The sequence below is a fragment of the Pongo pygmaeus genome, chromosome 19 (assembly GCF_028885625.2).
Source record: "Pongo pygmaeus isolate AG05252 chromosome 19, NHGRI_mPonPyg2-v2.0_pri, whole genome shotgun sequence".
NCBI classification, from domain to species: domain Eukaryota; kingdom Metazoa; phylum Chordata; class Mammalia; order Primates; family Hominidae; genus Pongo; species Pongo pygmaeus.
Window position 1 is genome coordinate 11,045,227 of NC_072392.2, and position 498,100 is coordinate 11,543,326.

The 498,100-nt window shown below is 43.2% G+C and overlaps 1 protein-coding gene across 2 annotated transcripts; it reads left to right on the top strand.

Moving 5' to 3' along the window:
• The first annotated feature begins 166,892 nt into the window (after positions 1 to 166,892).
• Positions 166,893 to 487,382, top strand: SHISA6 (shisa family member 6). 2 transcript variants are annotated; one of them, XM_054456244.2, is made up of 7 exons: positions 166,893 to 167,018; positions 167,373 to 168,393; positions 189,000 to 189,160; positions 304,907 to 305,002; positions 475,237 to 475,293; positions 479,093 to 479,245; positions 481,098 to 487,382. In XM_054456244.2, exons 2-7 carry the CDS (start codon positions 167,744 to 167,746, stop codon positions 481,646 to 481,648), a joined length of 1,668 nt encoding a protein of 555 aa, XP_054312219.2. In that variant the 5' UTR covers positions 166,893 to 167,018; positions 167,373 to 167,743; the 3' UTR covers positions 481,649 to 487,382. The 2 variants fall into 2 exon arrangements, with proteins under 2 accessions (XP_054312219.2, XP_054312220.2); XM_054456245.2 differs by lacking the exon at positions 475,237 to 475,293.
• The last annotated feature ends 10,718 nt before the right edge of the window (positions 487,383 to 498,100 follow it).

The window sequence follows — 498,100 nt, forward strand, 5'->3', positions numbered from 1 at the left end:
CCATTACTTTCCCCTCCTCCAGGAAGCCTTCCTCAGTGCCCTCCTCTTCTGGGCTTTCAGGATCCCCTGAGCATACCTGTATGAGTGGATTCATCAAATTGTATTATAAGTATTTATGAAGTTTTCTGTCCTTACTAAGTTTTCAATTTTTTTGAGAATAGAAGCTTTCCTATAAGAATACTTTATAGGCTTGGGGCCTAGAATTTGCCTGCATAGATAAATGGATGTGATGAATGAATGGATGGATAGAGTAGGAATTTTGCAGAGAAATGAGAAGCCTCAGTGTCCTGTGAGTACTTCCACCTGCCCATGTCCACTGACTATCTCAGATGTGGAGCTAAGCCAGGGAAATACACATGTCATCATATTTTTCAACATCTTTATCACGTATATATTGCTTCGTAATTCCAAATGGTACAAAGGTTGTACAATGAATAGTTTGCCTCTCTTCCATCCCTGTCTCCAAATTCCCTAATTTCCCTCCTGAGGTGGAACCAAGTTCCCTAATTTCCCTCCTGAGGTGGAACCACCATTAACTCCTTCTATAGATCATCTCTGAGCTGATCTATGCATGTAGCTGCATGTGTTAATTCCATAAGCCTCTGCCCCTCTGCAGGATCCTGCCTCAGATCCCTGTGATTCTTAGCATGGCCTTTGGCTAACTGAATTGTCCTGAGAGTGAGGAGGAATGAGGCAGTGCATGTGAGGAAACTGAGGGTCTGGAACAGCACTGTGTCAGAAAATAGAAGGCAAAATCACCTGCATCCTAGATCAGGCAAAAACAAGGTCTGCACAAACTGCTCTGTAACATGGAGCTTGATACGGACATTCTAAACTTCCTACCTCCACTCCACCTGCAGTATTCACTCCTTTTACGTTACCAACCTTTGCTTTTCCTAGTGGTGACTCTAATTACATAGATCCAGCTTTGAGGTGAACCAGTCAGACTCTGTGGCTCCTCCCTTTACAACAGAAGCCCTGTGCTCACCCCAACACCTCCCCTGGACAGTCCCAAGGAGACCCTCACCCACACCAATGTCCTCCACCAATTCTGTCACCAGACAGACGCCTTGATTTGTCTGAGCTCCAGTACGATTTGCAAAAAGCTGTGATTTTGTTGGAGTTGAGGCTGTGCAGCAGCCATTGCTTACTGGATTAGAGCCTTGGCAATTCCTAGTCACACCCAGCCCTGGGCTTCAGGAGCATGAAGAAACCCTATTTACTAGCATTCAGTGGGCCTCTGGGTGTTATTTCAGATGCAGAATAATTAGCAATATGCCCAAGAAGCAACAAAGCCTTGAATGGTATTTAGTGACAATTATTCAGCCAAACCATTGCTTACTATTATAGGGGCTTATTAGCACCAAATTGTTTCGATAGGAAGTGGCATCAGCAATAAAAATAATGGCTGCAGCTTGCTGTGCAATCCCAGAGTCAGCAGAAAGGGGCTGGAATGTGTGCATGTCTCTTTTACATCCCTCAGGAATTCGGGGGACCCACTGAGATGTGTTGGCAGTGACAGGAACTGACTCAGGTGGCTCAGGGTAGAGAGCAGGCAGGCTGCTTAGTGCCAAATCACTTGCTCCTTCCTCTTAGGGTTTATTTATGCGTGGAGTAGAGGATGTGGGGAGCAGGCTTCTCTGTGTACCTTTGCTCAGCTCCCCTCTTGGGCCAGCTGTAGGACACCAAGGGACATACTGGTATCCTCTGCTCTGTCTTTATATCTATACCCCTGAAAACTAGAACTGAAGAGCTGGAAGGGGCTTTTAGAGCAGAAGGCTGTATTTTACAGACCAAAATAATCAGTGCTCAGAGATATTATTTAATTTATACAAGGTCTCACATGAGGGCTGAGACAAGTATCCGGATGGACTAGGTATACCCTTTTTCTATACCTTTCACATATCCTGGATTGCATTTTATAATCTCTTTTACTAAGATAGACAATGCATAGTCAAGTCCACAAGTCAGCACTCCAGGCTGAAAATGACAAATGATTTGAATGCTTGTGATGGAATTTCAGTGAACACAGAACAAGTAACTTGTAGTTTACACATTACTCAATGAACTTGGCTCAGATCCAATTATTTCCATCTTCTCCAATCTGCATTTAATCTTCCATGTTTGAGCTGTTAGGTGAATTTTAATGTTCATGCCTAATCCAAGATTTGTGCTTCTTTCAGGGAATGGGAATTACTGGGGAAACCAGGCCCCTCTCTTACCTTTGTAACTTACAAGACTCATCTTGGGAGTAATGAAAAAGTACTACAGTTTACAGTAAAAGATTTGAGATTACATAAATAAAAACATTTAATAAGCAGATCAAGTGTAATAGGTATAGGTGTAAATCTTAATATTTTTGTTCAAAAGAATCAATGCAAACATAAAAAGGGAAGTCATGAGACTGAATATTTAGATATTTTGGTAATAAGTGCTATGTGAGCCAATGTTTTAGTCTGCTTGGGTTGCTATAACCAAGTACCACACACTGTGTGGCTTAAACAACAGAAGTTTACTTCTCACAGTTCTGGAAGCTGAATGTTCGACATCAGAGTGGCAGCATGGTTGGGGTTCTGGTGAGGGCTGTCCTTCAGGTTTACAGACGGCCACCTTCTTTTTTTTTTTGGAGTCTTGCACTGTTGCCAGGCTGGAGTGCAGTGGCGCGATCTCGGCTCAGCTCACTGCAACCTCCGCCTCCCAGGTTCAAGCGATTCTCCCGCCTCAGCCTCCCGAGTAGCTGGGACTATGGGCACGTGCCGCCATACCCAGCTAATTTTTGTATTTTTAGTAGAGACAGGGTTTCACCATGTTGGCCAGGATGGTCTCGATCTATTGACCTCGTGATCTACCCTCCTCGGCCTCCCAAAGTGTTGGGATTACAGGCGTGAGCCACCATGCCTGGCCGATGGCCACCTTCTTGCTGTGTCCTCACATGGTCTTTCCTTGGCTCGTGCATGTAGCCATATCTTTTCTTCTTATAAGGGCAGTAATCTATCATAAGATCAGGAGGGACTCCTACCCTTATGGCCTCATCTCCAAATACCATCACATTGGTGGTTAGGGCTTCAACATATGAATGTTGGAGAGATACAACATTCAGTCCGTAGCAGTCAGCATTGCCAGATAAAATAACACTTCAAAAGGCCAAATGTAAACTTTTGTTAAATTTTTAAAAATATGGTATAAGAAATGATAGGCCTCTTCAACCTTTCTGAGTCAGTTTATATCTGGAGCAAATAGCTCCCTCTCTTCATGGGGCCTTTGCTGGAATCATATTTTGTGGGGAAGATCAGGCCCCCAAAAGTTAGTTACCCAGTGTTAATTGAAGAGTGATGGGGTTCATAAATTTGGAAAGAAGAGCTTTATTTCTCATAAAAGGTTGCAGCCTGCAGGATGGCCAGGTGTGGTGGCTCACACCTGTAATTCCAGCACTTTGGGAGGCCAAGGCTGGCAGATCACTTGAGGTCAGAAGTTTGAGACCAGCCTGGCCAACATGGTGAAACCCCGTCTCTACTAAAAGTACAAAAATTAGCTGAGTATGGTGGTGTATGCCTGTAGTCCCAGCCACTAAAATACAAAAAATTAGCTGGGCGTGGTGGTGGGTGCCTGTAATCACAGCCGCTCAGGAGGCTGAGGCAGGAGAATCGCTTGAACCCGAGAGGTGGAAGTTGCTGTGAGCCTAGATCACGCCACTGCACTCCAACCTGGGCAACAGAGTGAGACAGCGTCTCAAAAAAAAAAAAAATTGTATTTCAAAATCTAATAAAAATAACACAAGGAAAGACCAAGCTTACTTATGATGATCAATGGAGAAAATCTTCACCAAAATATTATAAAAAATAAATTAGTAAAATATCGAATGAATGGCGTACCATTACCAAGTGACTTTCAAATGACTTTTAGCATCTATTAGGTTCAAACAGTGTTTCTAACCAAGTAGGTTTTTTTCCCCCAGTGAGTGTAAAGATGTTGTTATGGGCTGAATTTTGTCTCCAAGAAGGTGTTCTAGTACCTATAGAGTCTATGGAAATAGAGTCTATGCGATATTAAGTTAAGATGAGGTCATTAGAGTGGACCCTGATCTAATATGACTGATGTCCTTATGAAAAGGGAAATTTGGACACAGATATAGACATGCACACAGGGAGAACATCACATGATGATAAAGATAGAGATCAGGGTGATGCATCAACAAGCCAAGAAATGCCAAAGACTGTCAGCAAACCACCAGAAGTTAGGCTGCAGGCATGGAACAGATTCTCCGTCACTGCCCTCAGAACAGTGCTAGCATCTTGGTCTTAGATTTTTAGGCTTTAGAACTGTGAGACAGCAAATTTTTGTTGTGTAAGGCATTCAGTTTATAGGACTTTGTTATGATAGTCCCAGGAAACTAATACAGGTGGTTAAGAGAGAAGCACTACATGATCCTAATAGTTGCTAAAAGTCATCTGAAAACACTAGATCTTACTTCTTAATAAGACAAGAAAAACAAACCCTTATGAAAATTGCATAATAAATTACACAGCACAAATTAAAAGTTAGCACTTTTCCTGCTGGGGAATTTAGGAATGAAAGACAAAACTCCTAGTGCAAATACTATTTAGTACTCTTCTGCACTTCTTTTAGTACTAACCAATGCAATTAGATAAGAGAATTAAATCAGAGGAAGCAAAATTTTCCTATTTTCAGTTATAATAGTATACTATGTAAAAGCAAAACAGCCAGCTGACAAAATGTAATTATATAAAATTGGAAAAGTTCGGTATGCTAGCTGGTTAATTTATAAGAAATAGAGGACTCTTCTCTAAAGAACTAGAATATGATGCCTGAGAGTAGTGAGGGCAGGTAGAGCAGATGGCAGTGTATGGAGGGAGTGGATGGGGTTGAGTCATCCCAAATTTTGGCAATTGGGTTCACACCAAGATGCTCCCACCGCCAGCCTCTACCGTTATATAATCCTAGTCAGCCTTCCCATCCGCGGCACAGACCCAGTAGAAAATTAACCAAGACAAACAACAGCATTAGATAAGTTCAAAAAATCAACTCGATCCCTCATCTAGCAAACATATGATAGAAAATTGACATTAAAGAGAAAACCTAAGATGAACAAATAGAACAATTGGCACCAGAAACTACAGGACTTAAAAACAAAAACAACAACAACAAAAAAAAAAAAAAAAAAAAAAGAAGAAGAAGAAGAAACTCTAATTAGTAACTGCATAGTAGTTTGGGAAGATATTGTAACCATAAAACAGCAAGAAGATGTTATATATTAAACGGTGCAAATAAAAAAATAAGAAAGTGCTTTGAAAGTAAGCATGTGATGGCTAAAATTAAAAATTCTATAAAGAGATGGAAGAAATTATTAAGGATATCTCACAGATCACAGAACAAGAAACCAAAGATTTAGAAATGCAAGTAAAAGGATAAGCAGCATGGGAAATCAACTTAAAAGTCACAACTCCGAAGTAGAATCCTAGAAAGAGACTATAAAGAAAATGAAAGGGAGCAAAAAAAACAGTAACAAAGAGGAAAAAAACTTCCATGGCTGAAAAGAGATGTGCTTGAAGATTCTAAAGGGCCTTCCCAATGCAGACTGGGATTTAAGAAAAAAAAAGTTCCATACTGAGACAACTCATGTAAAGTTCCAGAAATATCCACACCAACGCACATCATATGAAATTCCAGAAAAACAAGGGGAAAGAGCTAATCCTCAAAGACTTAAAAAAAAAAAAAAAAAAGGAATCATACACAAAGAGGCTAAAATTAGCTAGGCAAAAAACTTCTCATAGCAACACTAAATGCTGGAAGGCAAAGTTTTGGGAAAAATGATTTTGAACCTAAATTCTATGATCAATTATATTATCAGACAAACCGAGATGGAGAGGGAAAAGACTGTAAAATTTGCAAGAACTTAAAATTTGCCTCCCATGATCCCTTTCTAGGAAGGCTGAGTATAGTTGGCCTTCAAGATTCATGGGGCATTGGTTTTGGGGTCCCCCTCCAATGCCAAAATTTGAGGATGCACAAGTCCCTGATATAAAATGTCCCAGCATTTGCATATAATTTCTGCACATCCTCCCATAAACTTTAAATCATCTCTAGATTACTTATAATACCTAATACAATCCAATGCTAGGTAAATAATTGTTGTACTATATTATTTAGGGAATAATGACAAGAAAAAGTCTGTACATGTTCAGTACAGATGCAATGTCTTTTTCCATATATTTTGGATCCAATGTTGGTTGCATCTTCAGATGTAGAACACTTGGATATGGAGAGTCAACTATTTACTCCAGGAAAACATGAGTGGATGTCAAGAAAGAGGGTCTTTAAACTGATTGATTCAGGCCCACTCAGATCATCTAAGACAATCTCTGTTACATAAAGTCAACTGTCTAGGGGCTTTAATCACATCTACAAAATACTTTCATAGCAACACCTAGATTGGTGTTTGACTGAATAGCTGGGAATTCTAGGTTAGCCAAGGTGATACATAAAACTGACCATTACAGTTTGTAAATAGGGAATTATAATCCTAGACCATTTTTTTGCTGTACAATGTAAATGACTTGCACAATCATAATATTATACACATGTTTGGTTGTTTCTTCAGCTTTCAAAATCAGCTTTCACACAAAAGACTGTTCATATATTTTTCATGGTATAATGTAAATGTCATCTTTCTTAAGAATTTATATACATACACACATGTGTATTTATATATATATACACATATACACATGGTTTTTTGTCCTTGCAAGTTTGCTGAGAATGATGGTTTCCAGTTTCATCCATGTAGAAAGCTGAAACTGGATCCCTTCCTTACACCTTATACAAAAATTAATTCAAGATGGATTAAAGACTCAAATGTTAGACCTAAAACCATGAAAACCCTAGAAGAAAACCTAGGCAATACCATTCAGGACATAGGCATGGGGAAGCATTCTTGCCATGGGTGGTTGGATGAGAGGTAGGAGCGTGTGGTCTGGAGAGGGAGGGGTCGAGTCAGGTGACTGGACTCTGAACTTTGCTTTCTCATTTATAAAAAAAGTGACTAAACACGTATCTCATGGGTTGCATACAGATTAAATAAAATGTCTATAAAAAGCCTGGCACATAGTGGCATTCAAATTTGGGTGCTTTTTCCCTTCCTCTGACTCAAACCAGAAGCCTGGAAATTGTGCCAGGTAGATGTTTCCTTTTCTTAAGGTTAAGAACAACAAGATACCCCAGAGATGAGATAAATGACTTGCCCAACATGACTGGCTAATTAGAGGTAGAGCTGACACAAAAGCATGGATGACCTGACACCTCAATTGCTTTTCGTTGCATGGTACCTATAAGGATAGTGACATTTAATCATGGTCCATTTTCTATTTCTTGTGACAAGGGGCAATAAGAGGTAGTATGAAAGGTAGATGGGTCACAAAACCCCAAAGCACTGGCTACATTATGCTTCTTGATGAAATGCCAGGCTCCGGGTCTGCAAGGAACAGTCCACCACCAGGGACCAAGAATCCTAGGGATTTATCCGCCTCTTCTTCCCCACCACCCTCCTCCTCATCAACCAGTCAATGATGAGCAGAGGCTTCTATTCTATTCTGAAGGAGCTATTTATTAATGTGTGTTATTAATATAACAACATGTTCATAACACTAAGTATGTTCCAGTTGTGTGTGTTCTAAGGAGTTAAAAGTTTATGAAGGAAGAGGGATGCATTTGAGAAATAAGGAGGAAGTCTTCAGATGTTCAGTTTGTAAGAGATGAAGGTGAAAAGTCCACTTCTCCATTCTTTATTTTTAAAATTTTTACTTTTTAGTGATAGAGTTTCACTCTGTCACCCAAACTGGAGTGCAGTGGCAAGATCAGAGCTCATTGCAGCCTCAGACTCCTGGGCTCAAGGGGTCCTCCTGCCTCGGCCTCCTGAATAGCTGAAACTACAAGCACGCATTACCATGCCCAGCTAATTAATTAATTAATTAATTAATATCTTTTTTCCATCTCTCCATTCTGTAGTACTTGTCCACATCAAGTAGGAGAGGTAAAAGTTTCAACAGTGAAAGATATCTTAATAGCTCTTAAATTCTCAAGGAATTCTAAGGGCAGGAGCTAATAAAATAATTAACACTGCACTTCTGAAGGGCAGCCACAGATAAACTGCACCTTGGAGTCAGCTGGGTATCTGCACAAGCTAAGTTGACAAAAGGAGCTCTTCAAACACTTCTTGCTAATCAGCTCAATTACAGATTATCCTGCAGAGAGGAGTTCCAAATGAATGCTAGTTAAATGTTGTGCTTTGCTATTGCTCTGTGTAAAAAGCTAGGGTTAAATTTTTGCTGTGCCCATTATTAAACAAAGAGACTGTCCTTTTCATTAAAAAGGAAGTGAAGAACCGTGGGCTATTTCTGCTCTCTACAATTCTTTCAGCCTGAAGAACACTTAGCACCTGGACTGGGCTGCCCCAGACCTTCATCTGCTTGGGGATTAATACACAGAGCTTTGATTTAAAGAACTATAGACAGCAGAAATACCCCTACAGTCTCCACTCATTTAGGACAGTCTTTGTCTTTAATAATGGGCACAACTAAAATTTAACTCTAGCTTTTTATAGAAAGCAATAAACAGGGTATCAATTATACAGGTACATTAACAAGTCAAAGAAGAGTTGAGCATTTTGCCTCTTAAATTACTTCTTCTCAGAGTTCCTTGGTCCAGGAGGTCTCTGATCCTTAGGATCCAGATTATTACTGAATCAGGCAGTGTCATGTCCTTTGTGATTCATGTTCCTTCTATTATAGAAATAATTTGATACAAACAGAAGGTTGGCTTCTTAAAGTACTTCAGGAGAATAGTGTTATATGCCCAATAGGATAAAAATATTTATTATCAATAACAGTATTACTATATACTGAGCATTTACTGTGCAAGAAAATTTCATAATTGCTATGCATATATTAACTCTGTGCATCCTCTTAACAACACTTTGAAGTAAGTGCCATTAATTATTCTCATCTTGCATATAAGGAAATTAAGGCTTATAAGCAGCTCCCCCATACTATCAACATAGTATATTAGCTACCTATTTTTCATAACAAATTACTCCACAACTTAGAGGCTTAAGATAGTAATAGACATTTATCATCTCATAAAATGTCTAGGTCTGAAATTCAGGGATTGTTTCATTGGGTTTTTTGGGGTGAGGATCCCTCCTGAGATTACAGCCAAGATGTCAGCTGGGGCTGCAACATCTGAAGGCTTGACTGGGGCCGGAGGACCCATTGTCAAGATAATTCACTCATATGACTGGCAAGCAGGTGCTGGCTTTTGTAAGGAAGCCTCAGTTTCTCCTGGGTCCACATGGATATCTCCAGAGGATGCTGTAATGTTTTTGCAACATTTCAGCTGGCTTTGTCCAGAGTGAGCAATTCGAGAGAGAGGGCAAGATGGAAGTGACAGTGTCTTCATAACCTAGCCCCAGAAATTGCACACTGGCACTTCTACCATGTTCTTCTGGGTACACAGGACTGCCATGATCCAGTGGGGGAAGCTCCAACACAAGAGTGTAACTATGAGGAGGTAAGAATCATTGGAAGACTTCTTGGGGGCTGGCAGAATTTGGGTTTGAGCTTCGGTCTACTCTCTGTAAGCTGTACTCTTGACTACTGTATGATATTGCCTCCCTCATAAAAGTAATCCCTTAAGTATTCAAGATATTTAGACAGTCATGGAAGAGTAAACAATGATGACATAAGAAAAACGACAGTGTACTGAGTGCTCACTATGTTCCAGGCATTATACTAAATTATCAGTAGCATCCTCTCATCATACCTGATGATGAGGTTCAGAGAAGTTCAATGATTTTCTCAGAGTCTCAGAAGTGAAATCCAAATGGTCTTTCTGAATGTGAAGCCTTTGTGAGATGAATGAACAAGTATGGATGGGGGATACTTACATGAAGGGGAAAATAAAGCCTAGGGAGCATGGATCTGTGATTGAGAACGGACAGGCAGGAGAAAGCAGAGTTGGAGGTGAAAATCAGGCTGATGCAGTCAAAAGAACATCACCACTCAAATGAGCTGAAATTGGGGGTAAAACCTAAGAAATAGATAAAGTGAAAGAAGTGTCAGGGCATGAATTACACTCTGCAGTTTGTCAAATATCACATTGCCCTTATCATCTAGTACTGTTCTGCTAAATGGATTTATCTTATTCAGAGAAATCATTTTGTTTTCTTAAAGACAAGGAGATAAAAGAGAGAGAGAGGGAGAACTTGGCTTCTGAACTTCTCTGTAGACTAGATATATCCACGTGAGTAAGTAGAATATTCTTTAAAATCAAATGCATTTTTCACTTCAAATGAAACCCATTTCTATATTTAAAAATTATTAACCATGGTCTAACTGATACACAACGTTGCAAATCCAAGCCATGAACTAATCATAGAGTGTCAGTGGGCATTCTAGTCAGCACTGTGCTAAGTGGTAGAAGATATTTAGAGGTATAATATAAGGCATCATTCGTGTCCCAGAGAGACTTAGATTTATTTGGAGAGAAAAGACATACATAAGGATCCCTCTGCAAAATCTCTACCCAGTGATTATTTGAGAATGAGACAGGGAAGGAGGAGCTAATAAAGGATTCATTACTACAACTCCTACAGGAGAGTTCGGCTCCTAGGGAATCTTGGAGAAACATACAGAATGAGATACGGTTTGGACTTGTGTCCCTGCCCAAATCTCATGTCGAATTGTAGGAGGGGCCTGGTGGGAGGTGATTGGATCATGGGGTTGGATTTCCCCCTTGCTATTCTCGTGACAGCGAGTGCGTTCTCACAAAATCTGGTGATTTAAAAGTGTGTGGCATCTCCCTCACTGTGCTCTCTCTCTCTCTTTTTCCTGCCGCCATGTAAAGAGGGGTACTTGCTTCCCCTTCGCCTTCTGCCATGATTATAAATTTCCTGAGGCCTCCCAGTCATGCTTCCTGTTAAGCTTGTGGAACTGTGAGTCAACTAAACCTCTTTTCTTCATAAATTACCCAGTCTCAGGTAGCAGTGTAAGAATAGACTAATACAGAATGCTTCCTAGAATTTTTTTTTTTCTGGAGAACAGGAAGCTGGGGGCAGTAAGGCACTGGCTGCCATACTCCACTGGTTGAGGGTTAACCCCCAGGGTAATATCCCTGCCCCTTCTGACTACGCCAGGCTGTGAGTTGAGTAGACTACTGTGACTTTGAAGAAAGCCCTAAGGCAGAAAAATAAAGCCATGCCATAGCGTGCCCTTGAAATGGCGACACTGACAGTGGGCCTGGAGTTGTCTACCACAGCTGTGGTGAAATCAGAGGTAGGTAAATAAGATGTGGTAGAAGGCAAAGAAGTCATTTGCTACAATCAGGAAGGTGAAAACTACCTCCTCCTCTACCCTCAAATCAATTATCATTGGCCAGAAATGGGTCCTATGGCCACACCTAGCTGAAAAGGAATCTAGGGAATGGAGCAGTTTTAGGGGGACAGCTTGTAAGAGACAGTTTGTAAGAGCCATGCTGAACAAAATCAGAATTTTACATTCTGTAAGGAAGAATAAGAATGGGTATCGGGCAGGCAACTAACAGGTTCTGTTCAACATCATGTCTAAGAGTAGCCACTCTCTCCTTCCTAGGTAGAGCTGTTCCTCCTGTCCCCCAAATATCTATAAAACATGCAGTATGGGGACAAAGTTATATTAGGAGCCACCAGCCAGTCTTCCTACCATGAACTCGTCAACAGCATACTTTGGCCCTTGTGGCTCATGGGGTGTGCAGAAGATGTGGCAGCTACATAATACACCATTTAAGCAGCTGCCATCAACGCTCTTCCACAAATTTAGCTTTCCATGGCAGTTCTTGAGAAGAGCAGAGAGTAAAGTTTTGGCTGATCACCATGTTGGCAAACCATGGAGAGAGGACTGGGCAACAGAAGGCTCTTTTTGTTCACATCTGTAGCTCAACTGCTTAACATGTAGTAGTATTCCTGGCTGCCCCTGGAAGGTAAGAGTCTCTCAGAGTTGTCTTGAAAGAAGTGAAAACCAGAGGGCAGACAGCCTCTCTCCTTTTTTTTCCCACTCTCTGGCTGTTTTTCAAAGAGGACTCTACATGACTCTTGCAACTTGATTTACTCCTTTCCAAAGCCTCCAACACAGGAAAAGGGCATAAAATGGGAAATTCATTCCTATTTCATATCCCTGTCCTCCTGTTCAGCTTCTGTGGGAAGCAATCGTATGGAGGCTGTTACCACTGGTGGCCATGGTAACAAAATAATTGACATACAGCCTGAAAGTCATAAACGTAATGAAACTATAGTTTTTATTGCACTTCACCCTCATCACTGATTAAATCAGATCTGCATAATGCAAAGATATTAAATTTCCATGTTTCTCATTTTCTCTCCCCTGCCAATAGGAAGGCTTTGTTGTGAGGCAACCCTGACAGTGGGCCGGGAACATCATTGCTCTAGATTTTGCTGAAAAATGTTTTTTAATAATTGGTGCTGTCTGGCCCACAACGCAAAGCAAACTTCTGAGAAACGGTTGGATTCTGGCTCCGTGGATATACAGCTGCTTGTTTCTGGCAGGTGGAGGTTTTATGGAGCTCTAAGGGAGTAATGAAGAAGAAAAGGGATGTCAAAGGGGCTAGCACACCAGAGGGACACATTAATTCCAAAAATAATTGTGGAGGAATTTTACTCCTTAGCCCGCACCCCTGACCTACTGAACTGAAATGGAAGGAAGACAGATGAAACACATCTGGCCAGGCCTGTGTGAGATCTGGGAATAAGAGACATGAATGGAACAGAGCACCTGAGTGCAAGGTACTCACAGTCTAAATGAGATGCTCACCTGGGTCACTTGTCCCCAGTAGCCTGTTTCCAACAAGAACCAACAGGAATGGGGATTGGGGATGGAATCTGTGCTGGCCAAACAGTACACCACTGTGTGACCGTGTTTCAGGCCTAGTTCTAGGTTCTCCAGGGACTTAAAGATTGATGATATTGATGCTTATAAGATAGGAATTTTCATTACAACAGAAAGGTAATGTGATGAGAGGTACAAAGTGCTGTAAAAATTTTCAGGAAGGAGCACTTACCTCTAGCGGGGGTCTCCAAGAAGGTACTAAGAAGACATTTCCCTTAGCTCATGCTTACATATCTCAGAGACCTTGCGAAATGATTTTACTGGAAGGAGACTTCATCTCTTGTTGTATTAGGCTGTTCTCACTTTACTACAGAGAAATACTGGAGACTGGGTAATTTATAAAGAAAAGAGGTTTAATTGGTTCACAGTTCTGCAGGCTGTACAAGGAAGCATCATGATGCTGGCATCTGCTTGGCTTCTGGGGAGGCCTCAGGAAACTTACAGTCATGGCAGAAGGTGAAGTGGGAGTAGCACCTCACATGGCCATAGCGGGATCAAGGGAGAGAGAAAGGAGGTGCCACACACTATTAAATGACCAGATTTCATAAGAACTCACTCACTATTATGAAGACAGTACCAAGGGGATGGTACTAAATCATTCATGAAAAATTCGTCCCCATGATCCAATCACTTACCACCAGGCCCCACCTCCAACATTGGAGATTTGGGCGGAGACACACATCCAAACCATGTCATTTGTATTTTAGTTTAATTTCATCCTAGAAGAAAATGGTCAGAAAAAAAAAGGTAGAAGGAGGCAGTGGTTCTCAACCGGGGACAATTTGTGTCCCCTCCTTACCACCCAGAGGATGTTTGATAATGTCTGGAGAAATTTTGATTGTCACAACTAGGGGCTGATGCTACTGGCATTTAGTGAGTAGGGGCCAGGGATGCTGCTAAACGTCCTACAATGCACAACATAGTCCCCCATAACAGAGAATTATCTGGCAACAGTGATGAGGTTGAGAAAATCCTGGCACAAGGAGAAATACAGTTTCACTAACATGCTACTGATACCCCCAGAGACCAGGAGAGAGGCAGATCATAGCAGGTTCTGAAGCTAAGTTCTGCCCCTGCAGGGCAGGTAACGGATGGTCAAGGCTGTGTCAGGTGAAGGGGACCGACACTCTGGGGCCAAGGCATGTCATCCATGAGGCTGGAGCAGGAGGGAGCCTGAACACTTCAGGCTGAGATGGAGGGCTAGAAAGGAGACACACCCTGGTGTTACTTTTGGTATGTTAATTTTACTTCCTTGCCTATGTCTACGTACCAGGAGCCTCCCCCGCCGTCCCCCGCCCCCCTGCCCCACAATCGTCTCGTATTCACCGCTTTCCTCTCATCCTCCTCTTTCTTTCTTGGATTATTCTTTTCTATCCTCTACTTTCCTACACTTCAAGCATCAGGTGGGTAGGGATGTCGTATTCAAGGTCAGGGTTAAGGAGGTGAGAGGGAGGAAGGCATTCAATTTCGGGGCCTATTCTTCCCATTTTAAGACATTCCAGGAAAGGAATAGCTACCATTTCACTTTCTCAAGTTGAAATAAAGTGGCCAAAATCAAAACAGAACCAAGCCGAAAAGTGCTTGAAATCCTTGGGCTTGGATCTTTGATTTTAAGTCTCAACAAATTTGCAAAGTAGTTACTGCCATTTAATGGATGGAAAAGCCGTGGCTCAAAGACAGTCAAGAAATCTTCCAAGGCAACACAGCCAGGGACTCCGTTATAGAAATTATCCGCCGGGCACGGTTTCTCACGCCTGTAATCCCAGCACTTTGGGAGGCCGAGGCGGGCGGATCACGAGGTCAGGAGATTGAGACCATCCTGGCTAACACGGTGAAACCCTGTCTCTACTAAAAATACAAAAAATTAGCCAGGCGTGGTGGCGGGTGGCCGAGTAGTCCCAGCTACTCGGGAGGCTGAGACAGGAGAATGGCGTGAACCCGGGAGGCAGAGCTTGCAGTGAGCCGAGATCGCACCACTGCATTCCAGCCTGGGCGACAGAGCAAGACTCCGTCTCAAAAAAATAAAAACAAATAAATAAATAAATAAATAAATAAATAATCCAAAGGCGGTGTCTGTATATTAGCCTCTTGGTTGCTTATTTCAAAAGCTGGGGCTAAACTCAAACTTTCATGCACCCAGTTGTTTTAAAAACAGCCCAAACAAGCAGATTTGTAGCCATTTCAAGTCTGCCTCCTTTGCATATTCCAGGAAACCTCAGGCCACATATGTTGGCCATAAAGCCTCCAAGCTGCTACGACCCTGGCCTTAGGACCTCTCTGACCCAGATCTTCCTACTTTGCTGCTGAGCAATGTCACCTAAACTAAGCCCCCTTTCTAATTCCTCCAGCCCCAGTAGTTCCCTTGCCTGCCTCACCTTCTGGATGGTGGCCTCTGCCTCCATCCATGAACTTGCAGACAGTCTCATGCCATAAGGGATGTCCCAGCCCTGTCCATGCACTGTCCAATACAGCTTATTATGTTACTGCCTTTCATGATCACCCCTGTCTCCTTGCTCTGCCTCCAAATCCCTCAAACCCCCTACATATTCCAAGTCAGATTTTCAGCCCAGTGACTTTTTTCCCACTACCCCATTGCTTCCACCTTAGTTTCAAACTTTTTCAACAAGTAGGCTTATACAAAGAATGTAGTATCTAAGTAATGTTTCTAGAGAAGGGCCAGGAATCGATCCGAAACTTAATACATTTAGCTCGGTTCCTCAAACCTGGTAAAAGCTTGCATCAGCTAGAGACAGCAGAAAGTTCTTATAGATACTTTATTATTATTATTATTATTTTATTTATTTATTTATTTATTTTGAGATGGAGTCTCGCTCTGTCGCCCAGGCTGGAGTGCAGTGGTGCAATCTCTGCTCACTGCAAGCTCCGCCTCCCGGGTTCACACCATTCTCCTGCCTCAGCCTCCCGAGTAGCTGGGACTACAGGCACCCGCCACCACGCCTGGCTAATTTTTTGTATTTTTAGTAGAGACGGGGTTTCACCGTGTTAGCCAGGATGGTCTCGATCTCCTGACCTCGTGATCCACCCGCCTCAGCCTCCCAAAGTGCTGGGATTAGAGGCGTGAGCCACTGCACCCGGCCATAGATATTTTATTATTATTATTAATTATTGCTACAATTTCCACATGTCCTCTGAAAAGGATCGGACCAGGAATAGCGCCCTAGAGACTTGGTAGTGCTCATCACGTTATTAAAAACTTGTGTTCACTGAGCATTCACTCCATGCCAGGCTCTTACCAAGATCTTGAACAGAATCACTCAGTGGTAAAGGCACATCTTCTAGTCCTTAGGCCATGGTGTTATTCATGTAGCAGACAGGGATTCCCTCTCTTCCACGGTTTCCGCATGCATCCTGTCAGTTTACCATCTTGCTTAAATTTCCTGAGAAACATAATGCAAGGGACTTGCCACCTAAAAACATAATGCCACTCCTCACTTGAGTTTCTATCCTGGTTCACGAGTTGTTCCTGTCTTTTATGGGACCAACCCGGCAGCCAGCTCTGGCTTAAAGGAATCACTGTGAGGGGAAGGAAATAATACCTTTTAGCAGGCAGAAACACAGGCAATAAAATCATCCCCCAGATCCTGAAGATCCTGGGCATCTGGAGGAAAGGGCATGAGAGCTGTTATTTAGCAGCTTTCAGTTCTGTTACATCTGTTAGGTCTTCCTAACAAATTGCTGGCTTCAGCAACTCCACACCAAAAGCTGTGGTTATAAATATTACAGGTTTCATGGTCCCCTGAGGGCCACAATTTGTGGGGTGACAAAATCCCACCTCCCAAGGCAGAGATCCATTGGAAGGAACTGAAATGAAATGTCCTTCTTTCTGATCATGGATGAGCCATATTGAAGCTAATTTCAGGCAGGGATAGGGAGGTGGTGCTGGGGGCTGAGGAGGGACAGAAGTATAGGGTGTGCCTGAGGGTTGGTGGAATAATCACCATTATTCGGCCCAGCAAATTGGAAGCTAATGAAACTTAGTGACTATGTCCTATATGAAATTTCTAGAGAAATGCTAGAAAAATGATTGAATCCTGTAATGGTCATTTGGCACTTTGTTGGCTTGGAGTCTACAAGATCAGCCCTTCAGAGTTGTGTTCTTGTCTTCTGCTATGGTACCATGAGCATAGTATCTACCAAAAGATGAATAGTGGAAATGATAATAATTGTAGCTAGGTGCTTACTAAATGCCAGACCCTTTTGTAAGTGTCTTACGCATATTACTATTAACTTTTTAAATCCTCACAACAATCCTAGGAAGTAAGGCTTGTTATTGTTCCCATTTTATATTTTAGATATAAGTAAATTGAAGAACAGAGATTAAGCAATCTGCCTACAGATCTTGAAGCAGGTGGAAGGAAATCAGGCCATTGGCTTTAGAGTTCGTGCTTTTTCTCATGCAACCTCAAGTTATGAACTCATGGGATATTGCTCTGGCCTTTCATGGGCAAGAATGACTAATAAAAATGAATATATGTCTATAGAATGGGATCTCAACTATTGCCTATTTTTCTCAAAACAAAAATCTCTGATGTAATAAAAATAATATGCAAAGTGTTAACCAACCATAACTTTAAAAAATATTAAGAAAAAATGAACTTAGGAAAATATTTAATTTAAAAAAATTTAAGAGAAGAGGTCTCAAATGTTGCCCAGGCTGGCCTGGGACTCCTGGCCTCAAGTGATCCCCCTACCTCTGCCTCCCAAGTAGCTGGAACTACAGGCACATGCCACCATACCCAGATTCAGGAAAAGATTTAAACACAAAAATGAAGGTATTGATTTAAGACCTTTCTGACTAATTTTTTTTTTTTTTTTTTTTTTTGGTTTTTTTTTTTTTGAGACAGAGTCTCCCTCTGTTGCCTAGGCTGGAGTTCAGTAGCGCAATCTCGGCTCACCACAACCTCCACCATCCGGGTTCAGGCAATTCTCCTGCCTCAGCCTCTGACTAATTTTTAAGTGTAATGTTTCTTTGCTAATCAAATCTTGGTTTTCCCTACCATGGTTTGCAGCTAATTGGTTTGAGCCCTGTCTAGAAGACAGGACGCTTGGGAGCATTTGCAGCTGTCTTGTTTTGTGCTGGCATTTCATGGGTTACAAGAAGCTTTGGGATCAGTCCCCACAGCTTATCAGTTAAAATCATTTTGGGCGCTAGTTAAAAATACTGACCCAGGCTGGGCACAGTGACTCACGCCTGTAATCCCAGCAGTTTGTGAGGCCAAGGCGGGCGGATCACGAGGTCAGGAGATCAAGACCACCCTGGCTAACACGGTAAAATCCTGTCTCACTAAAAATACAAAAAATTAGCTGGGTGTGGTGGCATGTTCCTGTAGTCCCAGCTACTTGGGAGGCCGAGGCAGGAGAATCGCTTGAACCCGGGAGGCGGATGTTGCAGTGAGCCAAGATTGCACCACTGCACTCCAGCCTGGGCAACAGAGCAAGACTCCATCTCAAATAATAATAATAATAATAACTCCAGGTCTTACTCTAGGTCTAATGAATCAGAACCCTTAAGAAAGGGGAAGCCTAACTCATTAGCCATAGCTATATGACAAGGTGCTGGAATTGTATCTCAATTGCCCTGGAATGGGACCAAAGCACGAGTATTGTTTAAAGCCTTTGGGTGAGAACAGTGAGAAGCCAAGGTTGATAATAATGAGCTTGACCTTTCTGTACCATTAATGGCTGTACTTTCGGCAGTGGCCTTGCTTCTAGCATATGCTGGACACACTTTTTCCATCATCAGAAAGGACTTATACGATCCAGGTACAAATTAACTAGCTGCCTGCATCCCTTGGATCAATAATCAGAAATCTATTGAATTCGTATTGAAAGTGGGACCTCCCTGGGAAGGCAGGAGATGGTTTAGTGATAGAATATACAAAAGGCCGGGTGCGGCGGCTCCCACCTGTAATCCCAGCACTTTGGGAGGCCGAAGTAGGCGCATCACCTGAGGTCAGGAGTTCAAGACCAGCCTGCTCAACATGGCGAAACCTAGTCTCTACTAAAAATACAAAAAATTAGCCGGATGTGGTGGCGGGCGCCTGTAATCCCAGCTACTTGGGAGGCTGAGGGAGGACAATTGCTTGAACTCAGGAGGCAGAGGTTGCAGTGAGCCGAGATCGTGCCACTGCACTCCAGCCTGGGCAACAAAAAGAGACTCCATTTCAAAAAAAAAATGTAGATGAGATTCAAAGAAATAAAGTGTTGATCAAGGAATTCCTCAATTTCCCATTTTTAGGGACAAGGCTGACTCAAGAATGGATGGAGTAGAAGAAAGGAGTTTCACAACAGGTCACCGGATAGAGATTTGAAAGTTTAGAGATCCCAAAAGACGCATGCTAAACAGGATATTTCATTCTCTTGTTGGTTAATCTTAAGATGCCATCCCCAGCTTTCCTGCCAATGGAGGTTCGCTGACTTTTCCTTCCTGTTTAACTTTGGGGTGCTGCTCATGGAAAGGGTCTTCCAGCTTCACACACCTATGTGTGTTCATCCACGTGTACGCGTGCCAAGGAGCCCTACACCTTCCATTATCTGGTCTCCTGCACCCCATCTGGCCTCGGTCATAGCCTCAGTTCTAGCTTGATTCCAGGTCCAGCTCACTCAGGTCCATTTGACAGGTCCCTATGTACCAGCACCATGAAGACAACACTCTAAATGCCAATGTCGTTATTTCTCCAACCCCCTTCAAGTGGTTCTGTTTCCTAATGGGAGCTTCCAGCATCAGGGAATTTACACCCTGAGTGGAAGACACCGCACAGCCTGTGGTTTTTACTTATCAAGATGACATAAGGAGGCACTTTTCTCACGCAATACGGCAAAGCCACTTGGGGAGAAACGATCTTCCTGAAGCATATTCAAGAGAGCCAACAAGACAGACATTGCAATTCCCTGAACTCCCAGACACATCCACTTTCTGCCTCTTTCCATTTGCTTCGGGTTTGTTCCATGCGATACATCTCACCAAGCATCTTCTGGCCTCCTCCATGTGCCAAAAGGGCCCCTCCGAGGATGGCACACACACACTCTCAGAGTCACATGAGGATTCCAGCGAGCGTTCAGGCACTAATGAATTCTCCTTGTGCAGAACTGAGCACATGTACAGATTGCATGTGGGAGGAGATGTTCTCTCAGTGTCTGCTCTAAATGTTGTTTCTGAGTTAATCGTTCCAAGAGAGGGAAATGAATGGGGATTGCCTGAGCCACCCTTGAGCTGAGATAAATCAGCCAGGAGCATCGGACTGTGCAGGAGGAATTTTTCTTCTGCTCTTTTTATCCCTAAGATCCATGGGTTAGTTATTGGACCACTCAGCTATTGTTTGCTGACAGGCCCCTGTCCCACTCCTCCCCTGCTCTGCTCCCACTGGGCAGTTCCCAGTGTGGCCTCAGCATCTGTGGTCTGGACTTAGGGGCAGGGACTACAGGAGGAGAGGACTACCCTCTCCTCCTGTAGTCCCTGTCCCTAAGGTGGCAGTGATTTTCCATTGTGGCTAATCACGGCTTCTCAGTTCTTCCATCCCTTGTGAAACCGATTCCCTGTATAAAATTCCCTCTGTTTTAAAACTCCTGTTTCTTCTAGTTCTTCCTTTTTCTATGCTGATCAAGTTTTAAAATAATAGATAATAGGGCTGGGCGTTGTGTCTCAAGCCTGTAGTCCCAGAACTTTGGGAGGCTGAGGCCAGCGGATCCCCTGAGGTCAGGAGTCTGAGACCAGCCTGGCCAACATGGTGAAACCCCATCTCTACCAAAAATACAAAAGTTAGCTGGGTGTGGTGGCACATGCCTGTAATCTCAGCTACTTGGGAGGCTGAGGCAGGAGAATCATTTGAACCCAGGAGGTGGAGGTTGCAGTGAGCTGAGATCATGCCACTGCACTCCAGCCTGGGTGACAAGAGGGAGACTCCATCTCAAAAAATAATAATAATGATAGATAACACTTTTTACAGCATTAGGAAATGCTTTACATTATTAACTCATTGAATCCTCATGACTTTCCCATGAGGCAGGGATTAGTATTGTGCCCATTTTACAGCTGTGGAGACTGAGCAATAGAGTGGGTCACACAGTCCATTCATGGTGGAGCTGGGATTCCAGCTGGGCCCCAAGTGCCATGCTTTGAACACCACCACCAACAAAAAACAAAGAAAACATACAAACAAACATATCTCAATTCACAGAATTTTTGAAGCAAGAGCATTTAGGGTGCTGGTTCTCAGAGTGTAGCTCCTGAACCAGCAGCATTAGCATCTCCTGGGAACTTCGAAATGCAAATCTTAGCCTATACTCCTCACATACTGAAGCCAAATGGGCAAGGGAGAGGAGGAAATCTGTTTTTACACACCCTCCTGGCGATTCAGATACTTAGTAAAGTTTGGGAAACACTGTCATAGAACAGGGTTCCATCCTTGCATGTTGAGGTCCTGGAATAGTTTTGGCGCCACTGTGGATCTATCCCTGGAAAGGAATCAGTAGCTGATTCGCGATTCCCTTCAGCTCCCCTGGCCCATCACCTCCTGTTCTACCTGGCACGGCTCCTGTAGGTGGCTATGCACACCCTTTCATCTCAAGCAGGACACTCTGTGGTAGGCACAATAATGCCCTCCCCCTCTACCCAAAGATGTCCCCATCCTAATTCTCAGGACCTGTGAATATTTTGTTGTTGTTGTTGTTGAGACAGAGTCTCACTCTATCACTCAGACTGGAGTGCAGTGGCACTATCTCAGCTCACTGCAACCTCTGCCTCCTGGGTTCAAGCAATTCTCCTGTCTCACCCTCCTGAGTAGCTGGGATTACAGGCGCACGTGCCACAGTGCCAGGCTAATTTTGTATTTTTAGTAGAGATGGGGTTTCACCATGTTGGTCAGGCTGGTCTCGAACTCCTGACCTCGTGATCTGCCCGCCTAGGCCTCCCAAAGTGCTGGGATTACAGGTGTGAGTCACCATGCCCGGCCAGACCTGTGAATATTTTATGTTACATGGTAAGGAGGAATGAAGGTTGCCAATCAGCTGACCTTAAAATAAAGAGATTCTCCTGGATTTTCCAGGTAGATCTAACATAACTGTAAGAGTCTTAAAATGAGGACGAGGGAGGGAGAAGAATCAGAACTAGAGAGATGGCGAGTTTTGAAGACAGAAGAAAGAGACACAAGCAGAGGAATGCAGGCAGCCTCTAGAAGTTTGAAAAAACAAGGGAACAGGTTTTCCCCTAGAGCCTCCAGAATAAACACACTCTGCTGACCCCTTTATTTTAGTTCATAGAGAACCATTTTTGACCTAATGACCTCCAGAACTGTTAAGATAATAACTTTGTTTTGAGTCATTGAGTTTCCAGTAACTTGTTACAGCAGTGATAGGAAACTAATACCCCATAAAAGACACTCAAGGGCATAGCTGACACTCACAGCTGTGGTCGTAACCACAACTTTCAACAAATTTCCCATATCCCTTCCTCTCCCAATCTTATCCTACCTTTTTCACACTTCCAAATCTGAGTTGGTTTTGCACATCTGTTTGCCTAAACCCTGTTACTGTGTTCCCTGGAACTCCAGCTCTATGATCACTTCCTCCTCCTCTAACTTCAGTCTTTCCTTGGAACATTGCTTATCTGATGCTGGACACCCCTTGAAGGCCCTAGTGTCTCTGAAAGCCACTCAAGCTGAGGCTGAGTTTTCTCTCGCAGCCCAAGACCTCAGGGTCACTTTCCATATCTTCCTAATTCACCACCCCCACCTGTCTCCTGCAAACCCTTTCTTATTTCAACTCATGCTACTTAGCTCTGTCAGTCTCTCTCCCATCTCCTTGCTGCCATCTGTTATCCTGCCAGTCACTCCACATCACTCACTGAAGGTGTTAGCTGTTCACTTATCCTGTCTATGCTATCCCTGTGCTGATGAACCATAAAGCATCCTCTAGCCTCTGAGTCCCTTGATTCACCCCCTCCAAAGATATTTTTCAACTCTACATCCTCTATCCTCTTCCGTGGTCACACCTGTTCCTTGTCATCTCCGGTAACCAGATCTCCCTCAACTCAAAACCCCAACTTTAAAGGTTCGAGCTTATATACGCCACTTCTAGGTCCTTAACTCCAGCATTCCCAATGCTACAATCCTTTGATTTTGTTGAGACTTCCAAACTTCATCCCCACTTCTCTACTTGCCCAGCTACAAATTCATGGCTCAGTTTAATCACCTCTTTATAAATATTACCTTCAGTCCCCTGGCAACCTGTCCCCTTTTCCCCAACCCCACTGCCTTGCTCACTTGGTAAATCCCTGCCCTGGCTCAATCCATATAGCAGCCTTCTAAATTGCCTGCACCTGAGCAGCTGAGTTTTGGGTAAATACAATCACAGATCCAGGTTAACTGCTTTGCTTTAGACATCACAGCCATTATCCTCACATAAGCACTCTACACCACCTGATGCATCGGTCCTCCTTAATTGCCAAATCCCCTTCTCCACACCCTAACATGACTATTTTACAGCATTTCCTTTGTGCTCCTTCCTCCTCACTGTCTCCTCTCCCACACTCTCAGTTGGTGATCTCTCCTCATACTTGCAGAGAACATGCAAACCATGAGATGGGAATGTACTCAACTTCCCATCAGCAAATGTGTTATTTTATTTTATTTTATTTTTTTTGAGACGAGGTCTTGCTCTGTCACCCAGGCTGGAGTGCAATAGTGTGATCTCCGCTCACTGCAAGCTGTGCCTCCCGGGTTCACGCCATTCTCCTGCCTCAGCCTCCCGAGCAGCTGGGACCACAGGCGCCTGCCACCACACCCAGCTAATTTTTTGTATTTTTAGTAGAGACGGGGTTTCACTGTGTTAGCCAGGATGGTCTCGATCGCCTGACCTCGTGATCCGCCCGCCTCGGCCCCCCAAAGTGCTGGGATTACAGGCGTGAGCCACCGCACCCGGCCAGGTGTTATTCATTTTTATCCATCCTCTCCTTTTTCCAGCCTTTTGTAAAGAAGAGAGCATTTCACCACTAACCCAAACTTAATCTTTCCACTGCTGTCCTGAGTGTCCTTCCCTTTTGTTTGCCCAAGGACTTTGGTGCTTTGTTTTTTCTTTTTTTCTTCTCATCGTAGGTCTTTCTGAAGAGAAACCTATAGCTTCAAATGCTTACATGTATTAGAAAATGAAGACAGTTCTAAAATTAATTATCTAACTGTCCACTTTCCGAATTTAGATAAAGACTAGGAGAAAGTAAGTATAAACAAAAAATTAGGAGAAGAGCAGAAGTTAATGTAATAAAAAATCAATGAAGTCAAAAGTGAGCTATCTGAAAAGATCAACAAAACAGATAAACCTCAGGCAAGCATGACTAAGAAAAAAAGGGAGAGAAATTATCAACACTGGAAATGAAAGAGGGATTATCATTACAGATTATGTAATTTTCAAAATAATTAAAAGAAGAATACTAGGTTAACTTTATGACAATAAATATAACAAAGTAGATGAAATGGAAAAATTCATTATAAAACTCAAATTACCAAAACTGACATAGGAATAGTCTTACCCCTACCAAAGAATTAAATTTATTATCAAAAACCTCACCACAAAGAACTCTTCAAGCCCAAGTGGTCTCATTAGTGAATTTCATTAAATATTCAAGGAAGAAAAAAAATACCAAATTAACACAACATATTTCAGAAATTAGAAGAACAAGCTCCTGATAGAGGCAACAGCCTGGGTGAATCCCACAGATTTTATGCTGAGCAAAAGAAGTTAGACACAAAGGAGTGTGGATTTTGTGATTCTATTCAAATGACATTCTAAATTAGCAAAGCTAATTTATTTTGGAAAACTTCAACAGTGGTTGCCTCTGTTGAAGGCAACAGAGTAAGGGATAAGGACTGGAAAGGGATCCTAGGGAACTTTCTAGAATAAGAGGAGTTGGTTCCATGGATGTCAAAATTGTACATTTAAGATTTTTGAATTTCAATCTATGTAAATTAAACAGATAAACAATCCAGAAGGTGGAGAGTAGGTGTAGCAATGGAACAAGAATGACAAAATGTGTACGGTTGTTGAAGTTGAGTGATGCGTGTGTGGGAGTTTATTGCCATGTACTGTTTGTGTTGTATGCGCTTTCAATTCTCCGCAGTGAAGAGTTAAACATTGAAATGTTGATGGAGTTTGATTTATAAAATGAGATATTGCATTTGTATATCACATTCTTTCCAATTTGCATAGTTCCAATTTATACAAAACTGAGTATATTTGTATTTCCTTCCAGTCTTATTTTTTAAGTTGTTCTAAGCAGTACTGAATATGCAATTTTACACTCAGCTTTCCTACTCACATTACACTGTAAGCATCTTTGCAGTTTTACATTCTCTGTGATCATCAATTTTAATGGCTATCCCTCTGGTTTCTTAATGCTGAAACTCAAATTTTATCTCATTATTTTACCTCCATTGATTGCTAGTGCTACTCAGAATAATACCTGCTACTCAGGTAGTCTCATTTAATTATTTATGCTCACCTTATACTAAGGGGGATTTAGGTGGCCTGAAAAGACACATAAAGTGCAACAAAATAGAAGAAAGTGAAAACACAATATACAAAAGAAAAAGAAACAAGGTTAAAGACAGAGTTTAATCAAGGATCTTTAAGGCAGGAAAAATCCGACACCCTTCTTTGCCAAGGTAAAGCTTAACAAAACACACACACATCTAACTTTGAGTGATGATTTTCAGCATGTGTATTGGTTGCAGTGGGAGTCGGGTAAACTCAAAGATTAACCGGAGGGTTTATAACAGGGTGACCACACAAAGTAGTCTTTTATGAGAAATAGCTATTTTTCTTTTTTTTTTTTTTTTAAGATGGAGTCTCCTTCTGTTGCCCAGGCTGGAGTGCAGTGGTGCTATCTCGGCTCACTGCAAGCTCTGCCTCCCGGGTTCATGCCATTCTCCTGCCTCAGCCTCCTGAGTAGCTGGGACTACAGGTGCCCGTCACCAAGCCTGGCTAATTTTTTGTATTTTTCAGTAAAGACTGGGTTTCATCGTGTTAGCCAGGATGGTCTCGATCTCCTGACCTCGTGATCCGCCCGCCTTGGCCTCCCAAAGTGCTGGGATTACAGGCGTAAGCCACCGCGCCTAAGTTAGGGAATAGCTACAATATTGATAACTTTAGTTTTGGAATAGTTGCATAACTTGAGATATAGCTTAGAATTGCTTTTTATCTTAAGTAGCTGAGAGGCAGGACAGAGAAATGGGTTCACCTCCCAGCTCTGCTGCTCCCCAGCCAGTTATTTTGAGAAGTTGACCTCATCTTTCTGATTCTTTGTTTCTTCCTTTGTAAAATTGGAGGGTGATAAATGTCCACTTTCTAGTACTGTTGTGAAGACTTATCACAGATTCATTCATTCGACAAATATTTGTTGAGACACACTACATGGCAGGCCCTGTTCCAGTCACACAGCAAAGGGTGACTATCATCTCTAACATTTTGACGCTCACATTTTAGTGGGGGTGGAGACATAAGACAAGAAAATAAGCAAGATCATTTCAGATGCTGACGCTTTCTATCAAGAAAATAATCCATGCTATACGGGTCAAGTAAATGATGGGTATGTATATGTGTATGTGTGTGTGTGTGTGTGCATACACTTTTAAAGATAGACTGATCAGAGAATTCCTCTCTGAAAAAGTACTATTTTTACAGGGATCTGAAAGACGAGAAGAAAGACACTAGGGAGAGCCTTTTAAGCAAAGGGAACATCAACAATGAGCCTCACATTTTAAGAAGCAGCCAGAAGGCTAGTGTGGCTGGAGCACAGGGTGTGAGGATGATGATGGAGAGAGACCAGAGAAGTGGACAGGAACCAGAGCTCATGGAGCCAGTAGGGACCTGGATTTTATTCTGTGCATAAAGTGAGGCCATTGGAGGATGTAAGCAGTGGAGGTGCATGATCTAATGGGTGTTTTAGGCCATGGTGTGGACGATGGATTGTAGAGAGGCAAGAGTGGAGGCAGGGAGGCCACCTAGGAAGTTAATGCATATGCACCTAGGAGGTGCTCAGTATGATGCCTGGGACCTAATAAGCACTCACTAAATATTAGTTATTTTGAACTGGTGATCTGTAGCCCTACTTTTTAGAAAAAGCAAATATAGCTATCAGGACAACAATTCATTCAAATCATCTTTTATTTGAGAAAATTAAGTCTTTGTGTTCTCTGTAACAGAGACACATTCTTCTAGCTCACTAAGTATGGAGGCTTTGTGAAGTGTCAGCTTGCCCAGGTTGACCTATGTTTTCCAGAATTCTTTTTTCTGGGTGTGTTCTATTAGAGTGGGTTACAGACAGCTTCCCATGGGAGATGTGGGAGCAGAAGGGAGGCAGTGGCCGTTTTGCAGCCCACACTCCTTGTTGCTGCTCTGCAGTGACTGGGCCTGTACTCAGCTGGGCCAGGCTCCCCTGGAGCTTCCTTCAGCCCCTGGACAGGCGTGAGTGTTCAGCAACGGGATGCAGTGTCCTGGCTTCTGAAGGTCACTCCCACCAGGAAGAACTGACGTGGGTTTCAGCCCATCCTCAAGGGCCCAGCTCATATTTGTGGGTTACCATGCATTCCTACTTTCCTCCACTTTACATCCATCTGTTCTTCTCAACTGTCTGCCCTTTGCACTTCAAGCTCCAGCATTAAATGTGAAGATAACAGCCTCGTAGAGGCTGCATAAGCAGCTTCCACAATTGGGTAAGGCCAAATCCCTTATCTATCTCTCTCAGTGGTTCTGTTTCTCCAATTACTCCTTTATAGATACAAGAATGGTAGCTGATTAAAAGAAATACATTCAAAAGAAATAGGACTGGCTGAGAGCGGTGGCTCACTCCTGTAATCCTAGCACTTTGGGAGGCCGAGGCAGGCAGATAACGAGGTCAGGAGTTCGAGACCAGCCTGACCAACATGGTGAAGCCCCATCTCTATTAAAAATACAAAAATTAGCCTGGCATGGTGGTGCCTGCCTATAATCCCAGCTACTCAGGAGGCTGAGGCCGGAGAATTGCTTGAACCTGGGAGGCGGAGGTTGCAGTGAGCCGAGATTGTACCACTGCACTCCAGCCTGGGTGACAGAGTGAGACTCCATCTCAAAAAAAAAAAAAAAAAAGAAATAGGACCAAATACATCCCCAATTTACACCTGGAAATCTCTAAGTGCCCTTCAGTAGACAGTTCACAATCATCACAGTTCCGGGCATGTAACAGGCATTCAATAAGTATTCTTTAAAGAATGTATGATCCAGTTCTGGATTTTAAACATGTGGTATATATGCATAATGGAATACTATTCAACCTTTAAAAAAGGAAATTATCTTATTTTTGGCAACACAATGAATCTGAAGGACATTATGCTAAGTGAAATAAGCCAGACACAGAAAGACAAATACCACACATTCTCACTTATACATGGAATCTAAAAAAGTTAAATGTATAAAAGCAGAGAGTAAAATAGTGGTTATCAGGGGCTGGGGGAAATTTTGGGGAAAGGGGAGATATTGGTCAAATGGTACAAGTTTTCAGCTGGAAAGAAGGAGTAAATTCCAGAAATCTATTGTAAAACATGGTAATTATAGTTAATAATAAATGTATACTTGAAAATTGCTAAGAGAGTAGATTTTAAATGTTCTTATCACAAAAAATGATAAGTGTGACAGGTGATGGCTATGTTAACTAGCTTAATTATTCCACAATGCATGCTATATCAAAACATCACATTGTATACCATAAATATATATAATGTTTCATTTGTCAATTAAACAAACAGAAAAAGAATGCATGATTCAGTTCCAATTCCCTTGGCAGGTTACAATTGAGGTTTGCCGTCAACTTTCCCAGGGCTCCGTACAGGACTCCTCCTGTCGCCTGTCTTAACCAGAAACATGCAGGAAAAGGAGTGCTAGGAAACGTGGTTCAGCCTAGTCAAGAAGACACAACTGGTTCCAGTCTATACGATCTGAGGTTAAGAAAGATCAATCAAAGCTATTAATCGCTCACTAGTTTCCTGGTTTCTCATTCTTGGAGGTGGTCGATAATAACAATTGTCCATGAGAGACCAGCCGTGTCTTAAGCCTATCTGTAGCTCTTGCAAAACTTTGACCTGAGAAACCCATACTTTCCATTTGTTAGGCAAATTATAAGAACACAATATTGATGGATTGAACAACAAACTAATAGGTTTACAATTCAAGGAGCGTGGAGTTTTGCTTATTTTGCAAATAGAGTAAATAATACTCTGGCTCCAGTCAGATGGGGCCATCTTTGAAAAATCAATAAAGGTTAACAAGTCTGCAAACTGAAAATCGTTGTTTTGTGAGGTTTCTAAATAGCTCTGTTAGCAAAAGTATCATTTTGTTTCACTCACCTTAGGTTTCAAAATCAAAACGTCTGTGCTCTGTGATGTTTAAGGCTGTATATTTAGTTTATAGTTCCAAAAATGAGGATCCTAGGTGTCCCTATGAAAGACTCTTTATTGCCAATTTAATAGCTCTTCTTCCACACGTATTTTTTGCTAAAAGAGACCAAATGTTCCTGCGGCTGTAATATATCAAGCCTAGGGAATGGATCTTGAATCAAATCTGATTGGAAAATCCTGAAAGAAAACCTATTTCTTTGTTGTTGAAAGAAGAGAGCCATTAGAGAAAAGGGTCTTTTTTTTTTTTTTCTGTAGCCCCACCTCTTTCAATCTTTCCCAGCTCCTGCCTCCTGCCTTTGAAAGCAGCCATGATGCTCATAGCTGCATCAATCATTTTACAACATGACAAGCCACCATATCGGGGTTGGCAGAGCAGAAGAATGGAAAGAATCTGGGCCTTGTTGAGACTCTTGAACAGCTGAACCAGTCCCAGGCTGCCCACCTACAGACTCTGTGCTCTGTGAGATAACTAAATGTCATTATGTTTAAGCCTCTCCAAACCATACATTCTGTTATTTGCAACCAAAGCCACTCCTAACTGATAGAGGCCCTTTTATGCTACTTTCCAGATTCATGCTCTGGGCAACCGTGTTGTAGAACTTGATACCAGGTCTAAAAGCTGGACTTGGCTCTTTCTAGATACTGTTATGTTTTTTTAAATAATAAGGTTATGTCTATATTTGCTATGCAAAACGTGTTATATTGGGAATCATATTTGTCATGGAGGGAAGCAATCACTCCATTATTTAGTAATGCCAAGAAAGGTATCATTAGACTTGCTTCTTAACCTAACAATCACTCTCCAACAAATAATTTCTTCCAAGGAATAACTAGGACACATGAAGTTTAAATGGTCATGAGACAAGACCATATACCCAGTCATGTCAAATTTGCATTGGCAAGGGAATGTACATGAAAAGATAAGCTCCATCAAGCTTTTCAGGAATTAAATCAAAACCAACAAAACAAGAAAAAATATCATTTGAACCAGGCAAACCCCCAAGGTTGACAAAGATAAGACTTGCAAATTTATCCTAATTTTTGAAAGAGTTCCACAGTTCATTTTCTGACAGCTGGCACAATAAAGATTTAAAATTCTGAATAGGAAGGAGGAGGTGGTTGCCATCTGTGGCCATTACCTGATCTCTCTGATTTCAACTGCCAGGGATAACACCATGGGACACGTAGTTTTTGTCTTTAATTTTAAAAAAATATTTCATCATAGGCTGTTTCAAACACACAAAAGATTGCAGAAAATAATATATATCCATGTACTCATTGCTGATATTTGACAAATGTTGACATTTTGCTATTGGCTTTGTATGTTTTAAAAATAAAATTTTATAGATACTCTAAAGCCCTACACAATCCTGTCTCCTTATTGTTTTAATTTGCATTTTGTGGGGTGTGTCTCTACAAAATTAGGCCACCTGTGCCTCTAAAACTTTATTGATATTTAGGAAGCTGCCATGTAGAAGTCTGTCTTCAAAACATACTTTGGTTACTACAGCTAAAGCAATGATGCTGCTTGGCCTGTACAATCCTCTTGGTTCCCTTCTAATGCTTGATAATCCACATTCTGCATGACCACCCCAACTATTAAGGTCATACCTTTCTCCCTGGGTCCCAGCCACCTTCTGACGTGGATCTTTCAAGTCTCAGGTGATATATCGGATGCCTGAAAACAGTGTGCAGCCAACCTTCATGGGTAGCCCTTTGGGAAGGACATGGTTTGAAATAACAATGTGGAAGCCTGCTTCCCAGCTTCAGGTTGCTGCTCAGCATGTTCTGGCCTTCCACCCAGCCCTCCTCATCCTGTTTCACTCAAGAAAGGGAACCTGGTGGGTGACAATGTCAGGACCAGGTCATGACCGCAAAGGTTGCCCTGTTCACAGTCCACATGCCTACCTTCCAGGAGCTCCTTCCACATCCTGCCCGCTTCCTGAGTACACCTGGCTGGTGTCTCCAGGGCTAACCTCTGCCTCCTTCCTGGCTTGTGACTACAGTGGACTCACACTTCACTATACTTCTTTGATTCTTAACTTGAGGTTTACCTTCTAGTTCTCTCTTCTTCTCCCAACCTCTACTCTCAAAACTCCTGTCCTGGCCATGGTCATAATATAAAGCTTTCCCATACCTGTAATCCCTGCACTTTGTGGGGCTGAGGCAGGAAGACTGCTGGAGGCCAGGAGTTCAAGACCAGCCTGGGAAACATAGTGAGATCCTGTCTCTACAAAAATACAAAAATTAGCCAGGCATGGTGGTGCACAGCTGTTACTCTAGAGCCTGAGGTGGGAGGTTTGCTTGAGCCCAGGAGTGTCAGGTGGCAGTGAGTCATGGTCATGCCACTGCACTCCAGCCTGGGCAACAGAGCGAGACTGAATAAAAAACAAAAACACAAACACAAAACTTTCCCAGAGGAGAACTTGAACTTTACAAGCTTATCAGAGGATAGGGACTTTAGCTTTCCCATCATATAAGCAGCCAATGAGGAGTGTTCTTCCATTGCTTTTATGAGATACTATTCTAGTGAGTCCTGATTTGAGAGAAATGAGTTCTTAGAAACTTGAAATCGATGCTTTCCACTTTCTGAATCTACTAATCCAAGTGAAAGTCTTTAAATTAGCATTCTGTTGGACCAGCATGACAAAAAGAGCAAGATCTACCCTGGCTCTCACACCCACACTTTTTTGTATCATTTACAGTTGTCTTTCACGATAACTCAACTCAATGGCACATACTTAACAAAAGAAGGGATGGCTTGTTTCAGGACACCTCCCACTTGAGGCAAATACATCCTCCAGCCCATAATATCTCAAAAGGTGGACCCTGCTGACAAGTGGAGTTTCTCCCATCTAGGTTTCTTGGTACTTGAGCTTGCTCAATCAAAAGAGGAAGGAGAGAAGCAAAGCTTTGGGGGAAGTGAGTAAGGAGGCAAGAATTTTTCATATTAGGGTAACAAATGTGTCTCCATTCACTCAAGACTTACCTGGTTTTAGCACTGAACATTCATCTGTCATCCTGGGAAACCCTCTAGTCCTGAGCAAATCAGAGCAGTTGATCATCCTACCTCACATAAAAGAGGGATTTTTAAGGTCTAATTGAAAGTATTTGATAAAGAAAAGAAATCTTCAGTATTGGAAAACTTTTGCAAAGCCCAGGTGGGGCCAAAGCAATCATGGGGAGGGGCATAGTCAGAGAAGGAATATTTAGGTTGGGGACTAAAGGATGACTCAAAGTTATAAGGGCAAAGGCTAGGACGAGAGTGGGCGGCCACTCAAATTCATGGGAAGCAGCTAAAAAACAGCCTTGTCCACTGTTTCTATTCTGACATTGTTCCATTAACTTGCAGTGCATTTGGTTAAGTCTATCCCATCAAAATAACATAAAATCTATGCTACATCTTTTCTTGGGATAATAAACATTTGATACCTTACTTCCTTGATTTTCTAGATCCACATTCTCTATAGCCTAAACCAAATCATATCTTCTTTCAAGAATACTTCTTAAATGCCTGCTGTGTGCACAGAACTGTGAGAATTGTGAAGAGTCTTCTGAAGTGCACTTAGAGATTTTCAGGCGTAAATCAGGGATACATTTGGTCTTATTCCTTCTGAATTTATTACAAATAATTTCAATGTAATGGATAAATTACTTTTAACTAACCCATTCCGGAATTTTGTCAGGGTGAGCTAGTCTCTATTTTCAAGAATCCACATTTCCCCCATTTGGGAAATCAGGACAGTGTTTCCCCATTCTGAGATGTCAATCATGCTTCTCATCCTTCATAACTTTTCAGAGAAGGCATCGAGTCTTCAGTCACATCTGCACATACCTTTCATTTTACAGGCTGCAGTTTATAAGGCCCAAGTGCCTTAAATTCATTAAGACTGGCAAGGAGCTCTCTTACTAGATTTCTTCCCATCTGAGGCATTACATGTTTCATGTTCATGGTTAGCCTAGCCTTCCTTCTTTGGATATAATATTCCTAATGGAGAAGAAATGAATACAAAGAGGTTGAATAGCATTTTCCTGTCATCTGTTAATATAATACCATTTCTCCCCAAGTAGTCTGATTAAGTGTAATTAAAACAAACTTGAAATTCATTTGAATGACTTTTATATTTTTGGCTCTCTGTTTTCGTTTTCCAGCTCTTTTTAAATATAAGCTTAGATATGCCTTAGAAATTGGACAAAGAAAAATGAAAATGTGTTATTAAGGGAATGGAAGAAATTACTTATAAATGTTAAGGAAATTAATTCTTAGTGGGCTCGTATTTATTGTGTATATATGTCAAGCCAAAGGAAATGTTTGAAACAAGATGAAAAAGTTATCAACAAGACGCTTTTTTCTCCTATGTTCTGAATCTCGAACAGTTTTGCTTGGTACATAGGTCAAACTGTCTGAACTGACTTTCCTGATTACTGCTCAGAGACTCCAGAGGCAATGACAGATCAATCTGCTGAAAAAGGTGCTATTTGAGATGGCATTTGCAAGTTCTCTCTGCTTCCGTATAATTCTCTAGCCAATAACTATGCATTTACTTCTCAATTAACTTAATTCAACTTAATTTAATTGAGCAATGAATGCAACTAAGGTTGTGACTTCAGTATTACAAGTAAATGGTGTTGACTAGAAAGAAAATACTTGTTTCCTATAAGGGAACCACACATGTACACAGAATTGATAGCGTGGTAGAACGTGGGTAGCTCCATGTGGCAAAGTTCATTAGCCCAGGGTACAGGGGAGGGCTTCTGGGGCGAGTATGATTTGAATAGAACTTGCCTTAGGTTGTTCAGTAGAATGGTGACAGTGGAGGTTGTTGGAGGGGATTTACTGATAGGAGAGCCTATGTGGCTAAAGGCAAGGAGGTAGAAAGCTGTAGAGTGTGTTCCAGCTCACTGAGAAGTCTAGTGTTTTGGAAGCATCTATGAACAGGGTTTGAAGAACTTAAGACTGTGTGGGTCCACTGCTGTCATCAAGTTCTTCTACAAGTGTGGCTGCTGGCCAGCAGCAGCAGCATAACTTGGGAGCTCCTTAGAAATGCAGTGTCAGGTCCCCCCCCCACACCAAGTGAATCCAAATGTTCATTTTAACAAGATCCCAGGCGATTTGCATGCACGTTATAGCTTGAAAAGCACTTCCTTAGATATCATCTGTGTTGTCTCTCATTTATTATCCCTCTGTTCATGTGACAAGCACACTTTATCTATAGTAAATTCTACCAGTAGTCACTTCCAAATAATTAAATAATGCACTTAAGGCCGGGCACAGTGGTTCATGCCTGTAATCCCAGCACTTTGGGAGGCCAAGGCGGGCGGATCACAAGGTCAGGAGATCGAGACCATCCTGGCCAACACAGTGAAACCCCGTCTCTACTAAAAATACAAAAAATTAGCCAGGCGTGGTGGTGGATGCCTGTAGTCCCAGCTACTAGGGAGGCTGAGGCAGGAGAATGGAATGATTCCCAGGAGGCGGAGCTTGCAGTGAGCCGAGATTGCACCGCTGCACTCCAGCCTGGGTGACAGAGCGAGACTCCGTCTCAAAAAAAAAAAAAAAAAGCACTTAAAATCTGGATTTCCTGAAGTTTCAACTTTAATAATGTGACAGTCATTATTGACTCCTCCCGGTGCAAAGAGGAAGTGAGCACTTTTCCTTTCTTTCAGCCTCCCTTGGCCTACTTACTCTGTCTTATCTTTCAGAGTTTTGGGACTTTCTGTTTTGTTCTATTACTATTATTGTTGCTGCTGTTATTTTTTAAGATGGAGTCTTGCTCTGTCACCCAGACTGGAGTGCAGTGGCACGATCTTGGCTCACTGCAACCTCTGCCTGCCAGGTTCAAGCGATTCTCCTGCCTCAGCCTCCCGAGTAGCTGGGATTACAGGCACCCACCACCATGTCCAGCTAATTTTCGTAATTTTTTTTTTTTTTTTTTTTAGTAGAGACGGGTTTTCATCATGTTCTCTAGGCTGGTCTCAAACTCTGACCTCAGGTGATCCACCCACCCTGGCCTCCCAAAGTGCTGGGATTACAGGCGTGAGCTGCCGCACCCAGCCTAGTTCTAGTATCATCATTACTTTCAAGTTCTCTATTTTTTCTTTCAATAATTGTATTATTTTCATTGTTTTTATGACCACATTTGCTACAATCATTTAGACATGGTTCTATATGCATATGAATTTAGTCCTGCTGTGGTCTAAATGGTTGTTTCCCCCCACAATTCATATATTTAAGCCCTGACCCCCAATCTGATGGTTTTAGGAGGTGGGGTCTTTGGAAGGTGGTTAGGGATTGGTGCCCTTTTCAGGGACTGAAGAGACCAGAGTTCTCACCTTCCACCACGGGAGGACACAGTTAGAAGGTGCCATCTGTGAACCAGGCAGTGAATCCTCACCAGACACTGAATCTGCTGTCACTCTGATCTTGAACTTCCCAACTTTCCAGAACAATGAGAAGTAACTCTGTGCTGCGTATAAGTCATCCAGTTGATAAAGAAAATGTGGCACATAAACACCATGGAATACTATGCAGCCATAAAAAAGAATGAGTTCATGTCCTTTGCAGGGACATGGATGAAGCTGGAAACCATTCTCAGCAAACTAACACAGGAATAGAAAACCAAACACCACATGTTCTCACTCGTAAGTGGGAGCTGAACAATGAGAACACATGGACACAGGGAGGGGAACATCACACACTGGGACTTGTTGAGGGGTGGGGGACAAGGGGAGGGAGAGCATTAGGACAAATACCTAATGGATGCGCGGCTTAAAACCTAGATGAAGGGTTGATGGGTGCAGCAAACCACCATGGCACATATATACCTATGTAACAAACCTGCACGTTCTGCACATGTATCCCCAGAACTTAAAGTAAACTAAATTAATTAATTAATTAATTAAAAAAATAAAAAGAAGGCCAGGCACGGTGGCTCACGCCTGTAATCCCAGCACTTTGGGAGATCGAAGCAGGTGGATCACGAGGTCAGGAGTTGGAGACCAGCCTGGCCAATATGGGGAAACCCCGTCTCTACTAAAAATACAAAAATTAGCTAGGCACAGTGGCGCATGCCTGTAGTCCCAGCTATTTGGGAGGCTGAGGTAGGAGAAATCTTGAACCCGGGAGGTGGAAGTTGCAGTGAGCCGAGATTGTGCTACTGCACTCCAGCCTGCGCAACAGAGCAAGACTCCACTTTAAAAAAGAAACACAAAAAAGGAAAACATAAAATAAAAAATAAAAATAAGTCATCCAGTCTAGGGTACCTTGTTATAGCAGCCTGAATAGACTAAGACGAGCACCTGTTGGCAAGTTTTTTATACTATCACTACTCTATTTATCAGCTTTGCCTACTTATTCCTCTCTCACTGGCTTATTACCTTCCTGAGCAGATTTTTATGGATGAGTATGTTGGTCATATGCTCCCTCGGTTGGTGTGTATCATCTCCTTTCACCCGGAAATAGTTTCACAAGGAAGGACATTTTCATGTCTCAAGCTTTGACTCTCAAAATTTTCTAAACATTTCTTATTATTTTCTGGCACTTAACATTGAAGAAAAATCTGAAGTTGGCTCAATTTCTTTTTCTTTGCAGGTAACTCATTCATTCTATATAGATGATGGTAGGCTTTCTTGTTGTTGAAATAACATTGTCACCAGAATATGACTAGTATATGAATATGCTAGCATATGAATACAGTATATGACTACACTATAACTAGTTTGCTTCTTTTTGTTAATTTTGGGTAAGAATTGGTGAATTCTTTTTATACATAAGTTCAGATTTTCCCTGAATTCTAGAGATTTTTCTTTTCATATGTCTTTGAAAATATATATATATATATTTTGAGATGGAGTCTCGCTCTGTCGCCCAGGTTGGAGTGCAGTGGCACGATCTCGGCTCACTGCAAGCTCCGCCTTCCGGGTTCACGCCGTTCTGCTGCCCCAGCCTCCCGAGTAGCTGGGACTACAGGCGCCCGCCACCATGCCCGGCTAATTTTTTGTATTTTTAGTAGAGACAGGGTTTTACCATGTTAGCCAGGAGGGTCTCAATCTCCTGACCTCGTGATCTGCCTGCCTCAGCCTCCCAAAGTGCTGAGATTACAGGCGTGAGCCACTGCGCCCAGCCGAAAATATTTTTGCTTCTTTTATTTTGTCCTCTTCTTCAGGAATGCTGATTGTCTATACTATTGAATTGCCACTGTCTACCCTTTATCTGTCATATAATTTCTGATTACATCTACCTCTGTTCTCTTGCTCTGAATTATGGGTGATTTTTTTCAAGACTATTCACATCATATAATTCAATTTTTGCAGCTTTGTTATTTTCATTCTTGCTTCTAATTCCTACTATTGACTCTAAAGTGTATCTTATATATTCTAAAGGTTTTTTTTGTTTGTTTGTTTGTTTTGTCTTGTTTTGTTTTTAGACAAGTTCTCCCTCTGTCACCCAGGCTGGAGTGCAGTGGCACAATCTTGGCTCACTACAGCCTCAACCTCCTGGGCTTAAGTGATCCTCCCATCTCAGTCTCCCAAGTAGCCGGGTCCACACCACAGGTGTGCACCACCATGCCTGGCTAATTTTTTTTTTTTTTTTTTTTTTTTGTAGAGACAGAGTTTCTCCATGATGCCCAGGCTGGTGTCAAACTCCTGCACTTCAGCCATCCGCCCGCCTCAGCCTCCCAATGTGCTGGGATTACAGGCATGTGCTATCTTTTTCTTTAAATCTCCTGTAACAGTTTTTTTCTTAACCTAATCATCTTGCCATATTATTTTCAGAATCCACTTGAAAAAAACCCTGGGTAGCTGTAGTTTAACCTTTTTTCGATTCCTTAGGGTAAATGTTGCCATGATTTCTAATTTATAACTTGCATGGCTTGTGTTTGTTCTGCTGTTTACTGTTCATTTAATGTATTCAGATCAATGCAGGTAAATCATTTCCGCTGAACTGAATGGCGGATGCTCTTGGAGACCACTCACTATTTACCTGGGTCCTGTCCTTAGAGAGGTAGAGATGGGAGCTGAGTTCATGACATTTCCAGAAGGACTGACTTGCATACTTTATTTTCTTTGTGTTCATTGGATCAGCAGCACTAGGAACAAGCTTTCTCTGCAAGCTTTCCTATTTGGATGAACTTCATTATGTAAACACCAAGTGGGTTTGTCTCCTTTCTCCTCCTTGGGAGCTGGTTATTGTCCCCCAATTCTGAAAACACGATCTCAGTTCGAAGTGATCCAGTTACTTGTTAGCTAAAGGCTCTGCTTTCTAGAGTTGTTCTCGCTAGTTCGAGGTGAAGAAACAGTTCTCAGTAGAGTAATCGCCAAACGTCTCCTGGTTTGCCCTCTCTTCAGACCTCACCCAACACGGTAGAGGACGTTCTCTAAGGTCCTCCTCTCTCACTCACCATCTGTGCACTCCAGAGAAAGCCTAAACTGTGTCGGAGAAAAGTCATACCACGAGCTTCCTTTCTAACCATGAGCATGGTCTGGGGATGCTGTTAACACAGCACACAGTTCTCTCACAGCTTATCCACGACCTTATTTAAGGGATATCAGCTGGATTTGTCAGAATTTTCTATTTCTCAGAAAGTTGCACAGCCTTCTCAGGCAGGGGAGTTATCCACTGATTCCTTTTGTCTTTCTTGAGTTTGGCAGAGCCTGCTCTTTACCCAGAAGTAAGCATGCACAGTGGTTGGCTGGTACCAAGCGTGGTTAGTACCATTCCTTTGTTTCTGCCCTTTATTGAGACTTTTTGGAGTTTTTCCTTTATTGATACTTCTCTCTAATCATTTTGGTCAGTTTCTGGGGACAGAGGTTTAAATGCCCATTTTCTTTTCTTTTCTTTTCTTTTTTTTTTTTTTTTTTTGAGATGGAATCTCACTCTGTCGCCCAGGCTGGAGTGCGGTGGTGTGATCTTGGCTCACTGCAACCTCCGCCTCCCAGGTTCAAGCGATTCTCCTGCCTCGGCCTCCTGAGTAGCTGGGATTACAGGCGTGTGCCACCACACCTAGCTACTTTTTGTGTTTTTAACAGAGACAGGGTTTCACCATGTTGGTGAGGCTGGTCTCAAACTCCTGACCTCTTGATCTGCCTGCCTTGGCCTCCCACAGTGCTGGGATTACAGGCGTGAGCCACCACCCCTGGCCTAAATGCCCATTTTCAATTCACTCACCTATTTCATAAGTATTTAGAGTGCTTAATAGGTCCCAATCACTGTGAACGGGTCTCTACTATCTTAAGCTATTAGCTGTCAGATACAAACCCACTCTTTGTGACCTGGGTGTACAGTCCTGACAGTGGGCTCCCACTAGGCTCTGCCAACAGGGAGGACTAGGGGGAGCTTGGAAGAAGAAGTGGAAGCCCATGTCTTCCTGTTTGCTGCTGCTTTTCTTTTTTTTTTTTTTTTTTGAGACGGAGTCTCGCTCTCTCGTCAGGCTGGAGTGCAGTGGTGCAATCTTGGCTCACTGCAAGCTCCACCTCCCAGGTTCATGCCATTCTCCTGCCTCAGTCTCCCAAGTAGCTAGGACTACAGGCGCCCACCACCACGCCTGGCTAATTTAATTTTTTTGTGTGTTTAGTAGAGACGGGGTTTCACCATGTTAGCCAGGATGGTCTCGATCTCCTGACCTCATGATCCTCCCGTCTCGGCCTCTCAAAGTTGCTGCTGTTTTTGTTAGCATCACCAAACAATGGTTTTTACCCTACAGTTAGTACCAACTTTGCCCACACACTCCCCAAACCAGCCTCATCTTGCTCTCCACTCCTGTCCTCCCTCCCTTCCTCCTACTAGGAGATAACAGCTCCAGCCAGCTAGCATGGCCATGGCTCTAGGTCCCTCCTCCAAGCTGAATGGGCCCCTCTTGGAGGCTGCTGAGGCACCAGCACCAGTCAGAAAATATCCTCTGCCTGGAGATCTGGTCCCAGCTCTGCAGGGCGCCTCCCACAGACTACGAGTTTCCAGTGCCCCCAACTTCTTTTCTTCTTTCTAGCCTTAGGGTGGTAGCTGCTTCCCACGGTTACTCTACCTGTGCCATCTCAGTGTTGCCATCTTGGTCTTTTCAGTCCTCTAATGCCTACTTACCCAATTCCTTGTATTAAATTCCTTCTGTTAAAATTACTGGTGTTGGTTGTTTTTCCTACTACACCGTGACTGATGCAAAGATAGAGCAAGCCCTTACAGAGTGTGTCTGTATCAGTCTAGTAAAGGATACAGGCAATAAACCAACAAATGCAATATGACATGACAGGTGCTTTGGAAGCAACGAAGGCACAGAAGAGGGAAACCTACACTTCAGGGGAGCCAAGAATTACTTCAGGGGTGACATAGCATCTAGCTGATACCTGCAAGTAGGTAGGAGTTTCTTATGGAATGGAGAGAGTAGGAAAGGGTGCTTTGGTAAAGTCCCAAGCAAGAGAGAACATGACATGTTTGAGTCCCATGGGTAAGAAAATCAGGAAGTAGTTGAGACCCAAAGGTAAAAGAGCATGTGGGGTGATTGAATTTATTTTACTGTATTGCAGGAGCACACTGTGTGAACATGAGGTTGAGACTGGCAGATGGTAAATCTGGAAAGTTAAAATAAATGATGCCAAATCAGAAGTAATCTCCCTGTAAGTCATTTTAATAAGATTGAGGAGCTGGCTGCGGTGCTCACGCCTGTAATCCCAGCACTTTGGGAGGCCAAAGCGGGCAGATCACGAGGTCAAGAGATCGAGACCATCCTGGTCAACATGGTGAAACCCCATCTCTACTAAAAATCCAAAAATTAGCTGGGCGTGTGGCATGCACCTGTAGTCCCAGCTACTCAGGAGGCTGAGGCAGGAGAATCACTTGAACCTGGGAGGTGGAGGTTGCAGTGCGCTGAGATGGCATCACTGCACTCCAGCCTGGCGAGACAGTGAGACTCCGTCTCAAAAAAAAAAAGAAGAAGAAGAAGATTGAGGGCAATTGGGAGCCACTGAAGAGTTTCGAGCAAGGAAGTGACTTGATTGGATTTGCATGTTAGGAAGACTGATTTGATGGATTGGAAGAAGGGATGACTGGAGCCAGGGAGACTGAACAGGGAATTCCTCCATTTCTCTCTTCAGCATGGATAAGGTAGGGATAGAGAAAATAGGTTTGAGGGACACAAAGAAGTTAAAAACAACAGGGTTTAGGTATCGTTTAGATGAAGCAGGTAAGGCAAAGAGAGGAAACAGTGATTCATTCATTTGATAAATATTTCTTTTTTGAGAGCGAGAGAGAGAGACAAGGCTTTACTCTGTCAGCCAGGCTGAAGTGCAGTGGCATGAACATAGCTCACGACAGCCTCAACTTCTTGGGCTCGAGTGACCCTCCCACCTCAGCCTGCTGGGTAGCTGGGACCACAGGTGTGCGCCACTATGCCTGGATAATTTTCTTGATTTTTTGTAGAGACCAGCTTTCACTATGTTGCTCAGGCTGGTCTTGAACTCCTGAGCTTAAGGAATCCCCCCACCTTGACCTTTCAAAGTGCTGAGATTACAGGAGTGAGCCACTGCGCCTGGCCAATATTTCTTTATAGATAGATTGATAGCAGGGTGCAGTGGCTCACGCCTGTATACCCAGCACTTTGGAATGCAGAGGCAGACAGATTCCTTGAGTCCAGGAGTTCAAGACCAGCTTGGGCAACATAGTGAGACCCCGTTTCTACAAAAACTTTAAAAATACTAGTCAGGCATGGTGGCATGCACCTGTAGTCCCAGCTCCTTGGGAGGTTTGGGCACAAAAATTGCTTGAGCTCAGGAGGTGGATGTTGTAGTGAGCTATGATCCTGCCACTGCACTCAAGCCTGGACAACAGAGTGAGACCCAGTTGGAACTGTTATGTATACATCAATAAACAGATGACACTAAGAATTTTAGCTTGGAGAACATTATGGATGATGTGGTGCTGTTCACCTGTCTGATGTCTGAGATGCTCTTAACTCATGCTCTTAATTTTATCATTTATTCCTATCTCTAGCAATTCTATAGCCTATGGAACTCTGGAGTGCTTCCTACAAATTACACTGATTCTTAGGGACACTCTTCACTATTCTCAAGTTGTTTTTTTTTTTAAACTTGAATGTTGTCTTTGCTCTTCACCATGTTGAACAAGATGAGAACTAGAACATTCTTTTCAATACTTATAAAATAATGTATGTTCACAAAGACTTTCCTGAGCAAGGAAAATATTGAATATCATACAGATGAGGGATTTATATCATTCATGCCACAATAAGCAACTTTAAAACCTCTGTTAGATATCTCAGTTCTATCAAATCTCAGTTAGGTAATACTAACAGTAAAGGAGTCTTTATGTCTAGGATTTTTTTTTTTTTTTTTTTTGACAGAGTTTCGCTCTTGTCACCCAGGCTGGAGTACAGTGGCATAATCTCGGCTCACTGCAACCTCCACCTCCTGGGTTCAAGCGATTCTCCTGCCTCAGCCTCTTAAGAAGCTGGGATCACAAGTGTGCACCACCATGCCCGGCTAATTTTTGTATTTTTAGTTGGAGATGGGGTTTCACCACGTTGGCAGGCTGGTCTCGAACTCTTGACCTCAAGTAATCCACCCGCTTCGGCCTCCCAAAGTGCTGGGATTACAGGCATGAGCCACCGTGCCTGGCCCGCCAATGGTGTTTGAGCTGAAGTGATGAGCAACACTTCCAAGCCTGGTCTCTAAAAATCTCTTACGCATGAATCTCAATGTTTTTTGCTCTTCCATTGGCTTGAGGCAGACAAGCAAGTAACCTCGGAAGTCACATGTTGAAAAAAGGTGAGTCACAACATGGAACAAACCTGGGTGTCATTACATCAAGAAGAGTCACCTGCCAGTTAGAATCACCCATATCGGATTTCATGTGAGTATAGAGTAAAATTATTTTGTGTTAAGCCATAGAGCTTCAATGGTTGATCTAATACGGGACCTAACATTACCTTCACTTATTGACCATACAAGCTGGTGTGCATTTGTCATCACAGCTAACTGTTTCTAGAACCATGAGAACAAGACCTAGTTCAGATACATTTCCATGGCTGTATGTTTTGAGATTCCATGGCTAAATTGGGGTTCTAGTACAAGAGTGGCTAGCAAACCTGCCCTATGAGGAAATGAAGGGGAGCTGGATGTGGGTGTCTACAGTGTGCCTTTCACAGATACTTCTTTCAACTGGCAGGCAGCCTAATGCCTAATTGTCCAACCTACCATCAGGAGACTCCAAACCTAGGAAACTTGTTTATACTGGTGGGCACCCTTGCAGCTCTTCTCTGACCTGTGTCCAGTTTACGTCCGCCTGACCATTGTCCTGTGATGGGAGCTCGACCTCATGTTCTCTCCAGTGTCTTGGGGACAACTTGGCCTGGGCCAGCCTCTAGTTCTTGAGTTGGAAGGCACAAATTCAATACACCACCACAATAGGAAACAAATGCAAATATTTCTACCTACAGATTCTGGGCAGGGAGAGCATAATCAATCAGGAGGGCAGTCCTGTGTCCCCAGCTTACAGGGAGCAGGAATGAAGAGTTAGGCAGAGAAGGAGAGAGGAAAAACGTGGCAACTGGCAGTATAGATAAGGGGATAGGATGTGGGTCACTTTAAGTTCATGGGCAAATGCCTGAATAGTCCCTTTAAAGGAAGTGAAGCAGCAGAAAAGTAGGGAGCCCAGTGTGCTAGGAAGCAGAGATCCCTCTAAGTTCTTGCGGCTGGCCTCCAGCTCAAGCCATTTAGGTGTGGCGTAGAACTGGAAAATGTCCAGGGTGACTGAGCCTGCTTCTGGTATGAGAAAGCTAAACTTGTATTCAAAAAGTGGACGCCAAGGCAACATAAAATTATAAGAATTCACTATAGGGCCAGGCGCGGTGGCTCACACCTGTAATCCCAGCACTTTGGGAGGCCAAGGCGGGTGGGTCACGAGGTCAGGAGATCTAGATCATCCTGTCTAACACGGTGAAACCCCGTCTTTACTAAAAATACAAAAAAATTAGCCGGGCGCGGTGGCAGGCGCCTGTAGTCCCAGCTACTCAGGAGGCTGAGGCAGGAGAATGGCCTGAACCCGGAGGCGGAGCTTGCAGTGAACCGAGAAAGTGCCACTGCAGTCTGGCCTGGGCGAAAGAGGGAGACTATCTCAAAAAAAAAAAAAAGAAAAAAGGAAAAAGAATTCACTATAGTATGAGGGACGGTGGATGAAAGGAGAAAAAAAATACTACATTAATAAAACTTGGTAAGAGAATAGCAGGGACATGGCAGGACATTGGCTCTCAAAAATGTGTATTTGTTATTCACTTAACAGGTTTCGTATCTATTATGTGCAAAGCATTATGCTAGATTCTGTGATAACTACAAAAACTTAGACATTAAATTAAATCACAGACTAAATTAAAACCCAGTAGAGAAGACATAAATCTCAACATAAATTTTTAATATAAAAAATTTATGTCATTGCATGCCTTTATCAAAGTATTATTTTAAAGTGATGGTCAACTAATTCCTAAATGTTAAATGCAACTTTATCATTTGAGCCAATATTATTTCAGATAATGGAAAGCATTTATATTTTATTTTTCTAAGAATTTATTTTACTCACCAGACTATCTATTAATAATAAGTCAGGCTGGGTGCAGTGGCTCACGCCTGTAATCCCAGCACTTTGGGAGGCCGAGGCAGGTGGATCACATGAGGCCAGGAGTTCGAGACCAGCCTAGCCAACATGGTGAAACCTTGTCTCTACTAAAAATACAAACATTAGGCCGGACACAGTGGCTCATGCCTGTAATCCTAGCACTTTGGGAGGCCGAGGCAGCCGGATCACATGAGGCCAGGAGTTCGAGACCAGCCTGGTCAACGTGGTGAAACCCCGTCTCTACTAAAAATACAAAAATCAGCTGGGCATGGTGGCGTGTGCCTGTAATCCCAGCTACTCGGGGGGCTGAGGCAGGAGAATCTCTTGAACCCAGGAGGCGGAGGTTGCAGTGAGCCGAAACCGTGCCACTGTACTCCAGCCTGGGCGATGAGTGAGATTCCGCCTCAAAGAAAAAAAAATACAAACATTAGCCGGGCATAGTGGCAAGTGCCTATAATCCTAGCTACTCAGGAGGCTGAGGCAGGAGAATTGCTTGAACCTGAGAGACAGAGGTTGCAGTGAGCCAAAATCACGCCACTGCACTCCAGCCTGGGCAACAGAGCAAGACTCCATCTCAAAAATAATAATAATAATAACAAATCAAATAGATAATTTAAAAAATATATACATATAACATATACGTGTGTATATATACATAAGTGCATATATATATATATACACATATACACATCTTTTGGGATATAGGCATTATCACATCACTGCACAGATCCATAATTTATACCATACCTATTTTGTGACTAGGAACAAAAGTGGGCAAAAAGAAAAAGAAAATACATTGATGCTGAGGAGCTCAATTCAGTCTGTGGATAAAGAGACAGAGGCACAAGGTTTAAGTGTGATTATGGCATTATAGAATGCTTAGGGGTTCAAAATGAAGGCAATATCACTGTGAAGTAGAACCAGCTAGTAGACACTCCTTGTGTAAACTAAGCATTGAACAAGCTTTTTGAACAGTTTTAGGAAAGGTCTTCCAGATGGGGAAACTGGACACTCCCTGAAGAAAGAACTATGAGGAAAGTGTGTTTGTTATCGATCTAATCTGGAGCTTACAAGATACGGACATTCTCTACCTGGGAGAACAACAGCTCCTGTTTTTATTCCAAGCACCATAATGCATGTCTAGGGGCATCCCAGGCAAGATGTTACTGGCTTCCACCCAAGAGTTTAGCCTCCTGGAAAGAGTGGTTTGTGGAGAGGAGGAGATCTGTGTTCCAGTTGTGTATTTACAGCTTCTCTTTCATGTGACTAGGGATATATGGTGTGAGGACTCAGATGGTGAATATGTAAAGTGTGTTTGCTTATTTTAAATAAGTAGGAGGCTGCACCTGATTGGATGTTATCCCTGGTAAAAGAAAAACTTCAGCTGAATTAGATTTAAAAGAGTTTAATTGAGCAAAGAATGATTTGTGAATTGGGCAGCCTCCCGAGCCAGAATAGGCTCAGAGACTCCCACACTGCCACGTGGTGGAAGAAGATTTATGGACAGAAAAAGGACAGTGATACACAGAAAATGGAAGTAAGGCACAAAAACAGCAGGATTGGTTATAACTTGGCGTTTGCCTTATTTGAACACGGTTTGAGCAGTTGGCCACATTTGATTGGCCAAAACTTGGTGACTGGCACAAGTGTAGGCTACGGTCTGTTTACACCTTCACTTGTTATAGTTCACGGTGTACAGAAAAACCTTTAGGCAGAACTTAAAATATGTAAGGAGACAGCTTGAGGCTACACTTGATTTAACACTCCTTTAGCTAAGTCTATAGAGCTCGTGAATGTTAGGGCTGATTAGATTTTACGTGAAAACTGGCCAAGTGTCTGTTTTGTATCCTGTTGGCCCAGGAGTCAAACAGACAGCTTGCTCATTTGCTCAGGCGGTGGGGATCCCCAGTTGGGATTTGAGTTACGTTTACAGGAAGTATTCTGAAGAGTTCAGATTAAAGTGCAGCCTCCATGTCATTCATCTCAAATTAAATCCCCACCCTAGAATAGACCAGAACTGCAGCCTGACCACGGTTGTTAAACTTGAGATATGATATTGAGGTCTGTATCTCAGATTCAAAAGGGAAGTTATGACAGCTACTCTGAGGCCAGCTCTTTTTGCTTTGGAAAAGGTGAAAAATTGCCATGGAATCTCAAAGCATGCATATGAGTATTCTTAAGAGATTAGAACAAATCATTGTAAAGGTGACTGTATACGAGAAAACATGTAAGTCCTAATATGAGTTAGCATCCTATCCTATAATTTTCATGTCACCGATGTTCAACATGATGCAAAGCACCACAAACTATGCAGATGACACACTAGATTTATGGAATTGTATTTCCACCCGTCAGAGTCCCAGCAGGAAACAGAATTCACTGCAGATGGTTTAAATGAAAATAAATGCATAAGAAGACCACTTCCAGAGGGGTAGGCTGGGTATAGGGGACAAATAAGGGATAAGGAGGTGTCCAGAGACCAGCAACAGTGGGAAGCTGTCACTTCCCCTAGGGCTGGAGCAACATAGGGAGAAAAGGGTGTTCATGGACTCTCAGGACTTGGACCCATGTTGGAGGAGGAACCACTCTGTGAGAGCAACAGTCATGGAGAAAGGCCAAAGATAAAGTACCAAAGCTGGGAAGCAGAGAGGGAGATGAGCCTGGTCTCTCTCCTTCCCTTTCCGATCTCCTGCCAATAGTCCCATTGGCTGAACCCAACCAGAAGCCATCTGGAAAGAGAGCCTGGAGTGATAGAGGACACAGGGCAGAGTGCAGAAGGATAGAAAATGGATCCATTGGAGGTTTGGAGGAGGAATTGGCAGATGAAAAATCACAACACAGAGCTGCTATCTGATATGAAGTTCTGTTTTAAAAAGAAAAACTCAGTCATCTCTAACGTGTGGGTTTGGGACAAATTATTCCAGCAGGAATACGCTAGGAAAGATCAGTCGGTAGGAAATCACAGCTCAGAAGGAGGTCCATGTGAGGCTCCTAGTCTGACCCTGCAGAAGCATGGGCTGGCACGGTGCTTGTGGAGGAGGTGCTACAAAGGGTTCGTGGCCAGGCTTCTGACATCACATGTGACCTATCTACTACAGCTAACATGTCGTTATTTCCACGTTGGTCCACTGCCCTGCTTGGCAGAGTCAGAAAGGATTCTCCTGGCATGCATCTATGCCTGGCTCACTGCCCTTGGTACTAGGGTTGAGGAAAGCTACTGAGAGTAGAGGTTAATTTCAGTAGGTTGGTAACACTTGACTTTCCTTCTCATGCTGGAAAGCTCTTTAAATAGGTCACGTCCCTCATGGGGTCACACCAGTTTGTCCATTTTGTCAGAACCTAAAGAGAAGGCAAAGCTCATTTTACTTGCACAGAGAGGACCTTAGTCTTCCTGGGAAAGTTCTTAGCATTTATAGAGGCCACTAAGGGTGTAATTCTCCATCCTTCATTTGTCTCCCCAAAACAGAGCAATGTGCTACTCTTGGGAGGTTAGAATCCTTTAAAGGTATTTTTCTCTGCCTCCAAATTCGTGGATATAAAGCCATTTCTACCACTTTAATATCTCTCTTTCTGTCCACGTTTCCACTGTCATGTCTACCCTGAATTGTTACAGTAGCCTCGTCACTGGTCTTGGCATCTCTGGTGTGCCCTCCACCTCTTTTTCCATGCTGCAACTTGAGAGATCATTCCAAAATGGCAAGTCCCATTGAGTCAAGGCTTTGCTTAAAACTCAATCGTTCTTCATTGCCCTCAGGAAATGTACAAAATTCTTATAAATGTTTTACCGTCTGGCTACTACCTACCCTTACTCTCATCATTCTCCAGCATCAGCTCTCCACCCAACAAACACACACACACACACCCCACACACACTCAACCACTACACCCAATCCCATTGATCTCCAGGTTTAGGTTCTACTGATCATCCCCCACTCTTCTTTAAGATATGTGCCCTCTTGTATTTTCTGATTTGGGGATACCATTGTGGAGAGACCCATTTCATACCTCTGGGTTTTCTTTAAAAGATCTTGGAAGGAAACTGCCTGAAATGTTTGCTACAAATGAAGTGTGTGATCTTCTCATTAGTTTCTTTCTTTCTTTTAATCATCCTAAAAGGAGTCTCATAAGTCATGCTTAGGATTCGCTTAGAGATGCATAATAATGAAGCCAGTCTCCCAATTTAGCAATGCTCCTGGGATTTCTCCATCTCTTACTGCAGGGTACAGATGCTACGCCTGAGATCAGATACCCAAGTAGAGGCCTGAAAACTAGGGCTGTCTTGATGATTACTTCAAAGTGGGATGGGGAAAGCCAGGGCAAAGTGATGTGTTCATGGAGACTTAAGTACTACCAGAAAAAGGAAGTCAGAATGTTGAGACACTGGGTTTACACTGACATTTTATTTTACTATGATTGAATATGTAATCAGAAAGTAAAAGTTCTCCATTAAATGAAGCCAGTCATGGGCTTAAAGGAAAAATTATTTGGGAGCCTCAACAAATTTGTAATTATTAGTGTTACTATTATTTTTCAGACGGGGTCTCACTCCATCATCCAGGCAGGAGTGCAGTGGTGAAAGCTCAGCTCACTGTAACCTCAGCCTCCCAGGTTCAAGTGATTCTCATGCCTCAGCCTCCCCAGTATCTGGGATTACAAGCACATGCCACCATGCCTGGCTAATTTTTGTATTTTTAGCAAAGATAGGGTTTCACCATGTTGGTCAGGCTGGTCTCAAACCCCTGACCTCAAATGATCTGCCCTCCTCACCTCCCAAAGTGCTGTTATTATAGGTGTGAGCCACCGTGCCTGGCCGAATTTGTACTTCTTTTTAAAAAGACAAATACAAAATCGTTTGGGGGAAAATTCTGCTCTAGGTGCTGGGAATAGAGAAGTAAACAGAAGGAGACAGTTTCTGTGTTATGAGACAGGACTGGGAGAAAATAAATATATGAACAAAAATTATACAATGTTCAATCTGTTCATGGTAAGAGCCTGGAGGGAAAATAAAGCAGAAGAAAAAAGGCATTGTGTGAGGGGGCAGGGTGCCTGTTTAAAAGAGATGATCAAGAAAAGCCTCTTTGCAAAAATGAAGCTTGTGCAGAGGCCTGAAGTGCCGAAGGAAGCCACGAAATATTTAGTAAAAGAGCACACTAGGAAAAGAAAGAGCAAGTGCCAAGATCCTGAAATGTTCAAGGAACATCGAGGAGGTCAGGGTGGCCGCAGTGCCATGAGCAGAAATGTAGAACACAAGATTAGAGAAGAAGCCAGAGTGGAGATCCCACAGGCCTTAGGGACCCTGGTAAGGGCTTTGAATGCTACTGGGTCAAGGAACACCATTGGAGGACAGAGAGCAGGGAGAATGATGTTTTCAAAGGACTGCTCTGGCTACTGTGTGTGGAAAATTGACTGTCCGTCGGGAGAAGAAAGGAGAGTACCAGCAAGGACATCAGTAGGGAAGATATTGCAATTGTCCTGCAAGATATTTAATTTAGGTTGGACCAGGATGCCAATGACATAGAATATGAGGAATCGTTCGATTCAGAATGTATTTTGAAGGTAGGTTGCTGGTAGGATGTTCTGTTGAATTGCATGAGGGCATGAGAAAAAGAAACGAGTGAAAAATAATCCAAGATATGGAACACAACAGGATTCACAGAATTGGAGTGAGAATTGAGAATAGACTTTGGATCTTTTAAGTCTCAGAAGGCTGTTAGATATAAGTATAGAAATGTTGACTGGGCAGTTGTATATTCAAATCTGGAGTTTGAGGAAGAGACTAGGACTAGAGATTTTAATTCAAGTGAATTTAGGCTATGTATAAAATGAAAATCGGCTGGGTGTGGTGGCTCACGCCTGTAATCCCAGCACTTTGGGAGGCCGAGGTGGGCGGATCACGAGGTCAGGGGATCGAGACCATCCTGGTTAACACGGTGAAACCCTGTCTCCACTAAAAATACAAAAAATTAGCCAGGTGTGGTGGCAGGCACCTGTAGTCCCAACTACTCGGGAGGCTGAGACAGGAGAATGGCGTGAACCCAGGAGGCGGAGCTTGCATTGAGCTGCGGAGCTTGCATTGAGCTGCGGAACTTGCACTGAGCTGAGATCTGGCCACTGCACTCCAGCCTGGGTGACAGGTGAGACTCCGTCTTGAAAAAAAAAAAAAGTGAAAATCATGGGTTTTAATTTCTAAAATATTTAGGGTATTTTCTTTAAGAGAATAGAGGAGGTCCAAAGTGTTAGACTGAGAAGAGGATAATACAGCAGAAGAGACTGAGAATGAGTGGCAAGCATGGGAGGAGGAAATATATGGCCATGGGGAACTCTGGAAGCCATGTGGGGAGAAAAAAGGTTTCATGGAGGAGAGAGTCAAGAAGGATGGCTTGAGCTGGCCGTGGTGGCTCATGCTTGTAATCTCAGCACTTTGGGAAGCCAAAGTGGGAGGATCACTTGAGCCCAGGAGTTTGAGACCTGCCTGGGCAGCATAGGGAGACCCTGTCTCTATAAAAAGTAAAAATAAATGAACCAGGCATGGTGGCATGCACCTGTGGTCTCAGCTACTTGGGAGGCTGAGCTGGGAGAATCTCTTGAGCCTGGGAGGTTAAGGCTGCAGTAAGCATGATCACGCCACTGCATTCCAGCCTGGGCAACAGAGCAAGATCCTGACTCAAAAAAAAAAAAAAAGAAAGAAAGGGAAGGGAAGGGAAGGGAGAAACAGAGAAAGAGAGAAGGAAAGAAAGAAAGAAAGAAAGAAAGAAGAAAAAAAGAAAGAAAGAGAAAGGAAGAAGGAAGGAAGGAGAAAGAAAGAGAGAGAGAGAGAGAGAAAGGAAGAAGGAAGGAAGGAAGGAAGAAAGAAAGAAAGAAAGAAGGAAGGAAGGAAGGAAGGAAGGAAAGAAGGAAGGAAAATGGTTTTATCATCATCTCCATGAGGATGGCTATTATTTTAAAAATAACAAGTGTTGGCAAAGATGTGAAGAAATTGGGATCTTTGTGCACTGCTGGTGGGAATGTAAAATGGTGCAGCCAGTATAGAAAACAGCAAAAAGCTTCCTCAGAAAATTAAAAATAGAATTACCATATGATCCAGAAATTAAACTTTTGAGTATATTCCCCCAAAAAATTGAAAGCAGGGACTTGAACAGATATTTGTCCATCCATCTTCATATCAGCATTGTTCATAATAGCCCAAAGTTGGAAGAAACCCAAGGGTCCATCAAGAGATGAATGGCTAAACAAAATGGGATGTATGCATATCTTATGAGATAGAAAAAACCCAAGTGCTCTTCCTAATCTCTTACACAGTCTCTTAACACAACACTCTGACATTGGATGTGTGGGGGTTTGTTTCCAACACACCAAGCAATTCTCCAGTGGATACCAGTTGAGTGTCCTCTAATTCAATTCAATTCTGACACTATCTACCTGGTGATAGTGTTAGGTTTCAGGGGTTGATGGCCCATTTCCACAAGACTTCCCACCATTGCAGGTGCCAGTCTGAAGTAGTACGTTGTCACTTCTTGTACGTTGATGCTTCTGATCTGTATATCAGGGGTTCCCACAACCCCCTCCTCTGATTTGTTTAATGTGCTACAGCGGCTCACAGAACTCAGGGAAACACTTCACTTATGTTTACCCATTTATTAAGAAGGATACTGCAAAGGACACAGATGAACGGCCAGATGGAAGACATGTGGAGGGCAAGGGATATGGGAAGGGGTGCAGAGTTTTAATGCCCTCTCTGGGCACCACCCCCAGGAACCTCCATATGTTCAGCTATCTGGAAGCTCTCTAAACCCTGTCCCTTTGGGGTTTTATGGAAGTTTCATTATATAGGCAGGATTGATTACATCATGGGCCATTGATGTTTAATTTAATCTTCATCCTCTCTCCCTTTCCTGTATGTATGTGTGTGTGTGTGTGTGCGTGTGTGGTGGTTGGGGGAGGTGAGACACTAAAAGTTCTAACCTTGTAATCATACCTTGGTCTTTCAAGTGAGCAGCCCGAAGCCATATAGGGGCCCCCAGCCACCAGTTACCTCTTGAACACACTAAAGACACTCTTATCACACACTCCAGAGATTACCAGGGCTTTAGGAGCTGTATGCCAGGAAACAGAGAAGAAAATCAAATATACATTTCCCAATATCAAAAACTAAACGGAATATTATTTAATTTTAAAAATAAAGGAAATTCTGACACATTCCACAATATGCATGAACCTTGAAGACATTATGCTAAATGAAATGAGCCAGTCACAAAAGGACAGATACTGTAAGATTCCACTTATAGGAGGTACCTAGAGTAGTCAAATTCATAGAGACTGTACTAATTTGTTAGGGCTGCCATAACAAAATAGCACAAAGTGGGTGGCTTAAACAACAAAAAGTTATTTTCTCACCTGCTAGAGGCTGGAAGTCCAAGATCAAGGCGTTGGCAGGTTTGGTTTCTTCTGAGGCCTGTCTCCTTGGCTTGCAGATGGGCAAGCCCTTTCCTGTTGTGTCCTCATTGGTCTTTTCTTCTGTGCATGAGCATCCTTGGTGTCCCTTCTCCTTCTTATAAGGACACCAGTACTACTGGATCAGGATCCCACCCTAAAAGCCTCATTTTAACTTAATCACCTCCTCTAAAGGCTTTTTATTTCAAAATACAGTTATAGTCTGAAATGCTGGGAGTTGAGACTTCAAGGTAAGCACTTGAGAGAGTAGACAATTCAGCCCACAACAGAAACAGAAAGCTGAATGCTGGTATCCAGGTCCTGGGAGAAGGGAGAATGGGGAGTTATTATTTAATGGCTAAAGTGTTTTAGTTTGAGAAGATGAAAAAATTTCTAGAGATAGATGGTACTTATAGTTGCACCACAATGCGAATGCCCTTAAGTGTACACTGAACTGTACACTTAAAATGGCTAAAAGTGTAATTTTCATGTTACGTATATTTTTATCACATTTTCAATTAAAACAGCATGGTTCTTTCAAAAAATGTGCTGGCACAATTGGATATCAATAATAAAAATCAACTTGGATTCTTATCTCATACCATACACAAAAATAAACTCAAATGGATTATAGTCCTAACTGTAAGAGCTAAAACCCTAGAAATAAAACATAGGAGGAAATCTAATGACTTTGAGTGAAGCAAAGTTTTCTTAAATACAACATCAAAAGAACAATCCATGAGAGAAAAATTTAGTACATTTAACATCAAAATTAGAAACTTCTGTTCTTGAAAAGACACTGTTAAGAATTTTTTAAATCACAGAATGAAAAAATATTTGCAAATAACATATCTGAAAAAGATTTGTATCCAGAATGTAAAGAACTCCTATAACTCAATAATAAGAAGGCAAACAACCCAATTAAAAATGGGCAAGATAATTAAATATACATTTCATCAAAGAAGATAAATGAATAATAAACACATAAAAAAGACGCTTGATACAAGTAGTTCTTAGGGTAATGCAGTTAAGAGTACAATGGAGATGCAATTATTATACACCTCCTAGAATAGCTAAAGTCGAAAGGATTGATCATATCAGGTGTCACAAATGCTGTGAAGAAACTGAAATCCTAATTCAGTGCTGGTGGGAATGTATAGTGGAAGAATCACTTGGAAAACAGTTTGTTAGTTTCTTCAAAGTTAAATATAAATTTACCAATAGACCCATCAATTCCACTCCTAACTATTCACCCAAAAGAAATGAAAAGTTATGTCCACACAAAAACTTGTAGGAGTATGTTCATAGCAGCATTATTTATAAGAGCTGTGGAAGCAATACAAATGTTCATCAACTGGAGAAAAGAGAAACAAAACGTGACATACATACTGAAATACTATTTGATAATAAAAAGGAACAAACTACTGATACAGGTTACAACACGGTTGAACCTCAAAAGATGATGGTGAGTGAAAAAAGTCAGATACAAAAAGCCACCTATTGAATGACTCCATTTATATGAAATATCCAGAAAAAGAACATCAATATAGACTGAAAATCAGTGGTTTCCTGGGCCAAGATAGGAGTAGGGATTAGCTACAGATGGCCACGGAGAAATTTTTTAGGGGATAAAAATGTTCTACATTTGAGTTATGGTGATGGTTACACACTATAAATTAACTAAAAATCATTAACTTGTACTTTTACAACAGGTATTTTTATGGTAGGTAAATTATACCTCAATAAAGCTGTTAAAATTTATTTTTGAAGGACAAAATACTGTGTATTAAATGCTACTGTGAGACAAAATAGGAAGGGGGCTGAGAAGAGGATGGGAAGGTCATTAGTGTTTCTTTTAATATTAATAAATGAACTTTCTTTCTTGATAAACACATGTTCACTGTATTAGTCTGTTGTTGCATCGCTAAAAAGAACTACCTGAGCCTGGGTAATTTATAAAGAAAAGAGGTGTAATTGGCTCATGGTTCCGCAGGCTGGACATGAAGCATGGTTGGGGAAGCCTCAGAAAACTTACAATCATGGCAGAAGGTGAAGGGGAAGCAGGCACGTCTTACTTGGCTGAAACAGGAGAAAGAGGGTGAAGGGGGAGGCGCTACACACTTTTAACCAGATCACGTGACAACTCACTATCATGAGAACAGCAAGGGAGAATTCCACCCCTGCGGTTCGATCACCTCCCACGAGGCCCTTTCTCCAACACTGGGGATTACAATTTGACATGCAATTTGGGCAGAGACACAAATCCAAACCATATCCTTCACATCTGACCACTTAGAAAGTACAGCTCATTCAAAAATGAAGAAATTACAATAAAAGCCCCCATAATGCAAAGACAAACCCTGCTAACATTTTGGCCAATGCACCTTCAAACTTTTGTAACATTTTGGCTGATACATTTTCAACTTTTTTAAATTGGAAATTTATTTTGTTGATTCATAATAAATGTACATATTTTCAGGGGCATATGTGATATTTAATACATTCATATAATTTGTAAAGATCAAGTCAGTGTATTTGGAATATCTACCACCTTAAATATTTGTCTTTTCTTTATGCTATTAGGTTGGTGCAAAAGTAATTGCTATTTTTGCCACCGTTAAACTAATGGAAAAAACAGCAATTACTTTTGCACCAACCTAATAGAAACTTTCTAATTATTCATTTCTAACCATGTTTAAATATACAATAGATTATTGTAAACTATAGTCATCCTATTGATCTAACATTCGGTCTTATTTCTTCTATCAAACTGTATATTTGCACATTTGCACCCATATAATCAATCTCTCTTCATCCCCTCTTCCCTCAACCTTTCCCAGCCTCTGGTAACCACCAATCTACTCTCTGTTTTCTCTGCCACTTTTTTAGCTTCCACATATGAGTAAGAATGTGCAATATTTGTCTTTCTGTGCCTGGCTTATTTCATGTAACATAATGATCTCCAGTTCCATCGATGTTGCTGCAAATGACAGTTTCCTTCTTCTCCTTCTCCTTCTTTTCCTCCTCCTCCTTCTCCTTTTCTTTTCTTTTCTTTTCTTTTTTTTTCTTTTTTTTTTTTTTTTTTTTTGAGATGGAGCCTTCCTCTGTCGCCCAGTCTGGAGTGCAGTGGCGTGATCTCTGCTCACTGCAACCTCCGCCTCCCGAGTTCAAGCAATTCTCCTACCTCAGCCTCCTGAGTAGCTGGGACTATAGGCGCGTGTCACCACACCCGGCTAATTTTTTGTATTTTTAGTAGAGACGGGGTTTCACCATGTTAGCCAGGATGGTCTCCTTCTTCTTTATGGCAAAAAAGTTCCATCATGTATATATACATTTTCCTTTTCCATTCAACCATTCATGAGCACTTAAATTGAGTCCGTGTTTTGGCTATTGCGAATAATGCTACAATAAACTTAAGAGTGCAGGTATCTTCTTGATATACTGATTTACTTTCTTTTGGATATATATCTAGTAGGGTAATCGCTGGATCATACGGTAGTTCTAGTTTTAGTTTTTTGAGGACCCTCCATATTGTTTTCCATAGTGGCTGTACTAATTTACATCCCCACCAACAGTATACAAGGGTTCTCCTTTCTCCACATCCTCGCCAGCATCTGTTCTTGCCTGTATTTTTTATAAAAGCCATTTTAACTGGGGTGAGAGGATATCTCATTGTGGTCTTAATTTTCATTTCCTGATGATTAGTGATGTTGAGCATTTTTTCAAATATCTGTTGGACATTTGTATGTCTCTTTTGAGAAATGACTATTTAGATCTTTCGCCCATAAAAAAAAGATTATTTTTGTTTGTTTGCTTACTGAGTTTGAGCTCCTTATATATTCTGGTTATTAATTATATTGTCAAGCTTTTATATAAAAGGAGAATAGAGGCTAACTATATATATATATTTATATGTATATTTGTTGTGTATGTTTATCATATATGCTATAAAGGATATATATGTTTATTATATATACTATATATGCTTCTATAAAAGGAGAATAGAGGCTATATATATACATATATGTATATTTGTTACATATGTTTATTATATATGCTATAAAGTGCCTTTGCTAGTATGTAAAAGGCCTGGGAACAGGAACTCTTTGGGAAAAGCCCCGGTTGTAAAACTGTCTGCCAAGAATTAGCAACAGTAAGTAAACGATGGAAATTATTAGTTTCTTTCTCTTTATTTCCAAATCATTTGTTAGTTTTCCCAACACCATTTGTTAAATAACCTACCCTTTACCTACTAATCTGAAATGCCAGCTTCATCATGAAACACATTCTCATATGCTCTGGATCTGTTACTGGGCTTTGTACTTTGTAGCCTTCCTTGATTTTTATTCACATATTGTAAACATTACTCATTATCAACAAATGTATATTTCTTTTTTTCTTTTTCTTTCTTTTTTTTTTTTTTTTTTTGAGACAGAGTCTTTCTCTGTCGCCCAGGCTGGAGTGCAGTATGGTGCCATCTCGGCTCACTGCAACCTCCACCTCCTGGTTTCAAGCAATTCTCCTGCCTCAGCCTCCTGAGTAGCTGGGACTACAGGAGCGTGCCACCATGCCTGGCTAATCTTTGTATTTTTAGTCCAGACGGGGTTTCACCACATTGGCCCGTCTGGTCTCGAACTCCTGACCTCGTGATCCACCCACCTCGGCCTCCCAAAGTGCTGGGATTACAGGTGTGTCACCATGCCTGGTCAACAAATGTATATTTCTATAACATTGTTTTTAATAGTTCACTGTCAGCAATTGCATGTATAATTAACATATCATTGAGGTGTACTTTTTGTGGCAATTTACTTTAAAATTCTTCAATACAACCTGTGTGATATGTGTGAGAACAAACCAATATGCACCCGCATCTTCGGCTTGGCCAATTATCATAAGAGATGTCCTGATATGAAACAACATCTTCAGGTTGGCTTAACTGGGTGAGGAACGTCAGAATAAGTTTTGATTGGGCTGGGCGCAGTGGCTCACGCCTGTAATCCCAGCACTTCGGGAGGCCGAGGCGGGCAGATCACGAGGTCAGATCAAGACCATCCTGGCTAATGCGGTGAAACCCCGACTCGACTAAAAATACAAAAAATTAGCCGGGCGTGGTGGCGGGCAACTGTAGTCCCAGCTACTCGAGAAGCTGAGGCAGGAGAATGGCGTGAACCCGGAAGGTGGAGCTTGCAGTCAGCCGAGATCGTGTCACTGCACTCCAGCGTGGGCGACAGAGTGAGACTCCATCTAAAACAAAACAAAACAAAACAAAAACAAAAAGAAGAATGTTTTGATTTAAGTAGACTTGATCAGTAGTATTGAAGGTTTGACTGGGTAGGAATGGTTAACAGGACCCATTGCCCTCTGTGAATATAATATAAAACAGTTAGTTTCAACAGTTTATGCTTCCACTATGGAAGATCCTACTCCCTTGAGTTCTACTCCAAGGACATCCTTAAGAACATAATTGCATTGTCAGCCTTTCAGACAAAGTGCTGGTAGGGGTAGTTAAGGGTGTGAAAAAAGCAAACAACCAAAGAAATGTTGTGACTGTGCATCTTCTTACAATCTCTGTACATTAGTTGGAATTTGATCTAAGACTTGGTTTTATTACTATGTCACCACTTAGGGAGGCTATAAGGACTGGATCTCCGCTCCCTGCTTTCACTACTAGAGGCTACCCAATTCACACACACCCACCCACCCAAACACACACCCCACAGGATCATCAACCAACCAAATTGATCTTGAGTTGGTTTACCACGGTCTACGCAGTTATAGAGTTGGGCAACTCTATAGCCCTGAGCTAAGTGCCAATTGATGAAAGCCAGGGTGCTGCTGGTGCCTCCAATGCCAGAGCTGTGTGTCAGTACAAGAGCCTGGCACCACTCCCTCCTAAAACTGCAGAGCAAGTCTGTCTCCGTCTCTCTCACACACACCAGAGTTGTCTTCAAGATTGCTGCTCCCCATTCCTCTCTAGCTAAGCTAGATCCAGCATTTCTATCCACTGGCCTTTAAAGCCTAAAGGGATGGACAGGGGCAGAGCCTCCGTAACTACCACTCATGCTGAAGCTACTGTGTCCCCAGATGTTGTGAAGTGTTCTAAAAGAAGGTGGTCATGCACAAACATTGAGTTATTCTAGGTAGCTCTTCGTGGCCTCCAATAGTTTCAGGTGGGTGGCAAGTAGCTAATCTCACACAATCTTGCCCACCAGGGTCTAATGAAAGAGAATCTCCAACCAAAATCTCATACGAGGTGTTTATTAGACAAAAATAATTATTAACAGGAGGGCACACAGGCAATTCTTATAACCTGCTGGGTCAGCTCAGTGAAGTCCTGCTCTCTGGTGACCTTGCACAAAAGGCTCACTTGAGGCAGACCCAACAATCCGGACACAGAATTCAGTTAACTTTATAGCTGGCATCAGGGAACCAGACTCCTCCAAAATTATGGCTGTTCATGGAACTTTTCAGATGCACGCATTAAAAAGGTACACACTAAAATTCTTGCTAGATATTATACACTATTTATGAAAATCTGGGCAGGCTTTCTAAAATATTTTAGCCAATTCATATTTTTGGAACACCATGATTTCACTAATGAAGATCCATTTCTAGCACTTGTGATGCTAACTAGTATTGATCAAAGATATTGATCAGAAACAAAGACAACTGAAGCCTTCTGATAGCCCTCTCTGGTGGGTGGGCTTTCCAATTACAATGCTAGCTTACCGCTCCCATGGTGTGCATTCTTGAGTTAAGCAACTAAGCACAACTATGGTAACATCAATCACACACATAACTAACATTCCTTATGCTGAAGTACTCTTATTTTACGAATCTAAGATTCAAAGATTTTAAGGCTCACCTTTTTTTTTCATCTCTGGAGGGAAAACATTGTCAAATATAACTTTACTGCACCATTGACTGTAAGATATACCCAGGTAACAGAAATGTTAAAATGTGAAACAAAATCGTGTGTCTTAGAATTGAGGATATACCTGAAATGAAATTATAAACATTATAACAGTGAGCCTGTGTTAGTCTGTACCAAGGCATGTTTATATGTTCTTTTCCTTAAGGATATAAGTTTTTTCCACGTTAGGCTTCTAGCCTTCAAGTAAAATCCAGCTTCCTGTTCCCACTTTTCTTACCCTTAAAAAAATTTCTCTCTGTAGGGCTCAATGTCATCTGGCCTATTTTAATGACTATGAAAGTAAGATGCAGTGTTTCTGAAAGTATGAGCTCCAAAACGCCCTGCATCAGAATCAGTTTGGTTGCTTGTTAAAAACGTGGATATCCTGACTCCACTTGGAGCAAGTGAATTAGTATTCCTAGAGGTGGTACCAGAAATTTGCATTTTACCAGCCCCTCCAGGTGATCCCAATGCATACCAAGGTTTAAGAACAACTGTCCTAAGAGAAAAACACAGCAATAAAATGCCCTTTTACATAAAAAGAGAGAAGAAATATTACATATTGGTCACTAATTTAGAGCATGTAATACACCTTGCAGGACAGGGATGATAAAGTGAGGCAGAGACCGGTTATATGTTCACCAAACCCATTTCGTTCTTCTGGCAACAAGCCAAATTCCATTCCCAGCCTTCCTGGCAGTGGTAGGAGGATATGCTATTGAGTACTAGCCGCTGAAATGTGGGTAGAAAGGATATTGGCCACTTCCAGTGTTGGATTCTCAGTCTTCTTCGGTATCCTGCAGACATCTATCCTCTTTGTTCTTCAGCCCTCAGAAAACAGAAGGTGTGGCAGCTTCTTAGTTTATAGTATAAATGAAGATGAAATGGAGTAGCCGAGAAGAGAAAAAGTCCTATTTGCCAAGAGCTTCACCAAATGAAAAGCAAAAAGAAGATACTTTCAAAGGGGGTACACCATTTGGGCATGCTTAGGGTCTTAGTCCATTCAGGTTTCTATAACAAAATGCCTTAGATGGGATAATTTGTAAACAACAAAAATGTATTACTCACAGTTCTGGAGGCTGAGAAGTCCAAGATCAAAGTGCCAGCAGATTCAATGTCAGTAAGTGCCTGTTCCTCTTAGATGGTGCCTTCTATGTGTCCTCACATGGCAGGAGGGATAAATGAACTCCCTCAGGCCTCTTTTGTAAGGGAACTACTCCCATTCATGAAGTCTCTACCCTTGACCTAGTCACCTCTTGAAGTTCCACCTCTTAATACCAACACACTAGAGATGATATTTCAACTTATAAATTTTGAAGGATGCAAACATTCAGACCATGGGCACTTAATCATATCATTCTCTAGTCTGCCAATGGATGCATCTGTCCCCACTTATGCTCCACTCAGGAAATGTACTTGCTCAAGAGACTTTCACGATAAATCAAACCAGGAAAATTATTTATCAGGCAGACAGCGTGCCAGAGAAAGGAAGTCTTTGTGCTGCAGAAAAACTGACAGTGACCTTTGAAATCCTTTGGCAGTTTGTCCAAAAAACTCCAGAGTGTCCTAAAGAATGGAGTAAGTTAAGAGAGATAAGATAAAAATTCAGAAGGAATATAATACCTCAAGAAAAACGAAATTTTGGGGAAAGATTCTGAAGAGAATTGTAGGGGCACTCTCTTTAGTAGAGGGAGGGCTGTTGTTCACCTGCTAGACACAGGTGTGTGCTGGTTAATTACACTTAGTTCCTTGATGGACCGATACTGCATTGGTTGCAATATCTGACTGGTAGGTGCCAATGACACAAGGAAACAACAGTTGTTAAGTATTTTGAGTATCCTTCCTGGATGTGGGGAGAGGGTGTGCAGAGGCAATGGAAATGCTGAAAGGAGCACCATGAGAATGCTCAGGTAGTGTTAAAGACCTTTATGAAAGCATGATTCTAGAAAGTCATCTTGTTTAGTGATGGTGCTATTCCTGACCTTGTCAACCTATATACTCACCCTCTTTCAACTCCCGTGCTGGGGGAATCCAATATCTAGTTTCATGCTATCAAATGCATGCAGGGCAGTGAACTAAGAGGGTTACAGTATAAAGACTTCTTGGTTTTTGAAATATGCAGCCATTTAAATCATCTAGTGAAGCCAGATAGCTTAATGGTGATTATTCTTTGCAATTCCTAGAAAGTAGCCTCTGGTAGTATGTAAAAGGCCTGGGAACAGGTACTTTTTGAGAAAAGCCCCAGTTGTCAAACTCTTTGCCAAGAATTAGCAGCAATAAGCAAAAGATGGAAATTATTATTTTTTCTCTTTATTTCTAAATCATTTGTCAGTGTTCCCAACACCATTTGTTAAATAATCTACCATGTACCTACTAATCTGAAATGCCACCTTCATCATGAAACACATTCTCATATGTTCTTGTGTCTATTACTGGGCTTAGTTTATTCCTCCTTATTTTCTGTGAAGTACAAAGTTTGAAATATATCTTTTAAATCAAACTAATTAATTACACATTTTAGCTTTTTAACCTTTTATATTTTGCCTATTGATCTGTCAAAGACTTAAAGAGGTATAATATGTTTCCTGCCGTGATTCTAATTCTGTCAATTTCTCCATGAATATAAACTATTTTGCTATTATATATTTTGGTGCAAAATTATTCTCCAGATAAAAGTTTGTGTCAGTTATATATTAGCTGCAAATTATAACTTTTATCAAAACAAAATGAGACTTCCAGTTTAAAAAATCATAGAGAAAATGTGTTTTGGTTTCTGCCTCTTCTCGAAATCGTTCCAAAGCGAAAAAGAGAAACTGAAACCTAAATTCCGTCTTTGGTGAAACCAGTAGACATCTCCAGCCCACATTATAGTAAGTGGAGAAGGAAAGTCAATGGATGAATATTAAATGACTCAGCAATAGGAGAAAGGCCAAACTTACTTATAGTGGAGGGGGAAACTGATAAGAAACAAATCATTATGCTTGGCCAAGTCCTGGAAAGCTTTAGGAATTGGATGCTCCAAATACCAAAGTCAGAGGTATGGTAGAGCTGATAACCGGGGGGTTATTTGAAAGTCTGTACAAAAAGCAGTCATGTCCAATATTCTCTGCTCTACCTACCACTATCCTGCATAGTCAGGCAGTTACTGCCAATACAAGGCAAGAGACAAATATTTTAAAACATGGAACCAGAGAGCCTGTAAACTAAGCCACATCAAACATCGAGAGGCACCAGGGTGAGACGTAGAATTGAAAATAGAAGAGTTAAGTAAAAGTCTGCATACTGAATGAAACGAACATCTACCAGATTCAGAATTCTGCATGGTGGGGTAGAGGAACTAAACCTTCTACACACACCCAAAGAAAAGACCTAACTACTCTGATATTTGGATTCCCAAAGGAAAAACCAGCTGGTTTTTTATTTGCCATATAATGAAGTCAACCACTTCCATCTATGTAACTTTCCATTCTTATTGCCTTACTCTTAAATATGAGTGGAATCATATAAGCTGAGAATCACCATATCTCTAAAGAAAGCTTCTGGTATTAAAAAAAAAATCAAAGCAAAAAAAAAAAAAAAGAGGGAGGAAAGAAAATCAGCAGTAGTAGAAACAATGCAGGAAACAAGATAAACTTTAAAGAAATTGTAATTAATATTCTCAGAGATAATAAAACAATGCATCTGTATAATAAGTATAGGATGCTCTTTACAAAATGGGGGAGAAATTAGAGATCAAAAACAACTTCTGGAAATTAAAAACATGATAACTATAATTTAAAGCTCAATAGAGTTTGGAAAACAAAGTTTAAGGATCTGTAAGAAATTAGAACAAATGATAAAGAAATAGAGAAGAGGGAGGAATCCTAGCTTTAGAAAGCAAAAAATTAAGGAAATGTCGGAGAAGATATATCAGGGGACTAATGAAAATTAACCTTCTTATAACTAAAAGATAAGAGATTCTAGTTCAAAGTATTTCCCAGGTACCTCGCATAATGCATGATAAAATGCTCACATCAGTTCACACAATAGCAAAATTTCAGAACCATAAGATAAAGAGAGGATTCTGCAATTGTTAGTTTTATGTGTCAAATTAACTGGGCTAAGGGCTGCCCAGACAGCTGGTAAAACAATATTTCTTGGTATGCCTGTAAGGGTGTTTCTGGAGAAGATTAACATTTCAATCAGTAGACTGAGTAAAAAAGACCCACTCTCAACAGTGTAGGTAGGCACTATTCAGTATGTCGAGGGTCTGATGGAACAAAAAGTTGGAGGAAAGGCAAACTCTCTCTCTCTCTTCTTGATCTGGGACATCCATCTTCTCTTGCCATAGGACACTGAAGTTCCTGGTATTCGGTTCTGTCCAAATTATATAACTGGCTTTCTTGGCTCTCCAGCTTGCATATGGCATACTGTGGGACTTCTTGGCCCTTATAATCGAGTGAGTCAATTCCCATAATAAACCTCCTTTTATTCATATCTATCTAGATATCCTATGGTTCTGTTTCCCTGAAGAGCCCTGACTAATATAAACCCAAAAACATAGAAGGTGGATTGAGAAATGGGTCACAAACAAAGGATTAGGAGTCAGAATAGCACCAGACTTCAGAAGAGAGGAACTAGAAAGAAATGGGGCAAAGACTTCAAAAATCTGAGAGAAGTATTTTCTAAACTAGAATACCAGACTGGCAAAGTTTTCAATTAAGTGTTGGGTAGAAATGCAAAAGCCTAAAGAAAGCAATAACTACCGCACATCTTTTTCTTTTTCTTTTTTTTCCTTCCAGAAGGCAACTGAAGGATGTGCTTGGACCTAATTTTGGTAGTAATCCAAGAAGAAGAGAGGACTCGGAAAATTGGAGGGGGGAATAAAGGGATGTGACAAAGCTAAGTCCCAGGCTGACAGTCTGGCAGTAAGCCTAGAAAGCAGTTCGTTTACATGGGAGCAGAAGGGTAGAGACTCTAGTGGTGATGTCTCCTGAAAAAGGCTTGAAATAATAGAATATATGCCAGATTTAAACACATGGAACTTATATTAAGAAATATCTTACAGAGCTTTTGGTATTTATGGAAAAACTTAGCCACAAGTTCAAGAAAGGAAAAGAAACTAAGCAAATACAAATAATGAAGCAAGCATTGATTCCGGGCAAATATGTACCAGAACATAAATATTCGTAATATATAACTGGTTAAGTAGTTAGCACTATTCACATAGTAATGGTAATAAAAACATTGGTGACTGATTCTGTTGGTTACTTTGCCAATTCCTACACCCCTTTCTTCCTATCAAAATTTCAATTTGTTCAGGCAGCAATGTGTCTATCTGAAAATCTGGGCAATGCTAGATTATCTTGCAGTTTGAGATAGCCATGTGACTCAGTGCCTGCTGAGACATGTGCTAAGAGGTCCTGGGAAAGTTTTCATTTTCCTTTCTCCTTCTTGTACCTCTTCTTTTATCCTTCCTGCAACATGGATATAATGCTAGAGGTGCAGCAGCTATCTTATGATCATAAGAAAACACACACATGTATACACACACACATACACACACGGCAAAAATGGAAAATAGAAAAACAAAAAGATCTTGTGTCTCTGATTACAACAAAAAAGCAACCACATCAGCCCTTGACTGCCTGAAAGCTACTATTCAGAGTGTTTTCTGTTATTTGCAACCAAGCTCATTCCTAATACAATACTGGATGTGGACATCCAAATTGTGATATAACTACATCAGAAGAATGACAGCAGTATAAAGTGGATATAAAATAAAAACATAAACAAAAACCCAATTATTTGCTGGCATTGTAAGAAGCCAGAGCTATTGATCAAGAGATATCAGCTTATGTTCATCAATTTTAACATGGAGCTACATATAAGAAATAGCTAAAAGATTTGAACAAAGTTGCTTCTAGGGTATTAAAGAGGGTGAGGTGCAGGGAACTGATATATTTGTTGTGTCTTTGTCTCAGTCTTCTCAGGCTACTATAACAAAATATCATACACTGAGTGGCTAAAACAACAGGCATTAATTTTTTCACAGTTCTGGAGGCTGTGAAGTCCAAGACCATGGTGCCAATGGATTCAATGTCTTGTGGGGGTGCTCTTTCTGGTTTGCAGGTGGCTGCCTTCTTGCTGTAGCCTCACATGACAGAGAGAGGATGCTGATCTCTTGCTCTTCTTATAAGGGTATTAATACCATCATAGGGGTATACCCATGACTTCATCTAAACCTAATTACCTCCTAAAGGCCCCACCTCCACATACGATCACACTGGGAAGTTAGAGCTTCAACATATGAGTTTGGGGGACAAAAACTGCTATGCACTGAACAAACATTCAGTGCACAGTTGCAGTTCTACTGCTTTTATCTGTAAGTTTTTTTTTTTTTTTTTTTTTTTTTTAAGACAGAGTCTCACTCTGTTGCCCAGGCTGGAGTGTAGTGGTGTGATCTCTGCTCACTGCAACCTCTGCCTCCCAAGTTCAAGTGATTCCCCTGCCTCAGCCTCCTGAGTAGCTGGGATTACAGACACCTGCCACCACACCTGGCTAATTTTTATATTTTTAGTAGAGATGGGGTTTCACCATGTTGGCCAGGCTGGTCTCAAACTCCTGACCTCAGGTGATCCACCTGCTTCAGCCTCCCAAAGTGCTGAGATTACAGGTGTGAGCCACCACACCCAGCCAGATTTAGTATTTTGAAAGACATATTCTGTTGCCATTCTACTGCTTTTATCTGTAAGTTTTCTTTAAAAATTCATTTTGAAAAGGATTTCTTAAGCTGCATTTCCTTAATTGTCAGAATCAGGACTGGAACGTTAATCCAGTTTTTACATGTAAAACAGCACATAGAATTTTCTTGTCTTTTTTATTTCCTGCTTTTTTTCTTCTATCTTTGGTTTTCTTCTGTTTCATGACCCACATTTATTTTTTTCACAATTTATATTTTACTTTGTCAACTCGTTTATTCTTTGATTCATATGACACCTTGTTCCACGTACTGTACTCGAAAATAGGTTTAGAGAAAGGTGCATAATCCTTGCCCTCCAGGCATTTGAGCTACCAGGAAGTCCTTATAGTCTAGGGCAAGTGATATAGCAAAGGTATACCCATATGAAGGAGGAAGTCCTAAGAAAGTTATGGTTTTTCAAACACCTGGACTGGCTTTTCAGGGAAGACTTCCTGGTGGAGGTGACTGTTGAGCTGAATCTTAAAACATAATATTGATTACTTAGTCCAAAAAATGGAGAGAGATCTTCTCTAGGCATAGGGAACAGAATGTATAAAGACAAGAAAGCAAGAGAATGTCTTGGGTTTTAGGTAATTACAAATAGCTTAGTGTTGCAGAAACTTGGCAGGTGGTATTAGGTTGGTGGAAACGTAATTGCGATTTTTGCATAAAAGTAATGGTAGCAGATCATTCCAGCAGGTCACAGAGGGCTTTGAAAGTCACTTTGAAGAGGGATGCTACTGAAGAACCTTAAGCAGGGTGCAAATGGAACGGTGAGGAGGGTAGGAATGAGAATGCAATGCAGCAGGCCTTTTCATGATATTTAGGACATCTACAATAAAGGTGATTCCAATGAAGAGAAAGGTTTAGAATGGAAGAAATGAGTACAGTCAGGAGACCTCAAGTCTGTTTTCTTAGAGGGACAGAAGGAGGCTATCTCTCCATGTGTTGCTCCAAACTGGCCCAATCTCTCCGTAGCTCAATACAAAAAAAAAAAAAGCTCCATTAAAAATGGAATAAGACATTCCAGTTAATATGATGAAGAAACATCATCTCTAAGAACTCCTTGTCACAGCCCAGTGGTTTGAGCGAGTTGTCTTTTGAGGAGTACGGGATTCAGGCAGAAACCCTGAGAAGGTAGAAGTGGCTTCAGACACAATTTAATGAAGACTATGAGATTGCAAAGAGATTGGATAAACCCTCTTTCCCCTTCTGCAAATTCTCTTTGGTCCCTTGTGGAGTCTTTCATTTTTAATACATAGATTGCAAAAGATTTGGCAATGTTAGGAATTATGATTTCTTAGTTTACCCCAGGTCTTTGACCCTATCAAGAGTGGTGTGGCTAATGTGGGTGATGGCGACTGAATAGCACATGAGTAGATGAAGGTGGAAGTCCTTAATTTGATATTTCCATTCCATATATGTTACACATTTTATAATTGTCTTGCAGTCCTTGGATTTTCTGTTCTTTTTCATTCTTTTTTCTCTTTGCATTTCAGTTTTGAAATTTCAGTTGATAGTTCTTCAGGCTAACTGATTCTTTCCTCAGTTGAATTCATCAAAAGAATTCTTCATTTCTATTATGGTATTTTTGATTTCTAGTATTTCTTTTTGGATCTTTGTTAGAATGTCCATCTCTCTGCCTATATTACCCATCTGTTCTTGCAGGTTGTTCACGCTCCCATTAGAGCCCTTAGCATATCAACCATAGTTGTTTTAAATTCCCAGTCTAATTCCAAGATCTCCGCCACGTTTGAGTCTGCTTCTGAGATCTGCTCTCTCTCTTCAAACTGGCAGTGGGGGGTTGTCTTTTATGTCTTGTCATGTTTTGTTGCAAGCTAAACATGATGTACTGGGTAAAAGGGATCCGGTACTGGTTCCCACAGAGTTTTCTGCTCCTGGGCTTTGCTCCACTAATTGATTCTCTGTATCTGACTGTTCATCCTTCCATTTGGGGGGCAGCTGCTTGCCCTATGCTGGGTTTTCTGATTGCTTTAAGAAGAGCTGTTCACTTTAAGTTTATTCAGCTTTTTCTCTTGTTGTGTGGATGGAAGAGACAACTTCCAAGCTCCTTACCTGCTGGACTGGAAACCCAAAGAAGTCTTTAATTGGGAGTTGTATTCACCAGTTTATGAACAACACTGAAGAATTTGCTTTTAGAATTTTAAAATGAAAGTTTTTAACCACTCACTTGTATTGCTTACTTAGTGAATGACAGGGAAGAACTAGGCTTTTGCCTTCATATGACAATGTTTAGTGAGATTCAGTTCTCTTCTTATCAACACAGAACTTTAGAGGACTCTGCATCCTGTTTTGCAGGTGAGCACAGCTAGGTTCAGACACATAAAGTGATTTTCTAACTTTGCATAGCCGAAGAAAGGTCTGGGGCCCGAATCCAGGTCTCCTGAGTGAGTTCAGCATTCATTCCACGTCTTATATGTCACCCTGGTCCACCATCCCAAAGACAATGAGAGTCCTTTAACCTTCGTTCACAGAGATGATAGTCACATCGGCAAAGAATCTGGAGGACAGGTGTGGGTGGCCTTATTAGAGAGTGAGAAGTAGGGAGGTGATACTAGGAAGACTCAGAGCCGGGAATAAGCATCCTGATTAGAGAAAGATGTGTTTTGAAAAGGAAAAGGGACTTGGAGGCTATAGGAATGTGAGTCACCTTCCTTGTTACTCCCTGGAGTTCAGCACCCTGCCCAAATCCGGCAATTGTCTGCACACTAATGCCCTCTAGTGGTTTGAAGAAAGAGATCCTTTTCCCAAAACTTGGCTATAGTAGAAACTTCAAACTTGAGTCTCTGGGAGGGAAAGAAGCTGTCCTTCCTCCATGCTTCTCTTTGGTTCAGAGATTTGTCTAAACAGCGTTTTTCTCAAAATATACTTTCTAATGTATTTTTATTCAACAATCTGAAGACATTTAGAAACGTGAGTGATGGAAAGCATTAACCAATATGGAGAACCATATGTACCTAAGCTTGAGGATGGGAGAGTGGAAGCCATAGAAACACACACACACACACTGAAGACATCCTGGGATGTGCACACATAACTACAAATACTTGTGGTGGTTAAAGGTTTTATGAGCCTTAAAGGTTATGAAATTTGGGAAGCTCCCTTTGATAAAAGAAATATAAAAATACAAATGCAAAATTAGATACAGAGCCATGAAAGGGTCCCCTTCATCAGTTTCATAGTGAAAAAACTTCACATGTACCCATATGTTTGTGCACACACAAAGAGGAAATTAGAGTGTAAAGTAGAGTTACTTTTATTTTTTATGCTCTTCCTGAAGTCCCATAGCTAGTGAGAATAAAATCACTTTGGAAAGCTGCACTTATTTCTATGATGTTACCATTGTTTAGAATTTATCTGGAATTACTTACAGGAATTGCCTTCAGATCCTGTGACATATTCCTCAAAATACCATTAATCATGGTAACTTTTATCATTTGACTGCAGATTCATTTTTATTTGAAATAACCAAGGCCACACAGAGCCTATTCTGGTAAGTACTGAGATAGGTAGTTAGGCCGGATATGCTGTTTTTGGTCAAGAGTAAAAAGTCATTTAAATGCACCATCAAACTATTTTTCCCATTTATTGCTTCTGTACTATTCTGTGAACAAGTTTCTCTGAAATGGAACTCCAGCATATTTTTATCAATTAAAAAAATCATTTGGATTCGGAATGTCGATGGTATCCACGAGAACGTGCTCACGGTCTTACAACTATATGAAGATAATTGACCAGGGGCCCAGCCACTGAGCTGTGAAATGCATTTACCTGTTCACACAGAGGCCAGGCCTCCCCGGGCTGCTCCCAGCTCAGAAATGAGCATAGCAGGGACTGAAGGAAGACCCATCCCTAGCAGGGACACCTCTTAATAACTAGCTTTGGCTCAAAGACATCCCAAGACTTTGCTGAACCATTTGTAGACTACACAGAAGTCTAGGATGTTTCCATCAAACCTTCTCTTTCTCCATCCTTCACTCAAGGTCAAACTTGCCTCATGGTCTGACGTTTCTCCCAGCTTGCCTCCCTCTGATCCTACCCCACAGGTATTTCCTTCCTGCAGGCATTTTTCTTAAAAGACGTTGCACATTTGATCTTGTTTTGGTTTTGCTTCTTGCAAGACTTCCAGCTTTCCACAGTAATCACTTTGAAGAATGGCGTCATCTTTGTTCTCTCTGATATCTACGTAATTGTAACAAAGAATCTGGATCCATTTTCTTATGTTTAATTGTTGACAGCTTTTATATCTCATTCCTTCCTCTACTCCTTGTGCCCCACATCTGGAAAGAGAGATAAGAAAGCCTGGGTCCTTCCTCCTTAACTCTAGCAGGAAATTCAAATCTAATAACCTCCTGCCCCAGCACAGGAACTTTCACCTTGGCTCTACTCCCCAACCACCATTAAAACTCAGATCAATCTCCTTTCTTCAATCTCTCAGGTTAGTTTGGACCTGGTTGGGAGGCCTGCCCTGATCACCCAGAGAACTCAATTATATAAGTAATGAAAGTTTTCACAGTCTCTTGATGAACCCGTGGCATCATCAGTTGCAACGTCTAAACCAGTTTGGGAGGGAGGTCTATCCCTCTTGGAAGGTGGCCACAATAGTAACAATGTTGCTAGTTACCAAATATTGGAAGTGGTTAATGTCTTAGTCAGCTCAGGCTACTATAACAAAATGCCACAGACTGGGTGGCTTAAACACCAGAGATTTAGATCTCGCAGTTCTGGAGGCTGGGAAGTCCAAGATCAACGTGTTGGTGGCAGATGTGGTTCCTGACAAAAGCCCATTTCCTGGCTTGCAGGTAGCCTTCATCTCTTTGTGTGCTCACTAGACCTTTTCTTTGGGCATGGGCATGGACATGGAGACAGTGAGGTCTTTCTTCCCCTCCTTATAAGGACACTGTAGGAGTGTCCTATTTATAATCCCACTATGGGAGCTCCATCTTCATGACCTCCTCTAAACCTAATTACCTCCCAAAGGCTCCACCTCCTCACACCACAACATTGGGGGTTAAGTCTTCAACAGATGAACTTGGGAGGATGCAAACATTCAGTCCATAACAGTTACTCCGGTCCACTACGAAAAAGAAAATTTGCAACGTACCCTACATTTTCAGTTGAGGGGGTCACTAGCTATGCAGTCAGTCCTCTTCCTTCAGGGTGTGTAAAATGATGCCATTCAGAAAATCTAGCACTGCCCACCTACTCCCCACGCACCACTCTAATATAAAAGGATGGCTGAGAGAGAGAGGAGGTGGCATTTTGAAGAAATGTCATGTTTACAAAAAGTAGCTATCTCTTCTCTCCAAGGCTGAGGGAGGGAGCCACCAAGACAATCCACCACACAGTGGGAAATGCCTAAACCTTTTCTCCCTCCACTAATTCTGGGATAAGATCATCATCTTGTCAGAAAGGTGACAAACGAATGGACTGGCAAACCTAATTACCAGTAAGTCATGTCAAAGGTAGAAGAGAGAAGATACGGCTGCAATGGGGAGAGACTTCAGTGGGGGAGCCAGAACTCCTCACATTTTCATGTGGCAAAGATGTGTAAGTTTCCTAAGACATAAAGGTAGATAGCTCCACATATCTTGAAGCTATTTCAGCCTATAAGGCTGTAGGCATGGTATGGGGGACAAAGAAGCAAGATGGGATGGGCAAGCAAGATGGGATAGGCCTGTAGTGAGTTTTGGGAGGAGTGGGATATATTGAAATTGAGAAACAAATCCAAAGGATTGTGTAGGCAGTGGGTCCCCCAGGGGTCTCAGAAACACCAGCCAACACCCTCTCTGAAATAACCAGTATTCTTGGAATCTGACAGCTATGTGTCTTGGAGACTTCATACACAGTTAGAATCGATGGCTACTGGCTACTGTCAGAAAACAGACAAAAGCCAACAGAAAGAAGTGGTGACTTTGCTACGGGTCAGCCAGTAAGGGCCCCGTGGCACTCCTCTCCTTCGTTTGGGCTATGACATCGATGTGGTATGTGCCACCTCCATATTCAAGCCACAAGCCACAAGCGTAACCCCTATAGGCAGGGATTGGTGAGGAGGACCTTAAAATGATTATAAAATTAACCATCAAAATAAACAACACTGAATCTAAGAGAAAGGATGTAAGACGGATCTAATAACTAAAAGTGATCAAAGAACAATGGAATTCAACTGTGCTATCGCGAGGGGAATCCACTATCACGTGGGGGAAACGTTGAATAAAACACAACTTGTAGCAGAAATTGAAAAAAAAATGATTTCGTGTTTTCGTTTTAGTGAGCTGACAGTTTTTTAAATTAATTTTTTAAACTACAGGCCAGGCATGGTGGCTCACACCTGTAATCCCAGCACTTTGGGAGGCCGAGGCGGGCGGATCACCTGAGGTCAGGAGTTCGAGACCAGCCTGGCCAACATGGGGAAACCCCGTCTTTACTAAAATACAAAAAATTAGCTGGACGTGGTGGCAGGCGCCTGTAATCCCAGCTACTCGGGAGGCCCAGGCAGGAGAATGGCGTGAACCCGGAAGGCAGAGCTTGCAGTGAGCCGAGATCGTGCCACTGCACTCCTGCCTGGGGGACAAGAGTGAAACTCCATCTCAAAAATAAGTAAATAAATAGAACTACGAAAACATTTTCAAAGAAATGAGAAAACATTACCTTTAATTTGATGCCCCCTATAGATATATGCAATTAATTGCTTTCCCAGTTTCAGACAACTTAAACTAGGTTATGTCCATTACGTCCAGCCGCTGGGCTTGTACTCACATGTTCTCTCCACTTTGACTATCTGTCCTCCCATTTCAATTTGTATCTCACAATTTAAAATTTTATATTGCTAGAGAAACAAAACCATCTTTTTTTCTCTTCCTTCAGGGACTCTGGGGAAGAGAATGTCCCTTGGCTAAGAATTTAATCTAGCTCTTTCCAGAAGTAATTACAAAACCTCTGTGAGGCGTTTGGGTAGTTATGAGAGCAGTTCTTAAGCGGCATAAAGCTGGAAAATGGGCCCATTTCTTATTTTCAACAGGCCCTAGAGGTCACAGTTTGAAAACGTGGGAGTACTTACATTGTTCAAAGGTAAATTACATAAGGTGTTAACTACATGGAGAGAAGAGGCTTTGATATTTAAAAAGTAATTCTCTTCCACTTTATGGGCTTAGACTAATAGATCTGACAGTTAATATTTATCTTTGAGAGCTGTGTGTACGTGCAGTGGAGAAAAGTGTGGTTGATGAGTGCAAGGTTGCAGGGAGGGCCCACAGCTTCCAATGAGCAATCAATAGGATATGAAGATTGTCTGCAACTCACTGTGGCATGGAGACCCCAAGGGGACTGGATGAGGAGTGTCCAGGCCAGCTCGGGATGGTTCTGTGGGATTGAGGATGCAAAGTCCACCATCAACTCTCTCTGGGATACTGTCTTAAATGGACTAACTGAGATCTAGATAAAAGTTCTGCTAGTGGGGAAGGAGGCAGCTACTGGGTTGAGATCAGTCTCTGCAGGAAGAAACATTTTGCTGAAATGAATAATGAGTCACAGCAAAGAGAATAGAGAGAGATGCTTCTCAATAACGAGCAGACCCCAAAATAAGGGTGTACGGCTAACAATTAGCAGATCCCTTAAGAACATCTCTATATGGATTTCATATTGTGTTTTTCCTTTGTATTATGGCAACGGAAATTTTAGATATTTGTGCTCTTGTATTATGATTTCCTTTTGTTATTACAATCCTGTGGAACAGCTGACATGCATACAGACACATACATACATATCAAAGGAGATCAGAAGCGTTCTGCATGTTACGGCAGTAGTCAAAGGAGATCAGAGGCATTCTGCATGTTACGGCAGTAGACACATAGACACATGCACATATGTCTATCAGCAGTGTTGTGAAGAACAGCATAATGAAGGAAGTAGGGCCTGGCCAATTTGCCCTTCTGTGGGTGCCACGCAGAGGAAGAGACATCCTAGAGAGAAACTCCTTCCCAAATAAATGGTCACAGGCCCAAGATAGAGCTGGGAGCCGTGGGAAGTAAAGCAGAATGGTAAGTCTTGGAAGGCTTGTAAATGAAGCCCTTTCTCCTTCCCCGTATACATGAAAAGAAGCTGACCTTTCAAAACGAGAAGAGGCTGACGTGTAGGTTACTCTACTCACTCCTCGCGACCATCTTCTCAAATGCCACATCCTTTACTAAGCTTTCCCTGAGCTCATCCAAGCTGGAACGAATTCTTCACACCTCTGAAAGCTGAAAGCCCTTGATTTGGGCCTCCCTTATGGCACTGAACAATTTCTGCTTTAAAAGAGAGTTACTTTTTGGAAAGTAACTTCTTTGTTCAGATACCTCTGGTTTGCCCCCCAATCCCCCAAGCCCCACTCCACTTTTTATTCTCTCCATCCCTTTTTCAGCAGTGGGATACTCAGCTGCTGCAAAACACCAATAGACCCACATACACTCCAGCGTCTGTGGGAATGGGCCTGGGAGGAGCTGTTACAGTGGGAAGAAGAGAAGGTGGGATATGTAATACCTCAGTGCTTTCCCTGAGAGGTCACCTCAAGGTTTACATACGTCTTTCAGCTGAATGTCACCTTTTTCAAGGTGTGTGAAACGATAAGACTCTCTATCCCTTTGTGTTTGGAATTGATTCCTTCCCGAGGGTTCTTGGTCCTGCTGACTTCAAGAATGAAGCCACGGACGCTCCAGGTGAGCGTTAAAGTTCTTAAAGATTGCATGTCCGGAGTTTGTTCCTTCAGAGGTTCAGATGTGTCGAGTTTCTTCCTTCTGGTGGGTGTGTGGTCTCGCTGACTTCTGGGGTAAAGCCACGCACCTTTGCAGTAAGTGTTAAAGCTCTTAAAGGAAACGTGTCTGGAGTTGTTCGTTTCTCCCAGTGGGTTTGTAGTCTCACTCGCTTCTAAAGTGAAGGTGCAGACCTTCGCAGTGAGTGTTGTGACAGCTCATAAAGATGGCATGTCCGGAGTTGTTCATTCCTGCCAGTGGGTTTGTGGTCTTGCTGGCTTTCGCAGTAAAGCTGCAGACCTTGGCCGTGACTGTTACAGCTCACAAAAGCAGTGTGTCCAAATTAATTCATTCTTCCCAGTGGGTTTGTGGTCTTACTAACCTCAAGAGTGCAGCAGCAGACTTTCCAGGTGAGGATTACAACTCATAAACGTAGCATGCATCCAAACACTTAGCACCAAGATTTATCGGGAAGAATGAAACAACAAAGCTTCCACAGTCGGCAATGGAGTATCTTGCCGCTGCTGTCTCAGGTGGCCTGCTTTTATTCCCTTATTTGGCCCCACCCACTTCCTGCTGATTGGTCCATTTTACAGAGTACTGATTGGTCCGTTTTACAGAGTGCTGATTGGTCCGTTTTACACAGTGCTGATTGGTCTGTTTTTACAGAGTGCTGATTGGTGCATTTACAAACCTTTAGCTAGACACAGAGCGCTGATTGGTGCATTTACAATCCTTTAGCCAGACAGAAAAGTTCTCCAAGTCCCCACCCGACCCAGAAGCCCAGCTGACTTCACCTCTCACCTTTCCAAATTACAGCGTCTACCTCCCACCTTACTTCTGAAGGGGCTAGGGGTGGTATTACCTCAGTACTACTCACCCAGGTAACCACAATGCTCCTTAAGTCTCACCTATATTCATTCCTCTGCAAGTAGATCTTCAGCTTAACTTACTCTGTGTATACTAAATGTTTACTATTGGTATCTTACCTTGCACAACTTCTTCCTATACCATAAATAAATTGAGAGCACATTAATAAATGCTTGCATTATGCCTATATCTGACCACGGCTAAAAGAGAGTCTTGCATATTATAGATGCTGGATAACCATTTATTTAATGATATGCCTACTGGTCTATTTCTGACACAGAGTTTATCAAACTTGGGGCTACTGAAACCTTGGGCTGGGTGAGACTCTTTGCTGTAGTGGGCTGTCTGGTGCGTTTGGCAGCATCCCTAGTTTCTGTTTACTGCATACCAGTAACACTCCAATCCCAGTTGTGACAACCAAATATGTCTGCAGACATCGTGAAATGTCCCCTGAGGAGCTGTATCACACCCAGTTGAGATTCGCTGCCCTAGATGTTTGCTACTTATGCCGTTTTAGCATTCGTGTTACCAAAAACAATACCTTTACTTTGTAATAGCAGTTCATAATCTACATATATGTGTATATACAAGCACATCATGGCTGAATGCACATATTGAATTCCATAAACATGAATCATTCAAAGTTGCAGAGTCTGACATATACAAATATATGTGCACATGTGAAAAATGTATTTGAAAGGGGCTTTCAAAGTTAGGAAATCAAAGACAGTTTTTCTTATTTTTTCTTCATTATCCAATGGAAAAAAAATCACCTACAAATTGGAGATAATATTAAATGAGATCTCTTTGACCTTTACAGAGTTGCACTTAGATCTTCAAAAGATCACAGGCATAAGTGGAAATGTAAAAGTGCTAAACATAGCGCATGAAATAAGAAATAATCAAAAGAAGGTGCTTCAAAGTACAACAGTTAAGAACACAAGTGTCTGCCAATCCCTTCCCCCACATCCAGATATTCATTGAGATGACCCATGGCTTGCAGGCCAGGGAAACATATCACAATGCCCTTTAATTTGCTGCTTGCAAGAAAAGTCTGTTAGGGGCCTCGGATGTCTAAAAGCCACTATGTTGGTCTTTGTATATTATCTCAGGTTTCATTCTTCCCCTTTGCTCTTTGTATCCATTTGCTTCCTCTTCAGCTCTGGTTTTCTCTCACCAGTGGATACTGTGTGAGTACCACCATGTTGCAGAAATCTAGGGGAAGCCAGTCACTTAATTTGGGAGCATTCTTTTGTCAGAGGGCTCTCTTTTATTACAATGTCAGTACAGTTCCTCCCCCTCCCTCAAAGGGCTAAAGATATTGTGGGACTGTTTTGAGGAGTATTTCAAAGTCCTGTGTGGGTCATACGTGATGGAAGGAAATTTTCCCAGGGCTTTGGTGCATGGAACTTAGGCAAAATCACTGGAAACTGTCTGAAGACCCAAAGAGGCAGTTTTAAATGAGGTCGTCAATTCAAACAGAGTTGGACATAACAGGAAGAGACAGTGTAAGATATCAATAATATCGGCAATGCTGGGAGCCAACAAAGAAAAGTATGAGATCAATAAGAAGCCTAGGGTAATTCAGAAGCCCGAGTTAATTCTAAGGCCAAGTACAGGAATCTGCGGTGGCGTTTTAAATTGCTCCCAAAGCAGCTGACAAAAACGTGTTGAATTTAAAGGGTCAGTAGTATAAAATCAACCACAATAATAGCAGGCACCTTAAATTGAACTTTCACCAATCGAAGTGAGACTTTGACTTGATACTGAGTTAAGAGGTGGGTGTGGCTCATCCATTTAATGGAGAAAGGTAACAGCAACAGCCTTCAAAACACACTAGAGGTAGCTTAGTTCTGCTTCTTCGCTGTCACTCATAATTATTCCTGCAAACTTAACCTAAAGTCTGTTCATCAGCCTTTCCAAAGATTTTCTAAGTTACTAAATATATTTTAATAAATTCCTTTCTGCTTAAAGTAGCTAAAGATTGTATTCTCATGATTACAAATTCAATAATCCTTAGATTTTAATTCAAGACACACACACACACACACACACACTGAAATAATGCATTCTACACTTATATGCATCTGTAAGAAACTATTGATGTTTAGGCTGCCATCCTCTGGTCAGCCTTCGTTTGGAAACAGGGATAGATTAAGTTATTATCAATTAATGGAGAAGGGACACAGTAAGAGATGAAAGTCTTGTCAACATTTGAGACTCTCATTTTGGTGCACAATCAGTACTGCACAGTATACAACACTACAGTATTGTAACAATGTAGATTGATTTTCAAATATCATCCTCCATTAACCTACGTTGTATGCAATTGAATTTTTGTTTCCCACTTAAAGCTTTATAATAAGAAGTTATATATGCATATATATAATATACACATAAAATGTATACACGTATACACATATTATAGTCTAATTGTGTTCTTATGACATCTCAAGACAACAAAAATTACATTACAAAGTTTCCATCTCAAAAGTCAATCTCCCAAGAAACTAATTTGCAAAGGAAGTCCACCAAGGAAGTAGAAAGTTTCTGGCCATGATTCGGGTAAGGAAAGATCCCAGGAAGTCGAGCCTAGAATTTGTGGTCATTTACTACTTGTGGGTAATTTTTGATTCCTTAGGGGATGGCTGGAAGAGGTTAGAGTGGCAAAAAATTGGAGTTCAGGGTCCACTAAGCTGTGCTTTTTTTTTTTAGACAGAGCCTCACTCTTGTCGCCCAGGCTGGAGTGCAATGGCACAATCTTGGCTCACTGCAACCTCTGCCTTCTGGTTTCAAGCAATTCTCCTGACTCAGCCTCCCAAGTAGTTGGGATTATAGGCGTCTGCCACCACGCCTGGCTAATTTTTGTATTTTTAGTAGAGACAGGGTTTCACCATGTTGGCCAGGCTGGTCTCAAACTCCTGACCTGGTGATCTGCCCCCCTCCGCCTCCCAAAGTGCTGAGATTACAACAGGTGTGAGCCACTGCGCCCGGCCGGTTTTTTTGATTTCTCTCACCTTAAGCTGCAATGTCAAGGGACAGAATCCTAGAAATCAGAGTGAACTATAAGTAGACAAGTCCTTACAGGGAATAAAGTGTATCTTTGAGTCATCTATATATCTGTTGATCCCATACTATATATCTGGGCCACCAGATATATAGATGACTCAAAGGTACAATTTATTCCCTGTAAGGATGCAAATGTAAATTATTTTTACAAAGAATTTTTGAAATACAAATATGACACACAATAAAACAGCACAAGAGAAAAAAACATGAAAAAAATAGCAAAAGTTATTAGGCAGAGACCTTAAAATGTACATGATTATTATGTTTATAACAAAAGACAAGATTGAGACTTTTGGCAGAGAATTAACTATGAAATAAAGATACAAGTAAAAATTCTAGAATGAAATAAGAAGTGGCATTAAGGATTCAATGGCAAGATTTAACAGTAGATTAGGCACAGCTAAAGAGAATGAGTGAGTTGAAATATAGTCAGAAGACAATATATGGAATAAACCTTGGAGAACAAAAGGATAGAAAATACAAAATAGAGGATAAGATATATACAAATATAACTGATTAGGTGAGGCACCCGAGGAGAGAAAGGGGTGCATGAGGAAGCAATGCTTAATGAGAGAAAGTGGCAAAGATTCAGACAGCACTGTGAAGTCCGTGAAAGAAAAACAAGAAGTTCAGATCTAAGTACATAATAATGAAAACTGTAAGAAACCAAAGACAGAACTTTTAAAGAAGTTAGAGAGAGAAAAATAGTACTTATAAAGCAAAATAAGATCGATAAACAACTCAAAGTTACGGTAACTTTAAGAAAGGCGGCCGAGTACAGTGGCTCACGCCAGTAATCGCAGCACTTTGAGAGGCTGAGGCAGGCCAATCACTTGATGTCAGGAGTTCAAGATCAGCCTGGCCAATGTGGTGAAACACCGTCTTTACTAAAAATAGAAAAATTAGCTGGGCATGGTGACGAGCGCCTGTAATCCCAGCTACTCAGGAGGCTGAGGCCAGGAGAATTGCTTGAACCCGGGAGGCAAAGGTTGCAGTGAGCTGAGATCGTGCCATTGCACTCCAGCCTGGGTGACTAGAGCAAAACACCATCTCCAAAAAAAATAATAATAATAAAATAAAATAAAAGTAAGTTTCTTGCTCACATTACACAGCCATTGCATATCTTTAGGAATACAAAGATACACTGCTCATCATAAATCACTCAAATATCCAGGCTGATGTGTGTGGCAGCAGTAAAAGTACACCACTTGGATTTCTCTTCAAGGGGGAACTTGCCATTCAGCTGCAAGGAGTCATCTAACTGAGCCTCTAGCTGCAACACCTTCAAGATTTACAGCAGCTGAGGCTACACGCCTCCCAAGCATCTTTCAGCTAATGACTGAGCAAAGTGGGGGTAAAAGGCATGACCACTTCCGCTCAACATGATAGTCTTTTTTTTTTTTTCTGATGGAGTCTTGCTCTGTCACCAGGCTGGAGTGCAGTGGCACGATCTCGGCTCACTGCAACCTCTGCCTCCCAGGTTCAAGCAATTCTCCTGCCTCAGCCTCCAGAGTGCTGGGACTACAGGCACATGCCGCCACACACGGCTAACTTTTTTTGTATTTTTAGTAGAGATGGGGTTTCACTATATTGGCCAGGACGGTCTCGATCTCTTGACCTTGTGATCTGCCCCCCTCTTAGCCTCCCAAAGTGCTAAGATTACAGGCATGAGCCACCATGCCCCAGCCAATACTCTTCTAAAGAACAGTTTTGTCCTAGAGGTCCTCATTGGGTTTGCCAAGCCTTTGTCTCGTTCGCATGATATCTGAGACTGCCTCATCTGATTCTGCTTTTCTCCTCTTTACCCAGTTCTGTTTCTTCCTCTTTTATCTTGCACAGTTGTTACACACCCATACATACAACTCTTGCACATCTCTGTCAAATCCTCTACTTCCTGGAGGACCAGAACTGACATAACGGGGGCAGCCATCAGCTATAACATTGCTGGTCCCCATGCCAGAAGCACAGGAGAGTTTTGGAGGATCCTTGCATCAGCAATTCAATGCTTCAGCTTGAAAGTGACACACCTCACTCCTATCCACAACTCGCAGGCCAGAATTAATCACATGTCCACATCCAACTTCAGGTATGTAAAAAGTGTGACTAAACCATGGAACTAGAAATAATTGGTGAACAGCATTAAGATATTCCACAACGACATCTAATGGAGCACTAATTTGCTGACAGCTGACTTCTCAAGAGGAATAATAGAAAATAGAAAATAATAGATGATAAGTTCAAGATGAAAGAAAACAAATGATAGCCAACCTAGAATTCTGTACAGAAAAATAGCTTTCCAGAATAAAGAATTCAAAATATTTTCAGACAATGGTAAATAATTTTATTAACAGAGGAATTACACTAAAGGAAATACAAAATGATGTTCTTTAGGAGAATGAATACAAATAAAAGTTCAGAAATGCATCAAGAACTCAAGAATATAAAAAACAAAATCTATGGGCAAATGAATATTGGATGTACTGTTGACTCTTGAACACTGCAGGGGTTAGGGACTCCAACCCTCCACACAATGGAAAATGTATGTATAACATTTGACTCCCTCCAAACTTAACTACTAACAGCCCTCTTTTGGCTAGAAGCCTTACCAATAACACAAATAGTTGATTAACACATATTTGGAGGTTATATGTATGGTATACTGCCTTCCTATAATAAGGTAAGCTAGAGAAAAGAAAACGTTATTAAGAAAATCATGAGGAAGCCAGGTATGGTGGCATGTGCCAGTAGTCCCAGCTAATTGGGAATCTGAGGTAGAAGAATCACTGGAGCCCAGGCATTCTGGTCTGGTGTGCACTTTGCCAACTGGGTGTCCACACTAAGTTTGGCATTAATATGGTGACCTCCTGGGAGAAAAGGACCACTAGGTTGTCTAAGGAGGGGTAAGCTGGCCCAAGTTGGAAACAGAGCAGGTTAAAACCCCCATGCTGATTAGAGTGGGATCATGCCTGTGAGTAGTCATAAAGAGACCTCACCTCTTAAAAAAATAATACCATGGTTGTATGTGGTGGCTCACGCCTGTAATCCCAGCACTGTGGGAGGCCGAGGCAGGAGGATCATGAGGTCAGGAGATTGAGACCATCCTGGCTAACGCAGTGAAACCCTGTCTCTGCTAAAAACACAAAAAATTAGCCGGGCGTGTGGCATGCGCCTGTAATCCCAGCTACTCAGGAGGCTGAGGCAGGAGAACGGCGTGAACCCCAGAGGCAGAGCTTGCTGTGAGCCGAGATCGCACCACTGCACTCCAGCCTGGGTGACAGACCAAGACTCCATCTCAAAAAAGAAAAACAAACAAATAAAAATCATAAGGCAAAATATCATAGCCATAATGAGACCTCATCTCTTAAAAAAATACCAGATAAAAATCATAAGGAAGACAAAATATATTTACTGTTTATTAAGAGGAAGTGGATCATCATAAAGGTCTTCATCCTCAACATTTTCATGTTGAGTAGGCGGAAGAGGAAGAGGAAAGAGGAGAGTTGACCTTGCTGTCTCAGGAGTGGCAGAGGTGGGAAAAAAAATCCATGTATAGGTGGACCCTTGCGGTTCAAACCCATATTATTCAAGAGTCAACTGTATAACAGCAGGATAATAATAATCTAAATTATATATATATGTATAAAATCGATAAAATTTAAATATACAAAAATTGTTTATAAGATGAAAAGAGTGAAATTGAGTTACAGAGTTCAAGTTGCTGATACTTTCTTGGAACAGATATAAAGAACTAATCAATATTAGGCTTTAAAAATTCAAAAGTGAAAGTTAGGTAAACGCTAAAACAATAATAAAACTTGCATATGTAAAAACACAGTAATAAGATGCAAAAGCAGCAAGCAAAGAAAATAAATGCAATAAAAATGGGAAAAATTGAAAACAAATAGAAACATGGTATAAATATTTAAACAAAAAATGTATTAGTAGTTATAATAAAAAACAATAGGCTAATTACACCAGTGAAAATACAGTAGTTGTCAGACTGGGTTAAAATAGTCAAACGATATTCTTCATATAAGAGATGTATTTTAAATACAAGGATGCAAAAAGGATTAATATAAAAGGATGGAAAAAAATGTTATGCAAAATCCAATATTTGAAAAAGGTAGTAGATATAGTTTGGATATTTGTCCCCTCCAAACCTCCAAACCTCATGTTGAAATTTGGTCCCCAGTGTTGGGAGTGGAGCGTAAAGGGATGTTTGTGTCATCAGGTCAAATCCTTCATGAATGGTTTGGTGCTCTTCTTACACTAATGAGTGAGCTCTGTCTCTATTAGTTCCCATGGGAACTGTTTTTTTGTTTGTTTGTTTGTTTTTTGTTTTTTGAGACAGAGTCTCGCTCTATCAGCCAGGCTGGAGTGCAGGGGTGCGATCTCGGCTCACTGCAACATCCACCTCCCAGGTTCAAGTGATCCTCCTGCCTCAGTCTCCTCAGTAGCTGGGATTACAGGTGCCCGCCACCACGCCTGGCTAATTTTTGTATTTTTAGTAGAGACGGGGTTTCACCATGTTGGTCAGGCTGGTCTCAAACTCCTGACCTCGTGATCCGCCTGTCTCGGTCTCCCAAAGTGCTGGGACTACAGGTATAAGCCACTGCACTGGGCCAGGAACTGATTTTTTTAACCTGCCTGGTACCTCCCCGCTCTCTTGCCATGTGACTTCCGCATGCTGGTTCCCTTTCCCCTTCCACCATGAGTGGAAGGAGCCGGAGTCCCTCACCAGAAGCAGGTGCTGGTGCCATGCTCTTTGTACAGCCTGTAGAACTGTGAGCCAAATAAACCTCTGTTCTTTATAAATTGCCAGCATCAGATATTCCTTTACAGCAATATACATAGACTAAGACAGTATTGTAACTATATTAATAAGAGAAAAAAAATAGGCTTTAAGGCAAAGATAAAGAGGAATACTTTACAATGACCAAAACGTTCAATTCACCAGTAAATATAACAATTGTAAGTTTGTATGCACTTAACTATATTGTCTCAAAATATATACAGATAAATTAGCAGAACCAAAGGATAAATAGACAAAAATCCATGATCATGGTGGAAGATTTTAACATACCTCTCAATAACTTTTTTTTTTATTTTTTATTTTTTATTATGGAGTTTTGCTGTAGTCACCCAGGCTGAAGTGTAGTGGCACAGTCTCAGCTCACTGCAACCTCTGCCTCCTAGGCTCAAGTGATCGTCCTCCCACCCTCCCAAGTAGCTGGGACTACAGGTGCATGCCATCTTGCCCAGCTAATTTTTCTGTTTCTTTTTGTGGAGAAGGGGTTCTGCCATGTTGACCAGTCTGGTCTTGAACACCTGGGCTCAAGTGGTCAGCTTGTCTAGGCCTCCCAAAGTGTTGGAATTACAGGGATAAGCCACCACTCTCAGTTGACTTTTAAACCTCTCTCTCTCTTTCTTTCTCTCTTTCACACACACCCACACAGACACACATGCATACAAATGCTAAGTGTAAAGGAAAATGTTAACTCCATATTCGAAAATTAAAAACTTCTGCTCATCGAAAAGTACCATTAAGAACATGAAAAGGCAACTCAAAGACTAGACGAACATACTTGCTACATATAAAGCCATTGAAAGACTTGTGTCTAGAATATGAAGAACTTGTATAAGTCAATTAGAAAATGCAGGCGGTCTAAAGAACAATGGGCAAGAGGCTTGAAGAGGAACTTAAATAGATACAAAAGAAGATATCCTAATGGCCAATAAACATGAAAAAGTGTTCAGCCTCATTAGAAATCATAGAAATCTGAATTAAAAACAGAATGTAAAGTCACTGCATATGCATAAGAACTATGGCTAAAATGTAAAAGGCTGATTTTACCACATAGGTAAGGATATGCAGCCACCAAAAGTTTCATACATTTCATATATTTTCATATGAAAATATATGGAAATAAATTCATATATTTTCATATGAAAATATATGAAAATAAATTCATATATTTCATATATTCCTAGTGAGAATATAAATTAATGTGACCACTTTGGAAAACTGACATTGCCTACTAAAATTGAAGATCTGCATTCCCTATAATGCAGTAATTTCATTTCTAATTATACACCTATCAAAAGTGCATGCACCTGTGCATCAGGAATCATGTTCAAGAATGTTTATGGCAATACTGTTTGTAAAGCCCCAAACTGGAAACAACCCAAACATGCATCAACAGTACAAACGGATAAATAAATTGTGGTATATTCATATATTGATATATTATATAGCAATGAAAATAAAGCTTATCAACATGAATATCACAGTGAAAACACATATAAAGCTATGTGAAAACACATCATTGAAAGAAGTCAGAAACAATAAAACACATATGGTATAATTCATTACATAAAGTTTAAGAAATGGCTAAAACTGAAATACGGCACGTAGGTATACATGTTTTAATACTGTGTGTTTGTGTGTGTTATATACATACATACTTCCTGCTTTTATGTATATAACACACACACACACATAACCACATGTACACACACAGAGAGATTGTTTATTGTCCCCGTCCAAATCTCATGTTGAATTGTAATCTCCAGTGCTGGAGGCGGGCCTGGTGTGGATCATGTGGTTGGATGCCTCATAATGTTATAGGAGTTATTAAGAAATTATTTTAGGCAGAGAGAGAGGGAAAGAGGTCCCTGGGAAGTTTTTGTTTCTTTTAAAGCAGCTCCAGAAATGTTTCTTGTCTAGCAAGAAAGCCCTGGCTCTTAGAGCCAGGCCAGCAAACTTTGATATGCAAATGCCAAACATTAGAAACTGGGTCCACCCAAACATGGCAATTCTCTCCACCTTCTTCTTGCTCTTGCCCCACATGTTCCTGGCAACATGGCCATCCCCACATATTCCCACATGTGTAGAACATCATGGTGCCCTGCATTTGCATGTTAAAGGGCTAGGGTGGGAGGGCGTGTATAGAACATCATGGTGCCCTGTATTTGCATATTAAAAAGCTAAGGTGGGAGGGCCAGTTTTTTCAGGGGCTACGTGAATGACATGCCTGGTCAAAACAATCCCCTGAGCTCTATGCAAATCAGACACTGCCTCCTCCAGCCTCCTCATATAAGCAGCAATGTTTCCTTAGCACTCAGGGTTTCCTCCCTGGGCTTTGGATCCCCCCTCCCTTTGTCTCTGTATGGGGGAGCTGTTTTCTTCTTCCTTCCTTCTCTTTTGCCTATTAAACTTTTCACTCCTTAAAACTACTCCACATGTGTCTGTGTCGTATTATACAAACTGGCGCAAAGACCAAGAACCCTGGTGTTCCTCCACTCATTGGAGCCATATCGATAGCTTGGTGCTGCCTTTATGGTAGTGAGTTCTTGCAAGAGCCAGTCATTTAAAAGTGTGTGTCAACTCCCCCTCCAACTCTCACTTGCTCCTGCTTTTGCCACATGACATGTCAGCTCCCCCTTTGTTTTCTACCATGATTGTAAGCTTCCTGAAGCCTCCCTAGAAGGTCAGCAGCTGCCAGCATCATGCTTTCTGTAAAGCCTGCAGAACTGTGAGCCAATTAAACCTCTTTTCTTATAGATTATCTAGTATCAGGTATTTCTTTATAGCAATGCAAGAATGGCCTAATATAGAAAATTGGTACTGAGAGTGAGGCATTGATATAAAGATACCTGAAAACATGGAAGTGACTTTGGAACTGGCTAACAACAGAGGTTTTGAAGAGTTTGGAGGTCTCAGAAGAAGATAAGAAGATGAAGGAAAGCTTCATCATTCCAGAACACAGCCACAGTAGGCAGCAGGCAGCAAATGCATTTGAAACACAGGTTGAGGAAACCAAAGGAGAGTTGAAGATTGCCCAAGTTTGCACAGCCAGTTACTGGCAGTGCCAGGGTCTGATTCCTAGTCCAAGCTCTCTCTGTCTGATAGTGTGCTCTATCAAAACCCAACAATCCACTGATGTTTATGGTGGCATTATTCTTAATCGCTGAAACCTGGAACCAACCAAGATGTCCTTCAGTAGGTGACTGGATAAATAAACTGTGGCAAATCCTGACAATGAAATATTATTCAGTGCTAAAAACAAATGATCTATCAAGCCATGAAAAGACATGGATATCATTGAGTGAAATTCATATTACCAACATGCATATTAATTAGTGAAAGAAACCAATCTGAAAATGTTACATACTGCGTGATTCCAATGATATGACATTCTGGAAAAGGCAAAACTATGGAGAGGGTAAAAAGTTCACCAGTTACCAGAGGTTAAAAGGGAGGGAGAGATGAATAGGAGGAACACAGAGAACTTTTAGGGAAGTGAAACTATTTTGTATGATACTGTAATGGTGGGTACATGCTATTATACATTTATCAAAACTCATAGACTGTATAAAACCAATGGTAAACCCTAATGTAAACTCTGGACTTTGGAAGATAGTGATGTATTAGTGTAGGTTCATTGATTGTAACAAATGAACCGCTGTGATAATAAAGGAGACTGTCAGGGTGGTGGGGGACAAGGGTATAGTAGAACTCTCTATATGTTCTTTCCAATTTTGCTTTAACCTAAACTGCTTTAAAAATGAAGTTTATTTCAACAACAACAATAGAAATAGAAAATATTTTTCATGGTTCTGGAAAAGAGCTTCAAAAAAATTCAAGCGAAGATGGCCAAATAGAAACAGCTCCAGTCTGCAGCTCCCAGTGAGACCAATGCAGAAGGCAGGTGATTTCTGCAATTCCAGCGGAGCCTAGCAAGCTAAGAACCACTGGCTTGAAATTCTTGCTGCCAGCAAAGCAGTCTAAAGTCATCCTGGGACTATCGAGCTTGGTGAGGGAAGGGGCATTTGCCATTACTGAGGTTTTAGTAGGCGGTTTTCCCCTGACAGTGCTAAGGAGGCTGGGAGGTGTGGACTGGGCAAATTCACCACAGCACGGCAAAGTGGCTATGGCCAGACTTCTTCTCTAGATTCCTCCTTACTGGGCAGGGCATCTCTGAAGAAAAGGTAACAGCCCCAGTCAGGGCCTTACAGACAAAATGCCCATCTCCCTGGGACAGAGCAAGTGGGAGAAGGGGAGGCTGTGGGTGCAGCTTCAGTGGATTTAATTGTTCCTGCCTGCTGGCTCTGAAGAGAGCAGCTGATCCTGACAAGAGGGATTCTCCCATCACAGCGCACCAGCTCTGCTAAGGGACAGACTGCCTTCTCAAGTGAGTCCCTGATCCCCATGCCTCCTGACTGGGAGAGACCTCCCAACAGGGGTCAACAGGCACCTCATACAGGAGAGCTCTGGCTGGCATCAGGCTGGTGCCCCTCTGGGATGATGCTTCCAGAGGAAGGAGCAGGCAGCTATCTTTGCTGTTCTATAGCTTCCCCTGGTGATACCCAGGTGAATAGGGTCTGGAGTGGACCTCCAGCAAACTGCAGCAGACTTGCAGAAAGGGGGCCAGACAGTTAGAAGAAAAACTAACAAAGAGAAAGCAACAACATCAATATCAACATAAAGGAACCCCCAAAAAAACCCCATCCAAAGATCATCAGCCTCAAAGATCAAAGGTAGATAAATCCACGAAGATGAGGAAAAACCAGCACAAAAATGCTGAAAATTCCAAAAACCAAAATACCTCTTCTCCGAATGACTGCAACTCATCTCCAGCAAGGGCACAAAACTGGACAGCGATTGAGATTGAATTGACGGAAGTAGGCTTCAGAAGGTGAGTAATAACAAACTTCCCTGAGCTAAAAGAGCATGTTCTAACCCGAAGCAAGGAAGCTAAGAACCTTGATAAAAGGTTACAGAAACTACTAACTAGAATAATCAGTGTAGAGAGGAACATAAATGACCTGATGAAGCTTAAAAAACACAGCATGAGAACTTCATGAAGCATACACTAGTATCAATAGCCAGATCGATCGAGCAGAAGAAAGGATATCAGAGGTTAAACATCAACTTACTGAAATAAGGCATGAAGACAAGATTAGAGAAAAAAGAATTAGAAGGAATAAACAAAGCCTCCAAGAACTATGGGACTATGTGAAAAGACCAAACCTATGATTGATTGGTGTACATGAAAGTGACGGGGAGAATGGAACCAAGTTGAAAAACATACTTCAGGGTATTATCCTGGAGAACTTTCCCAACCTAGCAAGAAAGGCCAACATTCAAATTCAAGAAATACGGCGAACACCACAAAGATACTCCTTGAGAAGAGCAACCCAAAGACACATAATCATCAGGTTCTCCAAGGTTGAAATGAAGGAAAAAATGTTAAGGGCAGCCAGAGAGAAAGGTCAGGTTACCTACAAAGGGAAGCCCATCAGACTAATAGTGGATGTCTGGGAAACCCTACAAGCCATAAGAGAGTGAGGGTCAATATTCAACATTCTTAAAGAAAAAAATTTTCAACTCTGAATTTCATATCCAGCCAAACTTCATAAGTTTCACAAGCAAAGGAGAAATAAAATCCTTTCCAGACAAGCAAATACTGAGGGATTTTGTCACCACGAGGCCTGCCTTACAAGAGGTCCTGAAGGAAGCACTAAATATGGAAAGGTAAAACCAGTACCAGCCACTGCAAAAACACACCAAAATATAAAGACCGATGACACTATGAAGAAATTGCATCAACTAATGTGCAAAATAAGTACCTAGCATCATGATGACAGGATCATATTCACACATGATAATATTAACCTTAAATGTAAATGGGCTAAATGCCCCAATTCAAAGACACAGATTGGCAAATTGGATAAAGAGTCAAGACCCATTGGTGTGCTGTATTCAGGAGACCCATCTCATGTGCAAAGACACACGTAGGCTCAAAATAATGGGATAAGGAATATTTACCAAGCAAATGGAAAGCAAAAAAAGCAGGGGCTGCAATCCTAGTCTCTAATAACACAGATTTTAAACCAACAGAGATCAAAAAAGAAAAAGAAGAGCACTACATAATGGTAAAGGGATCAATGCAACAAGAAGAGCTAACTATCCTAAATATATATGCACCCAGATTCATAAAACAAGATCTTAGAGACCTATGAAGAGACTTAGACTCCCACACATTAGTAGTGGGAGACTTTAACACCCTACTGTCAATATTAGTTAGATCAACAAGACAGAAAAGTAACAAGGATATTCCGGACTTCAATTCAGCTCTGGACCAAGTGGACCTAATGGCCATCTACAGAACTGTCCACCCCAAATCAACAAAATATACATTCTTCTCAGCACCACATAGCACTTATTCTAAAATCAACCACATAATTGGGAGTAAAACACTCCTCAGCAAATGCAAAAGATCAGAAATCATAACAGTCTCTCAGACAACAGTGCAATCAAATTAGAACTCAGGATTAAGAACTCACTTAAAACCACACAACTACATGGAAAATTTCCAACGTGCTCCTGAATGACTACTGGGTAAATGATGACATTAAGGCAGAAATACAGAAGTTCTTTGAAACCAATGAGAGCAAAGAGACAATATACCAGAATCTCTCAGACACAGCTAAAGCAGTGTTAAAAAGGAAATTTATAGCACTAAATGTCCACATCAGAAAGCTGGAAAGATCTAAAATCAACATCCTAACATCACAATTAAAAGAACTAGAGAAGCAAGTGCAATCAAATTCAAAAGCTAGCAGAAGACAAGAAATAACTAAGATCAGAACAGAACTGAAGGAGCTAGAGACATGAAAACCCCTTAAAACAATCAATGAATCCAGGAGCTGGTTTTTTGAAAAGATTAACAAAATAGATAGATGGCTAGCTAGACTAATAAAGAAGAAATGAGAGAAGAATCAAATAGACACAATAAAAATTGATGAAGGGAATATTGCCACTGATCTCACAGAAATACAAACCACCATCAGAGAATACTATAAACACCTCTACACAAATAAACTAGAAAACCTAGAAGAAATGGGTAAATTCCTGGACATATACACCCTCCCAAGACTAAACCAGGAAGAAGTCAAATCCCTGAATAGACCAATAATAAGTTCTGAAATTGAGGGAGTAATTAATAGCTTACCAACCAAAGAAAGCACAGGACCAGATGGATTCACAGCTGAATTCTACCAGAGGTACAAACAGGAGCTGGTACCATTCCTTCTGAAACTATTCCAAACAATAGAAAAAGAGGGACTCCTCCCTAAGTCATTTTATGAGGCCAACATCATCCTGATGCCAAAACCCGGCAGAGACACAACTAAAAAAAAAAAAAAAATCAGGCCAATATCCCTGATTAATAGTGACACAAAAATCCTCAACAAAATACTGGCAAACTGAATTCAGCAGCACATCAAAAAGTTTATCCACCACGATCAAGTTGGCTTCATCCCTGGGATGCAAGGCTGGTTCAACATATGCAAATCAATAAACATAATCCATCACATAAGCAGAATCAATGACAAAAACCACGTGATTATCTCAATAGATGCAGAAAAGGCCTTTGATAAAATTCACTATCCCTTCATGCTAAAAACTCTCAATAAACTAGGTATTGATGGAACATATCTCAAAATAATAAGAGCTATTTATGACAAACCAACAAGCCAATATCATATTGCATGGGCAAAAGCTGGAAGCATTCCCTTTGAAAACCAGCACAAGACAATGATGCCCTCTCTCACCACTCCTATTCAACTAGTATTGGAAGTTCTGGCCAGGACAATAAGGCAACAAAAGAAATAAAGTGTATTCAGATAGGAAGAGAGGAAGTCAAATTGTCTCTGTTTGCAGATGACATGATTGTATATTTAGAAAACACCATCATCTCAGCCCAAAAACACCTTAAGCTGATAAGCAACTTCAGCAAAGTCTCAGGATACAAAATCAATGTGCAAAAATCACAAGCATTCCTATGCACCAACAACAGCCAAGCAGAGAACCAAATCGTGAGTGAACCTCCATTCACAATTGCTACAAAGAGAATAAAATACCTAGGAATAAAACTTACAAGAGACATGAAGGACCTCTTCAAGGAGAAGTACAAACCACTGCTCAAGGAAATAAGAGAGGACACAAACAAATGGAAATAATTGCATGCTTATGGATAGGAAGAATGAATATTGTGAAAATGGCCATACTGCCCAAAGTAATATATAGATTTGATGCTGTTCCCATTAAGTTACCATTGACTTTCTTCTCAGAATTGGGAAAAACTACTTTAAATTTCGTATGGAACCTGTATAAAAAGAACCCATATAGCCAAGACAATCCTAAGCAAAAAGAACAAAGGTGGCGGCATCAAGCTACCTGACTTCAAACTATACTACAAGGCTACAGTAACCAAAACAGCATGGTACTGGTACCAAAACAGATATATAGACCAATGGAACAGAAAGGAGACCTCGGAAATAATGCCACACATCTACAACCATCTGATCTTCGACAAACCTGACAAAAATCATCAATGGGGAAAGGATCCCCTATTTAATAAATGGTGCTGGGACAACTGGCTAGCCATATGCAGAAAACAGAAATTTGATCCCTTCCTTACACCTTATACAAAAATTAACTTAAGATGGACTAAAGACGTACACGTAAAACCCAAAACCATGAAAACCCTAGAAGAAAACCTAGGCAATACCATTCAGGACATAGGCATGGGCGAAGACTTCATGACTAAAACACCAAAAGTAACTGCAACAAAAGTCAAGATTGACAAATGGGATCTAATTAAACTAAAGAGCTTCTGCACAGCAAAAGAGGCTATCATCAAAGTGAACAGGCAACCTACAGAATAGGAGAAAAATTTTTCAATCTACCTGTCAGACAAAGGTCTAATATCCAGAATCTACAAGGAACTTAAACAAATTTATAAGAAAAAAACAAACAACCCCATCAAAAAGTGGGTGAACGATATGAACAGACGCTTTTCAAAAGAAGACATTTATGTGGCCAACAAACATATGAAAAAAAGCTCATCATCACTGGTCATTAGAGAAATGCAAATCAAAACCACAGTGAGATACCATCTCATACCAGTTAGAGAATGGCAATTATTAAAAAGTCAGGAAACAACAGATGCTGGCAAGGCTGTGGGGAAATAAGAATGCTTTTACACTGTTGATGGAAGTGTAAATTAGTTCAACCATTGTGGAAGACAGTGTGGCAATTCCTCAAGGATCTAGAACCAGAAATACCGTTTGACCCAGCAATCCCATTACTGGGTATGTACCCAGAGGATTATAAATCATTCTACTATAAAGACACATGCACAGTTTTTTGAACTATGCACTATGTTTATTGAAGCACTATTTACAATAGCAAAGACTTGGAACCAACCCAAATGCCCATCAATGATAGACTGGACAAAGAAAATGTGGCACATATACACCATGGAATACTATGCAGCCATGGAAAAGAATGAGTTCATGTCTTTGTCAGAGATATAAATGAAGCTGGAAACCATCATTCTCAGCAAATTAATACAGGAACAGAAAACCGAACACTGCATGTTCTCACTCATAAGTGGGAGTTGAACAATGAGAACACATGGACACAGGGAGGGGAACATCACACATTGGGACCCGTCAGGGGGTGAGGGCAAGGGTAGGGAGAGCATTAAGAAAAATACCTAATGCATGTGGGGCTTAAAACCTAGATGATAGTTTGATAGGTGCAGCAAACCACCATGGCACGTGTATACCTATGTAACAAACCTGCATGTTCTGCACATGTATCCCAGAACTTAAAGTAAAATCAAAAAAAATTAAAGCTTCTTTGATTTCTTTCCCATTGGCGTTTTTCTGTAGCTAAGGAGCAGAATCCTTCCCCAGGCAAGGAAAAGATGGGCAAGTGCCAGTCTCTTCTCCACTTAGTGTCCAGGGTATGTGGCAGTTTTCAAAAGGCTCCCTCAGTAGACTTGAAGCACCAACAAATACCTTTAATTTCTATGTCCAAGTCATTGTGAGTCTCATCATGGGAGCCTCAGAGGATAAAATGATTTCATAAAGTGTTTCCTGCAATTCTTGATTCTGGTCTAAAAGTTGTGGTGGCTTCAAGGACCATAAGTCTTGTAAAAAAAAACAAAAACAAAAGCAAAACACACACACACAAACCCACACTCTGCTTTCTGCAGTGTGATACTTTGGAGGAAAAGGGCCACCTTAGAGATGCTCTCAGTAATATCCACCTAGGAGAAAGAAACTAACCTTGTTGAGCCCCTACCTGTGTCAGGCTCTGTGCCGGGCACTTGACATGCTTCATCATATTGATTTCTCATTACAACCCTGCAAAAGTGATATAATTATTCCCATTTTACAGCTTAAGAGACACAGGTACAGAGAGGTTATTAAACACCAAAGACATTCAGGAGGTGAGTTGTAAAGCCAGAAGGCAATCCAAGCTTATTTTGCTCAATAACATTATATCAAGGAATCCTTGTCTTGGAGTAATTAACTCTGACAGCAAATGATGCTGGGTCCAGTGATTCAGGGAAAAGTGTGGCGGGGCCTGAGTGAGCATCCTTTGAAGGGTTGCTTACTCACTCTTGTTGGTGATTCAGCAGCTCAGGCAATGGGGAAAAGGCTGCTGTTTCACAGACCTTTAGTCCGTACTCTGCAACCAGTATTGCCGGCCTTCCCCTCTCTCCACACACTGACCAGGCTGCCCTTCCATGGCCAATTCACCCTTTCAGGTTGCCCCTGATGTTCTATGATGGCTTGAGACTGGCTTTACTCTTTGGATCACTGCCTTCTTGTTTGTTTTGATCCCCTTTGGAAACTGAATTGTAAGCTGCAGAAGTAGACTGTAAGATAGCTCAACACTGAATAAATAAAACCATGTCTGATAGCCTGCAGTAAGCATGTCTTTTTTTTTTTTTTTTTTTTTTTTTTTGAGACAGAGTCTAGCTCTGTCACCCAGGCTGGTGTGCAGTGGTGCGACCTCGGCTTACTGCAAGTTCTGCCTCCCGGGTTCACACCATTCTCCTGCCTCAGACTCCCGAGTAGCTGGGACTACAGGCACCGGCCACCATGCCCGGCTAATTTTTTGTATTTTTAGTAGAGATGGGGTTTCCCCGTGTTAGCCAGGATGGTCTCGATCTCCTGACCTCATGATCCGCCCGCCTCGGCCTCCCAAAGTGCTGGGATTACAGGCGTGAGCCACTGCGCCCAGCAAGCGTGTCTTTTTATTCTGCTGCTTTGACATCTAGGGCCTTGTTGACCCAGGAGGGACTGCACTCCCAGGGCTAGCCAATCCCTGGAGTAATAAACAACTCACCTGCAAGTGTGACTGTCATAATCAAACTAACCAATCCAGAGTCCCTACCCATTAAGGACATCCCTTATCAAGTTCTTACACTCCAGGCCACCATCCACCTCCCTTAACCACCGCATTGAGGGATGGACTACCGGCCAAGAAACAGTTCCCCTGCCCCAGAGTCTGCCAAAATTATTCAAGCTACCTGATCCTATGCCTGTTTACCCTGCCTTACCATTCTTCCTCATGGAAACCACCATGAAGGCCTTTGCCCACATTTTCCCACTCCTCTCTCTGCCTCCTGACCTACCTTGGTGCCTCCTCATGTGACCCTCATATTTCATATTTCTTGGGATCAGTAAGCATGAAACTTCCTCCTTCATAGCAGTCATTTCAGTGTCTGCATGTCTTCCCATACTTTATTAAAACAAACGCTGGGTACATTTTTCAACACATCTGCACAGAGATACTGTCTAAGATAAACTGAGTTCATTCATACTCCACTAGGGGCTCAGGCAGAAACTCAGAGTGATAGACAAATAGGAGCTGGTGTTAGACAAATAGGAGCTGGGAGTTGATGCTAAGTGAGGCCAGAGCACACGTCAAGGATGCCGTGCTCTGTGGTACCCAGTGAAGCACCAAGAAGAGAAGAGAGTTAACTGATGGATTTGATGGTGAGTATGATATAGTATCTCACATCTTCTTGTTCAGCACCTACATCTGGGGAAGGTCTCCAGAAAACTTGAGGGCATATCGAAGGGAATTATGCTGAGCCTTGCATAGAGTCAAATATATGGAAAGGGTCTAGGAGGCAGAAGAACCTTCCTGGAAGGAAGGATGCGACAGAAGGCATGCCACGGACCAGTCCAGGTGTCTGTTCCCTAGCCCTGCCTGAAAAGAGAAAGGCTGGATGTAAAAAACAAAGTAACCATTTTTCTGTCATTGGGGGCATAGACAAGGCTACTTTGAGGCTCCAATGACAAAAAGGAAAGCTGAGAGTTGCTGGTGGGAGGCATGCTCCTCATTGCTGGGCAAAAATCAAAGGAGACAGCCCAGCTCACATGCTGAGATGGATGCCATGGGGATCAGTGACACAACCTGGCTGTATTGTCTTGAGGGCGCTGCAGTCCTGGCTGAACTGGGAGACAGCCTGCTGGGAGCGGCAGCAGCATTCTGTGTGGAAATCCACGGCAGCCTCAGCAGTAGTGCGGTAGTGCTTCATTCAAGCTGCCACATTGCCACAGACATCGACAAGAAACTCAGGGAAGAAGGACTTAGGAGGGCTCTCTGTGAACACTCTGGGGACCTGAGCACTAACAGTGGGGCTTTGGGAAGGTTACAAGGAGCAGGTAGAGAGACCAGGAGTCAGCAGCATTGAGTATCCAATTCACACTGACGCAACCTCGTTTTAAACCACAGGTTGAGAGGCCTGGAGACAGAAGCAAAGAATCGAGAAAGCCCCTGATAACTATTCCAAGGCTTGATCAGATATGTGAGCCAGGAAAACTAAATGCAGCTCAAGTGCTTGAGATCTCTTGAATTTCCTTAGCCTCCTACCCCTCGAGAGACCTTTCCAAGGTTGTTCTCTGTAAGAAAAATGAGAGCGCCTCCCAACCTGCTCTAGCCAATAATTCATTCGGAAACAAGTTGCTTATCTCTTTTATCTCGGCTATGGAGTGTGCCCCTGTCTGATTTGCTTGCATGCTGGGTACTCTCGCTAAGCCTCATTGACTGCACCGAGGGATGCTAGGGGAGGGACCATTTCCATATCTGCATTAGCCAGCTTTGGGTCAATTAAAGTGAAACTGAAAACAACTTGGTAGGCTGCTGGATAGGCAATGTTGGGGCCCAGAAATGGATACCCCAAAATATGGTGCTGTAAACATGCAGAACTGAAGCAGCCTCTAATTCTCTCTGACATCTCCTCCTCCCCTCCCATCTCTGTCTCTCTCCAAGCATAGGATGAAGTTGTTCTCTGAAGTTCCTTTATCCGCCTGAAGTCCAAACCTGCCAAAAAAGAAAACAATGACCTCTGGTTCTTTCCCTGAGTTTCATTCACTGAACTCATATCGCAGGAAAAAAGATTGAAATCTGTCAACATACCTGGACAGACTTTTGTTACAAACTATTGTCTGGTCTGCGGACTGTACAGACTTTGTCCTAGGCCCTTTGTATGTTCTTCAAGGCCATTGAATTCCCCCAAAAATCATTACTACCCCCCAAAATTGTTTATACTTCCCCACCTCCCTATCGCCTAAGAAGAAGGGTATCTTAGCATCCATACTCTACTGTGTGGTGGGAAAATCACTCTGATATCCTCCCATGCATATTAATAAATATGTATGCCTTTTCTCCTATCAATTTGCCTTTTTCATTTGATTTTCAGCAAATATTTGGAAGGCAAAGGGAGATGTTTCCTTTGATCTGTACAGCAACTTTCCATATCTCAGTGTTTCTGGAAAAAGTGGTACTGGGTAGGTGTTGATGGGCAAAAGGTGTGACTGTAGCTACTAAAACCAGCAGAGCGAGTGTTGTCGCCCCTGGTTGCTTTTCCTTAAGCCCTAAATACCCTCTCATCAAGCCCTCTTCCACCTACCAAACACCTCCCACCCCTGAGTCCAAAGGTCTCTCTCCTCTTCCTGCGTCCCTCAGGTCTAAAGAACATGGTAAGCCGCTAGGATTTCTTCCTCTAAGTTAACTGGTGGGCTGCTTGCCTATGTTACGCCTGTGTTGCGTCAAAGCGGTCCTGGCTTCTGGTTTAGTAGTACTATCTGAGCACAGCTGTTCAACAGACTTCGGTGTAGAAATTCCAGCACACAGGCCGGGCACGGTGGCTCACGCCTGTAATCCCAGCACTTTGGGAGGTCGAGGCGGGCGGATCACGATGTCAGGAGATCGAGACCATCCTGGCTAACATGGCGAAACCCCGTCTCTACCAAAAATACAAAAAAATTAGCCGGGCGTGGTGGCGGGCGCCTGTAGTCCCAGCTACTCCGGAGGCTGAGGCAGGAGAATGGCGTGAACCCCGGAGGCGGAGCTTGCAGTGAGCGGAGATCACGCCACTGCACTCCAGCCTGGGTGGCAGAGCAAGACTCTGTCTCAGAAAAAAAAAAAAGAAAAAAGAAATCCCAGCACACAAACAAACGACTTTCACATTCTTAAGTCTGTGACAAGGTTGTTTTTCTGGCCAGGAATACTCATCTCCTTCCCAAGTCTTATCGCTTTAAAAATGTTGGCCAGGCATGGTGGCTCATGCCTGTAATCCCAGCACTTTGGGAGGCTGAGGCCGACAGATCACTGAGGTCAAGAGATGGAGACCATCCTGGCTAACACAGTGAAACCCCGTCTCTACTAAATACAAAAAAATTAGCCGAGCGTGGAGGCGGGCCCCTGTAATCCCAGCTACTAGAGAGGCTGAGGCAGGAGAATAGCTTGAACCCTGGAGGTGGAGGTTGCAGTGAGCCAATATCGCGCCACCTCATTCCAGCTTAGGGGTCAGAGGGAGACTCTGTCTCAAAAAAAAAAAAAAAAAAGTTATTGTTCCAAAAAAAAAACCTCAAACAAAATTAAAAATTAAAACAAAACTTCACCCAGAATTGCACCACGAAAAGACATCATTTGTTTTCATTTTCCAGCTTTCTTTCCTTCCCACATTCATAAGCATCATTTACATAGTCATAACCATAACGGAGATAGGTTCATTCTGTCATTTTCACTTAATAGTCTACCATTATTTTTTCCAAGTTATTATACAGTTTTTCTAATTATAATTTTAATGAACGTGTATTCCATGGAGTTGATGTTCAATAATCCACTTAACATCCACTTAATAAAAATTCTCCAAGTCATTCTTGAAGCTGCGTCTCCAGCCCCAGGTCTTTGGCAAGCCTTACACAGATGCACCAGGTCTCAGAGAATGCGCCCTCCTCTGACATTCAGATCATCCTGTCTCCATTTGCCAGACTCCCAGCAAATATCCCTTTGTATTTCCTAACATGTCTACATGCAGATGTGTTGTCTCTCTTTCTAGATACTGATAGCCTCACAGACAAAACCAAGTCCCTTTCACCTCTGAATCCCCTACACTTAGCAGAATACCTGACATTTTGTGGTGCTCGGTAAAAGTGGATAATTAACAACAATAACAGCAATGCTTGTAGAATGAGAGCTCTTCATTACAAGCCACAGAAATACTACTACTCTGCATAAATTTAGCAGAAAAGGAGCTTATTAAAATTAAACATACATCGAACTGATGACCCAGCAATTTCACTCCCAGTTATGTGCTCATGAGAAATAAGGCAGGGCGCAGTGGCCCACGCCTGTAACCCCAGCACTTTGGGAGGCCAAGTTGGGCTGATCATGAGGTCAAGAGATTGAGACCATCCTGTTCAACATGGTGAAACCCCATCTCTACTAAAAATACAAAAATTAGCTGGGCGTGGTGGCGGGTGCCTGTAATCCCAGCTACTCAGGAGGCTGAGGCAGGAGAATTGCTTGAACCCGGGAGGCAGAGGTTGCAGTGAGCTATTGTGCCACTGCACTCCAGCCTGGCAACAGAGTGGGACTCCGTCTCAAAAAGAAAAAAAAGAGAGAGAGAGAGAGGAATAAAAGCATATGTCCATAAAAGCACTTACACTAGAATGCTCACCTCAGTCTTATTCAGAATTACCCCAAACTGGAAAACAAACCATCCATCCATTAATGGGAGAACAGATTAATGATTTGCAGTGTGTTCATACAATGGAGTACTACTCAGCAAGAAAAAGAGGCATGCTGCTGATACAGAAACCAACTTGGATGAATCTTGAAAACATGATGCTGAGCAAAGCCAGATACAGAAGAATCCAACAGGCAAAACTAACCTCGGGTGATGGAAATGTGGCCTCCAGGGCACTGATAAGCCAGGAAACACCCAGGCATTACTCAGCTTGTCAGGCACTGAGGCACAAACAGCTGCAAGTGGATGTGGCTGTTGTTCCTTTGATCCTAGGGAAATGTCTTAACATATCAATTGGACAACTCCTGGTGACTTCACAGGGACTTCGAATGAGAAGATTCTACTGAAAGAATAACCACCATTCCAGGCTTCCCTGTTCTGGCAAAGCTCCTAGGCACTCAGGAGGCTGGAGTGAGGGGTACAAATAACACAAACCAGAGCTTGAGATGGCATGGATTCTGCCTTTTCGTACCTTTGTTGGAACATGGTAGAGAATGGAGTGTGGGCCAAGGGGCTAAGGTCCCCATTAGGGATCCCTGGGTTTTGAGGGTAGAGAAAGGAGGGCAAATGGCTCCCCTCTTGGCTGGTTTAATCCTTATCTTCCATCTGCCCTTCATAGGTGAATGCCTCTGCTTGTCCAGGTTGAGCTCGGCAGCTGGAAGCATGTAGACAACAGGCTTTACCTGAGTCAGGGCTGTCCATGAGCTGGAAATGAATGGTTCTCACCACTTAAAGTGAAATCACCTGAATGAACGAGAATTGGATTAGAGATTTTGCCTAAGGCTGGATATAAATTTGTTTTAGTACCAGGAAGTGCATAGAAGTGGAGATTGAATGATCCTTTCTTTCTTCATGTTCTATATATAGACCCATGATTTCCTTACTAGAAAGACTTGTGTCTGATGAGCCCGCAGACTATGGAGAGGCAAGCAGGATTACCTAAAGAAGAACACATGATGTAATCCCAGCACTTTGGGAGACTGAGGCAGGCGGATCATGAGGTCAGGAGATAGAGACCATCCTGGCTAACACGGTGAAACTCCATCTCTACCACAAATACAAAAAATTAGCCAGGCGTGGTGGCAGGCACCTGTAGTCCCAGCTACTCGGGAGGCTGAGGCAGGAGAATGGCGTGAACCTGGAAGGTGGAGCTTGCAGTGAGCCGAGATTGCACCACTGCTCTCCAGCCTGGGCAACAGAGCGAGACTCCATCTCAAAAAAAAAAAAAAAAAAGAAGAAGAACACATGAAAGTCAGGTAGTCTTGCAATAAGCTAGCTGAGACGGGAGGCTACCTTCTCCTTATGGATAGAATTTGCATATGATTTCAACTTCCAAAGTCTCCAGATGCTAGCCAGTTGGCATTTTCCAGCACAATTGGCCCAGCCAAGGTTAGATTTGGTTCCCAAGTCCGTAATGTTTATTTGCTGCCTGCAAAATCACTCTCATACTTGCTCTGTAAAACGAGACAGTGAAAGAGAGGCGAGGTCTCTTTCCTGGTGCACAACCTCATGGTGCGTCCAGGGGGTCCTGTACAGATCTCAATACTGTTCTGTAACATGACAGGAGAGAAAGGGCAACCTGTGATGCCGCCGACCCTTTTGCCCTTGAACATCAGCATGCACCAAGTACTGTGTGCTGGTGTTCACCTAAACACTGCAAATAGTTCTTCCACTAAAACCCCAAAGTGGGAAACATCTTAAATACAGAAAGAAATGCAGTTGATGAACAGCCAAAGTAACTGGCAACATTCATTATATTTCTAACATTTAAAAGGATTTGGGGAAAGGTCCATCAGACAATTCTGGCCAGTGTCCATGTTATTCAATGCAGTATAACTGGGTCATTTTAAATAGCAGATTTAGTCAGAAAGACTTGAGCTTAAATTTCACATTTGTCACCCACTAGATGTATAATAAAAAAAAATTTTACTTAACCTCTATGATCCTCAGTTTATTATTTATAAACTTGAGATGATTACATCAGCTTCAACCAAGTGTCATGCAGCTTAAGTAAAATCACCCATGTGTCGCACTTTGTGCAATGACTGGAAATATAATAAATTCCCAATAAATAATTGTAACTATTATGAGTAATGCTGTTAACATGAACAAAGGTGGTAATAAAGGGAAAAATAACAAATGTACAACTCTGGCTCCTGGAGGACAGCCTCGAATCTGCCAGATCACTTCAACCAGCTTTTCTCCTGAATGAGGATGGTCGTAGCATCCCAGAGCTGTGATCTATAAACCCATACAGCCTAGCAAAATGTGGCTGCTTTCAGCAATGGCATCAAGGCAGGAATAAATATTGTAGTAAAAAAAAATGAGAGAAAGACAAAACTTTATCTTTGAAATGACTTGGCTTAGGTCTGAAAACTCCATTCCCACGGATGACCGAAAATGTAATCTTACTAATTCAAAACAATTTGTTCACTGCTGTTTAAAACTTAATCTCATTTAGATAAATCCTTTGCCTGGAATGAGCAGAGCACATCTTAGAGGTGGCTGAGGCTGAAATGTTGCTGGGATTCCCGTGCCTTCGACACCTACCCCTGACCTTCTAGGCCCCATGCTATAGCCACTGGATTGTCATCCCTCCAGCCCAATGTTACTGGAATCAAAAGAACCCAAGGGAGGGTTCTTGGATCTCATTCAAGAAAGAAATCAGGGCGAGTCCATCAAGTAAAGTGAAAGGCAAGTTTATTAAGAAAGTAAAGGAATAAAAGAATAGTTACTCCATAGACAGAACAGCCCTGTGGGTTGCTAGTTGCCCATTTTTATGGTTATTTCTTGATGATATGCTAAACAAGGGTGGATTATTCATGCCTCCCCTTTTTAGACCATATAGGGTAACTTTCTGATGCTGCCATGGCATTTGTAAACCGTCATGGCACTCGTGGGAGTGTATCAGTGAGGATGGCCAGACGTCACTCTTGTCGCCATTCTTGGTTTTGGTGGGGTTTAGCTGGCTTCTTTACTGCAAACTGTTTTATCAGCAAGGTCTTTATGACCTGTATCTTGTGGCAACCTCCTATCTCACCCTGAGACTTAGAATGCGTTAACAGTCTGGGAATACAGCCCAGCAGGTCTCAGCCTCATTTTACCCAGATCCTATTCAAGATGGAGTTACTCTGGTTCAAACGCCTCTGACACCACGGCTGCTTCTGGTAAGCAGACCTCTCTGCAACTTGGATGTTTCTGCCCTCTCTACTAAAATTCAGTTGCTCTCACTCCCTTTGAGGCAGGATTTTGTTCTTCTTCAAATTCCTCTTTGTAATCAATGTTTGCCCTCTTTCTTCAGGATTTTCCTCTTGATCTTCTAGCCAAGCTTTTGGGAATTCAAATATTTACTTTTTTTCTTTACAAGCACCTGATTCTTGGAAGAAAGCTCTATGACATTCATGACTGCAGAATCTGCTATAGATTTACCAGAACAACAAATGACTAATTAAAAGTTCAAATGCTGGAACTTGACTCTTTGTTCACTTTGTACCATCTATAGTCTAAGGGCGGTCTACATGAAAAGCCTTTTCTTCAATGATAAAGGGAAAGGTGTACGGAAAAAGAGATCAAAGTAATCACACACGTAATATCAAAATACTTTTCACTGCAAATACAATTATTTCTGCGAATATTTTCTGCCTGTAGCCCCAGGCTAGCTCAGGGTATGGCCCAGAAAGTATCCCCTTGGCGTTCCCACATTCTTTGTGGATGCCCCAACTTCAGCAAGACAGACACCAAGTGAGAGTTTCAGAGCTTCTCAAGTGGAATCTGGAAAGCACACCAGTGGAAATGTTGCAAAGAGTGTCTGCCGTGTTTGTTTCTAAGTTAGGAGGGTGAGCTGGGAATACTGATGGGATCGCAAAACCCATCACCACCTAGGAAAGGCAGAAAGATATAATAAAGAATTAGGAAATCTCTTCCACAATTTAGAGGCCACTCTGCTGTGCTTGGCTAATAGTTGACTTGCTCTTTGGTGTGTGGCAAAAGGTCGGAAGATTCAAAACAGATTATCAAGCAAGGAGTTGACTTGGACTCTGCCTGTGTTATTTGTACTTCACCCAACCTCCCTTGTTTGAATGCAAGAGGCTGCTGCAGACATAGGACATTTACTCCCCAACTGTATTGTCCCAACATTGGGACCCTCCTGTAGTTCTAAGTGCCTCCTAATGTTTAGGCTGATACTCTTCTCCAAATCAGGAAAATGGCTCTAAGTAGAGTCCTTGTACCATATTGTGCTTCCATCTGTCAACTTTGCCTTCCCTAGAGCCACACAGAACCCTGCTGTCCACAGCCCAATCTCCTGTCCATCCCTCTTCTGTCACAAAACTGCCAAGTCCAAACGGGAAAGCCCTTGGGAAGGAGAATCTCTGAGGATCTGCAGTAGAGCCAAGATTTGAAGACAGTGGTCCTAGTTCCAGGTTCAGTGTCCTCTCTGCTGTGTCAATCTATAGCTCCCAAGATTTAAATCTAGCTCAGTGCCCCAGCCCCAGCAGCAACAAAGACAAAAGCCATCTGCTAGACCCTCTGCTGCAGGCCCCTGCAGCAATTGCACTTTACTGCCTTGTAACAAGGAAGTGGCGGTTATGCTGGGAGCAATTACCCGAGCTTAAAAACATCAGCTCAGATAAAATTAGATTTGACCTGAGAGATTGTTCCAAACACCAACTCAACTGCCTTTGATGTTCTGAATCCCATCAAATTGCACATAGTTCTCTCTTCCTGGCTTTAAAGTCAATCTCTTCATCAGAGAAGTGAGAAAGACCTGTTTTTCCTGAACATCTTTAAAGCCCTTTCCCTGCAGGTGTTGTAACAGGCTGGCAGATGTGGTGTCTGCTAGTTGTATCAAATACCACAGCACTTGAGCCAGGGATATTACCTGAGTTATCACTCTGAAAGTTTGCGCCCAGAGTCATAGACTGATGAAACGGACAATCCCTGTCCCTTACGGGTGGAGAGTCCAAGGGCCAGAGAAGTCCTGTGACCTGCTCAAGGCAGATGGGTCCAAATGCCAGAAGCAAGACTTCATTCCATGACTCCAGTCTTCCTATGCCATCCTCTTCCAAGCTTTCATGATGACTTCTTACATCTAGGCCAGATTTTGACTTAGGGCTTTCACAATTTGAGGAAGAGAGAAGTAACCAATTGGGAGAGCCAATATTTGAATACTGAAATTTTGATTTCAGAATGTATTGACTTTTTATACTACAATAAGGAAGGATGATAGATTAGGATGGCAGGAGCAAAGGAGTAAGTAAGTTCCTTGATAAATGGGACATGCCCATCCTCTTTCCTGCTTTATGCCCAGCATTAACTCTATGTTCAACACATAGTAGGTGCTCAGTAAATAATTGGGAGAGAAGGACAAGAAGGGAAGGAAGGAAGAACAGGAAATAAATGGGCGATTATATGAAGGCACTCTTGCTCTGAGGTCTATGGGTTTTATAGTCACTTCTTTAGGCTAAGATTTTTCTCTAATGTCTGGCTTTTGATTTTGGGATTTTTTTTAGTTTATTTTAGTTTTCATGTTTGTTTGTTTCTTGTTTTGCCTAAGTTAAAGAGATTTTGAAGTTCTCAGAAGTCTAACTTCTGGATAAGTGGAAAGTTGTGAATTTTATTGAGTAATTCTTTTTGATTAATTTTCCCAACCTTGCATAATAATAGCTAGGGTTAGGAGTAAAGGGAAAAAAAGTGTGGCTTCCACCCAAGTACATGGAGTTCCATTCCAATCCTCTTCCCTTTTATGTCCTCCCATTTTCCCTGGTACTTTTGGTCTCTTTGTGCTCCACGTGAAATCTACTTGGGCTATATGTGATTCCTTTTGGGTCTAGATTTTCAATAAGCAAATCTGACTAAAGGACCCAAATTGAGATCCTCTGTTCACTCAGGCATTCATACATCAATCATTCAAAGAATATTTGTTGTGCTCTTGTGCCATACACTTTGCTAGGTGATTCTAAAATGAATGGGGACTGGGTGCAGTGGCCCATGCCTGTAATCCCAGCACTGTGGGAGGCCAAGGCAGGCAGATCACCTAAAGTCAGGAGTTCGAGACAGGCCTGGCCAACATAGTGAAACCTCATCTCTACTAAAAATAAAAAAATTAGCTGGGTGTGGTGGCATGCACCTGTAGTCCCAGCTACTAGGGAGGTTGAGGCAGGAGAATTGCTTGAACCTGGGAGGCAGAGGTTGCAGTGAGCCGAGATCATGCCACTGCACTCCAGCCTGGGCAACAGAGCAAGACTCTGTCTCAAAAAAAAAAAAAACACATAACAATAAAATAAATAAAATGAATGGGGTTTAATCCCTGACCTCACACTCACAATGAATAAAGTAAACAAGCAATTATGCAACGAATATGATCATTGGAGCATCAAGAAGAAACTAATTTTTCTGATGGGTAGAAAAATTAAGACTTTATAGAGAAAATGATATTAAAACTGAGTTTGAAATATGACTAGGATTTTAGAAGGTAAAAGGTGAGAGGCCAAGTTAGAAGAAATCACTGCAGGCAGAGGTTAAATCGAATCAATAAGAATAAAGTCCAAAGACCTCAGTGTGGCTTATAGTTATCTGCCTACTCATCCAATCCCATCCCTTATCACTTTTGTGCCTTTTCGGTGTATGCAGACACAAAGGCCTTCTTTTAGTAACTAGAATCCTTGAAGCCTGTTTCCCTCATAGGACATTTGTACTTGCTGTTCCATGTGATTAAAGCATTCTTCTTCAAGTTATTCATATGGCTGCTTTAATACCAGCATTTAAGTTGCAGCTCAAACGCTTTGTATGAGAGAGGCGCTATTATAAATCAGAGGCGCTGTACAAATCAGGAACTATTCTGTAATGGCTAAGTAACTTATCCAAGGCCATACAACTTGCAAATGAAGTTGCCAAGAATTGAACCCAGGTAGTTTTGGCGTGTAGACCCAGTGTCTCACACTGCCTCTTTCACTCTATGAACTGATCTTATTTATACATTTACATGCCTCCGTCTTTTTGTACTAGAATATACTCTCTGTGAATGCAGAGCCCTTGTCTGTCTTGTTTACAACTGTATCCTCAGCACCTAACACAAAGCCTAGCATATAGGCACTGCCTTAGTCTATTTTCTGTTGCTATAATAGAATACCTGTGACTAGGTATTTTTTTTTTTTTTTTGAGACAGAGTCCCGCTGTGTCACCCAGGCTGGAGTGCAGTGGTGTGATCTCTGCTCACTGCAAGCTCCACCTCCCAGGTTCACACCATTCTCCTGCCTCAGCCTCCTGAGTAGCTGGGACTACAGGCGCCTGCCACCATGCCCGGCTAATTTTTTTGTATTTTTAGTAGAGATGGGATTTCACCGTGTTAGCCAGGATGGTCTCCATCTGCTGACCTCGTGATCCACCCGTCTCAGCCTCCCAAAGTGCTGGGATTACAGGCGTGAGCCACCATGCCCAGCCGGGTAATTTCTTTTTTAAAACAAAATTTATTCCTCAGTTCTGGAGGCTGGGAAGTCCAAAGCCAAGGGACTTCATCTGCTTGGCTTCCAATTAGTGCTGTCTTGCTAAGAGAAGGCATCACCCTTCTCTTAGGCATCACAGGGTGAGAGAGGCACACTGAGAGCCCAAATGATTTTTAAAACAGACCTATTTTCATGAAAACTGACCCACTCTATGATACCACATTCTTCCACTAAACCATTAATGATTTCATTCATTTATTCATGCAGAGGCCTCATGATCCAATCACCTCTTAAAGCCCCTCTGAATACTGTTACATTGGGGCTTAAGTTTTAAGATGAGTTTCAGAGGGGACAAACATTGAAACCATAGCAGGCACCTAGGCAACATTTTTTTCTGATTGAATAAATGAAAAAAATCTGGGGAGAGAGAACGTGTGCACAAAGAAGATAAGAGGTATACTACTTTTAGGCAAGGAAATAGCATGGAGGTTTATTTAACTGTGACCTCTGAGAACTATGCCCCTATTTTTATCCCTTCCCTCAAAGTAGTGATAGAATTGTTGGAAATATAGGTCAGATAGGAGCAGATATGTTGGCTGGATAGTAAGAAATGGGGGAAAATTGAGGATTTTGCAGGGGGCGGGGGTTAGGAATCCTTGTGATATGGCCCAAATTATCAGATATAAATGACTGCACACTCCTAACCAAGGAAGATAATGGGTATCACTTCATGGAGGTCCTTTCCACAGAGCAGTGATCACTGAACAGCAGGAAAATAACTTCCTGAAAGGTCCCCATGGTGTCAATAACCTAGGAGTCCTCTCCAGCTGATCAAGCCTAGATGGCCACAGCAGATGGTGTTAATGAGCCTGAAATGACTCAAGCTATTCCTGCAGTCTGCTGTCTGCCAGCAGCTCCCTCTTGGCCACAGGTCACTGATCTCTTCCCAGTCAAGTGCCAGGGTGTTCAGTGGACTATGTCACCTCGCCTGGTAGGTTTTCCAAGATGGCAGTGGTTCTAAGTCAATGATTGCTGCTCCTGGCCGGAGCTTCTCAGGCATGTCCCAGACTGGCTGTGCTCCTCAAGGGAGGAGTCTGGATTTGCACTTTGAGTTTCTGATTCATAGGGCAGTCTCCAGCTGCTCATCACACCCTGTTTTTTTTCTTAGCCTTTGAAAAGAAGCCACATGATTCAATTGTTGACAGTTCTCCTCGCTTTCTAGCAAATAAACCCTCACAGCTTCAATGGAATCAGTGATGATGGTTTGGGCTTAGAAAGTTATAATGTGGCTTACTCATCCCAAATAGTAACTAACATATATTGATTACTTTTTCTGTGCCAGAGACTTTTCTAAGCCTTTAATAAACATTATCTCATTGAATTTCAGAATAACTCTAGGTTATAGGAACTTTATTATCCCCATTGCACAAATGAAGAACTGAGGGGTAGAGAAGTTAATATCTTATTCAAAGTCTTATAGGCAGCAAATGGCATAGCTTATGTCTGTCAAATTTCAAAGTTGGAGTTTTTAGTAGCTTACCTATTGGGCTATGTTGACATGTTCATGACTTTCTTTTTTTTATTATTTTTTATTTATTTATTTATTTTTGAGACAGAGTCTCGCCCTGTCGCCCAGGCTGGAGTGCAGTGGCGCGATCTCAGCTCAATGCAAGCTCTGCCTCCCCAGTTCAGGCCATTCTCCTGTCTCAGCCTCCCGAGTAGCTGGGACTAGAGGCACCCGCCACCACTCCCGGGTGATTTTTTGTATTTTTAGTAGAGACGGGGTTTCCCCGTGTTAGCCAGGATGGTCTCGATCTCCTGACCTCGTGATCCACCTGCCTCGGCCTCCCAAAGTGCTGGGATTACAGGCATGAGCCACCACACCTGTCCCAACATGTTCATGACTTTTGACCTCTCCAAATATTCCCTACTGTGAGAGTTGAAAGTACACACCACTACCTGTCAATACATCTGCTGTGTTACAGGATGATTTCCTAAAGTATGGTTTCTTTAAAAAAAAATAGTTACATTTCTGTCCTTGCAATAGTTTGCTCAGAATGATGGTTTCCAGCTTCATCCATGTCCCTACAAAGGACATGAACTCATCCTTTTTTATGGCCACATAGTATTCCATAGTGTATATGTGCCACATTTTCTTAATCCAGCCTATCATTGATGGGCATTTGAGTAGGGGTGGGAGGAGTGGGGAGGGATAGCATTAGGAGACATACCTAATGTAAATGATGAGTTAATGGGTGCAGCACACCAACATGGCACATGTATACATCTGTAACAAACCTGCGCCTTGTGCCCATGTACCCTAGAACTTTAAGTATAATAATAATACAAAAAATAGTTACATTTTCTAATATGGAAACCTCACCACCTGAAACCAAAGATACAGAGACATCTGTTGCTTCTAGCCTTGGTCAGAATTGACTTAGAAACTAAGTGTCAGAAACGATCAGTTCTGAGGCATAGCCCATTGACCAGATAGGCAGAGAGGATAAATTTTAAATAAACTCTGTTAAGTCCAACAAAGATATATTTTAACAATGACTTTCTAAATGCACGATTATATTAGCTGATGCCAGAAGTGCAAAGGAATATAACAAGGTGTGCTGGATGCTTTATTCCTAGGATAAGTAGAGATGAATCTTAAGTTAGTCCAATTCAGCCCCACTTCAACTATGAATACAGCGTTTTTCTTCTAAACCATCACGATCATTTTATTTATCTAAACCACCATCATCTCTCTCTCAAAGAGCTTCTAAGAGTTCTGGGTCATTCTAGGAGGATTCTCCACATGGCAAGGTGGAGGAGGGCTGCACGGAGTGTCAAAGTGCAGGTTCACATCACTCCTAATCAATAATGTCCTGGCAGCTATCAGTGAAATTTACTCACTGGAGAGTGAAGAGATGAACATTCTTTCAGTTTCTTGGCATACAGAATGTTCAGTTTTCACTTGCATGGGAATGGAATACCTTCAGATAATGCAACTTTCATATGCCACTCTGGTACTGGGGACAGATGCAGCTCACATTGGCATAGGGTGGACAGTCTTTTATTAGCAGCTCAGCTGTCATCTCTTTCGCTCCACATCTAGCCCATGGTATCTTTATCTAGTCTGAGAGTCTGAAAACTGTTTTGCATCTTCTTCCAACTATATTGGTCTTATATCCTGGATGCTAGCTTTAAAAATCCGAAAGTCAAACATTTAGCTCTGTTGCTCTGTTTCTGCTTTGAAAACTCTCCTTAAAGTTTAGTTGCCTAAGCTCGAGGGAGATGCTTCTATGTGTGTTTGCAATGATCTCTGTAATATTTCCCTTTTCTAATTAGACACAAGAATTTCCAGTCACAGCCACAGATTGTCAACCAGAGGTCTCCCCCATGGGGGACTGTCATAAGCTTAAGGCAGGAAGGGGCAGAGAATGTGTGCTTCTGGCAGGCAAACAGGCTCTTAATGGAAAATAAGGAAGGCGCTGAGCTAAGCATGCTCACTTTTCTTCTAAACACATCAATCAGTCATTCCTCCCTCTCTGTGATGAAGACTGGGAGCATGGAGAAAACCTATACAAGTTCCTTCTATGACTTTTGCCACTGTGTAACAAAGTGAGCATTTCCTCTTCTATGGAAACTTGAACAGTGCGAAAAAGGTGCCAACTTTCCTTCATACTCAGCAACAGAGTGAGGATCACTAGAAGAGAAGTGCAATGGCAGGCTATAACTCCATATAGAAGAGGAACTTCTATATGGAGTTCAAGTGGGAAGTATGAAAAGGGCAGAATAAAGTAGACCAGAAGTAGACCAGACCTCTTATTTTCATCCTATAGAATTAAGTTTCAACACCACCTCAAAACCCCTCTGTTGCAAGTAAAGAAGAAGGATGGTGAGCCGAGATCATGCCATTGCAGTCCAGCCTAGGCAACAAGAGCAAAAAACTCTGTCTCAAAAAAAAGAAAAAGAAGAAGGAAAAAAAAAATGAAACAAAACAAAACTCTAGCTAGACAGAGTTTCATGCTGGGTTTCTCTTTCTACAACTTTAAATACTTTTCTGGAATAAATAAACATGTGCTAAGTGCTTCCACTGGAAATTTCAACCACAGCTCTACATCTCTTGGTCAATTAATCAACTAATCAATGAAAATGCACTGACTTTGTAATCCCAAATACTCAGGAGGCTAAGGCTAAGGCAGGAGAATTGCTTGAGCCCAGGTGTTTGAGGCTGCAGTGAGCTGCAATTGTGCCACTGCGCTGACAGAGCTGCTACCTAATAGTAGTGTACTCCAAATCAACTGAGTGTTGTGTTTACTTGCCCTTTGCTGTGCTAGAACCCAAAGATGTTTGGTTACTGAGATTAGATTGGTAACTTTGGATACTGAGATTAGATTTTGAAGAATAGGAAACCATAGGCAGGAAAGATAGTCACCCATATGGTATGAAATTATAATGAAATGACTGCATTTATTGAATAGTTCTGTGAGTCAGACATTCAATTACATGCTTTACATGTGTTACCTAATTTAATGAGAGAGGAGAAATTATCCCCAATTGACAGATAATAAAGTAGAAGTTGAAGAGGTTAATAATTTGTTCAGGATTAAATAGCAAACAAGTGGAGGACAACTCGAAACCAAGTCTATTTAATTGAATAGACTTGATATGTAAGAACCAAGTTCTTATATATCCTAAGGGATAGAACTTCTTCTGCAGGGGAAGAGATTCTCCAAAGATTGGTCGTGGAGAACTGATGTGTTGCCGCTAAAGACACATTTCTTCCAGTTAAAGCAATGTTTTCACACCCACATAATTTTTGGTCATATTGTAATATGTTTAGTAGTTTCACTTAAATCAGCTCACAAATTTGGCTTAAACAAAGGAATGAATGTTTTACTACTTTAAGTGAAAACCAGTGTTACATATACAAAGAAGATAATTACACATATACAAGACAATGTTTTTAGATATCAACGTTATTAGATATCATGTCATTAAATATTTGCTTCCTGGTGCAGACTTTGAGGTTAGACCTGCTGTGTTTTTGTTAAAAAAAAAATGGAATTAGTAAATGTTAGAGATGCATTAAGACAGGCTAACACTACTTCGAGATGTTTTCTTTGGTATCCTCGGGAGATTTGGAGTAGAAATAAAAAGGTTATAAGGTTTTCACAAAGTGATTTAATATTGCAACGTATTGTCCATTTACCACTTTAAGTCATCTCCATGAAGCCAATGGTAATATAGGCTTTGGAAAAGCTAAGATAAAGTATCACATCCCCAGGAATGTCTCATTAAAATGTGCTACCCTCTGGTTTATAAGGGGATGAAGGGCAAAATTAAAAGTTGCCCTGAAGAGAAGAGACGTAGAAGTGGTGGAAAGAAGTAATGAAAAGTAGAGGGCATTTCCAAAATTTGGCTCTGCAGAGCTTCCTCCAAGAAATTACATTCATTCTTGGAAATATAGTTTTCCAAAAAATATGTTTTCTTATGCCATACTGTCCACTTCACAACTCTTGCCAAGTTTATTTATCATTTAAAATGTTATATGGTATTGTTTTGTTATGCCATTTGTTAGCAACCATTATATTATTTACACACTTGGCACACTGCACCAGGAAAACTACTAAATCCAAAATATCTATTTTTTGCTGCCAGAAAAAAAAAATGCTTCCTAAAGCATTTGGGAAGAAGTAATAAAAAGAAGAGGATAAGTAGCTAGAAAAAATATTAATGAGTGATCCAGATAGTCAAATTTTCATCCCAGAACCATATGGTCAGTCACTCGGCTGGTACAGCCCAGTCACAATAATAAAATTTTTATAGTTAGTATTTATTGACATATATACCATAGAGTGCTTACCATATGTCAGAGACTCTATTAAGCATTTTCATGTATTAATTCATTGAATCATTCTGACATCCATAAATTAAAAACTATAATTATTCTCATTTTACAAAAAAGAAAATGAAAGCACAGAAGGGTCAGGCTACTAGCCCAAGTCACATGCTATTTTGTGATGCAGCTGAAATTTGAATACAAACAGCAGGGCCAGAGATGACACAGCCCCAATATATTGGTGTTAAGCCATCTCCTAATTTTTTTGAGATGGCTCTCTCTAGGTATGACAAATTAATACATGAGATATTGTGTCCAGTTTATCACATGCTATAATCATGAATTTAGTTAATGCATACTAATAGTAATCATTTGCAAAGTTGCCTTGAAGAGGCACAATCTTGTTTACAATTAAATCCCCTGGATCCAACACAGACCCTGGCAATTATAGTTGGTGTCCCATAATAATATTAGTGACCATGACTAGCAATATGGTAGAATGAAAGAGTCAACTGAATGAAGGCCACAAAACCCGGGTTCACTCAGCAGATATAAAGGCCCAGAAAACTCATCCACATTTGCTGCTCTTTACTTTCCTTGTCTGTAAAATGGGTATCTTAACCTCCTTCCATATGGCTTGATTATTGTGAGGTTGGTTTAAGGAACCAACGTAAACTCTGTAAAGGACCAAGAACTAGGTAGAAAAACTTTGGCCTCAAATATGGCTTCTAGGGCAAAATATTTGAACCAATAGTTCATAAAAAGGGTATCCAATGGCCAATTTTTTTAAGTTTCTCAATTTTATTAATTATGATGGAAATGCAAATCGAAGTCACATTGAGATACTACCCCACACCCACCAGAATTGCTAACATAGAAAAAGGCAAAGTACACAGAATGTGGAGCAACTGGAACTCTCATATACTGCTGGTGAGAATGTAAAATGATACAATCACTTTGGAAAATTCCTTGGCTATACCTACTAAATGTAAGTATGTGCATATCCTATGACCTAGTAATTCCAGTGCTAGCTGTACATTTGCTCATCAAAAGACACGTAGTGGAATGTTCACGGCAGCACTATTCATAGTAGTCCACAACTGGAAAAAACAAATGACTGACAATAGTATAATGGATAAGTAAATTGTGGTACATTCACACAATGGAATACCACACAGCAGTAAGAATGAACAAACTGGCCGGGCGCAGTGGCTCACGCCTGTAATCCCAGCACTTTGGGAGGCCGAGGCGGGCGGATCACGAGGTCAGGAGATAAGACCATCCTAGCTAACACGGTGAAACCCCATCTCTACTAAAAATACAAAAAATTAGCCGGGCGTGGTGGCGGTGCTTGTAGTCCCAGCTACTCGGGAGGCTGAGGCAGGAGAATGGCGTGAATCCGGGAGGCGGAGCTTGCAGTGAGCAGAGATTGCGCCACTGCACTCCAGCCTGGGCGACAGAGTGAGACTCCGTCTCAAAAACAACAACAACAACAAACGACAACTTCATAAATAATATAGGTGAAGCTCACAAACTTAACATTGAATTAAAGAAGTCGGACCATAAAAAAAGAATATATAATATATAATCTTACATAAAGATCAAAAACAGGCAAAAGAAATCTATGGTATGAGAAGCCAGGAGAGTGGGGTACAAGGTAGACTTCGGTGTGCAGATAATGGTTTCTTGAGCTGAGTGCCGGTTACATGCTTATGAAGTTTGTGAAAGTTAATTGGTTTACTTGTGTACTTTGCTGAATATGTATTATATCGTAATTAAAAGTCAACGCACAGATACATATGCAAACTTCATTCTCTCTGTATTTTTAAATGGCTTCTGTATAGCAGCCACTTATAAATTTCTCTAACTTCCTGATTAACATGCCTATTAAGATAGCAAAGTGAAAGATAAAAAAAAACTTGCAGTGCTCGAAGTCTGGCAGGCAAACCTATTGGGAGCACTGGAGGGAATTTTTGTTTGCCTCCAGGCTGCTGATGTAAGGTTTAAAACAATCTTTTTTTTTTTTTTTTTTTGAGACAGAGTCTTGCTCTGTGGCCCAAGCAGCAGTGCAGTGGCGCAATCTCGACTCACTGCAAGCTCCGCCTCCCGGGTTCACGCCATTCTTCTGCCTCAGCCTCCCAAGTAGCTGGGACCACAGGCGCCTGCCACCATGCCCGGCTAATTTTTTTGTATTTTTAGTAGAGACGGGGTTTCCCCGTGTTAGCCAGGATGGTCTCGATCTCCTGACCTCGTGATCCGCCCGCGTCGGCCTCCCAAAGTGCTGGGATTACAGGCTTAAGCCACAACGCCCAGCCGAAAACAATCTAAACAGAGTACCCTGTGATGCCATGGGTGAGTCTGTCTTTTTGAAAATAGGTAGAAATACGTTTCTTCCTTTTCCAATATCTTTAGAAACTTGAAGTCTGCACCTAATGGAAAATTGAGCTCACATCCTTGCTTTAACACTGAGGGCAAGGCAGGGTGGGGTCTCTCCCTCCTCTTGCCATTGCTAGCCTCGTTATCATATAAAAGAAGCTTGAAATGGCCAGTCCTGTTATCCCAGGACTTTGGGAGGCTGAGGTGGGCGAATCACCTGAGGTTAGGAGTTCGAGACCAGACTGGCCAACATGGTGAAACCCTGTCTCTACCAAAAATACAAAAATTAGCCGGGTGTGGTGGTGGGCACCTGTAATCCTGGCTACTCGGGAGGCTGAGGTGGCAGAATCGCTTGAACCTGGGAGGTGAAGGTTGCAGTGAGCTGAGATCATGTCACTGCAATCCAGCCTGGGCAACGGAGTGAGACTCTGTCTCAAAAAAAAAAAAAAAAAAAAGAAAGAAAGAAAGAAAATATCTCTTTTACTTGATATGTCTCCTAAATTAGGAATTCAGTTTTTTAACTATGTTCAGGTGGATCCTATAGTGATGGGGAAAATATGGCTTGGCAGAACTTCCTCCAAGAAAGTATGTTAATTCTTGGGAAATGTATTTTTCCAGAAAATATGTTTTCTTGTGCCGTATTGTCCAGCTCACAATATTTGTGGTTTGTTTATCAATTAAAATGGTATCTGGTATTGTTTTGTTATGCCATTTGTTAGCAACAGTTATGTTATTTACACATTTGGCACACTGCACCAAGAGAACTATGAAATCAAAAGTATCTATTTTTTGCTGTCAGAAAAAAAAATTCTTCCTAAAGCAATATGTTGATATTTTCATTGTCAAAAAACTTAAGTGGACATTTTGTTTATTTAAAACTTATATCGAAGTTGATATCTATGATGTGTAAAGTGTTCCTACAAGTAACAAACAATCCAAAAGAAAATGGGAGAAGGGTATCAACAGCAATTTACAGAATTTACAGTGAAAATGGCAATAAACATAAAAATATACATAGCCTTATTGGTCATGAAATAAATGCAAATTAAATAATAATGAGATGCTACAGTTTTCAGATTTTTAATCCAGCAATCCTACTTCTGGATTTTTATTTTATTTTGTTTTTTGAGATGGAGTTTCGTTCTTGTGCCGAGGCTGGAGTTCAATGGCGCCATCTCAGCTCACTGCAACCTCTGCCTCACAGGTTCAAGTCATTCTCCTGCCTCAGCCTCTCAAGTAGCTGGGATTACAGTCTCCCACCACCACAGCTGGCTAATTTTTTTGTATTTTTAGTAGAGATGGGGTTTCACCATGTTGGACAGGCTGGTCTTGAACTCCTGACCTCAAATGGTCCACCTGCCTCAGCCTCCCAAAGTGCTGGGATTACAGGTGCGAGCCACCACGCCTTGCCTCTCGGTATTTATTTTAAAAATTGAAATAAGGATCTGGAAGAGCTGTCTGCACCCCCATGGTCACTGCAGCATTATTCACAACAGAGATGGAAACAACCCAGATTTTCATTGACAGATGAATGGATAAAGACAGCATGGTAAAAACATTCAATGGAATATGATTCCACTTCAAAAAACTGGAAATTCTTGCTGGGTGCAGTGGCTCACGCCCGTAATTCCAGCACTTTGGGAGACCGAGGCGGGCAGATCACGAGGTCAAGAGATTGAGACCATCCTGGTCCACATGGTGAAACCCCATCTCTACTAAAAATACAACAATTAGCTGGGCATGGTGGTGCATGCCTGTAGTCCCAGCTACTTGGGAGGTTGAGGCAGGAGAATCACTTGAACCCGGGAGGCAGAGGTTGCAGTGAGCCGAGATCGCACCACTACACTCCAGCCTGGCAACAGAGCGAGACTCCATCTCAAAAAAAAAAGGAAATCCTGTCGTATGTGACAACCTGGATAAAACTGGAGGAAGTTATGCTAAGTGAAATAAGCCAGGCACAAAAGGACAAATACTACATGTTACCACTTACGTGCAGAATCTAAATCAGTCAAATACATAGAAGCAGAGAGTAGAATGGTGGCTGCCAAGAGCTAGAGACGGGGAAATGGAGAGTTGCTATTCAACGGGTATAAAGTTTCAGTGATACAAGATGAATAAGCTCTACAGCTCTGCTGTACAACATCATGCCTACAGTTACTAATACAGTATAGTGTACTTAAAAATTTGTTAAGAGGGCCGGGCGCGGTGGCTCACACCTGTAATCCCAGCACTTTGGGAGGCCGAGGTAGGAGGATCACGAGGTCAGGAGATTGAGACCATCCTGGCCAACATGGTGAAACCCCGTCTCTACTAAAAATACAAAAAAAAAATTAGCCGGGCGCGGTGGCAGGTGCCTGTAGTCCCAGCTAGTCGGGAGGCTGAGGCAGGAGAATGGCGTGAACCCGGGAGGCGGAGCTTGCAGTGAGCCGAGATCGCGCCACTGCACTCCAGCCTGGGCGACAGAGCGAGACTCCGCCTCAAAAAAAAAAAAAAAAAAAATTGTTAAGAGGGTAGATCTCATGTTGTAGTCTTACCACACACCCACACACACATACAGAAACAAAGAGGCACAAGGAAACTTAGAGGTGAGGAATATGTTTATTACCTCAATTGTGGTGACAGTATCATGTATGTATACGTTTCTAAACTGAGTGCATTTTACACTACATTGAATATATGTGGTTATTTGTTTATCGGTTGTACCTATAAAGGTGTAAAAACAAGCAAAAATGTAATAAGTGATCCAAAATAGAAGAGAAAATCAGGAGAGAATTATATCACAAAAGTCAAGAAAGAAGGGTTTCATGAATAATAGAGTGATCAATAATAATGAATGTGGCAGTGAGTTCAAATGGAGATTTTTAAACTTAAAAAAAAAAGAAAATCTCCAATATTGTCTTAATAGGGAATTTCATACATTGTTGGTGAGAGTAGGACCAGAATATCCCCTTTAAAAGACAATAAATTTTAAGATTTAAAATGTACATCAACATTTGAAAATTGTAAGCCTTGGCAGGGCACAGCAATTCTACTATATGCCTGGGAGGCAGAGATATTTGGTGAGCAGTGCTAATAACTATAAAATTGAGGCCGGGTACAGTGGTTCAAGCCTGTAATCCCAGCACTTTTGGAGGCCAAGGCTGGTGGATCACGAGGTCAAGAGTTCGAGACCAGCCTGGCCAAGATGGTGAAACCCTGTCTCTACTAAAAAAATACAAAAATTAGCCAGACACGGTGGTGGGCACCTATAATTCCAGCTATTTGGGGGGCTGAGGCAGGAGAATCGCTTGAAGCCAGGAGGTGGAGATTGCAGTGAGCTGAAATCGCGCCACTGCACTCTAGCCTGGGAGACAGAGCAAGACTCCATCTCAAAAAAGAAAAAAAAAAAAAGAAAGAAAAAAAGGAAAATTGTAGGCCTTTTGACCTGTGGTTCTTCCGGAGATGCTTATGCAAGTGTGGAAAGACACAATTAGATGATATTCTCTGCACATGTGTTTGTAATAGAAAAAATTGCAAGAAATCTAAAAATGAATTAAAGGGAAAGTTTAAAATTAATACTACTACCATATCAAGTTGTTCAATGCAAAAAGAAGATGGGAGAAGAGACTATTGTGTATTTAAAACCGTATATAATCCATTTTTTAAAAAATACACACTCATGCATATGTCTATGCTTAAGAAAAATTCTGGATGAATACGAAAATTCTTATCAGTGGTCATTTTGGGGAGGGTGTGATAGCAAGTGGTTTCACTTTCTGCTTTTTATATTTCTGTATTGTTTGAATTCTTACAATATGTTTCTAAAACTGCTACAATCAGGAAAGACAATAAAGATATTTAATACTACAAGATGTACTCCAAATGCTAGGAATGTTATATCTAAGTGATGGAAATTTGGATGGTTTTAAAATTATTTTTCAAAATTGTCTACAGTGAATATCTATTCCTTTTCAAATAAAAAAAATAGTGGAATTTAAAATAATAAGTCTACAACTTAAACTCTAGCATATGATCAAATTTGTGTATAAAGCATGCACAGCATAAAGCCTCAAAAGACATACACCTAAGAGTTAATGGTAATTAAATGGGTGGTGGGATTATAGGAGATTTTTCCTTCCTTCTGCTCACTTGGAATCAACAGCTGAGTGATGTGAAGATCAATGGTTGGAATGACAGCAAATTTATCATTATTGTAATTGATGTGCTCATTAGTACCTTAGTTCTCTCCCCTGGTTTCCTACAGGCTCATTATTTCCACACAGCAATGTTAATTATGGTGATAAAACCCTGGAATGAATGGCTAGAAGTGGATCCAATGGCACCATGCAGGTAAGCCAACAGAATAGAAAGGAGTCTTGCTTTACTTTGTCCTGCCTCCTACCTTAAGACAAGTCGATTTCTGAATCACTTTACACATACAGTTGTCAGTAATTTTCCTGAAGACAACCAAAGAAACACAATCTGGATACTGGCATTCCAGTGCTGCCTACAAATAATTCAATCTCACAACTGGGCAAGTAACGACCTTGTGCTTTTGTTTTATTTTATAAACAAAGTTCAGCAATGGATGTGGGTCAGGACTTTGTAAAAACAGAACCCCAAACTTTCAAGGTTTACCCTTGGAAAGAAATATCTAAAATGAGGAAGAAGAGTTGCCCAACGTCTCCAGCCCTGAGGCCCCTGTGTCTTTCAACAGTCTTCCACCCTAATGCCCACTGCCACCATCACTACCATGTAATGAAAACATGTTTATAAAAGAAAACAAAAATATAAGGTAGTGACTTGCCCAGTTGTGGGACTGAATCATTTCTAGGCAGCAATGAAATGTCCGTCTCCAGATTGTGTTTCTTTGTCTATGTTTCCTAAGAAAACACCAATTCTTTTTTAATGGCTCAAGCATAAAGTCCTTTATTTTATCTCTTTTTACATAATAGAATTTTCAAAAGTTCTTTCTAAATAATAGCATAGCTGTACAAAATATGAAAAGAGCAAAGGCTTTTATAAATGATACACCAAAACATTAACAGTGGTTTTATTGAGGAAGTACACCTATATGTTATTTTTACTAATTATTTTTTCTAGGCTCTTAAAAATAAGGCATATACATTTTTACTGTGCAGTGAATCTTTCGCTACATAGACAGAAGTCTCTTCATCTCAGGAAGCTCTTCTTTTAATACATCATTGATTATTTCTGTAGTTAAATAGTTCTGTTTCCTACTTTTAGAACAATAATTGGTCACTAATTTTACATTCTCTGTTTTCATTATCTATCATTTCTCTAATTGGAATTTTCCCCATTTCCTGTATATTCTTGGAGAGCTTTTCCAATTTGTTATCATCTCTGTCACTCATATGATATTGTCTGCAGGATCAGTTCTATTTTTCTCTACAATTGCTGTTAAAATATCAGCTTCATTACCATATTCTTCCATCTCTTTTTTCATCTTATCTGGTTGTCTTTTCATTTAGCCTACTCTTGCCTTAAAGATTTTTTATTATATGTCAGGGAAATAATGATTTCTACTCTATTGATGATGCTAAATCATGTCCTAATGATTCATTCTTGATTCTGAAATATGTCCTTTTCAGATATAAGTTCTTATTTGTCTCTGGATTGATATTACCTTTCTATTCTTCAGCAGTATTTTTCACAAATTGGTACTGAAATTCCCCTTGAGACAGCATCTGTTCACTCAGGTGATGAAAAATCCCCTGCTTGGATCTATGTTGTTCACTTATCAGTGTTAGGTTAACTGATCAGCATTATGTTAATGTATGTAAATGTATCAGCATAAATTAACATGTATAGCTCTTAATCCAACTTTCATTCCGATGAAATGAATCAGTGTGGAGCAGAATCCAACGGTTTGATGCTGAAAGAAAGCAATAAGGAGGAGGGCTCTGGACTCTAAAAGATGTGAAGAGCACCAAAAGTGACATGGGAGGCATTTTAAGCACATTTTATTTTCTTTGCACATTTGCCCTGGGCTAGCATTGGCCCCTGCATTGTACAGTACAGCATCTCTGTGCTTGCCATGAATATGTAACAAGGAAGAATTTTGTGGGCTATGAATAACGGTGATGAGGAAAAATAGGCTGTTGTGGTCAAATATACTTAGGAAACAGGATGAAATAGAGTTGAAGAGGTTTGTTTATTGTGTCAATATTCAGACACTCAAATATGTTGAGTGGATTGTGTATGTCTAGGAAGTGGCTGGCTTGATTAGGGAGCATTTCTCAGACTTCATTGACAGTGATAAACAGTTGATGGAGCATCGTATTGATCAGACATTTCCTGGAAGACACTTTGAGGAACATTGTTCTACTTTTGTGCAATTCCCATTCTCTCTCACTCGGGCCTTTCTCTGCCCATACACATAAGGCATGGGGGTCACAGGGCAGCTAGTTACAACATGCCAGCTTCACGGGGCTCCCTAGAAAAACCTGGAGTCTCTCATGGAGGGGTAAGGAGAAGCAGCTGTACATGGCAAATATGATTTATTTGTGGCATGAGTGTTTCCTGCCACCCATGGCAAAGAATGAGGATTAAAGAAGGAACACATTCAATCACAAGTCAATTTCAAGAGGTTCAGACATAAGTGAGGCCCTGAGTCCTTCTTCATTTCTATATGCACCTAGCAGTACAACCAGGAAACAAAAGTGTATTGTTCATGAAAATTTGTATCATACAGATATTCTCTCGATCTGATGTGGCTCATAGTTTCCCATAACATCCAGTTAACATGAGACTAAAGGGAATAAAGAGCTCATTGACTCCAACACCCTTAATTTACAATTGGGGAAACTGAGGACCCCAGATGCAAAGCAGCTTGTTATAGGGGACCTGGAATAGCAGTGCTGAGTCTAGAACCGAGCGCTACCCCCACTAAACTGAGATGCCCAGGATAGAACTTTTAAAAATATGAGTGTGGTGTTAAAGACCAAATAAGAGCAAAGCTAAATGAGAGTAAAACCATCTTTGCAAAAATTATGACAGTGAGATAAATCTGATGTAGAAAAATTCTGACAGTGAAAGAAATCTGATGTAACCAACTCCATCTTGCTTCTAACCAGAAGCTACCCCCTCCTTCATTCCCAGGTGCAGGCTAAGCTAACTATGGTAGGAATTTAGTTTATAGTTTAACTTTGAAACAAAGATGATAGTAGCCCCTTCCCAAAACAAACCCCCTACTTGCTTGGGGATCAGACCATTTTTATAAAACTAACACATTAGCCACAAGATTAAAAATTATGCCTCAAGAGTCATGCATCCAGAGGTCACAAGATTCCTAATCTCCCCGATTTCTCCTATAGCTAGCATCACTATTGTAAAACCTAAGATTGGTGTTCAAAGTAGTTTTCAGACTCTGCATTCTGATGGACTAGCTGGCACCATCCAGACTGGTAAACTGGCTTATCTTTCTTGTGACCCCACCCAGGACTGACTCAGTGCAAGAGGACATGTTTTGACACCCTATGGTTTTGCATCCCTGACCCAACCAATCAGCATTCCCCATTCCCTAGCTCCCTGCCTGCTAAGCTATCCTTTAAAAACCCTAGCTTCTGAAGTTGCTGCGAGGCCGATTTAAGTAATAATTAACTCCTGTCCTTTCACTTAGCTGGCTCTGCATTTATTAAGCTCTTTCTCTGTTGCAAAAATCTGCTTTTCTCGGTGCATCAGCTTTTCTGAGCAGCAGGCAAGATGAGCCCATCAGGTGATTACAAGAGTGCTTTATTCTAAACATTTTATTCATCATTCTTGAACAATCGCAAAATTTAAAATTTCTTAGTCTTTCCATTTTGGCAGATTTTTAAAAAGGATTGTTATTTCTTTCATTTATTCATTCATTCATTCATTTGTTCATTCATTCATTCATTCATTCATTCATTCATTCATTTTTACTGAGCATCTGCCATATACCAGGCACTGTATTAGAGGCTTGGAGTATCATGGTGAAAACCTTTGGCATCAATTTTGCTTATATTTTGATGGGGGAAGACAGATGTTATCAAAATAATGTTTATAAACATTACTGGGTTGATTCTAACAAATTGTACAAGTACTAGACACATGCAGACACATAGAAAGCTGAAGAGTAATACCAACTAGAATAAACAAAATCAATACTGAACCATGAATACAAAGAGTCAAGGAGCCTAAAAAATGAGATTGTTTTTATGACCTTGGAATCCCATTTGCCAGAGAAGTGGAAGCAGAAATGAAAATACCACTATTGCAATCCTCATGTGTTTGGAAAGGGCTCTGGGGTGTGACCCAGCCCACGAAGATGGTTCTAGACTGATTTCCTATTTGGTAAACCCAAGTGAATTTCCCACCTCCTTTAGCAACACAGCTCTCTAGTGAAGAAACAAAAATAGGCATGTATATGCTAAACCTGAGTTGAATCACACTGCTGAGATCATGGGCCCAGCTGCTAGGGATCTCAAGGAGCCTTGTCCCACATTCTAAATGATCCTTGCAGGCAACATGCCTTAGTAGGTTGCACGGGACAATTCAGAGCAAGAGAACAGAAGCAGTTGCTGGGCAACGTGCGAGGGTGCAGGCCATGTCACTGAGGGAAGACCTTACTTTCTCTTCCATTTCTGAGTGCTTCCAGAGCAAATAGAGTCCACTTTCAAGATTTCACCAGGCTGTGGAATAAAGAACAAACTGGGGCTTCAGAGGGAGGCCACACAGCCTCCTCCCTACTGGCTCCTCCACTTGGCACTTTGTGACATTGGCCAAGTCCTTCAACCATGTGGAGTCTCACTGTCAGAGCTGTGTGAACCACAGCAACCCCATCTTGAATAGGAGTTGGGTAAAATGAGGCTGAGACCTACTGGGCTGCATTCCCAGAGGGTTAAGGCATTCTAAGTCACAGGATGAGATAGGAGGTCGGCACCAAATACAGGTCATAAAGACCTTGCTGATAAAACAGGTTGCAGTAAAGAAGCCGTCTAAAACCCATCAAAACCAAGATGGCCATGAGAGTGACCTCTGGCCATCCTCACTGCCACACTCCCCCCAGCACCATGACAGTTTACAAACGCCATGGCAATGTCAGGAAGTTCCCCTATATGGTCTAAAAAGGGGAGGCATGAATTGTCCACCTCTTGTTTAGCATACCATCCAAAAAAAAAAAACATAAAAATGAGCAACCAGCATCCCTTGGGGCTGATCTGTCTATGGAGTAGCCCCATTCTTTTATTTTTTCACTTTCCTAATAAACTTGCTCTTACTTTACTCTATGGACTCATCCTGAATTCTTTCTTGTGTGAGATCTAAGAACCCTCTCTTGATGTCTGGATCGGGACCCCTTTCCAGTAACATCACTGCCTTTGCTTTGAAAAGCCCTCACTTGAAAATTAAATGGGATTGCAAGTTTTAAGCCTGGCACACAGTAGGAGTTCAAAAAATACCACCTCCTCCTTCCCACCTTCTGCCTGCATTCTAAGCTAGGTTGCTTCGTAATTTTGTCACCAACTTTTGCTGGACTCTAATTTATCTGGGCGCCAGTTTCATCATCTATAACATGAAGAAATAGGGCGAGTGGTGATCCCCGGGGTTCCTTTCAGTTCAAGCATTTTAGGTTTCTATCATCATAATAGATGCCCCACACAGGGAAGAAACAGCAGAAGCTGAGATTTCTGTGACTTTGGTCTGTAGGGGTGAGTTCCAGGAGGCTCCCAGGCATCCACCATGACCTATGCAAAGACAAGAAAAACAAATGATTAGGAAAGGGCCAACATTGCAGTGTGCATGCCTGCAAACAATTCACACACAGTTGGAGGCGCCCAGCTGGAAACCAGCGTTTCATTTGCAGCTTCATTTGCAGCAGAAAAGTTGATATTTGCAATAATGTCAGTAACTTACCTTTGGGATTCAGTGGCTCCTGGGGTGAGCCAACACCAAACAACCAATTTTCACTTTGCAAGTCAGAATGACCCCTCTGCTTCTCCATGCTAGAGGGAAAGGGAGGTGTGGGTCTCTGTTGGGACAAGTTTGGGCACGGAGTCCACAAGGGCTTCAGATGGCAGTTTCTGGACGGCAGTTCTTGCCACTTGCAAGCTCTTCACACCACAAACACTTAGCTTTTCTCGTTTGGGGAGCTCTAGTGAGCCTATTCATCTTTCTTGGAGTCAGAAAGAGGATGGAGAAATCCAGGCAATGAAAAAAAAAATGTCGAAGATGCAGCTGTTGGAAGCAACAAATAGAATATCAGATGGCCCCAGGAGTCCTGGGTATTTGTCTTAGATCTGTCACAAGCCGACTGTGTGACTATAACTTGTCACTTCCTCTTTCCAGATGCAGTTTATGCAGGTGTAAAAGGGAGAGGTCGGATGAGGTGGTCTTGAGTTGGCTTCCAACTCTTTCTATGACTCAAGTATTCTAAATGAGAAAGGGTGAAGAAAAGGAGGAAATGGAAGAAGAGAAGGTGGATAGCAGGTGGGTGAGACTTTGTTAGAAAAGGAGGAGGAGGAAAGATGAGAAAGGCTGCAACAATAAAAAAGGAAAACAACACAGATTTGCAGAAAGTATTCCTTGCAGAGCTATAAGTAATCTCGAAAGTAGTCATGATTACAATCATTATCATAAACAACTGAAGTCCTAATTAACTTCATAAAGGGCAGCATCCTGCGATGATTCAGGAACGCTGTCTCTTGATGCTCCAATCTCTGGAACCCAGGGGGATCCCTCCCTTGTGAGCTCATACCTCCTTTCTTTTGCTATGACCTTTACTTTGGGGAGCCCACGGAAAGAAAGAGGAAGCACCTGCCCTGTGAGTCTGGCCAGCTGGTGTCCAGGAGCCCAGGGCAGCTCGATTGAGCACCAGGTCGCGGTTGCCCTCCAGAGACAGGGTCCCCAGCATCATCACCCACACAACTCTGAGCATCACTGGCTGTGGGCACCACTAGCATCAGCATGCTTGTCACTCTGTATCATCCAAGGAGATTCCCAGTTACTTCCTTAAGAATGGCGAGGCCTTGGGCTTAAAAATCTTCTGATTCATGGAAGAGCCACCTGTGATGTGCCTGGCTACCTCGTTTTACTATCATTCTCCTAACAGCTATTAGCTCAGCTTCTGCCTTGCCTGACCCCTATGGGGTGTACTGATCTCTGGTCTTATCTTTTTTTTTTTTTTCTTTTGAGACGGAGTCTTGCTCTGTCCCCCATGCTGGAGTGCAATGGCCTTGGCTCACTGCAACCTCCGCCTTCAGGTTCAAGCAATTCTCCTGCATCAGCCTCACGAATAGCTGAGATTATAGGTGCGTGCCACAACACTCGACTAATTTTTTTGGATTTTTAGTAGAAATGGGGTTTCACTGTGTTTGCCAGGCTGGTCTCGAACTCCTGACCTCAAATGACCCACCTGCTTTGGCCTCCCAAAATGAACAAGCAATTTCTTTAGTTGCTTGTGCACAGCCCAGAATGCTCTGCCCCTAGCAAACTGCAAGAAAACCCCTCTAAGCCTTCACTTAAGGACTTCTTTGCTATATTTAGGTTATGTTTACAGGATTGAGAATGAGAGGTAGAAGGAATAAGTTCAAGGACAATTTCTGGAAATAAATTAGGTTCAAATCTTTTCAGGGAAGTGAAAGGCTTTAATTTTTGTGTAAGTGATGAAAGCTGTTGTAATTTCTTACAAAGACCTGCAAGTGATTTGAGATTGGTTTGTAAAAGTGTTGAAAGAAAACCCAAATTCAGAATAAGATAATCCTAGGAACTGTAATGATAAGATCATATCAGTTTGTGGTGTCTTGACATTATCTGAAAGGAAGAGGGTGAATACGGATCAAAGAACAATGAGCAAGAAAAACCAATGTTACCCAAAAGCTAAGGGGAGAAGGCGGGATGGCTATCTCTTAAAAATGCCAATTGAAGGCATTTTTTTTTTTTTTTTTTGAGACAGAGTCTTGCTCTGTCGCCCAGGCTGGAGTGCAGGGGTGCGATCTCGGCTCACTGCAAGCTCTACCTCCCGGGTTCATGCCATTCTCCTGCCTCAGCCTCCCGAGTAGCTGGGACTACAGGCACCCACCACCACACCCGGCTAATTTTTTGTATTTTTAGTAGAGACGGGGTTTCACCGTGTTAGCCAGGATGGTCTCGATCTCCTGTCCTCGTGATCCACCCGCCTCGGCCTCCCAAAGTGCTGGGATTACAGGCGTGAGCCACCGTGCCCGGCCAACTGGAGGCATTTTTAAAGCATACCTAGTGATTACGGATAGCACAAGTATAGCCGGAGAAAGTCTGACTTTGGGAAAGTAGTTACAGTAAATTCATAATTTAGGACTAGGTGAATACTAGCAGTGTCATTAGGCAGAAATGGAGAACTATTGCATTCATAGGAGCATAAAATTGGGCTAGGATTTTTTATTTTGTAATATTTCTCCAATACTATTTAAAAATTTTATATGTAAATATAGTTATTTTATCTCTATATATTGTTATATTAATAGCTTGTTTTTATAGATTTAGGAGCCCTATCATTTTGGCTTATTATATCTCAGTGTTTTCTCATCATGGGGAGAGTGCAATAGAAAACTGGCTTGTGCACTTAAATTGCAGAATGGCAGCTGCCTGGAGACATTAAACTGGCCTCAGAGCGGAGTTCTCAGACAATGGGGTTGTGCATCTCAGCATCAGAAATGCCTGAAGTGCTTGTTATAAAGATTGTATTCTCAGGACCCCCAAAAGGTCTTCTAAGCTTGAACTGAGACCCAGGAATCAGAATCTTTTGAAGAGAGACCCAAAACTCAGGTTTTGAATAAGAATCCATGGCAACTCTATTTTCTAAAGATAGCTGCAACAAAATATCTCTCATCCCAGATCCTCCCTGCAGTACGATCTTGCCACTATACCATCAAGAAGTAGGTCTGTGTCTGTCACTCCTTGAATGCCGATGGGGTTATGGCTGCTTCGATCAACAGAGTATGGTAGAAATAACATATGACTTCCAAAGCTGGGTCATGAAAAGTAATGTTACTTCCACCTTGTTCTCTGGAGCCCATCTACTTGGAGTCCCAAACCAGCACCTGAGTCCAACTAAGCAGAGGTTGCTCTGCAGTGTGGAAGCTGGGCCACATGGAGAGACTCATCCAGGTATTCTGGTGGACACGCATTACTCTTCAAGTCATCCCAGCCCAGACATTGAGGGAAGGAGCCTTCAGGTGATTCCACACTGGAGGATAAGCCTCTCAAACTCAACCCTAGCCAATGAGGACAAACAATAACACTTTAGTTGGAATTCATGCTAGAGTTCGTCCTAGTGTCAAGAATGATAATCACTTATGTTTTCATTCATTCAATAAAATATGTACTGATTGCCCACTATTGCCAGGCTGTTCTAAAATCTGTGACTATAGCAAAACTCATGGAAAATTCCTGAGAGTCCTGGAGCACACATTCTAAGTGTAGCATGACAGTGTGTGGCTGGGTAGGAGACACAGAAGGGCAGACAAAACAACTAAATAAACACATTAATGTGATAAGGTAAGGTTAACGATTATGAGACAATAAAACAAGGTGATGTGGTGGGGAGGCACTACTTTAGATTGTGTGGTCACAAAAGTTGTCTGAGCTGAGACCTGTATTACTTTAGTAGGGCTGTAGAAACAAAGTGCCACCCACAGGCCTGCTTAAACAACACAAATGTGTCATCTCCCAGTTCTGCAGGCCAGAAATCCAAGATCAAGGCTGGGCATGGTGGCTTATGCCTATAATCCCAGCACTTTGGGAGGCCAAGGCGGGTGGATCACCTGAGGTAAGGAGTTCCAGACAAGCCTTGCTAAACCATGTTTTCCTTGCTAAACCATGAAATCTTGGAGGTCAGCAACACTGTCTAGCATAGTGTGTGTTCAATAAATAGTCACCAGACTGAATTTAGTGGAATACTAGTAAAAGCTTCAGTGTTGGACTTCAGATTGTTACTGGCAGTGCATCTGGTTGGGGTGCTTGGTCCTTGGTCTTTGTCTTCTTGGAAGAAATAATTTGGCCAAGAGACAAAAGTAGATTTAAGGCAGAAATGAGAGCTTATTAAGCCTGGCCAGCATGGTGAAACCCCGTCTATACTAAAAATACAAAAATTAGCCAGGTGTGGTGGCTCGCACCTGTAATCCCAGCTACTTGGGAGGCTGAGGCAGGAGAATCACTTGAACCTAGAAGGCGGAGGTTGCAGTGATCCGAGACTGCACCACTGCACTCTAGCCTGGGGGACAAGAGGGAGACTCCATTTCAAAAAAAGAAAAAAAAAAAAATCCAAGTTCACAATGTTGGCAGGGTTGATTTCTTCTGAGACCATGAGGGAGAATATGTCCCATGCCTCTTACTCAGCTTCTGTGGTTTCTAGCAAGCTCTGGCATTCTTTGGCTTGAAGAGGCATCATGCTGACCCCTGCCTTCATTTTCACATGAGTTTTTTCCTGTATAGGTTCTATTTCCCAATTTCTCCTTTTTATATAGGATTAGGGTCCACTCTAATGATCTCATTTTAGCTCAGCTATCTCTGTAAAGGCTATATTTTTCAAATAAAATAACATTCTGGGGTACTGGGGATTAGGCTTCAACCTATGAATTTTGGTGAGGACCCAGTTCAACCTTTAACAAGACCTGAAGAATGAGGATCCAGGATACAATAGTCCAGGGCCTATAGGAAAGCAGAAGCAGAAATGAGTTATGCTCTCAAGAACCAGCCTAACAATCAAAGACTGGAATGTTGAGAGGAATGAGGAGCTTCAGCCTAGCTCCATCATCACTGTGGATAGCCAGCAGCAATGCTCTGGCCAAAAGTACAAGCTGCTCAGCTCTCACATGCAATCAGCACAAATACCTGTCAGTTCTACCCATGACATCTCACTCATAACCTGGCTCTCCCGTCTGTCCCCGCCAGCCTGGCTTTGGTCAGGCATTTGTGTCTCTCTCCTATTATTTTGTTGTTATATTTGTTTCTTTCTCCTATTGCTGTTTAGTCGATCTTTCTGCCTTCAGGCTCACTATCCTTCCATCTGCTTTCTGAAATACCAACAGCATCATTTTATAAAATAGAAATTGTATTCAATGTCACCCATTCTAAAAATCCTCTATTCCCTCCATCAGTTCAGGAGGAAGAACAAAATCTTTCTCCTGGCACAGAAGGTTATATAAACCCAGCTAAGCTCCAGATGATGTTTCCAGCCTCTCTGTAACTCACGTGCACCCACCATTCCCCAGACTCGCTGTGCACTTTCAGGACCCTAGTTTTTTTCATGCTTCCCTACTCTTCTCATACTTTTTTCTTTGAAGAGCTAGTTCAAATTGGCACTCATCTCTAAAAAAAAAAAAAAGCCCAGCCACTTTTCTCTACTCTTTCCTGAATGCTTCCCCCACCTCCTATGCCTAAGCTAGGCTTAATTCCTCCTTCATCTCTGTTCCCATAACACTTTATTCAGTGTTTGTCACATTGGCTTATATTTATTTGTTTGCATATTGGTCATTTGTTTTCCTTGCTCAACCATGAATTCTTGGAGGTCAGAAACAGCGTCTAGCATAGCAGGTGTTCAATAAATATTTACCAGACTGAATTTAGTGGAATACTAGTAAAGGCTTCAGTGTTGGACTTCAGATTGTTACTTGCAGTGCATCTGGTTGGGGTCCTTGGTCCTTTGTCCTTGTCTTGTTGGAAGAAATAATTTGACCAAGAGACAAAAGTAGATTTAAGGCAGAAACGAGAGCTTATTGAAGCTCAGAAAAGTACACTTGAAGGGACCAAGCAGGCTACTCAAAAGACTGAGTGAACCCCCTAATCTTTGGTTCAGAGCTCTTACAGATTTACTATTTCCTGTTTTCTTTCCCAGTCTCTTTCCCTCATCCTTCGAATTGGGCAGGCTATTGGCTAATCACCACATGCACAGTGACTTGTCAGTATCTGGGAGGAGCTGCACGTGCCCTTTGGCAGTTGAAGCTATGTGCATGCTCTCTTATGTCAATTTTCCCTTACCAGTCTAGCGCCCCCAGAGGAAGATCATATGCTGCCCAGACTCTGCCGTTTTGCCCCTTACCAGCATGCCTAGACACCTCTACTCAATTTTTATGTTCTTATAGCGACATTGTTCCCCACAAACTCAAGATGTTTCCTGGTTGTTAGGAAATTTTCACCTCTCTGTTTCCAGCAGCCCGACAATCACCTAACATTCTTTGGGGTCCTACCCTGCCCTGCTCATATCTGCCTATCTACCTACTCTAATATGAACAGCCTTAACATATTCACGACCCTCTTGGTCATTAACATCGCTGGACCCAGAATCAGTGTTAACATGAACATGCTTGGCAACGTGTGTGTCACCATTAATATGGCTTAGTAGATTTGGCGTCTAGACATGCATTCGAGCCCCAACGTTGTAAAAAACCTTAGGAATTGTCTTGGCTCCATCTTTGTTGCTCTGTGCCTCGGTTCATTTATCTGCAGAATGAGACTTTTGCTTGCTAAAGACCTACAATTAGGACCATCTTTCATGCTGAAGTCAGAGTGTATATAATAATTGGCTCATCGTCAGCATCAATATCACTCTTACTGTTGCTCAGTCTTGGGGGCTCAAGTGTGGGGGCACTTCAATGTTGCTCTTTTTTGTTGATTTGTTTTGTTTTGGCTTCTGGGTTTGTTTGTTTGTTTTCTGGCAATAGCTTCTTTGACATTGATGTTACCTTTAGCATTTTTAGACCTGTGTTAGAAGAATGAAATGGTTAAGGGTGTAGATTTGCATATTTTTTGTTTTTTCTTTTTTCTTTCTTTCTTTCTTTTTTTTTTTTTTTTTAACTTATAAGCTCTTCGATCATGGTAAATTAAAGCAGGTTTTCTGAAAATTTACCATACAGGAAGCTGTGCTGAACTTCTCTCCTGGCCTCCTAGACCCTCTTCTCATTAATTTCCTCTAATTCTCATTAGCATGTTTCTACTGCAGACTCGGAAGCGGACAGAAATTCTTGTGCAGCTAATTTAACACCTGCAGGTTTTGAGAGTTGGTAGAGAAATCATATCGATAAAATAATCACTGGCTTTCTCAGAGATTTTAAATTTGAATCCTTTAAAGGTTAGACTTTTGTTATGATTTCTATTTATGTTTTTACATCAAGTTATATGTTAATTAATACTCTTGTCTTTTCAAATGTAAAGAGAGGCAGAAAACTGGAATAACCATTTTTGATGTATGAATGGCCATAGTTGAGAAAGTATTCTGACATTTTGGATGCGGATATGGCTTTTCTCGTTGACAGCACCACAGCCTGCCTTAGAAAAGCCCCCACAAAGTCAGCAGGGGGCTGTGAGGTGGGAGTAGGAAGTGAGGCACAGCCTGGGAGCTGAGTTAGGGCCTTTGGTTTGGAGAGCTGTCAGGCAAAGATGGAAGCTGGAAAGCTCCCTTCTCTACTGAAGTCCCTGAGCATGCAGTGTAGCAAAGAAGTGATGGGTGGGAAAATCCCCAAAGTTCTTTTTTTTTTTTTTCTTTTTTTTTTTTTTGGAGATGGAGTCTCACTTTGTTGCCCAGGCTGGAGTTCAGTGGCGCAATCTCAGCTCACTGCAAGCTCCGCCTCCTGGGTTCACGCCATTCTCCTGCCTCAGCTTCCCGAGTAGCTGGGACTACAGGTGCCCGCTACCACACCCCACTAATTTTTTGTATTTTTAGTAGAGACAGAGTTTCACCGTGTTAACCAAGATGGTCTCAATTTCCTGACCTCGTGATCTACCTGCTTTGCCTCCCAAAGTGCTGGGATTACAGGCGCGGTGACCCACTGTGCCTGGCCCAGAGTTTTGAAGTATAGTGTTTGTGGGGAGTTTTACTCCTCTTTCTCATAGAGACAGAGACCTTATTTCCCCACCCTTCAAACAAACAAACAAACAAACAAAACAAGTGAGAGGCTGAGAAGGGGATTCCAAGAGTATCACTAGGAGAGAGTTCCTCCCTACTAGGAGAGACTAGCGTGGGACTGGATGCTCAGGTGCCTGCAGGCCACCCCGAACTGCCTTCAGAGCAAGGCACCAAGTGATGCTTCTTGGGAGGATCTGACCATGTCCTTGGGAATGATGAGAGCACGGTGACAGATAGCTTTTCCTTTGGTGAGGTCTGAAGGGGGGAAACTTGCAGGAGAAGCCCTCATCAGGTTGGGAGAGAGTGCCCAACAGAAGATGAAATGCTTGTATTCCAGGTCTCCAAGGCTTTCTGAGAGTTCGAGGAGGAGCCTAGTCATCCTCAGTCATTCCTGTATTCGTCTGTTCTCATGCTGCTAATAAAGACGTACCTGAGACTGGGTAATTTATAAAGGAAATAGGTTTAGTTGACTCACAGTTCCACATGGCTGGGGAGGCCTCACAATCATGGTGGAAGGTGAATGAGGAGTAAAGTCACATCTTACATGGCAGCAGGCAAGAGAGTGTGTGCAGGGGAACTCTCATTTATAAAACCAGCAGATCTTGTGAGACTTATCCACTATCATGAGAACAGCATGGGAAAGACCTGCCCCCATGATTCAATTACCTCCCACCAGATCCCTCCCATGACAGGTGGGAATTATGGAAGCTACAACTCAAGATAAGATTTGGGTGGGGACACAGCCAAACCATATCAATCCTGTAGAGGATCATCTAAGTTAGAAGAGTACACAGATGCGAAGGATATGCCCGGGACTGAGCCAGGCATGCACAGAAATACCCTTCAGGAGCAGGGTTGAGGGCATGGACCTCTGACAGGTCCAAAGGGAAAGAAATAGGATGTTAGTGATAAAAGAGGCTGTAGGGAAATTGCACATTATCCCAGGAAGGCCTTGCTCACATCTCCACAGGGGCCACCACATTTCTGGAGACCAAATAGAAACAGATAAAATTGTGTCTGGAGTTGGTTCCTTCTGGTGGGTTCATGGTCTCACTGACTTCAAGAATGGGGCTGCAGACCTTTGGGGTGAGTGTTACAGCTCTTAAAGGTGGCACGGACTCAAAGAGTGTGTGGCAGCAAGATTTATTGTGAAGAGCAAAAGAACAAAGCTTCCACAGCGTGGAAGGGGACCCAAGCATGCTACTGCTGCTGGCTGGGGTGGCCAGCTTTTATTCTCTTATTTGTCCCTGCCCATGTCCTGCTGATTGGTCCATTTTACAGTATGCTGATTGGTCCATTTTACAAACCTCTAGCTAGCTACGGAGTGCTGATTGGTGCGTTTTTACAGAGCACTGATTGGTGCATTTTATAAACCTCTAGCTAGCTACAGAGTGCTGATTGGTGCGTTTTTACAGAGCACTGATTGGTGCATTTTACAAACCTCTAGCTAGCTACAGAAAAGCTCTCCAAGTCCCCACTCGACCCAGGAAGTCCAGCTGGCTTCACCTCTCAGAATGAGATGGACCCCACGAGACTAGGATGCTACAGAAATCTGATGATTAGGTAAGGACATCTCCTAGGACCCTCTCCCTCCTCTCTGCCCTCATAGAGGAACAAGACTTGGAAACATGGTGAGGAGGAGAATCCGGAATGAGACTATGGTCCCATCCCACACTGCAGGGAAGGAGTGAAAGAAAGCACAGGTCTCCTTCCCACTAGACAGTTACAGGGCCCCAAAGCTGATGATGGTGGAGACAAAGAATTTAAAATAGGATGTTTGATTAAAGCCTTACACCAGATTGGACTCTTCATAACCAAAAGCAACCAGAAATTTGTGCAATTCGCTCAAGTTGTGGTCAAGGGAATGGGAAAAAGATTCAACAGAATGTGCTTAAAAACACTTATAAGAAAAACAAAGCTGATGGATGTTGAGAACCCACCAAGCTCTGATTGCCAAGCTAACTGAATTCCAGGAGGTCATGATAATAATGTCACTGGAAGGTAAGGAATAAATGTGACAATTATTAAACACACCACACACACTTAAGCAGAATCAAACTTCCTAAAAATTCTCCCAAATTGCCTTTGGGAAGCTTTCTCTTTCCGAGTTTCACACATGTGGCAGCTGTTGAAAAATGTCCTCTCTCCCTACATATTGTCCCTCCATTGCCCCTCTGCCTCCGTTGCAAAGCCAGGGCAGTATGGCTGATCCATACACCCACATGAGCCCTGGGAGGTTGAACCCTTCTGCCCAGGCTGAATTTATAGGGAGGACCAGCCTATGGGAAGTGTAGGGGAATGTCACCGTTCATCTGCATTAATTTCTTCCTTGCCTTTGTGACTTGCCCATTCAGGATATTTGCCCATTTTTCTATTTCTGTTTTTCAAATTGTCTTATCAAAACATTTTATATGAGAAGAATATTAGTTCTTTGTTGTACATGATACAAATATGTTTTTTCTTTTTTGCTACTTATATTTCAATCTTCTTTTTGTTGTTGTAAACTTTTACAAATTTAAGTAATCACGTGTATGATTTTTTTTTTTAATTTTCAAGAACTCCAGTCCAAGATTTTCTCTTTTGATGTTTTGCTTGCTTCCTGTACTTCTGAATTACATTCAATGCCTCACCTCCATGTGTTTCATGCCAGCCTTCCTCCTGCAGTTGTTCTTCATTCTGTGGGAGGAGTTTGGTAAGCGCTTCCTTCAATATATAGGAAATACAGGTGATATACTTGCTACATCTTTGCTTGCCTTTTCTTTCTCTCTCTTTTCTTTCTTTCTTTTTCTTTCTTTCTTTCCTTCTTTCCTTTTCTTTCTCTCTTTCTTTCATTTATTTTTGGCCCATGTATTTTATTGATAGCTTGGCTAGGTATAGACTTCTATATTCAAAATAGTTTTCCTTGGAAGTTTGAATATATTGTTCCTCTGCCTAAAACCCAGTATTGCTGACCAGAAGTGGATGTCAGTATTCTTATCTTCCCTGTGAGTGACCTCTCCTTTTTCTCTCCAGAAGCTTTAAGAATATTCACTTTATCCCTTAAGTTAGGAAACTTCAGCAGGATGGGTCTATACACGGACAATTTTCCCATTCATCATTCTCCATACTCTCTAGACATTCAATTTTAAATTTGTCTATTATCCACTTGGGGAATTTTATTTTTATCTTCAATTTCTACATTTCTATATTTTTTTTACCCTTTTATGCCTCTTTTCTCTCCTAGAAAATCTATTAGTTGCTGTTAGGCCTCCTAGATTTGCCACTTTTAACTTTTCTCTATTACATTTCACTTATCTTTTTGCCCCAAGTTCTGAGAGATTTCCCTGACCTTATCTTCCAGATCATCAACTTGATCTTCATCTGTGCCCATATTATTATTTAATCTATAAAGTGAAATCTTTATTATTGCAGGAAAAGCTTAAATTCAATGATTTTTAAAAATCTGATTGATATATTTTCAAAAGAGACTGCTCTTAATTTGTGGTAGCAGTATCTTCTGAAGCCTATAGGCAGAAATCAGAATAATTTTAAACAGTTCTCATCTTCTCCCCAAAGATTCTTTTATTCCCCTCCTTCATGCTGCTATTGGTTTCTTTTTTGTTTTTAATGAAGAGTTACTTCGATATGTGCAGATTACAGATGTGCATTTCCTCAGCAGTTGTGTGTCTCTTTTACAACAGGCTTTTTACTTAAATAGAAGGTCTAAATATGAGCTCTCAGTCATCAAACAGGGTGACAGGCAGGCTCCCTTCTAATGCTTGGAGACCAGAAACAAGGAAACAGGCTAGGGAGCCCCATAATTGCCAATGCAAAGCCCCCTGGGAGTGGAGCACCTGGTGCTTTGGTTCTCTCTGTTTCTCTTGCATTCCCCAAAACCATCACCAAGAGCTCACATAGAGTAGATTAAAGACTATGTACATCATTCGTTTACTTCTCTCATTTGAAGGTGGAGTCTGATCCCCCTTTCTTTGAGTCTGTGAGGGCTGCATGACTGGTTTGACCTAGAGAGTACAGCTGAAGTGACACTATCAGTTCTGATCCTGGGCCAGCTCTCACTTCCTGTCTCTTGGAACACTTGCTCTGGGAAAAGTCAGTCATCATGCAAAAAGTCCAACTACCCTGCGAGCACCATACTGCAAGGAAGCCCAAGCAGCCACATGGAAAGGTTGTATGAAGAGATGGACACCTGAGTAGACTTTGGATATCCTAGCCACTTGGATGGCTTGCACCATAGGCACCAGAGGTGTGAATAAGGAGAGATTCAGATGGCTCCACCAGCCCCAGCCCCATGTGCCTGAACCTACGTGAGAGAGAGAACAATAAGGCTGAACCAGTCAAGCCATGGAAAGGTCAGAGATAGGAAATCATTTTCAACTGTTTCACCTTAGAGTGGTTTGCTACAAAACAGTAATAATAGATCACCTGTTTTTTTTTTTGTTTGGTTGTTTGTTTTTGTTTTTTATTTTTTGTAGCAACAGATCAATCACTCTCTCTATAAAGTAGTTCTAAAGCTACAGCCCAAGGAGAAAAGTTGTAGCTCTCAGAAACTCTGTTTAAGGGACAAGGGCCCACTGATACGGCCTTTTAAATGCAATTCCTCAATAAATATCTCGAAGATGATCTCTCGGTCCATTCTTGCATTTGGGGACTCTAGCTTGGATAGTCTCTTGTCTCCTTGGACAGGACGGATGCTTAACTCTAGTACCTTGAACTGTGATTCTTCTACTTTTTCTCTGGCAATCAAATAAAGTCTACGCTGTGTCCTTCATGCAGTCCTCCAAATTCAGTAGTTAGTAATAGTATCTATTTTTTTCCTTTGCTCTGTTACAGGGTGTGTGTGTGTAATTTTAGTATAAACTTGGGAGAAAATGGAAGTCAAATTCTGTGCTCAGGCTGCCATCTTGAACCAGAAACCTATTAAATTCCTAAATAGAACACTGTGTTAGGAGGGCTATTCCTGTATTTTAGACAGTTTAGGAGGATTGGGCAAGTGAAGAGTATGCCACATGCTAATATCCCATGAAAATAATTACCTCGTGCAAAAAGGCACTTAAATGAATATTTCCGAGGGAGAGTGTTAAATTCTCCCGATGTTGCCCAATGCTGGCCTTGAGCAGCATAAAGAGCAGCATCAGAGAGGGAGAAAATGACACAGGATTTTATGCCCAGTATGAAAGTTTTACAGGCAAGCCCCCAATCTTTCTGCAAATGTGAAGAGTTTGTATTTTATAATTCAGGTCCTCCTGTTGAGGGGAGGGGAGCACCAAACTATTAACCGATCTTTTGCCTGAATAGGAAGAGGAGATGAAATACATCTTTAGAAAGAGAGAGATCGGGCAAGTGCCCACTTTGGGTTGTATGCCCAGGTTCAAAGGCCCTGGGCAGGAGAGAGACAAAGTACCAAGGAATAGCCTGAGATGACTTTCTGTGTGAAACAAGAATTACATTAGCTGTCATCGCTTGTCATGCTTGTCAGAAGTTTCTTCAGAGATGCAAATAACCCTTATTTAACATATTAGAGGTTTAATTGGCTTTTGTTTCTATTTTTAATGCATGAATCCTGTGGTCTCTAAGGTCTATGGGGCTGAGTTTGGGAAGAAGGGGTGAGGTCCCAGTAGAAAAATTTCCGAGAATGAAAATATAAAATGAAGGAAGTGGGCAATTCTGACAGGTCAGATTGAAGTAGCCAGGTTTCCTGGGAAGGTTAAAAACTTGGTGCCTCCTAAAACTGTGACATAATTGGAGTATTTGCTGATCCATTTGTTCATAAGCACAGCTCATTGTACAGTTGATACAGCATGAGGGAAGGCCACAGGCATGGGCCTAGCCTGTTTTCTCATCCAGAACATTCAGCTCCGAATCTGAGCCTTGAGCATTCCATGCAGCAAAACCAAAGCCTTACCATTTACCAGATCCAGTCTCTTCAGAAGGCCATAGATTGATACTATTATTGTTATTGTGGGACTCAGAAAGCAATTCCCCAAAATGAAGGCCTCAAAAGTAAAAGTTTTTCTCTGACCTTCTCCTGTTCTCCTGTCTCAGTCCCATTCTCTCCCTATTCTAAGGCTAGTAATAGAAACTAGAATCCCTCTTCCCCAAAGCCAGCCATAAAACCTAAAATATTACTTTAGCTTTCCCTCTGCCTTTCCGTGTAAAACATGGCCATAAAAAAATAACCCGGCCTATTTTGTTTGACTGTAGGTCACAAGACCCTATTCCAAAGAGGGTCCTGCCCCACACCCAGAAGGAAGAATGCCAAGTAGAATCTAGACAGACAGGCCCTGCTGGGTTTCTCCACTCAGTCTATCAGAGTTAGATCTTATTCATTTTGTCCAGTCATATTTCTACATGGCTGTCCCTACAAGTTGAACCTAAGCATAACCACTGACAATTTCCCCTGTATGTTTGGGTCTTCATTCTGAAGTGTCTCATGTACACTTTAATACATTTTGTATGCCTTTTCTCCTATTAATCTGCCTTTTGTGAGTTGACTTTTCAGTGAATCTTCAGAGGGCAAAGGGGGAATTTTCTCTTGGCCCTTACAGTATCATCAGAATGACTGACATTGTTGTTATTATTATGTGGACAAGTTTTGTGGATGTTTGCCCCCCAAGCAACCCATCAGACTACTCCCTCCAACTCACATACATGTCTCTTCTTAAGAACATTCTGGTAAATACAATAGTCTCTACCTTGTTTTATTTTCAGTGATATTTTAGTGCCCTTATTGGTCTGGTGCCCCTACACACATTCCATTGGCCTGCCTCTTAATCTGGGTGTGTTCTGGTCTGACTTTCAGAAGAGAATGATCACAAAATATGAGTCAGTGATGGCTTAAGAAGGATCAGACATTGCTCCACCTAAAAATCAATACAGCTCAGGAGATACCATTATTGAAGACATTTAAGACTCCTTCTGTCTGGGTAGGCTCACCATGATTTTCCCCCAATCCTCTGTCTGTTTCCTGTAGCAGTTATTTTCAAACTTTAAGGGGTTTATGAATTACCTTGGGTATCAGCTAAAAATCAGATTAGAAATTCTGATTTATTGGCTTCAGACTGAGGCCCCCAAATAGCATTTTAAGTAAGAATTCCACCCTAGTAAATTTTGATGCAGGTGGGGAACATTGACTTTATTCTAAGAAATAATGCTAAGCTGTAATGGGCACACATTAAACAAAGTAAATCTTACATAATCTGGAAAGCTGGGTGTACTTATTTAAGAAGTAGAGGGGCTGAAAAAAAGAAATATTGTGTATCTGTAGCCTGGTTCATAATAGAGAGCAGAGACAAGAACTCTGAAGACAGGAATGAATGGTGGATACCAAAAAGGAGGTTACATTAACCAACCACTGGCAATCACAGTTAACACAATAATCTTGGGAGAAAATGATCCCATAGGAGGCACCCTGAGAGCCACGAGGAGACAGGGTTACTTCAGGAAGAAGAGAATTCATAGAAAAGTCTTAGTACAGCCTGGAGAATGAATGAGCCACCAAATGTACTGTGTCCTTAGGAGAAACATCACAGGAAAGGAAAGTGGGAAAGCCTAAAATGTGTTCTGTCCCAGAAAGTTTTATCTCTGTTTTCAAGTCTCATCAATTGGTAGTGGCTCCCTGGAGCATTTTATCAAGACAGATTGTGGAGTCATTTCTAGGTTTAGCAGAAAGGGATTGATTGATTAGTTATGATTGATTAGTTATGTCTGCCACAGGATAGGATAGGGAGAAGCAAATGCATCCTTGCAATTTCTGCTTAGGCAGTAATTGTAAAGTTATCCAAATTCCACTGTAGCAGGAAGACTCAGTCATGCCTGATAAGTGCCATCTCTTTCTTGCTATTTCCGGTCAGAGAAATCTTCGCCATGTGAACAATATAAATGCATCCTGAGATTATGTTTCCTCTGCTAAAGATGGAGCCATGTGAAGAAAATCTCAGATACTTACCTGGTGGAAATCCAGACCTATTGTACTTGCCCATTCTCCATTACAGACTCTTTTAGCCAGGACTTCTGTGCTCCCTGCGCCACTCAATTTTCCCAAGAAGAAGGAAGGGCTGTAGCAGTGCATCTCTTTCCTGCCCCATTTCCTGCTCAATTCAAGGCTTTCATTGCCATTCATTCCCCATTTCTACCCCAGTGATTTCAAGATTTCAAACACATAAACATGAACTGCACTTTACAAAATGTGCTTTACGATACACTTGCCTTCAAAGAGCAAACTCTTTTAAAGTACCTACTTAAAAAAATAGATCAGTGTGTGTACATATAATTGAGAGGCTAATTGCCAATCAATCAAATCTTTTCATTCAAGGGAGCACCTGTCAGCACTTCACTGGCCTAATGTGAATTACTGCAAGTATGTGAAAAAAGAATCTGCAGTATAGGATATTTTAAAAGAAGTGTAGGTTGAAAGTCTTCTATAATTCAGATTTTTCTCCAGTTCACCTTCCTCAACTGTAGTCAATATTTTTGGTAGCTTTCTTGTCCATCCTCCCATTTCTCAGATAGTTCTCTCTTCCTGAGAGCTCCCAATCGTGGTTAGGGATGCATGTTCCTCTAGGAAAGCTGATTCCATCTTAGTCCTAGAGATAGAGCATATGACAAATCAGTGCAATCTGCCTGGCCACGGTGATTGACCCGATGTTGGGCATGTGACAGCCTATCCAATTAAAGTAACACTTCGGACATTTGCTGATGACAAAGATGGTGTCTCTTTCTTGCTGGAACTGTGAGTTGTATAATTATTGTCAAAGCTTCTGGAAGCCATCTTAGAATAAAGAGGACAGCCAACCATAGCGGAAGACAACACTGAAAAAAGCATGCTTGGGAGACAAACAAACAAACCCCTTAGTATTTGATGACATTATTGAATTGCTTGATAAAATAAACAAAACTAAAGCCAAGACTACCTATGGATCTTTCAGGCAAATGAGTCAGTATATTTTTTTTTCTTGTTAAGCCCGGTTTTAATTATTTTCTTTCTTCTCTGTTTTTTGCAGCACTAGCTGATACGTTTAGTTAATCTGAATTAGGAGAATCCATTTCATCAGCATTGTACTTGTTTCCTATGACTCAACTTTTCTTTTTCTAATTTTCTTTTATGAATGAGGTTTTTGGAAGCTGGGTAATAAACAGCTGATAATGATTGGGATGAAAATCTCAGTCGTGTTCCAGGAGATACTTTGGAAAAGAATATGCATCTTCCGAATCGATACCATTTACATGCTGCTAACAGGAAGGGAATGAGAGATAGAGTGGTTTTGTTGTAGATGAAAATGCTTGCGTACTACGGGGAGGAATTAATTATGCAAAATAGCGAAATATGTGCAGACAAATGCTAATTTGTCAACCTGAAAACTGAGCTTCGTAAATCTTAGTTTGCAATAAATTGAGTGATTTTCAAATATATTAGGCAAATGAGCTGAAACTCTAATATGATATGTGTATTTAATCCTGTCACCCATGTGCATATTATTTTCCATGGGATATGAAACCCCTGACCTCCGGGGCCAGATGTTATTGCATCTTTTGTGAATACATCTGTGAATATTGCAGCTTCCTGTTTTTGCCACAGTGACTGCATAGCTGCTGAAAGAATAAAACAGGCTAATGAAACAGAATCACAGATTTATACATATGAGGGGGATTCAGGGAGGAGTCTACCCAGCTAGTGTTTTCAGGAACACTGGAAGTGGGTGCAACCCTCAGGAATTTCATTTGCACTTCAGAGCAGAAAACATAGCAGGCTCTATGAAGACAGTTCAGGAAGGAGTTACTAGAGACATACTTCTCCTGCACAAGTAGCTTCAGAGTCTTGCATAAAAGGAAGACACCCAAGAGAGAAAATGGAGAGCGTATGCAACAGTAAACTGTTGGCCTGGAATTGCTCTTGCTAACCTTAGGCATATAGCTACCATATCTGGATATCATGGTAAGGACCTAAATGTTGGGGAGGGGGTTTGTCTCTGGGCTTGCAGCACCTCCTGCATCCAGCCAGAGAGAAGCTACAGAGTTAATGCTGGAGCTGGGCTAGGATTGCAGGAAAGACAAAGCATTCCTGTAAGTTTAGAAGTGCTCCTCTTGGATTCCTCCTGGTTAGACACTCCATTGGTAAAGGAGAAAGGAACAGGAGGTGTCTCATGAATGTACTCAATGAGATCAAGTCAAGTAGGAGCCATTTCAGCATTCAAGATGAAACAGGAGGGAAAAACAAGGCAGGGACACTTAAACATCTCTGTTTTATGTCCTTGCCAACATGATTTTGGGGACAGGACTGGTGAGCAAAGCCAGTGTCACTGGACACCAGGTGTCCTGATTGTATCACTTTAGGTGAAAATAATTTTTCACTCTGGCCAATGCATCTTTCTCTGATGCCGCCTTCACCAGCTGGTCTTCATACCCTGCTGCTCACCATGCTCAAACTCCTCTTATTCCCGTAGAGACAGTGTGGCTGCAGTGCCAGTCACTCAGAAAGCCTTGCCAAGAAAGCGAAGAGCAAGAGGCCTCGGAAAACCCTGGTGGTGATTCCTGTTCAGGAAACGGTATTTTTTTAGTGCCTCTTTTCTTTAAATATATTTGAAGTAATTTATTTTTGAATATAAATTAGTGTGTGTGGCTTAACACCCATAAGTCATGACATATTATACATAGAAAGAAACAAAAACCTTTCTACCACCTTGTCCATAAGGAAAAGAAAATTCCCCTTTCAGAGGCAAACCAATGTCATTCATCTTTTCTATATTCTTACTGTGATATTTTAAGCATTTACGGGCTTAAAGTGATGAGGATACACATGTTCCCACTGCTATGTAAATGACAGCATATCACCTAGACTGGGAGTCCCCAATCCTAGGGTCGTGGACCAGTACTGGTCAGAGGCCTGTTAGGAAATGGGCCGCACAGCAGGAGATGAGCGGCAGGCGAGTGAGTGAAGCTTCATCTGTATTTACAGCTGCTCCGCATCACTCACATTAGCGCCTGAGCTCCACCTCCTGTCAGATCAGGTTTTTTAATTTAGGGAAGAAAAGCAAGAAATGTGACATATGTACTACTCAAGTGTGGCAGTTGAAATGTATGCCTTTACCATATCCTGTTGCAACAGTGTCAACAGGAACAGAGAATGCCAGGTCTACAATTTTCTACCCATTTTACAGACAAAGGAACTGGAAACGTGCACCAGGAAAGTTAAGTGATTGATAAGGTGAAGGATCCAGAGGAAAACCCCTTGATTTAGTTCAAGGACACTCCTACTCTCCTGGAGTGAATGAATTCCTCTTTGTGCATTTAGGCAGCATGATGTAAGCTGGTACAACATAACTTTTCTAGTCATTTTGCCACTTAGAAGACATTCCCCAAGCCAATGACATCCTTCCTTCCTTTGAATTCATATGTCGCTTCCAACCTCCTTTTCTATGGCACTCAAAATTTTCCATTAAAGTTATTTATGTATGATATGATGTGGCAAGTATGGACTTTGGAGACACCCAGGTGACCTATCCAGCTTCAGCAGCTAGGGATACTGAAAGGGACCACATTTTGAGATCCACAAATCAAACACAAAGTATTTTTAATTGATATGAAAGGCCTTACAGAGACATGAACATTAAATGGCATTTGATTACACACAGAAAGAAGGGTCTTGATTGAAGATAGAATATTATATGGAATCATCAAGGTCTTGGACCATTCATGCTCTCTACAGCCCCCAGCCTGAGGTCTGCCTGAGCTTACCTGCTGTTCTCCAGAACTGAGAGCTGTAGTCCAAGCCCAGGAGTGTCCATTTTGCTTCTAGACTGGTCTGAGATGGCTTTTGCCTTGGGAAGAAGCTGCACCTTCAATGTCCCTTCTTCTCCGTGCCAGGGATCTGGGAAGGCTCTCAAGGGGGCTGTTTCTCAGAGTGGAGTTCTCTGCATCATCGTGCCCTGTGATTATCAAGTTAGCTCAGGCAGAAGCATCCTGCCTACTTGGCAAATCCTGAGAAGAAGGCTGGGAGAGTAGCAGCTTCCCCTGGTGAGCCATCTCAGGCTTGTTTCCTCTCCATTATCAGGAGCATCTCCGCGGGAGCCTTGTTAAGAGGTGGGACATGCCGTCTCTTTCCTGCTCCTACGATACCAAGGGAAGACTTAGAGGGCCCTGCTGCTGGCAGAGCTGCCCTGCAGAGCTAGGCTGCAAAGACCACAGGGCCTTGGTATGGCAAGGGTCTGTGAAGCTGAGCTGCTCAAAATGTCTGTCCTGGGGAAGGCACAAGGAGAAGGGCACTCAGAGCCAGGGATATCAGCAGCTTCCTGTTCCAAAAAGAGGACGGTTGAAGGGAGAAGTGAATGACGCCCAGTGTATCCCACAAGGCTGCAGTAATAGGTGGCTGAAAACACAAAAAAGGCCATTGGTCACCGTTTCCCTTTTTGTAATAAAGAGAAGGGTCCGAGCACCTGAAGGCACTCCTGTTTGGCCCCAGAAGCCCATAGCTGTTCCCTGGCCCTGGGTACTGGGACGCCCTGCAGTTTCTACCTCTGCACTGACAGGGAAGGAGGCTTGCTCCTGCACTCACTTGCTGTGAGTCTGACTTCCCTGGGCCTGACATCTCACCTGCAGAACGTGAGGACAGGGCCACCACAAATTAAGGTGGAATACATCACAGACTCCTGCAAATACTGCACTCTATAGATGACCCTGGGAGGTCAAATTAGACAGCAACTCCTGGGGTTTGGGCATCTGTTCCCCTCTCACTTCAGACCAGAGCTCCCTCCTTCCTGCCCTGCTCTCTCTACCATTCCTTCCTTCCCTTCCTTCCCTTCTCCCTCTTTTCCTCTCCCTCTTATTCTCTTTCTCTTACGTTCATTTCAAGGAAAAAAGACACTCTCCCATGGCAGGCTCAGAGTATTCTTAAGCTACATAAGACAATCTCGGTGCCAGTGTGGTGAGATCACAAATCTCTTTATACTACATCTCAGGCTTTGCCAAGCAAATGTATTGTCTTTGCTGTCTAGAATGACTCTGTCCGCCCTCCTGAGCTACCTTAAGGGTTGCTGAGGAAGAGTCAGAATTATATCTTCATCCAAGAAAATTTAAAATGTAGTCCACCCCATTCATGGTTTCTTTAGATTTTGAGCAGACTCTTAGAGATCACTGCTTGGTCTTTTAAATGCTCCCCTTGTTCCCTTGTCCCTTGTCCCTCTCCAAAGATGTCCTGGAAAATGGAGGCTTACGAGACCTTCTAGGGTGAGGATGTGGGGCTTCAATCTCAAGCTACCTCTCCAGTGTGCGTGAGGGACACTGCAGCTTAGTAGGGATGGTCCTGTCACTGGTTGGTTGATGCTGATGCCTGTGGCTGAAACTCTGTGGTCTCTGCTTTCGTGGCTGGGCAAGGGTCTATCACTGCTTGGCCTCCTCTTCCCTCTTGCTGGTGCCATGCTTCCCACTGTGTCTTGTCTACATCCTCCATCTGCCCCCTGGCCCAGGCTGTTCACCTCTCAACCTCTACTATGTGTTCAACTCATCCTCCTCTCAGTGGGTCTTGAGGCACTTGCATGGTGTCCATGCAAAGCAGGATGCAAAGGCCGCTCAGGGGGGTGAGCTGCACACTGCCCAACCAAAGACCTCTCCCTCCTAACTCTGCAGGGATGCCTCATGTTGCATGTTGGTATGTTATAATTACACACATACATATTATATGTGTGCAGATGGACAGATAGATATTAACATTTTAGAAAGGGAAATAGGGCTGCAGGTCTAATAGTCTCTAGTCTCTCTCCCCATCTTCTGTTTCCACTTTCTTCTCTGCCATCAACCACACCACAATAACTGAGGTCAGAAAGACCTCCTAACGTCGTTCCTGTCTACTCAGACCTTCTTTATAAAGCTCCTTGAGCTTGCTGGCTGGCCTTACCTTGGCTGTGTTAAGCGGGAGCCAGACAACATAAAACATCACTCCTTTTCGGACAAGGCCTGGCTCTCCACCCTGTTGTTTACACCGCACATGATTTTGAAGGTCAGAAGCATTCTCTTTGCTCCCCTTCCAAACAGTCCTTATGCATTCCCGCCTTATCAAACCAGTCCCCTCTGTTCCCCGGGTAGATTAATGCCTTGAGTCTATTGGGGAGAAGGTCATGTACATAGAAGGACAAAAGAAAAAAGCACATCAATGTTTTTTAAAATCTCATCCCTATTCCCTGGAAAAGCAGAGCTTCCTCCTGCCAACACACATATAAACACACCCCTTCTCCATCCTGCTGAGCCCTTTGGGGCTCTTCCAGACCAGGAAAGAAAGCCTTGAGGAGAACCACATTGCCAAGGAGAACTACACGTGTTTTAGGGACACAAGGAGGGGGTTTGTGTTCTGCTGGCAATGTGCATTTTTGACCTGGGTACTGTTAATAAAAAGTGCAACCCGGTGCAGTGGCTTGTGTCTGTAATCCCAGCACTTTGGGAGGCTGAGGCTAGAGGATTGCTGGAGGCCAGTCTGGGAAACATAGCAAGACCCCATCTGTACAAAAAATAAAAAAATAGCTGGGCATGGTGGCACGCCACTGCAGTCCCGCTACTCGGGAGTCTGAGACGGGAGGATCAAGGTCTTAAGCCCAAGAGGTCAAGGCTGCAGTGAGCTATGACTGTACCACTGCATTCCAGCCTGAGCGACAGAGCAAGAACTAGTCTCAAAGAAAGAAAGAAGAAAAGTGCAAAAGCACATCCAAGGCAAGAAGACCTGGTCAAAGCACACGACCCCTTTGGGCGAAATGCCATTTTTGCCCATGACCATGGTCTGCTCCATTCTGGGTTTCCGTATTTGGCCCTGCTTTTCTGGTCTCATGTGGGCCTGAGAACCACGATCCTCCTTGTCCACGTCTCCACCCCAGCTTGGATTCCTTTCTTCAATTCTGCATTCTTCTCCCCTATGGCTTTGCCTGGTACTTTTTTCTTCCTTGCTCATTTTCCTGGGCAGGCCCCCTTGACCTGGTCTAGCCTGGTTTAATTAAAGAGGGCATCTGCATGCCTCCCCCAGTCCAAGCCTCTCTCCCCAGCTCTGATTATTCAGTTTTGACAAGAGCCCTGTTGGCTCATCCAGATTCCAAGCATTGCATGGAATTTTATCACCAACAAGGGCTAAGTGACAGGGGAAAGAGAGTGGAAGGAGAGGGAAAAGACAAGGCAGTGATTGTTAGCCGTATTATTTTGCATTAGACGGTCCTGAATTTGTGCATCTATTTTTTTTGAGATGGAGTTTAGCTCTTGTTGCCCAGGCTGGAGTGCAATGGCGCGATCTCTGCTCACTGCAAACTCCACCTCCCGAGTTCAAGTGATGATTCTCCTGCTTCAGCCTCCCGAGTAGCTGGGATTACAGGCGCCGCCACCATGCCTGGCTAATTTTTGTATTTTTAGTAGAGACGGGGTTTCATCATGTTGGCCAGGCCGGTCTCGAACTCCTGACCTCAGGTGATCTGCCCACATTGGCCTCCCAAAGTGCTGAGATTAGCCCAGCCCTGCATATCTGTTTTTTAATTTTTTTTTTTTTTAATCTGGGAAGAAAGACAAAAAGCTCAAAACAGTGCTTGCCTTAGTATTTGGGAAGGAGGAGGTATAGATGAGTTTGGGGTGGGTGGGGGAAGCATGTGAGCATTAAAGAGACCTTTGGCTTTATACCTAGTGTCTCAATTTTTTAAAAAGAATGCCTTGAATTATTATCTGTAAGATCAAAAGAAAAAAAAAGTATACTTGCCTAGAAACAAAAGATAAATTTTTGCAAAATAAAAATGAATAAAAGCCAGAGTCTACATACATAAGATATCAACATTGTTCTGTATACTCCAATAATGCCTAGCCTGATGTTGTCTCTGCACTGGACCCTGAGCCATATCCTGTCCCTCTTTGTATCTCTAGTGTCAACCGTGGACACTGGCAGGGATTTGGCTCTCTAGGACTGTTGTAAAGGAAACCATTTGACTGTTTTAAGGGGTAGCAGAGAAAGTAACAATAATTTAAGAAGTGGGCGGTGAGGAAGGAACAAGTGAGCCGAAGTAAAAACAAAGGGAGTGGGCTGGGCGCGGTGCCTCACGCCTGTAATCCAGCACTTTGGGAGGCCGAGGCGGGCGGATCACGAGGTCAGGAGACCGAGACCATCCTGGCTAACACGGTGAAACCCCGTCTCTACTAAAAATACAAAAAATTAGTCGGGTGTGCTGGCGGGTGCCTGTAGTCCCAGCTACTCGGGACGCTGAGGCAGGAGAAAGGCGTGAAGCCGGCAGGCGGAGCTTGCAGTGAGCAGAGATCCAGCCGCTGCACTCCAGCCTGGGCGACAGAGCAGCGAGACTCTATCTCGAAAACAAACAAACAAACAACAAAAAAACAGAACGGAGTGGACTCTGCCCCTCGGCCAGGATGCCTGTTCTTTCTGGAAATGAACAGCAAAATATTGGGATTGGGGACTCTGCTCTGGAAATGAACAGCAAAATATTGGGATTGTGCGCTCCTGCACACAGGAGCAGCTTCCCTTAAGCTTCCCTTAAGCTTCCCTTAAGCTGCTCCTGTGTGCAACTGCAGGGAACTCATCAAGAAGAATCTTCTTCGATGGCTCTGAGCGTGGCGGAAAGTAGGAATCTCTGCCAGCCATGGAGGAAAAATGTTCCTGTGGCAATCAGGTTCCAACTCATAGACTTGCCACACTCTGACGATCCGCATGTGAATTGTGAATTGCTCCAAAGTGCACCCAGATTGGGAGTGGGGAGCAGTCACCCCCTCCCTTTAAACTACCTTTTCTCTCTATTTGCTGCTGCAGATGACAACACAATTCTTGTTGCATTGATTCGGCTGGGAAGGTGAGAAAATGGCAGCAACATTAATTAAAAATAATACGCCACACAAGAGATAGCTTGAACTCACTTCTCTTAGTATCCTCTGTGTTCCCTTCTTTTCAACTTACTGTGGACACTATAGGAACAATGTGTTTTTCAGTAGACATGTGAAAGAAAAGCGAGAGATATTAAAGAAAGGGCTCTAAATGTGATGAAGAGCTTCAATCTTAGCGGCAGATTTTTAAGACACTAACTAAAAGGAATACTAGAGAATCAGAGTGAAATAATTGGGTTCCTAAGGTTAGGGTGGCAATAGAGAGATTGGAGGGAAGTGGTATAAATGGACAATTAAAAAAAAAAAGGGAAGTAATACTATTCTCCAATAAAAAGACCGTGGGGTCCTTGGAGAAATGGCTGAGTCCAGGGCTGAGGCAGGAAACATACAAGAAGAATCTAGAAGGTCTTATAGCTCTGCAAAGTAAGGAAGTGCTCAAAAATAAATCAAAACAACAAAAATTCCCAACTGGGAAATCAAATGGACACAAGGGACAACTAACAGAGCTGCCGATGGGCAAAGAGGGAACGATTTGAGCAAGACAATGAATAATGTGGCATTATTTAGTTTTAGTTTTAGAGACAGAGTCTCACTCTGTTGCCCAGGCTGGAGTGCAGTGTCACGATCATAGCTGACTGTAATCTCATCTCCCGGTCTCAGGCAATCCTCCTGCCTCAGCCTCCTGAGTAGCTGGGACTACAGGTGCACACCACCACACCGGGCTAGTTTTTAATTTTTATGTAGAGATGGGGTCTCACTATGTTGTCTAGGCTGATCTTGAACACCTGGGCTCAAGCAATCTTCCTGTCTCAGCCTCCTGAAGTGCTGGGATTACAGATGTGAGCCACCATGCTTAGCCAATGTAGTATTGAATTACACCTGAAGTATAAATATCCATAAATCTATGCTGGTATAAATAAATGATTGAAGGTATAAATTAATAAGGAAGAAGAAACAAATATCCTATACAGAATTCTAAATACTTGATGTAGCTATACCCCCTTAAGGTGACTCCCTACAAAGAGGATGGCATGAGGACAGGGAGCAAAAGGAAACTTTGCAGTGGAGAAATCTGACAAACACGACCTCCCCGGGGTGATCCAGGCTAACAGTATTATGCATAAATCATGTTAATAGCATCCATCCTTGATACGAATAGCATTTCACCTCGGTGGTGGTTCCGCCCCCAACCCATAACTCCTGCCTAACCGTGAGAAAAAGAATCAGACAAACGCAAATGGAAGGGCATTCTAAGAAATATCTGACCAGCACCCTTCAACAACGTCAAGGTCGTCAAAAACGAGATAAGTCTGAAACTGTCACAGTCTGGAGATGCCTCAGGGGGGAAATGATGATGAAATGTAACGTGGGATCCTGGAGGGGGTCCTGGAACAGAAAAAGGACACTAGGCAAAACTAAGGACATCGGGCTGAAGTGCGGACTCTGGTTAATAACCATGTATTGGCCGGGCGCGGTGGCTCACGCCTGTAATCCCAGCACTTTGGGAGGCCGAGGCGGGCAGATCACAAGGTCAGGAGATGGAGACCATCCTGGCTAACACGGTGAAACCCTGTCTCTAGGAAAAATACAAAAAAAAAGAAAATTAGCCAGGCGTGGTGGCGGGCGCCTGTAGTCCCAGCTACTGGGGAGGCTGAGGCAGAAGAATGGCTTGAACCCAGGAGGCGGAGCTTGCAGTGAGACGAGATCGTGTCACTGCACTCCATCCTGGGTGACAGAGAGAGACTCCGTCTCAAGAAGAAAAAAAAAAAAAAAAACACAAAACAAAACGGTGTATCAGTAGCATTGCTTGCCACCATAAATGTGAACTACTACATGAAACTGGGTCCAGACAGAAAAGGAAACCCTTACAGTTGCCCTCACAGAGCCAAGAAACCACCTCGATTGCCATGCTGACATTGTAAAAATGTATAACGATCACATCTGCACTTTTAAAATTTGATGCTGTTCTAAATGCCTATAATGCCAGGTAGTCTCCTTTAGAAGTGAAAGCAATAGTTTTGGCTATCCAATTTATTTGTTCCAGCCTTGTTGACAGAGTAGGATGACTGAGCCGAAGAAGGAAAAAATCCACTATGGGGAAGGATCCGTGAAGTTCAGGGGCATAGTATTTGAAATTAAATGGTCCTCTGAAATCCACACCCCTCCATGTGCATGCTACACAATGTGGCTTTTCTTTTCTTGACCTCCCATAAGATTGAAGTTTTCCTCTTAATGTTGAATTCATAAAGTTATTTTCACTTAATTATATCTGCTTTTAAGGGGATTTTCTAAAACATTCAGTTCTGACCACTTATAAGTTCCCTTCTGTTTCCCGTTTTGTTTCTGACTTTTTCCTGTGTGTCCCTTTGTTTCCTAGTTAAAATCACAGCTTCTAAAGTAAGCAAGGAAAGGATTTTGTTTTCTTAAGCCCATTTAATGTGGGAGCAAATCAGAAGCCAGCTAGAAAGGCCGTCACCTCTTTATTTGTGGTGTTAACCAATTAAAAGGTGTTACTCTCTTGGTAATAAAGTGTAACCTTGCTCTTCTGGATTCTTTACTCCAGCCTCTTTCGATTTGTCTTGTTGTTTAATTTGCTAGCTTGAATCACACTGGACTTAGTTGCCAAAATCATCCGGAGCTCCACTTAAGTCGAAGCCCTTCTCTGTTGGAGGAAAAATATTGAACCATTCCTTCCTTTACTTGGAGCTGGCTGTCGCTGGAGCTAGTAACAAAGTCAATGCCACAGAGAGCTAATTGCTGAAACCTCCTAGAACAGTTGTTCTCCACCAGACAGCTGTTCATACGAGAGCTGTACCTTCCTTAACTTTTATGCACCAAAAGGGAGAGTAATATCCAGACGGAAATGATAAAGCAGGAATTTATAACTGCATTTATCCAAATATCTAGATAATTGAGTTAATAAATTGCGTAACTGCCACCATGCCCTTTATGCCCCTGTTCCCTTTGCATTTGCACGCAACGCTAATGAGATATTTGGTCAGATTTTAATATTATAGAGGACATGTACTGTGCTCCTATAACAGCACGTCCCTTGCTGCCAGAACGGGTTTGGTTTGACTTTTGATCCAGCCCCTCTGTTTTTATGTAAATGAGAGATTTGGCAAAATAAGAATGACTAACACCTTTTATTAAACTTGTGGGTTTCCAAAATGCTTTCACATTCATGATGTCATCAGATCTTCACAACCTAGTGTCGTATGAAAGGCTAGTGTTCATTCTCTATTTTAAAAGAAAGGAAACTGCAGTACAGAATATCATGGACTAATCCCTGAGCTGGTAAAAAAAAAAAAAAAAAAAAAAAAAAAAAAGTGCCTTAAGACTGAAATTCAGGTCTTCCAGATTTAATTCTTAAGGTTTTTGTCTGATATGAATGTTTACATATTTTCTTTTGGGATCTGAATTCACTTGATTGTCTGATGAAATGTCTCCTGAAAATGGCAGGTACACCCGGAGAGACACACAATTTTGCTCATAATTTCAAGAGGTTTACCATCAGCCCCAGGCTAAGAACCACTGTTCTATGCTATTCAATCTCTATAACGGCAATAGGGCAAGAAATAAAGAAATTCTGAAATGGGCAGGGTGCGGTGGCTCACCCCTGTAATCCCAGCACTTTGCCAGGCCAAGGTGGGTGGCTCACTTGAGCCCACGAGTTCAAGACCAGCCTGGGCAACATGGTGAAAGCCCATCTCTACAAAAAATACAAAAAAATTAGCTGGGCAGGGTGACGCATGCCTGTAGTCCTAGCTACTCAGGAGGCTGAGTTGGGAGGATTACTTACAGTGAACTAGGCTTGTGTCACTGCACTCAAGCGGGAGTAACAGAGTGAGACCCTGTCTCAAAAAAAAAAAAAAATTCTGAGATGGGATATTAAGCACTGAGAAGATGAGAATTAAAACCAAGTTCCAATGAGAACGCATGGACACAGGAAGGGGAACATCACACTCCAGGGACTGTTTTGGGGTGGGGGGAGGGGGGAGGGATAGCATTAGGAGATACACCTAATGTTAAATGACGAGTTAATGGGTGCAGCACACCAACATGGCACATGTATACATATGTAACAAACCTGCACATTGTGCACATGTACCCTAGAACTTAAAGTGTAATAATAATAAAAAATACAAAACAAAACAAGTTCCTTTGGTTCTTTTCCAAATTTTCTTTCTTCTCCTAAAATATATGGTCTCTCAGAAGGGATGGCATATCCTGAAATTAAATGTGCTAAAACATGTCCTGGGGGGAAATATGAAAAAAAATGGGAGCATATAGATGAAAAAAAAACAACAATCTAAGAAGATACCAAACCAAAGTGATGGGAGGAAGTGTGTAATGAAGGGAATATAAATAATGGTCAATGAGCCATCTGAATCATGACACCCGTGCAGCCAACACGCTGTGCTGATTTAAGAAATCTGTTCAGGGGTGGGTGGGTGGCCTAACGAGGGGCTTGGGATAGAAGCAGAGGTGGAGGAATAGAGCGTGGCCTACCAAACAGGCTAACAGATGCCAAGTGGGCACAGACTCTTCTCACACTTGGCCTGGTGGGATGTGTCCCACACATCAGTGGCATCTGTAGCTATTTTTATCTGCAAGCCCTGGAGAACCCATGCTTTACAACAAAGACCAGCTCATGCTGAGAGCTTGTGAGCCATTTCTTGGCCAGGGTTCCTGTCACTGTGACTGGACCCAGGGACAATGCCTTGCCCTGCCTGTCAGTTCTCATGAGCATCCTTATTCCCAACTGCTGGATGGACATTGAGGCATCACCTTTCCTGCCCTGAGGACTTCCAGTCTGCTGGGTTTAATTCGATGCCCTGTCTTGACCTCCTTCTCCTGTGTAACCTGTCTGGGCTGACTGCCTGGCTCCAAATGAGTTCTCTGCTTCATTCTCCACGTGTGAGCTTCACTGAGTTTGCGTCCTTTCTAAATGGCCTGAGTACAACTCTAATGTAAGCTCAGGATTATCCAGTCCCAGTTTCTGTCTTTGACCTGTGACTGTCCACAACCCCATAGCTGCCTCCGCCACACCGATGCTACCATGACCTTGCCCTTTGGCCCCTGGTGTGCACTTGCCAGTAGGGGATTCCTCCTGAATAGAGGGTTTGCAGGGAGTTCCTTTTCTGTCCTCAAGACTGAACTTCTAGGAGGTGGGCTTGGGTCAGGGGGCTGGGGTGTAATGGACAGCAGTGTGAAATGAGCAGGCACCATCAGATGCTGAGGCAGGATTTGCAAAATAAATTGGAAAACTAGGCCTTCAAGCAAAGGTAAAAAAAAAAAAAAGGTTCTCTAGAAATTCCATTTTCAAGCATCTTTGGGCCAATACTCCCTCCTTTAACTGGTACCTGTCTCTCACACGCCTCACCTTGGTACTGGCTGTGTCTGCCCATGTGGTTATGTAATGTCTTGATCGGGGTACAGGATATCAGGTTGGATGTCTGTCCACTGCAGTAATGCCAAGATCAAATTAGTAATTTTGAAATTTGATGGTGCTTAACAATAAGAAAATTGGCCTTTTTCAGCAGCGTTACCTTGGCTATTTTAATGATGACATTTTTCTGTTGCAGTGGTTGGCACTTAGCTTGGCACTCAACCAACAGATGGTCCATCTAGATCGTGTCTACCTGACACAGAATCAAGAATTTCTGTTCATGCATTTGACTGTATTAATGAGTAATTTGTGCCCAGTCAATTGGATTAGATAAGTGGGATAGATCTAATTAGTCAACTCATTTTCTTTTTCCTTTAAAGGACAAAAAAAAAAAAATTAAAAAATCATATGCAACCTATTCTCCCAAAGATACTACTGTCTATGGTGGGCTGAACTTCGTAAAGTCAGAAAGAGAATTCAAGGTGATTTAAATGATAATAGACACAAGAGCCATTATCGAAAGCTAGGAAACAGAGGTATGAAAAGCAGTTTATATTAACATAGAACACTAGTTGATATAAACTATAAGCCAAGAAAATGTCACATCTATGTGTAATGCACTCACAACAGGCCTCCTATTTTAATAGGGAAATGTATTTTTATAGGTTAATTCATGGTGGTTTTGAATAAAATTTCAATAAATTCCAACCAAAGAGAAAATGTATTAGTGATGCATATAATCTGCACGTGAATATCTGGGAGTGGCTGCATGATTATCTTTGGCATACATCTGGCACGCTCTTCATTAGTACCTTTCTCAGGAAGAGCTAACCCCAGTGTGCATTTATTCTAGCTGTAAAGAAGTGATGTCTTTCAGTAAAAAGCATGTAATAACCGGTAATATTCATGCCCCTTGTAGTCTCACCTTCATTTCACAAATGTTTCCGTTTGGGGCAATAAACCTGCATAATTGGAACAGAATTCTAAAACCATGTCTACGTAAAGTGATAGAACTATGCTTGAACTGTTCTGACTGTCACCTCTCACAGGGCTGTTAGGCAAATAGGATTTATTCCTTATGCTAATTTCAACCATAGTTAAGGCCTGCTGGTTATTTGGAGCTTTGGGTGTTGAGGAGCTTTCTGGGGCTCTGACTGGTCTCAGCAGGAAAGGGTTCCACAATTGATTAGTGATGTCTGGCATGGGCACAGGAGGGGAGAGCTGTAGTATTTAACATTGTTCTAGTCACAAGGAATGACTGCAATATTATGCAGAGAAATCACATTCTGTAGACCCAGCTAAATGTGTCAGTTGAAAGTGATTCAGTCCAAGCTTGTCCAGGAAACACACAACTAAAATTAGTTGTTTGTGACTCAACACATGTTTGGGGATGCAGAACTGCTTTATATATGTCAGGAAGGGAAAAGAAAACCCCACAAAACTTTTAATCATTTGATGATGTAATACAGTCTTACTCTTAGGATAGTCAGTTGATAACCAGATCAGTTCCAAGCAGTAGGATTATAAATTCTGAAGTTAAAAGTATAAAAGTGCACACATACTCAACAATCATTGCTGTTAATGCTGCTGCATCAGATGTGAAGAAAACCACATTTGATAGTCCTATGTGATCGCAATAGGAAAACAGCCCCTTAAGGAGTGATATTTTTCAACAAGTTGCTAAGACATTGAGTTAACATGTGGCCCACATACTAGAACCTTCAACTGAGTTTCCAAAATGTCTCCTGAAGTGGATTGAATCTGCAAAGCTGTCCTCCTGGTTGTGTAGTTCATGACTTAATGGAAAGAATCCATATCCCAGGGAGCAGCTGGACATTCAGCAAGGAGGGAAAAAACATTTCTCTCTGAAGAGAGACGCTTTTTACTCCCAATCTCTGGGGTGTGGTAGAGGGAGACAGTTCCATGAGGCCCTAAATAGTATTCCATATTGCAAATCAGAAAGCATAATTTGTTTATGTTTGCATTTTAGCATCTACATAATGACTAGCACATAGTGGGGGCTTGAATAACTGATTGACAAAATAAATAAAAAGGAATGAATACATTGATGAAGAGATGAGTTAATTCTAGGCCAGGCTAGTTCTAGAGATAATTTGAGGTCATCCTTGCCTTCACGCGTATGGCTGACTAGTTACAGAAAAAGAGTCCAGAGGATGTGAATTTTTCTGCACCCATCCAATTCTGAAATGCCACAATTCCAGAGTTCTAATTATGCATGATGCAAACTTCCTGTAACTCCATCACTAGGTAGAGAATGCCAGGGAAAGACATTCCCTTTCCTAGGCTTCCTATTTGGAATCTCTCTCAGCTCACAAGAGCAAAGTGTGTTGAGGTTTGAAAAGGGCATGGAATAGAATGATCATTTCCGGGATAACCTAAGTTGGAATTCTCTAACTTCTCCTCAGTGAGAGACAGTGACAAATGTGACCCCTCCTCCTTTCTTCTTGATTGGCATGTAAGTTTGCATAATATTGTATACAGATCACACAACCACTCCACTTAGCAGGCATTATGGGTGGAATTGTGTCCCTCTACAAAAAAGTAATATGTTGAAGTCCTAACCCCTAGCACCCCAGAATGTGATTTTATTTAAAGATAGGGTACTCATCGAGGTAATCAAGGTAAAATGAAGCCATTAGGGTGGCCCTAATCCAATAAGACTATGTTCTTATAAAAAGAAGGGAATTTGGAGACAGAGACACAGGGAGAATGCCATTTGGACATGAAGCCAGCCATCTAGAAGCCAAGAAGAGATGCCTGGAACAGATTCTCCCTCACAGCCTTCAGAAGGAACCAACTGTGCCAGCACCCTAATTTTGGACTACCAGTATACAGAGCTGTAAGACAATAAGTTCGGTTGTTTAAGGCTTTCAGTTTGTGGTACTTTGGGTAATGCTAGGAAGCTAATATAGTTAACCAAAACTATATTATAGTTCTTGGTTAATATAGTTAACCAAAAATAGCCTCAGACATCTTTGTGGTCAAAAGTTGCTATCAATACAATATGGTACATTTCTGTCTAGAGTCTATGCTATAATATGTGGTTTGTTTCAGCTACCTATTGTATTGTAACAAATCATTATAAGACATTGATGGCTTAAAACATCTAAAATGACAAGGATCTATTACTTCTCACAATTCTGTGATTTGGCTGGGGCTTAGCTGAATGGTTCTTCTGCTCACACTGGCCTAAATCTCATGCTGCTTTTACTCAGGAGTTTGGTTGGGAACAAGATGCTCAAGATGATGTCTCCTGTTCCAAGATCTCTTTTCATGAGGCCTGCCAACTTTCATCATTCTAGATAACCCAAGCTCCTTACAGGGTAGCTAGAACCCAGGAATGCAAAAGCAGAAGTCACCAGGCCTCTAGGGGCAGAGGCCCAACCCTAGAAGGGGTAGACCTGGATCTGGCACAGCATCACTTCTGCTATATTCTATTAGTCAAGCACGTTACAAGGCCCAGCCTAGACTCAAAGAGAAGACAAACAGCCTTCACCTCTTGTTGGAAGAGACCATGATTAATCCACTACAAGGATGTTGTTTGTTCCCCTGACCTCACTTGTGCTCCTACCCTTCCTAAAGCTGTTTTCCCCATGCCATACAACTGAATACATCTACAGGATCTGTCTGAGATAGAAAGTCTGGCAGTGGCTTGAGGTGTCCTGCTCTCAATCTTTGGTATATAATTGACTATGGCTTCTGGCCCCATGTTACTCTTCAAGTCTCCTTTGCTGTCAATCACACAAGGGAACCAATGTCCAGGTTGAAGCTCTGCACTCCCTTCCACAACACTGACTTAATCTTTTGGACAAGGCTTCTGTTCAGGTCCCAGATCTCAGCTCCCTGTCATCACACTGCCAACACTCCATGTCTCCACCACAACTGGGGGCTTTCTCTGACCATGCTTGGTGGCAGAGTACAACTGCCCAGAGTACAACCATCCCTAACCCATGCACTGTGCTGGTTCTATTGATAATTTCCTAGATTTCCAAATCTTTTCTGTCTATAGTAGTCTTCCCATTGGAAAGGATACTATGTTTCTGATAATTTTCAAAACTATGGTTAAGACTGATGTGCTCTTTGGACCCTGTGTCTGGTATGCTTGATTGTACCTTTGGAATAATCTTAACAGCTGGTCATTTCTCCTCTGACCTTGTCACATCCTGATGTGGGTTTTCATGCCAAGAATGGACTCACCTATATCTGCATCTTCTCCCAACTGCTTTTGGAGAACTAGAGGTGCTTGGCCTAAATCCTATGTTTAGAGGCACCTTGATGACATCAGCTAGGAATGGCCACTTGTCATATCTCTCACGTGTTGACCTGTGCTGCTCCTTCCATCCTCAGCTCCCAGCTCTCACCTGCTATGAACAGGAGCAAGGGACATGTGGGGTCATGAAAAGGAGGGTGAAACTACTTCTTCTAGCTTAAACACTTGTCACTTCATTAACTGTGAGGTTGATTGTTTCAGTTAGGACACTTTTGGCTACAGATGGAAACTCTGGTGAATAGGAGCTTAATTAAAGTATGGATGTATTGGCTCACATCATAAAGAAGTAGAGATATAGGCAGACTTCAGATGAAGCTAGATTCAAGGTTCCCCTGATGCTAACAGGACTGGGTTTCTCTCCTCTTGCCTTAGCCTAGTGTCATCCTGGCTCCTTTCTTGGGCTTCTTGTGGGGTTCCCAATAACACTGGGCCCACCCTTCATAGGGTAAGACAGCTGGCACAGTGCCATTCTTGCCTCTTCCCGGGAGAGAGAGTTACCATCTTTCCCAGTCCTGTCCACACAAGTCCTGCGGCTCATCTGATTGGATGGGTTTCTGCCACTGGTTTGCTCTGAATGTCCAGGCTAAACAATTAAGACGGTTGTTTGGCTCACATCTGGGTCATATGAAACCCCATGAAGACCCCATGGAATGAGAACGGATGGTAAATCTCTGACCAACGATCAGGGACCACGGCTGGAAGAAAGAGGAAAGACTGTTGGGAAGCAGGGTAGAATACACGTCTACCATATTGATAGAAAGAGCATCTTGGATGACACATTCCCAAAGTGCTTAAAAGGCTGGACTAATGGGCTCGAATTTGTAAAATAAACTAAAATATGGATGAAGTGTTTCACATGAATGCAAAAAGTCATCCTAATATGAAAAATACTCTAGTCAACTATAAGCTCAGTATGAGCCACTAAATTGATTTGCCTATCAGCAACATTAACAAAAGCTAATGTACTCTAATTTGCTATCTATTAGAATTATTTAATATTGGATTCAGTGGCCTTAGGAGATAGTTTCTAACTGTGACTAGATATGATAAACCAAAAGCCATATAATCAAGTATAGGGATGCCATGGCGGGAACCTGGGGCTCATGGACTCATTCATTCATTCACTTATTCATTCAACACATATATACTGAATGCCTATGGTGCAGGCTGAGATCTCTCCCAGCAGGTACTGAGACAAAATGTAGCATGCAAACTATTCTTTAAGGGTCATCACCAATGGAAATGGGGAAGGAAGCAAGATTGGACAGATGCAATACAGGTCCAGCAAAGCCTTGACCCTAAGGTGCTCTAGAACTTCAGAGGAAATAGTGCCCATCTTATTATTGTATTAGGCTGAAATGGCTGGGCCTTGATACCTTGAATTTGATTAGTCATTGGATGTGGGCCCCCTGGGGAAGGAAGACTATGGTTCCAGGGGAGGCAACTTTCTGCAGCTGAGACAGACCCTAGAGGACCTGACAGTTGGAGATGAGTCCTTCCAGGTCCACCAAAGCACTGTTCCAGGCATTCAGAATACAGCAATCAACACAACAAACAACAAAATTCAAGCAATACCGAGCATTCTAGTAGAAGAACAGAATAGAATTTTTAAATGCCTGAATGAATGTGTATGAGTTAGTGATAAATGCCATGCTGGAAAATTCATCATGATAAGGTGAAGGTAGAACACGATGGAAGAGGAAATGGTGGGTAGTGGTATGATGGTTGTGCTATTTTCATCAGTGATTCTTAAGCAGAAATCTACAGAAGTGAGAGAAATAACTCTACATACATTTGGGGATAAGATCTCCAGACAGAGAGCACAGCAAATACCAAGGCCTTGAGGAACACAAGGACACCAGCATAGCTGAGGGGAGGGAGTATGGGGAGAGTGGCAGGAGATGAGCTTAGAAGGACAGCAGGCGAGCAGGTCATGCCAGGCCATGGCCCAAGTTCATACTTGAGGTTCATGGTAAAGACACACAGTGAAGTGGCAACAGAGGTAGCTTCTTAGAGGCACTCCCTTCGCTTAGCTGCTCATTTATAGAGGAGTAAACTGAACCCCATGGAAGTTATACGATTAGTACAAAATTGCATAGCTAGGTAGAAGCCCTAGAGAAATTCAGAACTGAGACAGACAATGCATGATGTATTCATTAGGATGCCATTGGCTACATGTAAGAGAAACTTTGGATTCAGACAGGCTTCAATAAAAGAAAACTTAATTATCTCATGTTACTGGAAGACCAGAGATGGGAAGGCCCTGAGCATAGCTCTTTGAGTGGCCCAATGATGTTCTGTCCATCTTTTCAGCTGGCACCCTCAGTGTATCAGTCAGGGTGGGCTAGGATACTCTGCAATAATAGGCCTCAATTCCAGTGGCTTTAAAAAGCAGATACATAGAGAGATAGATAGATATTAATAGATAGTGATATAGACAGATATTTATAGATAGAAATACTTATATATTTTTTATATCTCTATGTACTATCTATCTATCTATCTATCTATCTATCTATCTATCTATCTATCATGGATCTATATTTACTCATGCTACATGCCCATCGTGGGACACTATTTTTATTAGCTATCAGGCACTCTTCACTATAGTCACCTAAGTACTCACACTGACAAAACCACTCCCATATAGAACATCGCTGATCACCATGCCAGAAGAAAATGAAAATTCTAGAGTGTCTTGCAGCAGCAATTAGATGCTCTGTTTCAAAAATAACACACATCATTTCTGCTCACAACTCATTGACTGATACTAGTCACTTTCCCCTCCTACTCACAAGTGGGCTAGGAATTGCAATTCTACTACATGTCTGGGGGAGGCAGAGATATTTGGTAAGCAGTGCTAACAACTATAAAATTGAGGCCGGATGCGGTGGCTCAAGTCTGTAATCCCAGCACTTTGGGAGGCCAAGGCGGGTGGATCACCTGAGATCAGGAGTTCAAGACCAGCCTAGCCAATACGGTGAAACCCTGTCTCTACTAAAAATGCTAAACTTAGCCAGGCGCGGTGGCTGATGTCTGTAATCCCAGCTACTAGGGAGGCTGAGGCAAGAGAATCGCTTGAACCTGGGAGGCGGAGGTTGCAGTGAGCTGAGATCACGCCACTACATTCCAGCCTGAGCAACAGAGTAAGACCTTGTCTCAAGAAAAATAAAAAAAGAAGATCAACTTCAACTCTTAGCTGGTGCCCCAACCCCAAGGTAATAACATCCAGAGAAACAACACCAAAAAAAAAAAAAAAAAAGAAGAAGAAGAGGAGGAATTATCAGTTTTTAAGAGCAAGGAAATTTCCCCAGAAATCCCCTGCAAACTTCTCTCACTTAGTATTGGCTAGAATTGGATCACATGTCCCTTCTTAATCCCTGTCAAGGGGAAAGAGATTTATTATGTCTAGCTCAACCCAATCAGGATTTGCCTTCTAGAACCAGGGACTGGGTCACTCTCCCCTGAACCTCAGGACTGTCTGAAGTTGGTGGAGGTGTTGGAAGAGATGATTCTTCTCTGGTACTTTTTATTGAGTCAAATCCACAAAGAAAGAGCACTTCAATACTGTCAACAATTCAGGCGCTCAAACTAGAAGGAGAAAAGAGAAATGTATGGTGGTAACCAAGCAACCTTTTCTACTACAAAGGGCAAACCAGGAGGGCTGGAAATGTCAATAAGAAATATAGTGTACTGCAGCAAGAGTTGAGATATATAACCCCTAAGATCTTACACAACCCTGAGATGCTATTATTTCCAGGAGTGTTGATGCCACCACTTATGAGCACAGGGGTTCAGGATACATTTACAGGTGGTGGTGGTCTGAGAAACCAAATCAGTTTCCCCTACTCAATGCCGCTGATCAAATCATTAGAGTCTGATGTGAGGAGGACACATTTCTCCTATCCATCATTAAGGGGCTCTCAGACATGGAAAAGCAAATTCTGGAATAATGAAGGGATGGTGAAGGCTCATGGAAGAGACAAAGAAGGGAATAGCTTAGAAATTGCACAGAGTGTAAAGGTAAATATATAAGGCTGTTGTCTTCAAATATGTTCTTATGATTCCCAAATGTATATGCCTGTCTTACCTTCTCTTCTGAGCTTGCAATTCTTGTGCTGGAGAGCTCCACTTAGTTCTCTCAAAGGAACCACAACAGGACTACTGCTAACTCTATCCTGAACCTGCTTTTTCAGCCATGCTTATTTCCACAGTGGGCATCAACTCCCAGTAATCTACTGCATCCCTTCATCATTTTTTACCTGTGTTATCAGGACAGCTTCCAAATTGCTTTTCCTGCGTCCAGTCCAGTGTTCCCTACTCCATTTGACTCAGAGATCCAGCAAACATGTAAAACTGACAGTGTCTTCTCCTGATTAAAACCCACCAACAGTTCCCCAGCAACTGTAGAATAAATTCAAGTTCTTTGCAAGGGAGGATTCAATGCCCTCCTGCTAGCCTTATTTGGAAGACTCCCTCAGGGTTCACGCTAAACTGCTTGCATCCCTGCTCACACACCCTTACCACTTCCTGTCTTTCTGGTTCGGCTAAGGATGTTCCCTCTGCTGGGAGCCTCCTTCCCCTCTTGCTTGCTGTATTAACTCGTAATCCATTCTTCAAGATTCTACTGCACCTCATTGAGAAAGCTACATTTGACCCCCATCTGTCCCCTTGCAGGGCTAGGCTGGGTGCCTGTCTTCTGCTCTCAGAGTACTCTGCCTGCCTTTATCATGAGACGTAACCTTGCCATGTGGAAATCATTTGTTTATCTGTCTCCCTAATGGTCTACAAGGTCCCCCTCCTTAAGGAAAGGGACTCTCTTATTCATTCTGCTGGCAGGGAGTAGGCACTAAACAAATGTTTGTTGGACAGAATCTTTAAGAAGAAGGTGGCAACTGAGAAGTTAAGGGAACGGGAGGAAGTGCAGAGGAAGAGAGAGGGAATGGAGACAGTACCAAGTGGGGAGCTGCGGGGATAGTCTGTGCATCGCCCCCCACTCCCCCAGCCCTTAGTCAATATCAGGATCTCCCTCTTGTGTCTTGGAGTCTGAGTTTGAGCTCCAATATATCCATTCCACGGTTCCCAAAAGAGGAACTCTTCTGTTCCTGGATAGGGATCCCTTGTTTGGGTCACACATGAGTGGGACTGAACAGAAAGTCTCAGGGAAAATTCTCTACCGCCCTCGCTCTGACAGCCTGTTCCCTGCCTTCAGTTCCCTGCCTTCAACCAAAGCACGCTGGTCACGCAGGCAGAATCTTGGCCTTGGCCATCGCTTTTTGTTCTCAGTTCCCCCTACCTCCTCCAAGGACACATGCCAAGGATGGTACTATGATTCTCTTTCGGGATGGCCTCATAGCTGTGAAAGTTAGACTCAGGCCTCCTTTCCACAGACCCAGACACGCAACTACCCCAGAAAGCACCCCCGCCCTGCACCCCCATCCTCCTCACCTCCCATAGGAGCTGCAGCACAGAGATTTCAACACAGGGGTTACAAAGCTGAGTCTCAGAGGTTCAGACAGCTTTCTAATGGCCTCGAGGCTCCGCGGGGAAAAAAAAAAAGTATAGCAAAGAGTTGCCATCCAGTCCTGGGGCTGTCTAGCGCCTTTGTGCATAGTGGGTACGGGGTTGGGGAAAGAGTGACCAAGGGGAAGAGAGTGTAGGCTCAGCTCACGGGTCGCCCAACAGCCTCAGACAAGCCACTTGACCCCTGGACTCAGTTTGGGAACCTGTAGCAATGGGTTTGACCTCTTCTCCTGGCTGCTAGTATCACCACTAGGGAGAGGCAAAGGCTTGCAGAAACCCCAACTCCCGCTCTGGCAGCGCGCTGCCCTGGGCTCCGGTAGGGTGGGGACTGGTCGCGAAGGCTAGAGAGGGCAATGGCAGGGGAGGTCTGTCCCTGCCACGGGCAGGCTGCAGAGCGGACGTTCCGCCCTGCTCCCGGCCCCCTCTTCGCCCGCCCGGTTCGCCGTGTTGATTAACTGCTGTCTGGAGCTTTCGTGACGCGGAGTTTCAACTGCTGCGATCCGGCAGAAGCAAAAAGGAGTCCCCCCCCCCCCCCGCACCCTGAGCGCCCGGGCGTGCAAACGTGGGTGGCGGAGAGCGGCTGCCCTCCCCTCCCCTATCCCCCCTCCCCTCGCGGCGCTCCCGTGTGTGCGGGTGTGAGTGCGTGTGTCTCCCTCGCTCCCTCTCGCACACGTTCCGGCACTAGTGCAGGCGGCGAGCCGGCGGCTCTCCGCTCGCTCGCTCCGGCAGCTGCGTTCCCGCCTCGCCCCGGCGCCGCCGGCGCCGCCGCCGCCGCCGCTGCCGCCGCCTCTGCAGTCGCAGCCGGGCATGGTGAGTGAGTGAGGTCCAGCCGCCGCGCGCTCTCCCGGCTCGCCGCCGGACCCCAGCCTCAGCCGGCTCCGTCCCAGGGAGCCAGCCTGCGGCGGGAGCGCGCCGCGGGGCCGGGCGGCTGGGGGACCCGGGCGGCAGAGCTGCGCCTGGAGGGGCGGCCCGTGCGCTCTGGGTTCCAGGCGCGCAGGGCCGCGGGACCCCGTCTTGGGAGCGGGCTCTACGCCCCTCCCGGCCCCGAGTCTCTCTCCTCGAGGGCTGCGCGCACCCTCCCCGACCGCCTGCCCGCGGTTCCCCTCCTGCTCCCGGAGCGCCAGTCGCCCCACCCCGTGACCGGCTCCCCGTCTTGTCCCGCAGGACCCGCCCGGACGGGACCACGCCGCCGCCGCCCGGAGCCGCGCTTCAGGTCCTGCCTGAGCCGAGCCGCGCGCGGGGCCGCCGTCACCGCCAGCGGGGGATGGGGCTGCCCGGGAGGCGCGCCGAGCCCACAGGGGGAGCGCGGAGCCGGCGCGCAGCCTGAGAGCCGGAGCAGCCCGCGCCGGGCCGGTCCGTGCGCACCGCGCGCCGCCGCCGCCACTGCCGCCCGCGCCTCGATGGCGCCATCGCCCCGGAGCCGCTGACCGCTCAGCGCCTCCAGCCCGGCCCGCGCGGCGGGTCCTCCGAGCCCGGCCCGCCGGGGGAGCGGCCTGCCGTGGAAGCCTCCCCGCGCCCTCCCGCCCGGCCCCGCCATGGCGCTGCGGCGCCTCCTGCTGCTGCTGCTGCTCTCGCTGGAGTCCCTGGACCTGCTGCCCAGCGCCCACGGAGCCCGCGGCCGCGCCGCCAACCGGACCCTGAGTGCAGGCGGCGCTGCCGTCGGGGGCCGGAGGGCCGGGGGCGCCCTGGCACGGGGCGGCCGCGAGCTGAACGGCACCGCCCGGGCGCCCGGAATCCCGGAGGCGGGAAGCCGGCGGGGGCAGCCCGCGGCGGCTGTGGCGGCGGCGGCGGCGGCGGCGGCCAGCGCGGCCGTCACCTACGAGACGTGCTGGGGCTACTACGACGTGAGCGGCCAGTACGACAAGGAGTTCGAGTGTAACAACAGCGAGAGCGGCTACCTGTACTGCTGCGGCACCTGCTACTACCGCTTCTGCTGCAAGAAGCGCCACGAGAAGCTGGACCAGCGCCAGTGCACCAACTACCAGAGCCCGGTGTGGGTACAGACGCCCAGCACCAAGGTGGTGTCGCCGGGGCCCGAGAACAAGTACGACCCGGAGAAGGACAAGACCAACTTCACCGTCTACATCACCTGCGGGGTGATCGCCTTCGTCATCGTGGCCGGCGTCTTCGCCAAGGTCTCCTACGACAAGGCCCACCGCCCTCCACGGGAGATGAACATCCACAGGTGAGAGCGCCGCGTGCCGCGCGCCCCGGTCTCCCCGCGGCCTCACCCTCTCAGCTTGCTTCCCCTGTCCTCTTCACTCTCGGCATCATCACACCTCCCCTGGCCCTCTAGTCACTTCCACCATCGCTCCTTTTGCATGCAATAAATCAGGGTCTTCTTGTGCTCCCTCCTCCATTTCTTCAGAACCGGGAATGCATGCTTTGGTGGTAGGGGGATTTACAAGGCAGAGTAAGAATTGGTTGAGTGCGTGAAGTTCCAAGTGTAAGAATGTTACAAATTCTGTAATCGTGGATGAGGATCCAGGGTTCTGCTTTCCTGACATGTGGGCACTTTGGTGTAGGTTCTTAATGGCATTTAGTTTTTTGAGTTAAATCAGAGTGTCATCTTCAATATAGGAAACTGACCAATGTTGGAACCTTACTGAAAGCGGCACCAAGTGGCTTAGTGTCAACTGAGATGTTCTCGTACATTAGGAATTGGGGTTTTATAGAAAGGATGCCTCCTGCCGGAAGTAGGGATAAAGATTTCTCCATTCCATGTTGACCAAGCACAGATGGTGTCTCCTCATTGCATCCTGCGGAGTGGGATGTTTATCTTTCCTGCTGAGACTAGAGGACTTGTTCTTTGAAACCCTGTAGGCAGAACTCTGAGTTAACAGTACTTGCCTGTGTTAAACCTGGTGGGCATCTTTCACTGCTTACGTTCGAGAGACAGTGGGGGCTGCCTCCTACCAAAACTTACGCCAAGAGCTCAAACTGTGGCAGTCCCTGGTTGCACGCTGAATGCTGCCCCGACGCACCATCTTGCCCCCCAGTGAGCCCTTGGGGAAGTCAAAACCAAGGGAATGACAGAAACCCAGCCTCCCCTTAGAACTCTAGGAATGACACACCCAGAGGATGTAGAGTTAGCTCGGCTTCCTGTCCCCTCATGTTGATGGATGGCTGGACATGGTGCAAGAGTCCTCTCAGGGAACAAATCCTGCCCCAGGAGATGCCTCCATTTCTGGTGCATGTTGTGGGCACTGCCCTAGTCACCATGACCACTCCCCAGACCACTGCTTGTCAGTCAGCCCTGCAGGCCCCCACACTGACCCATTCACCTTGAGCTCTTCTCTGCGTCCTGCTTGTTATCCTTACCACCTGAAAACCTCCTTCCTCGCTGCTGTGCACATTAATCACCCCTGCCTTGCTGAAGAGAGAGAAAGGCAGATAGAAATTTCTAGGCATGTTAAAAGAGCTGATTTTTTTTTCTGCTTGATACTGTGGGTGTTGAGAGAAATGATACTCCCTGGAGGGTTTTATTGAGTCAAATCCACGAAGGGTGGGTACCTCAAACTCGGGTGCTGGAATTGGAGTGATTCCAAAAGGAGACCCATTTATAAGGCTCTGTCTCCCTGAGGTGACTCCACCCTGTCTTCCACCCGCACTTCATGTCTCAGATAGTGCAGTAAGTATCCTCTTGTGTGAGAAACAGCCTGTGGTCAGTCTTGGCTCTCAGATGCAGAAGACAAGTGGGACGGTGAGCAAAATAAAGGCCAGACACAGTTTCATTTGCATCTTGTCCGGCAAAGAATTTTCTGTCTCGGCTCAGTGTGGAAAGAAAAGAAGGAATTGCCCGTGGGCAGGTGCTGTCCTGAAGCAGATGTTCTGGTCCTTATCATCCTTACATCTTTGCCTCAAGATTTGGAGGCTTGTCTCCTTTTCCCCTTTCCCTGTAGCCTTGGCCTCTCATTAAACCTTCTGCTCTGACCACGGCAGCTTGCTGGTTGATTCCTACACATCTTTCTTTAAGTTACTTTCTTTCTGAGCCATTGTTCTCTGTACTCAGGGAAAACTGCCTGCTGCCCTGACCCTTCCACCTCACACAGAGTTTATTCGTCATCGCCTGGGATGATACAGAGGGCGGTGTCCTCAAATGCTGGCAGCAGGCATCTTTGGATGCTGGCATTGGCACATGACCCTGGAGAGGTCACTGTCCCTCTTGGTGTTTTCTCCCCTCCCCACTGCCCTGACGCCCCCTTACACCAAACTAGGGTGAAGGTGATTACAGCATTGGGGCAGCTTCTCTCTGGGGTTGGGGAAGCAGAGTAACCAAGGGAAGGGAGATGAATTTCAGGCCTCAGAACATTATGCAAATATGGGATGTTTCCCCCTCAAGTTCACCTCCTGATTTTATTCAGTTCACAGCCTCTCTTCCAGCAGCTGCAGTCTTGCCTGATCAGTGCTTTGGAAACCATCATATCCGCGCCTGTTGGTTAGGGGACAATGCCTGTCTGTGTGTGGTGGGGCGGCAGGGAGACAGAGCATGGGCGATCCATCTACAACACTCCATTAATGACCTTGGGCAGGTCAGGGAAACTTATTTTTCAGTTCTGGGTAACTGAAGCACAACAATGTCCCAACTCAACCTCTTGCTTCCGGGGCATGTCAGGGTGAGTGTGCAAGTTGATCTCAGACTCCTGGGGGTGAGTGTGACTACACCACTCCTCTCACTTTGCTCACACCTCAGAGACCACCGTTTGCCATTCCGGGGAGTATTTTTGTGCAGACTGTCTTGTTGGGCAATCAGCCTAGGGAAAAGGAGGGAGTGATAGAGAAAGAAATATTCACACCATTATGAGTTTTCCTTAGGGAAAGTGGGGAGGAGAAAGAATGTACACTCTTGAGAGGTCAAGAGAGGAAGCGGATGTGCATGCGGTTACATATTCCTTGAAATAGTTCAGCAAAGATGTTTCCTTTCTGAACAGGAAAGACAAGCTGGTTGCAGTGTGTGCTTCCCCCTGAAGATGATAGGTGGGTAGGCAGGGACTGAGTCTGAGGGAGTTTCAGTGAGAACAGCCTCATTGGAGAGGGACATTTATGGGAGTGTGAGCAGGGGTGAAGGGAAAGGATGGGCCATCTGCATCTGCCTTAGTGCTCCCAGGCTGGACAGCCCTCTGCCTGCCCATGCACACACATTCCTTAGGGTAGGACTTCCTTTCATCTCTCTACTCCTTCAGGGAGGAACAGATTTCATCATTTCCAGAAGTGATTAGACCTTGCTATCGTGTTTCTGAGTGAGAAATCAGTGTCTGTGGGGTAAACTGTCAGCTCTCTTGTGATTCTAATAGACGAGTACCAAGTCCGACTCAGCTAGCTGGATTCCGTGGAGGAGGAAGAGATGGGTACAGGATTGAAAGGCAGAGCTGGGTGCTGGATGTGGCCAGAGAGCCCCAGGGCAGCCATGCCTGCCTTTCCCAACCGGAAGCCCAGTTCCCACCAGGATCTCCACTTCCCTTTTCCCTTCTTCCAAACTGCCCGGGCAAAGGCGCAAGCTGCAGCCATCCACAGATTTTCCTACTTCCTGACTGACTTCCGCACAGCTCCCCGAGGGGCTCTTTGTTCCGGGAGGGCCGCCAAGGGCATGGGCTGCGCCCAGGAAACCGCCTGGGAGCCTGGGTCCTTTTTGACATTCATTTTTGTGCTAGCTGTCTCACATCCAAACCTGTTCCTTCCTCCTCACCCTGAGTTGATTCATTAGTGTCTTGGAGATGAGAATCATTCTGAGGGAGGAACTGTGTGGCTTTTTTTAATGGCTAATTAACAGATGGGTCAGGAAGCTATTAGGATGCTGGAGACGCAGTTGGTGAAATCAGAGCTGCCCTGGGTCCTCCCACTGCCTGCACAGGAGCAGAGGGGATCAAAGAATGTGGGCGGGGTGGGGGGGGATATCAAGGGGGGTGGGAAGAAAAATCCAGGCGGATATCAACAGGAAAAAGTATTAGGAGGTGACCCCTTCATCTTGGGTTGGCTCTCTTGCTTATTTCTAGAGGAAGTCAAGGGAATACTTTGTTCTACTCTTTCTCCCTCCAGAAATTAATTAGAAACTCAAAGAGCTCTGTTATTTCCTCACAGGCCACATAACTGCAGTGGCAGGGCCCCTTCGCTGGCTGATTTAGTGAGTTCTCTTCCTAGGCTCCTGGGCAACAAATTGTCAAGTCACTGCGTTTTTTGAAGCACTGTGAGCTCACTATAATGAATTGATCTAAATAGAGAGTCGACTTATTTTTCTACTTCAAATATAGAAGGAAAGAAACAAAAAAGCATCTTGCCTTGGACTGAAAGTTTTAGCCTTGCCTTTATTTCTTTTTTCTTTGAGTTAAAAAAACAAAACAAAACAAAACAAAAAAAAATGCTTCGCCGGGTGCGGTGGCTCACGCCTGTAATCCCAGCACTTTGGGAGGCCAAAGTGGGTGGATCATGAGGTCAGGAGATTGAGACCATCCTGGCTAACACAGTGAAATCCCGTCTCTACTGAAAATACAAAGTTAGCTGGGTGTGGTGGCATGTGCCTGTAGTCCCAGCTACTCCGGAGGCTGAGGCAGGAGAATCACTTGAACCAGGGAGGCGGAGGTTGTAGTGAGCCAAGATCGCACCACTGCACTCCAACCTGGGGGACAGAGTGAGACTCGGTCTCAAAAAATAAAAAAATAAAATAAATGCTTGTAGGGAAAGAGGAAAATTGTGGAAGAATTGGAGAAGTCTTATGGAGGAAGGGCTAGGGGAAGGATGCTGGGAGGGCAGAAAGAAGCAAAAATAGCAAAAGGAGGAAAGCATTCCGGTGAGAGGTTGATTATTCCCACTGAAGGGACAAAGTGACGTTGCCCGGCCTTCGTGTGCCGCAGGCTTGGTTTGTCCTGACTCTTGCAGACACATGCAGGCATTCACTTAACAAATGAGCCCTGCTCACCTTCCCTGGGCAAGATGTGTTTCATACTACACCATATAAACTTATAAGACACATGTTGCCTTTGATATATGAGGTTAGCAGTTTCCTTCTTGCTTTAGCAGGGCAACCATGCAACAAATTCCCTACACTGTGCAATTCTCCTTGGTCACACTGCTCACTGTCTTCATGTCCCTTCCTACCCCTCCCCAAGCTCAGAAGGCCTTCAAGCCCATCCCTTTCTCCCCTCTTACCCTACCCAAGGTGGGGAGCACATTCATTTCTGGGAATCGACTGCTAAGCTACCAAGTTTACCCACTAGTTCTAGGCTGCCAAGACACAGCTAGAGAAAAAAGCCTAATTCATTGTTTTCAACTGGTTTTAATGAGAGATTGGATTGACCGTGCAGTGGATTCAAATCAATTGTGCAGGAAACAGTGGTTAAGACAGCTGAGAAAGTGATCTGATTGAAAGAGGTTAATTCACTAGCTCCAGACGGACAGTCCTACGGATCCGGAATAAAAGGGACCCACAACAAAAGACGCTTCATGCTTCCAGTTCCATCGCCTGATTTTCCAGGGGCTGGCAGATTGTATTTAGGTCTTCCCTTTCTAGTTCAATTTCTATAGTCTGTGAGAATTCCTACCACATGCTGGAACTGCCACCCTGCTCCTAGCTATGGGAGGTCACCACCCTCCTTCTCTGCTGCCCTCTCCCCATTCAAATTCCTGTGCCATCCATTTTTGAAATTATGGTGAATTTTGTCTTACAATTTTGCTCATAGCCCTTGATGATATATCACCTGTGGAACCACAAAATGATGGTTTCAATTTACAGGTGTGTAAGATGTCTCAGATTGGTTGGTGGTGGTGGGAGGGGTTGTGCTTCGGTGGAATATATGAGGATCTAGACTTAAGTTCATTTTTTAGTTTCTGTTGTGATTTTGCCCCCCTTTTCTTTACCTTGGGAAACTCCACCTCATTATTTCTTCCTGAGTTACGTTTATGACCTCACCTCTCTGGTGTCTTTCTTTTTTTCTTTTTTTTTTTTTTTGAGATGGAGTCTTGCTTGGTGGCCCAAGCTAGAGTGCAGTGGCGCGATCTCTGCTCACTGCAACTTCCGCCTCCCTGGTTCAAGCTATTCTCCTGCCTCAGCCTCCCAAGTAGCTGGGACTACAGGTGCCTGCCACCACACCTGGCTAATTTTTTGTATTTTTAGTAGAGAAAGTGTTTCACCATGTTAGCCAGAATGGTCTCGATCTCCTGACCTCATGATCTGCCCACCTGTGCCTCCCAAAGTGCTGGGATTACAGGTGTAAGCCACCACGCCTGGCCTCTAGTGTCTTTCTTTGCAGATATTGTAGAGAGATAAGAGGCCTGGGTGCAAGGGTTACCAGTGAATCCTCAGAGGGTCTCAGTCCCTTGAACTCAACCCTTGAGCAAGCTTAATTTTGAAACAATTCAGGATACATTGCTAATTCTATTTTTTTTTTTTTAATCTCTCGAAGTAAAACCAGAATCTTCTGAAAAAGCAGGGGGGTATGTTCTATTCTTTTGTCATCTATTACAGAATTATAACATTTTCATGGCAGGCAATTCATTTAATCTAGTTGCCTAATTTTACAAGGGAGGCAGCTGAAATTCAGAGAGGCTAGATCACAGTGCCAAGGAGCCCAGCTAGTGGGTGGGTGAGCTTGGAGTTTAAGCCAGGGCGCCTGTGTTCTAGTGCTCAGACTCATCTCATTCAATGAAAATATATTCTGCTTCTTTACTCTTTGCACGTTCCTTAGTTAGTCATCACCAAATAACTTTAGGATCCTTAGAGATGTGAGTTACAGCCTTCTCCTTTCTCTTTCTTTCTTACGTTTCTGTACCCCTCCTGGTTCACTGTTTCCACTGAATGTCTCCACTAAAATGATTTCCGTCGATCTTCCCTGGTCCTTTTGCAGTTTTTTCACGTTCCTTTCTAAAGGGCAATAACCTAATCTAAGCATAATCCTTTTATAAGGTCTGAGTAATGTGGACCATTGAAGAAGGAAAATAACAGCACAAGCCAAAGAGTTGTGGACTGGGGCAAAAAGTCACCAAATGAAACTGTGGGCAGAAATCTGTCATTAAAAATTCAGGGCCAAGCACAGTGGCTCACGCCTGTAATCCCAGCACTTTGGGAGGCCGAGGCGGGCAGATCATGAGGTCAGGAGATCAAGACCATCCTGGCTAACACGGTGAAACCCTGTCTCTACTAAAAATACACAAAATTAGCCGGGCATGGTGGACGGCGCCTGTAGTCCCATGAACCCGGGAGGCGGAGCTGGCAGTGAGCTGAGATCGTGCCACTGCACTCCAGCCTGGGGGACAGAGAGAGACTCCGTCTCAAAAATTCAGGCTGTGAATGCTTTCTCTCTCTCTCCCAGAGATGAGTGGAAATGCTGAGACCTACCGGATCAATGCAGTTCAGCTCTGTGAGAGGCCAGAGACCTCCCGCCATCCAGTGGCCGTGTGTGTGTGTGCGCACACGTGTGTGTGTACGTGTGTGTGCATATGTATGTGTGTGTGTGATTTCAGGGTTATCTTCTGGGTTGGCCCCCTGCATAGAATATAGCTCTGCAAGCCACGGAAGCTCATTCATAGGCGCCAGTTTTGCCCTTTCTCAGCTCTGGGCCCAGATACTGCAGGCTAATGAAGCTGGAAATCTGGGCTTAATCATTATGTGAAAATAACCTGTGTGGCATGAAGTTTGGGGGCTTTCCCTGTAATATGCTTGATACTTCCTTTGGAAGAACCTGGGTGTACATACCCTAATGTGTCACCCTTCCAAGCAGTCACCTTGGGAGGCCGCGTGCTGATTTTTCTGCAGAAAATGTTTCCACAGTCCCTCTCTTGAAAGTACATTGAGAGCCCATGGCATGTCATTTTGACTTTATATAAGGGTAACATATTTTAATTTTCCTAGGGTTGATTTGATTCTTGTAAGCAATGGTAAGTCATGGGGCTGAGTCTGATGAATGAAATAGGTGATCAGAAATCAAGAGTGCCTCCAGTAATGAGACTTGCTCTCCTAGGAGCCGTGTCAGCTGTCTCTCAAGGCAGGAGCCCAGAAGAGGCATTTCAGAGAGGAGTGAATGGCAGCTCTGCACAGGAGTGCCTGGCAATCCACGATGATCGTTTTGAAGAGGCCACTCCTCATGAGGAACGATAATTATTGGCCTTAAGAAAATCAGTTTTATGCTTTATCCGTGTGTCAGGCAGGTGATTGGGGTCTTAAGAGAGAGGGAGAAAAAGGAGTTGAATCTGCAGCAAGCATTTCACATAAAACGCTCAGAAAGGGTGAAAAAGTGCATGTCCCACATTTCTGCATGAGATAGTAGACAGTTAGCTTAATTTAGCTTCCTAGTTTGATACTGAGGGTAAAAGGACCCAGTTTTACGGGATGTATGCAGTGAGGCTTGGGGTCAGAGCCAGAGTGTTCACTGTGCCTGCTTTTCTTTCTATCCCAGGGCTATCGCCTCTATACTTCTGCATTCAGACGGGGTCACCAGCTGGGCCAGACTGCCTTAGATGACGTAGAAATATTTGCAAGCCCAGGAAGATAAGGCTGCCAGTGAGCACTGCTGATCAATTCCTAATGTGCATTTATCACCACTCACTCTACCCCCAGATATCCATTCAGTGGATCAATTGATCACCGAAATGGAGCGAGGGTGGGGCAGGCTGAGTGTAAAGGCAGGTGACAAGGGTTACCAGACTCAGCGTTTGCAGGCAGGGAAGCCGTGGCTGTGCTACCTGAGTAGAATGGCATTCCTTCATCTCAGTCAGGATTTAGGGGTTGGTAAAGGGCTGGGCATTTGTACTGCCCCTATGCATAGGCCGGGGCAGAGCCTCTGGTCCTGATGACCCTCTAAAGGACATTCTTGGGCATTCTGGAGGAGCCAGTCTTGCTGTGAGCCTGGGGAGTCCCTCTTAACTCTGCTCACATGTCAGGATAGTGGGAGCTCTGTGTCCCAGGAGCTTACACAACCCCATCACTCATGCAAGCCCACAAGCCAGAGTTGGAGAGAACTGGAGGTCTTGGTGAGATGAGGACTCAAAGAAGTGGAGAGGATGGTAGAGAGATACTCATAAGAGTGCCGGGTCTCGAGGGCTCACTTAGTATCAGCATCCAGCTTGCACCTAACCTGCATTATCTCACTGCATCCTCCCATCACCCCGTCTGAGTGTAGGGTCCCATGTTGTAGATGAGGAAACCGACTCAGAGAGGCTTAGTAACTTGCCCAAGCTCACACAGCTAGTACATTGCTGGTGCCCTTCTCTCTCTGAAGTCAGTAGAACAGTTGGGTCTCACCTTCCTGAATGTAATGGAGTCAGTGATACTCAGTTTACTGAAGAAAGCAAAGACCTACCTTCCCATTCCCTGGGACTGGTTATCATAGTGAAAGACTGGGAAGATAAATGACCTACCTATGAGGGCTCTGTGGAACCAGAACGGCGGCCCCCACTTAGATTGCATGCAGGCAGCAAGATCCTCAGGGCAGTGAAAGACCTCTCTTTCAGAAATATATGATATTGGCTGAGGATAGCAAAGGCAATGCAAAGAAAATATAAAACAAAACAAAACACCCTGATTTTAATTGAGAAAAAAAAAACTTGACAATATTGAAAGAACCCCTGGGCAATTCTGCACGAATCAGTGGAGAGCAGTGACGGGAGCTTGGGTAAGGGGCACTGGAGAAGAGAGGCAATTTGGGAGGCAGTGTGGACCTAGGGATATTTCTAGTTTTAATTACTGAGATGTAGAGCTCACAAACAGCTCCATTTATCACAACTCTCCCACACTGCCTCATTTCTAACATCTAGCATTGTGCATACAAGACACAGCACTTTAGCCAACTTGCTTCTGCTGTTCCCTGTTCTAGTTTTATTCCTTCCCTATTTCCATCTTTGTGGCTGTGCTTCCTAATGACTCAGGCTTTCCCTGTGATTCACTGTTTCTGGTTCTCTCAAGTCCCCTGTCCTGAAGGGCACGTGGAAAGGAAGGAATCCTGGGACACTCTAATAGCCTGTGTTTTACTCTCCAGCTCCCAACCTGCCACACGCCTCAAGGTCCGGTTGTCACAGGGCGGCGAGCAGCAGCTGGACTCACATTCCCTGGTGTGCAGCTCTTGCCAGGGGCACCTGAGCAGGAAACTCACCTCTGCTTGAGGGTGTGTGAAAATGTATCTCACTAGTCTTCCGCAGGAACCCAGCGTTCTCGCTCTGTTTTCATCCTTCTTGTCCCTGCTTGTCTCATGCCTACTCCTTGTTAGAAGAGCAGGAGAACACTTGGATCCTCCTTGCCTAAAGCCCCTGTCCCTCTCTCCAGATCTATGGACGCAGGAGCCCCAGTGAGACTCTGGGTGGCTAGAACCTTGGCCCCATTCCCCAGTGTTTGGGAGAAGAGTCGCTGCTTTCTGCAGTCTTCGCAAACACTCTCATTATTCCTTGCTTTTTTGGCATTTGGTCTCGTGTACTGTTCCCATTAGCTTCGGCATTAAAGTCTCATTACTCAGGACATCTGTCCTCTGGACATATTCGTTGTTCCCTTAGCCAAATGTCCTCTTCTGGGAAGCGTGTTTTCCACCCAAACAGCCACTTCTGTCTTCCTTCTCCCTTGCTGTTTTAGTGGGAGGAATTTGAATTCTGAAAGGCTTGGCGGAGGGAGGGGGTGGCTGTCAATTTGAAGTGGCATCTGAGAGTCCCTTCCAGAGCCCATCCATCCCCTCCTTTCTGAGGTCCTGAGAATATGGATCTTTGCTAGGAGTCAGGCAGGTTGGTGGCCAAACACCATAGTAGCAAAGAAGGGAGTCGCCAGGGTAGTTTTTCTCCCTCAGTCCTAGATCAGGCTCAGATACAATCACTAGAGAATTCTGACCTCAGTCACTGCTGTTGGACGGCTTTGACTGAAGGTGAGACTCCTCTTAACCCATCTCCCTGCAGCCACAGGGCATGTGGCCGGCTCAAAAGCTGAGGCTGCTCCAGAACTTGGGGAAGAATCTGGATTCCAACTTCCCTGTTGGACTCATAGTTAGCTGTTTCTGACTTTTTGCTGCATCTTGAGAAATTTGCCTGAAGTTTCCCAGGAATGGTGTCCCATAGTCTTGGGAGACTGTTTATGCAATGGGAAATATCAGTGCGTTTCAATGCTCAGATAATCAACAGCCAGCTTCTTACCCACCCTCAAGCATTCGCAAAGAAGAATATCGGGCTTTTGAGCCGAGGATCTCTTACATCTCTCCCTTGCTTTTAAGTCACATCATTAAAATGTTTCTTCGTGTTACTTTCGGTGTTCTGTCCACTGCTGCATGTTCTCCATCTGTCCTTGTTTTGATTCCTGTTCACTTCTGTCGAGCTGTGTTCCTTCTCCCCCTCCCTCCGACTTGCCTTCTTGAACTTGTCCTGCCATAACTTCATTAAGCCGCATTGATTTAGATGCCACTAATTCAAAATTTATCCAAATTGGACCTGGGCAAGGTTTTTTTTTTTCTTCTCTGTCTGATAAAAATCTGTGATGAACAGATTAATAGCTCAAACAAGACTGCAGAGATTTCGCAGGGGACATATACCATGGAGAAGATTAGATTGTTTACAGGCAGACCCTTAGTAGACAATTGGCATGTTAATTACAAATCATTCTTATCTATTCAGTGAAGTAGCTCTTCGAAGATCAATTTTATTTTATTTTTTAGTTGAGTTTGAAATCCTGCATTGGTCCGGGAAGCAGTAAAAATGCATTCCCTTTAAAGTGTTTTGGAATTTTCATGTCTGTTTCATTGATAGGGATTAGCCTGCCCTTATTTCTACTGAATTGGTGATGCTTGACTGAAAGCTGCTTCAAATCTCCTTTTCAGTTCCCTCTGGGGTTTCCTGCTAATTTTCCCTCTCCTTGTTTCTTTTCTTTTTCTATTTCCCTGAGTTTTTAGAGTCCAAATCTCTGTCTTTCGGCTTTGAGAATTTATGTTATAGACTTTGCCACATCCTTGTGCTCGCTTTTCTGCTTCTTGCTACAGTCATGACCAGCTGGGCCTGAGAGGTTATGGATCTGGAGGCAGACTTTGGAAAACTTGTCTGGACTTCGAGCCCTGCCTTGGCTCTCTCTATGGTTCTCTCTCAGTGGCCTAAGGACTCTTGCTCATGAATCACCGTTCCCAACACCACTGTTTGGATTGAGGAGACAGCGTCACACCTACTGCAGGAAGTGGTAGGAGGCCCTTAGCCAGCAGCCCTGCTCCTTATAGAAAAGAACTTTGACTTCCTTCTCTTAGTCTGCCTATGTGGCTCTCAAGGGACATCTAGCAAAGCCTTCTTTCACCTTTGGAGGTTGTCATCCATCTTTCCCTGCCTTAGAGCATTTCCTGGGAGCTGAGCTACGAGACAGAATAATCCCAACTCTGTCACTTTCTGTCTTGATGACCTTGGGTGAGTCCCTTGGCCCCTCTGCTGTGGGATGTGAGCTATAATGTTGTGGAGGTGTGTTCTTCTTTGGCCCATTCTGCCCTCAGCACACCTGAAAGATACATGCTGACACAGTCCACATCTGTTCTTACAGGTTCAACAGCTCTGGGATGTGGGAGGAGATGTATTTTCCTTGCATACGCCACTCAGATAAGAATGTTGTCTGCAAGTGGCCTCATGAGGATGCTGCTTTTAGCATCTTCAACTCATAGGATCTCTTGGTGGCAGAGGACTTATGAGGCATTTTAGTGACTCTCCCTTTTGGCACCACCTTCCCTTCCTCTCATGCACAGCAAGTGGCCACCCATGCATCTAGGGCTGGGCTGCCCCTACCTGTGGAGGCAGCTGGTCTATTATTAGGATGCAATTCTAGTTGATTCTCATGGGGAGCCAAAATTACTTCTTTGGCCTGAGATCCACTTCCTGGAGCAACTCAGAAGGAGTGTATCCTTTCTTTTGCAGGATGGCAAAACATCTTTTTGAAGATGGCATTCAAGGCCCACATTCAGTCTTCCCTTCTCCCGAATAAATAAGCACTCCTAGTTAAGAGTCTGTCCTCATGGGACGTGGGTTCAACTTCACACTAGGGCAGAGGCTGTCCACCCAGAAATGGGATTATAATTCTATGGTAAAACCCCAAAGGAGATTTCCAAGAGCAACATGTGGATCTCAGTAATTCAGATGTGACTTAAAGATCTGGTTTCTTCTGGGAAGTTCCTTGGTCTGCAGCCCTACACAGCAGCTTTGCTTTGTGGCAGGGATCCATCTCCCACACCACTATGTCAACAGGACAGGAGTGTTTGCCTGTTTTGTTTACACCTGTATTCTAGTGCCTAGAGTAGTGCCTGGCACAGAGTAGGTGCTTAAGAAATATAACTGAATGACTGGCTGAATACATGAGTTAAAGTCAGTAGGAATTAAAGTGGTCTTTTTTGTGTACCCTGCCCTTCTGATATTTGCATTAGTGTGAAGATCCTTGAGTAGGGAAATGACAATAATGTTTCTAATTATTTTAAAGAAGGAAGAGAAAAATGGGGAAAGGGAGGGAGGAGGGAGGAAAGAAGGAAAGAAAAGGAAGAAAGAAAAAGAGAGAAAGGGAGAAAGAATAAATAACTGAATCTTTTACAGAAAGGGTTGCCCTGGCCAGTTTGATCTGTTTGCCCTTCTGTGCCCCATTTGACTTCTGATTTCTTTTGCTCACACTGTGAATACCTTCGTTTGCGGTGGGGCTTCATCTGGATACTTCTTTGCAGGCTAGTGGAAGCAAATCCATGGTGACCTGGTGGGAAGGAACAGACTCTCTTTGCATTTGGCTGTCAAAGTCCAAGTTCAGAGTTCAGCAGAAACGGGTGTGTGGTCATATGGATTTCCATCCTTAGGCCTGAGTGGGAAATATGGGGCATGGGTGGTCCCTTCCAGGATGACCCACAGTCACAGCTGTGCCGTGTGGCTCCCCCACCACACCAAGAGTGTTGCCAGTTTGGCATAACTGCACCGGTCCTCTAAGACTCCCCTCTTCTGCCTATGCTTTTGTTGCGGTCCTATAGGCTGAGCTGATGTAGATATTAGGAGGTCGTAGACATACGGATTTATCTATTACTCAAATATTTATGTAGTGCTTAATAGGTGCCAGGCTCCTTGTAAGCCTTGTAAGCACTTTACAACTATTACATCATTTAATCTTTATGATAACCCTAAGAGGCAGACATTATTTTTTGCCTCATTATTTTGGCCTTATTTTTTCAACAAGGTCACAGAGCTACAGGACACTTAAGTAGCTTGCTAACAACCACCAAGTGGCCAGCATTCCAACTTGGGCTTTCTGGCTTGGGAATCTCAGCTGTGCTGCGTACATGTTGCCTCACCTCCAGGTTTAGGTCTGAGCCCATTGCAAATAAAGAAAACAAGACCAGCCGGGCACGGTGGCTCACGCCTGTAGTCTCAGCACTGTGGGAGGCCGAGGTGGGCGGATCACCTGAGGTCAGGAGTTCGAGACCAGCCTGGCCAACATAGTAAAACCCCATCTCTACTAAACATACAAAAAGTAGCTGGGCGTGGTGACAGGGGCCTTTAATCCCAGCTACTCGGGAAGCTGAGGCAGGAGAATCACTTGAACCAAGGAGGCGGAGGTTGCAGTGAACTGAGATCACACCGCTGCACTCCAGTCTGGGTAACAGAGCGAGACTCTATCTCAAAAAACAAAACAAAACAACAACGCCAACAATCACAAGAATCGTAATGGCAGCAGCAGCAGCCCATTTGCACCTTGTACACAGGTATAGTTATGAACTCATCTGTCCCCTGGTTGACCATGTGGCCCTGCTACCAAATCTTGGTAGCATTTTTTGGTTTCCCAGCTTCCAATAATAATAGGTGCACCTGACACATCCACGTTTTTAACGAATTCTCAAACAATCCAAGTATTTCTGAAAAGTCTGGGTTTGATATTGACGCCACCACATTTCTCAGGCCTGGGGGAATTTTCATATGATTAATGTAAGGAATGGAGTGTGTGAAGATGATGCTGTTAGGATTGAATTGGGCCCCCAGGGGATGCACATCTACTCTCTACCTGGCTCCCGGCTGGCCTAGCGACAGCGCCAGGACAGGCACCCACTGGGATGGAGAAACTCGCTTGGCTTGCCTGAAAAACAAAACAGGCAGGCCGTGCCTTCCCTCACTGAGTCCTGCGACGTTTATTGGCCATGATGAATTTCAATTGTGCTGGGGACAACTCAGACCTGCAGAACAGCTCAATGCAGATGCACAGACATTGTTAACACAACAAATGAGATCTCCACAGCCATTCTGAGCCTCTCTGTATGAGGAGAGCAGTCTTGTGCACACACAAAGCCAGCAGCTGTGTTTTTCAAGTGGACTCTGAGAGAACCGGTAATAGGGAAAACTAAATTAAGCCGTTCTCCTTGGTCCATGTTTATTAAAAATACATTCACTTCAATTGTCCTGGCTACGTGTTTTTATATGAACAGTTCCATTTCCTAGACTGTCTACATGTTACTTAGGTTTTCATCTGTGAAGAGAACTAAAGATTACACTGATGGACCTCTCGTGAAGAGCCTTGAATTCTATAAAAAAATTAATTATATTCAGTATACTTTACTTAATTAGGCAGGAATGCTTTTAGAAAGTTCTTCAAAAACAAGAGTGTTCTCATTAGTCCTTAGGAATACGAACATTAACCAGAATAGCTTATTCACGGAATAGTTCATCTATTTGGCCTTTTATCATACTTATCCAACAGCACCAATTTCTTCCTACCATCCCGAAAAGAGAAAGGGCATGATTAGGGCTCTAAACTATCCAGTTTGCCTTGCATTTGGCACAGAATAACTTACTGAATAATAGCTGAGTTTGTTTTCTCCTTTCCACAGCATTTAGACAGCTCAGAAAACCAGAGACGTGGCAGAGGCTGAAGGTTTGTTTCCATTGCACCACTTCAGTGAGCAGCAGTATTCATGGGGTCCTCATGGAGGGCATGTTGATTGAGATTTAAAAGAATTACCAGGTGAACTAAGGGGCTCTAGGTTCTCCCACTTAATTTGGGGGAACCTAAGTTTGACCATCTGTTCAGTGAATGAAGATTGGAACAAAAAAAAATCCAAGTTTTCATTTTGATGCTCTTTCATCATATTTGTTTTAAAATTTGAAAACTTCATGAAGTCCAGGGACAACTGGGTAGTTCCTACCAGACTACTGGGAAGAGCTTGGAGGAACAGGGCCCTCACTTCCCACTGGCCTTATGCAAAGGAGGGGTCTGGTGAAGTATATTGGTGTTCTAGTCAGGATTTCATTTGGCAAAAAAGATGGCTGCTAAAATAGTGTAAAAGGTTGTAGAGCTGTTGATGTGAATGACACACTAAGGTGAAGAGCACTGAGCAGTTCAGCCACAGCTGAGTTCTTAGGTCTGGGTAGATCTGATGCCCCAACGATTAAACACTCTGTAACATCTTGTGTTCAGGGACCATTACAGGGACATAGTAGGTGAAGAAGACAAATGTGACTAAGTGAATGGATGGATGGATGGAGTGTTGGATGGAGGGATGAAGTCTTCAATGATGGATGGAGTGTTTTATGGATTGATGGATAGAGTGTTGGATGGATGGATGAGGGGATGAATTGGGGGGGATGGGTATAATTTTGGATAGATAGGAGGTGGCTGGATGGATGGGATATGGGATGGAAAGAGGGAGGGAAGGATGAATGGCGGGAGGGAGAGATGGGTGGCTAGATGGATGGATAATCCAGTGGTATACAGTCAGCCCCTGTAGTTTAACCTACCTATGTTTGGAATATGAATTCAGCACTTACTAACTGTGTGACCTTGGGTAACATACATAACCTCTAAAAGTTTTAATTTTCTTAACAACGAAATAGGGCTACCCATGGCACATCCCTTGTAAGAGCATTCTGAGAAATATGAGATCCAATGCATGTAAGAGCCAGTGTCTGGGACATAGTAATCACTCAATAAATGATAGTCTTTAATATCTCAAGCAGACAAGACTGAGGCAAAGTTATGAACAAGGTTTTGTTTATTTTTCTGTTGTCAAGGGAAATCACCTGCCATTTTAAGAACTAGTTCATATCCTGAATGTAGGTGGCGACACGTTAACATGTTGACTGGGCTTGGTCCCTGCAGGTGTTGAGATAACTAAGCACTTAGGGAAATTCAGATACACTTTCATTTCCTCGGGACCACTGACAACAATAACCAAAGTTTTAAGCAAATACATAATTGGTATCAAACTGAATCACTCATTTACTACTTGTTTCTCCATGCCCAAATATTAACTGGCATTTGCTGAATTAGCCGACTCAGCTGGAGGAACCAGGAGGACTCATTAAAGCTGATGATTTGTAGGAAGTGAAACGTATGTAAGAGGCAGTCCCAGTGAACAGAAGGATGCCCGGGCTCAAGTCAGAAGCCTTGGAGTTAAATCCCTGTTCCAATATGTTTTAGTACTGGAATTAGCCTGAACCTCAGTTCCTTGTTAAAAATTGTGGTGATAATAGCTGCAAACATCACAGGGATAAGATGGAAATCACATGAGACAAGGCAGGTGAATGCATCGAGAAATTATTAAGTGCTATCCAAATGTAAGATGATACTTTTGCTATTCAGGTGATTAATACACAATACCAGGTACTGAAGAAAGCTTAAGTTTCCTGGCCTGATCACAATGACTGTTTTCCCTGATCAGATTTGCTGCCTGATTAATTTACTCTCCCCTGCTCGCCACACACCCGAGAAAGCCAAGAAATACACAGACAGAAGGGAGCATCAAACCTAGGCAATAATCCAGATAATTCAGGCAAAAGAATTCTTTTGTTTGATATATCGGATATTGCAGCAAAAGGGGCTCGCTGTGGGTGGGGGAGGGTTGGAAGGAGCATACTACTAAGGTGACTCTTCAGATTCCTAAATCAGACACATCTGTTGTCCACATGGGGGGTGACAGGGCCCTGCTGACAGCCTGTCCTGTCCCGAGTCCCTCACTTGGCTGTCTCTGTGTCTCTCTCTGTCTGACTCTTTCCCTCTGAGTGTCTGTCTCTGACCCCCTTTCCCTGTCTCTTCTGAATCGCATTTTATCTCTGGATTTCCCTTTGGTTCTCTGTGGCTTACTCTCCCTCTTGCTCTTCCTACCTGCTTGCCTGTCCCTCGGACTCTGCCTCCTCTCCTCTTTCTGTCTGCTGGTGCCTGTCACTTTTGCTAACTCTCTTCTCTGAACCTTCCCTGCTCTCTCTTGCTTGGGGTTTCAGACCCCCTTTCACTCTCCGTCTGTCTCTTTGGCTCCATCTCCCATTTCTCTCCTCTCTCCACCTGTTTTCTCTCCTCTCTTTCTCTCTGGACCTCTGCCCCCTGCCCTCCCTTTCTCTCCCTCTCTGTTTGCCACTGTCTCCCTCTCCCTGTTCTCTCAGATGCTGGAAGCTGCTGCCCACTCTTTTGCAAAATCTGCTGTGCTGTTCCTCAGTGACCAATTTTCTTTCCTACGGTTAGAAAGTAGCTCAGGCCTTAACCCATTTCCTCCGGCGTATTCAAATTAATTAGGTGAGACCAGAATCTCACATTTCAGAACTAGAATAATATTTATTGAGCACCCTGGAGAGAAGGGGATGGAAGATGGAGAGGAACCAGAGCAAGGAGGGGGGTCACCAATGGAGGGAGGGGGAGGGGGAGTAGGCAGAGGGACTCACTCTTAAGGCCATGTGGTCTGGGAATGAGGGCTGCCTTCCTAGTTGCCAGAGGGTACTGGGAAAAGAAGGATCCTGGAGAATGGTCACACCTGGGTGTGGGACCAGGAGCATTTCCTTAGCTGCCATGCACTTTACAACATGTGGCAGGGTTCCCATCCTTAGGTAGCCTGTCAGGCAGCCCTTGTTTGAGAAACACCTTTTGCTGCACACCCCTCTCTCTTGACTGTGCTGACCAGCTCAGTGCAGCCCACTGGGCATCAGGAGCCCTCTCCCAGAAGAAGATACATCGCATAGCACAAGCTGCTTTCTTCTTTTCTCGCATGACCTGGAGATAGCCCCTGGTAACCACAGTTCTGCTTTCTGTCTTTACGGATTTACCTAACTGGGTATGTTATAGAAGCATGGTCTTTTATGGTGTGCTTCTTTCACTTAGCATGATGTTTTCAAGGTCCATCCACGTGATAGCAGGTATCAGTATGCCTTTTTTAAATGACTGAATAATATTCCATTGTGTGAATAGACCACATTTTGTTTTTCCTTTCAGCAGTTGATGGACTTTTGGGTTGTATCTACCCTTTGGCTGTTATTAATACTGCTGCTATGAACCTTTGTACACAAGTTTAATGCAACATATATTTTTCATTGTTCTTGGGAATACCTAGGAGTAGATTTGCTGGGCCATATGTTAATTCTGCGTTTAAGGAACATTGCAGTTTTGAGGAGCTGCTAAACTGTTTACCAAAGGGATTGCAGGGTTTTCCATTTCCACCAGTAGTGTATGAAGGCTCCAATTTCTCTGCCTCCTTGCCAACATTTGGCATTATGTGGCTTTTTGGTTATAGCTATCCTAGTGTGTATGAAAGGGTATCTCAGTGTGATTTACAGTTTTGGGACTAATATCTAGGTATATAATCCATTTTGAGTTAGTTTTTTATACGGTGTGAGGTGAGGCTCCAACTTCCTTCCTTTTCATGTGGCGATCCAGTTGTCTCAGGACCATTTTGTGAAGAAACTATTCTTTCCCCCACGATTTACTCAGATGCATTTTTAAACTGCTGCAGTTGTCACTTTTCATGGGGGCAGAGTGTTGGAGCTGGACTCCTGGTAAGAGGGAAGCCTTGGGGTGGGCAGGGCCCCACCCCTCAGAGATACCCCTCGAGAAGATGGAAGAGTCTTTGCCTGGTATGTGCAAAATGGGAGTGCATTGAGGACTGGGGACCTGGCTCTGGAGTGACAGTATCCAGGTGTAGTCTCTTGTGGCTGTCCACACTCATCTGTTTCCCATTGCCAGTGGGTATCTCACATGTCACACCCACAGAGGGCATCCTGTTTGAAAGCAAATAGGAAAGCGATTCCCCCTAAATTATGAGCCCCTAGATGGCAGGAATTGGGTCCCATTGATCTGTGTCTCTTCAATGACTGATGCATGTTGAGTCGTCAGTCAGTGCATATTTAGTTGTGGAAGCCAGGCGCTGAGTTAACAAAAGTTGCTTTCTCTGAGTAACTGGACCCCTTGAGGGGGGCGGGTCCCTCCTGCTATGGCAGAGTCTCTGCCCGTCTCTCTTTCTTCCTGTGTATTTTTCCCCTGTGTTTGTGATTGCTCCCTCCTCTAAACTCCAGTTGTCTTCACTGTCTGCACCATCCACGTGTTTTGATTTTTATCTTTTCATCTCTATGTCCTGTCTTTGCAGCTCAATCACACCCTTCCTTGATAGCAGGAGCTGTGTGTTGTACTTATTTGGGTCTCCAGTATGTAGTACATGATACTCAGTGTGTGGTTTTGGATGATGAAGTGGTCCCCTGATATTAGTGACCTGCTGCTGAATTTGAGGCCGATGGTTTCAGCCCTTCACCATAGTGGCATTCCACTGGCCAGCTGCTATAGATACCTGCCTGGCATAGGTGGATATTTGGGGAGCCAGTATTTTGAAAGGGCTCAGAGTTTACTGATATGAAACGAATTAAAGAAAGAAACCATAGTCCCAGCCTTTTAGTCTGTACCTCCAGGCATGGTAACCTTTACCCTGTGTCCCCCCCTGAGACCAACACCAGATGTAGCTGACTATTGAGAGCTGAATGCTGTCTGTCTCTCTCCCTGCATCTCTGTAAATCAAAGGGCATATGAAAGTAAGCCAACTCCCCTCATGGTTGTGCACACCTGCTCAGTGAATCTCATTATGTGATCTCCTCCTTGTTTAGGGCTCTGGCTGACATCTTAAGACAACAGGGACCAATCCCCATAGCACACTGTGAAAGAGAAACTATCTCGGCTATCGATACCTCTCCCAAAGAGAACACGCCGGTCAGATCGTCCTCCAAAAACCACTACACTCCTGTGCGTACGGCCAAGCAGACTCCAGGTAAGTAACAGCTGGGCACCTGGATTCTTTGCTGAGGCTGGTGAGAGGTTTCAGGATGTTTCTGCTCTGGTGGGGCAGGTTGTGGACCATGATGGTGTGATGAGGGACTCTCTCATGGACAGGCAGGCTTGCAAAAGATTTTTGGGACTCTCTCCCTGGGGTGAGTTTGGAATGGGCAAGACTGCTGCCGGTCAGTGTCTGGGCTGGTTGAGGACTGACAATTTCAGGCACTTGTGACCTAGTGAGTGGCTGGTATAATTCTCTTACCGGAAAAGGAGCTTGCATCATCCATAGCAGGGTATGGCCATCCATTCACCCACGTGGTGGGAAATTTTAGGCTGAGTAGGATGCTAGATATGTGACAAGAAATTACTGTACCCCATTGTAGAGCCTGCTCAACTACTGGGATCTCAAAGAGCTCCTTCCTGAGGGTGAGAATTAACATCTATATTTTTGAGTGACCTTTTCCTGTGCTCTGTAGATTCCCTGGATGTATGATGAGTTGCCATAAAATAACAATATGCCTTTTACTTTTTGTACTTATCATAGCTATAACTGTGAAGAAAATGGCAGGGCTTATTTTCCTTGTCTTACGGGTCAATATATGAAGCTCAAGGAAATTTAGTAACTTGAAAAAGGTCACTGAGATGTTAATAATAATTAAAAAATCAGTAATAACAGTAATATAACCTAAATATTTATTAGAATCTTGTTCTGTGCCAAGAGTCATGCTGAGCCTTTTACATATATTTTCTTATTTATTCTCCACAGCAGTCTTAGAAGTACTTATATTATCCCCATTTTGTGTGAGGAATGGAAAGGTTAAGTAACTTTCCCAAGGTCACATGATTAGTAAGAGAGAAAAACAAGGTTCAAGCCAAGGCAAATACTTAACAACAGTAAGAACTAGGAAACCGTGATATCCTTACCCAGTTAAGGGTATGAATCCAAAATATCTGAGTGGACAGTCTCCTTACAAGTACAGCTTGGGAAGTCATCTCTTGTGGTGAGTGTTTCCAGATAGCCTCTTACTGGTACTAATCCTAGTCCCAGAGAAAGCTTTTACTTTGATGCTTGGATCTGAAATCTGCACATCTATTACTCTACAGTTTTCAGAGAATGGGCAATGTGATCTGAACTAAACCTGCAATAAGGACATATAACCACTAGGTGGCAGTGGGTGTGATCAAATCCAAACTATAGCAAAGGTGCTGATGAGATCAAATTTATTTTCCATTCATTCTTTAATTTTCTTAAATTTATTACGTCAGAAACCTAATATTTGCTTTTAAAATAGCATTCTTAAATCTTTTGAGAACCTAATAAAAGAGGATGACACTCCCTCCTGAAAAATACAAATACATATACATATTCATATTCAGTCAACAGTTTGTGTATGATTTAGGGGAATTAATAGATTCATCCAAAGTTAAAAACCTCTGCTGTAAAGGTAAAGATGAGGGCTCCACCTTTGCAAAATGTCTAAGATGCATTTTCAGCTTTAATACCATAGATCCTTAAAACATAAGCAATAGAAGGAATCTTGGCAAAAACTTCTGGACCAGTGGTCATCTACATGGCAGCATTTTAGAATCACCTGAGGAGGTCTTAAAATTGCTGATGCCTGGGCTCCACAGAATCACTAGAATTTCTAGGGATGGTGTTGGCATCACATTAGTGTTTTAAACAATCTCCCCAAGGTGATTCTAACATGCGTGTAGTGGTGAGAATCACTGGTTCTGAAGGATTCCTTCATTTTTTGAGTGAAGACACTGAAAACCTAAGCCAGTGGTTCTCAAACTTGGCTGCACATTGGAACCAACTGGGAATCTTTAAAAATTAAGGATGCCTGGGCCCCACCCCCAGAGACTGACTGAATTGATGTGGAAGTGTGGCCTGAGAATGGAGGTGGGTGGGGGCTGGTGGCTAACACTTCCCAGGTGATTCTAATGTGGAGCTAAGTTTGAGAGTCACTGGGCTGTGGGAGTTGCATAGAGGCACCATTGTAACTAATCCTTTTTGTCATTGATCACTGTTGAACCCAACACTGGTATTATCACCACCTTTGAGTAGTGTATTTTGATTTTTCCAAGGATTCATCCTTTGAAGTCAGTCTCCACCAGAACCTTGTTGTGACTCTGAAACTTCAGGTCACTCTGGCATCAAAAGCACCCCTGGTTGTTTATCTTCCCCTCTCTCTGTTCGGGTTTTCTTTGTCTCATTCTCAGGCGAGCTAGTTCCCCACTGCTGAATACAGACTGATTAGGTGGACAGTCTGGATTTGCCCTTAAATACCCTTCACAGGGCAGGAAGATTTGTCATTTCTTCTGGTTTCTATATACCTCGTCTCTTCTAGTGAGCTGAGAAGGAAAGCTTCCAGTTACATGATTCACTTCTATGTTTCAAGAAATTCTCAAATTTCTCAAATTGGAACTCTTCACTTTGCGCTTAGAGATGGGAATAGTATCCTGGCCCAGAAAGCATTCTCAGTTGTGGTGCTTAAATTTAAAAGCAATTTCATCACAAGCCGCAGCTTCTACAGATTATAATGGACACAATGCTTTTCCAAGCAGTTGATATCCTTTGCCACAAAATATTGCAGTTTGAGCAGAAGTTGAACAGAACTTTGCGTAAGTGTTCAAAGTGGAAATTTACTGTAATTTTGCCACTCATCAAATCAACAAACCATCAATTGTAGGAGTATGGTAGTAAGTTTTTAGGGGGCTGTTAAGGGAGATATCCAGCAACACCAACAGGCATCAGAGCATATGAGTAGCTTTGCTACTCAAGATGATGTTGGTGGGTCAGCCACATCAGCATCACCTGAGAGCTTGTGGGAAATGCAGAATCCCAGACTCTACCTCTCCTCCTGAGTTAGAACGTGTAATTTGGTGAAATCGCTTAGCAATTAGAGTTTGAGAAGCACCGGGAAAGCTTGAGCATTGAAGTATGTTCCTGAGTTTGCTTTTTGGCCCTGTCTCTTACTATGTATGTGATCTTGGGCAAGATTCTTTGTCTTTCCAAGTTTCTTTGTCTGCTGTTGAAGCCAATTGTACCTGTAGGTCAGAGTTGTTTTAATGGTATAATCAGTTGAACCAAGTAAAGCACTTAAGACAGGTCCCCATACATAGCAAACGCTGACTGTTAGCCATGACCAGGCTATGGAGGCACATCCACAGCTCATGGAAAATGAATCAAATGAATGAAAGAACCAAAGGTAATGCATTGGTGTCCTTAGACCAGGCAGGGCCCATGGGGTTGTGTCTGGGATGAAGGTCCCTGGACTCAAGCCTTCCTGTGGTTGGCTCCTGTCTGAGGCACATCCTCTGGGGATGAAAGTAATTTGTGGGGCTTGGTCAGGGTTTTGGACACTGAAAGCACAAGCTTGGTTGGTTTGGGATGTGGGTTGAGAGTCCTGCAGTAATAATGAAAACAATAATAACACAAGTACCATAGATTGAGAACTTACTATGTATTGGGTACTCTGCCAGGCACTTTATGCATAATAGTGAATGGATCCTGTGATATTTCTTAAATGTGAAAGTTTCTAATCCCACATTAGCAGGAAAATCCTGTCCCCTTCTATAAGAGCCTTTTACCCCAACTCTTCCAGGAAGCACCTTTCCAACTTTAAAGATTGCCCCATAAGGAACGCTTGGTTTGAATGTAAAAAACCAGTAATCCCTGCTTTAATCCCTTACCCGTCAAATCTGGCTGCCTGCAGACCCTTGCTACTCAAAGTGTGGTTCATGGACCAGCAGCAACTGCATTCCATTGGAACTTGTTAGAAATGCAGAATCTTGGGCTCTTCCTCAAACCTACTGAATCTGAAGCTGCATTTTAACAAGATCCTCAGAGGATTTGTACACATGATAAAGTTGAAGAAGACCTCTTTTAGCTCAGTGATTATCAGCCCTTGTCACACATTGGAGTTGCGTGGGGAATTCTGAAAATACCAATGCCTGCCCCCATCCCAAAGATTCTACTTTACTTGGTCTATAGTAGGACCTGGCATTGATATTAAAAAAGAAACAAACAAAAACAAACTTCCACATGGTTCTCCTGTCCAGAAAACTTTGAGAACTGAGCTCTTAAAGTTTTGAGGGAACTGGAGGAAAGCTGTCAAATAAGGAAAAGATTCTTTGAAGATTATTGAATGTAGGTTCACATCAAGATCTGCAAGATGGAGACTGGCTAGGCAGAGTGAGTGTGGCTGTTGTAACCAGTCCTCTCCTTAATGGGTGGGGCCAAAGGGAGTGGAAGATTCAGACTTATCTGAGAGAGGGAGGGGGTCAGTATGGAGCTTTGAATGGAGACCCCTGGGCAAAAGCAGGCACAAGTAGAAATAAAAAGATTGTTTAGGGGACCAAGTGAAGTCATGAAGAGATGCACTATCCCTAGCATTGCAGTTCTGAGTCCAGCACCTTAGAGGCTTGCCGTGGGCTTGCTTTTCATAGATGGGGAGCAGGAGAGACCTAGCATGTTTGCCTGACCTCACCCCCTCCTAAAGAGCCTGTCCTGGGACCTCTGGGGAGAGTGGGGTGCCCATTCCTGGCAGTAGCAATGAAATCATGTGCTGAGGTTACAGAATGTTGATGTCCAACTTCACTTTATCAAGAGTGACATCATCTGGAGACAATAAAAAAATTCATGCCCATCTACGTACCACTGTGAGTTGTATGAAAGAACAGCCAGTCATCCTGCCTGTTGTCAAAGCCATATCCATTAATGGCAGACAAAGGGAGCCAAGGGTCATGACTCTCTAAGCTTCATGGAGACCCAGAATGGAGGCTGCACAGGTGGCAGAGGAGCACTCTGCCACAGTCCTGCATGCCCTGGTTCCCATCCCCTCACGCCTCTCTGACCTCAACCCCTACTACCTTCTGCTTCCCTCCCAGGCTGCAGACACACTAGTCTTCTTCAGACACACTGCTTCTTCTCATGCTGTTTGTATTCTTGCATTGAGATATTCCCCCCTTTCTGTTTCTGTAGCCCCAAATTTTCTAGCACTAGGTATTTGTTTTGTGGAATCTGTTACTCAAGCAGCACTGTTTTGGAGAGGCCTTTCCTAACCTTCTCTGTTACCATCTCCGGCTTTACTTTTCTCAGAGCACTTACATCATCTAACATCATACATTTGTCGGTTCATGTGTTTATTATCTGTCACCATCAGAATTTAAGCCCCAGGTACACAAGGGTTTATCTTCCTATCATCATGGTATCCTAGGACCAAGAACATCACTTGGAAAATCCTAGTTGCTCAAGAGCTGTTTGTTCAGGGAATGATGAAAGATGACATAGTCCTTTACTTGGATGGGCGTAGGATCCAAGCACAGATACTGGTTATGCAGCCGCTGCATGCTGAAGAACTCCCTTCAAGACTGCATGCCGTGTAGTAGCCCTCTCTGTAAAGTAAGTATGGTGTCCATCACTTGCATAACCCATAGGCTGGTCACCAGCCAGCTGGTTGAGCCAGAAGGTCCTGGTATCCAGTGCCTAGTTTTTTTTTTGTTTTTTTTTTTTAATGGAGTCTTGTTCTGTTGCCCAGGCTGGAGTGCACTCGTGCGATCTCAGCCTGCTGCAACCTCCACCTCCAGGATTCAAGTGCTTCTCCTGCCTCAGCCTCCCAAGTAGCTGGGACTACAGGAGCCCACCACCACACCCAGCTAATCTTTGCATTTTTAGTAGACCAGGTTTCACCATGTTGGCCAGGGTGATCTCAATCTGTTGACCTCATGATCCACCTGCCTCGGCCTCCCAAAGTGCTGGGATTACAGGCATGAACCACCATGCCTGGCCTGCCCAGGCTTCTTACCAAGCCCTGCGGCCCCTCTCCTCCTATCTGGGGCTGACCCAGAACTCCATGGGTCAGCGCAGCCAGGGACTGGGAGCTTCGCTTCCATGGCTGGGCTCAGAGGGACTATCACCCAGGGTGCCCTTCCAGTTCTTTCCACCCTGCTAAGAAAGTGTGGGTGCCTTGGAAGCCCAGGCAGCCTAGAGAGTCCCTGTTCCCAGAAAACCTGGGCCATGCAGCTGAACTGGGAAACTTCTTGTCAGTCTCAGCTTCTCATAGGAAGTAGGGCTTTTCTTTTCTCAGTCATCCCCAAAGAAACAGAACTGTTGTTCTAGAGGAGTCTGAGATGATAGCCTCATAAAGTTTCAGAGCTCTATGGAGATGGTGAGATTACCTGCCAGAATTATGCTTGGCCTGTGAGGAAACTGAGGCACACAGGGGTCACTTAAGTGGGAGGTGACATAAATATAGATATAAAGCAATTGAAGCACATCTGACACAAGAGCAAGACAATTTTAAGTCTTCACTCTCCAATATATTGGTTCCTAGCCACATGTGGCTGTTGAGCACTAATTGTTAAAATTAATTTTACCTATTTATTTTTATTTGGTAAGTTTTTATGTTTTTAGAGACAGAGTCTTGCTCTGTCATCCAGGCTGGAGTGCAGTGGTGCAATCTCAGCTCACTGCAACCTCCACCTCCTGGGTTCAAGAGATTCTCCTGCCTCAGTCTCCTGAGTAGCTGGGATTACAGGTGCACATCACCACGCCCAGCTAATTTTTGTATTTTTAATAGAGACGGGGTTTCACCATGTTGGTCAGGCTAGTCTCGAACTCCTGAGCTCGTGAGCTGCCCGCCTTCGCTTCCCAAAGTGCTGGGATTACAGGCGTGAACCGCTGTGCTCGGTGAGGAGTGTATTTAAGTGTGATGATCTGATTTGTATTTTCTGATTGCCAAGTAGTGGACAGCACAGGTTAATGAGAGAACTTTCTATGACTTTCTCTGACTTCTCTTTCCACAGGAAGACACCCTCCTATAGAGGGGGCGAGGTGATGCAGAAAGAGCTTGTAGGTTTCACAGTAAGACAAACCAAAGACCAAATTGCCCCTTGGTTTGTACAGCCTGGACCTTAGTCCAGGGCTCTTAAATAGGAGTTGGCAAACGTTTTCCAGAAAGGGACGGATCGTCAATATTTTAGGCTCTGCAGGCCGTAAGATCTCTGTGGCAACTACCCAGTTCTGCCCTTGAAGCACAAGAGCAGCCATAGATGATAAGTAAATGAATGGATGTGTGTTTTCATAAAATTTGGACGTATGTTTCCATAAAATGTCATTTACAGTAGCAGGTAACGGGCAGGGTTTGGCCTGTGGGCTCTAGTTTGTCAGCCCGTCTCTGAAAGTCCCAGCCATCTTCCATGCGGTGTTTCCTTCCACGTGGAATGTGACTAGAGACATGTCCTTCTCTGGGATCCCGTAGGGGAATAGATGGCAAACACAGAGCTGTGAGCCCAGGAGGTGTCCTGACAATGTCAGGTCCCATTCCCCTCTTTCCCTCCCTGAGGCTCTAGCCAAGGTATTGCTTGATTCTGATTTAATAGCTGGTTGAACCAGGGCTCATGAGACCTGATGAATGAATCATGTTGCAGTGGGGCCCAGGGTCTCCAGGGTGCAAATGGAGAGGCAGCAGGTGTAGACGACTGTTTTGCAAAGCTCGGCTGTCAGGGAGAGAAGAGGCGGGAAGGGTGTGAAACAGGGTGTGCTCATCCTATGTGAGGGGTGAAGGGTGGGGGGAAACATGAAAACACGCCCATGCTGGAGGAAGAGAGCTGGTAGAGAAGGGTATGGAGGGGAGGGGTGCAGGAAGGGAGAGACCCGGGCAGGCCTTGGTTCTCCTCAGCCCTGACCTTCTCAGTGGCTTTTTTCTATCACTTAGGTGATGAGGTTGAAAGCATGGTTATTAAATGTATAAGTGACACATCACTGGGAGGGATGGTCAGCACCCCTCAGATGATGACAAACTCGGGATTCAACATGTCTTGCATGGCGCAGATACCCCAAGTTCCATTTTATTTATTTATTTTTTATTTTGAGATGGAGTTTCACTCTCGTCACTCAGGCTGGAGTGCAGTGGCGTGATCTCAGCTAACTGCAATCTCTGCCTCCCAGGTTTAAGCGGTTCTCCTGCCTCAGCCTCCCGAGTAGCTGGAATTACAGATGCCCGCCACCACGCCTGGCTATCTTTTTTTTTTTTTTTTTTTTTTTTTGGATTTTTAGCAGAGATGGGGTTTCACCATGTTGGCCAGACTGGTCTCAAACTCCTGACCTCAGGTGATCTGCCTGCTTCAGCCTCCCAAAGTGCTGGGATTATAGGCGTGAGCCACCATGCCCGGCCCCATTTTCCATTTAACAAGACCCCCTCTGCTGGGCAAAGCTCACTTTTCCTTCTGTGCCTGGGACCCCATCTGTTCCTGGTCTACAGAATCTTGCTCCCTGGACTTCTACCCTTCCCCTCCTGCGCCCTTCTCTAGCAGCTCTGCTCCTCCAGCCTGGGGATGTGTTCAGCCTCTTTATGCTCACGTAGGATGAGCCCACCCTCCGTTTCACACTCTTCCTGTCTCTTCTCTCCCTGACAGCCGAACTTTGCAAAACACTTATCTACACCTGCTGTCTCTCCGTCAGCTCCGCTTACCTCCTCCTCAGCCCATCTCCTCTGCTCCACTACCAGGCAACCTCCTTCCCAGTTTTGGAGGGTTCTGGGAACAGCTTCTTTTTTGGCTCTGCCATCAGAAACCCTGCTGCTCCTTCCATGGACACCAAAGCTCTGCCCACTCAAACACATTTGGGTCCTTATGGGGACGCACTCTCTGTCTTCTACAGCTCCCCAGCAATGCTCTGCTCTTTGCTCGGTCTGGAATGTTCTCTTTTCATTCACTTTCCCTCAGCCTAGGCTGCTCTTCCTTATCTCCCAGGCCGCCGCGTGGCTCTCACTTCCCTGGCTCCCTGCCTGGGGGCGTTTCTCCACTGGTCCTTGGTGGCACCCTGGGGTCCTCTGTCCTTGCAGAGAGGCAGTGGAGCGGGCTGACTAGGACTGTTGGCCCCAGTTTGGAACCCCGCTCTGCCTTCACTAGCTGGAAGTAGGGCTTGATCACTTTACTTAACCTTCTTTGCCTCAGTTTCCTGATCTGTAAACTGGGTATAAACTCTCCTACTTGTGTTGTTGTGAAGATTGACTTAACCACCTCTGGGCTATCTGGTTTCTCTAAGGTGTGTCTGGTATCAGCATAGCTCACCTGACAATCTCCAATCCCTGGCTCAGAGCCTGGCATACTCAAGCTGTCCAGTAAATACTCACAAAGTGACTAGCATGATGCAAACCCCGTATTTGGGTCAGAAGTCCCAGTAAGTCCCATGAGGAACAGTAGGTCATATGAGAGAGTCACGAGGGTTTAGGATGAAAGAACAGAGCAAGTTGAGAGCTCTGGAAACAGCTCTGTCTTTAGACTGCTTGAAACAACCTGGAATCCAGATCCAAGGTGGTAGCATGCCAGCTGTTTTCATGGCTGGAGTGTGATGCCTGAGTTCCTGTGTCCTGTTGTAGACACTCGTGCCCCTGGCCTGCCAGAGAGGGTGAAAGGGCGATACGGCTCCCGGGAAAGCTGGAGAACCCTGTTCCTCAAATCATATTAGCAACTAACGGTACTTTTAAAATGCTTTCCATGGACTGACCTAATTCTTGTAACAAGCCCATGAGGCAGGCACCATTATAATGCCCACTGCATAGATGAGGAAACAGGTTCAATGGGCATTAGAAGCTTATCCACAGCCAGGAGGGGGTGCTGACTGGTCTGGGCTCTAAACACAGACCCTAGAGCTCAAGCCCTGAGGTCAAACTGACCAGAGGTGCAGACAGGGCCCCGGGAGCCCCCTCCAGCTACGTGAATCCTGTTCTGAAGCCGTGTGTCTACACTTCTCATTTGTCCCAGTGCATGGATCTAGGGCCGTGGGGAGGACACCAGAGGAGGCCACTGCTTGCTCAGCACAAGGGCAGGCGTTCTCCTGATGTGAGCCCCTCTGCTTCAGGTCGGACCACCTTGCCATGCAACGAGCTGCTCACTCCGTGATGATTTTAAGCAAAGGAGAGGAGCAACTTGGGCATTTCCAGCTTGAGAGGAAGGCTGGCCTAGCAACTTCCAAGGTCCTACTTTTCGTGTGTCATAATAGAAACAGTAGCTGGGATTTGTTGAGGGCTGACTGTCCAGGCCCTGGGCTAGGAGCCTTCGTTGTCATAATCCTCATGTAGGCACTGTCCCCCTCCCAGTAGATAGGAGGCTACAGTGACATGGAGTGATGGGCAGCCTGCCCGCAGGCGCACGGCTTGTCGATGTCAGGGTGTGGGTCTGACCTAGGCAGCCCAGTATCCAGGACTCACTGTCTCACTGGCTGCACTTCTCTTGGGATTCTATGACCCAGGGTCAGAGCTCAGGCGAAACTTATGGCCAAATCACCATTCTATTCTCAGTGCCAGGCTTGTCCTGCGAGGAAGCGTTAATTCATCATTTTATGCCGTTCAGAAAGGGAGTGCTAAGCACCTGTGTTCTCATCCTGGAAGATAAGTGGCCTTTCTCAGCATAGGATTGCCTTAAGGACAGGTGTGCCCAGAAGCAAAGCTTTCCAGAAGCCAGAGGAGCTGCCCTCGTGATGATGGGACCAGCTGTGCCCAACTTGTCCCACCCTTAGGGCTTCGTCCTGCCTGGTTGCTGCACAGGCTTGGCCAGAAAGGACCCATCCCCTGCTCCTCCCATCAAGGAGGCAGCCCGAGTTGGGGACAGAGAGAGCCTGCTTTCCCCACGTGGCTGGGGGAGAAAGGAGAACCACTGAGCTGGCTCACTAATCACTCACCACTATGCCCAGGGAGCCAGAGGATTTAGAATATGGCCGGGCTGTTCCCAAAATGAGGTGCCGGTGAGAGGGAAAGCCAAAGCACAGAGGACAAGGTTAGAATTCGCAGTTACCTCCATGAGTTGGCAAAACGAAGGAAGCAACAGAGCGCGGTGCAGTGACAGGAGCTAGAGGGTGCTGGACAAGGGCGGCCCTGGGCAGCAGGAAGTGAGGGAGAGCAGCCATATGCTCCTGGCCCCCAGGGATGTGGAGCATGGGAGGTCTCACCAGGAGGGAGAGCCCAGCCTCCATCTAAGTGGCCTTTAGTGGTCTTTTCCTCATGGGCTTAATGTCCGTTGCCTACAGAGTAAAGGCTATTTGGGAAACCAAAGATGGAGGAGGAGACAGCATCCATAGCTAGATGTGACACACCAACTGTGTGCTGAACACTTCGTTAGGGCCTACAGGAGCTGAAAGGTGGATTAGAGACAGTCCTGGCCTCAGGGGCTTAACTCCAGGAGCAGAAAGACCAGACAATACAAGAAGATAATTGACTCTACAGGTGCCCCTCCAGAATTACAGGCCACATGCTCAGAACGCTCAGAGGGAGGATGTGTGGTCAGGGCGATCGTCACCGAGTGCTTGAAGGGCAGGTAAGATTGAATGGGCGAGGAGGAGGGTGGAGAGTACTCCTGGAGGATGGAAAACTGGGGTCCACAAGAGCGTGGAGAACAGCGATGCGTAAGGGGCTAAAGGTTTGCAGAAGGGCACGGTGATCAATTCCTTTGGAAAGATTGGTTGTAGCTTTTCTGTAAACAGACAGGAGTGATTAAAGATTTGGGACAACAGCCAGGAAGGAACTGGAACTCTGTGTTCTAGTGGGGAAGGCTGCTCTGAGCAGGAGGAATTTTTTTTTTTTTCATTAAACATATGGACTGTGTCCCTGGCGGGGTGGAAGATGTGTGGGAGCGAGTAGGGGTCCCTGCTGTGGAGGTGGCAAATGGCTCAGTTGTTCTAATGGCATGGGAATGGGGCAAGGTTGGACCCTCCAAAGGGGCTTGGAGAGGAGGCTTTTGGGGGCCTACAGTGAGAAACCCACAGAGGAGGAGATGTGACGAGCACAGTTCATTAGCAGCACCTTGAGAGCCAGAGGAGGAGGATGGCAAGATGGGACTCCAGATTCATTGATTCCTTCGTTCATTCAAAAGTGATTTTGGTCCTTTATTGGATGTCAAGCATCAGCAATACAGTGAACAAAACAAAGTCCCTAGTCTCGTGGTGTTTACATTCAGCTAGAGGAGGCAGAAAATAAACCCACAGACATATACTTGAAATCAGGCAATACGGCTTTGAAGAGAAAGAGAGCAGGAAAAGAAAGTAGGAAGTGATGAGAAGTGAGAGGAAGGAACCTGATTTGAGGAAGGACCACTGAAGCCGAGACCCAAATGACTGAGCCATGTGTGACCATCTGGAGAAAGGGTGTTTAGGGCAGAAGTGAAATTCTGCTTGGTATGAAGAAGAGACCAGAGTGATTGGAGTAGAGAGAGTCAGGATAGAGACATGTTAAGGGCTAGAAGTCAGAGATGAGGGGCCTTGTGGGTCACACTACATCTTGAGTTTCATTCTGGATGTCATGGGAGTTCTTGTAGGGCTTATAGCAGAGTAGAGATATGATCTGATATGTGGTTTTCATAGTCACTCTGGCCACCATCTTGGGACTAGATTCTGTTTCTTTTTTTTTTTTTTTTTTGAGATGCAGTCTTGCTCTGTCGCCCAAATTGGAGTGTGCAGTGGAGCAATCTCTGTTCACTGCAACCTCTGCTTCCAGGGTTCAAGCAATTCTCCTGCCTAAGCCTCTCAAGTAGCTGGAATTACAGGCTCGTGCCACCATGCCTGGCTAATTTTTGTATTTTTAGTAGAGACAGGATTTCACCATGTCGACCAGGCTGGTCTTAAACTCCTGACCTCAAGTGATCCGCCCATCTCAGCCTCCTAAAATGCTGGGATTACAGGTGTGAGCCGCTGCACCTGGCTGAGACTAGATTCTGGAGGGGCAAAGGTGGCGGAGAGGAGGTGGCCTAGGAAGTGGAAACTATTGCATCACCTGGGTGATGGGAGGGAGATGGGACTTGGACTGGAATGTCAGTGTTGGAAGATGTGAGAAAGACTTTCTTCAGGGTTTATTTTTCTTAACTTGTTATTTTGAACAATTTCAAACCAATGGAATATTTGCAAGAATGATACAATAAACACTCATACGCCCTTACTAGTTGTTAACATTGTAACATATTTGCTTCTCTTTATCTGTCTTCCTCCCTCTCCTTTTCCTTATCATCATCATCGTTGTCATCACCACCACCACCACCATCATCATCGTCACCATCACCAATACCATCATCATCATCACCATGACCATCACCACTGCCATTGACATCACCACCACCATCATCACCATCACCCCCCATTATCATCATCACCACTGCTGTCAACACCATCGTCACCACAACCATCATCACCATCATCATCATCATCATCATCATCATCATCATCATCATTTTTGAGCCATGTGAGCACAGGTTGCCAATATTATGACTCTTCATTCAGGATGACTTCAATATGTATCTTCTCAGTTCAAGGATGTTCACTTACATAACTATGATACAATTACCAGATTTATGAAATTTGTCATTGTTTTAATACTAGTATCTAAAGGAGAGTTCAGGATTTATTTGTAGGTATTTGCTGATGGATTGTATGGAGGGTATGAGGGGAAGACAGGAGTCACAGATGATTCCAAGGATTTTTGGCCAGACCAAACAGTTGATGAGCATGGCCAGGTCAATCCAAGGACTTGGAATGAATAGCTGAGAGGTCTTACCCAAAGGAAAATTGGAAATGTTTGAGTTTTGGCAGATGAGCTGAGCTGGGGTGTTCAGTTCTCCAGTGGACGTTGCCAGAGTAATTACAAGGGAAGTCAAAGAATCTGGTCTCTCCCTCCACACCCCCGGTTTCTCTTTCTTTCTCTCTCTGTCTCTGTCTCTCTGTCTCTCTCTCTCTCTCTCTCACACACACACACACACACACACACACACCCCCGCATGTACATATACAGACTTTCTTCTCCCAGAGATCTAGACTTGAATGTAGCCATGGACATATCTCATCAGAATGATAAGCAAATCGATAATGATGCATTGAACTGTAAGTGCCTTGAGTACAGGGATATGTCAGCTTTGCTCACTCTATTCACAGTGCCAGTGCATTTTGCACAGATCTTGGCACTTAGTAGGCATTCAATAACTATTTCTTGAATAAACAAGTGACAGAATGAACACCCTTATTTAATACATTATACAGAGTGCAATGAGTATAATTATGTATGCTCACAAATAACTGAATTATCTAAAGTAAAAGTTACTGATACAGAAGAGAAGTTTCTCTCTTCTGTGAAGTCAGTTCAGGGAGAATATGGGCTCTGCAGTGTCCAGGCAACCAGATTCCTTCTATCTGGTTGCTCTGGCTTCCTAAGCGTGTGCCTTCCATGTCACAGCCCAAGATGGCTGCCTGAGCTCATGCCATCATGTCTGCGTTCCAGACATCAGGAGGGAGAAAGGACCAAGAAGATCATACCTCGTTTCTTTAAGAACACTTGTTTGAAGTTGTCATACCACTCCTACTTACATCACATAAACTAATGTGGTTTTTCTTTTCAGTGGCCATGTGATCTAGAGAAGAATGGCTATTGGGGGGCTATTAATGATTTGTGTCACAGTGTGGCCCACAAGGGGACTGTGTAATGCTTCTACCACAAACCGTTGGTATTAAAAAATATCAGGTGAAGTGAGCTGCTGTGGCTACCCTCTGTGCTTTCCACTGTAAATATGAGCAGTTATGTTGCTAGATGGACTATGAGTGCTTAGAATGGGGAGGGTCACTGGGAGACTCCTGGAGAGATTAGTGAAAGCTCTAAGGATGCTGTTTTTCCCTACTTTTGGTTCTGATATGGAGGCTGCAGAATGTTACCCCACAGCAAAGCCAAGGCACTGGGGAAATCCCTGCAGAGAGTCCCTAAGTCTGTGTCCCGACTGAGCCTCCTGAAATCAGAGGCTGCATCCTATTCATCTTTGGGTCCCTGCACCTGCACTCTCAGGAGCTCTGGACTCTCCTGTCCTGTGTCTCCTCGCTCATATGTGCTGAGTGAAGATAAGGCAATCAATTTAGATTATTCAGAAGTTTTACAAGATGCAACAAAGCCAGTTTTTCCTAACTAGAACATTTGTGAAAGTTTAGCCAGAGCTATCTAGAAAGTATGGACGTTGCCTCAGCTCCATCCGCCTACCCCTGCGAGGAGGCAGGAGCAGCCTCTCCCAGATCAAGACCCCGCTGTGGGTGGGCCGCCAGCTAGCAGCTGGGCGAAGGCCACATTTATCCCTTCCCTGCTTCTTTATTCTGCTCTGTATGCAAGCTTCGTATTTCCCTTTGTGTGTGTTTAGCTTAGGGATTTATCACCGTGGCTTAGATCTGTGATGAAATAGATAAGCCTGCACTTTAATAAATGTGGCGTTTCTTTCCCCATAAGAATTAGATTAAAGGAAATGGGGCCTCTGAGGAGGCTGGGCAGGGCAGGAAGGTGGAGCTGGGTGGCCGAGGCAGACAGACACTGCCAGCCAAGCCTTGGAGAGGCTGGGGTGCACTTTGGGGCCGCAGAGAAGCAGCCTCATGTTTTCCACAGAAAGAAGCTAAAACAGCAAAGTCTTGTAAGTGCTATGGAGCCCTCCTGAGTGGCCAGTTTGGGGTTACTGGCTTGACTCCTTGTGGTGCAGCTACAAGCATACTTCCTGCAATTATTTGCAAAAGTCCTGGGTGAGAGTTCAGGGGTTGCAGGTCTTCCTGGGGCCACAACTTCAGCTCCAGGGCAACCAGAGAAGCACTGCCATCGTAGAAAGAGAGGGTGAGGCATGCAACCTTGAGCAAAGACACTGCTTAACCTTGCTGGGCCTCTGCTTGCTTTTCTCTACTTAAGAATACTCATATCAACTTGTTAGACCCTCGTAGAGGTACTAGACAATAAACATAAAGCAACAAAGACAGTCCTGGAACATGTTTGATGTGCACAGAATGGTAGCCCTTAGTATTATTACTATTAGGGAGCTAGGATCAGTGTCACACAATAATCCGAGTGATCTCAGGCCATTTCCTCCATAGTTTTCAGAACTGGAACCTCTGCAATGCCCTGTGGTCCATGTGAGCCCTCTTCCTAAGAGGCTGTTAGATGGGAATCCTATAAGGTCAGTAATATTATTATTTCTATTAACACCTTGATAATAGAGGCTTAGGAAGGCTGACTGACTTGTTCAAGGTCAAAGTTTCTTGTGGTGGTACCTGCAGTGGTTACAAGAGCTTATAAGACAGGTTCTCCCAACTCCCCTGGTTGGGCATTGCCTCCCACCCTTCTATTATTTTTTATTCACAGCCATAAGGTCACTGTGACCAAGAAGAGCAAAGAGCAAAAAGAGAGAGAGAAAAAGGGAGAGAGAGAGAGGAGGCTAAGGAAATGACCTGCATTTTCAGTTTTCATTAGCAGGTTCATGCTCTCAGGGCTGCTCTGGGCAAACACCTGGTTCCTTAGATTTTCCTGTAAAAGAAGCTTGTGGTGACTTTGAGGGTAATAAAGGTTTAGCTGAGGCTGGCCAGCACCCTCAGGTCTGTGGGCTCGAGTGAGTCAGAAGGGCTACTTGGGCATTCTGAGCCTTGTCTTTTTCTAAGAAGGAGCAAAATGTTTTCCTATATAAACATTCTTTAATAAGAGCCACTGAATCAACAAGTCTTGGTGGCGTTTCTGTTTATGTTGTTGCTGCATAAAGGTTTGCTAAAGCACCTTGCAGGTCCTGTTTTGAAACTACCTTTGGGATATACAATGGCTGTGATTGAAATTTACTCCAGATAGATTGAGAGTCATTAATCTGTGCAAACAAATGCAACAAATGATGGGATTCTCTGCCCACTGAAAGCTTACCATCTGAGTAAACAAGATGTATATACATAAAGAGTTAAATATAATAGCTGTGTAAGGATTTAAAATATGTACAAGACTGATTATGGAAATGTTCACTTATTATCCTTAAGAATAAGGTGCTGCATGTAGGTGTCTGGTGAGAGAGGTTGCAATACAACACATAATCTAGCATGAATTCAGGAGTACAGATGAGAATTGTCTATGGACATTCACATAAATAGGAGCATGCTGAAAGTTCATTCACTCTCTTCAGCTTTGTTGAGTGCCTGCTGCATACCAGGCCTAGTGCCAGAGGTTCAAATGTCCAAGAAGGTAGCCTGAGAGCTGTTGGATATTGACTATGACCTTTAAGGGTAAATAAAACTTGAACGGTCAGAAAGTTGTGGAGGAATTGACCAAGATAGGAATGGGTTGATTTAAGGAAAACTATCGGGGTAGAAACATCAGGCCTCATAGGAGAGGGAATAGATCTGCCCTTTTGAAGCAGCATACTTAATGGGGTGAATGGCATGAGAGCAAGTTAGAGAAGAGGGCTGGAAATAGAATTGGAGGCCTTGAATGGCAGGATTTGTTCAAAGGGAATTCCTGAGACAACATCATGATAGTGGTGTTTACATTCACATTCATAATCACCTTCTTAAAGAATTGACCATTGCAATTTCTGATTGTTTATTGGTGGTATATAAAAATACAATTGCTTTTTATATAAACACCTTGTATCCTACAAATTTGCATAGTCCTATCAGTTTTATTAGCTTTTTCATAGATTTTTAGAATTTTTACAAACAATTATACCATCTGCAAGTAAAGTTAGTTTTACTTCTTCCCTTATTATTTAGATGCCTTTTATTTCTTTTTCTTGCCTTATTGCACCAGCAAGGATGTATATAATATATAATATATCATGTATAACATGGAGTCAAAGTGGTGACAACTTATTTTCTAATCTTAGGAGGAAAGCAGTCTTTTGTGTTGTGGTGTTAGCGCTATGTATTTTGGAGATGCCCTTTATCAAACAGGAAGAGTTTTCATTAATTGCTAGTTTGTAGAGAGTTTTTATGAGAAATAGATATTGGATTGGGTCAAGTGCATCTTTTATATCTGTTGAGATGATGATATAGTTTTCCTTTTAGCCTGTTAACATGGAAAATTACATTGATTGGTTTTCAAATGTTAAACTAACCTTGCATTCCAAGGATAAATCCTACTTGGTCATAATGTCTTACCATTTTTATATATTATTATATTTTATTTGCTAAAATTTTGTTAAGAACTTTTTGTGTCTATGTTCATAAAGCATATTGGTCCATAGTTCTGTTTTCTTTTCATTTTGGTTTGGTATCAGAGTAATGCTGACCTCATAAAATATGCCAAAAAATGTTTTTTTCTCTTCAATTTTGTGGAAGAATTTTTATAGAACTTTACCAGTGAAGGCATCAATGCCTAGAATTTTTGTTTATTTTTTGTAGAAAGATTTTAAACTACAAGTTCAATTTTTAAAATAAGTATAAAGTTATTCAGGTTATCTGTTTCTTTTAGGAACAACCAAGCACGACTAAAAAGTTCTTGAAAACATCGCCGATCCTAGAATATTCTCAAAATATAACTCACACAAAGCAAAAGTGACTTCAGCTGGCTGTCTTGCATTGATGTGACATTTAAATAAGCAATGGTCAAATGCATAAAAGTTTTTTTTTTTCTTTGAAGAGCAATTTCAATCTTTGCTTGGTCTCTTGGAAGAAAACCCAAAGGGATCTATGATACATTTGTGGTACAGGCCAAATTATCTTTACAAAACCTTTCCTCATCTTCCTCACTCTCAATGCCTTTCATACCCACAGAAGCTGCTTCCCCAAACACTCCTTTTTCAAAAGAGGTCCCCAAATTTAACCTAAGTGTGTCTACAGGTGTTACCACCTCTCTTTACTATGTAAATCAGCAGACACTCTTGCTCTGCGTAATTCTCTTATTCACTTGTTGCCCAGATTTTTAACGTCAGAGTAGAGTTCTAGAGCTGATACAAAAGCGAAAGTTCTTTCTCCATAGAAGGTAGGGAAGGGGCAAGAGAGTAAAGGATTTGGACTAGATACGTGGTATTTCTTTTTTTTTTTTTTAATACTTTAAGTTCTAGGGTACATGTGCACAACATGCGGGTTTGATACATAGGTATCCATGTGCCATGTTGGTTTGCTGCACCCATCAACTCATCATTTACATTAGGTATTTCTCCTAATGCTATCCCTCCCCCAGCCCCCCACCTGCCGACGGGCCCCAGTCTGTGGTGTTCCCAGCCCTGTGTCCAAGTGATCTCATTGTTCAATTCCCACCTATGAGTGAGAACATGAGGTGTTTCTGTCCTTGTGATAGTTTGCTGAGAATGATGGTTTCCAGCTTCATCCAGATACATGGCATTCCATCTGCTATCACACTGCATATTCACCATTGTAACCCAGAGAGACAAATGAATAAGCATCTGTCCAGCCCCAACCCAGAGGGGCAGCTGCCAAGCAGCAAGTGGGAGGAGGAGCCCTCACTTAGACTTGAGCCTGCAAACTGGGATTTAGATGGAATCATTCACTCCAATTTTCCCGAAAACCACATTCCACATTCAGGTTTATAGAGTGGAGAGCTCAAAATAGGTTTACATTAAAAAACAGTCCTGCTGTTTGTATATGATTTGCTCCAGGATAGTTTCATTGATCTAGTGAAGTGTAAAGATCATTGAATTTGGAGCACCAGACCTAGATATTGTCCCAACCCCATCTTCAAGTTTTTCATGTGATAAGTGAAGTCAAAATCTCTTAACTTCTCAGGATTGAACTCTATTAAGTGTGCCCACATGAATATTAACTGTTACTTACTACTCTTTTAGACAAAATATGCAATCAATTGCATTTATATAGCACTCTTTGAAAGCAACTGTGTATGTACATAGTTTGTAAATGTATATATGTATGTATCAGTTAATCATCATATGAATCTATTGAAGAAGAAGTAATTGTTTCCATTTAGTAGGTGATTCTGTAAGGAGATTCAGGAGGTTTAAGCAATTTGTCTACCATTGCACACCAGTAGATATGAAAACCAAAACTTCAACTCAAGTTTTCTGATTCAAGGTCTCATTTTGTTTCTATTTCTCCATCCTGCCTCTATTAAAGCACAGCCACTTGTCTGCTACAGAATTAAAATCAAGTGGGTCTAAAGCCTCATGTTGAATAAATGCGTGCACATGCTAATTTTTCTGTTCTTTTGAATCTGAATTAAGGAAAATAAGCCAATTACATTAAAGTGGTGTCAGCAGATACTGCACAAAGCTTATATATAACCCTAGCACCATGCCATGTGAACTCAGTAAATATTTTCTAATGCATAGATGCCATGTAACGTTGCAGATGCCAGCCACCTTTATTGTTGGAACAGGGAAGAAGCATATAATGAAAGTAAGGTGCAGTTTTGGATTTCAAGAACACGAAACTCTAGTGACTAACAGGAAAATTCCTGTTCTGTTTTGTGCTGTGGAGAAACTTATCTCTTATATTGCTTCTATTGCTATTAAGGAGACGTATTGGAAAATAATCTATAGAATTGTTTAGCTGAAGCTTTTTGTGTGCTTTGTGCTTCAGACTTGATAGTTTTTTTGGTAGGTTGTTGTTCCCCAGTTCCTTTTTAGTTCTCCTAAGTTTTCCTTGTTTGGAAATTCTTACACTTCACAGGAAAGCCTCCATTAGAAAACTGACTCTAATACTACTACCTCAAAACCACACACACGGACATACACACCTTTACATGCGCTTGTACAAACACGTAGGCATGAACAATCCTCCCCCTACCTTATCTAGTAAGAAGTAAGGAAATGATTTGTATCATTTGGGATTACGTTCAACTTCAAGTAACAGAAAACTGAAGACTTTATTTGGCTTCACCAAATAAAGGTTGATTTTCTTACCTAGTCAAAAGTCCAAAAGTAGGCCATTTCTGGAGTTGGTTTAGTTGCTCAGCAATGCCTTCAGAGAACCAGACGTTTTCCATCTTCTCTTCCACCATCCTTACAGGGTTGGCTTCCATCTTTATGCTTGTTACCTCATGATTGCAATATGGCTGCCTGAGCTCCAGGCTTTTTATCTACATTCCAGGCAACAGGAATGGAGAAGGGCAGTGTCAGTGACCCTCATTTAGCTGCACATATTGCTGCCCCAAATAATGTGGGATTTATTAGCAGGGAAGGAGGGAGACAAATTGACTACTAGGTAGGTGATTCACAGTGTCTGCCCCATGTTTTTAGTGCATTTTCTTCTCTCTCTGTATGGGTTCAAATAGGACTTCCCTGGTTATGTGCTCATTTGAACAAAGTTCTCTATAATAAAATAATTTGGATGTCCCTTGGAATTCATCCTGTTTTTTAATGATTCTATTGATGCTGTATTAGACTTCTGTAGCACTTTACATTTTCACTGGCATGAATCCTACTTAAACTTTGCAGCAGTCATTGAGATATAGTTCTTATGGCTGGGACCAAAGCAATTTAGTGATATGTTCAACCCAGATCCTCCTTGTCCAGGGCTCCATTCCTCTGTCCACCTCTACTTCTAACCACAGTTGATGTGCTTCCCCAGGATGACTCAATTCTTTGGTTTCTTAACTGAGCCCTCTCCAGCTGGCCCTGTGGCCTGCTACTCAGCTCAGGATGCTAAACACGGGCCATCTTGCTAACATATGTATCTTTTGGCTGATATGAAACCATCAAAGGCAAAACCCTGGAAAATATTCACTGACTCCAAGGTTTAATTGATATATGTGCTCTTATACACACATGCACCCCAGAAGTAAGTCTTCCTGGATGAGGCTCTGCAGTTAGGGTGTCTGCTTATTCCAGTTTGATCTGAGGAACTTCAAATGAGTTGTTAGAAGTCTGAGTTGGGATTAGGTTTGCACATCCCATTTGGTGTGTCAGACAGACGGGGATGGATTCCTCATCCTGAGACTTGGAGGTGTTGCATGATTTTTGCAGGAGTTGCTGCCGTTTGCTTCCTTCCCTTCAGCTTGTTGCAAATGACACATCTGGGGGACATATCCCACCACCCCTCAATCCTTGAGAGGAGCAAATCTTGTCTTGCACTTGGGAAAAGTTTTGTCTTAAAAAGGGGAGAAGGGGAGTCATTTTATTGTTTGAAATAATGATGGTGACACCTTTTAAAAAATGAATCCTACTGATAGCTTGGAGGCCTTTGTGGAATTAATCAAGTTTGATCCAATATGCATTTAATGAGAGCTTACTTTGAGCGAGGGACTGATGGGACAGGAATCAATTTCCCTTTTTGCCCCTGGGCTTGTACAGCCTATGCGCCCATGCTGCAGAGGTCTGTGTTTACTATGAAAACCTGTGGTCAAGACACAGATTAGCGTAGCTGGAAAAGGGCTCTTGTGCACTTTGTAGAAGCTTGTGGCTGCAGTGACAGTGGTTGGAATGAGAGGCAGGGTGGTGCTGGTGGTGCGGCTCTGTGTGTCTCTCTTTTTTTTTTTTTTGAGATGGAGTCTCACTCTGTAGCCCAGGCAGGAGTGCAATGGCGCGATCTTGGCTCACTGCAACCTCAGCCTCGTGGGTTCAAGCGATTCTCCTGCCTCAGCCTCCCGAGTAGCTGGGATTACAGGCACGTGCCACCACATCTGGCTAATATTTTGTATTTTTAGTAGAGACAAGGTTTTACTGTGTGAGCCAGGATGGTCTCGAACTCCTGACCTCGTAGGTGAGACCCCGTGTAGGAAATGCATCCACGACCATGAACTGTACCACTGGCCACCTCAGCAGGAATGAGTGTGCCTGCAACAAGGGGGGCCTTGTTTTTCAGAGCGGCCGCACCCCCTGCCTATCTAACACCTACCCCACAGACCAGACCGTATAAAGGACTAGGACATATCTGTGCATCCTTCCCTACTGAAGATTCAGGAACAGATTCAAAGGGCACACATCCACGCATCGTGAGCTTACACGATTCTGTGCCTTTGTTTTTGCTATTCTCTGCCCCAGGAATTCCCATACCTCTTTGACCACCTACGGAAGCCTTATCCCCTAAGACTTATTGAAATGCCACTTCCTCTGGGAAGCCCTCTGTGATACATCTACCGCCTTCATTCTGCTCCCTCCCTTTCTCCTATAGTTCTTGGCTTGTACCTCTAGGTTGCACTCCCACTCATTCTGCCCTTGACCAAAGTTATGCATTTGAATGATGCTGGCATGTATGTAAGGAAAATCGTAGCTGTTACTAGGAAAGAAATGCTGCTGGGGAATCAGAGAAAGATATTCTCACATGGGTATCAGGACTAACTTCAGTTTCTCTCCAAAGGAACCAGATCCCAGTTCAGAGGAAGGTTCTTTCATTGTGTGAAATGTCTGTTCAGACCTTATAGGACCCCAGGATATTTTGTGCAGAATCTCAAAATGTGTTCACTTATTTAAATGACAAGAATTGGGAACCTTTTAGAGGCATAACACTGCGTCCAGCCTTGGAAGGAGGATTCAGGAGAAATAATTCCAACGCTTATCAGAATGATAGAAAAGAAAAGTTGATGTGCTGAATGCCTGGGAATATGAATATTTTGGTTTAAGTTTATTGATGTGAGAAAGGAAGCAGCTTGACCAGCAGACATGACTATTCTGTTTTCTTGTTGAATATGGTTCCTATTCAATTTTTTCCCATGTTTTTTACATTAATAATTTTTAATTACTCAATTAAAATATTTTCATTTTAGAAACATGTAAAAATGCAGTGGGTAAAAGAAAAAATAGCCAGGCATGGTGGCATAAGCTTGTAGACTCAGCTACTTGGGAGGCTGAGGTGGGAGGATCACTGGAGACCAGGAATTGGAGGCTGTAGTGTGTAATGAAAAGAAACAAAGAAGGAAAGGAGGGAAGGAAGGAAGGAAGGAAGGAAGGAAGGGGAAACTACTCATAATTTTACTCAAAATCTCAAATATCTAAATTTTTAGAAAGAGATTGTACTTTATACAATATTTCAAAATTTGCTCTTCCCTGGCCAGACACAGTGGCTCATGCCTGTAACCTCAGCACTTTGGGAGTGCGAGGCAGGAGGATCACTTGAGCCCAGGAGTTGGAGACCATCTTAGGCAAAATGGTGAGACTCCATGTCTATAAATTAGCAGAGCAGTGGTATGCACCTGAGGTCCCAGCTGTTGGGAGGCTGAGGTAGGAGGATCACTTGAGTCCATAAGGTCAAGGCTGCAGTGAGCTATTGATTGCACCACTGCATTCTAGCCTAGGTGACAGAGAGAGACCTTGTCAGAAAGAAAGAAAGAGAGAGAGAAGGGAAGGAAGGAAGGAAAGAAGGAAGGAAGGGAGGAAGGGAGGGAGGGAGGGAGGGAGGGAGAAGGGGCTGGGAAGGGAAGGGAAGGGAAGGGAAGGGAAGGGGGGAGGGAAGGAAAGAAGGAAGGCCCTTGACATTCTCACTTAATAATATATCACAAATATGTTTACATATTAACAAACATAAAAGAACATAAAAAACAAACTATGCATGTAGATCATTATTAGTAACAGCTTTTTCTTTGCTATGGAAAATTTCAAACGTATATAAAAGTAGAAAGAATGGTATGTATAATGAATCTCCATGCCCCATCACCCAACTTCAAAAATTGTCCACTCAGCTAATCCTACTCATCTATAGCCCCACCATAACTCCCCAATCATACACACATCACTAGCACCCTGATTATTTTGAAGTAAATTCCAGATATCACTTCATTTCATCTGTGACATCTTAAGGATGAATCTCAAAAGAAAAGGACGCTTTAAAAACTACATCCACAATGCCATTGTCTCACTTAAATAAATGATCAATACCTCCTTGATCTCACTAAATACCCAGCTAGTTGCAAAACCTTCTTTTATTGCTGCATAGGACCTTTTCATGTGGCTAAAGCATAATTTATTCAGTGAGTACCCTGCTGTTGGCCATGGAAGATAGCAGTCTTTTTTTCACTATTGCAAACAATGCTTCAATAAATAACTTTAACAAAAATTTTTTCACACCTAAAACAGCAGGTATTTTATATAGCATTTATAATTGTAAATAAGATCACGATTTTCTTCTCTCTTTCTCTCTTTTTCCTCCTTCTCTAACTAATTATTGCTGATATTAAAAGATTAATTCTTGTAGTCTGCCTGTGAATAGCCACTGCACTCCAGCCTGGGCAACATAGCAAGCTATGTCTCTGCTTAAAAACAAAACTAAAAACTACTCATAATCTTACTCAAAATGACTAGTTTACATTTTGGTCTTTATTTGCATATATACCTACATTTTTAGAATAAGATTCTACTTTACACAATATTCCTGTTGTGAATTCTGTCATTGCCAACCTTCTTGAAGATTCTTACTAGTTTGCATTTTCTTCCACTGATTTTCTTGGGTTTTCTAGATCTATATTCTTATCATCTGATAACAAGGATGATCTTGCCTCTTTCTTTTAAGTATTCTTACCTTTTATTTCTTTTTCTTGTTTAATTGCACTGGCTGACCCGAAATGAGGCTAAATGATACTGAGGACAGTTGGTATCAGTGTCTCACTTCTCTCTAGAGTGGAAATGGTTCTTTGTGTGGTTTATTTTTGCCTGATGGTGACTGTTGGTTTGTGATTGATCTTAACTAAGGATTAACAAACATGGTAAAACATTTAACACAGAATCTTTCAAATAATAAATACACAACAAATGTTTTTGTTATTATTATATTTTTGTCACGGTAAAGAGGTATACTTTAATTTCCTGTCATTAAGATTTATTTTTAAATTGAGAATGGATGTTGAATTTTGACTCCTGCCTTTCTTAAGGGGATATCTATTTAAATAATTACTTATATTTTTCTTTAAACTGTTAATATACTGGTATATTAGGATTGATACAGCTGTCTTTCTTGGACTGCAAAACCAATTTTGTCAAAAGTTTGTCACCCTTTTGAAATAACGCTAGGTTTTATTTTCTAGTATTTTATTAGAGTATGTGCATCTATTTAAACTGTCGTCTATCATGATTTTTCAGAGATAGCTTTGTTAAGATTTGAAATCAAGGTTATGCTAGCTTTGCAAAATGAATTGGAAGTTTTCTTTTTCCATCCTCTGTCTCCCTTACCACCCCTTCCCCAGTATGTTCTGTTCCAAGAAATTTTGAAGGAGCTTACATGTGAAATTGCCCTGGAAAAGAATCTTTTAAAATATAAATATACATACAAATATATATACATATATGTATATGTATATATATACACACACACAATATTTTCCATTTATTCTATAATTAGTACAACTTTTAGACTTTCTTCTCAGTTTGAATTAATTTTGGCAATTGTACTTTCAAAGAAAATCATTCTGATTCCATTGAGTTTATTGGCATAGAGCTGCAAACAGCCTCTGATTCTGAAATAGCTCTTCTGGATCAGTGATTATATACCTTTTTTGTTTTGTATCACTGAGTGCTTGTGCTCTCTCTCTTATTTCTGAGTGAAGTTGCTAAAAATTTAATTAGTTGATAGAACCAGTTAATGTACAAATTAGTGTTGGATTACTAATTATTTTAATTTATTATTTCCTTTTAAATATAAAAGAACTTGCACCTGTAAGTTCTTTTCTAATGGTAGATATAACTGAATCCTAGATGTGTTCATATGTAATATTTTTGTTACTGGTGTGTTCTAAATATCTGTGGTGGTTGTTTTGAATTATACTTTTGCCCAAAGGTTACCCGGTAAAGACTTTGTTTCTTAAATTTCAATTGGATTGGCTCTTTGTTTGTTCATATTTTGTTATTAATGTCTAATTTTATTGCATTTTAGGTAGATTTTGTGACCTAAATTATACCCAATTTTGGAAATTTTTAGCTTTTGTGTGTGTATGCATGGTGTATGATACAACTAATTTTGTAACTATTATATGGGCACTTAAGAGTATCTTTACAATGTATAATTAATATATCATAATTAGTAGAAAGTGTGTTTATCATGTTATTCAAATATTTTCTTTCTTTTTTTTTTTTTTGAGATGGAGTCTCACTCTGTTGCCCAGGCTGGAGTGCAGTGGCGCAATCTTGGCTCACTGCAACCTCTGCCTCCCGGGTTCATGCCATTCTCGTGCCTCAGCCTCCCAAGTAGCTGGGACTACAGGCGCCCACCACCACGCCTGGCTAAGTTTTTGTATTTTTAGTAGAGACAGGGTTTCACTGTGTTAGCCAGGATGGTCTGGATCTCCTGACCTCGTGATATGCCTGCCTCGGCCTCCTAAAGTGCTGGGATTACAGGCGTGAACCACCATGCCGGGCCTCAAATATTTTCTCTCTATATATATTTATTTTTGTTCTCTTGATTAAAGTTGATAGGAATGTGTTAATTTCTTCCACTGTGATTGTGTTTTGTATTTTCTTGCATTATGCCATGGAAATTGCTGGCTTCCTAGGTCAAAACAATTAAATATTGTCAGTTGCATCCAGGCTAACCTATGTTTATGATATTGATACGTGAGGGTTTATGGGACTTTCGCGTCTGCTGCGGGGGATGCATTCCCATCCCCCATGCTCTTTGCCTTGAATGTGTCATGCTGTAGTGCTGGTGATGCCAGCCCTGACTTTCTGCTAGTTTCCATTATTAATTTAATAATAAATTTATTAATAATTTAATTCCATCAATGTATTAATAATAAATTATTTATTCTAAATAATCCAGTAGCTATGTATTCAGGAACTTCCAGGTGACATGCACAGTAGTGGGCGATTCGAGGGGTAGTGAGCAGATATCTGCCCTTAGGGAGTGAGAGTTCGGGATGGGGAGAGAGAATAAACACACAGGGCAAGGACTAGAGTGGTACCTCCCATGCATATAATTAAAATAGAGGATGCGATCGTAAGTTACTGGTGGCTTCTTGAGACTGGATGGGCAGAGACGGCCTCTGCATTAGTTTGGTAGGGCTGCTATAACAAATTGCCAGAGACTGGGTGACTTAAACAACACGGATTTTGGTGGCTTACACCTGTAATGTCAGCACTTTGGGAGGCTGAGGCGGGCGGATCACGAGATCATGAGATTAAGACCATCCTGGCCATCACGGTGAAACCCCGTCTCTACTAAAAATACAAAAATTAGCTGGGTGTGGTGGCGGGCGCCTGTAGTCCCAGCTACTTGGGAGGCTGAGGCAGGAGAATTACTTTAACCTGGGAGGCGGAGATTGCAGTGAGCCAAGATTGTGCCACTGCACTCCAGCCTGGGCGACAGAGCGAGACTCTGTCTCAAAACAACAACAACAACAACAACAACAAAACACCATGGATTTATTTCCTTACCGTTCTGGAGGTTGAAATCCAAGATCAAGATGTGGGCAGGGTGGGTTTCTTCTGAGGCCTCTCTCCCCCCCGTCTTATAGGTGGCCACCTTCTCCCTGTGTCCTCATGTGGCTGCTCCTCTGTGTGTGCACGTCTGTATCCTAACCTCCTCTTTTAGGGAGACATCAGTTCAACTAGATTAGGGCCCATCCAAGGTCCTCATTTTAAAACTATTTATTTATTTATTGTAACTGATAAAAATTTTCTATATTTATGGTACTGTTCTGAAATATGCGTGCGTTGTGGAATGGCTAACCCAAGCCAATTGGCATGTGCGTTACCTCACATACCCATCATTCTTTTGTTGTGAGAACACTGAAAATCTACTGTCTTAGCAGCGTTCGAGAACAGAACCACAATGCAATAGATCTCTTGCACTTATTCTTCCTATCTAACTGAAATTGTGTATAATTTGACCATCTCCCCACTCCCCCACCTCCACCCACAAAGATCTCATTATAACTTAATTACCTCTTTGATAACCCTTTCTCCAAATATAGTCACATTCTTAGGTCCTGGGGGTTAGGGCATTAACATATGAATTTTGTCATAATGCCCTCCCTCCCCTTTCCCCCTGCTCCGTGACAGGCCCTGGTGTGTGATGTTCTGCTCCCTATGTCCATGTGTTCTCATTGTTCAAACTACGGCTTGATAGGTGCAGGAAGACACCATGGCGCATGTATACCCATGTAACAAATCTGCACCTTCTGCACATGTATCCCAGAATATAAAGTAAAATAATAATAATTAATTTTAAAAATATATGAATTTTGGGGAGCACACAATTCAGCTCACAGCAGCCTCTGTCAGGAGGTAACATTTACATTGAGATCTCAGTAACCTAGCAACACAGGGAATGACATGCAAAGATCCTGGGGAAGAAAATTTCAGTTGGAGGATTATATTGAGCATCGGTCCTGAAATGGGAGTGAACAGAGTGAGTTTGAGGAACCAGAGACCAGTGGTGGCGGGAAGGTGGTGCAGAAAGCAAGGAGACGAGATGAACTTGTGTCCTTCCGGTGAGATACATAAACTTGACTGTGATTGAATTCCCCAAGCAGTGAGAAGTCACTGGAGGGTTTCAGGCAGGAGCCACAATCAGATTGATTTTTTTTTTTTTTTTTTTTTTGAGATGGAGTTTCGCGCTTATTGCCCAGGCTGGAGTGCAATGACATGATCTCGGCTCAATGCGACCTCCGCCTCCTGGGTTCAAGCGATTCTCCTGCCTCAGCCCCCAGAGTAGCAGGGATTATAGGCGCCCACCACCACGCCTGGCTAATTTTTGTATTTTTAGTAGAGACGGGGTTTCTCCATATTCGTCAGGCTGGTCTTGAACTCCCGACCTCAGGTGATCCAGCTGCCTTGGCCTCCCAAAGTGCTAGGATTACAGGCGTGAGCCACTGCGCCCGGCCTCCAGATTGATATTTTTGAAAGGTTTTTCCAGTCGCTCTGTGGATGGATATTTTTATAAGTTTTTTCCAGTTGCATTCTGAAGATGGCCGATATGGAATCGAGGAGCCTTTTTTCGCAAGTCAGTTGAAAGTGATAGTGGCTTAGACAGGGTGAAGTCGGTGGATCGGGGATACATTTTAGCAAAAGGTTACAGGGGCTATAGGACCTGTTGATTTGTCGTATGCAAGGGAAATGGGTTTTCAAGGACCACTACTACATGTTAAAATCAAGTTAGGATAATTTCCAGAGATTCGGTGGTGCCCTTTACTAAGATAGGAAAGAATGGGAGAACAGGCTTTGGGAGAACATTAAAGTAACCTAGTATTTCCCTGAGAGCATGGATCAGGAAACTTGGTGGAGCCTGGGCATCCTCAGAAGTACCGACACAGTCCTCCTGCTGGGTCATTTAGCACTGACACCCAGACCCAGAGCACAGAAATTCCCAAATGGGAGGAGGCATGATGCCGTAGGAATGCAAGCGTGGTGATAAGGTTGGTGGGGCTTTGCAGCACACCAGCTGTATGATCTTGATGGATATCTGCTGCATCTGGCCTCGGCGAAGTCAGTCTCTGGTGCTGTAGGGATAAGCACACCCACCTCATAGATCTGTCTTGAGGATTCAACGGGGTCACACTTGTGAAATGAATCCACGTCCTGGCACACGCTGCGAAGTTGGAATAAATTATTATTGGTACTATTATTAATATCCTTGGTGTTATTTTTGTTTTGTTTTTGTTTTTTGAGATGGAGTCTCACTCTCTCATCGGGCTGGAATGCAGTGGCACAATCTCGGCTCAATGCAACCTCCGCCTCCTAGGTTCAAGCGATTCTCCTGCCTCAGCCTCCCGAGTAGCTGGGACTACAGGCGCACACCACCATGGCCAGCTAATTTTTGTATTTTTAGTACAGACAGAGTTTCACCATGTTGACCAGGATGGTCTTGATCTCTTGACCTCGTGATCCACCCGTCTTGGCCTCCCAGAGTGCTGGGATTACAGGCATGAGCCACCACGCCCGGCTGGTGTTATTGTTAATATCCTCAATACTGAGGGGACATCAGCTCAACTGACTCCAACAAAACCTTCAGAGATACCCAAAGGCTCCCATACAGTCTTCACTCTTCCATACATTTCTCCAGCCTAGTAACCAAGTGGCTCTCACTTCAGCCTTGTTTTTGTTTTTAAGTTAAACCAGTGGCTCTAGGCATGTCCCTAAGGCTCTGAGCAGTGTGAGGGTTGGGTCCTGTCCACCCCAGGCCTTTGGCAGGATAAGGGGCAGGGAGAAGGTAGCACCTGTGGACCCAAGAAGACAGTGGCACGAGCAGGTTGGTCCCCGCGTGCGAGGCTGCTCCTTTTTGCTGATTTAACAGACAGAATCCCACTCCCAGTCTTGCAAAGTTTGTTCCCAAATGAGACAATATATATTTTTTCATAGCTTTATTTTTCTACTATTGATAACAGATGAAACTAAGAAAGTCGAATACAGTATTCTCTCCTATCTGAGGGGCTACGTATGTTTCAAGACTCCCAAGACTGAATGCCTGAAACTAAGGATGGTACCAAACCTTATATATACCCTGCACAAATTTCTCTTTGCTTCTTCACAATTTCACCGCTAGAAGATTGGTTCTTACAATAGACATTAGCAACCTTAACCTGTAAGTCTTTTTTCTTTGTGTATTAAGTTGAGAACTTTTGTGTTTTCACTTTAAGGAAGCACTTTACAGCTTCTCTTTGGCATATCTGAATTGCCAGTATCGCTACTCTGTGCTTTGGAACCATTAAGAAGCAAAATAAAGGTTTTTTGAGCCCGCACACTAGGATAGCGCGGCAGTCGATCTGATAACCAAGACAGCTACTAAAGTGACTAATAGGCAGGTATCCGGTACAGTGTGAAAATACTGGACAAAGAGATGATTCACGTCCCGGGTGGGTGGGAGATTTCATCAAGCTACTCAGAATAGGCGAGCAATTTAAAACTTATGAGTTGTTTACTTCTGGAAATTTCTATTTAATATTTTCAGACTGCAAGTAACTGAAACCGCAGAAAGCAAAACGGCAGATAATAGGGGACTACCATATCAGTCTTCTCTTGGAGTACCATAGTCACAATTGTACCATCCAAACTAGTGAGCATTCATTCATTCTACTAATGTTTATTGAGCACCTACTAAGTCTCAGGCCCATGATGGATTCTGAGGATACAGCTGTGAATAAGACTCTGAATTCCCTGCTCTTGGCAACTTACAGTCAGCGGGGGAGACAGGCAGTAAATAACAAACATGCTCACATTCCAGTATTTAATCCAAATTAATACAAATTATTGTAAGCTCTATAAAGGAAATAAAGGTGACACAATAAATGATGGGAAGGTGATGTTGGAAGTAAAGAAGTGGATGCAATAAATGAGTCATAAAGGATTTTGTAAATGATAAAGGATGACAGGGACAGTCCTAGCAAGCCACTTTGAGGAGGTGACGTTTGAGCTGAGACCTAAAAGATTAAAAGGAAGTCATGGGGCTGGGTGCGGTGGCTCATGCCTGTAATCCCAGCACTTTGGGAGGCTGAGGCGGGCAGGTCACGAGGTCAGGAGATTAAGACCATCCTGGCTAACACAGTGAAACCCCGTCTCTACTAAAAATACAAAAAATTAGCTGGGCTTGGTGGTGGGGCGCCTGTGGTCCCAGCTACTCAGGAGGCTGAGGCAGGAGAATCGCTTGAACCCGGGAGGTAGAGGTTGCAAGTGAGCTGAGATCATGCCACTGCACTCCAGCCTAGGCGACGGAGCGAGACTCCATCTCAAAAAAAAAGGAAGTCAGGGGAGAACATTCCAGGCAATGGGAATAGCAAGTGCAAGGGCGCTGATAAGCCAGAGAGTTTGGTTTGCTCTAGGAGCTGTCAGAAGACCAGTGTGACTCCTGCGTAGTGGAAGAAGGGGGTGTGAGAGAAGGTTCTAGATAGGAGGCCAGGGCGTGCAGAATTATACATGCTGCAGGAAGGGACAATAGGAAGCCCTGATGGAGTGGACACTTGGGAATGACATGGTCATCTTTACATGTTTGAAAGATCTTTCTGGCTGCTGTTTGGAGAATGGGTTGAGAGGGCACAGGAGTGACTTAAGGGAGACTAGTTAAGATTATAAGAGTAGTCCAAGGAAGAAAGAGGATAGGGGCTTAGAGTAGGTGGTGGAAAGGAGCGTGCAGAGAATGGCAAGGCTACCAAATAGATTTCAAGGCAAAACCAGGGGGGCTTGATTTGTGTATGGATTGGGTGTGGGGATTGTATGGATTAGAAAGGGAGTAACTGAGATGGATCCCAGGTGTTTGACTGCAGTGGTGCCATTTAATGGAATAGAAAAAAGTCCTCAGTAGCCAGTGCTGGATGCTGGAAATGAAGACTTGTGTTTTGGACATGTTACATAGGAGACATTGCTTACCTATAGAGCCCAGGAGCAGCCTGGGCTGAAATATAAATGTGAGTATCTTCCTCTAGGGAGTATTGGAAGTGATGGGGGGATGTCTCCTAGAAACAGAATATTGAGCTAGGGGAGAAGGGGCCCTAGGACTAAGTACTGAGGGACTCGAAAAATTGAGGTCATTCGCATAGCAGGAGCATGGGAAGAGCCCCAGGAAGGAGCTGATCAGAAAGGAAGTAGAAGGAAATCCAGGAGGTTGTGGTGTCCCAGAAGCTAGAGAAGAGAGTGCATCAAGAAAGGGGAAATAACTTACCCTGTGTAAAGCCGTGGAGGGGCTAAATTATTAGAGAACAGAGGATACCACTGGGCTTGTAACATGGAAGTCAACGGCAACCTCAGAAAGAGCAATCCCACTGGGGCTTCAGGGACTCAAGAGGCCAATTTGGATGAAGCAAAGAGGTGGATGAGAAGTAGAACTGTGCTGATGACATTTTGGGAAGTTTTTCTTGGAAAAGGAGTGAAGAAAGGGTGCTGGGGGCATATGAAATCAAGAACATACCTCTTATAGATGGAAGACACTAGATCATGTGTGTTTGCCATAGAGCTCTATCTAGTAGAGAGTAAGAGTTTGGAGATGGAGAGAGGGCATGCAGAGGAGTGAAATCCAAGAGAAGATGAGTGTATTAATTAGTATATAGGTTTGGCTGTATGTAAGGGAGACCTTGAGTAGCAGTGGTTAAATAAGAAAGAAGGTTATTTCCTCTGCAATTAATAGCCCAAGATAATTGTTCTAGAGCTGGAATGATCGTTCTACTACACAAGGTTGTTCACGAAATTGGCCCCTTCATACAGCTTGTTTCTCCATCTCTAGGGTCCTTGTCTAGGGGGTGCAGGACAATATAACTCTGCATCCACACTCCAAGCATCAGGATGGAAGCAAGGGCAATAAAGGAGCAAGCTGTCCTTCTAAGGCTGTGCCCCAGAGGTTACTCACATCCCTTTCTTTCAAGTCGTGTTAACCAGAACCTGGCCACATGGTCATGCTGAGCTACAAAGGAGACTGGGCAATACAGCCTTTGTTCTTAATATCTATGTGCTTAGCTGGAAATCAGTTTTTCTTACCATAGAAGAAGGGAGGGGCAGCTGTTAGGACCCTGTCCCATCCAAGTGTAGCAGTATCTTGTGGTTTCTGTCATGGTCAAATAGGAATGGAATCCCTAAATGAAGTGGGGAGATATTGCCCTTCAGCGAAAGAAGGAGCAATTAATTCCTTGGTGTTAGCAGGAGGAAAGAGACAATGGATGGTGGAGCTGGAGGGTTTGTTTATCTGGTGGTTGGAGGACAAGAAAGTTCCCATCTGATGCCTTCTGTTTTCTGAATGATATTTGAGGTGAGGTTATTAGAGGTTGAGGATAGAAAGCCAAAGAGTTGAAAAGATCATAATTGTTTCTAGTTATGGTGTGCTTATGTTTTGCCAATCTCTGCTCTAAAACCTTTATGTCTATGAATTAATTTATGTAATATTTTGAAGAACAGATGAGGAAGCTGAAGCCAAGAAAGTTAGTTCCTTGTTAAAGATCCCACAGCTAGTAAGTGGTAGAGCTTGGAATTGAACCTGAGCATCTTGATTCCAGCATCTATGTGCTTTACTTCTGTGCCTACTGCCTCTAGCCTGGAACCAGAAATATGAGATCAGCCACTTCAAGAGTGGGACACACAATAAGAGAGGCTGCCTGGCCAGACTGAGTGCCCAGTGGAGATTTGTGCTTGTGAATTTAATGTGAAACCAATAAGCTCAATCATACAGTTCTGGGAAGGTTCAGCTGCTGAGTGCAAGTGAGGAGAAGATGGTAGTTTAGGGTGTTCCAGGTGAGTATACCAAAGAGAAACACAGCTAGAGCCTGGAGCCTGTCGGACATGCAGATATTATCATGATAGACTACTGAACTTAGGCGGGGCCAGCAGGCAACAGGTGATGACAAGGAGGGTGTGATGGCCAGTGAGAAAGCAGTGGGGTCAGTCCCATGGCAGCTGGGGAATGTGCTAGGTGGTGTTGCAGTGGGGTGTTTGCCATGATGATTCTGAAAGCAGTACAGATTCTGGTAACGTAAGACCCAACATAGGAGTCTGGAGTGGATGGCTGAGGGAAGGCACAGTGAGAACCAAGAACACTAACAAATGACTCCCAGTGGCCAAACCATGTTCCAAGTTCACTGTCAGCAGCTAGCTCAAGGAGGCAGACCCCATCGCTGGGTTAAAGGGAGAGTGAGGAGCCTAGCTTTTGCAGCTACTCAAGGTGGCTCTCTGAGGGTGGACCGATGTTAGAGGTAGATTTGTTCAGGGACGGTAGAAAATCAGAGTCAGCTGCTGAATGTGCTTTGGGCCTAGACTATTAGGTTGATACAAAAGTAACTGCAGTTTTTGCCACCAAAAGTCATGGCAAAAATACATCCCCTTTCCTTCCATGACCTAGAACAGTTGAATCTTCTGTAGCTCCCATGTCCCTTTCATAAATAACAGAGCTACTCTTCAGTAATAAAGCATTAGGATGGACCACATTTCTTCATTGTGTCGTTGTGACCTCTAGTACATTCTATTCTCTGTCTGGATTTTAATGTTCTCCCCCATAAAATAAAGCAGTTGGATCGGAATAATCATAGCTAATATTTATTGAGAATCACTGGGTGCCAGATGCTATTCTAAGTGATTTACATACATTATATTACATTTAATTGTCCTGAAAGCTCCATCGGAGGTAGATATTACTATTTCTGGTGTTTTTTTTTTTTTCAATGCAGGAACTGAGATGCAGAGAATAAGTAACATGCTGTATTCATTTCCTATTAACTGCTAAAACAAATTACCACAGATTTAAACAACACAAATTTATTCCCTGTGATTAAAATAACACACATTTATTCTTTTACATTTCTGGAGGCCAGAAGTCCAAAATAGCTTTCACTGGGCTGAAGTCAAGATATGTTAGGGCTGGTTCCTTCTGGAGGCTCTAGGGGAGAATCGATTCCCTTGCCTGTTCCAGCTTCTAGAGGCCATATGCTTTCATTGGCTTATGGTCCTTTCCTGCATCTTCAAAGTGCATCACTCCAATCTCTGTTTTCCCCATCCCATCACCTTCTCTCTCTGACACTGACCAACCTGTGTCCACTTATAAGGATCCCGTGTGGGCCCACCCACACAATCCAGGGTGGTCTCCTCATCTCAAGAACCTTAACTTGATCCCACTTTCAAGATTCCTTTTGCCATGAAAGGCAACACCTTCAGGTCGGGTGAGGTGGCTCACGTCTGTAATCTCAGCACTTTGGGAGGCTGAGGCGGGCAGATCACGAGGTCAGGAGATCGAGACCATCCTGGCTAACACAGTGAAACACTGTCTCTACTAAAAATACAGAATATTAGCTGGGGGTAGTGGCATGTGCCTGGAGTCCCAGCTACTCGGGAGGCTGAGGCAGGAGAATCGCTTGAACCTGGGAGGTGGAGGTTGCAGTGAGCTGAGATCACGCCACTGCAGTCCAGCTTGTGCGACAGAGCAAGACTTCATCTTAAAAAAAAAAAAAAGGAAAAAAAAAAACAAGAAAAAAGAAAAAAAGAAAGGCAACACCTTCACAGGTTTAAGGACTGGGATGTGGATATCTTTGGGAGGCATTTTTCTGTTTACCACAACACCCGAAGCATGAGTTCCCAACCAGTGTAGACCTGGGCCCTGGGCACCACTGTGCCGTACTGACTTAGGATGGGCAAACATGTGGCATGCAAGCCACTGCCCTTCTCTTCGTGTCCATGGAGCATTGACAATTGACTGCAGCCCTCTTTCCTTCAGAATCCGAGTGCATCTTAGAATCCTTCTCAACACTGTTTTCCAGGCAGCCCTGTCAGTCGACCCGAACCGTCAGGCACGATGAAGCCTGTGGGCCATTTTCAGTTTTGATCTCTAAGTTTTCATCTGGGTGTCACATCCAAGACAGCCATGGCACCAGTGAGCTTTTAGAGAGTGAGTTGTGGCAAGCCTGTGTGCCCTTCTTGGGAGAGAATTCCCTTTTTTGCCAGTTGAGGACTTTTTTTTTCTTTCTTTCTTTCTTTCTTTTTTTGTAATTCAGTGACTGTGGTTTGAATATTACCCCTTCATAAGAGATGGTTCTAGGAAAAGCAGGCTTCTTATTTCAATTCCCCGGCATACTGGCCAGGAACCTGGCTCTTTGTGAAATGCTAGTTGATAATTTCAGTTTGGGTGGTGGGGAAGGGAGATGGAGCACATGGGGGAACACAGCCCCACCCTCCCACCCCATCTGCCTGTGCTTCAAGAACATACTGTAATTGTTCAGCCCTGTATGGGGTGGGGGGAGAGAAAATCACAACATGTTCATACAGAAGAGAAAACAAACAGCCTTTAATACCAGTCGAGGGAAACACGTTTAAAGGGTTTTTTTTGCAAGGCCTGAAGCAAAAGAACTTCTCCATTACAGCTGCGTGGAGTCCCATGCTCAGCTTCACTGTGGGCCTTCCACGTCTAGCTGTCAGAGCCTCTCTGAGTGTGCTGAGCCCAGTATCAGACCCCTCTGATGCAGCTGGAACCCTCACTAGTTTTCTTCCTCCCTAACAGCCTGTGATGTAGTGGTGGGTACTGGGGTGGGGAGCATTAGACTCTCAAGTTGAAGCCGCAATGTTTATCTCCTGGGTGCGTTGCAGCCCCCAGGACCATTAATTACACATTCTCCAGGCATCAAATTCCCCAGGTGGGTAAATAATTCCATTGCAATAAGGGGATGGTACATTGACCTTTATTTGTCTTTCTAATTTTCCACTTCTTTGGGGGCTCCGGGCTTTGCTAGGGCCTAATGAGCTCTACTCCAAATGATTGCAGCACTTTGGGTCAATATCTTCCTAAATTCACTCCTTTGCAAAGGTGCTGACCAGAGAACTATGATAAAGGCTTTCCCCACTCTGGTCACACCGTGCATGAATGAGTCTTTCTCCTCTTCCAGGCGTCCTTCAGTTGACCTCCTTGCTGTTCCCCTCCTTCCTGCCTCCTCCAGCCAGAGGCAGCTTCCAGAAAACTTCCCACTCTTACTGCATTTCCTATGAACGTTCCTGCAATCTAGATGTGTCCTTGTGGATCCCCAAGTCAATGTCATGCCGCTAGAAAGGAGGGGAATGCAGGTGTGACTCCTTCAAGGAGAGATTTCTCATAAGGGGAAACTGCCAGCTGTAGGGGTCCTCTCCCTTTGCATGGTTTTGGCTTTAGGAGCCTTGTATTCGTCCGTTTTCACACTGCTGATAAAGACATACCAGAGACTGGGAAGAAAAAGAGGTTCAATTGGACTTACAGTTCCACATGGCTGGGGAGGCCTCAGAATCATGGTGGGAGGCAAAAGGCACTTCTTACATGGCAGCGGCAAGAGAAAATGAGGAAAAAGCAAAAACGGAAACCCTTGATAAACCCACCAGATCTTTTGAGACTTATTCACTATTATGAGAATAGCACAGGAAAGACCAGCCCCCATGATTCACTTACCTCCCCTCCGGGCCCCTCCCACAACACATGGGAATTCTTGGAGACACAATTCAAATTGAGAGTTGGGTGGGGGCACAACCAAACCATATCAGGCCTAGAGCTTAACTTCAGGCCTGTGTTGGAGTTTTCTGAAAGAATTCAAATTTTGTCAGGCTCAGTTTCCTGACAGCAAAATTTGAGGAGTTGTAGAGAGTGAAAAAGACCAGAAAACGTTATGCTGGAAGGAACCTCATAAGTTTGTCCAGTATGAGGAATTTGCTCTTAGGTCCAGCAGCCAGAAAGTGGCAGACCTGTGTCCAGAATCCAGGTCCCAGGACATCCAGATCTTTTCTCAGCTCAGTTTTTACGTGGTCACCTATGCATCTGCCTGTATTTTATTGCAATAAGGGGATGGTACATCTGGTACGTGAAAGTGCCAGAAACAAGCAAGCATTTCCTTTCCAGGCCTAAGCTTTTGAAAAGCAAGAGAGAGAGGGAGAGAAGCAGATGTTGAGGAAATAGCCTGAGTGCATTGGTGGCCTCTGGAACATCTGGACCAGTCCAAGCCGTCTTTTGCTTCCAACATTGGAAGTCCTGCTTAGGTCCTAGCAGGAAGATGATTTGTGATCCAGCCATTTCACATATAGGGCCAAGAGGGCAGACCCAAAGGGTTGCAGCTCTCAGCAACAGCCCTACCCAGGGACCGAGGTTGCTATAGAAACAATATGGGGGTGGGGGAAAAAGCAGAGAGTCATCCAGGTGAAGAGGAGGGGGACGTTTGAAATGAGAGGTTTCTAGATGAAACGGACTTCCTGCAGGTTCTGCTGGAGTTTCATTGAAGGCTGATGGCTTTGTCATTTCTCATCAAGCTGGTCTGTAGCATGGGGTGTGGCGGCCTCCTGGGAAAGAAAGACGTGTGACTGAGTAGTGTGATGACACCCCCAACCCAGTGCAGTGCAGTGATCAGCCTATATGCTTGTGTGATTGTGTGATACATACACAATTGTGATTGCCTATGTGTGTGTACGTATCAGGGTGTGATTTTGTGTGTGATTACCAGTGTAGTTGTGTTTGAGTGTGTGTGTGCTTGTGTGGTTTTCTGTGTGTGTGTGTAAGATTCAGTGTGATTGTGAGTGTGGTTGTGTGATTGTGGTTGTGAGTATGTGTGTGGTTTTATGTGCAGTTGTATGGTTGTGTGTATAGCTGTGAATGTATGCGATTGGTTATGTGTGGTTGTGAGTATGGTTGTGTGTGGTTGTGTTTTGTGCATGATTCTGAGTGTGGTTGTGTGTGTGATTGTGTCTGGTTGTGAGTGTGTGTGTGTGTGGTTTTGTGTGCAGTTGTATGGCTGTATGTGTGGTTGTGTGTGAATATATGTGATCGCTTGTGTATGACTGTGAGCGTGGTTGAGTGTGTGATTGTGTGGTTGTGTGTGAGAGTGTGAGCTTCTCTGATGCTGCCATGAGGTGAGGGGATTTTTCACCTGTAGGAGAGCCACACAGAAAAAGGCAGAAGGCTGAGCCTGGGGAGCCATCTCCAGCATACAGAGGACAAGGGGGCCATCAGGCCTGGTGCTCTCAAGCCCCCAGTCCCAGTTGGCCATGCGTGTCCCTCAAAGACCCTTCTCTGCCCTCAATACCTGCAGCACAAAAGGTCATAACAAAAGCTCGTTGTGAGGATGACTCCTCAGAGGATTGTGCTGAGTTGGGGGTAAAGGTGGGGATGGGGACATGCCATCCCTGCTTCTGTGTTTCCTCCAGTTGTGTTTCTAGGGTGGGCCTGAGGTGGGTACAGCAGTGGAAGGGCAGGTGCCCGAGAAGAGGCCATGTTTCCAGCGTGCCAAAAGCTGCAGGGCCTGACCGGCTCCATATCCAGGAGCAGATGTGAGGATTCCTCAGGCCTCACTGTTTCTGCACAGACGAATGGAGCAGAAGGCCATATCAGGAAGCCCTTCTAGGATAGAAGCCCTTTCCTAGGAAGCTTTGGGTAGTTTGCACCTTTCCTGGTGAGCGATAGGGTCCCCAGTGGGTAACGAGGGCCTGACTGGCCAAGAGGCCCCTTTGCTCTATGGGAGCTGCCCTGCTCCAGTGAGAGGGGCCCTGGAGGGGTCAGTGCCTGGAGTTGGACGAAGGCACTGGGGAGGTGGCCGGGCGGCAGCGTGAAGTGGTGCGAACAGGAAGATGTGAGCTTCACGAGCAGAGGGAGGATGATCACACAGCATCTCATGTCCTAGGCTCAAAATCTACCTTTTCCTCCTACAGCTTTGATCTCAACACCTACAGTCAAAAGATGGCAGCCCCTGCTTGAGCCTTCCCCTGTGAGGTGGGGAGGAATGATGCCTGGGAAGCCTGGTACTGGGATGCAATGGGGAGAAGCCAGCAGAGAGAAGCAAAGGGCGGGTGGGTGCTGGGAGGTAGGAGAAAGGGTATTTTTCCAGCAGCGTTTTGAGCTGATTGGAGAGGAAGTGAGGAGGGGGCACAGGTTGGGGAGGCATCAGAAGACGAGATGAGTGGGGACCACAGCACCCTTTAGGGCTGTGCTTCAGTGATGTTGCCAAGGAAGGAGTGCCAGTGAGGTGTGGAGGAGAGGAGAGAAGATCCCAAAATAACTCTGGGAACTTTCCAGGGACACTTCAAGCTGGAGTATAGGGAAACTCAGCCCTGAGACTTGCCAGAACTGTTCCCGGTAGAAGCTGGGGATGAAGGCTCGGTGCCAAGCAGGTCTCACTGCACTTGGCCACTCTTAAGAGACCTCTTCCTGCTGGGCTTCTGGGTGGCTGGTTGGTCAAAGAGGACCAAAGGGAAGCAGAAGCAGTGCTGTGATAGTTCCTCAGACCGTATGTTTCGATGGACAGCTTTGTTGTTCCGATTTTATGTGGTTCAAAGAGTCCTTCCACAGTTACAAGACTAGATGTCACATTGACCTGTGGTGTTGGGGCTTTTGAGGCACTTCTTCATGCGTCACATCTCATCCCTGGTGAAGCATAGCACCTGCTTGTGGTGTACCCTTGGGCAAGTTCTGGAACACCTTTTGTGCCTCCGTTTCCTCTTACAAAAAGCAGGGCTCCTAAGATCAACTCATTAGGGGTATACTGATTGCACTGAATAAGCAAGCATTCATGAAGCACTTAGGACATTGTCAGCATGCCATAAAACTAGCTACTTCGTGGATCTTTGTACAACCCTTTTAACCATGAAGTCGTCTTTATAGTCAACAAGTAAAACCAAGATTCAATGAATTTAAATAAATTTCTGAGATCAATAAGCAATGCACAGGAAGAGGGGAGGCAAAGCTAATGGAAACAAATTGCAGCGTGTTCTGGAGAGCCCCTGAAATGGGGGGAGAAGGGCCCGAGTTCAGGTTGCGATGTCTGGGTCGCCTCACAGACTGCTGCACAGCAGGCTGGATTGACTGATAAAGCCCGCTTGGGATGACACACTCAACTGTTCTGACAGAGATTCAAACATGCATCAAGAAATCAGAAGTTTCTCTCTTTTGTAACAGTCTTTGAGTTTGGTGTTGCGGGTGGCTCTGCCATTCCCTAGGCCCAGAACCTGGAACATTTTCTTTGTGGTCCAAGCTGGACCACAACAGTCTGTGCTCAGCCCTCAGGGCATGACCGAGAGTGGAGGAGGCAGGCCCACCCTGCCCCGAGCCTCCACCTGCGTGTAGCACCATCACGTCTGCTTATGTCTCGGAGCGGAGGCCAACTGCTGGGGAGGCTGGGAGATGGGATGACTGTCCAGCTGTGGGCCAGGCTCTGATCTTATTACCACAGAGAAAGGGAGAAGGCATTATTGGTGGGCAGTTAGTAGTCTTCACTGTCATAGTCAGCACCTCTGAACACCAGATGCCTGTGCGTACCTTTCTTCTTACAAACAGGACACCTGCCACCCTGCCCCAAAGCAAACAACCCCACCAAACCTCATCAGCTATGAAGACCTGAAAAAACAGCTCATTTTACTGAATGCTGACAGTGTACTAAGTGCTTTATAAATTGTTGCTTATTCAATGCAAACCATATACCACTAATGATGTTGATCTTACCTAGGTCTGAGTTCAGGATCCCTGGATCTTAAGCAATTCTCCTCTCATGAGGTCTGGATTCCCGATCCCGAGGTTGAAAAGGAAAGTAAGTGATCTCAGCCTTCCCCCACCACAAGCCTTTATCCATCCCCTCAAGACCTCCCCACACAGTATGCAATGTTGGAGCAGAGCCGAACAATTCACAAGAACAGTTTCCATTGAGAAAAGAGAAGGAGGGCCACAGAGCTGGGCCACAGCAATGATGGGCTTCTGCTGGGTAGAAATTGCCTCGAGAGTGGAGGGGGTTTCTGATTGAGACCCTGGTTGCGCTCTCTGGGAAGCACGCCCTTGTTTATGGCCATGATATACTGTGTCCACTATATTCATCCTTGGGGTCTTCCTTTGTGTCCTCTGTGACTGCACCTGAGTGGGCATTGGTGAGCCCGCCCTTTGGAGTCTAAGAACTTCGTTACTTGCTTATTTTTTGGGTGTGATAAGGGCTGTGGTGGCTTTAGGCACAGAACAGTCACAGATTTTTTCAGGACCAGTCCAGTCTTTCTTTGGCAATAAATTCCCACAGATAATAGGCTTCTGGTCTACTTGCTTCCTGTCAGTTCCATGTTCCAGCAACTGCACTTACTATTCTTTCCTAGACATCTCTCTTAAATCTGCTTTATCCTTTGCTTCTTTGACCTATCCCCATCTCCTTTATTTCCATGGTGACTTGTCTGAAGGCCGTCCAAAACCAGCCATAGGAGTTGGTGGAAAGGGAAGGCAACATCCTTAGGTTGATCTTTGCCTAAAAGATGCCTCTGAAAGAAGGCTTTGAAGAAAGCAGTGTATCTCCTGATGTTCAGAATATGGAAGCAGATGGCATTTCAAGCCCTGTTTCCCCCAACCCCCCAGTGGAAAAATTTTATCTCTTCTATATCTCTTTGCAAAATAACCTTTAAGACAGTGCCATATATTTAGTACTCTGTTGTCTGTACCAGTTAGAGTCTAAGTTGCTCTACTCAAGAGATCTCCAAATGCAGTGGCTCTGTTGAGATAACTGTTGTTTACACAACTATCTGAGTTTCAGGTTGACAATGAGCTCTGCTCCATGCATTAGTTTGGGGAGCTAGGTTTCTTCCATATTGTTCCCCTGCCTTCATTAAGTCATTGTCCATGTCTGCATAGCCAAAGCTGGGTTCCAGTGTCAATTCTCCAGCTTATCGGAAGAAGAAAGTAAGAGGAAGGAAGCAGGTCCATCATCTTTCAGGTTTCAGCCCAGACATGGCTCACAGTACTCTTATTCATCTTTCTTAGTTGAGCTCATACGCACATAGCCACACCTAACAGCAAGGGAGGCTGGGGAATGGAGTGTGTGTCTGGCCACCTGTGTGTCAGGTTGTCGTTCTCCTACCGTGGAAGATGAGGAGAATGGATTGGGATGGACGTTGAGCAGTCTGCATCATTCATGCTGTTTGCATAAAGTCTATGCTGTCATGAAGTTTACCTTGACTTGAGGTAAACAAATATTCCAATTCATATTATAACTTCACATAATGGTACATGCTATGGAGAAAAATAACGTGAGTAAAGGGATATTGAATAACGAACATTGTTACGTAGATAGGATTGGAGGACTCTTAGAAATGCCAGCCCAGCCTTTCATTTTACAGATGAGAATGTTTAAGGTAGAATAACTAAGAAGTGTTTAGTATCAACAAGCAAATGAAAGGAGTGTACTAGAAAAAAGGCAGTTTCTTCCGGTGCCTCCAAATAATACAGTGGAGTTTGGTGTCTGAGCTGTTGTCCTGATAGTCTGACTTTGGTGGGGTAAGGAAGTGGGCACTAGGGAGGTTGATGCCCAGGTCACTGATATCTATCATGGAAGGGCAGGGTTAGGGGGCCTTTAGAAGTCCTGGCCCAATCTCTGATTTTATAGATGAGAAACCTGCAGTCCAGAGGGACGAACCATCTGCCCTGAATTTCCTCAGTGTTTTGGCTTTTTCACAATTTCTGTTCAGGAAGATGGCCATGTAACAGGCAGAAATGCCAGGGTGGAGAAGGCACAGCTAAAGAAGCGAACTGCCAGAATTCCATCAGGGTGATCCCAGCTCCCTAAACACACAAACATCGGCCTCTGCCCAGCCCTTCCTCCTAACCTCATATGTGCGCAGGAATGCAGCAAATTAACTTCTCCTGGAAATGGCAGGAGCATGGTTTTCTCCCTTCTGCATCCAAGGATACCAAGGGAGCTTTCTCTTTTCCCCTCTACCGAAGGCCACAATATCTCAGACTTCCCAGTACAATTTCCAGAGTGCTTTATTAAATAACTCACTAAACACCCCAGATACTGTGATCGGCTACGTTCGCTAAGCCCCCCTCATTTCACAAGCTGATCCAAAAAGCAATCAAGTTTGTCCAGCATGATTTGCTCTTTAATAAAGAAACTCTGCGATCTCACAGCTGATCTTTGCCCAGGGCTCAGGCTGCAGCCAATATTTGAGTTCTGTTGGGTAAGTATCCACAGGGGAATCTCTTCATGCTCAGTGGCTGCGATGCAGGCAACAGCTGTAAAGAAAATGCTTTGTTATGTAAAGGGAAGAACTGGCAGCCTTTCAGAGTCAGACTGGAAGGCACAGTGACAAATTAGTTCAGTAAACCTGTAGGCTCTCAGTTTCATACTTTCACCAGATACTAAACTTCCAAAGATTGGGCACTGCCAGTGGAGCACGAATCATCCACGTGGCTTTTTAAATTTTTTTTGAGACAGGGTCTTGCTCTGTCACCCAGGGTGGAATGCAGTGGCACTATTATAGCTCACTGCAGCCCCAAACTCCTAGGCTCAAGCAATCCTCCTCCCTCAGCCTCCCGAGTAGCTGGGACTACAGGTGCAGGCCACCATGCTTAGCCAATTTTAAAAATGATGTTAGAGATGGGGTCTTGCTATGCTGCCCAGGCTGGTCTTGAACTCCTAGACTCCAAGGATCCTTCTGCCTCAGCCTCCCAAGTAGCTGGAATTACAGGCTCAAGCCAATACGCCCCATTCCACATGAAGCAAGTGTTTGCTGGCAGAGGTTGTACAGAACTGGCCTTCATCCTTTAGGGAGAATAAGTTACTAGCTGGGTCTAATTGCAACTTGTTTTCTGTAATAACTTCAGTCAATGAATTTGATTGTTTCTTATGTGGAACCTGTGTCTATTCTGCGGGAGATCCATCTTATCAGTGGTCAGTCTGTTGTGTTTCTTCTTTTGGAGGCAGGAAGATAACCTGAGAACCTGGATTGGGCCATTACCTGCTTTTCCTTTTTTGTTCTCTTACTTTCTGAGGCTTTGATGTTTTAACTTCTGATGTTAGATTTTTACCCTCTTGTGGGTGATAACTGAATTCTGTTCAGTGGCCATACTCTAAGGCATCATCAATAATTTACGGAGTGGTTTGTCAGTAACTTTAGCTCTTTATTAAATCAAGTGAATAGATGTTCCCTATGCAAGCATCTGCTTTGCCCCGGCTTTGTGTGATAACTTTGACAGCTCATTTTAGAAAAAGTGCTTGTTTCTCTTTTAAGGTTCTTCCTGTACAGAGAGATTTCTGTGCTTAATCTTGATTTTGGATTTCCTTTCCCCATTTTCAGATCTGGAATAGAAGTGTCAAGAAAAGGGATTTAGTCATTCATTCACTCACATATTGAGGCATTGTCCTTAGCTGCATGGCCAGAGCTGAACTGCAGCATGAGGACATCCAGCACCTTTCAATCTTCAGCCCAGAAGTGGCTCATGGTACTTAATCACCTTTCTTAGGTGAGATCCTAGGTTCATGGCCACATCTGACAGCAAGGGAGGCTGGGGAATGGAGTGTGTCTGGCTAGCCATGTGTGTCAGGGTGCAGTTATACCGTGGAAGATGGGGAGAGTGGATTGGGATGGACAGTCTCCATTATACATGCTATTTTCATACTGTCTTGACTTGAAGAGGTAAACAAATATTCAAATTCGTAATGATTCTGTGAGCCAGGCACTGTTTTAGGGTTGAGACTACCAAAATGAGCAAAATCTGTTTACATATGTGTCATAATACTGCTATCAACCCAAGGCTGTAGACAATCAGTATATAACTAAGTGCATTGTGTAACTTCACATAATGGCAAACTGTATGAAGGGAAATAATGCAGGTTACGGGATATAAGATGATCAAAATTGCTGCTCAGGGTGGTCGAGAACAACAAAGTCAGAGAATGCAATGCCCTGAGACTGGCCTGCGGTTGAGTTGTTTGAGGAACATCAAGGAGTCCTGAATGGCTGGAACAGAAGGAACATGAGGAGACAGAAGAAATGAGGTCACTAGAGCCCATCATGAAAGACCTCGTGGGCCAGAGGAAAGCTCTGGACTTTATTCTAAATGAGATGGGAAGCTCTTAGAGGGTTGGGGCAAGGAACAGACATGATTGTATTTATGCTTTAAAAAGATCACCTCTGGGCTGGGCGTGGTGGCTCATGCCTGTAATCCCAGCACTTTGGGAGGCCAAGGTGGGCGGATCACAAGGTCAGGAGTTCGAGACCAACCTGACCAACATGGTGAAACCCGGTCTCTACTAAAAATACAAAAATTAGGCTGGGCACTGTGGCTCACGCCTGTAATCCCAGCACTTTGAGGGGCCTAGGTGGACGCATCACAAGGTCAGGAGATCAAGACCATCCTGGCTAATGTGGTGAAACCCCGTCTGTACTAAAAATAGAAAAAATTAGCCGGTGTGGTGGCAGGTGTCTGTAGTCCCAGCTACTCAGGAGGCTAAGGCAGGAGAATGGCATGAACCCAAGAGGCGGAGCTTGCAGTGAGCCGATTGCGCCACTGTACTCCAGCCTGGGTGACAGAGCAAGACTCCGTCTCAAAAAAAAAAAAAAAAAAAAAAAAAAAAATTAGCCGGGCGTGGTGGCAGGCGCCTGTAATTCCAGCTACTCAGGAGGCTGAGGCAGGAGAATCGCCTGAACCTGGAAGGCGGAGGTTGCAGCGAGCCAAGATCGCACCACTGCACTCTAGCCTGGGAGGCAGAGCAAGACTTCGTCAAAAAAAAACAACAACCAACAAACAAAAAAAATCACCTCTGGCTGCTGTGTGGACAGGAAACTAAGTATTTTCTTTGGAATCTTTGCATTTATGCAGGTGAGGTTTTCTTGTTTGTTACTATATGATGTGGCAGGTCTTGGAGTCATGGCTATACTAGTAAAATGCATTGGAAAATGTATTACAAATCTGTTGTAACACAATACTAGTCCAATGAATTGGAATGCTTACCTCGTTTTTCCTAAACAGCATAAGTGTAAGGCATTCCTTGAAGCTTCAAAACCTCTTTTGTGGGGGAACAAATTTGGAAAATTCTTTCATAATCAACAGTGTTTTATGTTTTTTAAATTATACTTTAAAAAATAGCACACCCATTTTACTGGCATTTTCATATAACTACTCTGATGAGTTTTAATCTCTCCATTGTTAATTATATTTTCTTTCTTATTGATAGAGATAGCCAGCTAGATATTTAGATTTTTTTTCTTTTCTTTTCTTTTTTTTTGAGACAGAGTCTCACTCTGTTGCCCAGGCTGGAGTGCAGTGGGGCGATCTTGGCTCACTGCAAACTCCATCTGCCGGGTTCAAGCAATTCTTCTGCCTCAGTCTTCCGAGTATCTGGGATTACAGGTATGTGCCACCACGCCTGGCTAATTTTTGTATTTTTAGTAGGAATGGGGTTTTGCCATGTTGTCCAGGTTAGTCTCGAACTCCTGACCTCATGATTCACCTGCCTCGGCCTCCCAAAATGCTGAGATTTACATGTGTGAGCCACCACACCCAGCTGATATTTTTTCTTTTGTTGATAGAATATGTCAGAAATTATAACGCTTTACTTATTTTTTTTTTCACTGAACTAAGTTTAGGACTTATTTATTACTTACATGTTTTCTAAATGTATTAATTGCCACTTTTATCCATTAATCCTTTTCTCTTCATTTCCCTGAGTTTTATTATCTCATATACTGTGTTGAGGGCTTAATTAATTTATTATCATGTTTTTGTTTAATTATTAAATTATAAAAACTATGAATTCCTTCTTATTACAACCCTTTTCACATTTTGTAATTTTTGCTATGTATTATTCTCACTGTTTGTTATGGTTTTTAATTAGTCAATTTGATCACCTCTTTAATACAAAAGTTACTTAAGATTGTATTTTTCTGAAAATAATATCTGTTACTTTGAAAACGCACTTCATCTATAAATGAATAGGCTAAAAAGCAAAATATACCACTCACCTCCTTTTTCACTCCTAGATCAATGATTCCTTAGTTGTCCAAAGGGATCACTACCTTTAAGAGGAAGCACCCAAATAGACCTTGTCCAAACACATATAAAACAATATAAGCATATATGGTTTTATCAAAATGAAGTAATATCATAGATGTCCTCCCAATTTCTTCATTTATTCAGCAATAAGCTATGGCAGTATCCATAGTGCTATTTCATTCTTTTTAAATGGTCATTTTATAATATGGAATAAATGTATCAAATCATTCTCCTACCAGTGAGCATATAGGCATCTAGGTTGTCATTTTTTAAAAACAATATATATTCTCCTTGTGCACTTGTGCAAAATTTGTATAGAATGCTAGATCAAAATTATTCCTATTTTTTCTTTTTATAGGTAAAGGCATTGATGTGCTTATAAACTCTGTCGAACAAACAAACAAAAACAACCATTTGATTTGTACCATTTGCCAGTTTCCCTGGTGTAAAGATTCCCACCATGGGCAATTTCAAGCTACCAACTCCTCTAAAAAATATTCTTGAATATTTAACTACAGACTCGTGTAAGCCAGTTCAAATCAATTCCATCTGATCCTAGCACACCACTTCAAAAAGCTGAATTGCCTCTAAAATTATTGGGTTAGTATATACTCGTGCAGTATCTGATAGTGCACCTCTCTCTATAACTTCAATAACCCTGAATATTAAGAATTTTTCTATTTTTTCCAATCTGAGAGAGTTTTAAAAATTGTATTTCACTGTTATTTAGTTTGCTTTTCTTTTCATGTGTTTAAATACCACTTATATGTCTTCTGTGAATAGCTTATTCATATTATTTTCCTCCCCCCTTTTTTTAATTCAACAACATTTTGAGTCCCTTCTACATATTGTGAATTCCTCTAGCTGCTAGGGATAGAAAAGTGAACAAGATGGATTCTTTTCTCTGTTCTAGTAAAGGTATTCTAGGGACATGATATCCAGAAATGAGTAATCAGGCAGACAAAATTATTGCAAGTTGGAAACAAACTATGAAGGTGGGAGCTATACGTGGAAGCTAAACTAGAAATTAAAAGGGGCATCTCTTTTTAACTGTTACCTTTTGGGAAGCCCTCTCTGGGGAGGCAGCATTTAAGCAGGGATTTGAAGGGTATGGAGGAGTCAGCCAGGTCAACAGGGTGAGCTGACAACTGGGAAATTGAGGTCGTGTTGCTAAGCCTTCCAAACAGCAGCAACAATCTCTGCAATCTTTCTGAGAACTCAGGGAGATTAGGGAAGACCAGCAAGTCAGGAGTCTGGTGATGCTGGAGGAGAGATGAGTCAGATGAAGACGGAGAGAGAGAGAGAAGGACCAGGGTTGGATGGCCGGCCATTGAAGGTTTTTAGGTAGAGAATGATATAATGCTATTGAAAATAAAGGTATACTAATATCTTTTACAACTGTGCATAGAATATAGAGAGGCAAAAGAGGTATCTGGGAGTCAGTGAAAAGAGAGTGTGCTGTGATCATCTCAGTGAACAGCTCAGAGAGTCCCATTCAAACTGAACTCTGTGCTCTGCTATAACTGACAGCCCTGTGGACCAGACTGACAGACTGTTCCCTTGTTTCTTTATTGGTTTTTAGGGGTATTTTAGAAAATAGATACATTTTGATTACTATATAAGTTGCAAATATTTTTCCATAGTTGGTTATAACCTATTTCATGATTCAAAGTAATAACATTTTAAATTTTCATGAAGTTGGGTTTGTTCATTTTTTCCTTTATTGGTGCTGAGTATTTTTTTGTCATATTAGGAAGAGCTTCCCCTCTGCAAATTTATAAAATATGCTTGCATGTTTTTTTTTCTTTCGATGTCTATATTCGGGGAAAAAACTTTAGATTTTAAAATGAATCTGTAAATTACTTTGGTCTATAAATAAGGTAGGAAGCTAAGGTATATATTTTATATATATATATATATGTGAATATATATATGTTCACTGTGTACCTTTACATCATTCCATACTGTTTTTTTGTTTTTTGTTTTTTGTTTTTTTTTTTTTGAGATGGAGTCTCGCTCTTGTTGCCCAGGCTCGAGTGCAATGGCGCAGTCTCGGCTCACTGCAACCTCCGTCTCCCAGATTCAAGCAATTCTCCTGCCTCAGCCTCCCAAGTAGCTAGGATTACAGCTGACCACCTCCACGCCTGGCTAATTTTTTTTTGTATTGTTAATAGAGACGGGGTTTCACCATATTGGCCAGGCTGGTCTCGAACTCCTGACCTCAGGTGACCCACCCGCCTCAGCCTCCCAAAGTGCTGAGACTACAGGGGTGAGCCACTGCACGTGACCCACCCGCCTCAGCCTCCCAAAGTGCTGAGACTACAGGGGTGAGCCACTGCACCTGGCCCGTGCTCATTTTTTTAATTGGAGCTCTATAATCCATTTTGATGTCTGGAAGTGTAAATCACCCCTCATCAGATTCTTTTACAAAATATTACTGGTTGTTCCTGTGCATCCACTTTTCTTTATGACTTCTAGAATCAGTTTGTTCAAGTTTTATTTTTAAATAAATCAATGAGATTTTAGAAGGGGACATGAATGGAATTCATAGCTTAATGTGGGGCAGATTGACATTTTCAACATCTTGAGTTTTCATATCCAGAAATATGTCTTTTCAGTTATTCAGACTTTCCTTCTTGTCCCTTTGGCAAAATTTTCAGTTTTTAATCCTCGTGTTCTGATACTTCTCTTGTGTTTATTACAAGGCATTTTATCATTTTTCTCATTAAATAAATGGAATTATTTTTCACTGGATTTTGCCAGTATGTGGGGAAAGTTATTGATTTTTGTGTGTTTTTCTGTAACTTTATTGAATTTTCTTCCTAGTTTTAATAGTGGTTCAGTTGACTGCCTTGGATTTTATAAGTAAACTATCATATCACCTACAAATAATGACAGCTATGCCTCTTCTATTTCAATATTTATTTCTCTTACTTCTTTTTTTTCTTATTACATTGATTCCGACCTCTTTAAAAAAAGAGAAATATAGTGGTAATAGGCATCCCTTATAGAAATATCTTCTGGGTCACATCACTTAGTTAATCTTTACAGGTTACAAAAAAATGGCTTTTTACTAAAAAGTGACTTTTCAGATTACAATACTGACATTTTAAAAAAGATTTTTTAAAAAAATAACTTTTTCTGCACTTTGAATGATCATACGATATTTCTTTTTTAGTCATGAATTATATAACATATTTTGATTTTCCATTCTTGAACTTTCCCTGCATTCCTAGAATTAATTCACCTTGGCTTTGATGCTTTATTGTGTTACTACACTGATAATTTGTTTGCCAACATTTTATTCAGATATTTTTCCATGAAAATTTGGCTTGGTTTAGGTATGAGAGCCAAACATAGAGTTCTGAGATTTCCCTTATATTTATTACAAGACATCTTATCTTATCATCTAGACTTAAAAAACACTGAATTTTTTTGTTAATCATTTTTTATGCTCTGAAGGGGTTTAAATAACAAAAGTGATATATATTATTTAAAAGTTGTATCAAACTCCATCATCAAATGATCTGGTGCATTTTGAGGAAAGTCGCTCTTTGCCTATCTGCTCATTATCTTCATTGCTACTGACACACTAATTTTCATTATATCCTGAGCTAATTTTGTCTAGTTTATCTAATGCTTGGAATTTATTGATATAAAGTTGAACATAGTGTTTTTTTTTAAAAAAAAAATAGTTGTAAAGTTTTCACAGTAACTCTTGTTACTTTTGCTTTGCCATTTCTGATGTTGTGTGGGCTCATGTGAGTTTACTTTCTTTAGCTAAGACCAGTTTTTCTGTTTTATTTACTGGGCTTTTCAGTAAACAAGGTTCGGGTTTGATTTTCAGGTCTTTTTGTGTGTGTGTGTGTGTGTGTGTTCAATGGGAATCTTGCATTTCCATTAGTTCCATCCTTCTCTCTGTCTCTCTCTCTCTTTTTTTTTTTTTTTTTTTAAGACGGAGTCTTGCTCTGTCGCCCAGGCTGGAATGCAGTGGCATGATCTTGGCTCACTGCAACCTCTACCTCCTGGGTTCAAGCGATTCTCCTGCCTCAGCCTCCCAAGTAATGGGGATTACAGGTGCGTGCCACCACGCCCGGCTAATTTTTTGTATTTTTAGTAGAGACGGGGTTTCACCGTCTTAGCCAGGATGGTCTTGATCTCCTAACCTAGTGATGCGCCCACCTCAGCCTCCCAAAGTATTGGGATTATAGGCGTGAGCTACCACGCCTGGCCCATCCTTCTTTTTTATGTAGGCTTACTTTGTTTCGTTCATTCTTATTTTCTTACAAATGCATTTAAGTTGATAACTTTTCCTCTGAGTTAGACTTTGGCCACGTCTCCTAGACTTTGAAATATAGCAGGATTTTGTTTTATTATTTTTTAAATGATGTGTAATTTTAGCTTAATGTCCTATTTTACATAAAAATTACTTGGAAGAGTTTTTATGTTTACATTAGAAAATATTCCAGACAGTTATGATTTTGGCTGTTACTCACTAACATGTAATTTAATTTGAGAATGAGCTCCTGTTACCATTTCTACATTGAGAGGCTTATTGATATTTTTTTCTGGCTTAATGACTGATTTTTCTAAATGTTTTATAGATGTTTGGAAAATACATATTTTATGTTTATATGGCTACCTGTTTTGTGTATAATTTATATATCTTATTTATTATTTGGCTCTATATTTTAAAAACCTTAGTGAATTAGTTATGTCTTTTGTCATAATTGTAGTTTTGTCAGACTCTCTTTTATTTCTTTGAATTTTGCTTTAAATGTTTCTCTATTGTATTTTATTTTTGTTCAAAAAAATTTATGATTGCTATTACTTTGGTTTATAGTTTTTACCAAAATGCAGTATTTGTTTTTAACTGTTTTGATGCTTTTTTTTGCCTTGTATTGTCTGTTACCTAATATTTCTAGTCCTGATTTCTTACTGATCATAAACATATAGTTTATCTTTGTTCAGCACTTTTTCTGCTTTTCTGTATCATTTTGTTAATAGAATATATATACATAAATACACATATGTATATTTGGTGGTGGTTGGTTTTTACTTCTTAGGAATCCTTGAAAAATAATTGAATTGCATTTCACAACCGCAGTTTAAATAATTATTTCGATTTTGTTTTTTTAAACTTTGTTTTTGTTTTGCTTGCTTACTTGGGTGCCTGTCTGCCTGTTTTTCTTCCTTTCTTCCCTCCCTCTGTTCTTTCCTTCTTTTGCTTTTATTTTTGTTTCTATTTTGGTAGAGTCTTCTTTCCATTTTAAAAACAGATTGAATATTTGGTTGGCAAATTCTATGAGTGTTTATATTTCTGAAAAAAATTCTTTATTTTATTGTTCTAGATATAATTATTTTAATTCTTTTTGTTAACTTTTTTATTATAGCAAAATTTTAGACAAATACAAATATATGGGGGTGGTAAGGTAAACCCTTTGTACTTATCCCTCAGCCATTCTTGGCTTATCTAACCTGTCCCTGCCACTTATTCCACCTGGATTATTACACTTCTGTGTTGGATTATTTTGCAGTAAATCACAGACATCATATAATTTAATCCATAAATAGTAAATTTTTTAATGTATTTCTGAAAGACAAAAAGACAAAGGCACTTTTTGAAAATATAATCACAGTGCCATTATCACAAGAAAAAAATAGAGCATTACTTCCTTAGCACACTGAAATTAGATTCAAATTATCTGAACTTCAACACTTTGAAATCATCGTTCCATTGTTTTATGACACCTAGTTTTGCAGCTGAGAAGTATAATACTAATCTGTCTTTGTAACTGCCTTTAGTCTTGCTTTTTGGAAACTGGCAATATTTGCTTTTTTTACTTGGGATTTACATATTTCATGTATTTCCTTATCTTGTGAGCTCCGACCACACTAGGCCTCTTTTGGCTTCGTCGTGTGCCAAGCCACAGGGCCTTTGCACAAGCTGTTCCCTCTTCTTAGGATGCTGTCTTCACATGTACCATCTGCCACCCCCTAGGAGGTCCTTTCGATGTGAGCCTGACGACTGCTTCCCTGACTTGCTACCTGGGCACCCTCCTGGCTTGCACTGCTATTAACACCATTTACCTGTTCCTGGTTGCTCTTATCAGAACTGCAAATGTGCATTTTATGTATGTACATATGTGTTGAGGTATAATATCTATTTTTCCTACTACCATAAGCTCCATGAGAGCAGGGACTGTGTCTGTTTTTACTCTTCGTTGCCTATGCAGTATCTACCATCGTTCTTCATATTTGATAAATGTTTATTAAATGCTTGAATTTTTGGAGGAATAAATGACGAATATCCTCATAAGGTATTCAGTGTCTTTATTATGTAAATGACTTTGGATTTTTTTTCATTCCATCCTTTTCTTTCTCTGCTCCTAGAATTCTCATTAGAAGGATATTCGATTTTGCTCAAACTATCTGCAGTGGCTTTTAACTTTTCTCTCATAATTTGGATCTGTTATCCTTTTGGCTAGAGTCTACTAATTTGTACTTCAACCTGGTCTATTCTAGTATCCAGCTCTTCATTGGTTTTTGTTTTTATTATATTTTATTTTCTAAGACCTGTATTTCTTCTTCTTCTTTTTTTTTTTTTCTTGAGATGGAGTCTCGCTCTGTCACCCAGGCTGGAGTGTAATGGCATGATCTTGGCTCACTGCAACCTCCGCCTCCCGGGTTCAATTGATTCTCCTGCCTCAGCCTCCCAAGTAGTTGGGATTACAGGCGTGTGCCACCACGCCTGGCTAATTTTTGTATTTTTAGTGGAGACGGGGTTTCACCATGTTGGCCAGGCTAGTCTCGAACTCCTGACCTCAGGTGATCCACCTGCCTCGCCCTCCCAAAGTGCTGGGATTATGGGTGTGAGCCCCACAGCCGGACTGTATTTCTTATTAATAAGAGTGTATGGTTGTGTGTGGTATAATAGTCTCTCAAAGGTCTCTGAGAAAACTAATTTTACTTGTTTTAAACTTGTTTTCTGTTTCTTGAGTTCACTCTATCTTCAGGGATTCTTTAGTTGGTTTGCTCTGATATATCTTTTTCATGCTGCTGTTCTCCTTGAAGAGTTGCAAATGTGGATTGCCTTCTTACTTTTAAAATTAATACTCTAACCATCTAAATAAGTCATGTTTGACTAGCCTTCTTTTACAAATTGAAAGAAAATGATAACATAGTAGCTTTATGATTATTCAAATTCTTCTATTTCTCCGTTTTTGAGGATATAAACACTATTCAAAATGTATTCAGTTCCTTAAAGTGTTTAGCTAACATGAAGCACGAACTACATTGCTAGTTATTGGAGACAGACATGAATAGGTTTCTGTTCTTTTCCTTATCAGTTCGGTTAAGTAAGGCGGAAAGTACATGTAAACAGGTCACAATACTGCAGTGTTAAAACAATTATGACAGCGGATTGCCTAAAAAGAAAACTAGAAGACAAGAATTTGGAAAAGTTCTAAAACATTGGAGAGGGAAAATCAGTGGCTATTTCCTTTTTGTGTCCCTAGGGTTCTGAAAGATAGCAAATACTTCATGTTTAATAGATGAACTGGCATTCAGGGAATGAGGAAATTAATGTAGGCTGTTGGAGCAGAAGTCTTCTATTTCTTAAGTAAATATTTTCAATGATTTATGTGGACATAGTGAAGAAAACTATTCTGAACCTTAGTTGTATCTCGACTCTTTTGGGTACATTGTAGATAGCTTTGATGCTTAACAATTAAGTGACAAATAAGCTGTTTCAGAGAAATTGGGAAGCAATAGGTCTTAATTCCCCAGTCTGTAATTCCCTGGTGTTTGTGCGTGGGGGGTGGGGCTGGTATAAGAGAGCGAGAGAAGAGGCTGGGCGCTGTGGCTCATGCCTGTGATCCCACTTTAGGAGCCTGAGGCGGGTGGATCATGAGGTCAGGAGTTCAAGACCAGCCTGGCTAACATGGTGAAATCCCATCTCTACTAAAAATACAAAAATTAGCTGGGTGTGGTGGTGGGCACCTGTAATCCCAGCTACTTAGGAGGCTGAGGCAGGAGAATCGTTTGAACTCTGGAGGTGGGGGTTGCAGTGAGCCGAAATTGTGCCATTGTACTCCAGCCTGGGCAACAAGAGCGTAACTCCATCACCAAAAAAAAAAAAAAAAGAGAGAGAGAAGAAAGCAAGGAGGAGGAGGAGGAGCAGCAGCAGCCGGAGCAAAACACAGGCAACTAAAGGGACATCTGTGAGAAGCACTCATTTTTAGAGCCCACATCCTTTTCTTTTGCATGATATAATAATGTCTTCAGGAGGCAGAGAACTCATGTATGGGTGTGACATACCTTGTTCTCCAGAGAATCATCATTTTGTGAAAATGTATCATCTGAGTGTAATGCGGGGTAGGAAATGTGATACCAGACAGATCATATATAGATGTAGATTCCAGAAAATGCTCTTTCATGTCTGTATTAAACTTAGAAATTTGGATTGCTTTTTTAAAACACTAAATACCTACTTAATATCACATAAACAAAGTGACGTATATTTTTCTTACCAAATAAGAGGAATGAAGTATTTATGAAGCAGCTCAGTGATATACTAGCCAGCATCTTTGTCATTGTATTGGCCTTGATCCTCAAGTCACAAGATATCTACTGTAGTGCCATGTATCACTTTTATAGTTGAGGTAGGGTTAATGGAGATATAGGATTTTAGCTATATGTATCATATGTATCAGGAAAGCTAATGCAGTGTTGGGAAGTTTCTGTTCACACCTCTACCTCAGAACTAGATTATATGGCCACTCTTAGCTGCAAGAGAGGCTAGTAATGTGAATGGTTAACATTTCCAGCTTCTTTAGGAAAGGTAGGCAGACAAGAAAAGGAATGAGAATGAATTCTGGATTGGCAACCAACAATATTAGTCAGGGATTTGAGATTTTGCATGGTAGATTATTTGCATCTTTCTACTTGTAGCTTGTCTATGACTTTATTTTTAAAGAGCATCAATTACAAAAGCATATAAGTAGGTCTTGTTTTTGTAGCTAGTCTCACAATCCTTGCCTTTTAATTGCACTGTTTTACTCAACTTGTATCTAATGTAATTATTTATATAGTTGAGTTTCAATCTACTATCTTGTTATTTGTTTTCTAGCTGGTCACTCAGTTTTTTGTTTCTTTGTTGATCCTTTTCAGGCTAATCAAGTTTTTGCTGCTATTGTTGTTTTGTTCTTCGCTTGGATTCCATTTCTTCTATAGCAAGCTTGTCCAACCTGTGGCCCACAGGCTGCATGAAGCCCAGGATGGCTTGGAACGTGGCCCAACACAAATTCCTAAACTCTCTTAAAACATTGAGAGTTTTTTATAATTTTTTTTTTCAGCTCATCAGCTATTGTTAATGTTAGTGTATTTTATGTGTGGCTCAAGACAATTCTTCTTCCATTGTGGCCCAGGAAAGCCAAAAGATTGGACACCCCTCTTCTATAGGCTTTTAAAGTAATTTAAAACTTAAGTTGTTTAAGTTTAAACAACTCTTTTTGTGGTTGCTCTAGGGATTATGTCTCTTTAATTTATCAGTATCTACCATTACTATGAGTTAACATTATTTTCATGTACAATGTAAGGTTTTTTCGGCAGTATTATCCTACTTATATCCCTTCCATCCTTTGTCTATTGGTGACATAAGTTTTACTCTTACATATGTTCTAAGCCCCATCCACATTGTTTCACCTTTTTTTCAGTCAATTAAAGAACGTAAAAAAGAAGAAAATAGTTTTTTGTATTTATCTATATATTTACCATTTCCAGGACTTGTTTTCCTCACCTAGATATTCAGGTTTCCCCTTGGCTCTATTTCCATTTAGTAGAAAGAAATTTCTTTACAATTTCTTATAGAGTGAATCTGCTGGTGATAAATTCTCTTAACTTGTATTTATCTGAAAACATCTCTTTTGCCTTGCCCTTAATTTTTAAATTTTATCTATATCTTTGAGTTTCCGTGATTTTTCTCTTAAAATAATCTTAACTTAGAACAGTATGAGATTTACAGAAAAGTTGCGAAGGACATGCTGAGGACTTGAGATACTGGCATACAATTCCTATTTAGTTATACTAGAATCAAAAACCTAACTTGTATTAATTAATTTGCAAAAAATCATTCTCCTCTTAGGGGTACTAATTCAGTATATTTGATCCCTGTTGGAGAATTTCTTGTGTGCGTACATGGGTTGATCCGAATGTGAAATGCTGAATTTCTATTTGAGTGCATTTATCAAGTATCTAACCTAAAGATTTTCAGGCTCCTACAAAAGAAATATGGAACTACATCCATTCTTTAAAGGCTAAATTGGGTGGAGGATGGAAGAGTGGGTATATCAGTAGGGTGCTTAGTTGAGAAGAAAATTTTGAGATTTTTCTTTAGAAGTTAAGGGTTCCCAAAGGTTTGAAGTTTGAGAGAAAGAGGCAGAAAGAGTTAAACTAGGGGAAGAAAGGAGTGATTCACTCTGACATTAGTGTTCTTGAAAAATTCTTTTCGGGTCAGGTTAACCAGTCTTCCCATCCTATGCCCACAGGACGAAATGTTTCACAAGTCCTTCAGCAAGCAAGTTCACAAAAGAACTTGGAATTCCATTCTATTCCTTAATCTATCACTGAGAACAGGGTGAGTTCTTTAAATCTCACATCGTTCTAATTTTATCTAAACTTCATTAGCTTGTCTTAAAATAATTCTCAAACCAAAGAATAATAGAAAGCTGGCTCTCATCTCATCCAACTTCCTTTATGATACAAATAAGGAACCTGAGACAGAGAGAAAGGATTGTTCAAGGTCATAGTCCTCATAACAATCAAATACATATAATAATAATACATGGGCCAGGCGCAGTGGCTCACACCTGTAATCCCAGTACTTTGGGAGGCAGAGGCAGGTGGATCACCTGAGGTCGGGAGTTCGAGACCAGCCTGACCAACATGGAGAAACCCTGTCTCTACTAAAAATACAAAATTAACCAGACGTGGTGGCACATGCCTGTAATCCCAGCTACTCGGGAGGCTGAGGCAGGAGAATCGCTTGAACCCGGGAGGCAGAGGTTGCAGTGAGCCGAGATCGTGCCATTGCACTCCATCCTGGGCAACAGAGTGAGACTGTGTCTCAAAAATAAATAAATAAAATAATAATAATAATAATAATACATGATACTTTGTGGTCGAGCTGGGACTTCAACCTGTAGGCTTTGCTCTCCCGATCCAGGTTGCAGCACGCCAATGACCCGTTTCCTTCCCTTAACACTCCAGGGGTCTCAGCATGGGTGTAGTCCCCTCATCCACAGTCTCAGTTCTACCTGAGCTTCCTTTGCTTTTGTAAACAGCTTTATTGAGATATAATTTACATATGATCCAAAGCACTTATTTTTCATTTACTTTTTGCTGCAGCTTGAAATCTGGATCCCAGATCTCAAAATGTCAAATACAGAGGAGGGCTATAACAAATAAAATGATTGAGGGAGCCCTTGACATCTCAGCGTGTACACCCAGCAGTATATGCACCCCTATTTCACGGAAGTGACAACCCACGAAGGCCCACATTTCTAAGTTTCTGGCCCCACATCTCTTGGGAATATTTCCCGTCCATCTGCAGCTCTTCTCAGCTTTGGTGCCGCGTTTTCATCTTATCAAAGATTCATGCAAGTGTGTCAGACTGGCACACGTAGGCTGTCGAGTCTGATGCCCATACACAAGGGAAGACTTTCCAATCCTTTTCCTGTCGATGACACTCTTCCTTTCCCCCGTAACACAGCATTTAGAAGGAAAATTATCTGTGAGCTGTCTTTGGCATGAACAGAAGAAGAAGGAACTCGTATTTATTTGTTCATCCAGTAACTCTTGAGCACTGCCTGAGTGCTGTGGCCTGTGCTGGGCACAGGGGATACTTGTTAAGTCAAAACAGACAGGGCCCCTGACCTCGTGGAACTCATGGGAAATGAACCAATAGCTTCCTGCATAGTAGAAGCTCTTTCCCTTCATGGAAATCTGTAAATGGACCTTGGGTGGTAGGCGGGGTATTGGGGCTGGAGAACACAGCTGTGCTCCAGATTGGGGGGTGGAGAGAAGAGGCCACGCCAGCCATAATCCTCCTGTTCGTCCCCAACTCCTCAAGACCCTTCTGCGATTTTTCTTCAAGCCTCTAAGTTCAAGCTGGAGAATCTGGAACTATATGTTGGAGATCTGTGAGGTATGGCTTCTAGATTTACTTTAAAATCTCAAACTACTATGCCATATCATCCGACCTGTTATGCTTTGGTCTTAGTGCACAATTAGGAAGCTGAAACTCACAGAGCGGTGATCAAAGATACTCAAAGTGACCTGACTAAGTAGTAGCACAGCGAGGGCCGGGTCTCCAGTCACCTGCCTATCTGGTCCCTGGTGCCCTCCCCACCTCATTGGTTCTGCCCCAGATCTTCCTTTTGCCAATTTTGCTCCTCACAACCAAGCAAACCCTGACATCCTAGCTTCTGGCTCCAATTTCTTACCCGGTAAGGGTCAAATATCCGTGAAAATCATTCTGAGAATTGTGCCATCATTCTCAGATGGCAGCCTTGACATGTCAGGACAGCCTGGATCCAGGTGAGGATCACCCCAAATGGAAACGATAAACTTGGGGGCACATCCAGGCGGGCCCAAAAGTGGAGCAGGAGCAGGGATGCTGGCCTCTGTGTTTCAGTTCATCAGGCTGAAGGGGCAGCAGGGCTTTGGCAGGTTGAACGGCACGAGCTCTAGAAACAGGACAGTGCCAATACTTTTCTAGGACTGCATCGGATAAACTGGGACATCTGCAGTATTTCCTAAGCAAACTAGGTTACCCTCCCCGCTGCTGCGGCTACCCGAGGGTATTGGGCAGCTGGGTGACCCAGAAATGGCCATCTCCTTGTCCAGCTCCATCTGGAATTCCAGCCCCTAATTCCGGGGCACTGACAACCTTTAGGTGAAAGCGAGCTTTACAACACCAAATGGAATCAAGCCCATTTTTGGTGCAGGATGCCTATCCCAAAACAACAGGGGGAAAGAAACATTTCTCATTTAAAAAAAAGACAGCATCAGGAAGTGAAATGGCAATAAATCTTCCCCATCTACTTTTACGTTTTATAGTCTAGAGAAGCAAAATAATTGCAGGAAAGTGTGCCATGTTAAAAAAGAGAAAAAGGCTTGATGTCAAGAGACATTGATTTGGGTAGCTAAACTGGGAAAAATTACTTCCTCCCTGGGCTTAACTTTCTCAGTGGTACAATGAAGAGGTTGGCTTAGTTGATCTCTAAGTCTTTGCTGCTTTGAAAGCCTATGATTATATGCAATCTCTAGTTAACAATGCCAAAAAACAATAACAGGGACAGCCAATGTCTAATATGCTCCTCCTTGACCCCAAAAGACTTGTTGATTCAGTGACTGGGTGACCCTGCAATGCAGTATTAAAGGCCCTAAAGGCCGGGCACAGTGGCTCACGCTTGTAATCCCAGCACTTTGGGAGGCCAAGGCAGGTGGATCACGAGGTCAGATCATTAGCCATCCTGGCTAACATGGTGAAACCCCGTCTCTACTAAAAATACAAAAAATTAGCCAGGCGTGGTGGCATGCGCCTGTAGTCCCAGCTACTCGAGAGGCTGAGGCAGGAGAATTGCTTGAACCTGGGAGGTGGAGCTTGCAGTGAGCTGAGATCGTACCACTGCACTCCAGCTTGGGCGACAGAGCGAGACTCCGTCAAAAAAAAAAAAAAAAAAAGCCCTAAATAGGGGGATGCAGGGCAAGGACAAGGAAGGTAGTGGAGGTCAGCTGCTTTCTCTACTCCCCTCTAAAGACATGCACTCTTTGTTCACTCCTTCTTCCAGGGCACTCAGAACCCTGTGTGCATTCATTTGTGTGTGTTGTAGTATTGCGGGTTCTAAACTCTCAATGATGTAAATGAGAAGAGGGAACCAATAGGCAGTGAATTCTACGGTCTATCAGAAACAGAGCAGTCTTGGGGTTGGGGCCAAGCTCATTTACTCAACCATTCATAATGACATGGCACCATATTTGGCCAGTGCCTCAACCTTCTGAATCCTAGACCATCTGTCTAACACCGTTAATTGGCTCCAGAGGGAGATGTGCTCAGAGGACATTTCAGCACATGCACATTGAGGATGATGCAAAGTTTTTGTATCCAGACCTCTGTGTGAAATCCTCTGTCCTTAGAGGCATAGATTGAACCACTAGTCAGTCCACTGATCCACTTAGGCTGAGGATATAGGCAGGCCTCTTACCCTGGGTCACACTTTCCTTTCCCAGTGTCCCAGAGTAGGGAGTGCCCTTTCGAGGAGAAATCAGCCTGCATTATCTTACCACATCCGCAGCAACGTAGGACTTCAGGGAAGCTTCTAAGACAATGAGTTTCTGAAATAACAAATGAAGTAGTACAAAGGACATCTTCAATGTCCATTACATCCTTGCTCTTGAACTCTGTGGACATGTTAACGCTCTGGGTGGAGTGGGAGGAGCCGTAGGGTTGGAATACTCCTATAAAGTTTAAGGGAACCATCTGATAGAGACTGATGTCCAAATAAATGCTGTTGAGGATAGATGAGTCTAAAAACCTAGTGTTTGACATTTATGGTGCAGAGTCAGAGACCACAGTAACTATTTCCTCATTTCCAAATTCATCCAGGATAAAAGGATTCTTCCTAGGACGCATACCATGAATACACATTAATCTGGAAAAACCTGACTTCTGAGTTGGTGTGATTTCAAGAAATCACCATGATGGGGTTTCTGCTGCTCACTAACCAAATGACCTTGGGCAAGTCATTTCCCTTCCGCAAGGATTAGTTTTATCATCAGAGAGATGAGAGGGTGGAACCAAAATATTCTCTTGTGATTAGCTTAGAGAGGCCTTAGGACTCTTCTAAGAAAAGGAGAGAAAAGCAGCTCTATCTACTTTATTGGTAAAATCTTTTCTAGTAGTGGCAGTGATAAAGCCAGTACAAATCCAGTAATACTGAAGGACCCAGCACTTTGGGAGGCCAAGGCAGGTGGATCACTTGAGGCCAGGAGTTTGATTCCAGACTGGTCAACATGGCAAAACCCCGTCTCTACTAAAAATACAAAAATTAGGCGGGTGTGGTGGTGGGCGCCTGTAATCCCAGCTACTTGGGAGGCTGAGGCAGGAGAATCGCTTGAACCCGGGAGGCAGAGGTTGCAGTGAGCCAAGACCGTGCCGTTGCACTCCAGCCTTGGCAGAAGAGTGAGACTCCATCTCAAAAAGAAAAAAAAAACACACACGCTGAAGGAAAGAGGTTTAAACTGCTGACAAAAGACCATTTAAGTTAAAGCTTCCCCATTCAGAAGCATTCTCTCTTTCTCTCTCTCTCTGTCTCTCTCTCTCTCGTAGATACACACAAGCAATTTTATTAAATTAAAAAATGTATATATTTTTTAATAAATACAAATTCATTCACTTTTTTTGTGACACTTACAGTTCATTCCTTCGGCAATTACTAGTTGTGGAACCCAGCATGGTCTTTTAACCCTCAATTTCTTCATTTGTCTAATGGAGATATAAAAACTATGTCAAGGCAACAAATGAACTAGAAATGAGTACAGCATATTGGGTAGGAAATTGGGTCCTGGACTCCGGCCACACACATGACTGCAGGTTCTCAGCTTTGTGACCTTAGTGCAATTCCCTCCCACCTCTGTGGGCTTTGATCCCACCACCAGTAAACAGGGGCGATAAGAGAACTTTTCCCTAACGGTTGCTTTGTTTGTGGTGGGGTGATTTGGAGCCACAGCTCTGGGGCTAGCCTTGGAAGCATTCCAAGCCTTGTTCTGACATTTACTGGTTGCAGAACCCCAGGCAGCTTAATTAACCTTCTTGTGCCTTGGTTTCTCCATCCAAAAATGGGAGTGGGAATGGTGCTTATCTTCCAGGGTTTTCTTGAGAATTAACTGAGTTAATACATCTAAAGTACTTGGAACAGTGCCTGGTATGTGGGAGACACTCAATAAATAAATTGCGTGTGTGTGTTGTTAAGTCTAATACAGTCACCAAGAGTCTTTTAACAAACATCCCAACGAAAACTACAAGTAACAAAACAGCGTTTCTCTTGTGGATCTTACATTCTGAGGAGACAGACAATACACAAATGAAAAAAATAAATATGAAGTAGGTCAGGTAGAGGAAAGTATGATGGAGAAGAAACAGAGAAAACCAGGGAAGGGGAAAATGGAGAGGGAGGAAAGGGTGCCCCTTAGATGGAGTCATCTCTAAGGAGATGAGGTTTTCAATAAGGGGCTGAATAAAGGGAGGGAGTGTGCTGTGGGCGCATCTGCTGTGAGGCAGAGGGTGCATTGATGTAAAGGCTGCATGCTTGAATGTGCTTCTGCTGCTAAGAACGATGGCGATAATGATGATAACAATAAATAAAAACAATGCTTTAATAAATAGTACTCAGTGGATGTTCAGGACATCCATGCAGGCACATTGACTCATCTTAGCCTGTAAGTTATTACAGTCAGCAGGTGTTAAGATTGCAATTGCCTGTATTCAAAGACGGAATAAAGAAAAGATGGCAGGGCTTCCTGCTTTAAATGCTGTCTGCCTAGCTAGTAGCCCTGGTGTAGCCTCTTCCAGTTTCATGTCAAGTGACCTGTGAAGACAGAAAGAAGAACAGCTGCTCATGGACTGCTGAACACGGACACCATGGGTTAAGCTGCTATCAGAGTCTTGGAGAAATTTTTACTAATTCCTACGTTGTTACATCTCTATCTTAAAAATGTAAATCAGCATCAAATCTGTGGAATTAATGTGCATAGGGGTAGGGTTACCATTTACTGTTATCTCGGTGACAGTCCATGGATAAGCATAGTTTCCAGATAACTGGGCATTCATCTTCTCTCCAACTGACACAGTTTTGGCCCTTCCCTTCCCAACTCTTCCCTGCAAACTCCAGAAAATAGGAAGGGGATGGGGTGAATAGGTGGGTGGCAGCACAATGCATCTTGGCAGGCAGAGTCTCCACGTCAGTAAAACATTTTAGGTAAGGGTAGAGTTTGGAAGAGCCTTTGGAACAAATATGCTGGGCATTACAGCTTTCCTTATGTGGTTTTTTTTAAGAAGATCTGCAAGAACCAGTTGGAGGGGACAGGAGAAGATCCCAGCAAGGTCCAGCAGAACCAGCCGTCCTGGTCTGAATTTTTAGCCATTGTAGGGTAAAGAAAATCGACTTAATGTAGGTTACATGAAAGAGGGAAGCATTGACTCATTGTGTGTAATGTGTTCAAGCGCACCTGGATCAAGGTGCTCCAGCGATGCTTTTCTCTCCCTCCCTCCCTCCCTCTCCCTCCTGTCTGTCTATTGGCCTTAATTTCATTCTTGGGAAGGCTTTTCATATGAGTAGAATACGGCTTTGAGTAGATACAGCTTTGAGTAGAATACGGCCACATGAATAGAATATGGCTTTCCATATGAGTAGAAGAAGGCTTTCCATATGAGTAGAATACGGCCCCCAGCAAGTCCCAACTTGCATCATCCTTACAGCTTAGTATCCCAGAGGGAAGCAAAGCCTTTCCTTGTATTTCTAGCAAATGTTCCCGGGTTCTGGTTGACCTTTCTTGGATTGGCTCATATCTGAACCGGTTTCAGTGGGATGGAGTACTCTGATTAACCAGACCCTGGTTATATGGTTGCCACCAGGGGCCTGGAGGAGGGGGAGACAACCCATCTGAACCACCTGGACTGAACAGCATTGCTATGGAAAGAGGCTGATGTGGTTTACCAACGTTAAGACTTCCAGGCAGACGAAAACTCACATCTGTTCCATCTGTGCTAGGTGATGGCAGGGTAAGGAAAGGGTAGAACTGACATCAAGCAAAGGCTAGTCAATAATAAGGATGGCAAATTGAGAATGTTTTCTAAAATTCTGAGAGTAATGCGAGAGAGAGAGAGACAAAGAAAGAGAGAGAGATTATAGATAGGAAAGACAGGGAAAAGACTAAAATTAAATCTGTTCCTAAAGAAAATCTACAACAATTTTTGAGGTGTCCTAATCAAAGATGCAGACAAATCACCTTCCCTGAGCTTCCCCGGGGTCCAAGTTAAAAGGATGCTGTTCATTACAGGCAAAAATGTAAGTAAAAAGATCCACGCGTGAAGCACCTTGTCAAATGACCAGCATACACGAGCAAAGAAAAAAATGTAGTAAGTATCTACATGTTTAAGATAATTTAAAAATTATTGTATAGTCAGATGAATAAAATTTAGGTTGACCTTCGTCTTTGGTCTGGTATCAAGGACCAGAGACAGTAGGGAAGCGCCTGACTTTTCTGAGTGCTCGTGAGCCAGGAACCTCGTGCCAAGACAAAGTATCTCACGTATAGTGACAACATGAAGTCATTCTTGGATATGTACAGTCTTGGAAACTAGCAGATTTGAAGTTCTAGCCAGCCAAAGATAACTGAAGTTAGAAATGCGAGTGGATGTTTTGCTTATGAGAACTGGCTGCATTCCTTGAGGTGAGAGTCAGATTCCCCCATCTGGGAGCCTGCAGGAGAAACATCTGCGCAGTAACTCTCCCAGGGTGATCGGCCTCTCCATGGGATGTGGAGGTGTGGCTTTCCTGTCCCAGTGGCATCCAGAAGAAGCTTAAAAGGGAGGGATTTCAAGATGCATTACCCTTCTTTATTGGTTTGACTCTGTAACTGAACATAAGACATTCCTTTGGAAAAGCTTCTTCTTCAGAGAAGTACAGGCCAAAAGAGACAACAAACAGCATTTCTCACCTGCTTCCTCTCAGTGGGAACCTTTGCTAAATGCTTAATGTAAGTTCTCACAGGTAAATTTCACCACTGAATTCTGAAGTCCAGTTAAATAGGATTTACAGCAACCTCTAGAGAAAAAATTGCAAAGCCTGCTTTGTTTTTGAGAGGTATGTCTGTGGGTGATTTCTCCCTCCCTTCAGTTTTCTATTCTTATTTTTAATGACTTTTTGAATGAAAAAATAAAAACAATACACAGTTAAAATAGACGAGATGGCGTGCATTAAACCAAATGCACGGTTTGGAGCACTCCATGTATGCACTCACATCGAAACTCCACACTCCCTTTGCTCTCTCTCTCACATACGAGCTTTCCCTATTTCTTCTCTTCTTGCCTCTCTTTTTCTCTGATCCACAGCTCACTTGGACAGGCTCTCTCAAACACACACACACACAGTCCCCTTGGTCACTTCCTCCTTTGCATCTCCCTCTCTTTCCAGCTGCTTCTCTCATACACAAACCTCTAGTCTTGCTGTCACCTCTGGGTCTCCTCCCTCTGACCCTCCCAGCTCTGCACACAAACAGGAGCCTTCAGCAGCTGCTGCCCTCGCTCTGTGGCTCTGTGTCCCTTCCATTCACAGACGCGCACACTGCTGGTGGAGCGCAAGCACTTCCTCTCTTCTCTGTATCCTTCAGTTCTCATCCATCTTACTCTGTCTCCCTCCCTCCCCCGCCCCCCCCCCCGGCCTCCCCCTCTCTCTCTAAAGCACAGACACTCTCCTTGATTAGTTGTGCACACTTATAACCACAGGAGTTATGGATTCAATTATCCAAACACCACCATCCTCCCCCACCTCTCTTGAAAAGTGAAGACAAGTGAGCGTCCTAATTAAAATGTTACCCGTCTCATTGGCGCAAAGAGACAGAAGCACCAGCGTTGGAAAAAAAAAAAAAAATGGAAAGACAATAATGTGTTTACCTTCCTCAGCTGGGTGAGTCATCCGTGGGCTTTTTCTGGTTTTATAGCAGCTCTCTGCTACCCTGCGTACCATAGACTGGGGACAACTTGCTTTTTGTCCGTCCTTATGGGTAAAATTATGAATTCTTTATCTGGACACTTAAGAATAAACACACACTGTAATCAGAGCTTGGCCTGAATCCATGGGCTCCCAAAACTTTTGAAAAGGCTCCTTTGTTCTTTGTCAGTCGTAAAATAAACACACCGCTGACGTGTCCCACATCCCATGATACGGGAAGGACGTGGGCCATATTTGATGAAAGTGAGAGAACCGCGATCCTATCTCCCTTTCGCAGGCTCAGGTTTGCTTTCTGTCTCCTTTTGTGCAGACTAGGCTCCATGGAAATTCAGCTGGGAGCCACCTCCTGCAGGTTTCCAGGCCTTTAAATTCAAGTGGATAGATTATGCCCATGCCGGTGTTGGGGAGCATTTAGATTATCAGATCTGTTGTTAACCCACTCTCATTGCTTTAGAAAACAATTCCAATGAATTAGTGGGGGGTTTTGACAGAGCAACCCATCACGTGATATTCCACTGGAAGCCTGCCCAACCCCTGGCTCCAAAGCTTGCAGGGATGTTTGGTGTCATTGTCTCTCGGGTGGTCGTAGAAGTCAAATTGTCAGTGCGGCGTCTAGAGAAGTCTGTGTCCAGATGAGATGGTGATCCAGGAGCCTGCAGAGCAGCGGGGGCTTCCCTGTGCGGCGGCTGCCAGGGGGTGATCTGCCTTTTGGTGTGCGTGCCACGTCTTCATCATTGTGACAAGAACACAGCAGCAATAACTTCCTCATGGTGTGGCTTGAGGAGCTCAGACTGATCGTGCATTATAAGGATTATTTAGGCCTCACTCTGATGTTCAGAGTGGCACAGAGGTGGGTTTCTCTGGTCCATGTGGAGAGGGAACCTGTCAGAGCCAGTGGGTTGAGAGTGTGGGACTATCAGAAATAGATTTTTGGTCTTTGTCCCTGGTTCCTGACACAGAACTCCTAAATCCTTGGAGTTTTCTGGGTGATAGGAGCCCTTAGATAGCTCCAGAATGGGGCAGTTGCCAGAAAGGCGAAGCCTTGATGACAGGCATGGAACTTTTACCACCCCCTGCAGCCTCCAGGGACAGGACAGGAGCTGGAGCTTGAGTTAATAATCCATCAGGCTGATACGATGAAAACTGTGTGTTCTTCTTCTTCTTCTTCTTTTTTATTTATTTTTATTTTTATTTTTATTTTAAGATGGAGTCTCACTCCATCGCCCAGGCTGGAGTGCAGTGGTGTGATTTTGGCTCACTGCAATCTCCGCCTCCTGGGGTCAAGTGATTCTCATGCCTCAGCCTCCCAAGTAGCTGGGATTACAGATGCATGCCACCATTCCTGGCTAATTTTTGTATTTTTAGTAGAGATGGGGTTTCACCATGTTGGCCAGGCTGGTCTCAAACTCCTGACCTCAGGTGACTGGGCATGGTGGCTCACACCTGTAGTCCCAGCACTTTGGGAGGCCAAGGAGGGCGGATCACCTGAGGTCATGAAAACTCTACAAAAACCCCTAAACAATGGGGGTGGTATTCAGAGAGCTTGTGGTCTGGAGAGCATGTGGAGGCGCTGTGAGGATGGTGCATTCGCAATTAAGTTTCTACCACCATCCAGAGAGGGCACGGAAGCTCCATGCTCCCCACTCTCAATACATTGCCCTGTGCATCTATTCCATCTGGCTGTTTCTGGGTTTTCTCCTTTATGATAAACTGGCAACAGTCAGTAAAGTGTGTTTCTGAGTTCTGTGAGCCATTCCAGAAATTACTGAGCATGAAGATGGGAGTCATGGAAATCCCGTTTATAGCCAGTTCGTTCAAAGTACAGGAGGCCTGACAACTGCAACCAGAGTCCCAAGAAGGGAGCAGTCTCGTGGGACTGAGCCTGTAAGTGCTGAGATTTGTCCTAACTCTAGGTAGTAAGTATCAGAATTGAACTGAATTCTTGAACACCCAGCTGGTGTTTGCAAGGTTGGAGAACTGGTTGATGTAAGGAAAAAAAAAAATTCATCCAGTTGGTGTCAGAAGTGTTGTGAGTAAATACAGCTTTTTGAGAGTACTTGAGAAACAAGCCCCTGGACCTGAAAATCACTGTCTGCATTCGACTCACAGGTGGCCATCTCTCCTGAACTTGTGCATGCGGGGAGCAGGGCTCCTAACAGGATACTGGTGGCTGCAACACAACTTATCCGGCTCTGCCCTCCAGGAGAGCTCTAGACATGCACGTCCAGGTTTTAGGTTTGATGCCAAAGCCAGGCTGGAGTCCTGGCCACAATGACCTCTTCCAGAAGATCTGGGATGCCTATCTGGGGGAGGGAGACTGCCACACAATGCCACCATCACCTGTGACAGAAACACTAGCATGCTCTCCTGGAAGTCCCGCCTTCAGATCAGAAAGCATCATTTCAGCCCCTGGTGCTCTGAGAAGGTGTGGATGGAATACTGGCCTTGACACAGCTGCCTGTAGGATCTTTAAACTGTGGGTACCTGGAATTCAGCCCCACGGAAGACCCTCTGCAGTACTATGTAGCTTGTCCCACTGGAGGGTGTGTTATAGGGCCACCCATTCCCATCCCCCTGGTGCATGACTTGCCAGGCACTTCTGGCTTGCACCTGCATGAGGCTGGGCAAAACCCAGAGACACTGAGGCAGAGATACCTGAGACACTTGATGTGGGAGGCTGGCAACTTATTCAGTGGGTATTGACAGGTGGCACTTCAACACCTTTTCATAGGACACATGGAAGAATGTGCCCTTTGCTTCTTAGAAACAATGACAGTTTTATAACTCAGAGATACAGATGTGAATACAGAGCTCTCTCCTGTCACAAAGATACTCACAACCCATAGCCTTGGTGGTTGCACAGATCTGCCCAGCTCTCTGCTGGAAGACCTATCCCATATCGCAGGCCTCTATTTAGATGCTCGCTGCTTCCTTTGGGTTCTATTCCAGAGCCTTGCAAGTGCCAGCCATATTGGGTCACTGACAAATGAATACGGGTGAATGAGCGGAGGAGTTTGAGTCAATGCGTGAACATGCTCCTTCTCCAGGCTTACACATGAGGACATGACCCTGAGCAGGGAAGCTGTGCTACTATAGGTGATCTCAAGGCCCAAGGCCTCCAAAGGCAGGAAGAGAGGAACGAATTTCTGATTGGACAGAAACTGAGCCACCAGCACAGCCTTTCCTTGGCCACCTCTGAGAAACATTGTTCAATTAAAGTTCCTCTTGAGTAGTGCAGAATTCATGGATCGCTTTTTCCTTGGCTCCTCAAGCCCCATGAAAAGGGCTCTTGTGGCAAAAACCTAGTGTTTCAATGACCTTTCCTCCCAAGGAAACTGGAATCTTTTCCCACAAATTATCAGGAGCCCGAGGTTCCAGCAAACATAGAGGACAGAAAGGCAGACTTGAGTTCCTTCTCTGGTGCCACTACTCATTGGCCGGGTGACCTTGGGCATACCATGGAACCTGTCTGAGCCTCATTTTCCTCATTTGTAGAATGGTGGTTGTAATAAAGTTTATTTCATAGCATGCTTGGTGGTTCAAATGACATATGCGAGTTATGCCTTATAAAACCACAAAGTGGGCCAGGTGTGGTGGCTCACACCTGTAGTCCCAGCACTTTGGGAGGCCAAGGCAGGTGGATTGTTTGAGGTCAGGAGTTTGAGACCAGCCTCGCTAAAACATGGTGAAACCCCGTCTCTACTTAAAACAAAAAAAAATCCAAAAATTAGCCGGGCGTGGTGGTGCATGCCTGTAGTCCCAGCTATTTGGGAGGCTGAGGCAGGAGAATTGCTTCAACCTGGGAGGTGGAGGTTGCAGTGAGCTGAGATCGTGCCACTGCCTGTGTGACAGAGCAAGACTCTCTCTCAAAAAAAAAAAATAGTAATAATAATAATAATCTCAAAGTGCTATGAAATGTTAGCTAAGTCCATAAGTTTGTTTATTTTATGGCTCTGATCTTTATAGACACACTTTTGTCAGAATAGTCTTAATGTGGGTATGGGGTAAAGGAGGGGTGCTGGGAGCTTAAAGGGGAACGTGGGAAGCTATTATGGGGGCAGAGAGAGAAGAGAGGGTGGGCATTACAGAGGTTTAGACGTTTATGGAATCAACATGGCCCATGATGGACCCTTCCCCAGAGACCCCAATATTGGGCTCACGGGGCACCTCCTGCTGCAGCTCCTCACCTGCCACCCCTGGCTGTCCACACTCACTCTGACCCTGTGACAAAGCTTCTCAACATCACATGCCTGGGGCTTGCGAAGGCAGATGAGGAGGGGGCAGGGAAGAAGTCACAGTGCTCCCTTCTCTCTTCCACTCTAACAGTGATTGGACAGAAACTGAGCCACCAGCATAGCCTTTCCCTGGCCACTTCTGAGAAACATCGTGCAATTAAAGGCCTGACAGTTGCCATCTGTCCTGTCCTTCTCCAGTCGCCCAGGGCACAGGGATTCAGAGCCGGCACATTGTGATACTCTACAGTGCTCTGTCACCTCTGATTTCTTCCAGAAAGTCATTAAGCAGACCTGTGTGGGAGCTGCCCCAGCGTCCAAAACTCTCTCCAGGGCAGGCAGCACAGAGGTGGTGAGAACACACTAGGATTCCTCAAGTTCAAGGAAGTTGGAGTCTGTGTGAGATGAGATGAGGAGAGTGCAAAGTCAGACAAGGAGGAGCGGGACATAGACCCAAATGGACTCATTTCTTCTTTCTTCTTTGGCCCCTTTGATCTAAGATGGAGCCCTACATCTTCCTTAGGACCCCAGGACCACAGGAAGTGTAGAATGTGCCTTACTTTAGGTTTTCCCAACAGCAGAGTCTGAGACAAGAACTTGGCTGCAGGTAGTTTATATGGGAGAGGATCCAGGGGGCAGAAGTGAGAGAGTGGGCAAAACACAACTGGATGGGAGGAAAAGCCAGTCGTGCGATGCATGAATGAGCTGATTATCGCTGTGGGTACCTGGAATTCAGCCCCACGGAAGACCCTCTGCAGTACCATGTAGCATGTCCCACTGGAGGCTGGGTTATAGGGCCACCCATTCCCATCCACCCGTTGCATGATTTGCCATGCACTTCTGGCTTGCACCTGCACGAGGCTGGGCAAAACTCAGAGACACTGAGGCAGAGATACCTGAGACACTTGATGTGGGAGGCTGGCAACTTACACAGATAGCGGTGCAGGGGATGTGACGTGGTGGATGATTTGGATTAGCTACAAAGAGGCAGAGTTCTTGGAAAGTGGGACCTCTTCATGTAGGCACAAAAAGGCAGGACTCCTTTTTCCTGTCTGACAGACTTGTCTTTTTCTTTGAGAGTCAGCTCAAAGGTTACCTGCTCCAAGATGGCTTTGCTTGGCCAGGTGCACTAAGATCCTTCTCATGACCTGGCTCTAGGAGAGTCCATGTCACAGTCCCCTCTCACTGCTTGTTTGCCTGTCTTCACCATCAGCCCTGAGTCCCTGGAGGACAAGGAGCCATAGCTGTTTCCTTTTTGTTTCCTGAGCACCTAGAAAACTACCTGATGTGTAATAATTATTAGTCAAATGATTATTTTTTCATTCCTGCATTTGGCAATGCTACTACAGAAGATGTGTTACTTGTTACCACTGTGGCTGATTGAGCAGGGGCTAGCAAACTCTGACCTTTAGGAAGTCTTGGAAGAAGAGTGGTAGAGGGCATGGGTATCAATCAGGGACCACTGCAGTAGCCCAAGAAGTGATTGAGGCCTGGAACCAGGGTGTAGGAGGAACAATGTAGAAAAACACATCGTCAAGGGAGAATCAGCTGGACTCAGCATCTGATTTGGATGAGGTCTTTAGCAGTTGATAAAGCACACAGCAACCTCATGTTCAGCAGCTGCACACAGACTAGATAGGAGTTTGGCATGCATCTGCTTTGAGGATGTTGGGACCACTCTCCTCTCTCCCCTCCACCCGCTTACATAACAATTTGGGCCTCTAGCCCCAAAGTGATAGTCCAAGGAACGACTACTAGTGGAAAAGCCACCTAGAATCTGTATCCTAGAGCCACATCCTGTTAAGCAAGTCCTCTTCCTACAAGAAGGCTTTTTGTTTGTTTGTTTTTTGAGATGGAATCTCGCTCTGTCACCCACGCTGGAGTGCAGTGGCGTGATCTCGGCTCACTGCAACCTCTGCCTCCAGGGTTCAAGCAGTTCTCCTGCCTCAGCCTCCTGAGTAGCTGGGACTACAGGCATGCGCCACCACACCCAGCTAATTTTTGTATTTTTTTTTTTTTTTTAGTAGAGGTGGGGTTTCACCATGTTGGCCAGGATGGTCTCAACCTCTTGACCTCATGATCTGCCCGCCTTGGTCCTCAGACTCCCAAAGTGCTGGCATTACAGGCGTGAGCCACCACACCCGGCCACCAGAAGACTTTTAACAAAAGATTTATCAGTCTTTTCATTGGCCACCCTGTGATTCATGGCTCAAGGTGACTTTGAATTTTGCTGTTAATCTTGCTTCCTCACAGATTACTACTGAAACTGCAAAGACACATGAAAAAGATGTTGCTCTGCTTACATTGTTGAAAAGCTGGGAAAAACCTAAATGTACAACAGTGGGGGATTACTGAATTAATTAAATGACGTGCATAAGATTGCAAACATTCTTATATAGTTACTGTATATATAATGTTTAAAATATGGAAAAACAAGGAGTGATCTGTGTGCCCAGCAACAGAGAGTTCATTGAAAAAAAAAAAATCCAAAATGTGTGTAGTACATTCATATAATGCAGCACACCAACACGGCACATGTATACATATGTAACAAACCTGCACGTTGTGCACATGTACCCTAGAACTTAAAATACGATTAAAAAAAAAAAAAAAAAGAAAACCGCCAGGCCACTAAATTGCCCCTGACCTGTTATATATGATGTTGTCAACTTGTCTTTGTTGATATGAAGCTCTGTTCGTAATATACTAAATGAAATTAACAAATTAAAAATTAGTATGCACACCCTGGTCAAATTGCTTTCATTATAATTATTTAAACATGAGTGAAAGATCTGAAATAGTAATCTCCAGCCTTTACTGTGGTTATTTCAAAGCAGTAGAATTATGAGGGATTCACTACACCCCCTGCCCCTTTTGGTCTGTTATTTTTAAATTTTTCTACAAGAAACGTGTTTCATTTGTATATAGAATAACAAGACATAGTTTTTTGAGGGATACCTGTGGAAATTAGCAGCACTCTAGATGTTTAAACAGTATGATTTAGGAATGTTCTGCTCACCTGAAGTAAGACATAAAAGCATAAAAACTGCCTCGACATGCCACATTTAGAAAGACTGGCAGCAACAGCTCTATTGCTTCCTTCTTCTATCTTGCAGCAGAAGTGTGACTACAGGAATTAAGGGTTCATGTGTAAATGAGGTGAAGCCAGAAAATTTCAGCCTGTGGGAGTCCAGGAGAGGATTCCCTTTTGATATTTGGTAGCCGTGAAGAAAGAGCAGCTCTGATCTGGTAGTGTGGACCTGCAACCCAGACTCCAAGGCTTCTGAGGGTGAAGGAAGTAGAGAAAGGCTCTCGAATAGAAGCTCAGCTAGAAGGAAGACCAAGACTTGCTAGAAAAGAACCAGGTGTTCAAGAATTGGTACTAAAGGAGGACCCTAGATGACCCAGCAGAGAAGCAAAGGAACCACTTGTTAAAAGCTAAGTACCATTGTGATTTTGCCAAGCTGCTTAAGCAATGAAACTGGCTACCTGTTTTTTGCCTTCCTGTATGTTGTTCCCCCTACCATTTCAAAAGTTGAGAGCACATGAATTCTCAGTGATCCTATAAATATAACAATGTAAGCTTGAGCACCAATGAACTGAATATGGGTGCTCTGGGGAATTTGAGAAATGTATTAGTTGTCTGTCACTACGTAACAGACTATCCCCCAAATTAGTGAATTAAGACAACCACACTTTATTATTTCTTGCAATTCTGAGGGTGGCCTAGATGATTCTTCTGCGGGTCTTGCCTGAGCTCATGTCTGTGGTTGCATTTAGCTGCAGGGACAGCTGGGGCTGGGCTCATCTGGACCCTGGAAGCCTGGCCCTTTCTCTCCCATGGTCCTCATCATGCGGCAGGCTAGGCTAAGCTTCCTAAGTGTTCCAAGAGGTTTAAAGCAGAAGCTTCCAGGCCCAGGAATGCCTGGTCCCCGACTTGCCACAGCATTGCTTCTGCTCCATTCTGTTGGTCCAAGCAAGTCACAAGACTACCCTGAATTTAATGGGAGAGAAACCAGACTTCACCTCTTGATGGAGTGGCCATGTGCTTGTACGGAGGGATGGGAGGGATTACTGGCAATCATCTTTGCAGATAGTCTGGCCCAGGAAGGATCCAGCTATATTCACAGCTCAGAGTCTGCAGCATCACCTCCACTCCAAAGAGATGACTCCCCAATTACAGGAAGGCTACCTAACAAGGCTGGGATCACAGACAGTTTCTTGAAGCACTGAACTAGAATAGTGGACACTGCAGTGACCCATGGAAGGAGAAACCTAGTGACCGTATGTTCCAAGCAGTTCCCAGAGGTACAAGAAAGGAAGACAAGAAGGGATACAGATTGGATCTGGGAGGGAGAAAGCTACAAAGGCTGGGGCCTGTGGAGCCCTGCTGGTCAGCTGCAGGTCTGGAGGTAGCCCTCAGCCAAGCAGGAAGCAGCCCCAAGACTCCTTTCCTGTTTCTCATGTGGATAATAATTGACGAATGTTGGCACCAATCCTGCCCCACCTTCTGAAGAAAAGTTCTGTTGGTCAATCTCTGGCTGAGATGCACCCACTCTCATATTGGTTACAGGGATGGAGGCATCTTCTGAGGGACCCAGGATTGAGTTTGTCTCACAACCCACAGTTCCACCATTCTACAGTGTTAATGCAACAGCAACAACAAAAATGACAAGGATCATGGCAGCAAACAGTTATGGGCCTTGTAGTTACTGATTATCCTCTAAACAACCTTGTAAAATAGAAATCCCATTATCCCATTCTTTCTCTCTCTCTCTCTCTCTTTTTTTTTTTTTTTTTTTTTTTTTTTTTTGAGACAGAATCCTGCTCTGTTGTCCAGGATGGAGTGCAGTGGCATGGCATGATACTGGCTCACTGCAACCTCTGCCTCCCAGATTCAAGTGATTCTCTTGCCTCAGCCTCCTGAGTTGGTGGGATTACTGGTGTGCGCTACCATGCCTGGCTAATTTTTGTATTTTTATTAGACACGGGGTTTTGCCGTGTTGGCCAGGCTGATCTTGAACTCCTGGCCTCAAGTGATCTCCTGCCTCAGCCTCCCAAAGTGCCAGGATTACAGGTGTAAGCCACCGCGCCTGGCCAGGAATCCCATTCTCTAAGTGAGAGAAGAGAGGCACAGAGGAACTCATTGACCTGCCCAAGGTGGAGCTGGAGCTGCAATGTTAATGCCAACAGCCTGGCTCCAGGGTTGTGCTCTTGTCCACCACCCTGCCAACACCAAGCTCATTTTTCTCCTTGATGTTATGATCTCAGTGTTGTTGCCCATAGACTGCACTTTGATGTCATTTATAACAGATTATCAGGAGGAAGACTGTATATTTAGCTACTGATTAATTTTACACAGTTTCCTTCCAACATGGAGTTTTCCTCTGAACAGTGGGAGAAGAAGTGTCTGGGGCCAGCCCAGAGATGACAGCCCTCTGCAGCCCACCCTCTCTACACCTCCCCATCCTCCCAGAGGCCAATGTGCATGGCCAGTCTATCTTGTCTCGCTGGCAAACTTTCATCTGGCCTCTTGAATGACTTCCCTGCCGGTATCTCTGCTGAAATGGAGCAGGGTGATGGGGGAGAAGCCTCCACCCACTTTGCTCTTTCCTTGCAGATCCCAGATCCCCCAGAGGACCCAGAGAGGTGAAGGTGTAACATAAAAGTGAGATCCATGGAGCTGCAGCCTAAAACTACATAAATATTAAATCACCCAAGAGCCAAAGCCCTCTGGGAGGGGCAGTCTGTGAGCAGGGAGAAGGAAGAAACATCCATTACCTAGCAGCAGACAACCTGAGGGGAGGTGGCAGGCAGAGGGAGGCAGGAGAGAGGGCGTGTTGGAGGCTGGGGCTGCAGCTAGACCAGGCCCAAGCTGGGACGGTGGAGATATGGAGAGAAGGCACAGGGACTCTTCCAGTCAGTCTAGCGGAGCCAGACCCTGCAAAGGGTCTTCGTGAGCTCCCAAAGGGGTGAAAAAACACATCTTATGATAAAAGGATAATGAGAGGATAAAGATGTTCCCAAATGCACTGATAATGTTTTTAAACCTCATTTCCCATTAGAGCAGTAACAACCTTCTAGTAGTTGGTACAGTTGTAGGATTGTCCCAAAATAAACAACCCACCCCTCCTTTTGCATAGCAAGAGATATATTCACTGCACAAATATTTCTAGAAGGATGATTCTGTGCAGAAGTGGGTGTTTCTGTTCATGAACACCGCAGGCAAGGTCCTCATACTAGGAAGTTCAACTTGTCAGAAGTAGGGGCAGAGACAGTCCTGTTCTGATGTTGGTTCTGAGATATCCTTACCCACTTCCTGTGGATTTTTCAAGCTGTGTGAATTGCATATTTCTCCAGATACAGAATCAGGGACAGTTTGGACTGGGAGGGGACCTTGGGACTTCTTGTTCAAGCCTCTCATTTCACAGATGAGGAGGTTAACATACCCACACCCACCAGTGCGTGCAGCAGAAAGTGGAAACACAGGGACTGACTTGGGGTGGTGGCTTGTGAAAGAGCCTGAAGAGACACACAGCTGGAACTCCTAATTCTCATTCCAGTTCCTTCTTTCCCCCTATAAGTTATATGTGATTTTAGCTCTGAGACAAATTAATAATTTATTTAGGATAGTAACTGAAAATTGTGCATCATTTCAGTGTTAGCCTCTAGAGGAAGGAGAGAGGAGCTGCCAGCTTAACCCAGGGTAAGCTTCTCAGTTAACTTCCTTGGTCCTCTTTTAGAGGAGAGAAACTGATGTCATTGGTTTAATTCCAGGGCACTTTATTCACCCATGTTCACAAGGATCAGTGGCTTATCTTGAGTGCTTTCAGGAAGCAGAACCTGAAACAAAGGCTTGTGTAGGGTAGTTTATTTGGGGATGTGATCCCAGTGAGTGGAGAACTGAGAAAGTGTACCAGGAAAGAGAGGAAGCCAGTCCAAAGGCTATTGAGCTGGTTACAGTCATGGAACACAGGAACTCAATCCTGCTGGGAACATGTGAAGGTACCCTGACATTGTCTACCTGGGATGCTGAACTGGGGAGCATTGATCCCCTGAGTCCCCTACCCCTTGGATGGGAGGTGGTTAAATCCCTCACTCCAGATTAGCCTATGTGATGGAATGGCGGAGCAGGCTCCACAGCAGAGCAAAAAGCTGCAGGGCAGAAAGCACCAGGTGCAGCTGAGAGATGAGTTGCTCTCCAGATACACCTATATGGAGCCATCCAGCTGCTATAGTCATGTCCAAAGCAAAAATGAAGGACAAGAGGATGTGAGACGGAGCGTAAAAAGTGATCAGTACCCTCATGCATTAGAAGAGTATTGCTTCCATTTTGCAGACAGGGTTTCACCATGTTGGCTAGGCTGGCCTCGAACTCCTGACTTCAAGTGATCCACCCATCTCAGCCTCTCAAAGTGCTGAGGTTACAAGCATGAGCCACTGCACCTGGCCTATTATCTGTCTTTTTTTATTATAGTCATCCTAGTGGGCATAAAGTGGTGTCTTATAGTGGTTTTGGTTTGCATTTTCCTGATGGCTAATGACATTAGGCATCTCTTCACGTGCTTATTTGTCCATTTGTGCATCTTATTTGGAGAAACGTCTATTTAAATCTTTCGTCTATTTTTTAATTGGGCTGTCATTTGATTTTTGAGTTGAAAGAGATTTTATGTAATCTGGATACAAGTCCTTTATCACATATAGAATTTGTAAGTATTTTCCTTCATTCTGTAAATTGTCTTTTAACTTTTCTGATGGTGTCCTTTGAAACAAAAATGTTTAAAGATATGATGAAATACATTTTATGTATTTTTTCTTTTGTTACTTGTGCTTTTGGTGTTGTATCTAAGAAGTCTTTGCCTACTACTCCAAGCTCACTAAGATTTACTCTTATATTCTTATTCAAAGAGTTTATATTTTTAGCTTTTATATTTTGATTTATGAGTCAGCTTCATTATTTTGCATGTGGATATCCAGTTGTACCACCACCGTTTGTGAAAAAGAGTATTTTGTCTCTTATTGTCAAAAATCAATGGCCATAAATGTAAGAGTTTATTTCTGGGCTCTCTTGCCTATTTCACTAATCTATAGGTTTATCTTTTCAAAATGTTTTAATTAACATGTAATAATTGTACATATTTGTGGGGTACAGAGTGATATTTCAATACCTGTATAGAACGTGTCTAATGATCAAATCAGGGTAATTAGCATATCTGTCCACTCAAACATTTAATATTTCTTTGCATTGGGAACCGTTAAAATCTCTTCTAGTCATTTGAAAATATATAATAAATTATTGTTAATTATAGTCACCCTGTAGTTCTATAGAATGCTGGAACTTATTCCTCCTATCTAGCTGTAATTTCATGTCCATTAACAAGCCTCTCCTTATTCCTCCTCTTTCCTACCTTTCCGACCCTGTAATAACCACAGTTCTCTATGTCTATGAGCTCAACTATTTAGCTCCCACATATGAGTGAGAATATGCAGTATTTAGTTTTCTGACCTGCCTTATTTCACTTAACATAATATCCTCCATTCTCATCCATGTTGCCTTCAGTAACAGGAATTCATTCTTTCTTTATGGCTAAATAGTATTTCATTTGAATGAATGAATGTTGTGTATATCACATTTTATTTATCCATTCATCTGCTGATGGACATCTAGTTTGATTCTGTATCTCGGCTATTGTGAGTAGTGCTGCAGTAAACATGAGGGTGCAGATATCTCCTCAACATAACAATTTCCTTTCCATTGGATAAATACCCAGTAGTGGGATTGCTGAGTCATACGATAATTCTACTTTTAGATCTGTCTTTGCTACACTATCTTATTTAATTTAGCTCATAATAGCTTTTGAAATTGGAAAGTATTAGTCTTGTAACTTTATTCTTTTATTTGAAATTGTGTTGACTATTTTGTATTTTTTGCCTTATCACATGCATTTCATATGCAATTTCTTAAGAAAAAACAACTGACATTTTGACAGGGATTGTGTAGTAGCTGTAAATCAATTTGGGGAATTTTGCTATCTTAACAATATTGTCTTCCAATCCATGAACATGGGATGTCTTTCCATTTATTTAGATCTTCTTTAATTTCTTTCTGCAATGTTTATAGTTTTCAGGTTACAGATCTTACACCTCTTTAAATTTATTACTAGGTATTTTATTTCTGATGCTATTATAGACTTATTAATTTCATTTTCAGTTTGTTCATTGCTATTAAATAGAAATAGAACTGATTTTTGTGTCTTGATCTTGTATCCTGAAACTTGCTAAAATCACTAGTTCTAGTAGGTTCTTTTAGTAGATTCCTTAGGATTTTCTATATACAAGATTATGTCATCTGTGAATACAGATAGTTTCTTTCTTTCCAATTTGCTTATCTTTTACTTCTTTTACTTGTCTGAGTGTCATAGCTAGCACCTCCAGTACAATAAAAGTTGTGAGCGAACATAGTTGTCTTGTTTCTCATCCTGGGAGAAAGCATTCAGTTTTTTACCATTAAATATAATGTTAGGTATGGATTTTTCATAGATGCTCTTTGCAAGATGAGGATGTTCCCATCTGTCTCTAGTTTGTGGAGTGTTTTCATCATGAAAGGGTGTTGGATTTTGTCAGGAGCTTTTTCTGCATCTTTTGAGATAATCATATGGGTTTTTTGTTGTTCAAGAAAAGACAAAACTTAAAAAAGGAAAAATTTATTAATATGGTACATTACATTATTTTCAGATGTTAAACCAACCTTGAATTTTGGGGTAAATTCTACTTGGTTATGGTGTATATGTTGCAGGATTTGGTTTTGCTAGTACTTTGCTAAGATTATCTGCATCTGTAGTTATAAGTATCTAAGAACTTTTGCCTCTCTGAAATTGTTTCTAGATCTAAAGAACCATTTTAAGTGAACTCTCAGATTTCAGAGGTAGGTGATTTCCTGAAGAATTAGTTTTACTTTGAAAATTTGAATCTGTTTGAGAAAGTTATAAATTCTAAGTAATAAAGCAAATCTATCAGTCTTTCCTGAGACAGAATCATCTGGGATCAACCAATAAATGAGTATTTCTGGAGATAATTAAAGGAAATTGAAAATAATTTATCCCAATAATATATCATTCTATGTTTATCTTTTGTTGTCTTGAATAATATTATTTTGTTATGTTGAAATAATTGTCACTTATGCTCACTTGAGTTGCATTTGATATCTTGAATAGAAATGTTTATCTCAGACTCAACGATATACTAAACAAACTGATGACATAGTCATGAATTACCCACATGATATGTGTCCTATGATATTCAATAATATACTCATCATATAGTCAGTCTACTGATGATATTCTCATGAATACTTACTTGATATGTATCATTTGATGTAATGAATTGTTCTTTGAAGGACAATGGCCTCTTTCCATTGCATGACTTTTATAGGCACAGTATCACGTTTGTGGAGTTGAGTCTATAGCTTAAGTCATGCTATGTAGCTGCAAAGTTCCTGTTTATGAACATGCAGAGTTTGGTTGGTGATGATTCATCTTCCATGCACAAGTGTTCACAGGAAAGGTAGGAAGATGGAAACTTAACTGAAGGTAAGAGGTTGGGGTTGGAACTAGATTTGGGCATCATTTTTTGAGGGGAAAAAAAAAGGATATCCACAAAGAAGGCCGAGCCTTGAAGGATATCTACATTGGATATCTACAAGAGGAAAAGAAACAACAACAACAACAGCAGCACAAGTGATTAAACGGGAGCAGTCAGAAGTAAGAGAAGAACCAGGGGAGTAGAAAAGACCTGGGTGGTCAACAGAGAGAAACAATGGAAAAGGCTAAATATCTGAGAATCATTCTTTAGATTACAGGATAGTAAGTCACCTGGTAACTTTAGAGAGAACCTTTTCAATTATGCCTTTGATAGAGAACTTAATATATATCAGAACCTATAATATGTATTTCACATGTATTATCTTATTAATACTTAACATTATGAGCTAGATATTATTTGCATCTCACAGATGAGGAAACGGTGGCTTAGAAGTGTTAAGTAACTTGCCTAAGGTCAAATAGAAAGTCAATTGCAAGCTGGATTTCAAATGCAATCTCAATATAAAGGAGAAAGGAGGAGAGAGCAGGTGACAAAGAAAACAAAAGCAGTGCGGGTAGGCACATGAGAGATCCAGAACCTACCTACGAACAAGGAAGTGGGTGTCAGAGAAGGAAGCTTGGAAGCTGTATCTAGGGGTGAGAGTGGTGCCCTTTTCTCTGGGAGCCCTGCTGAGGTGACAGCTGAGGACACTCAGAGCTGCATCTGGCCTGATGCTTATGTGTTGTCCCACGTAACCCACTCTGCTCCTCTTTCATGAACTGACTTTCTGTACAAAGAAAGATCCTTGGGGATGTATAAAACTGAAACAGAGAGTTATATTCTGAGAGTAAACAGGATTGTTTTTGGACTGCCAGAGTTAATTGGTCATCCATAAGAAGATGCAAAATTCTGTTTTGTTTACAGAATATAGTGGCTTGGCAAAGCATAATGGCATCAACAGAAATGCGTCCTAGCTGAATCAACCAGCCTTGTGTCCTCCATATGTTGAGAGTACATATGGTGAAACTGCATTTAATTGGGCCCCATTGCTTTGAAATTTGTGAAGGTCTGGTCAGGAGCTCGGCTGAAGCTTAGCTTTGCTCTATTTATGGGACCAAAAAGAGTTGGTAAGTTATTTGTTTATGTAAACAGGGATCAGTGTGTTCTATCTTCTTAAGAACATACATGATTCTCAAAAACTGAACAATAGCCGTGCACCTGCAGATCGTGAGTGATGTCAACTATAAATGATTTTTTGCCTCTTGTTAAAGCAGGCTTTAAAGACTTTATTGGCAATTCTTGATGAGCTAATGGCACTTGTCACCCTCTACATTTAAAATAATTAAATAATTATTTAATGCAATAATTTAGTAATTATTTTGTAGTTATAAAATAATTTAATAATTATAGAACCATCTTTAAAAATATTCTATGATCCCAATAGTCCTCCTCAATCTTGGTCTGTTAGTGAGTGAAGTTTTATTCCTTTTATTCTATTGGTCCTCAGCAATGTCTACCCTGAGTTTTTTCTTTCTTTCTTCTTTCCTTTTTTCCCCTTTCCCTTCATAAGAAACAAGTTCATTTGGGGCCTATATGTAACAGTCTACCCAATCTGTATATTTTAACACTCGAGATCCTAAGTAGTAAAATGGAATAATATTTCATGTTTGTATCAAGATTGCTCACTTTCAAACCACATAATTATCTTGTGAAGCATTTATATTCTTCCCACTGATGAGAAGAGTTGAACAAACATAGAAACAAGTATCGGAACAGAAATCATGAAACTTGGCCATTCTTTTGCTTCTGCTGCTCATCTGGCTGTGCTTTCACTAGTGGGGGAAACCATAGGCGTAGCTCCTACAGCTTTGGGGGATTCATAAAAAAGGAGCTCTGCACCAGGATACAAAATAAGCTAAAGGTTGTGTTTGGTCTGGGATCCTTTGGTTTAATTTTATGCCACTGGATAAACATGCTGTCAGCGAGATGCATTTATTTGTGCCTTGCAAAGAAGTATAAAATCTTGCCTGGCCATAAAAATTTGGCTAGAGTTCCGACCACATCAATTTACCATTCCATTTCACCATTGTTTCTGCCCATCATGGATCCACAACAAAACAGGGCCTGACCTCATCCCCCAAAGGTATTATTTTGTTCATAGTGCAGCTTTCACATTGGGCCAGAAAGAAACTATTTATCAGCTCGTGACTCAGACCTCTTAGGTTAACACCCCTCTCAGATTCTATGATTTCAGAGCTGGTTTGGGAGTAAATACATCAGCCTAGGATTATTTGACATTGTTTTCTGTGCTTGGTTAGCAGAAGTCCATTGAGTCGGGCTTTTGTCACCCACCTACATAGTAACAATAGAAGTTATTTATGGTATGGATTTTATGGGTCAATACTTTTGAAGATACCTGTAAACGCCAGGACTATGCCTCCTTGGGCTGTGAGTTCTGTAGCTGAGCAGCGAGGGTTGGGGTGGGGGACGCGGGAATGTGTAAGTCAGTGCTAAAGACAACCACTTTGTTTACAAAGCTCCAGCGCTTTCCAAATGTCTGCAGTATTCTACCTGTCAGTCAGCTCCACTATCTGCTAAGTCAGATAACTGATGGGAAGGAAGGAATGAAATGAGCTTCTTAAAAAAGAGAGATTATTCAGATTAAGAGTTTCAAAGCAATAGGTTGGAAACAGGCAAAAATGAATCATGTGGAGAGTCAAGATGAATAGAAGTGAAAGATTGTGGGTTCAGGGTTCAGCCCCTGCACTGGGCCTTCTGTTAATAAATGTTAAGGGGAAATGCAAGACCCAAGAGGGACAAAAGGAGAGTGCAGAACCATCTTCTGCTTATCTGGATAAATAGTTCCTTTCACATTTTCTTTGTGGGTGGCTTCCTGAAAGCCATGGAAAACCGTGTTCTCCCTTTTTTTTTTTTTTGTTGAAGCCGCCTCCCGGGTTCAAGCAATTCCCCTGCCTCAGCCTCCCGAGTAGCTGGGACTACAGGCAGGCACCGCCATGCCCGGCTAATTTTTTTTTTTTTGTATTTTAGTAGAGACGGGGTTTCACCATGTTGGCAAGGATGGTCTCGATCTCCTGACCTTGTGATCCGCCTCAGCCTCCCGAAGTGCTGGGATTACAGGCTTGGGCCACCGTCCCCAGCCGAGGATCCCTTTAAGGGTCAGCTTATGCAGAAACCAAACCAAGAGCCTCATCAGATATCTAATCAAACATCATATCTAGTTGATTCCTTCTCTTTACATCTCAATTCTGTCCCCTCTTCCCTCAGTCCACTGTCAAATCATCTCTCACTGGACCGTTAACTGTTCTGCTTAGTATTTTTCTGCCTTTTATCTTACCTTTCTCTTTATTTAATCATTGTAGAGTGATCAGAGCATTTTTTCTAGTATATAAATCTGGTCATGCCCTTTCTTCGCTCAAAATTCCATACTAGTTTCACACTGGCCAAAAGATTAAAAACTCCGTAGCATGACATAAAATCATTCTACTATAAAGACACATGCACACATATGTTTACTGCAGCACTGTTTCCAATAGCAAAGACTTGGAACCAACCCAAATGGCCATCAGTTATAGACTGGATGAAGAAAATGTGGCACATATACACCATGGAATACTATGCAGCCATAAAAAAGAATGAGTTCATGTCCTTTGCAGAGACATGGATGAAGCTGGAAACCATCATTCTCAGCAAACTAACACAGGAACAGAAAACCAAACGCCACATGTTCTCACTCATAAGTAGGAGTTGAACAATGAGAACACATGGACACAGGGAGGGGGACATCACACACCGGGGCCTGTTGGGGGGTGGGGGAAAAGGGGAGGGAGAGCTTTAGGACAAATACCTAATGCATGTGAGGCTTAATACCTAGATGACAGTTTGACAGGTGCAGCAAACCACCATGGCACATGTATACCTATGTAACAAAGCTGCACATTCTGCACATGTATGCCAGAACTTAAAGTAAAATAAATAAATAAAAAATACTATCCCGTCTTTATCTCCTGTCATGCCTACCTGAATATCCAATTACCTAGTTGTGTATGGTTCTTTGAAAACAATAAAATACATATTGTTACATGCTTCTCCATTTTCTTTTAATATCCAGTCATCAAAGTACCTACCTAGTAAAAATTCTACTCATCTTTCAAGTTTCAACTCAAGCATTACCTCCTCTGTGTTGCCTACCCTGATCCTCCCAACAAATTCTATTTTGCTACTTCTATTATTTCTTAATCATGTCTTCATTACAGCAGTGATCACATTTCATTACAATTGTTTTGTTTGCACATCTCTATTTGTATTAGTCTGTGAGATCTGTGAGAAAAGAAACCATATTTACTCTTTTTTGCACCTTCATCCTCTGGCATAGGCCCTAAGTACATATTTGTAGCTCAAGGGATGCTTTTTGAATGAATAAAGCATTTTAGGAAGTCAGGAATGGCATCGTCAAATGAAAGAGGGGGACGAAAGAGGTGTGTTCTGTGGTTACAGAACAAAGCCATACTGCAGGAATATATACTATAAGGAACCAATGATGACCTATTGGTTTTTGAACATAGTATGGTGGTGCTATTGGGATGGGCAGTGGGGAGAAAATAAGTAAGTATGGAAAAGACATAGGTTTTAGGAGAAGGATAACTTTAAATTTTTGGTGAGATATTGGTATGGAGATATTCCTCAAGATGTCGGACATGTAGGGACAGAACAGGTGCACAAAATCAGAGCTCGAGAAGTGGATTTGAAAAGGACCTACCTGGAGGTGAAGGTGGGACCCATGAGAACAGAGTACATTAATAAGGGAAGGAGGAGAGAGAGGGTAGGTAAACATTAAAGAAAAGAGCCTTTATGGAATATGTAATTTTACATGGTGGGAAAAAGCAAAGGAATCCCATGAAGGAGAGAGATCTTCTGGAAGGGTAAGCATAAAATGGAGATAGTGTTCATATTGAGAAATCACAGGAGGGAAAAAAAACCCTGAACAATATGAAGACGGTTAACAGCTGCAAATACAAAAGAACAAGTAGATTAAGGACCAAAGAAAAATTGTTGCGTTTGGTAATTAGGCAGTCACTAGTGCTCAAAAGCTGGATTATTGCAGAAGCAGAAATATTATTTATTAGTGACTTCAAGTGGACTGCAAGATGGGAAAAATAGGGGTGGTGAGCTACCATGTGCGTTTACAGTGTGAGCTTTCAGCAGTGGAGTAAGTCTTGCTGCTGATCAAACCCACAGGGTAATGGTTGGGGGAGCAGCACTGAAGTTGAAGTTGGGGCAATTGGGGAACCAGGAGACCAGAGCACCAACGTTCCAGAAATGAAGGCAAAAGAAAAGCTGTCTCCCTGGGGCTGAGCATGGTGGAGAGAGGGCTGGTGTGCCTTGTGCATGTAGGGTTGAAACAGTAGGGTGGGCTGATGTAGGTGAAACAGTGGTTCCTGCAGCCACTTTCTCTGTTGCAAACAGAATGGCCCCCTTTTTCTTGGAGTGGTCTTTCTAAAAAGCAGTTCTGACCATTTCCCAACCAATACTATTTGGGGGAGAAACAAATTCCATATATTTGCATTCTTCTATAAACAGTGGGCAGTTCTTAATCACTTGATCTGCACTGCTTATGATTTTCAAATTCTGAAATGCCTTCCACCCTAACCTTCATCTTTGCCAAATAGAAAGGCACTAGCCTCATGTTTCTGTTTCCGTATGGCAGCCCCCAACCTGTATTTTACCAATTTCCATGTTTCTTTCAAGTTACATCTTCCTTCTTGACATGTGGTAGCCAGGGTCATGCAGAATGTTACAGCTGCCGATGCATAATAGTCATAAAAAAGGAGAACACGGGCCGGGCACGGTGGCTCACGCCTGTAATCCCAACACTTAGGGAGGCCGAGGCTGGCGGATCACGAGGTCAGGAGTTCGAGGCCAGCCTGGCCAAGATGGTGAAACCCCGTCTCTACTAAAAATACAAAAATTAGCTGGGTGTGGTGGTGCGCACATGTAGTCCCAGCTACTCGGGAGGCTGAGGCAAAAGAATCGCGTGAACCCGGGAGGCAGAGGTTGCAGTGAGCCGAGATCATGCCACTGCACTCCAGCCTGGCAACAAAGCAAGACTCCATCTAAAAAAAAAAAGGGGGGGGGGTCCTCAACCAGTGTAACAATAAACTAACTTCATAGCTTAAGCTACTGGTGGTCCCTTCAACCAACAGACAAGGCAAGTGCTCTGATTGGAGGATGCATAAATTGAGCCCAATATGGCTCACCTCCAGCTCTAGAAAAACCCTGGGAATAGGTCTACCCGTAGCCACAAGGACCCTCGCATCATCATGGATGTGTGTGCTCAGAGGGCACTGTGATAAACAGGAAGAAAAGATGCTTTGAGGAACGGGAAGTTTAATTTATCTGTTCATAATTTAGATTTTAATGTTGCTGTGAAATGGAAGACATCATTCCTGCCTCCTGGGACTAAATGCTGGAAGAAGACATCTGTTTACAGAATTGTCCTGGGCATGTTGTATAAATTCATGTTTAAATAATAATTTCAGGTGAACTGTGAGGAAGACAGGGAAAAGGAACAGGCCCCAATATGACTTTCTTTCCTAAGAGAACCCCCTACTCCAGGGGTTTCCCGACTTCAGCACTGTGGCATTTTAGGCTGGATAAATCTTTGGGGAAGGGGAGGCTGTTCTTGTGCATTTTCAGATGTTTATCATCAGTATCCCTGACCTCTATCCAGGGCATCATCCACCCTAGCCCCTAGTTGTGACAAACAAAAATGTCTCCAGACATTGACAAATATCCTCTGTTGGGGCAAAATCACTCCCAGTATAGCACTGCTGCTCTGCACTAAAGTTTCTCAAATGTTGATGTGCACAGGAATCATCTGGGGACCTTGTTCAAATGCAAATTCAGATTCAGTAGGCCCAGGGTGGGGCCTGAGAGTTTGCCTTTCCAGAAAACTCTCAAGTTGTGCCCGTTGCTGCTGCTCCAAGGAGCACATTCTGGGTAGCTGGGTTTTGACACTGCCTGCCTTTTCTCCCTTCTACACACTCTACCACCACACAGGATGGAGGCCAGATGATGGCAGGGATGCTACCAGGGCCTCCCCTTGTATCAACATGGACATCCACCAAGCAGGGACCCTCCGACCTCATGTTCCATTCTCCACATTCTCAGTTGGAGGGGCATAGAGCAGTTGGGAGTAAGTTAATGAGACGCATCTCAACCTCATTGTTAATGCCTCTAAGGTCACGAAGAAAGCCCTGGGCATCTAGAGATTGGAGAGGCTGGGAGGAGCTCACACATCAGCCAAGGCAGCTGTGACTCAGTCCACTGGGTGCAGTTCAGAGGGTACAGCAGCTAATGGGACCAGATGGTCTGTGCCTTGTTTGTGGGCACGTGCCTCCCCCACCCCCTATCCTCAGTCAGTGATTTCCTTATTTGTTCCTTCCCTCCAGAAACAGAATAGCCATTTTTAAATGAAATGTGACGGAAGGCTCTTTTTCTTCCCAGTCTGTGTTCCATTGAGCTTTCAGATGTCCCTATGTGGAATCATGGAACTTTCTTTAAAGGTCCTAGCAGCCACCTGTATTTGGAAGCCAAGTAAGGTCGTGATTTGGAGCAAAATGAAAATATATGTACCTCTACTCCAACAGCCTAAATTGGGATTCTTAGGCAGGGCATTATCTCCCAATAAATGCAGGTAATTACTGGAGGTGTCTTGTATTAGCACTTTACTATTAACACATGAGAGTGAAGCCCTTTATTAAAACCACCTCAGAGAGGCCAACTGAGAGCACTTTATTCCAGGCTCCTGCAACCTAAACCTGAGTGAGTGGACAGAGCCAATGGGCTATTTGCAGGTCCATCTATCCTCAGCCCCGAAGTAACTGAGCAGGGCTTAAGTTTGTCATCCTGAGAAGCTGTTCTATGAAATTGAAGTCCTATTCCGAAAACTGTCCCCTCATGGTATCACATGCTACTTCCTTGAGAATACTCCCAGTACCTTGTACATAGGTCTCCATTGTTTCCCCACTTGTACTTTTTCCTTTATCTAGCAGAACCATTTGACGATTGGGTCCTGATGGGAAAAAAATACAATTTACTTGGTTCAAGAGATTATGGGAATAAATGAAGGATGTGGTTTCTAGAAACCAGCCAGGTGGGAAGCCGTTACCACCCCCAGGCCTGATGGAAGGACAAGGGGAGGTCATAGCGTCTCCAGAGCTCAGTTAGAGCTCAAGCCATGGCAGAACAAAACAACTGCCAAAAATCTATCAAATAAAGATAAAATACACTGATCTCTGCTTTTCTTCGGTTACCTACAGGTACCTTCTATTGGGAGAACTCAATTGGAAACTGGCTGGAAAAGGAACCGATGAGCTTGAATCCACATCGGCCAGCCTCCTGGGGTCCCCATCTGGGATAGAAAGGCAGATGGTGGGTCTGATGAGTTAGATGGAAGGGGGAATGCTGAGAATCATCAGCAGATATTCCTTTTATTCCCATCATAATCTGCCTGATGATTAAGACACCCTGCCATTTGCACTTAATAGCAAAGAACATCTGAGATCAAAACACAGATGTGCAATAAACCATATAGATCAAGGGCCAACATGGCGGATGAGACCAAAATGGCTAATGCCATCTGTTGGTAGTAGGCAGAAAGAATGGTCCAAATCTGCATTGTAATAAGATTCTCAGGTGATCTGTGTGTATACCAAAGTGTGAGAGGCACTGGTGCAAAGTTAGTTGTATGTAGAGAAGTTTCTGTACAAAGATAAGACCAGCAAATCAGGTGTGCACTGTAGAATTAGCTTAATGAGCAAACCATTAAAAATTTCCCATCTTCCCTGTTGATGCGAACTCCACTGTCAGTGTGCTTAGAGACCTAAGCACCAGTCCAGGCAATCCACAAAGCATGAGTTAGAAGCAGCATGCAGGCTGCCCAAACCCTGGCTCCATTGGCCTATGTGAAGGCAGCTGCCTTCAGGTGGTCCCCTCCAGAGACTCTCCATTGGTCTCTCTCACTTGCATGAAACCAGGTCCCAGAGCCACTGTTTAGCAGATGTAATTACTGTCTCCCCAGTCACAGCAAAATAGTTTCCTCTACCCACTTCAGCTGGAACATCTTATTTAAAGTTCACACCCAAGGAGATGAGGGTGTTAATGGCCAATTTCCTCTAAATGAGCCCAAGAACTGGGAAGCCTCCTCCCCTTGACTGACAGCTGTGGAGGAGTCAGAGTCCATCTGCTTGGCCTCTGCCGGCCCTAATGCTATGTCTGGGTGGAGGACCACTGTGGGTGAGCTGCCAACAGGATGGCATCTCTCCTGTCATTCAGCTTTGTGGCACACCAGCCCTCCCCTCTATAACCAGGGACCTGTGGTATCCCCTTAAGTTGCACAGCAAAGTCTCTGCTGGCTGAGTTGGGGTCTGATGTTAATATTTTTCCTTTCTTCTAAAGCCATGTGAGGGTCTACCTGGTAGCCAAAGAAGGGCCTTGGCGAGGTCAGGGGTGAACAACCCAGCACTCACTCCCATTTGCTGTTGCTCTGCTGTCCTGTAAGAAGCAAAGATGGCAACATTGGGAGGCTGAGGCAGGCGGATCACGAGGTCAGGAGTTTGAGACCAGCCTGGCCAACATGGTGAAACCCTGTCTCTACTTAAAATACAACAACAACAACAGCAAAAATAGCTGGGCGTGGTGACAGGCGCCTGTAATTCCAGCTACTAGGAAGGCTGAGGCAGGAGAATCGCTTGAACCGGGGAGGCGGAGGTTGCAGCGAGCTGCGATCACATCATTGCACTCCAGCCTGGGTGACAGGGTGAGACTCCATCTCAAAAAAAAAGAAGCAGCAGCAGGAAGGTTGCATGGATTCAGAGGCCTGTGGTGGTAAGAGGAGACTGTGCCTTGTGTAACTTCTCATTTTTTGGAATTACGACTTTTTGTTATTTAATTTCTTAGTTATCCCTCCCATCAAAATGTACCCTATTTCTAAAGTAGAATATTTCTAATTATGAAAAGAATACCTGCCCATTAAGGAAACTTTGGAAAACACAGAAGAGTATAAAATTACTCATATTACATCCCAAAAAATGCCTTGAGAGCAACTGATGTGTCTCCTCTTCCCCTTCCCCAGGTGTGTCCCCTCATTTATTCTACAAAGATGGAATCACATTATACAGTAATTACAAACCTTTTGTTCACTTAATGTTATTTCATGAGAATTTCCCATGGCATTAAACCATTCTTCAAAAGATAGCATCAAATGACTGTGTGGCATCTACTCTTTGGATGTAGCATAATTTATGCAGCCTTTCCTCTGTTGATCACATTTAGCTTGATTCTAGTTTTACACTATTATAATTAATACTGGATGATAATCACTGCACATAAATCTTCTCTGTCTGTAATTATTTCCCTTGGATAGATTGCTACAAGTCGAATTACTAAGCCAAAGGGTGTGCATGTTTTAAGACTCTTAGTATATATCACTATATTGTCCTGAAAAGACACTGTCCCACTTTATGTCTTCTTTTTCTGAATTGCCTGTTAATGTCCATGGCCTGGTTTGTCTTCCCCTAAGGAAGTTCATCTCTTCTTATTTGGAAGAGCTTTTTAAATATATGCTAAAAATATTAACTTTTAAATTTGTAATTATGGTAAAATATACATAACATAAAATTTACCACTTTATCCATTTTTAAGTGTACAGTTTACTGATGTTAAGTATATCCACACTGTTGTGCAAACAATCTCCAGAACTTATTTATCTTTTAAAACTAACACCCTGTACCCATTAAACAATAGCTCCCCGGCCGGGTGCGGTGGCTCACGCCTGTAATCCCAGCACTTTGGGAGGCCGAGGCGGGCGGATCACCGGGTCAGGAGATCGAGACCATCCTGGCTAACACGGTGAAACCCTGTCTCTACTAAAAATATAAAAAGTTAGCCGGGCGTGGTGGCGAGCGCCTGTAGTCCCAGCTACTCGGGAGGCTGAGGCAGGAGAATGGCGTGAACCTGGGAGGCGGAGCTTGCAGTGAGCCGAGATCGCGCCACTGCACTCCAGCCTGGGCGACAGAGCGAGACTCCGTCTCAAAAAAAAAAAAAGAAAAGAAAAAACAGCTCCCGATTCGCTTCTCCCCACAGCCCCTGGTAACCACTCTTCTGCTTTCTTTCTCTGTGAACTCAGCTACTAGTCTAGGTACCTCATATAAATGGAGCCATACAGTATTTGTCTTTTTGTGGCTTATCTCACTTAGAGTAATGCCATCAAGTTTCATCCGTGTTGTAGTACATGACAGAATTTTTTTGTTGTTTTGTTTTGTTTTGTTTTGTTTTTGAGACAGAGTCTTGCTCTGCCGCCCAGGCTGGAGTGCAGTGGCGTGATCTCCGCGCACTGCAAGCTCCGCCTCTGGGGTTCACGCCATTCTCCTGCCTCAGCCTCCCGAGTAGCTGGGACTACAGGCGCCCGCCACCACACCCAGCTAATTTTGTGTATTTTTAGTAGAGATGGGGTTTCACCGTGTTAGCCAGGATGGTCTTAATCTCCTCACCTCGTGATCTGCCCGCCTTGGCCTCCCAAAGTGCTGGGATTACAGGCGTGAGCCACCAATCCCGGCCAAAATTTCCTTTTTTTTAAAGAATGGGTCTCACTCTGTGGTCCAGGCTGGAGTGCAGTGGCAGGCGTGATTTTGGCTCACTGCAACCTCTGCTTTCTCGGGCCCAGGTGATTCTCCAGCTTCAGCGTCCCAAGTAGCTGGGACTACAGATGCACGCAAGCATGCCTGGCAAATTTTTGTATTTTTGTAGAGACAGGGTTTCACCATGTTGCCCAGGCTGGTCTCGAACTCCTGAGCTCAAAGCGATCCATCCACCTCGGCCTCCCAAAGTGTTGGGATTACAGGGGTGAGCTACCATGCCCAGCCCAGAATTTTCTTTCTTTTTCAGGCAGAATATTATTTCATGTGATGTACATACCACATTTTATTTATCCATTCAATCATTGATGGACACTTGGCTTTCTTCTACATTTTGGCTATTGAGAATAATGCTTCTGTGAACATGGGTGTACATTCATGGAGATTTTTGACATATAGGCTTCTAAAAATTTTTGTGAAATCTGACCTATGTGTCCTCTTTTTAATGCTTGCTTCCTTGCTGTCGTGTTTAAGCATGTCTTGCTCACCCACAATTAGAAAAAGCACTTTTTAAAATTGTCTTCTATCATCTCATTTTCTCTTATTAAATCTTAGGCCATAACTAAACCATGTTTTCTTAAATAGTGTATGCTTTACTCAGAATATATTTGTTTGCAAGGAATGCAAACCCACTCAAAATACTGCAAACAAAAGGAAGCTTCTTCAACAATACATCTCATGGCTGCAGAGGCAGCTGGGCCTTCCATGAGCAAATACACCACTGGGCAAACCATCTCCCTCTCTGGCCTCTCTCTGCATCAACTCTCTTCTCTCTGGACCAGATTTTTTGGCTTGCACACAGTTTGGGAGTTCACAGAACTCTGGACTGCATGTGACTTTGAAGTCTTGACAGGGACTCCAGCTCTAACTCTACGTGATTTTAAATGGTGCAAATACTCTGACAAGAGTATTTCAAACTCTTAGTTTATAATCCGGAGAGGGAGAGAAAGAAAAAACAAGCTGGTTCAATCTTGTCCATGAATTGGTTTTCTTTGTGTCTGCTGTTTGTTTTGGGCCCAAACAGTTCTCACCGGGAAATGGGAGAGGGTCATGTGATACAAGCAACAACAACAAAAAACAAACAAGAATCTCCAGGCCTACAGAAAGAAGAATGCTTTTACACTGTTGGTGGGAGTGTAAATTAGTTCAACCATTGTGGAAGACAGTGTGATGATTCCTCAAGGATCTAAAACCAAAAATACCATTTGACCCAGCAATCCCATTACTGGGTATATACTCAAAGGATTATAAATCATTCTACTATAAAGACACATGCACACTTATGTTTATTGCAGCACAATTTACAATAGCAAAGACTTGGAACCAACCCACATGCCCATCAGTGATAGACTGGATCAAGAAAATGTAGCACATATACACCATGGAATACTATGCAGCCATAAAAAGGATGAGTTCATGTCCTTTGCAGGGACATGGATGAAGCTGGAAGCCATCATTCTCAGCAAACTAACATGGGAACAGAAAACCAAACGCCACATGTTCTCACTCATAAGTGGGAGTTGAACAATGAGAACACATGGGCCGGGTATGGTGGCTCACGCCTGTAATCCCAGCACTTTGTGAGGCCGAGGCAGGTTGATCACGAGGTCAGGAGTTCAAGGCCAGCCTGGCCAAGATGGTGAAACCCCGTCCCTACTACAAAAATACAAAAATTAGCCGGGCGTGGTGGCAGGTGCCTGTAATCCCAGCTACTTGGTAGGCTGAGGCAAGAGAATTGCTTGAACTCGGGAAGTGGAGGTTGCAGTGAGCTGAGCCTGCGCCACTGCACTCCAGCCTGGGCGACAGAGCAAGACTCTGTCTCAAGAAGGAAAAAAAAAAGAGAGAGAGAACACATGGACATAGGGAGGGGAACATCACACACCGGGGCCTGTCCGGGGGTAGGGGGAAAGGGAAGGGAGAGCATTAGGACAAATACCTTATGTATGCGGAGCTTAAAACCTAGATGACGGGTTGACAGGTGCAGCAAATCACCATGACACATGTATACCTGTGTAACAAATCTTCACTTTCTGCCCATGTATCCTAGAAGTTAAAGTAAAATTTTAAAAAAAAAAAAAAAAAAGAATCTCCAGGCCCACACCTTTCCCAAGAAATTAATGTGGAGCTTCCAAAAGGGTGTATGGGGTGGCAGGCACCCTAACACGTCTGTAAAAGAAACTGTTGAGGTCACTCTTGTTTTTCTCAAACAGAACACCAGTACTCCTTTTTCTCTTTGGTTTTTTTTTTCCACTGATTTGAATGTCATCTTTATCATGTTCTCATTCCTTAAGTTTACTATGATCTTTTTTCCTGTTTTTTGTGTGTGTGTGTGTGTGTTCCATTTATCTATTCTTTTGTCAGTGCTATACTGGTTTAATTATCATAGCCTTATGTCATATCTAGTACAAGTTCTCCTTTATTATATCTTTTTTCAAAATGTCTTTTCCCTACGTTAGTTTTTTTTTTTTCAGATAGATTTTTGGATTCAATTATTCGGCTTTTTAGTTCATATATATGCATTATTTTCGTTAGAATTGTTTTAGAACTGCTAGTAAATTAGTTTGAGGAGAATTTACACTTTCACAATATCTAATGTGTGTACTATTGCCATGCATTTTTAAATAAAAATAAATTGAATTACATTTAATAATTTAGAAAATTTTTAGGGTGTTGTGGAACCTAGGAACTTGTTCCACTTTGTCACCAAAGGAAATATAATCTCACCGAGCTCCCTACTGAGTGAGTGAATATTGTCTCTAATGCATGTCCATAGACTTTAACTCCAAGGGAGTGAAAAGCTGAGGTAATTAAGTGGATAACTTAGGGGGAGGCATTGACTTGGAGGCAAAAGCAGTTTTAGATGTTTTGCTTACCCAGCTGATGGGGCCTTGTGGCTGGTTAACAACCATTCAGCACTTCTCTATGTGTAGATAAAACATGAACGTTCCAGGGCTCAGAGCTTCAATTAATTAGAATGTGAATATGGGTATTTGTTAATCAATTCAATGAACAATTAATGAGCACACACCATGTGCCAGGCACTGTGCTCGCTGTAGGGTGGCAATAAAGGTGGGACTTGGTCCTTCCTGTGCAGTAAGTAGTATTACATGTGCTCACCAATAATAACAACAGAGGCGGGATTCTATCAGTACCATAAAGCACTGTGCTGTGGATACTCAGAGATGGGGTCAGCTCACAGCCATCCAGATTCAGGGGACCTTTTTCCTCTCTGTTTCATGGAGGGAACAGACTACAAGCCATAGCCATTTGATCACTGAGGGGTTTTCCAGGCCCAGGATCAGGTGTTTTTTGACATATTATTCTTTTCATTTTCTCATCATTAAGCGTGATGCACTTTCTCATCATTAAGATCTCCATTCCTGGGTTCATATTGCTGGGCCTAGTTTTTCTTTTACAGACAGAGTCTCAGTCTCACTCTGTCACCCAGGCTGGAGTACAGAAGCATGATCATAGCTTATGGCAGTCTCAAATTCCTGGGCTCAAACAATCCTCCTGCCCAAGCCTCCTGAGTAGCTGGGACTACAGGCACGTATCACAACACTCACCTAATTTTTGTTTTTAAGTTTTGTAGAGACAGGAGCTCACTATGTTGTCCAAGCAGGTCTCAAACTCCTGGCCTCAAGTGATCTTCCCGCCTCAGCCTCCCAAAGCATTGAGATTAACAGGCCTGAACCACTGCCCGGCCAGGCCAGTTCTTTTGAACATAATCTCTGTCGACCTGCTTTCTGATGCTTCTACCAATTTCACTTCCTTGAAATATAATACATCTTGATTTCTAATGGCAGCCTGATGCTCCCGAAAGACCACAGCCTTTGGAGTAAAACTAAGCTTTGCTCAAGTCCTTGCTGCTTATATTACTGGTGGTGTGGTTCTGGACCAAATTTCTAAAATGAGGAAGATTTAATTTTCTCATGTGCCATATGAAGGTAATTAATGCATATTATGTGAGGTTGTTTTAAATGGTCAATTAAATGAGATTTTATATAAAGCTTGCAGTCTAGCGCCATATCCAAAGTGGTGACCGTTTTATTAAAATTTGCCCTCCTTTTGGATCAGAGGCCTCCCAAACCCAGAGATTTATCACACGTCTTCTGGTTTTAGCCTGACTTTCTTTACCTTTCCGTAAAACCAATTCTTTTTACTTAAATTGTTCTGTTAGAAGGAGTTCTGAGTTTTAAACTCCTTGTCAACTGTTGCACTGAGTTTATTAGTGGAATAAATGTCTTCAGGCCCACTGCTGAGATGAATACCCTCTGCCTCCTAGCATGTCCAGTCCACTTTCTGGTGGAGTCTCTTTCCCTCATTCCTCATCCTTGTGAGCCGGCTCAGAAACTACAGCTTTATTAGAAGCAGAGCTAATGCCTCTGCTCTGAACTCTTTCCACTCAACATTCTTCACCAGGAATCTTTTCTCCATTCCTTCCTGGCCAGCTGCAGGGTACATTTCTTTTTTTTTTCCTAAGAAAACCTGCTGGCCCGTTTATTCTTATGGGGTCAACTCTCCTGGTGTCACATTCCCAATCTCTGGGAATAGTCTTGCTTGCAGAAGAATGGCAAAGACTATATTTTTGAGCAGTGTTGTGGAAAGGAAAGAACATTAACCAGACTTGGAGGTAGGAAATAGATGGGATTAGACTAGTCTTGCCCTTTATAAACACTGTCTGTTTTACAAGGCACTTTCTTTTTCTAGATTTGTTTTCTCAGTTTTCTACTGAAAGAGTAAATATTGGTGGTTTCTAATTTTCCTTTCAGTTCTGGTGGTCTCTGGATTATAAACCTAATTGAGTGCAAGCATTTAAAGAAATAAGAACAGTTGCCTTCCTCTTGTTGTTGTAGTTGGGGTGCAAATAAGTTTAATGCAAGGATTTAAAGAATGGATTTTTAAGATTGAGGTATTGAGGTAGGAGGTGGGACTCGACTTCAGACCAGCTTGAAGACCGGCTGAAACAGGGAAGAGGCACTGAAAGCTCTTCTCCATAAGACACGCCCACCAGTGCCATGACAGTTTGCTATTGCCATGACAACACCCCAGAAGTTACTGCCCCTTTCCATGGCAATGACCTGGAAGTTACCTCCCCTTTTCTAGAAATTTCTGAGTAGCTTGCCCCTTAATTTGCATGTAATTAAAAGTGGATATAAATCTAACTGCAGAACTGCCCCTGAGGTGCTACTCTCAGCGCACTGCTTAAGGAGTAGCCCTGCTCTGCAGGAGCAGTCACAGAGCTGGAGCACTGCCACCTCAATAAAGCTGTTTCCTTCTACCACCAGCTTGCTCTTGAATTCTTTCCTGAGCAACGCTACGAACCTTACCCGGCTAAGCCCCAATTTGGTGACTCGCCTGCCCTGCAACAGGTAAACCTAAATACTAAAATATATAAAGTGTGTTAATCTTGTGTATATAACTTAATGGATTTTTCCTATATATTCAACTATCCATCTTCCCCTTATCCAGCACCTAGAAAAAAAATAAAGAACGTTTCCATCACCCCGTAAGTTTCCTTCATGTTCCTCTCCAGTCTAAATTTAGCCCCCAGAGGTAGCTACTATTCTGACTTCTGTCATTATCAAATAGCTTGGCCTAATTTTTGTTTGCTTGTTTTTTGAGCTTCTTTCAAAAGAACTTGGTCTTGGTCTTCATATGAATGAAACCATATGACATGCATTTTTTTGTGTGTTTGGCTTTCACTTAACATTATATTAGTGAGAGTTACCCATATTGTTACATCTGTCACCAGTTCACACTTTTTGAAGTATTTCACATAATTTTTCACATAAGTATTTCACATAAGCATTTATGTGGTATATTGTAAATATGCCACAGTCTATTTATTCAGTCACCATTTGATGGACATTCTGGCTATTTTCAATTCTTTTACTATTTTAAATAAAGCTGCAATAAATATTCTTGCACATGTCAGTTGGCGGACATATATTCATTTCTCCTGGGTAAACTTTTAGATTTGGAATTGCTGGAATATAGAATTGAAATATTTTATCTTCAGAACAAACTACTAACAAGCTTTTCAGAGTGGTTTATCATTTTGCATTCCCACCAGCAGTGTATGAGAGTTCCAGTTGCTCCACATCCTCACCAACATTTGGTATTGCCAGTCTTTTTAATTTTAGCCATTCTGGTGAGTGTAAGGTGGTATTACATTACGGTTAAAAGTGTGGACTTTCTTGAAGCCATGAAAAATCTGTATTTGAGCCCTAGGACTTCTATTCATGAGGTAAGTGAAGAGGAACAAGAAACCTAAACACTCTGAGACTCAAGTTTCTTCACCTATAATATAAAGGATATTCTTGCCCACCTCAAGAAGTTTTCTGAAGATTAAATGAGGTAGTGATTACAAAGCAGAGGCTCTGGCTCATAAATACTCTTAGTATTAAATAATAACTATTGTAGCTACTGTTATTATCATTATTATTATTACTACTGCAATTGATATTATTCAGGTAAAGAAATCCCTTATTCTATTAAGGTTGTCCTACATATAAGGACATTATTGGTTGAAATTATTATTATTATTATTATTATTTGAGTTGGAGTCTCACTCTGTTGCCCAGGCTGGAGTGCAGTGGCACAATCTTGGCTTACTGCAACCTCTGCCTCCCAGGTTCAAGCAATTCTCTTGCCTCAGCCTCCCAAGTAGCCGAGATCACAGGCACCCACCACCACATCCAGCTAATTTTTGTATTTTTAGTAGAGATGGGGTTTTACCATGTTGGCCAGGCTGGTCTCAAGCTCCTGACCTCAAGTGACCCACTTGCCTTGGCCTCCCAAAATGCTAGGATTACAGGTGTGAGCCACTGCACTCAGACAAATTATTTTTAAAGTTATATTTTTATGTTTTAAAGTTTTCTTAGGCAGTTGACGGAATTTAATAATATTGAGAGAAGAAGTTCATTTAGTCCATTAATCCATTGGCAACTATCAACAGGTATATCCTATGTGCCCAGCACTGCTCTAGGTACAGGGTATCCCTCTTGTGGAAGCTTTAAGAAGGGAGATGGACAATAAACAATAACCAAGTAGGTGAACAAGATAGTTTCGTAGAATGATACATGCCCTTGATGAAAATACAATAATGTGATAGAGAATGTTGGGGAGCCTACAGTAGATTGGGTGATTAGAGAAAGTCTCTCTCAGGAGGCAAGCCTTACAATAAAAATCTAAATGATTAATAAGAATCTAGGTTTACAAACATCTGAGGACAGAGAGTTCCAGGAAGAGGGAACTGCAAGGGCAAAGGATGTAAGACAGGTATAAGCTGGGAATGCTAGAAAAACAGAAGGAATTTGCTATGGCTGTAGGGAGCCAGGGGAAAAGTGGTGTGAGGGAGGGAAGCTGGCAGGGCCATGATGTGTAATGTCCTGTAGATTATTTTACATTTGTATATATGTATATTTTTGAGACAAGATCTCATTCTGTCACCCAGGGTGGAGTGCAGTGACAGGATCTTGGCTCACTGCAACCTCCACCTCCTGGGCTCAGGTGATCCTCCCACCTAAGCCTCCTGAGTAGCTGGGACTACAGGCACATGCCACCATGCCCAGCTAATTTTTTGTAGAGATGGGGTTTCGCCTTGTTGCCCAGGCAGGTCTCAAGCTCCTGAGCTCAAGAGATCTGCTTGCCTTGGCCTCAGAAAGTGCTGGGATTACAGGCATGAGCCAGTGTGCCCAGCCTATATTTGTATGTTAAGTGTAATATGATGCCTTGAAGATTTTAAGGAGAGGCATAGAATGAGCAGATGTCTATTTTTAGGAGAAGACTTTTCTGTGTGTTATGCAGAGAATCTAGAGAGTCGATGGAAGTGGGTAAGGAGTGGAAGCAGGAAGCTCGGTCCTCCTGCTGCAGCAGGTCAGATGAGGGATGGTGGCAGCACTCCTGGGAGGTGGCAGGACAGATGGAGAAGAGTGGGTGGATGTGAAATGAAGCTTGCAAATCCTTCTGATGGGCCTTGCTGATGATAGGGAGGAGAAGATGAAGAGAGGAATAAAGGCTCTAGAATTGAGGAAGCAATGACAAGAAAGATTGGAGGAGAAATGGTGTATGTGGAGGGTTGCAGGAATAAAGTTTTCTTTTGGCCATTGTCATGAGTTAAATTGTACCCCCATAAAAGATATGTTGAAGTCCGAATTGTTGAACCTTACTTGAGATCAGGATTTTGGCAGATATAATCAAGTTAAGATGAGGTCATACTGAATTAGGTTGGACTTTAATCCATATAATAAGGATTTATGGTGATAAGAAGAATGGAAAGGAGAGATGGACAGACAGACCTACAGGATGGACAAGAAGGAACTGAGGACAAACTGTGAGGTGAAGAAAGTTACTATCAGGAACTCTTTTGACATTTCCTAGAGAAGGACAGTGGAGAAATAGGATGGCGACTTGGCTGAGGGAATGGGGTGAAGGGAGAATGAAACATGTAAAGTCATAAGAGTTGAGAAGTTTCAGTATGAATGAGCCCATTGAGGGAGAGAAATTGATGACTGAGGAGGAGAGGGAGAATTTCAGGAGCTAAGTCCTTGAGAAGATGAAAAGGGATAGGCCATGCTTGGAACAAGGACACTGGACTCACTTTCATAGCAGGGAGGACAGAGAAAGGGGATGGTTGTAAATTCCCTGTGAACAACAGAGTTCCTTTCCAATGAGGCAAGATCATGAGTTGAAGGGCACAGAGAACAGGGGACACTGGAGGTTTCAGGAACAGGAGAAACTATAAAAAACATTTGGGAATTGGAAGAACCAACATTCCAGGGAAGGAAAGCACAATTCCCAAGAGGTGAGGGGCCCTTTGAAACTTGTGGTTCTCAATTCTAAGAGACCCTGGGCAGTCACAGTGATATTGGTGAACACACCCCAGGCACTGTTCTAAGCCCTTTACATCTAAAGTCCCACATCTACTAGATGTAGCTGGTGGGCTCTCACCACTGGCGGTTTTGCTGAGTGAACACATGGAATGAGATGGAGGCTGAGGGTGCTGAGGATGGACCATGCCAACACAACTGGATAAGGAGGCAAGGAAGGCTCAGGGTGTAACAGTCTGCAAATGAAATCACCTTCCCACTGGGCATTACAGTCTGAAAAATAGTTTAGCCCCTGAAATTTTCTCCCTCTCCAATTGTTTATTTTGCTCTGGGTTGGAAAGTTCTCTCTTAGGTGCTTGGGAAGAGGTGTGGTCCCTTGAGCAGATGCTGGCCAGGCAGCTCCCCCACCTAGAGTGCTTATAGTTCCATCATCTTCCCAAAGTTGAATTAATCTAACCACAAGTCACTCACGTGGCCCACTTTTCCAAAGAATGAGAGGCAATAGATGACAAAATCCCACAAGACGCTCTATACATGTGACTACATTTGGACAATATAGTACAAGAGTGTGTGTCCAAGCAAAATTCTGTCTCAGAGCCAAGGACATGGTCCAACCCACACAAACATGAAATTTCCCAGCATGTCAGGAGCAAGACAGGGATCACAGAATCACAGAGGAACCAGTGCAGGCAGGTGTGAGATGGAGTGCTTTCTTTTGGAGGTGAGATGAGCTGGGTTTCAGTGTTTTCTCCTACTACATCTTAGCGGGTCTGTTTTTTCCAAAGCATGTTCAGGAGAATTGCAGTGAGTGCCCTAAACCATGACATTACCAGCATGAAAATTGACACTCTTCCAGAAGTATGGGATAGAGAAGAGTCCTTCCTGGAGCTTTGAATAATTTTGGACTTAAGACTCTTCCTTGACTTTCTCTCTGGAGTATTTTGAAATATTCAGTATACTTGAGGTTTGCTCTTCTAGTAGTAATAGTAGTAGTACTAGTAATGATAGTAACCATTTATCAAATAACTGTAAGGGGCACTGTGCTTTATATGAATTGTTGGGTTTGTTTGGTTTTTCGTTTGTTTGGTTATTTATTTATTTTTTGAGACAGAGTCTTGCTCTGTCGCCCAGGCTGGAGTGCAGTGGCACAATCTTGACTCACTGCAACCTCTGCCTCCTAGGTTCAAGTGATTCTCCTGCCTCAGCCTCCTGAGTAGCTGGGATTACAGGCACGTGCCACCATGCCCAGCTAATTTTTGTATTTTTAGTAGAGACAGGGTTTCACTATGTTGGTCAGGCTGGTCTCGAACTCCTGACTTCGTGATCCGCCCGCCTCAGCCTCCCAAAGTGCTGGGATTACAGGCATGGGCCACTGAACCTGGCTGAATTATTGTACTTAATTTAATCTTCATCCCTTCCTCATGAGCGAGGCACCATTCCCATTTTACAGACGAAGATAACTTAGAAAGCATGAATGGTTCATCCAGAGCCACACAGCTAGTCCCAGAACCAGATAGACTTATTGGAAGTCTATGCTCTTATCTCCTGTATGTTACTGAGATATGCCTAGGGCCATTTGGCACTTCAGGCTTAGCTTTTTTTGGAAATATGGTGGAATGAAAGGAACTCCCAGCATAGAAGGACAGAGAATTTAGAGTCCATCCTAAATCACAGCTTAGTCACTCTGTGACTTTGTGTAATTATTTAACCTCTCTGAGACTTAACTCTTTTGGCAAATAGAGAATGTCAATATTTTCTTCACACATTTTCCTCTAGATGCTAAAAGGCATTCATCACCAATGTCTCAGTCCAAACGCACATGATAAAATTATATAAGACGGTGGCAGTTTCTCAGGATCATTTAGTTAAAACTCATTCATTTGGATTCACTCATAGGAAGCTCAGTGTTTTTGCAGAATGTGAGAAGAAGTCAAGAAACAGAGAGGAAAGCAGGTCTCAGTTGCCCCATGGGCTAACACACTGTACATCTGCAGGGTGGCAAGAGGAAACTGACAATTCCTTCATTTAATAGAGCCATGAGGTCTAACCTGTATTCTCATAAGACGCTGGGTGCAGAGAAAGAGTTGTTCCTCCCTGCAGAGCGCCACATCGTTTGCCTCTTCTGCCCGGCCCTTTTCGGGGTTTGTCTTGGCCAGGGTCCTGCTTATGACAATGCAACAGCTCTGGGATGCTGACCAGTCAGAGACAAGAATTTGGTTAAGCTCTGGGCATCTTTCCAAGGGGATTACAGCCAGCATATCTGAGGAGAAAATAAATGGTGCGCTGGGGTCCCCTGAAATAGAACTCAGTCTTTTGCCTGGTTTTCTCCAACACAGAGCAGACTGTGGGCTGCTAGGCGCATTGAAAGTGCCCAGGGCTGGGAAATCAAAGACACTGACTTTAGTCCCCACTTAACAGTCAACACCTCCATGACCTGCTGTTTGCTATCCTTCCCTAGCTCCAGTTTCCTCATTAGCAAATAGAGGGGCGAGAAAAGGTGACCTTCAAGGCTCTTTCTGTTGCAACATTCTCTGACTTTATCTTGATGACAGGGAGTAAGCAGAGGGTTTAGCCCCTCTAAAACCTCTTAAGATCACCACCATCAAGCACTCCTCTCCCTCATCCCTGTGGCAAATAGTCAGGATACATGAAAGGTATGGTTTTCAAACACTGTATTTTTAAGCCATGTAACTTTCTTAAGATAAAAATATCTTACCTGAAAGCCTATATAATATACAGGAGACCCCATAGTGGAGCTCCTCAATTACAACGGGTGAGTTGACCTACAGTTTGCCCTTGACCCTCCCATTCTTTGCTCTTGGTCTCAGCTGGAGACGTCCATGGATCACATATTTACGTTTTTGTTTGTTTGTTTTTGGTTTCAAACACAAAGCACCAGTTTAAAACAAAATCCAAACCAACAAAATGATGATTTGGGGGACATTTAGCTGAATCGAAAGGTTTGCTTATGAACTGCTTTCGGGAGGATTCACCCACTCATTGGATGGCTATCAAGCTGCATTCTAGGTTCTTAGTCCCTACCCCATCTTGCCTGTGCTGCTCATGCTTCCGTATCTGATGAGATCTTCTGCTTTTTCTTAGGGCAGATGGTAGGATGAAAGCACTGTCTTGGAAGTCAAGAGTGTAGGTTTCTGTTTCCGAGACTATCTGCCTTTGTGACCTTGCGAATGCCACTACTCACCCTCTTTGGGTTTATACTTCTTTAGTCCAGTGAGAGTGTCGGGTAAGGTGGTCCCTGAATGGTTCTGACAAGCTGGAATGGTTTATCCTGAGCCTTCCCATCTGTGGACACCTTGCTTTCATCTGATGGGCTAGGCACTTAGCGATGGTCCCCTTTGTTTCCCCCAGCAGCAGTGTAGGCAGAGGGAAGACAACCAGAGAGGAGATCTTTGGGGTGCCCAGAGTATTTGCCAACAGCTCTCCTAACTCTGCACAGACTCTGGAGGACACAGTCTTCATGGGCTTATGTGAGCAAGCACTAGAATTGTCACATGAAATAACACATCCCCAGTTGCTGCTCTCTGGAGATTTTTGCACTAGCTAGTGTCAGTGCAATCTGCAGTTAGACCTGGCCTGCCCCAGTTTACCCCAGTAAGAGCAAGCTCAGAAGCTGCCTTGTTAGTTCAGCAAAAAGTTAATGCAGAGAAGAACACAGGTCTCCTGGCTCCCAGCCCCCTTCTCATTGTATAGTCAGGGTTGTGTATTCTTGGGAACTGGAAGGAGCCCTCAGGCCAGAGAGCAAACCCTGGGCTCTCTCCAGCTCCCTTTTCCCTTGACTCTTTCTGGCCTGAGGTCAGCTTGAGGTTCATGCAGGGTAAGAGGACCCCAGGGAGGTATATGGGAAAGAGGAAAACTGTGGTCTTAATGCAAAGAGCAGCTCCCATTTATTGAGAGCTTATTTGTGCAGAGTATTAGATGAAGCGCTTTATACACAGAATCTCATTTAATCCTCACTGCCCTCCTGTGAGCTTAGGTATTAGTATCTGTGTTTGATAAATGCCTTGTCATTTACACATGGAAAAGTGGCCCCTCTCGTTTCTTGGCCCTTGTACTTCTTTTTATAAAATAACGTTATTAGGGTTTTTTTTGTTTGTTTTCAAATTAAAAAGTACAAAGAGAAAAACAAAAAAACATGGCCCATGAGCCCACTTTATAATCCCAGATAAACTCTAAATATTACAAAAATTAAAATAACACGTTTAGAATATTCAAACATTAAAGAAAATAATAAAAATCAAAGGCAAATGCCTCCCTCCCATCAGCCCCACCCCTCTCCTCAAAGGAAAGAAAGTTTTAATAGATTGTGTTCATGATTATTTCCAGAAAAAAATTATTGTTTGTATAAATCATCATACCTGGAATGGACCTATAGATATTTTCTTTGTATGTATTCTTTTTATTGTTACTTATATAAAAGAGGTCATACGTAAGCATTGCTCTGGGTCTTGCTTTTTTGCTGCTGTTCTTTCAACTTTCTGTATCTTGGAAACCTTCCTACCAGCACATACAGCTCTGCCTCTTTTTAACAGCTGCATAGTATTCCATCATGGATGTTGGATTCCAGTTTATTAAGTCCCTCACTGGCAGAAACTATTTGCAATGAATCCTGCACTGTCTAGCCTGATTGAGATATTATGGAAAAGTTTGAGGGCATGTGTGTAAGGTAAATTTCTAGCAGCAGGAAAATAGGTCGAAGGCATGCCCTTCAAATTGGCACTACTGATTTTCACTCCCACCAGTGGGAATGAGGTGCCTATTCTCCTGGCACTGGGTATCATCAAATTCTTCAGTTTTGGCAACCTGATTGGTTTTCTAAAAAGGTATCTTATATTTTGCTTTGTGTTTTCTTAATTGGGAGTTAAGGTTAATCATATTTTTAAATATCTAGCCTTTTAAAACATTTTCTTTCTGTGTGTGGTGGGGTACTACCTATTGGTTTTTTGTTTGTTTGTTTGTTTTTGTATATTTTTAATGTATTTTTTCTAGTTATTATTTGTTTGTTTGTTTGTACCTGTGTGCTTTTTGTTATTGACATGCTGGAGTTTTTTGTAAACAAAGGGAAAAGGCCCTTATCTCATGTATTGAAAATGTGTCACTGGGGTATAGTATGTGTTTTATCTTTTGTCTGTGGTATATTTTTCCGTAGAGAGTTTCAGCCGTGCATGGTTGTACAGAAGGGCCTAAGCACCATTCAAGCTCCCTCTCAGCTTGTCAGAGGCCAGCTCTGTGCCTGTTCTGAGGGCACATAATGCATTTCAAGCAGGCTCTAAAGATGGAGAATTGCTCCCCCACCCCTCAAGCTACTTTCGGTTTTATTTCATGACCACAGTGTACTTTTATTACCCTGTTTTTACACCAGATTTTCTGGGGCAACTCCAGTATCATTTAACTTTATTTCTGTCAATAAAGATAACTCGTTAAATGCTTAAAAATGTGTAATCTAGTTTGCCAATCTTTTCTTAATGAATGTTGGATTTGTGTACTGTTTGAAGATTACAGATAAATACATTCATGTTTTTAGAAATTCTAGAGTTTTATTTCTTTCTTGGTGGATTTTTTCATCAGGTCTATTTTAATTCTCTCATCAATGGTGACTCGTGGGTATTTTAGTCCCTGAGTTCTTAAAACTGGACACTCTGTGGACTTTATTCTTAAAGGATAATTTGGCAATGAATAAAACCCTCAGGTAACAGCCACTTAACCAAAAGCCGCCAGTCAGTCTGTCCATCTATCTGTCCATCTATCCATCCATCATTTATCTAGATTATAAACAAATAAAACAAAAAATTGTTTAATTGTCAAGCAAGTCTCCAGCTACCCAGCATAGGAAATGAAACAGAGAAGTACTTTTTATACTTTTTCTCAATTACATTTTTCTTCTTACCTACAGAATTATCTGTTATATTAAAATCTCTGTCATTTCAATGAATTTCTTTGTATCTGTATAATATTACATCTGCATGCATCCTTAAACAACATAATGTGTTATGTTGCATATTTTAAAACCCTCTCTGTGTCATGTCATCCTGCTTTTCTTGTTTGCTTTGTGCATTCATCATTATGACTGAGAACCATCCGTGCTGATATTTAGAGCTCTGGTTCATTTAATTTCATTACATTTCATTTGTACTGTATAGGAATACATTGTGTGAGTGCACCACTATTTATGACTTTTCTCTGGCTGGGAAGATAGATTCTTTTCCCTAATTTGTTGGTATTACAAACGGTATTGCAGTGAACATGCTGGTGCCTATCTCCTTATGCACGTGTGAGAATTTATCTAGGGTATATACCTAGAAGTAGAATGGCCAGTTTCCTGCTGTATCCACATTCAACTCTATTAGCCATTGCCAAAGTTCTTTTCAAAGCAGTTGAACCGATTTACACTCCCACCAGAAAGGTACATGAGTTCTTGTTTCTGCTTATTCATGTCAGTAGGCTCAGGCATTTTAATTTTTGCTAGTCTATTGAGTGTGAAATGATACCTCATTATGGTTTTAATTTGAATTTCCCTATTACTTGTGAGATTGAACACTACTTTATGTGTATTTGCCCTTTGGGTTTTCTCTCCTTTGAGTCGCCTATGCATTTCTTTTCCTTATTTTTTTTATGGGATTGTTTGCTTTCTTATTAATGTGAAGTTATTTACGTACTCTAGAAAGTAACGTAAATATAAATTTTTAGTCTTTGACTTGTAGTTTCATGATTGCTTTTGATGTATCACAGTTTAAATTTTTTTTGTTTTCTCTCTAGTTTTTTACTTTGAGTCTTGTTTAAAAATTCTTACTCTGAGATCATTAACATATTCTCTCTGATTCTTATCTGACAGTTTTTAGTGTTTCTTTTTTTTGTATTTAGCTCGTTAGTCCTTGACTTGATTTCTGTGTATGTGTTTTTGTGTATATTTGCGTGTATGTTTATGTTTGTATATTTTTCCCCTATTTAGTGAAAAGTCTGGACTTTTTTGTGAAGAAAGCTTTTCTATTCTCCTTTCTTTTCATTATTTTCGGTGAATTTTTAGGTAGAGGAATGGAATCAAAACATCTTCATTCAAAAATAATCAAGCTCTTATCCTAAATAATACTAGTAGCACTTAAATAGTAATAGTACTAGCACTTAATACTTAATACTAGTACTTAAATAGTAGTAATAGTAGTACTTAAGTAATACTAGTACTACTGTTCTAAATGCTTTGTATATTCATATTATATATAACACATATATAATTCATATTATATGTAACATATATAATACGAAATGGGCGTCATGATTGTTTTCATTTTGCATTTGAGGACACAGACACACAGAGGTTTGAATCTTGTCAGTCCTTTCCAGATAAAGAATGTCCCTCCACTAGTATACTGTCCCGCCTCTCCAAAAATGAAAGGGTCAAAATTCTTAAAAACGTTGCTGCACTTTCTGTAGGTTTTGTGTTTTATTATGTTGGCTTGAGTTTTCTCCTTTATTTTTTAAAATGGCATTTCACTAGGGTATATCTAGATATCGGTCCCTTTTAATGCATAGTCTGGTACTTGATTATTTCTTTTGATCTAAAGACTAAAGTCTTCCAATCTGTTCAGAAAAAAAGAAAAACTATTAACTTGCAATTATTGCTTCTGAACTCTCCCTTTTGTCTCTCCTCTAGGAGTCTTATTTTAAATAGATATGGCTCCTAAAGTTGTCCTCTGTGCCCTGTCTTTTCTCCCACAGTTTTTATCTCTTTGTCCTTCCCCTCTGAGTACCCAGTGCCTTTCTCTCATTGAACTCTCCTTTATCAGTTTCCTTCTGTATCCATTCTCTAGTCCAGATCTGCAACCCGAGGCAAACTATCCTGATCAGTTTGTTTCCCCCTTATGGCTGTTGGTCTATCTCACAGATGCAAAATTCTGTTACGTCTTGCAGAGATCACCATTTGGATATTATCTCATTTTTTCCCTCCTTTCCTCACAGCAAATCTCTTTCACAGAGAAACTTTCCCTCTGCTTGCTTTCTTATCAGAGTCAGCCGCATCACACACTCCAGGAGCCCAGCCATGGTCCTTTCTTTAGCTTGAATCTGCCTCCTGCCTGGGGACAGTTGTCCGTTGCTGCTGTGTCTCTAGGACTTCTGAATTCTGCTGAGATTTGGGAAAGGCGTGGAGTTCTGATGGGAGGTCGAGGCAGCCTGGGCAGTGACTGAGCTAAAATAAAATCTTTGTTGCTTTAGAGAGGATTGTCAGTGGTGAAGGTGAGGGGGCAGTGGCAGAACTGGAGGTATAGACATCACCAGGATGCTGATTTTCACCATTCGGTTCAGCAGGTGGTGGAAGGCATGCCTTGAAACCTGAAACCATCCTTGTCCCTGGCTGTGGACTGTGTGTCTGTCCATCCTGTGACATGGAAGTGCTTATGCTTCACGAAACTTTGGCTTACTTCTGTTCAGAGCTCTGCTGGATATACATGGTTGTTTCTCTTGAATTGCAATTTGGTCAAAGTTTGCCCTCTTTTGTCCTCTTACCCTGATAAGTGGCAGATGGGCAGAGACTGCAGGACAGGGAAGGGGGTGGTTCTTTGTGTTACAGCTAACAAATCCTATGATACCCACTCATATAATCATGAGTTCATATCATCAACCCATTAACTCTATGCATCACCAAGGAAAAGAAGAGGCACTGACTCCCCTCTCTTCTGTCTGCCTGCATGGGGATTCACTTTTTTTTTTTTTTTTTTTTTTGAGATGGAGTCTCGCTCTGTCGCCCAGCCTGGAGTGCAGTGGTGCGATCTCAGCTCAGTGCAACCTCCGCCTCCCAGGTTCAAGCAATTCTCCTGCCTCAGGCCTCAGCCTCCCGAGTAGCTGGGACTACAGGCGCGTGCCACCACACTTGGCTCATTTTTTGTATTTTTAGTAAAGATGGGGTTTTGCCATGTTATCCAGGATGGTCTCGATCTCCTGACCTCATGATCCACCCCCCTCGGCCTGCCAAAGTGCTGGGATTACAGACGTGAGCCACTGCGCCCGGCTTGGGGCTTCACTTTTAACCAGCCCTTCTTCCCTTCATGCCACCCTGGTTCATATTAAACTTTGGAGGCTGCAGAGAATGCAGATCATTCTAGACCTTGACCCTGGGTCCAGCAGAAGACTGACCTGTCACTGGTCCAAACATAGTGGCTCATGAAGAGTTGTCCTTGGACCTAAGAGCATTATCAGCATCATCTGGGAACTTGTTAGGAATGGAAATTGTCAGGCCTCTCCTCTGACCTACTAAATCCGGGATTCTGGAGCCGGGACCCTGCGATCTGTGCCATCCAGGAGAGTGTGGTGCATCCTCAACTTTGAGAACCACAGTTCAAACGAAAGCTGAAACTGTCATTGTGCTTTTTCCACCTCAGCCTCATGAGCAGCTTTCCCAAAAAGTATCCCAGTGGATGGCTTTGAAAAACATAAAGGCTTCATAGATAGTTCAGTGATCACTGCCTTGTGAGAGGTCCCTAGACTTGGTTTTTATGTAGCTTTTCATTTCATTGAACTCAACATTTTCCAAACTGATTTGACCAAAGAATTCTTTACTCCTTTCAAATGCTCTTGGTGCTGCCTCATTATGCCCCAGCATCTTTTCTTTTTTCCCAAAGTGCTGGAGTTACAGGCATGAATCACCGCACCCAGCCTAATAATTCTGTTCTATAAAAGTGAGGGTTGTGGCCACAGTATTTTACAGCAAGAATGCTCCTCCTGGAAAGCTGTGTGCCCTAAGGAAGGAGGTAACTTATTCCAGAAGGGAGGGTGTGAGGGAAACAGTGGCAAGATGCACGAAGGCATCGCTTCTCAGAGTGTGGTCCCCAAAACGGCGGCATCTGCATCACCAGGAGACTTGATAAAAGTGCAGACTCTTGAGCCCTATCCTGGATCTTCTGAATCAGAAACTCTGGGAGTGGGGCCCAGCACCTGTTTTAAGCTCTCCTGGCTATGCTGAGGCACCCTCCGGTTTGAGATCTGGGGTAAGAGGGAGGGAATGGAGCTAGACTCCACTCTTCGGAGGAAGAGCGCTGAAGCCCTGAACGTAAATTGTGGGTAGAACTGGACGCCTAAGAGGTATTCATGGAAGTCACCTGAATAAACTGAGCTTAGTTGTTCCTCCATTTACACTAAGGCAGTAGTTCTCATTTCCGGTGGTACATTAGAATCACTAGAGTGCTTTAAAAATATACCTGCCTAAGCCCGGATCCCACCCAATTGAATCAGAATCTCTGGAGTTGAGTCTGAGGGTCTGCATTTAAAAAAAAAAAATTTACTTTAAGTTTCAGCATACATGTGCAGAACGTGCAGGTTTGTTACATAGGTAAACATGTGCCATGGTGGTTTGCTGTACTGGTCAACCCCTCGTCTAGGTTTTAAGCACCACATGCATTAGCTATCTGTTCTAATGCTCTCCTTCTCTTCGTCCCCCAACCCCGATTCCAGCACGCACCCAGGGTTGCAATCTACTGATCCAGAAAGTGGCTCGTTAACGAAAAATCATGCTTTGCCTTGTCTTTGTATTTTCATAAATTTTTCCATTAGGCATTTATTTTACCTATTTATATGAGACAAATTACATATTCATATGGAAAAAACACTTGGAAAATATAGAAAAGCTGAAAAGACAGAAGAAATAGCACTCATGTTCCTACTATCCAAAGACATTTGTCTTTGATATGTTGGTGTGCTTTTTTTCTATCTTGTGTGTGTGTGTGTGTGTGTGCGTGCACGAGCGCACGCACGCACGCACCGGTTTGAATTTTTACAGCACTGTGTTTCTATTTAATGAACCGTTTCTGTCCATTTTTAAACTTAACATTATATCTGAAGTAGGTCTGTGCATTGTTATAGTTATACGTACGATTTTTAATACACTCTTTTGGTAACATGAAAGAAATGGTTTTTTCACATGTACATACTTTAGGAAGGTATTTAGGGAGGCCTTTCTTTACAATGCCTGTATTTCAAGCATACTGCAAAATTCTATTTTGAATGTCAGAAGTAGAACATTAACTTACTTCTCTTTGAATTTCTATCCACAATCCTAACCTACCCTCCGTCTTTTCCTCCCCACAAACCCACAGGTAGATATCTGCATTAGGCGGGCAGGGGATAATGTCTGCTGCAGAAAGTCAAAGAAGCGAAGCACATATATATTTTCTCAGTATTTTGTAACCACCATTCTATTTGTCAGCCTCAGCTGCTGTCGGATTTCTCTGAAGTCATGAGCTGTAGTCCCACAGGTTGTGATATGATTCATAAACATTAGAAAGAGAAAACAAATGAGTAATGGATGAAAGAGACAGAGGGAAGGTGAGATAAAGGAAAGAGTGGTGGGACAAATAGACTAAGGTTCTGGTGTACCTTGTGCTCAGCCAGAAATGCCAAAATCAAGCCATGTATCTCCTTTGCTCTCCTATACTTTCAATGTAATGTAATGTTCCCAGGACTTTGTTCTTTGTTGCACAGTTTTATATACATATGTGTGTATATATACTAATATACTAGATATATATATATTAGTATATATACTAATATATACACACATATATGTATAATATGTATAATTATATATGTGTATATGTATATATATTCAGTAATATATATATTTTTCATATATAATATATATTTTATATATATGTGTATATATATTCTTGGCTGCCTCCACCTTCTGACTTAGCTGCTGGTTTGAAAACATGCACGCCGTCACTGTTGGGTGAGATGCAGCTGCGCTTGTCTTCCATGTTGGTGTCGTGGATGCGCCAGGTAATTCTGCCCCATCTTCTTGCAGGGCATTATGGGAAGGATGCTTACCGAAGTGGAGGACCTGATCTCCATAACTTCATCTCATCTGGATTTGTCACATTAGGAAGAGGACACACCAAGGGTACAGTGGAAACCATTTTTTACTAAAATACAGAGGTTGCCTAGGGAACCCCATCTGAAATGAGAAGATGGTGTGGAGGCCAGAGGCTTGTCTGGGACAGGAATAAGTGGGGTGGTTCCATGACAGCTTGTCCTGGTGACATGTGTGGCTTCTGACAGGAGTTACCAGGAGGTCACAGGTGTGACTTTAGAGGGCGATAGACTTCCAAGAGACACCCATCCCGCTGCACCCATGGCGGGGACACAGATGCTGGCGGCGCCTTGTGGGAGGGGACCACAGGGAGTGTGGTGGAAAACTACTGGTGGATGTAGCAGCATTTGCAATGTGTGTGTTCGCCTCTTGGCTATTATTCCTTTTCCTTTTGAAAGCTACATTTTATAAACCGATGTCAATGTTCTGTACTGTGGTATCTAAGCCGGTGTGCATGTGGAGAGTTTCAGCATCCTAAGTGTGTCTCCGTAAACACTCTATGATGTGGACACAAGGGTAGAAGGTTATGCAGACCTTCAAGCCTCAAGATGAAAGCTAACCTAGAGTTTCTGCTGAGCTGCTTTACGACCTAGCTGACAGCTTGCAGAGCATCTGTGCAGGGGGCATGGACTCCTCCTCAATTCTGTCTTTTGTTTAAACAAGGTCCTACGAGTATTGTGAGCATTCTGTCACATCAAGAGTCACTGGATCCCTAACTCCTTTGATTACTGTCCCAACACCTGTGTGCTGTCATAGATCAAATGTGAATTCTGTTGTAGGGATAGTGTATCCCTGTCTTCCCCTGAGATACGTGTCTTGTGTGAGTAAACAAGGAACTGTGCAATATTTTCTTACATTCCATGCACCTACTTTTTAAATTCCTTATGTGATGTTTGTTCATCCTATAGAGGAAAAAAATCTGTATCTGTGTATGTATTTTCTGTTGTGTCTATTTGTGTCTAAATAAAGTTTATTGAGGATACAGGTGGCATTTGTGGCTACTAAGAGTTGCAGAATCAAACTGAGACCAGCTATCTCCAGAATGGGAAATGGACTTCACATTTACTCACTAAAAGATACATTCTGGGCCATAGTCTATTAACTCAAACCTGGGATTGCCGGTCCCCACATCATCCACTCTGTGATTATTACCTAGCACTGTGAGACAATTTACTCTCAAACTTAGCTTTTTAAAACAGTAATAAACATCCGTTATCTCACATAGTTCCTGTGGGTTGGGAACCTGAATGCTTTGGGCTCGGAGTCTCATGAGGTTGCTATCACCACATCAGGCAGGGCTGCCTCCTCTGAAGGCTTGACTAGGGCTGGAGGATCTGCCTCCAAGATGCTTCATTCACATGGTGCTGGATGTTGGCAAGAAGCTTCAGTTCCTCCCCATGATGTTCTCTCCCTGGGTAGCTGAGTGTCTTCACTGCATGGTGCCTGGATTTCCTCAGGGTGGGTAATCAGAGAAGGAGAAAGACAGAAGACACAGCATCTTTGATAACCAATCCTATCTGTTGCACGCCATTACTTTTGCAATATCTTATTCTGAGTGGGTGGAAACTACACTGAGGCACGAATATCAGGAGCCGAGGATTGTTGGGGGGCAAATTTGGAGGCCAGCTACTACAAGCCTACAAACCTTGGAGCAGAGGTGGAAATATGGATTTCCAAACAGAACACAGCAACTGTTAGGGAGGTTTCTCCACTGCAGTGGTTCCCCACCCTTTCCCCTACCCCTTACTCTTATAGGTGGTCCAACCCAAAACACCCAACACTTCAACCAACAGAACTCTTTATACATATAATAAATATGATGGCTTTGGGTTCATGCATTCTTTCAACAAATATTTAATGAGGCCTGCTATGTGCTAAGCAATATTTAGAAGATACAGAGTTTATGGAGTGCCTTACAGAACTCACATTCCACTGGGAGAAACAGACAAAATAAATTATTGACAATAAGTGCAAGGAGAAAAATTAAAGCAGGCAGCAGGGAGTGCAGTGGCAGGAAGCTGCTCTTCCCAGGGAAGGCCTCTCCAATAAGGTGGGAATTGGGGAAGTAGAAAGGAGGCCAGTCTGAGTACAGCAGGATAAAAGAGGACGAGAGTGGAAAGAGAGAGGATCCAAGCCATAGGGGAGCCACATCATGCATTTATCCAATAGTGGACGTAAGACTGCTTCCAAATGAACTGGACTCCATCAGAGCCACATAAAGGTGATTCCCAATCCCGGTCTGTTCTTTCAGTCACTGCTGCTGGGGGCATCCAAGAGACCCTCCCCTACCCATGCCTGTGGGGCTGTGCTGTGTCTGATGCTCCTTATCTCCCATCTTAATTTGTTCTGTGGCACCACCTGCCCCTCCTGTGCATGCATTGCTTGTTCTCCCCATTCACTATTTGTGCCATATTTTTCTCCCCATTCCCTTCTCTACCAAGGCTTCTGACACCTTCTCTTTCCAGGAATGTGCCTTGTGTGTATTTCCCTATTTAGAGAACAGCTTAAGTTTCAAGAACAAAGAATCTGGGTTTGAGGGTGGTGGTTGGGGGTAGTGGGTGCAGGTAGACTTTGGAAATGGAGATTCCATTTTTTAGAGAGAGAGAGAGAGAGAGGGAGACAGGGTCTCACTCTGTTGCCCAGGCTAAAGTACAGTGGCACAATCATAGCTCACTGTAACCTCAAACTCCTGGGCTCAAGTGATCCTTCCATTTCAGCCTCTTGAGTAGCTGGGACTACAGGCGCATGCTCCCATGCTCAGCTAATTTAATTTTTTTTTTTTATTTTTATAGAAACAGGATCTCACTATGTTGCCCAGGCTGGTCTCAAACTCCTGGCCTCAAGTGATCCTCCTACCTTCCCCTCCCAAAGTGCTGAGTTTATGGAATTGAGTCACTACACCTGGCCTGAACTTCCCTTCTAATGTCAGGGACTCTTTAGTCCTCTGGACAGCTGGGATCTCTGGAAAAGGGCAGGGAACCATCCTCTCTTCCTTCAGAGCAAACTAAGTTCAACTCTAAGTGCTAGCTGTAAGCAACTGGCCCCATGTAAATATCCCACGGAAGGGAACAATTCAGAAACATCTAATGTGGGGTCATTTTCATTTGTATGTGTTTAATTCTCTTTGTTTTCTTTCTTTATCCCTTTGTTTCAACTTCAGTGACTCCCTTTCTGGATCCTCTTACTTTATTCCTTTTTCCCTCTTCATCCTGTTTTCCTTAGGCCTCCTGGCGGCATCTAGCCATTGTGTTGCCCCATTTTGACTCTCAGGACTAAATGGGTAGCCAACACCTGCTTTACAAGGTAATACCATTGCCCTACTAACCTGGATCACTTAATTTAATGTGTATTTCTAATCAGACTCTGATTATCCAAGAGCCAAGCATGGATGGTCCTCGTTCTAAGTGAGGATGGGAGTCTTCATCGGAATCTTAGTTGACATCAGTCCTGTCAGCCTTTTTTTTCTTTTTTTTTTTGAGACAGAGTCTTACTCTGCCATCTAGGCTGGAGTGCAGTGGCACGATCGTGGCTCGCTGCAACCTCTGTCTCCCGGGTCCAAGCAATTCTTCTGCCTCAGCCCCCCAAGTAGCTGGGACTACAGGCATGCGCCACCTCGCCTGGCTAATTTTTGTATTTTTAGTAGAGACAGGGCTTCACCATGTTGGCCAGGCCAGTCTCAAACTCCTGACCTCAGGTGATCCGCCTATCTCAGCCTCTCAAAGTGCTAGGATTACAGGCATGAGCCACCGCGCCAGGCCCTGTCAGCCCTTTTTTATAGGGTCTAGAGGCAGCTTGGAGACAGAAGCACCCTTTAGCATCAGTGGGGGCTCCTCCACTTCAAGGGCTTGGGGGTAAGAATGCTTATGGATCTGTCTGCTTTGTAACAAGATCCATAGTGCATGGGTAATTAAATACTCTCAAAGGAAGCCTACAATAAATGGGTATTCTTTTGTTAGTGGGATTGAGAATGTGAGACCTTATAAAACATAGAATTCTGCCTGTGGGAGCTCCATATCCCTCAAAGGCCTCTACTGTCTCTCTCACCTGTTGGTAGAACCTTCATTTTTGTCTAGAAGGTCCCACAGTGATTGGCCAACCCCCCAGGTTACATAGCACCGCCTTAGGCTCCCCAGGCACTAGAATTAGTTCTGACACCCTTTTTCAGGACTTTCTAACTGAATGGCATCCTCATTCTTTATCTTATAATTCTTACTTTTACTGTCTCCTTCTAAGTACCTACTTCTGCGTGTCTCCCTTACTTGATTCCTTTCTTTGACCTCCTATTCATTCATCCCTCATGATAAATAGAATCTAGGGCTAAAATGCTGATCTGAGTGACCATGAGTTTAGGCCAAGTTCCCCCTGAAATCTTTTCTTCGTTAATTAGACAGGATCACCCAGCTCCCAACACTGGAACCCAGAACAGTCTTTAGCAAGGCAAAGAGTCCTCCCAGGCTGCCACCATGAAAACTCAGTGATGAAGACTTCTATTTGCTGAGCATTTACATGTACCAGGTCTTTACATACATACATACATACATACGTACATACATACATACATACATACATACTGTGTGCCAGTATCTTCACCTTTACAACCACCCTGTGGGAGAGCTCATTACCTTCATTTCATAGGAAAAAAGTGAAACTCAGAGCAGTTGAGCAACTTGCCTAAGTCAACATCAAGCAGTCGGTCTTGTTTTATTCCAAATCCAGGCCTGATTCTGAAGATCTGCTGCTGCTCACTGTGCTATCCTGCCTCTCCAAGCTGCGGAGCAGCTGAGGTGGTGGATGGGCTGTGCTTCCATGGGAACCACACGTAGATGCTCAGTAGAAGATGACTCTTCTTATTAGGGGCACACATTTTGCAAGACAGGAAGTCATAAAAAAGATAAGCCAGGAGTTACAGCATGAACACTACATTGGCAGGGACTGCCCTTCCTGAAAGGAAGCTCAGTCCCTTCAGATAGATTTTCAGAATCTGTCTAAATGAATACATCTGTGGAAACCCCATTCGACTTTGGCAATTTGGTTAAAAACTCAGTCCGGCTGGTTGATTTTTGAGCCTGGTTGAAAAAGCCGGGGGATTCTTTCCAGAACCCCTACATTTCAATATTGTCAATTTCAGTGGTTTCCACTGGGATATCCCTGGCCACACCAGGGTGAGTAAGGGGTCCTTACAGTGGTGGCAGCAGCAGTGGCAGATGTGCTCACTGCAGCTGCAGAGTGAATGTGACATGCAGGTCCCCGTGGAGGTGATGATGCGAGTTACTGCCTGCCCTCCTCTGGTATTTCTCACCACTCACCAGGTCTTTTCTGCCATGCTGGGAGCCAGATAGAGGAGGGTGGGAGTTAGAGAGAGAGAGAGGAAGAAAGACCAAGGGAGAGAGAAAGAGAGAGAGAAATTTTTGAAGCCTTTGGTAAAAGGAAGGAGCTACAGTGATCGCTCCGTTGTAGGAGCGATTGCCTGTTTTTCCATTAATTCCTCCACTAAATCACATTTCCTGAGCACTGGCTGAATACCAGACACTGTTCTGGGCACTGAGGATACAGCAGACAAACTTACATGTCAGTCAGAGAAGACAGAAATAAATCAAGATGCAAGTAAATATATGAAGTAGGTCCAATGGAGTTAGGAGCTTTGGAGCAATTAAGTCAGGGAATGGAGTGGGGAGCTGCACTTTTTAAAAGACAGTCCAGAAGGCCTTAGGAAAAAAAAAAAAAAAAAGAAGTGACATTGAGCAAAGACTGACGGATGTGAAGGATCAGGCCATCTGGATTTCTGGGGAGAAGGGTCTTCCAGTTGAGGGAACAACCGTGCTTTGCCTACCTGGCTTGTGTGGGGAGCAGCAGTGAGGCTGGAACAGAAGGAACCAGAGCGTAGTGGTTGGAGGTGTGGTCAGAGAGGTACAGGGAATTGACCCCACAGAGCCCTGTGGGGCATTTAAGAATCTGGCTTCCACTCTGGGGAAATGAGAAAAGACACATTTTGGGGCTGAGGTATTGGCAAGGTGGAAGTCTGTGGAAGGACCAGATTTTAGGCAGAGATCAGGACGCATATGAATTCAGTGTGTCTTCATGTTAAGTTTCAGATGCTTGTTAACCATCCAGGTGAAAATGCTGAGTTCAAGGGAAAACTCTTGGCTGGGGATAGAAGGGTGGGAGTTTCCAGTAGGTGAATGGCTTTTGAAGCTGGGAGGATGTTAGCTAGGGAGTGAGTAGTGCTCTTCAGGTGATGAGGCCTGAGAATGGAGCCATGGGGCACCCCAACAGGGAGAGGCTGGGGGGATGAGGAGGGACCTACAGAAAAGATGACTCAGGAGTGGGTAGCCAGGCATCAGGAAACCAGGGTGGTGTGCTGTCTTGGAAATAAAGTGGAAAAAATAAATGTTCCCAAGAAAGGGAGCAATCGGCTATGGTAGACTGTAGAGAAATCCAATGAGCTTTAGCATGAGAAGTGACCACTAGGTGCGACTGAGTCTCATGGAGGTCATTGATGAACTTGGCAAAAACAGTTTGGGGGTGGGATGGGGGAGCATCTACTCAGTGGATGCAAGAGAAGAATGGATGATGTCTGGGATGTGCTCATTACCTGGACAAACCAAGTGATGGGAAGAGGAAGGTGGATTATTTCGGTAAATGTCAGAAATGTTTTCTAATAAAAAGTCATACAAGTGGGAGGCCAAGAGGGCAGATCACCTAAGGTCAGGAGTTCAAGACCAGTCTGACCAACATGGCAAAACCCCATCTCTACTAAAAATACAAATTAGCTGGGTGTGGTGGCGTGCACCTGGAGGCTGAGACAGGAGAATCGCTTGAACTCGGGAGGTGGAGGTTGCAATGAGCCGAGATCGTGCCATTGCACTCCAGCCTGGGCAACAAGAGCGAAACTCCATCTCAAAAATTAAAAAGAAAAAGAAAAAGTAATACAAGATTTTAAAATAAGAGAATGGGAGAAGACAAATGCCGACTACAGGTACAGACAACTCTTTAGAGTTTTAATGTTAAGGATTATAGAGAATGAGAGCAGTAGTCAGCCAGAAGGGAGGATGGTGAAAAGAGAGTTTTGTTTTGCTTTGTTTTGTTTTTTTAAGAGGGGAGAAATCACAGTCCATTTGTCTGCAGATAGGAATGATCCAATAAAAAAGGGAAAAATTGATTATGCTGGGGGTGTATTTCGGAAGTGACATTCTTGGTAAGTGAAAGCAGATAGAATCTACAGCCCAGGCGGGGCACTGGCCTTGGCAAGGAGCAAACCCCACCAGGGCACATATGACAGATAGGCCACATGGCTGCAGGTGCAGGCAAGTGGGTGTATGTGATCTTTGCTCAGTGAAATAGAAAGCAAACCATCAGCTGTAAGTGAAGGGTTAGGGTGACCGACCATCCCGGGTTGCCCAGGACCGTCCAGTTTTATCACTGAAAGTCCTGTGTCCTGGGAAAACACTCAGTTTCTGGCAAATGAGGACAGTTGGTCACCCTAATGGTGTGGGAGAAAGCTCTGCCAGTCTGGCTTCAAAGCATTTTTCACGATAACCTGCAGAACCCAGAGAAGTAGCATAAGGGTGCTTCTGCCCAGAGCTCGAACCGGCACAGCTCCAAGGCCCTAGGAAATATTGGGACTGCTCTGAGGTCACCTGGGAGATGGAGACAAGGCCAGAATGCAAGAAGCTGTTGGCCTGCGAGCACCTTTCCAGACCCCACAGAACAACCCTGAACAGATCTCGTCATCCCATCCAAATAATGCTCTTGGGGACTGGTTTGGGTATGGCCATCCTGCTGCCCAGAGAGGCACTCCATGGGGCCTGAGGCAGAAAGTTCAGGGACTAAATGCTAAAAAGGGGGTGAGTGCATTGGAGCAGGTGATGAGGTCAAGGCTGGAAAAGTGGCCATCCTGAGGCCAATTTAGGGGTCTCACTAACAAGGGAATCACAGAGGTGCCCCCTTGACTGTGCAAACCCACCGATCTGAGGAGGAGGAGCTATGGGGCTGGAGGGATTCTAGAGGCTAGGCTGATGGCACCTGCTGTATCTGACTCTAAGAAGGGCATGAAGCCAGGCCTGGCTTGTAAAATTCAGAAAACGCAGAGATGTTAGTCAGTGATGATGGGGGTCAGTAGTCTAACTGGCATAAGAGAGCAGGACAAGGGGAAACAAGGATAAGAGCCTTAGTCCCTGGAATTGGTGGGGGATGTGAGAGTAGATTTTTGAGGAGTGTGTGACTTTGGGAAATAACAATGGCCAGGGACTAACCATTAACGTGGGAGGCTGAACAAAGCAGAGAAGTTAATCAAAGCTGAGGTCAGGGACCTCCTCCAGCTGCGTCAGGTTTTATGTGGACTGTGGACATCCTATCCAGCACTGCCTTCTGGGGCTGAGCTTGCTTTATCTCCTCAGCCCTTTCTGCAGACCCACGGCTGATCTGATCCGGGGGCCGTGCTCACCACTCCCACCAGCCCATTTGTATGGGTGCTGCCCATGGCCTCATGTGATACAAGATTTGAAATTAGGCCTTTTCTCCTAGGAAGAAAGGATGGATATGTATGTGTGGGCCTCCGTAAAATCGCAGGCTGCCACCCCCACACCAGGATTTGGGCAAGAACCCCAGACCAACAGTGGATTGTAGCAAGGAGATGTCTGAGGCATTTGACTAATAGAACCCTGCCTAGATATTTTCATGGTCCGGAGAGCCAGGGGAGTGAGTGGGTTTGAGTATACCAAGGTGTTTGAATGCTGGACTCTAGATAAAGCGCAGCACTCAGAAGGCGTCCAGTCTCCATGGCAACAGTGAGCTTTTTTTCAACCCTGAGAGGGAAGTACAGGCTTGCCTGGGAATGGCCTCTGTGAAGCCAGTACCACCTGGGAGCCGTCTTTCTTGTGTGGCTCTAGAGGTGAGGGGTGGACGGGGAGGAGTGGGAGCAGAGCAGAGAGGAACTCTCGGGTTCTGGGCTGAGGGCACCAAAGATCTCAGCTGACTATTGGTCATTCGGATCTGCACATGTGGGACAGCACCCCTGTTTACTTCATGTCCGCTCACCCCTGATTAATGGCTGGATACGGAGAACCTGTCATTGACTTGGTGTGCTCAGCTTTATTCAATAGTGTTTCCCATGACCCTGGCTAGCACACACAGGCTGTCCCTAAGCCTTACCCTTAGGAAAATATGGGATGTCAGTGTGATTCCATATGTTGTTAGAATCGAGTCAACCTCACACCATAGCTACTTGGTGAAAAAATGATTGCATCAGAAGTAAAGATGGGCCTGTAGGAATGGTGAGTTTTATCTTCAACAGAACTACTGTTCAAACAAAAGTTTATATATATATATATATATATAAAGGTAAAAAAAAAAAAAAGCCTTTGAGAGTTTCTCAGTCGGGTAGTTCTGTTTGCAAGTTCAGCCATTTTGCCTAAGGGCAATGATTCTGCAAAACTCTCTTTCCCATATGGGTCCTGTTAACAAGGATACCCACCACCCTCCAGAAAGCTGAAAGGATGCTGTGACTCCTCGGTATGGCCCAGGACTCTGTCTCCAGCTGGATTCACAGCAATTAAGCCAGTCAGGTTGATATGAGGAGCAGGAGAGCACTAAGCACTCAAGCATGGGACAAGTTCCTGAGCCACCCACAGAGTCCACCTCTAAGGTAGCACCACCACATTTGCCCTCAGGAGACTCACTCATATCCCTGTTTAATGCTTGTTTGTGGGCCTGCTACCATTGGCCCATGTAGGTGGCAGGCCAAGCCACTGGGACAATCTTCTGGACTGGTGTAAGGAGAGGAGAGATAGTATCCGGCAAAGGAGGAGTGCCAGATAAACTGCAAGGCTGCTTGCTTGCGGAAGTTTCAGCTCTTACCTGTAGGGTACATGTATGCTTTCTTCAAAAGGGGAATAACTCAGGTATAGCTGGATCTCCCATGGCCCCCAGTAGGGAGCAAGAGAGACTTTTGGACACCGGGGATCATGAATGTGTCCCATATTCCTCAGCATTCACCAGCTTGTCTTTCTATTAGGCAGAAGGGGAGGCTCACGGGAAGTCTGTTATAACCCTAATCTTGGTGCTTTCTTTACTATCTCTTTGGGAGAGGAGAGAGGGCGGAGTTCTGTTTTGCCAGAGGCTGGCTTGCTCAGCCAGAGGTCTAGCAGCTCTGGGCTGTTGCTCTTCTTGTTTTCCAATCCCTCGCTGGTGCCAAATCTGAGCTTTCTCTTGCCATGACCCTTGGGCTAGTACAATCTCTCTTCCTGGCACTGGTCTTGGCACCGAGTGGTCATCCAAGTTGGGAATCTCCCCTTCTTATGTGCCAGCCCTTGGCATTTGCTTCCCTCATTCTCTACTGCTCACTGCCAAGAGTCTCACAGACCCTGAAAGCTAAGCTATGGGGCTAAGTCAAGCCCCACGAAGGTGGTAGGAATGGCTTCTCTATGCCAGCTTGGGTTTGTGGCCAGGAGAAAACAGCCTCTCAATCAACAGTGGCCAGGATTTCATGGTGGCCTAGAAGTGGGGCAGAAGACTGGTGTTCTCAGGGCATCACTGTTTGAAACATAACTATATTCTGTGCAGATTATAAACATGGCAGAGTAAAGACATTTCAGCCTCTCTTGCCTAGAATCATGGCCTCAGCCTCAGTCTTACTCCACTCCAAATAGTAACGTAAATTTTCTTCATTCAATGGTTGTTGGAAGAAGAAAACTGGTGAAGAGAGTCATGGAGTCAGACATGCTGGACTCCTGGCTCTAACCTTGCTAGCTGTGTGACTTTGACCTCTTTGACATTCATCTATATGATATGGTAACAGTACTACTTACTTATCAGGGCTGTTGTGGAGACCGTAGGAGAAGCACCTGCACCAGAGCTCTGAGCACTCAAGCAATGGTAGCCCTTCATGTTGTTGGAGCTTAAGAGTGCTGTAGAATCTTACCCCTCAAAGGATGATGTGCAGACCAGCCATTGGGCTTCACCTGGGAGCCAGTGAGAAATGCAGACTCCCAGGGCCCACCCCAAACCTACTAAATCAGAATCACCATTTTATTATAACAAAAACTCCAGGTAATTCATACACGCATTAAAATTTGAGAAGCACTGAGAGAAAATATTTTTTTAAATTTCAGTGAAGTCCCCTCAATGGCCTTTAAGATCACTTCTAAGATTCACATGCCACACAGTCTCATTCCATATCCTGCATGTTGGAAGCCAGATTGTCCCATAGCTGAGGAAGAAAATAATTTGAAGAGCTCTGAGGGAGGATGCAGAGACCTCTTAAGATTCCAGTGACCTGTTCTAGATAGGGAACCAAAACCAGCAACAGAGACATGTACATTTGCCCATTCCAGTGAAACTCAGGTATCAGTTGAGCAAAGATGAGTAAGACAGATTCTGCCTATGAGAAGCCAGGCAGTAAAACTCCTGCCGAGTAAATGGGAAGTGCCATGAAGTAGATCCCACGAACAGTGGAGGATATTATAAGAGAAAAATGTTGCCTCTGAATGGACGGGTCCTAAATGGCCTCCTATGGGAGACGGGGTTGAGAGAATTACCTTGCAGGAAAAGAAGAAAGTGACGGGCCGAGAATAGGGCAGAGCAGGTATTTCAGGTTGGCGAGCCTCCTAAACAAAGACATGATCGTGGAAATGCAGGTGTGTGGGGCCATAAGTCACCTGTAGAGGGTAGAGCAGGAAAGTGATGGGACCATAAGTCAACTGTAGACGGTGGGCAGGAAGGTGATGGGGCCATAAGTCACCTGTAGAAGGTAATGAGAAAGCAATGGGGCTATAGGACACCTGTAGGGAGGTAGTGGAAAGGTGAAGGCACCGTAGGACACCTGTAGGGGGCAGTAGGAAACAGAGCTAGAAAGGCGGGTTGGAGGCAGTGTCCTGAATCCTTCCAGGCACAAAAATGTGGGCTGAGTTAAACATTACAATTAATGACCACTGCCCATTACTCTTCCTCCTTGTTACACTTCTGCCTTTAAGAACAGAACTAAGGAGCAAAGCAACACGCAAAAAGCAGACCTCTGTGTGTGGCTGACTCCATGGACAGAGATGGACTACAAACTGATGTTCAACTCCCCTCACCTCTGCTTTTCTCAGCACGAGTGTCCCTGTTTGCGTGAATTGTGGTGCAGCTCAGACTGCAGAGCTGAAGGGAGTTGAGTGGGTTTATGGATTTCGTGCTCCCCAGAGACTCAACCATGGCTCCAATCATGGATAGTTTCACTGTTGCAGACCTCAGTTTCCTCATGTAAATCAGAGCATTGAAGATTGATAAGACCCTTTATTGTCTGTCATTCTGGGATAGTTTCAGGATAAGACACTTCCTAAATGTAGGCCTACTGCATCGAATAAGGTGGGGAGCTCTTCCCCCAGAGGATGTCTTTGAGTTTGAACACCCCGTGTGTTCTCAGAGCAGTCTATTCTTCTGCCACTCTGAGTCTTGGACCATTCATATCCTTGTTTAAGGTACCAGTAATAAGACCCTCCCAATATGAACATAGGACTGAAAAGAAGTGGCTTTTTTCTAAGGTTAATAGCAGATTGTTCATAGTTCATACCTGAAGGCCCTTCCACAAGGAATTCATAAATGTGCAGTTTGGGTTCAGAGGGGCCAGAGCTCATAAAGTATTCATTCCTTGAATAGGATTGATGTCAGACTCTTGTTCTCTTCATCTGCTTCCCAGTGAATCTTTTTTTTTTCTTCTGTCCTGGGGGAGTAATTCTGGGGAAATGTAATGGTTTTCTGGTTTTTCACTAAGAGCAGTTGAACGCCTGAGCCCTGAATCCATTTAACCGAAATAGATAGGGCCATGGCATAGTCATTAGCTGCTGTGCCAAAACTCATGTTGAAATTTGACTCTCAGTGTGGCAGTGTTAGCAGGTGGAGCCTAGTAGAGGGGTGTTGGCTCTTGGGGGAAGATTCCTCAGGAATAGATTATTGTTGTCCCACAAGGATGAGTTCTTTCTCTCACAGAACTGGATTAATTTCCTGAGAGTGGGTTATTATAAAAGTGAGTTTGCTTCCTGGATGCTGTCTTGCTTCCTCTGTTGCCATGTGATCTCCATACACACCTAGACCCTGCTTTGCTTTGTCATGAGTGGAAGCATCATGAGCCCCTCAGCAGATATAGCTGCCCAGTCCTGGACTTTGCAGCCACCAGAATTGTGAGCAAAATAAACCTCATTTCTTTATAAATTACCCAGCCTCAGGTATTCTGATACAGCAACACAAAATGGACTAAGACATGAGCTATGCCCAGATTGGGGTGTAGCAGATTAGAGAGAAGCTTACGCTTACGCAGATGAAGACATTGTTCCCACAGTGAAAAACAAAGGAGAGAGCCAAAAATGTAGACAAGTGGGCAGTGAGGGAATGGAGCCTCAAGCCAAGATCCACAAAGAAGGCCCTACATGGCTGGGGCTGAAGAAGGCAGGTTCTTTGGCAGCATCAGGTAGGAGATGGGGTACCAGTGGACCAAATGAGTAGAATCAGTAGCCCCCTTTTTATGTGAATTGAGAGGTTCTGGGGAAGCCTCTTGCTCTTGAGCATTTGCCCTTAAGCCTATTGTTCTACCCAAATTCTGTCATCTTAGCCTTTTCTTTAGATATGAGACATTCCTAGTCTTCAGGAGATCCCCTTTAAGAAGATATCTGGGCATTTATTGAGGTATTGGGCCTTGGTCCTTTTCCCCCAACTTCCTCTTCCCCTAGTGTTCCCCACCTTGGTAAATGGCTCCACTAGCTATACAGTTGCTCAAGCAGCACTCTACAGACTGCACACTATCCTTGACATCTTTCTCTCTCTCACTGCCTGCATCCAAGTCCGTTACCATTCTATTTCATTCTCTTGAACTTCCACACCATTTGCCCCTTTCTTAGCCAGGATCCTCATCTGTACCTCCTCTGCTTCCCATCCAGACGAGTTGCAAAGGTCTCCTCTGTGGAGTTCCATTTCCACTGCCCACCCTTCACCCACATCCTGTCCTCTACTGAGCAGCCAGACTGATCTAACTCATTCTACCTCATTTAACCAAATTTGCTGCAATGTACCTTCCTAACCTAATGTATTCCAGTGTAATCTTTCTAAAGCTCAGCTCTATTGTTATTACTTAGGTTATTTATTTGAGCCAGAATCTTATATATATATTAACCCTAACTCTTTGGAACAGTGCTTGCCCATCATAAAAATGCTGAGCTCAAAACTCTGAAATGGCAAGATGGACATACTCTTCTTTCATTCCTCTATTCTGTGGTAAAAAACATGACTCAGAATCAAAGCAAACAAGGCTCTACATCATCTAGCCCTTGCTTAACACCCAGGCATCTTGCTCTGCTGCTGTCCTTCTTGCTCACTGCACTCTAGCCAAAATTGGCTTCTTTTCTGCTCTTCCCTTTTTAGGGCCTTTGCACAGGCTGTTCTTCTGTCTGGAATGTTCTTCCACTTTGGTACTTATTGAACCAATATACTCATCGTTCAGGTCTCTGCCTAAATTTTCCTTTCTCTAGTAAGTCTTCCTTGACCCTCAAGTGAAAATTATATCTTTCATAATATTTTCTTTATCATACTCTTCAAAAAATTATTTTTAACTTGTATGCTGTCTTGCCTAATGCCTGTCTTTGCCCCTGTGTGAGCAAGGACCATATCTGGGAATGCTGACCACTGTGTTCCCTATGGCTAGCACAGTGCCTAGCACATAGTTGATGCCCAGTGGATATTCATTAAAGAATGAGTGGATGGATGGATGGATAAATTGAAACAACTCCAACCTGGGAGTCAAGAGACCCGAGAACTTCCAGGTAAATATAGTATTAGCAAATTGCTTCCCTACCTGTAAATTTTTGAGAAGATATTTTTCATTTCTAATATTCCAGGACTCCTGCATATGTGCTGAGACACAATGCATCTGTGCTAAGACAATCCCTTCCACCTCTGTCAAAGTTGGTGCCCCTTGAATTGAGTCATCTCTGTACCTTTTATTAACCCGTTACCACTCAATCATATACATTTTTGAACACAAAAGTCTGCATATTGCTTTTTTCAGCTTAATATTCCTTGTAGATCATTTGATATCTACACCTACAGCTTTAGCTCAATTCTGCACCTCCCCCATGACTGCTTAATCGTATATGCTATTATACCATCATTTATATAGCCAGTTTTAGGCCCACAACTTTATTTTTACTGACTTTCTATTTTTTAATGTTTTTATTTAGAAACAATTTCAGACATATATAAAAGTTAGAATAATAGTGCAGATAATTCCTGTATACCCTTCGAATTTTCCAAATTTTAACATTTTAACACATTTGGTTTATCATTTTCTATCTTTGCCTCTCTTAGTCTCTGTCTCTGTCTCTCTTTTTCGTTATGTATAATATATACACAAATATACACATACACACATTATAAACATATACAGTTTTGTAACTATATGTATATATTTTTTTATAATTGTTTTTGTGAAATATTTGAGAGTAAATTTCAGATATGGTGGCCCTTTATTTCTTTTTTTTCTTTCTTTTTTTTTTTTCTCTGAGACAGTCTTGCTCTGTTGCCCAGACTGGAGTGCAGTGGCGCGATCTCGGCTCACTGCAAGCTCTGCCTCCTGGATTCACACGATGGCCCTTTATTTCTAAGTACGTATGTATTTTTTAAACTCAAGGACATTCTTTTACACAGCTACAGTATGATTATCAAAATGAGAAAAATTATCATTGATACAATACCAGTATATAATCTAAAGTGTTTATTCAAATGTACCACTAGTGTAAAAAGAAAAATGTTTTTCCTGGTCCGGGATCACATGTTGTTAGGTTTATTTCTAAGTAGCTGATCATCGTTGCTGTCTGTAAATGAGGTTTCTCTACCATAGGCCCTCTAACTGTTTATGCTTGAATATATGAAGGCTATCGATTTCCTTGTGTTAATTTTATATTCTGCTACCTTACTGATTTCTTTTATTGCTTATTTTTATTATTGGCATCCTAGGTATGCTACCATATCATATGCAAATACAGGCAGTTTTATTCTTTTTTTTTTTTTGAGACGGAGTTTTGCTCTTGTTGCCCAGGCTGGAGTGCAGTGGCACGATCTCAGCTCACTGCAAGCTCCGCCTCCCGGGTTCAAGCGATTCTCCTGCCTCAGCTTCCCAAGTAGCTGGGATTACAGGCGCCCACCACCGTGCCCAGCTAATTTTTGTATTTGTAGTAGAGACAGGGTTTCACCATGTTGGCCACGGTGGTCTCAAACTCCTGATCTCAAGTGATCTGCCAGCCTCGGCCTCCCAAAGTGCTGGGATTACAGGCCTGAACCACCGTGCCCGGCCAGTTTTACTTCCTTACAGTTATGCTTCTCTATTGTCTGATTGCATTGGATTAATGCCACTGTAAAATGTTGAATAGTAGAGAAGATAAAGGGCATCTTTGCTTTGTTTCTGATGTTAGTGGAAATCCCTCCAGAGCATTCCCATTAAGATCCTGTCTTTATGACTAAGGTAGATAGACAGAGATGCTAGATAGATAGATACAGATTGATTCACAAGAATTCATGTTGAGAAATTGTCCTTCAGTTCCTATTTTCTTGAGTTTTTTATTAATCAAGAATGGATACTGAATTTTGTCAAAAGCTTTTTCAGCATCTGTAGAGATCATCACAGACTTGTCCTTTAGATCTGTTTTTTTGTTGTATAATTTAAATGGATTTCCTAATATTGACCTAATCTTGCAGTCTTGGAATAAATCCCATGTTGTTTTATTTTCTTAATATAGTATTGGATACTGTTTGCTAATATTTCATTTAGCATTTTTGTGTCAGTATTCATGAATGATACTGGTTGATAGTTTTCTTTTTATACTGTCTTTATCCTGTTTAGTATCAATGTTATACTTGCTTTATTAAAAGAATTAGGGTTGGTTCCAAGTCTTTGCTACTGTGAACAGTGCTGCAATAAACATACGTGTGCATGTGTCTTTATAGTAGAATGATTTATAATCCTTGGAGTGTATACCCAGTAATGGGATTGCTGGGTCAAATGGAATTTCTGGTTCTAGATCCTTGAGGAATCGCCACTCTGTCTTCCACGACGGTTGAACTAATTTACTCTCCCACCAACAGTGTAAAAGCGTTCCTCAACAAACTAATGCAGGAACAGAAAACCAACCACCACATATTCTCACTCATAAGTGGGGGTTGAACAATGAGAACACATGGACACGGGGAAGGGAACATCACACACCAGGGCCTGTCGGGGGTTGAGGGGCAAGGGAAGGGAGGGCGTTAGGACAAATACCTAATGCATGCGGGGCTTAAAACCTAGATGATGGTTGACAGGTGCAGCAAACCACCATGGCACGTGTATACCTATGTAACAAACCTGCACGTTCTGCAGATGTATGTCAGAACTTAAAGTAAAATTAAAAAAAAAAGAATTAGAAATTCCCCTCCGTTTTCAATGCTCTGGAACCATATGTACAACTTAGTGACTCTCTGGTTTTTGTAGGCTGGAAACAGTTCTCCTATGAAATTATCAGGGCCTAGAACTTTGAGGTAGGGTAGTCTATTAACTTAAATTTTTTTACAAGCTGTACATTTTTAGCTGTTTCATTTATATTTTAAAATGTTGACTTTTAGGTAGATTTTCATGTGTTTTTTTCCTAGTAGTTACCTTTGTACTTACTTCTTAAATACTACTTAGTTCCAAGTGCTTGTATTTAACTTTGTAAAACTAGTTTATCAATTTTATTGGTATTTCTTAACTTACGCTTCCTGCCTACACAACAATCAATGTGATTATTCTACTTTTTTTTTCCTGCCTCCTTTCTCTTTCCAATTTTTAGTTGCATTATTTCTACTTTGTCACATACAGCATCTGGGTGCTAAATGTCTACTCTCTTACCTGCCTCTGTGTGTGTGTGTGTGTGTGTGTGTGTGTGTGTGTGTGTGTTCACTATCTTTTAATTTTGTTTTTTCTCTGAAGTTTGCCTAGTCCTCTCTTGGCTGGAGTTTATCTTCCAACAGATTGCTCAAGAAGGGCTTGTGGATGCATAATTCCCTAAGTTCTTGTGTCTTGAAACTGTTGTTTTACATACTTGACACCTGAAGGCAATCTGCCTGGTTTTGAAATTCTAGGTTCACACCTTCTTTTCCTGGAAAATGCTGTCCCATTGTTGCCTTGCTTTCTATGTTACTTTTTTTTTTTTTTTTTGAGAAGTCTGATGACAGTTAAATTCTTTTGATCTTATAAGTTATTTGATCTTTTTGTTTAAAAGGCTTGAGAATTTTTTTCTTTATCTTTGAAGTCTTGGTTTTGCTAGGACATCAGAGTTGATGATTCCGAGTACATTTTCCAGGTAACTGGTGGGCTTTTTTCATACGTACCTTAGTGTCATATCCAAGGGAGATTAGAGCCCCCCTTAGGCATCTTGTACATTAGTCCTCATTTTGTCTTTTTCTTTCATTTCTTTCTCGAGTTCAATTAATTCTCTTTAAATTTTTTCTTTCTGCTGGTTGTTTTTAATTTTTGAATTTCTGTTTTAAAAGTTTTTTTTCTTAATAACTACAAATGTGTCCTTAAGGCTGTTTAATTCATTTCCAAGTATTGCGTTAGATTTTCTACTGCTTCATGGTTAGTTTTGCGTAATTTTGGGAGAAAATTGTTGTCAGCATAGGAGTTTGGATTTGGAGTCTCATTTTACATTTTTAACAATACATTAGTATATGTTTATTCATATTTTTATCCCTTTAAAAATTTATAGCAGTATATACTATTCCTATTTTAAAAAGGCAACCTTTTCTATTAGTACAAAAAATACAATTTTATTAATGGATATGATGATGATGATGATGATGATGATGATGATGTTGATGAGGAAGTAGTTATGTGTCCTCCGATTTTTTTGGTCCTCTTTCGTCTTACAGGATGCCACTACTCCCCACTTCTATGCCTCCTTTTCTTTAATGAACAATCTCCAGAGTGTTCTTTCCCTATTTTACTTTCTTCTCATTCAGAAGACTGATACTTTGAGTTGCATGTAATCAATACTCTGATTTACCAGGACACTTTTCCAGTATTTTCATACTTAGGATGAACTTCCGCATTCCAACAGTAGGTTTCTTTGTTTGCTTGTTTTTTTTTTTTTTTTTTTTTTTTTTGACAGACTCTCGCTCTATTGCCAAGCTGGAGTACAGTAGCACGATCTCAGCTCACTGCAACCTCCGTCTCCTGGGTTTAAGCAATTCTTCTGCCTCAGCCTCCCGAGTAGCTGGGACTGCAGGTGTGTGCCACCACGCCCAGCTAATTTTTGTATTTTTAGTAGATATGGTTTCACCATGTTGGCCAGGATGGTCTCGATCTCTTGACCTTGTGATCTACCCGCCTTGGCCTCCCAAAGTCCTGGGATTACAGGCATGAGCCACCACACCCGGTCCCAATAGTACTTTTGATCATTCTTGGGCCTGCTGTTATTTCATCTCTTCTATCTTCTACCTAGGTTATTTTTTTTTTTCCAGACTGTCTTGCTCACCACAAGGACTGTAGCAGGAGTGGAAAGATCACTTGCTGTATATTTTTTTTCTTATTTTATTAAAAGTAATTTAAAATCTAGGAGTTTTCTGTTTTCCAATTATGCTAAAGACATAGCTAGGGATAACAGTGGTAATTAAGGCTGGGGCTGTCTGATTATAATGTTTTGATTGTATTTTACAACAGAAAGATAGAGTAGGAGAAATGGAATGCAGCTCTGTTGAAGCTGCTCATATGAAATGAAATCTGCCTTGTCCGGCTACAGTGCCTGGTCTTATGTGTAGTGCTGTATTTACTCCCTGAATTGCCACCAAGTGTGAGAAACCCTAACCAGTAATTGACTGTACTAATGAATATTGAGTGTAGGACTCAATATTGTGTCGTTGACAAGCATGGAATTATTTGACCTTCCATTCTCCATTTTTTAAAATTTTTGTTTGTTTGTTTCTTTTCTGAGATGGAGTCTCACTCCGTCACCCAGGCTGGAGTGCAGTGGCACAATCTCAGCTCACTGCAACCTCCGCCTCCTGGGTTCAAACGATTCTCCTGCCTCAACCTCCTGAGTAGCTGGGATTAGTGGTGCCCGCCACCATGCCCAGCTAATTTTTGTATTTTTAGTAGAGACAGGGTTTCACTATGTTACCCAGACTGGTCTCGAACTCCTCACCTCAGGTGATCTGCCTGCCTCGGCCTTCCAAACTGCTGGGATTACAGGCATGAGGCACTGCGCCCAGCCCATTCCCCATTTTTTTAGAGTGGCAGATGCAGGAGGACAGGAATCAGAAAAACATTTATGGAAATGTTGAGCCATGCAGAAGGTGAGAGATTTTAGCAAATGATGATGTAACTCTCCAGGCAGAAAACTAGATAAATTAAACTCCACTGTCAAAGGTCCCTGAGAAAAATTAAATCTCCATAACTAAGGGTTTTATTTTAGTCTTCATTCTCCTTGCTATTTTTTCTTCAGAATGTGATACTATACACTTCCCACTCTTGCTTGAAAGTCATTTCTCATATTGCTAGATTACAGTTTCTTTTTTACTATACCTTCTGTATCTTCTTTTCTGCAGTTTCCTTCCATCACTCCACAAATATGCACATTTTCCAAGCTCTTGTTAAACCTCTACTATTCTCTTTCTTAACACTTTTCCTCAAAGAATGTACTTACTTGCATAACTCTTGGGCATCTCTCTCAGCCCTGACCTTTTTGCTGAACTCCAATAATAAAGCTTTTTAGCAGAGAAGTGGCACTGGGAGTGGGAAAGGGAGAGACCGATGTTCATTTTGTGCCCTCTCTCAAACCCAGCATCTCCTAAGGTGAGTCAGCATCTTCTCTCCAAAACCAACTTCTTTTTGTGATGAAAAGTCATTAACATTGTTTTTCTCTAGTTGCTCAAGCTAAAACCTTGAACATAACTTCTGCTTGGTTCTTTTGATACACGCTCCTTGCCCCTCATCCTTGTTCTATGGATTCTCCTTCAATACATCCTTTGACTTTTTTGTATCTGTCCATTCCCCCAGTATGAGCTTTTGTCAACTCATTTCCAATTTATTATAACAGATGCCTCACTGGAATCCCTGCCTCCACCCTCTCTGCTCTACCCCTTTGACAATTGTCTATTGTCAAATTAATCTTTTTTCAATATGACTTTCATCAAATCATACTTCTGATCAGAATCTTGTAGTGGTTTCCATTTCCTATATTTCTTTCATTTCCTAGGCATTCAGGTTGTTCCACCTTCAGAGTCATTCTGATTGTCCATATGTGGGTAGCCTGCCTGGTGTACTTAATCTTTCACAGAATGCACAATATTTTTTCTGCATCCATAAGGCCGGAAATGTTTTTCATTGACTTGACTTTTCACTCACTTTAAATACTACTCATACTTTATGGTTCTATACAAGTCTTGGCGTTTTTCTGTGTACGTCACCCTCCATGAGTTTTCTCCACACCTGAATCCTGGAACAGTTCTTGTCTATGGTCTCCTTGTCTTTAAACTGTTTGTTGCTTTATGATGTTGTTTAGTTATCTGTGCATATATGTCATGTGTTTCTAGTGGGATCGTTGGCTCTTTGAGTAGACTAGCTTTATGGAGCACAGAGACTAGGCCTTACCTGGGAACTCTATACCTAATACTTGTGTACATTATTGGCATCTTCCTATACCTGGACACTTGGCTTTATCCCAGATATGTAAGTTTTGTTTGTGTGTTTTTGTTTTTTAAGATGGGGTCTCACTCTGTCACCCAGGCACTCTCCCCTCACTGCAACTTCTGTCTCCCAGTCTCAAGTGATCCCCCCACCCCAGCCTCCTGAGTAGCTGGGACCACAGACACATGCCATCATGCCCAGCTAACTTTTGTATTTTGTTTGGTAGAGTCAGGGTTTCACCATGTTGCCCAGGCTGGTCTCAAACTCCTGAGCTCAAGCAGTCTGCCTGCCTTGGCCTCCTAAAATGCTGAGATTATAGGCATCAGCCACCGGCCCCAGACATGTAAATGTTTAACTCTGATTTTAGAAGGAGTTTTTGGAATTTTTATGAGAGAATTCAGAATAAGTCATCTTAGACCCAAGTTTATGTAATGGGGTTCTATAGTCATCACAATAATAGGCTACACTGGGAAGAGAGCAATTAAAAAATTTGATGACTGGATACCAACAAAGATTTATTTATTTTTCTCACACTAAGTTTATAGCTGATTTGGACAGTCCTTTAAAGCAAATATCCTCCATGTGGTACCTCAGAAGTTTATACTAACAGAGGTTCCGCCATCCTGTAGCTGCACAGAACACGCAACCTCCCTTGTTGACACAATTATGGAGTGATGTGCTGTAGTCTCTACATCAGGTCTACAGAGGGGTTCTTAATCTTTCTCCAGATTTATAAACTACAAATCTATAAAGTAAAAGGACATGCTTTCCTCCACACATATGCATTGCAGTAGAATAGGGACAGGGAAACCACAACGAACACTCCCTTTCATAAAGGGACAGAAGGGAGGCACGCAGCAGGCACTGGTCCTTAGCAATTTTGAAATTTCTTTTGGCAGACATTGTAAGGGGCTCCTAACCTGGGGTGGGGAATGTTTGTGATTAGGCTGCAGTTCTACTCTCTGAAGGGGCTTCCTTGTCCATTATTTAGCATGGCCCCTAGCTCCACCATTTAGGAAGTTCCTTATTTTTTTTATTATCTTTCCTGGCCATACCTCAAATGGGTGTTGGGGAATATATCCTCCTTAGGAACTACACAGCTTTCTCAGCCCACCAACCTGCCATAGTCAGAGGCCCAGGGATTGTTTAAAGTCCTGGATAGTATCAGGGTCTCTGTTCCTTTGGCAGTTTGTGTAAAACATGAGGTTTCTTATTTGATTCCATAATAATTCTAGATGTTAATCAACATACACAGTTCTTGAAATATAGTTCTCCAAACTCCTGTTTCCTTTGCTTTCTAGTCCCTTACCTCTTTTCCACTTAATGAGAGGCATTGTCAGCCTATCAGCCTTTGTAAGGGAATACACCCTTAGGCGCTTTGCTCTGAGTCACTTTGTCCAATTTAACTACTAACCTTCTCAGCTAGCATGGCAGAGGATGAGGAGTATAGAAAATGGCTCTTAAATGTTTTCACTTTGACATGATGAATGTGACATCCATGTGTATGTCATTGGCCACAGCAAGTCACATGGACCTGCCAAGTTTCAAGAGAGCAAGAAAACATATTCTTTCAAGCACTGGCATAGAAAGAAAGCCAAAACAATTAGTGAATATGATGAGATACATCACGTCCTTGTGGAAACTGTGAGGCACTGAGGCAGACCTCAGCAAGGGAACCAGCAATGGTGTGGACCAGCAGATGCCAAAAGGTGTAGGTTCTCCCTTTGGGCCAGGGTCAGACAAATAGCTGAAGCGATGGTAATTGCACACTGTGGAAATAATTCTGGTGCTCTTCATGGAACCTTCTGCAATGGCTGCCTCATAGCCTCTCGTTCTTTGACCTTGGTACCCTGAAGCACCTCTGTCATGGAGGAGGATTGAAGGAAAATTCTTCCCCATGTGGCTTTGGATCCCAGAGAGCCCCTTGAAAGACCACATTTCTTGGAGATTATGCTAATGTACCAAGGGATATCCCTAAGGCTTCATAATGTAGCCTACTTTAATTTCTCCTTACTTTAGTGAGAATCCTCTCCAATAAATGTACATGATTAGAATCACTCAAGTTTTTAGGGAGTAATTGCTCTCAAGACTCAGATTTGGTAGGGGGGAGTTCAAAAGTCATCGGGGAACAGGATGGAGTCTGAGCAGGACTTTGTACCCTTCATCTCTTTGCATGGATGCAAATACTACCACAGAGCCACTACACTGCAAAAAAGTGCTGGGAATCTGATTGTTTGTTTTGTTGATGTATTTTATTTTGCAATTGTCAGATTCAGGGACCCACCCTGGAAGTTTTTCTAGGGGAACACAACAAAATTGTTGGCCCTATTATTGATGAGATGGGTTCTTGAGGGGGAGGTCAAAGACTTAGTGACTCCACATCAACACGGGCTCTGGAAACATGCAGGCAAAGTGGGGCTTGCCTGATAGTCAAGACTGGCCAGTGGGTGGGTGTCAGCATGGCATGGTGGAAACAGGTGCTGGTGCTCAGCCGGCCTCTTCTTTGTTTTGATTAATTGGTTTCTTTTTTGTTTTATGGAACTTGACGGCACTGGTGGTGGCTTTTCGTGGTTGACTACCCCGTAGTACCTAATTACATAGGAGATTTTTTAAAAGCAGCAATGAACACGTTTTCCAAATATGTTCTCAATCTCTTCCCTCCCTCGGTAATTGGAGGCAGAGGGAAAAGAGGGCTAGGTGGTGTTCCTCAGAGACCTCCTGCCAATCAGCCCAGGCATGTCCCCATGGGGCCACTCAGGAACACAGTTGCTTGGATGCCCCATGGAATAGAGGGCTGAGGACATGCCCAGGGCCCTGAGGCCACACCCCAAGCACATGAAGCTCCACACCTGCTGTCTTACTCCTGCACGTGAGGGCTGAGGTACTGCTCAAGAATTAGGTAGGAAATTAGACATTTCAACTAAAGTTCAGTCAAAATAAAAATAAAAATGTCAAGCAGCTTTTAGGGAGATCAAAGCCAGAGACTCAGTAAAAGCTCGTGATGCAGGCAATTCTGAAACTCCTATCTTTGCTCTTTTGAATTAAAAGAATAATTGCAAGAAAAATAACATATATTTATTTATTCATTCGTTCAATCTGTGACTTGATCCTGTGCTAGGCACTGAGAGAGTCTATTAGCAAGAATCTGACTGGGCAGAAAATGGCATTGGGAGACGTGGACTGGAAGTCCTTATCTGGCCCACTGAAGACTGGAGTGAGGGGGGAGACAGTCTAGGGACTTCATGCCTGTATATCCCAAGACTGTTTGTCTAGACACCAAATTGTTCCCAGCTCCCTCTTAATGGAGACAGAGGAAAGAAAATAACTGTGGGTTGTGGCTGACTGACTCACATGCCAATTTCCTTGTTTTTGACTGACCACCCCCATTTGCCCTCTCACTGTTTATAGGGGCCTGGCACTGTACCAATTATAGACTGCAGGACAGGTGGTGAAAGAAGTCAGTGTGAGGCATGATTCACAGGGACTCCTGAACTGGTGAAACTTTCCTATAAGAATGGAAGAATGCCCAAGCACACACAGTAATGTACACTATACCCCCACATACAGACGAGTGCAAGGAGATTTAAACTCTGCCCCTTGACTTTCCTTTCTGGAGGACCACACTGAAGTTGTGAGTCATTTTACAACAGAGGGATGACCTCCCCTTTGGGCTCATGTATTATCTTCATCTGTTGACTCTGCTACTACAAGAGGCAATGCAGCCCTCCAACAGATGCCAATTACATAGCATTCCCCTTCTCAGTGTGGAACTCCCTTTATATGAAAAGAAGTACTGTCTGCCTCCCTCCATTCCCTGATTTCTGCACAAGAGCAATCTTACCCAAAATCCCTTCATCCTGGGCCCTCTGTTCAACTTTATCTGCAGAGTGAGACAGTAGTTTTTGACCCCAGTTGCAAATCTGACTCAGCAAAACTTAAAAATATGTATGCAAAAGGAAGGCCCTATCCAAGACTTTCTGAATCATAATCTATAGAAGTAAGGCTATGTAACTTCAATAAGCTTCCAAGATGATCCTGATACACAACTGTGATCAGTGCTTCTTAAGATGTCACATGCATTTAAGTCACCAGGGGATGTTGTCAACATGAAGATTTTTATCCAGTAGGTCTAGGGTGCCCCTGAGATGTAGCATTTCTAACAAACCCCTGGGGCTGCTTCTGGTCCTGGAGTAAATTTGAGGTAGCCAAGGTGTAGAGCTATGGTTCTCCATCCTAGCTACATGTTAGAATCATCTGGGGAACTTAAAAAAAATCCCTTTGCTCCAGCTGCACTGCTCACTAAATCCTAGTTCTGGGGCTGGGACTCAGACATCAGTAATTTCTAAAGCTTCCCAGGTAATAACATTGTGCAGCTCTGGGCCAGGCGCAGCGGCTCACGCCTGTGATCCCAGCACTTTGGGAGGCCGAGGCGGGCGGATCACAAGGTCAGGAGTTCGAGACCAGCCTGGCCAACATGGTGAAACCCCGTCTCTACTAAAAATACAAAAATTAGCCAGGTGTGGTGGCGGGCACCTGTAATCCCAGCTACTCGGGAGGCTGAGGCAGGAGAATCGCTTGAACCCGGGAGGCAGAGGTTGCAGTGAGCCGAGACTGCATTCTAGCCTGGGTGACAGAGCAAAGCTCTGTCTCAAAAAAAAAAAAAAAAAAAAAAAAAAATTGTGCACCTCTAGTTGAGAACCATTGTTTTGGGAGCTGTTTTACACCAGAGTGGGTCTGTGATTCAGCTGCTCAACTCCCAACCCAACCACAGGCCTGCTACCTTCTCTCCAAAATCTATTTTCCAAGCAGCTGCACTGCATATGTTTTTCCAGACAGCTAGACAATACATGTTATCATCATAGAAGAGCTTGTTGAAACACATCCCTTTCTAGGGATAACCAATAGCAGTATTAGCAAAGTCTATACATCCACCCTATTCCCTTTGCACAGAAAATTAATTCTCAGTTGTTGATTAATGGCTTCTTGGCTTCTCTGTCTCTCTCCTGGAGCAATCTGCACGGTACATTTACACAACCACATAGGCAGTGGTACGTGGACACACCACATGCATGAGATTAACCTCTCACTCACACATCCCCTCTATATTCCACTTTTTGTCATTTTATACTCCCTGGTCCTTCCCTAAGAACACTAGGGAATTAATATCACACTTCCCCACCTCTTCCACCTTCTTCAAGTCTGTACCTCTGAGCTCTTGCACACTGTGCAGCATTGCTCAGAATGTCTTAACTCACCAGTCCTCACCAGAATATCCTAACTCACCCTGCGAAATGGCTGGTTCCCACTTGTCTTTCAGCTCTTTCTTTCTTGCCTTTGGACATCACCTTCCCAGGCACCACAATTCTTGGCAACTCCTCTTTGCTCCATGGAAATGTCTACTATAATCCTTAGTACATTGTGAAGTATTTATTGATTTCTGAATCTCTTTTCCCCACTAGACTGTGAGCTCCTTACTGGTAGGAGTGTCTTGCCAACCTCTCCATCTATATCACAATGCTACCTTCTGAGCACAATGCCCAGAACAGAGCAGCAGGTTACATGACATTTTATTGAATTAATCAATGGTCCCTCTCCTCTTTCTTTTTTTCCTGCTTTCTCTATTAGATTGTATAAAATGTACAGGAACTGATCTGTTTTAGCATGATTCTGACTGGCATATTTGCTCAAACCAGTCCACACCCCGACAAGAGTATAATTGGAATATCCAGTCCTTCCAATTCCCTGTCAATCATTCTTCTGTGTAAATAGGCACAGGTGATTGGTTCTAATCAAAGTCATTAGGGTGGTTCTGGAACGATCCTCCTGCCATATGTAGATAATTATGGCAGAAGTCTAAATTTTGGATGTTAGCCAATCTAAATAGCATTAGCATGAGGAATTTAAATAGAACAAAAGGAGAAGGATGGCACAGTATTTGGACATAAATAATAATAGCTAGCACTTATAGAGTGCTTTCTATGTGCCAGGCACTCTTCTAAGTACTTTACATATATTAACCCATTTATACAACATAACCGTCTTACGAGATAACCACTATTAGTATCTGAATTTTATAGGTGAGGAAACTAAGGTACAGAGAGGTTAGGTAACCTGGCCAACATATACCTGCTAAGTGGTGGAGCCTCTGTTGGGACCAGGTAGATTAGTAGCTCCAGGTCTGTGTTCCCCATCCCTATGGGGAACTATGCTCTAGTCTATGCTGCCCTAGTGAATGGGCTTCTTTCAAGGTACAGCATAATCAAATTTCTCAGACCTAACTCGACCCCTGGAAGCAGAATGGACCATCAGGGTTCTCTATCTTATTGAAGTAGCAGTCCTCAAAGTTTAGTATTTTTTTTTCTTTTTCTCTCTCTTAAATGTACACACATACAGACATACCCATCTCTCAGAAAATAGACTTAGGGACTTTCAATAGCTAACTTACTTATAAAAACAAAGTAATTCTGCATGAGAGCAATGCTGTTGTGTTCCTCGAGTTTTGCTTGCTTTTGGAGATAAGACTGGGGTGCTGGAATGAGGAGTTTGGTTGATGGTTTCTGAGTCTAAGACTCCTACTAATGATACCACTGTTTGTCATTATTTGGCAGTTCCTTTTATGGATCTACCAGAAACCTAAGATCCCTCCTGTGCTCTCTGGGGATATGGTCCAACCCCTTGGCTTTATGAGGAAAATTACAGAGCTGCCTGTGTCACACTGGAGGACCTGCCTGTGAAATGCATCTGTCCTCATCACTGCAGTTTTCACCTTTTGTATAAGGTGGCTTCATTGGTGACCTCACATTTGAAAAACCAAGAGTTAGAATCAATATTTTTGCATTGTCATTTCTTCCCTGACACCATCAAACAAATATGATCTGATGTGCCTGGACCAGATAAACAGACTGCCTCTTCCCATCTCTGAAGCCAGCGGGAAAAGCTGGGAGCTTGTGTCTTTAACGAAGTTCTCTACATTGTTAAGGAGAAGTAGAGCAGGCTCTACTTCTTCGAAAAAAAGTCAGCAAGAAAAGGACTTCACAGTAGTTTCTATGTTCTCACTCCTCCTTATGCCACATGGGAAACTATTAGAATGTAATTAAAAAAAAATAAAAGTAGTGTCAGTATCTCTAAAGCAGTGGTTCTTAAAGTGTGGCTCCCACACCAGCAGCATCAACATTCCCTAGAAACTTGTTAGAAGTGCAAATTCTTGGGCTCTATCCCAGACTTACTGAATCAGAAGCTCTGGGGGTGGGGATCAGCAGTGTGTGTTTTAATATGCCCTCCAGGTGATTCTGATGTGTGCCAAAGTTTGAGAACCACTGTCATAAAGAATTAAGACATTTAATCAAAACATGCTTCTTAATATATGACCACACCAAAATTGATGCAGAGAATACATCATTTAAGTATCTTGTCCTCAAGGGATATCTTAACTAATGCTACCTAGAAATGTAGTTCTGTAGCAGGCATGAAGTGTCATCCAAATTGTAAGAAGCTAGACATAAACTGCTGGGATATTGAAGCCATCTATTCATTGCCAACTCCAGAAAAATGCCTCCACAGTGTATTGACTGTCCTTTGCCCATTGATCAAGGCAGGTGGGATGTGGTTGGAGGTTGATGATTAATTCAGGTGTTTCTTACTTGAAGCGCTCAGCTGTTCCCCTTGCTGGCAGCTGCCTTATTGAAGTGATGATATTAAAACTGTGAAAATTCTGAAAGCTAATTCAACCAACTGACTTTAATCACCAGGGTGATAGGACACACCAAGAGACTATAAAGACTGGAGCTTCGGTCAAATTCAAATGTTATTGCCTTTGACTGGGAACGTTGCAAGACACACAGAGCAAATGGAACCAGCACAGTGTCATCTTTAAAATTAGTTACAAAGATCAAAACATTAAAAAACTGAAATTATTTTTTCAAGCATAAAAATGTATCCTCTCTGAAATAATTAATTTGATAAAATTACTCACTAGACCCATGTATCATTGTGTCATTATAGCTGCAGTGTCTAAAATAACCTTAGCTTTTCTTTTTGAAGAAGCCAGTACAATTTCTAAAAGATACATACCTAATTAGGTCAGACAATAACTAACTTGACTTTCCAATGTTGTTCTATAGAGAATACTAGTTATAATTATCTTTTCCCCACTTTCCCCCAAAAAATTGGGGTATAGACTCACATGCAAGATTAAGAATAAAATAGAAGGTCATCAAACTCAGAAGGAAGCAATATTCTAGTTCATGGGGCTCTTGTCTAGTGTTGTCTGTATTAGAAAATGACAGTGTTGGGCCGGGAGTGGTGGCTCACACCTGTAATCCCAGGCTGAGGCGGGCGGATCACGAAGTCAGGAGTTCGAGACCAGCCTGGCCAATATGGTGAAACCCTGTCTCTACTAAAAATACAAAAATTAGCCAGGAGTGGTGGCGCTTGCCTGTAGTGCCAGCTACTCGGGAGGCTGAGACAGGAGAATTGCTTGAACCAGGGAGATGGAGGTTGCAGTGAGCTGAGATCGTGCCATTGCACTCCAGCCTGGGGGACAGAGTAAGACTCCGTCTCAAAAAAAAAAAAAAAAAAAAAAAAGGAAAAGAAAATGACAGTGTCATGTCTGTTGGAGAATGTTAGGAGTTCTTGGGATATCATCTCAACCACATACAGGTAATATCACAAAGGTTCAGTGTTCCAGGGCAAGAACTTACCTGGATTAGTGCCACCACCAAAATCAACCTGGAGAGACCGTTGGTATGACCTAACATGTTGCTTCTGATACATGCATCTTTGGTCATTTTCCATTGCCTGAGTTCAGTGGCATGAGGATGAAAGGTTTATATGGAGATGAAAAGAAAATGGTAAGAATCATAGGCTCACAGAATTATTTGTGTTAATGGAAGAGTTCAGGTCTTGTCATCCTTTTCTGTTGGCAGTAGCCACAAGTTGTGAGTCCAGATGCCTCCCAGTCTTCCAGGAGTCTTAATAATTATCCCTGAATCTCAGATTGCTCTTTGAGCCAGCCCTGACTCACTGAAGCTACAGTTGCTAGGGTAAGACTAAAGCTAGAAGTAATAATCAAGTTGGCTGCGACCTCATCTTTCCAGTATTAATGCCCTCAATCAACAACCCTCGGAGGAGGCTGGATGAGTTATCCAGTTCACTGAAGCAATAGCAATCCTTGAGCATCTATTTTGTACCAGCAGGCCCTTCGCCTGTTTTCTTTAATTCTCATAATAATTCTACAAAGTAGGTACTATGAACTTCTGGGTGCAGATGAGGAAAAGGAAGCTTGGAAAGATGAAGTGACTTACCCAAATATGCACAGCTATTAAGTGGCAGAACTAGTATTTGAATTCAGGTCCAATTAGAGTTAGGGTTAGAGTAAGGTCGAACCCTAAAATCTAACTTCTTCCTTTGTCCCTTGTTATGAAATTGGATCACACTGATAAGCTGCCCTGCAATAACCTCGCTGACTGATAGTGTCACTGTGGACACTGGACGCTAGCCAGTCTGCCCCCTTCATTCCTTAGGTCCAGGACGCCCCATGCATCCACTCCCCAATCTGGCTGGCTCCAGGAATAGTTCAAGACTTAGTAGGTTGTCAAAGTGTGGTCCCTGGACCTGCTGTGCCAGTGCCACCTATGAACAAATTAGAAATGCAAATTTTCCAGTACCACTCCAGGCCCACTGAATCAGAAAATCTGGGGTTGGGACCCAGAAAATGTGTCTTAACAGCTCATCCAGGTGGCTCTGTTGCGTGAGTAAGAGCTCAGAACACTGGTCTAGCCTGTTTCTTAGTATAGATGGAAACAGTGAAACAGAAACTCAATTCTGTCTATTTTTTTAATTTATTTATTTATTTTTAGTTTTTTGAGACAGAGTCTCACTCTATCGCCCAGGCTGGAGTGCAGTGGCGCGATCTCGGCTCACTGCAAACTCCGCCTCCCAGGTTCATGCCATTCTCTGGTCTCAGCCTCCTGAGTAGCTGGGACTACAGGCGCCCGCCACCATGCCCGGCTAATTTTTTGTATTTTTAGTAGAGACGGGGTTTCACCTTGTTAGCCAGGTTGGTCTCGATCTTGTGACCTCATGATCTGCCCGCCTCGGCCTCCCAAAGTGCTGGGATTACAGGTGTGAGCCACTGCGCCTGGCCTCAATTCTGTCTATTCAGCCTCTCCTACTCTCGATCTCTCTCTCTCGCTAACTTTCTGTTTCTCAGCTATTTTAGAAATTTAGGCTGGCTTTGAAGGCCCTCATATTTATTTTATTGTTTTCCAAAATCACTTTTTTGTTTGTTTGTTTGTTCGAGATGGAGTCTCACTCTGTAGCCCAGGCTGGAGTGCAGTGGCGTGATCTCGGCTCACTGCAATCTCTGCCTCCCAGGTTCAAGCGATTCTCCTGCCTCAGCTTCCTGAGTAGCTGGGACTATGGGCACATGCCACTACACCCAGCTAATTTTTGTATTTTTAGTAGAGGCAGGATTTCACCATGTTGGTCAGGCTGGTCTCGAACCCCTGACCTCAGATGATCCGCCCTCCTCGGCCTCCCAAAGTGCTGGGATTACAGGCATGAGCCACCGTGCCTGGCCTCCAAAATCACTTCTAATTCACTGAGGGTATCACAGACTACCCAAGGCTGGCATGGAGAACCTCTGCATGTTAGGGAGCATCATCTGTTTCCTTAACTTGCTGCTATGACCTTGCAGGTGATTAAGATTTTCGTCTGGGTAGCTGGAGTTTTATTGACCACACACGTGCATTCAGGATTCTAACAGGTGTGTTCAAATGGGCCTCTTCCTTTTATTTTCCCTAATTCATAAATGCCTACCAATGTATGATTGTTTTTAGAAAAGGCAAGGTGGTTTTCATTGTTTCCTTTTCCCCCAAGGATATTTGGAGAAGATAAGAAAAAGGTTGTCTCTGAAAAAAATAAGGTTGTCTCTGAAAATGTGAAGTGGTTGCTTATTAATGGCAAGTTGTAGTGTAAAAGATGAGCTTTGAAGATCTTGTGAACTGGGTTTAAATATCCTTTCCACTTTACTGGCTTTGAGTCCTTGGAAAAAATCGTTTTAACTCTCTGAACTTTAATTTTTTCATCTTTGATATGAAGAAAATAATACCAACTAGGGCTGTTGTGAGAACTATATGGCAGTATAGTGAAAGTGAAGAACCTCACACACTGGCATACTGTAGTGTTAAGTAAATAGCAAATAACTATTATTATTGGGGAAAATGGCACAGTGTTACATACTCTGGAGTAAAGGTATGGAAGCCACCAAATAAATGTGGCATAGGTCCCTCAAGGACCACATTTATTTCTTGGTAAGAAACATAAATATGATTTTCATGTTAAAACCAACCAAGATTCTGTTTACTCTCCTACATTTTTGCATTCTTGAAATGAAGCATGATTGCGAAGAACACTTAGACTTCTTTTATTTTGAGATGGAGTCTCGCTCTGTCACCCAGGCTGGAGTGCAGTGGCTCGACCTTGGCTCACTGCAAGCTCCACCTCCCGGGTTCACGCCATTCTCCTGCCTCAGCCTCCCAAGCAGCTGGGACTACAGGCACCTGCCACCGCGCCGGGCTAATTTTTTGTATTTTTAGTAGAGACGGGGGTGGGGAAGAACACTTAGACTTCTATGAACTTGGTTAGAGGCTTGTATTCTGTACATTCCACCATCCCCGCCACCCCTGGGCCCAGGTGTGGCCTCTCTTTCCTTTACACACCGGCAGGCTTCCAAGGAACAATCTGGGAAGCACTAGAAAGTAGGGCTGTGGCCAGCGCATGCATGCAATATGTGGGTAGATTATAGCTTAAGTGGAAGTCACTTTCTAACATTAGTGAAGAGGCTGCATTGTAATGAAGATCCTGCCAGAGATGCCATCAAGGGGATTACTGGGGAAAAGGCATGACTTGGCCACTCCTCACACACTTCCCAACTGTAAGAGCCCATAGGCTGTGATTCCTCTCCACGTGGCTTCCTCACACACAGGTCTGCGGATGGGCACTCAGGAATGAGTGGAAAGCATGTACTTGGATTCCATAAATCCCAGGACACTATCTCCTTCCAGCATGTCATTCTGTGATTGCCGTCACAGATCACCCTAACTCCAGTCAGACTTTCGATGATACCTCGTTTCATGTCAGGGTAGTGTTGAGCTGCAAGTAACAGAAAACCAGGCATAAACGAACAGAGTTTATCTGCCCTATAGAACAAGATGTCTGTGTTCGCCCTCGTAGTTGCTTGATGGCTGGGAAACTCCAGTTATGACATTCAAGCTCAGAGGCCATTGCCCAGACATTTAAGGAAAAGCCAGAACAGAGGGAGGACAATACCACCAGACACCGGCTTCTGTTTCTCTGTCTCTTCTTTACTGCTGTGTCCAAACCACCCCAGAACTGGGGCATGCAACGACCATCATCTACATGGGGAGGCAATCTGGCTGGCTCAGCTGGCCGGTTCTTCTCTCATGTGGCTGTGCTTGGTTCTTGGAGGTTGGCAGACTGGATCAGCCTCTGTGAATGGGGCACCAGGACCATGTGCATCTCATCACCCCACAGTTTCACTTGGGCTTTTTCTGGCCAGCAGCCCAGCCGTGTTTCCAAAGGAGGGCAGAGGCACGTTCTGCTTCTTGAGTCTCAGCCTCAGAACTGGAACATTGCGTTGCCTCCTTCTATTGGCCAAAGTAAGACACGTAGCCAGCTCAGCTTTTAAGAGGTGGAAAAATAGATCCCATCTCCTGGTGGGAGGCGCTGCGCAGTCACAGTGCAAAGAGATGTGCACCCAGGGAGGGCTGAAGATGGAGGTCATCAATCTGCCAGGGACTTATTAGCCAAAACTAAAACTGGGAGGTTGGGGGCTTTTTTTCTTTCCCCTTCTCTTCCTTCCTTCCCTTCTACCTTTTCCTCTTCTCCTCTCTCCTTCTCCTCCTCCAGTTCCTCTTCCTCCCCTCTTCTTCCTCCTCTCCCCTCCCATTGCTCTTCCTTTCCCTCTTCTCCTCCTTTTCCTCCTCCTTATCCCTTCCTCATCTTTCTTCTGTACTCCTCCTTCTCCTCCTGCTCCTGCTTCTTTTCTTCTGAAATCTTTACCAGACCCTAAAATAAAGACAGGCCAGGGAAGAAAATGCTGCAAAACAGTATTGGGACACACCACTTTGCAGTATCTCATTCTTGACTTTGCTAAGAAAGTTCTTGGATGGATATCCCTACCAGACTCTCAAAAACCTCAGCCCTGCTTCACTCTTATTGGCATATCCTGGGAGGCATTCATCTTGATCCACGCAGCCCTCAGAATGCCACTGGGTTCCTGTTGAGGCATTAAAGGGGCTTAAATGATACAGAAACTATGCTTCTATTCTTTCCCTGCCCCTCCCTGCCATTGAAATGTCAGTCACGGCAAAACCTTGCAAAGTACACGTGAGTACAAAGTGGCTGCTTTGCTTCCCTGTAGCTTTTGTAACTGTCCTCAAAAACACACTCTGTGATAAGGTATGAAAGGAGACCTTCAAAAACCCACATATAATAATACTCTCCCTTAGGATTTTTACTTGAAAGTGAAATGATTTATAAATGGCATGTAGGCAAATATCAGTCTGGATGCAGAAACTCGCTGGCCACATTGGTATTTCAGTGACTATACATATTCTAAGGCTAAAGACAGTTATTATTCACAAAAGAAAAAAACAGGCCGGGTGTGGTGGCTCATGCCTGTAATCCCAGCACTTTGGGAGGCCAAGGCGGGTGGATATTGAGGTCAGGAGTTTGAGACCAGCCTGGCCAAGATGGCGAAACCCTGTCTCTACTAAAAATGCAAAAATTAGCCGGGCATGGTGGCGCATGCCTGTAGTCCCAGCTACTTGGGAGGCTGAGGCAGGAGAATCACTTGAACCCGGGAGGCGGAGGCTGCGGTGAGCTGAGATCGTGCCATTGCACTCCAGCCTGGGCGACAAGAGCAAAACTCCATCTAAAAAAAAAAAGAAGGAAAGAAAAAAACAATGAATAAACTCATGATCCAAAGTTCATAAAATAATAGGAAGCATTTATTCAGCATTATTTTGTGTTCTGGTAGTATACTAAGTATTTTTATATGATCTAATTTCATCCTCAAACAGTCCAATGAAGTAGGAAATATCCCCGTTTTATATCTGATAAAACTGAGGCACAGATAATTGAAGTTAGGGATCTTCATTTGGAGAATCAGGACTCAAATTCACCTCCATTTGACTTCAAGCCCTTGCTTCTGACCATTAGAACACACCACATTCTATTTATTTATAATCCATAGTGTGAAAGTAATTATAAATGAACCTAAAATACAATTTATGCTTCATAAGTATCAGCTGACAGTCTTGACTCACTGGGCTTATGTCCCTGTGTGAGAGCCAAAATAATTAAAACCCAAATGAATTTACAATTACTCACAAGCTGTAATGACCATGGTGTTGTTTAATGAAGTAGAATGCATTACTTAAGCCAGATGATTATTGATAGTTTTAAAAGGTGTAAACAAGATCTTTATTAATGAGGTTGTTCGTTCACTATGCCACTTATGTCTATTAAACTACATTGATAGGTCGAGGCTTTGCTGTGGATTTTGCTATTTTTCCTTATTGTTTTGTTGTTGCTGTTGTTATTTTTTTGCTATAGGATTTTGGTATTATCTAACAGGTTAGTGTTTTCCAAACCGTATTTCCTAGGAGATGGCCTCTGTTATGTTTGCCTTAGTGAGTTTGAGCTGCTAGAGCAAAATACCATAGACTTGATGGCTTAAAAAACAGACATTGATTTATCACAGTTTGGGAAGCTGAAAGTCCAGGATCGAGGTGATAGATCCATTGTCTGGCGAGGGATTGCTTCTTGGTTTACAGATAGGCTTTGTCTCCTTATATCCTCATGTGGCAGAGAGAGAAAGAGAGGGAGATATTATTTCTCTCATGTTTCTTCTTATAAGACCACCAATTCCATTTGGGGGGTGGGCTCTACCTTCATGACTTAATTATCTCTCAAAGGCCCCACCTCCAGATAGCATCACATTGGGCATTTAGTCTTCAACATAGGAATTTGAGAGGTGGGGACCCAGGCATTGAGTTCATAGCATTGCTCATAGATGTCCCATGAACAAAAAGGGTCCCAGAGTCAAGTAAATTTATATAATGTAATATTCATTAACATTTAAAGTATATTTGTTTGTTTACTGCAAGTCATATTAGAGCCTTTTACACATTGTAATCTGCATGGTGGATCTCCAAGACAGCAGTATTATTTGCATGGTTGGCCATACTTACTTGAGATGATGTGAAATGTGGAACTATTTAGTGGCTGGTCCATCTCATCTCATAGTTGTTGGTCGAAATTCACAAATGTCTGCAGAACTGTATGGATCTCAAAATCCACTTATGAATATAATAATGTGTAATGCATTTTAAAATTATTTTTAGCCTTCTAAAAATCATTGTCATTTTGAATGAAAATTACTTAGATTTTAAATCTTTATTTATTTAGTAAAAAATAAATAAAACATAATTTTTGTGTTGGCTTTTAAACACCAAAGAACATTCATTATATTCTTTATGTATATTGACTATGTCAAAAAATACAACATATCCTCACTTGAATATTACTTCAGACTTCTGGTCTGAAGTCAGATTCAGGAAGGACATAGTAAAACTGAACTGGGGGAGAAAGCTAACACTTTGGGAGTGTTTACCTGATGTAAGTCATTTTTATGTCTGACTTAACCCTTTCACAACCCTTTAAGGTAAGTATTCACTACGCAAACACAAAATCTTCATCCCAGAGAAATCAAAACTAAGTTTACACAGATAATAAAGTGAGAGTCAGGATTTGAACCCAAAACCATCTGACTCGAAAGCTCATACTCTATTATTTTAAAAATCAAATAAAATAATTAAAATAAAATTATATGAAATCTGCCATTTGAAAACAGATATGATTGGCAAACTGACAACAACTAAAATAATTATATTACTTCCATGAGACAGAAAATGCTAAAAGGAGATAACAGTTCATTTATATTAAACCATGAGTGGTGACTGAGAAACTAGTCTATTCACCAGAGTCTAAAATGAGGGAATATAAGCTTGACTGGGTTTTTTCAGAAAGACCAAATTATTAATGAACAAAACAGGTAATTATTAACCAAATTACCACCAAGAGATGGTTGATTCCGAAAACACAAGTAGGTTGAAGAAGTAAATGGATCCATTACTGGGTAATTTATGTTTCGAATTTTTGATTCAAGATTATGTAACACACCATCCTCACTGGCAATGCACCCTTTATTGCCACCTGATAACCAGCTAGACAGTGTTTTGTATGGGGAGCACTTGGCCTCACCCTGGGGTTCTGACAATCACAGCGGACATTCTCCAGGACAGCGCTGGCCTTTTGGAGACCGGGGACAATTTAGAGATGCAATCTTCACTTGGACTAGGATTTAGCTAAGATGCAGCCTTCTGATGCAGGCTTCTTCTCCTGAAAACAGCTGTGCTTTACAACATACAAAACAAACATAGAAGGCTGCTTTGGACCATCTTCTCAGCAGAGCCATTGCTGGTAGTTCGGTCATGGTAGGAACAGAGCTTCTGGAATTTGAGCTAGCACTGGAGCCTTATTGAAGCAAAGTGATTAACATATCAGAGGTCAGGATGTATGTGTCCAACTGAATAAATTCTGTCCCCATTGTTATCAGAGAAGAGATCTAGGAAAATGCTTAGTCGATCTAGGAAAATGCTTAGTCCATTTTAAAGGGAAGTTAATAAGGAGATGTACTGAAGGTACTTGGTCAGTTTTAAAAGAAGGTAAAAGAAGTACTCAAGGTACTTGGTCAGTTAGAAGATAGTAAGAAGAAACACACATTCGTGTATCTGGTGAGCGGAGGTACATGTGGAATACACCTCACATGTGTTCTTCCCTAACCCTCAAACTTCACAACAATCGCCTTCCAAATTTTAGAAGCAGGACAGAATATGTCAAAAGTAGCACCAAAAAATGTGAAAAGTAAGTAATGGTTCTTTATGCTCTGTGGGTTTATTTTTAATTGTTATGACGGAGAATTTTTTTAAAAAAAATCTTGGTGTCCAAGTTTTTATGGTATATCATTTGTCCCATCTCTAATTGGCTGGAACTGTGCTGTCTCCACTCCATACAGGGTAAGACATGTTATCATGGTAGATACTTGATCAGTATCCTTTTTCACTCCATTGCGTTGTCATGAGAGATTTCTTTGTTACATTTCTTCCCACTTACCTTCTTGATCATCTCTCCTTACTTTTTTGTTATTTTTTTCCTTCTGTTTTCATTCTGCACCCTGCCCCTCAACAGCACTTGGCTTGATTCTTAGCTTCACCACTTAATGGCGATGAGATGCTTGGCAACCCTCTTAACTAACACCTTGGAGACTATTTCTCATATATAAAAGGGAAACAATAACTCTGTCCACCACACTTTGCAAACTGTAAAGTGCTATCTAAATATAGGTTTGGTATCATGGCTATCATTGCCCTATCCCCACATTCCCTGCATTGGCATAAGCATATTCCTGGATAAGACTGTCCATCATTTGGTTTGTTGAAAAGGCTGATGTGAAAGGAATCACCTTTCCCTACCACCCCACCTGCCTACTGCTGTCATCACATTGTTGTGTTTATAATGAATTTGTTCTTTTCTTTCTTAGTTACTTGGGTCTTGTATGGTCTGTGGAGATCATTTTATTTCTATTCCATTTCCATCTGCTCACCAGTTTGTACTAATTGAGGTGCTGCCTGTCTCTCCATTCCTCTGCTTACCTGGCACTAACTGAGAAACTAATCTAGTCTGTTCTTTCCACTGGAAGATGAGAGGCTTCCAGGAATGTCAAGAATGTGTGATTAATATGGACACAGGAAGGGGAACATCACACACTGGGGACTGTTGTGGGGTGGGGGGAGCAGGGAGGGATAGCATTAGGAGATATATCTAATGCTAAATGACGAGTTAATGGGTGCAGCACACCAGCGTGGCACATGTATACAAATGTAACAAACCTGCATGTTGTGCACATGTACCCTAAAACTTAAAGTATAATAATAATAAAATTTAAAAAAAAAGAAAAAAAAAAGAAAACCAAAAAAAAAACATACCAACAACTGTCAATGTATAGTTCCTTTCTTAAAGTATATCCTTTAATAAATATAAAATTACAGAAAATTAAAAAAAAATGTGTGATTAAGTCACTAGGTTTAACAAGAAGAAAGGACAGGAGAGATAGGCACTGAGAAGGGAAAAGTTTTAGGACAATTTGGAGGGTGTTGGGGTAATTAGAAAAAATTCTTCAATGTTATAAATTCACTAAAGAGATGTGGTTAAATTTCTCCTATAGTTAGATTACGTTGAGTGAACTGTTAGGAGTTTAGGGTGGCAGTGGAAATGCTTTTGTGTGGCTCTTAAAAACAGCATGCAAAGATTTCTTGAATAAAGATAGCCAAGGAATGTCTTATTTCTATGCCAAAACCACCTGTAAAAATAAGTACTCCAAAAAAGGTAAGCTGTACATTTAATCAGATAAAAGCATTCCTTGGTAGGGAGGGGGTACAGAATAATAGAAGTGACACTGAAGTAGGATTGGGAAGATCATCCTTTGCATTCCATTTCCACCACCTTTTCCCTGGATGGCCTTGACCAGCAATAACAATCATACAGTGCTCTTCAAATTATTTTGCAGTTTTGTGTTCATGATCTCATCTGAACCCAGCCATGGTTCCAAAGGTGAAATAGAAAAAGTACAAGGGGCCGGGTGCGGTGGCCCACGCCTGTAATCCCAGCACTTTGGGAGGCTGAGGCAAGTGGATGGGCTGAGGTCAGGAGTTCGAGACCAGCCTGGCCAACATGGTGAAACCCTGTCTCTACTAAAAACACAAAAATTAGCTGAGTGTGGTTGTGGGCACCTGTGATTCCAGCTACTTGGGAGGCTGAGGCAGGAGAATCGCTTGAACCCAGAAGGTAGAGGTTGCAGTGAACCAAGATTGCACCACTGCACTCCGGCCTGGGCGACAGAGGGAGACACCATCTCAAAACAAACAAACAAACAAAAAGTACAAGGAATTCATCCGGGCATAAGCACTGCCCCCACTGGACTGGTTGTGTAACATTAAGGAGGCCATCAATCCCTGTAATCTTCATTTGCCCCTATTCATGTAAAACATTGAATAAAGCATTCCCACATGGTTATGTGGAGGATGAAATAAGACCGTGCCTATAAAAGTACTTTGCAGTCTCCAAAGAGTCGCACAGCAGTTTGTAGGATTTTATGAACACAGGAGAAATTTTAGATCTTCCAGTGGTAGAGTTTTTTGTTCCTACAAGAGAAACTAACTCTAAGTTAAGCAGCAGAGGCACATATTGGAATAACATCACATAGGTCACAGGCTCCATAGCAATACTGAAATTCCAGGTTCAAAAAACATGCAGGCATTAATAGAAGGAAGGGGTCAGAACTGAATCTGTAACACGCCACAGGAAGGGTGAGGTTGGGCACTGCTGTTCCAATAGCTGGCCCCATTGTCACCGCCACTGGCCCCAAGAGGAGATGACGCTGCCACCATCCAAATGAATTCCAAATGATCACTTGCCTTATAGCGACATTGGCTCTAGATTCAAAGTCCTGGGGGGAACCAGTCAATTGGCTAGATTAGATTACCTGCCTACACTCTGGTAACCAGGATATTGACAGAGGGTATGTTTGACCCTTCCCAGCTTCCATAGCAGGAGGTAGGATTCTGTCTCTTACCTTTCTTGGGACTTCTCCTCACAGGAAAAGAAAGGGTACTCAGATATCCATGTCAGGACTGTATGGGTTAAATGGCCTATTCAAGAGACACAGATTATTGCTGGCGGGACTGAAGCCCATTTCTCCTCATCCCAGTCTCCTAGACCTTTCACCATTTTATGTGCCTTCATTTCAATTTGTTCAGTCTTGTAGTGGATATTGAATCTCTCCTGTATACCCTGTTCTATGGCAGCGTTCCTCTACCTCTCATATTCTGAGATTTTATGATTAAATGTTTCCATATAACATTTTCAGGTGATAAAGTACTGTGTTAAGAACATTGTTTTCACAATGAAATTTTAGAGATCCTTAAATTTAAAACGAAGATTACTATCAGACAAATCCTGCAGATTCAGCAGAGGCATGGCTGAAAAAGATAATTTGTTCAACAAAAAGAAAGAGGAAATAACAGCACCAGGGGGATTTCTTGGGCCCCATCAATGTCTACTGTTAAAGTTTATTATATAAACCAAATAAGGGGTTGTACAGTTCAAGGGCTTACAGCTCATACCATGAATCTAGAGGCTGGCTGCCTGCAGCACTGCCTGGGTCTTGTACTCCAAGCCATTACCATTCGCTGTCTCCATTTTACCCATATCCAGCACCAAGACATGATACAGCCACGAGGTGGGAAGTGTGCAAGCTTTGAGAGTCTGTTCAAGGCTGACATCCATATAAAATAAAAATGGAACAAGCATACTTTTCCCTCAGAGGCCTTCTGTCTTCCCTCAGTTGTTGCCTGATTAGAAACAAAGAGGAGTTACAGGTTCCAGTAAGATAGCAAATCCTAGGCTGAGTTTCTTTGCAAATGGAGCATGAGGCAGATTCTTAGGTGTTAGGAGTAGATTGGGGAGTACGACTCCAGGAAAGCCAGAGTGTAGAAAAAATAGGAGTGAGTCAGGGAAGGCAAGGAAGCAAATTGAAAGGGTTATCTCACAGCTTTTGTAATAAGCACAGTTCGTTGCTCAGTTTCTCAGGATGTTTTCAAAGAGGCTGTCTGAAACCACTGCATCTCTGAATAGTCCATCTTAGGGGAGGAGGGGAGAAGAATTATTATGTCAGCTCTCGTTTCCCTTTGGCCAGATTTATTCTGTGTGATGTCAACTCTCTTGCACTTTTGGGTTTATCTCCTAGCCTCTCCGGCAGCCACCTGGGAAGCCAGATCCCAGGATAGTAAGGCTAGCACCTGTGACATATGCCACACTCTCAGGCTGAGCATGTGATGAAAGCAAGCAGTGGCATTCCCCATCTCTCCACCTGCAGCCTGACCGGGCTGGTGGGGCAAGGAACTGCATGCGTCAAGAGAGCCCCACAGTTGTCACATGCCTCCGGAGCAACAAAAATGAGAGGCAAGAGGGATGCACAGGGAGGTACAAGACCATACCTGTGAGTGACTTGAGGGACCTAGACAAGCCACTACTGAGCCCAGTCAGCTAAGCCAGTGGAATACCAGGAAGGGGAGGGCTCAGAGCTCAACCAAGATTGAGACATTCCCCCTGTACCTACAAGAGTACATCTAGGCCAGGTGCAGTGGCTCATGCCTGTAATCCCAACACTTTGGGAGGCCAAGGCGGGCAGATCACTTGAGATCAGGAGTTTGAGACCAGACTGGCCAACACAGTGAAATTCATGGTAGCGTATCTCTACTAAAAAGTACAAAAATTACCAGGGCATGGTAGCGCACGCCTGTAGTCCCAGCTACACAAGAGGCTAAGGCACAGAGAATCGATGGAACCCGTGAGGCAGAGGTTGCAGTGATCCAAGATCCCGCCACTGCACTCCAGCCTGGGGTAACAGAGTGAGACTCTGTCTCAAAAAAAAAAAAGTACATCCAGGCCAGGAGATCTTCACAGACTTCACAGAGACTTATCAGTAGCCTCAACAGGAAAACGGCCAAGGGAATCCAGGAAGGAGCATGAGCTGGGTTAGATACACCAAGATAGCTTGAAATCCCTTAACCTATGCACACCAAAAATTGCTAGGTAGATTAAAATGCATGGCTACAGTCACTAGAAAGAAGGGGAAATTCCTAGATTCCAGGAAAAAAGAAAACAGAGGGAATTAAAACCATACCAGTAAATGTCTGCATGGGTTTTGTAGCTATAAAAGGAGTGAGTGCTTTTGATGCCAATAACCTACAGGTTTAGATTTTATCTCCCATATAGAGAGAAGACACAAAATTTTGGACCTGAGCAAAGTGGGAAGCATAAAACAAGAACCCTCAAAGGATTGCATTTCTGTGTAACGTGTGTGTGTGTGTGTGTGTGTGTGTGTGTGTGTGTGTGTATGCCAGTAACATATATATATGCCTGTAACATATATATATATGCCTGTAACATATGTATATATATATGCCTATCAGTGCAAGGCAGTGACAAGTAAGAGCTCTCGCTAACTGCAACTGTTTGGGGAAAATTTTTTTTTCTGGAAATCAAACCCAGGGCTGCATTTCTTAAAGGTCTCAAGTCTGATTTTTATACTGTCAGGGAACCATCAAGGTCAAAGTGAAAATATATCATAAAAGAAATAATAAAAAATTGATTCTCTGACAGTGATATTCCCAGGGTGCTCAGTAGAAGCAAAAGCAGAAATATACTAGAAAGGCAAGCCACAGAATCTCTGAAAGAAAAAAGAACATTCCACAAAAGATCAGTTCACCATACAGCCACCAAAACTGCAAAATAAGTAAGACTTCTAGCACTTGAACAGAAGAAGCTGAAAAGGAACATAAAAAGTGTATTTAAAATTGTTGAATTGTAATTCAATAGAAATGTAAAGAAAGGGATTCAAGCTATTAATAAAAAAATGAAGATCCTATTAAAAAAACAGGTAACTTTGAAAAAGAACCAAAATACAACATCTAGATATGGGAAAAGTAGTAAATAAAATTAAAAGCCCAAAGGATAGATTACGGAATGGATTAAACACTCCTGGAGAAAGAATTAGTAGGTCGGAAGATAAATGTGAGGAAATTAGATTGCAAAGCAGCAAGCAAGTATAAAAGAAAAGATTAGGCTAAATAGTTTAGAAGAATGTGTAGATCCCACATATATCTGATAAGAGTTTCAGAATGAAAGGACACAGAAAGAATATGGAAGAAACAGTCTTTAAATAGATGATGGTAAAGTACTTTTCAACATTGATGAATGATCATGGGGGAAGTGAAATAATCAAAATCCAATGTCACATGTAACATTTTAAAGCAGATAGAAATTAATGATAGGCTTCTTACATAGAAATAAATTCAGACTGGCAGCTGACTTCTCAACATACACGATAGTGCCAGATGATGCTCTCATGAGGCAAAATTACCATCAACATAGGATTTTGTAGATGAAATCATCATCAACCATCAATTTATAACCAGCTAAACTATCATTCATGAGATGACAAAATAGATACATTATAACACCAATAAAGACTGAGATATCTACCTCCATCAACATAAATAAATCTCAAAACATAACACCGAGAAAAGCAAGCTGCAACAGGATATGTACAATACTATTGGCCTACAATTATAAAGCCCAATACTGAAGTATCTACTCTTTGTGATTTAAAGTGCAAAGCACAATTAAGAAAAATACAACCACACTTAAGATGGTAGTTACTGCTGGATAGGATAGAAGGGAAGGAAAAAGCAGTGGGACTTCACCTGTAACTGAAATGTCTTATCTTTTTTTAAAATAAAAAAAACAGGCTGGGCACAGTGGCTCACGCCTGTAATCCCAGCACTTTGGGAGGCCGAGGCAGGTGGATCATGAGGTCAGGAGATCGAGACCAGCCTGGCTAATACGGTGAAACCCCGTCTCTACTAAAAATACAAAATATTAGCCGGGCGTGGGTGTGGTGGCGGGTGCCTGTAGTTGCAGCTGCTGGGGGCTGAGGCAGGAGAATGGCGTGAACCCAGGAGGCAGAACTTGCAGTCAGCAGAGATCGCGCCACTGCACTCCAGCCTGAGCAACAGAGTGATACTCCGTCTCAAAAAAAAAAAAAAAAAAAAAAAGAGGAAATGACAAAATATTAACATTTGTTAAATCTAGATGTAGGCACATGGTATCTGTGATTTTCTGTTCTTTTTATGTGTTTGAAATCTTTCAAAATAAAAATTTTTAAAGAAATAAATCTATATCAAATAGTAGAGACACGAAAGCAAAGGAGAAGCAGGAGAAAGACAAAAGAGGTAACTCAGCATGGTGAGCTCTTGAGGGTGGTTGGAAACAAACCAGAAAGGTCACCCTTGTAGAAAATGAGAGCCCATTTCAATTTTAGTGGGAGGAAGTAACAAAGAGAACTGGATGGCCAATCTAGGTCATGCTCCCCTCTACCACTAAGTGCCTATGTGAGCACAGGCACAGACTTCCCCTCCCTGGCCTTCAGCTTCCTCATCTTATAGTTAATAGGGTTGGCAGTAGTCATTCTACAACATCATTTCCATTTCCAGTTTTTGTTCCTCTGCCTTCGATTTTTCAGATAGCCACATTTTCAGACATTAAAAATGCCTTTTCACTAATAAAGAATTCCTTTGGCTTCAAGTGACAGAGAATTCAGCCCAAATTGGCTTAATTAAAGTGAAAAATTATTGGTTTATATAAGATGAAAACCTCAGGGCTACATCCAGTTTTAGGCACCACTAGATTTGGACCTCAAAAATACTACCATGAACCGCAGGTAGTTTTTAAAATCTTTTGCACCGTGTCTTTAGTTACATTGGCTTTCTTCGCGGACATCATGTGATAAGCCAGATGGTGGTTGTAGCCAGATGGCAATGGCAGCTCCAGACCTTAAATCCCCTAAGTTTTTTGTACTGCAAGAAAAGCAAAAATCTCTTCTCCTGCAGCCCCAGTGCAACACCCATTGTATCTCGTTAGCTTTGATAGAGTCCTAAGCCCAACACTGAACCACTCATTGTAGACAGGGAAGAGCTATGCACTGATCAACTTGAGCCTTGAACATGCTCCCACTGTGGAATGAGCACAAATTCACCTCAACCATATAAGCTAAGAGTAAGGGTGAGTGTTACCTCCCACAAGGAAACCAGGAAGTGATTACCAGAAAGAGGATGCATGGATATTAGATGGCAAAAACAAATGTTCACCAACCAGCAAACATGTGAGTGACCTTCCAAGAAGGACAGTCTAAGAATTTCAGTCTTTTTCTTAAATAATGACAGAAGGTGAAAGGGAAATCCTAAAAGTGCCAAGCATTCTAAGCATAGAAAGGGGCCATGTAAGAATAAATATCTATTAGCCACAATTCTAGCATTCATGAACTAGGCAGGAGCTTATCTAGCTTGAAAGGTGTAGTTTTAGAATCAGTCAAAGGCAGTTCTAATTGGAATGACAGAGAATAATCATGGCAAGTATGAACCATGTGATGTTCCTCAATAGCAAAAATGAAAAGTAAGTGCTTTAAGAGGAAGTTAAGTAGATTTGTAGAAGGTAAAGCATGATGTCTTAGCAAGAGATGATGGGTGCAGTACACACCTACAGAGATTGATGTTGTGTAAGGCAGACAACTTTGCCCGGAGCACCTCTGTCTGAAATAGAATATGAGAGTCTGTAAACCATTTATCATCACAGCACTGCAAGAAAATATTATATTTATTTTTGAACCACTCTCAAAACTTAATAAGTCTAGATAAATATCTTAATAAATTTAGAGTAAATAGGGATTTTTTACATGATCAATGAGCAGCAAATATTTGTTGGATGTGACTCTCACAGTGTTAAATAATTCTGGAAGTTGGGTGGAGGGTACCACATGGAAAGTTGGGGAGGATTAGAAAGCCTTTCTCTATCCTTCCATCTTTATCCATTGACCCAGATATTCCAGATCTTCCACTTTCATTTTCTCACCTTCTCCATCTTGTTTTTCCACAACCCTTCTTTGCAGAAAACAACAACAACAACATCACATTGCCATCCTGTCTCCACCGCTGTAGGGACTGGAAAGACAAAACGAGAAACAACTTAGTGTTGTGTTTATAAATTATAAATGTGCCCCAGAACCCTGGGGATAATGCAAAACTTTTCTAAAGTTCCTCTCTGGTGGCTTTCAGTCAGAGACACCCAGAACAACCCCTCTTTCATATGTTTGTTGTTGTTGTTGTTGTTGTTGTTTTGAGACAGAGTCTCGCTCTGTTGCCCAGGCTGGAGTGCAGTGGCGCAATCTCGGCTCACTACAACCTCTGCCTCCCGGGTTCAAGCGATTATCCTGCCTCAGCCTCCAGAGTAGCTGGAACTACAGGCACCCACCACACCACCTGTCTAATTTTTTGTATTTTTAGTAGAGACAGGGTTTCACCATGTTGTCCAGGTTGGTCTTGAGCTCCTGACCTTGTGATCTACCCATCTCGGCCTCCCAAAGTGCTGGGATTACAGGTGTGAGCCACCGCGCCCGGCCCTTCCTCTTTCATATCTTTTCCTCTTCTCTTGTGCACTCCTCCACCTTCCAGCCCAAGCTTTATTCTGCCAGTTTCCATCCCAAGCTTTTATTCTGACACCCTCAGTGCTGAACTGGCCAGTCCTGTCTCACCTTAGACCCTCACTGCTCAGGGTGAAACATCCTCAAGTTAATTAACTAATTCGTTAATTAATTAACTTAAAATATCCTCTGCACAACTTGCCTCTCATGGGCTGTGTTCATGACATTACTTAGGTGGATTAATATACTAAAGGACTTGCTTCCCGCAAAAGGTGAGTGGTATAAGGGCCAAAAGGAGGTGGAGAGGACAGAAAACCCAAATCCACCACATGAATAGAAAAAAAAAAAACTTCACATGCAATGCCTGGCATGGATTCATGGCACCCTGTTCTTGGGTGGAGGCAAGGGGACAGCTCATAAATAGAGTTGAACTGAATTGTGACCATTCTTGGCTCCAGCTGCCCCTACTCTACTAATTTAGATGGAGTGTAATTGCTGGGACTAGAATAGCAACGAGAGAGTATAGATACTCACCAGACAAACACTCTGCCTGTAGAATGAAGCATGAAGTCTGAGATTAGTGACAGCTGACATCTATTAAGCACTTACCCATCTCCCAGCCACTGGGCTACACTCTTTACACTAGACTATGCCCATTTTACCCTCTCACATCTCAAGTTCTATTTCATCCCCTTTTACACACAGCAACGCTGAACACAGAGAGGTGAGTTAACTTTCCCAGAGACACACAGTTAATTAGTGATGGGACCAAGCTTGATGACAGAATCTGTGATTTTAAGCACCACACCAAATTGTCTCTGATCAAAGAACTGAAATGGAGATGAGAAATGTGGATGTGCTCAGTCTTTTATAACGGTGAAGGTCGAGTTCGGCATGAGGAAATTTGCAGTCAAAGGAGGAACACGTATGTCCTGAAAAGGCCCACTCTGAGCATGGCCACACCAGATTTAATGCAAGGTCTGTCCTTGTTTGAAGGAGGGAGGCTGAGTATGAGGACTGGGTGGTGACAGCAAGGTTGTCTCTTTAAGGCAGGGATATGTTCTACACACCTGTGGCTATGGCGCTAAGCAGAATGCTTGGCATTCAGTAGTGTTTGTATTAGTTATCTATTGCAGCATAACAAATTATTTCAAAACTTGGTAGCTTAAAGCAACACACATTTATGATTTCACCGCTTCTCTGGGTCAGGAATCTGGACATGGATTAGCTGTGTGCCTTTGGATCATGGTTTCCTACAGGGCTGCAATCACACAGTTGCTGGGGCTACAGTCTTCTGAAGGCTCAGCTGGGGCGGGATCCACTTTCTTTTTTTTTTTTGAGACAGAGTTTTGCTCTGTCATCCAGGCTGGAGTGCAGTGGCGCGATCTCTGCTCACTGCAAGCTCCGCCTGCCAGGTTCACGCCATTCTCCTGCCTCAGCCTCCCAAGTAGCTGGGACTACAGGCACCCACCACCACGCCTGGTTAATTTTTTGTATTTTTAGTAGAGACGGTGTTTCACCATGTTAGCCAGGATGGTCTCGTCTGGATCTCCTGACCTCGTGATCCACCCGCCTCGGCCTCCCGAAGTGCTAGGATTACAGGCGTGAGCCACCGTGCCCGGCCAAGGGATCCACTTTCAAATCCACTCAGTGTTTGCTGGCAGGATCCAGTTCCTTGTGGGCTGTTGGACTGAGGATCTCAGTTCCTTACCAGTTGTTACCTGAACACTGCCCTCAGTTCCTTGCCACATGGGCCCCTCCAACGTGGCAGCTGCATCATCAGAGTGGTCAAGAGAGAGGGCCAGGTAGAGAGAATACAAAAAAGATGAAAGTCACGGTCTTTTATTACCTAATCTCAGAAGTGCCATCCCATCACTTTTACAAGTCACAAGGTACATTCAATGGGAGGGCATTTCACACAGGTGTTAATGTTAGGGGGAGAGAACCATAGGAGCCAGTTCAGAAAGTTTCATCCCATAGTGTTCAAAGTCCATCTGTCCAGTTGAACTTTTTACCCATTAAAATTCAAATATCCGGCCGGGCGCCATGGCTCTCACCTGTAATCCCAGCACTTTGGGAGGCCAAGGCAGGTGGATCACCTGAGGTTGGGATTTCAAGACCAGCCTGATCAACAATGGAGAAACCCCATCTCTATTTAAAAAAAAAAAAAAAAAAATTAGCCAGGCATGGTGGCGGATGCCTATAATCCCAGCTACTTGGGAGGCTGAGGCAGGAGAATCGCTTGAACCCGGGAGGCAGAGGTTGCAGTGAGCTGAGATCATGCCATTGCACTCCAGCCTGGGTGACAAGAGTGAAACTCCATCTCAAAAATAAATAAATAAATAAATAAATAAATAAATAAATAAATCAAATATCCCTCATAGGAATTGAAGAAAAAAAACCAATAAACTTTAAACTTTATCTGCATTTAGCCTTCAGGTTAAAAGTGATTATTACATCATGGCCATCAAGATAGTTACCTACAACCAGGTATTTGAATAGGAAAAGGAAGAAAGGGAACTAACATTTGTCGATGACCCATTTTCTGTGGTAAATACTAGTAGATGCCCCAACGAAGGTATTATCTCCTCATTTTTGAGATGAGGAAACTGAGGATCACAGACTTCAGTAATTTGCTAAGTGTCACACAGCTAAGAAGAGTAAAGATTACAACCCAGAGTTTTTCTGACCCTAAAACTACATTCTTTCCATCGATTTTAGTCATTAGGGCCATTTGTTGAGCGTTTCTGGTTCTCCCCACTCTGAGTCCGTAGGAGAACTGCAGCTTCTGGCCCTTTTGTGATTGGGCGAGGCCGTGAGACTGGTTGTGGCGCACGTGTGGTGAGTAGGATTGAAGTCTTACTTCCAGGACCAAGTGTTTTACCGCAAGACTCTTAAGAGGCCCCTGGCATGGCAACAGCAAAGTTTGAGTCTCTGAGGGACTATGATGAACAGATACTCCCATCCTGCCTTCTGCTAATCCACAGTGAACATGTAGCATGAACAAGAAATCAACTTTTGTTGTTTGGAGTCACAGGGGGTTTGAGGGTGTTGGTTACTCCAGCATAATCCACCCTATCCTGACTGATGTATCACTGAAGACGAAGGAGAAGGGAGTGAGGGAGTGTAGAGGCTGCCTCAAGAGAGCCCTATTTATGTCTTATGGAAGCATGTGGGCTCACCTTTACCTCGGCTGACCTGGGCTCCATGGTGTCTGCATACCAACGGACTTCTATTTCTGGATGCAGCTGGGCATAATAAGAACCAGAGGCACCTACAGCATTACTCAGAGGTAGGGTGTGAACCCCGTTGCCTCATTCATTCTGAACGCTTCTTACTTTGGAACAGCAAAGAACACAAACAGAGCAGTAGAAGTGTTATCCCTTCCCAAGCCTGTTCTGACACACATAGCACAGCACGAGGCTTTTGAAAGAGGCTTAACAGAAGCAGCATCCTCACATCAGAGCAGCTTGTTACAGAGGAGCCTTTGTGGCTGGAATGGGCATTTGCTAAGTTAGTCTCCCCTCATTGGGCTGGGGACTGGTTGACACAGGGCTGGGGTGCCAAGGTTTGGGATAATCTGGGGAGGGACTGAAGCATAGATTATGATGTCACCTGGCATGAGCTTCCCACACCTTCTTCCATTGGAGAGATGGGATTCTCTTCTCATGTCCTCCCTGAGTCATCAGCCCAGCAGCTTGTTCTTCTGGTTGTTCATGTCTCCCCACTCTCCTCCATACCACTGAGGATTGTACTTCCTCGCTGCTGCTCACTGTCCAGAATTCCTAGGTGGATACAGTCCCCTTGGTAGACAGCTGCACCCTCCACACAGGAAACAGCAGAGAGGGGAGTGTGGAGCAGGAAGAGCTGCCCTTTATGGCTCTGTCCCTCTTACCCACACCCACCACCACCACACAGGTTTGTGTGGCTGCCTTAGACTTTGCTCAAAGATGAAGGTATACCAACTGAGTAAAAGATGTAATATTTTCAACTGCATACTAAATCTAGCTTTTCCCATGGTCCAAGGAGGAAGCATCCTTCTAGAGGAAATGATATTGCGGACACTGCCAGCTGCTAATTTTGTTTCTTTAATCTCTTAAGTCCAAGATATTTTTCAGATCCATTCCTTCTTCAAACTTCCAGCATGTGAATTGGTACCCATGTTTCAGAAAACCCCACTGTAGCGATTGATCTTGTCCAAGAGCTATCCGTTCCCTGTTTCTCCAACAGCAGGTTTCCTTAAACCTAAGTTATTCAGTCTACAAACACACCCGGGCATGGGGTACCCTTGAAAGGCAGACTTAGGTGTTCTAAGTTAAAAACACAACAAAAAGAAAACAAAAACAAAAACAGAGTAGCTCTTCCTTGGGCTCACCTGTGTTTTGGCTTCCACCTATGATAGCACTTGAAGAATTGATTCTGTTGCCAAGAAAAGTTGAAACATCACTGGCCTTTCCAACCACCCCCACACTCCCATTATATAGATGTAACAAACTGAGGTCAAATGCCTTGCCATTAGCAGAGTGCTCTTCAGGTACACTAGAATCCTAAAAGCAAATTTGCTTGTAAGAGGGAACAAAAAGATTCAAACTCACCCTGAAGGTTTATAAAACCAATATTGGGTTCTTCCATGAAAATGGAAGTTGAGAGATCAGAGAAGAAAGGATAAAAGCATTGAGGTGGTGGTGGAAGAATGGTTTATTGAGAGGAAGCCACAAGGATTAAAAATAAAAATGGGTTTCTGTGACTTCATACTTCTGCATATGATGGGTTCTGCTGTGGGCCATGAGCTTTTCTCTTGGAACTCTTGATAGGGTGGACTCCTCTGAGTCAGTGAGAATGGGATAGTTGAATCAACAGTCAAAACACTCAGTTATCTGTAAGTTCTGCTTTGCTGCCATGATGTTAACACTCAGCCTACTTCATTGAAAGTCCTATAAAGAAAGTCTGAGTTGAATGAGGCACAGGGCTGAGTGCCACCTAAACCCTAGGGCCACTGCATCTGAAATATATGTTCTATATGGGCAGTTATAGAGAATATTTGATCTGTTACAGTTATTTAGCTTCAAGCAATGGTAACTGACGCTGCCTAACTTAAGTAGAGAAGGAATTTATTGGGAGGACATAGAATAACTCATAAAAACTAAAGGGAGAAACCACTTTATCTATGTCAGTCCATTTGCTGATTAATGGACAAATAAAATATACTACATTCATACAGTAACATTTGTCTATCCATAAAAAGAATGAAGTACCAACACATGCTACAACAGACATAAAGCTTGAACACATTATGCAAAGTGAAAGAAGCCAGTGTTGTATTTTTAAAAAAACACATATTTTATGATTCCATTCGTATGAAATATCCAGAATAGGCAAATCTATAGAAACAGAAAGTAGATTATTGGTTGCCTGGGGCTGGAGAGCAGGAGGAAATGGGGAGTGACTGCTGATGGGTACAGAGTTTCTTTGTGGGTGATGAAAATGTTCTAAATTTGATTGTGGTAACAGTTGCACAACTCTGTGAATATACTAAAAACCATTGAATCATACACTTCAAATGAGTGAATTGTATGACATGTGAATTGTATCTCAATACAGCTATTATTTTTTTTTTAGTATACTTAAAGTTCTGGGGTACATGTGCAGAATGTGCAGGTTTGTTACATAGGTATACATGTGCCATGGTGGTTTGCTGCACCCATCAACCCGTCATCTACATTAGATAGTTCTTCTAATGCTATCCCTCCCCTAGCCCCCCACCCACTGACAGGCCCTAGTGTGTGATGTTCCCCTCCCTGTGTACATGTGTTCTCATTGTTCAACTCCCACTTATGAGTGAGAACATGTGGTGTTTGGTTTTTTGTTCCTGTGTTAGTTTGCTGAGAATGATGGTTTCCAGCTTCATCCATGTCCCTGCAAAGGACATGAACTCATCCTTTTTTATGGCTGCATAGTATTCCATGGTGTATTTGTGCTACATTTTCTTTATCCAGGCTGTCATTGATGGGCATTTGGGTTGGTTCCAAGTCTTTGCTATTGTGAACAGTGCCATAATAAACATACATGTGCATGTTCAGCCATTGTGGAAGACAGCATAGTGTTTCCTCAAGGATCTGGACCTAGAAATGCCATCTGACCCAGAAATCCCATTACTGGGTATATACCCAGCTGTTATATATTTTTTAAAAAGTTTACATTCAGAAAACCTTCAAAAAATGAACTAAAATCCTGGCTTAGAAACATTCAGGACCCTGGATACTCTAGAGAATCCACTTGTAAGAGAGACCTGATAGATTGAATGACATTCACCCATCCTTGTTCCACTGTTTGCTTACTCCATTCAAGATGCAAAGCCCCAGGAGAACATCCTAGGAACTTTACCTGGGGATCTGCCATCCAAACAAGACTGCACCAAAGGAAAAATAGGTAATTTCCCAAGATGAAATCAAGAGGTTGTTTTCAAAGAAGGAAAAATGGTTGTGAGAGGTCAGAATCAGTGCACATTGCCCCCAGCATGCCCAGAACCACATGCAGTATATCCCAGGACACTCCTTGTTTGGAAACATTTTTTCTTTTCTTTTCTTTTTTTGAGACTGTGTCTCGATCTGTCACCCAGGCCAGAGTGCAGTAACACAATCTCGGCTCATTGCCATCTCTGCCTCTTGGGTTCAAGTGATTCTCCCACCTCAGCCTCCTGAGTAGCTGGGATTACAGATGTGTGCCACCACACCCAGCTGGTTTTTGTATTTTTAGTAGAGACGGGCTTTCACTGTGTTGGCCCAGACTGGTCTTGAACTCCTGACGTCGTGATCTCAGTCTCCCAAAGTGCTGAGATTACAGGCGTGAGCCACCGCGCCTGGCTGGCAACACTTTTTCTAATCACCTGGGTTAAATATTTTTCCTCCCTAATTTTCTCACAAATCTGTGTTATTTTCATATTTGGAGTGGTGTCTAATACCAATGCACGCTGACCTTGGCATGATCTCCCCAGCCATTTGACGGCCCCTAAAATCAATTACTTTTACAGGTTTATAAAGATAGCATTCCCATGTTTCTGAGCATAAAACAAGAGGTGCAACTAAGTTTAGACAAATTCTTTTTTAGTTTTTTCAGGTGTCCCTTGTGTCACATTTAGAGTTTTTCTCTAGGTACAAAAGAGACTTATATAAGACATATAAGTTTTATGTGTTATGTAACTGGTACCTATTACCATTTTCTCTTATGTTTTAAGATGTTTCTGTCCAACACACTGTTCCAGTCTCTATCATCTAGTGTATTTAAATGGTCTTTGAATCTGAAATGCAAAGAAATATCCAAAGCAGAGGACAGTGAAGGGAGAATGTATTACCACATTTCTAAATCTTCCTACCTTATCCTATTTCACGGGTTTTAGAGATTGGCAAACAGTTAAAAGTTGTTGAAAGAGGCACTGGCATGGACTAAATGTATCCCCTCAAAATTCATATATTGAAGTCCTAACCCCAAAAGTGATGGTATTAAGAGATGAGAACTTTGGGAGATAATTAGGGTTAGATGAGGTCACAAGTGTGGGGCCCTAATAATGGGATTAGTGTCTTTAAAAAAGAGGCTTGAGAGCTTATGCATGAGGTCTCTGTCTCTCTTTCTGTCTCTCTTTCTGTTTCTCTCTCTCTCTTTTTTTAACCATAAGAATTTGTTAGAAGTTAAAAGGGAAAAACATTCTTTTTGCTGAATAATATCACATTATATTTAACTTAAAGATTATTAACTTTTTGAATATCAAAAATTGAAGCTGCTGGGAATCACATTTACTTGTAGGTCCCTAAATAGTCCTGAGATCTGAATAGGAAAATATCTTTTATAAACTATAACAAAACTCTCACCTCAAAATAAAATACTATGAAATTTACACAATTATATCTATCCTCAGTATCTGTACAGTACCCATAAACCTACTAGATTTTTAGAAATGACAATGTAAATAGGTTTAGATTCAGAAAACAGAGCTTATACTAAGCGGACCTAACTTGAAACCTGGCACCCTGTGCAGGAATCTGTTCAATCCTTAGAACAGTCACAAAGTCATCTTTGTTAAAAACACAGGTCCTTGGACACCCCCAAATGCCAGAGAGAACAAAGAGAATTCCAGTACCTTGGTTTTTACTGTTCATCTGAAGGGGGTATCATTTTCAAATTCCTTCGGATGCCCCAAAGGCTCATGGGGTTGCTGGTCATATTTCTGGGCCTGTCATAGCCTTTTGCAGTTTTCATCAAGTGTATCCATAGCTGTGCAGTTCTAAACCAGCTTCTAGAACTTTTGCTCAAAAACTGGTGTTAAGGTGCCTCCATGCTTACCTCCCAAAACTTCATAAAGCATCAGGCCAACATGAATCATTGCTTTACCTGATGGATGGCTTTCTTTTTGTTTTTCCTTTTTATTTAAAAACAACAGAAGGATGTAGTATTATGACAAAACTATTTCCCTCAAAAAACAAACTGTGTTAGCATTGATTGGAGTATCTAATACATAGGCAGACTTGGGGAAACACCAGAGCTTCTCAGGATAGCTGTTGATTCTGAGGGTAACCTGCAACCGAATGTCAAGGGCCATAGGCTGAATGCCTGGGGAGCTCTTCCAGGCGGAAAGAATCCTCTTGGGTCTGGGCCCTCTCTTTCTTTCTCTCTCTCTCCCCCTCCCCTTGCACTTTCAAAGAGAAGGTCATGTGGGTACACAGCAAGATGGCAGTCTATACATGCCAAGAGAAGATGCCTCAGAATGAAACCTGTCTTTGCTGGTATCTTGATCTTGGACTTCCAGGCTTCCAGAACTGGGAGAAAATAAATTCCTTTTGTTTCAGCTACCCAGTCTGGTATTTCATTATGACTGCCCAAGCAAACTAATACAGACACTGGCTTGTACCTTTCTGTTTATATATCCATGTGGTTTTCTGTCAGCCGTACAGTTATATTATTCTCTTGGAAATATTAACTCACAGTTACTTATGGATTTCTGACTCCACCACATCCCTATTCTTTATCAGATCTCTATTATTCACTTTAACAGCTTCCCTTTATTTCTTCTTGATTGTACTCATACTAATCGATTTAACTACTTGTTTAATGTGCTTTTTCTGCTCGACTTTAAACACCATGAGGGGAGGCACTCTCATGAACTTCGCTATATCTTCAGGGCTGATCACAGTAGACACTGAGAAATAGTTGTTGAATGTATAAACACATGGATGAATCCCAATGCTAGTGAATATTACTTATCAATAACTTACTTTACTTAGTTGTTTTAGTAAAGCATTCTATTTTAGACTTTTGAAGAACCTAATAGAGTGGTAAAATTCTATCTTTAACTCAGCGATACCCTTATTGGAAATGTGGCTTTTTCAACCAAAAGGCAAAGCTCATCAATGGCTGTCTAAATTATGGCTACCACCCAACTAAAGCTAAAAGGCCTGGGAGAAAAATCATTATCATTAGGCTCCTGTGTATATCACGTGTTGCTTAATAGTGGCTGTCTTAGCCCATTCCCTTGAAAGCAGAGGATGAGGGAGAGACATGGGTGCAGAAAGCTTATTCCAAGGAAGGAATGAGGGACAGGGAGATGCAAGAGTGAGAAGGAAAGAGACAAAGATAATATAGGGTTGCATTGCCAAGGTTGTTGCTGTAGACAACAGAGTCTTGAATGAGCCGTGACCTCTGGAAAGTGCGCAGAATTTAACTGATGCCCTGAAGGATGAGAGGCTGTTCACCTCCCTGTTGCTGAGAATTCTGAGAATTGCCCCAGGACCATTCACTTTCAGACTTCCAGGCTGCCTTTGGATGAGGACTGAGAGGACTCCCAGGGATTTGAGAGTGAGGCATAAACAGGAAATAAACACAGAACATTCTCGAAGTGGATCACGGGTCAGCATAAGCCTACACTTGCAGGGAACTGTCCCCTCATAACAGTGTCTGAAATCAGAAGTGGGATATCACAAGTGCCTGCTACTGTGATGAACTTCAGTGCAGCCTTTTTCATTTTTGCAGTAACACATTTTCTTTGCCCTTTATCCCAGGTTCAAGTTGTTGATACACTTGTTCTCTGTTCCATGAGCATGCTTGGCATGGAGGGATGGAACAGCGAGTAGGGCTCTTTAGCAGTCAGATAGGAAGATTCCCCAAATAAGTAGCAAAACAATCTGTTATTTTTCCAAGTCCTCAAAACAGAGCTCCTCAGGCACATTGCACTCCAGTGCTTACATGGTTCTTTAATGCCATGTGTTTCTCTGACTCATTTTCTTATTCCATTGCATGTATCCCAATGCGTAAAAGGTTCTTGTAAGCAGGTGTAGTGGTGGTTTTGGTTTGAAGAGCAACCAACACAGCCTAGGTATCCCTGGGGAAATTGCCCAGAGTCTCTTCGACATTGGGGCTGCAGCTAGGGCCACTGCTGATGAAGGTGGGGCTGGTGATGATGACGTTGGAGATAGCGATCAGATGACTCCAACCGTAATGTCACTGCTTATGGTGACGTTTTGAGCCTTGGCAGGTTGAGTCAGGGTGGATAAAGATTTATGCCAGACTTATTGTCCACCCCTTCTCCAAGATTGTCTCATACTACCCTGCCCGCTGAGGGCCAGTGCTGTTCATTGCCCATTGCTATATCACTCATTCCCTTCTTGGTACAGGACAGATGCTTGGTACATGGATTTTGTTTAATTCTTAATTATTTCATGACTTGTTTTGGCCCAAGCATTATTTTCACAAACTAAACTATTCTGACCATGTTTGCATCCTCACTCTTCTCCAAACATTAAACATCAAATTATGTTTAAAAACCTAGAGTGCTTCATTAGTAACTGTATTAGTTTGCCAGGGCTGCCATAACAAAATAACACAGAAACTGGGCACAAAATAACAGAGACTGGGGGAGCTTAAGCAACAGAAACCTATTTTCTCACACTTCTGGAGGCTGAAAGTTCAAGATCACTGTGCCAGCAGTGTTGATGTCTGGGGAGGTCTCTCTTCCTTACCTGCAGACAGCCACCTTCTTGCTGTGTGCTCCCCTGGCCTTTCCTCTGTGCTGGGAGGCAGACAGAGAGAAAGAAAGAGAGTACAGTAGCTCTGTGTCTTATAAGGGCACCAGTCCTATCAAATTTTCCTACCCTTATAACCTCATTTAACCTTAATTACCTCCTTAAAAGCCCTATCTCCAAATATAGTTACATTGGCAGTTAGGGCTTCAACACGTGAATTTTGAGGGGGCATAATTCAGTCCATAACGATAACCTTATGGAGTGAACTCACTCTATTTTAAAGACATTGTTCATGAATCCTGTTGGAAAGCAATGGGCTAGAGTATGACTCACCTTTAGGGATCTAAGTCACAGATGATGAGGTAGGAGTTATGGCAAGGTTGGGTTCCCCTAAGATGAAGATTCATGTGCAGCTGATTTATAGCAAGTCTCAGGGGAGACTGGTAAGGGAATAGGGGAAGCAGAGCAAGGATGAAGGGCAGGGAAAGAGACGGGAAATAAATATAAAGATTCAGGCAGTGGCCCCAAGGACTGATATTACAGGGGGTTCTGGGGAGTTAATTACACCTCAGAGTTGTGTGACCTGGGGGCTGGGCTCTCCTACTCCTGTACCTGTCAGTCATTGGCTAAGGGTATGCCTGAGGGACATAAATTTCCAAGCATTTTCAGTTTTTTACGCCCAAGAAAATCCTTCAAAGAAGAAAGGCACATTTGTGCATTGGAGAAGAAAGCACATGTAACCTCGAAGAAGAATGCATAGACGCGGTCGAGGGGGTCAGAGGACTCTGGGTGAGTCATCGATAGTGTCCACTTCAGAATGCTAGAATAAGGTACATCTACGGGTTGGGGGGCAGTTGGCACAGGGGCCAGCCTTCTGAGCAGCACTTAGCCCTCCCCCAAGCCATGCCACTCAGATAGTAACATCAGAAAGCCCTAGCATGCAGCAGTGAAGAATCACAGACTTCACGCGTGGAAGCTTCAAAAACTAATGGCTTCTTAAACTTCTGGGGGAAAAATGGGTACCCTGGAGTCCAGCATTTCCAAGTTGAATCATGAATTTACAACTTACTAATTGTGTGACCTTAAGCAACTGACACCATCACTCAAGTTAAGTAACTTAAGTCCAACTACTTCTAAATGCCATCTACAAGATGGAGACATCAAATAAATAAAGCAGGTAAAAAAAATTACCCTGCATTTAGTAGCACTTAAGAAACAGAAGTTCTTCCTTCCACCGTCTTTTTCCCTTTCTTCTGAGTAATCACATGCTTGCTTCTGAAAACATCTGAATGCAACTGTTCCTCTTCCTGTCTCTCTTTTGGTCTGGTGCTTTTAGCGCTTTGGGGAGAGAGTTTTATGGTCTTGATGACAGCTTTCCTTTCGTGTTTTTTGTCCCTTTATTGAGAAGAGAGGACATTCACTCTCTATTTTAATTTGCAACATACTATGGGGATGGACCCTAATTGCACTTTGGTGGAGGAAAGGGAAAGACAACCCAGGTGGGGAATAGCAGGGTGCACCCCAAATAAACAGGAGGCAGCCTGAGGGTCCTGGGTCTGCTAACACGGTTAATTCAATTCAGTCATTCATTCACTTATTCCATATTTATCTAGAATCTGCTTAGTGCTGAGCACTGTACTAGGTCCCCAAGAAACAAGAAAGACCAAAATGAGGACACTGCGCTACAGGTATTTCCTGTCTGTTAGAGGCTGTGGGAAATGTAAAGAAGTGCAGACACAGAAGATTGGTAGGAATCAGAAGCAAATGTTTGCTACTTCATAATTCGCATCAAACTTTAGCCAACAATGAAAGCCATCCAGTGACTTTTAGAGTTTCTTGGAGAGTAGAGGGGATATAAAGGAAGTATAGAGGAAAATCCAATTTGTAACAAGAGAACATACCAGTCCTCAATTCCTGCTTTCACCTTTGACCTTGCTCCTCCATGCATTTTTGCTGCATCTGGCCTTGCCCCAGGAGTGAATGAAGAACCAGGGGAATATGGGAGAGAGAATGGGGATTCTCTATTTGGATCCAAATAGCCTTGGGGCTAACTCTTAGTCTATCACTTGCCTGTCTACAGGTTTGGACAAGCCCTCATTTCTCTAAGCATCCATTTGCTCATCTACATTGGATGATGGATCATCCAATGTAGATGAGCAAATGGATGCTTAGAGAAATTAAATCGGGGATAATTTAGGACAAGTAATAGCCACATAATGCATGGAGACTCTTGTTATTCTTACTGCCACAACCACTACCACAACCTCTGCGACCTCTGCTATCACTGGCCTGCTTCCAACGTTCAAATGGAGTTAATAATAGGAGATGTGGGTTTGGCCCCTTGCTACTGCAGACACTCCCAGCTGTGCTCTTCTTACAGCTCCATTGAGAGATGGGAGAGAAGAGGTGAGATAAAGATAGCCTGGGACCAAGAGAAATGGCTGAGCAAGAAGAAAGGAGGGAGGAAGGTAAAGACTTGGTGAAGTAGAGAGGACATCCATGGAAATGAGAAGAGAGAGGAAGGAAGGAAGAAGAAAAAGAAGTTAGTCACTCACTGCCATCTTCTCACAGAGCTTCAGCCTCTCCTGAGGAACAACAACAAAAAAAACCTTCTTCCCTCCATGACTTCAACTCCAGGCCCATCTCAGGCCCTTCTCAGTTCCTCTGCTGTCAGGAAGCCAGGCTAAAGGCATAGACTGGGGCAGTCCAAAGGCTGATTTCTCTGAAACAGCCAACACACGGTAAACAAAATCAGGAGAGCAGACAGAACAGATTTCAAACCACCCGCAATGGGAGGGTTTGAAAATAGAAGACTGTGAGGATAGAAGTGTGAATCTGCTTCATTTTTAAGGTGAGACTGGACATTCTAGAACCATCAGAACATGAATCTACTTGGATGATTTAGCATAAGGAAGGTGTGAAACCATCTAAGCTGTCCTCAGTTGGAGTGAGCCATCTCCATCAGGAATGAAATGCTTATCAGTAGACACACTAGAACATATGCTTTGTGAGAACCCAGTGAGAGATGGCATTAAACATTTTAAGAGTCACTTTTAGTTTAAACATCTGTAATCAGGAAAAGAAAGACTAAAATTACTCTCCATTTTGCAGTTCTACTGAGAACTACAAGATGTTGTTAGTAGTGAGTGGGGAGGAAAAGATAGTTCTAGATTTGAGATTCAAGCCCAAAATGTATTTATACCCACTATGAGGCTCATAGTGTTAGACCTTTTTGCCTGCATTAAGTTGAGGAATATCCAGCATCCTGCCACTTTTTCCCACTAACTTCATTCGGATGGACCTTGAGTTGTGCCTGGTGCCATGACGAAGGGCACTGACCCAGCGCTGCGAACTACTTATTTGAAACTTCCAAGGGGGCCTTCTATGAGCAGTGAGCAGCTCTGCAGACACTTCACCTTTGCAAAATGAGAGCGTGCTGGAGGCCCTTTGTTCCTAACAAGCACAGTGCCCTGAGCAACTCCTCAGAGGTAGCCATGGGCAAAGCCAGGAAGCAGGAAAACTGCAGCATTGCCCCTCTCCTTTTAGTGGAGCCCTTCTGTCTTCCATTATCCTCTTTCTGGGTGTATAGAGCCTTCTTCACCACCATCATCAGCCTCACAGACCTGCTGCCATGCTTTGAGGTTGCTCACCAACATTTTGGCATTTGACACTTGTAATACTATCATGTCTTAGTATGGTTGTCCCTGTTTCGTAGCTAAAGAAATGGAGTCTCAGACTTACGGGCACATGAATGTAAGTGAATGCTGGGCTGCCAGCAACAAATCACCCTGTCTGGAGTCAGTGAGCACCTGATCCGTTTGGGTCTACCCACCAATCGAGACCCTCAGGTTTCTGGCCTTTCCCTCTCCTTCACATCCCTCACGTCCTCCAAAACACCTGTCTATCCTTCCTGTCACTCCATCAGAGCCTTGCTTCTGAGAGACTGGCAGAGAAAGCACTGTGCTATGAAAAGCAGGTCTCAGGTTCCAGTCCCAGCTTAGCCTTCACAAGCTTAAAGTACTTAACCCCTCTAAGCCTCAGTTTCCTTAACAGAAAATGGGACTAATAATGGTACCTCCCTTAGAAGGCTGTTGTGGGGAATTAAACAAAATAGCACGTGAAATGTTTAGCTCAGTGCCTGGCTCACAGTAAAGACTCAGCACTGTTTGCTAGTATAATCTATGCTAATAGATTCCAGTGATCTAAGTTTGCCTTTGGACAGGTTGCTCCTATAGATAAAGCTCTCACTACCTGTGGGAGTGGGGGAGGAAGGCTGTGGACCATGAGGCTGCAGGGCCCTGGGCATGTAGATGGACAGTATAGGCAGTGCAGTGATGCGGGACTGGGCTGGCCTTGGGTGTCCAGTTTAATGATGTCTCACCTGACTTCTGCAGCCTTCCTTTTAGCCAAGCCACTGCTCATTAGCACTTCCTCCAGAGCCCAGGCAAGGAGGGAAATGAAATAGGGCTAAATCCTGTCCATCCTGGTAGTTCTTAGCAGAAAAAGGAAGCCAAGAACTAGATTAAAGTTGAGTTGAAGGTGAAGGGCCAACAATTACACTGTCTGCTGCTCTCTCTCCCCCTGGCAGTCTTAGGTATTTGAGTGGAGGTTGCATTTGACAGTTGTGACACACGTACTTGACCCGGCCTGAGAAGCCTTGTCTTCAGGAGTCCTGAAGGACACCCCTGGGATTTGAAGACTTTCTTTTTTTCTCCTAGCTGCCTGAGCCTTCAGTCAAAGTCTGCACATCTCAACATAAAGTGTCTGGGTAGGAATTTGCACATCCATCCCTCTGTAAGAGTGGGCCCATGGAACATGAAGATAATGAGGTGTGTCTCTGTCTTCAAGATGACTGAAGGCCAAGGCAATTCTTAGCCATCTGAACACATAATTGCAATATATTATGATTTGTGCTGCAAAAGAAACAATAATAAGATAAAATGGTTCCAAGAACAAAGAGAAGGGAGTTATCTATTTTGCCCATTGAAGGGAGTGGAAGGAGGCTAAGATCAGGCAAGATTCACAGGGTTGGAGACATTGGGGCTGAGTAGAGGCATGGTTGTAGACAAGTTAGATACACTTTTTGTGTGTCAGTTTCTTTATCCGAAAACTAGACATAATAATAGCATGTACTTTATGGTGCTATCATTGTGAGGATTGAAAGAGATACAGTCATATAAAGTCTGGCACACAGAGTAACCACCCAATGAATATTTGCTTATATTACCTCTTAGTACTAGTAGTAATAGTAGTAGTATTAAGATTATTAAAAATAGAAGTAGAAGTAGTACTATTACTTCTGATGTTCCTAGTGCTTAGCAGTGTCTAGTCCATAGTTTAAGGCTCAATAAATATCTGCAGAATAAATACTGAGAAAATGAATGTGTACAAATATGCTATCCAATGTCTCTGGTCAGAGCTGGACATAGAGATCTTTTTTTCTGTCTGTAAAGGATTTAAAGCATTTCACCATAAGTGATATTAATAAAATAAAGTCAGAGAAATAAAAGAGGAATAGAAAAATCAAGATCAAGAAAGGAAGGAGAGGCCAGGTGCAGTGGCTCACACCTGTAATCTCAACACTTTGGGAGGCCAAGGCAGGTGGATCACTTGAGGTCAGGAGTTGGAGACCAGCCTGGCCAACATGGTGAAACCCCGTCTCTACTAAAAATACAAAAATTAGCTAGGCATGGTGGCACACGCCTGTAGTCCCCACTACTCAGGAGGCTGAGGCACAAGAATAACTTGAGCCTGGGAGGTAGAGGTTGCAATGAGCTGAGATCGTGTCACTGCACTCTAGCCTGGGTGACAGAGTGAGACTCCATAAAAAATAAAAATTAAAAAAGAAAGAAAGGCAGGAGAAAATTAAATTTTTGTCTGTTTTGCTGTTACCATATTTTATGAAAACACCCATAAGGAATTTTCACCCAGATTATATGGCGCATGTGAAATGCCCTTTGAGGGATTATGGAGAAACCTTCAATGAGACCAGGGTCCACCAGAGCAGTCCAAAGTAAGCTCCAGTACAGATCACTCACCAGGGGTCAGAGGGATGGGCTATGTGAATCCAGATGCTTTGGACAAAAAAAAAAAAAAATGAAAACAACAACAATAATAATAATTTGAGCCCCAAATCTAAAATCACTAAAGGAGAAGCTTCTAGCTGGATGGAGCTCCTTCTCAAATAGGCCACACCCTGTGTCTTACACCAAGGAAAGAAGGAACCGAGATTTATTTACTTAACAATGGTTTATAATTCTCCCAAGATATATAGGTCACGAAGCAGTTAACAGAATGATTGACAATTGGTAAACAAGATTCAGATGGGACTCCGAACTTCCTGGCAACCATATCAAAAAGAAAAAGACGGTCAGTTGTATACATCTGGCTATCAGAAAGAGAAGCTTACAAGTTCCACAGAGGAGATCACAATTTTCTTGATGCTAAATTCTAAAATAATGTTATTGTACCATGCAGATAAGTTATATAGAGGCACTAAGTGACTGTTTTCTAGAAAATGCAGCTGTAGAGAGGTGATTTTGATGTGACTGTTAAAAGATGGCCTTTGATGAAGCTGGATATGACACTAAAGCAAAATTTAGTGTAAATGTTTAGGAAAGCATCTGCACGTCTTAGTCTATGCAGGCTGCTATAACAAAGTACTATTGACTGGGGGGCTTATAAACAATAGAAATTCGTTTCTCATAGGTGTGGAAGCTCGAAGTCCAAGATCAGGATGCCAGCATGGTTAGGCTCTAGTGAGGGGACCTTTTTCCAGGTGGTAGACAACTGACATCTCCATATCCTTACATGGCAGAAAAAAGCAAGAGAGCTCTTTTCGGCCTCTTTTATGAGGGCTGTAATTCATTTATGAGGGATCTACCCTCATGACCTAATTACCCTCCAAAGGTCCCACTTCCTAATACCATCACTTTGAGGTTTAGAATGACGACATCTGAATTGGGGGCAAGAGAGCACAAACCTTTAGTCCATTGCAGCATATACTTAATACTTCTGAAAGAAGAGGTGAAATTGCATGCAAACCATCACTGTACACACTCACACATATATCCTTGCAAAATAACTCAGATTAATTAAATATTAATGTGTTTTAGGAATGCAACTATATCAGTATTAGTCAAGTATATGAAATCCTAATTAAACGATAGCTTTTCTTGTGTATGGTTTTGCTGTAGGCCATGAGACAATTATTCTCTATAAAATCCAATCTTATTCAGTAAACAATGGTTGATCTCTTACTAAGTGTCAAGCACTATGCTAAGTATTGGTGATGCCGAGGTCTGAAAGACACTGTCCTTGACCATAAGAACAGGGTAGGGGAGGTAATAACTACAAACAAACAAGGAAAACTCTAAGGAGGTAATCACTGGAAGCCCCGGGGGCGGGGAGCAAGGCCTCCACGAGTGAGCAAGAGATCAGAGCAGGCTTTTCTTTTCTTTTTTTTATTTTTGGAAACAGAGTCTCGCTCTGTCGCCCAGGCTGGAGCTCAGTGGTGCAATCTTGGCTCACTGCAACCTCTGCCTCCCAGGTTCAAGCGATTCTTCTGCCTCGGCGTCCTGAGTAGCCGGGACTACAGGCATGTGCCACCAGGCCCAGCTAATTTTTGTATTTTTAGTAGAGATGGGGTTTCACCATATTGGTCAGGCTGGTCTTGAACTCCTGACCTCGTGATCCACCCGCCTCGGCCTCCCAAAGTGCTGGGATTACAGGCTTGAGCCACCGCAGCGTGCTTGTTAAAGGCGATGATGTGTGGGTTGTCTTGAAAGAGGCACAAATTTATCCAAACCAAGGAAGATCAAGTGAAGGAGGACTCTGCATGCAGAGGGAAGAGCGTAGGTCAAAGCAGTATACTTGGATGAAACTGTTGTTTCTTGACTTTTGTGGTAGTCCCATGACCCTACATGTGATCAAAATGCATAGAACTAAGCACACACACACCACACACTCTAGACCTTCATCTATGGTGGAATCGTCTCCAAAGACACAGACTCAGAGCCTTAGGAACTATGAAGACACAGCAGCTCTCTGGCCCTGCCGCCCCTGGCTGCCCCTCTTCAAGCTTGTTTGTGCTAATTACTGCGGCTCTGACCTTTAGAATAGAACATTTCTAATCCAATTTCCCAACACTTCTCCCCAGAAAGGCGGCTGTCAGCAAAATACTCTTAGACAAATATTGAGTGAAAAGAAATTGCTGCAGACATGAAAAGATGAAATCTGCCTTTGGGCAGAGGTGTGTGGGTAGACATGGTCTCCTCCTGCCATGTCCAACCTGGGAAACCATTCATCCTTCTTTTTCTACCCAGATGTCTCTGACCAGCCACCTGATCTGGCTTTTCCTGGGCTGGCTTCCAAGGTTGGAGCCCAGAAAATTTTTCATCTTGTGTTTGCCTTTGTGGTTTTGTGCACATCACTTAAATTCTGAGCTGTGGGTTCTTTCTCTGGAAACAGGAGTGATATGTACCTATTCATCTCCCACAGACATGGGAGAAGCCAGCAAGATAAGGCTTATGGAATATTCTATTTCTTTCAGTCTAATCATCCCAAGAAACAAGTATAGTTTTATTCCTCAACTTTTGCCCCACTGAGAACCTTCTCTCTGTGGTTTTCCTCCTATCTAAACTCTCAAGAGTATCTCCTGAACCTGTCTTTTCTCAGAGCAGGCATCTTCTTGTTTCTTCCAAAGAAGACAGAACCACTGCTTTTGCCTCAATAACAATGAGCTATCTCCAGGTGTAATTAAAGCCATGGGTGTGTTTAACAAATTATACGCATTAGAACACAAGAAATGGTGTCAGGATGACTTTCAGAACCAGAGTAACCTGCAGTCTTCACAGTTTTCCGAGGAGGGAAGGTAAGAAAGAAAGAAAGAAGAAGGTAGTCTCTGAATTAAGGATGATCTCAGAAATTCAGGGCTGGATTAATTCACCCAATGTGAGGCTATTGTCAAGTTCCCAAAATACTGTGGGGAATGTGGTGTGATCTGTGGGAATAATGAGCGGTTGAACACTTTAGCTTAACTGCTGCTGACCTCAGAGAAGACCCCCCACAGCTTCCCGGAACTGGCTCAATCAAACCTGGGAATGGAGCCACCTTCCTTGAGTTAACACAGATCTTTTAATGCCAGATTCATTAACAGCTTGCCCCACTTCAGCCTCCGCAGGTTTGCTTTTATTGTGTCCTACCCTCCACCCCACACCCAGCTAAACGTTTTCAGAGAGGAGGCAGTCATTTTCTATTTCTCCACGTATAATACCTTTGCTGATGTGACAGATTCCTGCTTTGTTCACTCGGATGGATTGACAGCAGAGCTGCCTCATTAAAGCCTTCTCATAAGATTTGTCATCATCTCCTCAATGAAGTTTCTGCCCATTTCCTTCCATTCTCAACCCAACTGTTTGGTGGCTGGCACGTTTTGCTATGGAAGGAAATACCCCACAAGTATGGGAGGGGGCTTGGTACAGAGCTCAGGGGCTTATAAGCCAGTGGAAGCTTGTCCAACCTGCAGACAGCAGTGGGCAGGGCCGGAGGGGCAGTGGGTACGGGCACTCCGTGGTGGAGTTCCTCGCCGCCAACTGTGCATTCCACTTTCTAGAGACGAGCCGGACTCTCTGATGTGACAGTTGATTGTGACTCACCCAGGACCTGGCATGTCAGGGCACACAATGAAAATATAATAACTGCCTCGTTATAATCTCCCTGGGAGCTGGGAGCACAAGGGAAAAGGAGGAAGCAAAGGGAAGAGCTAACATGTATGGAGTATCTCCTAAGCTCTGGGAACTTCCCCTACATGATTTTATTTAGTTCTCACAAGTGCTCTTTGGGGCTGGCTTAATTGTTCTTTTAAAAAGATAAAGAGGCTGGGTGTGGTGGCTCACATCTGTAATCCCAGAACTTTGCGAGGCCAAGGCAGGAGAATCTCCTGTGCCAAGAGTTCTAGACCAGCCTGGGCAACATAGTGAGACCCTGGCTCTAAAAAGATAAAAAATTAGCCGGGCGTGGTGGTGGCATGCATGCCTGTAGTCCAAGCTATCAGGAGGCCGAAGTGGGAGAATGGCTTGAGCCCAAGAGATCGAGGCTGCAGTCAGCTGTGATCACACCACTGCACTCTAGCCTGAGTGACAGAGCAAGACCCTGCCTCTGAAAAAAGAAAATAGGCTGGGCATAGTATCTCACACCTATAACCTCAGCACTTTGGGAGGCTGAGGCAGGTGGATCATGAGGTCAGGAGTTCAAGACCAGCCTGGCCAACATAGTGAAACCCGATCTCTACTAAAAATACAAAAATTAGCCGGGCGCGGTGGTGAGTGCCTGTAATCCCAGCCACTCAGGAGGCTGAGGCAGGAGAATCACTTGAACCCGAGAGGTGGAGGTTGCAGTGAGTCAAGATCATGCCACAGCACTCCAACCTGGGTGACAAGAGTGAAACTCCGTCTTGTCTGAGCAAAAAATCATCTTGTCTCTTCAGCCCAGCTCTGTTTCCAAACGTCCCACTTTCTACCGTGGGCCACTGTCATTATTTTCCTCTCCCAGATCTGAAATGTTTGACTTCTACGTTCTACTCCCTAAGTAAAAGTTTTATATTTAAATTTTATGCTGGTCACTTCCCCACTTTTATATTTGTTCTGCAGTCTTAAGGTGATAACAAGTGGGGAAAGGACAAGATGATTTTTGTCTGACACACATTAAGTCTGAAAGGTACATGAAGCATTGACATGAATGATACATAGGAAGTCGGGGCCAAAGTTAGCAATAGAAATTGAGGCTTGGGGCTGGGCGTGGTGGTTCATGCCTGTAATCCTAGCACTTTGAGAGGCCCAGGCGGGCACACTGCCTGAGCTCTGGAGTTCGAGACCAGCCTGGGCAACATGGTGAAACTTCATCTCTACTGAAATACAAAGAAATTAGCTGGGCGTGGCAGCATGTGCCTGTAGTCCCAGCTACTCAGGAGGCTAAGGCAGGAGAATTGCTTGACCCTGGGAAGCAGAGGTTGCACTGAGCTGAGATCGTGCCACTGCATTCCAGCCTAGGTGACAGAGCGAGACTCCGTCTCTATTAAAAAAAAAAGAAAAAAATTGAGGCTTGGAAGACTTAGAGAGATGAGCGAGACACTGAAGGAATGAATGATGTGTCTCATGAAAGGACGGAGTGGGAAAATCCCAGGTGAATGAAGACAGGACATGTGAGGAAGAACAGAATCAACCAAGCAAGGAAAGAAACAGTGTCTCGGTGTGCTAAGGCTACTGTATGAAAGCACCACAAACTGGGTGGCTTAACAAAAAGATACATTCATTTTCTCGTGGTTCTGGAGGCCAGAAATCTCCACACCTGGTTCCTTCTGAGGGCTCCAAGGGAAAATCTGCCCAGCATCTTTGTCTCAGCTTCTGGTGACGGCTGGCAGCCCTCGTTCTTCCTTGGCGATAGATGCTTCACACAAGGCTGTGCCTCTATCTTCACATGGTGTTTTCTCCTATGGATCTCTTCTTTTTTTTTTTCTTTGAGATGGAGTCTCGCTCTGTTGCCCAGGCTGGAGTGCAGTGGCACGATCTCGGCTCACTGCAGGCTCCACCTCATGGGTTCACACCATTCTCCTGCCTCAGCTTCCCAAGTAGCTGGGACTACAGGCGTCCGCCACCACGCCTGGCTAATTTTTTTGTATTTTTAGTAGAGACGGGGTTTCACCGTGTTAGCCAGGATGGTCTCGATCTCCTGACCTCGTGATCCACCTGCCTCAGCCTCCCAAAGTGCTGGGATTACAGGCATTGAGCCGCCATGCCCAGCCGGATCTCTTCCTATAAGGACATGAATCAAATTGAATTTAGGGGCCCACCCCACTCCACTTTGACTTCATCTTAATTAATTACATCTGCAGGAACCCTATTTCCAAATAAGTTCCCATTTTGAGTTACTGGGGGGGGGTGGTCAGGACTTCAACATATCTTCTTGGAGGCAGAATTCAATTCGTAACAGAGTAATCCAAGGCCAGGCGCAGTGGCTCACGCCTGTAATCCAGGCACTTTGGGAGGCCAAGGTGGGTGGATCCCTGAGGTCAGGAGTTTGAGACCAACCTGGCCAACATGGTGAAATCCCATCGCTACTAAATATACAAAAAAATTAGGTGTGGTGGCAAGCACCTGTAATCCTGGGTACTCGGGAGGCTGAGGCAGGAAAATCACTTGAACTCAGGAGACAGATGTTGCAGTGAGCCAATATTGTGCCCAGGAGGCAGAGGTTGCAGTGAGCCAAGATTGCGCCATTGCACTCCAGCCTGGGCAACAAGAGCAAAACTCCATCCAAAAGAAAAGAAAAAAAAAAAAAAAATCAGAGTAATCCAAGAGAGTAGGACAAGACCCAAAATATAAAGAATCCAGGAAATTGCACCAAGGAAGGAGGAATTTTTAGAAAGAAGAACCAATTGGTCGATGGTTACAGAAGCCTATTGCAGTTCATGATGCCTTTCTTCTTGAGACACCATGAACCTTGCCCCTCAAGTGCTGGGTCCAGGTTTCTTGTCAGCCTTTACTATTTGATGTTGAAAACATTATTTTTTCATTCTCTGATAAGGAGCAAGGTAGACCAGGACAGGAGGGAAAATAGAAAATTTAAAAAAAAAAAAAAACAGATTTGGCCAGATTATCCATGATGAGGCTCACTATGTGTGACAAGAGGAAAGAGGTCAGACTGTGGGGCTTTGGGAGAAGCTGGGAAATGAGGAAACTGACCCTGCTGGTCACTGTGCTACCCGTTCCCCACTCCCACTCTTCCAGGCATCTCAAATGCGTGGTTTTACCCACAGCCCCTGCTCCCGTCTTTCCCATCCATTCTCTGCTCCCTTCAATATGATCTCCATATTTTTCCCTACAATACACAAAGTGCTATCTTAAAACTTCACCACATCCAACAGGCCTTTTCAATTCTTATTCTGTTTGCCCTATGGAGGAGGAAGAGGTTAGAGATAAGAAATGTACGTTCATTCATTCATCCGACAAAAGTTTTTAGCATCTACTATATGTCAGAAACGTTTATATGTTCTGTGGATACTCTCAAGGGGGTTACATTTAGTTGGGGGAGACAAAATCATCAAGTAATTAAGTAACTAAGTAATGTTAAATATGATAGGTAGCATGAACAAATCAAACAGGATAGTGTGATAAGGAATGACTGGGCAGGGGAGGGAACACCAGGACTGATAGAGTGGTTGGACAGGACCTCTCCTGTCCACAGAGGCGACATTGGAGTTGCCACATGAACACAAATGCACATTTCCCACATCCCAGGGCGGGTATGCTCTGTGTTGTCTCAGGAGCTGAGCCAGGCCCAGTGTGTGGAAATTGCACAGAGGCAGGGTCAGGCACAATATAAGAAAGACTTCCAGACCATCAAAGCTGCCATCTCTGCAGTGTGCTGCCTGTGCTGTCATGAGCTGTCCATCTCCAGAGATGTTCAAGCTTTAGGAACGTTGACCATCGGTGAGGAAGATTGCAGAAGGAATCCTTAGATGTGACAGATTGAACTCAAGATTGCAGAAGAAATCCTTAGATGTGGCAGGTTGAACTCAATAGAAAGGTCCTTTAGCTCTGAAAGTCTGTGGTTTACCATCAAGGTCCTGCTCATCCACTGTGCAACTGCTTGACAAGGGCAGTGGGGAGCAGCAATGCCTGGCTCTGTGTAGGAGACAGGACCACGGACGTGGAGAACAAGCTTTATCTCCAGCAGTGGTCAGAGGCTCTTCATGTAGAGCCGGGCATAGTGGGTGGAGGTAAGGCCAGCTTGCACAAGAGAAAGCAATTAATCCAAGTCTTCTGGGGATATTGGTGCATAGCACTGTTGCATGTCCTCTCAGTATTTTTTTGTGGGATGCTTATGTGTTCTGTATGTATCCCTACATGCACAATCCTTGTGGTTGTGTTTCTGGCATTTTAAGGAAACCTTTGTCCCCCATGTGCTCACATCCCATGCAAACAACATCATACATGTAAGCCCAGTCCTGTTTCCTCTCTTTAATGGCAATGGTAGATTGTACATAGAGTCCAGCAGGTGACTCAAGGTCAGCTTCCTCATCAGCAGATAAAAGGAATTAGAGTGACTCAGTGGATCACCACCTCTGTGTTTCATGCTGCAGACACAGGTGGGGGCAAAAATCCCATGAGCAAATGAGATCTCTGCTCCAGAACCTGAAAGGTTGGCACTGAATCTCACAGCATTCCTTCCTTCTTGTCCACTTTTCTTCTTCCTCTTTCTCCTCCTCTTCCTCTCCTCTCTCCTTCTCCTCCCCTCCTTCTCCTCTTCCTCTCTTCCCCTCCTCCTCTCTACTCTACCTCCTTCTCTTACTCTTCCTTCTCCTCCTCTTTCTCTTCTCCCTTCATCCTCTCTTTTTCCCTCCTCTTATTCTCCTCTTACTCTCTTCCTCTCCTCCTTGTTCTCCTGTGACTACTTCTCTGAGTTCCCTTTCTCCTCTCTTCCTCCTCCTCTATCTTCTCCTCCTCCCTCTTCTCCCCCTCCTCTTCCTCCCCCTCCTCCTCTTCCTCCCCCTTCTCCTCTTCCTCCCCCTCCTCCTCTTCCTCCCCCTTCTCCTCTTCCTCCTCTCCTCCTCTTCCTCCTCCATATTCTCCCCTTTTTCCCCACCCTCAATCCGGATCCAGGTCTTTGGAAACATTCCTCAGCTTTCCTCAGGACCAGAGAACAGACAGGCATTGGCATTAATTTCCTTTCAGCCTTTCCTCCGCTTCTTATAATGACTCATTAATCAATGCTCATGATTTTGGAAGAGGCCCAGGGATGTCGAAAGCAGTCCCTAAACAGAGTGAGACCTACAAAGAGATATCATAGATGATCCAATGTGGATGCTAAAAGGTCATTTTTCCAGGCTGACTCCAAGACAGTATTGGCCACAGAACAGACACTTGGTAGAAGAGAGCCTGAGGTCCAGGCAGCAGCAACAGCAGCTTCGGGAAACCTGAGCTCTTCTGTCTCCCACCCCTCATCCTGCCCTATTCCCCTCGTTCAAGGAGTTTATCGTCCTTGCTTCTGGAGACCCTCAGCGGGACAGTGCTTACTTACTGCCTAACCCAACCTGCTTTTAAGCATAATTCAAGCCTACCAAACTGGAATAAATGGAATTTAAATATAGCTTCTTCATTTCCCCCACTATTTCACCAATCTGTGCCTTCTCCCATCTTACCCATCACAGAAAGTAGCAAAATTATCCACTCCATTAGTTTTCATCTCTGCCTCTTGCTTCTTTTTTCTTTTCTACTTAAAAATATTTTTGAAATTTATTTTTAAACTTACATACATTAAAATTAGCTTTTGGTGGGAACGTTGCTGGAAAACTACTCGACAATAAAACAGAATAAACTATCAAAGCGCACAATAGCATGGATGAATCCCAAAGGCATTATGCCAGGTGAAAGAAGCCAGTCTCAAAAGGTTGAAAACTTATGATTCCATTAATATGACATTCTGGAAAAGGTCAGACTGTAGGGACAGAGAACAGATCAGTGGTTGCCAGGGATTAAGGGTTAGGACGTACTACACTCTGTTTATCGATTTACCCACTGAAGGACATTTAGGATACAAGCTTTTGTTTGGATGTAAGTTTTCACTTCTCTTGGGTAAATACCTAGGAGAGGGATTGCTGGGTCCTATGGTATGTTTATATTTAATTTTATAAGTTAAATCAATAATCCACGTTGGCTTATATAAACCAATAAGCTAAAATGTTTTCTGGAGTGCCTCTCATTTATTCGATTTTTAAAGTCAAAACCTGGCAATCATTCTTTACCGCTGTCTCTTCCTAATCCCCATATTCAATCTATTTCTGCACATCTTCAAGGTTCTACCTCCAAACTATAGCTTCCAATGCTCCCTCCTTCTCCATCATCACTGCAGCCTCCTTGAAGTGAGTCACCATTATCTCTCGCCTGGGCTTCTTCAGGAGCTACTGTTCATCCTCTCTGCCCACATCCCACATCCTCTCTGCACCCTCTTCCTACAGCCTATTCCCCACAGAGCAGGCAAAGTGATCCTTTTCAGACATTAATCTGATCAGATAACTCCTTACTTCAAGCCTCCCATTGACGTCCCATTGTACTTGGCCTTCAGAGGACTCTGCATTCTGGCCCATGGCTACACTCAGCCAATTTTCCACTTTCCTCTGCATTGTCCTGCCCAGTCAGTTAGCCTCCTGTGAGTTCCCAGACCAAGCTGGGCCATCCCAGACCTCAGGCCTGTGGACACCCTGCCCCCGCTGTGAAATGCTTTTCTCTGTGCTCCAGGCGTGTGGCTCCTTCATGCCCTAGTCTAAATGCCACTTTCTCAAAGGCCCTTCATGTCCATCACGGCACTTATCCAAATGGGTTATTTTTATAGACATTTGTTCACTCATTTGTTATCTATTTCTTTCCAATTCAAATGGGAGAACCTTCAGAGCAGAGAACTCATCCTGGCTGTCACTCCTACTTGGAGCAGTTCCTGACACATAGCAGGTGTGCTTTAAAAATGTTCAATGGGCTGGGCGCAGTAGCTCATACCTATAATCCCAGCACTTTGGGAGGCCAAGGAGGGTGGATCACAAGGTCAGGAGATTGAGACCATCCTGGCTAACACAGTGAAACCCCGTCTCTACTAAAAAAAAAATACAAAAAATTAGCTGGGCGTGGTGGTGAGCACCTGTAGTCCCAGCCACTCAGGAGGCTGAGACAGGAGAATGGCATGAACCCAGGAGGCAGAGCTTACAGTGAGCTGAGATCGCGCCACTGCACTCCAGCCTGGGCGACAGAGCAAGACTCCGTCTCAAAAAAAAAAAAAAAAAAGTTCAATGAATGAATGACTCAATGCAGTGTCATCCTGTACTCCTTATTTAAAATAAAATAAAAGAGAGGGAGTTTGTGGAGATTTCATATGGGATAATAGTACCTACTTCATAAGGTTAGAATTGAATGAGTCAACATATGCTAAACACTGACAACAATGCCTGGCACACAGCAAACATGATGTAAATGTGAGACTAAAAATAATAATGATGGAAGCAAATTCATGACAGAAGAGGAGTTCCAGCCTTCTTAGGAGAACAAAACTGTTTATTCCTTTAACAAATATTTACTGAGTCTGCACAGATGGAAGTGTGTGCACAAGCATGAGCATCACACCCAAATGGCACTCTTCACAAAAACAGAACACAGACCCTTCACAGTTTGCTCCCAGAAGAGCCCAGGAGTAAAGATTCTCACCCCACTGAGTGTTTCCTTTTCCCTGACACCCCCAATTTTCACAGAAACCATGGGAGAGGGGTCACATTCCATTTTAGAAGGCTAAATCCTCACAGCAGGGCGCTACGCTGGGTACTGTTTGTATCTGCAATGGTTGCACTACCTACTGGTCATTGAAAACCCTTCTTGTCATCGAAAAGCTCTTGGGAGTACCTTTGCGCTCAAAGCAATACACATCATTTTAAGATATTCTCCAAATCCTGTTTATACTAAAATGAGGGCATTTTCTTCTAGGGTGCATGAAGGATTGAGGCCTGACCATAGATGTTCAAATATATGGAAGTCCATATTGTCTTAACAGCACCCAGAACTGTCCTCCCAACAATTTAAAATTGTCACGGTTAGAAAGGCACTTTGTAAATGTAAACCCATCGCTTTACCTTTCCAAGGGCATTCTTTATGAGGTGAGTCATGAAAACATCATTGTGCATGCAGGAGGCATTTACTAAATGCACATTTTCAAAAAGTGATGGGAGACAGAGGACTGGAGGGCGGGAGGAGGATGCACTAACAGCACATGGGCCCCGCCAAACCCACCTCTGTTACTTGATATGGACGGTCATACCGGTTGTGCTCTACACCGAGGCACCTGGTGGAGGGAGCCATTTTGCTCACTGGGGCTGTGACTTCGCAGGGGAGTTCTCCTCTTCCTAATTCACCCAGAGGCACTCGGTGTGCTGACAGTCACCTGGCTCCATAAACAGCCTCCTTCACAAACAGAAATAAGCAGAAACTGGACCCTGGGTATGAGCACAGCTAAGTTCTAGCCTGGATTCTGCCACTAACTTAAGACTCTTCCCTCCTCTAGCTCCAGGCATCTACATCCATAAGATGATGAATTCGGACAAGATAGTTGGTTTTCACACATTTTGTTTTGTAGCTGCAGAGCCATGTCCTCCAGTGAAATTGTTCTTTGAACCTCCTAAGTGAAGCAAATGACCTTGAGGCCATGCTGTCGGAGGTGGGAGGGGACCTGAGCCCTTAGCCCTCACCAGGGCTGTACCTCCCGCTCTTCACACAAAGAACTGCAGGACTTGGAGGCTGTCTCGAATATTCTCTTTAGGGCTATATTTCTGGGATTTTATAAGAACCTGTCAAGCAAGAAAAACTCCCCAGAGATTATAGAGAGTTACACACAAATAGAAATAATAAGACCCACAATTCCACTGTGTACCCTGGCCATTCAACTGGGGGATGCTTTTCAAGTCTTTCTAGCAGGGCCCTCAGCTCCTGTAGGCTGTCACTCATCCACTTCCCTTCATCGAAGCTTCTAGCTCTTTGCCACTACCTATAATCTCGTCCAGTTCTCTGCTGTGCCGTATGCTCCCTTGATACTGGGAGATTCTTAAAAGAAGTCAGTCCCTCTTGTCAGTTCCAGCTCTCTCAAGAGCCTATCTGCAAATCTCTGCCTCATTGAATATGCATGGTGACCAACTGAATATTTATGGTGCCCCAAAGTCTCCAAAGGGCCCCAGCGTTTCAAATGCAAGCAGCCCTCCCTGGTACCCGTTCCGTAGCTCCCCAGTGGTGTCCCTGCCACTCATCGCTCTACCTTGCACTCCTTCCCCTTTACTGTTGATCCTAATCCATCAATCCTCAGTCTTCCCAAGGAGCCTTTTCTGAATTACACCACCACCCATGCAGTCGACAGTTACAACACAGGTTGAAAGCTGTCTTTCGGAATAGAAGCTTTCCATGCACAGGGAAATGCCAGTTTCTCATTAACTTCCATAAAGGTAGATGAGATAGGCCGGGCACGGTGGCTCATGCCTGTAATCCCAGCACTTTGGGAGGCCAAGGCAGGCAGATCACGAAGTCAGGAGTTCGAGACCAGCCTGGCCAACATAGTGAAACCCTGTCTCTACTAAAAATGCAAAAAAAAATTAGTTGGGTGTGGTGGCATGTACCTGTAGTCCCAGCTACTTGGGAGGCTAAGGCAGGAGAATCGCTTGAACCCAGGAGGTGGAGGTTGCAGTAAGCCGAGACCACGCCATTGCACTCCAGTCTGGTGACAGAGTGAGACTCAGTCTCAGAAAAAAAAAAAAAAGACAGATGAGATAGATAGATGCCTTCCATAAAAATAGAGAATGCCTGGGCCGGGCGCAGTGGCTCACGCCTGTAATCCCAACACTTTGGGAAGCCGAGGCAGGTGGATCACGAAGTCAGGAGATCGAGACCATCCTGGCTAACGTGGTGAAACCCCGTATCTACTAAAAATACAAAAAATTAGCCCGGCTTGGTGGTGGGTGCCTGTAGTCCCAGCTACTTAGGAGGCTGAGGCAGGAGAATGGTGTGAACCTGGGAGGCGGAGGTTGCAGTGAGCCGAGATCACACCACTGCACTCCAGCCTGGATGACATAGCGAGACTCCGTCTGAAAAAAAAAAAAAAAAAAATAGAATGCCTGAAAAAACAAGGTCTTGCACTTACCATGTGTTAAATATTGTCTTAAATACTTTACCAGACTTATCTTAAAGTCCAACCAGTGAGTATCTTCTGGGTGATAATGCAACTTGTTCAGGCTTCGGTTTTCTCATCTGTAAGGTGGTGAACATGTCTGCCTATTGTGATGTTACCCTAATGAAATGATGAAAAGTCAACCTTGCAAAGCTAGTTGGTGGGCTCTGATAGTAATGTTCCTCCTCTCTCTTTGTTCTTCACTCTCCCCTCCCCTGGGTGTGTTGTCAGGGAATAAAGAAAGCTCAGTATCCCAAGGAGTGAGCTCTGAGCCCTACAGAAGCAGACACTGAAGGAGGAGTGACGATTTCTGTCGCCACGCTGTTTAGTGTAGCAGACCATGTGCTAATGAGGATGGATGAGGCTGTTTGGTAGAAAGGATCTGCTCTCCTGGAGGAGACCAAACTGTGGATGCAGACAGTCTTGATGGCCAGGATGAGGGGCCCCTCTGCAAACTCTCAGGCTGGGCCAGGCCCCCTTATTCAGTGCACAAACCCATCTTTGTATCTTCTGGAAGAACCAGCCTCCGGTGCACCATCTTCTGACCTGCCCTACTCTCCTGAGAAGTAAGATAGCAGAACACTCCTCCCAGATTTAGACAGGCTCCACGTGGATCTGCTGCCTACTCCCTGTGTGGCCTTTGAAAGGTCACTTAACCTCTCTGGGCCCCGATGTCTCACTTGACAAACAGGCATAATCCCGGCCTGTTCCCATCGTTGGGTAGTTGTGAGAATTAAAAGGAGTTATGGTGTAAAAGACATTGTGGGCTGGAGCGGTGGCTCACGCCTGTAATCCCAGCACTTTGGGAGGCTGAGGCAGGCGGATCATGAGGTCAGGAGATCGAGACCATACTGGCTAACACAGTGAAACCCCATCTCTACTAAAAAAAAAATACAAACAAATGAGCCGGGTGTGGTGGCGGGCGCCTGTGGTCCCCAGCTACTCGGGAGACTGAGGCAGGAGAATGGCGTGAACCTGGGAGGTGGAGTTTGCAGTGAGCCAAAATCGTGCCTCTGCACTCCAGCCTGGGCGACAGAGTGAGACTCCGTCTCAAAAAAAAAAAAAAAAGACATTATGAATACAAGACTAATTTCAAATATCTCATCCTTTCATGAAGCCCTCCCCTACTCTCCTACACTGAATTAATCTTGTATTGCCCTGGACTGCCTCCTGAATACTAATAATACGCCCCTGCTATAGCATTTCTCAGAGTCTGCCCTGGATAATAAGGAGTTATTCACATGCATTTGTTGGCCTGCTAGACCACGATCTGTATGAGGCAGGTGTACAGGGTATGGCTCTTATGCATCTCTGTGTACACCTCTGCAGGCAGCACAGTGCCAGGCACATGGCACATGCACAGTAAGTGTTTAATGAAATAATCAAGACCTTTTTCTGCCTGGATCCAGCCTTCATGTTAGGTTTTATGTGCTGTTTAATATCTGCAGGTAGAGGAAAGGTTCTGTTAAGGTCCACACTCCCTAGCCTGGGTGACAGTCCCCAGTTGAGCAAGCTGGTGATATAAGTGGGAAAAAATGGGAAGTTTACGGAGTCTGTATATGAAACACAGAACCCAGTTCCTCCCTCGATCACTGGGTTGTATTCAGTCACAGAACACATCACAGGAACTGGTTGGAGTTTTTGAAGCAATTGCTTCTTGTCTCTGAAATTGCTTCCCCGACTTCTGGGCAAGTCTCTGCAATGGTTGGTTGCAGAGAGTCCCAGCTGTTTAATATCCAGCCCACTGATAGGAGTGATTGCTCATCAAACCCCAGAACCCTGATGCACTCAAGAGGGACCATCGACAGCCTCAGCTGCAGAGGTCTCAGACAAATGGCTGCAGAGTGGATTGGCCAACATTAAGCAACAAACATGATTAAAGGCCAGAAAATAGGACCTGTGAGGAAAGGATGGAGCCATCTGTTTGATTTATTGTGAAGAAGAACAAATAACAGTGTGCAAGACTGTGGAAATTTTCTACAAGAAGAATAGCAATGTCCAGCTCAATGAGGCCGGAACAAGGAAAGAAGGGCATGAACTGCCACACGAGGGATTTTGTCCAGATGCAGGAAGGAAAAACTTTCCTACTGCCTGGCAACCACCTAGGCTAGGCACCGGGATGGTCTCCCAGAAGCAGCTTTGTAAAAATGATAGACCTGAGTCCAGCAGAAAAAAAACGATACCAATATCCAGGAGTTGGAAAAGAAAAAGTGATGAGTTTGTTTGTTTGTTTGTTTGTTTGTTTGTTTTTTGAGATGCAGTTTCGCTCTTATTGCCCAGGCTGGAGTGCAATGGCGCGGTCTCAGCTCACCACAACCTCCACCTCCTGGGTTCAAGCAATTCTCCTGCCTCAGCCTCCTGAGTAGCTGGGATTACAGGCGCCCACCACCGTGCATGGCTAATTTTGTATTTTTAGTAGAGACAGGGTTTCTCCATGTTGGTCAGGCTGGTCTCGAACTCCCGCCCTCAGGTGGTCTGCCTGCCTCGGCCTCCCAAAGTGCTGGGATTACAGGCATGAACCAGTGATGAGTTTTTATGCATCACCCTTCTGAGTAGATCCAGAACTCCTGGATAGGGTATGTAAGGAAGTGAGGCCAAGGCAACATTGGGGCCTGAGACATTGAGACTTTGACTAAGCAAAGCCCACATCCCTCAACATGGGTCCTGCCACTGGCCCCAGGTCCTAGCTGAGCCTACAGAGAATGGACAAGTCCCTGAATGTCTTTTAATCAGCAAAACACTAGCAGAATGCCATAACGAATGGATTGCAACTGGGATCACAAATGTGCTTACAACATACAGGGATTTTTTTTAGCATAGGATTTTATCAATTAATTAATGAATGATTATCTACTAGTTTCTGTCTTCCTAAGTAATTATTAGTATGTACAAAGAGTGTGTGTTGAATCTGTTAAAAATAAAAATATTTATAATAAATATAAATGTCATCCTTTGATATACAGTTGAATAGCAGGCTCATGCCTGTAATCCCAGCACTTTGGGAGGCCGAGGCAGGCGGATCACGAGGTCAGGAGATTGCGATCATCCTGGCTAACACGGTGAAACGCCATCTCTACTAAAAATATTAAAAATTGGCCGGGCGTGGTGGTGGGTGCCTGTAGTCCCAGCTACTGGGGAGGCTGAGGCAGGAGAATGGCATGAACCCAGGAGGCGGAGCTTGCAGTGAGCTGAGATCGTGCCACTGCACTCCAGCCCGGGCAACAGAGCAACACTCCTTCTCAAAAAAAAAAAAAAAAGGTACCTGAGATTTGTTTTAATCAGGTATGGTAAGACACACAGACATAGAAATGGCTGACATGAAGTAGGTTTTTACTCACAGATGCCTATAAACAAGGGGACACAGCACATAGGGCTACATGGGGAAGCACCAGGTTAGGACAAGAGGCAGAGACAGCAGAGGGAAAACATGGGTAAGACTTTTATTGTGGTTTCCATAGGAAGGTAAGGCAGAGCAGGGTAAGCAGGCTTAGGATTGGCTAGTTGGGATAATTTCAGCAGGCTCTGGGACATAGGGGCTGTCTCTGGTTGTCTGGTTCCTGGCCCCGGGGTTCCTAAGGCAGGTAGAGAGTAGTTCAGAGTTTGAGAGCCCAGTAGAGGAGGTGGGGGGCTGTGGGCTCTGGATTGGTCAGTTGCTTATGAAAAGCATGCTCTCCAGCAAGTCCTTCACTATCTCTAGGAATTGGTTAACTCTGGGAGGGGTATTCCGTCCTAGGTCAGCAAGACCCCAGATACCAGAGCATGAAGAATACAGAAAATTTAAAAATATAGTTAATACAATCCTTTCAAGGGCAAATATGGGCACAGTTCATTTTGTGTTGATATTGGTGGACAATTGGATTTAGTAAGCCTTAGAGAAATGCAAGAAATTTCAGGCAAAGCCATATAAGAGGGGAAAAAGATCAGCTGGATCATAATGAGAGAAAACAAGTTAGAAAAATAGGGCAAAGTGACAGGTAGCAGAGATTAAAGCTCACCTCTGCTTTCCCTCCCCTCCTTCCTTCTGTCCTCTCTGGGAGAGAGGGCAAAGTCAGTGTGAGTCTGTGATCTGTAAAGTATCCCGTGAAGGCTGAATGTTTTATCCAGTCGGGATGCCATGCATTCTAAGGCTAAGGACTCCATCAGCAAGCATTTCTCCCCACGGTGGGCAAAGATGCTTGTCTGTGTTCAAAGACCACAGATTCTCATCTTATCCCAACTGTCTCCCAAGTGTATGTAGCCACTAGGCATGGATCCGGCAACAGCTGACCCCTCCCTCACACCAAATGCAGAGTGCCAGGCTGTGCTCTTGCTGATGAGTGGTGTCATTAGCAGGGTCTACTCTCTGGCAACCACTACCATCAATATGGAGTGTTGAGCAACCCTCAATAAGAGCTTCCTCTACTTCCTACCTTCCAGAGATAATAAACACAGCTGACAGTGTGGGGTTTTGTTGTTTGTTTGTTTTTGTGTGTTTTTTTTTTGAGACAGAGTCTCACTCTGTCACCCAGGCTGGAGTCCAGAGTGCAATGGCACCATCTTGGCTCACTGCAACCTCCACCTCCCAAGTTCAAGCAATTCTCCTGCCTCAGCCTCCTAAGTAGCTGGGATTACAGGCGTGTGCCACCATGCCTGGCTAATTTTTGTATTTTTAGTGGAGATGAGGTTTCACCATTTTGGCCAGGCTGGTCTCGAACTTCTGACTTCAAGTGATCTGCCCGCCTCGGCCTCCCAAAGTGCTGGGATTATAGGCGTGTTATCCAACGTGTTATCCATTGAGGTAGGGTAAAAAACGAAGAAGCGTACAAATGCAAATGTTGTCTTTGGGAAGCTGATCACTACCATGAAGCACAGCATCACATACCCATGATTAAAAATCTACTTTATGAAAAACCTAGATGCAGAGCACAGTGTTATTCACATTTTCAAAGGATTAGCCAGGAACAGTTTACCAGGCAAGAGTAATCTGTGGAGCCAACAGGCTGCAAAGGAAAACTTGAGACCCTCAACAGGTCATCTAAGCTCCGTAAGCTTGTTTCCTTATCCATAAAGTGGCGATAATAATGGTACCTACTTCAAAAGGGTATTGGATCAAGGAGATAATGTTTGTAGAGCTCTTGACACAGATTTGGCATATAGCCAGCGCTCAATAAATAATAGCTATTACTATTCTTCACTTTATTAAATGATCACCACTCCTGTAAATAGTAAAAACCCTTTATGAATCTTTTAAAAGGTTTTTTAAAAAAAAAAAAAATACTGAAGAACAAGAAGAAAATAAAAGTTGCCTCAAGTTCTAACATTTATAATGATTAAAGAAAGAAGTGGAAATTACAGCCTCTTCTCCAATCCCACCCTCTGTTAGTTAAATGCTTTTAACAGAATCTTTTCCAACATTTTTCTGTCCTTTATTACATATCTATAGGTCTGTATCTATTTCTTTTTATATAAAAGTGAGCTTACCCTATGCATATTGGTCTGGAACTTATTTATTTCACTTGACAATATGTCATGGAGAATGTTCCTAATCAGCTCATTCATGTCTACTGGGTTCTTATTTTAACAGCTACATTGTACTTTATGGTACAAGTATGCAGTCAATTATTTATCCGTTTTCCTATTGATCGATATTTAGGTTATAATACGGATCCTAAGTGTGATCTGATATGAAAAATCATTTGCTTATACATTTTGTAAATACATGGAAAGCACCTATAGGTATTTGGAAAATAAGCGTTGAATTTTAGATTGTGCAGAAGGTTTTGTTTGTTTGTTTGTTTTGAGACCGGGTCTTGCTCTGTCACCCAGGCTGGAGTGCAGTGATCCAATCACAGCTCACTGCAGCCTCAGCCTCCTGGGCTCAAGTGATCCACCCACCTCAGCCTCCCAAGTAACTGGGATACAGGTGTGTGCCACTATGCCTGGCTAATTTTAAAACTTTTTGTAGAGATGGGGTCTTACTATGTTGCCCAGGCTGGTCTTGAACTCCTGGGCTCAAACTGTCCTCCCGCCTCGGCCTCCCAAAGTACTGGGATTACAGACGTGAGCCACTGCACCCAGCCATGGAAAAGATTTTGCCTACACTTACAGTACACCATTAGCTGTATGATCAACAGGTTTTCCCTCCTCTTTGGATTAACTATAATTGTTTGCATCATAAAATTGGCTCAATTCCCAGGCTCACCTGGGTCCCAGTCCATCACCCAACAGAGATTTTCATACAGATTCTGGGGGCTGAAGGCAGGAGGCTCTACTTTCCATCCTGCCTGAGTGATCCTCCAGTCTTGTCACCCTGTGGTAGATGTGGCACAAAGTGAAACTGGCCACCTCTGCCTGGTAACAGCTTTCTTGTCCATGCAGGCCCCTGTCTATATCACACGCACGTCCGTGAAATGAATGCATTACGCTCTGTGGAGAAGGGAGCCAAGAAGGCTCAGAGTTCCACAGTAGAGGAAGACCCTATCATGCTCTCAGGCAAAGAAAATAATCAAGCCAAACGAAATCCCTGGCCGGGCACGCTGGCTCACACCTGTAATCCCAGCACTTTGGGAGGCCAAGGCAGGTGGATCACCGGAGGCCAGGAGTTCGAGACCAGCCTGGCCAACATGGTGAAACCCCGTCTCTACTAAAATACAAAAATTAGCCGGGAGTGGTGGCGGGTGCCTGTAATCTCAGCTACTCAGGAGGCTGAGGCAGAAGAATTGCTTGAACCCAGGAGGCAGAGGTTGCAGCGAGCCAAGATCATGCCATTGCACTCCAGCCTGGGTGACAAGAGCAAAACTCATTAAAAAAAAAAAAACAACTCTTTTATAAGCACCAGGTTAATGCTATTCAAAAAGCTGCCACTTGATTATGTTTCTACTTTTTCATATATTTTCAGTTGCTCCACATTACTTACCAAAAGATTAAACTCCTTGGACCAGTACCTCTGTCTTCAGCCACCTGGCCTCAACGACTGTCCCAGCTTTATGTCCCAAAGGATCTGGTCCAACAATCCACTCCCTGCATTCTCAACATGCAGTGTCCTTTCCTGCTCCCCTCGGTGCGCTTTCTGTTCCCTCTGTGTTCTCACCTCCAGCCTATTGAATCCTACAAGGCCACCACTCGGGGAAGCATCGGCTATAGCAATTGTGTCTTTTAAATTATTTTAATATGCTCATGTCTCTCATATTCAGCCTTGCATTGCTACTGTTTCCACATAGCCTATGTCCTATACTAGATTATCAAATCTTGGAGGACACGAATTAGGCCACATGAAGCATTTTTGTTTGAAATAGAGTCTGGCCCTGCTGGTCTGGAGTGCAGTGATGGAAACACAACTGACTGCAGCCTTGACCCTCTGGGCTCAAGAGATCCTCCTGCCTCAGCCTCCCGTGTAGCTGGGACCAGGTTGCTTAGACCTGGAAGGCTATTTCTTCAGCTTCCCTTGTAGGATATCCTAGCTACTGCCCCCAGGAGATCTGACAGCTTGTCTAGAATGTTGGAGTCATGGCGCACACCTCCACTCACATCCTGGCCCTCCTTTGCCTGATCTCACTCTTCCCATCCACTCCCTGCTTTGTGGGGCAGCAGTGGGGGTGATGCTGCTTCAAGGCTGAGCTTCATACATGGTCACTTTGCAGTGCCATTGAGAAGGACACATGGTTTGCACAACTGCATCTGTCCCGGGAGCCGTGGCAAACACAGCCTCCATGCCTGTCTCCCCGGCTCTGGAAGACACACCTTTTTGAGAATAGAGACTCAGTAGAGACTTAGTGACTGTATTGCTCTCAATTCAACTACTAGCAGCAACATTCCCTCCACCACCATCCCAAAGAAAGTTCTTATAAAACAGAGTTCTGGGGAAGGGACTACAACTGAAGGAATGCAGCAGCGCCTTGTTCTTCTACATTGATGCTGAGAGCTTGCTGCAGCACAATCTACACACACAGTCTACAGGCCTGAACTAGGAGTGGGGCCCAGGGTTCAAAATGACACACACACAGTCCTGGAAGGGTGTCTGCATACAATCACTGCTCAAAGTGCCTGCTGGACACATAAACAAATCAATGCAAATAGAGAATAAGAGAACACACCTGTCGTCAACTCAAGAATGTTGAGCTTGAACTTGAGGCTGCTCGTGCTTAGGATCCACTGACAGCTGCCCATCCATGAGGAGTGATCAGGAATGAATACAAGGATGACAAATGGGCCACACAGGATGCGATAGCTTAAGGAAGGTGAATAGTCCTGAAAGAGGCAAGCAGCCCCCTGCCCAAGGTCCCCCCAGTGGGCCCTTGAAATCCTTAACCTAATCACATCTGCAAAGTCCTTTTTACCGTGGAAGGTAACTTATTCACACACTTCAGGGACATCCTCTGGCCCCATTGTTCAGCCTGCCACCAGTGGGTGTGCCCCATTCTGTTCCTAAGTCACACTGCAGTTTATGTCTCCATGTGCCTGTCCATAATTCATCTGATGTCCCTCTTCTCTAGACCCCCATTCCAGATGCCATCCGTCCTCAAAGACCCACTTACATAAGATTTTGTAGGCACTTTTTTCTGAACTTTGGGGCTTTTATTCTAAAAGGCAGAGAGCAGGAAACAATTTCTAAATTGATGTCAAACATCATTGATCCTAGAAATGCATTGGCCATTGCCTCCCACGGGGACTGTTCTCAGCCTGTGTTTTCTTCAGAGACCACCTCCTATAACCCATCCTGGCCCTCCTCCTTTCGGCCTGCTTAGGACACTTTTGTGCAGATCAGGGCTGCTTCCTACTCAGGCCCGTCTCTCTCATCTCAATCTCCTTCATGCACGTCTCAAGTGTCATTAAGTGCCTAAACTAAGTGCTGTGGCTCTTTGTCTCCCCTCTCAGTAGCTACAAGGAAACATCAGAAGCTGTAAAATGACAGGTTTTTCTTTAACATGGACTATCCCTCTCACTACCATCAATGACCTTATGGGGAACGTTATCAAGATGTATTTATTCACAAGCTGTCCAGAGTTAGTTCCTGTGGGTTCAAGGATCTATCTCCGTCGTAAGTATTCATTCATGCCTTCACTTGGCAAATATTTAGTAAGTGTCTTCCATGTCCACGTACTGCTCTTGGCTCCAGAGTTATAATGATGAACAAGCTCACGCTAGTCCCCATCTGAGAGATAGTTCGTGTTTAATTCAAGGATAAACCACCACCACCACCACCACCCTCAGGCTGTAGATTTAAAGATCACCTCTAATTTCTGTTACCTTGACCTTAGAATGACAATGGTCCTACAGTGTCAGTATGACATATGATGTCATATTTTTCTCTCTTCTGTTAATTCTTAGATGACAAAAGACACGTCAGGAAGATTTTCTTCCTGCATTAATGAAGAAAAGCTAGAGTAAAGTGGGACAAGAGAGAGACCCATTCCCTCACTGTGATATCCAAATCTAATGCACTTAAGAGCCTCTGAGCCTGCAGCAGGACCAGCCCTCATCAGGCACTCTAATAGGAAAGCCTTTCACTTCCTCTTAACTGGTTCTCACCTCTTTGGGGAGTGAGAGTACATAATGGATTAAAGGGCCTCTTCTTGTAGCTCCTGTTGATGTAAAAGGAAAACAATATCCCTGTTCTGAGAGTTTAGCACAGCCAAACAGATCCAGGGTAAATGCCTGAAAGCAGGGTTTGCTTTGGATAAGCCTCCATTCAGATAATGGTGAACCAAGTACCCACTTCTCCCTCTAGGCCTTCCAGTGTGTGCAGCAAACATCCTTGTTCTTGTTAGGTGCAGCTTCTAAAACCCTTAAAGCTTTCACAATCTCCTTGATATTAGTGGTTGGTTTATTCTTTTCCCTGAAAGCTTACAGAAGCATAAAAAATTTCAAAGCTGGAAGGGACCTCAGAGAACAGCCGTATTATTTAATTTATATTTTTAATTTTCCTAATTCAACAACTTCAGGGAGGTGAGTTTATGTGCTCCGTTTCCCTCTGTTCTCTGGCCTGTTTCCATTCATTGCCCAATTGCTGCCCTTTCCCCCTGGCGCCCATTCCACCCCCCAGGCCAGCTTTCTCCTTGAAAACCATTCTTTGATTTTCCTTGCTTTTTTGCAACACTGCCCACATGGGCTTTATTGATTCTCTCTCCCGTCCTAAAGTTAGAGTATGGCTGTAGCCGTACTCTAAGATACTTTCTGGGTATCTTAGCTGAGATACAGATGGCTGTACGGAGCCAAGGTCCAGATTTTGTAAGCAAGCAGGGACGGAATCAACCAGGGACATCCTCTGGGGTGCAGCCTGCATTCTAGGGCTCCTACAAAAGTGGGCTACTGTGCCTGATTCTGTTAGTACAGTGAGAACTCAGGAGGACTGAAGGCTGGTTTTCATCTGAACACTGATCTTAGAAGAAGGGGGGCTCTGGTACCTGGGGATTATTCCTGGAGAAAACACAGAACAGGACCTGGATTTGTCAGCACAAGGGCTAGTCCAAGCCCGATTCTCACTGGAGAGAAGCTCCAAGCCCACTGTTTCTTTCAAAATAGAAAAGGATAACTTCATTCTGATCTGGATGATCCTGGGTGCCACGGCTTCTACCATTTCCTTAGAAGATAAGTCTTTTGGGCCTGGCACAGTGGCTCACACCTGTAATCCCAGCACTTTGGGAGGCCAAGGTGGCTGGATCACTTGAGGTCAGGAGTTTGAGGCCGGCCTGGCCAACATGGTGTAACCCCATTTCTACTAAAAATACAAAAATTAGCCAGACATGGTGGCATGAGCCTGTAATCCCAGCTACTCGGGAGGATGCGGCAGGAGAATGAACCCAGGAGGTGGAGGTTGCAGAGAGCCGCTGAGATCGTGCCACTGCACTCCAGCCTGGGCAACAGAAAGAGACTCCGTCTCAAAAAAAAAAAAAAAAAAAAAAAAAAGATAAGTCTTTGGGCCTCCGTGCCTTTCCAAAGACAGAAGACAGCATCTGGCCCAAGCAAAATGAAACCTCTGTGGTAGCAAAATAATGGCCCCAAAGATGTCCACTTCCTAATCCTCAGAACCTGTGAATATGGTGCCTTACCTGGCAAAAGAGATATAATATTGGAAGATGGTCCTGAATTATCTGGTCAGACTCAATGTCATCACAAGGGTCCTTACAATAGGGAGGAAGCAAGATGCAAGTCGGAGAAATAAATTGGAAGATGCCTGAAGATGGAGGAAGGGGCCAAGAGCCAGGAAGGCAGGCAGCTTCTAGGGGCAAAGGAATAGTCTGCCTTAGAGCCTCCGGAAGGAATGCAGCCCCAGTATCACCTTGATTTTAGCCCCATGAGATCCATGTCAGACTTCTGACCTCCAGAACTGTCAGGTAATAAGTTCCTGTTGTTTTATGCCACTGAGTTTGGGGTAACTTGTGACCACAGCAATAGGAAATTAATGCCCTCTGCTTAAAGGAAGAAAGCAGAGCAGGGGTTGGGGGGTTCCTGCGAGTGAGGTTCACATGATCTAAATGAGCCTCGTGGGAGGTGTCCTGAGAGTCTCCTCTGCCTTGGATCCCTCTGTGAAGCATGGGGGTTTCCCCCCTTCTCCCTGCCTCTGCCTGATACCCAGCAGAGCTCCAGCTCCAGACTGGAGCATCATGAGGAAGCAGTTTTCTCTTCTCTGGCTTCCCAGCTGGCCTCAGCAACAGACCTTCCAAATCTGGATTTTCTTACTGTGATAGAAATCCTTACTTTGCGTCCCCACAGAATTCATGTTGAAGCCCTTACCTTCAATGTAATTGTATTTGGAAACAGGGCCTTTAAGCAGATAGTAAAGGTTGAATGAGGTCATAAGAATGAGGCCCTAATCCTATAGAACTGGTGTCCATATAAAGAGAAGAAGAGACACCAGAGTGAGGACACAGCAAGAAGTTGCCTTCTGCAACCCAAGGAGAGGGACCTCACCAGAAACCAATCCTGGTAGCACGTTGATCTGAAACGTCCAGCATCCAGAACTGTGAGGAAATAAATATCTGTTGTTCAGGCCCCCAGTCTATGGTAGTTTATTAGAAGACTGTAGCCGACTAGTCACTCATCCCAGGTCTGTCAAGGTTCCGACTTAGAGCGAAGCCTCTACTGCCCTCTGCTCACACAGCTGGACCAACTCAGAGCATTTCTGCTGTTTTCCCCTCTGAGCTTCCCCATCTCAAGTGGCCAATTATGCAAGCACCGTGAGAAGGAGGTCAGGAGCATCTCTAGGGAGCGTTCCTAACAGGTATCAGTCCCCAGAGACAAATGCAGAAAGCTGCTGATGCTCTTTAGCCTTCCCTTGCTTAGGAAGAACATCCCCCACAACAAGACCACAAGGTCACCCAAAACTCCATCAGTTTTGATTCTCTTCTGCAAGTATGATGACACGTACTCCTTGAGAACAGCCAGGACCAAGCCTTCCAGGCAAGCAGGCCTCCCCTCCTCAGCCTCCACCAACAGCAGGTGAAACAAGATTAAAATGGACAACAAGGCAGACATGAGGGAGACAGTAATTCAATTCAGTAGGCATTGAAGTCATAACTGAGCTTCTGAGGAGGGGTGGGGGTGGGGACAGAGAGTAAGTAGTCTTCTCATTTTGCCCTGACAAATGTGCAGCATCATCTCCTATCACTCTCTCCTGGCGGGAAATGAAGGTACCTGAGGAAAGGGTGAACATAGGTTAGGGGGACTAACAAGGGATAATGCAGTCCCCAGGGTCTGACAGTGATGGAAGAGTTGTTGCAATCCCTAGGTCTAAAGAGGAAAGAGGCCGGGTGTGGTGGTTCACACCTGTAATCCCAGCATTCTGGGAGGCTGAGGCAGGTGGATCACCTGAGGTTAGGAGTTCGAGACCAGCCTGGCCAACATAGCGAAACCCTGTCTGTACTAAAAATACAAAATTACCTGGGAGTGGTGGCGCATGCCTGTTATCCCAGCTACTCAGGAGCCTGAAGCAGGAGAATCGCTTGAACCTGGGAGGCGGAGGTTGCAGTGAGCCAAGATCATGCCACTGCACTCCAGCCTGGTCGACAGAGTAAGACTCCATCTCAAAAAAAAAAAAAGGAAAGAGGAGGGGAAGGTGCTAGAACCCCAGAGAAGGCAGAGAAAGGCCATGTACAGGAGCAACTCAGATGGGCAGGACCTGCAGAAATGCATAGCCCAACTGACTTCCTCGTCAGTCTTTTTCCAGCCTCCTGCTGGTCCTCCCTATCGACCAAGCTCAACTGGAAACCAGAGCATCAGGAAACTTGGGGGATACAGAGTGAAGGTGAGGGTGAATTTGCAGTGCTGATGGAAGATATCAGCACGCTTACTCTCCAACATGCTGGTCTCCTTTCTGTTCTCTGATATGCCCAGCTTCCTCTCATCTTCCATGTGTCAGATCAAATGTCGTCTGCTCAGAGGAAGCCTTTGCTGACCTCTCAATTTGAAGGAATGCACTTGACTCTTAGGACGTCTTCCTGTCATCTACTACAGTCAGTAATCAACTTATTGATTGGGTGGTACTCCTTTGCTGTACATCTTTAGACTAGGGACTGTGGAGTCTACTTGAACCACTGGAATGAACGTGTAGTGAGGGGAGCACTGTGCCTGGCACATACTCTTTCTTAAAAGATATTTTTTAGAGCAGTTTTAGTTTCACAGCAAAATTAAGAGTAACGCACAAAGATGTTCCACATATCTTCTACCCCCACACGTGCATAGCTTCCCCCATCACCAACATCCCCCACCGTAGTGGTACATTCATTACAATTGATACACCTACATTGGTAGACCATTATCACCCAGAGTCCATAATTTACATGGGGTTCACTTTTGGTGTTGTACATTCTGTGGGTTTTGACAAAAGTATAATGGTGTGTGTTCATGATTATAGTATCTGAGTATTCTCACTGCCCTAAAAATCCTCTGTGCCGCACCTATTCATCCCCCGTTATCCCCTGGCAACCACTGATCTTTTAACTATTTACATGGTTTTTTGTTTTCTGGAATGTCATATAGTTGGAATCATATCAGTATGCAGTCTTTTCAGATTTTCTTCTTTTACTTGATAATATACATTTAAGCTTCTTCCATGTCTTTTCATAGCACAATCATAGCTTACCAGGGCCTCGATCTCCAGGGTCCAAGCAATCTTTCCAGCTTAGCTTCCTGAGCAGCTGAGACTACATGCTCATGCCACCACACCTGGCTGATTTTATTTTTTTGTAGAGACAGGGTCTCACTATGGTGTCCAGGTAGGTCTGGAACTCTTGGCCTCAAGTGATCCTTCCACCTTGGCCACCCAAAGTGCTGGGATTATAGGCATGAACTGTGGTGCCCAATCAGGTCATTTCTTTTTAGTGCTAAATAATATTCCATTGTCTGGATGTACCACAGTTTATTTATCCATTCGCCTACTGAAGGACATCTTAGTTTCTTCTAAGTTTTGGTAACTAAGAATAAGGCTGCTGTAAACATTATGTGCAGGGTTTCTTTGTGTGGAAATAAGTTTTCAACTCCTTTGAATAAATAACAAGGAGTGCAATTTTTGGATCATATGGTAAGACTATGTTTAGTTCTGTAGAAAACCACCAAACTCTCTTCCAAAGTGGTCATACTATTTTGCATTCCCACCAGCAACGAATGAGAGCTTCTGTGCTCCACATCTTCACCACCATTTGGTGCTGTCACTGTTCCAGATCTCAGCCAATTTTACCTTATCATTGTCTTGATTTGCATTTTCTTGATGACATATGATCTAGACCATCTTTTTATGTGGTTATTTGCCAGCTACATATCTCCTTTGGTGATGTGTCTGTTAAGGTCTTTAGCCCATTTTAGAAATCAGGTTGTTTTCTTATTGTTGAGTTTTAAGAGGTCTTTGTATACTTTAGTTAATAGTTCTTAATAAAAAATAAAATGTGTCTTTGGCATATATTTCCTCCCAGGCTGTACTCATCTTCTCATTGTCTTGAAACTGTCTTTGACAGAGCAGAGTTTTTCATTTCCATGGAGCCCAGCTTGTCAATTATTTCTTTCATGAATATGCCTTTGTATATAAAAAGTCATTGCCATACCCAAGGTCATCTAGGTTTTCTCCTACATTATCTTCCAAGAGTTTTATAGTTTGGACTTTACATTTAGGTCTATAAATCCATTTTGGGTTTTTTTTTTAATTAGTAAAGAATAGAAATTTATTTATGATGGTTCTGGAGGCTGGAAAGTCCAAGATGCCAGCAGATTTGGCAGTTCTGACTCGAAGATGACACTTTGCATGCTGCATGCTTCAGAGGGGAGGAACACTGTTCCTCACATGGCAGAAGAGTAGAAGGGCAAAGAGAGGGTAAGAGAGGGCAAGAGGGGGCCAAAATGTACCAATCTCATCCATGAGGTTGGAGCCCTCATGGCCTAGTCACCTCTCCAAGATCCCACCTCCTAATATTGTTACAATGGCAATTAATTTTTTATATATATATTTATATAATTTAGCACATATGAATGGAAGCATTTGGTGTTATGGAAAAACAGATGGACAAATGGATAACCTCCTTCTCTCTCTCCTCTGTTTTTCTTCCCCCATTTTCTCCTTTTTTTGTATTTTACTTCAAGTTTCAGGATACATGTGCAGAATGTGCAGGTTTGTTACATAGGTATACAGGAGCCATGGTGGTTTGCTGCAACTATCAACCCATCATCTAGGTTTTAAGCCCCACATACATTAGGTATTTGTCCCAATGCTCTCCATCCCCTTGCCCCTCATCCCCCAACAGGCCCCAGTGTGTGTTGTTCCCCTCCCTGCGTCCATGTGTTCTCATTGTTCAACCTCCACTTATGAGTGAGAACACGCAGTGTTTGGTTTTCTGTTTCTGTGTTAGTTTGTTGAGAATGATGGCTTCCAGCTTCATCCATGTCCCTGCAAAGAACATTATCTCATTGTTTTTTATGGCTGCATAGTATTCCATGGTGTATATGGCCACACTGTCTTCCACAATGGTTGAATTAATTTACACTCCCACCAAGAGTGTAGAAGCATTCCTATTTCTCCACAGCCTTGGCAGCATCTGTTGTTTCCTGACTTCTTAATAATTGCCATTCTGACTGGCATGAGATAGTATCTCATTGTGGTTTTATTTGCATTACTCTAATGATCAGTGATGATGAGCTTTTTTTTTCATGTTTGTTGGCCACATAAATGTCTTCTTTTGAGAAGTGTCTGTTCATATCCTTTGCCCACTTTTTGATGGGGTTTTTTTTTTCTTGTAAATTTGTTTAAGTTCCTTGTAGATTCTGGATTGTAGACCTTTGTCAGATGGAGAGATTGCAGAGTGTAAGGTTTGGATTGATTTTTGTGTGTGTGGATTTCCAGTTGTTCCAGTACCATTTGTTGAGAGGACTGTCTTTGCTTCATTGTGTTACCTTTGCTTCTTTGCCAAAGATCAGTTAACTATATTTACATGGGTTTATTTCTAGGATCTCTATTTTGTGCCACTGAATTATTTGTCTGTTTTTTCACTAATACCACACGGGCTTAATTTGTCTGTCCTTTCATTAATACCACACTGGCTTAATTACTGTAACTTTATAGTTAAAGTCTTGAAGTTGGGTACTGTCAGCCCTCCAACTTTGTTCTACTTCAGTATTGTATTGGCAATTCTGGGTCATTTGCTTCTCCATATTGACTTTGGAACCAGTTTGTTAATATCCACAATATCCACAAAATAACTTGGTGGGATTTTGATTAGGATTGCATTGAATCTATAGATCAAGTTGGGAAGAACTGGCATTTTGACATTATTGAGTCTATCCATGAACATGGAATATTCCTCCATTTATTTATTTCTGTGACTTTTTTAACCAGAGTTTCGTATCACTCAGATAAATCTTACACACATTTTGTTAGATTTATACCTAAGTATTTCATGTCTTTAATTTAAATTTTACTTGTTCATTGACATTTGTATATTAACCTCATATCCTGTAGCCTTGTTATAATCACATATTAGTACCAGTTTTTTGTTGTTGAATCTTTTAAATTTTCTATGTAGATGATTGTGTCATCTGCAAACAAAGACAATTTTATTTTTTCCTTCTCAATCGGTATACTTTGTTTCCTTCTCTTGTCTTATTCCATTAATTGTATTTCCAGTCTAATATTAAAAAGGAGTGTTGAGAGGGGGCATGCCTGCCTTGTATCTGATCTTACTGGGAAGTTTTTAAGTTTCTTATCATTGAATGTGATGTTAGCTATAGGTTTTTTGAAATATTATTTGTCAAGTTAAGGAAGTTCCCTTCTATTCCTAGTTTAGTGAGAATTTTTTATCATGAATGTGTTTTTGATTTTGTCAAATGCTTTTTCTGCATCTATTGATATGACCATGTGATTTTTCTTTTTTAGCCTGTTGATGTGATGGATTAGTTAATTGGTTTTTTAAAGTTGAGCCAGCTTTGCATACCTGGGGTATATCCCACTTGGTCATGGTGTATAATCCTTTTTATACATTTTGGGTTTTGATTTGCTTAGGTTTCTTTTTTTGAGGATTTTTGCATCTATCTTCATGAGAGATATTTGTCTTCAATTTTCTTATTTTGTAATGTCTTTGGTTTATGTGTTTTAGGGTAATAGGGTAATACTGGCCTCACAGAATGAGTTAGGAAGTATTCTTTCTTCATCTCTGAGACAGATTGTAGGGAATTTCTATAATCTCTTCCTTAAATGTTCGGTAGAGTTCATGAGTTAACCTGTTTGGGTCTGGTGACTTCAGTTCTGGGAGGTTATTAATTATTGGTTCAATTTATTTAATATATACAGGCCTATGCAGATTGTCTATTTCCTCTTATGTGAGTTTTGGCAGATTGTATCTTTTTAAGAATTGGTCCATTTCATCTAGGTTATATAATTTGTGGGCATAGAGTTGTTCATAGTACTTCTTTATTATTCTGTTACCATTCGTGGGATCTGTAGTGATGTCCCCTCTTTACTTTCCAGTATTAGTGATTTGTGCTCTCCCTTTTTTTTCTTAGTTAGCTCAGCTAGAGGCTTATCAATTTCATGTATGTTTTCAAAGAACCAGTTTTCATCTTAGTTTATTATTTTCTATTTATTTCCTATTTCTAATTTCAATTATTTCTGCTCTATTTTTTATTGCTTCTTTACTTCTGTTCATTTTGGAGTTAATTTGCTCTTCTTTACGTAGTCCCTTAAGGTGGAAACCTAGATTACTGATTTTAGATATTTTTAATATATGCATTCAATGCTATACACTTCCTTCTAAGTACTGCTTTTGCTGAATCCCACAAATTTTGATAAGTTGTGTTTTTATTTTCACATAGTTCAAAATATCTTTGATTTCTCTTGAGATTTGTTTGACTCATGTGTTATTTAGAAATGTGTTGTTTAATGTCGATGTATTTGAGGAATTTTTTGTCATCTTTCTGTTATTGATTTCAAGTTTAATTCCATTATGTTCTGAGAACAGATGTTATGTTAAATTCATTAAGGTATATTTCCTGGCCCAGAATGTGGTCTATCTTTGTGAGTGTTCCATGTGAACTTGAGAGAAATGTGTATTTTGCTAGTGTTAGATGAATTAATCTGTAGATGCAATTACATTCATTTAATTGATGGTGTCATTGAGTTTAACTATGTCCTTAATAATTTTCTGCCTGTTGGATCTGTCCACTTCTGATACAGGAGTATTAATGTCTCCAACTGTAACAGTGGATTTATCTATTTCTTCTTGTAGTTCTGTTAGTTTTTGCCTCACAAAGTTTGGCCTTCTGTTGTTAGGCACATAAACATTAAAAACTGTTATGTCTTCTTTGAGAAGTGGTTCCTTTATTTTTATGTAATACCTGTTCTTTATTCCAGATAACATTCCTTGCTTTGAAGTCTGCTCTGCATAAAATTAATATAGCTACTCTCATGTTCTTTTCATTCGTATTAACATGGCATATCTGTCTCCATCCCTCTACTTGCAATCTATATGTGTCTTTATATTTAAAGTGGGTTTCTTATAGATAGCATAATTAGGTTTGTCTTTTGATTCACTCTGAAAATCTCTGTCTGTTGATTGATGCATTTAGACCATTGATGTACAAAACAATTATTGATCTAGTTGGATTAATATCTACCATATTTATTACAGTTTTCTATGTGTTGTTCTTGTTCTTTATGTTTTTGTTTCCACTTTCTTTCTGTCTTTTGTGGTTTTAATTGAACATTTTACATGATTCTATTTTCTCTAATTTCTTAACCTATCAGTTATACTACTTTTTTAAAAACCTTTTTTTTTTTCGTGGTTGCCCTAGAGTTTGCAATATACACCTACAGCCAATCTAGGTCCACTTTTAAATAATACTATACCACTTCAAAAATAGTTTGATGCAGTGAGCCGAAACAGCGCCATTGCACTCCAGCCTGGGTGACAGAGTGAGACTCCATCTTAAAAAAAATAATAATTTGAGTACCTTATAATACTATGCAGCCATAAAAAAGAATGAGTTCATGTCCTTTGTTAGGACATGGATGAAGCTGGAAACCATCATTCTCAGCAAACTAACACAGGAACAGAAAACCAAACACCACATGTTCTAACTCATAAGTGGGAGTTGAACAGTGAGAGCACATGGACACAGGAAGGGGAACATCGCACACCAGGGCCTGTCAGGAGGTGGGGGAGCAAGGGGAGGGCGAGCATTAAGACAAATACCTAATGCCTGTGGGGCTTAAAACCTAGATGACGGGTTGATAGGTGCAGCAAACCACCATGGCACATGTAAACCTATGTAACAAACCTGCATGTTCTGCACATGTATCCCAGAACTTAAAGTAAAAGAAAAAAGAAAAAAAGAAGAAAAAATAATAATAAAATAATTTTAATTCCTCCCTTTCATCCCTTATAACATTGGCATCATTCATTTCACTTATGGATAAGCATACACAAGCATATATATATATTTTTTTCACACATATTATATATACATACACATACATAATTTAATACATTGTTGCTATTATTATTTTAAACAAACTATTACCTTTTAGCTGAAGTAAAAATATGAGAAGTAAGAGTTTTTATTTTATCTTCACTTATTTTTTTCTTCATTATTCTTCCTTTCTTTATGTAGATCTGAGTTTCTAACCTGTATCATTTTCTTTATCTCTAAAGAATTTCCTTTAACATTTCTTACAAGGCAGGTCTACTGGCAATGAATTCCCTCAATTTTTGTTTGTCCAAGAAAGTCTTTATTTCTCCTTCACTTCTGAAGGATAATTTCACAGGATACAGGATTCTAGGTTGGTGGTTTTATTCTTTTAATACCTTAGGTATTTCACTTCACGCTCTTCTTCCTTGCATGGTTTCTGAGAAGTCAGATGTAATTCTTACCTTTGTTCCTCTATGGGTAAGAGTCCCCCAGTCCTAGCTTCTTTCAAAATTTTTTCTTTATCTTTGACTTTCTATTGTTTGATAATGATGTGCCTAGGTGTATTTTTTGCATTTATTCTACTTTGTATTATTTGTGCTTTCTGGATCTGTAGTTTGATACCTGTCATTAATTTGGGGAACCTTTCATATATTCTTAAATACCTGTTGAATGAATCAATAAACTAACATTCATTGAGTGAATGAGTGAATGAATGAATAAAATGGGAATCTGAAGAATGAGTAGGTATTATCCAGTTAATATGCCATCACACCAGACAGCTGCCAGGAGAAGCAAAGTATGGCCAGGCTCACCCCAAAATCACAGGTCCACCCTTTCTGGTAGGTTCTCCCTTGACTCTATGGAGTACTGTTTTCAGTGAGGGGGTTTTCCATCATTATGCTCCCCACATGGGTTCCAAGAAGAGACTAGACACCCCCACATTGATACCTACAATACAAAAAAGCTAAGCCTTGTCAGGAAAGAAATGACACAGCAATTATGGTCCCATGCTGTGCTTGTCCACATGCTCCTGAGCTCTGTGATGATTAAGCTAGTTGTGTGTAAACTTACACCAACTTATGATCTGAGTGGGAGACACCATCCAGGATAGTAGAAGGTCCCCAAGGAGAACCTAATGGTACTACTTCTGGGGCTACTTTAAATTGTGACAGGTGTCTTATTTGAAAAATCAGTTGAAGGCAGGGGGAAGTGAGTATATTAAAAAAATAGAGTATATAAAAACATGAACATGGCATTCAAGAACTAGATACAAGTAATCTTAAAGATATTTAGAGGCCAGGTGTGGTGGCTTATGCCTGTAATCCCAACACTTTGGGAGGCCAAGGCAGGTGGATCACTTGAAGCCAGGAGTTCGAGACCAGCCTGGCCAACTCAGCAAAACCCCATCTCTACTAAAAATGTGAAAATCAGCCAGGCGTGGTGGCATGTGCCTGTAGTCCCAGCTACTCAGGAAACTGAGGCAGGAGACTTTATTTGAACCCAGGAGACAGAGGTTGCAGTGAGCCAAGATCGCACCACTGCACTCCAGCCTGGACGACAGAGCAAGACTCTGTCTCAAAATATATATATATACACATATAACACAGCGAGACTCTCTCTTCAAAAAAAAATATATATATATACACATATATTTAGAAACATAAGTAAATATTAGATGGCATTTATTTGAATTGAAGTAGAAGAAACTATCTGCTTATTAAAATATAATATGAAAAATGAAATAATAAGATGACAAACTGAAACTTTTTTTTTTTTTTTTTTTGAGACGGAGTCTGCTCTGTCACCCAGGCTGGAGTGCAGTGGCGCAGTCCCGGCTGACTACAACCTCCGCCTCCTGGGTTTAAGCAATTCTTCTGCCTCAGCCTCCAGAGTAGCTGGGACTACAGGCGCACACCACCACCCCTGCCTACTTTTTGTATTGTTAGTAGAGACGGGGTTTCACCATGTTGGTCAGGCTGGTCTCGAACTCCTGACCTCATGATCCACCCACCTCGGCCTCCCAAAGTGCTGGGATTACAGGTGTGAGCCACCACACCCAGCCCCTGAAGATGTATTTAAGAGCATGGTAGATTAAGGAAGGAATGAAAGGAAGCAAATAACAGCATGAGAAATGGCATTGGGAGTGGCAAAGAGCAAAATAGATGCCATAAAAAAATACCAACAAGGAAGTGAAGGACAGCTGGAGATGCTCTCCAGATGCAGAAGCAAAAGGACTAAAAGATGGGAATGGACAGAGAAAAGACTTTGAAGTGTGAGCTCAGTGAATAAGAACTAACATACATAATGAGAGTTCTTGAATAGGAGACCAAAAAAATGGAATCGAATCAATATAACGTATAAAATAGGATCCAGTAGAAGAAAACTTAGATGAATTTAGAGATACTTGAATAGGTAGATAGAATAAGCTCACCAGGCACAATTAATTAAAAGTAACCAACACAAAGAAACATATTGGTGATTTTTGTTTTAATTTCAGAATAAATCAAGAATTTGACAATGTCCTGGCAAGAAATTTAAAAAGAAAATAAAGCTATCTACAAAGGAACATAAGTTACATTTGCCATGTTCTCCGTAACATAAGTTTATGTAAATTCCAGAAGACGGCAGCTACACAGTGGAGGGGAAGGTTCTGATCTAAGAATACACCTGCCAACCAAGGTATCATTTATTTTCAAGGCAATACAGAGACTTTCTCAGATACATAAAAATCTAAAAATGTATCCTGCAGCTTTTCTGCCAAGAAAAAAAAAATTACACTAACATGTTTATCTGACGACCCCACGATGAATGAAAAAGCTCACAAGACTATCGCATTGCTAGTGAACATGGAAACTACTTAAACTATGGGTCTAAATAATTATTGTCAATGTAGTTATGAAATGGAATGCAAATATCACAGTACTTGGAAGCAAAAGAAAGCACAATGTAAACAAAGATAACTAGAATTGATCGATATTGGGGCCAAAACTTTGACGGCAGGTAAATCTGGGAGGAAGAGAGGAGAAGAAGTAAGATGCAATAAGTTTTTCCTCCTGTATGTAAATAAGTCATTAGGTACTGCTTCATTAATGACTGTGATCATCATAAAAACTATGTAGGTTATTAAAAATCAAAAGTAACTACTTATAGAGTTAAATATAACACCATAGAGGAAAAAACAAAACAAAACATGGTCTCGTACAACTAATGGTATGAAATAAAGCAAACAGCAAAAAAAACATAAAAAGCAGAAAACTGGCCAGGCACGGTGGTTCATGCCTGTAATTCTAGCACTTTGGGAGGCCGAGGCAGACAGATCATCTGAGGTCAGGAGTTCGAGACCAGCCTGAATAACACGGAGAAACCCCGTCTCTACTAATAATACAAAATTAGCTGGGTGTGGTGGCATGTGCCTGTAATCCCAGCTACTCGGAAGGCTGAGGCAGGAGAATCACTTGAACCTGGAAGGCGGAGGTTGCAGTGAGCCAAGATCGTGCCATTGCACTCCAGCCTGGGCAACAAGAGTTATACTCCATCTAAAAAAAAAAATGCAGCAAACCAAAATATGAATAATAATAATACAGACATAAGGACAAACAGGTCAGGTAATAGACAAAGATAAGTGGTTCTAACTCCTACATTAAAACACAGACTTTCACAGTGGTTCAAGAAATAAAGTATAGCTTTATGTTATCTCCAAGATATACACTTACAACATAATTACTCCAAAAATGTAAAAGTTTAGAGCTGAGCAACAGGAACAAAAAAACACCAGGTGTTGCATAGAATTCAAGTGATAAACCACTTAGAGTACACAGTCATTTTTTATTTATGAAGTTTATAATCCATGATGAAAATCTAACAGTCTTATCTATTTACACACATACTAATGTTACATCAGAATACTTCTGTAATATCAGCACTTTGGGAGGCCAAGATGGGAGGATTGCTTGAGGCCAGGAGTTCAAGACCAGCCTGAGCAATAGTGAGACCCTGTCTCTACAAAAAATTTAAAAATTTGCTAGGAGTGGTGGTGTGCGCCTGTAATCCCAGCTATTCAGGAGGCTGAGGCAGGAGGATCGCTTGAGCCCAAGAGGTTGAGGCTGCAGTGAACTGTGATCACACCACAGCACTCCAGCATTGGTGACAGCAAGATAAAGGGGAATATTTCTTGAACAATTCAGAATTCAAAGACTAAAGAAAGCGGTCAATATTGACTATTCAATAATTAATTATTTCCATCATTAACATGCAGAGAAGTAAAAACATATTTACAAAAATTAACCATATATTAGGCTGTAAAGAAAACAACATGAATTAATGGGACAAAAATGAATGAAATCCAATGAATTATCCCTTCATCTCAGAATGTAAAAGGATACAATTAAATAAATTCTGAAAAAGTAGGAGAGCATAATTGATCATCATGAAAGCCAAAATTAATTAAATAAAAGCAGAATTGATTAGTTAATTCAAAAATTGTGGCTTAAATACAAATAAAATATGCAAAGCATGCATCCACATTAATGAGAACGAACTAGAGAGAAAGATCTGCACACACAAAATAAGACCAAAATAAAGTAAGAAACCACAGTGGATATAAAATAGGGTTTTTGTTGTTGTTTTGAGACAGATTCTTGCTCTGTCACCCAGGCTGGAGTGCAGTGACATGATCTTGGCTCACTACAACCTCTCTGCCTCCTGGATTCAAATGATTCTCCTGCCTCAACCTGTCAAGTAGCTGGGATTACAGGCATGCACTACCACGCCCAGCTAATTTTTGTAGTTTTAGTAAAGACGGTTTCACCATGTTGGCCAGGCTGGTCTTGAACTCCTGACCTCAAGTGATCCACCCTCCTCGGCCTCCCAAAGTGCTGGGATTACAGGAGTGAGCCATCACACCCAGCCTAAAATAGGGTCTTGTTAATATCCACAAAAGAGAAAATTTCTAGGAAACTATCATCAAAATTGTACATTATCAAAATCAACATTATAAAAACTTTAAAAGCCCAAATTGGTGAAAAATCCTGGAAGAAATTGAAAAAACTATCAATGAATTGCCCTCTGAAAAAAGTCTGAGTAGAGGTAATTCTCAGGCAGTATTTGGAGCCTCATGCTACAAAACATCATCAAAGTGAATCCATAATAACGTGACTTTTCCAATTGATAAAAGAGCGTGTTATTTTACCTTCACAGTCTCAGCCCATCAGGTAGCTTAAAATTGGCATGCATTTGGTTTCTTCAAGTTTGCTCTTTTCAAATATCCCCCTAATTTTTAAAAAGGACCAACCTTTTTCCTTGATGTTCTTCTAAAAGTGCAATCATTGGAAAACAATTATCTCCTACTCTCTTCATTTTTAAAACAGATGAGGTGTTTTTATTATTGGGATAGATGGGAAAGAAGGGAAAGAGACTCTAAAGAAGGAGGCCAGAGAAGGAGTTAGGACTGAGAGATGCTGCGGTGGAGGAGGGGAAGAGGCCAGAACCACCATAGATGGGGCATTTAATACTCATTTAATAACACTCTGGGGAATGGGGGCTGGTTCTGTCTGCCAAGAAGCCAAGAGCAGTTTCATGAGGGCTAACACTGGGCAAAGCTGGGATTGCATGCTCATGTAATGGGGATGCCTAGCTTCCAGGTGATTAGTGAGCAATGGTGTCTCACATTAACTACCTACAGTTGCTGCCTTTGCCATACCCAAAGCCCAGAATCGCAGGAAATGCTGGACATTCCAGGAAACACTCTGCAGAAGTTGCTAAACATTGCCCCAGAGTTCTGGCCCACGTAGACAGCCGTGCGCACTGAGTGAGCCTCTTTCTCTGCAAAACGAGTTTTCACACAATTGTTACAATCACGACCTACGAGAACATGAGAATTGGAGTTGGCCCCATTCCTAAGGGAAGACCCAGCAAACAGGAAGAGAGAGAAAAGGGGGAGAAAAATGGAGAGGAGAGATGCTTTGCCAGCACTTTTTTTTTTTTTTTAAATCACTCCTTCTAAATGACTCTGGATTTGTGTTTTTCATTCAGGCTGGATGTGCTGAGGCATTTTTATTTTGCTCCATTTCCCTCCCACCCCACCTTCCAAGCAAATTCCATCCCAGCGCTGTTGATTTCTGTCTTGCGACCATTATGGAAATCTGGCTTCATTTCTCCTCCTAATTTATGATCTTGTTAACATGCCCGCATGCCAGATGGTCCTGTTCTTCAGGTTGGGAGATAATGAGATAAACAAAAACTGCTGTAAGAAGCAAACAGGGGGAGTTTTTTCCTTGAATGGGCCGCTCTTCATTTCTACAAATGTGCTTTGGAGGCCTCTGCCGCAGCTCACTGTGATTCTAAGCAGGTGAACAGCCCTCAATTGTGCTGAAGTGGCTGCCAAGAGGTGAGTGATTTCTTCCACGTGGCGCTGTGTGCTCTGGAATTCTGTCCCTGAAAGAGTTGGGGCCTTGGGGTTACCCGCCTTCCCAGCCTGCCCTGGAGCTTGTCATTCAAAAGCACCATTTGCCCACCACTGTCAAAACACTTAACACATTGTACTGTAATGGTTTGTTTTTCTTTTTGCACTGTGAGCCCTCTGGGGCCAGGGACCCGGGTCTCTTTGCTCTGAATGACAATGCTAGCACAAGGCTTGGCACATAGTTGGCAGATGGAAACACAGCCACTGTAAATATGCAAAGTACTATGCTAAGGAGAAGAGCAAGGGGATGAATAAGTGAAATACAGGCTACAGAATGACACAACCAGCAGAATTGATAAATGGGCAGTCAGAGACTTCAGCCCTGCGTTGGGCTGTGCATGTTATCCTTAAGTGCCTTTCCTCACCAGTGGAGACACCACCCAAGGTGAGACCATAAATAGACACGTTGAGGAAGAGTTTTCCATCATCCTTCATCTATCCTGCACCCCAGCATCTGGGCACTAGGAATAATCTCAAGGAGCCATTTCATCCACTCCCTTTGTTGTCACCAGCTGTCCTCAGACTTACCCAAGAGACTAGCTATCCAACACCCACTTCAGAAGGAGCGCGAAAGAAATAGGCAGACTGTGACTACTAAGTTTACACTGGTAAACCAACTCACTCAGTGCAGTTGGTGTCTAGCCTGGGGGTCTGCCAATGAGGCCTGGGGGCCAAATCTGGTGCCACCTGCTTTCGTAAATAACATTTTGTTAGAACACAACCACGTCATTCATGTATGTGTTGTCCACGGTCACTTTCAAGCTATCATGGCAAAGTTGAATCGTTGCAGCAGAGAACTTACAATCAAAGATATTTACTCCCTGGCCCTTTACAGAAAAACATTTACTAGCCCCTGATCTAGAGGAAACACAGGCACCCCTGTTCACACACGTGCATGGGCTTGCTTCAGCACAGGAGACCATCACCATGTCCACCATCGAGGGGCATCAAGAGCCGTGGCACCTGACAACCCCAAAGAAACTGAATAAGTATCCCAGATACTTATTGCAAGATTCTCTCCTCCTGCACCAGGCATCCAGGGGAACAGGCCACCCAATGTGCCACCTAAAGCCTGAAAGTTACAGTGGAAAGTATATCTCACTTGTTATTTTTCATTACTTGCAAAATAAACTTTCACACTAGCTTGTCATAACTAGCCATAAACTGTTGTTGTGGGGTTTGGTTGGGCAGAAAATGGGGACAAGGGTCAGGCCTGCCACAGTATTATCCTATCTAGCCATGTACCCAGGAAACATCCTGAAAGCATGAAAAACAGCCCCCTGCAGTAATCCTCCCCTGAGATTAGGCTCAAGCCAGAGGAATGTACTGATAGAGTTCCAAATAATAGGATTAGCCTCAGCCAGAGTGTACTAATGCCCCTGACTCTTTCGAAGACTGGAAACATTTCAATTTAGCAATTTGCTACTGCCAGGACCCTTTTGTAAATATCCTCTCCGGTCTGTCAATCTCTTTTGAGTTCCAGCTTGGAATGAAATTAGCTTGCATTGCCCCCTCCCGAGAACCTGGAGTCTAGTCTTAGGGATGTGACCCTTCTTGAAGGCAAGTCACTGGTGACAATTCACCTTCAGGCCAGCTTCCCTGAGGGCTGTAAAGTGCCTCTCAGTGAAGATTATTAGGAGCCTGGCCAAATGTTTGCCCAAGTTGCCTTGAAAGGCAAAAAACCCATTTAAATCCCATTCAGACTAAAGGTCAAAAGTCTGATATCCTGGGTTTTTGTTGTGTCGGATGGGGTTCGGGGGCAGTGGGATGAAGAGCCAAGAGTGTTGTAACACCCAAGGAGTATTACGTTTCCAACGGAGCCAAACTTCCCTGACTTGACAGTTTTGTCCAAGGCCAGCCCTGTGAGCCCTCAGCTGTCGGGACAAATAGATAACTAAAAGCCACACTGAGTAGCTGAATAGTGTCTACGAATTGGCCCTGAGAAGTCTTGGCGTGCACTATTTATAGGCAGGAATTATTGGTCATAGAGTGATCAGAATCATCACACTCACTGGTATGAAGGGTCCTTTAACACCATATTGTTCAACATCATTGTATTATAGATGAGAAAAAGCTGAAACCCAAAGAGGTGAGATGGCTACCCACAGTCAAGATTAGAATTACTAGTTTCCTGGCCAGGCTTTTTGCTGCTTCACTATTCCGCCTACTTATATTACTAAGGACTCTTTCAGCTTCACAAGATCAACTCAAACTGGACTAAGCAGAAAAAACATGATTTTTTCGTGGAATTTACGGCCTCAATTTACTATAAATGCTTGGAGTACTGGGCTTCAGGCATGGTTAGATCCAGGTGCACAGATGATGTCATCACTGATCTATTTCTGTCCATCTCTTGTTCTGCTTTGTTCTCTGTTGGTGTCCTTATCAGACAGATTCCTCTACATCCATCTTTCCAAATCAGCAACCTTAACAGAAAGAGTGTGCATCCTTTCCAGTAATTCAGGCAGAAGTCCCAGGGCTAATGCTCATTGGTTTTGATGGACGCACTTGAATTATATGCTCATCCCTGAATCTGTTGCCGCAACCTAGAGGACGTGATAGTCATGTTCACTTCTGAAGCCACATGGCCAGAGAATGGCAAATGGATGGTTCCTCAAAGAAAAATCAGGGTACTATGCCCAGGGGATAAAATGGGAGATGCTGGGGAGATGCTGGGGAGTCCACGCTGCTCCCTGATGAGTCTGTCTCTGAAGCTGTCTTTTCTCAATTGGGGGTATGTCAACTCCTAGTTTGGAGCCTCCTTGTCCAGATTCTGTCTTCTCGGCTAGGCAAGATGTCTCCAAAATCTTTCTGGTCACCCCTTCTAGCCATCCTTCCTCTTTAACTCTGGGTTACAGAGCCCTTATTTGACTCCTCAAATTATTCCCTTTGTTTAGGGAGAAGACCACCCCAGACCAATGGTCAGCGTCTTAGCCACAGTGCTTCTCGGGGCCCCAATTTTATGAAAGTCTTTCTTTTCTGCTTTCATGTTGTTCTCCTTTTGCCATCCTGACTGCTGGGTCCCTTCTTCCCTTTTATCTATTTTTTGCAAATCTCCCAGTCTAGTCCACTGAGCATCTGACATGCCCTTTTCCATCAACACTTAACATTAACTCTCCCTTGAGTGTCTAGCTTTAGTCTTATTTGCACCCAGTAATATATTAGAGTGCTGAAATATATTTTATGTAATATTATGTGGTGCTTTATAGTTTGTATCTCATATGTCCTTTGCATTAATCCTGTGAAGTAGGCAACTGCCCCATTTGCAGAATGAAAAAAACCAACTCAGAGAACATAAGGGTAGGAGAGCTGAAGGGTAGGCAGAGGGAAGTGGCAGATCCAGGACCTGAAGACCAAGGCCAGCATGTTTCTATTGAAACCACACAGATGCTCAAATGAGAAGCCAAGCTTACTTAAACAGCGGTTTTCAACCGGGGGGCCAGTTTTGCACCCCACAGAACCTTTGGCAATGTATGAAGACGTTTTTGATCATCCCAACTTGGGGATGATGTCAGTTTACTGGCAACTACTGAGTAAAAGTAAGAATGTTGCTAAACATCCTACAATGCACAGAGCAATTCCCCCCTTCCCCAACGACCATCACACACACAGCAAAGAATTATGCAGCCCCAAATGTCAGTACTGCCCAGGCTGAGAAACCCTGGCTTAGGAGCATTCAAAGAATAGGGTTTCCATCCATAGCTCCTAATGGCCTTTTTTTCTGTCCTCAGCTACAGGGCAAATGAAATCAGTCATTACCATTATTTCCTCTTTGTCAGAAAGAGGTCAGAAATACACAGGCCTGGATACAAGAGTCAGGGGAGAAGGACACTCCTTCTTGCCAGCCTTTCCAGGTCTTCCCATGACCAGAGGATGCCAAGGCGTTGGCCTGCACTCATGGTTCCTGGGTAGAGAGACCTTGTAGATGCATAGCGTGGGGCTGCAGAGTACCCGAGAAGGTGGAGGCAAAAGTTGGGGAGAGGAGCAGAGCAGAGTGGTGAATAATCACGACGGTGGAGGCGGTGACATAAAGTCCAATTGCAGACACTGAGAGGGAGTAAGAGAAGAGGAAAAATGAAGGAGAAGAAGCAGGGAGCAAGAAGGGACATGGAGACAAAGGGGACAGAATTCTCTGCCGATGAAACAGGAGGTGTTTGGAATGAGAAGAGCATTCCAGGTCACCGAGCAGGGAGGAATGAGGCCTCCCTGCCGCCTTTGCAAGCTTCAGGGAGTGCGATTTTAATGTGAGTCTAATTAAGTCAGAAGCAGTTTCCATTATTCACACTCTGCTCCAGCGGTTTCTGAGCCCACATGCGCTACTACGTTCTGGAGAAGTGCAGCCGGTGGTGACTTCGGATCCATATTCACTACAGGAAGGAGGAAGGGCAGGCTGGCTCCCAGCCATGGTGGTCAGACCTGAGCCAGAGGCCTTCCTTGGTGCTTCTGGTCCTGTTTCCTCCAGATTGTGTGTAAAGGGAGGGGTGTGTGTTGAAAGGAGTCCCTGTATGGGGCTAAGAGGCCCAGGGAGGAATGCTCATCTATAGGAGATGTTGAAGTTTAATGACCTTTTGCCCATCTGACTGATGACTCAATGAAGAGAAAGGGTCTTTCCGGGGGCTTTGTGAGGAATGCAGCAAGCCCTATCTGGGCCATGCCCAGGACCAACAGGGCAAGCACAGATCTAGGAGGCAAATTCATGGCTCATGCCCAATCTCAGCCTCCCTGACCACAGAAGGAGGAAATGAGACCCTCCAATAGCCCGAGTTCCTTTGGAGCCCCTTCAGCCCAGTGTCAGTGTCGGGTTAGGGGCATCTCCAGTGTCAAGATTCTCTAGAAGAAGTCTGGACTAGGGGCCAGGGAAGTGGGGTTCCCGTAGGGCAGGCCCAGCTCTGTAACTCACTGAATGACCTGGAGGGGAGTCATACTGTCAACAGAATAGACCAGGAACGCATTCATGGCAGTAATGGCCTTGAGCAGGGATTTTGCCAATAGGAGTTGGGTCTAGACAGGGAAAGAATTTTTTTTTAAGAGACAAGGTTTCTCTCTGTTACCTAGGCTGTAATGCAGTGGGCAGCGGGAGGGACAATCACAGCCCACTGCAGCCTTCAACTCATAGGTTCAAGCAATCCCCTTGCCTCAGCTTCCCAAGTAGCTGGGACTACAAGTGTGTGTCACCATGCCAGCTAACTTTTTTAATTTTTGTGGAGACGGGGTCTCACTATGTTGCCCAGGCTGGTCTCGAACTCCTGGCCTCAAGCCATTCTCCCACCTCAGCCACCCAAGCAGCTGTGGAAAGAATTTCAAGTAAATGGAACTAGGAGGAAAGAAGCCCCAGAGGTGTCCCTTTAGGTTGGACTATGGAGGAGTAATGGACAAAAGGCCTGGAAGAGCCCATTGAGGCCATATGCATAGGGACTTAAATACCAACTCAGAAATTAGAAAATTTGGTCCAGTGTGTTGTGCACTGAAAGGGAAGCTGGTGAAGTTTTTGTTTTTTTTTTTTTTTTGAGACGGAGTCTCCCTCTGTCGCCCAGGCTGGAGTGCAATGGTGCGATCTCTGCTAACTACAACCTCTGCCTCCCGGGCTCAAGCAATTCTCCTGCCTCAGCCTCCAGAGTAGCTGGGATTACAGGCATGCACCACCGCACACAGCAAGTTTTGTATTTTTAGTAGAGACAGGGTTTCTCCATGTTGGTCAGGATGGTCTCGATCTCTTGACCTCATGATCCACCCTCCTTGGCCTCCCAAAGTTCTGGGATTACAGGTGTGAGCCACGATGCCCAGCCACTGATGAAGGCTTTTTGAAAAGTGAAGTGTGACATGAGCAGAGTCTTGGGTGGAATGTGGTGGGGGAGGAGTCTCCTTTTGGATCTTTATATTCCTCTTGAGCTTTCCAGGAACACCCAGTCAAAGAAGGATGAGGAGGATGAAGTGCTAAAAGGCCACAGAGGGTTGAGGGTACAGGTTCCAAAATATTCAGCCTCTTAGTGTTCAATCTAGGCTCAATGGCACCAGTAGTTACAACAGCTTTAATCTGAATGAACCCTAACCCTGACTCATAAAAACCACTATTGCATTGACCAGCAAGCTACCCAAGCCTTGGTGATTCAGTAGAGAATGGGCTGGTTTAGAAATCATACTGACTTGAGTTTAAGTCTCAGCTCTCCCTTTACCAGCAGTCAATATTTACTATGTGTAAATCATTTAATTTCTCTAAGCCCCCAATTTTATGAATGTTGTCAATCATAAAATTAGGATGATGATGGATTCTTCTCAAGGTTGTTGTAGGGAGTAAATGCATGAAAGTGTCTTACACATCATGGTGCAAGGTGAGGGCTCAGTGAACACTTGTGTTTCCTCTCTACCCCTTCCTCCTTGCACGCACTACTGTGTACATCAAGTGTTGGCATCCTGATGGTAGGTTAAGGCAACTGCAATCTCCTCCCTGAAGCCCAGTGCCCTACATGCACCACTCCTGAACTCAGACCCTAGCACAGGCTCTCTTGATGCTCAAGCAGTCTTAGGGTTCCCAAGCCCCAATCTCCACTTCTCCTCCCTCTCATCATGTTGCTTGTTTACTGTCTCACACAGTACACTTTCTTCACAGGCTTCTGCTCCTCTCTCCCCTCCTCTGTCCCACAGTCTGTCTGTCCTACCAGCCTGGATCACAGAATCTCAGCGTCAGTAGCAAGGGAACTTGGAGACTGGCCATCTGTCACTGGTTCTCTTCTTGCAGGTGGGGAACCATTCCCTGATTGCCTCAACACTAACATTTATCCAAGTTTTCCGTGGAGATAAGGAATGTTCTGGCTAATATTTTGGCTAACAACTGCTGTGAGTCCAGAGAACCTCCCTCATTTGTATAGCAGGACCATCTCCTGACATCTGTGACCACTTAGCCAAATAGGACTCCTAAAAGGAAATAATGCAACTCCTTTTTTTTCCTTTTTTTTTTTTTTCTGTTTGAGACAGAGTCTCACTCCATCACCCGGGCTGGAGTGCAGTGGTGCCATCTCAGCTCACTGCAGTATCCACCACGGAGTTCAAGCGATTCTCCTGCCTCAGTCTCTGGAGTAGCTGGGATTACAGGTGCATGCCACCACGCCCAGCTAATTTTTGTATTTTTAGTAGAGACAGGGTTTCATTATGTTGGTCAGGCTGGTCTTGAACTCCTGATCTCGAGTAATCGGCCCACCTCGACCTCCCAAAGTGCTGGGATTACAGGCGTGAGTCCTGTGCCAGGCCAATAATGCAACTCCTACTTGTTTTTTGGTACCATGTGGATGCACTTGCACACACACACACACACACACACAAATACATACACACACACACCCCATCTACCAAAACCTTTGTGAGTCTCCTCTGGACCCTTCAGCAGAGTTGCCAGGCCCAAGGGGTACCGTATACAAGGCATCAAAGAATGAGAGCCATTTGGGGTTGGGGATTCCCAGCCTCAGCAACCTCAGAGCCCCTGGGCTTCTCTTCCAACTCTCCAGAGCCAACAAGGGCAGGGGTCTCCTTGGAAACCCTGGCCTTTTGACTCCTGTCAGATGGATAGAATGGAAAAGGAAATGTTTTGTGTACAATTTGTACACACACAAAGTCATTTTAAAATGAAAACTAACTGAATTGTGTTCTCCCTTCTATTTTTTTTTTGACTTGTTCTTTTTTTATACTAATCTCTCATTTGAGTCAAAAATTATTTCACTGGAGAGGTGGTGATTAAATCTGATAATTAGGAGAAATACCAATTAAGTCAGGCTCTGCAAGCATAAGGCAGTCCTCATTCACATTGTTATTCGAGACTGTGGCTTAGCAGGGGGCTTCTGTGTCTTCCCAGCAGGCTCCCAGTCCATATGCTCAGCAGGACTCAGGGACTTATCTCAGGCAGAGCCAAACAGGGATAGGAGCAGAGGGTTTTCCTCCCCACCCCAGCCTCCCTGACAGCCCCCTCATCCCTACCACTCTCTTCCTATTTCATTAGCATCCCCTGCCTTAAAGACCCTCATCGGCCCAAGCTCTCCTCTTCATTCCCTGCCTTGCCTGTCTGCTGTTAATGTCCTTGGCCCAGACCTCTTCCCACATGTGGCTTGCTGCCTGAACCTAGCCCTCCATTCCCTGGTCTCTGTTTTCTGAATTGTTTGTTACTTATCAGCTAGGGTGCTCAGAGGTATGATGTGCTATTATGTTAGCTAAAAGTGAATGTCTTCCTCAGTGTACCTCTGCACACCCACAGAACTTCCAGTGAACAGGGAGCCTCAGAAAGGGATTGTGAAAACAGCTGCACCAAGTCTAGGGACCTCTTGCATTAGAATTCCCAGGGTTAATTCCCCAAAATAACAGGGAGTTTATCTGGAATAGAGTGAAAACATAACAGAACTGAGGAAAGATAAGGCTTTAAAATTAGGCTGGAGCCATCAGGGGAAAGCTCTTGGCTGCCAGGCTGAGGAGTTTCTACTTATTTTGGAAAGAAATCATTGGAGGGACGTGGACAAAGCTACCCAGGTGATGGGTTAACTCGGTGACAGTGCCAGGCTCGATTCCTCAGGTGGAGCGGTTCTCAATGTTGGCTGTGCATTAGAATCGCCTGGGAAGCTTTTAAAATTCAGTTCCCAGGTTGAATCCTGGACCAATTACATCAAAATGTCTGGAGTTGGGAGCCAGCCATTAATATTGTTCAAACTGCCCATCACAGTACAGCCAAACAGGACCACGAGCCTGAGGATGACCTACCTTCTGATGACAATGGCCGGCCAGGCTACATCTGTCCAGTCATGTGGGGTTTCCTGAGACATGGGACTTCCAGGGCAAAAACCAGGAAAGGCCTGAGCAAGGTGGAATAAGCTGATCATCTTGCCCCAGTAGATTTCTCAGAGCTCTATCTAGGATAGACCCAAACCTCGGGGTGAAAGCATCTTGCCCACTGCCAACTCTTTGGTGTCTATTCATCAAACAGCCTGAGCCCTAGAGTCGGAGAGACCCAGGCTCCACTACGTAGCTGCTGTGTGACTTTGACCAAGCTGACTGCTCCACCTAGCACTGCTCTGTTTTTTTCTCTCTCCTTCCTTCTCACCTTTCCTGGGGTCCATAGACTAAGCTGCATTTGTGGGCTGTGTTCTCTAGCATGGGGGCCAGATGAAAACAAGTCCACAGAGGCCAAAAGAACTGGGGACACTGGACTGGTGATCAGGGGAGAGGGAGAGGAGAGGAGGCCAGCCCACGCAGAGGGGCATGGCTGGCCCAGGTGTGCTCTGAGCACACATGTGCTCCTTCTGTTCGTTGCAATGCTGGCTGGCAGAATTTTGCAAAGACAAGCCCTGTGTCCAGGGTTTCTTTCAGGGTTCCTCTTAGGGCGGCTGCCTACCTGTCCATCCCCTAGATACGTCCCAGCCTGGCAGTGACATGAAAACAGTCAGACTGCAAGGATGCAAGGCATCTTCCTGCTGTTCCTGACACAGGCCGGCCACCCTGCCATCCCTCTGAGAACTAAGTGGGCGTGCTGGCTCATATATTATGGGCTAACGTTCTCTAGGTCCCCTTAGTTTCAAACCATCAGGGGGTTGATTTATCTATGGAATGTGTAACAGTTGTGCTGTTTTGGCTGCAGGCCAGACTTTTAAATCACACAGTTAGAAGCTGAGGGAAAGAAGCGTCAATTATCCAGGCTGTCTGCATCTGGAGAAGTCCCAAAATGACCTCTCCCAGAGCAGCTCTTTCTTGTCTGGCCCATCCTTCTACTTATCCATTCATCCGTCCATCCATCCATCCATCCATCCAGCCATCCATCCATTACACAACAGATTAATGATGGCCTACTATGTACCAGACACAATACGGTGCCTGCTGTCTTAGTACCCAGAGTGTACTTGCAACTACACTTGAGATTTGCCAGGTGTAATCTCCTAGGAACCAGTGGGGCCTCCCCATTAGTCAAACAAGGGTGTCCAACCTGGTGAGATTTCCAGGTCCACAGGAGGGTGTTCATTCTCTCACATTGTTTTCCTCCAACCAATTTTCTGCCTCCCAAAACTTCTTAACACCCTTCCATCCACCACAGGTGAGACTTCAAAGCAAACTCTCCAAGCACTGCCATCTTGATTAAGATTTACTGTAGGCTAAAAATAACACAATGGGCTGAAAGAGATGTTAGAAACTGCAAAGCTTAGGGTTTACAGTGCCTACGAGGGCTAGGCATAGAATGGGATAGAAGTGGGGGCCGGGTATTGTGGCTCATGCCTGTAATCCCAGCACTTTGGGAGGCTGAGGCAGGTGAATCACGAGGTCAGGAGTTCGAGACCAGCCTGGCCAACATGGTGAAACCCCCATCTCTTCTAAAAATACAAAAAATTAGCTGGGCATGGCGGCAGGTGCCTGTAATCCCAGCTACTCGGGAGGCTGAGGCAGGAGAATCACTTGAACCCGGGAGGCAGAGGTTGCAGTGAGCCAAGATCGCACCACTGCAATCTAGCCTGGGTGACAGTGCAAGACTCCATCTCAAAAAAAAAAAAGAATGGGATAGAAGTGGGATAGGTAGGAAACAATGAGGAGTGGTGGGGACTGCGGCAAACTGGAAAGCACAGCCCCAGCTAAAGGAGCCAATTATTGAGATTCCTGCAGACATTTCCATGTGGGAATGCAGATCTTATGTGACTACATTTTTACATTTTTCAAGAGAAAATAGGAATCCAGATTTCACACAGATTTTCCCAACTTTTGAAACAATGGCAGCCAAAGAAATCCCTTTGCAGACCAGATTCAGTTTGCATGGGGCCTCCCATAAGTTTGGACACTGAGCCACACACTCTAGTGGGAGGACTCCCAGAACCATGTCCTGGGCCCCTGTAGATTCTCTCCTGAGGACCAGCTCTGCTAGGAGACACCCTGAAGCCTTGACCTGGGGAAAGGAGAAGAGAAGACAGCGTCATGGGTCAAATAAATGGATGAGGAATGAGGAACCTGCAATCATGGGGGACCAGCCTGGCTTGTGTTCTGAGATTGCTTCTAGAAATTCTGGTGTCTCCACTATCATTTTCAAGTGCCGTGATTTTCATCAAACCTGGGGGAGGGAAGGGAAGAGATCTGATTTATGGGTTAAGATAATCACTCTGGCTGCTGTGAGAAGAAAGAGGGACTGTGGCAGGATCCAATTGAAAACGGGAGGACCACTGAATAGACTACTGCAACCGTCCAAGCACAAGACACTGGCTGTGGTTAAAGGGCATCAGTCATGGGGTCTGAGACCGTGTTGAGAATGAGAAAGGCCTCCCTCCTTGATACTTGAGGTGAATGTCCTTGAATACAGCAATGAGAAATGCCACTTCAGGGATCAATCATACTGTAGCAAACATTTGTTCAAACTCTTTTCCTTGACCCCAAAGCCGGCCATAAATTGTCACCAGTCTTGTTTCCCACAACTTTGGGATCTCCATACATGGGTTAAGCTTCTCACTCCTCATAAGATCTTCCCAGCAGCCACCTTTATTTCCATTCCTTCTGCCTCGAAGGCCTTCCTCCAGGCCTTCTCTGTCTCTCTCATCCTATGACATTCATTCCTCAATACTGGCCCAGACACCTCCTCCTCCCCAGGCTTGCAGAGCACTCCATTTGAGTTGTTAAAGCCCATGTCTGTCTTGCTGATTGACAGTACAAGTCATGGCTATACCTGCTCCTGGCTTGGAGGTGAGACCTTGAGAGCAGGTATTGGGTTCTCTTTCTTTATATATTCATCCCCCAGCTCCCAGTAAGTGTTTAATAAATACAGTGTTTTTGGAAGAAAGAGAAGAAAGGAGTGGGAAGTGGGGGAATGTTAATTAGTTCTAGCTTAGAAGCTCATTGCTCCTCCTCTTCCTGTTTTCTTCCTACCTCAATAGAATCCACAAGTGGGATGTACTGGGGAAGCGGAGGCTCTCAGGATAAACAGGGGCGTCGTCTCCATGATTGAGACTCAGTTCAACAGAAAGTCCTTTGTAGAGTATTCACTGCTGATGTGTCTTGCACCTTCCCTGAGCTAGTCCTTCCTTCTCCTCCATCCCCAAACATCCTGGACACATCCACATCCTACTGATCTCACACTCAGAATCATTGGTGTGAGTATCTGTCTCCCTGAGGACAGAGCTTGAATCTGTCTTCTAAGATGTCCTTCAAGAGAGAAGGGAAGTAAAGAGTTACATTGAAGGAATAGGAACTAGTGGTCAATAGTACAGTGGGGTGACTATAGTTAATAATTTGTTGTACAGTTCAAAATAGCTGGAGGAGAGGAATTGGAATGTTCCCAACATAAAAAGGGGCTGAATGTTTAAGGGGATGGACATCCCAATTGCCCTGGTTTGATCATTACACATTACGTGCATGTATCCAAATACCACATGTAACCCTCAAATATGGGCAACTGTTAAATATCAATAAACAATAATAATAAAAAGAAGGGAAGTAAAGAGAAGAGAAGAAGGGGGCAGATAGGAGGAGAAGGGAAGGGCTTGGACTGTGGAGCCAGAAAGACCTGGGCTGGACTTGTAGCTCAAACGTGTAATAAAGGCTGTGGACTTGTAGGACCTACTATCCCTCTCTAAACCTGTATCCCCATAACAACGAAGGATTTGCTTGATGATTTGATGAGGTGATGGATAGAAAGTGTTTAGCACACAGTGCCTGGCATAGAGTCCTCACTCAGTAAGTGTTTGTTTTTGCTACTTTACTGTCATTATTATTATTAAAAGGGAAAGAGTGAGGCAGAGGTGGAAGCTGCAGTCACACCACCTTGCTGTGACAAGGGCACCCTATGAGCCTCCAGAGGTTGGGCTGGGCTGCACCCTCAGCATGTGGACTGGCTTCTAAGGATGCATGATTAGCACCCGGCCCACTGAAGCTTAGCTTCTGAAAAGAAGGGCAAGGATGCAAGCCCTAGAACTACCCTGGGGCAGGAAGTTCACCAGGGCTAGAATTCAGTGCATCACTGAATTGGGAGAGGCAAGGTCTGACATTGAGATGAGGGGGTGGCAGTGGCATTGCTGTCCAAGAAGCTTCATCCCTCCTCATGCAAGGCTAGCATTGGGCAGAATGGGGCCACTTGGGGAGTGGACTATAAAGCACCATTATCCCCTCTTTCAGGACTTTTTATCCCCTATGAAGCACCTCTTCATGGAACCCCACAAACACACACGCAACCTCTGCTTTCTTCCCCCACCTGTCCCACCTAAGTCTCCCATCTCAAGCCAGTGACAGGCTCCAAATATCTCTCTTCCTTAGCAAAACAACTCTCAGCTAGTTAGCACTTTAGAATAGGCTACTTTATGCTAAGGTGTTAATGGATACTAAGACTTCATGTATACTCAGTCAGTTCTTTAATAGGGGAGCCATGCTTTACATTAGTCCCTATTTTTTTGTTTTTTATTTCTTTTAAATCATTTAAAATCTATTCTTTTTCTTTCTTTCTTTTTTAGACAGAGTCTCACTCTGTTGCCCAGGCTGGAGTGCACTGGTGCAATCTCAGCTCACTGCAACCTCCGCCTTCCAGGTTCAAGTGATTCTCCTGCCTCAGCCTTCTGAGTGGCTAAGATTACAGGTGTGTGCCACCACACCCGGCTAATTTTTGTATTCCTAGTACAGATGGGGTTTCACCTTATTACCCAGGCTGATCTCAAATTCCTGGCCTCAAGTGATCCACCTGCCTTGGCCTCCCAAAATGCTGGGATTTACAGGTGTGAGCCATTGTGCCTGGCCTTGTCCCTCTTAAATAATGGCTATGAGCATCAGCCTGTGGAGCCTGAGACCAAAGCAGACAGTTGGGCAGGGACCCAGGCAGAGGCCAGAGATGAGAAAAGACATGGAGTGAAGAGAATTCAGACGGGCACACCCTGGCCAAGGGAATCTGACCTCCTGCCATATGTATGCACTCCTTCCCTGCTGCTCTCCATCCTCAGTCCCCTCACAGATTGCATTCTGATGTGGCCTGAAGCCCCTTCTCACTTACAGGAGGTATCAGAAGAGGCAGTTTGGAAAAGCAGCCTCGTTGTGCCCCAGAATGTTCAGAGATGGAAGCCAGATTATGAGGTTGCACAACTCCAAGGATGCCCTTCCCATTGCAGTCTCTGTAAATGGAGCCACCTACATGCGAAAGTGCTGTGCATGGCCCATGTACTCATACAAAGCTGCCCTGGATGGAAGAGGTCTTGGAATATTGGTCAACTTCTCAATTTTGTAGGTGAGGAAACTGAGGCACAGGAGTGAACTGACTTGCTCAAGGTTCCATGGTAGTGTCAAGTGGGGACCTCCAGTCCAGGCCATGTTTTAAACCACAGTTTCCCTGGTTTGTTCAAAAGGCCAAGATACATCCACAGAGAAGGCAGTCTCTGCTAGCAAATACGGTAGCCACTAGGAACATGTGGCTGTTTAAATTTAAATTAATTCAAATGAAATCCAATTAAAAATTCATTTTCTGAGTTGCATCAGCCACATTTTGAGTAGTCAGTAGCTACCTGTGGCTGGTAGCTGCTGCGTTGCAATTCCCATCATCTCAGAAAGTGCTATTGGACATAGCTGGATTATGGATTATACTTAGGTCTACAGGGAAACTGGAAGGCAAGGCAGAAAGGGTTGTTTTTTCCCAAAGCATAGTGTGCCAGGTACTGTGGTAAGCACTTTGCATGTAGGACCCCATTCAGTCTTTACAAGTGCTGTAAGTGGTATCATGACTCCCTTCTTACACATGAAACTGCAGCTCAGCAAAACTAAGCAACTTGCTATGATTACATAGCCTGTAAGTGGACTTGAACTCAGATCTGTTTGACTTCAGAAGCCAGGTGCTTAATTATTAATCTCTAATGCTTCCAACACATTTTTTTTTTTGAGATGGAGTTTTGCTCTTGTTGCCCAGGCTGGAGTGCAATGGCACAATCTCAGCTCCCTGCAACCTCCACCTCCCAGGTTCAAGCAATTCTCCTGCCTCAGCCTCCCGAGTAGCTGGGATTACAGGCATCCGCCACCACGCCCAGCTAATTTTGTATTTTTAGTAGAGATGGGGTTTCACCATGTTGGCCAGGCTGGTCACAAACTCCTGACCTCAGTTGATCTTCCCGCCTCAGCCTCCCAAAGTGCTGGGATTACAGGTGTCCAACAAATTTTTAAAAGTATATAGACCAATGTGCTGCCGGAGAGCCAAGCAAACAGATGCTATTTTCAAGACAACAAAGATTATGAAGTGGCTAAAACCAATTACAGGAATTAAGGAGGTTTTTTAGTACTAGAAGAAAAGACCAAGGCATGACTTAATCCCATCTCTAGGAATGGGAGGCTGCTGGGCAGGCAGTTGGGCCTCCATAGGTGCTAGAGGCCAGCAATGAGAAAAGACACGGAGTGATGAGAATTCAGATGGCCACAAAGTGGTGCTTCTGGAGCATGGGCAACAGAGAAGACAGGGAGAGAGAGAGCGAGAGAGAGAGAGAGAGAGAGAGAGAGATGAGTGCTGTCACCCAGAGATATTTAGAGAAAAAGAGCCTCCGGTGACACACTCCCCAGGGTGCCAGCAGTACCCTGCCTGCAGATAAGACAAGGACAAGAGAGCTCTTGTTCTCTCTCCTAATATAGTGGAAAAGGAGAGAAAAGGGCAGGAGAGATGGACAGAGATGGTGGAGGAATTACTGTATCCTCTGGCAAATGCTTTGCTAGGAAGGGGACAATTCCTTGATAACAAATCCCTTTGTTTTTCCCTTTTTCAACTTTGGGTTTGTTTGAGGTTCCTCTACTTGGGCTTTAGGAACAAAGAGAAAGGCTGAAATGTTTGAAACTCATACCCACAGAAATTCAGTCTAACCACACTGCCATATACCATTGCAGAGGGTTAAGACTAAAAACATCGGCCAGGTGCGGTGGCTCACAGCTGTAATCCCAGCACTTTGGGAGGCCGAGACAGGCGGATCACTTGAGGTCAGGAGTTCGAGACCAGCCTGACCAACAAGGTGAAACCCCTTCTCTACTAAAAATAAAAAAATTAGCCAGGCATGGTGGTGCGTGCCTGTAATCCCAGCTACTTGGGAGGCTGGGGCAGGAGAATCGCTTGAACCCAGGAGGCGGAGGTTGCAGTGAGCTGAGATCACACCATTGCACTCCAGCCTGGATGACAGAGCGAGACTCCATCTCAAAAAAATAAATAAATAATAAAAAATATCCTGTTTGCCAGGCACTGGGTGGGGTTCTGGGGTTGGCAAAGCAGATGCAATGTCATGCTCACCTTTGTATGCAGTAGTTTACTCTTGATTCTCAGAAGTCTGCCATGAACAGAACAGTAGGCAGCCTTTTTGGATGGGTTGGGCACAGAGCTGCGTCTCAAGGTGTCTAATTCCTTGATTAATTTCAGGGTCGGGTCTTTGGAGATTACTGTGGGGTATGGGTAGAGGGATGGTTGGAAAACTGGATTACCTTTGATCAACCATGTCCTTTTTCTTTTATTTCTCCTTCAGAAAAAGATGCTAGTAAAACTCACCTGAATTTCCCTCTGTAAGAGCTGCAAGGGTTCTAGAGGTCATCTAGAGGTCATCTAGTCCTCATATGACAGATGAAGAAACTGAGGCCCAGAGAGGTTAAGTGACTTGGCTGAGATCGCTGAGCTAGCTGATTGCAGAGCCAGGAATAGAACCCATGGCTGACAGCACAGAGGCTTTGAAGGCAGTTCTTACCATGCAGGGGTGACGTCCTTTGCCTATTATCTGCCTGCGAAAACTTAGCCACCAAATATAACTTAAACAAAGCAAAAACAGGCTCCCCTTCGGTCATTTGCAATCTCTGTCTGGATATTTCCAGCAAGGCTGGAGAGTGGAGGTGGGGGTGGGGCTGAGGGTCTGGACAGAGCCCCGCCCAGCCACAGAGAAGCACTTTTGATTGTCTTGATGTCACTAAGATTCTTGAAAAATGCTGTCCCATTGTCCATACTGACTCCTGCTGATTGTTCCCACTTTTCAGCCTGACAGTCGGTTTCCTCCCCTCTTTATCTTTGTGGTCATTGCTGGCTTCTTCCTGCCCTCAGAGCCCAGCCTCAGAGACCGTTTTGAAAAGCTCTTTGAGGTTCCCTAGACCTTTTGCCCCTTGGAGATGTAATAAGGCTTTGTATATTGTTGTCAAATGTAACACAAATGGCTGGATTTTCATGGATGATGTTTATCAATTGACATCTGCTCTCTGTATCCTATGCTGTTTCGTACAGGAATGTATACCAGATGTAGCCAGCGCTACTGTGGCTGTTGTCTGTATTGTATGTGTATTTGTATGCTCTGTCAGTCTCTCTGTACTCCTTCTTTATGTACAAGTATGTTAATGTGTATGCTCTCTGCAGCCTTCTGCTGTCTGTCTCTGTGTGTATTTAACCTTGTACCAATGTTCACAATGTAATAAAAGCAGAACTAAAATAACACAACGCCTTCTGGCGATTTTTAAACCTAGGGGAGATGCTCACTTATCTGGGATGGATGCATGAGTTATTACCAAAAAGCAGTGGGTCGTATATAAAATGACTTCTTGATGACCTTGGAAGGGTCCATGAGTCCTTTGGCCCTCTGCTGAGGGTAGGCAGGTAAGAAAATGCTTGTATATGAGGAGGAAGAGGGAAGGCTGGCTTCATGGGCTTTGCAGGTGAATCACTGCAATCCAGAGTGTCCTGCGTGAAATCTCAAAGTGCAAAGCAGAGATCAAACAGCTGTTAGCGGACTGTTTGTTAGTATCAGTGAAAGCTCCATGGCCCCAATCTTTGCTAAACTTTTAAAGCACTCTGCAAAATTTCACTTTGAGAAATGCTTTTTCATCATGAGGAGGAGGTGGAGCATCCCTCCCATGCTGCCCTCTCTGTCCTGATCATAGGAACCCAGAGAACTGAACTCATTTAGGAGAGACTTGTCTCAAGGTTTTGACGTGATCCTATTGTTAAGGAGTGAAACCAGCATTCCTAGCCTTGGCCAGAGAATAGAAGGCATAGAGAAGGAAAGTATCTATCAAATCACATGCATCAGCCCAGGCAGAAAAGAAGTGGGGGGTATTGCAAGAAAAAGGAATGGAAAGTTTATTTACAACTTAATCCAAGGACCTTGTAGCTTATAGTGAGCTGGAACATCAGGGTCAACTCAGCAGGGATGCCATGAATAACACACTGATGGGAGAAGGGGAAGGACACACACTCCTTCAGATTCCTCATGGGAAGGGTACTTATTCTAAGGAGCTGGAGATGTTAGGACTGAAAAGGAGCTTCGGGTCTCAGGTATGTAATACCATTAGCCGTTACCATGGGCCAGAAAACCCAGATAAAAGAGGTAAGCACAGCACCTGTGTCCCAAGAGACAACTGGGGTTTCATGAAGATGTTCAGTCACTATGTGTCTGACACTGCTGTGGAGCTGTTCTTGTCCTCACTGGCCAGTTCCCATCTGGAATTCCTGAGACTGAACTTCCAAATCTCTTCTTTAACTGGGACTTGAATGTTTTAGCAAAGCCTCATTATTCAGAGGCTGGAACTACCTGGCCAGGACCAGATATTGTCCAGATACTGTCTTTTTATTTTGTTGGGAGAAAAGTTCCAGTACTTTTAGAAAGTCCAGCGATTGCTGTCTCTCTCCTTTCTTTTCCAAAAAGGAGTTTATAATTATTACCTCTCCTCTAAGTAGGAGGTGGAAGTGTGGCTTATCTCCCAGGATTCTGGGTTCACACACTATAGTCATTTGGATAAGTTCTTCCCAGCAGCATCCTTCTTGGACTTTCTTGGGTTCGTGGATGGGTTCCAGAAATGGGAATTTTCCTGTCTATTAACCTTGTAGGGATAGACGTGGAGTGGGATGTAGCTGTGTGGACTGCAGAATCATGCTTTAGTGCAGGAAAATTCCACAGTGCCTCTCAGTTCTTTCCTAAGAGCCTACCTACTCTTAAGTCTGGCTACTGTAAACATAGTCTAGAATACACTGAAAACACTGTTCTGGGAACCTGTCCTTTCCTTCATGAAGACCCTGATCAGTGACTTCCAGGCTCAAGGGGCTTCCGAGAGCTTTGGCATGGATTGCAGAGCAGTGGAATTAACAAAGACTGAACCAGGAGTCAGATAAGGTAACTGGGTTCATTCACGGCTATCTCACTTTTATAAAATTAAGTCCCAGATGCATCCTAAAAATATTTTCAACTAGAAACTGTTATTCATTTAAACAAAACCTTCTTTGTGAACCTATGTGCTTTGTGCTATGGGAAGCCAGAGAATCAACAACAATAGGATAAAACGCTGCCATTCAAAGGTGATGCAAGAGGAAATGGAGAAGAAAGGCATATACTATATAGCACAAGGCAGTCCATCATGCGTATTGGAATAGCAGTAGAATGAGGAAAGAAAAGGGTGGGGGAGTATTCATGGACCTTGAGGGATGATGGAATTAGGAAGAGAGTTTGGTTCTTAATTTGTAGTTAAGATACAGCAACTGACCACTCCTAATGTAGATTTCCACTGAAATAGGAGATAGGGAACAATGCATATCCACAGGATTATGTTCTCAAGTGAAACGTTGATATTTGTGAAGCTGATGAAAATTCATTCTCTGAGTGACAGACACTTGAGGAGATGGTCAGAGCATTCTCTTCCCTCACCCCAACATATCTGCACCTTTCTTCCTTTTATTTTCTGCCTCCCTGCATCTCTTCTTCTTTTGCCTCTTTCTGTCTCTCTTTACTTCCTCTTTTTCTCTCTCTCTTCCTCTTTCCCTCTCTCCCTTCCTCTTCCCTTAATTACTGTCTGCAATTACTTTGGGGAGATGACATAGAAGAGCAAAAAGAGTTTTCAGTCCAGGTTGAATGACCCTGGGTATCACACACAAGTAATTTAACATCAGACAAATCCTTTGTCAAGGTCTTTTTTCTCCTTTTCCTTGTTTGCCCTAACCCCACAAAACCCATCAGTTATAATCCATCATATGAGAACTGACAGAGGATTGAGCTCCAGGAAGTTAAACTGTGTGTTGACCCACGCTATTATGATGAGGTCCAGCAGTTGCACTCAACTAGTCCCCTGGGACCATTTTTAGCCCAGAGGAGTACAAAGTTGGGGTGGAACATTTATCTGGGAGCTTCCGGACTGGTTACTACCTGAAAAAGCAGTGATTCCGTGACACACAAAGCATGAAACTGCTGTGAGCTTTTTATAAATGAGCTTAAAACGTGACTCAGACCCTTCCTTTTATGCCCACTCACACTTCAAGTTTTACAAAACAAAGTTCAGGACCTAGGACAGCACCGTCACCCCACCTGACTCCCAGGCTATTATATAGGGAGATTGCCAGGAAGGAACACCAGTGTGAATCAGGCTGGGCATGAATAGAGAGGAGAAACAGTGTAATAGTCAAGGCTGTCTGCTGGTGAAGAGATGATCTTAGAGTCTAGGCACGTTGAGGCCATGTAGTTCAACAGTCCAGTGTGGAGGTTTAAGTCTTCACGCTGCCACCCACTAACTGCATCTTCAGAAAGTTACTCGGCCTTTCCTACCCTCAGTTTCCTAATCTACAAAATGAGGAAGACAATGACATCCACCGCATTAGTATCTCATAAAGAGCCAATAAACTAATGTGTATAAAATGCCTGTAGTATAAATTGCTCAATTAATATTGGTTTTTAAATTTTCAGTATTATTGAAGTAAGGTGAATTGGACAGGCAGGCTGGGGAACAGAATGTCTATCTTTTCCTTACAAGGGGCACCTAAGACCTGCCACCCATGTCAAGCCCAGGCTTTCTTTGCCCCGATGATGTATGGAGCAGAGCACCTCCCCACCCTCCGCCCTACCTGCCTTCTGCTCAGAGCTTTCCTCTCCACCCAGCCTCTGAGCATCCCTTCTCATCCTTCATGAACCACCCGGACAGATCTCAGTCTGCATTGCCTTGGGCAATAAGAGATGTCTTATGTTTCCCACTTGCTGAGGAAAGTAACCCATTTTCTTACTTTTCCACCCCGCATTAAACAGATGTATTCCCCCCCTTTCCTCTCTCCCTGGATCTCTGAAAAATGATGCTCTCCTACAGTCCAGAAGAGGGCTTCCCACCTCGCCAACATTATTACTTGAGAATAGCATTTGGAGGAAGTGAGTGTAGTGCAAATCTGCCTGCTGTTCACTGACACCCTGACTTCAACACCATCGTCTTAATGTGTCTCTTGCCACTAACTTGAAAGTATCTCTCTCCTTTAAAACAATAAGATTATTTCATTTCTGATCTTTAGCACTCCCTCCGATTGCATTAAATCCTCATCCTTTGTGTATTTCTCATTGAAACATCTGTTCAAATTCCATTTAGTGTGAGACTGGCAAGCTTAAGACATATGTCCCCTCCCACACACAGGAGACATGAGGTCAAAGGGAGTGAGCTAGCCCAAGGACTCCAGTGCTAACCACTAGCCAGTTGCCTACATTTCCACCATCAGGAAACTACTTTCGGACACACCAAGGACCATCTCTAAGCCTTCTGCTAAAGCAGCTTTATTCTTCTCTACTCCAAGGTTTTGGAGGCAGCAAGCTTAATGCAGTGAGAAAACCCTGGACTAGAAGTCAAGGTCTGATTCAAACTCTTGCTTTGAAATCTACTAGCTGTGTGACTGTCTTAGTCATTTGTACTGCTGTAACAAAATACCACAGTCTGGGTAACTGACACAGAACACAGATTTATTTCTCACTGTTCTGGAGTTTGGAAGTCCAAGATCAAAGCACCAGCATCTGGTGTCTGGTGAGGGCTACACCTCACATGGCAGAAGACGGAAGGGTAAAAAGGGACAACTCCAATGTCAAGCCCCTTTATAAGGGCACCTAACCCCATTCACCAAAGAGGAGCCCTCATAGCCTAATCACCTCTTAAAGGACCTACCACTTCATACCATCATATCCTGAGGACCTCTAAGACTCAGGAATCAGTGGCCAAATCTTCAAGTTCACCCATGGTTGAATCAGCTGCTCCCTTCCTCTCCCCTCCCCTCCCCTCCCCTTCCTTTTCCACCTCTCCCCTGCCAGTGCTCCCAGGTCATTTCTCCTTGGGGGTGCCCACAGGTGGGTGCTTCATGCAATATGGCAGACAGAGGCGAGAAGGCTGTCTCCTTCTCTGCCTTCTTCCTTGGCTATACAATTATGTGGCTTCCTTTTCTTCATCTAGCAAATATTTATGAAGTTAGTGACTCTGTACCAGGCACTCCTTTAGGTATTAGGGCTATAATCAGTGAACAAGGCAAGTATGGTCCCTCTGTCCAAGAAGATATCTACCAGTGGCAACCAATGAGCAAACACACAAATAAGACAGATGCAAGTTGTGATGGGGGCCACAAAGCAATAGGATACAAAAGAGGGACATGGCACACACTTGAGACAGGCAGTCAGAGAAACCCTCCTGAGGAAGAAAAACCTGTGATGAGAGCTTGTATCTGAGTGACATAATACCACCAGCTGATTATAAAATTCTTCCTGGAAGGTTTCACTGCATAAAGCATGGATGGGCTCTCAGAATCATCAGGGAGAAGGAATTCCCACTTCATGCCTGCACAGTCTTAGTCTCTTGGATAGTCCAGGTCAAAGAAGTGTCGGAAGGCCCAACTCTCCAGCCCATGGTTTAGGTCAACCCTGGGCATGGGCAGAAGTTGCTTCTTAGCCACCATTGGAGCCCCCTCCTTAGATTGTATTCGCAAGTCCATGAACAATCTTGGGGAACACAGTCTGAGGGATCCACTCAAAAAGTACCTATGCATAGTCAATGACAGCATCACACATGGTCCTCTATGCACGCAGGGCTTTACCATTTAAGAAGCACTCTCAACACCTATTATTTCATTTGAGGCTCAGCACAACTGTATGACGCAGGAAGGAAATTGAGCTTCAGAGAGCTGGAGGAAATGCCTGAGGTCATCTCCCTCCTTGGTGGTGTAACCAGCACGAACACTTTCCATGAACTGTAGAGAGCTGTTTACTGGATACTCACAGATATCCTTTGGCAGCTGCAGCCTTGACCTCCGAACCACCTTGGCCTCCCAGCCTCTCCAAAATTCCTGCCCTAACTGAAGGTCTTTTGAGTTGCCTATAGGACAGACTAGAGCAAACGAATTAACCTCTGCAACAGCAAGAAACACAAGGCTAGACTTTCCTCAGAGGAAATGGAGTGAGTTGGGTGGCAGTGTCCCACTCTGGGATAGAAGAGAGAAAGCAAGCTAAGGTGGCAGAGGGCAAGATGAAAAGAGATGCTCGTCCTCTTAATACTCTATTGTCTAGTGTGCTTTGTGCACCCTGCCCTGCAAGGAGGAACATCTATGGTCTTATGACCACTTGCACCTTGGGAAAGAGAGGCTTTGGAAACACAGGTCCATAAAGAAAGAAGCAGACTCAAGGTCTGAGATGGGAGAGGTAAGAAGGCAAACCTGCAAGGAGCTAAAGGCACCTAAGGGGAAACCGAGGAAGAAAGCACACACTTTCCTGCCTGAAGCTTTGCACAGAGCTGGCTTCTTGAGAGACAATACCAGTAACTTGGTATTGTCCCTTCCTCTTGGTGGTCCCAGGCTGGAGAGTCCTTTCCCTCAGCTATATTACTCACTGACCCCTTCCCGAAGCTCACTCCTCTCATTCTTTCATGATATCACAGATTATATGTCACTTTCTTCAGGGAGCCTTCTCTGATGCCTAACCACTCCAAAAGGTCTGTGTTCCCACAGTGCTCCACAGCAGAGCCACCATGTCCTTACCTGTCTACCAACTAAACTGAGTGCCTGAGTGGTCCTGGGTCCTGGGTAGGGGGAGAAGAACATTAGCCTGTATCGTTGCTTCAGTTAAAGGCCTTTCCAAGTTGGACAAGGATTTCCACAGTTTTAAAATGCAGGAACAGCCACCCAATGGACCTTGCCAAGTGATGGGGTTGTCCCACATTAAAGAAAATATCCACACCCCAGGACTGTCTAGGTAGTGCCTAAGCCACAAACCCTGGGATCTGTTTGAAAGATGAGTAAAATCCTTGTTCTATCTGGTTCCTATGCAAAGGTTCACAATATGCCCTACTGTGGCAGTCTTTTTTCCTGTCTGTGGCATGGTAGAAAGAGCACAGACATTTGAGAGAATGAATTTCAAGCCAAGTTTCACCACTTACCAGCTGTCTTGGATTTGGGTAAATAACAGCAGTCTCTAAATCAAATGCAAGCAGTACTATGTAATGAGCAGTATGTTACAATTAACAGAGCTCAGTGCCTGTTCCATAAAAATGTCTCACTAAGTGGTAGGCATTAGTGTTCTTGTTAGTGCAGAAGAGTCAGCATCGTTTGTAGCTAAGGATTCAGACTCTAAAACCCTTAGGTCAGCCTGGGTTCAGATCCCAGTTCTGCCATCTTCTATTAGATAAAGTTTTTTTCCTGCACTGTGGCTCAGTGTTCTCTTCTGTTAAATGGAGCTAGGAAGAGCACCCACCTCATAAATTTGTGACTATGAAATGAGATGACATATGAACAGGGCTTAGAAACATGCCTGGTTCACACGGAATACTATGCAGCCATAAAAAAGAATGAGTTCATGCCCTTTGCAGGGACATGTATGAAGCTGGAAGCCATCATTCTCAGCAAACTAACACAGGAACAGAAAACCAAACACCCCATGTTCTCGCTCATAAATGGGAGTTGAACGATGAGAACACATGGACACAGGGAGGGCAACATCACACACTGGGGCCTGTCCAGGGGTGAGGGGACAAGGGGAGGGACAGCATTAGGACAAATACCTAATGCATGAGGGGCTTAAAACCTAAATGATGGGTTGATGGGTGCAGCAAACCACCATGGCACATGTATACCTGTGTAACAAACCTGCACGTTCTCCACATGTATCCCAGAACTTAAAGTAAATTTTTAAAAAATAAATAAACTGAACAAATAAATAAATAACTTTAAGCTTCCCCCCCCAAAAAAAAGTAGAAAAAAATCAAAATGTTCATCAATTGATGAATAGAGAAAATGTGGCATAGCCCCCACCCCCGAAAAAAATACCTGGTTCAGTTAGTACTATCATGCTTGTTATTATCAATCTTTAATGTTACCTACATTTTCAAAGCTATATAAAATGAAGTTGTAAAAAAGCAAAATTATCATAGCACTTTCATCTTCTGCATCACTCCCTTATTGATTGCAAATCAGTAAACCCACTCTACCACGTTCCTTCTGTGTGCAAAGCACTATGCAGCTGGTGAAGGAGATAAAGGAGGTTCCTGCATTAGAGAAGACAGTAATCTGGAGTCTGGGTCAGACACACCTGACACATGGCTGCTAACAGCCAGCCCAGCCCTGGATGTGTACACAAGCCAGAAGCATGGAGGATGAAGACCTTGGGTGTGTGGTACAAAGGGCACTGGGCCAGGATTCAAGAGACTCAGATTCTAGCGCCACTTTTCCAGCGCACTGAGCAAATTACCTCACCACTATGACCCTTAGTTTCTCCATTGGTAAATGAATTTGATTCCCAAGGTCCCTCTCTTCCAATTTGAACATTCGAGAGATTTCTTAAGTACAATTTCATGTTGGCACCCTTTGATTTTGAAGAAGGTTCCATTCAAAAATCACTTCCTTGAATGAGGTTTTGATGGTTTATGTAATTTTGTAAACAGCATTATCTACGCATAAAACATCTTTATATCTGGAGGAATGTGCCTGTGCAGGTGAATCTGTTTGCCTTTCCTCTCAGGAAAATGAAAACAGTCCCACCTCCTGTGGTTCTTTTTTGCCTTAGCTCCCCGGACAGGACACTTGTAGACAAGTGCACCACCCAGTTACTGTTAATTAATCTGTTCAACTGACACACCCAGAAACAGCTCATTCTTCCACTTTCTGTGGTGAATCCTGTTCTTTGTTAACTTGCATATATCACTTTGTAACTGCATGTTTACACCTCTTGTGTCAAAACAAGTCAACTTCTTTTTTTTGAAATTGTATTTGAAATTGAATTTTTTTAAACTGAAAAAAGTTGTCACTTTAATTTTTTAATTATAAGTAACTTTGTATTATTGCAACAAAACAAGTAGATTGTAGACAAATTAGAAAATGTAAATTAGCCAAAAAAGCAAGTAAAAATGTCAATAGTCCTGTCACTCAAAGAAAACCATTTATTATATATCCTTCTAGATTATGTACATCCAAACAATTAATATAATTAAGAGAGTGTTATAGTATAATATACTGTTGCCAGCTTGCTTTTTTCACTTCACATGCATAAATTTGTTAATGATCTACATTATGAGTTGTAAAGGCTGAGGGGTCTTCTATTGCTTGGCATTCTATATTTTATTCAACTAATCTACTATTGTTGAAAACAGATTATTTTCAATTTTTTGGTATTATCCACAATTTTTCAGCGAATTTACTCAATTATTTCCTTAGGATCTATTGCTTTTTAATGAAACGCCTGGGTGAAATGGTCTATGTATTTTTAAGATTTTTGAATACATATTACTTAATTTATTTTCAGAAATTTTATAGTGATTGTATGAGTACCTATTTTTCCTTCTGTTTCCCAAGAAGCATGTGCTATTTTCTTTATTTATGATATCTACATATATAAAGTAGCACATATAAGTTTATATGTTTATTACACACATATGTATGTGTGTATATATGTATGTGTTATATATATATAGCATATATACATACATATATACACACATAAATACATACATATATATACACACATACTTTTCCAGTCTGAGAGGGGTGAAGTGATATCTCATTGTTTTAACAGGCATTTCTTTGATCACTGAGGCTGGATTATTTTCATGTGTTCATTGACCAAGTATATTTCATTCATTCAATAAATATTTATCACCTACTAAGTGTCAACTCTTCAAACATTTCTTCTATGAATTTCTGTGGAGAAAGATGTAACTTTTAAATGAGCAATTGCTTTTTAAATCTCTTCATTTTCAACCTATGCCACATCTCTGGGTAACAGATTCTGGAAGCTGACTTGCATAAATCCTTTCCCATCTTCCACGGAATGATATGCTTGAGAACTTGTTATTGACTCTTCCTAGCCTGTTTTTCTCCTGCCTTTTCACTAAATAAGTATAGAAATTTGTAGACAAGATCCCAGCTAGGATGCCAGCTAGCTGTGCAATCTGTGTGAACTCATTCCCTTCACAAGTTGAGCATTGGTCTTCCATGTCCAGAAACTCAATCTTTTAGTGCCCTAGAGCTGATCCTGAGTGGCTGACTCACAGTGAATAAACTCACAGGAGACCGAGTATATAAACCAGAGAGCCAACTTATTTATTTGAGATGAGAATTATAACTGTCAGGCAGACCAGACAATTGCTAGACTCTCCAGTACAATTTATCTCTCAGGCAAGCTACAGAAGCAGCCCAACATCTCAAAAGGGTGCTTCATGAGTGGGAGATGCAGGATGAGGGGAGTAGGTGATAGGTTTGAAACTTTGCTAGCAGCATGCTCTGACAGTCTGGTGCTCCATTTCCCATGCTCTTCCCTAGACAGTGCCTGGGGAGAGGCAGTTCTGACTCTGCTTTGTGGCCGACTGGCACCCTCTCCTCTTCGTGGACGGCCCTATTGTACCTTAGCTGTGATCACAGTTCCAGGCAGAACACCATCTAGCTTGACTGTCCTTCCAGTCCTGTCTTTTAATGGTGATTTGACTCTTGCCTAACATGCTGACTTAATGTTTAAATTTTTGTTTTGTTTTGTCTTCCCATGTTCAATTCATGTATTCTGAGGACTTCCTATGTTTCAAGTATTGTGCTGGTGTTGGGCATAAGACTTGGGCTTCTGCTGGTGCCCGAGATAACATGTTTGTAAGGCATGATGGTATTGGTCATCATGTTTTTTCAGGGGAAGCAATTCTAAGTCAATCCTTCTTCATAGAATTGCCATTTTAGCTGCTCTGAAATGATGGGGAAGGTAACTGCAGCAGACCTCTCTGTGGCCTGCATTGCATCCATCTCTGCTTTCAGCCTCAGCTGCAGTGGATGGTTCCATATGACCTCAGCCTTCCTCACGTGGGCAGCATCCCCCTGTGAAGCACATCTTTGTGCTTTGTACTCAAGGGCAATGTCTTATGTGGCTGAAGCCCAGAAAGGCGAGAGAGTTAATGCACCCAGAGGAACTCTTGGCCCTTGTGGGATGGGAGCCAACACAGAGGTGCTCTAGGCTCCCTTCCTTCAGGTGACCAATGCCAGGAGGCACCTGTTCATTTCTCAGGAGGTTCTTGCACAGGGCACATGTCCTATTGTATAGCAGCAGCCTCAACTAAACATCCTTGTAGTGGCTTCTTTTCCTCTCTTATCTCCATTCCAGGGGTCATGCCCCAAATAAATAATACACACCCATATCCTTGTCTCTAGCTCTGCCTTTAAGGGGGTGGCATGGAGGCCAGGAACAGTGGTCTTCCCAAGGGTACAAGGGGCTGCAAAGGCAGCTCATGAAGCCCTGTGGACTTCCTTTAGCGACCACAGTGGGTGATGATGCCACTGTCAGGGAGCATGTGATCTCTTCAAGGAGGACCCAGGATTCCCCTAAATCCTTCTATCAGTGTGTCATTGGGAAGGAGGGTGACAATACCAGAAGAACCCTTAGAAAATGCTCCGTATAGCTGGGATTGCACAACTGCACTCCAGTCTGGGTGACGGGGCAAGACTCTTTCTCAAAAAAAAAAAAAAAAGAAGAAAGAAAGAGAGAAAGAAAAGAAAAGAAAAAAGAGGAAGGAAGGAAGAAAGAGAAAGAAAGAAGAGAGAGAGGGAGGGAAGAAAGAGAAAGAAAAGGAAGGAAGGAGAGAGAAAGAGGAAGGAAGGAGAAAGAGAGAGAGAGAAAGAAAGAAAGAGAAAGAAAGAAAGGAAAGGGAAGGAAGGAACAAAGAAAGAAAGAAAGGAAAGAGAAAGAAAGAAGGAAGGAAGAAAGAAAGAAAGAGAGAAAGAGAAAGAAAGAGAAAGAAAAAGAAAGAAAGGAAGAAAGGAAGGAAGGAAGGAAGGAAGGAGAAAGAAAAGAAAGAGGAGAAAATGCTCCAAATAACCACTAAGACTTTACTTCTTGGATCCCCTGAATAGAGGAATTTCCTGTCTTGGGTCGGGTTTCTTAGAAGTTGAGCCTGAGACAAGATTCATGGGCAATTGTGTTATTGAGGGAGTTTTCTCAGGAGATGGGGAAAAAAGAAAGAAGGGTGGGGCAGGGTAGAAAGCTAAGCAAGGTGTGGTCTCAGCTGGTAACTGGCTCCTGTGTGATCCTATGAGGAGCTCTGGGGCACAGAGTGTGTAGCAATGTTGATCAGACCTTGAGGCAAAATGTACACTTTGTGCCTCCATGTGGGTCAGACGCTGGCCAAAGCCTGCCTCCCTCCTCACAACACTGTCCTAGCAAGGTGGCTCAGATTCTGAGCAGGGAACTCTTCCCAAGAGCACAAGGGTAGATGCACCATCTCAACCAAGGAGACCTGGGCAGGGCACAAGCACCTATGTTTCCCTACGTGAGGAGCTCCTAAGGAGCAAAAGAGACCACTTTTCCTTCAAGTTGTCACAATGCAGACTTCCGCTCTGGCTGTGAGCTTTGAAGCTTCCCTCGCCGACAGTTCTCTGCTTAATCTTTACAAGCATCTCTCTCTCCATCCAAAACAAAATTCCAACTGAGAGCTCAGGGGAGTGCCAGGGATTCTCTCCACATAAAGATCTGTGGCAGATTTTTTAATGTTATGACATCATCCCAGTCATTAGCATGAAAATTCTCATAAATCTCCATCATTCCCTCCAGGGTTGCAAGCTGATAATTAGGAATCTTTTTTATAAGCTTAACACCAGAACATTTCCTCAAGCATTCCATTGCCTCAGAAGAGAAACATTTAGCACTACGTAAGGATTGGTGACAGGAAGCTCAGGAGGTATCCACCCTGCCTAAGCGTTGGCAGCAGATGCCAAGGCAACTCCTTGCAGCAATACCTCAGAGTCTTAATTCCACAGTCATCAGATCTTCCATTGAAAACAGTAGGTCCAATTCTAGTCCTGCTGCTCACCAAGTAGGGGCCCTTGACAACACACCTAACTTCCTTCCACCTTGGTGAGCTCATTCACAGGGGCGGAATAAAGATTAGATTCCAAATGAACATAACAGCACCTTATGACAACAAGACACTAAATCACTGATGTGCTGGTAGACAAGCTGAAGGAGGGGAATCTCAGCGGGGAGGACCCCAATACATAGCATGTGCCAATCCCCATGGTGTAAATATTCCCACTGTGGCAGACTTCAAACTACCTATGGTTTAACACCAGCTCAAGAAATCCCTGAATGTTTGAAACTCTGCTCAACGGAGCCAGCAGAAGGCAGCTCCAGCACACTACCAGTAAATCCATCAAAATGGTAGTCACTGGTACCTTCTCAGATAGATAAATGGTTAGAAAGGGGACAACTAGGACCGTTCCCAGCCACGGATAGTTTCTGCGGTGACTTCTCAAAGAGTCTTGGTATAATACTCATTCCAAACCTTCACACACGTGGATTAAAAAATCCCCAAAGCTACACCACTTGATACAGCCAAGCCCAACCCAAATTCAGCACCTTCTGGTACAAGTATTGTCCTCAAACATCATGTTGAGAATTCAAGTCTTTGAGATTGAGGAATCTGGTACCCCTGGTAGAAGTCTAGAAATCAGAAAGTGGATTAGGGAGATAATTCTGGGTTTAATGAGCATATAGATGGTTATGGTGTAAGTATTCAGGAGACTCTCAAAACTTTAAACTTCTAAACTGACAGGTCTCAATCAATTTAGAAGTTTCGTTTGCCAAGGTTAAGGATGCACACCAGGGAGACAGGTCTATGCTTTTCTCTAAAGATGATTTGAGGGTTTCATTCTTTAAAGGAGAAAAGCAGGTTGCAGGGGAAAGAGGTGGGGTATATTCACATTACTGAAGCCACTTGTTGCAAGAGAAAAGGAGCAGGTAGGGGAATAGTGAATTATGTATTCATCTTGCACTCAGTAAATTGGCACTTTACATAAGATAAGGTGAACATAGAGTAGCTACCTGTGGAGATATTTAACCTCTTATCTGTAGCTATCTGCTTAGGAACAAAAGCAAAGGCAGCTTCTTGTATGAGTCAAATTCAGATTAATTTTTTTTCTTTTAGCATAATGAAATTAGGGCCCCAAGTCTTTGTTAGTTATGGAATCGGGTTCTTGCTGTGTCACCCAGGCTGGAGTGCAGTGGTACAGTCACAGCTCCATGCAGCCTCAACCTCTCAGGCTCAAGCTATCCTCCTGCCTCAGCCTCCTAAGTAGCTGGACCACAGGCATGTGCCACCACGCCCAGCTAGTTTCTTTTTTTATTGGTAGAGACAGGGGTCTTGCTGTGTTGCCCAGGCTGGTCTTGAATTCCTGGGCTCAAGCAGTCCTCCCACCTCAGCCTCCCAAAGTACTGGGATTTATAGGCTTGAGCCACCACACTTGGCCCCAAGTTTTTATTTTCCTGTCACACCTGCACAGCTCACTGCTCACCACCCCAACCTCAGCATTAATTGGGCCCAACCTCCATCAATGGCCACTCATTTGTAGGATAGAGCTGTCCTCCTGAGATGCTGTGCCCTCTTGGTTTCTATGAACCTCTGTAGGGTTTTCTGCTTGCCAGAGGGTTTATCAAAGTATTTCTTCCAACCCCATCAAGTATCCTCCACCACCAATAGAACTATGGTTCTTTGTGTCTTAGGAAAGGCAGGGCTGGAGACACACATTTTAGGCCACGCATGCAGAGGTGGCGTGATGCTGTGGTCGAGAGCACAGGTCTAGATTTCCTGGTCTCAGGTCCCACTGCCATTTTGCATTAACTATAAGTGTTGGCAGCTGCCTGATTTTATTTTTGTGCCTTGTTTTCTTCTTTGTAAAATTAACATGTTGACTATGGTTCGGACTGAAGGAATTGATAAGTAAGATGCTTAGAACTATGCTGGGCACGTGGTGACATTAACTTTTACTATAATTGATAGAGGTCAGTGATAAGAAACAGATGGGCTCTCAAATGATAGTTTTTTTGCTTTGTTTTGTTTAAAAGGCTGGGGACAGAGATTTGCTGAACTTTAACATGTTGGGCCAGGAAACACACACACACACACACACACACACACATACACACACAAATGTCCACACCCTGTGATCTGTACTGGCTTATTTCACTTGAAATTTATGATTACAAATCTCAGATTGGGGTTTGACACTCCAGGTATCTTATTGTTTTTCTCTAACATGTTTGTTTTTCTGTGGTAAGACAGTCATCCTCAATCCATGTGGCCAGTAGAATCACCTAGAGAGTTTTTAAAACTACAGATGCCCAGAACCCACCCAAGACCAATTGAATCACTATAGGAATGCCGGGGAAAGGAGGCACCCATTGGAATCTTTTGAAAGTTCTGCATTCAGGTGCTTCTGACGTGCAGCCAAGACAGAGAAACATTCCTTTAAGAGGATTATTTTGTACCTTCTCTTTCCTCTAATTCCCCTACTCTCCCTTCTCCTTTCAACTCCCAGCTGATGAACTTGTCTCATGCTTCACTGAGGAAATTGAAGCTGTCTGAAGGAAACTTCCCTATCCACCCATGGTCAAAACCATTGAAGTACCTCTGTCTGGAGCCATAGCCTCTCCCTTCTCCTCTATAGAGGAAGTGTGTTTCCCCAACTCCCACTTCCTCACGTGTTATTGGAAAGCTTGTCCTCTTCCCCTCTCCTTCCTTCACCAGTCCCTCTTTCTGCTCAGACTTCGCCTCTTCTCCTCCACCGCCAAAGGTGCTCTAGTTTCTCTTAGCTTGGAGAACAGTAACAAAAGCAAACTCTTTCCCTTGACTACACAAATACTATTCACAATAGCCAGGAGGTAGAAGTGGCCCCAGCATCTGTCAGCAGACAAATGGATAAATAAAGTGTGTCCATCTATACAATGGGATATCATTCAGCCTGAAAAAGGAAGGACACTGACCCATGATCCAACATGGACAGGCCCTGAGGGCATTATGCTGAATGAAATAAGCCAGTCACAAAAGGACAAAAATTCAACGATTTCACTTATGTGATGTATCTAGAGTAAGCAAGTTCTTGGAGAGAGAAAATAAAACGAGGTTACCAGGTGCTGCAGTGAGGAGGGAGGAATGAAGAGTTGTTGTTTATTGGGGACAGCGTTTCAGCTAGGGAAGGTGAAAAACTTCTGGAGATGGAGGGTGGTAATAGTAGGACAACTACGAACGTACTTAACGCCACTGAACTGTATATAAAAAATGGTTCATGTGGTAAATTTTATGTTATATATATTTTTTCACAATTAGAAACAATAATAACAGCTGTAAATACCTGCCCCCCACCAAACTCCCGTATGTTTCTCAGCCCATAACCAGTCTGGTTTCCACCTCCCCCACGCCAACAAGCCTGCTCCAGCCAAGGTCACCTTGACACACAGGTATACAAATCCAGTAAATACCTTCTTTCTTTCCTTCATTTAACCTAGCTGAAGCATTCAGCTGTCCTCCTGAGATGCTGTGCCCTCTTGGTTTCCATGACATCGTGCTTTCTCATTTTTAACTCCTAACTGCTCTCCTCTGTCATTGGCCCCAAGCTTTAGGTTTTAGGTTGAAGGGCTTCCTCTGTTCTCTCCTAGACCTTTTCTCTCTCCTCTCTGTGTACACACTGTTCTTTTATCTAGGGTAATTCATCTAGTCTCATAGTTTTAAATACAATCTCCATGTGGATGATTCTCAAAATTACATCTTGAGCCTCGACTTTTTCTCTGAACTCCAGACTCGTAAATTCCGCTGCCTACTTGACATCAACACTTAGATGTTCCAAAAGCATCTCACGCTTAATGTGTTCAAAATGGAACTTCTGACTTTACATTCCCCACCCGTCTCACCACCACCAACTGTGCGCCCAACAAATTTTTCCCCATCTCAGCAAAGGATGAATTGTTTGAATCTCAGTAGCATCCCTAATTTCCTTACACCCCATATATAATGCATTAGTAAATCCTGACAGTCCTACCTTGAAAATATGTCTTAGATCCATCCACTTTTCTGCACACCCACTCTCTATTTAGTCTAAGTCACCAACTTTCCTTAGACTGTTAAAGAAGCCTCCTTACTGGCCCGGGGTCTTGAATGATTCTTCTTCTTCAATGCTATCTCAAGCCTCTCTCCTTGCTCTAAGCTGTGATCATCCAGCTACACTGATCATTTCAGTGTTGCAACTATGCTTATGCTCAGCTTAGCTCATCTCTTTCCTACATCAGGGCCCTTTGCACATACAGTATGCACACGTGCACACACACATCCCATGCACACATTTCCCTCTCTTGCTCCTCTAACCCAATGTCCATTTGCATGGTTGGCCCCTTCTCATCCGTGAGACCTCTGCATAAATATCACTTCCTCAGAGAAACCTACCTCGATCACCCTAATAGGCACCACCTCCTGTTTTTATCTATTCCTTATGTCTAATTGTCATCTTTTCAGCCTTATCACTATGAGCAATTCTTTCTGTGTATTTAACTTACTATTGCCTATCTCTTCCAATACATTCTTAACACCATGAGTACAAGAACTCTGTCTGTTTGGTTCACCACTGTATTTGTAGAAACCCCTGAGAGAGTTTTCACCTGGAACAACGGACGCACAATAAATACTTGCTTGACAGAATGGGGAACATTGTCATCATGGAACATGGTGCTTTGGATTTAAAGCTTGGGTTCAAATTAAGATAGACTTTTCTGGTCATGTTCTAGAAATTTATAACTCTGAATGTTCCCTCATTTTTATTTGCTAACAAAAATTTCTTTATTAAGATAACTGATCTCAAACACTATTAACCAGTGGATTATATTGTTCTTTAAAGCAAGGTTTTGAAGACAATAATTAAATATATATTTTGCAATTAAAGCAAGATTTTAGTAAAATGTAATATGTATTTGGTATCTTTTTCATAAATTCCCAATATCAATTTATCCTTATTCTAAGTTTGGTCAAAATCCTCTTAGGACTTGAGGCTTCAGGTCAACCTGACTTCAAAAATACTTGCAGCTCATCTTAGGGTTGCTGGCTATAAAGTTTTAGAAACTCTTCATTGTGATGGCCACCTATCAAATAGTAGTGATGAAGAAACTGAAGGCAGGCGCAGTGGTTCACGCCTGTAATCTCAGCACTTTGGGAAGCCAAGTAGGGAGGATTGCTTGAGACCAGGAGTTCGAGAGCAGCCTGGGCAACATAGTGAGACCCCAGGGCAACATAGTGAGACCCCATCTCTACAAAAAACAAAAATTAGCCAGGCAGAATGGCACGCACCTGTAGTCCCAGCTATCCAGGAGGCTGAGATGAGAGGATTTCTTGAACCCAGGAGTTCAAAGCTGCAGTGAGCTAGGATCACGCCTCTGCATTCCAGCTTGGGTGACAGAGCAAGACCCTGTCTCTTAAAAACAAGATAAACTAGCTAGACTATATCTGTTATCTCTCAGCTTATCTTTTCTCTCTTTGAAGAAACAGGAGTAGTGAATGGGGAAAATTCTACTTAGAGATATATACAGTTTTTACATTGAGTGTTTTTCTATTTTTAAAATTTTTATTTTTATTTATTTATTTATTTATTTATTATTATTTTTTGAGATGGAGTCTCACTCTGTCACCCAGGCTGGAGTGCAGTGGCATGATCTTGGCTCACTGCAACCTCCACCTCCCAGGTTCATGCCATCCTCCTGCCTCAGCCTCCCAAGTAGCTGAGATTACAGGCACCCGCCACCACGCCCGGCAAATTTTTTGTATTTTTAGTAGAGATGGGGTTTCACCGTATTAGCCAGGATGGTCTCAATCTCCTGACCTCATGATCCGCCCACCTCGGCCTCTCAAAGTGCTGGGATTACAGGCGCGAGTCACCACGCCTGGCCCTATTATTATTATTATTATTTAGTAACAGGGTCACTTTGTCGCCGAGGCTGGAGTGCAGTTGCATGATCTTGGCTCACTACAGCCTCAACCTCCTGGGTTTCAGTGATCCTTCAGCCTCGGCCTCCTGAGTAGCTGGGACTACAGACATGCAACAGCATGCCGGGGTATTTGGTTTTTAAATTTTGCATAGAGAAGTTGTAGTTTGGGATATCAGGGGGATTTGGACACCAAAGAGTCAGGCTGTTTCTGACTAATTAGGATAGTCTAAGGGTGTGTGTTGGGGATGCCTACTGTGAAAATGGTGTGCTTTCATATTTATTTAAAATGTGCCTAAGTTTATCTCCTTTATTCTCCATGTAGCTGTTTACTGGAAAGTAAAGTAAATATCAGTTAAAGGTTCTCTATGTTGCCCAGGCTGGCCTTGAAGTCCTGGCCTCAAGCGATCCTCCCGCCTCAGTGTGAGCCACTGTGTTTGTCCAACATTGTTTTAAGAAACCCAAACCCATGATCAGGATCTATCTCAGTAGACAGTGTATTTCATATTATTTGTTTCTTATCACACTGAAGCATTTTCAACAAGAAATATTTTATACTGACTTGCATGCAATAATACTTTACACGTAGGCTTCCAGAAGTTTCTTTGCCTTCCCAAGTTTCCAGACATGCCTTGAGGCTTCCTCTAGAGTCACTATCTCCAGAGCTGCTTTTCCAAAACAACTTGTACCATTGCTTAAGCAGACGTTTTTGAAGATTTTTCTTCTTTTGCCAACGTTTATGCCCGGTTTCTTAGCAGATGTTTAGTCTTGTTTCATCCAGGATACGGATGCTGAGCTCTCTCTGAGCCTCTAAAAAAATCCCATGGTAAGTTTTTAGGAACCACCAACTAAGCCTCTTGGTTAGCAAGCAAGGACTATGTGTAAAGGCACGTTCTAGGGCTGAGCACAGAAGTTGGAGAGATCTCCTGCTCAAAAGAAATAAAAGGCAGAAAACCCCCCGTTGGCTCCGACCGGATTTGCTGCTGTAGTTTCACTGTTGTCATTTCTAGCAATTTATTCCTCTCCTTGTCTGTGGGAGGATTAGAGTCTGCAAAAGGAATCTGACAAAACACCAAAAAGTGTAGCTGAATGAAAATGCTGAAATATCACTGCAGAGGCAGGCAGATGTCTCTCTGTGAGCCAGGGATATAGATATGCCTGAGAGAGGAGAAAAGAGCATTTGTACAAAGCTGGAGCCAGAAGTCAAACTGGTAGCTTGGGATGTGAGGGGGATTTGGCCACCGAAGAGTTGGGCTGATTCTGACTAACAGGGATAGTCTAGGGCTCTGCCTGTGTGGGCGCCTGGCTGTGAAAATGGCATGCTTTGATATTTATTTAAAATGTATCCATGTTTATCTCCCTGATTCTTCATACAGCTATTTACTGGGGAGTAAAGAGCTACAATCTTGAACTCTTTAAAAATAATACGGCTGGGCGTGGTGGCTCATGCCTGTAATCCCAGCACTTTGGGAGGCCGAGGTGGGCAGATCACCTGAGGTCAGGAGTTCGAGACCAGCCTGACCAACATGGAGAAACTCTGTCTCTACTAAAAATACAAAAATTAGCTGGGCATGGTGGTGCATGCCTGTAAGCCTAGTTACTCAGGAGGCTGAGGCAGGAGAATCACTTGAACCCAGGAGGCAGAGGTTGCAGCGAGGCGAGAAACACGCCATTGCACTCCAGCCTAGGCAACAAGAGCGAAACTCAGTCTCAAAGAAAAAAAAAAGAAAAGAAAAGAAAAGAAAGAAAGAAAAAGAAGAAAGAAAGAAAGGGAAAGAAAGAAAGAAAAGGAAGGAAGGAAGGAAGAAAGAAAAAGAAAGAAAGAAAGAGGGAAAGAAAAAGGAAAAAATAATACACATACCTTTCAGCTTGAATTAGAGGACAAGGTCACACTTCTGCCATCTGGTAATAGGGCCCCAAAACTACTGAGAAAGGGACTGTACCCCACTTCTTCAGTTATGAAAAGATAACACCAAAAATCATAAGACAGCAACTTGTTTCAAAGGGAGACAGAAAACAGGTATTCTAGAAAGACAAGTTGCTTTTATTTTTCTTCTATAGGTTAATATGGTCCAAAATTATGAAAGAAAGTGTCCCAGAAGAGGTAGATTGAACTCATAGATAAAAAGGTAGCAGCATGTTTTTAAAAACCAAGATATTTATCCAGGTAGTGGGCTTATAGATAATTTTCATTTTATTTATTTCTCCATAATTTCTTTTCTTTTTTTTTTTTTTTTTTTTTTTTGAGATGGAGTTTCGCTCTTTTGCCCAGGCTGGAGTGAAGTGGTGTGATCTCAGCTCACCACAACCTCTGCCTCCCGGGTTCAAGCGATTTTCCTGCCTCAGCCTCCAGAGTAGCTGGGATTACAGGTGCCTGCCATCATGCTCGGCTACTTTTTTTGTATTTTTAGTCAAGACGGGGTTTCGCCATGTTGGCCAGGCTGGTCTCAAACTCCTGACCTCAGGTGATCCAGCCGCCTCGGCCTCCCAAAGTGCTAGGATTACAGGCGTGAGCCACTGCGCCTGGTCTATTTCCTATAATTTCTGAATGTTTTGCAGCATCAGTCACTTCTATAATCTGACACTTGAAAATAAATAAAACTGTCCTATTTTAAACATCAAGCAGTTAGAGATAATCTTGCTGTATTTTTTAGAAAAGTAATTCCTACACATTTGAAACCCTGAGATGATGGGGGTAGATGATCCTTTCATGTCTAACAAATGAAAGGCCAGCAGGGTTTTGTGGTTACAAGTTTGATTTTTGTTTTTGTTTATACATCTTTTATCTTGTTTCAGAAAGGAATTCAAAGAGGCTTTCAAAGGCAAAAGAGGATTTAAAAGGTGGAGTAAGTGAAACACCTGGAGGGGATAGAATTAAGCTGAATTATGTGGCCCAGGCATCTGCTCACCTGCATATTTGATCTGGCCATTCCAACAGCCAGCCAGAGAAATGGAATCTTCTCAGTTATACAATTCATCATGCCCACAAGAAGAACACAACCAGTCGTAGGGGAGATGTACACTTATTGGTACGAAGATGAGGCATTCTCCCAGTAGTCCTCTTAAAGAGGATATTGTGAGGCCAGGCGTGGTGGCTCACGCCTGTAATCCCAGCACTTTGGGAGGCCAAGGTGGGCAGATGACTAGGTCAAGAGATTGAGACCATCCTGGCAAACATGGTGAAACCCCATCTCTACTAAAAATACAAAAATTAGCTGGGCGTGGTGGCACATGCCTGTAGTCCCAGCTACTCCAGAGGCTGAGGCAGGAGAATCGCTTGAACCCGGGAGGTGGAGGTTTCAGGGAGCCGAGATCGTGCCACTGCACTCCAGCCTGGCAACAGAGCAAGAGTCCATCTCAAAAAAAAAAAAAAAAATTGTGTTATAATAAACAAGATTATCACAAATGATAAACTTTAAGGGTTGTTTTATATAACAGTCTTTATGGCTGAGTCTGGTGGCTTGCACCTGTAATCCCAGCACTTTGGGAGGTGGAGGAGGGCTCAAGGGTTTGAGACTAGCCTGGGCAACATGGCAAAAACACATCTCTACAAAAAATTAATTAAAAAATATTGGCTGGGCATGGTGGTGCACACCTGTAGTCCCAGTTACTTGGGAGGCCAAGGTGAGAGGATGGCTTGATGCCAGGAGGTTGAGGCTTCAGTAAGCTGAGATCATGCCACTGCACTCCAGTCTGCGCAACAGAGTGAGACCCTATCTTAAAAACAAAACAAAACAAAAACCTGTCTTCAGTAAACTAAGGGTATCACTCCAAAGTGAAGGTCAGTAAAAGCACACATGATAGTGGCATGACCCTACCAAGGGGACCCCCTGCTCTCTGCTGATTTGGTGTGGCCCAAATATGGTTTCAAGTATCAGGATGAGTAAATGGCCTGTATTCCTTTTCTAAAGTTCTCTCTGGATATCATTTCTTTCAGCTAAACTGTTGGTAAATACTGCATGGAGGGAGCTGAAGATTGCATTCCTGGGCAGTGCAAATCCTCCATTTTGTAATAGACCATGAATCTGAAAGAAGGTCTCATCTGCTTGTGAAAACTAAGAAGCCTGGCAAGAGTCCTTGCCTAGTTTGACAGCAGACCTGAGTCAAAGATGTGCCTGCAGACTGTCCCCACAGACACACTACTATTTTCTACCTGCTCCACACGTGTACAGGTGGTCACCAGAGCATCACACTTGTACTCTATGTAGCACAGACAAAATCATTTTACCCTGCACAGCTTTGTAGAGCACACGCAGCCACATGCCCACACTCTGAATGATACCAGGAGGTATGACTTGTCTCTCTAACTCCTGGTAACTGCCCCGATGGTTCATCTCGGGGTCTTTTCTACTTAGAACCCAATGATAGTTCTGCGTTATACAGCTGAGTTTTAAAAACAAACCAGAATGGAGCATTTAAGCATTTTGCTGAAGCATTTTGCTTCTAGGGTTGCTTAAGAACCATTCTGCATGGTGGCTCTGATCCTCACTAGCTTTTTGTTTTTATAATTAGTTTGTATTCATACATATACAATATTTGTATATATTTCTGGGGTACATGTGATATCTTGATGCTTCAAGCTATCATTTTATATATATATATATATATATATACAGTATAATGATCAAATCAGGGTATTTAGGCTATCCATCGCCTTGATAGCTTCTTGACTTTAATAAGCACTCCAGATGAGATCCTGCCTACCTGGACCAAGTGGAAAGTGAATCCCATCTTCCAAAAGGGCAACCCTTTACCACCCAAGAATACAGACCTATTTCTTTCCTGGACATTTTACGCAAAGAATAGGCCAGCTTCCGGCTTGATTAACCATGGGTTTGGGTTCCCCAGGTGAACGTTCCTCACCATTCACGTGAAGAATGATGGATGAGTCTTGGCTATTCCATAAAGACCTCTGTAATATGTATTCCTGCTCTGTGAGGAGAACCATTAAATAATATAGTAGAGCACACGTAAATATGATGGGAGTTTCCTTGATCTTTGGTTCATGGACAGGAGTCAAAGGTTAAGCTATAATCATTCCACATAGATTCTTTGTTTGGATTGAAATATACAAATTGGAGTCTAGTATTATTATAAGAGTTGGTAAAAATGTTGCTTTCTTACTGAGTCTACTGCTGGATGATGTGTACACCTTTCCAGCCATATAAGGATGAGGAGGATAATCATTCTTTTTATATTGTTAGTATTATTTATTAGATTATTAAATTAGAAATAACCTCATGAAAAAACTGGTTTGTCTGGATAATTACTGCCACAAAAAATGACATAGTTTAAGGGTTGGCACTATGAGAGTGGGTCAAATCTGGCCTGCTATCTGTTTTTGTAAAGAAAGTTTTATTGGAATACAGTTTCACTTCACTCATGTATGTATCGTCTTCGATTCTAGAATGGTAGAACTAAGTAGTTACAAGAGAGACCGTACAGCCTACAAATCCTAAGATATTTACTCACTGCCTCTTTACACACACAAAAAAATTGTCAACTCTTGATACAGAACACCTTCTAAAAATCTGAAGTTATTGTTTTTGGTAGGTAGTCCCTAGTTTTTATTCACTTACACAAAAATCTCCCTAATATCCCTGAATCAGACCACCCTGTCTGATCCAGTTGCCATATCTATCAACCAGTCTCTTCCCACAAGGTTTACTGGTAATTATGTACTCATTGGTATATTAGTTGTGTTTTTAAGGCAAAGAACTTTACAATAAACTTTAAATGTTATAAAATCCTAGAGAGTTCCTTCCAAATTTGGGGGGTTGGGGGTACTTTATAACCTCCTTCGTTTGTTTTTGGCTACTCAATAGTATTTACCAAACTAAGCAGTTGTATCCATTGTAAAAGAAAAAATATGAACTAATTACAAATAAATTTTATTATTAAAAATGTGCAGGATCAATATAAAGAAGATAGCTAATATTTTCTAAGGTGCATAATAAAAGATTAAATTAAATGAGGGATATATACTGTGTGTCCCTGAAATGGGAAAATTTTAATTATCCCCAAATTCATCAGCAAATGTAATTCCAAACAGAAATTTGAATTTGCTTTTGGACAAAATAATAGTAAAAAACATCTGGAGGAATAAATGCATGAGACTAAAACATACATACACGCATGTATAAAAATACAGATGGACAGTTGCACTGCTAGATAGTTAGATATTGAAAGGTAATATACAATTGTAATGATTAAAACAGTGGTGCCAAAAAAGATAGAATAGGCAGCATGGAATTGTATGTGTAATGAATTATGGTCCACAGAGAAAGCACTGAGACACAGACGCTGGGTGGAAATATTCACTTAATAACAAAGAACTGGCTGATATTTATGTGCACATTTTGGCAACCCAGGAGACAGCAGCACAGGCATTCAGAAGCACCCCAGATGGTGTCCAAGACCCAAGGAGATGCTTTTGGGCAACAGACTCCCATAACAGAAGCCTGCATGACACAGACGTCACCAGATCCAGCTCGATTCTCCTTTTATAGTCAACTGCTGCTTATTTTGAGATGCTTTTCCAGTCAAAATCTTGATTCCCATAGCTGCTACTCTACTATGAAAATAGTCCTAAATGGCCGGGCACGGTGGTTCATGCCTATAATCCCAGCACTTTGGGAGGCTGAGGCAGGCAGATCATGAGGTCGGGAGTTCGAGACCAGTCTGGCCAACATAGTGAAACCCCATCTCTACTAAAAATACAAAAAAATTAGCCGGGCATGGTGGTGGGCGCCTGTAGTCCCAGATACTCAGGAGGCTGAGGCAGGAGAATCGCGTGAACCCAGGAGGCAGAGTTTGCAGTGAGCCAAAATCGTGCCATTGCACTCCAGCCTGGGTGACAGTGTGAGACTCCATCTCAAAAAAAAATAAAAAAAAATTAAAAAAAGAAAATAGCCTTAAAACTATGGAATAGTTTCTGGATATAAGTTCGTAGTTAACTCTATAGGCCTATCTTTGGGCAACCCTGTCTTACCAGCTATAATCTAAGCAGCGTAGATGCTCAGCCAACAAACTGTGCTGTCTTCCTCAGTGGCTCAATATTTGGTATAGGATTAAGATAAATTGACATAAAACTGAGGAAAGGCTGCATTAGAACCAATATGTATTATTTTATAATAAATTCTTATCTCATGATGTAAAACAAAACAAATTCCACATATACTAAGATGCCAAAAGCGAAACCATACAAGAATAAGAAAAACAATATGTGTCCCACCTGGGGATGGGAATAATCTCTTTGAGAATATCCCTACACTAGGCCCAAAGTCCCTGCTCAAAAATTGCTTTGGGAATTATAAATTAATAAATTACCAAAGGACAAACCACAGAGGAAAATACTGATAAAGTTGACTATATTTGAAAGTAAGAGATTTGTAAGTCAAAAAATTAAATGATAAGACAAATGATTTTGGGGGAAAATGTTATGATGTGTGACAGATGGGAAATCAATATCCTTTATATATAGAAGTCTCTAAGAAAAATTAAAGATAATTACCCTAATAGGGGAAAAATGGGCAAAAGAAATGATCAAACATATTCAACAAATATTCAAACGTATATCAAACCTAGTTCCCCTATCAAACATACAGGAAATGAAAAAATGATTAATTTCACTAGTTACTGATGAAACACAAAGTATACTTGTGTATACGTTTCTAGTTGGCAGTGACCTCCCCTAAAACAAACAAAAAAAACACCTAGTGCTGCTAAGGGTGAGGGGAAATGGGCACAGTACTGTCAATCACAATCAGAATTCTAATTCAGCACATTTCTGACACCTTGAAATTAAACCCCTCTACATTCTGATTCTAGTAATCTTCCTTAGGGAAAACAATTAAGGACATACACTAAGGTCTGCCTGTTATGAGCCTTATTGATAACACCATTGAAATGGAAACAACCTAGATATCTAACAAGAAGGATAGGTTAAAAAACCACACACACACACACAAGTTACAATGTATTGATGTAGCTGAATGCTAAGCTACCATTGACAGTCATCATGGAAGTGTGTATTATTGACTTAGAAAAACAGTGACAGTATTTTGTCATTGAAAAAGCACATCTCAGTTTGTTCGGCATTGTTGCTTTTTTGTGTGGAAAAAAATACACACACTTCTTTTTTGTTCAATTTTACTTTCTGGTTTTTCAACAATTATACATGTTAACTATAGAGTTTTTAGACATTAAAACCAGCAACAGCCAGAGTTGTTTTTAGCGAGGACACAGAGATACTCAGCTGCTCCCAGAAGCCCAGCACATGAGCAGAGAAATGGCATGCTTCCTTCAGACGTCCCCCGCTTGATCACAGTTGAAGGAATGTCTCAGAACACCATGTTATAAAGTTCTAGCAGCATCCCTGACATGTCTGTTGTCAAGGTTAGTCGTTTATTTAAGATGTTCTTCTTTGTGGAAGGCTTTCCATACTCATGAGGAAAAGAAGGCACAGTGTGTACATTTTTCACAAACAAAGCGAGCATATGTTTCAGAGCGAGGCAGCTGACCTCTGTAATGATGGCCGACGTTTCTCATGCTAACAAGCTAACTTTCTTCACCATGGATGGAACTGCACGGCAAACGGTGAACTTCTTAATTGTTCTTTCTTCCCCATAGGCGATATCAGCTGATGTTTGGTAGGTTACTGCAGTATTCGTAGGGATAGGATTCCCAGTGGACCAATAAAGTTTTTTCAGTTGTCTTTGAAACTGATTTGAGTAGAACACCACCATGACAAGGTCAACTGTGCAGTATCGATAAACAAAGAAACAGCTCAGATACCATTAGTGAGGGTTAAGATGGTGGCTCTGTGGCCAGTCTGTCTGGGTCATCAGCTGGTGCCATTACCCATAGCTGTGTGAGCTGGACAGGTTACTACTCTGTGTGTGTGTGTGTGTGTAAGTGTGTAAATGCCTTTCCCCCAAATTACTTTTTAGGGACATTTTTCTACGATGCCATTGTCCTCCCCCTGATGAACATTTCAGTTTAAACACACATGATTCTCAGAGCAGGTTAGCTACAGATGGGGGTTCTGCCACAGTCTTGGAATTAGCATTGATAAACAAAGAAACAGCTCAGATACGGTTAGTGAGGGTTAGGATGGCAGCTCTTCTGTTGGTCTGTCTGGTTCATCATTACGCACAGCCAGTACCCACAGCTGTGTGACCTGGACAGGCCACTGCACCATGCCTTAGTTTTCTCACCTATAAAATGGGGCTACTACTAGTTTCTACCTCTTAGAGTTGCTGTAGAGATTAAATACAGCAATATATGTAAAGAACCTAGTCGGCTCCTAAAGTTTATTGAGTCCTTCACATCTGTAACATTGACAGTAATCAGTGGCTCCATGCATGGATTCGGAAGCAATGCCTTAGACGGGAGGAATAAGCTTTAGTGATCCACTGCACAGAATGGTGCCTATAATTAACAGCCATGCATTGTATATTTCAAAATTGCTTAAAGATTAGATTTTAAATGTTCTCACCACACAGTATTGATGAGTATATGAGGTGACGGATAGGTTAATTAGCTTGATTTAATCATTCCACAATGTACACATGTATCAAAACATCACTTTGTGCCAAATAAATATATTCAATTTATTATTTGTCAAATACAAATAAAATTTGTAAAATAAAATGCCTCATGAAATCCACACAGAGGAAATATGAAAAATTAGGAGATGTGAGAAGAAATTCAGTCAGAAGTCAGATGGTAGAAGATAATGATGTAGAAAAGAAAATTTCATAGGGTGGAGAGAAAATTGAAGCAGGAGAAGTTTGGAGTGACACATGTTGTCACTTGACAAGCGCCAGCCGATGGCTCTGAACTGGGGTGTCAGTGGTGCAAGAATTAGGGAAGAAATAGGCACCGGGATCTTCCCTAGGGGACAGCTGGCAGATCAAGCCATGTGTACCATATTCCACTCCCAGCCGAGACATGGAGGAGGAGTGTCTGATGAGGCAGCAAAGTGTTAACAGTGGGTATCAGAAAGAGCATGTGTGAGCTCTGAGACGATGGTGCCTGGTGCCCAGGGAGCATAGATCCTTGTTTCTTTCCCTTCCTTATCTCTCTCAGAGTGTCCAACCAAAAGGGGAGAAAGCAAAATAGGGTGTGTGTGTGTGTGTGTGCGCGCGCGCACACACGTATGTGTGTAAATGCCTTTCCCCCAGATTCCTTTTTTGGAACATTTTCCTATGATCCCACATCCTCCCCTCCAGTGAGCATTTCAGTTTAAGCACACACAATTCTCAGATCAAGTTAGCTACAGACAGGGATTTTGCTATAGTCTTGGAATTAGAGTTCTGAATTGAATGCAGTCTAAGGCCCAAGGCCTCCCAAAGCAGGAGCCCATGCCCTTCCCCATTCTATCAGGGCTTTTTTTTTTTTTTCCATTTCATTCCAGCCCCTGCAGGCTTCCTCATGACACATATTCCACCTCTCAGCACACAGTGATCTCCAGGGTCTCCCTGAGGATTAGCAAAGGCAGCTCCACATCCTCACCACTGGGCATATGGTTACCTGGAAATAGGCATGTTGGTGCAGGACACCGCATCCAGTTTCCTCCCTTTCCACTCCCAGAGAACTTCTCAGGGATCTGGCAGACTGCGTGAGTGTGAACAGCCACTTCAGGTTGTGTTGCCTTTGCTGCTGAGCTGTGCCTGTTAGCTATGAAATCTGCCCAAATGCCTCAGACAAATGCTGCATCCAACAACCAGCAGGAATGAGTCCTCTGATGAAAAGAAATGGAATCAAATCTTCATTATCAGCCCTCTTTACTTCTTCTACCTGGCCCTTTGCTCATTAGCCACAAAGACCGTAAGTTATGGAGACCTCAGAGCTGATTCAGCTGCCGTTACCTCCCACTTGCATTTCTACAGTAGCTTGTCAACGCATTTCCCTTCTTTACTCCAGTTCTTCCTACTGGTTAATTCTTAGAAAACAAGACCCTTGCCATGCCGTCAGCAGCCTTTCAGGATAAAGTCAAAGTCAATTTGGCGTTAAGGTGCCATAATCTAACCTCATTATACCGTCTCTCATCTGCACTCCTGCCAGCCCTCTATGACTCAGGCCCCATTGTCTCTCTCACGTTTTATTCTTGGCCTTCCTTTCTGTGAAAGAAGTCACCTCCCCTGACCTCTCCCCATAGTCCAAAATCGAGCCTCCTTTATAGCTGCATTCAAGATTTACTTTCGTCATGAAACTTCCCTTTCATTATTCTTTTGTTGTTGTTGTTGTTGTTGTTGTTGTTGAGATGGAGTCTCACTCTGTCTCCCCGCCTGGAGTGCATTGGCGCCATCTCGGCTCACTGCCAGCTCTGCCTCCCAGGTTCACGCCATTCTCCTGCCTCAGCCTCCCGAGTAGCTGGGACTACAGGCGCCCGCCACCACGCCCGGCTAATTTTTTGTATTTTTAGTAGAGACGGGGTTTCACCGTGTTAGCCAGGATGATCTCGATCTCCTGACCTCGTGATCCACCCACCTCGGCCTCCCAAAGTTCTGGGATTACAGGTGTGAGCCACCGTGCCCAGCCTCATTATTCTTACTCTATTAAAATCTTCAAAATATTTTATGTACTCTCTGCAATTACACAGACAAGTATTTATTCTTTTTTTTTTTTTTTTTTTGAGATGGAGTTTCACTCTTGTTGCCCTGGCTGGAGTGCAATGGTGCGATCTCAGCTCACTACAACCTCCTCTCCCGGGTTCAAGCGATTCTCCTCCTGCTTCAGCTTCCCAAATAGCTGGGATTACAGGCGCCTGCCACCATGCCTGGCTAATCTTTTTTTTTCTTTTTTTTTTGTGTGTGTTTTTAGTAGAGACAGGGTTTCACCATGTTAACCAGGCTGGTCTTGAACTTCTGACTTCAAGTGATCCACCCACCTTGGCCTCCCAAAGTGCTAGAATTATACAGGCATGAGTCACTGCGCCCGGCCTATTCTAACATTTTAAAATATTTATTGAGCAATTGAGCACCTACTATGAGCAAATTGCACTGTGTCAGATCTGCCTTCATATCTCCCCAAGTGCCCGGCATAATGGCCGTATTTATCCACTCAATGGATGCATGTTGAGTGTATGTTAGACTCCTTGGGAAGCAAAAAGATGAATTTTTCATCACCTGCCATCAAGAAATTAGTGTGTTAGAAGACACAAGGCATGTACATATGTACATGGAAAGTTCACAGTAAAGAAAGATTACCTGCAGCTGAAGGAATTGGAGAACGCTGCCATGGATAAGGTGTTGTTTTAGAGGGCCTTGAAGGATGAATAAAAATTGAACAAGTGGTAATGTGGGAAAAGACATTCCAGGGAGACAGAAACAAGATTCAGAAAAGTGATGACAGCATAAAAAAGGAACTCAGTGGGAAGATCAATAAGGGGTTGTGTGCCGAGACTATTCTAGGAAGGCTACGGGCCAGGAGTGGTGGTGCATGGCTGTAATCCCAGCACTTTGGGAGGCCGAGGAGGGTGGATCACGAGGTCAAGAGATTGAGACCATCCTGGCCAACATGGTGAAACCCCATCTCTACTAAAAATACAAAACTTAGCTGGGCGTGGTGGCAGGCACCTGTAACCCCAGCTACTCATGAGGCTGAAGCAGGAGAATTGTTTGAACCCAGGAGGCAGAGGTTGCGGTGAGCCAAGAGCGCACCACTGCACTCCAGCCTGGCAACAGAGCGAGACTCAGTCTCAAAAAAAAAAAAAAAATTAAAATTAAAATAATAGAAGGCTATGGTGCAGGAAAGCAGGTATAAGATGGCAGAGGACCCCTGGCATATTCATCCATATCCATACAGCCAGGAGTCATCACCTGGAAGCAGTGCTATGCATTGGAGGTCCCCAGAAAAAGAGCACTCACTGCCCAACTCTGGTCTTGTGTGTCTAACCACCTTCCCCAGCAGTGTGGCTGGTTTCTGCCAGGCTGCATGTTCCAATAGGATGATGGCCTTTAGGTGAAGGAAAAGAAGGGCTACAATGTGAAGCTACAAGAATGCTGTCAGCAGGGAGATGCAAGGACAAAGAATAGCTACATTGCTCTGGGCTGAGTCAGAGGCAGACTACTTAGGGGGTTTTAGGGTGAGTGTAAGAACAGGTTTCTAGATTAGAAGCAGTGTGAAGCTTTGTCGAAGAATCAGCCATTTATTACCAGTGTGCAAACCTAGATCCCACTAGAAACCCTGTCCAGCTCAACAGATGAGTCTGTATTTGCACATTCTGGCAAAACCACATTATAGTGCAGAGATCAAGAGCACTGTGTTTGGAGTCGTTAGATGTGAATTTGAATTCAGGTTCAGCTACTTATTTTTTGTGTGACCTCCTTGGGCAACTCAGTGTCATCTATAAAATGTAAATGAGCTCACAGAGTTGTTGTGAGGTTCAATGGCATAATATTTCTAAATTACTTCAAACAATGTCCAACAAAACAAACAGTGGCTGATGGGAAAACAGTGTGTGTGTGTGTGTGTGTGGTGTGTGTATGTATCTATATACATATGTACACATATATATACATATATAGACATACATAGATATATAGATATAGATATCTATATCTATATATCTATATATACAGATGGATAGATATATAGAGAGAGGGAGAGAGAAAGTGAGACAGAGTCTTTTCCCAAACATGATAAATAAAGCTCCACTGATACTGGGATGGCAATGTGTGGATTCTTGGGCCAGGCACCAGAGTCAGAATTTCTTCCAGTTGGTATTATAATGGGAAGAACAAATGTGAAAGTTAAACACAGACCTAGATCACAGAAAATTTCACTACTTAAGGGAGCTATGATAGTATGTCAGGTACACGCATAGCATTACTGGGTAGATGCAGGTGGTGTGGTGATCTACTTTGTATTTGGGATATTTGGGGGTTTCCCAAAAGGCTGCATATTCTCAAAATAGCAACCATTCTATCATTCCAATATTTCAACTTGAGTTGAGTTTTGTGATGTTAAGTAGCTGTGTCGGGTGCCTAGATTGGAGCTTGACAGATTGTAAGATGGGGTGCCTGCCCATGGGTGGAGGTGAAAAGAATCTGAAATTTGCAAAAGAATCTCACAGCAATCCCACTTCAGAGGGAATATCATAGGCCTTATGCCTCCATAGGGAGCTCACCTGCAGGCCCGCTTGGCACTGTGTCAGCAGCCAAGCCCAGCCCACCCCTGCTCAGATCCACGTCATCACACATCTGGTGCTCACACCTGATCCCACTCCCAAGCAATTCCAGGGCATTTCAAGGTTGTCTTCCCATGGGTATGATTTATAATAGCTCTCAGGATATTCCTGAGTTTTCCCTATTACCAGCAAGAGGATTAGTCACCTGGAGCTGAGCAGGGGATGGTAAATGTGTCTTTTGTAGTAATTACAATAACTTCAAGCAGAACAAACACAGCTCCAGCATCTCCAGGCTCAGATGAGCCAAAGCTGTCCTGAAGACGCGGATCACAGCAGGTGGCAGGCAGCTCTCCCAAGGAGACCTAAAGTTTGTCTTTTTAAGTGAATTTGGCAGAAGACACATTGTTTCCCTGCGTGGGCATGACAACCAATGTGATGCCACTTTTTTTCCAAGCAGAATTGAAAATGAACATCCTTGCCAGAAGTGGGGACACAGAGCAGGCCCACTGGGGAGGAGTTCACACAGACCTGGGCTCTCAAGAAAAAAAGCACTCACTACTCAGATCCAAGGGGACCCTGAGTCAGGGCTTCTGGGGTAAAGGGACAAGACAGAGAAATAGGGAAAGCAAGAGAGTGGACAGAAGCACAGGAATCAGTGACCTCGTAATGTCATCAGCAACCAACCTGTCTTACTGGGTGGTGGCGGGGGGATCCCACTTTCTGACACCGAGAGTCAAAGGCCTGCCTCTCTGCATTGACTTTTTCATGCCACCAAGATCTAAAGAGCTGTGTTGGAATGAATTAGAATGACAACTAATCTTCAAGCAGAAGTGCCAAGTGTGGGTTGGATTTGAGATAAGGAAGGAGGGGTGTCTTCTTTCCCCCAACACACTCATACTCAGATACATGTGAAACACTATGACCCACAAACCTGGCTACAGGCCCAGAATATCTGCCACTTTGAGCCTTAGGAAGAAGAGAAGAAGAAGAAGGAAGCTCAGATAAGCAATCCAGTATTATCACCATGGCCTCTTGTTCATTTTCTGCTACCTCAAGAGTTGATTCGTTTACTCATTTATTCATCATTCAAAAAAACTGCACAAGTATCTTCAAGGAGCCTAAGAAGTATTGTGCTAAGGTAAACACAAAAGCACTGTCATTGAACTCAACCTCCAGAAACATTCAATGTATAAATAGTTGAGGAAGAGAGCCTTACATGCAGAAGTATTTAATGAACTTTGAAAGAGTGAATGAATGAGACAGAGAAGAAGCAATATATGATGAAGCACCAAAAACGAATGACAGTGGTGACAAATTCTCCAATTATCAGAAGAGCACGGAACTCCGTTTTGCATTGGAGGACCTGAGTATGGCTTTATGGAGATGAACGTGAGTTTGTTGTTGTTGTTGTTGCTGTTTTTGAGATGGAGTCTCGCTCTGTTACCAAGGCTGGAGTGGTGCAGTGGCATGATCTCGGCTCACTGCAACTTCTGCGTCTTGGGTTCAAGTGATTCTCTTGCCTCAGCCTCCCAAGTAGCTGGGACTACAGGCACCCGCCACCATGCCCAGCTAATTTTTGTATTTTTAGTAGAGGCGGGGTTTCACCATGTTGGCCAGGCTGGTCTCGAACTCCTGACCTTGTGATCCACCCGCCTCGGCCTCCCAAAGGGCTAGGATTATAGATGTGAGCCACCACATCCGACTACGTGAGTTATATCTTCAAGGATTGGAAGAGTTTGGGAGAAGTGAGAAGGAGAAGAACAACCCAAGTGGAAGATGTTCTTCCCAAGGCAAGCACCGAGGAATACGGGTTTTGGGGACAGCAGAAGGAAACCAGTCCATGTGAGTCCCTGGCATGTTGAGTGAAATGAAACGGGCCTGGACTGTGGGAAGCTTTGAAAATGAAGTTCCACCTGCAGCATTGCCCAAAGTGTGGGCCAGTTTCCAGCAGTCACCTAAGATGCTTTTTAAAAGCTGATTCCTAGAGCCTGTGTCGAATCTTCCAAAATCATAATTTATGGGGTGGAACGAAGGCCCAGAATCTTTTTAATCAGTTCCTCATGTAATTCTTAAGTACACTAGAGTTTAAAACTCATTGGCTTTAAGCATCTAAACTTTAACCTGGTGGTAGTTAAAATACTTGTAGGCTCAAGGCCAGGATGACACAGCATTGGAGAAACAGGTTATCATAGCAATTCTGGAGTGTGGTGATCAGGCCCCAGACATGAGAGTTTATAGCCAATATCTATATCACCTCTTTTTTGTTGTTGTTGTTGTTTTTGTTTGTTTGTTTGTTTGGAGATGGAGTCTTGCTCTGTCAAACAAGCTGGAATGCAGTGGCACGATCTTGGCTCACTGCAACCTCCACTTCCTGGGTTCAAGCAATTCTCCTGTCTCAGCCTCACCAAATAGCTGGGACTACAGGCGCCTGCCACCATGCCCGGCTAATTTTTTTACTTTTAATAGAGACGGAGTTTCACCATGTTGGCCAGACTGGTCTTGAACTCCCGACCTCAGGTGATCCACCCGCCTTGGCCTCCTAAAGTGCTGGGATTACTGGCGTGAGCCACCACACCTGGCCCACCTCTTTGTTTTATGCTCTCAGAATGCCATTGATCCAGCCATTGTTTATGCCTTTGGGCATTATTTGTACCCCCAACTTTCCTTTGACTCACTAAACAGAAATTGCTTTTGTTATATTTGCCATTGAATGATCATGAAGAATGCCGGACACCAAATCACCCTTCCTCTGTTTCACCTACTCCCCACTCCAAACACACACATAACCAAACACATGCAAACATCAATACATGCACACACATATATATCCACACAGTGTATTTGTACCACAGAGCAAACTGCCCACCTCCCTTAGCAGGTAACCCTGCTACCAAACGTGAGGAAACTCACTGTCAGCTTCTTCAGCCTTGGCTGCTGAGGCAAGGGGGGATGTTCTGGTTCTAGGAGACCTGCTGACTGCTGCTGGTGGTCCACATGCTTTCAGTGGGCAGAGGGGCCCCACCTTGCTTCTCTGCTTCCTGCAAACAGCCTTGGAGCTCAAATGGAGATTGTTTTGTCACTTTGTGGTCTTGTCAGCATATCGATCAATGAGTCCTGAGCGCTAATTGTTGTTATCCAGCTCAATCCATCAGGAAGGCTGATATCCCTGACCGGGCACTGTGCCAAAGCCCAGGACTCACAAAGAGAGAAGGAGGAGGGACTGGTAATTGAGGGAGAGGAGATATGATCAGTTGATAAGTCCAGAGAGAGACAGGATGCCAAACTTAACAGACTGCATGCATATCCCTGCAGAGAAGAGCCCTCGACAGAATCAGAGAATTGTTAGCTTTCCTATTCGGTGTACATCATGAATTCTGCTGTTCTGCCTTCCACATCAACACATATCTTCCCACACATCCCAGACCTCCACCCATTACCTAGAAAACCATCTGCCCAAACCCCCACAGGACATCTTTGGAGTACACTAACGTAGCATTTGTCAAAGCTGGTTAATGAATCTATGCTGGAAATTTCCATTTGACCGTCTATATCGACTCTCTACCCTTCTCAGTGCTCCTGGATGCTGACTTCTGTGTATTACTGTGCTGGGTTTCTCATTCTGTGGCTGCCGGTTGGGTTTGATAAATGGGGAATCCCCAAAAGAGAGCAGAGAGATGGAGGAGAGTGAGGTTGGGACACTTCATTCCCAGGCTACCTTCCTGTACATTCATGGGGGTCTGGCTATGTCTCTCAACTAAAGATCAGAGGACGCTGTGTACACAGTTCTCCATGCCTTTGGGTTCCAGAAGCCACTGCCTTCCTTCATCACTCAGGCCCAGTTTGGCTAAAGCTCTCACTTCTACTAGTCCTGGAGCACTGCAGTGTCTCTTGGGGGTTCCATACATCCTGCTCACACCTTTGAATGTAGTCCTTTTGTTAAAGTCCCCCCAGAATACCCAAATGGATGTATATGTTTCCTGTCTACACTCTGTGTTAGGTGAAAAAATTGCTCCATGGTCAAATAACTAATAAAATGGGTTATTTATGGTTGGACTTCTCAGTGCCTTTAACATGCATGGTAGATGTCCAAGAGGAAGGATATAGTATGCAGGATTCAAAACTTACTTAACTCAAAACCACACCCATTCTTACAGAGTTCAGAGAAAGTATTTCATGGAACCCAGATATATACCAACACCCAAGGGCTACAAGCAATGAGATGCACAGCCACCAGAAAACACAAACCTTCTTGGAGTGTCTTCTGCGGAGCACAGAGAGACTTTGTAAATAACATGGGAGCTTTCAGACAATGACGCATAATGAATAAAGTACAAGCTTGGGAAAGTCCTGTCTCTGCCACCAACTCTGATCTTGGACAGTTACTTCACTTCTCTGAACCTCTTTTCTCACCTATAAAATGCAGTAGCTGAACTTGATCAAGAGATTTTAAGTTTATTACCAGCGGAAATGTTTCTTCTAATGAAATCTTAGGTACAGACCCAGTACAGAAGACAGATGGAAACCCAGCTGCTCTGGGTGAGGCGGCGGTCAGGTGAATAAGAGGAATGCTGACACTCCATCCCTTAGACACTATCCTTTAAACAGTGGCTTTTAAGCCACATCCACGCAACCCTCAGGTCTCTCTGAAGCCAGTTTGGGAAACAGTGTCCTAGAGGCACTCTTCAGTGACTGGTTTAATGTGAGCACAAGGTGGTCTTCATATGGAATCATGTTGGCCCCCACCTGAAGGAGGCAGAGGAAGCCACTGAGCTTATACTTAGAGCAAGAACTGCAAAGAGTCCCATGTGGAATCTTTCTTTTTTCATTTCTGAAAATGTGTCAGTCTGGTGCAACAAATAACTCCCTTTATTTTGAAACAAAAGAACTTTAGAACCTATTTTCCCCTTCTATGAGATGTCTTCAATACCAAATGACTCATCCCAGACAATATTCTAACTATTAATATGTATGAATGAGTCTGAAATCTGGACACAGGTATCATTCTCCCAGGATACAAAATGTTCAGCCTAAAGTGTATTTGGAATTTTACTAATACCAAAAGATCTTAAGATGCCTTTAAGTACCCAGGGAGTGAGGACACAACCAGAGCTTCCCCTTCATCTCCACTTCCCTCTAACATCTCTTTGGCTGAGCACTGAGGTCTCCAGGGTACTAGGAAGCTAGAGGATGATTGGGGAGACTATGCCCAGAACCCCAGTGAAGCTGGTCATGCCCCAGTAAGAAGGTTGGCAAATCCTTTCCTCATAAAGCAATTATGAAGCTAGAGAAAATTTATAAAAACAGCCATTTCAGTGCTCTGGAAATTGACCAAAGGTATACAATAATCTGAGAAGCATTTATGGTTGAACAACTGCTGAAGTCCAGGTAAGAACAGTGAGGGGTTTATTAGCTCTAGACATTCTTGCCCAGAGCTGCTCTACCCTCCCCACTGATCGGTCAGCACAGAGGTTCTACCTGGGTGGGACAGGCTGTGAGTACTGGCAACTGCTACTGTGGTCAAAAGAGACCCAGTGGATTTGGGGCACTGTGAGATACCCTTGCCTTCTCATCACATATAGAGGAGCAGCAATATAATAAATGGCTGACTTCTCAACCAAAACAACAATGGCCAGAGGCAGTTGGGAAGACCTTTTCACAGTGCTACAAGAAAAAGAAAAAAAAAAGCCTGTCAACCAAGAATTCTACATACAGCAAAAATAATCTTCAAAAATGAAGGTGAAATAAAAACATTCTCATACAAACAAAGACTGAGAAAATTATTTGCTAGCAAATCTGAATTATAAGAAATACTAAGGAAAGTTCAGGCTGAAAGGAAACAGACATTAGGACATAGCTCATTTGAGTTCATACATTTGAATTCACACATATTAATTGTTAGAATATTGGCTGGGATGAGTCATTCAGTATTCAAGACATCTTATAGAAGGATGAAATAGGTTCTAAAGTTCTTTTACCCCGAGATAAAGGGAGTTATCTGTTGCCTCAAACTGACACATTTTCAGAAATTAAAAAAAGAAAGATTCCACATGGAACCTTTTGCAGTTCTTGCCGAAGTGTAAGCTCAGTGCTTTCCTCTACCTCCTTCAGATGGGGGCCAACATGATTCTCTGTGAAGACCACCTTATTCTCACATCAAAGCAGTCACTTAAGGGTGCTTCTAGGACAGCATTTCCAAAATGGCTTCAGAGAGACCTGAGGGTTGCTTGCAGGTGCCTCAAGGGCCACTGTGTAAAGAATAGTGTCTAGGATGGAGTATGAGCACACTTCCTACTCAATCAACCCTGCCACACCCAGAGCAGCTTGATTTCCATCTGTCTTCTGAATTGGGCTTCTACCTAAGATCTCACTAGAAGAAACAGTTCCACTGGTAATAAATTTAAAATTTCATTATCAAGAAAGAAGAAATTTAAACAGGAAGACATTTAAAACATTAGAAATTACAAATATGTGGTTAATGTAAGAGGCTCTGTAAAGATATTTTTCTTGTGTCTTCTCCTAACTTTTAAAAGACATAAAAGTATATAAAGCAAAAATTTTTATACTACATTGTTGAGTGTAACATATGTATACATATATAGAGAGAGAGATGTAATATATATGACAATGATAAGACAAAGGAGAAGGATTCACTGATGCACTATTGGAACAAAGTTTCTACATTCTACTGGAATTAGTTAATTCTGAGGATTGTGATGAGGTGAGACACATATGCAATCCCTACAAGAGCCACTAAGAAAATAATTTTTAAAGTATAAATGTCAAAGGAATTAAAATGGTACAATATAAATAGAGATGCATGCCATGTTTAGGGATTGGAAGACTAGACAGTAAAGATGTCAGTTCTCTTTAAAATAATGTACAGATTCAATGTAATTCCTACCAACATCCCTGCAAAATTTTTTTCTAGCTATAGACAATATTATTATAAAATTGATATGAAAAGGCAAAGGAAATAGAACAGCTAAAATAATTTTGAAAAAGAAAAATAAAGTAGGAGGATAAGTCTACTCAATTTCAAGAAATATCATATAGCAATAGTAATCAAAACTGTGTGGCATTGGCAGAGGGATATACGTATAGATAAATGGAACAGAGTAGAAAACTCGGAAATAGGCCCATGCAAATATACCCAACTGATTTTTTGAAAAAGGTGCAAAAGCAATTTAGTGAAAAAAGGTGATCTTTTTAAAGAAATGATTCTACAGCAACTGGATATTTATAAGCAAAAAAAAAAAAGAACTTCAACATAAGTCTCCTACCTCATATAAAAATTAACTCAAAATAGATCAGGTATTTACAACTGGATATTCATAAGCAAAAAAAAAAAGAACTTCAACATTTAATTCTCCTACCTCATATAAAAATTAACTCAAAATAGATATGTATTTAAATGTAAAATATAAAACTATAAAGCATTAAGAAAAAAAAGGAGAATTTTTTTCAGGCTTCAGGGATAGAAGAAAGTTCCTAGGCTTGATACCAGAAGCACAATGTATAAAATTTAAAAATTGATAAATCAGACTTAAAATTAAAACATTTGCTCTGCAAAAGACTCTGTTAAAAGGATGACAAGACAGGGTACACACCACACTGGAAAAACTATTTGCAAACCTTCTATCTAATAATGGACTAATACCTAGGATGTAAAAATAATTCTCAAAACTTAACAGGAAAATGCAATCTGATTTAAAAATGAGCAGAAGTAACGATGAGACATTATACTGAAGATATATAGATGGAAAAGCAAGCACATGAAAAGATGTTCAACATCATTAGCTGTAAGGGAAATGCACATTAAAACCACAATGAGATATCGCTACATACCTAAGGTATAAATAGCTAAAAAAAAAAAAAAAAAAAAATAGTGACAACGCAAAATACTGGCAAGGACATAGAGAAACTGGATCACTCATTCATTTTTGGTGGGAATGTAAAATGGTACAGTCACTATGGAAAACAGTTTGGAAGATTTTTTAAAAATTAAATATGCAGGCCGGGCGCGGTGGCTCACACCTGTAATCCCAGCACTTTGGGAGGCCGAGGCGGGCGGATCACGAGGTCAGGAGATCGCGACCATCCTGGCTAACAGGGTGAAACCCCATCTCTACTAAAAATACAAAAAAAATTAGCCAAGTGTGGTGGCGGGTGCCTGTAGTCCCAGCTACTCGGGAGGCTGAGGCAGGAGAATGGCGTGAACCTAGGAGGTGGAGCTTGCACTGAGCCAAGATCGTGCCACTGCACTCCAGCCTGCGTGACAGAGCAAGACTCTCTCTCTCAAAAAAAAAAAAAAAGTAAATATGCAACTACCATACAATTCAGTAATTGCATTCCTAGGTATTTATTCCAGGTATATGAAGCTGTATGTTGACATGACAACCTGCACATGAATGTTGACAGCATCTCTATTCATAATATCCCCAAACTGAAAACAACCCATATGCTTTTCAACAGGTCGATGGTTTAAAAAAAAAAGTATGATACATCCTTACCATGGAATATTCACTACTCAGCAATAAAAAGCAATGAACCATTTACACATGCAACAACCCAGAACAATCTCCAGAGAATTACACTCGCTGAAAGAAAACCCAATCCCAAAGCTAACATACTGTATTATTCCATTTCTATAACATTCATGAAATAGCAAAATTATAGAAATGAATGATTTATTGGTTGCCAGGCATTAAGGAAGGGGTGGGTGCAGGAAGGAAGTGGGTGCGGCTATAAAAGGGCAACAAGAGGAATCCTTGTGTTGACAGAAATGTTCTGTACATTAACTGTGTTAATGCCAATATTCTGATTTTGATATAGTACTATATTTTTACAAAATGGAGAAACTGAGCAATGAGTACACAGGATCTTTCTGTATTATTCATTATAGTTGCATGTGAGACTACAACTATCCCAAAATAAAAATGGTACAATAAAGACAACATTTAGCTTGCTTATACATCTGCGACTTGGGCCAAGTTCAATAGAGATGGCTCATCCCCATTCCAGTTGTTTCAGGTAGGACAGCTAGAAGGCTGTGGGTCAGAACTATCTGAAGTCTTGTCCCCTCACGGGGCTGGCAGTGGATGTTGACTGTCAACTGAGACCTTAGCTGGGAATATCAGCCCTTACATGTATCCTTTTCATGTGGCCTAGATTTCCTTACAACTTGGCAGCTGGAATCTAAGGTTGAGTGTGCCGAAAGAAAGAAAGCCAGGTGAAAGTCATAACACTTTTTGCACCCAGCCTTGGAAGTCGTGCAAGGTTACTTCTGTTGTATTCTATTCATTGAGACAGTCACACAGGCCTCCAGTTATAAGGAGCAGGAAAATAAGTCCTATCTAATGAGTGGATGGCAAGGTTATGGGAGAGCATGTGGGACTAGAAATATAACTGTAGCCATTTTTGGAAAATACAATATGCCCTCGTCTCTAAAGACTGACTTTATCTCTTCCAAACCCACATGACTGCCCATAGCAACCTAGTTTACGTGTCATGAGTACAGTCATACAGAGACACCAAAACTCTCTCTTATAATGATTTCTAATTTCTGGAGTAGGGACTTGAATTGACTTAGGTTAAGTCAAGCACTCATACTTGGTCAAGTAGCCCTGACACCTGGGGTCTGGGCTTCGCGGAGAAGGCATGATCATACTACACAACTATAGCAGAGAGAAGATACTCCAATGAAGAAAGGACCATTCTATGAGAATGAGGAATCCCTTTTAGCTAATTGGACAACCCATGAAGTACCACATGAGATAGAATACTCTTTCTGTGTCATCAAAAGATAAGCATAAAATAAAATGACACAGAAAGGTTAGATACAAAAGGCTAGACAAAGTTTATCAGGCAAGTGCAAACAAAAAGGAAGCTGGGATGGCAATATAAATGTCAGATCAAGTGGACTTAAAGGCAAAAAGAAGGCATTAAATAGGACAGAAAGGGGCCAGTCGCAGTGGCTTATGCCTGGAATCCCAGCACTTTGGAGGCCGGGGCGGGTTGATCACCTGAGGTCAGGAGTTTGAGACCAGCCTGGCCAGCATGGTGAAACCATGTCTCTGCTGAAAATACAAAATATTAGCTGGATGTGGTGGTGGAAGCCTGTAATCCCAGCTACTCGGGAGGCTGAGGCAGGAGAATCATTTGAACCCGGGAGGCAGAGGTTGCAGTGAGCCGAGATTGCGCCACGGCACCACTGCACTCCAGCCTGGGCAACAGAGCAAGACTCCATCTCAAAAAACAAACAAACAAAAAAAGGACAGAAAGGGTTATTTAATGTCGATAAATGGTACATGCAATAAACAAGACACAGATAGCGTCATGAGCTTTTTGTGCTGAATAATGTAGCTGTGAAATATGTAAAACTAATTCTGTAAGAAATATAAAGAGGAAGTGACGGGAGCACAAGAGTAGTGGAAGACCTTAACACATCACCCTCAGTCTTTGAGAGATTAAGTAGGCAAAGAATTAATTAGGATGCAGAGGAATTGAATAATGGATTTCATAGATATAATAGGTACCTGCTTTAATAGATATATGTCAATTTTGTACTCTACCAAAAGAAAATATATCTTTTCTCTAAGTACTCATAAAACATTTACAAAAATTGATTGTATATTAGTCCACAAAGGAAATCTCAGTAAGTTCCAAAAAGCAAAACTTGTACAGGCTCTGCTCTCTGACCACAGTACAATACAATAGAAAATTAATGGCAAAAGTTCAAACAAACAAACCCAAACATTTTGAATTTTGACACTCTACTAAATAACTCTTGGGTCAAAGAGAAAACTAAGGCTGCAATTACAGATCATTTAGGATATAACAACAATAAGAACACTGTGTATTGTTGCTCATGGAATAGTGCCAGAGAGAAATTCATAGTTAAAGACTTTATATTGTTAACAGAAAAGAGTGAAAATAAATGGATCAAAGATTCAAGCCAGGAAATGAGAAAACAATAACAAATGAAACCAAAAAAAATTAGGAGGCAGGAATTAGCAAATTCAAAAGCGTAAAATAATGATTGGAAGAGTTAAAAAATTATAGAACTGATATGTATAAGAGGTAATTCTGTGAAAGAGTAATAATATGAATAAATTACTAATCCAGAAAACATTGACACAGAAAATTAAGAAGAAAAGGGATCCAACTTCATATATGGAGATTTTTGTGAGTGATATTTTAGTTTTAAGCTAACGAAGTTTAAAATGTCCAATGGATTTTTTTAAAGAAAAATTGAAATTGCAAATTGAATTTAGAAATTGGAAAGCTTGAATGAATCACTATGCAAGGATTGTGTTGCCAAGTATGGGAAGGCAGTATACATAACATTACATAGTTAAGAATGTGGGCCTAGTGCCAGCCTGCCTGGGTTCATATCCCAGCTTCACCTGTTAGCTACGCAACATTCGGCAAAATATTCAAACTCTCCAAACTTCAGTTTCCTTATCTCTAAACTGGCAATGACAACACAATCTGCCTCTCAAAATTGGTGTTGTGCAGTTGATGAAATAATACAAGCCAAGCCTTTAGCCCTGTGCCAATAGAAGGACCCCCCGAAAAGACACTACACATTTTTATTGTTGCATTCCTCCGAACATCCAAAAAACAGATGCTTCATGCTATACTGTTTCAAAGCATACAAAAAGATGGAATGTTATTCACTTGGTTTTACAAAATTATCTTAACACAAAAGCTTGACAGGGTTAACACAAAAAATACAAATGTTATTTATGAATGCATATTTCATATATCACATATATTACATATATCACAAGAAAATAGAATCCAGTGTTGTAATAAAATAATAAGACACCAGAATCAAATAAGATATTTCTCAGTAATAGACAGGTGGATGGTTCAACATGAGGAAATCTATCAATCTACCCTGTCACATTGCTAGACAATTGACAGTGTGTTGACTTAGAAATGCTGATTTTAGTTATTGGGCTAAGGAAGTGAGACATCGCTAAAGATGTGTGCTTAGGGTTGTTTGATGTCACATTATTAAACTTTTAAACAATTTAAATACCAAAAATAGGGGACCTGCTTAAATATGCTTAAATATATTATGCTTAAATGATATATAGACATACAGAATAGACTATTCTATAGAAAGAATACTGTGAAACCATATAAGGTGTTTCAAATAATATTTCAAAACATAAAAATATATTCAAGACACTTTCATTTATTCATTAGGTATGAAGAAGATTAAAGTAGTATATGCAGCATGATTACATATGCAAAACTGGATATTTTTATCTGTGTGCATAAGAAAATGTATGTATAAGCATTTAGGTGGTTTCATTGCTTTTACTACTATAAAAATGCCACAGCCAATTGTCTCACACAATTGTCATTTTGCATACATGTGAAGATTAAATCATGCTATTTTAATTCATTTTAAGAACTACAGTCTGTACAAAATGACACATATACAAGATTATTCACTGCAATATTATTTAGGCGGGGGGGTTGGGGTTGAGGGTGTATGTAAGCACTCATATAATCCTCTACAGGGGGAAGGTAATAAAAGGAAATACAACAAAATGTCACAGCAGTTATTTTAGGGTTATTCTCATCCTTATACTTAACTTAAAAATGTTCTCCTTAATGCCAAGGTAGGAAAAAATCCACTGTTAATGAAACATTTTAAGTGAGATTCAAACAAAAGGAAAAGCACTGTACTTGTAAATCAAGACATATATTGTTTGTGACTTCATCTGTTAAAAAAATACAATAAAGATTTCAATTAAGGTGTTTAAAGAGTTCTACATAGTGTCTGGCAAGTGGTAGGCCAATAATATATATTCATTCTACTGCAGTCCTCATTTAAATGAAGATCATTGTGAAGATGAGTTTTTTAAAAATGCCTGTGAATGTGTTCAGCACAAAGCAAGAAGCATAATTGGTTATCAGCAATTAAGTGAATCTGAGTCAAAAATAACCCTTTCCTGGTGATACCTCAACTCTGAGATGGAAGTCTAGAAGTGTTTCTTAATAACTGCCACTCTCCAGAAACTCCAGATTGAATGACCTGGGTTTCTCCCATTTCTCTGTGATCCTGCCATATTGCTTAAAAATGAACAAATAAACCAAACAACAACAACAACAAAACCTCATTGGAACTAGTTTTCTTCTTGCCTCTGGAGGACAAGCAAGAAAAAAATGTTTTTTAATCTCTCTGGATTCTCTCTTCTTGCTTAAATTCAGGTCCAGTGTAGAACTGTTTCAACCTTTGGCAAATAGTTTCTTCCCTGGCTTCAACCTAATCTGTCTTGGGAAGGGACAGTATCTTCATGTGAGAAGTTGTGGCCTACTTCCCAAACCCACCCCCACTGGATAGTGTGCTTGACATTTTTTTTTTTTTTTTTCCGAGACGAAGTTTTGCTCTATCCCCCAGGCTGGAGTGCAGTGGCGCGATCTCGGCTCACTGCAACCTCTGCCTCCCAGGTTCAAGTGATTCTCCTGCCTCAGCCTCCCGAGTAGCTGGGATCACAGGCACATGCCACCCCACGTCTGGATAATTTTTGTATTCTTGGTAGAGATGGGGTTTCACCATGTTGGCCAGGCAGGTCTCAAACTCTTGACACGGTGATCCATCCGCCTTGGCCTCTCAAAGTGCTGGGATTACAGGTGTGAGCCACTGTGCCCGGCCCTGTTGTGCTTGACTATTTAGAGTTCCGCCTTCACTAAGGGAATGCTGGATGATTCCATTGGCTTGGGAAATTTTGTCTGGTGGGAATTCACGGATTTGTCTTGGAAATTGAGAGTGGAGCTAAAAGATATCTTGACAAAAAGATCTATTGTGGGCCTGGATTTAGGAGATGGCTACAGGGAAGAGGACTTTGGGATACACTGGATATGGAGGATGACAGGAGGAAAATGGTGACGATGATTGAAGTTTCACATTCCAGGCCCACAGAACAACAGTACCATGGACAGAAGCCTGGACACCAGAATAAAATGAGGAGCTCACTTTGGGACTTAATGATTTGGGGTGAGGGTAGGAATTTCAAGGACATGTCCATAAGCATAAAATCTAACCCTACAGATCAAGATGGACCTTGAGCTAGAGTTGTAGATTTGGGAACTATTAATCTGGGCAAGCGGATGTAAACCTTGGAGTAGAGCTGAAGTCTTCACAAAGATGCTTGAGCATTATGAAGCCCTGGTGTTTACAGAATAGAAGGGGAAATGGGACATAGTGAAGGAGCTATGGAATGAGTAGCCAGAGTATAAGGCCAAAGGCAGGAAAGAAGGCTTCAGTCACAAGATGTAAGGAAATGAAAGCAGATATTCTAGACTGCAAGAAGGACAGGGCTGTAACCTGTGGTTTAGGTAAACTAAAGCAAAGGCCTCATGCCTCCTCTTCCCTTTGCTTTAGTTGAAATCAGATACATGCAACAATGAAAAACAAGAACATAATGTTCAGTTGAAGCAATCATAGAATGCCGGAGTGCACTGTAGTGGTCAGCCACATTTTCATTCAAACAATTTTAAAAGCTTTTGGAACGCCTTGAACTTCAGGCTTTGGCAACTGTAACTGTGTTAATTGTGTGGCTTATTCCATCTAACTGGAATATTATTAATAAAGGAAATGCCTTTTAACTATTAGGCTGTGTCATTTAAAGGCAGGACAGAGCCTAGAATCCAGGACTCCTGATCTCAGGCAGTGGACAGCTCAGGTCATCTTGCTGCATCTCAGGATGCAACCAGACCCTCCTGTATAAAGGCCTAGGGACAAATCAAAGTCCTATAAAGTGGAAGCGCCTTAAGTCAGGGCACCCTCATTTTGGTTAACCACAACCTAATACCCACCACTCAAAGAAATCTGCTTCCCCTGCTTCGTTCCCCCACCCTGTCCATGCACGCATGCATGCATACCTGCCAAACACTCCCTACTCTCCATCCTTCTCCTCCTCCACCCACCCCTACAAAGACTCTATAGCTGGTTGGCCTCATCCAGAGATGTGGGTGGGTCACCATGGTGACAGAGGAAGCCCTGTTGCAGAAGGAGAGACAGAAACAGCAGGGGACGTTCCTTGGAGCCTCATACAATGACCTCTGCCTTTCTTAGAAGTGCTTCCTTTAAGTCAGAGAAGCACATTAGAGGTAAAGAGAGATGCTGTTATGTTGGAGAGACAGTGGAATGCCTGAACTCTTCTTTAAAAATTTCTTTTCTATGATTTTCAGGTGATCATCAACATAACCATCCGATTTTGAGCAGTGCTACCCAGATCCCGCCACATGGTGAGAGATGATTGAGAGCACACTGCATTTCCTCCTCATTTCGAGTGGCACCATTCTAAGGACGGATGCCTATCAGGGCATCAAACACATGGTCATTAACTCACTGAAGCTAAGGAGGTGCAAGGAGCCACAGGCCCACCCTCCTCCAGGGCCACAATGCTCTAATCTCAACTTGTAGGCTATTTTCCCCTTGGTGTTTCTGTCTCTGATATCAGAATGATCTCTTGACATAAATGGAAAGGGGCTAGACCCATTTCTACTTGCCACCTGTATCACTTCTTACAGTCATAAATTCCGTATGTCCACAGCAAGGAGTGGAACACCCTCCTTTGCTCAAAGCTATTTGTGATATCATTTACGAAGGACATGAGACTTGGTTAAACTACATGATCCTCCCCAAGCTAATTAAGATTTGATAAAACTCAAAACTGATTTGGGCTTTAGCCCCTTGGCAGAAAAGAGGCTGAAAATGTTGAGTGGAGGAGTGTTAGCATAGTGCCCAAGGGTTATAAAACCATGTTTCCCTCTTAGATTATAATATCCTCCCACCAGATCACAGCTGAACAGAGAAAATCTATTTTTGGCAGCTGCTCAAGACTTGATAGAACATAAGACAGCCATGTAAATTGTGAACTATCAGTCATTTTTGTCTCTTTGCTGTGAAAGAGTGAAAACATCATTAAAATTTTAGTGAGAGAGAAACTCAAAACAATGATAAATCCTACAGGCCACCTGACAGAGAGACCTACCACTGTTACGTCAGATTATGGTGTGCCTCAGCATTGAAGTTAAGGGATATTATAATTAGGAGGAGGAGATTGGAATATTTTCATGTGCTATGCTCCAGGTGGAAATAAATGATGAAAGCAATAGTATAATCAGATTTGTCAGGTTGTGGGGTCTAAAAAGTTAGAACTGGGAGAAACTGGGGAGATCAGTGAAAAGAGGTTGATACCAGTGGTGATGTTGACAGTGGGAAAAGAAAGGACGGTTGAGACATGAAACCTTTTGAAGAAAGAATTGGAGAAAGTTCCTTACTAACTGAATATGGCTGATGAGAGCCAATTATGACACTGATTAGAAAAATGAAAGGTTTTATTAACAAAATCTAAGGAATCAGGAAAACAGCCAGTATGTGTAGGGGATGGAGTTGTCAGTGAGTTTGGATCTGGACACCTGGAGTTTGCAAGAAAAAATATTCAACAGGCAGGAATGCAGACACGAAGTCTGGAGGAAGGTTAGAGCTGAAGATGTGAGTGAAGCTTTGGAGGCAGTAACAGAAGCCTCAGGAGTGGGGGCACTCTGCACTGAAAGAGAAGTGCAGAAGGCAGAGGCAGGGAGCCTGGGGGATGCCCACAGTGATGAAGCAGCCTCAGGAAGAGCCAGAAAAGGCACGCAAGGAGAGCTCCCACTTGCTCAGTCACACTACCGAGCTCATTTTCCTGAGAAGGAGCCAACACAAGCAGACTCCTGAATACAACAGGAGGAGCCATTCTTCCCTCCTTCTCTTCCTGTCTTCTCTTTTCCAACTGGTGCAAGGAGATGGGGGTTGATGAGACCCGGTCTCTGCCCTTGAGCAGCTCACAATGTAGTGGGAGTAGAGTTTTCTCTGCATTGCTTTCTTGGATGTTCCCTTCTTTCCCAGGAGCTGGCAGAGTGACTATCAAGCAAGGAGGGGGCCTGAGTCTACTTAATTAGTGTTCTACAAAGAGCATTAATTGGATCCTTATTCTGGGCCAAGCACTATGAAGGAATAAAAAAAAATTGGAAAGCAAGGCCCTGCTGTCAAGGAGATTGCAATATTTGGAGATCCACAATCCCAACTCAAGTCAAATTATTAGAGATCAGTTAGATACTAAACTGGGTGGAACTGACTAGAAGAGCAATACAGGCTTAGAGAACAGATATTGTCATCGGCTAAAAAGATGGGACCTTGGCACAGCAAAATGTCTTGAGTGAGGCGGGAATTTCATAAAGAAGAGTAAAGGAGGCATTTCTATAAGAGGGAGAGTGTGCAACGGTGATCCCATGAAGGCAGAAGGCAAGGGAGAGCTGGCCTTGGCTCAGGGGTATGTTCTGTAACACAATGGTGGAACAAGAGTATCCAGAAAGATTGCATTTGGAAGTGGGTGAGCTGAGTGATCCCTTGTTGGGAGTATAATTCCAACAGGCAGAAGGAGGTTCCTTCTTCTCCAGCATGGCCAAAGTGAAGAGACAAGTGCTGAGAGATGAGTGGCTATTACTCCCTCTGAGGAGCAGCACTCCCAAGTTCCTGCTCACTCCACTTCCTGGCATCTGTCCTGATGCATGCCAAGGAGGCTCTTTCTGTACAGCATGTTCTAATGGGGATGTAGAGCACCCTCCACCCCCTCACATATGTCCTGAGCTGGCATGAACACCAGCTCACTGGCTGAGCTTCCCTGGCTCAGTCCCCAGTGTTGGGGGTGACAATGAAGGCAGGAAGGGGTAGAGAAGTCAGGAGTCCCCGGTGCTTGGGGCTGCTCTTGGACAACGCCTAGGAGGACTTCTCTCTCTCCCACCTCTCACACAGTCCACAGAATTCCTGCTTTCCACGGTTCTGCACTCTTTTTGCCAAGAGGTGTGGCAGTCCTCCTGCACATTCGTCCGAAGTTAGAGCCTGCCGCCTCTCAGAAATTCTTTGGCCTTGAGGTGTCCCAAACCAAAGAGGATGGAGGAATGACACAGTGAGACTATAGTCTCCCAACTGCCTCACTTCTGGGAATGGTACCACCATTTCCCATGGCAGCCACTCACTGACTTCTTAATGTGGCCTTTCCTCCTCAAGTCCGTGAAGCACTGAGCCATGCTCATCTTCTTCCCCAGGATCTCCAGCTCTTTCTGTCCCCTCATCCTCACTGCCTCCCTCTCCAGCTCTGCATGCCCCCCTCTCCAGATGTCATTCATCTGGCCCCGAGCCCAGCGCACACGGCACTGGGCTCCCATCAGCCATCCTCTCATCTCCCTTTCACCTTTTCTCCCACTTTTCCTTCCATTCTTTTCCCCAGCTCTGACATTGAACAACACTCCTTTCCATCTCTTCAGATTCTTGCGCCTCAATGCTGTATCTCAGGGGAAGGAAGGAGAAAGTGGGGATGATGTGCTATGCATTTTTGTCTAGATTCTTTCCTCCAGCAGCTTAGAGATGGCTAAGGGGGCTTCAGAGAAAGGAATTAGAGTAAGATAAAATAGCTCTGTGGCTCATTGTGGCTTGTCAGGTGCAGAGCTTGGAGAGGAGAAAGGGGCTACATGAGCTGTGGAAGGATGCCATGGACGGAGCATGGGTTGGGTCTCAGTGGAGCTGGGTCCCGGACTCAGTTCTTCTATGGGTACATAAATAACATAAGTCACTCCATGTCCTCCAACTCAGATTTTTCTGAGCCTGAGAGCTAGGTTTGCCTAAAGCTATTAGGAAAACGACAGCACTTTCACACAAAAGTAGATGATTTTTATGATGTCCCTCAGCTTCATCAGGCTTACATTTTCAGCAGATAACCCAGAGATGTACTGGGAGAGAGAATTTGCTCCTCAGACTCAAGAGTCGAGTCTCCCATTCACAGAATGGTGAACTGTCTTGGTGGTGGCTAAAACAGCATCTGCCCCTAGGCTTATTGACAACTGGAACTGAGCATGAGGGAAACTGAGTCAATAGTATCACCTATGTCCAAGCACGGAGGTCCAGGAAAGCAGGATGGGGATTCGAATCAGGGGTGAGGCAGAAAGCACACCTGCCACAGACATGGTCCTCATTAACACAAAACACCCCTCCTTTTTCTTGCAGAGAAGCCACGGATGAACAACATTCTGACATCAGCCACCGAGCCCTATGACCTCTCCTTCTCCCGCTCTTTCCAGAACTTGGCCCACCTGCCCCCATCCTATGAGTCTGCAGTAAAGACCAACCCCAGCAAGTATTCATCTCTGAAGAGGCTAAGTAAGTTGAATTTCCCCCAAGTTGGGGTCTGTCTCTGGGGCTCCAAGATATCTTCCTATGTCACACTCTCTTGCTCCATACCCCATAGGACAGCTGTCGAATCCCAAGAATAAAGAAGGAGTTGCAGGATGAGAGAAGAGAATAGACAAGCTCTTTGCTTTTGTTCCTTATGGACTAAGTCCATGCTTCCCATACATAGAAAGAAGACCATGGAATCCTCAGATTCACATCCCCATAGGAGACAGCCTTCCAACTCATGCAGCAGTTTAACTGCAGGAGAAAGCCTTCTCCCAGTCCCGTACCCACCTGCCTTCTTCAAACCATGGGCCTTCCTTGCTGTATACCCTATACTGGATAGAGGCTAGCAATGGCCAGAGCTTTCTCTGAGACCTCTCTCAGAGGCCCACAAACCAGCTCCCTCTCCAACCCAGCCAGCAGTGTCTTGAGGACCTGAGATCCTTCACCTCCCATGCATACACCCCATTTCACCAGTTCAATCCAGTTTATCCAGTGATGCCAGCTCTGCCTCTTGAGTCTGGGGAGACTCTGGGCATCGATGGGTTAAAGATACAAAAATGTCAAAAAAGTTCCCTAAAGGACAGCTCTTCCTCCCTGGCTCTCTGGCCTTGGACCTTCTCCTCCCGTTTTCCCAGGAGTCTCTTTTGATGACCACCCAACTGCAGTTGGAGCCTCAAGGGCTGAGCATTTGCTTGAAAGCTTCAGGGTAACCTACCCTGACAGAAGTGCAGCCCAAGTCCACATCAGCCACCTCCATGGTGAAACGTGGAGTCTCTAGCTAGAGGTGGGACTGTCTGATAACCTGAGGAATCATCCTGAGGTGATGAAATTTGGCTCAGGAGGAAGGATACCCATCAGCAACCCCGCTGCACCAACTGAAGAGCAGACAGAATTCCCACACTTTTGCAGAGATCTAGAAGGCCATGTGTAGGAGGCCTCATTTCTGAAATTTGGGGCAATGCGGGTTTGTGTGTAACCTGCAAGTTCAAGTAGGTTTGTGTGTAGCATGCAAGTTCTGGGCAAATTCAAGGGTACAGAGAGCAGTGTGAGCTTAGGAGGGCCTGCTGGATAGAGAGGAAGGTGGAGCATCTAAATGAGGCGCACATGTAAGATTACTCCAACCAGCTTGTGTTATGGGCACAGGTGGAGTGTGTGTAGGCTGATTATGTGGCTGTGTGGGGACTGGAGGCCCATGTATTGGCTTTCTATGCGTTGCCTGTTACTACAGAGAAGGTGTTACGATGTTCCTAAGTTACCAGTTAAACATTTTCACAAGTGTTTCCTAGTCTGAGCATCTTACTTTATTCTAGCAGGAGGCTGGCTCTGGACCTCATCAGGAAGCTTCGAGAGCTGCTATTTGGATGTTTTAGTAAGACAGATAGTCATTCTGTTTCAGGACCATGGTGTGGTAGATACAGCCCAGGACCAGGGGGAGTTCAGGGACTTGGGCTTGCTATCAACTCTGCCCTGAACACACTGGGAATTCTGAGGAAGTCCCTTAACATATCCCTACTCAAGGTGGTCCATGTACCAGAGGCTTTTAGCATTGCCTGGGAGCTTGTTAGAGATGCAAACTCTTGGGCCCACCCCAGACCCACTGAATTAGAATCTGCATTTAACAAGCCCCCAGAGAATGGTTTGCACATTCAATGGGAAAATACACCCTTCACCCGTCTGTACCTCCAGGTCCTAATCTATAACTAAAGGAGTCTGACTGTATTATCCCTTAAGGTTGACAGGTCTGTGATGGAGCAGGAGCAGGGCAGGGTTCTCTCTGAGTCCTGGTTGCAGGGTCACCCCAGTTGCCTTCTCTCACTCTGTCTCTCCTCTGCAGCCGACAAGGAGGCTGACGAGTATTACATGAGACGGCGGCACCTGCCTGACCTGGCTGCCCGCGGCACCCTCCCCCTCAATGTCATCCAGATGTCCCAACAGAAGCCGTTGCCACGGGAACGACCCCGCCGGCCCATCCGGGCCATGTCCCAGGACAGGGTCCTGTCCCCGGATCGGGGCCTGCCAGATGAGTTCAGCATGCCCTACGACCGCATCCTGTCCGACGAGCAGCTGCTCTCCACGGAGCGTCTGCACTCCCAGGACCCGCTGCTGTCCCCGGAGCGGACGGCCTTTCCTGAGCAGTCGCTGTCCAGGGCCATCTCACACACGGACGTCTTTGTGTCCACACCCGTGCTGGACCGCTACCGCATGAGCAAGATGCACTCTCATCCCAGTGCCTCCAATAACTCGTACGCCACCCTGGGCCAGAGCCAGACGGCAGCCAAGCGCCATGCCTTTGCCTCACGCAGACACAACACGGTGGAGCAGCTGCACTACATCCCTGGCCACCACACCTGCTACACAGCCAGCAAGACCGAAGTGACCGTGTGACCGGCGGGGCAGGGCCAGGGCTGCTGGGCGTGGCAGAGCAGAGCAGGGGCCAGGAGGGGCCGGGAGCAGAGCTTCTAGCCTTGCCACTCTCCCTTCCCTCGTCCCCTCTGTAGGAAGTGGGGGTGGGCCACCTTTGCCCAAAAAGCCATACCCCCGGGGACACAGCCCCGATGGCCTGATTCAATACGCTTAGACCCAGGACCAAGAGCAATCGCTCTTGCTCCTCCAGAAGAATCAATGGGGAGTGAGGAGGGGGCTAGGCCCCATTCTCACCCCCGACCACCTTCGCCAACTCCCTTTCCATCCCGCGCCTCCTTCTCCCCGTCCGGGGGACTCAGCTGCAGGTTCTGTCAGCAAAGAGACCCTTGCTTGACCGTGGTCTGAAGCTGCCTGGGTTTGAAGGGGCCAGCGGGTCCAATCAGTGGGCTGACCGAATAGGCTACTCGGTCTCATTCATTTACCTAGAACCGCATCACAGAAATCTTCTAGTGCCTAAAAACTGCCTGCTTGCTCTCTCAGAGCCAGGGAGCTGCTGTGTCCATAAGCACAATAATGATTCTTTTCTTGCCTGCTGGAACTCTCTGGTCCCCACTGAGTGACCCTTCCTTTGCTGACCCCTGAGGGCCCAACCCTGGCCCTGTGCCCCTCCCCTCAACCCCAGGACCAGGAGGGGTTCCCTTCCTTCAGCTGCCTCCCAATTGGTGGGAACTCCACCCCCTTCCAGCTGACTGCCCGCCCATAAGGACCCTGGGCCTGTCCTTTTAGCTGGCTGTGCTCCTTCCCTAGGCCTGAGGACTTCACCCTTGAGTTCTCTGGGGTGTTGGCTGTGGCCTTCGCAGAGGGGAGTAGCGATGGGGTGCTGGCCCTCCCAGACACCCGATCATCTCCACACTCCCTCCAGGCCTCTAGACCTGACCATGACTGCCACTCAGGCCGCCTTCTCTACCCCTGCTCTGCTCCCAGGAGGCACCTGCGGTGGCCAGAGAGCCAGGGTGGGGAGGGCCACTGTGATGAGCGGGGTCTTGGGCTCAACATTCGCATCTGCAGGGCTCCACCTGTTCCCACATGCACCTCCGGCAGGACCCAGACAGAAGTTTCTAGAGAGCGGCTCTTCAGCCCCCAGACAAGGAGGATGAGAGGTGGTTGTCCTGCATCCTCTCCGCCCATCCTTCCTTCCCCATCTCTGTCTACCTGCTCAGTTCAGAGATCACTCCTACTGCCTGTGTCCCCTTCCCCCACATCCTCCCTGCAACTTTATTCCTCCTGGCTGTTCCTTCAGATCCGTGCCTCCTCTGGATCAAAGGGACAAAGACCTATTAGCAAAAGCAAACAAAGGTCCTCCAGGCGACTGGCCTAGGGGCTAACTGGGCAGGTCCCCACAGCATCGTCCCTTTCTGCAGGCACTGGGGTACCTGGTAGACCATGGTCCTCAGCTCTGTTGGGGGACCGCCACTGCCCGCCCACCTCAGCCTCTTCCCCGCCTCCAGCCTGGGGGTTGGCATGGTGTGATGGCCTCCTGGGGAGGTGACAGTGAATTCAGCAGCATCCGCTCCCCCAAGACCAGAGAGCCTGGTGGGGGAAAGAAGGGGTTCCCTCATTCTCAGGGCCAGGGCACCCGCTGGGTTGGGGCTGGGGGAATCAACTCCAGGCTATTGGGTGAAGGTGTGATCCTAAAAACAGTCAGATCCAACAGCAGTGCCCTTATAAATGGGGTTTTACCTGCTCTCAGTTCTGCAATCATGGCCCTTTAAAAAGGCGAATGTAGAAGGAGAATTTATTGGTGTCAGCCTTGGAGATTTTTAATCTAACCAGGTCCACAAACCACAGAGAAAGCAATGGACTGTGTCCTTTCACTGATTTCAAGAGTTCCAAAGCTCTCATCTCCTTCTCCCCTCCGCAGGGTGTGCCTCCCAACAGGAACAGGAAACCATCACCCTGGATCTTAGGGGGATGGAGGCTGGGGGTTGTGAAAGCCACCATCAGCCCCCACACTGGGGACGCATTCCTGGAGTTGTGCGGCTGGAAGGCCAGGGACTACCCTCTCTGCTTTCCTCCCAACAGACACATAAACCTTCCTAAGGGCTGGTCCCCAGGGGTTTATAACAGTTTGTTCCAGAAGGTGAGGCTAAGAGGGTTGGGAAGGAAGAAGTGAGTCTGAGTAGAGCAGGTGGCTCCCAGCTGGACCCCTGAGCCCAGCACCTTTGAATCCTCTAATCTGTGGCCATCCCTTGGAAGGCAGGATGCTGGTGGTGAGGGGAAAGGACCTCAGTGGCTGAGAATGCCCTTCCCAGGTGTCTACATGCAGGTATACACCAAACCAGAGAGCTGATCTCATCTCCAGTGTCAAAGCTTCTCAGCACCAAGTTCTCCAGCCCCCAGGGTGACACTTTTCCCCCAGGGGTCCTCCCTAAGCCCTGTCTCTGACAGGGTTTCTGTCTGTCTCAGGGGTTGTTGATGAGTTGATTCCAAGACATTTCTCATCCCAGCCTTACCACTGTCCGGCTGAAAGTCTCTGATGTCAGTTGGGTTGGAAAATTCTACTACAATGCTTACTTCTTTTCAAGGATTTCTTCTGCTTCACCTTTGGGTCTAGAAGCAATGAATGAAGGGAGGGAGAGAGGGAGGAAGGGAGGGAAGGAGGGAAGAAAAAAGAAGTAGAGATAGGTCTACAGACTTGCTCCAATTCAGTCCCACATTTCAAAATCCAGAAAACTGTGTCATAGCTGGGACACAGAGGTATCCCATTTATTCAGCTGTCCCATCCATCTTTATGGAACAAGCAAAGCCACATCACTAGGCAAGTTCATGTAGCAGATAAAAGAGGCTTCTGGGGCTGGAACCTAGATGCCATGATTTCTAGCCCAACCAGGCTGGTGGCCTCTACCATACATAGAAGTACCATCTACCCTTACAATAAAAGCCTCCCTCCCCCACACAAAGGAAGCCTAAAGCCCAAGATTTCCCTCTCCTTGTTTTATTCATTTTTGCACATCTCTATTGCTCTAACAGGAATGAACTGGAATCTGCACAGGTTCTCTCCTGCCCTGAAAGTTCTGCCTGGTCTCCTTGGCCTCTGATGGCATTGAAGCTTTCACAATCCCTCCTGCACCTCCACCTTCCCTGTCTTGCTCCAGGCTCCTGGCTCCATGCCTTCCTGCGTCAAAAAGGCTTTGCCAAGAATTACTTCACCTTCTAACCAGGCTTCTGCCCTCAGGGCTCCCCCAGTGTCTTGGGCCACACGTCTGCCTCTTAGAAAGTTCCAACCTTGCCCCCAATTCAAATTTCTCCTCCCCTCTTTCCACTCTCCCTCCCAGAAACTCCTGATTTCCAGAAAACCTCAGATTTCCAGGTCAGGTCACTCATTCCTTCCTCTCATCTCCCTCTTCTTCCATCTACCTTCCTCCATTCCTAATTTCTTTTCCCTGGTCTTGCTATAATCTCCAGCTCTAAAAATCAGAACTCTCAATGAAAACAATGGAAGAATAAGACATTCTTTGGGTCTTCTGTTTGCCTCACTGGTGTATCCTTCATCTCCTTCCCCTGTGAGTTGATACCCCAGTGTACAGAGCCAAGGGCTTTCCTCCTCTGAGCTCTGGGAGGGAAGGGAATGGAGCTCTGGGTTTGAGATGCCATGGCCTGTGATGGTCAGTTTGGTTCCTGCCACTAGCAAGTCCCCTGAAGCTCCCAACCCAGCCTGATGTTAGCCCAAAAGCTCCTGCTCTGGCCAAAGACTCCTATCCTTGAGGGCTCTCAGCCACTGCTCCAACACACTTGCCCCCTTCCTGCTTGTGTATGTCACCTATCCTCCTTTGTCCACAAAGACTTGAGGGTCTCCTGAGTCTCCAAGCATGGAGGAATATCCATGCCAACATCCCTGCCATCAAACTCAATCCATTTTCTTCAGAGATACCTTGTCTGTCACCAGCCTCCAACTTCATATTCCTTCCACAAGCAACTGTGCACTTGACCCAAGGTAAAATGAAAGGGCTGCCAATCACTTGGACTCCAGAAGGCGCCTGCCCTGAGAAAGGCTGGCATGTTACCTCCCACATACATTTCCTGTCATCCTCTCCAAATCTGGGAAATTTTGCTCTGGAGTATTTTCAAGAAAGCGCATTGTGTTTTAATGAAGTATTTTTCAGGGTTCAAATGTTATTTTTTATAAATGCAGCATTTTAATGGCAGATTCAATATGAAGGACATGTCTTCCTGGGCTATATATTTGATTTTGGAAGGCAGCATACTCTAGGAGAAAAAAAGCACAGGGCTGAGGCTCTGGAGACACAGCTTCCAGCCCTGGCTTTGTCTCCAAGGGGGAGTCATGTTCCCCACTCAGTGCCTCAGTTTCCCCATCTGTAAAATGAGGGGCTTTGACTAGATGAGCTCTGAAGTTTCATCCAGCTCTTACACTGTTGGGCTTTCATTCCCTGCCAGCACCTGCTCTCCCCGTTCCTCCCCACCTCCACTGAGCTGCACACATCCCACAACGCCTGCCCCACAGTGATGCCCTCAGATGTCCTGGACAGCCACCGCACTCCTCACTAGAGCCTGGGGTGGGCCTGATGGGCTCGGCCACCCAGGGATGCCCTCGTACCTGAAGTTTAAGGGCCTAACCATTCAATAGGTCACCAACTGTGTGCCATGGAAGCCCTCTTGTAAAGACACACCTAAACCATCCTAAGTGACTGTGGAATTCTGGGGAATTCTGAGTTTGGAGTTTCCATTTGGATACGGTCCTTATAGCTGGAGGGAGGCGGTTCCAATTTCAGAGAGGGAGCTGGCTGGAGAGAAATGTCTGGAGGTTTGCCCATAAGGGCATGAAGTTTGTACTTGAGGGCAGCTGGGAAATTCATTTCAAGCTGCAGAGGAACATGTGCACAGGCTGTTGTGTGGCAATGAATGTCATGATATCCCACTCTGGAATATGTGTCCTGAAGACCAAGTCTGGACACTGAGGCTCCATTCCAGCTGGAGGAGGAGGCATCTCCATCTGGGCTGCTAGGAAGGGGCATTCATCCCATCCTAGTACCTTTCTAGCCCTTCTTCATGACACTACCGTCCTCCCGGTGAAGGCTTGTGAAGCAAGAATGGAGAGTCCAAGTTGGTTATCATCAAACCCATCTTGTAAATCAGCAAACACATTAACCTTCCATCAGTCAGAGACATAATGTTGTGGCTATGTGTTTCCTTAATGGTCTCCCTCCTGAGGGAGGAGAAGACCCTGCTCAACTTTGCTGCCCACTCTGCAGTGACCCCTGATTGCCACACCATGGGAGGACTCATTCATTGGCTTTGTAGTGGCAAATATTCCTCTAGTTCTATAACTCAACTAGACATTTTGTAGTAAAGAATTCTTGAAATTCTCTAATAAAAAACAATTCTTACTGTAATATTTTTAGTTTGGGGACACAATTTCCTAAGGGGGGATTAATGAACATTTTTATGCATTAGCCCAATTTATGAATTCCATGTTTATTATATGGTAGTACTGATGAAAAGTACCTTTCTATCTGTATCTTTGCAGTTTCTTCGTTACTCATACGTAAGCTTCATGGTAAGCAGTGCTCTAGTAACTGCTTCTCTGTACAAATCTCATCGTCCTACTTACCTGTCAAAGCACATTCTACATGTACTGTAAACAGATACACTTTAGTAAGATTTAGTCTTAAGGATTTTTCCACTTTTGTCAGTAACAGATATTTATGGATTAAAAAATAAAGCCGTTTCAACATAACGTGTGTCTCTTTAAGTAGCCATGTGCTGACTTTTACAGAGTCAAAACCAAAAGTAATTAAAAAGCAAGAAAGAATGTAGAAGGTCATTGGAGTTGGGGACAGAAACAAAGATTAACTGCAAATAGGAGCTAGAGAACTTTGAGGGTGAAAAGAGTGTTTTAAACCTGGATTGTGCTGATGGTTGTACAACTGTATAAATTTACTAAAAATCACAAAAGTTTATACTTGCAATGGGTGACTGTTATGATATACCAATTAAACCATAATAATGCTTTCTACAATGGGTACTATGAGGAATGTGGGAAGACAGGCCTAGGACAAGTGTCAATGGACAAGGTATACTAATTCAAAGTAGAATTACTAGGTTGGTGCAAAAGTAATTGAGGTTTTTGCCATTAAAAGTTGAAACGGCTTTATTTTATAATTAAAAGTTTTTGCCATTAAAAGTAAAGGCAGAAACCTCAATTACTTTTGCACCGATCTAATAGAAGTTCTGGCTCCTTATCCATCTTCATTTAGCCCAGAACTATTTAATATTCTTGGACATTAGGTCTTAGTCTGGTCTTTGAGTTAGTTCTTGTAGTTACCATGGGTAATTGGAGTACAGCCAGTTAAGTACCCAGGCCATTTAACCCAGAGAATCAAATTGCACCATGAGAATTTTTTTAGATTTAGAGTTGTTCAAGACTCTCTTTTTCTGGACATGTTTTTAATGTTTTTAATATTATTTCTTTGGCACATGTTCACTTTTGCTGTTAGAGTCATCTGTTTTCTGTTTCTGAATTGTCACCAGAACCTCAATACCAGTGGGCTCAGGTTCAGCAAACAAAATATTGCCAAACGGGACAGTTGTCTAAACACCCAACTTCAGCACCTCCACAGTGCCTAGAATCCACAGTCAGTCACACTCTCTTACCAACTCCCCAACTCTCTTGTAAATAAAACCCTTCTCATTGAAGGCATTGGACTTATTTCCAAAAATCCTCTCATTTTCTCCTGTCATTGGCATTCATTACCTAGGACAAAGTTACAAACCTGTTTATTATTGTACATTATAACCCATAACCACACATACTCTGAAATGTATTTACTCATTACAACAATCACTATAGCAGTGCAATTACATCTAAGTTATAGTGTCTCTAACCTATTATGACTCATAGTACACACACACACACACACACACACACACACACACACACACACACATATATGACAAGTACAGGAAAGCCTCATTAATCTATATCCATTATTGGAAAGAACCCTCATCCTCCCCCCCTAAAAAAAACAAAAAACCCAAATTCTGAATTGGGGATTTTTTTTTAGCGAAGTGTAATTTAATTATAATGCTTAAACATACATATAATAACTAAATTAGACTAAAACATGTTCCCTAATAGAAACTCTCAGGAAATATTCGTTATTGAATATGTAAGAATAATACGTGACTAAAATTAAAACGGTCAAGAGGTATGGGTCAGAGAGCTCTCAATATGCTTTAATGGTTCTTCTAAAATACTTTAAAAGACTATTTTCCTAAATAGGCTAAATATCTCCCTTTAAACATTCTTAACTTTAACAATTTGTTCAACTTTTTCTCTTTGGTCCTCAAAGGTAAACCTCCATTCAGACCCTGACCACAGCTGTCACTAATTCCAAATTCGTGAGATCTGAATAAATGAGGTTTTAATACACCATCATTAACAAGTCAAGGCCGACAAAAAACTCATGTTGGAAGCTGAGATTCTAGGAGTTTTGGACAGCTTTCCACCTGCAGTGTCACTTTGAACACTAATTTTCTTCTTTCTCCTCTCTGGTTTAGCATGAGAATGAAGGTCAAAACCTCTAGGGAGTAGCAAGAAAGATTTCCTTCAAGGATCTAAGAAGACCTAGGACACTCACTATTTAGGCTACAAATGTTAGGAATGGAAAACCGAGAAAGGGTGTGGGAGCAGAGGCTGGAAAAGGTGTGCCTTGAAAGTACCAGAATAAGGGAATCAATGACTTTTATGTGCTGGATGTGTTGACCAATGTCATCTCTGGGCCTTGGTTTTCTCATCTGTAACCATCGGAGAATTTGATAGACTCAAGGTCCTTCCAGTGTCTGATATTTTATCACTTAATTATCACAAAACAATACTCACATTGTATCTGGGCTTCTAGGTAGCTGAAAGGGCTTGAGAAGCACCCATCCTGCTGCCTTCCTCAGCCCTGTCCATCTTAACTTTCCCATCCCTATCAAAACAGGATGCAGTTGAAGAGCACTGGACTGGAAGTGAGGAGACCTTGTTCCTTGTACTGGCTCTGCCAAAATTTTGTTATGTGATCTAGAAAAACTTATTTCTCCTCTTCAAATCTCAATATTCTCATTTAAAACAAAATAAGTAGTCCAAACCAGGCAGTCTTTAAAATGTGTCTCGGCTTCTTTAGTCTCAGCTTTGGTGACTTTGCCAAGGCTTTACAAAGAATTGATGAGCTTAGCTGGTGTGGATAATGGCAGAAGGGTAGAGTGGATGTGGAGAAGGAGAAAACCCTTAGCTGGAGCCACTACTTAGGAGGTAGTACCTTCCCAGTTGTCAGCATGGTCTACCCTTGTGTCAACAAATCGCTATAGAGGAAGCAAAAATATTGAATGAGAGGAAGAACAAGGTCCTCAGAAAACTGTCTCTTATGTTTGACTTTTTTGTGATTTCCCAAAATCTACAAACAGCCTTTCAAAGAAATTTCAAATAATACATTTTCACAGAAAGTTCTCAGCAGTTCATTATTTTACAGTATTTTGCCATTAGAAATAGAGCTCATATGTGTGTTGCAGGACCAGCGCTCTCTCCACAAAGAAGAGAGAATTTTTTTTTGCCTCCAGCCTCTATCCAAGTTCTGGAGATGTGTTGCAAAGGTAGAATACTAAGGCTTTTGCCCTTATTCCCAAGTGTGTGTACCTTAACACTTCTTTCCTGGAGCATTTAGAAGAGCTACTCTTACTGGTTCACCACGGCAATCATGGAGAAGATCTCCTCCGCTACATAAGGCAGGGGGTCCATACATTGTCTTTATTTTAGACTTAGAGAACACTAAAACTGTCATCTAATCCAGTGCTACTCAAAGTGCAGTCCCTAGAGCAGAAACATCAGCATTCCCTCGGAGCTCATTGCACTGCAGATTCCCAGTGCCCAGCCGAGACTTTCCGAATCAGAATCTCTGGGGGTGACGCCCTGGAATTTGCATTTTAACAAGATCCTTAGGTGACTCTATGCACATTAATGCTTGAGAAGCATACCATTTTGCCTTTTTTTTTTTTTCAGTTTTGAAATTTTATAACCCTATGACAAAAATAAAGACTCGGAACTCTGGGGATCACAGTAGCCTTGATCTATGTAGCCTGACAACTTTAGGCAACCAGCTTCAGTGACAAGATTAGAACAAAAATGGGTGTACAGAAGATTAAGCATTTATAAGGAGAAAGCTGAGGTAGGGTGTATAAGCTCAAAAAGTTTAATAGAAGGCCAGGCACAGGTGGCTCACGCCAGTAATCCCAGCACTTTAGGAGGCCTAGTCGGGTGGATCACAAGGTCAAGAGATGGAGACCATCCTGGCCAACATGATGAAACCCTGTCTCTAATAAAAATACAAAAATTAGCCGGGTGTGGTGGCACACGCCTGTAGTCCCAGCTACTCGGGAGTCTGAGGCAGGAGAATCGCTTGACTCCAGGAGGCAGAGGTTGCAGTGAGCTGAGATCTTGCCACTGCATGCACTCCAGCCTGGGCAACAGAGTAAGACTCCATCTCAAAAAAAAAAAGAAAAGAAAAGTTTAATAGAAGAGAAATTATGTGGCTATTGGACAGCATCATAAAGATGAATCTTTAAGGATTTCCCAAACCAGAGCATCAAAATTTAAAGTCAAGGGAGAACAAGGAAAGGATGGGAATACACAAGTGAAGATCCATTTCCTCAGGCACAACAGGAGGACAGAGTGGGCAGGGCTGCTCCAGTGCAGCTTCTTGGGAAGGCAAGATGGCGGCCACTATGAGAGATGAGGAGAAAGGGCTGCTCAGGGTGGTTTTCCTGGCGGGTCCCAATCTTCTTGGTAGTCTATGAGATGGAGTCATTGAATCAGGCAGGATAGGGTGGATTCTGCTATGGTGATAAATAACTCCCAAACTCCTTAAGACACCAAAGGATTATTTTTCACTCCCCCTCTGCTGTAGATCAGCGAGGACCTCTGTGGTACTTCCTCATCCTTACTCAAAAGCCCAGAAATAGGGGAGCAGCCTCTATCAGCAATGTTACCAACGTCCATGGCAGAGAAAAAAGAGAACTCTAGGGGGGGCCCACAAGGACAATTAAATGGCAGCAGAGAGTGACACATACCACTTCTACTCACATCTTCTTGTATGAATCTGGCCACATGGACCCACCCCACCAAAGGGGAACTAAGAAGTGTGATTCTACCTTATTGCAGGATAATGGAAAATATCCAGTGAGAAGCACCAATGACTACCATAGCCACCATGTTGAGTTTGGAGCAAAAGATTGGGAATTTATGTAGACAAAGGTCCCCTTCCTTATCACCGTGATAAAACCATCAAAGTGTTCTTTTTTAAGGCAGGTGAAACATTTCTGCAGACGACTTATTACATATGAAGCCAGTGGTATGGGAGCATGTACACTGAGCAACCTCTTTATGATTAGACATCTATGAAGTGTTGAGAAAGTATCCCATAAACAGATCATCTATTCCTCAGTTCCAACCTCAGGGCTCCAGAGAGGACAGTGGATATGAAATGCTAACAGTAGACTCTGTGGAATCGCATCAAGATATTCTCCTACAACATGTAATGATTTTAAACTGTGGTGGTTTCCAACCACCCCCCTTTCCTTTTGCCATAGTCTTTTCCTCACTACTCCAAACAACAGTCACCCTCCATCTACTCTGCCCTCAGGGAAAAGGTAGATAGACACCAGAGGAAGAAGTCTTTGTTTAACCTTGACTTTCAAAATAGACTTTTTTTCAAGCCCACAGGGCAAAAATTGTCATGTAATTGCAAGAGCCTTATAGTAGAAGGAGAAAGTGTTTTCTCTGACAATGAAAGCTGACCTTTTAGTATCAATGAGCCAAGCTTGGAAAGCTTGAGTTTTTACAAAAAGCCACAGAGTAGACAGCATATAGGATGTGGTGGAAGAGCATGTCCTGCTATACAAGGCAAAGAAAAATATCCTCCTGCACTGGGGAAAAATCTCAAGTAGAATCAAAGAAGGCAGAAAGAAAGCAAGATATGTGAGTCCCTGAGATGTCCTGATCACCCACCATGGGGTGGGCTGGTAGGGAAAGAGGGAGCGGGGAAAGTGGACAACTGAATCCTCCAGATAGATTGGAGAATCTGAGAGTAGAACACATTTCTGCCTGGCTTCCAGCCTAGATCTTAGGGAGGTAAATTCCTAACGAATGTTCCATGCCATCATGACAGTGATGGAAGCATGGAAACAGCAGTGAGACAGGACTACTGTCTGTCAGGACAGAGAGATGGTCCTTCACTCAACCCCAGACTTCCAGAGCTCCTAAGTGATACCCAGAAGACAAGTACCCTGGCTAGGAATTTAAAGGCTATCTCCAAAGACTGCATATCTCAGAGCTCACAACAGCAAAAGACCACCATTACAGAGAAATGAAATCAAGTACAAATCTACACATTTGAGTTACAGCCATAAAGTGTAAAACAGGCACATCAATATCCTAAGACCCAAAGTCTTTCAAGAGTGGTTCTCAAATTTTTGTCTCAGGACATCTTTACACCCTTAAAAGTTATTGAGGGCCATAAAGACCTTCAGCTTGTGTGGGACTTAACAAAATACAATTATCATACTCAAAATTAAAATAGAGAATTTAAAATGTATGTATTAATTTATTTTACATTAAGAACAATAAATCTATGATGTGCTAACATAAATAACATATGATTATGGGAAATAACTACATTTTCCAAAAAAAAAGAATTAGTAAAAAGAGTGGAATTGTTTTACATTTTTTGCAAAGTTCTTTAATGTTGTGCTTAGTGGAAGATAACCAGATTCTGATGTCTGCTTCTGCAGTTACTCTGTTGCAGTATAACATCTTGTGCAGCCCCCAAAGGCAGCTTGGTGAACACAGGAGGAGGAAGGGAAGCTCCAACAGAGGAAAGAGAGAGAAGCCCATTTTCCCCCTGCCACACTGGTCAGCCCAAAGTAAAGCTGAGTCGAGGGCTGGAAGAAGCTTTAGTTTTACAGTAATTAGGAAGCTGTTAATATTACAATGGTCTGGGACTACTAATTATTAGGCTGGGAAATTACACAATGACTTTCTATTTTCTAACAATAACCTGAAAAGTAAGGAACGGGAAAAAGGAATGAAATTTCTTACTGGTGACACACTTGGGTTTACTTGCTTGGCATAATGGTTATATAAGCAAACACACCTGGCAAAGGACCTGTGCAAAATACCCCAGATTGAGAAAGAAGGAACGTTGTACTAAAGACTTGAGGGGCATGCAATTACAGGATTAAGGAACTGTATGAGATCTTTGATAGACTACAAGAAGAGAAGACAAGTCTTTTACAAACAAGGAACAATCTTCATGAGAGAACAAGACAGGATAGAAAGGAGACGAGATTCATGGACATCTGGGTCTTTGCCTTCCATCAATCATCCTGGCCACCATCCTATGTCCCCCACACCTCTTGATAACAGACTCCAACCCTACTTCAGTCACCAGTGTAGGCACATGGCTCAAGCCAGACCAACTGCAGTCTTTTTCTTTAATTTCCAGACAGAAACCTTAAAGAGAGAAAAATTTTTCCTTTTCAGGGACTGGACCTTAATAATACAAATCTGAGGCTACCGTAGCCTTGCCCTACACTATATGGGGAAAGAACGAAGGTGATGAAAGAGGAATAATGATAGCTAACATTCACTCAATGCTAACTGTGCACTTGGCACTATCAAAGCACTTTGCAGGCATTAACCCATTGAATCCTCATACCATCTCCTATGAGGTTAGAACTACTGTGTGTCCCATTGCTAAGGAATTTGCCCACATCCTAAGGAAAAGGAGAAGCCATTGATGGGCCGTGGGATATATGGGAGGAAGATTAAGGTCACCCTTCAGAAGATGACTACAGCTCTCCTGTAGAACATGGATTCGATGAAGTTCATATTGAAGGGCAGGTAGACCAGTGAGGAGCAGTGTGGTATTATGCTGAGAGATGCACCAAATCAGAGCTTTAGGTGTGGCCTTCAAATTTCAGTTGCAGAGAGCAACACAGTGGTCATTTAAGGGTTCTGAGTCATTTTCTGGTTATTTTAAAATTATACTGACCAGGCGCAGTGGCTCACGCCTGTAATCCCAGCACTTCGGGAGGCCGAGGTGGGCAGATCACCTGAGGTCGGAAGTTCAAGACCAGCCTGGCCAACATGGTGAAACCCTGTCTCTACCAAAAATACAAAAATTAGCCAGAGGTGGTGGCGCACTCCTGTAATCCCAGCTACTTGGGAGGCTGAGGCAGGAGAACTGCTTCAACCTGGGAGTTGGAGGTTGCCGTGAGCCGAGATCGTGCCACTGCACTCCAGGCTGGGCAAGGCAGCGAGACTCTGTCTCAAAAAAAAAAAAATATACTGAATGATCTGAATTATTGATTTTTAAAAATGTACACTAATATACTACTTAGCAGTAGCTTGCATTTATCACAAATCCTCTTTCCATTTATCTTCTATCTAGGACTGTGATTATTCTGACGTATACTATGCTTAAAAGTCAGGATTGTGTGTGTGTAAAATGTGTAGATAAAAGAATAAGTAAATACATCAATAAGTGAATTATGTTAGCACTAGGTGGTAGGACTCTATCTGATTTATAGTGATTTATTTATATTCCTTTTTATTTTCTATCATTTCTAAGCATATATTATGCCTATGTTCAGAAAATAATCAGTATTTGTCATGTTACCAATATCATAGGATCATTATATATAAATCTATAATAAATGCATATATGTATAAAATGTGTGTACATAGATCGTCCCTGACTTATGGTGGTTTGATTTACAACTTTTGACTTTACAATGGTATGAAAATAATACATGTTCAGTAGAAACTGTACTTTGAATTTTGACTTGTTCCTGGGCTAGCCTTATGTGGTACAATATTGTCTCATGAAGCTGGGCAGCGGCCAGGAGCCACAACTCCCAGTGAGCCCCACCATCACAAGGGCAAACAACCAATTAAAGTGCGAGCAACCAATTCTGTTCTCTACAGTGTACTGTTTTCAGTAAATCACATAAGACATTCAACACTTCATTAGAAAATATGGCTTTGTGATAGGTAATTTTGCCCAACTGTAAGCTAATGTAAGTGTTCTGAGCATGTTTAAGATAGGCTGGGCTAAGCTATGATGCTCAAATGGTTAGGTGTATTCAATGCATTTTCGACTTACAATATTTTCAACGTATAATGAGTTTATCAGGATGAATACCCATCAAAAGTTGAGAAGCATCTGTGCATATGTGCATGCATTCGTGTATGTGTGTATGTGTAACAAAATGACTAGAAGAAAACTACCCCAAATTACTAATGGTGTTAGTGAATCTTGGTAATTTTTAAATTTCTTTTTACTTTAATGTATTTCCCAGTTTTCCATAATAAACATGCATTACTTTTTTAATGGAAAAAACAAAATTCATTCTTTTAATATTGAAAAGTAGTGAGGTTGGAGGGCTCACTTTAAACAAAGATGTCACACCTCCCTGAAAATGGAGCAGCAAATGTTTTGGCCATTCTCCAGCAGGGCCTTCTACATAAAGAAGCCACAATACTCATATGATGGTTGGCTTAAATTAGGAAAACTCAGTGGAACTGGGAGCAACTCTACTGAGCATCCACCTTAAGGTGGATCTTTGCCCCCTTTTTCTTTGTTTTCCAGGGCAGGGCTTTTATCACTGGATAATTAGCTCTGCCTTTTTTATGAAGTACTTCTAGCTGTGACTGGGGAACTGGTGGATTAGTGGTTGCAACAGGGCCAGGTGGGCTGGGTGAATGTCATGCCCTCTCTAGTCTGTCCAGACCCCATCACTCCCTACTGGATTCCTTATAAGTCAATTACTACTGCCTTTAAAAAGAATTCCTGGCTGGGTGCGGTGGCTCATGCCTGTAATCCCAGCACTTTGGGAGGCCGAGGCAAGTGGGTCACCTGAGGTTGGGAATTCAAGACCAGCCTGACCAACATGGTGAACCCCATTTCTATGAAAAATACAAAATTACCCAGGCATGGTGGCACATGCCTGCAATCCCAGCTACTCAGGAGGCTAAGGCAGGAGAATCGCTTGAACCCGGGAGGCAGAGGTTGCGGTAAGCCGAGATCACGCCATTGCACTCCAGCCTGGGCAACAAGAGTGAAACTCCGTCTCAAAAAAAAAAAAGAGTTTCTAGACTATCTCTAATCTTAGCCTAATATTATATTTGTTAGAGCCCTTAGGAGGTAGTGAGTACTACGTCAAATTAGAGAACATAAGTCCCATCCAAAAAGAGCTGTATTTATCAGCTGCAGCCAATCATTATAACACAGAAATGCCAGCCCAAAATAGCCTCTATCTCATATTTTTAAAGGATTAAAAGACACTGATTTTTAAATGATGTTAATACATTTGAAAAAAAAAACAAAAAACACTTTCTAGGCCGATGAGTTCTGGCTAAATACAATAGCTTTTTGAGCCATGATTTGACTAGTCAACTAAAAAAATACATGACCTCCAAGTCAAATAGATTTTCCCATATCTATAGCAGCTCTTAACCACTGACACTGAATACTATGCATAGCACCTATAATTCTGAAAAATAGGTCTGGCACCCATAAATGAGTAATACCTTGACCCAAAAAGAATGGCCAGGGCATTTCAAGAACCCACAAGATCATGGACCAGAGTTGTTAGATATAAACATCTCCTTTGGATATTTAAAATTGTGGATGCAATCACACTTCCTGGTAGGTCATGAGATTTAGGTTTTTACAGTAGAAAGTATTGGCTACATAAAGGATCATTATACAACACTGGGCAGAGCATAATCTATACAAGCCTTTGACAGAGCTTTGAGCTGGCCTTGAGACATTTTGCTTACTTCCAGGATGCCCTTTTAACAGACCAGTAAAGCTTTGGAAGATTCTGAGCCAGACCAGTCTTTGTTTTCACTGTGTAGCTGTGAGACTCCTGGGAAGCTATGTCACCCAGAAAAAGTCATTGTAGCAGTAAATTGAAATCATGTCAAAATATAGCAGAAAGAGAAAGATGAAATACCAAATCCCAAACATCTAAATCTCTCCTCAAACTGCCACCTCTAACTGCAAAATCTTAGAGGGAAATATATGCAACCAGAAGAGAACAAAGTAAAGAAGCATTTATGATTATCTAGGGCAATGTAGAATTTTAGTGAACTAAATTTAATCAGAACACTCAGGACTTAATAGATCTAGGCAACTCCATTTCAAGGCATGTTCCAGGTGAGCTTATGCTAACCACGGGGGAGAAAGATCTCAAAGGAAGAAAGGCCAAATAGGAAAAAAAAAAAAAAAAAAAAAGGCAAAAAAGCCTGTCTTTCTTCTAGAAAAGAATACCTCCAGCCCAGTCTCATTTATCCAATTCTAGCCAGCAAGCATGTTCAACAAGTATTTGTGTTGGGGCAGTGGGATTGGAGGG

Coding starts and splice junctions, on each gene's coding strand:
- SHISA6 (XM_054456244.2), top strand. CDS start 167,744: ATGGCGCTGCGGCGCCTCCTGCTGCTGCTGCTGCTCTCGCTGGAGTCC. Junction 475,294..479,092: donor TACCCAGATCCCGCCACATG/GTGAGAGATGAT, acceptor TTTTTCTTGCAG/AGAAGCCACGGATGAACAAC. Junction 479,246..481,097: donor TTCATCTCTGAAGAGGCTAA/GTAAGTTGAATT, acceptor TCTCCTCTGCAG/CCGACAAGGAGGCTGACGAG.